This window comes from Triturus cristatus, chromosome 5_2 (assembly GCF_964204655.1).
Source record: "Triturus cristatus chromosome 5_2, aTriCri1.1, whole genome shotgun sequence".
NCBI classification, from domain to species: Eukaryota; Metazoa; Chordata; class Amphibia; order Caudata; family Salamandridae; genus Triturus; species Triturus cristatus.
The window spans coordinates 421,015,273-421,591,988 of NC_140588.1; the positions used below are offsets into that span (position 1 = coordinate 421,015,273).

The 576,716-nt window shown below is 46.1% G+C and overlaps 2 protein-coding genes across 4 annotated transcripts in view; both read right to left on the bottom strand.

Annotated features, from left to right (window-relative positions):
• Positions 1-16,356, bottom strand: part of PIEZO2 (piezo type mechanosensitive ion channel component 2) — a 1,161,909-nt gene extending 1,145,553 nt beyond the window's left edge. For 2 of the 3 annotated variants that reach the window (XM_085607341.1, XM_085607340.1), the window contains exon 1: positions 15,121-16,354. In XM_085607341.1, the coding sequence (XP_085463467.1) occupies positions 15,121-15,184 (64 nt within the window). In that variant the 5' untranslated portion in view covers positions 15,185-16,354. Of the gene's footprint in view, positions 1-15,120 lie in introns of all 3 variants that reach the window. The other variant, XM_085607342.1, reaches the window with a different exon arrangement.
• A 174,783-nt stretch (positions 16,357-191,139) lies between these two features.
• On the bottom strand, positions 191,140-193,284 carry LOC146823094 (uncharacterized). Its single transcript, XM_085608131.1, has 2 exons — positions 192,031-193,284; positions 191,140-191,201 (listed from the first exon to the last, which is right to left on the bottom strand). The coding sequence occupies exons 1-2, from the start codon at positions 193,265-193,267 to the stop codon at positions 191,140-191,142; spliced, it is 1,299 nt and encodes a 432-aa protein (XP_085464257.1). The 5' UTR covers positions 193,268-193,284.
• Between the last annotated feature and the right edge of the window lie 383,432 nt (positions 193,285-576,716).

Here is a 576,716-nt window from a genome sequence, read left to right on the forward strand (position 1 = left end):
TTGCAGGCACAAATATTTCCCCAGCCCAACACATAACACATATTAAAAGATGTACACTGGGCAATGTTAATGTGCCATGCTGACGGAAGACTTGTTTTAAAAGTGTTTTCGTTTTAATTTCTTTTTGGTTATCTCATATTGGGATAGCTGAATGGTTTTCAACTGTATTCAATACTGTACATTTTATCATATTTCCCTTTGCGTTATTTAACAAAGATGCCGCAGTGAACATCTTTCTGACATTCCAAATAGATTGCACGAGCAATTGATGTCTTCCTAGACAGCTATAGTTGGGAGTCCAGCTGAGAAGTAGTCACCAACATGTGTACAAATCTGGTGAGAACATGTTATAGAAACAGGGTTTCACTAAATCTTTTCCAGCCCCTTTCCACGGGTATAATTCTAGACGAAGTATTAAACCAAAGACACGCCAAACACTAATCACACGGTTTAGGAAGACAGGAACGGCTTGAATAGTGACAGGGATGCAAGCACCAGTCACGTTTTAGACATATCGCCAGGAATACAGAACTAACAGCTCTTCTTAAGGTGAACGAATCCACACGTAAAATCAGAGTTTCCTGTCTGCCTAAGATCTGTGCACTGCATGGTGACTTGGTGCATACATATTTTGAACAATGTTAGGGGTTCTTAATATGTAAGAGTGGCAGAGAAATCTCCAGGCACCAAGCTGCTCTCCAACATATCTTCATCATAGCTCTGTCAATCAGCAGCAAACACCGAACACTCAGGGTAAATGCAAAGGTTCAGCATTCATTGTGTTTGTCTTGGTGGTGGACCGGGACCCACAAGCTGCGTCATACACTGAAGAAGACCCTGGGACAAGGTACAGCTCCCAAGACTCCACACCTCAATAGTCGGCATCATATTGATTTCCAGACCCGTGTCCTCATACGTCCACTGTGCTCTTCTGTCTGATTACGAGCTAGAAGTTCCAATTCTGATTCCCAACTCATTGGTGGCCTAAAAAATACAATATCGTCCCTTTACTATAGACAATCCTTTTGAATTCCCTAGGTCTAGAGTAAAATTTAAAATCAAATTTAAAACATCTGACTAACCTACAAGTGTCCCCATCACCTCTTCGCCTCATTTCTTTTTCTGATCATGACATATTCGATGCTGTGCCTCCCCCCTTGTTTTCACTATTTGAGAGAGACACTCCCTTAGCAAATACTCTATATAGCATATTCTTTCATTTATACAATGTCTTATAAGATCTGCTCCTGGTCCCCTTCAAGAAACAAATTGCCAAAATGCAGATCAAGTATAAGTCTTTAAATCTCTTCCTTATGCCTTTAGAAACTCCTTTTGGCTAGCTGTCAGATTTTGGGAAGTAAGTCTCAGCCTGGAGGACCATCCTTCATGCTGATCTCTGCTCACTCCTCCCAAGTGAATATGTTCCCTCCTGTGTCTCTGCATCATTGTACCTCACTGCTGTCACGGCCTTGGACAGGTATTTAATCACGTCTCTTATAGCGATTTCTGCCCCTGCTGCTCTTTCCCATCACATCCTACAGTGTGGTAGCTTTCTCAGATTAATATTTTTGTAGCTTTTTAGAACATTTACCAGATATGACTTTCTATCAAACATGGGATATAAAGGTGTATATCAAATATGGAAATTTCATTTTATTTGCTTAAGTTCAAAAGTCTTGATTCTGTGAAACAGGTTTGGGAATTATCAGAAATAAAGTGGACATTGTGCGCCTCCATTTGAATTCGGGTACACAAAATTTATTTGAGACTCAAGCACTCACTGATGGAATGTGGATTTTTCTATTTGGCCACCCCGGTGGTACTAAGGGTGGATCTTGGAAATGTGTTTTTTTTTTTAATGGAAAAACATACGGTCTAGGATATCCTGGTTTATTATAGAAGCAGGTAGTCATTACAGCTTACGTCGCTGTATCTCGTATACTGCAACGGAAAATGCAATTTTATATTTTTCAATTACATTTTTCACCAACATTCATAAAGCAATGTGTAATACCGCCATCACTTACCCCTCACCCTTGTATTACAGAGTTCTCCACTAAATTGACTATTGCTAGTAGCGTGCACCAGGTCCCACAGGAAGATGCAGCAGGAGGGTTTAGAGATATCATAGAAATCTAGTGCATGATATTACAGCTATCTTGACATCATAATCATGGTACCAGTACCCCAGCAACTGTATAAACGTAAAAGCCCAACCTATCTGCAGATATTGGGGCATGTCCCATTAATCGCCGCAATGATGGCCAAGAACCTGCAATGCAAGAATGCATCACTCACCCCCAAAAGAGCTGGATCAGACCAGATTTTCATGATAGTCACATATGATACAACTGCTTATGCTGACTTTAAATGGAAATGAATGACATACTCAGTGATTATCTTTACAGGATTGTATCCGGGCTTCCTAAACCTAGGTTGGGCACACCTGGTATATCATGCCACATGTGATAGGGCTAATCCTGTGAATTGGCTGGGTTACCTTTTTTTAGCACGTGCGATCAAGTTAACATGAAGTACACATGAGTATCATGACTTCAAGGACGGAAAACAGAAATGTGTGAATACACGCTGATTGCACAGCAGTCTCATTCCTCGAACTGTATCCAAGGCCAGACTGGTCATACCAGGCATCGGGCGTTTCCCGGGAGGCTGGAAGTGTGGGGTGCCGCTTTTGTTATAGGAGGCCAATTTTGTAGCAGTGCAGCAGTTTTTGAAGCACTGCAGAGTTCTTTGTATAGCCAAGCAGTTTTCAGACAACAATAAAAGTGCCAAGATAGTTCTGATGATTAATGTACCTGCTGGAGAGAGATTAAAGTTTTGTCTAGTGGCAGTTTTGACTCATCTAAGTTAGTGCAGAGGGTTAATATGCCTGCTGCAAAGAACGTGCACCATGCAGATCACAGAACTGTATTTTATGTGCATAGCTCAGTGGGTTACTGCTTTTGTCACAGAGATCATCTTGACTCTGTGCAGATCATAAGTTACAATCGTAAGCCTTGATTAGAAAGTTATGTTTTTTTCCCAGTCTTTCATTATCCTAATTTTGCCTAAAAGGGTTTGCTTGGGTAGAAATACATTCTTATTAGTAAAGCCCCTCCTAACCACTGTGTTATGTTCGGAATCCTGGGTTTGCTGCTTCCTCAGACCAAGGACTCTTAAAAAATGCCTACCAGTATGGATGACATGTGAATCCTACACCTTGTAGTCGCCTTTGTTGCATGCAACATTTTTAATACACTGATTTACACACGTATAATTCATTGTGTCTGCATGTGTGTGTGATGTAAAATGCTCCGACACCCTACACTGGTATGAGAGGCACTATAAAACAAATCAAATACATGTGAGAGAGGGGCTATGGAGAGATGAGAGGCACTGTTGGAACGTGATAGTGAGGACATCATCGAAGCTCCCAAACAAAGATTGTTGATTTCTGGTGCGCTATAAAGTCATGATTTACTATGCTTTAAAAGCTGATACAACCGAATATATAATGAAACATGTGCTATAGAATGCACCATTTTTTTCCTATATTTTCTTGAGGGGAGAAGCCCCCCAAACCCCCTTGCAGTGGTGAAGCTCACTCGCTACACTCGCTATACACCGTATGGAAGCTGGCCTGACAGAATTTCGCAGGGCTGCTTTGAGTTCCCGGTCCAGCCCTGACTGTACCCGGATGCAGCTTTCAATGTCACATTTACCCTTAGTTTCAGCTACAGCCGGTTCCTCTGTCCGGTGCTTCAGAAGCAAAAATGGTCCTCTACAGAGATACATCCAGAAGCGCGCTCTCACACTAGTGCACACAATACTCAACACACTCGCCTCTCTCTTTTTGACCGCCTATTTCCATCACTGCTCACCATCCCTGACACTCCGATCCCTCCTGACTCTCCAATGGACTCCTCCCTCACTACACACTCTCCTTTTTCAATCCACCTGGAAACCAGAAGGCTGATCGTCCAAGAGGAACAGGATTCCCCTCTGGCCCACCCGCTCATTTCTATCCCACTAGCTTCCCCTCCTAATCTCTCCAGCCGGGACTTCATCCTCAACATCCCATCCCATCCATTGCACCATCCATTTCTCTACCTCCTGGACAATTTTCTACATCATCCATGTCTCCGGCCTCCACACACTCACACAACCTAGCTCACATACCTCCACCCCTCCCCCTTTCTTCACCTCCTACTACTCTGATCCCCTGCCTTTCTTTGACTCCCATCTCTCCCCTCCCCGCCTACCTTCAACCCACCACAGCTTTCACCCTTCTTCACCTCATTTAATACACAATACATCTATGTCTCTCAATAAATGCACTGAGAATTTCATTTACACCACAGTAGCACCCACACATATTTCCAACTACCACATGACTTTACACTTTCCACACCATAATCCATACCCCCCATCCTCATGCCTCCTCCTGTTCCTCACTCTAACTCTCGAGATGAACTCCCCTCAGAACCTGTCGCCCCTCTCAAGCAACATAACATTCCGTGCTCAGCTCTGCTCTCCATAGAAAATAAACTAGGCCGTCTCAACTCAGCAATCTCCCAGCTTGAATCTTGCATCTCCCACTTAAGCTCTAAAAGGCCTACTGTACTCGACGCCCTACTCCCCTTGGCAAGTACACAATACCACAAACTCCTAATCCCGAGGAGTATTCTTCTCCCACGCCCCAAAAGAGCTGCACACAATCTCTCCCTAACAGAAATTCCCAATTTACTGGCTAGCTACAATACCTTTAACTCCCCTACCATGTCTTCTCCAGACAACACAAATTAATGCACTATACCGGTCATCTCCTTGGCCCGAACCAAACGCCAGACATTTCTAACACAGGCACCGACCAACAGGAACATCACCCCTATCTCTATCAAAAGCCCTGACACCCCTTTCACCAAAACAGTCCCCTCAGAGCTGCATTGTGTGCTTCACATCTGCAGATCTGCAACAAAACACAAACTGGAAATCTCAGACACCATTGATCACTACAAGCTTGATCTACTTTTCCTCACTGAGACCTGGTTCAGTGACACCTCTCACACTATTCTTGATCTTCTACTTCCCCCGGACTATTCCATGATCAGGAATGATAGGGGGGCTAAAGAAGGGGGAGGCGTTGCAGCTATCTTCAGAAACTCTCTTCAATTCAAGGACCTTCCTATTAGCTCTTTCTCCACATTCAAATGCCTTTCTTTGGAACTTCATGTGCTGCACAGCTCCCTTTTCAGGTTTTATGCGAATTACCACCCGCCAGGTGACAGCTCTGCCTTCACTGTGGAGTTTGCTGACTTTGCAAATGACTAGTATTCACAATACGATAAATTGATCTTTCTAGGAGAGTTTAATCTTCACTGGGGCATCTCGGAAGATTCAGCCACCAACCAGCTTGCCACATTTCTCTCAGGAAATGATCTCTTACAACACAATACTAAACCAATACACTCCAAGGGCTCCACGCCTGAACTTAATAGTTCCAAAGATGACCTGCTAACAGTTGATGATCTTATGCTAGTAGACTGGTCTGATCACTTTGTCATCCCCTTCTCTTTGCACCTATCTCATTTTGTAACCCTAGACCAACCAAAAAGGGCAACTACTTGGTTTCTCAACACTAAAAATATTGACCTAGACACTCTCTCCAACACAGCTAAGAAGGCACTACCAGACATTAGCCCCAACTCTGACGTCAATCACTTGACCATCCAGTATCTCACCAGTCTTTTCATCTTGATAGAAAATGTTGCTCCACTACAAAGCAAAAAGAAAAGGCCCACACCTTCTGCCCATGGGTTCAATAAGTCCCTCTATGATGAAAGAAGAAACCTGAGATACCTAGATAAGAAATGGAGACAGTCCCCTTCCACCATTAATCTCTCAAATCTCCGAGACGCAAGATCGCGCTATCACAAACACATCTTTAGCGAAAAAGCAAACCACTTCAGAACTCTCCTCGACTCTGCCAAGAACAGACCTAAAAAGTTATTTGACCAAATCAAATCAACCATCAAATTTTGATGACCCTCCCAAGAAAGCAGCAGAATTTGCACAATTCTTTGATTCAAAAGTGAAGTCGCTCCTTGACCAAGTTACTCGTTTTATCCCACTTGAGGATTGCAAATCCAAAGACTCCTGGCACAGCTTTGACGTCATCACTGGAGATGCCCTCCTCAAGAGCATTCTGAAAACAAAACCTTCGCACTAATCTATTGACCCCATCACTAGAGATATTGCAATAGAAGTCTACACCTACACGCTACAATACTGCACTTACCTGGTCAACCACTTTGTCAGCCAAGGCACCCTTCCTGATGTCCTAAGAACAGGTCAGGTGACCCCACTTCTGAAGAAACTATCCGCTGATGTGAATGACCGTAACAATTTCCGCCCAATCACCAACCTCCCTTTTCCTGCTAAAATCACTGAAAGAAGCGTAGCGAATCAACTCTCCCAACATATTAAGGACAACATCAAAGGCTGTGGATCAAGGCATCCCTCAAGGCTCGATCCGTGCCCCACAAACCTACCATCGTTGACAGTGCCAAGCCTAGGTGTCATCCTAGACAACAGACTCAACCTCCATTTCCAAATCAACACCATGGCCAAGAACGCACACTTACAACTGTGCCTTCTCTGGGGGATTTGTTTTTTCATTCCTGAGCAAGACCTGATAACTCTGGTTCAATATTTGGTACTCTCCAAACTGGACTACTGTAATTCTTTCCTTGCAGGCCTCCCCAAAACCCACCTATCTCCTCTAAAACCTATCCTCCATTCAGTGGCACGTTTCGTCTACGGGGCCAACAAAACAACCATATTACACCCATACTGATTTCTCTTCACTGGCTTCCCATTGAAGCTAGGTTAATATATAAGACTGCTTGCATTGCCCAGAAAGCCATACACGCTTCCACCCCTCGCTACCTGGCCGACAAACTCAAAATATCAGGCGGCTCCAGACCTTCACGCAATGCTGAAAATCTACAGCTCGACCCTCCAACTTTCAAAAGGGAAATATTAATGGCGCAATCCTTCTCGAGTCATGCGACTAGAATTTGGAACTCGCTGCCTCCAAGCTGTCGCACCACCGGTTCTTTACGAATTTTCAAAGAAGATATTAAAGCTCTTCTCTTCCAAAGACATTTCTATCAATAATTCTCCTCGCCAATCTCCCAGGTATTAACACGCCACCTCATTCCAGGTCATGACCCTGATTGTTACATGACACCCACGAGAGCTAGCTACTATGACCCTCCGTCTCAATTTTGTAAATATGTACTATGAATTTGTGTAACCCTAATCTCTCCACCTTTTCTTACTATGTAGTCTGGAGTGAATATGTAATTTGTTAATCTGTAAATTTCATCATGAGTAACTGTTATACATATAAGTAGTGTTACCTACTACCATCTTAATCTCATTCCGTATGTAATTTACTTCACTCTATTGTAAAGCGCTCTGACACCTCTGGGTAAAGTATGCACTATATAACAATGCATAAATAAATAAATACGAAAACGCCGATATAAAAGGCGGCCAATAAACAGTGCTTCCTTAACAGGGCTTAATCCACCAGCAGCGGCAACACGCTTGTTTTCTCTGCCTTCCGTATTAAATCTGTTAGAAAGAATTCCTTTTCTGTTTCGAATAAACTATGTTCTTATTAGAAAGAGTAGGGGGTTCTTGCTGTGAATGAAATGTGTGTTTTGTAGGTAGTCCGAATGTCAGAAACGGAACCATGGTGCTCTGCTGTACATAATAGGATGGGAAATGTAATATCTTGTCTCTCTGAGTAAAGGTTGTATTGTTTTCTCGCGGATTCGTCTCGCTTTCTCTAAAATGAAAGCAAATAATGCTGTGTGGGGGGAGGTGGTAAGAGACGACCAATGACCTTTCGGATATAACGGAGCAATGCTTTGAACTCACGATAAACGGTCAGTTCTTCGAAGGGCCTCTTAAAACAGGGCCACGGGCACGTTTACCAACGCTCCCGGTGCTGTGCGCCAACCCACTGGAAATCGCAAACAGACCTCGCGAGATTACAGATCGTTCCAGGCCAAGCTCTTACAAAAGCGGCCAGGCCAGTGAATAGGAGTGTGTCTACCGTTCACCTCTGAGGTAGGGTGGGAGGTGCCAGAGAGAGAGGGCCCAAGCACACACAGAAACCCGAGGCCTGATTCACGGATCTTCAGTCCTGAGTAGTTGATTTGAACCGGACATAGGTGTGACTTTCTCAGGAATACTTGAAAGCGGCCATTGGGCATTACACGAAAATAAAGCCCTAAGCAAGGAGGACCAGAGAAAGCTGCGTCCACTGTGTAATTTGTGTCTGTGTCGTAACAAGGGCCCCCGAAGTGGGGGAAGGCCCCGAGCTCCAGGGGGCCCCCTCAGAACAGTGCCCATGCGCAGGAGCTCCTGAGTGAGTCCGGATGGGGGGCCCCACTAAGTCCTTTGCAGAGGGTCCCCCTCAAGTTTCGTTACGCCACTGGTGTTTGCAGGTGATGGGTGCTGGCACGCACTTTTGGGGACAGGCACCTTTTTAAAACAGACTTTGACCCAGAGCAAGAAAGGGAAAGGGAGAGGCTGAGTAGATAGAACAAATGAGAGGGAGAGAGGTGGAGAAACAGTGACCGCGGGAGAAAGGGTGAACGACATAGAACCACAAGAGTGAGATACAGAGACATGGAGTGTAGGGAGCTGGAAGAGAGAGGCAACAGACTAGGCAGCCTTGCGGTTCAGTAGCCCGGCATTCAGCAGCATTCAGCAGCATCGACTGTGCACTTTGAAGAAAAGCTTCAGGCCCCTGCACTTTTTTCACTTAAGCCCTTCAGACACTGGGCTCAAATGACACACAGGCTCCTCTGACACAGCCCTCCGCGGGGAAGTGGTAACCGCAACGCATGGCTCCTAAGGGTGGGCGGAATTTGTGTAGTTGCGCTACGCAAAGCTCAGAGAAATGGTAAAAAATCTCTGCGAGCACGCAGAAATTCCGCAAACACGCGGAATTGCTTGTTCGCGATGCTTTTTTCCTGTTCGCGAACGCTGCTTGCGCGCTCAGTGGAATATCTCGCAAACACACATTTTGAGAACGCGAACAAGCAAAAAATTCCACGAAGCCGCAGAAAGCAGAATTTTGGGCAATTCCGCGTTCTCCGCAGAACGCGAAATTACCCAAATTCTGCAAATTCCGCAAACGGAGCAGAATTTACCGCCCAGGCCTAGTTCCTACTCCAGCTAGACTATGGATGTGTAACTGTGTAACACGACATTCACCAATACCTCATAAGAAGTCACTTTAGGAGTTTAGCTGAAAGCAGATCTCTGACACCTCCTGAATGAGTGTAAGAAACACCAAGGAGTGCACGGGCCGGGAAATCAGCGTAAGACGCTGTAAGCGATTCTTGCTTTTCACTACAGAGAAGCATTTGGTTAACTTTAAGCCACTAAAAACAGCTCATTAAATGAATGCATCCATTCTGAAGCCTGTGTGTAACCTGCAGGTCACACATTCAAGTCCTAGTTTAAGCTTCATCCAATGCAGTCCATCAGGGGTCGAAAAGAACCAACAAGTGGACCATTCTGTCTGGGCACAAGAGTTGTGTATCAACGTGCCAGCAAACCAACAAGTAGGAAGTGGTAGTGCACCAACAAGTTGAGTTTATGGAGCCTCACTTTCTATCACTTCCTGTAACACACCGAAACATGTCTATATGGAGCACAGCCATGCTGAAACAGTGAGTGAGTGTCTACCTCACTAAATAAACCATCTCAAGCGGGAAGCTAACTACATTAGTAGACTGTTTACCTGATTCTAGCCTGTGTGCATCATCAGACTGCATGCTGTCTCAGAAAGACTCCTCTGTATTCCAAAAATCTGGCATGAAAAACTGAAGTTGATTTAAAGCTTCCAATTCTTGTCTCAACTTTTTCTTTTGAATAATGCTCTCTTTGCCATTCTCTGCATGTCTCCTCTATTGGAGCACAGCCTTCTCTAAATTATATACGTTTGTTTTAATCTCTTGTATTGTATTTCTGCAAATTTTCAACTCCTCATTTCAAAAATGACATTTGCTATTCAAAAAGAGGTTGAAGGCCATCCTCTGCCTTGAAAAATAGGACTCATTTGAATCTCTCTGCTGCCAGTGCCAGGACTCATCCTTGGGGAGCAGCTGTTCGTGCTATACAAAAAAGCAATTCAATTCAACAAATTACTGTACTGAACTAGCCCTTCACTAAATGAAGCACTTCCATTGGGAAAATTATTACATTTGTAAACTAAAGTAGCAGCTCACTAAATGCATCGCTTCCACTGAGAAGCTCACAAGAGAATTAAACTAAACTAGCACCACACTAAATGAACCACTTCCACCGAGAAGGCTACTAAGATAGTTAAGTGTACCACGTATACCAGGAAGGTAACTAAATGAATAAACTAACCTAGCATTCACTAAGGGCCAGTTGTACAAAGCTTTTTTCAGGTTGCAAATGGCCAGATTCGCACAATAGGGACGTTTGCAACCTGAAAAAAAGCATTTTCAAATGTAAAAAGCCCTATTTGCAATTCAGTAAGCTATTACCGAATCACAAATTGGGTTTGCGAGTCTCTATTAGGAAGGGGTGTGCCAAGGGTTCCCCTTCCTAATAACGAGTCGCAGGGGCATGTATGAAGGTTTTTTCAACCGGAATGCGGTAGCGAAACTTTAATTCTTTACCGACTTTGTGAAGGAGGTGCTAGCCCATCCACAAACAGGAAGGGGTCCCCAAGGGGCTCCTTCCCCTTTGTGAATGTGGGCGCCAACATCTTTTAAGAGCAGGCAGTAGTACCACGGTCCACTGCCTGCTCGTGAAAAATAAAAAGGAAACTTTTCATTCTTCTTTTTTAAATGCATACCATTTTCTTTTGAGGATAACAGGTTGCATTTCAAAATAAAAAGCTGTTTTATTTAAAAAGCAATCACAGACATGGTGGTCTGCTAACCCCAGCAGGCCACTAATCCTGTGAGTGCTGGCCATTCCCAATAGGTCCCAAATTGCAACCTGCCTCATGATTATTAATGAGGCTGGTCCCTTGCGACCCATTTGGGAATCACAAACAGAGTAAAACACATTATTGTACATAGCTGTTTGCAATTTTCTAATAGCGAATTGCATACATTCACTATTTGGAAATCACAAATGGAAGTCTATGTACATCTGGCCCTATAAGAACCAGTTCCAGTGGGAAGATCAGTAAATCATTAAAACTTGACAAGCACCTCACTAAACGCACCACTTTCACCCGGAAGGACGCTGCATTAGCAATCTAAACTAGTACCTCAGTAAAAGAACCACTTCCACCGGGAAGGACACTAAATTACTTTGCTAAACAAGTGCCTCACTAAATGCACCACTTCCACCAGGAAGGTCACTAAATTAATAAAGTAAACTAGTGCCTTACTGAATGAACCACTTCCACTGGGAAGCTCAAATACTGAGGCTTCACAAAATCATATGCAATTGGCTGGGGACGTTATATAAGTTTCAGAATACCTGCTGAAACCTAAGAGCATTGAACAGTGGCACATAATGAAACACATGCGGGATGTGAAGGCGGGGACAGAGACAGACCAGACGCCCGCGGTCCTGGAGCGCGAAGCACAGTGCCTGTCAGCACGCTGACATTGCCCTCACAGGAGATGGGACACTCCCTTTCAGTCTAATGCATCTCATATGAGGCACAGAGGTACTCATTCGGAGACAGTGCAATTGAAATGAAAAACGTCCCAAAAGGGGTAGAAAAACATACGTATACAGATCCTGCTAAACAAAAAGTGCAGGACTGCTGAAAGCAGGGAAGTACGCCTGTCAGCTCTGACACAGTAAGACAACACAAACCCCACAGGCAACAGAGGGCCAACCGCTGCCTGGGCACAGCAAATATGGGTCTAATGCACAGAGACCCTGGGACCAACGCACCGTGACCTCCATAATGCGTAAAGGACGGGTGAAAGGAATAGTGTACAGCTAAGCAGTGGCAATACTCATCCGTTCGAGCATACCAAAGAAACCCGTCCATGCTTTTGCCTGGGGGAAGACTGTTATCTTCAGGCTGCCGACAGCAGACGGGCTGGCAGGCCCTGGCAGGGCGTGGGCCCCTATCAGCAGCGAGCACAGGCACCGCCACGCTCCTGGCAGCAAGGGGAGAAGTGAGCTGAGTGCGGAAGGAAAGTGAGTGCGTGAGCGAGGGAAAGAGAAGGAAACGATCAGACACTCTCTCTGCACCTGGCGCACCGGCTCCGACGCCCGCAGCGCAACGGCCGCCGCAGCTCTAACCTTGGGCAAGAGGGATGAGTGGCGGAATGGGGGTTGGGGGAAAATAGTGTGTGCGTGAGTGAGGAAAGTGCAAGGAACATCCACTCACGCCAAACTAACTAGGACAGGCCCCTGGGCTAGCAGCGCACGCGGAAGCCCCGTTGCTCTCACCCCTGCCCCCGGGGCAGTGGCAAGAAGGGAGCAAGGAGAAAAAAACGGGAGTAGGTGTGGGGCACGGTAGAGGGAGAACGAAGTGAGAAGGATCGAGATAACCGCGAGTGAAAGTGACTGTATGCGTGTGAGAGTGCTAGCAGTGTCCATCACTCAAAACGAAGCGGCCCGCGCGCCTACAACACAGCCGGGGATGGTGCGCCATTATCATCCCCAGCTGTGTACTCCTCGTGCCCTCGGAGGGAGTGCTTTCACCTGCGAGTAACACTCGCCCCGGGGCACGAGGCGCGGTCCTCCAGCCCCCCGCGCGCACAGGGACGCAGAGCCGAAGGCGCCTTCCGCTGCGCCACGCGCATCCACGAGGACAGGTGGCGATCTGTCGCCGTCCCGCGTGTCAGCAGACAGGCGTGTGGAGGTCTCCAGGTAGAAACAATCCACACAATATGCATCTCTACCCACGGCCGGACTGGCATCCGTGCCATGGTGGACATGTGCGGGGCTTAGACGTGTAGGCACACCTGGGGTGGGAGTAACCAGCTCTCCAAATGAAGCGACAACCACTGCGGCGAACTAAGGGCGGCATGAGGAGAGTCTGAGAGTACTGGACAGCGGGCACTATGGTGAAGTACGGGCCGTTGTCCCAGATCACACAAGAAGTCAGTGGCACATCGAAACGAAAAGATCCAGGGCAACAATATTCACCCCCTAAAACTGTACTTCTGATGTGCACCTGGTGCATGGAGAAGTGCCGGCAACAGGCTGCGTCACCTCAATGAACACACTTCTGGTGAAACCCACGTTTTCGTTACGAGTGGTATCGGTAACATGTTCGTCAGTGCGCCGCATCTCACTTCCAAGCACTAGTGCTAATACACAAAGGTGCACTGCTCGATGCGCGCTGCCCTTCTCTCGTGTCCCGGGTTGGAAGGCGTCTTGAGTTCTGCACACTAGGAGTAAGGGTGTAGCATATGTTTCGCCCTATGTGGCAGGTTGAGCCAGGGATTTCTGTCTCGAGTTCTGCACACCATTTCACAGATGTGTGACGGTTTCCACATAAACAGGTATCCCAGCGTGGGGCTGCGATGTAGCACACAAGGGCTCGGTTACCATCCGTACAAACTGCAGCCGCAATCCACGATTTGAACTACCCTGTCCCATTTACGAAATGTTACATAGAGTCCTACGGAGATACAGCTGGCCATGAGCATGACATCTCTTGCCACTGTTTAAGTGAGCGCAGTGTGTGAAGTGTCCCGCACGCTGGGTGTGTGTAAGCCACCCAGGGCACGAGCAGCTGGGTCGCTGCGAGGAGGTGCGTGGGGTTATGCAGCATGTGTACTGCTGGGGTCCAGAGAGCCCTGGGGCTGTTGTGGCGGGCGTGAGAAGGCGTGTATCACCCTTGATTGTAATTGTAGATAACTCGTTTAAACGGTATTGTATTGTAAATGCATTTATATAGCTTACTACCCCTGGCGAGGCGTCGAAGCGCTTGGTGGTCCTCGCACACACCACCCCCTGTTCAGTGGCAAAGCAAGTGTATCATGTGTCCTAGTGCAAGGAAGTCTGCTGTTTGAACTGTGAATTACAATTGTAATCAGGGTTTATCGGGCCCCTGAGGCATCTGGCCCCTGTGCCACTGCACCTGCTGCACCACTGGAAGCGACGCACATTCTCTGTTATGCGGCGGCAAGTGACCCGCCGCAGGCAGTAGAGCTAGGCTCGCACCACGGGCAGCTCACGTCCATCGAGTACAGATATGTTCCTTCTCACTGGTAGGCTTAAATACCCGGCCTCAGCATCCCCGGGTACCGCTCAAAGGCAGGCGCGCGACAGAACGCCTAGGCTGCATCACACTTGACGATACACACCGACATTACAGACATGATAAAGGGCAGTCATTTTTCACATAACATAATGTCAGCGACATTATTCAGATGATACCATGATGATAACGGGTTATTGTACATAGCGCTCCTCGACGCACGTTCCTCGCCTTTGAAGCGCTGTAAAATAAGAGATAGCATTATTCATTTTAATTGTGCGCACTTTTCCTTTCTCTGGAGAATAGAAGGCCGAGTCGGCCGTGCCGGGGACTGCAGATAACCAGATCAGGGTTCAACTAACTGAACCGTCAAACTCCCTTGATACAGAGCAATATAGTACGCCATAAACAATAGCCTGTATCATAATGATACATATCGTGTAAAGAAATATTACACATAATAAGAGCAGCAATATTAACATAGTTAATGTCACAGGGATATAATACTCAAAGTTACACGAGACATTGCACAATGTAGATTATATGAAGTTATTATTATTGTCCATGTCATATTGAGTAATATTTCTCGCGATAATAGCTGAACTTGCTCATAGGACCTTCGTTACTATTACAAAGGTGATATTTGAGAATGATATTGCAGAAGCGATGTGCAGATATTCAGTAAAGTTTCGGTAACAACATGTGCAGCGTGGCTCCACGTATTTCAGGTATACATCCATATTGCTTTCTACATCTTAAAAGTGAGTCATGTTGGCTACCTGTGTCTGTGCGTGTGTTTTGTGTGTAGATTGCATGCCATCGTTCGCTTCAAGCACGTTAAACACTGACGCCCCAATACCTCCCAGACTTACCCGCCACAAGACACATTGGAAGAAGCAGTCTGAAGATCAGACCGCACATCACCTCGGAAGCCATGACTGCGAGTGGGACTCCACAGAGAGAGCAAATCAAAACACAAATATACACGGTGCAGCCCGGCGTGTCAAAGCCACGGTCCCATCACCGGTGTGCCCGCCCCTGCTCGGGTCCAGAGCTGCTCGGCATGACCTGTCACCGGACCCTCCCCTCACCGGACCCACACGCCCATCTCAGCCCATGGACGCATCGCCAGGCCCGCCGGCCGAGGGCGTCTTCGGCATTCCCACAGCGGGGCAGGTGAGACGCGCGGGTTGACCTTGCACAGAAGAGTTAGCAGATGAGCATCTCCGCTATCGGCAGGTGAGAATGGGCTCACGGGTAATCCAGAAGTTGGTGAAGGTGGCAAAAATACACGTTAGATCCCAGCGGGGCTGTGTGATCCAATAAGCGATTATATTTACTGAAGGTGTTCAGCACGAAGTGATGTTAAGGCGGTGTGATCCAAAGCGCCTTCAGAATCCGTGCCCGGGTTTCTTCAGACGGAAAAGTCAGGGTCGTCTGTCTCGTGAAGGATGTGCTCCTGAGGGTGATGTGACCCACTCCCCCCTGTTTCCCCGTCCAGTATTTCGCATGCAGTACATTCAGGGTAGTCCTTTGCCTTGGGATGGGCGACCCTTGGGGCGGTGTGATCCACTGAACGCTCAGAAGTTGTGGCCGGTATTTTGCAAGGGGTATATTTAGCGCCACCTTATTTCGCGTAGTAGGTATATTTAGCGCCACCTTACTACATGGACGGTGCTTTCCGAGGCGCTAGAAGACCGTGCCGGTGTTGAGATTCTGTGGAAGGTTGTCTGCAGGCGGTACAATTATGGGGTTAATAACTTCAGGGCGGGAAAATAAGGTAACGAATGATGCAGGCGATGGTGCGATGCTGCGGGATGAGTCAGGATTCCGTACAGAGCGCGTGAAACTGCCACCACTTCCCCTCAGCATGCCTCCAGCTGCTCCCACCGTGCGGGACAGGGCTCATTCCGGGAGCACCGCCGCTGCCTGCTCAAGAAAGCTCCCTCTGGTCCTCGGGTTCAAGCATCTCTCGTGCTGACCGCTAGGCTCTGAGCTGCTGCCCCCAGTGGTGCGTTGCCGAGGTGCGCCCCGAACGTCCAGGCGTCTGCTGCCCCTCCGGCTGCTGTGTCCCGCTGCAGTTGTTTCTTGAGCCGCCCCGCTTCCACAGCCTTCAATGAAACTTTACAGCAGACCCCACCCCGCTGAGTGGCAGGCCGCAGCTCCAGTGACCTGCCGGCGGCAGGGCGCTCTCCTCCAATCAGCGGCCACAGAGGGCGGGTTTCGGGATTGGGCGGGGAACAGCACAGGCTGGCAGCCGAGACGTCCCTCCATCCCGTGAGTGTTCTGCAGGCGTGTGCCAGGCACCCGCGGGGCTGAGGTAGCGTGCGCTGCCCACGGCCACAGCCTGACTCGCCGCCCTCTCACTCCGCTGCCGGCTTGTGGCCTGGCGGACTACCTCAGTTACATGGTCGTTACAAAGATTTGTATTGTTCAGTACAAGTGCCCTCGGGCAAACCTTTGAGCCTCACAAACTCCTGTTATCTGACCAAAAGGGTGTTGTGCTGCTTCTCCTGGTGATGTATATTTGCATGTTAAAAAAGATCTTTCCAGCATATGTTTCTACATGCACATGTGGGAGAAATCGCAAGGCTGATGGGCATTCACTTGCTTGCTTGTAACCTTTCCTTTCTTTTGAAGTTTCATGCTTTCTGATTGTCGTACCTCTTGAAATTTGTTTCCATTTCACGTTTCGACTGCGAATTATTCCTTCAATCCAATGCACGCAAAATAAAAAAAAAGACGTAACATGGGAAGAGAAAATACCTTCGTTTGAGAACGAACTATATCTGCTTGTGCGCTTCAGCGACTCCCCCAGCTTCAAAATGCTTAGTTTTAACCTTCATCGCCTATTCCTTAAACTTTCAGTCTTCTAATAGAAATCATGTGAGAAGCAGTATCTGTTTATTTATTATGCATATTACGTGCGTTATCTTCTAATAGAAAGCATGTGGGGGCAGTTCTATTTATTTATTATGCATATTACGTGCGTTATCCATAGGTTTACCATCTCATGGTCACCTACTCGTATTTTCTAGTTGTATTTCAATGCGAATGGATTTTGCCAGTTCGACATTGCTATCTGCTACCCCGTGCATGTACTTTGCCTACGGGGGGGAAATCATTAGCGAGGGCTCCCAGTCTTTCCTCTTTTATTAGTGGCTCATGCTTTTCTTTTATATCCTAACGCTGCTATGCAAAGCGTAATGTCTGTATTGACATTCCACGCAAGCCAATGCATAGCAATCGAACCCGCGTGTGGCAATACATTATATATAACTGTAAAAGGAATGAATGACTTTTGGTAGCTGAAGCAGGAGGCCAAATAAAAGACCATCTTGTTGGAATTCACCATTAATTTGATGTCTTTTCAACGACCTGCGTGAGTAGGCGCGAGAGTCGAGACGTGCGTGTGTGTTCTTGATTTGCACTGGGTTCCGTCCCAACCTCTGGGTGAAGAAGATTGAACATCAACGCGACTGCAGCGCCATCTGTCGGCTGAGTGCATCCGGCGGCGCAAGCATCCTTCGACTTGACACTGCTCAGGAAACATTCTCAAGAGCCTGGAAGGTGCATAATATTAGCCCGCTGACCTGCAGGTGTATAATAATCAACGATGAGTGTGGTTTGGACCATTTCCTTGCAGACAATTTTCGAGAAAGTAACTCGCAGATAATGTATTTCCTGACCTCCGCTGTCCAAAGAAGAACGTCCGCACCGTTCTTTCGGTGAACATGCGGCTCGACACAGTGAGACTTCTTGAAATATGACTGGATCCGACCGGCTTGTCTGGAGTCCTCAATAGACTGTTAATTGGGAAAGAGGGACATTTTATCTCTACCTTAGTTTGGATATTGGCTGACTGTTGCCAACTTAGCCCCTTCATGGATTGACATGATGCCAGTTGTTTAATGTATCACTGTATTATTTAGTTTTGTCTCAGGCATATGATTAGTTGTCCTGATGATGATCCCATAATAGTAGGGGATCGAAACGTCTACACACACTGTGACCCGCTAGATTATGTATAAACTTCCTTTTTTAGGTGCAGAAGTCAACTGTTTTCTTGAATTAGAGACCCTATTTTTGTACATGATTGTTGGTCACCCTCTGAAGGAAATGCCCCGATTAGGGTCACCTGGGTCACTCGCCACCAGGGCACAAGTCCTAAAAAAAGAAGTGGGGGGACGCTCCAAGTTAGGTGGTGTCACCGGAAGTGACCTCACAGCCGGAAGTGACGTCACAAGATGGAGTCCCCACTAATTAACAAAGGTTAGAAGGCGATGGGGGCAGGTTCAAAGGGCAAAGGAGAATGTTTACGTTGGAATTAGTCACCATATTGACACTCAAAGGAGCGGGGAAATTAAAGATGCGCTTGTTCGGTGCGTATTTATTGCCCACAGTAAATTTGCCGGTCTCCGTCTGAAATGCATAAACACATACTGACCTTTTCTAATATACGGCCACGAGCGCCCGTCTGTCATACTGAACGGCTCCATCAACGTGAAACAACTTAAAGAGCTCTGTTCGCCCTCTCTCGACAATAGAAGGTTAGGTTTGGTGAGTGCTGAGCGCGCGCGCAGGCTCGGGTACCGGCTCCATCTTTTGGGCAGGGTGGACGGCGTCCACCCGGTAAAAACCCGGTAAAATAAGTGGGGGGACGCCGTCCACCCGCGTAGTACCCCGACTCGAGCCCTGCTCGCCACCACCTCTCAGCCTTCCATACAAATGAAGAGTCGGTCAGACAGTAGAGAATACAAACCAAAGAATATTTATTGAAAGTACACTTGAGTGGAGTCCGGTCTGACCAGCCTCCTTAGAATGCGGCAGAGGGACTGACTTCAGTCAGCATGGTAAGGTATAAAGTACATTTCCAACACCCCTAAAGACACGCCCAGACTGGAATTTTCCAGTTAGTAGCTGTGATTAAAGGAGATACAGAAGGGTGGGTTACAATCCTGAGACCAGGCATATATTATCTTACAGTCAAGGTTACTTTGCCTGCTCTCGCCGCTCTGAGCGGAGGGAGCAGGCCTATCTAGTCAGAAAGGTATGCGATAATAAGAACGGTCTATTCATTAGCACAGCAAAACTCAACCTTGGAGAAATACATAAACAGAGAACACATTGGCAGCTGCTTTTCGCTGAGGCAGACACAAAATCGGACAGAAGTCAGTTTCGATCATTGTTCAAAATGGCGGCTAATACAAAATGGTGCAGCAAATGCTAACTTAAATCGCACAGTACATATAGAATTCGGCGAAAACATTTTTCCAGTCCAATAGCCTGTAGGTTGTCTTTTTTCTTGTTTTAATTTAGTTAACTTTGGAAATATATTGAATTCTTTATAGTCATTGGAACAGTTCATGGGAATTATTATTTTTCTACGAGTATTGTTTAAAAAAAATGCAATGTGTAGAGATTGTTGTTCCTTTAATCAAAATGGTGATCTCATCACAGCAACCATTATTATTGATGCCATTTTTAGAAAAAAGAATGTTTTCATAAGCAGCACTCTGTTCCTTTTTCTACATAAAAAAAATAAATATTTTGGATATTCTCGTATTTCACTCCAGGGAAACCACAAACCTTGGAGACCTTTAGGATCCCCAACAAGTGGGCAAAAGAATGCAAATTTGGCCTAAATACCTTTTCTGGAAAAAAGCTATAAAAGCGTAAGCATTACGTGCCCTAAATATCATAAAGGGTTCAGCACTGTGGTGAAAACACCTTAGCAGTTAAAGGGTTAAGTCATGGTACTAATGTATGTTTTTCTTATCCTCAAGCACTACATATAGCGAGGAAGCTATATTTAAATAACAAAAAAATATGAAAAAGGTCACAATTTCTAGTCATACATTGAGGAACAATGAGTTTGAGTTAGCTGTTCAATTTCCCAAAAACAATTGGTCTTTCTTAATATTTATGCTTCAATAGAGACTCATTCCTCTTGTATTTTAAATCTTTCTCTCACTATTATGCCTCTAAAAGGATAAGTTATAATAGGGGCTGATTTTACTTTTGTTCAGGATATCACTCTTGATATCCCAAAGTTTGACCTATCTAGGAGGTCCATTAGGATGTAGGGCGGAAAAACACCCGACCGCCATGGAAGCGGAAAACAACCGCCCGCCGGCCCCGTGGGAAAACCGGCGGGCAAATTTGCATTAACCGCCCAAAAAATCCGACCGCGGTGGTACGAGGCCCAGAATAACCGCCCGTAGCAGGCGGAGATGGCCAAAATCCATCCGCGGCAGTCGGAATCGCGGCGGAAAAACAACAACCCGCCGCTAGTATAGCGGAGACACCGCCCCGGAAATTAGTATGTCCCCGACTGTCCCACAGTACGTACCGCTGTCTCCGACCTCCGCGGTCGCACAATGGGATGAATGGGAGAGCCAGCGGAAGAGCTGAAGCACAGCCACCGCGGCAAGCGAACCGTCAAAAATATGGCGGACAAAGCCAAAACCCCACAAGAAGGCCAAAAAGTGCACACAGAAAACTAGACATGCATCCCAAATACACAAAACACACCCCAATGACACAACCACATGGCAAAACGAAAAATACAAATCCCAGGACTACACACCTGTCAGCAACACCCCAATTAGACACACCCACATAGCTGTGTAATAAACCAGCCCCTTCACTGACCACAATCCCTTGCAAAACTCCAGGAGAAAAGGGACACATACCCCAGCTGACAGGAGAGGCAAAGGACACAACATAACCAGCCACACCACACACAGCACCACCACCACCTCCAAACCAGCAAAACTACCCCCCCTGCACAGCACACACCATACTCAGCACAACCACAACCTCCACTCACACTCCAGCACCCACAATCACTTTGCACACCACACACCATGGCCACAAAGAAAATGCCCAAATTCACAGAGAGTGAGTTGAAGGTCATGGTAGAGGAGATAGTCAGAGTGGAACCACAGCTTTTTGGTACCCTGGTCCAACAGACACCATTAGCCACAAGGACACAAATGTGGGCTAGGATAGTCCAAAGGGTCAATGCAGTAGGGACCACCCCAAGATCAAAAAAGGAGATCATGAAGCGGTGGCATGATCTGAAGAGGGTGGTCAAGGAGAGGAGGAGCAAGAACCTTGAGCTGGCTCAGAGGACTGGCGGTGGCCCTCCCATTCCACAAAAAACATTCATACAATGGGAGGGGAAGGTGCTTGCCATACTGCACCCAGAGAGTCTCACAGGAGTAGCCGGGGGAGTGGAGGCTGGTAAGTACAAACAAATGACTACCGCCACTCTGCTATGTACTGCCTTGCACAACTACAAAGCTACACCACCTCGGACACACACCATTCATCTGCACCACACACTCACAAAAACATGGCTCACAGATACAACATTCACCCACTCCCATTCACCCCAAACATAGCTACCAACATAACCATGGGGGCATGTGTACAGGCAGACAGCACTACAACAACCACCAGGCCCCCTGTCCCACACCTGAGCAGGATGGATCCCTCCCCCACCCCACCCAGGAGCAGTTGGAAGCCATTGCAGTACAACAAACAAACTTACAGGTAGGTAGCCATCTTCACAATGAGGGTGTCTGGGGGGCCTGCACTACTACTCCCACCATGCCCCCTGTCCCACACCTGAGCAGGATGGATCCCTCCCCCACCCCACCCAGGAGCAGTTGGAAGCCATTGCAGTACACCAAACAAACTTACAGGTAGGCAGCCATCTTCACAATGAGGGTGTCTGGGGGTGGGGGGCCTGTACCCCTACTCCCACCATGCCCCCTGTCCCACACCTGAGCAGGATGGATCCCTCCCCCACCCAGGAGCAGTTGGAAGCCATTGCAGTACAACAAACAAACTTAGAGGTAGGTAGCCATCTTCACAATGAGGGTGTCTGGGGGTGGGGGCCTGCACTACTACTCCCACCATGCCCCCTGTCCCACACCTGAGCTGGATGGATCCCTCCCCCACCCCACCCAGGAGCAGTTGGAAGCCATTGCAGTACAACAAACACATGTACAGGTAGGTAGCCATCTTCACAATGAGGGTGTCTGGGGGGGGCTGCACTACTACTGCCACCATGCCCCCTGTCCCACACCTGAGCAGGATGGATCCCTCCCACACCCCACCCAGGAGCAGTTAGAAGCCATTGCAGTACACCAAACAAACTTACAGGTAGGTAGCCATCTTCACAATGAGGGTGTCTGGGGGTGGGGGGCCTGCACCACTACTCCCACCATGCCCCCTGTCCCACACCTGAACAGGATGGATCCCTCCCCCACCTAGGAGCAATTGGAAGCCATTGCAGTATACCAAACAAACTTACAGGTAAGTAGCCAGTACATGCACCCACCCATTTTCCCAACTTAAATGGTGCAAATATGATAACACCAGCCCTCACATTGCACAAAGAGCCATACCTACCCCATTGCCAAGCACAGTGTGCACACAGGTAAGCCAAGGAAACTGTCACAACCACCAAAGTGTGACACACCAATGCACAAGTAGAAGAAAGCCTGGGCACATTCATGCACAGCAACTATTTACATGTGCATCACCATGGGGCAAGTGCAACAAGGACCATTCTCAAAATATGAAATCATGTGTGGTGGCACAAATCAAGATATGCACATGACAGGACAAAGGGATGCAGGAGATGACAATGGCCAGTCCATGGCCAGATGTGACGTCAGCTAGGTCAGACAACTAAACCATGAGTCCACAATCAAACACATGTTGTGCCAGGCCCTAGATGGCAACAAGTCCCAGTAAACCTCAATTGGACACGGTTCGCATGGTATGCCCTGACACCTCGCACCATGGACAAGTAATGCTTGCACCACTGTATCATGTCAGGGAGCACAGTACTGCACACAGTCAACAATGTGATGATATGTCAATTGTGCAGTGTACAAAAAGTGAATGACACACAGCTAACCCAAAGCTTGCCGGGTGCACTGCAATGACCATTTCCCATCTGACCCACAGGTGACCAAGAACTCACTGCAGAGGACAACACCAGCAACCTGCAGAGCCAGTCCCCACTCCCGGTACAAGGACTCTCGGATGTTGACTCCCAGAATTCCGTGGACGATGAGCTCGAGGCCGGCCCATTTGGTGTGCCAGGGAGCAACAGGTCCCAGGACCCCAGCGTCCCTCCCACCACATCTGCGGCAACAACTCCACAGCAGACCCCTGCTGTCAGAGCCTGTGCGGCTACCACCACCAGCACCACCAGTGCTGCCTGCAACACTCTCCCTGTCCCAGAGGATGCCCCGCACACACCACCTATGGATGAGGGCAGGGAGAGGATGCGGGTGCCCACAGTGGTGAGGCAACAGGTCCGTGGCAGCTGGGCAGGTGGGAGGGGCAGGGTCACCCAGGGACACCAGGAGGCTGGGACCCACTCCCTGGAACACATCACCAGAGTCCTGGGCACATACGAACAGGCCCATGGACGAACGGGCCGGTCGGACGATCTGTTGCACAAGCTCATCCTGCTGGTGAGGTCCATCGACAGATGCATGGGACAAATCGTGGACCTCTTGGGCCAGCAAGTGGCTGTACTGAGGGACAGACATGCGCCCCAGGCAACAGCTCCGCCTCCCTCTGGTGGGCTGCACAATGACCATTCACCATCCTCTCCTGCTCCTACAGAGAGGGGGTAAGTCCTCAGACCCCACTGGCCCTGCAGCAGGGCCCCTCCCTGCCAAATGACACAGGGGCCGTCCCAAGAAGACCCTGGGAGTATCTGGAGGCAAAGCACCTGCCAGACGCAAGTCACAGAGCCAGCCATGATGGCAACCCTCTCCACCACTGCATTGACTCTTTGGACTTTCCTACCGCACACTGCCTTGTGAATGGCATCTGTCTGTTGGACTGGGTCACCACAGCAATGTGGTGACTACTCGACCATCTCATCTACCACGACTGTCAACTCACTCCCCCCCCAAATGGAAATGTACACCCCCCTTGCATCTCACCATAGTAAATAAAATACCTCACACACATGTTGTTGTGTCTGCTCCGTCTTTATTGCAGGATGTACAGTCTTCAACATGATCCCAATGTACCAGGACCATGGGCTGTATGTAGGCAAGGAGAAGTCGAAGGCACCTAGGGAAACACAACAGAACAACTGTCACTGGTCTGGGTGTGGCATCACAGACATCACACAAGCCCTAACACCAGGATAACCCAACATGCACATTTCACAATGGCCCCCAAGTGTCAATATACATGTCCCGTTGATGTTCCCAAATGACATGTCCTAGAAACATTTCCAACAATATAAGTAACAAGGGGACCCGATAAAGGTAGCTAAGGACCACGGGTAATTACGTATTTTTGAGAACAATGGTCCCTAGCGTAATCTTGATTAGGGTGACTAATTCAGCATAGACTTCAATGAGACCTATGTGTGTTCCTCCTGTGTCCAGCCGGACAAAGGAGCATTTAATCTTGAATTTCACAAAATTATAAATTAGGGTAGTGAAGACTGATGAAACAAGGGCACAATCCTGTACCAAGTTTTCAACAGAGGGAAAAGGGCAAGATCAAAATAGAAAGAAATAGAAAGAAATAACAGGCAAAAGGCTTTTGGAGCGACCATGGGGGCTTACAATACAATAATCAACTTAAGTAAGCTCTGGCCAACAGCAACCACAATACATTTTCACAGTGGATACAATGTGGTACTGTTACAGAAAGTCAACAGCAACCACAATACATTTTCACAGTGGATACAATGTGGTACTGTTACAGAAAGTCGAAGTTACGTTTCGATCCCTAGCTCCTAGTATCGTGGGATCATCATCAGGACTAAAGAGTTTACAAACAATTGCCTGGTATAAATGCAAAGCCTAGATTCGGCGAATGCATATAGTCATTATCGCGTCAAGGTGGAAATGCAGGGAGCGGTCGATGGCACCTAGGAGGTACTGATGGGCCCTTGAAGGGAGTTCCAATCTGAAAGTCAGGCGGGAACGTCCGCGTGGATTGCGGGAGTTAGCAGCGGCGATCGCTGAGCATGGGAATGGGCTCAAGGGAACAATCGTTCTAAGCGTGTCAGATTTGGAGCGCGTCTGATTTTGAGCCCGGGCGGCAGCTGCAATGCCCTTGTTGACACGGACTTTTTCCACCGCTGTACCCAGACTCCGATGAGCTCGGTATCGAACACGGACAGCCATTGCAGCTGCCGCCCGTGCTCAAAATCAGGCGCGCTCCAAATCTGACGCGCTTAGAACGATTGTTCCCTTGAGCCCATTCCCATGCTCAGCGATCGCCGCTGCTAACTCCCGCAATCCACGCGGACGTTCCCGCCTGACTTTCAGATTGGAACTCCCTTCAAGGGCCCATCAGTACCTCCTAGGAGCCATCGACCGCTCCCTGCATTTCCACCTTGACGCGATAATGACTGTATGCATTCGCCGAATCTAGGCTTTGCATTTATACCAGGCAATTGTTTGTAAACTCTTTAGTCCTGATGATGATCCCACTATACTAGGAGCTAGGGATCGAAACGTCATGTCGACTTTCTGTAACAGTACCGCATTGTATCCACTGTGAAAATGTATTGTGGTTGCTGTTAACTTTCTGTAACAGTACCACATTGTATCCACTGTGAAAATGTATTGTGGTTGCTGTTGGCCAGAGCTTACTTAAGTTGATTATTGTATTGTAAGCCCCCATGGTCGCTCCAAAAGCCTTTTGCCTGTTATTTCTTTCTATTTCTTTCTATTTTGATCTTACCCTTTTCCCTCTGTTGAAAACTTGGTACAGGATTGTGCCCTTGTTTCATCAGTCTTCACTACCCTAATTTATAATTTTGTGAAATTCAAGATTAAATGCTCCTTTGTCCGGCTGGACACAGGAGGAACACACATAGGTCTCATTGAAGTCTATGCTGAATTAGTCACCCTAATCAAGATTACGCTAGGGACCATTGTTCTCAAAAATACTAGAAACATTTCCAACCACCACTGAGTATGCAACTGGCTGATGCTACAATTCTCACATGCACCTTCACGACAACAGCAATCTCATCAGACAATGGGTATGTTGCATATTGCCACCCACCGTCAAGTGAAGTAGCGGATGATGAGCTGTTCTCGCAGGTCAACACCTTCCTCCTCTCCACTGTCCTCATCACTGGACACGACTTGGTTTGCAGGCAGGGGCCTTGGGTCCTCACCATCATCCAGAAGCAGGGGAATCTCCCTGCGAATGGCTAGGTTTTGGAGCATGCAGCATGCAACAACAATCTGACACACCTTCCTGGGCGAGTATGCCAGTGCACGTCCGGTCTTGTCCAGGCACCGGAAATGTGACTTGAGAAGACCAAAAGTGAGCTCCACCACACGACGTGTCCTCCCATGGGCCTCAATGTAGCGGACTTCAGCCGGGTACCTGGGATTCTGCAGTTGGCTCAGCAACCAGGGACGGTTGGGATATGCAGAGTCACCTAGGTATGACAAACACAAATAGACATTGCAATGTCGCAGAGTCTCAGGGGAGCAGGTCACACACACAGCACGCTACATGACTAGGCATACTCACCCACAATCCATGCACGCTCTGGAAGAAGATTAGCCATCAGCTGGGGCACTATGCTGTTCCTCAGGATGTAGGAGTCGTGGGCTGAGCCTGGGAATTTGGCACACACCTGCTAGATGTTCATATTAGCCAGCCACACCACCTGCACATTGATGGAGTGGTAATGCTTGTGATTGCGGTAAATGTGTTCACTTGCCTGTGGTGGCACAAGAGCGACATGGGTGCAATCAATGGCCCCAACAACATTGGGGATGTATCCAAGGGGATAGAAGTCTCCCTTCACAGCTGGCAATTCAGCACCCCTGGGGAAATGGATGTATCTGTCCTTGAATAGCATCATGGCGGACAGTACATCACGCAGCACCATGCTGAACATCGGTTGTGACATCCCACCAGCGCTGGCCACAGTCTCCTGGAATGATCCAGTGGCAAAAAAATGCAGGGCTTATAAGTAGGGGTGAAAGCTGTTGGATATGTCCTGCGTGGCTGCAGGTGGGGCTCCAACAGATCACAAAGGGTTTTCAGGGTGGCTCTGTCCAGGCGGCAGCATCTCAACATCCTCCATGTCCTCCAGCACCATCAAGTGGCGAATCAAATTTTGCCTCCTCCTATTGGAGATGATAGTGGAAACATGTCAATACAATACACCAAGAGATGTGCACAGCATATCACGTTCTGGATGACACAACGACAACAATGACTGACATCTAGAGTGACTAATAGACCAGCTTACATGGAGGGACACCTTCAGCTACACAAAGGGCACACGTGTCAACTTACACAAGACAAGTACCTCAAACACCACCTTTGGCTATGTAAATGCACATAGGGATATAGCCACAGTACACATGTGCACGCCTGGGAGTCTAGCATCCAGCATATGTGTAACTAATCAAAACCACTGTCTCCTACCTAGCTGCTGTACCGGTCACACCTTGATGCGTCATTACCACCTGGCACACATCCACCACACAATGACCACAGATGGCGCTGGAATGATGAATGTGTTCATGAGCAGACATGAGAGGAAATGCTAATTAGATCAACATTCAGCATTGCTGTGATTGTCACTGGACCTCAACACATTGACATGTGTACACATTGTACAGTCCAGGAATACACTGTCCTGCCTACACCAACATCAAATCCTCATGTGACATGTGAGTGGGTACAGACAAATGTACGTTACACACACACAAACATGGCATGAGTAGCCATCAGTGGAGTCAATTGAACATTGGCATCGTGTGCACAATGATGTGCCATTGAACATGTTGGCACTATGCACTGTTGATGTTTGACAGATGGCCATCGCCATTGTATGGCACCCATATCGCGGTAGCTACTGCCTGGCACCGGTGGTGTGTCACCAGCACCCCCATTGACACCAGTGCAGTAGTCATAGGCATGGAGACATGTGGAAATGGTGGTTGGCATGCTCTGCCACAAAAATCGCGGTAGCGCACCCCGGTCCCCAGCGGTGTGTTACACCGCCATGGAGCTCGCCCTAGAGCTAATGCGAAGCTCGTTAGCGGTGGCATGATGCAATTTTAAAGGTCGCAGTAGGCATGCTCCACCACCGTGGAGGCAGTCATTGGCTGCATTTGAAAGATGCACCATCGCAGTAGCGCACCCCAGGACCCAGCGGTGTTACACTGCCATGGAGCTCGCCCTAGAGCCGATGCGAAGCTCGATAGCAGTGGCATGTTGCAATTTTGAAGGTCGCGGTAGGCGTGCTTCGCCACTGCGGAGGCGGTCATTGGCTGCATTTGAAAGATGCACCATCGCGGTAGCACACCCCGGGACCCAGCGGTGTTACACCGCCATGGAGCTCACCCTAGAGCCAATGCAAAGTTCAATAGCGGTGGCATGATGCAATTTTGAAGGTCGCAGTAGGCGTGCTCCGCCACCGCGGAGGTGGTCATTGGATGCATTTGAAAGAGGCAGACCTGGACCACCATTTGCTGCAGCTTGGCACCTTTGAAATTACCCCAGGGGGCTATATATGTGGGCGTGAGCCTCACATTGCCACTGCTCACAGAGCCTGCTGCCTGAGACCCTTCACCTGCTGCTGCCTCCAGGGACTGCTGCCTGACACCCCTCACCCGCTGCTGCCTCCAGGTGCTGCCTCCAGGGACTGCTGCCTGACACCCCTCACCTGCTGCTGCCTCCAGGGACTACTGCCTGGGGACCCTTGCCACCAAAATCCCCTGCTGTTGTCTCACGTCCAGAGTGATGGCAAGGACAGAGAAGATTCATGCCAGTCCCTTCACGAGCGAGGAGCTGGAGATCCTGGTGGACAAGGTGCTCACACAGTACCCAAGGCTATATCGTGCGCCAAATGTCATGGTGAGTCTCAAACAGTGTTATGGTAGGGCAGGGGGGCCACACATGTAGTGGACTGATGCAGTATGTGCCTGGGAGTGTGGGGTAGTGTAATGCACTGCCTGACATGCTGTCTCTAGTGGGAGGGTGTGTGTACCCAATGCCACAGCTTTCCCTCCCTGCACATGTAAGTATGAGTGACCTGTGTTGTGTTGTCAGCCATACAGTGACAGAGAAGGTTGTTCGTGCTGTAGTCAGGACAGTGATTGCTTGGCTGGATGGCTGTGTGTTCCCCTGTAGTCCATCTCAGTGCGAGCCCAGCTGGCCAGCACAGTCCCCGTCTACAAAGACAAGGACACATAGCTTCACTTACAGAGTATGACATCAGTCTTTTTACATTGCACTCCAGCTGTGGGTCATCTCAGCACTGTAGATTGCACACAACCGCCCTTGTGAAGGGCATTTTGTATTTGTGAGATCATGTCCATCAATGTGACATCCATGACACAGTTATCTATTCACAGGGCAGGGACATTGAGGGCTGCGCAGTCTTGGACACAGTAAGTCACCCCCCAAACACAGGTTGATATGTGATGTATGTGTTGCTCAACACAACAATTGACTGGAGATGTGGGCAGGCAGGTTTCAGTGCTGTCATGTGCATGAGATGTGCAGGGACTGTGTTCCCCCTCACACCTGCATGCTGCAACATCAGCTTTTCCCATGCAGGGGCCACACGTGGGCTGTACTATAGTCTCTGATTAATCCATCGTTGGATATGTGATTTTGTTGTATCTTGCTGCTATACTGATAGATGTCGGTACATGACACTGTATCCCTAATCATTTCTCCCTCTTGTCTCCCATGCCTGCAGCTCAAGGTACACCAGCGTAAGGTCGTGTGGAGGGCCATTGCAGCGATGGTGCGAGCCCTGGGGGTCTCAAACCGACGGCGCATCCTCTGCCACAATAGATGGGATGACATCAGCCGGCTGGCAAAGAATGTGGTGGAGATGACCCAGGGGCTGCTTCTTCGCACTGGGCCTCTGGCACGGCACAGCATGACACTACTAATGGGGCTCATCTAGGCGATGACACAGCCTGAGCTGGATGCACGTTTGAAGGAGCATCAGCAGCAAGCCAGGGGTGAGCAATTGGGGAGTCTGACTTTGGATGGGAGTGGCTGCATGTGTACAGAGCCTGTGCCAGCGCTGGCCTCTGTGATGTTGGTAGTGTGATGCTGTGGCATGTAAGTGGCTGCTGGCCTGGGTGCCTGTGGCATGCATTTGCCCTACCTGTACTTACAAAGTTGATTTGGAAGCTGTGCCTTCACATTACATTCTGAGTTGTGCTCTTCAGGTTTCTTCTGCATTGGTGTAGTCTTGGGAGTCCCATGGGAGGGAACGGCAGTATGCCCAATCTGACTGTGCGTACCTCAATGCGTCCATTGCATGTACCCATATTGAGGAGGGCTAGATATCTTACAGCAATGTGCAGCATTCTATTGTCCCCATGGTACGACATGGTGGGTGGCATGGGCTAATGTCCATTGTGGACTCTCATGTTGTAGTCTGGGTCTGTGTTGTCCCCTCCTGTTACATCCAGTTCTGTCATTGGCAACAAGTTGTGTGCCCCCATGATGTCCCTAGGTGTGCTCAGAACTAGTTGTGTGTCTGTTTGAACAGAGACACATACAGGGTGTTATGCTGTGTGGTCATCACATGGCTCACTCATGCCTGAGTTTCCAGTTTCCATGCACTGCTTGAGTCTCTGTAGTGAGTTGGCACGATGTGATTGCACAGGGTGGTGTGCAACATGTAGATTTGCTCAACTTTTGTCATTCATTGCTTGCATATGTTTGTTCTGTTTTTGCCACTGACCTGACCCTACATCTCTCTCTCCCATGCAGCATCACCTGTGGGTACGGAGGGACAGGAGACGGACACCAGTGGGGGTGAAACTAGCACCACAGCTGCTCAGGAGCCCAGTGACACAGATGTCACCAGCGCATCAGAGGGGGACAGGAGTCTGCTGGAGGAGTCCCAGCCTGAGACGCAAAGCACCACATCATCCAATGCCAGCGGGGATGCATCCATGTTGGAGGGCACAGGGAACGGGGACTCTGCATCGACTTCTACCACACAGCGGCCATTGCCCAGCCACTTCCTCTGGTGCTGCCCGTGTCCGCCTCAGTAAGAGGGGAAGAGTGTCCTTCACCCCTGGCACCGCTGCCCCTGCCCCTGTCCCCCCTGCTGCCATCAGTGCTGAGTCTGTGGACCTTTTGCGCCAGCTGTGTGTAGGCCAGACAGCTCTCCTAAATGCCTTAATTGACCTCGACAAGAAATTGGCCCAGGTGGTTGCTTTCATGGAGGGCATACATTCCGACGTGGGTGGGCTGCACTGGACAGTCCAGGCTTTGTCATCAACAGTGACGTCTGCCCTGCAACAGGCACATTCTCACAGTCCAGCTCCAGTCCCTTTGTCCACCACCCAGGCAGTGGCCACGTCTGACGATAGTGACCACGGTCCACATACATCAAAGTCATGATACAGCACACGGAGCACACAGCAGCAGCACCCAAGTGGTCCCGTGCGTAGACACCCTCCTCACAGAAGACCAAAGGCACCCCAGAGCGCAGGGAAAAAAGCCCGTCAGGCGACACCAGGGGGCAATTAGCAAAGCAGCAGACCTCAGGCACACATGCCTCAGTGGCATCCCCATCCAAGGACTCTCCTGCCCCTAAAGCATCGCTCAAAGATAATCGTACAGTGTCTGTGCCCACCAAGGAGGTGGTGCATGTCAAGGGTACACCTGGGAAGGGCTCAAAGGCATTATCACCAACCACCTCGACTCCCATTCCAAGCCCAGTGAAGCAGGGGCCGGAAGTGAATGTAGGGGTGACACCTAGTAAACAGGGGAAGGGGGGCAGAGGCGAAGCAAGGCAAAGCGTTCCGCTGGTCCAGCACATCACCAGAGGGGCTGCCAGTGCTTGCACCTGCTGCAGCAGTGGTGGTGAGTGTGCCTGTTGTGCCCACACCACTTCCCATTGATCCACAGTCAGTCAAGCCATTTAGGATCCCCAAAAAGTGGAAGGGCACCCCTCCACAATCTCCCAGCCACACCGTGACTCCCATCTGCATGACTCCACATTCACGTGCCACTACACCACCTGGTCCAAGCAGCCCTCCAGCTTGCCAAGACACTGATCGCTCTACCTCAGCTGTTCCGCTCTCTCCCCCTTTAAGTGCCCCAACAGTCCCCGAGGCACAGCCAGCTCCCAGTCCGTCTGACAGCCAAGTCTGAGTGGTAGTCATCTCACACACCTGTGTCCCACACAGGAGGGCCTGTACTGCACATTGTTGCCCCCTGACTGTGTTGCTGGCCATGGAAAGGAACAGTCACACACATTCCCTGTGCAGCTTCTCATGGACTCAGTCTGCAGTTTGTCATGCCAACTGGCCTTGCCGTTCACTGCTGTGTTGGACCCTTCCCTGTGCAGCTTCTCATGGACATGCTCTGCACTCTGCCCTGGCCACTGGCCTTGTTGTTCACTACTGTTTTGCCCTTGACTGTGCAGCTTCTCATGGACATACTCTGCACTCTGCCCTGGCCACTGGCCTTGTTGTTCACTGTTGTTTTGCCCTTGCCTGTGCAGCTTCTCATGGACATGCTCTGCATTTTTTGCCTTACTCTTCTCTTCTCGTGGCACCTATCTGTGCAATTTGTGAATAAAGACAGTTGCTCCAGTTGTCGATTTTGTCAGTGTCCTTACTGAATAAAGTTCTTTTGCTGTGTGTAAATGGTTTACTGTGCCACATGGTCTGTGTGGCACTTCAACATGGTCAATGTTTGGGCTCACTTGCTCTCTTTTTTTCAGGGGTGACAGGGTCTTCAGTTCTTATTGGCCCAGATACTTGTGGTGGCAATGGTGTCAATTTCAAACGGTTAGCAGTAGTCATTTACTTGATTAGTTCATGTTGGCTCTATTGTACACATGTCAGGTTGGGGGGCACTGCCAGCACAGGCTGGGTTTCAGCACACAGCATTGCAGGCAGGCTGTCCAGGGTCATCAGGTGTGTGTTCTTCCTATATGTGTGCCCAGTGGTGTATGTGTGTGGTCATCTTGTGATGGCCAGTCATCCTCGTCCTATGGCTTACTTTCCATGTGTGCTCTTGGATGGCCAGGTATGGTGCAGTGTGAAGGGGGTGAGTTTGTGGGGAGTGTTGATGTGTGCATACCTATGCAATGTCAACTACACACATGTGTCACCCAGGAGTTGTGTGCCTGTTGTTTTGATTGTTCATCCCTGTGGATGTGGTAGTATGCCCATGTGTGAGTTGTATGTTGTGCACTGTGCAGTGTGTTGGTGTGTCCTTGCAGTTCTGTTTGACTCCTAATTGTTGTTTTTGTCACTTGTGAGTATGCAGAGGGTGTTACTGGCAATTCAGTGTTGTGTTTTGTTGCACATAACTGTGTCTGGTGGCTGTTTGTGGGGTCTGTGCAGACCTGCTGCTCCACACTGCCATTGTGATTGAGTTTTCTCATGCCTTGCTGTCCCATGGTGCTTTCTTGCCTCCAGTGTGGCATGTTGTGTGTGTTGTCATGCCATCCCCTATCTGTGCTTCAGCTGCCTACCCATTGTGGGTCTGCACTCCCTCTCTTTGTGTATGGTACACTCCTGCCATGTCCCCTTCTGACATGCAGTACACTTCACTTTGGTGTGAACTGTCCCCTTGGTTTGTATGTGTGTGTGCCTCCCCATGACTTCATTTGTGCCACTGTGCTTTGTGGTGCAGTTCTTTGTCCAGGGTCAATGTGTCACTCAGTGCATTTCCCCAATGGGTAATGTGTGATGTTCTGCTGCTGTTTGTCAGTCATGGTTGCTGCTTTGCAGTTCAACTGTGTGTGCTGCCTAGTCTTGTGGTCAAGTTGTTTCCACCTTTGTGTACCAGACTTGTGCATCTATTGGGTGTTGGATGTATGTGTGTTGTTTGTGTTATTGATTCACTTCCTGGGTGTGCTGTTGTCTTTATGCTGTGCTGTATGGTGTTGTGTGGGTTGCTGTTCTGTCACTGATGTCTGTGTGTGTGTGGTATGCTTGGTGTGCACACACAGTTTGTTGTGCTTGCTGTACTGTGTGTATGTTGCCTGGTGTGCATCCCCTGATGTCGTGCTATGTTTGCTATGTGATTGTTCTGCCTGTGCATCTGTTGTTTGTTTGCTGTGGCTGTGTTGTTCTGTGATGGTGCACTTCTTGTGTGTGTTGTGGAATGTTGTCTGTGCATTGTTTCTGATTGATGAGGTTGTGCACTCCTGTTGTGTCTGTGCACCCATTGCCTTTCCCCAGTTAGCTGCACATGGCATGTCTGTTGTTGTTGTTGTGGCTCTGTGTGTGTTTCAGTTGGGTTATGTGTTTGTCTGTTGTATTTGTTTCCACATTTGTTGCGGCATCCCTGTGTGTGTGTATGATGTTTGTGGCTGAGCCCAGGGTGTGTGGTTGTTTGTGTGTGTATTGCCTGTCAAGTATTGCCAGCCTTCAGTGTGTTTGGCACTGGTGTTGTGTGCTGCTGGTGTGAGGGGGGTATGTGTGTAGATTCTTACTGGTGTTTGTCAGTCCTGAGGTGTGTAGATGGTCCCTGTGTGTAGTGCTGCTTGTGTACTCCTGTGAAGTAGTTGTATGGACGTGTGGCTGTTCCCATTTTGACTTCAGGGCCTTCCTTTCATCCTTTCATCCTTGTGCCTATACATGGTTTGCCTTGCTGTCTCCCTCTTTGGTTGCACTGAGCTGTCTGTGGTTTGATTTCACTGACTGTGCCAGCCATGTGTGCTTTGATGGTGTGAGGGTGTTGTGCTCTGTTCCTTGTGTTGATGTGATGTACACATGCTTGTTGTGTGTCTCCATGGCCTTCCATTTGTGTGCAGCCCACTTTGGTTTCCCTGTTTGTTGTGCTCCATTGCAGTTGGCATGTGGGGTGTGTATGTGTGTGTGTGTGTGTGTGTGTCAGTCTGTGATATATATGTGTGACTGTGCAGGCTGTGTGTCCATTTGGATGTTGATTCATTGTGTGTGTTCATTTGTTGCTTGTCCTCATTGCTTTTTCACTGAGTGTGGTGTAGTGTGTGTTTCCCTGGCCCTGTGCTACTGTGCTGTGTGTTGTGTGTTCCTGTGCAGACACTCCTGCATTGTGTGTCTCCATGATTGTTAGTTGTGTGGTGCAGGGTATGTATTGCCCTGGCTTGTTGTTGTGCATGGGGTGCACAGGGGGGGGCACATAGCATGTGCCTTTATGGGGTGTGCTAGTGTGTGGGTGTGGCCCTGTGGGCTTTGTGCCCTGCCCATGCCTGGCACTGGCCCTGCCTTCTGTATTGCGGATGTATTTGCTTGTGTTCGCCGCTGCGGTGACGTGACCGGGACATTGCTTCATGGTGGCAGTAGCTGTGTGTCCGGGATGCAGCGGGGTGCATTTGTGGCAGGTGGGTGATGTGTGGGTGCCCTTGGGGATGTGTCCCTATCCTCCCTAGGGTGTCTGATGTGGATTTGGACCCTGTGTCAGGCCGTGGGTTGTGTGTTGTGTTATTGCGTACCTGCGGCGTCGTCTGCCGCGGGCCATGAGTTCCTGGTGATGTAGCAGGTACAGCACCGGAAAGACGTGTAGAGCTGGGTCCATTGCGGTCGTGTCCGGGTGGTGTGGACCAGGACTCTGGTTTCAAGCTCCGCTGTCGAGTTTCCGCCGTCTCTGGTTGGGCGGTGACTCCGCTGCGGTGCGTCTGCTTGCTTGAGTCATCCTAATTTGTGGACCGGGGAAGACGTCATTCCGCACGGCGGAGGGTCTCCATTGGCTCCCACCGCCGTGGTGGCGGGCACAACTTGATGGCGGTGCACGTCTCACCGCAGCTTTCGGAAATTGGCCTATGTTTGACCATACTAATATGGTGGGCGTGATGTCCGCTGCTAGCGGGTGGAAAAAGGCATTTTTCCGCACCGCCAGCGCGGCGGTGGTCCCACCGCCCTACATCCTAATGGACCCCTAGGTTTGACTGATAAGTGGCAAAGAGAGAATCCAGCTAAAGAATATATACAATATATTTTAACATCGCACCTAGATATTTTTCTGACATCAGTCTCTGTTAAGTTTGAAGACCAAACATGTTAAATGGTTTCTCTCATTATTGAGCCATAAAACTGAATTGTCAAATATCACTAAATGTCTGACAGAGTAAAATATGGCTTTTTGGAATACAACTATGTGGGGAAAATCAAATGATGATGTGAAGAAATTCAGCTAAAAAATAAATACAATGAAATAAAAATACATAAATACAAAAATGTTATTGGAAGAGTGAATACTCAGTTAAATGTTTTGCTTTTTTTCAGTGAGGGAAAAAAAAAGGACGCAACACGCCCACACTGGTAGTAATGTAGTTGAAATGCTGTATTGTATTAAAAATGGGGTAGAGGATGTAGCCTTACAGCTAGAGCGGTCGATGTTGAAGCTGGGGAACCGGGTTCGGCAACGACGCTCAACATCCTGTGATTCTGGGCAAATCACTCAATCTTCCCATGCCTGACAAAATAATAAATGTGTCCTCATGTAACGAAACTGGTGCTATGTAAAGCACTCTGATACCTCCCGGGCCTCAGATTTGTTGAATTAGGGTTTTTAGCGCTGGGATACCTCCGGGTGACTATGCGCTTTATAAAAATAAATAATAATAATAATAATAATAATAATAAAACTCTAAAAAATAAATTAAAAAAAAAGCAATTGATTACAATAAAAATGTGATCATAACATATATAATTTAAAATTATCTGTGGGTTAAAAGTTCAGTATTTAAAACTTACAATCAAGACTTGCAATAAGGTTCAATTCAGCAATAAAAGGTATGAAATCCAGGTAAAATGCACTTCATTTTTCTTTTCTGCAATAATTTACTTAGCCATTTATCAATGATTTTTTAAAATCTTCTTTAGCTTAGTATGTACTGCGGTGCTAATGTGTAATATATACAGCATATGTAGTTCAATATATTTGTACAGCTGGTTTCCTTTTCTTTCAAGGAAGATTCAGTACTCTGCTAAATCAATTATGTGATTGTCAACATCGATCTCTATGTTACAAATTTCTTTAGCCCAACCTATTGTATCACTAATGTGATACAGTGCTGATGTTCTAGATGTGAAAAGCACATACAGTTCTTTAAATTTATTCAGCTATTTTTTTTCTAAAGGGAGGTTCGATACTTGTTGAATAAAACCTGTTTTGTTCACCCATCCGCTTCTGTATTATGTTCTTCATTTGCTCAGTCGATTACTTTCTGTATATTACTAAAGTGCCAATGTGTCAAATATGCAAGGCACATCATGTTCATTCTATTTATTCAGCTTGATTCAATATCTCTTTAAGGACGGTCCAATACTTTGTTGATAAATCTGTATACGGACATTTACCCAGATAAGGCTTTATAGGCCTGATCCAAAAATGTTGCCATTGTTGTTATTTCACTGTTTTCTCTGAGCCTAAAACAGTATTTGACAGCCTCAGCAGTTGTTCTTATTTTAGCGTTTTTAAACAAGGAACGTAAATATATTTTCTGTATGGACAACAGTTTAGGCAGACACATATTAGATGTATAAGAGTTTGAGCAGTTTCAGCTTATAACCAGTCTAAGGCCCACTGCTTCTTAGTGAGCGTCTTGCAAATTAATTTTTTACTAATGGAACTGGCCATTCGCCCCAGCTCCTGTCTGTCAGGCTTATCGTAAAGTCCTAGTCCAGTCAATGTAGTACACAATTCTGTATCTCTATATATAGGTCTCCCTAAATCTTCAAATATTAGATGTTTTAATGAAGATGGATGGGCCATGGCACATTCAACAATGTAATTCACAGAACTCCTATGACGCAATGATCCCAAGGATTTTAGACCGAGTGCCAATTTCATAATACAATGTGGGGTTGCCAGCCGTAGATGCGGTAGAGTGAGCACAGATTTCATAAAACACTTCTCAACTGTGAGGATGACATTCTTACTCACTACTAGGGAGGCATTCAATAAATTAGGAACTAACTTCATATGTAATGCTTTTAGTGATGGGCGGACCACCTTTCCTCTAAACATTTTCGTGAATGTTGAAATCGATTTAGTGATTGCAGTTGATTTCGATTTCCTACTAGCCAGGTGACTCGACCAGGATAACTTTTTATCAAGGATCACTCCAAGATATTTACATTGCTCCACTACTTCAATGATGTTTCTCCTTGTTTCTCCGGCGGTGCGTGGAATCTCTTCCTTTACCGCATTCAAAAAAGAAGTAAAAATACTACTAATGAACAAATTCACTTCCTAAGTCTAATTCTGGGCTGACACCGAGTCACCTATAAGAGCCGCATATCATTGCCTTCCTCCGGTGAAATGAATGAGATTATTATATGTATGATTATTACCACAGCCACTTAATGCTCAATAACTGTATTTAGCGTAAAGCTTAGTTGGCCGCGGATCTACTATATTATCCATATTCTTCATACCCATGGTGAATCGAAGGAGTATATTATATGTATGTTTATTAGCACATCCACCTAATTCTCAATAACCATTTATTGTGCAATGTCCTGCTGATTCCGTGTCACCTATGTTTGTGATCTATATATTATATTTCTCTATTGTACGTATTGACACATTTCAATTGCTTTTATACTACATCATTCACTTATGTTTTAAACTGTATACTCTAAAGCGCTCTGATACCCTCGTGGGTCACGTTCGCGCTATATAAAACTTTATAAATAAATAATGTTCACCCTTTGACTTATGTTGGCTGCCCAAAGGTCACAATTTTTGTTTTGGACATATTATTTGTCAGTCCATTCGCTGTATAATAGATATATAATTGATCTAATTGATGCTGGAGGCCTTTCGGTGTTTGGGACAGGTTCACTAGGTCATTTGCATATGACAGGTATGTTATTTTTGTATCTCCTAACTTTGGTGGAATAACTTGATCAGACTTTAGTGCCACTCCCACACTAGGAAGAGGACTAGCACTGTTAATTACACGAACTTCTATGTCAGGTATCACATAGTTAATTCAACACATTAGAAATTGTTTCTTGCACCTGTCCCAATGTGGCTTTAGGGGGTCAGCCGACCACTAGGGAGGCTTGCACCCCGGAGTCTTTTGGACCAATGTTGCAGCAGGAGCACAATTGGGCGATTTTTGGGCTGGGGGAGCAGGAGCACTTAACCAGCCATTTCGTTTGCCGTGTCACCATTTTGGGTATGGTGAGACGGCAGCTGGTTTGCTAGGGGTGTGGTGAAGTTTTTTTTTCAGTTTCGCTAGACTGCAGTGGTATTTCAGGATGGTGAGAAGAGACCAGAGTGTAGCTGAGGCCAGGCGGAGGCGGGGCGCATGGACTCATGGTGAAGACGGCTTGGGAGGCACGGCCTGCCTGGCGTGTGGCCGGTGCTGTGGCCATAACAGTGTGGGCTTGCTCACTGCCACGGCCCAGAGGTGTTAAAACAGGAAAGACAGTACATCCGAGGGGCCGTGGGAGAGGACTGCCCCCGGTCATATACAAGCAAGGCTGGGGGGTGGGGATGCTGCGCGGTGTCCCAGTCTCCATTTTCTTGCAAGGAAGGGCAGAGCTGAAAAAGGCATATGGCAAAATTAGGTCACAGCGCCCGGAGGAGCTGTGTGTGACACAAGTCAGGGGGGAACAGAAGCATGAGTTGCACAGGCCTGAGTTCGGTAGAGTTGGGAGGAAAAAGAGGCCTCGCGAATGGGCAGAGCAGTGGGGGTTTGCATGCCTGGAGGCTGTAGGTGAGGGGGCCATTGTTCCTGTAGTGTCCCCCTGAAAGGCACCAGCAGGGGGTCCAGGCCGGGGGAGGAGGGTCAGGGGGTGAGAGCCTGTTGGGGAAGAAGGGTGGCAGGATGAAAGGGGAGGGGGAGTCTACAACAGGGGGTCTAGTTTCAGTGAGTGGTAGAGGGCAGCAGTGGACACAGGGGAGGGGTCCCAGGGTGGGGAGGAAGTTCTGCACAAGGGAAGAAGTGGCAGTTCCCCAGTGGGGTCCCCCAGCCTCATTGTAGGTGGAAGGGTGGTTGGAGAGGGTTCCCAGGGGGCTCAGGATGCTTTGGTCCAAGGAGGGGGGTTGGAAGCAGGAGGCACAACCACAGGTCAGGGAGATACAAGAGAAGGGGGAAGGAGAGGGTGCGGAGGGCATGGGGAGGGGGCGGGAATGGGGCCCAAAGTCGGCCATAGTGTCAGCTATGCTGGAATGGAGTGAAGGGAAGGAGCAGGAAGGGAGTCTGGGGAAGGGGCAAACAGAGAAACGTATGCCACCAGCCAAAGTATATACGCACTGGAGGTGGGGCAGGATGGGGCCCTGTGAAAAGAGGGCATTCATCTGGGGTAGGGGGAAAAGGGGTAGTGCAGCACAAAATGGGTTGGGGAGATGTAAAGTGAGGGAAAGCTGGGGTACCCGCAGGAGGAACAGGGCTGCGGGGGTTACTGGTAGTGGTTTCCAGACCCAGGGAGGGCAGGAGCTGACAGGGCTACTAACACCGGCTTGCCTGACAGTACTTTTTCTTTACAGGAACAGCAGACGCAGGATACGGCTGACTCGGGTGAGTCCCATGAGGCACCTCGATACCGATGTGAAGCGATGGCAATGTCTGGGGCGGCCAGCCAGAGTGAGTCGCAGGTTGGTCAGGACATTTCCACGTGAAGGTCAGATGTGGCTTTGGTGGTACATTCATCACCTCTGAGAAGGACCTCTTCAACATGGCGCATTTTACGTTGTTTTCCGTCAGTCCTATTTCCTTGTTTGACCTTCCATGACACTTTCAAATACTCACGAGTCCCGCATCGCGCAATAAACAGACCACACCGTGTCTTTAGCGTAAAAGGCCATTTATTAGGACCAGGCTGCACAACATTAAACAATAACCAAACATTATCTGAATAAACTTTCCCACAACACTCTACCATCCTTCACTCCTTTCACCCACTCCACACTCCCCTTTTGTACCACTCCATGCCCCTTCCGTTCCTCACCATTCCACAAACCTCCTTGCAGCCTCCTGGCTCTCCTCGGCCATTTCACTCACGCCTCCAATACCCCCACCTCGTTCACTCTTCCCCCCCCGAGGGATGGGTGTGCCCGCTAATGACTCCCCCCCACCCCTCCAAAGTACCGCCAACCAGGTAGCCCCCTGTAGGGCGGATACCTGCCCCACGCCCTAGGCCAGGACCCATCACACATCCCTGCAACACCAGATTGCCTCATTCCAGAGCTTGCTGACCACATCCCTCATCTCCATCATATAGTAGGCGTTCCCCAGTCTAGACAGATGCACCCCGTCATCCCTAAATAACAGTGGTTCCTCCAGTCGTAGTCCCGGGTGACTGATCACCTTAATGTCTTTCTCCCCACAAAAAACTCGCATAGCTCTGTTCAGTTTCCGTCGCGCCTTTTCAATTGCCCCATGCTTAACAGCTCCCCTCCAGATCCTCCTCGGAACAAACTCAGTCCAGGCAATGCAAGCCCCTGCCAGTCTGTGCTTTAGTACCTCCAAGTCTCTCTGCATCAGCTGTAAGAGCGCCAAACCCGACAGCCGAACCAAATCATTCTCCCCCAAGTGTATAATCAACAGATCCGGGCAACCCTTCTGTGGGACCATCTTCGCGAGCCAGGGCAGTAGTGCCCCCCATCGCATTCCCCCTTTACCCCACCAGTGCACTTCGCGATGTTGTTCTTTGAGTCCCAGGTTACGGCCGTACACCTGTTGCTCCGTGTATTTTGACGGCCAGTGCACAAAGGAATGCCCCACGATCCATGTGACCGTCTTGGCCCCAGGGCCTCCCACGCAACCTAAGAGAGAAACATAGGTTAGAGACACACAAAGAAAGCCACTCCCATCCCCATCCGACCTCCCACTCCCTGCACCCCACCCTATCACTTCCGCACATACCGCTCACAACACCTTGACCTCCATCTCCCAATCTGCCGAATCCTATCCCAGGACCACCCCAGCCGGGCTGCCGCTGTCGCCGCCCCAATCCGAAATGAGTGAGTTCCAAAACCCGCCGGCTCCAAACCCACACGCACCAATGCCATGCGCAACACCGCCAACAACTGGCCAGCCGTCACCCGTGCCCCTGACCTGTGACAAAATATTTCCCCTACCCCAAGCTGCATCACACTCACAAACGCCCGCCACTCAGCCACCGGGCACACACCCCCTCCCTGAATCTCATTCAACCAAACCCACTTACCCCGGCCCAACTGGTCTGTCTTCGACCGACCGAGCTAAATCCCCAGACGCCCCGCATCCAATCTGATTTCCTCATACCTCCGCCCCTCCCCTGCACGTGTGCCCAGTAATTCAGAAACCCGAAATGCCCCAAAAAACATCCAGACCATACACAAGCGAAAAATCCGTACCTCAAACTCATCATAACAACAGAGCGGCAACGCCGCAACCAACCGGACCAACACCTCAAACGTTATGGCCTCCCTCGGCACAGTGCCCCCCGCTCTCTCCCTGCCCCAACCCCGCAACACCCTACTAACAATCACACTTTTTGTAGGGTCAAAACCAAAAAACAAACAGCAATAAAAGGACACCCCTGCCAACTTTCCTGAAATGTTGCAGCCGACAACCCCTTATCCACGCAGTGCAGTACAAACTGTAACACTCCACGCTCCACCACCACCTGTTCCCCAGCCTCAAAAACCCCGCTCCAGCCCATAAAGGCGACAAACTCTGCCCACGCCAGTCTGTAGGTCCGCCTGGTGGTAACAGCAACAGAATTCCCCACTAGGCCTACCACCCTCACTCCCCCAGGGCCCAAATACCATCCGGCAGCCCCGTCTTGCACAGATCTGCTCCAGGTGCCAGTCGCCGGAATCTCTGCCACTGTGAACGAGACAAAGCATCTGCAATGTCATTATTCGCCCCCGGAACATGCTTGGCTCGAAAAATCACATTCAGACGCAAACACTTCAGCATGAAACTTCTCAACAAACGCAACACCCTCAGGTCCCTTGCCCTCTGCCGGTTGACCAACTCGACCACCGTCATGTTGTCCACATGGAACAACACCGCCCTGTTTTGAAACTCAGAACCCCACACTTCCAGCACCACCAACAAAGGAAAGAATTCCAAAAATGCAATGCTCCTCCCCTGCTTCCTCCAGTGCTCCGGCCAGGTCTCTGCGCACCACCTCCCGTCCCAGAAAATACCAAAGCCATCCGCCCCAGCTGCATCAGTGTAAATTTGGATTTGCCAAACCGTGTTTTCCTCCACAAAGTCCAAGGAGACCCCATTGAAATCCATCAAGAACAACAACCATGTCCGCAGATCCGCCCTCACTCCCATGGAGATCCTGACCCTGTGGTGTGGAAGCACTGCCCCCGACATGGCCATGCCGAGCCGTCTGCAGAATGTCCGCCCCGCCCTGACCACCCTGCACGCAAAGTTCAAGAACCCCAGCAGCCACTGCACCGCCCGCAACGCGATCCGTTTCTCACCAATCGCCCATTGGAGGCACTCCTGAATTTCCACTACCTTCGCGACCGGGAGCCTCGCTGTCCATTGGATGGAATCCAGCTCAATGCCCAAGAATGTCAAAACGCAACCCGGCCCACTCGTCTTTTCGGGCGCCAAAGGAACCCCAAATCCCTTCGCCAACTCCTGGAACCCTGACAGAGCCCTGCCACAGTCCCCCGAACCTGCCCTCCCAAGGAAGAGGAAATCGTCCAGATAGTGTGTGACATCCCGGTGCCCACTCTGCTGCGTGAAGGCCCACTGCAGGAAGGTGCTAAACATCTCGAACAATGCGCACGAAATCGCACACCCCATGGGCAGGACTTTGTCCACGAAGATGGCCCCCCCGAACTGCATCCCGAGGAGCGCAAAATCCGCCGGGTGTATAGGCAGCAAGCGGAAAGCCGACTTCACGTCACATTTCGCCAATTCCGCCCCCGGCCCACACACCCGCACAAGGCGGATCGCATCATCCACCGACGCATACAGCACCCGGGAATCCTCCTCCGCGATGAAATCATTCACTGACTGTCCCTCCGGCCACGATAGGTGATGAATCATGCGAAACTCACCCTCCTCCTTTTTGGGCACCACCCCCAGTGGAGAAATGATCAAATCCTCCATCGGCCAGTCATAAAAGGGGCCCGCAATCCTCCCCTCCTCCACCTCCTTCAAGAGTTTGGCCGCCACCACCCCCGGCAATTCCTTCGCCGATTTGAGATTGTCGGCCCATCTCCGTGATCTGGGACCTTGATATCCGAGCCGGAAACCTTCCGTAAAGCCCCATTGGATCTTTAAGGCAGCCTCCTTGTCCGGGTAACGGGAGAGCCACGGGGCCATCGCCTCCACCTTAACCGGTGTAGGGGCCCATCTGTCCAGCCTGCCCCCTCCCCTTGGAATTCCGCCATTGCTCGGAAGGAGTGGCGAGCGTAAGACATTGCGTAAGGGCGTGCTTCCCCCCGCACTTAGAACACTCGTGCTTGAACTTGCACGGGTACCTGGAACAATATCCCAGATTGTAACTCCAACAGGCCCCGGTATTGTAGGTGCCGGGCTTGCTAGCCTGTCCGGCCCCACTTGTAGTTGCTGTGGACCCCCCCGCCCCAGTGTGGGCGGGACGCGACTGAAAAGACCGGTACGTGACCGGTAAACCACTCGCCGTGTGAGTCGATGCGGAGGAATGCGTGGACGCCATCCATTGCATCCATAATTCTTGGTCCACCTCACCCCAGTGCTTCTCGGGGTTCGCACTGACCCGTGCCCTGAATTCCTCATCGTAACTCAGCCAGACGAAACCCCCAAACTGCATCTGAGCCTTCCTGATTATGTCCATATATTTCAACAATGCGATTGCCCTGTCGGGATGCTTCTCGCAATATATACTCGCATAAATGAGAAAGGTCGAGGTCCAATTCTCCATGGTCACCGGTACCCTCGGCTGCCTAGTCAGCTCCCACTCCTCCTCCTTGGAGCCCTCCTTCGCCTGCACCTCCCTATGCAGTAGTTTAAACACGTCCACGTACTCATGTTTCCAGATCTTCCCCTTAATTTTTTCCGACAAGTGCGACCCCAACGGCATAGCCAGGCCCATGTAGGGCAGCTTTTTTCGGGAGCTTACTCCCTGACGCCTCCTCTTTGCCCCCATCCTTCTCCGTCTGCACCCCCGCTGAAGTCACCGCTTTGCTCCCGACCGATTTGTCCACACTCGTGAGCCCGCCCTTTGGAGCCACCACCACTTCCCTCACGGACCCCTCTCCCACCCCTACCGACCTACAAGCCTTCTTCCTCCCACCCTTGGGACCCCCGTCCCACACCGACCACCATGCCTGCTCAAAAGTCAAAGTCGGATGTCGCTCGCTGAGCCGTCCTCCGGAGGGGGCCGCCCGTCGCGTCTCTACCGTCTCTTTGTCCACCGGTCTCCGAGGCACCTGTAACACACCAACCTCTCTGTTGTCCTCGCCTGCGCCCGTCCTGTCAACGTCATCCCACACCTCCCCCTCCTCAAGCTCATCACTGTCCGCCTCATAATCCAACTCCACATCTGCCTCCACACTGTCAGGCACCCACAGCACCTCTCTCACCGCTCTCTTCACACCCTTGCCACTCACAGCGCCAGACATGCGTGACCCCTTCCCCCCCGCTGCCGATGCACGCTCCCGCGCTGGAGGGATGGCCGCCGCGGACCGCCCTACTGCTTCGTGACGGTGGCAAGGGGCCGTCTTGCGCCCCACCGTACTCCCCCGAATTCTGCCGACAGCCGCCGGCTTGGATCCCCCCGACCCCCCAGGTCGCTCGAACCTGAGTGGGCCCCGGCACCATCGGGCCTCAAAGCCGTCCTGGCTGTCCCTGCCTGCTTCCGCGAGCCCCTGACATCCCCCCCCGCCCGCGACCTCTCCTCCTCCACCCTCGCTAACTCCTCTTGCTCCGCCCACCTCTCCTCCTCCGACGTGGGTGACGGGGGCCCCACAGCCACGGCCTCCCACACCGCCCCCGCCCTCCGCCCGTCCTGCTCTGCCCGCCTCGCGTCAGCCATTAGCACCAAAATGCGCTGTTCCCGATGCCTGTCCTCCCACGTCCAAGCGCCCCAACCCGAAAGCGGAGGGGGGGGGCAGGAGCCCAAAAACCCCCCTTCAGGTGGCCCAAAACCAACATGGGTGGACCCCCCCCTCCCCGCCCCCCCACGCCTAAACCTGCCATGCCTGGGGTAGAGGCCCGAGATCCCCGGGACAAAACAAGGGGCCCATCAACCACCGCCCCCACAGCCCCCCTCACCCCCTCCGCGCCAACCAATGCGCCCTCCGCCCCTCCCGGAGCCCCCGACCCCCCTTCTCCCCCCACCTCCCCAGCCTCAGGCTCCCCGCCCTCTCCAGCAACCAGCAGTCCCTCCCCGGGCCCCCCCGCTCCCAGGCCCGCCGCACCCACCGAATCGCCAGCCCGCCCAGCCTCCGACAAAGCCCCCGGGAGCCGCTCCTCCGCGGACCCAGCCGAGGACATGCCCCCTTCAGCCTCGTAGGCCTGGAAGGTCAGCGGGGGGAAACGAAGACGCGGAGGCAGGCTCCTGCGCCGGCCTCCGCGCGCCTGACTCGCTCGGCCCGCGCCCCGCCCCCTCCCACGCAGACCCAAGGGAACCAGCGGTGGCGGCGGCTCCTCCTGACATGCCAATACCGCCGCCGCCACCCCCGCCGAGGCCGCCCGCGGGGCCCTCTCGAAGCCCACCCACGCCTCCCCCAGCACACCGGGCCGCAGAAGATCCTCCCGCCCGGGCCGCCCCAGAACCAACAACGCCCGCCTCACCTCCTCAGAGGTCGCCACACCGTCGCCTCCGTCGCGCTCCATAACCGCGATGTCCGCCTGACCCTGCAACAGCTAACCCACGGAAAACTCTTCCCAGGCCTAGCCCTACACTACTCTACACACACTCCCCTTTGCTAAACCCTCCCGATGGTGCCGAGCGCAGGAAAAGGAAGTCGCCTTCCTCCCCTGCGCTCATATACCCACCCCCTAACTCCACCCCTTGACCCTACCTGGTCCTACCCTCGCGCGAATGACCCCGGGGGAAGACTAGTCTGCGACTCTGCTTCCGCCGGGGCCCGGCATTTTCACTGTTACTTGCCTACACCACTGTTTAATGGGAGATCGTTTGTTCTTCGGTAAGCGGCACCCTTGCCTTCTTATTTTTTCCTACCTTTTTGAATTCTGTGACGTTCTTGTTAGCTCATCCTTTACTTGCTTTAATTCCTTGATCCCCAGATATTATGGCGCTTAGAGCCATCATCACCACGATGTTTAATAAGGGACAATATCTGATAAGGTAATTCCATCTTCGCTTAGCACTCGTGCTAGGTGTATATTTTTCGCACCACCATTTATTCTTGACTTCCCCACGTAGTCTGCACGCTTACGGTTTTACGCAGAGCACCTCCCAAATCTTTGGCACTTTTTACCGCGATACGGCTCACATGCATGCAACAGACTCTTTATTTTAATACGTTTTTTCACCCATACACACGTTTCTATACTTCGTGACCACGTACTGCATGTCCTTCCCGCCACATTCTTCTACGTACACCATCCCTTCACTTTATTTACCCACACGCTTCGTTTCAATACGTGGCTGCTCGCCGCTCAGCACCCGCGCGATATATATTTTTTTTCGTACCTTTATTTATTCTTGACTTCCCCACGCAGTCTGCACGCTCACGGTTTTACGCGGAGCACCTCCCAAATCCTTTGCACTTTTACCGCGATACGGCTCGCATGCATATTCTAGATTTCATATTCAAAATGGTTTTTTCTACCCATATACACGTCTCTGCTTTTGTTCTTCGTGATCACGTACTGCATGTCCTTTCTGCCACTCTCTCCTATGAACACTATCTTCTCACTTTATTCACCCACACGCTCCGTTTCAACATGTGGCTGCTCATTAAAATTGGGGGCTACATTCACGTTTTGTTTCACAATACGAACCTCCATTTTTACACCATTCACAACGCTTGGTCTTGTGTCTTGATCATTATCCGTTCATTCATTTACAGGAGCATCATCCCCTGACGAAGAGTCATCCAGACTCGAAATGCATTGGGATTATTATGTGGCTTCTAAGAACATTTACATTTAATTTCCGTACTTGATAAGGATGGAATTTGCTTCATGGATACATTTGAATAAATTTATCAAGCAATAAACAAAGTACTTGTGGATACCAATCTCAAAGAATTGCGATTGAAAAAAAAAATAATCTTTAGGCCCTTCACGGACCAAAAATGGAGTGCATCCAAGGGACACCAGGTATTCGATCCTGGTGCTACTTATCAGCCTTGGTGGTACAACAACCCTGTTGGGTCAAATTGGCCTCTGGGGAAGCAGTAACATTGACAGGGCAAGAGCACGTGGCTGGGGCTGAAGGGCGTCATGCAGCCCTGTGGTAGACCTTGAAGAGAGGAAAAGTGCTGAGGCACAGATTGAAGAACAGACAGGATCTGGGGGTCTAGAGATTGACGCCACACAGTTAGATTATGATGAAGATAGTATAGAAGAGGGGGAGATAGTTGAGGAAGAAACAGGGGAGAGGCAGTGTCAGGATTGCAAGGTCTAACCCACTCAAAAGACATACTATCAGCACTAAGGTGAAGAAGCGGCACAAGACATGGTCAAAAGTTATTCCTAAAATGGCCGCCAAGAGTCGACTGTTGGGACCACCGGTTAGCATTCTAGCTACCGAGAGAGATCGCCTTGATTCAGGTGTTGCGCCCGCGCTGTGGCGCACTTCACCTGAATTCATCGGAGAGTAAGGTTCTTGTCAGAGAAGCGTCGCGAAGTTAGAATAGGGTCTAAACTTCGTCGCGCTTCAAATTTGCCACCGGAGGAGGAGTACGAGTGACAACTTCGTTGCGGTTCTAAACCATCATCAGAGGAGGAGTACGAGTGAAAATATTTTCCTCGCACTTCATTTGCCACCTGAGGAGGAGTAAGAGTTTGAGGAACTTAAGAGCTCAAATAAGACTTTTCCATATTCCAGGCTTGGGAGAAAGCGCAATTCTAAGCATCTCTAGGAGTTCGTGCATGCGTTTTAGTATCAGAACTGGGCATGTGTGAGCCACAATCGCTATTTCATGTTGAGGAGAAATAGAGTCAGCACAAGCATCGCCCCCACAATATCTGTGTGAGAAAAGAAAAGGAATCTACGCATTTAGCTCATTTCTTTATTTACTTTAAAAAGACAGTGTGTAAATACTTGTGAGGTGTAATATTATAATTTATCCTAAACTGTATAAAGAATCAGACAAGAATCTCCTCACTACTCGTCAAGAGAAAATAAGATCACTACATACTTACCAGTTGAGACTTAGTTCTTCTTCTGTGACAGGAACAGGTGAGGAGTCTGTGAAGAAATAGGAAGAGGTTAAGGAGTAGTTGAAGGATCGTGAGACAAGGATACTAACAGACACATTTTTAGTTGCAGCATAAGAAGACCTCACAACATACAAACAAGAAGAGAGGCAAGGGTCGCACCAAGACGGGGTAGGTGAACCTGCAGAGAGAGAGGTTACATTTTAGGCAATTTCAACAATACAGTTGTTTATTAATGTTATTTCTTACAGTAAGCTACACCCGCATTAGCCAGAAGAAGACAAGAAGAATTCGACGTCTGAAGCTGAAGAAAGAATCAGACGCGGTGCGACTGTCTCTTCTCTGTCCCATCCCCTTTCCCCCCCTGGGTTCTGAGGCATGCATGCTAAGCTTGTGTGGCGCTGAGGAATCTGAGGAGGGTGTCGGGAACTTGCGACATTCTGCTCCTGTGCATTGGAAAGGACGCCCGCTCTGACAGAGTGAAGTGCCCACGTTTTATTTAGCACCTGAGCAGAATGGCGGAAGGCTTAGATTTGAAGAAACTAGGAGAAGTTTTAGAAGGAATTCAAAGGGAATTAATCACAGTCCGAGAAGAGAATAGGGAGCTTAAAAAAGAAACTACTGAGTTGACCTTAAAAGTGAGTAGTATAGCAACTAGTCCCAGTTTTAAATACACAGCCACAGCAGAAGGGAATCAGAGTGATGCATCAAGTTCCCAACCTAAGATTACCACACAGGTTATGCATTCACTCTCCCCAGTAATTCCTTTGGCCCCCCCTGAGCGATTTAATGGAGATCCACAGAAGGCTCAGGTGTTCTTGACACAATTTACACTGCATTTTATGTGTCGTCCAGCAGTGTTCCCAGATGCGCAATCTCGAGTGGCTTTCATTCAGACGCAGCGTCTTGGTCAATGCCTATGGTCACCAGAAATGATCCAATCTTGTATGATTTAGATGAATTCAAGAAAGAGTTCCTTCGAATATTTGATAGACGACGAGTCTCACAAGCAACAGACAATGAGTTGTTGGAAATAAGACAAGGAAGTCGGGATTTAATTGCTTATTTGGCCCAGTTTAATAAGTTGGTGGTGGAAACGGAATGGCCAGAAAGTAAACGAGCAGCAGTGTTCTATCGCGGTTTAAAAGACGAATTAAAAGACGCCTTGGCGCAAGTGCCAAATAGACCTACAGAGATTTCCGCCTTGATTGATTTAGTATTGGAAATTGACTTTCGGCAAAATGAAAGAAGAGGAGAGAGAAAGAGAGATTATCGTCCAATTGTGCCCAGATTTGATCGAGTCAAGATAGAAGGCAGTAAAGAACCGGACCTAGTACGAGGAGGAGAACCCATGCAAATAGGGACGATTCGGGGTCCTCTCACCAAAGAAGAAAAAGATAGACGAAGAGCAAACAAGCAATGTCTGTATTGTGGAGGTAGTGGACATTTTGTTCGAGATTGTCCGAAGAGACCAAAGCAAAAGATGTCGGAAAACGCCTCGCACCACCAGTAAATGGAGTTGGACTGGTGGTTGCTGATTTTAAGTCGATTCCAGAAATTCATACATTGGCAAATACCTTGCAATCTGCTTCTCCACATCTGGTGCTAATAATGACCTTAAAATTCAGAAAGAAAACCTTGAAACAAGTTACCGTAATGATCGATTCAGGAGCCACGGGTAACTTTTGTGATTTAAAATTCGCTGGAAGGATTGGTTTGAGGTCAATCAAGAAAGAAAAGAGTGAACCCGTCAGAGCCGTCGATGGAACTAATCTCTCCTCGGGGCCCATTGTGAGTCATACTGAACCGGTAGAATTGGAATCTGACGATGGGCACATGGAAACATTGCAGTTCAATTTAATTGATGCTCCCCAATTCCAATTGATTTTGGGATTGCCATGGCTCACAGAACACAATCCCACGATCAATTGGGAAGCTCGAACAGTAAAATTAGATTCTAAGTACTGCAAGGAGAACTGTCATGGAGAGTGCAATAAGAATCATGTAAATACACCAGCATTTCATTTAAGCGAAAAGGAGACTATGGTTTGCGTCATAGATACCACAGAGCTACATGAACAGTACACCGAATTTCAAGATGTCTTTAATGAGGTAGAGGCTGAAAGGCTTCCTCCGCATAGAGAATATGATTGTAAGATAGAGTTGGAACCAGGGTCCAATCTTCCATGCAGTCGAATCTATGCATTGACTGAGAAAGAAGATGAACATTTGAAGGAGTACTTACAAAAATATCTAGAGAATGGATTCATTAGACCGTCCCAATCCCCAGTCTCATCACCACTTTTTTTCATCCCAAAGAACAATGGAGAGGTGAGAACCTGCATCGACTACAGAGCAATCAATCGGATAACAATAAAGAATCGGTATCCATTGCCCTTGATATCGGTGCTTTTGGATCAGGTGAAAGAAGCGAGAGTCTACACCAAGTTGGATTTAAGAGGAGCGTACCATCTGGTTCGGATTCGTGAAGGGGACGAATGGAAGACGGCTTTTAGGACCAAGCACGGGCTTTTTGAATATCAAGTAATGCCGTATGGTTTATGTAATGCTCCGGCCGCTTTTCAACATTTTATCAACGATGTGTTGAAGGAGTTTATTGACCAAAATGCAATTGTGTACATTGACGACATTTTAATTTTTTCCGACACAGTCCCAGAACATGAAGAACATGTGAAGAGGGTGTTGCAGAAATTGCGAGAAAATAATCTGTTTGTTAAATTGGAGAAATGTGCGTTTAATGTCACTACTGTAGAGTTTTTAGGATTTGTACTTTCTCCCAGGGGAATAACAATGGATGAAAACAAGATCAAGGCAGTGATTGAATGGGAATCTCCAAGGTCAGTGAAGGAAATTCAAAGTTTTATTGGGTTTGCTAATTTCTATCGAAGATTCATCTAAGACTTCTCCAACAAGCTGATCCCATTGACTAGATTACTTAAAAAGGGGGTGCGATTTGAATGGACAACAGACGCAGAAGAAGCGTTCATTCAATTAAAAAAGGATTTCACCTCGGCTCCGGTATTACTCCATCCCGATCCATCGGAGCCCTTCTTTGTGGAAACTGATGCATCTGACCTGGCGTTGGGAGGTGTGCTGTCTCAAAGACATAAAACTACAGGACAATTGCATCCAGTGGCTTTTCGTTCCAGAAAACTAACGGCGGCAGAAGTCAACTACACCATAACGGAAAAGGAGTTGTTAGCGATCAAGGATGCATTCAAAGAATGGAGGCACTATTTGATGGGAGCCAGGCATGTGGTGACTGTGTATACAGATCATAGGAATTTAAAATTCTTGAAGTCAGCCCGAACGTTAACGCCCCGACAATTACGTTGGTCTTTGTATTTTGCTGACTATGACTTTGTCATTACCTATCGGCCGGGGTCACAAAATGGTAAAGCAGATGCCTTGTCCAGATTGGGTACAGATGGAACGTCAGAGGAGATTAAGAGTCAGGCAATCATACCAGCTGAAAGGGTGATTGGAGCAGTGCTACAAGAGACATTGGAAGAAGAAAATCAGAATTCCTTGACCTTGCAGGAAATAAGAGATTGGGTTAAGGAAGATTCTCAAAGAGAAATTCGTAGAGGATTACCATATCACAATGGAGCACTTTATTTGCCGACCACAGAAATGCAACAAAAGGCCTTAAGAGAAAGCCATGATAGTATTTTGGCTGGCCATAAGGGCATCTCCAAGACTGAAGAATGGGTGAGACGACGTTTTTGGTGGCCAGGCATGATCAAGGACCTGCGCCAATACGTAGCCACTTGTGAGATTTGCGCAAGGGGAAAATCTGAGAGGCAGGCTCCTCAGGGGTATCTAAAACCTTTACCTACCCCACCCTACCCATGGCATACAGTCACATTAGATTTAATAGTGGATTTACCATCAAGCCACGGTTATGACACCATTCTAGTTTGTGTTGATGCCTTCACAAAGATGGCCCATTTTGTACCTTTAAAAGGGGTGCCTACTGCTAAAACTCTGGCAAGTACATTTAGTCAAAGTATAGTTCGAGCACATGGCATTCCTAAGATTTTAATATCAGACAGGGGTACCCAATTCTTGTCCCATTTTTGGAAGGCTTTTGCTAAAAGACTGAACATAGAGACTAGATATACCACCAGCTATCATCCCGAGACAGATGGTCAGACTGAGCGAACCAATCAAGAATTAGAACAGTATCTTAGATTGTGTTTGTTAGACCAAGAGGGTGACTGGCCAGACTACTTGTGGGCAGCTGAGTTTGCACATAACAATGCGAGACATGCTTCCACTGGTTTTTCCCCCTTTTACTTAAACACTGGACGACATCCGAATCATTCACTAAGTCTGCAGGAAGTGGATGTTCCAGCAGTTACTAACCTAGTTGAGCACATTACACGAGTACATAGTTCTGCTACAGAAAATTTGAATAAAGCTAAAGAAAGTTACAAACATTACGCAGACAGAAAGCGAAGAAAAGAACCAGAATTACAGGAAGGAGATAAGGTCTGGTTGAATACAAAGAATCTTAGATTGAAAGGAGTTAGAAAATTTCAACCAAGATTTATAGGCCCCTATCTGATAGAGAAATTAAGTGCCTTGAACTTTCAGTTGAGGTTACCGAAGGGGTTACGAGTTCATCCAGTATTTCATGTATCCTTGTTAAAGAAAGTGTCTAAAGATTTACGAGTTAGCAAGCCACCTAAATCTGTCCAAACTGAGAAGGGAGAAGAGTATGAGGTACAGCAGATTCTGGATTCAAAATTTAGAAAGGGACAATTATACTATCTATTGGATTGGAGGGGTTATGGACCTGAGGAGAGATCTTGGGAGTTGTCTACTGAGGTTCATGCCCCTCGCTTGATTAGGGAATTTCATAAAAGATTTCCAAACAAACCCAAGTTGAAAGGAAGTACTTTGAGGGAGGGTACTGTCAGGATTGCAAGGTCTAACCCAGTCAAAAGACATACTATCAGCCAGTGGCGGTCCATCCATTGGGGGCGTTGGGGCGTTGCCCCACTAAGCACAGTCACAGTCATCTGCATGCAGCATGCATAAAATCGATCGCACGCACTGTGCTGACTGAGCCTGCCACTGACTCGCACACGGCGCCGCACGCACTCCGGGAATCGGGATATGCCCGACTCAATGTGGACGGCACTGGGGGCGGGGCTGTCAGCGCGAATAGTGCAGCAGGCAGCAGCAGCAGTGTGCGCATGTCAATTTTTGGGCTAGTCATGACTGGCCTGAACATGCGCACACGCACACAATACCTTCACCTTCCCTCCTCCCCCCTCCTCCCCTAGCGACTCATTCTCAGGCAGTGTGGGTGTGGCGAGGCGAGGGACCGCAGCCCCCGGGTCTCATTATGGGCAGGGAGTAACCCTGCTCTTGGCCCAATCCTGTTGAAGTGCGCTGCTGATGCAGCGCCATGATTGGCTAAGACACCGCGCACGGCGTGCAGCCTGCATGGTGCCGCGCGTGGGTGGTGGCCGCACTTGTATGATTGGCCTGATTTCCCGAGGCGTACGCTGATACGCTCGCTGACTCGGAGTCGGCACGTGTCGCTCGTCCCCGCCGCGCGCCAGTGCTGCCACATGACTGGAGTCACTCACGGACACGGACGGAGACACGGAGTCAGTCACGAGTCGCACTTTCTTCTACCTGTAACTGTAAGTAACTTTACTTTAAGTTTTCTGTACAGTCTGAGTAGTCTTCTTTGAAGGTGGCAAGTTATTCATCTGTAACGCGATCAGAGCTTTATGCCTACGGCTTTTGTTACTTGACGGCTTTGGAACTGGGGAGCCAGGGTAACTGGTGCTAGCTCATGCAAAGCGCATTAATACCTTCGGGTCTAGTTCCCGATAAACTGCAAAAGAAGTGGGAGAGTGGTTTGAGTGTGACTTTCCTCGTCAATCTATTGCTGGTGGAGTAGTTCTAGCACAGGAACTGTAGTTACAATCAGGTCCTCCGGTGTTCGTCAGGATTCGGAATATACAAATATATGCCTTCGTGAATATTTGATTTGTAGGGTGAACCCTCTAAAATAATTATTTACTTGGAAACATTTGTACCGAAGGGCGTTTGCTTCCCCTATACTGATCTAGTCTAGTCTCTCTAAGACTAAGTTATAGAGTTTGGCGGCAGGAAGTGGATATCCGGCCTCCATTTCCTTATTTGCCTAAATGTGTGATCCTGTCACCTGAGCAAATCGCTTTTAACATCTGGTGCATTAATTCCCAAATCTAAGGAGGTAACCTAGGTCCCTCGAAGCGCGGCGAGGTGGTTCAGTCACACGCACTTAAGGCGGTGGATTCATTGCCCTGCGGATGTGCAGCTGAAGGGTTGAATAAGAGATGCATCGGTAATGGTGAAATCATATTAGAAAATGCAAAAACAGCAGAAATACAGTGTTCGGAGAAGGGGCTTCCCGGGCTTGAAATCAAACAGGAAGCTTGTGACAAGGCATCCTCTGCCGGCGAGGCGACAGCCATAACCTGCACCTGTGGCTCCTGCAGCGTCACGTGCTTCCCATTCCTGCACGAGGAATCCTCGCACACCCTCGTCTGGCCTCGCGTGAATTTGAAAGAGATGCGCAGTTATTAGAAAAGGAACGGATATATTTCAGACAGGCAAGTCTCAAGGGAACTCACGACGCAGCTCACAGGCAGCTGGAAATGTAATAACAGCCCTGTTGGATTGTGGCTGCCCGGAATCATTACCGTGTTAAAAGGAGACAGGAGCAGGATGATGGATGGCGGGAACCTCACAGTCTGAATTGCAGGTGCTCTGCGGCTGTTGCAGGAAAAGGGTGGTGCAGAGGGTTTTGTTGCCCTAAGAGATGGGACTTTTGCCTGCCCGCGTGTACGGGCAGTGTGTCTGCCTCTGTTGGTGGTACCATCGATGCCTCCTTAGACTTGCCTTCCCGCAGAACACACCCAGAGTGGAGGGTCTCAGTGTGCCAAGAAAATTATTCCATAGGTAGAGAGAGCAAAATTAATGCAATCATTAATCCAATAAACAGAATCTCACAACCATACCAATGCAGTCTCTCTGGGAAAAGCAGGGGAAGGCGTCCTGGAAAATAATGGATTTCTAGTATCAATGAGGGCTTGCGGTATGGATGTACCTCGTGGCACAAAAGATCTCATCCAACTGCCGGACCTAGCCGCTCTTTGATTTTTTTTTTTTAATAAAGATTTAAAATTCTAAGAAAAGTGGTAAGAAGTTGGATGAAACCTACGGTTGTTGAACATATGCTGCATGTATAACACATTCTTCAGTAATAATGTCAGTTGGTTTATTTCTTGCATTATAAATATTCAAGTAGCTGACATACCTAATACATTTCTTTATGTAACGGTGTATAATTCAAACCTAGCTACAAAACAATAGAGTTCTGTAGAACGAGGGAGAGAGTGAAGTGTCCAATAGGGTGGCTATGACCGAAATTTATGGGTGGGTAATGGAGGAAGGGGGTACCAGGTACGAATGAAGGTGAATACATTGGAAGGAGGGTTATTTTATGGCTTAGGCAACATAGGGAAAGGGGAAAGAAGAACAGAACGATGGCATGTGAAATATCAGTTTGTTGCAGCCTCAGATTTTACACATTTTATAAATTCATCATCAAACATCATTAATATGGCTGACAACAGCAAATGGTGAAACACAGATACACTGCAGTTACTGCGGCGGAGGGGGGCGCCAATCTTTTAAGGGGACCCCATGCAGCCCATATATGTGATATATCGGGAAACTCGGAGACCTCATCACATTCTGCAAGGGGTCCCCCATCATTTTGCGTTACTTCACTACATATCCACCAAAAATGTTAGCTAACCCAGAGTAATTCTGGTCACAGTGTACTCTGACTCTGTATAACAAGTTATTGAACACGGAAATAAAATCGAGTTTTTGAGAGTCATAATAAGCACAGGCTGCCCTGCCTTCCATAAAGAATCATAACGCATACTCTACTGCAATAATGTTTACTGCAGTGCTGATGACGCGCTCAGTTCTACACCCCAGTTGCAAAGTGGCCACTAACAAGTATATAATTCAATAAGGGCTCGATGTGTCACTTGATCATGATTCCTACTCTTTTGTTTGTAATAATTGTTCATGGGGGAATGAGAGATACTGTTTTTTTTATTTAAGATGTGTATGTAAAGCAAAGGATAGATAGAAATGTTTCATATCGAGATGAATACAGCCTTTTCTGAAAAATTCGAATGATTTTTTAAGGCATAGTCTGTGTCGTGATTTTAGAATGATTGGAAATCTTAGAGCTGAATAGGTAGTATGCTACCTCCCACCACCCTAATCTTTCAAAAATAAATTGTTATATTTTTATTTTCAGCACCTGGTAAAGCCTGACAAGTCGCAACTGGAACCTTTACCTAATTTTTGGGCAATTTTTGGACAAAGAACAAGAGGCCCCAACCTCCTTTGCTGCTCTTTCATCCCAGCTACGACCCAGCAAACACCAGTGTTAAAGGTAAGGAAACTGATGATATTTTTATTCAGATTGGAGTTAGGGCTATGTTTCTGGTCACTCTACATGGTTGGGGTGGGTGCACATTCTGTAGATTGTACCCTCCCTCAGTGGATGGAATTTACTAATACTGAGCCTTAGCCCTGTGGTTTGGGAAATAACGGTTGTGAAAGGCACTATCTATTCCTTGCCTTCTTCAAGGCCCTCAAACAGTGTCTGTTTCAGTGCCTTCAGCAACCACTATGGCACACAGAGGCAGCGAGCAGCGGTAAGGCTGTATTTTTAGCAGTCCTGTTGCGCAAAGGGGAGCTGTTGGATTGGAGATCTATTGCGAAAATGCACAAGGTAGATGTATTTATACTGAAATTTGCTATTATTGCACCAAATCTTATACGTTGTACTTTGACTATTGACAGGCTTCTTTCATATTGGTAAGGACAACATCGACATGATGAATACGGTAGAACAATTAATTACACGGTCATTCCATGCACGGCAACTAGAAGAGAAACTACAGATAAAGAGATTAGGACCTGATCGGCCAGACCTACAACTACAACAAGTTACCCAGGACAGAGGAAAAGCTTACACACATACATTCTCAAACACCTGGTACAAAAAAGCTGAATGGCTTACAGGGTGTCCGACAAGAAACAAACTGTTCTGCTTCCCCTGCTTGCTGTTTAATGGTGATTTTCCTTGGACAAGAGAAGGAGTGATAGACTTGAAGCATCTGTCTGAAAAAATCAAGAAGCATGCACACACAAAAAAGCATATGGAAAACGTAACAAGACTGGGAATGTTGGGAGACACACCGATTGAGCAGCACATAAGCAGTGCATACCGCCAAACAATACAGAAACACAATGAAACAGTTGCTAGGAATAGGCACATACTATCAAAATTAATTGATTGCATTCGTTTCTGTGGTGCTTTCGAACTGGCATTGCGAGGCCATGATGAATCAGAAGATTCCACAAATCCAGGAATATTCAAAGGCCTTGTGGATTTAATAGCAAGCATAGACAAAGAAATGGAAGTACATTTAGCAACTGCTACAGTCTTTAAGGGCACCTCTAAAACTATCCAAAATGAACTCCTTGAGTGTTTGCTCGAAATTCTGAGAAGCCATATTGTCCAAGAGTTGCAAAACACAGACTTTGTGGCTATTCAGGCTGATGACACCACTGATGTGGCCACACAAACACAGTCCGCATTAGTCTTTCGGTACCTGGACAATGACAATAATGTTGTGGAGAGGTTCTATGGTTTCACTCATTTAAGAGACTCTACTGCAGAAACCATTACTGCAGCTATACTGCGTCAACTCAACTTCATTTTTCCAGAGGTGCACCAAAAAAAAAAAATGATTGCACAAAGCTATGATGGTGCGTCCGTAATGAGTGGAAGCCTTGGTGGAGTACAGAAAAGAATTAGAGATGTGTACCCTTATGCTCATTACGTGCACTGTTACGCCCACCAACTTAATCTTATTATGCAGCAGGCAGTATCAAAGATCTCCGAGACACGAATTTTCTTTCTGGATGTAGGAGGCATGGCAGCATTCTTCTCACGTTCCCCAAAAAGAACGGAAGCACTTCAGGAGATTGTGGACAAAAGGGTTCCAAGGGGATCCTCAACTCGTTGGAACTTTAACATACGTACAGTGCAACTAATATATCAATATAGGGAGGACCTTGTGAAATGTTTTCATAATATAGAAGTCAATGACAGCTTTGATTTCAAAACTCAAAGTGAAGCCCGTGGCTTTGCTAGAACACTAGAAGATAGAGAGTTTCAGTTCTTTCTGTTTTTATTTCAAGACATAATGTCAGCTGTCGAAAATTTATACAATCAGTTACAAGCACGAGAGATCGATACTGTCTCTGTGAAAAGAAATACCGCTATGTTTGTCGAGCGCATAAGCATAGTGAGAAATGAGGTGGACAATTTAGACAGCAAACTGCCAGAGGCTTCAACTATTGGAAACCACAGGAAAAACATCACCACTCTGGTCCGAAATGCAAAGGAGATATGTGACATTGTAATTGTGCATGCACAAGAACGGTTTGCTTTCACAAAACATTTGGTGAGTGCCGCATTATTGGAACGTCAAAACTTTGCAAAATATGGTGAATCCTTCCCTCAGCATGCTCTGCATGAGGCTGTGGAAGCTTATCCCATGCTCAACCAAGAGGACCTCAAAAGTGAGCTGACTGTACTGTACTCAATGCCTGTGTACCGAAATGCCAGAGATGCCAGGGCTTTGCTGACTTTAATTTATAAACTAAATATGGAAAAGACATTTACAGAGACAGTGACTTTACTTAAAATTGTCATAACCACTCCTATGACAACAGCAGAGGCAGAACGATCTTTTTCCGCCTTAAAGAGGATTAAGACATTCCTAAGAAACACCATGCTTCAGGAAAGACTGAATGCTTTGGCAATGCTTTCTATAGAGAGCAAGTTAGTTCAAAATATCTCTGATTTTAACGTTCAAGTAATTGAAAAGTTTGCTGCTCTAAAAGACAGACGTGCTGAGTTTAGATACAAAAAGTAAACATATGTATGTTCAATGCTGCTAGTTTCCTACCACCTGTTTAGTTGTTTGTTAAATAAAAAACACCTGTGAGGTACTCAGAAATGCATTATATCTCAAAGTCTGTTATGGAGCTCTGTGGTTATACTGAATAAGCAGCTACCTATGTTATATGACATGATCTCTTTATTACTGTAATAACTGCACTTTCTTCATTGCTTTAATAACCTTTCTGCTTTCTCAAATTTGCTTGCAAATGCACCATTTTTCCACTCTTTTTTTCAACCCCCCTTAGGTTGTTCGGGCTCGCTCACTACGCTCGCTCGCTATGCTGAAGTATGCCAAACATTTTACGCCCACCACTTTCAAATGTCACCGTCCGCCACTGCTATCAGCACTAAGGTGAAGAAGCGGCACAAGACATGGTCAAAAGTTATTCCTAAAATGGCCGCCAAGAGTCGACTGTTGGGACCACCGGTTAGCATTCTAGCTACCGAGAGAGATCGCCTTGATTCAGGTGTTGCGCCCGCGCTGTGGCGCACTTCACCTGAATTCATCGGAGAGTAAGGTTCTTGTCAGAGAAGCGTCACGAAGTTAGAATAGGGTCTAAACTTCGTCGCGCTTCAAATTTGCCACCGGAGGAGGAGTACGAGTGACAACTTTGTTGCGGTTCTAAACCGTCATCAGAGGAGGAGTACGAGTGAAAATATTTTCCTCGCACTTCATTTGCCACCTGAGGAGGAGTAAGAGTTCGAGGAACTTCAGAGCTCAAGTAAGACTTTTCCATATTCCAGGCTTGGGAGAAAGCGCAATTCTAAGCATCTCTAGGAGTTCGTGCATGCGTTTTAGTATCAGAACTGGGCATGTGTGAGCCACAATCGCTATTTCATGTTGAGGAGAAATAGAGTCAGCACAAGCATCGCCCCCACAATATCTGTGTGAGAAAAGAAAAGGAATCTACGCATTTAGCTCATTTCTTTATTTACTTTAAAAAGACAGTGAGTAAATACTTGTGAGGTGTAATATTATAATTTATCCTAAACTGTATAAAGAATCAGACAAGAATCTCCTTACTACTCGTCAAGAGAAAATAAGATCACTACATACTTACCAGTTGAGACTTAGTTCTTCTTCTGTGACAGGAACAGGTGAGGAGTCTGTGAAGAAATAGGAAGAGGTTAAGGAGTAGTTGAAGGATCGTGAGACAAGGATACTAACAGACACATTTTTAGTTGCAGCATAAGAAGACCTCACAACATACACACAAGAAGAGAGGCAAGGGTCGCACCAAGACGGGGTAGGTGAACCTGCAGAGAGAGAGGTTACATTTTAGGCAATTTCAACAATACAGTTGGTTATTAATGTTATTTCTTACAGTAAGCTACACCCGCATTAGCCAGAAGAAGACAAGAAGAATTCGACGTCTGAAGCTGAAGAAAGAATCAGACGCGGTGCGACTGTCTCTTCTCTGTCCCATCCCCTTTCCCCCCCTGGGTTCTGAGGCGTGCATGCTAAGCTTGTGTGGCGCTGAGGAATCTGAGGAGGGTGTCGGGAACTTGCGACATTCTGCTCCTGTGCATTGGAAAGGACGCCCGCTCTGACAGGCAGAAAGGATGGGACCGGACTGTAGTAATAATGTACCTAGTCTGTTGCAGAATCAGAAGAAGAGAGACATTTTACCAGCCCAGACCATTGCCGTTTGACCCCCTGCACGACTGGTTAGGTGACTGGATCCAGTGCGGACGCCGACCTTGACGCCAAGTAAGGGCATAGGGGGGTATGGTCATCATGTTCTTCACAATTACAAAGTGTCGGTAGGGACTGACCCGGGTGAAGATGAGGCAGATGGGGAGGGCTATCTGCAGAAAGGTTTGTATGTGAAGGAAAATGGTGTGGGCACAGAAATTAGAGGGGGAAACAGCACAGGTGGTGTTGGCAGATTGTCAACAAGACAAAGGATAGGAGACAGCAACTCACAAGGAGGAAGCACAGGCTGGGGAGAAGGACAGCAATAGGTTGCAAGGGGATGGAGCAAAAGAAAGTCACGAGGTTAAACTTCCCTACATGGGTGTGACGAAGCCACTGTGGACACACCTTATGGTAACAAACAAGGAAATGTTTTAGAAAGGGGAATATGTGGAGACGCTGAAATTACTGCACAGGGAACTGAGGTCCAAAGAAGAATCGAAGGAGGAAGAACTAGAGTTGTCTAAGAGGCCTAAGGTGGCCATGACAATAGAAAACTGGACAGCGGCCTTCCTTATTTTTGTGAGTGTTTATTGTGGAAAAATACCCAGAAAGGTGTGTGTCCCTTTTAAAATACATGGATGTCATTAGGAGGGCTCAGGTGACATACAGGGGATATGCTTTGTCACACTGCGATGAGGCAGCCGGAGGTAAAATGGGGGAGATTGACACAGACCTGTATCAACAAATGATGGGTTGAGTTAAGTTTGGGAAGATCATGTATACGGGCAGGGGGTTCCTGTTAATCTACCGCCCCTTTCAGAGCCGGCCCACCCGGGGACTGGGGGGTATATACAGCAACAAATTCTGAGTGTTTCCAAGGGGCCTATTAGGAGTTTAATAAGGGAGCCTGCGTGAGAGAATACTGCAAATTTAGGCACGAGTGTTCAAAATGTGCAGGGTGCCACCTCTAGGTACAACGTTTTAGGGCAGGATACAACAGTCAAGGGCAGCAATTTGGCCAGGGGTTCCAGCACAATAGTCCGCGCAATGGACCACAGATGTCAGGGGGCAGGGAAGGAAGGGGAGCACAAGGTTCCATGGGGAAAGGCTTGTACACCCATTAAACAAGAGTGTCGGGATGCTTCACTGGCATATTATCCCGCAGGGGGGATGCCGTATTATTGAGTCTCAGTTTCAAGGAAGTTTTTAGGCTGGGGTACGAGGGTCCATGGTCCACCAAGTGGGTGGTGAATTTGAGGTCGGCGACTTCACACAAGGCAGTAGTGCAGGAGAAGTTGTTCAAGGAAGTTAACGAAGGGCGAATAGAGGGCCCATTCACAGATTGGCCTATCAGAGACCTAATAATTTAACCGACTGGGGTGGTGCCAAAGAAAGAGCCAGGCCAGTTTAGATTGATACAGCACCTGTGCTGGCCGGAGGGGGCTTCAGTAAACGATTTCATATCTGAAGAGCTAACGTCCGTTTCATATTCCTCAGTGGATGCAGCCAGGTGATTGGTTGAGAAGGTGGGCAGAGGTTGTGAGATGGCAAAATGTGATGTAAAGTCTGCCTTCCGGTTACTGCCGGTGTACCCTGATGACTTTCAGCTGCTAGGCAATCAGTTTGACGGACAAATCTTTGTGGACAAAGCATTACCCATGGGCCGTTCTATCTTGTGTACCTTGTTTGAGCATTTCCTACAATGGGTTTTCTCATGGGAAACAGGTAAAGAGACAGTGACACACTACAATGACAACTTCTTCCTGGTAGGCCAACCCAGTTTGACGGACTGTCAGCAGTTGCTGACAAGGTTCCAAGAGATCATGGTGGCACTGTGTGTGCCCCTGGCGCCAGAGAAGACACAAGGTCCAAGCACAGTGTTGTCATTTCTGGGTATTGAATTGGACTAGGTGGCAATGGAGGCAAGCCTGCTGATGGATAAAAAGCTGCATATGCAGCTGCTGATAGATGACATTTTGGCCAAGCAGAAAGTGACAGTTATGATGCTGCTAGAGCATCTTCATTTTGCATGTAGAGTATTACGGACAGGAGGGACTTTTCGTAGGAGACTGAGCAGGTTCTTGGCGGGTCTTACGCTGCTGCACCAACAAATCCGTTTGTCCGCAGGGACGAAAGAAGACATATGCATGTGGTTCAGGGTTTTGGAGGACTTCAATGGCAGTGTCATGACAGCAGCTAAGGAATGGGATGTCCAAATATAGTTGGACGCGGCAGGAGCTAGTGGTTTTGGACTGCACTGGCAGGGTAGATGTGCGCTGAAGAGCGGCCAAGACACTGGAAGAATGAGGGCAGGAGTATTGCCTTCATGGAATTCTTTCCCCTAGTGGTAGCAGTCACAATGTGGACACAGGAGTTGGTACATAAGAATGCCATTTTCAGGGTGGGCAACATGGCAGTGGTACACCTGGTCAATAAGCAATCCACCAGGGACAAGAAGGTGCTTAAGCTGCTGAGAGTTTTCATCCTCAGTTGTCTGTAACATGATATTCTGTTTCAAGCCAGACATGTGCCAGGGGTGGATAATGCCATTGCGGACGCTTTGTCTCGTTCACAGTGGAGGAGGTTACATAGGCTGGCCACAGAGGCAAACATCATCAAGATACCGGTGCCTGCAGGGATGTGGTCCAAAGGAGACAAAGGATGTTTCAACTGGTGGTAGGGTCTCTGGCCGTCTCCACTAGGAGGGCGTACACTCAAGCCTGGCATGAGTTTATAGAGGGAGGAAGGTAGAAGAAGTTTGGGCATTGGAGGAGGATGTCATTCAGTTTATTTTGTCATCGATTGACAGAGGTTTGCTCAAGGTCGCAATTGTAGGCAAGCTGGCAGGGATTGCCTTTATGGGCAAGCTTGGTTGGGAGTATGCCCCTTCAGTGGGCGAGAAAGCAAAAGACACACAATTGATGGACGGAATGCAGAACAAATCAAAACATTCACCCCCAGTCAAGAGATCTGGGTTAAATCCATCATTCTTTTGTTCACCATGCCATCCCAGTTGAGACCTGGCCATATGCAAATCAGTCTTGACCTTCAGTGGGTGAGCTGGGCAGACCTAACCCTGAAGGCTGGGCCAGGGAGATGGAAACAAGGCCTGGGTCAGGAATCCAGTGTCGGAAGCACTTTTGACCAGGCTCTTAAAGGTTATACCAGGGATCTGCAGGAGTACTGAAGAGACAACTTTATTCTCCACCTTAATGTCATGGATGTATTTTGGCGCATTTCGGGTGTTGGAGCTGTTGGGGAGAAAATGAGTGTCAGAGTTAGATTGGAGGAAGTAGGGGTTAAGGAGAGGGAGCTAGGGGTGGTAGCGGTGAAGCTCAACAATTTAAGACAGTCCAAAGGAGAACAGGTCAAGTGTTAGTAATGAGGGCCAGCGCTGATCCAGCTTTATGTCCGGTGTGCTGGGGGTGTACATTGAGAGGTATTGCTGCAGAGAAGTAAGTAAGCGGTTACAGGGTTAAAGTTCACAAGTTAATGACTGAGTAGCGTTTTTTAAATAATTGCAAGGAAAGGATAAGGGAGAAACCTTAGGGGTGGGGGGACGAGGAAAGGTAGGTGAATAAATGTATATGGAGGTGTAGTATTGAAAGACAAAGGCCAAGGTTGATGCGTTGAGGTGCACCTGTCTTCAATAAAGTTGCCTTTTCACACATAAAGAGCGTGATTGTGGTCTGTGTCGCTCCTCAGTTTGGCCCAATTCCAAACTTGTCTTTGGAACGTATCTTCCAATTCGTGGCTCCTTTTAGCAAAGAAGAACTCAAAATCTGCCTCCTGGAAAAGCATATGAGAGTAATGGGTACCCAGTGGAATTATATAGAACATGTAGAAACCTGATGAGTAAATATTTAAATATATTAGTCAAACATATATTGAATGGGGTCAAAAGTCCCGATACCATTAATATAGAAATAGCAGTAAGTATTCTAGAACCAGGAAAAAAAACAGAGAACCCGATTTCTGAAAGCAGATTATTAAATAATTGCTTTATTGTTGGCTATTATATTAAATAAAACTACAGCATCAACATGGATCTATAGATAGCAGGTAATTATATGCCAAGGCAAATTATTTGATTAAAGCTATCAATATATTTACCCACAATAAAATCCATGCAGTAGCCATGTTTTTTGGACGCAAAATAATAAGTTGACCTTGTGAGCTAGGAAAGTCTTTTTTGATTAAAAAAAAAGCGCATTTGACTTCCCTTTCAAGTTCACAAGGACAATAAGCAACCTACATGAAGTCACTCAGGAAAATATATTTGTCAACTCAGAAGTAATAGGTTCCTTAAAAATACATTGTGTCACAAGACAGGGACAACTGTTTCTTTGTATAAGATCAATGGGAAGGTTAATTCATATTGTTTTCAATGCACTACGATCTAAATAGGTAACTAGATTCACACTGCATTGTGTCCAAATACATTGTAGTTGTAGGAGGAGATTTTTTCCTTCTGTGAATCAAAATGTTTTATTCATATTCCACGAGATCCCCAAGCAGAACTATTAGGACATGTGCAACAGGTTAATAACATAGGGGATCATTAGGATAGCGGGCGGATCGCCACCGCCCGTATGGCGGTGGCGATCCGCCCGCCAAAAACCACTGCCCGCATTGAAATTTACCCCCGCCACATTACCATGGCGGAAAGACCGTCCATCAGTTTTCCCCCGCTAGGCAATCAGCCCGATTGCCTACTGGGCGAAAAAGCTGTTAATATGGTGTCGGTGTCTGGTAGACACCACCATCCATATTAGTATACAGGTGGGGACATGCCTTTCCGTGGCGGCGTTGGGCGGTTCTCACCATTACGGGCCCGTAGCGGGCCCCCAGGGATTCTGGCGGGTGGGGGGTGCACATGGGGGGTACCTATGGTGCCCCCCTGCTGTTCCATGCACAACATGGCAGGCACCGCGCGTTGCCTGCCACGTTGTGCATGGAACAGCACGACATGCCTTCTTGGCATTGCGGGAGCAGTGCTGAGAGCACCGCCTGCCGCAGTGTCAAGAATGCAGGATGAGCCCGCCAGTGTGACGGGCGCATCCTAATGTCACCAACGGGACCCCCACACCAATGGCGGGCGGTCCCATTCTACGAAAGGATGGCGGGCGGACAAAGTCCGCCCGCCATCCTAATGATGCCCATGTTTAGCAGGGAGAAGAAAAATTATCTATATTTCCATGTTAGTTGTCAAATCCATAATAGAGAAGTACTGGAAATTGCAGCATATACCACAATTTACAGAATAGCTTGGGACAAATACTAGGGTAATAGCAAGAGAAACCCTATTTGCTACAGGGAGGTGATCCAGAAAAAAATTGAGTTGCTTTGGGGGATTTTATAGGAAGATGTTATACACTGTTTAAGAACATTAGTAGTTGGTCAAAATGAATGGTAAAATGTTGTAATTATTATAGAGGAAAGTTACTAAGGTAAGCTAATATTTAAATTCTGCATTCTCTATGTATTCTCTGCATTGTAAAACTTTTACTCCCTGGTAAATTAAAATATTACAAAATAAAGAAATAAAAGGCATTTTGTGGTTCACTTGTAACTTTGGTCACTGTTGATGCATCTGCACAAAATTTGGCACTCACATTGGGGCATATTTATGAGTTGTGTCACACAGTGCAGCACAGCAAGTCACCTTGCTGAGCTGCAGTGTGTGATAGGGAAAGGGCAAGAATATGCTGCATTTAAAAGAATACTGCACATTCCTGCCTTTTCCCTTGCGCTGGCGTCATTTTGGCAGCCTAGCACCAATGCAGGGCCCCTTGCACAATGGTGCAAGGGTGCCTGTGTTGCATGCAGGATTATTTTTGACCAGGAAGGGACACCTTCCTGCATAAAACAAATCATGAGAGGCATATTCCTTTGTCTATGTGTGCTGTAGCATGCAGCACACATTGGTGCCAATTACGATCCGGTAAAAAATTTCCCCGTATGACTTGTATTCGGTCTTTTTACCGTACGAATCGTACAAGTGCCGTACAAACTGTCAATCACGATTCGCATGGTAAAAAGTCCATACGAACCGCATTGGGAATCATTCCCCACACGTCCTCGGGTCGGAAAATGTGTCCGACACGTCCTCGGACGATTTACCGTACAAATGTGAAAAGTGAAGTCCGACCGAGGAATCACGATCCAACCCGTGCATCCGATCTCACAACCGTATGGTAAAAACACCGTCCGCACCGAACTCCCATTGCAGCCATGGAGACATGTGCCCGCATACGCGCCCAACACTCCCCCCAGCACCCATACGTTCGAGTCGTACTCCCCGTGAATGTACACCCCCCCTGTATGTACACCCGTGTACGTGTCGAACCCCCACCTGTGTATGTACACCCCTGTACGTTCGAGTCGTACCCCCACCCCTGTACGTGTCGTACCACCGTGTATGTACACCCCTGTACGTTCGAGTCGTACCCCCACCCCTGTACGTGTCGTACCACCGTGTATGTACACCCCTGTACGTTCGAGTCGTACCCCCACCCCTGTACGTGTCATACCACCGTATATGTACACCCCAGTACGTTCGAGTCCTACCCCCACCCGTGTACATGTCGTACCACCGTGTATGTACACCCCTGTACGTTCGAGTCGTACCCCCACCCCTGTACGTGTCGTACCACCGTATATGTACACCCCAGTACGTTCGAGTCATACCCCCACCCCTGTACGTGTCGCACCACCGTGTATGTACACCCCTGTACGTTCGAGTCGTACCCCCACCCCTGTACGTGTCGTGCCACCATGTATGTACACCCCAGTACGTTCGAGTCATACCCCCACCCCTGTACGTGTCGTACCACCGTGTATGTACACCCCTGTACGTTCGAGTCGTACCCCCACCCCTGTACGTGTCGTACCACAGTGTATGTACACCCCAGTACGTTCGAGTCCTACCCCCACCCGTGTACATGTCGTACCACCGTGTATGTACACCCCTGTATGTTCGAGTCGTACCCCCACCCCTGTACGTGTCGTACCACCGTGTATGTACACCCCAGTACGTTCGAGTCGTACCCCCACCCGTGTACATGTCGTACCACTGTGTATGTACACCCCTGTACATTCGAGGCGTACCCCCACCCCTGTACGTGTCGTACCACCGTGTATGTACACCCCTGTACGTTCGAGTCGTACCCCCAACCCTGTACGTGTCGTACCACCGTGTATGTACACCCCTGTACGTTCGAGTCGTACCCCCACCCCTGTACGTGTCGTACCACCGTGTATGTACACCCCTGTACGTTCAAGTCGTACCCCCACCCCTGTACGTGTCGTACCACCGTGTATGTACACCCCTGTACGTTCGAGTCGTACCCCCACCCCTGTACGTGTCGTACCACCGTGTATGTACACCCCTGTACGTTCGAGTCGCACCCCCATCCCTGTACGTGTCGTACCCCTGTGTACCTACACCCGTGTACGTCAGAGTCGTACCCCCACCCCTGTACATGTTGTACCCCCATGTACCTACACCCGTGTACGTCAGAGTCGTACCCCCACCCCTGTACGTGTCGTACCCCCGTGTACCTACACCCGTGTACGTCAGAGTGCTACCCCCACCCCTGTACGTGTCATACCACCGTATATGTACACCCCTGTACGTTCGAGTCGTACCCCCACCCCTGTACGTGTCGTACCCCCGTGTACCTACACCCGTGTACGTCAGAGTCGTACCCCCACCCCTGTACGTGTCGTACCCCCGTGTACCTACACCCGTGTACGTCAGAGTCGTACCCCCACCCCTGTACGTGTCGTACCCCCGTTCACCTACACCCGTGTACGTCAGAGTGCTACCCCCACCCCTGTACGTGTCGTACCACCATGTATGTACACCCCTGTACGTCAGAGTCGTACTCCCACCTGTGTACGTGTTGTACCACCGTGTACCTACACCCGTGTACGTCAGAGTGCTACCCCCACCCCTGTACGTGTCGTACCACCGTGTATGTACACCCCAGTACGTTCGAGTCCTACCCCCACCCGCGTATGCATGGAGCGTACCCACACCACAACATCCTAAGGACGGAGCGCACCCCAGGCCCCAACATCACAACCGATAGTACGACTCGTACCAAGCCACACACAAGGACAGCACTGTACAACAAAAAGGCCCATGTACACACCGTATACACGCCAAAAAACGCTCGTACACAACCAGGACAAACCAAAACGACACAATAATACACCATTCGAATGGCACAAAGGCACAAAACATGTCCAACAACTACCAAAACAACACATTCACTGACCTGCAATAGCCAAAAACAAACAGAGGCCCAAAACACCACCACTCCTTATAACACACCCACCCAAAGTTCAAACACAGCCACACCCACCAATGGACCAATAAAAAGGGCCCACACACACAAACCATGAGCCTTTGCAACAGACTCACTGCTGCCAGACCCCACAGACAACCTACAGCACCAAACTAGAAGCTTCACCACACCTTACACTTGCACAACTTCACACAACCATCTTCTCAAACACACCCTCATCACATTCACACACACACCTGCACAACCACACACACCCACCCACAACCATCCACACACACCCCCCCCCACCATCCACACCCACACCCCTCACCATGCCCACTAACAAGAATCCAAAGTTCAGTAACCGAGAGTTGGAGGTCCTTGTCGATGAAATCCTCAGAGTCGAGCCACAGCTCTTTGGAACCTTGGTCAGATAGACCAGCATGTCAGAAAAAACAGCCATGTGGCAGACCATCGTCGATGCTGTGAATGCTGTTGCGGACACCAGAAGGAACAAGCAGGAATGCCAAGCCAGGTGGTACGATCTGCGGAGGAGGGTCCGAGCCAAGATGCTGGATGAACACAACCAGGCCAACGCCACTGGAGGAGGGCCGTCCCGCAGACCCGTACACTACCATCCCTGGGAGGAGAGGGTGATGGCCATACTGCCGGTGGAGGCAGTCGAAGGATTAGGAGGACTCCGAGACCCGGGTGAGTACACAAACAACGCACCTCACATGGGGGGAACGTCATCCACAACCAAAATCACAAACAGGCACGCAACCACCCCAAGCTATCGCATGACTCAACCACACTCCATGAACACGCACATGCCACTGCCGCCACCATGCCCCATGCACCCAGCTGGACAATGTCAAGTCACAGGCCACAGAAGACACCAACACATGACACGGTAACCCGGATGGCCGGAGGATGGGCCCCAAAATTCACATAGTGCAACTCAGAAGCAGACAACAATGCCCTCTGCCCATATGGCCTAGGTCACAGCCAGACAAACAGTGTGTCCCCACACAGGAAAGACTTGCCAGCAAATGGCGGACGCCTTGCATCAACACATGGGGGTGAAGGCACTGTTTTGCACAGGACAGCAGCTAATGAACAGCCAACATTGTGAAAGAGTGTCAGCACACACCACCACAGCAGCAGCACAGAGACACACACTACACCCAATGGGTGCCTGGAGATCAGAAACAAACTCACATCAACAAGCCAAGGGCCATTCAAAGATCTGCTAACAGTGTGTGCCCAGGAAGCTGGGCTGAGGTGACAGAGGCTGACACACAGAGGGAGGGAAAGGGGGACAGAGAAGGAGGGAGAGGGGGACAGAGAGGGAGGGAGACACAGGAAGACGGACAGAGGGAGGAGGCTGACACAGAGAGGGAGGGAGAGGGGGACACAGAGGGAGGGAGAGGGGGACAGAGAGGGAGGGAGAGGGGGACAGAGAGGGAGGGAGACACAGGAAGACGGACAGAGGGAGGAGGCTGACACACAGAGGGAGGGAGAGGGGGACAGAGAGGGAGGGAGAGGGTGACAGAGAGGGAGGGAGAGGGGGACAGAGAGGGAGGGAGAGGGGGACAGAGAGGGAGGGAGACACAGGGAGATGGACAGAGGGAGGAGGCTGACACACAGAGGGAGGGAGAGGGGGACAGAGAGGGAGGGAGAGGGGGACAGAGAGGGAGGGAGACACAGGAAGACGGACAGAGGGAGGAGGCTGACACACAGAGGGAGGGAGAGGTGGACAGAGAGGGAGGGAGAGGGGGACAGAGAGGGAGGGAGACACAGGGAGAGCAAATCAGTCCTTTGGTGTGTGGGAATGTCTGCTCGTCAGCAGGTGGACTGCGTGCACGTAGACAAGGGTGGCCAGTGCCAGCACCCCCCCTCTCCTCCATGGCTAAACACAGGGCCATGTCACAACCTGTGCACGAGCACAACGACAGCTACCTGCATCATTGAAGTGTGTGTACCTACTTCATGTGCCCACGTACAGTGCAACACGGAAGGCGCCAATGCACGGCTCGCCACACCTGCCCACTCCACTGCTGACTGCAGTCACACTTGACGCAGCAAGTAAGACTGTGCCACACATAGTTAAAGGCGCCAAACCTGTGCCCAAGGGACACACCCATGCACAAGTGCACTGTGAGTGGAATGCCAGACAGATCCAAATTCCCAGAGGAAATGTTGCAACTTTGAAACTGATGAAACATGGATGTTGCATGGACCTAAATTAACATTGTCTCTCTCACACACAGGACAACCTCGTGGTTCACCCCCCAACACTGGGGGGAAGACTCACAGGACCCGGCTCTGCGGGAGGCCGATCCCACCGGCAGCGACGACTCTCACCACTCTGTGGACGAACCCGACCCCGACCAACCTGGCACCTCTGGTGTCCAATGACCTGCAGCACCTGCGTCAGGTACAATGGGGCCAACCACCACCCCCGCTCCTGCCACATCCCAGGAGACACCCAGGATCCCTGCCCCACCACCACAAAGCAGCCAGGCTGGCCAGGAGGGACATGGTGTCCCGGGCACCCAGGAGGAGGCAGGCGACAACGCCAATGCCACCCCTCAGGGGTCCCGGAGACCCGATGTGCCCACAAGGGCAGGCCAGGTGCAAGTGGGCAGGGGTGGTGGGAGTGGAGGACAGCGGAGGCGCCAGCCTGACCAGTTGGCTGGGGACCCGGTATTTTCCCATGTCCGAAACATCCTGGACACATACCGGCAGGACACCACGGGTCTGGCCCAGGTTGTGTCCGTCCTCGAGGGGATCAAGACCCAGCAGGCCCAGCAACATGCGGAGCTACATGCCTGTCTACTGCAACACCAACGGAGGATGGAGGACGGAAAGGCTGAGCTTGTGACGGCGTACACGGGAATTCACGATACACTCCGTCGGATGGCCGACAACATGGGCAACCCTCCCTGTGCCAGAAGGCGGAGAACATCACCACCCACAGGGAGGGATCAGGAGGAGGAGGAAACATCCGATGGAGCATCAAAGACGTCGTCACGGCCTGCTTCTGAGGGTCCCCGCAGGAGGGCGGGTCGTCCACGGAAAAGACCGTGAGGGTCGGCGCTACATCACCATCTCCCAGGACACCTGGCCTGGCACCTGGCCCACTGGAGCAACAGCATCACAGCATCAAAAGACATTCTCTGCCACATGGCCTTGCTGGTCACCGTCTGACCAATGTTGACAAAGACTGTGGCATGGACTCTTAGGATTTCCAATGGCAAGGACACCAACTCCCCTACTGAACTTTGGATTCCAAACACCCGGAAAGCCCCTCATGTCATACCCCCCCCCCCCCACTAAAATAAAAAGTCACACCATGATGAGAAGATGCCTGCTGGTTGCATTATTACCTTACATGTGTCTTGTAAAGTCTAACCATGCCTGAGTTCTCTTTTGACTTCAACCATCCACACCCTGGGGCCTGAGTCTGGCACAGGACACACGGATCACAGTGTATTAGGCAAGACAGACATGGAGCACCATACACACCCGTGATGGGCCCAACCAGCTGAGGGGGTGGCCGCACAACCGTGCTGACAGACATATTGAGTACAGCAACAGTCATGCGCAGAGGTCAGGGATCATGTCCAGTGTCCTGGGGGGCACCCAGGTATGTGTAGACAGGTGGCAGAACCATGTCCTGCAAGCTTGAGTCCGGTGGATGCACCTAATGGGGGCCTGGCCAACGTTGGATGCATGGGGATGGCACATGTCACAATACCCACACAGTCATGGACATCATGCACGATACACAGTCACATCCCACACACACAGCTTGCATCTTGCTACTCGACACATAGACACATAGCCACTATCAGGGAAAACCATGCCAGACATGCTGGATGCACCGTGGCAACACACCAGCATTGACTGAGAAGAGGCACCTTGGAGGCATAGGGACACCTTTATTAGTCATGTTTTCGGGATTGCAGAGGCAACTTGAAGTACACATGAACACTTCATGTGGAGTAACATGTGGGTCCAACACTGGCACCCCTCTTCTGCAGCACAAATGCGTGATAGCCATGGAACTGGCACACAAGCGTCGGCTAACAGCTAAACACCCACAGCTGCTCACGGAGAGCCGGCCATACACCATTGATCAGCTGATGTGGAAGTCCCACAGCATGTCAACCCAATGCAAACCGTATGTGTCCGAGGGCAGTGTTACACACATTGATGCCATCATCACAATCCACTATCCCATCACTGATGACTGTCAACAAGTCTGACCATCTATTCAGGTGTACCCAGCTGCATGTCATGTGTACCATGGTGATGTGACATGTCTGCAGAGGAACCAAACATCGACAGGGGCAGTGTGCATACATCGTGAACAACTGCCACACCCAATACACCCCTGATGCATCCCTTACCCTAAGGAGACTTCCAAACTTGTCCGTGCGTGTAACGCTGAGTCAGCACACGATGACGTGTCCATGAGGAATAGCAGTGCCACAACAATGCAACCAGCAGATGGCATGCGCAAGTACCTGGGGAAGAGAGACACTCAAGCAGTCAGACACAAGAAGCACAGCCACTTGCATGTGCATTTACTCGACACATGTATGGATGACAACATGCTAGGTCACAATTATGACTGGGGAAATACAACCATCACTGGCACCATCACTCCAGTGACACACCCACACACACCTCTGACTCACGTGCCATACATGCAGGTGGAGACACATATCACAACACATGCCACACGGGGACCAATGCGTGCACACTCAGACACTGGTACTCACCACTAAGCAAAGAAGTCGCGTATGAGCCGAGTCCGGATGTCCTCTTGCGGCTCCACATCCTCCACATCACTAGCCCCATTGCCAAGCCCTTCGTCCTCCACGGGTGGATGGTCCTCGTCATCTTGATCCAGGATGAGTGGCACAGCTTTCTCAACTGCCATGTTGTGCAGCATGCAGCAGACCATGAAGATCTTGCAGACCTTCGCCGGGGCATATGGGAGTGCACCGCCGGTCTTGTGTAGGCACCTGAATCGGCTCTTCAGCAGGCCAAACGTCCTCTCTATCACTCGCCTCGTCCGGCCATGGGCGGTGTGGTAGTGGAGCTGGGCCAGCGTGATGGGGTTGCGGAGTGGTGTGATCAGCCATGGCATGTTGGGATAGCCAGCGTCCCCTACATGGGAAGCACATGGACATCGTTAGAACAGGAGAAGCGGTCGTGCTGGAAGTCTACGCAAAATACAGGACAGACAGACTGTACCCACCAACAACACATGCTCGTTCGTTGCGCAGCTGCGTCATCATTTCAGGCATCCTGCTACGCCTCATGATGTAGGCATCGTGTGCTGATCCTGGGAAGCGAGCACAGACATGTGAAATCACCATGTTGGACAGACGCACCACAAGGGCATTGATGGAGTGGTAGTGCTTGCGATTGCGGAACGCTACCTCCTGTGCGTGTGGTGGTACCAAAGCTACATGTGTCCCATCTATGGACCCAATGACATGGGGCATCCCTCCCAGGGCATAGAATCCACGCTTGACCACAGTCAACATTTCAGGGGTTGGGAAATGGATAAACTCATCCAGGTGAATCAACATGCCCTCTAAGAAATCATGCAGCACACGGCAGAACATGCTCTGGGACATGCCACCAACATGAGCTATGGTATTTTGAAAGGTACCCGTGGCTAGAAAATGTAGGGCTGCCATTACCTTCAGCTTGGGTGTCAGTGCCGTAGGATACCTGTGCAGCGGTTGCAGGTGTGGTGCCAGTCTCGCCGTCAAATCCAGAATCAACCGTTGGGGGAAGCGGTAGCACCGGATACAATCATTCTCCCGCATGGCAGTCAAGTCCGGAATTGCTCGGGAAGAGGCGGCACTCTGCAGGAAATTGGAAATGACAAGGAGGAGTGAGTGCACCACAACAACAAATAATTTGTCCTGAGCACATGTTAATCTGTCTATACACATATGCTACATACGGAGTGAGGTATGTGCCACATGCCCTGGACACGTATGGCTGGCAGGTGACACTCCTCCCAAGACCCAGCGACACACGCAGATTGAGAACCTCCACATGCCATGGCGTGGGATTAGCTGTGTCCCAGTGCAAGTGAACAGCCAGACGCAAGACAGGAGTGACATACACCCACACATCAGCAGAAGTATGATGTTGATTGCAGAGACTGGTAGTGGAACACTAGAGCCACAGGTCACATGACATTACACTAGGACAGGCCACACACCTTGCCATGAAGGTGCACATGTGATGACTCACCATACATTCATAGAGAGGATGCAGACATGTCCTTGTTACGCTAATCCGTGTCCCATGCATACATACACACCTCACATCCGAGACCACATGTGGCCTGGTGTGCGTAACAGTGTGCCATGGCCATCTACACACAGACACATGTTGGTTGCTGCAACGGCTGCAGCTTTCGAGGGAGCTCAAACATCTACCTAATGTGAACCCCCCACACATACATGACATAGTCACATCGTGCACCGTGGGTAGTGACATGTCAGGTGTGGTAACCCCTGTACCGGGCCTCAGGGGACACTTCCGTGAGTTGGTGTCCGTGCCATGCCAGTGACGCTCATGCCAAGTGTGCAGTACGACATGCACACATGTCAAAGGAGTCAAGGGCATGCCTGGCACACATTGCACCGTCACACATTACATATGTACACATCTCATCATACATCTGGTGCCTTCTCCACTCAGGAGTATTGTGCCACATCACACCCTTTCACACCTGTGCCCCACACATGTAGTACTGGCCAGACAATGCCTTGATGTCCATCCATGGCCAAGTATGTCAGCCCTATCCCTTCCTGTGTGCTGCCTGTCACCACTGTGATGTGTGAAAAACATCGTACTACTGCTAAGAGGGCCTGTGTACCTTCCCGTATCACTATGGGAGTGCTGCCGTATGTGTACCCATCGTGATGGTGAGCGTACAGGTGTGTGTACGAGCCGTACCACTACGAGTACGCATACGCGAGGACACCCATAGTGGTACGGCTCGTACACACGCCTGTACGCTCACCATCACTATGGGTGTCCAAGCGTATGCGTACTCGTAGTGGTACGCCTCGTTCACACGCCTGTACGCTCCCTATCACTATGGGTGTCCTCGCGTATGCGTACTCGTAGTGGTACGGCTCGTACACACGCCTGTACGCTCCCTATCACTATGGGTGTCCTCGCGTATGCGTACTCGTAGTGGTACGGCTCGTACACACGCCTGTACGCTCCCTATCACTATGGGTGTCCTCGCGTATGCGTACTCGTAGTGGTACGGCCCGTACACACGCCTGTACGCTCCCTATCACTATGGGTGTCCTCCCGTATGCGTACTCGTAGTGGTACGGCCCGTACACACGCCTGTACGCTCACTATCACTACGAGTACGCATACACGAGAACACCCATAGTGATAGTGAGCGTACAGGCGTGTGTACGGGCCGTACCACTACGAGTACGCATACGCGAGAACACCCATAGTGATAGTGAGCGTACACGCGTGCGTACGTTCACTATCACTATGGTTGTTCTCGCGTATGCGTACTCGTAGTGGTACGGCCCGTACACACGCCTGTACGCTCATTATCACTATGGGTGTTCTCGCGTATGCGTACCCATAGTGATAGTGAGCGTACAGGCGTGTGTACGGGCCGTACCACTACGAGTACGCATACGCGAGAACAACCATAGTGATAGGGAGCGTACAGGCGTGTGTACGAGCCGTACCACTACGAGTACGCATACGCGAGGACACCCATAGTGATAGGGAGCGTACAGGCGTGTGTACCGGCCGTTGCTATGCATTTGGGGTGCCCTAGGGCCCCGGAACGCACCGTACCTGTGTGTGAAGCTCCAAATTACACAGGGGACACATGGGGGACAAGTATTAAGGCCTACATGCATGCTGGTTGTCATGGAGACCAAGTTTTAAGATTGAATTTGTTCTGGAAGGTGCACAGCAGAAGTCAGTTGGAATGAATCTACATTGTTGCAATGTGTTTGTGGGGTTGACATCATGCTGACGAAAAATACAGAATAAGAACCCACTGACTGCTAGGTTTGAAGGGATTGGAGGAAACATAGGATGCAAATGTGAGTGACCAATCACTCTGCACTCCTGTGAATGAAATGGGCCAGCAAGGCAGATATAAGGCAGCCAGGTCCCATGAGGGAGCACTTGCCTGCACATCTCTGTATTCCACGACCCAGCTGCTGCTACTGATTCCCTGGAACCATGTCAAGGGCTGTGGAGAGGTCACAGCCATTCACCCTGGAGGAGAACATGGCTTTGGTGGATGTGATCCTCCCACAGTACCCCATGCTGTATGGGCGACCAGGTTATCAGGTGAGTGCAGTGTCCACTGGCACAGACTGTGCCCCTTTTTCGTGACTGTGACTTCTGGCATTGTGTCCAGGTGTGACCCACATGCTATGTACTGTAGGGGGGGTCCCAGGGGTGGGAATGCCTGATGTCTCCCAGCAGAGCCCAGAGACAGGAGGGGTGTGTGCAGAGTCCTCCCAGCAGTGCCCAGAGACAGGAGGGGTGGGTGCAGAGTCCTCCCAGCAGTGCCCAGAGACAGGAGGGGTGGGTGCCTATCACTTCCAGAAGTGCCCAGAGACAGGAGGGGTGTGTGCAGAGTCCTCCCAGCAGTGCCCAGAGACAGGAGGGGTGGGTGCCTATCACTCCCAGCAGAGCCCAGAGACAGGAGGGGTGTGTGCAGAGTCCTCCCAGCAGTGCCCAGAGACAGGAGGGGTGGGTGCAGAGTCCTCCCAGCAGTGCCCAGAGACAGGAGGGGTGGGTGCCTATCACTCCCAGCAGAGCCCAGAGACAGGAGGGGTGTGTGCAGAGTGCTGGGGTGTGTGCAGAGTCCTCCCAGCAGTGCCCAGAGACAGGAGGGGTGGGTGCCTATCACTCCCAGCAGTGCCCAGAGACAGGAGGGGTGTGTGCAGAGTCCTCCCAGCAGTGCCCAAAGACAGGAGGGGTGGGTGTGATGCACAGTGTGAGCCTTGATAATTGATTGTGTCTTTGCCCTCATTCCACCTGTGTACTTTCACTGGCACGTACTGCTCTTGCCCTTCCCCAGAGGAGTATGTCCCTATGGCAAAGGTGCAATGCGTTGGCTGCATGACATGCCTTGTTGTAACCAGCTAATTTGTTCCCATATGTGTCTCTGTGACATGTTGCAGGTGTATTGATGTAGTGTCACTTTTTTATCCTCACAGGTAGGCGCCACTGCTAAGGAGCAGATCTGGCTGACCGCCGTCAGTGCCGTGAGGGGTGCGGATGGTCGGAGGCGGAGCCTGTCCCAGGTGAGGAAACGCTGGCAGGATATCCGGTGCTGGACGCGGAGGATCGCACGGGTCCTGCTGGGGGACTCACCTGAGAGCTGTAAGAACCGCGGGCGCCGCCGTCTCTCCCACATCCACAAGCGTGTGCGGGCGGTGGTCTTTCCCGACTTGGACAGGCGCCTACAGGAGATGCAGCAGCAGCAAGGGGGTAGGTACATGTGTGTTTGTTGTGTTTCACCAGCATTTGTACGTGCACTGTTCCATGGGTACACTGCCAGGGTTTTATGGTGCTGTGCGGATCCTGTTACCCACAGTGTTGCAGTGCACTCCTGCCTCCCTTCCCCTCCTTGCAATGTGTTCCCTGGTCTGTGTGTAGTCACTCGGTCACAAGGTTATGTAGCCTGGCACCTTCTCAAAGTGTACTATGCCTGCAGCGTCATGTGTGGGGGTGGTGTGTAACAGGTATTGGTACCTTGCCTGTGCCCTGTCCCGTTCTGGACTTGTGGGTTCCATGTCAGTTGGCACTAATGGTGAGTCCAGACATGGGAGTGTATCTCTCAAGTGCGAGGCCTTCCAGCACGCATGTCCTATGTGGTGGCCTGTGACATGATGTGCATGAGTGTGCGGTACGCATAGTGCAGGGATGTTAGCGTGTGTTGCAGTCATTCCCATTCAGGAGCATGGAGTTGTGTGGCCACTACTGTCCCCAGGGGCATATTTTCCTAGGTCTCATGTGTGTAATCCGAAAATGTCGACAATCTCTGTGTCTACAGCATAGGTTGTGCTCTGTGCCTGTGTCCCCTGGCACCATGTATATTGACGTGAAATGTAGTACAAGTGTCCACTGTCCAGCCTGACCTGATTTTCCCAGTACATACTCACGGTGGCCATTGCCTGTGTGTCTTGTTACAATCATCTCTTGATGCCCATTTGTACATGCTTATTTGGACAGGCGCACCTTGGGTATTTTGTGTGCAATATAGAATTTTCACATCCCATGTGTATTTCACCCAGACTAAGAGATGTACGTGCTTCCTGTGTCTCCATAGATTTGTCTCATGTAGGGGGTGGGGGGTGCGGGCATGGCCTTCATGTCACAACCTGATATCTCCTTGCTAGGACTGGCCAGTGTGTGATGTTTGCCTGGACATACACTCAAGGTGCAGTGTGCCAGTCAGGGTGGGCATGTTATCAGTATTACCTATGCTGCATGTGCCTCTAGTACCTGCCTATGGTCCCTGCTCATCCCTATTTCCTGCCACGCTGTGTGGTGCAGATGCAGTGCTGGATTGTCCCCAGGGCCTTGCTCCTCAGTCAAAATTCCATGTCATCTCATTTGCTATTGTGTCATGCTCTCCATAGTTTTTCGGTGGCATGGTGGGTCAAACAACTGTGTCTTGCAGGGCCTACATATGTACCTTGTTTAGTAGTTGTAACTCTTCTTTTGTTTCAGGCTATGCACTGTAACCTAAGTAGATTGGACTCATGTGACATATGTATACAGGTGTATGATTAATTTCTGTCTCTTCACCCTGCCCACAGCATCGTCGGGGGACACGGAGGGAGACATGGACACAGACGGCGCAGAGGGACTGAGCACCAGTGCCAGCGGTGAAATCGCGGCTGGCACATCGAGTGGGCCTGAGGCGGAGGAGAGTGAACCCGGGGACCTGTCGACTGGCACAACAGAGTATGAAGCTGACGGGTCCGAGGATGATCTCTCCGAGTGGGCGGTGGCTGCACCACCATCTGACAGCAGCCCTACATCTCGCACCGCCCTCTCCATTGGCATCAGCCGCCTCCCACGTGCTCGTGTCCCTTCCCAGCATCCCCAGTCACCGCATGTCTCCTTCCTGCCAGGCACCGCACCCCCTGCCCCTGTCTCCACTGCTGCCGCCAATGCCGAGTCTGTGGACATCCAGCGGCAGTTGCAGGTTGGTCAGACTGCGATCCTTACTGTCCTCCATGGCCACAGCCAGGTCCTCAACAACATGGAGGCATACTTGGAGGGCATTCATTCATCGCAGGCTGACCAACGCAACTTGCTGAGGTCGATAGACTCGACACTGACTGCAGCAGTGGGTCTCCTGCAGCGCTACGTCCCACCCCCAACCCCTGCCCCTTCCACACTTCCCACTCCCATACCTGTCCCACATACACCCAGACGTCAGCATGCACCCACCACAACAGACACAGGCACCACACCAGCAGGGAAGGTCCGCCGCACACCTCCTGACACGCACACACAGGGTGTAGTAGGCACACCCACTGGGTCGGGGGGCAAACGTGTGACACGCAGCCAGAGTGGGAGTCTGCATTCCACCCAATCCACTCCCTCCAAATCCCCTCCCCTCAGCTCTCCTGGCCACATCTCCCCCAAAGACTTGTTCATGGCCGCTCTGTCCCTGAGCCCCACATTGACACCACCCCGCAAGCGGTCAAGGAAGTCCACGGTCAGGGTGCTTGAGTCCCCCCCTGTCCACACCCACCCCCAGTGGCGCTGCGACCCATCCCTCTGACCCCCCCCCTCCTTGGGGCCTGTGGTTCCTTCGGGTGCAGGGGAGTCCCTGGAGGACCTTGCCAAGGTGTGCAGCACGCTCCTAGAATCCACCTTTGGCCCTGCCCCACCCCCTGTGGTGGAGTCCTCCATCCCTGCACCCAATTCGCCTACCCTTTGCCCTCCTGTCCCTGCGGTGCCTGTTCCTTCCCCCCCACATGATGCCCTCACCCCTGTGGAAGACAACGACTTGTAACTGTGCAGGCAAGATAGGGGACACGCATCCCACTGTGTCCCCCATCCAGCTGTGACTTCTGGACTGCCCTATGGGCTTTGTTACTATTGAACTTTCTAAGAACAAACAATTTAAGATAATGCTGATTAAAGCCATTTTTGTTTCCTTTGAACACTACTGCTTTACTGATATTGCTGTTGGTGGGGCTGCTACATGAATATGGGTGGTGATCATGTGTTGGGTGTGTGGGAAATGTAGTAGTGTGCTGGTCATAGGGGGGACCCTGGTATCTGTGTGCCATCACACGGTGTTAGCTAGGTTTCTCTGTCCATGTACGCAGTTGCTGCATGGTGGAATTGTACCACGGTGTATTCCTTCCTCTGTGAACCCTGACATTTTCCCTGCAGGGTGTTCCCAATATGTGGTGCTGAGCTGTGTCTACATCAGCTGGGTGTGTGACGGACTCCTTCTACTTTGCACATGCATGCTGAGCGATGTCTCCACCTGCATCATTCGTGGCATCCTTGGTAGTCATAGTACTTGTGTGTGTGGACTATTGACATGACTTCATGTGGACATGTTTTGTTTCTGCGCTATGCATGCGTATACTCCCAGCCTCGCACACATGTGGTACATGTACTGCAGGGTCTTTGTGCACCTGACTGACATTGTGGGCATGGTATCTGTGGCTACTCCACCCTTAGCGTTTCATGGGCACTGCTGTGAGTGTTAGGCACCCACCCCTCCTATGTCTGGGCACTGCTGGGAGGACTCTGCACACACCCCTCCTGTCTCTGTGCTCTGCTGGGAGGACTCTGCACCCACCCCTCCTGTGTCTGGGCACTGCTGGGAGTGATAGGCACCCACCCCTCCTGTGTCTGGGCACTGCTGGGAGGACTCTGCACACACCCCTCCTGTCTCTGGGCACTGCTGGGAGGACTCTGCACACACCCCTCCTGTCTCTGGGCACTGCCGGGAGTGATAGGCACACACCCCTCCTATGTCTGGGCACTGCTGGGAGTGATAGGCACACACCCCTCCTGTCTCTGGGCACTGCTGGAGGACTCTACACCCACCCCTCCAGTCTCTGGGCACTGCTGGGAGGACTCTGCACACACCCCTCCTGTCTCTGGGCACTGCTGGGAGGACTCTGCACACACCCCTCCTGTCTCTGGGCACTGCTGGGAGGACTCTGCACACACCCCTCCTGTCTCTGGGCACTGCCGGGAGTGATAGGCACACACCCCTCCTATGTCTGGGCACTGCTGGGAGTGATAGGCACACACCCCTCCTGTCTCTGGGCACTGCTGGGAGGACTCTACACCCACCCCTCCTGTCTCTGGGCACTGCTGGGAGGACTCTGCACCCACCCCTCCTGTCTCTGGGCACTGCTGGGAGGACTCTGCACACACCCCTCCTGTGTCTGGGCACTGCTGGGAGGACTCTGCACACACCCCTCCTGTCTCTGGGCACTGCTGGGAGGACTCTGCACACACCCCTCCTGTGTCTGGGCACAGCTGGGAGGACTCTGCACACACCCCTCCTGTCTCTGGGCACTGCTGGGAGGACTCTGCACACACCCCTCCTGTGTCTGGGCACTGCTGGGAGTGATAGGCACCCACCCCTCCTGTGTCTGGGCACTGCTGGGAGTAATAGGCACCCACCCCTCCTGTCTCTGGGCACTGCTGGGAGGACTCTGCACCCACCCCTCCTGTCTCTGGGCTCTGCTGGGAGGACTCTGCACACACCCCTCCTGTGTCTGGGCACTGCTGGGAGTGATAGGCACCCACCCCTCCTGTGTCTGGGCACTGCTGGGAGTGATAGGCACCCACCCCTCCTGTCTCTGGGCACTGCTGGGAGGACTCTGCACCCACCCCTCCTGTCTCTGGGCTCTGCTGGGAGGACTCTGCACACACCCCTCCTGACTCTGGGCACTGCTGGGAGTGATAGGCACCCACCCCTCCTATGTCTGGGCACTGCTGGGAGGACTCTGCACACACCCCTCCTGTGTCTGGGCTCTGCTGGGAGGACTCTGCACACACCCCTCCTGCCTCTGGGTACTGCTGGGAGTGATAGGCACACACCCCTCCTATTTAACAATCTGTACGCTTAGTACATACACGTGTGTGGGTTCGCTCCATGGGGGTACAGTTCGTACTTACACTGTTGGGGTGGGAGTCGGCTCCATACGTACGCGGGTGGGGTGCGGGTCGTACTTACACTGTTGGGGTGGGAGTACGCTCCATACGTACGCGGGTGGGGTAAGGGTCATACTTTCACTGTTGGGGTGGGAGTACGCTCCATACGTATGCGGGTGGGGTACGGGTCGTACTTACACTGTTGGGGTGGTGGTACGGTACGTACATGCACTGTTGGGGTTGGGGTACCCTCCATGCATACGAGGTGGGTGTACGGGTCGTACTTACACTGTTGGGGTGGGACTTATATGTACGTGGGTGAGGGTACAGGTCGTACTTACACTGTTGGGGTGGGGGTACGCTCCATACGTACGCGGGTGGGGGGACGTGTCGTACTAACACTGTTGGCATGGGGGGTACGCTCCATGCATACGAGGTGGGGGTACGTGTCGTACATACACGGTTGGGGTGGGGGTACGCTCCATGCGTCCACGTGTGAGGGTACGGGTCGTACTTACACTGTTGGGGTGGGGGTTCGCTCCATACGTCCGCGGGTGAGGGTACGGGTCGTACTTACACTGTTGGCATGGGTGGTACGCTCCTTGCATACGCGGGTGGAGGTACGTGTCGTACTTACACTGTTGGCATGTGGGGTACGCTCCTTGCATACGCGGGTGGGGGTACATGTCGTACTTACACTGTTGGCATGGGGGGTACGCTCCATGCATACGCGGGTGGAGGTACGTGTCGTACTTACACTGTTGGCATGGGGGTACGCTCCTTGCATACGCGGGTGGGGGTATGTGTCGTACTCACACTGTTGGGGTTGGGGGTACGCTCCATGCATACGGGGTGGGGGTACGGTCCCCGTCCCCACGCTATGTGATGCTTGTGCGGCCCGTACCCAGGCCTTTGCCACGTGGGTACGAGCCATCCCGCCATTGTTGGGGTGACGTAGGTGTGGGCGTGGTACGACTCGTACCCACGCTCTTAAGGCGTGGGTACGGGACGTACCTGTCTGGTTGTGTTGCCGGTTCGCGTCGTCATGAACTTCCGTTGTGGCGGTCGCTGGCTTAGCTGGACACGCCCCCACCCCCTCGTAGTGACCAGGGCCTGAGGGTCAGGTATGTCCGGGTCAGGTATGTCCAGGGCATGTGTGCTGTGTGACTATGGTGGGGGTTTTGTGGCCTGCCCCTGGTCCTGCCCCCCCCCTTTCCCCCCTCCCTTTGTTGTTCTGACCTTCTGCGGCGTCTGTGTCGTAAACTGTAGAGGAGGTGGACTGCTATGAGGGCCGGGATGAAACGTAGGTTCGGGTCCATGTCTGTCCGTCGCGTACGGGTACTCCTTGTTCGCGTCGTCCTGTCTGTCCGTCGCGTACTGGTACTCCTTGTTCGCGTCGTCCTGATTTCCCGGCAGTTTTTGGCTGCCGGAAAATATTCACCGTGCGGGATGACGTCGGTGCGAATCGTAATTCCTGGTTCGTGAATGGCAGGCTGCGAGCGTCCCGACGTCAGCTCGGCGCTTTCCCGGATCGCATTTGTATGTTTATTTTCGTCGGTCGGGGTTTTGTACGATTCGTACGGAAATGGTGTTTCCGTGCGAATCGTTATTCCATGTTGGTAGATTTTGACGACCGGGTACGCGTCGGACGGAGAATATGCTCCGTCCGACGGTTCGTACCCGGTTTTTACCGGATCGTAATTGGCACCATTGACTGAGGAAGTAATGAGGAGAAAGAAAGATATTTCTCCTTGTTATGTCTCTCCTGGGAAGGCATATCTTATTGGTGCGTTATCAAGCTTGCTAGTTCTGGTAAATCTGGGAATGTGTCATAAACCATGGGAGTTGCCTGGGAACACCCACACAAATCCCATAGAATGCTTACCTAAGTTACGGAAGGCACCGCAGAGATTTGCGCTGCGTTGCTTCACTCTAAATATATAAAGCCACTCAGGGCCATACAAGGTGGCCTTACATGGCTTCATAAATGTCATTTTTGAGTTGTTTCCTGCTTGTACCACATTGCGTGATGGAAGCGCAGTGCTCCTGGGGTCATAAATTAGGCCCTTTGTGTAGTTATCTAGATCTGGTATGCCAATTTTATGTGCACTTCTTGACAGGGGAAATAAAGTTAAAAAGGGGTTGGAAAAGATATGATTTCTCATTTTGCTTGCGGCTACAATAAAAACTACAAAACAGTTTTATACCAAACCTGGCATGAAAGTAGAACTTTACTCAGAAAGCATTTTTGTTGTTGTTTGGTGTAAATCTGTTCACTAGTGTTTGAGATATAAGCATTTTGAAAAGGGGGCTAGATGGGCTTGTATTTCAATTCTTTATTGGGTTTTCATATCGGCATACACGTATCGAAGCCAAATATAAACATCAGTATCAACAACACAAAGTTTTCATATAAGGTGAAACAAGTATCAACTCAATGCAAATTCCCCCTCCAAAAAGAGGGACGAGATAAAAAAGCTCCTAACAGCCAGCAAAAAAGGACTAGTGTACATGGGGGGTATGTAGAGAGGGGAGAGGTATTGGGGTAGAGGGTAGTACATGGTATTGTCCAACACTCCAGTGTCTGGAGAATACACCACTGGCACCAAATCTGGGGAGTATAGTTCTGCCTGCCAGATGTATGGGGGCATAAACACAACCAATTCCCCTCCACCGTGGTCACCCAGCCCACTCTGCTGTTGTAGGGGCTTACTTTAGGCTGGGGACATCTAATTTAAGCAAAGGCCGCATTGGACACCGGCACACTCCTCAGCCTGTGTTCCACACTTGTGCACTGGGCCGGTGCACAGACAAATATTGAGCTTTAAATATCGTAGGGACAAAATATCGACATCAAGAATATCGGTGACCAGAATATCGACCTGAAGGTAAGAAATAATTTTTTTAAATATCCAAGTTAGTAATACCGATAGAAAAAATATCGATGTTAACAATATTGATGTTTATGTTAGTGGTATGTATTTTAGTATGTATTTTATATGTATGTGTTCCACACGTTTTTGTTATGTTTTGTATTTTTTTTTTAAATATATGTATTAATTGTTTAGAAGTTAGTCATTTTCTTAAAGTAAATTTTGCGTTTTAGTACCGTAGTGGGTTGTGGGTTTATAGGGGAATAGGGTGGGAAGGAATTTAATTATAGTAAATTAATTCATCATTTATAGAAATTATTAATAATTTTTAATTACATTTTGCATTTTAGTTCTGTAGCGGGTTGTGGGTTTATAGAGGGATAGGGTGGGAAGTTATTTAATTGTCATTAAGTAATGATTAATTTTTATTTATTGGTATTGATAATTAATTTATTTTTAATTAATTATTCATTGGCAATTAATTTTAATTAATTAATTAATTGATAAATATATTAATTGTGTTAATTTAGTTTAGGAGTGGGTTGTGTGTTTATAGAGGAATAGGGTGGGAAGTAATTTATTATAATTAAGTAATTATTTATCAAAATGTATTGGTATTGCTAATTAATTTATTGTTAACGAATTATATATTGGTAATTAATTTGTAATAATTAATATTTATTGATATTGATAATTAATTGATTGTTAATTAATTATTAATTGGTAATTCATTTTTATTAATTGATTTGTCGATAATTATATTTATTGTGTTAAATTTTATGTGGAGTGGGTTGTGTGTTTATTGGCGAATAGGGTGGGAAGTATTTTAATGTTATTAAAGCAATTATAAATTTTAATTTATTGGTATTCATAAAACATTTATTGCTAGTTTATTAATAAATATTTAATAAAAAATATATTTAATTGATAAGTATGTTATTTTTAACCCCTACTCTATCCAACACTTTCCATACTGTTGCACTCTCTGGAGTGGGAATAGTAATTTTTACCCCTAGGCTATCCAACACTTTCCCTACTGTTGCACTCTTTGGAGTGGGAATAGTAATTGTTTTCTCTCCGCTATCCAATATTTTTCTGCATTGTTTTAGTTAATGTTGTGTATAATTTATTTTGAAAACATTAAAAATATTGTAGTTTTTTAATTTGTTATATATATTTTTATATTTGTATTTATATTATTTTTGTATGTGTATATATGTATTTATGATTTATAAAATATTTTTAACAGTTTATAAGTTATTAAAATAATTATTTAGGAATATTAGTAAGTATATATATTATATTTTATATGTATATGATTAATTTATTTTAACGTTATATGTATTAGTTATTATTTTTAAATATTTTTAACTGTTTCTTTTAATTATATGTATTATTTACTTTATTTTACATTATTTCTTAACATTTAAAAAAAACAATAATTTTTACAACAATATTTTTGATATTGATATTTTTCTCTCGATATTTTTGTACTTACCATGATGTAGACAGGATGTCGATATTCTTGACTTCGATATTTCTTTCACAATATTTTTATACCTCGATATTTTTGTAATCGATATTTTGTCAGTGATTCCACTGGGCCACCTGAGGGCCACAGGTATTGGACTGCATGGCCAGGCCATGATCCCATGAGCGCATGTGCTATGCCCTGAGGAGCAGAACCCCGTATTGTGCCTGAAGCGTAGTTGTGTCAGTGAAAGACTGTATCATGAAATGTAGGCCCTCCCCTCAGTGCCACCCACTTAGCAATCCCAGTTGCAGACGCAAGAAAGAGCCGCATACCTCCTTAAAGTTTTGCATTTGGTCATTGAGTTTGTATATAATACGCTAATGAGTAGCCATTTCATGCATGTTCCACAGCCTGTATAATAGGGTGGTATGATTATACAGGGGAGATTCAAGGTTATACCCTGCTTAACGACACAGTGCACACAGTTATTCTAGCATGTTATATTAGTGTGGTGCTAAAGGAGAAAGATGTAAACTCTGCATCCAATGAGATACAAAATAAGAACATAAGTCTCCTAGCACACACAATATCATATTAACACAGTCTTCTTGTGTTCTTCTTTTTCTTTTTATTTGATTTCCTCTGCCAGCCATCATGTGTTTCATCAATGGGTGTGTCACCCTTTGACTTCCTCAGGGTTGGAAAATCAAATTTGAATGTATCTTACAATTCTTTCCATTGCACTATTCTTCTAATTATTCATATGATCTAACTCCCAAGTTAATCTAAAAACCCATTTGTGGCAGCAGCCAGCATTTTAAAATATTTGACACCAAAAACATCAAAACACCTTGTCACACAATTTATATACATATTAATTACATATGTGAAATACTTATATATGAGTATCTATCTATTTTGATTGCCACTACACCCAGTGCAAAATATTAAAATGCACATATTGTGAGCGGAGTTCCTGATTTTTATGTGTTATATATGTCATGCTAATGTGACAATTGTCCCCTTTGTTACTCTGATGTTGTGTCCATCAGCAATCTAGCATAGATACCTGTAATCTGTCAGTATCCTCAGTAAAATAAATGACATATATTTTGTTTTTATTTTTATTTTTATTATCCGTGAAGGTTTATAATAAACACGCATACTGAATTCAAGATCATTGACACTGTTGTAGCACACACAGATGCTATTAAACATGATGAGGATAATCTTGGAAAACAACGTTTTGCTGTTTGAAGACTCATGGTACAAGCAGTTATAAGGGCCTGCTATGGGCTCCAGATTTGCCCTTTCGTACGCAAATCTCTTTATGGGGGTATTTGAGGAGGGTGACATCTGGGGCAGAAAAGGAGCTAAACGGATAGAACACATATTATACTGGAGTGGGTGTGTTGATGACTGCCTCATGATTTGGACAGGCAGTGAGGCACTGGTGCAAGAATTTATAACATATCTGAATCAGAATAAGGTTAATGTAAAATTCACGTCCAAATACAGTCAGACAAAGATTGAATTTCTGGATGTGGAATTATATGTGAAAGACAGTGAATTACACAGTAAACTCTACCGTAAGCCCACCTTGTGCAATGCAACTCCACATGCCTCTAGCTCACATCCATAATGTCAAATCAATGCCATACCTTTCAGAGAAATGATGAGAGCTAGAAGGATTTGTAGTGAGGAACAGGAGTTTCATGCTTGTATACAGGACATGGAGAGGAGATTTTTGGAGAGAGGATATGGCATCACTGTAGTTAGAGCTGCTAGGATAAGAATGGCTGGTCTTGATGGAAGATACACATTGGACACACAAACAACTAAGGGAGATGCTAGAACACTTGTACATCATCTCACAGACTATAACGCCCTTGCAAAGAGATATCATAAATGTTTAAACAGTCACTAGCACCTATTGAGAAATGATAGCGCTCTGAGGGATTACATACCCTCTGGACCAGGTATCACATTTCGGAGAGGGTGCCCTCTGAGGACCCTACTGCGTCCCAGTTATCTTAGGAAACAAGAGCAAGATAACTGGTTAGCACGTCAGACATTGGGTTTTTATAAATGCGGCAACTGCACAATGTGCAGGTGAGACAAAGACAAAACTAAATTCTTTACGGATTTTAAAGGCAGAGACTACAGAATACGTTCAAGTATTACATGCCAAACTAAGTGAGTTGTCTATGTCACTGAATGTAAGTGTGGTTGTTTGTATGTGGGAAGCACAGTACGTACTCTGAAAGAGAGAGTGGGTGAGCACTTCAGAGCGATGAAAACATGTGATACAAGATACCAGTGGCAACACATGTCAGTGAATGCCAGTCACAAGGGTTACATAGGAACTTTCTGTTTTATGGTATAGACCATGTGCCAAGGGATCCTAGAGGAGGGAATAGAGGACTCTCCTTGAGATGATGCGAGGCAAAGTGGATCATGAAATTACAGACTGTAGAATTTGTCTTAAATGTTTATCATGAGCTACACTATTTCTTAGGAAATTGATTGCAGCCCATGTGTGAATAGTATGTAATGCTTTAATGAACAATAAGGTCCGATGATAATTTGGCAAATGTATAAAATACTATTTCCTGAAGTTGATACGGATATTGGGAATCCCACCATGAGATGAGGTAGATCCCAGGTAGCAGACACAAACTCCACTCCTCTCCAAGAAATTGGACCACACAGTAAGGATTCACCATTTTTTTCTGGAAGTTAGGCTGCTGGTTAATGCTTCAATTTTCACATACACTGTTCAGTCTTAGGCTGAGTTGTGCGTGATTTCACATATGCGCTCCAGCACAGTGCGCCCACTCAGCACATTCCTTTACACTAGTTCCGGCAATGTGTGCCCTTCAACCTTTGGCAGCAAGGGCAGACACAAGTTGGCCCAGCATGTCTTCTTCACTCAACAGCACCAGCTGCCATCACTGCTGTTGCTAGGCTGTCACATTCGGCTCACTACTACCAGGGTGCTTGGAACACCACGTGCACGTACATCTGGATGCGCTTCACTGAGGCTCAATAGTTGCCTCCGGCGCCCATGTGCATCTGGCACACAGTACCAGCACGCTCCTCCTGATAATGGTACAACTTCAAAAGCAAACACTTCAGGTTTCTCCACATGTTGCAAGTGACTCAGAGCACGCACAAGGCACTACAATTTGGCAAAAATCATATATTTCTCCATACCTGCAATAACTCCTCATGCTGGTCATCAAAAGTTTTGGACACACTTTTAAATGGCATACTCCTCCTGATAACGGCACACTTTAAAAGCACGCAAATCAGTATCACACTCTGGGGCCCACCAACAAAGGCAGTAAATGAAATACAGTACCTTTTTTACTCTGTGCATCCCTGAATTTAATTTGTTTCAGCATGGAGTCTAAAATAAGTGACCCGACTAGAGCCACCCGGGTCACTCGCGATCACCTCCCAGCCTTCCATACAAATGAAGAGTCGGCCAGACAGTAGAGAATACAAACCAAGTGTATTTTATTCAGGCACACTCGAGCGGAGTCCAGTCTGATCAGCCTCCTAGGATTGCTGCAGAGGGACTGACTTCAGCAAGCGTACATGTAACGTTATGTACAGTGCAGAACCAATGAAGACACGCCCACAATGGAATTTTTTAGGCAGATGCAGCTAAATCAAACCAAACCAAGGTCGTTCCAGCTGTGCCTGCCTCTGGACGAGTGGGAGCAGGCCTCTATGTAGTTGGAAAGGTATGCACTAGCAAGAACAGTGTATTCATTAGAAAAGCAAGGCTCAACCTTGGAGAAATAAACTCACCAGAAACCATTTCTCAGGCGGGCAGACATTAGTTTCAATCATGACTCAAAATGGTGGGCAAAACACAAAATGGTGCTGTGAATGGTAACTTAACATAGAACAATGCATGGGCAATGTTAATAGAACATTTGCATTCCAACAAGTCACTGCTAATTGCATTAGACTTTCAAAAATAGTGGCCGCCCTCGCCATTTTCCAGTCTAATAGACACCATTCAGCATTTGATTCTAGTTCAACTCGTGGCACTGGTAGACGCTAGTTAGATGATCATTGTTAATATCTGCAATTAAGATTTCACCAGCTCACCAGGCTACCCACAATGCTGCATTCTTTGGTTCTCTGTGAACTGTTAAGGGGACCACAGTCTCAGTCTGCAAGCTGTCCGATGGGTTTAGACAATGGTGGGGTTTAGGGCATATACTTTTCCTCTTCTTGTGCCTCTTCTCTTCTCCTGCACCTTCAATGTCACTTCAGTTCTTTGTTTCATGAGTTTTCTTACATGTATGTTTGCTTCCAGATCAACACTAGTGTTTTAATTAAAATATACCCTCTTAGTAGCCAGGAGGCAGGTAGCCAGTTCATGTTGATTAACAAGTTGTAGGTTTATTGTGGAAGTTATAGCTTAGGTTACAAGTTACATTGTTAATACGGTACTCCGCCAAGAGCAGCACCCTCTCTGTTCAGCCAACTCTATCAAATTGCCAAGCAATGTCAAGTCATTCACCAACATTCCATGACATCACACACTGCTGAGCAGAGCAGGGAACAATTCAGGTGTGCACAGTATGCACCACCAGCATAGCAGATTATAACACAGAGCCATTAATGTTCATGTGACCCAGGACATTGGCAGAAGGCACAAATGGTTGTGACAAGAAAATTCCAACTTTCTAAAAGTGGCATTTCAGAAAAGAGGATTTTGCATTACAATTCATTTGAGTCTAAATAGCATATCTGTATCTGCTCCTGTTAGAAATTGGGTTCCTATTTGGCAGTGGTTTGCACCGTGTCCAAGTAGGGACCACAATCCTAGTCAGGGTAAGTCAGATATACAACCAAAATTAACGTGTGCTCACCCTCTGGAAGGTTGTCACAGAGCAGTCAGGCTTAACTTAAGAGTAATGTGTAAAGTATTTGTGCAACAATTAAATTACAGTAACACAAAGAAAACACTACATAAAGACTCCACAAAGGTTTAAAAAAAACAAAACAGAAGAGAATATTTATCTGAGTAAAACAAGACCAAACTGACAAAAATCCAATTAGTAGAACTCAAGGTCTGAACTTTTAAAGATTAAACTACAATATAGAGCTTTAAACTCAATAGTCCTAAAAGATTACTTGAGGTCACGCTGGACCGGGTGTAAATTCAATATTCGGGCCCAACACGATGGAGGCCAGCTATAGGACCCATACAGGTACTGCTGAAAAAGTACCTTAGATGTCGGCGTCGAAGACTCGATGCGTTTGTTCCAATTTCACGCAGTTGGAGCAATGCATTGTCATTGAGCCTCGCTGAGGTGTAGAAGGATCAGCACAATGTCATTGTCAAACCTCATAGTCGAGACCTCGGACTGGCACTGTATTGGCATCGAATCTCTCAGCCATGTCCTGCATTGTCTGCGAGCTTCACAGGGATGTCCTCAGAACGGCCCTGATGAAGCATGATTTTTGTAAATAAAATCTGCTCCAAGTAATCTGCCCGACAGTGTGAATTAACATAAACTAATAAAATGGATTAAAGTGATACGTGAAAACATAATGTATAACGTGAACATGTGTAAAGGAGAATCGGCAAATGTTTTCCTAAGTAATAAAATTAACGTAATGAAAACTATATAATCTTAGTTGAGAAATGTAGGTGATTAGCATTAAATGAATAAATGAAGATTAATCTTGTCTGTTAATTGAATATGATTTATGTCTCCTAAAATGCAGAGACACGACAAACACAGAAGGAAAGTTTTTATTCTTCATGAAAGACTTCATAAATCTTTTAGCAAATAATTTTCTCTTTTGCTAAATAATGTAGGCCTTAGAAAATGTTAGAGGATGTGCTCACGTACTCCTGTCCTTCAAAAGTTTGAAATGTTTCCTTAGAATGTAGAAATTAGTCTGTTTCTGAATAAACGTTTTAGGTTTTTCCTGTCTAGGCGAGAGATCAGGTGGATCTAGTATAATTGTTTCAACATTTATATACTTCTATATTGAGGACTTCCTTTTCCTTCCTTGGAAGTTGATGTAATAAAGCTTAGACAATAGTCGTTTACAAATATTTGTAAAGTAGAACTCGGAAGACTGTCTCCCCATGTGAAATGACCAATTGAAGATGCGAGGAGAAGAGAGAAATCAAACATTTAGGGGCTGATTCTGATCCCCATACGAATCGTATCCGGATTATTTTACGTCCGAATCGTACAAGTACCGTACAAACTGGCAAGTACGATTCGCATGGGAAAAAATACATACAAATCGCATTGGGAAAATTCCCCCACACGTCCTCGGGTCGGAAAAAGTGTCCGACACGTCCCCGGACGAATTTACGTACGAATCGGAAAACTGAAGTCCGAGCGCGCAAGTACGATCCATCCCATCCGTCCGATTGTACAACCGTATGGAAAAAACACAGCACGGAGCGAACTTCAATAGCAACCATGGAGACATGTGCCCGCATACGCGCTGTCCCCCACCCCCAGCCCCCCGTATGTACGCGCCATCCCCCCCGGCCCCCGTATGTATGCGCCGTCCCCCCCAGCCCCCCGTATGTACGCGCCGTCCCCCCAGCCCCCCCGCGGATGGACGCGCCGTACCCCAGCCCCCCCCGCAGATGGACGCGCCGTACCCCCAGCCCCCGTGTATGTACGGAGCATACCCCCACCCCACCCATGTATGTACGGTGCGGACCCCCACCCCACCCCCGTATGTACGGTGCGTACCCCCACCCCACCCCCGTATGTACGGTGCGGACCCCCACCCCACCCCCCGTATGTACGGTGCGGATCCCCAGCACGTAGCGCTGGGGGTCCGCACCGTACATACGGGGGGTGGGGTGGGGGTCCGCACCGTACATACGGGGGGCTGGGGGGTGTTCGGCGCGTACATACAGGGGGCTGGGGGGTGTTCGGCGCGTACATACGGGGGGCTGGGGGGGGTACGGCGCGTACCGGGCCCCCAATTCCGCTCGCATCGCGGCATACTTCGCTTTTCCGGCACTTTTTGGGTGCCGTAACAATATTGCCGTCCGGACTGCTGTCGGTTCGAATCGTACTTCCTGGTTCGTGAAACGCAGCCTGAATGCGTCCCGACGTCACGTCGGCGCTGTCCCGGATCACATTGGTATGTATTTTTCCGTCGGTCGGTGTTTTTTACGATTCGTACGGAAATGGTGTTTCCGTGCGAATCGTACTTGCATGTTTGTAATGTTTTTTTCCCGGGTACGAGTCGGACGGAGAAAACGCTACGACCGACGGTTCGTACCCGGTTTTTCCTGGATTGGAATCGGCCCCTTAATGGAGATAAGAGTGTGATGTACTATAAGAACTACTGTGAGAATATGTTCATTGGCTCCTTCACAAGTTTGGTGACCTGTCCCTGCGTTCATTGGTATACTGAATGCTGTACTAATTTTGTTACTCTGGCTGGCGTGAATCCTGCAATCCTAAAGACTTTCCTATTTGACTTTGCACATCATCGGCAGGTGATGTTGCTGGTGCTATACCCTTTCGGCCGAGGGGTTAGCTTTTCAGACTAAATGCACAGTACATTTGCATTTTGAGGTTCGTATGAGAAACTGATAATCTTGCATATTTGTCTTTGCAATGATTTTTCTCTCTCCCTCTCACTCCTCTGTACCCTTTTGTTGATGTATTATAATATGAGTTGTTTCTTATTGTGAATTTATCCTGTAACATTGAATCTGAGGGATGACATTCTAATCTATGTACTGGAGTTTGACCATTCATTTTATGAAATAACAAGAAGAATTAACAAGATACGAATTAGCGGTATATTCACAAGAACGTGTGATAACTACCGCAAGAGTAGCGTATTGCAATTTTCAATATCGCTGCCCATTGCGGGAAAATAACCCTGTGTCAACGTGCAATTCACAAAAAGGCGGTACCATGCGATAGACACCAGATAACGCTTCAAATGTCATCGTCAAAATCAACGTCATGCCGCAAGAATGTGAAACGCGACCGCGAAAAATCATGCGATGAGGACAATCGCTGTACACAAATCAGCGAAGACCAGCCACAGCCCTGCAAATCCCACGCGTCTGGTGGGAAAATGCACTATAAAAGAAACTGCGTAGCACCCGGACCGAGTGCAGAGGACAAGCCCGACACCACAAGCCCCACGGAGGATCAGCCAGTAACCCCGCGTTCGTGGAAGGACAAGGACAAGAGGAAGAGGAAGACGGCGTTCAGGCTGCAGGAAGACCGGAACCTCGTCACGGAGGTGACCGAACACCATCAACAACTGTTCCGCACCTCCACTGCGGCACTGGCAACCCAAACCGAAATATGGCAGACCATCGTAACCAACGTCAATGCAGTCAGAGTGTACAGGGGGTCACTGGAGGAGGTCAAGAGGCGCTGACATGATCTGAAAAGGCAGACCAAACATAAGCTCGCCGACAACAGGGAGGCCGCAACTGCGAATGGAGGTGGGCCTCCTGCGACACAGGAGGAGCTAGATGAGCTGGAGCAAATGTTGGCCACAGTCAGCGGTGAGGAGATGGTGGCAGGATTGGGGGGCCTGGACACAGCACGATACGACCTGACACAACAGCAACAGGGTGAGTAATGACCAGGGATGGGGTGGACGGGGAGGAGATGGGCACAACGGCACACATGCACAAGAATGCGTAGCACACTGCACACCCACAATGACCGTGGAACATGTCCCTTTTTTGCCTTGGCACACTGCACACATAGAAATGCCGAGTAGGCCCCCATCCACAATGTGCACAGAGGGGCCCCCCCTATCACCAATATCACCACCGACCCATGCACATGTGCCGAATCCAGCAAAGCAGCGGCTCTGTGTCCTACACTGACTATGCAAGTAACACTGCATGTCCGATAGCAGGGCAGCAGCCCAAAAAAATGACATGGCCCATGAATCGACATGGAGGTAGCCCAGTGCGGATCACATCCATAAAGGAGCAGGTCACACCCTGACATGTCCACGTGCACCCACAACCCATGCCTTACAATACACGCAGCAGACGAACAATGCACCAGGCCGAGAGCACATATGACCCAAGTCAGAAGCAAATCAGGCCCCGAAAAGCACACAATTCAAGGGCACTCCGCCTCAAAGGGAGAAGGCCACATGAAATCAGAGCTGCAGGGGCAACTCCCTTACAATGCAGCACACACACATAGCAATCACAGGACATCAGCAACGACGGCACTGTGGTACAATGTGCAACACCACAGGGCAGAGCCCACAACAGGTTCCGCTCGTGCGTAGTAACAGTCCATTCACATCTGGCATTGCCTGACACAGTGTGATGACAATGAACGAGTACCACCACACATCCGTCATGTATTGGGAAAACACACTGACTGCCATCGAATAGCCAGCTCCCCCAAAACATCCATAATGTACATTGGCATGCAGTCTGAATGTAAACAAATGCAAATCAACAACATACATGTGAAACCCTGTTAACCTGCATATACCCTTAACATTGCAGAGGAACAATCAACACGTACTGCAGAGCAGAACACAAACCCCATCATTCATGATGTAGAGAACAACCTGCACATATGTCAAGATACCCTCCAACGGATACTGGACAGCCTTTGCACCCAACTCCCAGGAGCAGGGCAGGCCAGCTGCCTCAAGGTGACCCCACCACCTGCACAGACCACACAGCAGGAAACACACACCACCATGGCTGTCTCCCAGGACCCCCCGACCAATACGTGGAGCACATACAACATGTGTGGTCTTCCCAGGTGGAGTTGGCTGAACAGCTGCGGGTGGGTTTCGAGCTCATGGCAGCCAAACTTGATGCCATACGTGGGTGTCTGAGTCCCATCATGGACCACGTACAGTCCCTATCAGACACCCCCTGTCCGCACCATACTCCGCCACAGACCTTGGCTGACCTCGCTGGTGCATGTGGGCAGACCGGCACCAGCCATGACAGCACAGAGTTGGGACAGATGCGGAGTTCAATGGAGACCATGGAGCGGATGCAGGCTGAAAGGGTGTCTGACACTGATGGACACCAGCGAGTAGTAGCTGGGGACTTCAATGCCCTGCAGTACTTCATCTTGCCATTGCTGCCACTGAGCCATTCCCAGATGACTGCAGCAGGAACATCGACACACACAGCTCCGACCCCTGATGTGTCCTTGGAACGCGGTGATGCTGCCCCATCACCTTCGCAGTCTGATGTGTCAGTGGCACACCGTGATGCAGCCATCACCCCGCCACACACACTGGACACACCGGACACAGAACCCATATCAGGGGAGTAAGAAGGGGCTGTGAACTACTGTGTGGGGAAGGAGGCAGTAGCAGCCATCACCACTGTATGGCCTCTCCCTGCCTGGTTATGACCTATGCATCATGGCCTGGGAAACACCTCATTGTGACCCCCGGAACACTCTGCGACTTTCACCCGGACCCCTACACGGACTGCCATTTGTTCACCACTGGCCAATTACACAGCTATCCTGCTGCGGACTGCACCCTCCCTCTTCCCAATCACTGTGCAATCCCCAAAGGACTCTGGTTGGCACACTACTGGGCTTCCATGTGATGTGGGCTTGGATGGCCATGTACAGCCCCATCTCCCACAATCACCTGAATGTGAATAAAACATTCTAAATCACACAGATGTGTCATCACTATGTTCACTCACGTGTGAAGGTATGGCTGGATGTAGGTACAATGATTGCACATGAAGGTACACCCTGGTAACTGACATCTATGCGCATGTGTATCCCTGAGACACATGGCCATTTGAATGACTGTGAAGGTGAGTACTAGCTGTGTCCCCATTGCACATCAGCAACAACCTCACAACCTCAAAACCCCCTACGTAGGCACAAGCCCATGTATTCAAAAGGGTTGTGTGTAGGACTGACCCAAACGAAAGCAGGCCAGGAGTGGTGTCCTACAGCGTATGTGACACCAGAAGTTCACGTCGCATTCCTACTCACACACATCTGTGTGGACACATTTTGTTGTGATATATGACATTGCTCCACATGGTCAGGGGTTGGATACCATACTCACATTGCTGAAGATTCGTAAGTGCACATGGCATCAAGCACCTATCCAATAACCAGGTCTGGCTCACAGAGGAGGAGCTTGCCAAAGGGACACCCCCCCATTGCACATGCGTCAGTCAGTTCCTCCCTGTGTAGGGACGATGCTCGATGTGGCGCAAGAGTGGACAATCCAAACAACACACCTCACAGTTAGACACCAGTGGAGTTGCATAGACCTTATTGGCATGTGCGTGTCTGTGCGGATGAAGCAAGGGCCACAACAGGCAGGGACATGCTTAAGACACTTACACGCAGCATGGGTACATGTCGAAGTTCAGAAAATGTTGGGGCAACATTCATCACGGATGGCAACGCTCTCAGCCCACCTTGCCTTGCTGAATGAGTCATGTGTTGTTTGGCATCAGCCCATTGCCCCATGTGAGGGTAAACGACTCACTGCCCATGGGATCTGCATAGTGCTATGCCTCCGGTGTGTGCCGATTGTCTGCTCTGCTGACAGTGATCAGGTGTAAGGGTCCGACAGGTTCACATGTCCTGCTACATTGCCATGTGTGTGCTCTCCCCCAGCAGTGTGTCCGAATTGGCAAAGTTGCCAAATGACGCTGTGTTGCACCGGGCATGGACCTGCATCACCTTGAACAGGTGTGTGTACACGCACGTTGTTCCAAGCACATGCATCCAGAGCCCGGACGAAAGCAGACATATCCTCTGTTGTGGTGGGATGTGTGAGCTATCCCCACGATGCAACAAGTTGTTGGGACATGTGCTGTGGGTGCCAATCGGATGCGGCTGCAGGAACATAGTTACTCGTCCATGAATGCCCATTCAGCTTCATGTGCAATATGTTCTAATAGTACGTCGTTGTCGTGTTCAAGGAACCCCAGGGTGAGCCAATCCATTAAGTGGTCCGGGCAGGTGTGCTCAGCCCACGCCGTTTCACCAATCCACAACAAAGCCCAATAGAGGAGCGCCTCACTGCACACGAGGAATTGTGCAATCTCCCATGCACAACTATCAATAAATACGCAGTATGTCAAGGCATCCCATGCACGGCTGTCTCGGTTACACTCCTGTTCGTGATCCAACAGGGGGCGCAGACACAAGTCATAGTCCAATTTATCAACAGTTGTGTTGGATAGGCAGACATCCATGGGACACTCGAATGTGCATGTTCGGCAGTGGAGCCAGGGCTGGACGCATGTGATGTAGGCAATGCGGAGGCTGAGCCGGTAACTGATCCGCAGCACTGCCAGTGGCACCGCGCCCAGTAAATGCAGCATACGTGCACGGTACTGTTCCACGTGACGGGGGTTGTGCATGTGCCCGGTATAGCCTGCCATTGCGTTGGTGCGTCTCGTGGAATGGGCACTCTTCTGAACTGCAGCATTTGTGTGGAGGTTATGCCACAGCTCTAAGCAATGATTAGGTTGTGTGTGCTTAGTTGGGGAGAGTAGGTTGCTGTTTCTGTGAGTGTCAAGGGCATGCCATGCGGGGGTACCACAGGCAGGGGCTTCTGTGTGTGGGGTGTGGATGAGTCGGATAGTTCATTTGGGGAATGCGTGGTGTGGGAGTCGTCCCCGTCTACTATGGCATCTCTCTCAGGGTGTTCCAGGCGCGTTCTGGACCAGGGTCAGAGGTGCAGGTGTCCTCCCGCCTTCTGCATTGGAACAATGGAGCTTTCATCCCTGATGTTTGTCTGACCACTACTTGTGTTTTCAGAATGTGATGTGGCTTTGGCGCTGAATGGTGTATGGATGGCGATACACACACACAGGCATGTTGGCATGTGGAGGCAGATGCCCGAGGGGCCTTGCTCTGCTTGTGTAATCTCACTCCGTCTCTCTCCCTCGCTCTCTCCCTCTCTTTCCTTTGTTGGGCGCATGGCACACCATCTTCTCTTGGATTTGGTCTTCCAGGCTGTGTGCTATGGATTGTCCAGTGAGGAACCGCTAGTATTCATCCTACGCGTTGTCTGGGCTTTTGTTTGTCTGGTGTTTTGTGTTGGTTATTGCATTGCTGTTTGACTGAGTCTCCATTTCCTGGCCACGCATGTCTGTTGATTTTCCTGCTTGTGTGACATCATGCAAAATGCTTGTATTGGGATTCGTGGTGTTGGTGTGCAGTTTCTTGGTCCGGGGTTGTGGGTGGTCCCGGGGGGGGGGTGTTGCGGGCCTGGGTGTGGTGTCGGTGGGTGTTGTGGCCCTGTTGGGTGCTCGGGCCGCATGATGGGTGGCTCCATGGCTTCTGTTGCCCTTCGGGTGTGGCCCTGGGCTGGTCCCCCTTTTGTAGTGCAGGCTGCCGTTCGACTTTACACCAGGTAACGCGCCTTATCGCCTGTTTTGTGTTTTTATCGCCGATGTGGCTGGTCGTTGAGAATGTTGTGGTGTGATGTTGTCACAGATTTTGGCATGGGAACGCCCACTCTGCATCTCATTCACGATAGTTGCGCGGGTCCTCTGTGGCGATGTGTTTTTGCGGCTGCTTTCGTGGGTAAACTGGTGCTGTGGGCTGTTTACACCGGCTTGTGAATGGGGAGGTAGTTTTATCGCAACTTTGGCTGCGATAAAGTGCTGTTGACTCAGTGATAGTTTCTTCTGAAAATGCCCCTTAGTGTTTGTCTTTATTCATGAGTTATCGAGTTATTTGACATGGCATTGATGGTTACTGATGTTTATACTATTTCTTCATTGTAGGTCCTTATGATGGAATAGCATTCCGACTTTCATTAATTAGTCCCTTTTAGCTCTACCAAAGATTCATTGGAGGACCTGTGTTACAGCTAACTGTTTGATAATGACTTATGGGCCCGTCATTAGAGTTACGTTTCCGATAGTTTTATAAAGGTTGGTGTGGGACTTAAGATGATAAAACCCCTGCACCGCTTCCACTTCATCAGTGTCAAAGGGCACTGCGTCGGTTTCATTCGGCGCAGAGGTGATGATGCGTTGATTTTGGAGCAAAACAGTAGAAGGCACTTCTGAGGTCTTGAACTGGAGGGGCACCTCAGGCAAGGGAGGATTCACAGATGACAGAGTCCAGCAGCTGAAGCAAAGTTGAAGGAAGTCTTTGATGGCCCTGAGGCTTCAAGAACATGGGGCAAGACAACAAGCCCTTGGAGAAACTTGGTTTCATGGATGTAGAGAGCAGGTCCATTCTTCCTCACTCCAAGGCAAGGAGCAGCAGGCCAACATAGAAGAGCAGGTAGCAAAGTGGAGGTCCCTCCAACAACACAGCCATCAGCAGGCAAGAGGCCAACAGAGAAATGCATTTAGAAAAGTGTCAGTCCCTCCTACAACACAGCAGCTCTTCTTCCTGGCAGAATGTCCTTTGTTACAGCAAAGGTCTGCTTTGGTGGTATAAGGTGTCCAGTACTTATACAAAAATGTGCCTTTGCAGTAGGGGAGACTTCAAAGGGGCCTTTGAACATAACAAGGTCTCTGCCTTTCCTGTCCCTGCTCCAGATTCACTATAGAGGGGTACACAGCTCTTTGTGTGGGGACAGGCACAGCCTTATTCAGGTGCAAGTGTTAGCTCCTCCCTCCCAATCTACCCCAGGAAGGCCCATCAGCCTGATGAAGGGTCATCAGGATGCAAATGTCCCACCCCATTTCACTTTGTGTGACTGTCTAGAGAAGAGTTCTTCAAATCCTTTGATGCCGAGACCACCCTGTCAAAAACTTTAAGGCATAAGGACCCCCTCCTGTCCAAACTTTCTAGAACTTGGTACTCCTCATCATTGACAACTATTGACAACCATAAACGCCGCCAATTCCCATAGCAAATACTTTTTACAGTGGGGAAATAATATTAAACAGTGTTTATCAAACCAACGGTCAGTGAGCGTGGGGGTGTGGTCAAAGGTGTGGATAAAAACATGTTGTCCTTCACCAATGTGAAAGGGCAGGAATTCACCTTATATATGAAATATGGTACATTCCTGTCCTTTCCCACTGCGTTGGTGCGCAAATTGCTGCCTAGTGCCAATATAGGCGGATTGTTGCCCCTTCCTGCATAAAAACAATCCAGAGAGGGGTTTTCCACTTTCTATATGACCTGGAGAATTCAGTACACATGGAAAGAGGAAACAACGAGGAGAAATTAAAACATTTCTCCTCGTTACGCCTGCTGTAGGAAGGCGTAAGGTTTAGGTGCTGCCCCAGTTTTACATGGTTTTGTAAATCTGGGGCAGCATCAAAATCCATGGGTGTTGCATGGGAACACCCACCGCAATGCCCATGGAACGCCTCCTTGACAACGGAGTGACTTGCACTGCTTTGTCTTACTCCCTATCAATGAGACCATGCAAAGCCATGAAGGGTGACTTTGCGTCGCCTCTAGGTATGATTGAGGCGATTGTGCCGCCGAAGGTTAAAAAAAAGTGATGCTCCGGTGGTGCAAGCCTCTCATTAATCAGCCCCCAAATATTTTGGTCATTTTTTAGGTCTTTCACCATCAGGTAGCTACATATAAAATAATAGGTAACTTAAATGAAAAATACATTTTAAAAAGTTGCTAATTGAGAAATGCACTGTAGTACATTAGGAAACCTCTATTAATTAATGCACTGCAGAGGTCTGTGTGTAACCAGAGAGCCACAGAATTAAATTTGGTTGGTGCAGTGGAAAATAGTGACTCGTGTATTTTTAGTGTTACGAGGTCACAGCCTGTGACAGAAAGTACTGCAAATCTGTAAGTTATTATTTTATACTTGCATTACACACATTATAAGGTTGACTGCTACAAACCGTGCAAATAGTTATAGGATAAAATAGAGCTTCCAAAAATGTAGATTTTATTAATACCAGATCATAAGTAATGCAATAGTTTTTTTGCATAACTGTCCCTTCAACACCTCCTCAGGGGTCCTAAGTGCTGTGTATATGCAATTACGATTAAAAGCATACACTTCACAGCCCAGTTGTTAACTCTTTGTAATGCCAATAAAAAAATAAATCTTTGCCATCACAATGCTTGGAGTGCTTCAAGCAATTAAAGCCAGAACCGCTCCTAAGCACCCTTTACATTTGCAGATTAACTCGCACATTTGCATTTCATTCAGGCAAACAAACACCCTGGCACAAATGATTGTTTTACCTGTCTGCCTGGCCTTTTTCTTTCACAGCTCAGGAGACTGAATTAGCTTTGTCTGAAGCATTGAAGCGTCCCAGACGGTTTCCTTTTTACATGTTTTAGATTTCAGACAGAAGTGAGGCCTCGAAATGCGGGACGCCCTTCCCAAGACTCCTCGGCCCCCCTGGGATCGCGCCCCACAGATTGAAGACTTCTGGTCTAGAGGGAATGCACAAAGCTCAGCTGTCACCCAACCCATAAGTGTATTCAAACACAGGCAGAGGCACAGAATGGTTAAATTAAGAAAATGCCAACTTCCTAAAAGTAGCATTTTCAGTCTTACAATTTAAAATTTGACTTCACCATAAATTGTGATTTAAAATTGTGAGTCCTGAGACGCCATACTCCTAAGCTCTCTCTTTTCCCATTTGAAAATCACACTTAAAAAGATGTTTGACGGTGATCCCAATGTTAACCTATGGTAGAGATAGGCCTTGCAGTAGTGAGAGGGGTCCAGGAGGTTGTTGTGTTCCTGGTGTTCGGTGAGTTGCTGGTTGATTGCCTTTTTGAGATGCTTCACTGGAATGGGGAGCAGGGAGATGGACTGGTAGTTTTTCAGTTCTGCTGGTTTGGTGGATGGTTTCTTCAGGAGTGGCCTAACTTCAGTGTGTTTCCAGGCATTGGGGAAAGAGACTGAGGTGTTGGAAGTGTTCAGGACTTTCTTGAGCTCGTTGCCAATTGTCTTGCTCCAGAGGTTGAAGATGTGGTGGGGACATGGCTCTCTGGGTGCTTCTGAGTGCACAGAGTTTATGGAGATTGTGACTTGAGCTGTGAGAGGGACTCAATGGGGGAGCAGGTGTTCGGGGTTTGGGTAAATGGGTATGAGCAAGGCAGATGCTGTCGGCAGTGGGTGGTTGGGGTTTGAAGTTTTCATAGGTGACTGAGATCTTGTAATGGAAAAAGTCTGCCAGGGTGGCACATAGTTTTTGAGATGTGTGATGTCGTTCTTAGCGGCGGTGGGGTTGGGGAACTCCTTCCCAATGGGGAAGAGCTCTTTGCTGCAGTTTGTGCTGGCTTCTAAGCAGTCTGCTAGGGCCATTCTTCTTTGTTTCTTTCAGGAGGCGTGGTACTGGTTGAGTGCTGACCTGAAGGTGGTATGGTCTCCTGTTTCTATGCTGGTGTGCCACTTACTCTCTAGTTGCCGGCAGTTGCGTTTGGTGGATTTCAGCTCTGCGGTGAACCATCTGAATCTTCTGGCTGGTCCTTTGGATTTGCCTGGCTTGGAAGGGGGAGTTGTGTCGGCGCATTCTTTGATCCACTGGGAGAAGTTCTTCACAACCTGTTCTGGGTTGGATGTTGTGGCTGGGAGGTGGGAGTTCCACTGGTCTTCTGATATCTTTTTCCAGTTTCGGTGCATGGAGCTGTGGGGCATGGTGCCAGTGTTGCTAGGTCCTGAGATGGTGAAGTGGATGCTGTCATGGTTGGTCCAGGTAAGCTGTGAGACATGGCTGTACTTGACTTGTGCTGGACGTGAAGATGAGGTCAAGCATATGTCCTGCGATATGGGAAGGTCGGTGACATGTTACTTGAGGCCAATGTTGCTCAGGCTTTCCAAGAGGTTGGTTGGGTTGGTGTCGCTGTGTTCATCGAAGGTGGAATTTGAGATCCCCTAGGAAGATCCAGTGCTCGTAGTCGATGGTGATCGGGGTGATGAGGTCAGGGATGGTGTTGCAAAGCTGGGGCGTGGTCCTGGTGGTCTGTAGGTGAGGGTGCCTCTAATTATGCTTTTTCTATCTGTTAGAAGCTGGAAGCTGAGATGCTCCATTATCTGGGTTGAGTTGTCTGAGGAGGAGGAGCAGCGGATGGTGTCCTTGCAGATAATGGCAATTACACCTCTGTGTTTGTTGGTTCGGTCCCAGTGTGCTATCTTGTAGCCTTCAGGGGTGGTAATGACAATGTCCAGTGCGGAGGCAGGGTTCAATCAGTCTCTGTGAGGAAGATGACCTCTGGGGTGAGGGAAGAGATCCTGTGCCAGATCTCCATGGCGTATTTGCCTGCATTGAGTAGAATGCACTGGAGTTGTGCCGTGGCGTTCAGTCGTGTTTGGAGTATGTTGGGATTGCATGCCTACATTCCAGAAGTGTCTGTGTGGAATGCTGGCACCGGAGTGGATGTTAAATGTTCTGGGGTTTGGCAGTTGCTGCCTGCTCCCGGTGTTGTTGATTGAAGAAAACTTACCTGCTTTACCAACTGACTCCTTTTCAGTGGCAACAAGCAACAGCGTTGAGTAACCTGCGTGTGACAGACATTTACATCCCTTCTGGTGCTGGAGGCTGAGGCTGTTTCCACTGAAACTGCTGTGGGGCAAAATGACAAAATAGACAGAGTATGGTGAGTTGTTTTGTTTCAGGTATGGGTGCAAAACACGTGTGCAGTGCAAAGATTTGTCCTGCTACCGATGTTTTGTGCTTCAAGTGTGGGAAAAAGCGCCATTTCGCCAGAGTGTGTAGGTCATATAAAGGTCAGAAAGGGTGAAGTGACAGTGGTAGTAAAGCCTACCGAGGAAAATATGTCTGACGAGGACAAAAGTGTAGTATTGATGTTATACCTTTCTCACGAAGGTGAGATCGAACAAGTGTCATCTTTGTATAGTGTGAGGAAAAGGAAACCTCCCGTTTGTGACATCACCATTTACGATGAGAAAGTGAAGGCTGACTCTGGTTCACCATTCCCATAGGTTGGTGAAACTGATTTCGCCAGGTTGAGTGTTCCAGGTTTAGTGAATCACGGGTTCCATTTTTTGCATATGGGGGTAAAAAGGTAGAGGTATTGGGTCAGTTTGAACCTGAATGGAATGGATTTACGACTACTAACTTTACGTCCGCACTCTGGTCCGAAATTCCGGCCCGGAGGCGGAGCTTCCGGCCGGGGGCGGAGCTTCCGGCCCAGAGGTGGGGATTCCGGCCGGTGGCAGAGATTTAGCCATGGCCGAAATCTCCACCTCCGGGCCGGAAGCTCCGCCTCTGGGCCGGTAGCTCCGCCCCGGGCCAGAAGCTCCACCCCCGGGCCAGAATTTCCGGTTCGAGTGCAGACGTAAACTTAGTAGTCGTAAATCCATTCTGTGAATACCAAAAGTAGTAAGTGCATTCTGTGAATACCAAAAGTAGTAACTGCACTAGCCACGCTGCCCTTTATAATTTTGTGTATCAGCAATCTGATCCTTAAATTTGGTCAACTAACACTAAAAACATTTCAATATAAAGTTCTACCGTCAAGAACGCCTATCTCAGCTTTGGACAATAACATTTACCACCATATACATTCTCCCTCTCGCTGTATGTAATAAGGAACACCATGTCTCCAACCTAGGTATAATCCGCAAATTATGAGTTTGAGAATTCACCAGTTTCTTTGAAAAGTTATCTATCAACGCCTGTGCGCCCTAAACTTCCGTCTGCTGTGCGGGGAGGGCCGCATTATCGCCTGTTTCTGTCACCGTCCCGCCAGGCGAATCACTCCCCTTATTAAACAGATAGATGGCGTACAACCCCCAAAAATTCTTCGGCCTACTCCGTGGTGGGAGCATTTCGCTAAAAGTTTCTGATTGTGTGCAGCAATACAGTACATCATGCGACCATTGTTTAATCGTAGGGAGGGGGCCCCTCATTCAGCACATTGCCACTCTGCGTTTTGCCAGAAGAAGTCCCATGTCAACTAATCTGCGTAGGGCTTTGGGCAGTGTTTTGGAGTAGCCCAACAGCGCCAAAACTGGGTCTGGGGTGATCTCTGTGGCAGCTATGGTGCTAAGCTCACTAAAGACTTTTTCCCAGTAGCTGTTTACCCCCAGGCACCTCCACGCTAAATGTATCAAATCTGCTGTCGGGAAGTGGCATCTTTCGCATACAGCATCATCCCTCAACCCATATCTGTGCAACCGTTCTAGTGTATAGTACATTCTGTTGCAGCTGGAAGGGGAGGGGTGCAGTAAATAGTCTTTCCATGCGGAGGAACGGCACGTCTACCGCTCCATGAATCCAATTGTGAGCATGCGCGCCTTGCGCTGCTCTGTAATATAATTCTAAGTCTGGTGCGCCCAGCCCCCCCAAATGATATGGTAAGGTGCTTGTCTGCCACTGTACCCGCGCTTGTTTGCCTGCCCACGCTAAGCGTATCAGTGACTTGTTAACTCTCACAAAAAACGAGCGTGGCAGCACTATGGGAATATTCGTGAAAAAAAACAGGAATCTGGGCAATATTACTATTTTCATTATAGACACCCTGCCCATCAGAGACAGTGGCAGCTTAATCCATGTTTCGATATCATCTTCCAATTTTGCTACCACTGGGCCGTAATTCTCTAACAGCACAACGTCTGAGTCTGTATGTATTTTTATCCCGAGGTACCGGATAGAATCTACTGACCATTGCAATGGATAATCCATCTAGAATCTTACCGTGTTCGGAGTAAGCGGGAGGGCGAAAGATTTTGTCCAATTAACTTTCAGGCCAGAAAATGCTCCAAAATGCTGCACCTCCCGTAGTACCGGGGAGAGGTTGTTTTCAGGGTCTCTAACATACAGCAACGTATCGTCTGAGTATGTAGACACCACTATTTTGTACGTGGGAAACTGTACTCCTCTATGTACGTGATATTCCCTGAGCGCACATGCCAATGGTTCAGCCACTAAGGTGTATAACGTTGGCGATAGAGGCCACCCCTGCCTAGTGCCCCTGGTGATAGCTATGGGGTCAGTGATCAAATTCCCAAGTTGTATGCGCGCTGTAGGGGTGTTATACAGCACACCAATCAACTGAATGAAGACTGGGCCAAGCCCCATTCGAGTCAGCACCTGTCTCAGGAAGGGCCACTCCACCAAGTCAAAGGCCTTCTCCATGTCCAAGAAAACAGCAACAGCTTTTGTGTCTTGTTTGACGTGTTGTATGGTGCCTAACACTGTTCGTATATTGTATGGGAGATTCCTATCTGGTATAAACCCTGCCTGTTCCGGGGCCACCAGTTCCGAGGTCAGCAGATTTAAACGATTGGCCAGGACCTTGGCAAATATCTTAGTGTCTACGTTCAGCAGTGAGAGAGGCCGATAAGAGCCACATTCATCCAGGGGCTTGTCCGGTTTGGGGATTACCACTATCATTGCTTTCCTCATAGTTTGTGGCATCTTGCCCGTTACACATAGGTCATCAAATAAAGAAGAGATGTGGAGAATCAACTGTTCGATAAAGGACTTATAAAAGCTCACAGTAAGCCCGTCTGTGCCTGGAGCACTAGACGCTCTCATGCTCGCTAAGGCCTCTAATATTTTTAATTGCTGCACACAATCAGAAACTTTTAGCGAAATGCTCCCACCACGGAGTAGGCCGAAGAATTTTTGGGGGTTGTACGCCATCTATCTGTTTAATAAGGGGAGTGATTCGCCTGGCGGGACGGTGACAGAAACAGGCGATAATGCGGCCCTCCCCGCACAGCAGACGGAAGTTTAGGGCGCACAGGCGTTGATAGATAACTTTTCAAAGAAACTGGTGAATTCTCAAACTCATAATTTGCGGATTATACCTAGGTTGGAGACATGGTGTTCCTTATTACATACAGCGAGAGGGAGAATGTATATGGTGGTAAATGTTATTGTCCAAAGCTGAGATAGGCGTTCTTGACGGTAGAACTTTATATTGAAATGTTTTTAGTGTTAGTTGACCAAATTTAAGGATCAGATTGCTGATACACAAAATTATAAAGGGCAGCGTGGCTAGTGCAGTTACTACTTTTGGTATTCACAGAATGCACTTACTACTTTTGGTATTCACAGAATGGATTTACGACTACTAAGTTTACGTCTGCACTCGGGCCGGAAATTCTGGCCCGGGGGCGGAGCTTCTGGCCCGGGGCGGAGCTACCGGCCCAGAGGCGGAGCTTCCGGCCCGGAGGTGGAGATTTCGGCCGGAATTTCGGTCCAGAGTGCGGACGTAAAGTTAGTAGTCGTAAATCCATTCCATTCAGGTTCAAACTGACCCAATACCTCTACCTTTTTACCCCCATATGCAAAAAATGGAACCCGTGATTCACTGAACCTGGAACACTCAACCTGGCGAAATCAGTTTCACCAACCTATGGGAATGGTGAACCAGAGTCAGCCTTCACTTTCTCATCGTAAATGGTGATGTCACAAACGGGAGGTTTCCTTTTCCTCACACTATACAAAGATGACACTTGTTCGATCTCACCTTCGTGAGAAAGGTATAACATCAATACTACACTTTTGTCCTCGTCTGACATATTTTCCTCGGTAGGCTTTACTACCACTGTCACTTCACCCTTTCTGACCTTTATATGACCTACACACTCTGGCGAAATGGCGCTTTTTCCCACACTTGAAGCACAAAACATCGGTAGCAGGACAAATCTTTGCACTGCACACGTGTTTTGCACCCATACCTGAAACAAAACAACTCACCATACTCTGTCTATTTTGTCATTTTGCCCCACAGCAGTTTCAGTGGAAACAGCCTCAGCCTCCAGCACCAGAAGGGATGTAAATGTCTGTCACACGCAGGTTACTCAACGCTGTTGCTTGTTGCCACTGAAAAGGAGTCAGTTGGTAAAGCAGGTAAGTTTTCTTCAATCAACAACACCGGGAGCAGGCAGCAACTGCCAAACCCCAGAACATTTAACATCCACTCCGGTGCCAGCATTCCACACAGACACTTCTGGAATGTAGGCATGCAATCCCAACATACTCCAAACACGACTGAACGCCACGGCACAACTCCAGTGCATTCTACTCAATGCAGGCAAATACGCCATGGAGATCTGGCACAGGATCTCTTCCCTCACCCCAGAGGTCATCTTCCTCACAGAGACTGATTGAACCCTGCCTCCGCACTGGACATTGTCATTACCACCCCTGAAGGCTACAAGATAGCACACTGGGACCGAACCAACAAACACAGAGGTGTAATTGCCATTATCTGCAAGGACACCATCCGCTGCTCCTCCTCCTCAGACAACTCAACCCAGATAATGGAGCATCTCAGCTTCCAGCTTCTAACAGATAGAAAAAGCATAATTAGAGGCACCCTCACCTACAGACCACCAGGACCACGCCCCAGCTTTGCAACACCATCCCTCACCTCATCACCCCGATCACCATCGACTACGAGCACTGGATCTTCCTAGGGGATCTCAAATTCCACCTTCGATGAACACAGCGACACCAACCCAACCAACCTCTTGGAAAGCCTGAGCAACATTGGCCTCAAGTAACTTGTCACCGACCTTCCCATATCGCAGGACATATGCTTGACCTCATCTTCACGTCCAGCACAAGTCAAGTACAGCCATGTCTCACAGCTTACCTGGACCAACCATGACAGCATCCACTTCACCATCTCAGGACCTAGCAACACTGGCACCATGCCCCACAGCTCCATGCACCGAAACTGGAAAAAGATATCAGAAGACCAGTGGAACTCCCACCTCCCAGCCACAACATCCAACCCAGAACAGGTTGTGAAGAACTTCTCCCAGTGGATCAAAGAATGCGCCGACACAACTCCCCCTTCCAAGCCAGGCAAATCCAAAGGACCAGCCAGAAGATTCAGATGGTTCACCGCAGAGCTGAAATCCACCAAACGCAACTGCCGGCAACTAGAGAGTAAGTGGCACACCAGCATAGAAACAGGAGACCATACCACCTTCAGGTCAGCACTCAACCAGTACCACGCCTCCTGAAAGAAACAAAGAAGAATGGCCCTAGCAGACTGCTTAGAAGCCAGCACAAACTGCAGCAAAGAGCTCTTCCCCATTGGGAAGGAGTTCCCCAACCCCACCGCCGCTAAGAACAACATCACACATCTCAAAAACTATGTGCCACCCTGGCAGACTTTTTCCATTACAAGATCTCAGTCACCTATGAAAACTTCAAACCCCAACCACCCACTGCCGACAGCATCTGCCTTGCTCATACCCATTTACCCAAACCCCGAACACCTGCTCCCCCATTGAGTCCCTCTCACAGCTCAAGTCACAATCTCCATAAACTCTGTGCACTCAGAAGCACCCAGAGAGCCATGTCCCCACCACATCTTCAACCTCTGGAGCAAGACAATTGGCAACGAGCTCAAGAAAGTCCTGAACACTTCCAACACCTCAGTCGCTTTCCCCAATGCCTGGAAACACACTGAAGTTAGGCCACTCCTGAAGAAACCATCCACCAAACCAGCAGAACTGAAAAACTACCAGTCCATCTCCCTGCTCCCCATTCCAGCGAAGCATCTCAAAAAGGCAATCAACCAGCAACTCACCGAACACCAGGAACACAACAACCTCCTGGACCCCTCTCACTACTGCAAGGCCTATCTCTACCATAGGTTAACATTGGGATCACCGTCAAACATCTTTTTAAGTGTGATTTTCAAATGGGAAAAGAGAGAGCTTAGGAGTATGGCGTCTCAGGACTCACAATTTTAAATCACAATTTATGGTGAAGTCAAATTTTAAATTGTAAGACTGAAAATGCTACTTTTAGGAAGTTGGCATTTTCTTAAAAACCATCCCCATCAGTCCTCTGCAGCGTAACATCGCACTGTGTATTGGGACATGAGTCTCCTGCAGTAAGGCTACATCAATGTTATGCCGTGTGATATAATTCAATACCTTACGTAGTTTGCGGTGATCATTAAGCCCTCTTACGTTCCATGTCAATGCACGGAGGGAGTCTATTGCTTTCGGTGTATTAGTCATGCTTATTTACTCCTACCTTCACCATTATCCTGCCATTGCGTTCTGACATGTGTAGCTTGCGTAATTTGTGTATTTCACAAAAACATTGAACAAACCTCTTTAATTTTTTTTCCAACAAATCCTTCTTCTTGCCTCCCCCATCCCCCACCCACAGCAGACCTCCCCCAACTCAGTTGCGGGTCATCCCTGAAAATAACCCTCCCGCCCCTTCCCCCCTCCCCCCTACTGTGCGCTTACAACACTCGTGTGATACACCTGTGGGCAGAGGTCACTCTACAAGTGATGAACAGTCAATAATCAATGATCTCTCGCCTCAGCCCCAGCTCGCCAAGTAGTATGCACACATCCCACACAGTCAAATGCTCCCAGTCCAAGCAGACTGGGACTTTGTTACTGAGTCTATCTTGTCCCCCCGGCCTTTGTTCTGCATGTGGAATGGTTGTCTTTGGCTCTTCTTTTAAGACTGCTTAAATCTATCGGTGAAATCACCGAAGAAGCTCTCTGTGAAGGTTGGATTACCAACCACGAAGCACAGTTCCTTCAGACCAAATTTCCCGTCATTCCCTATTTTTATGTACTGCCAAAGGTACACAAGGCCCAGAGACCTCCACCTGGGCGACCAATCATCTCGGGACAGGGTTCCCTTTTGGAACCACTGTCTATGTTTGTGGACCACTTCCTAAGACCTATTGTCCAGAAGATGCCGACGTATCTGCAGGATACCAAGGATGTCCTGCGATTGCTTCCCACGGTAGAGTTCGACACGGAACGAGACTTTGTAGTCTCCTTCGATGTCGAATCTCTATATACATCCATTCCCCAAGATGAGACACTGGATACAATACGATCCATCCTTGAGGGTACCGACTTACAGTCCATTACACCTGTACCCTTCATTATGACGCTGGCCAGAATGGCAATGAAGGAGAATTTCTTTAAATTCGAGAATACCATCTATCTGCAAACGTCAGGGACCAGCATGGGCAGCGTTTTCGCGCCCAGCTTAGCGAATCTATATGTCCATGCGTTCGAGCAGGAACACGTCCTGGCTCCCACCAACCCCTTTTTTCCATCAATCCGCTTATGGAAGCGGTATATTGATGACGTTTTGGTGGTATGGAGAGGAGATCTACAGTCCATCGGCCATTTTCATCAGTGGCTTAACTCACGGAATGAATACCTGAAGTTCACGGTAGAAGTGAACAAGAGCCGTTTGGCATTTCTGGACCTATCGATTTTTGTAACCCCTGAGGGCTTAGGCAGTGAATTATACCGCAAGCCCATGGCACGCAATTCGCTTCTGCGTTACGACAGTCAGCACCCTAAGGCCCTTAGGGATAATTTACCCTACGGCCAGTTTCTGAGGGTTCGTAGGAACTGTTCAACAACAGATGGCTTTACCAAACATGCCAATTTACTATCAGAGCAACTTATGGAGAGAAACTATCCCCGCAAGTTGGTCAAACGGTCTCTCAAAAGGGCCTCGAATAACAATCGGGAAGCTCTGTTGGAACCGCCTGTACCAAAGCCACCATTGGAACGTCTCACGATGGTCAGCACTTTCTGCACACTATCCAATGATATAAAGAAAAGCATCAAAAAACACTGGAGGATATTAAATAGTTGCCAGGAGAAAATAGCGATGCCACTCTTTGCTTTTAAAAGATCAGGCAATATCAAGGACAGATTGGTCCATACACGACCATCAACAGGGCCCAGTAGACCACTAGGTACTTTATGGGACCTGCCAGCAGTGACGGGACACCATCCCTGTGGGGTTTGTTCGGTGTGTCCACAAACTACCAACAGTTCTTCGGTGGATATTGGGACCGATAGACCCTGGATGCAGACTCATTTCACAAACTGCAACAGCAGTAATGTTATTTATTTACTCACATGCCCGTGTAAGATGAGATATGTGGGTATGACCACCCGAAAGGTGAGACTACGCATGTCAGAGCATAAGAGCACCTTCAGGTGCCGCAAATCCAACACAAAACTCACCAGACATTATACAGAAGCCAATCACACTGCAGATGATTTCCATTGGACAATACTGGAGAAACCGATCATTCCACAACACGTCAGTGATATCTCCAGGTTTTTGTTCACCAAAGAACAAAAATGGGTCCATAGGCTATGTTGTGACACTTTGGGTTTAAACGATGATATTCCCTGGACGAGTATCCAATACTAAGGAGGGGCGTTGCACAACTGTGCGGTGCATTGGTATGAGGCATCGTGGCATTCCGGGTCTAACGTTTATCACTTTTGTTACAATGGATGATGAACTAACCTCGGCCCGTCGCTACACCAATGTGTTTACCTCTGGGACTTTGATAGGGAACACTAGTTGTGAACTACTGCAACAGTAACAGGGGAGAGCCTACAAACCATTGATTTCTGCGGGACAGCAGTATGCAAATGAGTCTTTTACAATACACCATACTACCCACCAAGCAGAGAATGGGAACACTAGATGTTAACTACCACAACTAAATTCAAACTAATAGAGATGAGCTTACCTATTACTAAACCTTTGCGGTATACCAGCATGAAAATAAGCGGTTTATAACACATGACGTGCACTAAGTACATCACCCAGAAAGCAGAGTATAGATAATGAGCTTTTCTCTCACTGTAACGCTATCATTGACTTTGCCCATCCAGAATGGGACTTGACATCCGAGCAGTAGATGGCATTGATTTGGGTCTCTCGGATCTGTTCGAGATTGGAATAGACATAGAGCAAAACTGCAGCTTGGCAAGTTGATCGAGGGTTAAATGCAAAGGCTACCCCGTATCTACAGTGGTCTGTATGTTTTCAGGCTTTGCGCGTAGTTAATCTTAAAGCGCATTTACAGCGATCAACTACATCTCCCATGAGGCATGCCGTTTTTGTAGTTCCACTAATTTAGACTTGTTGCCGACCGTAGTTTCCAGCCATGCAGCGGAAGGCGTGAATCTTCAAAATACATTGATAGCTTTTGAACTACATCTCCCATGAGGCATGCCATTTTCTCTGTAGTTCTATCTATTTGGACACGGCGGCCGCCGTAGTCTCCTGCTACGCAGCGTAAGGCGTGCCCTATGTGGTGAGAGTATTTGAACACACTCCCGGTTCCGGTTCGTTGCCTCCCACCCTGCTTAGGAAAGCCAGGGGCAACGACGGACAGGTGAGTTGTGCTGCTGCTAACCGAGCGCCCTAATCTCGGTCTTTTCTGTTTCCTTTTCGCTCACTAGTTTTGAGGAGAGTTCGTATGAGGCATGCTTACAAGCGCGCCTTACTCTTTAGAACTAAGACACCTGATTATCACAACTAGGTAGAATGGCTGTCATTTTTTCGGTAGTTGTTAAAGAGACAGATGATGATTTGCTCTGGTCTCTTACTAGCCAGAGATACTAGCCAGCCTATATATTTTGTATCTGTAATAACAATATCACTTCAAGGAGTTGATTTACTGAGAGGGGTTATCTGCACTCATGGGAGAACACTTTTTGGGGGTTAGGAGTTCGTTACGTTTTCACGTAACGCATTTGAACAACTAGGAGTACATTTTGGCTCTTTGTTGTTCCAATGTGGTTTTAATTAATTATAAAATGAATAATACAAAAAAAAGTTGTTGTTGTTTCTCTTTACCCACGATTTAGAGCGGGGCCTCATTAACCTGAGCCAGGTTCCAGGGTAGGTGAGGTGCAATCCCTGATCACGTTGGGTAAGCATTGCGTTCTCTCTTTTATAGCAATGAACCAGGCACTTTTATGTTAAATTTGCTTGTATATAGACGGCACATTTTTTCTGAATTGGTCTACTATGTGTGCTAACTGTCCTTTCTCCTCAGGTGATGCTAGCACCCTGTGATATAGAGGATTAGGACAAAGTGAGGTTGTATTGATTACTTCTTCCTTTGCTAAGTTTTCACACTTTATATTTTCACCTTTTTGAATCCATCAATTTGAATGCAGTAGCACTAATTCTTATAGGTCCTGAAGAAAGCCTTGGGCCATAATCCCGTGAAGGCTGAAACATGTTGACCCTCATTCAACAGTGACTAGTTGGCACTGCTTGGTATATATTTTTTGTTCACACACCCTTTTAATTGAGATGTGTAGAAATGAGTGAATTATATCGTACTCTTCACACAATCTCTTTTTAAACTTCACATTTTCCTTTGCACTGCACTTCTTCTGTCTGGTGGTCACAGTCTGTCACGTGACTTTTGGACTTTTCTTTATCAACCCATATGAGCAAGAGAGCCTTACACTAACGAGGAAGTCTCTATGACTAAGAGGCATACCTCGGCTCTTGGTGGAGACCATATGATATAAACTGATCGTGAGAGGTGACTTTGCTCTCAACTTTGGTCTCTTTGGTTGAGTCGGTTTGATGGTTTTCCGTGCTCTGCTCTGACTATGTATGGGTCTGATATTTCACACACTACTTTTCTTTTTCTTTAATCTTGTGCTGTCTACCAATAGACCCCCTATTCTGTTGTGTTTATACAGTCTTGTTATGGGGATTAGAATTTGGGCAGGTCTTTAAATATCTCTCCCTTAGACCCTTTATCCAGGTGGTAGTTTTGATCTTCTTTTAAGTGCCCAAGTGTCCCCCCCCCAACTCAAGACCCTCTGTCTCAGGCGCCATAGGATACTTTTGACTGCCCTGCAGCCCGAAGCATTTCTCAGCACTCGAGCGGCCTTCTCGCCAGAACACAATTAGCAGATTAATCACATCTCCGCTGACGCCCTTTAATGTATAACCCCCGTCTCATGCATGGCTTGACAGCAGCAGCCCCTTATGCACTTACTTACACTGTTCCCCCCCCACCCGCTACAAAAGCCCTCATTGTACTTATCCATAGTAAGGGTGTGAGGAATATTCAGTCCTGTTCCGCCAACGATCCTCCCATCGCCTCATCCGGGATGGGGCTATTCGGACTCCGGCGTTGTTCTGTGGTCCAACCTTTAGGTGCCTTCTGTAGTGCCTTCTGGTCTGTAAAAATATGAGATCGGCCTTGTCTATTCACACGTAATTTGGCCGGATACAGCATTGCATAGTCTAGGCTCAGATCCCGGAGCTGTTTTTTCATTGGTGCAAATTGTTTGCGAGCTTCCTGCACTCGGGCCGTGAAATCCGGGAAGAGTGAAATAGTAGAACCTTCGTATGCCAACCCTTGTTTTTCCCTCGCAATTCGCAAAGCAGTATCTCTTTCCCAGCAGTTTTGCTATGATTGGACGCAAGGGGGGCTCCTGGCGGTGGGCGCGGGCCCAGTGAACGATGCGTCCTCTCTACTACAAACATATTCGAGAAGGTGTTTTCTCCTAGAAGGGTGACCAGAAGCTTCTCTACAAAGATTTCCATATTTCCAGTAGGGGTGGACTCTGGAAGGCCAGTAATTCTTAAGTTACACCGTCACGAATGCACCTCCAAATCTTCCGTCTTGTCCTGTAGGAGTCGTATGACCTTCCCAAGTTGTTTATGATCCGAGTCCAGCGTAGTATGTGCTTATCCAGACTTTCCACCATTCTGTCCATACGGTAGGATAGGGCATCCATTTTCGTACCTAGCGAGTGGATGCAGCTTTGCAAACTCCTTTCCATTGAGACAAGCATACTCCTGATGCCTGGATCGCCCTCCGAGGAAGCAGGCAACCTGGGGGAGTCTGCAGGCACGGTGTCCTGTGACATCGAGCGTGTTCGTTCGAACAAGAGCTTCGGTTGTGATCTATCCGAGCGGCCCATTGTTACTTCTAAGTCACTCTATTCTGTGAATGTTTATGCTTCCGTCTCCTCCTGGTGGCTTCCTCTGTAGGTAGAATGGGGCTGCGCTCTTCTTACACTTCCTATGTAGCAGTACGCATTAGGCCTTAGGCTTATGTGACTATCCACTTTGGCAATTGACTTAACAAACCCAGCAGGTCAATATCCCCTCGGACCCTTGTTTGATCTACTCAGGTCGCCTTGTCACCAGTGGGGCTAAAAAGCCTGTCCAATCCGGCCAAAGAGTCCTCCACCACAGCACTCGTCACCTGCTGCACTCAGCACGTCTTCACTGCAGCCACTCCAGGCGCCTCATGCTCCACTTTATTCCGGCTCTGCCTCGCTATGCGCCTAAGCGGGTCAGAAGGTAGCCCCCAACGCTGTTCCTCGGTGTGTGCCCTAACGCCAGGATCATTAAACAGCAGCCTGTTAGTAGATTGTGCGACCCATTAGTTATTTTATGGGCTCTGGGGAGGGGGAGGGGGATACAGCTCCCCAATACTGTCACTCGCCTGTCTCCAAACTGTGACTTCCTTTCTATAGCCTCCACGTGCTTCCCTTGTGGTGAGTTCGACTCCTCTGCCAGTACTGAACACTCCTAGACTGACTAGGCGCCCCCTGCTCTTTCCCCCGCCGTCTCTGCCCCAGGCTCAGATCCTCCTCACCTCCTCCAGCGTGCATCTCTATGTGGATTCTGCTTCGACAGCGCTCTAAGCTCCACGCTATCTTCCGTGCGCGAGCTCAGGATTGTCGTGCTGCCACCGGGACTCGCTGCGGGGGGCGCTGCGTATCGCTAATGCACTCTCGCCCAAGTTCTGTCACTTCAACAACGCTCACGCTGATACGGGCTTTCACCACCCGCATCCGTATAGATCAAAAGTTACCAGACGCGAGTGCTGGTCGCTTCTCTAGCCTTTCGTGGCACGTAAAGCAACGTCGCTCCGCCTTTTCCTTGACAGAGGGTCGAGGATCTCAGGCCCGGGAAGGCCTCCACTACCAGCGGCGATATCTTGGGCTCTGCGGAAGTGCCGGCCCTCCAGAGCACTTCACCACAACGCTGATATCTTCCTGTTTTTGTTTCACTGCCTGCGGGACACTGATAGGAAGTGGGCTGTAGGATTATTTAAGGAGAGATCATCGGCGATTCAGAGCTCAAGGCTCAAGCGGCCATCTTGGTCGCGAGCAAGCTCCACCCCCAGTATCAGTATAAGTTACAATTTGTTCCTGGTATTCACAATTTTGCAGCTGACTATTTATCACGATTACCAATGGAGGGTGAAGTGGATATGGATATAAATGGTGATGATGATTTGGAATTTGTGTGTGCCATTATTTTTATAACTGATGGGGCATTATCAGAAGTGGAGTGGTGCACAGCTGGCGGGGAAGATGAGGTGTTACAAGAGGTCATCAAGTGTGTGATGCATTTGTTCTTTTTTGTGGTCTGTTAGTGAGTTATCCATTGTTAATAGGATCTTATTGAGAGGTGAATGTTTGGTAGTACCTCAGAGTATTTATTTATTTATTTATGCATTTTTATAAAGCGCGGACTTTACCCGAAGGTGTCAGAGCGCTGTACAATAGAACCAGTTACGTTACATGACACAGAATCAAACACAGCAGGCAAGAGGAACACAATATCAAACACAGCAAGCAAGGAATGTTCAAAAAATAAATAAATATAACAAATTTACAATGACTAACGAACTTCCTGGCGGGGTCTGTGAATGAAGGAATTAGTTCTGAAAGTGTCTTTGGAATAGAAGAGATTTGAGGTCCGCTTTGAAGATCCAGATGGAGGTGGTGGCACGGAGCAGAGGAGGAAGTGCCCCTTATACCGGAGGGGACAGAGGAAGACTTGGGTGTCACATTGGATGATAAGCAATGGTATACCATCCATAAATGCCCGACCAACTTTGCCAAGCATGGCCAAGAGAGGGAGACAGTCTTTAAAATACTGTACAGATGACACCTCAACCAGCACAACTCCACATAATGTATAACACCCAATCCAGAGACTGCTGGAGAGGATGCGAGAAACAGGGGCTGTATACAACATATTGTGGACTTGCCCCCATTTAAGTCAGTTTGGGGAGAACATCCTGCCTACTGTTGCAGGGATTCTGCTCATGCACAGAGCTATGCGCAGGACACCAGGACCTCAGTGAATTGTGGTGTACCAAAACTCACCTCAGTACTCAGAACCCCTATCCGACCAGCATCAGTGTCCCATTCGTTATCCATATTCTCCCGGAGGTCCCAATGTATAGACAACCCAGAACAAGCGACTTAGAGTACTCTCAGGAATGGTGGGAATCAGAAATACCTGTTCGTTATTATTCTCATATCAGTCCACAACAAGAGTAATCAGAGGCACGGTAAAGTTTAAAAGGTTTATTTTATAAACTACGTGTCCTAAGATGCAGAACTTTGGCTAACATAAGCAGACAAATGATTATAATTAAAACTATCAGCATTGTTACAATACCATAGAAAATGAAGGGGGAAATCATATTACAAATGACAGTGGAATACAACCAACTTCCCTTAGCTAGTAGGCCAGTATTATTATACTAATAGAAGGTCTCTAGCTGTTGCGGGTCTCTAGCTGTTGCGGGTAAGACACATATACCTTTTTCTAGTGTTTTTTCCACTGTTTACATATATGCAGATCTTGGCACAGTTATGATACACATTACATCTCCCTGACCTGTGATATCTCTCTTGTTTCAGGTACATGCAGGTTCAACGACAGGCTGATGACTAAGCATTAGCTTGATATCCTTTTCATTATAGTTTTTTCACTTTTTCTAATATTGCAGTAGCGTTGTTTTCAAGGTCCTGACGAAAGCCCGATCTATCTATTGGTCTTCGAGGGCTGAAACATGTTGACCACCTAAGACACACATCGTAGCGGTTTTAAATCCATACTGCAGGTGTACTGCGTTTTAATCCTGACAGTTGGCACCTCTTTATTAAAGTCTGTTTTGATGCCTCCTAGCCAGTTTTAGCCTACTTCACTTATTCACCTTTCTTTGTTTTTTTGCACTGCACCCTTGCTCATACTCTTTGGCTCATCATATGTGGACGTAGCTTGTCCTCAATATCAAAAATAAAAACATCCCTGAGCTCCTCTCTCTCAGTGAGGGGGTTGTAGCCCCCAAGGGAACTAGGTTTTTCCCTTGGGAGGAGAGTCCCTATGATGAAGCATGTCACCATTGGTGAGTGAGGGAACTCGTCCTTAAAGGGATCTGCCCTTATATGTACAGTGCTCGTTTCCTTCAAGTTAGGTTTACTACCAGAAAGTTTTGAACATTGCTTAAAGGTATTCTGTAGACCCTAGGATTTTTGTGTTTATGACATTAGTTGTTTGGGGAAATAATCCTTTTAGTGGTCTTTAAATTTTTTTTCCCTAGGACTCCTCTGTCTAACTGTGTTTTTTACTATAGTGAGCAGCCTCGGCTGCGAGTCCGTCGTGTTCTTACATAAACCTTCTTTCACTACTGTTAAGCCTTTTTTAGATTTTGAAGCATTTCTGTTTCATTCTTTATCACATTTTACATCTTTTACCTAGAATGGCGGAACGTCCAGGGTTAGCGTTTGACGATACAATGGCCCTCTCCATTCTGACAACTCCCAGTATTATAGACACCTTTCAAGGGGCTAATTTGACACAAGGGGATGATTGGACCAAGTTATTAACACTCAGGAAGTCCCACTCCCGGATTTATATACATGGCGCCATCATGACAGAGTATCTGAGGGGCAATTGTGCACCAACAGGATTGATAGTCACCAATGCTCCTCGTCTCTTTCTGGATGACAAGGTCTTTCTCCAGGATTGGTCTCTGATAGCTTGGCGCTGCACGCGTGACTGGCTGATTCTTATTATTAATACGGCCAAGCGCGTAGCTGACACCATTCTACTTGAGATTCAGACTCTGGAATCACAGATTAAAGTGACCCTCACGGGTGCACAATTCAAAAAGCAGAATGAAGAGAATAACAAGAATAACAAAGAGTTTAAAGACTCTGTGTTATTGACAAAAATCAACAAATTTAAGAAGGACCTAGCACGCTTCTCAATGGAAAAAATGTATCCATACACCAGTAGCGAATACGTACCTCCCCAGTTTAACAGACAAGGTAGGAGGTATGGGTCCAACTACTCTACCTCTGACAGCGATGATTGGTCCAGTGACTCCAATGCCTCTAATCAGGGCCCGTCGCCGAGGCAAGGATCTGCCCGCACTAACAGGGGCCGATGGAGGAATCAACGGGGTGGCCCTCCGCCCTTTCAATCACAACCTCAATGGTGGGCACCGGGACCATATGGTTTCCCCCCTGTACCACCGCAAGGCCCTATGTTTCCTTTTCAACCGCAATATCAGCCATATCCCAACCAGTCTTTTTTAGACTTTGGCCGAAACAGGTCAAGAGGACGACGCCGAAACCAGCGATCCCATGTACAATGGGCAGACAATCCCCCAGCACGGTCCACCAGGAGCAGGACGGAGGCTCAAGCAGGCCCGAGCCACGAAACGACGTAGTGATCAATCTGAATAGTCGCACCATTAGTGAGGATGAACAGGCTCTCCTCAATAAAGGTTTAGGGTTTGTTCCTACTTTTCATGGTGATTTCTTCCAGATTAGACAAGAACTTGCGCAGTTCTTTCGCAAAATCCGTCTTCAATTCTTTTTCCAGGACAAACATCCGGCATGTGTGGATGAGGTAGAAACCAATACTGGTCTCAGGAAGAAATCCACGTTTAACCCTTTGCCCCATCAGGTTCCATCACAGGTTCTTACCTTTGAGCAAGCTGTAACCAACCAAGTCTGTCAATTGCGGTCCAAAGAGACCAGGCAGTTTCGAAACTTGAACAAGAGAGAGCGGCAGGCCATGCAGTCTTTAGCCACGGATGAAGCCATCACGATAAAACCAGCGGACAAGGGGGGAGCCATAGTGGTAATGGACTCTTCTTTGTATCGCGCTGAATGCTTAAGACAGCTGGGTAACACCCAATTTTACAGACCTCTACGAGAAGACCCTACCACTAGATTGGGACAGGAGATAAAATCCATGGTAGAGGAAGCGGTAACAAATGGTTGGATTACCGAGCAGGAGTCAGTGTTTCTAATACAAAGCCACCCTGTGATCCCATACTTTTATACTTTACCGAAAGTACATAAAGTACAGAGACCACCTCCGGGTCGCCCCATCATCTCTGGGTTGGGATCTCTATTAGAGCCATTATCCACTTTTGTGGATCATTTTCTACACCCACTTGTTTTGCAAATGCCAACTTACCTAAAAGATACCAAGGATGTTCTCAATCTTATTGAGACTATTGAGTTCAACACAGATAGCGATTTCCTGGTCTCTTTTGATGTGGAATCGCTCTACACCTGCATCCCTCAAGATGAGACTTTAGCTAAGATAGAGGACTTACTCACCGACCAGGTTCTGGATTCCATCACTCCTGTGTCCTTTATCATGCATTGTGCCCGGATCGCCATGAAGGAGAATTTCTTTCGGTTTGAGGAACAACTTTTTCTCCAGGTGTCCGGTACATCCATGGGCAGTGTTTTCGCTCCTAGTTTAGCGAACCTTTACGTCCATAGTTTTGAACAGGAACACGTTCTGTGCCCTCTCAATCCATACAGGCATCACATACGTGTTTGGAGACGGTACATTGATGATGTCTTTGTTGTGTGGACAGGGTCACTTTCTTCCATCAATGACTTTAGAGCTTGGCTTAACACCCGCAATGCCTATTTGAGGTTCACCTGTGAGTTTAGCAAAGAGAGTTTGTCTTTTTTGGATGTTTTGATTTTCCCGGCTGATGGGGGTCTCCGCACCGAATTGTACAAGAAACCGATGGCGAAAAACTCATTGTTGCTTTATGACAGTTTCCACCCTAAAGCCTTACGCCAAAATTTACCTTTTGGCCAGTTTTTGCGCATTAGGAGGAACTGTTCTACGACGGACAAGTACTACGAACATGCGAAAGTACTGTCCAGTCAGTTGATGACTAGACACTATCCTAAGAGCCTGGTTAAACGTTCTTTGAAACGTGCAGCAAACAACAACAGGGCGGCATTACTTGAACCAAACTACCCCAAAGAAACCACTGACAGGTTGACTTGTGTTCATACATTTTGTAGTTTCTCAAATCAAATCAAGAAAAGTATTTTGTCGTATTGGAAGATACTTAACATTGGAACTACTAAGTTACCTCGTCCTTTGTTTGCTTTCAGACGTAGTACCAACATCAAAGATAGTCTTGTACATACCCGTCCTCTTGAGCACAAGAAACACCATCAAGATACACTGTGGGGTTTACCGAGAGTTCGTGGGCATTTCCCTTGTGGGAATTGTGCAGCTAGTGCACATACTACACACACCACTGAAATTGACATTGGGACTCCTAAACCATGGATTTTGGTTAGTCATACGAACTGCAACAGTTACAACCTAAGCTACCTCATTACGTGCCTTTGCTCACTCCGGTATGTTGGAATGACGACTCGGAGAGTGAAGGTACGTATACTGGAACATAAGAGCACCATCCGTTGCAGAAGGACCTCTACCAAACTAACTCAACATTTTTTGACGGCGGGACCAGTCCCCAAGATCTTAAATGGACTGTGTTAGAACAACCCTTTATTCCCACTCACTTGACAGATATTTCTACCTTTCTGTTCAAAAGAGAACAACGTTGGGTTTTTAAATTGGGCACTGACAAGTTTGGTCTGAATGATGACATCCCTTGGGTGTCACTCTAATACCACTGTTTTCTCTACAGAAACCTATACCTGTTTCACCAACATTGACCTTCTAGCTATATATGGGGTTAATCCTCATATGCAACCTCGCGGTGCTCCAATATGAGTCACGTACTGTAATACGAATTTGGGGGTTGGTCCTTGTTATTGGGATCTTGGTTTCTTGGCGCCCACCATATGACTATGTTGCATCATCGAGTTTACTCTCTGTTGTTTCCACCACCCATTGTAGGCTTCATTCATCCTTAACCTCTTTCGAGGGAATACATGTGCTCATTGACCCTTGGTTTTTCACACTCAGTGGTCTTATACCTACTATATGAATCCTGATGTCCTTATGAAGTTGTTATTACTTGGTAGATCACATATACTGTGTTTTGGCTTGGCACCTGTGGTTTCCTCTTTCACACTCGGAGGCTCTGTAATATTGTTAACATGTGCCTTATGGGTCGTAAAGTGACTTCCATTTTCCGCCTGCACTGCCATTGTGCTTTGTCTAGATATTCTCTGCGCTCGCGCAAGAGAATGGTACTATCATGAATCTCTGGAGACGGTGCTCTCCGTAAATACCCGCGATGGTGATTTTCTTTGATACTTACCTTATGGGTTTTAACGCGACTTCCCCTGTTACTACTATCACATTTTCGATAGTGATAGCAAGACTCTTTACTTATTTCTCTAACACTGATTAGCAGCATTCTCTGGCTGTTCTAGTGATTTGCTCGCTGCGCTTGCGCATGGGATCGGTGGTATACCAAAGGGGTGTTGTTCTGGCATTGCGCATGCGACGCACTATCACTACATATCCTGTCCACTGAGCATGCGCGATCTCGATACACTGACATTCCCACCTGATCGAGATTAGACATTGACGCCGGGGCTATTTAAGAGCACGGATTTAGAGTCATTTCCCCCTCCGGCAGCAGGCTCTTCTGGTCCAGTGGTACCGACGGTTAGGTGAGTGCTTGGCGATATCTTATTGACCCCGGCCAGCGTGGTAGTTTTACACTTTTCATGCTTGCAATTCTGGAGCTGAGCATCACACGCTATACTCCGGCCACCACCAGTTACTGCAGCGGTGGATACCACTCTTTCTACTCATGTAGTGGGATCGTTAGGCACAACGAATTGGTTTTTGTAAACTTGGGTTCCTTTAGCTGAGTGCTACACGCCCTAGTCTGGCTGCCACCAGCATATCTAGAGGTGGTTAGCCCCCCCCACACCCTTCTTTTACTCATCTAGTGAGTTTGATGGGCACATAATATCTAGTTTTCAAGCCCTATGGGTATATGTAGGTTTACTTTTGAATGGCTACTGTTTGCTTCTTTTATATTCACTGTTGGCTTATGGTAACTCACGATCGATAGGTTAATCATTATGCCTTCTACACGATCGTTCGCTGAGATTTTGTCAACTCTTATTGCACCATACAACAACAGCAAACATTTTGGTCTGTTTGTAGAGCGGTGCTGCCTTCCTGAGCGGTTGCCAGGTGAGAGGTGTGACCTTGTACCCAGCTGTTGCGGGTAAGACACATATACCTTTTTCTAGTGTTTTTTCCACTGTTTACATATATGCAGATCTTGGCACAGTTATGATACACATTACATCTCCCTGACCTGTGATATCTCTCTTGTTTCAGGTACATGCAGGTTCAACGACAGGCTGATGACTAAGCATTAGCTTGATATCCTTTTCATTATAGTTTTTTCACTTTTTCTAATATTGCAGTAGCGTTGTTTTCAAGGTCCTGACGAAAGCCCGATCTATCTATTGGTCTTCGAGGGCTGAAACATGTTGACCACCTAAGACACACACCGTAGCGGTTTTAAATCCATACTGCAGGTGTACTGCGTTTTAATCCTGACAGTTGGCACCTCTTTATTAAAGTCTGTTTTGATGCCTCCTAGCCAGTTTTAGCCTACTTCACTTATTCACCTTTCTTTGTTTTTTTGCACTGCACCCTTGCTCATACTCTTTGGCTCATCATATGTGGACGTAGCTTGTCCTCAATATCAAAAATAAAAACATCCCTGAGCTCTTCTCTCTCAGTGAGGGGGTTGTAGCCCCCAAGGGAACTAGGTTTTTCCCTTGGGAGGAGAGTCCCTATGATGAAGCATGTCACCATTGGTGAGTGAGGGAACTCGTCCTTAAAGGGATCTGCCCTTATATGTACAGTGCTCGTTTCCTTCAAGTTAGGTTTACTACCAGAAAGTTTTGAACATTGCTTAAAGGTATTCTGTAGACCCTAGGATTTTTGTGTTTATGACATTGAATGGGGAACCCCATACCGTAAAGATAAACTTAGGTGAATCACATCACAGGATCAGCTTTGCTCTGCGCCTGGAAAAGTTCTTCTCCAGAATGTGTTTCTAACACATGCAAACTGTAATATTAAAGGCTCTCGACATTCAGGTATTTGCAGCTGTGTGCATATTATGGCTAGAGAGTGGGCCGATCAACCTGGACTCAAAAACATACATTGTCTGGCGGCTCAGAGTGTTTTGCACACAATGTTCAGACCAAGGTCGCAGTGCACATCTAGGGATGTGAACAACTGACAGTTCTCATGTGAAGAAAAGGCAAGCAAGCAGTTTTCAAATAATAACATGTCTCTGCAGTGTCGTGTGCAAAAGCAGCAAAAGTGGCAAGATGGCTTTCTAACATCTAACGCGCTTATGCTAGCATAGCAATGTATGCATCTAAATCGCTGCCTTCACTACACCCCCCCTTGATCGGACCACAAACAAATAGGGATACAAAAAGGAACGCAGAGTTCAAGTTCGATAGAATGGAACCAAGTTCATGTATTGGAAATCCAAATAAAGAGGAGTGAAAGTTTGAAAAAAAAGTTTAAAAAAAACAAAATGAAGGGAAAAAGAAAATGGTAAGTCCATACATCATGCAAAGGCTCAACGAGCCCAGATGTAGGAACACACAAAAAAAATGTGCGGTTTGTGCAAGGGAAGCTGAACGATAATCAAGTTAATCCCTTAATGTGTAAACACAGTATGTAGCAACAGCTTCCAAAAGGAAGTAATTGGAACGAGTTGCAAAAGTGTCCGCCATCCCGTCTAATAAGGTAAACGAACATACATGTTCTTCGACCACTGGAGCCTCTAGCATGTTCAGAGGACAACTGGCGTGTTCTTCTAAATAACTTTGTGCCAAAAAGTCATACGTTGCCGTTCCGATGTCCCAATTCCCTAGGACTCCATGTGCCGCTCCACAGGCCATAATCCTAACACCAGAACAGTCCAACTCATGAGCCACTAATGGACTCATCAAAATCCGTGGCAGGAGACACCGAGTTTGACAAGCACAAATCCAGAGCCCATTTGAAAGGACAATCTAGGCAATGAAAAACAGGTTGTACGCATGTAAAGTAGGCAAACCGAAAGGATAATCCATAGGCTATGCTCAGGGTAGCCAGTGGTAAAGTTCCATAGTATTCAAGCATCCGGTTACAAAGATGGAGCTGCCGGGACAGGCTGTTGCGTGACTCAAAGTGTGCAGCCATTGCGCAGTACGCAGACCAACAGCAGCGCGCCAGCCGCGAGGGCGAGAATCAACGGGAGCCCTCCAAAGACGCTGGAAAAAATAGAATGAAAAAAGGCCGGTATCACACTAAAAATAGTTTGGAAGGAGGTCACGAGGCCGGAGCCCACAATTTTGAAAAAATGCGCCAAGCCAGTTGTTGACGAGGCGTTAAATATAGTTTGAATCAGGGCACCAAAATGAAGTGGGAGATCAGTATTTAAAAGCGCCTGTACCTCGGTACGGGTGTTGGCTACGTGAAGGACAAATGTTTCATGGGATGAAGTCAGAGTGACTTCTTTTTGAGACAATAGAGCTCTTATTCTGCTCATCTTGTTGAACTCTGCTTTCAAGGTTGGAATGGAAGGCCAGATGGATACATCCAGCCGCCCATGCCGGGGTGGGAAAAGTACATTTTTACAGAAGACTACCCTCTGTGATACAGTCACAATGTAGGGAATTCCCACTAACATCCCGCAACAAGCCTCGTTATTCAAAAGCAAATAACTACTGTTAGCTAGCAACGTGAAAGAAGGCGTAATAGCTGGCACTGGAATCCCTTTCAGGACGCATGCTAAATTAGGCACTTGCACATTGCACGCACCATGCAATTGGATGTGCCTACAGACTACAGAATGATCAGGTGTGGAAGAGCATTCCTCACCCTTCAAATAAACTTCTTTACCTTCTCTCATGCACCTGTATGTAAATGGGAGTGACCATACTTCATGCAGGAAAGCAGTACCCAACGGTTCATATCTGCCTAGGGCATAATGCTTCATGCACGAACTGAATTTAAACAAAGGAAATGGCAATGTGATTAACCTGTGAATAAGCCACACAGCTGAATTCAATTCGGCCACTGAGAAAGGCAAAGGTTCTAACTTTTCAATATGCAGTAATGAGTATGTTTCATCTTTCATGGACATGAATTGTTGTTTCGCAGTTAGATTAAAAGGAAGGAATAACGATGAAGTATTCATGTAGTCCCAGGGGACTTTCCCAGCTTTTAACGTTTGCAATGTCCATGCAAACTGCATTATAGAACGCAATTGATTCTGGCCATGATACAAAACAGAGACATCATCCTGCACAATATCAACAACAGATGAAACAATATTATCTAATGTGTAAATTCTGGAAGAAAGGGTGTTAATGCTATTATCTATAACAGCTAGCACTTTTTCCATTTTGGCTTGGTCAATAGCTCGCAACCTGGAAGCTGCTTCAATTAGTGATAACTTCCAACTTCGTTATAAATAGCATACACCCATCTTTTGGACCTGCCACCCACAGGACCCTTAACAAAATCATTCAAATCTATTTTGTCATGTAATTTTGATAAATGAACTTTAACAGATGCCAAGGTGGAGTGTTGCAGCCAAGACTGGCATAACTTCCCAACTGAGTAGTGTTAGACCTGGCACCTTGGCGTGAGTTCCCTTCCACTTTTTTGATGGTGTGCCTCGACTGTTTTGCTGGTGTTGTCCGCTCAGGGCACTGCGCCACGGCTAATCCGTGCCGCAGTGCAAGTGCTCCCTAAGTAAAGTGTACCGGTAATTGATGTTCCTGATTGGTTTATTGGATTCACTGTCAGTCCCCAGTAAAGTGCACCAGGGGTGCCAGGGCTTGTGAATGCCAATGCTGCTGGTGGGCTTGCAGCGCTGGTTGCGCCACCCACGGAAGCGGCCTTGTAAAGTATGTCTAGGGTCTGCCACCGCAGACCCTGTGCGCGGTCCGGGACCGTCGCGCTGACTGCGCAAGTGCCCCCACTTGCCAGTCCCTAAACCTTCCCTTACCTACATATTAGCCACCCCTCTGGTAGGCCCAAGGGCAGGGTGCATTGTAGGCATAAGGTAGGACATGCCCTGATGTGTGTGGCATGTCTTAGTAGTGAATTACAGCCCTTGTCGTTCTTCACTATTGAAGGCTACCTGCTCTCCATAGGCCAGAATGGGCTGCCGGGATCACGCCGACGCTGTGACCCCAGTGGACTCAGAGAGCATGGTAGAAGTGTCAAGTTTAGTATGCCTGAACTCAGGATGATCAAATACTTCTTGTAGTCAAGTTTATTTTAATATCCTGGGTTTGTAAATACTACTTTTAGAAAGTTAGTATTTACTGACCTGACCATCTCAGTCCGCCTCTGCTGTGTGTATGTGTTCTGCCTGACAACAGTAAGGAGCAGGGTTGGGGAATCCCCAGAGACAGGTTGGCTGCCAGGTGGTGGGTAGAGAGATTACACCTGGATGGGTGGGAGGAGTACACCTTGACTCTTGAATAGACCTGTGCTCTGCCACCACAAAGCCGGAGCCACCCCCTGTGGGGCGGCTGATGTCTCTGCCCTGCTGCTGAAAGGAAAGAGCAGAGTCACCATAACAAAGTGCTCCAGAACTGGACTGAGCCAGGCCTAGGCCCCCTGGCGCTAAAGAACAAAAGAATCATGGTATAAAAGTAGGAGCCTGGCTCCTAAGAAATCAGAATCCTGTTTACCACAAAGGACCTCTGCCCGACTAGAAGGAGAAGAAGACGCCGGAGGAGCTGGCCTGCTGCTTGCCTTGCTGAGAGAGGAGAGGAAGAGACTTACTGAAAAGACTTTGCTACTTTGTGCTTGAACATTCTCCAAGGGCTTGATCTGAGCTTGCCCCCTGAACTGAACCCCAGGAACAGTGGGTTCTCTGTGCTTCTTGCTCGTCCTCCAATTCGAGCCGTGTGTGCATCCCGCTGGAAAAGAGACTGCGCCCCTCATCGCCCCTCCTAGGGCCGTGACACTCAGAAGCTCGCCTGCCTCCAACCCGTGAGAGCCCCGCTCCGTCCCGAGCCGCTCTCTGTCCCCGGGCCAGGCCGCCTGCATCCCTGTCACCGCCTGCTACTGGAGCGCGCTGACCGCGCTATCACCCCTCCTGCCGGAAGCCGTCCGACGACTGTGATCTACGCCGGGTCACCCAGCTGCACTGACTGTGCCCTGTGGCCCCGCTTCGCTATCCTCGGACATCTCAGGCCGCGCCGCCCCCGCTGTGGAGACCCTCCTGCACCGCCGTGCTAAAGGGTCGTGGGCCGCGCCTGCCTACTTGCCCACACCTGCTGATTGAGGACCCAAGAACACTTCCCAAGCTGAGAGTCGCACCGACCTGTGCCGACTCTCCACATCACGAAAGAAGTTCCAGTATCGGGCTCGGGGCCCGCAACGCCTTATTTCCCCGTTCCCAGGAGTCGATCCCTGTGAGTACTGGAACTGCAAGTAAAGAGACTACAAAGTATCCATTTGAAACAACGAACCAAGAACATTTGCCTGCTGTATAACCTGGTGGCCTAGCGAAAACGTTATTGGTCTTGTGATAAGTCTGTTGGGATATATATACCTTATTTTTACATAAAGAATCGTATTTTTATATATATCCAAGTCTGGTGTCCGTTTCTGGGGGGATTGATGTATTTACTGTGTGTATGATTGTAAGTGCTTAACCAACAACGCCTGAGGAATCGCCTTGGCTGCTCACGCCACGCACCTAGAGGGTGAGCAAGGGTCATTCGCGAGGGGTTATCCTACGCCCTGACGTGGAGGAGAGGGTTCCTGCTTGACACAAGGGCAACCTTGCGCCAACCAGAGATCCCCGACTCTAACATTGGTGGCAGCGGTTGGGATTTCGGATTTGCACTTGTAATTTGCATACAGTGAATTATTAATCACCAGATAGTGAGAGCAGACCAAATAACGCAGCCACAGGTTTTTAATTGTTGAACTTTGTTGAGACATCTGCCATTACTGCAACCATGCCTGGCTCGCTCTCTGCTGGAAGAGCGCTTTCCGTGATTTCTGGAATCGATGAGGTGGATTGGGAGAGACTGGAAGGCTACACGATGGAGCAATTGAAAGGCTACAGTGTACAATTCAGAGTCCCCCATGCTGGATGCAAGAGGAAGACCCAGTACACCAAGGCGTTGAGAGCCTGGAAGGAGTCACGAGACCTACGGAATGCGGGGGACATCGTTCCACCCGACAACCTTGAGGAGCCCAGCAGAGTCCGGTCGCCAGAGGAGCTGGCAGACAGGGCAGCAGACAGGGCGCATGCAATGGAGATGGCAAAGTTGGCAGGACAAATGGAAATGGAAAAGCAGAAGTTGGCCCTGGAGGCACAACAACGCCAAATGGATCATGATATCAGATTGAAGGAGTTGGAGCTGAAGGCGAAAAGTTTGGACACCGCTCCTTCTGGTGGCAGCACTCCACCAGCGCAGGTAGAGTCCAAGGTGTACATCCCCAAAGATGTAGTAAAGGAGTATTTCAGAAAGGATGACATAGGGCAGTGGTTTAGGGCCTACGAGGTAGCCATGTCCTCACACCGGGTCCCTGAGAAAGACTGGGGAGCGGGGTTGTGGGGAAGGTTCCTTGCTGAAGGGCGTGACACACTGTTAGATTTACCCTTAGATCTCCAAACCTCATACCCCCATATGAAGGAAGCTTTAATGACCAGGTATGGGTTAACTCCGGAGCTATATCGACAGAGGTTCAGGGAGACCAAGAAGATCCCTGAGAGTACGTATGTGGAATATGTGACCTTTTTCTGCAGAGCGCTGGATGGTTGGGTGAAGGGTAGCAAAGTGAATGATTATCAAGGGCTGCTTGATTTAATTGCATGGGAGCACTTGTCCAGTCAATGTTTTCCTGAGCTACGCCAGCACCTGATAGATAGCAAGCTGTCCAACCCGAGGAAGCTTGCTGAGGAGGCGGACCGCTGGCTCAGCACCAGGGTCCACAAGGGTCAAGTGGGAGACTCCGCCAAAGGTGGGCAGGGTCCCCAGCAGAAGAGTGGGGGGGACAAGGGTAAACAGAAGGGGTTCCAAAAAGGCCCCCAAAGTAATTCCCAAGGGAACCAGCAGAAGGGTTCTCAGCCTCCCCCACCCCCGCAGCAGAACGGGGCCCCGACAGGTAGACCTGTTCCAAAGGGGCCCTTCAATTGTTATAAGTGTGGTGATCCGGGTCACATTGCCTCTGATCCTAAGTGTCGCCTGTTTGGTAAGACCGCACCCACTGGTGCTCCACCCCGGCAAGTAGCTAGTGTTAACTTTGGGGAGGAAGTAGCAGTCCAGGAGGGTGGGGGTCCCGGGCAGATGACCCTAGTCTCGCTAGGAGACAGTGAGATGGTCCCTGTAACCTACCTACCCTCTAACACTAAGAAATATGGGCAGGTGGTGACCATCAATGGAAAGAAGGTTGAGGCTCTTAGAGATACAGGAGCCAGCGTGACCTCGGTGAGGCAACACCTGGTGTCTCAAGAGCAAATTGTACCCAATGCCTACTGTAGGGTTGTCAATGCTGACAACGTAGAGAGTCGTTGTCCAATGGCTCAAGTTCCCTTTGAGTGGGGGGAGGTCTCTGGTACTCTACAAGTCGCTGTGAGAACTGACATGCCTGTCGACTGTCTGCTAGGAAACGACCTGGAGAGCTCCCCTTGGGAAAAGGTGGAGAAGACCACGCATCTGAGGATGGTGGGTCTACCCGACTGGGCGTGCGTGACCACCCGGTCCATGGCAGCCAGTAGGGGTGTTGAGAGGGTCCTGGAGCCTGAGGGAGAGGTCCAGGAACCGGCCTTAGGGAGAAGGCGCAGGAGGCGCGGGAAACCGTCCCCCGAAGTTCCCACGGCCCAGGAGGAAGTAGACCCTGAGGGGGATACTCTGGAGCCTACCGGGGAACAGATTGCCGAGCTGGGAGATCTGCCTGAGGTGACCCATTGGCAGCAAGAAGGAGGTCCCTCCAGGGAGGAATTCTGCAGGGAGCAGAAAGAATGCCCTTCTCTCGTAGGTATGCGGCAACAGGCTGCAGACCAGGCCAATGGTGTTCAGGCCAAAACACACTACGTGTACTGGGAGAGTGACCTCCTGTATTCCGAGCCTAAGGCTGCTGAACCTGGGTCAGCCCGTGTGCTGGTGGTACCCCAGAAGTTCAGAACCTTCCTACTGGGGCTGGCTCATGATGTGCCGTTAGCAGGACATTTGGGGATGGACAAGACCTATGACAGGCTTGTCACCCACTTTTACTGGCCCCAAATGCATAAGAATTCCGATTCCTACTGCAGAACCTGTCAGACTTGCCAGGCAAGTGGTAAGAGCGGAGGGAAGCACAAGGCTCCTCTGCAACCTTTCCCTGTGGTCGGTACGCCATTCCAACGAGTGGGTATTGATATTGTGGGGCCTCTGGATCCCAAGACAGCCCTGGGCAACAGGTTCATCCTGGTCTTGGTGGACCATGCCACCCGGTACCCTGAAGCCATCCCTCTGAGGACAGTGACGGCCCCCGTGGTGGGACGGGCACTGATGGGAATTTTCTCCCGAGTGGGATTCCCTCTAGAGGTGGTGAGCGACAGGGGGACCAATTTCATATCCACATATATGAAATCCCTGTGGAAGGAGTGTGGGGTAACTTACAAGTTCACCACTCCTTACCATCCCCAAGGAAATGGGTTGGTTGAGAGATTCAACCGAACCCTCAAAGGCATGATCATGGGCCTGGACGGTCCAATGAGGCGTAAGTGGGACGTCCTCTTGCCATGCCTGCTCTTCGCTTACCGAGAGGTGCCACAGAAGTCTCTAGGATTCAGCCCCTTTGAACTTCTGTATGGTCACCCGGTGAGAGGACCTCTGAGTTTGGTAAAGGAAGGCTGGGAGCAATCTCCCAGGAAACCTCCCCAGAATGTATATAGTTACATGCTGGCCTTCCGAAACCAGACTCGGCGTTTCAGGCAACTTGCTGAGGCAAATCTGGAAGCCAGCCAGGAGGAGATGAAGCGGTGGTACGACCGGAATGCCACTCTGGTAGAGCTTCAACCTGGACAAAAGGTGTGGGTCTTGGCCCCAGTGGAGCCGTGTGCACTTCAGGATAAGTGGACCGGTCCATTTGAGGTTGTGGAGCGCAAAAGTCCTATCACCTACTTGGTGGACATGCAGACTCCCAGGAACCCTTTGAGGGTCCTACATGTTAACCGCCTTAAGCCCCACTTAGAGAGGACCGAAGTGGGCATGCTGCTGGCCACTGATGATGGAATGGAAGAGGAGACCGAGCCTCTTCCTGACCTCTTAGTGGCCTCTGAGAAAGATGGGTCAGTGGATGGAGTTAACCTCTCACCCACCCTGACGCCCGAACAACAGGAAGATTGCCGCCACTTGCTGGGACAATTTTCCGACCGATTCTCCCTGGTTCCTGGTGTCACAGATTGGTGCGTCCATGATGTGGACACCGGAGACAGCTTACCTGTGAAGCACAAGGCTTACAGGGTAACTGACAGGGTCAGAGCTTGCATTAAGGAGGAGGTCTCCAAAATGCTTGCGCTAGGGGTGATTGAGTCCTCCAGCAGTCCTTGGTCCAGCCCCGTGGTCTTGGTCCCCAAAGCTGCTGCGCCGGGAGCCACACCTGAACTCCGGTTCTGTGTGGACTACAGAGGACTCAATTCAGTCACGAAGACTGACGCGCACCCCATCCCCAGAGCTGATGAGCTCATTGATCGGCTGGGGGCTGCCCGGTTCCTCAGTACGTTTGATCTAACGTCTGGGTACTGGCAGATCGCCTTGACCGATGGGGCCAAAGAGAGGTCAGCATTCTCTACACCAGATGGGCACTTCCAGTTCCGAGTCATGCCATTTGGGATGAAGAATGCCCCTGCCACCTTTCAGAGGTTGGTCAACCAGGTACTGGTTGGGCTGGATGCGTTCAGTGCCGCCTACCTGGATGACATCGCAGTGTTCAGTGCCACCTGGCCTGAACACCTGCGCCACCTCTGGGAAGTGTTGATGGCGCTGCGCCGAGCAGGCCTCACGATCAAGGCAAGCAAGTGCCAGATCGGGCAGGGTTCCGTGGTGTACTTGGGACACCAAGTGGGGAGTGGCAAGGTGGCACCCTTGCAACCCAAAATTGAGACCATCCTGGCTTGGGAACCCCCCAAGACGCAGACCGCAGTGAGGGCCTTCCTGGGGCTCACTGGGTACTACAGGAGGTTTGTCAAGGGCTATGGAACGATCGTTGCCCCCTTGACAGAGCTGACTTCGAAGAAGCAGCCCAGGAACGTGATTTGGACTGACACCTGTCAGAAAGCTTTCGACACCCTGAAGACTGCCATGTGCACGGCGCCCGTGCTCTTGGCCCCTGACTTCTCCAAGGAATTCCTAGTCCAGACAGACGCTTCAGAGCATGGTGTGGGGGCTGTTCTTTCACAGATGACTGAGGAGGGCTGGGACCAACCCGTAGCCTTCATCAGTAGGAGGTTACTTCCACGGGAAAGTAGGTGGAGTGCAATTGAGCGAGAAGCGTTTGCTGTGGTCTGGGCGCTGAAGAAGCTAAGACCCTACTTGTTTGGGTCTCACTTCCGGGTTCAGACGGACCACAGGCCCCTCAGATGGTTGATGCAAATGAGGGGTGAAAACCCGAAGCTGTTGAGGTGGTCCATCTCCCTACAGGGTATGGACTTTACGGTGGAACACCGCCCTGGTACAGATCACGCCAACGCTGACGGTCTGTCCAGGTATTTCCGCCTTAGTGACGAGGAACCCCCTGGGCAAGGGTAGTTCTCCCCACATTTCAGCTGGAGGGGACACGTGTTAGACCTGGCACCTTGGCGTGAGTTCCCTTCCACTTTTTTGATGGTGTGCCTCGACTGTTTTGCTGGTGTTGTCCGCTCAGGGCACTGCGCCACGGCTAATCCGTGCCGCAGTGCAAGTGCTCCCTAAGTAAAGTGTACCGGTAATTGATGTTCCTGATTGGTTTATTGGATTCACTGTCAGTCCCCAGTAAAGTGCACCAGGGGTGCCAGGGCTTGTGAATGCCAATGCTGCTGGTGGGCTTGCAGCGCTGGTTGCGCCACCCACGGAAGCGGCCTTGTAAAGTATGTCTAGGGTCTGCCACCGCAGACCCTGTGCGCGGTCCGGGACCGTCGCGCTGACTGCGCAAGTGCCCCCACTTGCCAGTCCCTAAACCTTCCCTTACCTACATATTAGCCACCCCTCTGGTAGGCCCAAGGGCAGGGTGCATTGTAGGCATAAGGTAGGACATGCCCTGATGTGTGTGGCATGTCTTAGTAGTGAATTACAGCCCTTGTCGTTCTTCACTATTGAAGGCTACCTGCTCTCCATAGGCCAGAATGGGCTGCCGGGATCACGCCGACGCTGTGACCCCAGTGGACTCAGAGAGCATGGTAGAAGTGTCAAGTTTAGTATGCCTGAACTCAGGATGATCAAATACTTCTTGTAGTCAAGTTTATTTTAATATCCTGGGTTTGTAAATACTACTTTTAGAAAGTTAGTATTTACTGACCTGACCATCTCAGTCCGCCTCTGCTGTGTGTATGTGTTCTGCCTGACAACAGTAAGGAGCAGGGTTGGGGAATCCCCAGAGACAGGTTGGCTGCCAGGTGGTGGGTAGAGAGATTACACCTGGATGGGTGGGAGGAGTACACCTTGACTCTTGAATAGACCTGTGCTCTGCCACCACAAAGCCGGAGCCACCCCCTGTGGGGCGGCTGATGTCTCTGCCCTGCTGCTGAAAGGAAAGAGCAGAGTCACCATAACAAAGTGCTCCAGAACTGGACTGAGCCAGGCCTAGGCCCCCTGGCGCTAAAGAACAAAAGAATCATGGTATAAAAGTAGGAGCCTGGCTCCTAAGAAATCAGAATCCTGTTTACCACAAAGGACCTCTGCCCGACTAGAAGGAGAAGAAGACGCCGGAGGAGCTGGCCTGCTGCTTGCCTTGCTGAGAGAGGAGAGGAAGAGACTTACTGAAAAGACTTTGCTACTTTGTGCTTGAACATTCTCCAAGGGCTTGATCTGAGCTTGCCCCCTGAACTGAACCCCAGGAACAGTGGGTTCTCTGTGCTTCTTGCTCGTCCTCCAATTCGAGCCGTGTGTGCATCCCGCTGGAAAAGAGACTGCGCCCCTCATCGCCCCTCCTAGGGCCGTGACACTCAGAAGCTCGCCTGCCTCCAACCCGTGAGAGCCCCGCTCCGTCCCGAGCCGCTCTCTGTCCCCGGGCCAGGCCGCCTGCATCCCTGTCACCGCCTGCTACTGGAGCGCGCTGACCGCGCTATCACCCCTCCTGCCGGAAGCCGTCCGACGACTGTGATCTACGCCGGGTCACCCAGCTGCACTGACTGTGCCCTGTGGCCCCGCTTCGCTATCCTCGGACATCTCAGGCCGCGCCGCCCCCGCTGTGGAGACCCTCCTGCACCGCCGTGCTAAAGGGTCGTGGGCCGCGCCTGCCTACTTGCCCACACCTGCTGATTGAGGACCCAAGAACACTTCCCAAGCTGAGAGTCGCACCGACCTGTGCCGACTCTCCACATCACGAAAGAAGTTCCAGTATCGGGCTCGGGGCCCGCAACGCCTTATTTCCCCGTTCCCAGGAGTCGATCCCTGTGAGTACTGGAACTGCAAGTAAAGAGACTACAAAGTATCCATTTGAAACAACGAACCAAGAACATTTGCCTGCTGTATAACCTGGTGGCCTAGCGAAAACGTTATTGGTCTTGTGATAAGTCTGTTGGGATATATATACCTTATTTTTACATAAAGAATCGTATTTTTATATATATCCAAGTCTGGTGTCCGTTTCTGGGGGGATTGATGTATTTACTGTGTGTATGATTGTAAGTGCTTAACCAACAACGCCTGAGGAATCGCCTTGGCTGCTCACGCCACGCACCTAGAGGGTGAGCAAGGGTCATTCGCGAGGGGTTATCCTACGCCCTGACGTGGAGGAGAGGGTTCCTGCTTGACACAAGGGCAACCTTGCGCCAACCAGAGATCCCCGACTCTAACAAGTAGGTAGTAACAGAATGAGAAGATTCAAAGTGGGATTCTACGCGAACCTGCGTATACCCAGGCTTCAGACCCAAAAAACGATGTTGACAGGAATCTGAACTTGTCTGCCAAGTCAACCATCCTTCAGAGTGGAACTTGGAAATATTGAAGGACGTATTAGTAATGTATGACTGCAACGCATCAAGGGACAGATCTGTATGATTATCCCAATTTGGATAAGCAGCCAGATCTGCAATAGAGGGGGAATTCAGTTTTTTAGAAGTAGCCAATCCAAAACAGGTGGTCTGAAAAATAGTCGAATTCAAAAATAACATGTGGTTCGGGATGAGGCAGGCACGATGCAAAACTTCTGTTCCTTGTACCTGCCATGGTTTAGAACCCCAAACAGATTTAAGGTCAATAGTATCTTTCTATAGATCATAACCCCTGACCGCTAAATCATCCATAAAGGATTTGGAAGACAATAATTTAGTGTGTGTCAGCCTAACCTTCGAGGCAGACTCCGCTGCCATTTTAAAATAAAAGGCGGCAGGTTTTGACACACTGAAATCAGTAAAATAGGCAAATTTGTTCACCAATGTGCTTGAGCTGCCTAACATTGGCGTTGGACAATGTTCCCATTGTGTATAATTTACAAAATCACGAAACGTATTCGCTTTATGTAGGAAAGGATTGCCATAATGTTGATAGCAAAACAATTCTCCGTAATTATCAGTGTCTAAATATAGATCTTCAGCATCAAAAGCGACATAATATTTCAAATCAGAAAACAGTGCTTCTATGGCCTGAACGTCCCAATCATCAGAGCGGATGTTTTGTTTACCCACATCACCCATAGAAACACGAAACACATTCGGAACATTAATAACCTCAGTGGGTCCATGAATTTGAAATTTAACAGTATCCCACGCAATCCCATCTAACACAGGCCAGGCAGTAATATTCACAAAATTCTGGTCTCTCTTCATGAATTGTGAGGAGGAGTGGGGGGCCAAAGTTCCATCAATTAGTCTAATTGTAGATCTTTCTTTTAGATAGTGTCCGTTCACTAGAAAAAATACCACCACAAATACGATCGACATAAACAAAAAAATACATATGAACATTATTCAAATGTAAGTCCAAGGGGGAATCAAAAAATGTCTTTTAAACCAAACTGCAAAAATAGAAACTTTTGATGGGGCCCTTGAAGTCATGGAGTTAGTATCAAAGGAGAAACGTGACTGGGTAACTGCGGTTGATTGTAAAACAGGTAATGTTACATCGGCAGGATAAGCATACTCAGTATTTTCAGGTAGACCACCATCCGGTGGTAGCAACAAAGGATCAGTAACTGTATGCATCTCGATGGCAACATCAGGCATGGTGGTAGGAGCCGGAGCCAAAACAGAATTTCTCAGCATTGCAGGGCAAGAGACCGCTGGAGTCATACTAAGAAGAATCGGCCACTCGCTGTAGTTTGACATTGTCAATGGAGATGTACCTGTTATCCTTGCGACCAGGAAGTGGAGGTAAAATGACTGTTCTTGTACCCTGCACACCAAGCACTGGAACCGGGGCACGATAAGAGGGGCCGAACTCCTTCTTGTTCTCCACCTTCTCACGGACCAGGTCACCAACTCGAGCTGCCAGCCGACTACCGGAATCTGAAGCGCAGCATCAGATGTGGAGGGCAAGTGTTCCTTCGCGAGACTATCTCTAGTCTCTTGTAGACTCTGTAACACAGCACAGTGATCATCTACGTCAAAGGGTGCGGCAGACGCCGCCATGTCTAGACCACCAAGGTTCGGGACAAACATTTTTATGCCAAAGAGCATCATGTATGGGGTCCGCCCACCCAGAGACCTTCTAGGGAGATTATTAAGTGCACGTTGGACGTTATACAAATGGGCTAACCAGTTGCGGCCGGTGCCTAAAACCCTAGCTGTCAAGGATTGCTTTAAGTCACGGTTCATCCGCTCCACTACACTATTACCCTCAGGTCGGTATGGAGACGAAAATTTTACTTGGACCCCCAAATTTTTCATGGCTTCTTTGTACACCTTAGAGTCGAACGCAGGGCCCTGATCAGAATGCAAGGTACCACACGCAAAACTTCCCACAAAGACACGCAAATCCCTGATGACAGTACGGGCATCAGCACTCCTTTGTGGCCATACCCACAGAAAACGTGTGCACAAATCCACTGCAACTAAGATATACTTGTAAGCAGTATCAGAGGAGAATGGAGCGCAGGGATCCAGATAAACACACCCAAGTGGTTTATTGGATATGTACAACTGAGTTTGTGGTGGACACGCAACAGTTGAAGGTTTAATCTGCTGGCAAATGTCACAATCAAGAACATAAGTGTGAGCCTGTTTATATAACCCGCGCCACCAGTAACGTTGTTGTAACAGAGAAACAGTTGCTGCAATGCCGGCATGGGCAGACGCCATACCCTCGTGAGTCGCTGATATCAAAGATGGTCTGCAGTCCGTGTTGGGAATCAACCTGTCACCAACGTCATTAATTCTCACTAATGGGACTTTATCAGGACTTAAGTGATAATGGTAGCGAGAAGGGATACCTCTCGGGTAATTACTTCCCTTCTCTGTAGCAGCAATAGCTGCCAAGATGTTATCATCGATCTTACTTTTGGATCTTGTAACTGCTGCTACTAAATATGTCGCCACTGCTGTTTTCGCTGCTTCATTAGCTAAGCTGTTACCAACAGCGTGGACACCAACTCGCTGGTGCCCAAGAGTGTGAATTACATTCACGAGAGGCAGATGTTCTTTAAGTTCTGCCACTCGAACCCAAAGCATTTTATGCTTAATTGTACTACCTTTGGAATCACGATATTCATTTTGAGACCAAAAGAATAGATTGTCGTTGAAGGACTGAACACACTAAAACGAGTCACTCACTATAAGAGTAGTGACTCGAGGGTCAGAAAACTCCAGTGCAAGCATCAGAGCACGGAGCTCCGCTAACTGTGCGGTACAATCACCCAATGACTGCGTATGCACGACATCAGATTGGAATTTACCATTTACGAAAGTACCTGCAACAATTACGCAAGCTGCCGAATAGGCGTGCTTTGATTCCGTCGCCGGTTGCGCCGAACCGTCAGTATAAATGACACAATGGTAATCTTCGAGCGGGCACAAAGACAGAGGAGCCGGATGAATGAATTCATATTGCAAGTACTCCTGCGTCTGTAATGAGGCATCAAAGATATAAGGGACATCTGGCGATGTCAGAGAAGTGGCCCATTGTATCCAACGTGGATGCAAAGCTTTTGAATTAGGTACACTGGCTTTCGTCACTGCCACTAGGGCAGGATACGGTGTGACCACCAACATGCGCTTTCCTTGCGACAGCGCTCGTTCTTTAAGAATCGCCATCTGCACAGCAGTCAAAACTTTTTCGACAGAGGAGAAGCGCAGTTCAGCCGAAGTGTACAGGTGTGATTTGTATGCAATGGGGACGGTGTCGCACTCATTGAACGGTAAGTATGTGAAACCCACTGCGCCTGGCACAATTCTTATTACCAGGTTTGTGTGGTTATCACGTGTTAGTAAGTATTTTGAAGCAAGCAGATCAGCCTGCAAAGATTGCAAAATAGCTGAATGCTCTGGCAGCCAGCTCGATTTGGAAAAAGTAGGTTGTACCAAGGCATATAGCGGCTTGATACGCTGGGCATAATCGGGAATGTACGTACGACCGAAATTCAGAAATCCCAGCAAAGACTGTATTTTTTTCAATGTTGTAGGAGCACGCAGGCAAGCGCACTTCTCCAGAAAGTGAGGAGCTAATCCTCGACCCTCATTGTTGAGCTCGTAGCCCAAAAACAACACTGTATACTCCGCAATGTGAGACTTCGCAAAGTTGAATTTGTAACCGAAGTCTGCAAACATAACAATAATGCGATCAACGCGACACAGAGGCGGCCACAACTCGTCGTCCGTGAGATAGATATCATCAACATACGAGTACGCATCTGGGTCAATGCTTTCTAACAGAGAGACAACACGTGCGGCAAAGACACCAGGGCTGTTCTTATAGCCCAGGGCCAATCTTCTGAATTGTTTTTGCTTGCCGCCAGAAGTAAACGCTGTCCACTGACTACTAATAGAGGACAGGTTATGGCTGTAAAAGCCATTGGATATGTCAAGTGTGGTTTTAAACCTTTTACGCACAAGACTATCAACGAGGGCAGAACTGTGGGTATTCTGTACCGCGCACGTCCGGCAATGAGAGTTTATATGCCGGTAATCCAAAACTAGGCGGTACGACCCATCAGGTTTCGTTACAGTGAATAAAGGATTATTCATTGGTGACACACATGTTACAATAACTCCCTGATATTCCAATTGCTCAAGGATGTCCGCCACGTGAGATCTAGCTTCGCAACGCATGGGATATTGGGGTTGTGGTTGAGGCATAGACCGCAAGGGAATTTCATGGCTGGGGGACAATTTATCCCAGCCCACTTGAGTACGATACAAAGCCGGTGCAAGCACCTGAGCCCACTCTTCGGCAAACCTCTCAGCATGCTCCTTCGGCACTGAATGCGCAAAGGACGGGAGGATTACCTCCTCCCCTCTAGGAGTATCTAAAATGAAAGTCGGGGCCAGTCTGCCTCTGCCAAGAGAATATCATAGGAAGAGGTCAGATTATCCCAAAAAATCCCTTGTATTGTGCGTTGTATGTCACCTTTAATTTAGAGGACTATGTCATATAGTCTGTCAGGAGGAGCCACTCTAGTGTCCGCAGTTTCTACAGTAATGAACGTGTCAGTTGCTGTCGCCTCCAGAAATGGACGTAGTGCTTGCTGCACTACTGTAACCTCTGCTGCGCTGTCAAGCAGCGTTAGCGCCCATGTCAGGTTCCGAAGCTGCATCCGCACTATCTGTGGCATACCTCGCTGTTAGAGCAGCAACCTTCTTCTTCTGAAACGGGGGACGTTGACGTGCAAACTCGTCTTGCTTGCCTTTACCGTCAGCCTGACGGGGTTGCTCACATCCTTGTTGGGCACCCCGACCTTTGCCACGTTCTCCGCCACCGGACTGTGAGGCCGATGTTTCCTGTGAAGAACGAGGAGACCGTTGTTCAGTAACCTGAAATCTATCAGGTGACCTAATACTGGTGCGATAGCGCAAATCGTATGTGCGTTCACTAGTCGGCTGTACGGGAGACGCAGGACGATACCCCTGTTTCTGTTGCTGCTTTCCCTGTTTCTTTGTCCGCCAATTGTGCTTTGGAAAAGTTGGACGATCGTCTTTAACGGACGAGCTCACTTTAGTTTGTTGTATCAAGTCAGGAATGACTATAGTTGGTTTAACCCCTAAACTACTGCGGCCAATCGTTCTATAAGCCTCCGCAATAATTTTAGGTAACTCTTTGGGCTTATCGAGTTCATCGACGCGGGCTAAGCCATTAGCCACTTGGAATTGTATCGCATCTCCCTTGAGATTACCAAGGACGAGAGAGGCAACTACGTCGAATACTCCGACAAGTCGCATTCCTAACTCTACAGCCGCCTCCGGACCGTGGTTATCTTGAACACGTTTAATAACGAAGGGAAGCACAGCCATAGACGAAGTGCCGAAGCACTTCAAGTAGACCGCGGCAAAAACCTTACCCCAGTTTTCACAATCTGACACTTCTGGGACTAAGTCTTTCGGCAAACTAATGGTGAGGATTCTGTGTTTCTCCACAGAGGTAGAGTGTGGAAACACTGCTTCCAGTTGGTCAAATTTCTTGGCAAGCCAATAAGGCAAATTGTCCTTATTCTGGGGGCACTTGCCCATCACCGAATTAACTATGACAGGGCTAATAACAACCGCAGGGTGACCAGCTGGCAGTCCCGCAACAGCAGGTGCCCCCACCTGCACATTGCGCGAAACGTATTGTACCATAGCCCTATATACTGTAATGAGGGCTGTATGGAGTGTACGCAATTCATCCACCGCAATAGTCAAATAGCGGGGGTGAGGCGTAAATCCGGCCATGTGGCCCCTGGAATTGACAAAGGGCAGAGTCTAGCCAGTGCAACCGCATGGGGAAGGGCGCCATTAAACCAAATGCTGTGCTGCCAGGCTGAAAGGGGAACCTCCAGCGTCCTATATGGCGTATAATTTGCTGGGACCCGTGTGTGAGTATACGAGTGAAACGTCTTATCATCCGCATTCACTGCCGGCAGCGTCACCCAAGAGTAAAACAACTCATAAGGGTGGGACGCGTCCGCACTCACCACAAAAATTACGGACATCCCATCGTCCGGTACCCCATACTGCGTCAAATGACGCCGTAAAGGCGTACGACTATGTGCTGCGATTTCGACCGCCATAAGGACACAGAGAAGAACAACAATGGATTTTACAGTAGTACTAGGGTTCAAAAATATAAAACACCTTTTTAATTAACAAGCTTGTGTGAACCTATTAGGTTACTAACAGGTAGGTGAAATCCGTCACTCCCGTTATCCGGAAACAAGAGTGAGGGTGTTGTGGACTAATATAAGCACTACTAAGGCGTTTCAAATCAAAAGACCAAATGTTAGGTGTGCCATGTTGCAGGGATTCTGCTCATGCACAGAACTATGCGCAGGAAACCAGGACCTCAGTGAATTGTGGTGTACCAAAAACTCACCTCAGTACCCAGAACCCCTATCCGACCAGCGTCAGTGTCCCATTTGTTATCCGTATTCTCTCGGAGGTCCCAATGTATAGACAACCCAGAACAAGCGACTTAGAGTACTCTCAGGAATGGTGGGAATCAGAAATACCTGTTCGTTATTATTCTCATATCAGTCCACAACAAGAGTAATCAGAGACACGGTAAAGTTTAAAAGGTTTATTTTATAAACTACGTATCCTAAGATGCAGTACTTTGGCTAACATAAGCAGACAAATGATTATAATAAAAACCATCAGCATTGTTACAATACCATAGAAAATGAAGGGAGAAATCATATTACAAATGACAGTGGAATACAACCACCTTTCCTTAGCTAGTAGGCCAGTATTGTTTTGCACACAATGTTTAGACCAAGGTCGCAGTGCACGTCTAGGGATGTGAACAACAGACAGTTCTCATGTGAAGAAAAGGCAAGCAAGCAGTTTTCAAATAATAACATGTCTCTGCAGTGTCGTGTGCAAAAGCAGCAAAAGTGGCAAGATGGCTTTCTAACATCTAACGCGCTTATGCTAACATAGCAATGTATGCATCTAAATTGCTGCCTTCACTACACTACTGTAGTTGGTATAGAGGGTAGGCCCTTAATCAATGACCCAGTGTTGATCCTTCAACGGTCACCCCAGGAGAATGATTACCCCCTTCACTCCCCAAAGAGGAAAATAATATCTAACCTTCTCCTAGCAGCAAAGCAGACCATACTGAGCTTCTGGAGGAACGATTTAGTTCCTAACAATAAAATGTGCCTGCAGAAAATTTGGCAGCTCCTACCATTACAAAAGATGCATATGACCAGCAAAATGATTCTGACTAGTTAACCACAATGTGGGACTCTATTCTGGTGACCTTAACCAAGATAATAGAGACCTGACGTGACCTGGGGATATTGCCTCAGAGCAGAGCACAGGCTGTAGAAGATCGATGAACGAACCTCAGTGGCCCTTTTCGCTGCTTCATACTATATGATAAGCAAGGTGGTGTGGGGGTGGGGGGTGGATGGGTGGAAGTTGGAAGGGGTTTTGAATTAGTTCTTTGGTAGAGATATCTTAGAGTTAAATAGGTGGGTATGCCCACTTCTTGTTGTATATCAAAACAATAAAAAGCAGTTGAAATTAAAACTTCACTACAGGCTGCAGGTGGGGGTCTAAGAAATTTTTAAATGCTCCTTTACTGAGGGACACAATGAGTGCTGCAGGCGAGGAGAGGTAGTAACATTTAATTTACAGTCCTGGGTACAGATAGTACTGTATACTAGGGACTTACAAGTAAATTAAATGTGTCAATCAGGTGTATGCCAATTTTACCAGGTTTTAAGGGAGAGAGCACAAGCACTTTGTGCACTTTACCACTTCTAACCAGTGCTAGAGTTCAAATGCCAACAAAAATGAGGTCAGAAGGCAAACATCTGGGGGTGAGCTGACCTAGAGGGCTAGGTCCAACACCCACGCCCTACCATAAACATTGCCAAACCCCTGTTCAACACCCTGGTCACCAATAAGCCTGGCCATTATACCAGCATCCTCATCAGCCTTTTCCAGTTTTCCTTAGGAAAACCATCAACTTGTGTACCAATATTCTCTTTAGCTGCTCTATACACACACACAAACACACACACACACACACAAACACATACACACGTGTACAACACACACACATGAACACACATGCATACCACACATAAACAAAATGTGTGCATTATTTACAACTCTCTGAGAAGATATGCTTTCTCTGTAATTACTTCTGAGGAAGAAACGTCATCTGTATTAGAGCAAGCAGATCCAACTTCATAATAATAGGGTTTGCTCTGGACTATAAAAGCAGAGCAAGCATGAGAGATAGCCCCCGCTCACCAATCCACTTATTAATTGTAGCCCAATTAGCAGCTGGAAGGCACTTAGCTTTGATTGCCACACTTAGCATGCCATCGCGGTAAACATAGATTCACACCTTAGCCAAGTGATGATCTAACCTTCCACATACTCTACTCTCCTTTCTGCAGCTTTATCTTTTCCCTTTTCCAGCTTGTGTAAAATGCAAAGAAAAGCATTCCATATGTTTAGGAAGGAGGTTGGTCACTCAGTTTACACAAATGAACTACATTATGCTAAAACTGTGGATGTAGAAGGAATGCCAGACATCAACATAGATTGGATGCAGATGATGCAGAACAACCTACACAGTGCTGGTCACTCAAAAGGAATGCATAATCAGTTTCAGAAAAAAATGGCTCTTACCTCAGTGAACACAAAGGAAGTCAAAGAGAACTTTTATACACAAGGTGACAGTGGGAATATTTACTTCAGTATGCCCAAGTACCCCACTATGACTCTCCTAGTCCATATTCAATGGGGAAAGGGATTGCCATGTGAAAGCCATGCAATGAATTCAAATCCTTCTTTCAAACTAAGGGCCTCATTTTGAAGGCAGTAGGACGAACGTGCGACAGCCATCGCCTCAGGCAGGTGCCTGACCGACTATATGTCGGCGGTTCTACCTGCCCAATTACAATGCGACCACAGTGCAGGCAGTCGGAAAACTGATCATTTCCATTGCGGCTTGTGCTACAGCCCTAGCAAGAGGCCGCAGCAAAAGCCAGGGCAGAAAAGGGCAATTCTGAAAAATCCATGCACCAAGTGCCAGGCACCATGTAGTACTCGGCACACAGTGCATGGATGTTTGGGGGGGTCATCACATGTGCCCCCGGGCCAATAACAGAGGCTCACTGGAGCCATGCAAGGGGCTCTCAAAGTCCCATTACGTCTGCCTTCACATGGCGGTCAGCCCGCCATGTATAGGTAGAGGGAAGAGGTTCATCGTAATCCCTATGGCAGTGCTTCAGCAGGCACCACCCCGGTTGTAGGGATTACGCTCCGACCGATGACCCAACGGACTCTTTGAGCCTCTCGGAGACGTCGCTCGGTCCCTCCACCCACTGCACTCCAACGGACCACATCATTACGCTGCGGTCAGACGGCAGCCTGAGATGTCCTGTGGGCGGTGATCCGGTCGACATCATAATCGGGCCCTAAATGTGCTTACTGCTTATGAATCTACCTGCCAAGAAATATGTCAGTGTTCTTCTGGGTCCCAACAGGCATTATGCAAGCACAGCTTGATTACGTGTTCTTTTGCCACCCTGATCAGTATCACTGGTGTAAGCATTATGAGTATTTTTACAGCAGAAGTGTGAGAGGTTGAGGTGTGTGTATGATCATATGGGATGTTACTGCTCATCTACAACCTTTACGCAGTAATTTACAAGTCAAATGAACCAACGCTTCACAATGCCTTAACCTGCAACCCAGGGCCACTTTACCCTTCCCCTCTTCCCCTCTTTCCTGTCACAATGCTCCCAACCTAAGCCTATCTAAACAAAAGTACCACGTTGTTGCTATGTACTGAGATTCAGTTAGAAATTACTAATTCACATATTCATACCATACAAACAATGGCACATATATTTATTATGAATTCTCTCAGATATTGTTGATATTAAGAATAATTGAGCAAGAGGTAGATTTAAATTAAAGCCAAATAGCAGAAATCTATGAAAAATGAGTCGAGGGCGCCTAAAATGAGAAATTAATAATTTGATGTCTAATAACAAAGTCAACATTTAAATCCACCCTAAGTCAAAGTAATAGTTTCAATTTAAATATACATTCATATTTATGCAGTTAATAATAGAATGCTTAGTTAGCAACATGGGAATATATTCTCTACTTCTATGAGCGGCTTGTAAAAGAGAATTAGAGCAGCTACTTGGAAGTGGAATATGACTCGGATAATAGGTCAAATTAATTTCTGTACCATAAATCAATCTGTACTTTGCAAAACCTTAAGTATCACAAATTAGATTTCCACATGAAATCTACTATTTCACAACTTTATGAGTCATTTGTATGATCCATTAAGAGTCTACGGGGTATATTTGCAAGGGGATATCACCACCAGAACGTGTTACTTTTAGCGACACTCTGGTGGCGATATCTTCACTTATTGAAAGGGGCATGCAATGGGTGTTGCAGTAGGTGTTCCGCCGTAACACCCATTGTTTTTTGACACTGCCCAATATTTACAAGGCGGAGGCAGCGCCAAAATCTAGGACCAGGGAATACCGAGTTTTAGACTTGCTATGTGAGGAGAAATTATAAATTAACTTGCTTTTTTGCAAATCACCTTTCAAGATTGCTTATGTGCAGGAAGGTGTCCCTTCCTGCACGTAAACAATTGCCCCTGCCACCCTTGCAACAAGGCTAGGCAGCTTTATTAGTGCCAGAAGGGGAAACGCAGGGGTGCACTGTATTTTTGTAAATATGGCGCCTTCCTATGTTTTGAAAATGCCAGAGCGCGGCGTTACCAAATTTGGCATAACACCGTGCTCTGACATTTTGTTGTAAATATATTTATGACTTTACAGAGATGAATGTGTGTGGGAATGTGCTAATTTTAACCCCTTCGCTGCTAGGCCTCTAACCCCCCCCCCCCGTGCTAAGCCTTTTTTTTTGCCTTTTTTTTGGCTATTTGGGGTAGTTCGGCTTAGGCCCCTGTAACTTTTTTTTTTTTTTTTTTTTTTAGGTTTCACACACTTTATAGTTACGAATTAGCATTTAAAAAACCTTGCAAATTCACTTAAAAAACCATAGGTTTCACACATGTTATAGTTAGCTGGACATTTCACTCGTAAAAAACCAATGAAATTCCCCCGTTATAGTTAGTGCAGGCAACTATAACTCACGCGACCGCAACCCTCCGCTGATGACGCCAGACACCACATCACTGATGACATATGTGTCTTTCTGAAAAATAAATATTTGTAATATATGTATAGCTAAAGATTAATGGAAGAAGACATGGGTAAATAGGTGTCTAAATACAGTGATGCAACATCTGACATCATCAGCAGAGGACTGCGGTCGCGTGAGCCACAGTTTTTTTTTTTTTTTTTTTAAAGTTCCAAAACCTTTATTAGCGTCTGACACAGTCATACATTACTCGCCTACAACCTCACGGGCCGGCTCCAGATGACATTTCTCATTACGTTTCATCACCCTGTACACAGCCATGTGGCCGACAACCCGGAGGTCCGGCAGCAAATCCCTGTTGTTCCAACACATCAGTAGTAGTATACAATGTACCATGGACCCTGGGCAAGCTGCGGAGCACCACAGCCGTCTGGCGTATCCCCTAGGTGCGCTACCTGGAAGTCCTAGGTGCAAACGTCCCAGAGCATAACCCCTTAGTGCACTCCACCACCATGACACTCAGTAAGGACAATCACTCAGACCCCAACTAGGTAACCTCACCAGCTCCAAGTCCACCCTCAGCCGATACCTGGCTCTCTCCCTCCACGGAGGCAGTATACGCCGCCAAATACTCCTTAAACGGGTCCCAAATGTCCCTGGCTCTGCTAGTTAATGGTTGCGTCTCAGCGTAGATAGCACTCTGCTCCTGACAGTGTAGAAGATCCCCTATCCATTCCTTGAATTTCGGTGCTCGCCCTCTGCCCCAGCGACATGCAACTCTCCGCTTCGCTAATAATAGAGCAATGTTCCCCAGTTTGCGCGTCGGCTTAGGTATTGATGCCGTGTAGCCCAGCAGCATCACAAGCGGATCTAATTCCACCACATCTCCCAACATGACCTTCAGTGCCGAATGCACCTGCAGCCAGTAATCCGCCACTCTCGGACACAGCCATGCCAAGTGCATGAAGTCAGCCCCTTCCGCCTGACACCTCTCACATCTGTCACTGTCTGATAGACGAAATCTAAGCTTCTTAACTGGCGTATAATACATACGTTGTAAAAACTTGTAATGGATAATACGCATTCTGCTACTGGAGGAGATCTGGGAGGTGAGCTCGCAACAATACGTCCATTGCTTCTCTGTGATATCTCTGCCTAGCTCAAGTCTCCATTGCTGGAGTGCCCTACAATCCATGCTGCCACTGTGTGCCCGAATACTGCTGTATAATTGGGAGACTAAATGCCTACCATCCGAAGACGTGAGCAGTATTTGTAAAGGCCTCACTACTTCTGGTTCCCCCGGGAAACCTGGTAGTATCTTCCGCAGCCCCCGCCGCAGCCGGAGATAGTAAAAAACATCCAACGGGGTAGGCTGATAGCCCCCAAACAATTGTTCTTCCGTCTTGAGCCGTCCATTAGCGAAGAGATCACCCCAGTGCCGTATTTTTATTCTGGCGCACAGCCCCTGAAACCCTCCTTCCTGCAATAATGACAAGTCCGGGTGATAAACCAGTGGCAGCGTCGGAGCATACATGAAACTGAGCGCCAAGCGACGTAGTATACGCTGCCACGCATCCACCGTGCACGGCACCGTAGTGTATGGTGTATCAAAGGCACGACTGGAGCCCTGAAGGACCCCCATCAATGGCAGAGGCCGTGATAGCCAGTCCTCCACCGCCAGCTGCGGTAGGAATGGCGCAGGTGCAAACCAATGGTATGCAAATTGAGCCTGCGCGCTCAGATAATACGCTAGAAAATCGGGAACATCAAACCCTCCAGATTCGCATGGCCGAGTGATAACCGACCATGCCAATCTAGGCTGCTTACCAGCCCAGAACAGCCGCCGTAATTCTGTACGCAATGTTCGAAAGAAGTACGCCCCCGGATAATACGGGATATTCTGGAAAAAATATAAGAAACGGGGTAATACCACCATCTTGATAAGCGAGGCCCTGCCCGCCATGGTGAGCGGAAGAGACACCCAGCGAGTCACATCCTCTGTCAGCCGAGTCATGGCCGTACCATAATTCAGCCTCAACGTCTCCTTTCGATCCTTCGAAATCTGGACCCCTAAATATCTGAGATCCGACTCACACCATTCTAGCGGGTAGTCCAGAGGAAAGCGACCCACTGCAGGCGTCAGGGGAAAAAATTGCGACTTCTTCCAGTTTATTTGAATGCCCGACAGACGCCCAAACACCAAAAATTCTCGGAGTAACGGATTAAGGTTAACCTGTGGATCTACCACATACAACGTTAAGTCGTCAGCATAGAGAGAGACATCAATCTGCCGTTGGTAACATTTGAAAGCACTTTGTTTATGCAATTGCCGGATACGGCATGCCAGAGGCTCAATCGCGATAGCGAAGAGCAATGGGGAGAGCGGGCACCCCTGCCTGGTACCTCTAGTGAGCAGAAACGAATCGGACACTTCACCATTGATGAGCACTCTCGCTTTCGGGTCCGTATAGAGCAATTTGATCCATGCGACGAATATTTTGGGAAAGCCCATCCTGTACAAGATGGCAAACAAGTAATTCCACTCAACCGAATCAAATGCCTTGGTGGCATCAAGAAACACCGCCGCAACAGGCAGTTCCGGCGCTATCGTGTTTATCAAGGAGAAGAGCGTACGCAAGTTACAAGCAGTTGAGCGACCCGGGACAAACCCAGATTGATCTGGGAGTGCAATTTTTGTCATAAGCAGGGAAAGTCTAGTGGCCAGTACCTTCGCCAGTATCTTCGCATCACAATTAATTAGGGAGAGCGGCCTATATGAGTCACACTCTACCGGGTCTTTGCCTGGTTTCAACAGCGAGGTGATCAGTACCTCCCGCATTGTCCCAGGCAGCACACCCACCTCCAGTGACTCCTCATACACCTCCCGTAGCACCGGCGCCATGACATCTATATAGCTTTTATAGAATTCCGCCGGTAGGCCATCAATCCCCGCCGCCTTACCATTACTCAGAGACATAATCGCTTCCCGTATTTCATCAAGTTCAAATGGGGCCCCAAGGAATTCCCGATGGTCATCACTTAACCAACATAACGCCACATCATCCAGAAAGTCCCCAAACACCACCTCCCCACCGCTGCGGGCTTCATATAATTCCTCATAATGCGCAGTAAATTGAGCTAATATGCCCTTCGTATCTTGCTGTAAGGTCCCACCCTGCCCTCTGATCTCTAAAACGTGCGTGGGTCCCCGGGCATGTCTAGTAATTTCCGCTAAGGCGCGCCCTGGTCTTTCTCCTTCACAGTAACGACGGGCCTGCCAATATTTGCCCCTGAATTTGGACTCCCTATCCGCTTCCTGCTCGTACTGAGTAAGCCGTTCTCGGAATTCCTTATGGACCGGACCCATTGGTTCCTGGGCCATCCTGGTTTCCAGCTCCGCTAGTTCAGCCTCTAATTTGGAGAGCGAACCGCGTATTGTTTTCAGGACACCGAAGCTCTTAGAGATGTAGTACCCCCGGACCGTCACCTTAAACGACTCCCAAATGGTCTCAACACTGTCCACTGACCCCTTATTGCGGGGAAAAAACTCCGCTATCTCGTCCCCTAACTCCGCCTGAAACACCGGATCCAATAATGCCGTGGGTTGCATACGCCACCTAGGTGCTGACCCACTGAACCCCGGGATCGCCACCTCCACAAGTACCGGACAGTGATCCGAATACGTCCGTGGTAAGTGAGCCACTCGACCTAGATCAACCGCCAAGCCTGTAGACAGAAAGCAGTAATCCAGCCTGGCCCAAGAGTTAGCGTATGTCGTGAAGTGTGTCCCTTCCCGGACCCCAGGATGCACAAACCTCCAACTGTCGACAAGTCCTCCTTCTGCAACTATACCTTCCATGACGTCCCTCGCTCCCTTATGGTATTGCGGGCTGCCACCCGACCGGTCGAGCCCTGAGGTCATTGTGAGATTGAAATCCCCCCCCCATATGACATGCATGGAACCAATGTTCAGTATTTTGCCCCAGAGCATGGTAAAGAAGGCAGGCGAATCCACATTTGGCCCATAGCAGTTCACAATTGTGACCGTATCCGTACCAAGTCTGCCCCACAACAGGACAAACCTCCCTTCCTTATCCGTAAGATCGCCCAGCGTAACAAACGGCACCGCCTTCTTGATCAGTATCGCCGTACCCCTGGCAGACCCTGAATACGAGGAGAAGCTCCGGACTGCCGCCCATTTGCTTGCAAAGGTGTAAGTGGCCCGGGGACTAAGATGCGTTTCCTGTAGCAATGCAATTTGCACCTTATGTTGTTCCAAATAAGCCACCACCCTCCTACATTTCCTGGCGTCGTTTAACCCCCGGACATTCCAGGAGGCGACAGTGACATGTGACTTACTCATCCTATCCGCCATGCGTCGTCAACCTCCCAATTACCAAAGCAGTCTTCAAGATCCTTCCGCCAATCACACCCCGGGTATGTGCCACCCAATATCAGCACCCCCTCCACCCCATCAGATCGAATATTCAAAAGTGGCCCGTTCCACAGTGTATCGGATTCCAGCCCATGCACTCCCCCATAAACCACCCACCCCCTCCTGGTCCTACGCGCTCTCACCCGTTTTGGAACTCCCAACATACAAACCATTGCAACACCCCTCGCGCCCACCCCCCTCCCACTGAAGCAAACCCCAACCTGCCAGTCCTGTACCCCCCCCTGCCCACCCACAATTGCCCCAAACAGCAAGGCAAGTACGTTCCCCAAACCCCCAACATATACTAGGGTATTTCCCGTTAGGAAACGAGTCTAGGTGGCACCACCAGTTCCTCCCCCAGAAACGCCAGCCCGACCACACAACGTGCAGTCCAGCGCGACGAAACGAGGAGGTGCCCGGCGCTAGTTCTTATGCCACCCGGGTCTTACAACAAGCAAATCCCTGCCTCCTTTAAAAGCAGCCAGTACTGTGTCACACCTTGTGTAATCTGTGGCGGATTCTCCTGCAGTGTGAGCGCCCCACACCCCCAACAACATCCCTCCGTGCTCGCATCCATATGGCCCAACCATCCCCTATCGCATTGTCTCCCAGCCAGCTACCCCAGCATCTGTTCACAGGGTACTCCCCCATCCGCACATGTAGTCCAATATGCCATCTATAGGCACCCCCCTCACGGTTCACCGTCCACCAGCTCCTCACGCACAGGGTCCTCAGCGTTCTCAGCTCCATCCTCCGATCTGCGGGAACGCTTGTACTGTTTGATGAAATCCTCCACCATCTGAGGATTCGTGAAGAACTTCTGCCTCCCCTGATACGTGACCCGCAGGCGCGCCGGGTAAAGCAGTGCATAGTCCAGTTGTAAGTCTCGTAATTTCGCTTTGACTGCAACAATTTTTCGCCGTTCCTCTTGCACCATTGGTGTGAAGTCCGGATACAGCGTGAAGGAGTTGCCCTCGTAGGATAATGTACGCGTACCGCGTGCGGCTCTCAAAGCGGCGTCGCGGTCGCGATAATTGAGCATCCTGGCGATGATCGGCCTGGGCGCCGCTCCCGGCTTAGGTCTGGGGCCCAGGGCCCGATGTGCCCTCTCCACAATAAACTGGGGGGAAAAAATTTCCGAACCGATCGCCGCCACCAGCATCTTCTCCACGTATTCCTCCATTTTGCCCACATTCGTCGATTCAGGAATACCTACGATGCGTACGTTGTTACGCCTACTCCGCGCTTCCAAATCCTCATTCTTAGCAGCAATGAGGCGCAGCAGATTGTCCATTCTGGATAGCTGTGAGGTGTGCCGTGTCACAGTATCTTCAGTATCTGATATACGCTGTTCCGCCCCCGTGATCCGTTCTTCTTGGGCGTCCAATTTTTGTACTACCGCATCCATGCGGGACGACATTCTGTCCACTTTGTCAGCAATCGTCGCAAACCCCTGACGCATTTTGCGCAAGACATCTTGTAAATTGGGCGCCGCATCTGCTGACCCTCCCGCTGTTACCGGCGGTTCACGTGTCTCCTCCACTGCCTTGGGCGGCTTCTTACTAGCCTCAAACGAAAGTTTGGGCTGTTTCGCATCTGTCCTGCCCATGCTGGCCTCCGGACCGTCCTACCTGGCCGCAGCGGCAGACAACCCCCTCGGGCCAGAAGCAGCGTCAACACTCTCTTCGCACTTCCCAGGAGCTGCTATCTCTCTGCGCTCCGCAATCCCAGGCTGACCATATGTTCAAGCGCCTTATGGCAGTCCAGCAGACACCAGCTACACCCTCCTCTTACTCCTATCAATCTTCACGGCCAGCCAGCAGCATACCGGAGACGCCAACCACGTGGGGACTAGGCCTCCGTCCAGTGCTACACCCCCGATCTCCTCTACAGCCCCCGGTGAAGCAGTTCGCACTTCGCAGCTCCTCCTGGGTTCGCGGCTGTACTCACGGAGCATCCAGGTCCCCCAGTCCCAGTGTCCCAGCCCGGTGCCTGCTCACTCCTTCACTCGCATTCTGGTCCGGATATACGCGGTGTCCCGGGGGGGGGGGGGGGGCGCCTCCGCTCCAGTTCGGTCGATATTCCCAAGGCAGAGGGGGCAGGAGGGGGGGGGGGCAGGGGGGCCAACACCTCTCACCCCGATTGAGCCCCGATGTCACTTGGCTCCCCCGCAGCGCCTCGCCTCCAATCCCCACCCGGGGACGCCGAAATCAGCGCTCTTCCAAGCTTCGGAGGGGGGGGGGGGGGGGAGAGCGTCCTTTTCTTCCAACATCATGGGGATTTTACAAGTGCCATGGGTTTGTTGATTCCCCCGGAGGGGGCCCAGAAATTCGCCAAAATACAGAATTTTTTTTTTTTGGGGGTGTGAATGGGAAAAAAGTGCTGCAGATTAAAGTGTCTGTTTTTTATGTGCAAATGGTATCAACAAAGGGTTTGTGGTGCTGAAATCCCCATCTTCCCAGCATTCAGGGACTGACAGACTTTTGTCAGAAAACCAACATTTTTTACACAGTTTTGGTATTTTACTGGGACATAGCCTATTTTTGATATTTTTTGTGCTTTCAACCTCCTTCCAGTTAATGGTAAAAATGGGTATGAAAGCAATAAGGGATCCTGGAAAGCCATAATTTGTGTATATCCTTCAAGGTTTTCTTATAGAAAATAACAGCTAAATATAGGAAAAATTTAAAATGAATTGAAAAAAAGCCATTTGTGCTAACGTTTTAACCTGTAACTTCTTCCGATTATGACAGATATTTGAAAGCAATATACCATTACATTTGCTGGACCCTTCTGATTGTGAGGATACATAGGACTTGTAGGTTCACCAAGAACCCGAGGAACCCAGAGCAAATAACTGAGCAGTGTCTTGCAATGGTTTTTTATTGTGTACCGGGTATATAGCAATTCATTTGGGAAAATAAAAACAGTGAAAAATCGGTATGAAAGACACCTATGTATTTCTGAAATGGGAACCATATATAGATTTTAGAAACAGTAGCTATTTGCACATCTCCGAAATTGTGGGTACCCATACTAGCATGTAAATTATAGGACATTTTTCAAAGTGACTTCTTTTTTACACATTGTCTTACATTTGGAAGGCAGAAATGCATCAAAAGTCAATAGGTACTAACAGTTGCTCTTCAATTCTGTGTTCCCGTAAGTCTCCTGATAAAAATGGTACCTCACTTGTGTGGGTAAACCTACTGCCCGCAGCAGGAAAGGGCCCAAAACGCAAAATGGACCCTCCACATTTTTACAGTGAAAACAAACCCTTTTTTGCATAGTGCCTAGCTGTGGATTTTGAACCATAGCTCAGTCGGTACCTAGGGAAACCTAGCAAACCTATACATTTTTTTAAACTAGACACTCAGAGGAATCTAGTATGGGGTGACTTGAGTGGAACTTACTAGGTTATGTTACCCAGAATCCCTTGCAAACCTCAAACTTTGTCAAAAAAACTAATTTTTCTCACATTTCTGTGAAGGAAAATCTGGATTTTATTAAGGACACGGAGGCTAAGATTATCCCACCAGTGATACCCGCCCGGGTAGACTAACTTATTTTATACTTTCTTTCAGAGAAATGTGGTTTGGATTTGGATTTTCACGTACGTTTGTTCTTCTGGATACATTCATCAGGAATTTGTTTGGTCTTGAAGTTTATCTTGTTTGCATCGCAAAAAAGAAGGAAGATGGCTGCCTGTTGCTGGACTATATAGATGAATAGAATGTTTTCAAAGTTCTAAGTTCTTTATAATTGTTGCTGCTGTGTGAGCTGGCAATAAAAGAAGATTACATAACCTTAGCCTCTGTGTCCTTAATAAAATCTAGATTTTCTGCTCATCAGGCCATGGAAAATCTACATTTTCTGCTCATAAGGCTGTGGAAAATCTACATTTTATGGCACGACACGGAGGCCAATATTATGCAAGTTCTAAGTGCATTCCACCCATTATCAATCACATTAGATGTAGGTTTAAAGTAACAACTTTTGAACATGCTCTTGTTGGACCAATCAGCAGCTCTTAAAATGTCCTGTAAACCTCCTCCCAAGATGAAAGCTTTGGAGGCTGAGGCACTTCTAAGCGAGTGAGCTCCAAAAATAGAGGTGTCCACACCGCCTTCATTCATAACATCTTTTACCCATCAAGCTAAGGTAGGGGGGAAACGGCTTTGTGAGGCTTTTTATGAGAGATTAATAGTTGTGCGACACCGTTTCTCAGATTAACAGTTCTCCTTTCATATTCTTTCAGGCATAGCACCACACACAGTCTTGGGTTTCCTGAGAAACAAGGGTAGAAAACTGTTGAGGAAAGAGTCTTAGTTCTTCTCTTAATATTGAAACATACTCCTTCAGGTTGGTATGCCTTGCTGTTGACATCTAATGCTCTAACATCAGATGTACGTTGTTGTAAGTTAGTTCTTCATGTAACATGGCTGACAGTGGTCGTTAGCCCTTCCTTTATGTTCTTACTTCCTTAGCCTCTCAGAATATCTGTGTGTGTTCTAACCTGTACCGGAGTGTTCCACTCTTGACAGTTGGTGGTCTGGTCAGCTGGCGAGGTGTGCGCTCAGCTGTTTCTTACTATAAACCTACATGTAACTAACTAGAAGTGTCCTGAGATTCATGTACAACAATTTGGCGACTATTTAGCTGACCAGACCAGAGAAGAAACCATCACAGCTCTGAGCAGCACCTTGCACTAAGAACCCACAGCGGTCCACCCATCTGCTGCCAGTAACGTGGTTAAAAGCTACAAGAAACCGGACAAACGAGGGAAAACTCAAAAGAAACGAAACCAAGAAAACATAAGTGTACCAAGAACACACGGCATTCCACCCGTCTACTGCCACCAACATGGCCACAAGAGGAAAATAACCTGAGAAACAAGTGAAAACTAAAAGAAAAGAAACTAAGAAAAGAAAAGAAGAAGCAAATACTTCACAAGTCACTCGCCACAACCGAGAGTTAATTGCTGGCCTGCGTGTGTTCCTCCCTGCATGCGTCATATAAACTGTTGTCCACAAGATGGTGTATTTACACTTTGGAAGTGCTGAGTGAGAGCAACGTTAACCCTGACGCTAAATAATCTTGTTTATAGTGACATTGACATTATTAAAAGAGTTGATTGGGGCAAAGATCGGGCCCAAGTGTGAAGGTCAAGAGATAGCGCCCCGGTGTGAACGTCAAGCACCCTGAAGATTTGCATCTGAAAAGAGTGATCGGGGGCAAGGTTCAGGCCCCGGTGTTGTTTAGTGGTGTTTGACAGTTTAAGCACTTAACGTGATGAGAAGGAAAACCCTTTAGAGGCACTCCTGACATCACATTTCCAAACCGTGAGTCAGTTTCGAGTGCGTGCGTCTCCCCCTACATGTCTAAACCAACTTCTGTCACAAATGTGGACAAAAGAAAGTAGATGCCACAATACCTGTCGTCACTCATCTAAACTGTGAGTCAGCAGAATGGTGTTGTTCGGGGGCAAAGATCTGGCCTCAGTGTTAACTGATAATTAATACAAACGAGAATGAAGGGTATTACATGCGAAGCACTCCTGACGTCACCTTTGTCAGTTACCAAGTGCACGCGCTTCCTTTGGTATGCGTGATCTCGGTATGCTCAAAGCGTTGCCAGGCAACAGTGTCACGCGCTTCCTTCTCCATGCGCGTTCTCTACATCAGCAAACATTGCAGATCAACAACGTCGCAATATGGCAGCATGATTGAAAGGAGCATCGCATAAGAATTCAAACAAAATGAAAGGCAGGCTGCTGGATGAAGGTAAGAGTGCGCGCAAGCTTTGTGTACTATCGAGGAATGTTGGCAGACTTTGAGGATAATTGTGAACTGTGTGGAAGCAGTTCAAAGTCGTGCATCTTGTTGCATCCAGCTAGATGCATTCTAGTGTTTCACCGCTGATGTAAGACACTGTACACCCACCCACCACAAGCGTCACCAGTCAGGTGACCCTGTTAATAAAAGGGGCCGGGCGCACGTGCCCTGGGCCAGTGATCCACTACCCTAACCATGAGTCTGCGTCAGTCCTTTATATAGCCTGAGGGCCTAGGGCCCAACACAACAATGGCGACGAGGCGGGTGCCCTACCCCGCGTGTGCAGCCCCGATCGGCGCACCGACGAAAGAAAAACGAGGAGGGAGAGAGGAGTGCCCCCAGTGAGGACACCCCCCCTGTGGGAAGGCGCGACGCGCCGAGAAGCCTGCGGGGCGAGGCGGAGCCCGCAGCATGCCCCGAGGCGACCGGGAGCCCACCCCGCACCTCAGGCTCCTGCCGGTGTGACCCTGGTGGGGGAGAAGCGCCCCGAAGACAAGCGGACCGATCGGAGCCCACCCGCATCGGCCGCGACGCCGTGATTCTCTAGGCGGAGGTCGGGTGCCCACCCCGACCCAGCCGCTGTGCCCGGAGGTGCCCTGAAGTTAGAAACACGCCGAGCGGAGCCCACCCGCATCGGCGGCGACCCCAGCAAGTGACGCGACCACGCGGAGCCCACCCGCGTGGAAAGAAGAGGCCCGCCGGCCGAAGGAGAGGAGCCGCGCGAGGAAGCCAGCGGGAGCCTACCCCGTGCCTTCATCCGCCGCAACGGCAAGCTCTGAGTGACCCCTGAGCAGCAGGAGCCCACCCCGCGTCCGAGAGTGAGGAGGAGATCCCGGTGAGTGAAGCGCCAATAAAAAGACAAGCGCGAGGTACCCCGGGCAGCCGAAGTGAGTACAAGCCCCCCCCCCGCACGGCCTGGGAAGGAAACACGGCCTGCAGCGTTAACGGCCCGCAGCGGAATAAGTAAAGCGGAGCCCACCCGCAGCGGCATGCGTCGGCAGGCAGCCAGCGCTGCCAAGACAAAGGCGCCGTACTAGTCAAACCAGCGGGTGCCTACCCCGGAGAAGGGAACATGCCGGCACCCCCTCCCTGCCGCGCGAAGATGGCAGGAAGCTGCCGCGGGCAGGGAGGGCGATCGTAAAAGTGCAACAATGGCCGCCGCCGGCCATAGAAGTATGCCCCCACCTCGCAGGACCCCAGCGGCACGAAAGGAACTGCAGGCAAGCGGCCAGTGCCGCCAAAGGTACACCACAACATATGCGCGAGGGCCCTGCCTGCCAATATGCCCCAAGGAGTAATGCCTCATCACAGAGCAGTCCAATGACTGCCCACAGACCCACTGAAGCCCCGAATGCACTAAATAAATCAGCGGGAGGAAGCAACACCCTCCCCAACTCGCAAAAAACTGACAATGCTTGTGCCCTCTGCATCTCAATAAACAAATAGGAAAAAAAAGAAGACTTACCTGCTGTCCAGCCACGTGTCCTGCACTTCACTGCTCTGTTGTGGCTCCAGCCCGTCTGCACTCTACCAAAGCCTAGAAAGTCTAGCAGCAAAGAAGGGTGCTGCTGAGAGACGGTTAAAGTGACACTGCCATCTAGTGGCCACTGGTGGTACTGCAGCACAAGAGAAATAAACAAGCCTGCAGCAAGCCAAAGAAGTCCAGCAGTTACAGGAGACCGACGGATTGCAGGGTAAGGAAGAAGAGGCAGCAAGGCACGTACCGCAAGGTCAGACTGATACGCGATGGTGAGCTCGCGGGAACGCGACGGAGGCGCACAGGAATGCGCCAGAAGCGCAGGAACGCGACAGAAGCGCACGGAAGAAAAGACAGTGTGCCACAGGGATGCAGCACCATCCCACAGCGACAAGAAGGAAGAAAGAAGAACGGTGTCAAGCCACATCCCTCGAGGACTACGCTGTCGCCGCATCAAGTGGAGCGTGCACCAGCGCCTGATAAGGCAGCGAACACAGGCAGTCACACGACGTGACACACCTCGTCAAGCCGACCAGCCACATGGTCGCACCACAGAAGCCGCGTCCTGTGAAGCGCATGAAGAGCGCAGTCGGATGCGCGCCAACGCCCCAGCGAAGCCCCGCAGTGGGCCGAAGGAAACAGTGTCCTCCCTCGCACTGCGTCAAGACGGAGTCGGCAGAGACCCAAGACAGCAAGAGAGGAGTCGCACACCACACGTGGCCGGCCGCCACGGCAACGGACACTCCTACAGCACAGCGACACGTGACCCGACGTCACAGCGCACAGCAAGCAAGGAGCCTTTCACACAGAGTGAACAGTCCGGACAAGCACACTGGAAAACCAGAAGGAGCAGCCGCCGAGACGGCGCAAGCACGAAACTTCTTGAGGGAAGAGAAGAGGGATCCCGCAAAATCCCTGAGGATGGGTTTGGTGCCATGGGAAGCCCCAAAGAGGTACACGCAAGTCCTATCAACCGGACAGGCCTGCAATAGGCCGCAACAGAAAAGGAAGATCGTCACAAGAGAGACGCGACCGGTGCAATGTCCATGTGGAGCAACATGTGACAGGTGGCAGGACGCCACATCCAAAGAAGAGCCTGGTCAGAAGAGGGAGAAGAGCATGGCACAATGCCATTCCGCAAAGGAGGACAGAACAGTGGCATGACGCCGCAGGGCAGACGACCAACACAGGGGTGCACGATGGAACAGAGAAGAGCGACAGGACCAAGGACTCGCATCAGCACGCAGAAAGGGGTTCATCCACACAAGCCAGCCACCGGGGTGCAGAGACGTCACTGGAGACAGCTCCGCGGGAGGACCTACCGTAAGCCGCTAGCAAGCGCAATCTGCGTCCTGGCCCCACGCTTCGCAGTTTGACCGTCCTCTCACCTGTCACCGACTGCCTGGTATCGATAGCACCACACCTCGCAATGCACCTGCCTGAAGTCAACGGAGAGGTGCCACGAAGTCCATCAAGTCCTTCTCACTCCCTAAGGTCACCCAGACAGAAAATCACCACCTGTCTGCCCACTGAAGAAAACTAACATCCTGTTACCACCTCCCAGGTGCATCATCAACAAGGAGCATCGTACCACCCGTGTGAATCCACACACGCCCCGAACACCCGGAGCGCAACGAGGCAAATCACCCAGGAACAGTCTGTGCACCCCAGTCAACCTACAGCCTGCCGAAGTCGAGCACACCCGACCATTGGAAGAACCGCCCTTGTGGACTACACAAGACCTGGCCGTGGCCCTGTTGGGAGTTCTGCAGCGACCCCTAAGCGTGGCCTACGCAACGGCCCGCACAGCCCACGCGGTCACGTGGCAGTCCAGGGGACAAGGGCCTCAACGGAGCTCCCGTGCGAAGGGAGTCCGAGTAGGAGAGATGTGTCGGTCGCAGCTCCACGTCAGGTGAAGGAAACACGAAGGTCACGGCTGAAGACTGGTCACCCGCAAGATCACCAGAGGAAGGTGCAGAACCCTAGTCCAGACTGCGGGGATGCCCAGACAACGACACCACCCTCGGAGGCTACATGAGCGACTTGGCTGTGAGTCCGCTGGCAGTTCGTCAGCGACGCCTTCGCGCGGCTCCCACGAAGCCCCGCACGGTCCACACGGTCCCATGACAGCCAGCGAGCAAAGCCACCCAAGAGGCTCCAGTGACAGAGGAGTCCAGGCGAGGGAGGCAGGTCGAGCGTCGATCAGCAGTCAGGAGTAAGGAGGTCACCGAGCACGTAATCCCCACAGGAAGGCCTCACCCACAGAGATCGTCTCTGACACCAAAGTGGATCTCACCACAGCTCCAGATGCATCAACACTGAACTTGTAGATATAGACTTCGACACCGCGAGACCAGGCCGGTCTAAAGAACACCACCAAAGCGACTGAAGGCATCCCGACCGGGCGGTCTGAGGCTCCAGCGCTGACTGGCTGACGGTCCATATAGACTCACTTGGTGTTTGTGTGTTACTTCTGTGTTTTATTACAGGTTGGACTTTTGTTTGGTTTTTCATTAAAGTTTGGGAGGGATGTTGCATCCAGCTAGATGCATTCTAGTGTTTCACCGCTGATGTAAGACACTGTACACCCACCCACCACAGGCGTCACCAGTCAGGTGACCCTGTTAATAAAAGGGGCCGGGTGCACGTGCCCTGGGCCAGTGATCCACTACCCTAACCATGAGTCTGCGTCAGTCCTTTATATAGCCTGAGCGCCTAGGGCCCAACACAACACATCTCAGTGGCTTGAAACATAGAAAGACTTACATTCGCAATCATTTTCCCTTCACTGCCATAAACCGGGATTCAAACGAAGACCTGTTCCAATTCATTTTTTTTTTTTTAAAGTGAAACTGGGAAAAAAAAATCGGGAAGACCTGTTTTGCAGCTATCAACATCTTCTGGGCAGGAGAGTGATTCATCACTATTTCAGCGTTTTTGACAGAGAGCAGCTTGTAAGCAAGTGAGGCTGATGGTAAAAAATAAATAAAAAAAATTCAGACTTAAAGTCATAAGAAGGGATGCCAACGTTCAAAAGTATACAAAGACTTTGAAAATCTTGGGACGAAATGCAAATGGGAAGATTGGAAAGTAGCATTTAGCATTTTGACCTCGAGAAAACTATTGCAAGTAAAATGCAAACCTAATTTGAACCAGGACAGATAATATAGAACTGGGACTCAAACTCCGGACTGAGGGAGTTAGTTCAGAACCAGAGGGGTCAAAGATCCCAGAACCAGAACCGGCAATGAACAAATGTCCAAGAACTAGGAGGGGACAAATGTCCCAGAACCAGTATCAGAGGGCACAAAGGTCCCAGAACCGGCAATGGTCAAATGTCCCAGAACCAGGAGGGGACAAAGGTCCCAGAACCAGTAGCTGAGGGGACAAAGGTCCCAGAACCGGCAATGGACAATGGTCACAGAACCAGTACCAGAGGGGACAAGGGTCCCAGAACCGGCAATGGACAAAGTTCACAGAACCTGTACCAGAGAGGACAAAGGTCCCAAAACTGACAATGGACAAAGGTTACAGGACCAGTACCAGGGGGGACAAAAGGTCCCAGAACCGGCAATGGACAAAGGTCAAAGAACCAGCAGCAGGGTCACAGGACCAGTACCAGAGGGGACAAAAGGTCCCAGAACCGGCAATGGACAAAGGTCCCAGAACCAACAATGGACAAAGGTTACAGGACCAGTACCAGGGGGGACAAAAGGTCCCAGAACCGGCAATGTACAAAGGTCAGAGAACCAGTACCAGGGTCACCGGACCAGTACCAGAGGGGACAAAAGGTCCCAGAACCGGCAATGGACAAAGGTCACAGAACCAGTACCAGGGTCACAGAACCAGTACCAGAGAGGACAAAGGTCACAGAACCGGCAATGGACAAAGGTCACAGAACCAGTACCAGGGTCACAGGACCAGTACCAGAGGGGACAAAAGGTCCCAGAACCGGCAATAAACAAAGGTCACAGAACCAGTACCAGGGTCACAGAACCAGTACCAGAGAGGACAAAGGTCAAAGAACCGGCAATGGACAAAGGTCACAGAACCAGTACCAGGGTCACAGGACCAGTACCAGAGGGGACAAAAGGCCCCAGAACCGGCAATAAACAAAGGTCACAGAACCAGTACCAGGGTCACAGAACCAGTACCAGAGAGGACAAAGGTCACAGAACCGGCAATGGGGACAAAGGTCCCAGAACCAGAAACGAGATGGGACAAAGGTCCCAGTGCCAGTATTGCAACCAGGACTAAGTGTTCATCCTTTGAAGAAAGTAAACTTCAAGCTAGAATAAAAACTCCAAACATCACATGCAGTACTGCACTTGGAAATCTCGAAGAGTACCCAGGACTGTAGTACCTTTAAAGCATGGAGGCATCTGTTGAACTGTTCATCTTCAACTTGGAGCGGAAAGTGATGGTGGACATAAACGGATTGAAAGAAGTGAGCTTTCTCTTCCTTTCTTTTTGCTGGTCAAGGACAGATTGGAGAAAGTGGACTGTCTTTTCCTGTTTCTGTCAGTCTAAGGGGAGTAGGTGGTGGTGATACCTATTAGTTGTTTTTTGTGACGTTTCTCACCTCACATTTTACTCTTAACGCTCTTTGCCCCTAAACGCTCGTTTGCCTTCTCGAACTAAAAATAGTTCAAGACGTCGTAGACCTCCTATCTGTCTTAATTATTATTGTTGTTGTCTCCCATACATTAAGCTTCATTTTTGTGATTTGTTTATTTATTTCATTTTTCTGTAAAGGAGGAAGATGTGTTGTAAATTAGATCTTCATGGTCGTTAGCCCTTCCTTTATGTTCTTACCTCCTTAGGCTCACAGAACACCTATGTGTGTTCTAACTTGTACCGGAGTGTTCCACTCTTGTCAGTTGATGGTCTGGTCAGCTGGCAAGGTGTGCGCTCAGCTGTGTCTTACAATTAACCTACATGTAACTAACTAGAAGTGTCCTTAGATTCATCTACAACATACGTCTAGAAGAAACCAGACATAGGAGGGTTGTGAGTTTGTAAGAGAGTTTTTTAAGCGACAAATATTGATTATCACCCCAGTTCTCTAATACTTGTAGGATCAGTTTAACATCCCAAAGAGAGGTGTACTTAGGTATCGGTGGTTTAAGGGGCCTAATGCTTCTTATAATCTTCCTTGTTAAAGCGTTCTGGCCGACAGATAGTCCATCTATCAAGCACTGCGCAGCTGAAATGGCTGATCTATAGACATTTACCGTCCTATAAGACAATTCTGACTCAAATAATTCTGTTAGTTAATTTATTACATGGATTACATCAGCTGAAATGGGATTGATATCCCATTGAACACACCAACAAATCCATTTAGTCCATGCCAGTCTATATGCCTTTCTCGTGCCAGATGCCCATGACTCAGATATGAGTCTAAAAGCATCTTGTGAAAGGCCAGGGATTTCCCATTGTCCCTGGAAATCTTCCATGCCATCAGAGTGAGACAGCCTTCCTCTATTAGAGGATGGATCTCCCCTCGAGGGCCTAAAACTAGGGACTCGAAATTCGGTTTAGTAAGGGGAAGTCTACTGACATTTCCAGAATTATCGGGAACCATGCTTGGGAGCTCCAAAGTGGAGTTACCACTACTACAGTTTCCTTGAATCTGCGTGTTTGTAGGAGGAACCTGGGTAGCATGACAAATGGTGCGAAGGCATATGGCCTTAGACCTCTCCAGTCCTGTAGGAAGGCGTCTACCCCAGCAGCTTTTGGGTCTGGTTTCCAGCTGAAAAACTGTGTCAGTTGAGTATTCAATCTGTCTGCAAAGAGATCTATGTTGAAGGGACCCCATATGTGTTCGATATGTAGGAATATCTCCCTGTTCAGTGTCCAGTTGCTGGAGTCTCTAAAGCTCCTGGAAAATCAGTCTGCTACTCCACTGCTCAAACCAGGGATGTGTTGTGCTACAACTGAAATTCCTTTGCTCAAACAATAACCCCAAAAGTCCTTTGCTAGGTCCGCTAGGTCTTTGGAATGTGGTCCTCCCATCTTGCTCACGTATTGGACTGCTGAAATGTTGTCCATACGAAGCATTACACATTCATGTGAAACTGCGGACTGCAAAGGAACCCGCTAAGAGTTCCAAGCAGTTGATGTGCATGTTCCTCTCTTGGTCTGACCAACGTCCCCCTGTGGAAGAACTTCCGCATTTTGCTCCCCAACCCTCTAGACTTTCATCTGAGTCTATCACCTTTTCGGGTTCCTCTCCGAAAATTGCCCTTCCATTCCAGGCTTGTGCGTTCTTGAGCCACCATTCTATTTCCTCCCTTGAGTCCTGATCAAGGGACAGAGTTTGAGAGAATGAGTGATTTTTGGGTAGGCATCTCTTTTTCTAGTCTTTGGAGGGCTCGATAGTAGAGTGGGCCCGGGAATATAGCTTGGATTGTTGAGGATAGGAGACCCAGGATTCTTGGTAAACTCTTTAGTGTAATAATCTTTTCAGATAAGACCTTTTTTACTTCCTTGCGTAACTTTCTTTGCTTCTCTTTGGGTAAGCGCAATTCTGTGTGAAGGGTGTCTACGATGAACCCCAGGAACTGAGTGTCTTGTGCTGAAGTTAGGCATGATTTTTTTAGGTTTATTACAAATCCTAGTTTCTCTAAAATCTCTATTGCCCACTGAGTATGTAGGGATACAATGTCCTTGGACTGACCCATTATTAGGATGTGGTCTAGGTAAATTATTAACCTTACACCTTTTGCCCTGAGCCAGGCTGCTACCAGGCAGAGTACCTTTGTGAAGCACCAAGGTGCTGAGGATAGTCCAAACGGGAGACTAGAGAACTCCCAGACTTTGTTTAGCCATGTGAAGCGGAGGGATTTTTGATTCGGAGGCCAGATGGGGATAGTAAGGTAAGCGTCCTTGAGATCTAATCTCGTTAACCAATCCCCTATCCTTAGGATGTCTCTTAACAGATATATCCCCTCCATTTTGAAGTGTCGGTTGACCACCCAATTGTTTAAATCTTTGAGGTTTATGACTGACCTTTGTTCTTTTTTTCCACCAGGATGATGTTGCTGATAAAGCCAAGCCCTGGAGCGAGTGCCTCTCTGATGGCACCTTTGGCTAATAGGTCTTGTACCTCCTTTGTTACCAATTTTGAGTGCTCTTACGAAAAGCTGATTTCCCTTGGGATTCTGTCTTTAAAGGGTGTGTCTGTGAATTCTATTCGGTATCCCCTGACCATTTGTAATACCCAAGGGTCTTGTGTCACTAAGTTCCAGTTCTCACAGAACTGGGCTAGTCTCCCTCCCACCTTTATAGGGTAATCTGATGGTCTTTCATAAGACCTACCTGATGCGAAGCTTTTTTGTTTTCTGTCGCCTCTGGTGTTTCTGAAGCGCCCTCTTTGTCTTTGGGGGTAGAAGTTAGAATAGGAGCCATAGGCTTGATGGAAGGACCTATTGCCTTGTGCCATAAGGGGTCTTGAGGAAGGTATACCCGGGGAACCAACCCCTTGTTCACCCGGCCCTTCCAAAAATTCTGTCTTGAAACACCTTCCTTATCTCCTTTTGAGATTTCTGTATAGAGCTGAAAATGCCCACATATTTTGCCATCTCTTTTATGAAGTCATTGCCAAAAAGTTGGCCCAGTGAAGAAGGTCCCCCTTCTCTATTGGCAAGCTCTATTAGTTTGGGGTCGAGCTTCAAGAGTATGCTTTTTCTTCTTTCGTTTGAAAGAGCCATGTTTGCTTTCCCAAGGAGGCAAACAGCTCTGCGCCCACTCTCGCAGTTCTTTTAGGTCGACCTGAGTTTCGCTCAGGTAAGCCGTCTTGACCATCTCGAAGATTTTGATGAGGGGGACAGTAATTTCCAGGAGTCTGTCCTGGCAGGACTTTCGGCCTCTATCTAGGCCTCTTCTAGGGTCTTTTCCCCCCTTGTTGATGAATGAGACAACCTTTGGGTCGAGTTCGGTTGTTACGGTTATCTTGTCGGGGAGGGATGGCCGAGGGCATTTGAATCGTAAACGAGACCTCACTTCCTTAGAGATCTCCCTTCTCAACCAGAGGGGGTCTATTCAGGTGACAGGGGATGTTTTTATAAGGAGGGGATCAAACATATTGTCCCCAAGTGGGTCAAGAATCGCCATCTTAGACCCAGAGGCCTTTGATGCCTCATCAGATGTCCCTTTTATAGTTGTGAGCGAGTCCTCGAAATCAGAGTCGAACTCTGAAGAGCAGGACAATTACAGGTCTGTCTCATATGTCCGGTCTTCATCAGCCTCACTGGATATAGGGACAACCGGGCCTCTTTCATGCCTATCCACAGTGTCGAACACACTGACTCCATCACCGGTGTCATACGATAAACCCTCGATGACCCCTTTAGATTTCTTAAACTTTTTACGAGGGTGGTCATCTGAGGGCCTTTTTCTCGGGGATTTCTCAGACCAGGAAGAGCATCCAGGTTGGTCACTTGAATGTGTATTCGAAAGGGTTTCTAATCTCTTATAGATGGTGTCATCCAGCTACCCCATCAATTTCCCTATAGCTCTATTTACTAATTCCTCTAATTTCCCCTCAACTAAAGAATCTAACTGCTCCCTAGACATCCTCTTTTTTTAATAAAAAAAAAAAACATATCTATATGAAACAAATAATGTAAAAGGTTCCCTATGTGAGTAAGGGTTAAGAAATAAAATATATGAGTGTATTATAATATTGCCTATTTTGGGGTGGGTTTAGTTAAATAATTGGCCAGCAGGGGGCAGCTTGAGTTAACTGGTGCTCCGCTTCGTTTCAACCGTCGTTTTGAAATGAGGGAAACAATGTGGTGGTGTGCTTGTGGAGGATACAAGGGTCTTTCCTCTAATTCTTGGAACGAGGCTTGTCTTCCTTGTTTTGATTTATGGGCTCGATAAATGCTCCCAGTGCGGTCATGTTTGGAGTTGCGGCCGCACTGGGATAGATATATGGGTTTTAGTGCCCCCCCTAAGAGCAAGATTATAAGGAGGCGTGAGGAGAAAGCCTCTGCTTGTGGTAAGCCTTTTTTTTTTTAATCACTTACGGGCCTGCGTACGCGTCGGCAGCAGTGCATCCGCTCGTGTGAGCCCCATTGAAGCAGAGACACAGGGCGCGCGGGGCCACATTGATGGAAGTGAGGCCCCTGCACGTCATTTGAATCTGGGGCCGCTTGGCGGTGATAGGGGAGAATTTTGTTGTCTGTGAGAGACCTAGTGAAAGAGTCTTGGGTTGCAAAACAAGGGTAATTAAGTTTATAAGCTTGTAAATGGGGGAGCCCACGGGTTAAAGTAAGCACAAAGGTGTTAGCACATTAAAAGACTATTAATTAGCATCTCGCAGGCATATGTCAACAAAAAACATGACGAAAATGATCTAAATATATATATATAAATACATGTATAGTCAATCATAGCGCATTAAGGACAGCCATGCAGGTAATTTTAGGAGAGAAAATAAAGATTACTTATCTTGTGAGCAGCAGCAATAAAAGAAGGAAGATGGCTGCCTGTTGCTGGACTATATAGATGAATAGAATGTTTTCAAAGTTCTAAATTCTTTTTAATTGTTGCTGCTGTGTGAGCTGGCAGCAAAAGGAGATTGCATAATATTGGCCTCTGTGTCATGCCACAAAATTCTGGAATCTTTTCAGAAATATGTGGGTTTGGTAGGTTTCCCGACCCCGGGACCCAAAACGCAGATGCCCCCTATCTACCAGAAAATTACCTGGTTTTGCAATGGGGCACCTGCGTTTTTGGTCCCGCGCTTGGCGGCCATCTGGGGAAACCTACCAAGCCCAGACATTTCTGAACACTAGACACTCGGGGGAGTTCAGGGAGGTATGGCTTGCATGGATCCCAAAATGACTATTTTGTGTGGGATCAACCGTGCGGGCACACATGTCCTACCACCCAGTGTTCCCTTGTTCTCCAGAGTAAAACAATACCTCACTTGTGAGGGTGGGCCAAAGGCCTGTGACTGGGAAGGGCCATAAACAAATGGATTAAGGGTATAGCACCGCAAATTCTAACCTCTACATTTTAAAAAAATGTGATTTTTCGCAGGGGATTCTGGGTAGGAAAACGTTGGGGGATCCACGCAAGCCATACCTCACTGGACTCCCTAGGGTATTTAGTTTCCAGAAATGTGTGGGTTTGGTAGATTTCCCTAGATGGCCGTAAACCAGGGGCCAAAAAAACAGGTGCCCCCCGCAAAACCAGGTAGTTTTATGACAGGTAATTTTGGTCTCCACAGTATCATTTGGGCCATTTCCAGTTGCAGCCACTATGTCTACCCACAAAAGTGAGGTACCATTTTTTGTCGGGAGACCTGGAGGAATGCTAGGTGGTAAGAAATTTGTGTCAGCCCGGTGATCTTACAAGTTTCCCACACAGAAAAGTGAGGGAAGTTTGATTGTTCCAGCTAAATTTGAGGTTTGCAGGGGATTCTGGGTAAGGAAACGTTGGGAGATCCATCCAAGCCATACCTCACTGGACTCCCCAGGGTATCTAGTTTTCAGAAATGTGTGGGTTTAGTAGGTTTCCCTAGATGGCCGCTGAGCCTGGGACCAACAACCCAGGTGTACCCCCATGCGAAACCAGGTTGTTTTGTGATTTCTGATGTCTCCACAATAGGTTTTGGGCCCTTGCCTGTCATGGGTACTTGACCCACCCACACGAGTGAGGTACCATTTTTATCGGGAGACTTTGAGGAATACGGTTGGCTGGAAGTTTGTGGACCCACGCAGATTCCAGAACGTTCCATCACAGAAATGTGGGGAAAATTTGTTTTTTTGACAAAGTTTGAGGTTTGCAAGGGATTCTGGATAACATAACCTAGTGAGAGCCAGACAAGTCACCCCATCCTGGATTCCCATGGGTGTCTAGTTTTAAAAAATGTATAGGTTTGCTAGGTTTCCCTAGGTGCCTGCAGGGCTGGGGTTCAAAATCTACAGCTAGGCACTTTGCAAGAAAAGGGTCAGTTTTCACTGTAAAAATGTGGTGTGTCCACGTTGCATTTTGGGCCGTTTCCTGTCGCGGGTAGTAGGCCTGCCCAAACAAGTGAGGTACCATTTTTATCTAGAGACTTTGGAGACTGCGGGGTGGGTGGAATTTTGTGGATCCACGCAGATTCCAGAAAGTTTGAGGTTTGCAAAGGATTCTGGGTCACAGAACCTGGTGAAAGCCAGACAAGTCATCCCATCCTAGATTCCCCTGGGTGTCTAATTTTAAAAAATGGATAGGTTTGCTAGTTTTCCTTTGGTGCCGGCTGCGCTAGGACCTAAAATCCACAGGTAGGCACATTCTGAAAAAAAGTCAGTGCCTAGGGGACTTTCAGCTGCCCTGGAGAGGGGGAAAACGAGGGCTATTGCCCAGATATGTCCCCACGGGGGCAGAAAGACTGCCTATTTTTTTGGGAGGTGGGGCATTGGGATGCCTATTCTCGGCAGCCACTACCCCTACGTATAAAAAAGCCAGCATAATCGCTGGCACCTAGTGGGCTCTCTGAACCCCCCGCGGGGCAGATCTGAGGCTACTGCCCCCTTCTGCCTCCGGGGGGGGGGGCAGAAAGACTGTGGCATCTTTTTTAGGGGGTGGGGGGATTGGCATACCCATGCTGGGCAGCCCCCACCCCTGAATTGTTTTGTATTTTATCCCTGGGGCATAGCCTGGGGCATAGTGGGCTTTCTGCCCTCCCTGAGGGGGCAGATAAGGGGCTACTGCCACCATCTGCCCCTTGGGGGGCAGAAAGACTGTGGTAATTGTTTTTTGGGGTTGGGGTATTGGCATTGGCATGCCCATTCGGGGCAGCCCCCACCCCAAACTTTATATAAAGACATATTAATCCCTGGTGCCTAGTGGTCTTTCTGCCCCCCTGGGGGCAGATCAGGGCCTCTGTCCTCCATCTGTCTCCTACAGGGGGCCGAAAGACTGTGGCATTTCTTTTGTGGGGGGGTTCGGGGCATTGGCATGCCCATTCGGGGCAGCTCCCACCCCTAAGTATTAAAAAATATCCCTAGTGCCTAGTGAGCTTTCTGCCCCTCCGGGGGGTGGATCAGGGGCTATTGCCCCCATCTGCCTTCTGGGGGGCAGAAAGTATTTTTTATTTTTTCGGGGGGCATGGTGGGGGTATTGGCATGCCCATTCTGGGTAGCCCCCACCCTGCACCCCTTGCATCTAGGGTGCTTTCTACCCTCCGGGGGGGGGCAAATTGGGCTCTACTGCCCCCATCTGCCCAGCCCCAGCAAAAAGACTGTCTGGAGAAAAATTAAATGGGGGAGCAAAGGCCCTTGCCCAAGGGGCCGCTCCCTCTTCCCTGGTGGTTAGTGGGTGGATCCCTGCTTGGGGATCACCCTCCTGGGGCAATCCCCAAGCAGGGATCCACTAGGGAGTGGTACCATTGGAAAGGAGAGATTCTCCCCTTTCCAATGATACCTCTCCCATGTGTTTCAATGCTCCGGGTTGAGATAGCCCAATGAGCACCGAAACTGTGAAACTGAAACTAAGTTTCAGTTTCGGTTTCATTGTAATGACGACAGCGTGCCATGCACGTGATCGTCATTACAAGGAAAACAAAAAACATGCTTTGGGAGGTTGGGGAAGCTCTTCCTCACCTCCCAAGGAAGAAAAAAAAGGGAAATCCCTCTGCTGTTTACAGCAGAGCGATTTTTTGTAAGTGTGCTCATGACGTAATGGTTCCACTTGTTGCTTAAGAAGAATGCCCCGGATACACTAAGAGTTACTCTCGGCACGCAAATGGATGCTGGAGCAAATGTGTTTGTGCACTGAGTTGGGGGTTTTACTACCTCCAAAAATCTCTTATCCGGGAAATCTCTGGGCCATGTGATATGGCACCCTTTCTACATATCCTGTCCAGCTCAGTTTGGATATCTGTGGGTTCAGTGAGGATATATAGTGCTGTTGGGTTGGTGTAGTATCGGGTTATGTTTAAAACTACTCTTTGTGATTTAATCTTGTTGGGTTGGATCTTGGCTCAAATTCTGCAGAGGTAGAGGCGAATAAGGCATTTTGCTTTCTCGGGGGCTACTTCTTGGGACAAGTAAACCCTATCTGCTCCTACAGCATGTAGGATTAGTAAGTAGACATAACATGACCTGGCTGATGCTTGGAAGCATGTCATGTGCTGGTACCATGTGTTATGTAAAAGTGCACAGCGCATGTGGGATGCTGATGTTTTGTTTGGTGTAATTGTACGCAATGTATGAGAGGTCCCTACGCAGGTGCTGTAGTTTCCCTTTAGTGAATCTCTTTTTACTCAGTAGTTACTTGATAGTACTCAAGTGTGAAACTACCCAGATTAGGCAGATTGTACATAACCATTTAAATATATATAACTTTTGTCAAGGCACTGCAGTTCTAGGAATGGGTCTCTTTGGAGTCGTATGTGCCCCTCCGGTGGCTGTGTTTCTTCTGACCAGTTTAAAAAACTTCACAGTTTTTATTCATTGATGACAAACCCATGGAAGGGCTGGACTGCATGCTGGAGCGGCACACCCACACACTTTTCATCTCCTCCTTAAGGGCAGAGGGTGTTAAGCAGGCCCCTGGCTGAGGGCCCATGTTTTTTTTCCATTTGCACAAGTTCAGCAATGTCTTTTTTCCTTTGGGTCGTGGGGGTTGATGACAAGTCGGCGTTGGTGCACTTGGTTGTCCTTGCTGTTGCCTGTTTTTAAAGAACTTGGTTGACTGTTAATTCAGTTAGTTTCATGCAGTACGTTATTAACGGTTTTGGAAAACCTGTATTTTACTCCACGGTTGTGTTCCCATCAACCTACCAGTCGCGATCTGGTGATGTATCGGAAGGTGACCGCAGCTGAATAAGCCTTTCGGTGATTAAGGGAGTAAAGGTGATTACTATAACAGTGTTTATGAGACGGATCTTATTTATATATGCCATTGAGACCACCCTAATACTACTAGGTATTTTTGGACCTTCTCTGACAAGTTGGTTCTGGGTGGTCAGGTTAGTGTTAGGTATGTTTATGAAGTGGTCTCGTGAGCACAGGGTGGGATAGAATTGTGGCTTCAGCAGCGGTTCTATGGGTGTCACTAGTTTTACCAAAGGCACTATGAATATAAACAATAATGCGTTGGAATCAATACAAACAAATTAATATCGGGCAAAAAATTCAATCAGTCCGTCCTCTGGATTATAAATATTATCCATTGACTTTTTTGAATTTGTGAAACCAACACCAAATAGTAGTTCAAAAGATTTTTTTATAGTAGTTGTATAGAATTTTTCAAAAGACAATACATACAAATATATACACAAATATACATAAACATGTATAGCTTTCACTTGCCCAGATGCAGTTGGAGTAATAGGGCTTACCCCCTTTATATTAATGTCAGTGTGTGCAGAAGAGCGCCGTTGCTGTGCGGTCCCTTTCCAAGAATATTTTCCTGCTGGGGGATACCTGTTTTTGATGTTACCCCCAGTTGCGCTTGCTATGAGTTGGACATTTCAGTCCTTACATGATCACTCTATGTGTGTGGAAATGTGGGAAGAGGGGGCGCTTTGTCGTTTGGTGTTGCTGGTGCTTGCCACGTGCCCCATGAATACGTGTGTTATGCTTATGCATCTCCCTGTTCCCGGCACGTGGTGTGCAGTGGGGCCCTCCCTTGTGGCCTCAGATACCTGCCTTCGGCTGATCTCAACCCAGCCTTTTTTCTGGAATCTTCTTTTTGGGCTAATTTTGGGTGATTTTTTCTTTTAGTTCTGGGCGTTTCCTTGAGCTGCATCATTCCTTGTTTCCCTTGCACTGTGGGGAGAGGGTTAGAGACTGCTCTGCGGTTCTCCCCCCCTCCCCTATAGCGCCCCAGTGGGGTCGGCGTTCAGGCCCGACTGTTTCCTGGATGGTGCCTGCAAGGTTAGGGGTTCATGAGTAGACTATGCTTGGAATGGAGTTGAGCCTGGAAGGGAAGTACCCAGTTCCCTGTGTTCCATCTGGAGTAGGGGTAGAGGCCTGGAAGCCTCCTTCTCAGGCACCCCCTCTCCCTCAGACCACACCTTACTTCCTATCAGCAGTTTAAGTGGGCCCGCTGTTCCTGGCTTTTGGCTGGGGTCTCCTGAGCTCTACAGACTAGATACAGTCGTTAATTGCCCAACAAAATTGGTGCTCATCTTGTCGAACTCTATGTAGAGTGGAAGGTTGGGTGAACCCCCAACTAGCATCTCAAGCTCATCATTACGCTGAGGCAGGGTGACCAGATTTTTAAAGCCACCTCATAAAAATTAAAGTAGAACTACAATTTCACATTGCAGAGGGGTGCAGGGCGACATGAAAAACAACACTTCACCTATGGAGCTAGCACAGACCCCGATGCGCTATGGCACACAAATTAAATGTAGACTATCAGGGATGCAAACCAAACTGATTTCTTAAAAGCCTGGAACCTGTTCCTGTACCAAAACTCAAAAAAGCTAGTTCAGTGGAGCCTATTCATATCCCGGAAAAATCTGCTGGGACAGATAATCAAAAAAACGGGACTGTCCGGGCAACTTTGAGGCCTCCTAGATTAGTACCTCTCACGTGTGGGGGCTGTGGAGTTTTACAGTCTTACCATCCCAGGCGCAAGAAGAACATTGTTCCCATCACAGAGGATGGCTTCATTCATAACTGAACGGGATGCCTCCATGGATTCAGAGGCTTCTAATGGATTGGGGGCACTGTCGGAACTGTACACCATGAAGGAAATGTCCAGCTTGGGCATGATGCCTGAGAAAATGGGGACCTTTTGGATTGGAATGTGTTCCATTAGACTTTTGCTGTGGGACTTGAGTGTCTGCTTTTGAAAAAGTTTTCATTCCCACCCCTGTACACCTGATCGACACAACCCTCAGCAGCCCTGAATTCCTGGAAGCAAGTAAAAAACGTTTTAAACCTCCAATGCTGTCTGTAAGCCTTTCTGTTCTGATACAATTTTAGGAATAGGGAGTTGCGGGATACTGATTATTTTTATCATCGGAGGTGAGCTATTGGGGGATTATTACTAACTGTCTTCCTCTACTTGTGGGTCTATTTTCCTGTGGATTTTTGCTCTGTTGTTGCATGAAGGTGCTACCTCTCCACACTGTCACCCCTCCTTGCTGGGGTAGCGGCTCGGTCCCTGTTGTGCTGGGTTCCATATCTGTGGTAGATGCTGTCACGCGCTTGTCCAATTACTTGATCCCTCCTGCAGTTGTGTGGTGAACAGCAGACGTCCCTACGACTGAGTGTATGGTACATTCGATTACCCTGTGCTTGGTACAGAGGAGGGACATACACCACATCCTGTCACATGGGGTTTTGTGGAAGTTGGCCCTGGCTCCCTAACCTCTGCTGCTTTTGCTGCTCATGGTACGCCTTTGTCCGGCATGCCTCTACAATGTGACCCTGCCTACGACAATAGTAGCACGTTCTAATGTCTGGTTACAACCAGCCTCCCTGGCCTACACTACCCTAACCTGTTTGTGCTCCTGGACTACTCATTTGGAACCCTCTAAAGTTTTGCAGTGGAGCCCCAATTGTGACTGGTGCCTCTGCATGGCTGCGACTGCTGCCGTCTGCATAGCTACCGCGATCGGAGCCCCCTCGAGGGCACTCTGTTTCAACTTCTGCTGCACTAATCTTGTTGTGTCTCTTTGGGTCTGTTCTGGCTTCTCTCTATCCTTTTCTTGCTTTTTCTTATGGTAGTAGAGTATTTGAGCTTGTTTTTACTGCCAGGTATTGGTATCTAGACCAGCTACACTGTTACACTGCTCTGTACCTCAGTGAGTAACCCTTTCTTCAAAATACTTTAGAAAAATGTGATATGTGGGGCAGTCTTGGTCCACGGCTGTCCAGTTTCTTGTCCCCATCCTTCCCTCATTCTGTTGAGGAAATTGTTTATGATTTTCTCTGGCTTCATGGTCTCTGCCATTAGCGCCCTACATCTGGGCGATCAAGGAATATTTCTCTCAAGACGGTGCAGATTCTGTGCCCGTGCACATTAAACGCAGCCCCGTCATGCTGGGTATTTGTTAGCGTGATTGCTGGAATGTGAGTTGGGTGAACACCATGTTGGTCTGCCCCCAATTAGACTGTTTAGCAGACTTTTAAAATCTCCTATCACTAGGCTGATATCTGCAGTGTTTTTCATAATGTAATCAATTTTATTGTCACATTCAGCAACAACAGTAACTTTTTTCTCAGTCCCTCTTTGTCCATCTGGGCCCATGGCATGTATAGGATCTCCACTGCACCCTTTTGTAGTAACGGGCAAACTCTCATTCTAGGTGACTGTACGAGTTTCTCTTCAACATAGACTTCCAATCTTGTGAGGCACTGCTGGATGTAGAGGAAGTTTCAACTAGGGTTTCCTCCTTCATGCCTTATGCAATCCTCTGCTACTGCCATGTCCTTTTTCTCAAACGATTCTTTCTTCAGCCAAGACCTATCATAATGGTCTCTCTCCTAAGTCCAATCTGCTAACAGGTCACAAAATGGGTACGCAAAGGCCCTGCCTGCCCTTTTGCCTATTATCTCCTTCAGGGTTAATTTATCTTTGTCATGCACCTGTGCGTCGCTGCTTCCCTGGCGTGCACACACAGGTTCCATTTTGTTGTTCCTGCATCGTGTGTGGGTAAGCACCAGGCTGCCTTGTTCCTTAATCTCTTGGTCAGCCCCTCTCCTTTGTCGACTTGACGGTGTGGCTCTGAGCCCTGCTAGTAGCCTTTCATCTACCTCTTCCTCTTCCCAGCAGTGCGCCCTGTATGTGGCCCTGCTTTCTTCATAAAAAGAGTGTGCTTTCCTGTACTCTCATTCTAACTCCCGGTTGCGCGCACTTTCTCTCTTAAGCATCAGCTCACGTCTCTCTTCCTTGCGCCATCTAGCCTGTCTCTTTTGCTCTAAGCTACACATTGCTTTCGTTAGCCTGGCTTCACCTTCAAATTTGCTTTCCATTTCCTCCTTGGCTACCTGGGCACCCCCGCCCTTGTCATCGGTTCCTGGGGGACTAGCGCTCCCATCATCTCCCGACCTCGCTGAGTAGCTATCGTGAAACCTCCACAAACTTTCCTGACACTCGTTTACGCTCACCTCAACCAGTGAAAATGTGTATTTTACCCCCCTTTGAGGTTTCACATGTTGAGCGGGGTGGACGGGGAGTCGAGCTTTTGGGTATCTTCCCTAGGGGCTTGGGCTGAGCTGGAGGCATCTGGCCTCGCCTGCTTTTGGGTTTTTCTGGCTTAGACCTCACAGTACTTTTTGCGGTGGGGGATTTGTCGGCTTCTACTATTATTGGAATTGAATATACTAAAGCGGGGTGAGCTGGTTTGAGTACATCCATTCCTGTATATGGTTGGGGAGGTGCAGTCCCCTTACTCGCTATCAACATTGTGGGGTTATCGGTTTGAAATTCTTCAAAGATAGCCTTTAATTTTAACGATGATTCTCTTTTGTCTCTCTTCTGTCCTGCATACTTAGGGCCCGATTCACAAAGGTAAACTTACAATTTTGTGTACATTTACTACTTTTAGGTATTCACAAAGGTAAACTTTGACCAAGAGTCTAAGTTTATGACTTTCGGTATTCACAAAAGGCATTTACGAGCAGTATCTTTACGTCAGAGACTCTGCCCCAAGTGCGAAGATTCCGCTCCTGGTACGGAGAGTACACTGTTCACACGGAGTGTACTCTCCGCACCCAGAGTGTACATACAAACAACGTTATATGCCAAACCCTGTCAGTGGCAGGGTGACTTCAAATGAGCAGTATTGGAAAAACTGGAGGTGGGTGCTAGAAACCCTGAAAGGACCCTTTTTGAGAATGAACAACGTTGGGTGTTCAGACTCAAAACATTAGAGGACTAAACAATGATATCCCATTGAGGGCTGTGGTGACGGGAAACCCCTTGCAGTGTGGGTTGAGCAGGAGCCTTTAATAACCTCATTGAGGACATTAGAGTAGAGAGGATTGGAACCCTAAAGTTTACCCTTTCCACAAGACATACTTTTAATATATAATACAGATGACGTACATCAGGCTTTCAGGATAGTGAGGGAGGATTAGGAATATATCCTTATAATACTCTGGAGAAATAATTTGAGGCCATAAAGGTGTGAAAATTGATATTCTGGCAAATAAAAGGCTATCAAAGGCTAACCAGTATCACAAATAAAAGAAGAAAAAAACAGTTGAATGTACCAAAACATAACAGGCTTGTTGTGATATAACAACTTTTCAGGTTTGATCAATGGGCAAAGGACGCTTCGTGTCCAATAATGACATCGATAGACTACAGTAGAAATTAATGCCATGTCAAGGGGCAGTTCACGTCCACAAACGACAACGATAGACTACTAATGTGGTTCTACGTTTGGTTCGGACACGAAAATAGCTTGTGGTGGCATTATTGGATGCAACACCGCCACTCCCTTCAAGATGTAGGCTCCAGGTGTTGGAAGGTGGTTTATTAGTAGGAATAAGTAGGTAGGTACTAACCACTAGTAATAATAGTGCCATAATCAATATATAAGTTCCAGTCAAGGTTTCAATAAATGATTCCCTTGCTCAACCTTTGGTAGCTGGCTATGAACAGGCAGACGTAACTTAGGAGACAAGTGTGTAAAGCATTTGAAAACATCAATACATTAAATAAGTAAGACACAACACACAATAAAAATGCAACACCAATTTCTATAACTAGGAAATATTTTTATGATTAAACTTACACCAAACTACCGATATCCAATGTAGGGAACCGGAGATATGAATGTTTTGTGCTAAAAAGCCAAAAGTGCCAACTTGAGACATCTGTTTGTGCTAGACTGGGACAAAGTCAAAGCTTCAGGATGACCCAGATGGAGCACATGTTGGATAAAAGGAGCAGTAGGGCCCGGTCAAGTTTTTACACTCTGACTTAGTCACTTTTTTGGAACTTTTTCTCTCGACGTTGAGCGAGTCTCCTCAGAAGGCCGGGTTTGGGTTTGATGACGGCAGCTTGGTCCAGCGGGCAGCCTCGATGTACTTCTGGAAGTCTCGTCAATGGATATCAGGCCGAGTCGTGGCTCAATGTCGCCGGCTTGACTCTTATCGAAGGGTCGTCAACTTATGGAACGTTTTATCAAACATTCTCTAAATTATCTCAAACCTTTGGATCTTCTTCCAGAAGGTCCTTTTGGAGTTCCAAAGTGTCCCCAACACCAATCCAAGGTTCCAGAATCTCTGAATTGCTCCTTGGGATGTTAGGACTACAGTTCCCACATTGCACTTTTCCAAACCGTTAAAAGTACAGTTGACGGTGGTCAGCTGGGTTCTTCTCGGTAGAAATGATGCAGGTGGAGCTCTTTTAACCTGTTGCTTTCAGGGAGTCCACTCTTTTAGCTTTCACAGCAAAGCAAAGTCCTTTTTGGGCTAAAGACCAAAGTGTGTAGCAGGTATAGTCCTTATGGGTGCAGTCCTCTCTTGTGCAGTCCAAGGATCCAGCAGAGCAGTCCTTCTTCTTGTAGTTTCAAGGCAGGGATCTGAGTTGCTGGGCAGCTCACCCATGTTTAGTTATTTATTTATTTTATTTATTCAATTTATTAGGTGCACAAATCATCCCAGAGGGGATCTCTAGGCGCCTTTGCAGCAGGGGTTAGCTGTAGATGAAGAGCTGACTGAGCGAATAACCATGTTTTCAGAAGTTTTTTTAAAGTGGTGAAGACAGAGCATGCTCGAACAGATAAAGGTAACTGATTCCAGTGATGGGGAGCCAGAAATGAAAAGGAGCGGCTTCCGAACCTGGTTGTTTGGATGCTTTTGGAGCATAGAAGTAATAGATCACTCGATCTAAGCTGACGAGCTGGAATGTATGGCTGAAATTTATGCCTAAGGTAGAGTGGACCATTTCCATGCAGGGTCTTATAAACCAAGTATAGAAGTTTAAAAATGGTGTGCTTTTTGATAGGAAGCCAATGAAGGGAGCAGAGAGAGGGCTTTGACAGGGAGCGGGGGGAAAATTCAGGACCAGGCGAGCAGCAGAGTTCTGCACCACCTGAAACCTGGCTAGGAGGCTCCCATTGATACCCACCAGAAGGGAATGGCCATATTCTAGTCAGTTCATTCTCAGTGCCTGTACCAAAGTTTTCCTGGCATTGAGAGTGGTCCATTGAAAGACCTTTTTTAAGGGATCGCATAATGCCAAAACAGGTTCCAGTGACTGTTTTGACATGCTCACTCAAAGTGAGATTTTCGTCAATCAGCACTCCTAGGTTCTTTGCATATTTATTGGTAATGGGTGGAGGGCTCAGCTCCAATGCCACCAGTCAACTGACCAGGCTGTGTGTGCCTTCCCAAACAGAAGAATCTCTGTTTTGGTCATCTTCAGTTGTAGACAGTTGTTGGACATCCATGTGGCTACTGTCAATAAGCATTTCTTAAATTTAGCTTTGGTCAGTGTTGGATCATGGTCAATGGTAATAACCAGTTGTCTGTCACCGGCGTAGGAGATGGTTTCAAATCCACATTATCTTTTAAGTCTTGCCAGAAGGGCTACATACCCATTCAATAGAGTGGGGCTCAGAATTGAGCCCTGTGGAACCCCCTTATCAAGGGTTGTGGATGCCGATGTAAGCTCGCCCAGATGGATCGAGTTTGTACGTTCTGACAAGAAGTCCTTCAGCCACTCAAGGGCTTTACCTCTGATACCAAGCTCCCTAAGTTTTTGTACTAAGAAATGATGGGAGATAGTATCAAAAGCGGCTGAAAGATCCAGAAGTACCAACATGGGTGAGGATCCCTGTGTCTAGTGCTAGTTTAATTGTGTCCGTCACTTCCACTAGAGCAGCCTCGTGCTGTGAGAGGCACGAAAACCTGAAGGCAAGGGGTCCAGCAGATGATTAGATTCAAGGTGTGATACTAGTTGGGCATTTACTGAAGTCTCTAGAATTTTGGAGACAAAAGGAAGCAGAGAGATAGGTCTGTAATTGGCCAAGTTCGGCGGATCTGCTGTGGCTTTTTTAAGAACAAGCTGTCTTCCATTTGCGAGGAACGGTAGCCTGCTGTAGGGAAAGGTTCATAGGTCTGTAATCGTGGTGCACAGAATGGGGGACAGGGTTGCAATCACATCGGGGGCGGATTTGCCAGGGACCCAGATTTTATGGAGTTTATTCAGGCCTGAGTTTGGTCCTCTGTCTCCCGACTAAAGGATTCTGGAGTGCAAGACTGTAGTGCCCCTTGTGGTTCCTGGCATATAGAGGCTGATTTATTTCTAAACGAGCTGTAAATGCTATTGATTTGATGTTCAAAGTAGGCCGCGAGATTGTCGCAATGAGATTGTAGCACCGGTATCGTATGATTGCCACTATTGGGGTTGTGAGTCCTTCAAGAATTTTAAAATTTCCTTAGATGTGTTTTTGGCAGAGTTAATTCTTTCTGCTATATGAGTTCTTCTGGCCGAATTGCAGTATTTTAGATATGTCCTCAGGGCAGCTTTATAGACAAGTTTGCCGTCATTGGTTTTAGATTTCCTCCATTTTCGTTTCAATCGCTTATTTACTGTCATAGTTATAATAATTGCAACCTTGGCAAGTTGTTGGATTCATTCAGGGGAGCATTAGGGGTGACAAATGTAAAAATAAGGTAATTTAAGACTTTGGAAGTACCTTTAATTCCAAAGTCGAATTTGTATATTTTACTTTAAAAACAGCCTGATAAGCATGGCTGACTGTAAAAATGACAGCAGGCAACACTGAAGTGCACGTTTAAGTATATTAAATCTACTGGGCCTCTAAACCTACATGACCTACCGCATACCAGAGACTTACAATTAGGTTGTCAGTACCAATTGTAATTACACCTAATTGCTGTTTACTTTTAATCAAAGCATGGGCCCTGGGTCTGGTTCACAGAGCCCAGGGAACAATCAGAGTCAGAAAACCAGCATATAGTAGGCAAAAGCGGGGCAAGAGTGGGGGGAATGTGTGTTGGAGGGAGGATTTATTACAGGACAAGGAAGCTAGGGGCGGTACTCAGAGCCCCGGGAGCCACCACAGAACTGAGCAGGAGAGTGAGTCAGGGACAAAAGGGGCACCTTAATTTGAGCAGGGGTGCCTGGGAACGCTTGCTCTAAAACTGAAGAAAACAGACATGTGAGACATGGAATCTGAGGTAGATCACAATAGCAGTTTAATGAGAAGATGCAACTTCAAAGAAACTGCAAGACAAAAGCATAAAATACAAAATACAAAATTCAAATATCACATATCCATTCTCTCCGTGTCAGATTGTCTGAGAGAAAGAAAACTCAGTGTATAAACGCATCAGTGTATGAGATCTCTATCACCAAGGTACTCTCATATCTACTCTAGAGCAAGCATTCCTGCAATGTACAATGAATGAAATGAATACATTGTGATCAGAAATAAAGAGAACAATAACTAAACATAACAGAACATTTCATGTAGGTAAAATACAAGACAATGCTAAGCAGGCGCAAAAGCAAACACAAGAGCCTCTAAGAGCTCTTGGGGAAGACCTACGGAATCTGTCTGTCACCTACATACAGACAGCAAGGTAATCCGTCGAGGTGTCTGGGTGCTCCCCTTATATACTAGTCTATGGGTTCCTTCGCACGCAACTCTTACCCAAAAATGAACCTCGTCTGCAGAATTGCACCAGACATGTCGTCATCTACCCACTTAATGCTGACAATGAACTAGGTGAAAAGGTCAGTTTCTCAGGCCAATCGCTTGTCGTAAATTACACAGAGCAAGCAGAAACTATAAGTAGACATTGTACGCAAAGCAAAAAATACAAACAGATATTGTGCTCAAATCGAATATATACATACATAAATCCTTTCAGTTCTCCCAACTTGAGCTCTGCGGTTGCCACTTCCTGAAATGCGGGAAACCTGCCCAGGAAACAAGTGCTATGCCAGGATGCAGCTTACTGTATGTTGAAGTGTCAAGAGGATGCTGAACTTTTGGTACCGACCGGGCAGGGTGGGGGCTACCAGTTTGGAGGCAGAAAGCCTCGCAGAAAGAGGAACTGAATCTGCATTGGGTCAGAGTTGGGTCAGACCTGTCATCAGCCTGCGATGCACTAAAATGGCAGAGCCACGGTCAATTTAACAAAGGCCTATATAACATATAAAAGGGCCTACACAGCACGGGCAAGTGGGAGGGATGTCTCAGAATCAGTCCCTCTCTCATTTCCCTCCTCTTGTTCATCTTTAATGAACACCATTCGTACAGCGTACTTAGCTGGCGGTGGGGGCAGTGGCCATGTGGCGTCACGAGGAGAAAGCCCTCCATCACTCCTATTCAGGCCTGCTTCTATTTCTCCCTGTGATTCCCCTTTATCCCCAGCCATTATCTCATACGGGTGTACTAAGTCTTTCCTCGAGGGAAGTGGGGGGCTACCAGGCACCTGGGGCTTATAACACCTACCAAGGGAAGCTTGTGACGTGCTAGACCCAGGGATGGTGAGCTCTACTATGTTCAGCCTAGTTACTTCTTCCCCATCCCCCTGTTCAGTGCGTATTCCAGTGTACACCCCTGAGCTTGCGTAGTTCATACCAATTACCGTAGAACTGAATCTTTTCACACAATGTATTAGAATCTGTACACCACAACACAACAGCAACAGCACACACATTATAGGCATCATAAGTTTTAGTACAGCAGACAGCCATGAAGGCATCCAGTCAAAACTGAACAAATTATCAAAAACGTCTGCTTCAGCACCTCCTTCCTCATGCATCTGTCTCCCCAAAGTGTCCAAGTCCTCGATGGCCTTTGTAAGTGTTCCGTTGTCCGCATCATTAGCCAAAATGAAAGTACAGCAGGACTTCCCCACTCTTGCACATACACCACCACTCATCGCAGTCAGCTGATCTAGAACATATCTGTGCTCTAGAACCATAAGTCTCAGAGGTCTCAGTTCTTCTTTCACGGCGTTGAACCCATCACGGGTGTTGTTGACGAGCTGCATCAGTTCGTATCGCGTCACTTGGAGCCAGCGAGCATTGGCTTTTGTCTGGAACATGGGGACAGTACCCCCGAAGAATAGTTCAGCTTCGTTGAAAAGGAGGAATTCTTGTGGAACCTCGTGAAATGGACCATTTGAGAAGTATTTCTGGAGGCTCCTTTTTCGGTGGTGGAGCAGGGTGACATCACCTGTCATTGGGTGGGTATGGATGCGGGAAATGTTCGATGCTGGTACAACCAGGTGTAGTTCATGCATCATGACCATGGAACAGAGTCCTTTCCAGTGGGGTGGCAGCTGCAGATAAATGTGTTCACCGCAGGCCCAATAGATGTCCATGAGGCTGGAGGTGCCGTACTGAAGGTCCGAATTAAAAATTGTGCTGCTGCAGTTTGTGTTGCGGCCCACAGAGATCGTTCCATTACCTAGGAAACAAAGAAGAGGAGACTTTAGCTTGTATGCTTTCTTTGGTTGGTATCTTGTACCCTCATTGAAAGTGTATCTTCTAGTCTCTTGTGCCCATATCTCAGCGCACTCCTCCCCTATCTTCTTATCAATACGATGTGTGTCATCTTCCTTCACAATTGCATCCCCTAAGGAGGCTGCCTTACATACCAAGTCATGTGGGCCATTCAACCTGCCGTTAAAATAAATGTTCGCCTGCAGGCGCAATATTGGCCTCCACTGACAAGGGCACTCGGAATCATTATGGTTGGCTTGGCGATGCACTGGTGAGTGGCATTTTGACGGGGGTGTTGGGAAGGCGAAGTACCCTAGTCTCCTAAACTGGTATCTCCAGACCTCCAACAGGCCGATGGGCATTTCCATACCACGGTAAGCCCCTATCCTCCTTTCATACTCTGATGGATTTGTTACCACTGTAAATGTAACGTATTTGTCATCCCACTCTGTAGCATTCACAAACACACCATCTATTGTGGCTGAGTGGAGCTGTATCTGACCATGTATGCGACAAAGAAACAGATGTAGGAGACATTTGGCAGTGGGTGGTGGCACTTCTCTGGGAAATATCAATTTGTCTGCGCCTACAGCATGAGGGATGTGAGGGCACACAAAGCAGGATTCATTCGTGACCTTCCTCCCGACCTCCCTCATGTCTCTATACCACATGTTGTCAAACAGTGCATTGTGACCCCCATTATCCTCTGACATTTTATCAGTGCGCTGGGAGTGGGGACCAGGCATGAAATGCTGGTCATAGGTGTACACAACTGTGTCCTGAAGTTTACTAACCCAGTCTACTACTGGCGAGGCCACTGCTTGCTTGCGAGTGATACGTGGCGAATACCTGGCAGGTGCCTTTATACCTCTGACAAGTAATTCACTCCCAACACTTCGCTTATTCTGGCGGGCCTTTTTATGAGTATCTGGCACATGGGCATTCAAGGTGATATCCAGTACCATATCCCATTCTGTTGGGTTAGCAGGGGGTGTGGAAGGTGCCAGAGTGGGCGGTGCATAGGTGTCAGGAAGTGTCTCAGACTGGGGTTGTCCTAGGGTAGATCTAACATTGCTAGCTGTACCTCCCCTTCTCTCTGGATACACCACAACCCAATCAAATGCAATTACTGCAATTAAAAATGCAACAAAGATAAAACCGATTACTGTACATATCTTTTTCAGTGAAAGTTCGGTATGCGAGGAACGTCTGTTACTGTGTCTCAGTCCATAGATGGCCATGCGATCTTCATACTCCTTCTCTTGGATAGACCATGGAAACATGATGCCCTCCTCTTGTCCATAGTTCAGACCTGGGATGGTGCCGGGTGGATCCTCACGTGGCTCCGATGTATCCATGCCTTCCTTTCGGCTATTCGGACCGCAGTGGGTGAAGAGTCTATGACCTGATATGGTCCTTCAAATTTAGGATCTTTCCACTTCCGGACTTGTTTCTTTACGAAGATTTTTGTCCCAGGGCATATAGGTGGAAGTTCATCAGAAATAGAGCCCTTGTTCTGTGTCCTTGATATCTGAATAGAAAGGAACTTTGCAGCACGAGTTAGTGCACACAAGTAATCAAACAGTTCAGCTTTCACAATCTCAGAAGACATTTCAGTGTCTACTTTAGGTCTGGTGGAGGGAACAACCACATTCATTGATCTGCCCGTGACAAGCTGGTGAGGTGTAAGGTGATGGTCAGAACTGGGAGCGTTTCTGAGGGTGAACAGAGCAATGGGAAGGCAATAGAGCCATTTCTTTCCAATTGTGGCACTTATCTTACTGATTTTGGCTTTGAGCAGGCCGTTAAGGCGCTCACAAATACCATTGCTTTGTGGATGATAGGCTGACGTCAATTTATGTTTTATTCCTAACATTGAGGTAATTATGGCAAAGATATCATTTGAAAAATGGCGGCCATTGTCACTTCGAATAGCATCCGGTAATCCCCAGCGACATATGACCTCACGAAGCAAAAAAGTAGCTGCGGCTTTTGCGTCACAATGGACACATGGTCCAGCTTCAATCCACCTTGAAAATGGGCATACCACTACAATGAGATACCTGTAATTGTTGCATCTGTCAATCATGTCTATGTAATCAATGTGGAGTTCTCTAAAGGGACCTTTGGGCCTTGGTATTGTTGAGGCAACTGTCTTCATAGTTGGGTTAGGTGAATATTGTTGACAAATGAGGCACTGATGAACGAAGAGTTGTATCTGCTCATACGCATTGGGGATGAACCATTCTGTCTGCAAAGTTGTCGACATGATATCACGAGGGATATGTGCCGGAAGGTGTAACTGAGTGAGCGCTACTTGTAATAGTGCCTGTGGCATAACTGGCTTCCCTGTCATTGTCTGTCTGTAAATGAAATCTGAAACATCTTGTTGCACTCCTCTCTTCTTCCACAGCTCTTTCTCTTCAGGAGGGGCACTCTCCTGTATTTCTCGTAGGTGTAGTTGTGCAATGATATCATATTGCTGTGTGTCATCTATAGTGTATGGGAGTGTTGGATCAGTGGTATCTGAGAGCAGCGACTCACCTATGTCATCTACTGTATTTTGTGTATCTACCTGTACTATGACGGATGCATCTTGAGCAAACAGGATGGGGGCACAGGTATTTTGCTCTGTCACTTGAGATGGTTCAGGTCGGGGCCCTCTGGCAGCTGCTTTCGCAGCCCAATCCGCCATGGCATTTCCTCTGGAAACGAAATCTTGGCCATTTGTGTGTGCAGTACACTTTACTACAGCCACTTCTGCTGGCAATGTTAATGAATCTATTAGTTCCTCAAGTAACTGTTTGTGCATTACAGGTGTGCCATCAGTTTTAAGGAAGCCGCGCCTTTTCCATCTCAAGATGCTGGAATGTGTTGTTGTGGTGACATATGCAGAATCTGAGTATACAGTAATCCTTTTATCAGCTCCATGTTTGAGGGCTGCAATTAAAGCTACTAACTCTGCTGCCTGCGCTGAATAATGTGATGGCAATGTTATTTGCTGTACGATGTCTAGTGAGTCAGAGGAGTCCCTCTGTTGTGCTCTGACCACTGCAGCACCTGTGTATCTTATTCCTGTCTCTTGATCAATGGTAGAGGAACCGTCAACAAAGTAAATTACACTATCTGGCAATGGGTCTTCTTTCGCTGTTCCTGACTCATCTGGACAATATGTGGCACAGTCATGACTGTCATCATCAGTTGTGGCAATGGGATGAACAAAGAACGTGGCAGGATTCACAGTATGACATTTAACAACCTTCAAAGATGGTAATGACAGTATGACTTCATATCCTGATACTCTTTGTGTGGTGAGAGTTGTTTTAGCTTTTTGTATCACTGCGAATACTGCATGCTCAGTGTACAGTGTCAGAGGGGAGCCCATGACTATGGGGGTGCTTTTCTCAACAGCAAATGCTGCGGTTGATAAGGCCTGCTCACAAGGATAATGGCCTTTCATTACCGAGTCTAACATGCCACTGAAGTATGCGACTGGTTTGTGGCCCATGGGGTACTTCTGGGTGAGGACTGCTGTCATGACCTGTCCATTACAGTGAGTGAACAGATAGAACTCTTTTGTGTAGTCAGGAGAGCCTAACACAGGTGCGTTTGTAATCTCATCTTTCAATTTGGCAAAGGCTGATGTCATTTCAGGTGTCCAGTCAATCTTATTATGCCTGTCTTTGGCCGTTTTGACAGCTGCCAGGAGTGGTGCAGTAATGGTGGAATAGTCAAAAACCCATTGTCTAACGTAGTTCACTAGTCCTAGGAACTTTTGCATGTCCTTAACTGACTGGGGTTCTGGAGTGCTTTTTATTGCCTCTACTCTTCCTGGGGTAACTTTTCTGCCTGATGCTGAGATCAGCTGTCCTAGGTACTGTACTTCTTCCTGACAATATTGGAGTTTCTGTTTGTCTACTTTGTATCCTCTCTGTGCCAATGTTGTAAGCAGAGCAACTGTATCCCGTCGGCACTGCTGCTCAGTGGTGCTACAGAGGAGTATGTCATCGACATATTGTAGCAAGGTGCTGTCACGTTGGAAATTTGACAAGTCATCTTTGACAACTCTGTTGAACACACTGGGGGACTCACAGTACCCCTGGGGTAACCTTTTATATGTAAATTGCCTACCTTGGAATGAGAAAGCAAATAAGAACTGGCTGTCTATGTGTAGAGGGACACTAAAAAATGCATTTTTCAGGTCAATGACGGAAAAATATTTAGTGTCAGGTGGGATGTTGGTAAGTATCACTGAAGGGTCTGGGACGATGGGAAACTCTGGGATCACTATGCTGTTAATTGAGCGTAGGTCATGCACTAATCTCCATTGATTAGTCTTCTGTTTCCTCACCGGAAAAAGGCACGTGTTACATGGCGAGATACAAGGGTATATCACACCTTGATGTAGCAGCGCTTGTATGGTAGGGGCAATTCCCTCCTCTGCTTCCCTAGACAAAGGGTACTGGCGCACTCTGGGTAGAAGGGCATCTGGTTTCAGTGTCACTCTGAATGGTGCAGCTGATTTAATGAGCCCCACATCATTGGGACCTGTTGTCCAAAGAATGCTTGGTACCTGAGCTAAGTCTGAGTCACGGGTAGCATCGAATACTTCGGGCGGAGTTGGAGTTCTAATCTCAACTGTCACCGACAAAGGTACTGGATTTTGGTAAATAATCTCCAGTTTGGAATATTCCTCAGGATCTCCAAATAGTTGGTGATCTGAAATATTCCTTACTTGATGTCCAGGTTCGATGAAAATGACACAGGCCCATGTGTGGGCATTGTCGTCTAGTGCTAAGAAAGCTCCATACGTGGGTGTTATTTCAAGACAGTGTATTCCTAGGATCATGTTTTTGTCAGGCACAGGCATGTTCTGTGACTGGGGACGAAAAAGGAATTCTTTGGGAAGTTGGACAGTGCGCCCATTCATCTCAGGTGTATTGGCAACAACAATGTGTACCGCTGTGGAGAATGCTTGCTCATCCATTGGGCGGGCTCTTATCTCATCTCTCAGGGAGGAATCCATAGTGACAGCCATCATCCTGCACGTTGATGTACCAGGAATGGAACAAGTCATTGTACCGTTCTCTTTAAAACTAATTGTCATATTTAATTTGGCCATGAGGTCTCGTCCCAAGAGATTGACTGGGGACTGTGTTGAGTAGAGCAGGCGCTGCTGAATACATTTACCTCCTATTTCCATTGGTACTGGTTTGGTAAAAGGGACCCTTATTATTGCCCCAGAGAAACCCTGTGTGTCTGCGCTCTGGTTGGAGATGGGCAGTGCTCCTTCCCTAATGCAGGAAAACGTAGCACCTGTGTCAACCATAAAACTATAAGTTTTGTTGTTTATCGTGACATACACAACTGGGTCCTCTCTGATATTTGTGAGGCACGATAACACGGGACACACTAGAGATGTCTGTGGGCTGTCCTAACTTGAATACCCTCCAGCCTGGTACTGCTGGATGGTGCCCTGTGAAAAGGGATTGGTGGTGGGCAGTATCGTGGCTCCCTGAGGCACGGGAGCTTGCGTCTGTGGCACCATTTGGTACACGGGCATCTGTGGCTGAAGTAGCTGTGGCTGTGCTTGTCGGATCTGGGGCTGCATCTGGGCCATCGCAGGTGTCTGTAATTGTACCTGCTGCAGCATTGGCTGCTGTGCTGGGGAAGGATAGGAATATACTGCTTGGGGCGGCAGCGGCTGCTGCTGCTGGTAGTATTGTACTGGCACTTGAGCTTGTTGTGGATTTCCTCTACTTACTGACCTCCCTTCATCCCGCATTTTGGTATGGCATTCCCTTATAAGGTGTCCTGGTCGCTGACAGTAGTAGCATAGTCGTGCTCCTGGCTGTGGCGCAGGTCTTTGGAAGCCTAATCCTCTACCTCTCCCCCGCATCCCAGTATTTGCATACCTTATCTGCTCATTACCATAATACTGCTGTTGTTGCTCATTGGTGTATGCCTGTTGTTGCACACTATTATTGAAGGGCTGTGCCTGTAGGTTTGGTGCAGCTACTTGTGTGTTACCTCCTAGTGCAGTCTGGGCATCTTGTGGAAAATTAGTAACAGCAGTCATCTGACTCACTGGTGAAGCCACCATCATTGTATCAGGGGTCTCCCTTTTCTTATGTTTTTGCTGCACTAATTTAGCTGCTGCATTTTCAATAGCTAATAACCTTTTCTTCTCCTGTTCCTGCTCCTTTTTGCAAAAATGAATGATGTGGTGTTGTATCTCTGGCCATGGTTTGCACTCCATGGCTACTATTCCATCTAATTTGTCCTGTACAGCAGTGGGCAGTCCCTTTTTTACTGTGTGGTAAAAGAACCTACAATTACCCCCTGTTACATCCCATTTTTCTCCCAATTCCTGATGCCATTTCTCCTTCATTCGTGAAATGTACTGTGCTGGATCTTCATTGCTTTGCATTGTCTGTGACATCAAAGAGCTGATGTCAGGAACGTCAGGAAACTTCCTACGCAATTCATTCCATAGGGGTGATCTAATCTTATTGAAGGGGTTACCGTCACACTGTGTATTAGTAGTAGACAGTCTTGTGTCAATGCGTGTGAACATGTCCTCTGCATCCTCTCCAATCAAGGAGGTGAGCAGACTTTTTACATCTCCAATAGCCAATGGAACACCTGCAGTGTGTTTCTCAAAGGCCTGTATCCATTTTCCAGCACCCTCTGTGAGGGGTGGGAGTTGTTTCTTTAAATTGTCCTTGTCCATTAGTGACCAAGGAACATAAAGGGGGGGATCTTTAACATTTTTAAATAACAGGGGTAGCTGGCGTGTCACCCCTGTGGGCCTTGTGTTGTCATATCTACGTGAGTATTTCTGCCAAACTCTTAGGCCTTTGCTCATATAATCGTAATCCCAATCGTCATCTCCTGCCCCCTGCAGAATACATTCTTCAGCTGTGGCCATGTCTTCTGGTTCAAATGACCCATCCCGAGGCCAGACATTCATTTGAGGTGCATTAGCTTCTGTCCAACCTGCTAAATTATCTGAGAATGGATTGACATAATAGTCAGTCCCTTCCCCAAGTATCACTATCTCGTTTGGCGTCAGACCATTGGTCATTGACGGCAATGGCCTGTTAGGGGCCATGTGATGCAGAGTTCTAGATCTTGTTGTTCTTAGCGTTGCAGTACCTGATACATCATAATCTTGTGGGATGTCATCAGGCCGCCCATGGCTACCTTGCACTGCAAGTCTCTCTCTCTCTGTCCTTCTCTGCCTTCTCCATCTTGTTTCTGCCCGTTCGAGCACACTTGGTAGATCAAGTTTATCAAGGTCCATCTGTTGTGCATCTGGCCTGCGTGGTGTGACTACTGGTGGCACTACCTGAGGTATGTGTATAGATGGGGGCGTGACAATTGTTGGCAGAGCTTGCGGTGTGCTTGGGTTGATCATCAGAGGAGCTGCTGGGTTACTCTGAGGTGGGGCTGGGGCTATGCTTTGGACCTCCTGATGGAAGTCTATCCATGGCTCCTGCTGTGGGGGGATCATTGGGACCCCACCACTACGTGAACCCACCACCGGGCCTGCAGCTCCAGCCAATTCACTTAGTGTTGGTGGCTGCCTTCTTCTAAATTGGCCTAAGCCACCCATTAGTTCAGTGAGTTGATCCTCTACCCTGTCCACTTGTAATGATAACCGCTGTATTGTTGCGGGGTGGCCAGTGGGACTCCCTGAATGTTGCTCGTGTGACGTGTCCCCTGATTCTCTATCTGTTCCTTGGTGTAAGTTGTGCTCTGTTCTCCATCTACTAATGTCCGCCTCAGTGATTATTTCTGGGCGAGATTGTTCACTATCCCTGTTTCCTCCATTGAATTGTAGCAAGTACTCTTCCTCTCGCTTGGGACCTGTGTTAAGGGGTCGCCACCCGTTATGGTGTGCCTGTGTATTGCTGTGCTGCTGGCCAGGGGAGAGGAATGGGCCATAGTGTCTAGTCCTTGTCTCTAAGGGCTCGCCAATTTCAGTGACAAATGTAGGCGCTGTAGGGTTAGGCCTAGGAAACGGCAAGTGGGAGCTGTGCTGTGAATCACCAGAGGCTCCATCACTCTCTGAGCCCTCTTCCTGCTGGTGAGCTGCAGAGTTGGGTGCTGGTGTCAATTTTATTGTGAATAGCGCATCAATCTGACCTGGCATTCCTGATGTTGCACACTGCACCCCTGGGCTTTGGGAGCTTAGAGTTATCTGGCCCTGCGCATTCCCTGGCATGCTGTTTGGTGAATCTTCTGAGGGATCTGAAGCAGAAATATCCTCATGTCCTACAGCTGCCTGATCATTTAAATTAGGCTCTAGGTCAGCCTTAACAACTCGCTCTGTATACATGCCATCTGCGTCATAGGCTGGTGGCGGTGCGGTAGGTACTGGGGCCTTTTCATCATTGTCCTTAAAGACTCTCCACAGAGCCAGGGTTTCTTTACGTTTATCTAGTTTGTCCCCAGAGTACTTCCCTTCCAGGAATGTTTGAGCATGATCTAGTACTGCCTTATCGAAGGTACCCTCTTTTGGCCAAGGGTGTAGCATAGTCTGTGTGAGCTTGTGCAGCTCTCCACAATGTTTTCTTATACGTTTCCCCTGAGTAGTAAAGTTCTTTATCACGTGTTCTAATGGTGTTGCCATTATTCTCTAGCGTTGTGTGTATTCAGAAATAATAGTATACCTCCACTGGGTGTCACTTATCAACCTCACCTGCCACAGATTTGTTGTTATTTATAACCTAGGGATTATGTGGGTTGGCTTATTTCTGACCACAAATAAACAATGTTATTCTCTTGGTAACAGGCGGTTTTGTAAGTATCCCCACAGTAATGGGTAGTGCGTTATAGAAGGGCGTCCCTGTAACTGCTCTATGATACTTAATGAGGGCTGCTGCTGCAGCTGCACATGCAGCTGCTGGGCGTGATGCTCACAAACCAGGGGTAAGTTGGGGTCGTTAAGTGCCTGCAACAATGTCCTGTGCTGTTCACAGCCTAATGCATTGCTAGTGCCTTGTGATCCTCCCTGGTGTTTCAGGTGGCTGGCGCCTGGAGGAGACGGTGTGAATAGAAGGGATGGTGTAAGTGGTTCCTGGTAAGCGAGATCAGGGCTCCCCAGCTGGGTTAATACCGTGGAGGAATCTTTAGCAGCACATGGCGTTGGAGGGGACACTAGTGGCGGCTGCAGCGGTGTATCTGGAGCGTCTTCCACAGAGGGGGTGCTTTGTGGCAGCTCAACTACAGGGTCTGGGTTCAGGGTAGTGGGTCTACAGGTAGGCACTGGGAGGCGCAGCTGCACTAGGTGTAGTGAAGATACCTTTACCTCAGTGCCATGTGCTAGTGTGACTCCCAGCAACTTCCACGCTCTGGCTATCAAGGCACTTTGTCGCCTCCCAAAGGTTGCTATAGTCTATGCGTCAGGATTGTGTACCGCTATTATTCTGTCATTTAGTATGTGCAGAACTATCCCAACTGACTGATGTTCACTATTGCTCATCTGTATCCCTTAGTACTCTATATTTATATATATATATATACTGCTCTCCTTATGTGTCAGTAGTCAGGGTGATCATATATTAGCTCGTCCCCCAATGCCTCTTTAATGGTTAAATAAAATGCCTCTTTAATCTCCCGTTTATCTGGACCGTTATAGACTCCTTCTGGTGAGAAGTCAGGAAACTGCAGGGCACCAGGATGTTCACCAAGGCAGTAAAGAAGGACCTTGCTTCGCAGGGGGTTACGGGGCCAGGAGCTGGTGACCTCAGTCAGTGTTTCTAATCCTGGCACTATCATAGAAATTTGCACATATATGGTGTCTGCGGTTTTATAAGTTCTGTAACCAAATATTCTATTCATCTGTGTACTTATGCTGTACCTCAAACCTTAGTGACACCTAATTAATGTTAGCATCACTAGAAATGATCAATGGTTTGCAACAAAAGCAGCACTAAACAATATACTTGTAACAATTGTGGCGCAAAAACATTTCAAATACAAAACACAAAACTTTCAATAAAACGAAAATCACTACGGTTATCAGTGGCAGATCAATACATGTGGGAGAACAATAAAGCATTTACATTCCTCCCTAGTTATTGAATCTCACTAACAAACCAATCTTCTGCATTTGGCAGTGATCTTCTGTTACAATGGTAACCCTACCTAGCGGGTCTTATCCTAATAGAATTGATACAGACCAGTCAACATCAATTGAACAAAACCATCATGTTCTTATACATTGAATATACATCTGCATATCATTAAACATATTATAAAAAGTAAAAATACAAAAATACAAATAACTGTGCACGTAAATAATATGGCCTTACTACAATCAGTTTCTGTGCCAACCAGTGACCCTTACTGCAGTGCCCATATAAGCACCAACCACAATAAAGTGCTATTGCTACACTTTAATGAGCCTCTGTATGCATTATCAAACGGTACCTGAAGTCATGCAGTCATGAAATCCTACATGTGTTTCACGGAAGAAGTAAGTCAGGCACGTTCAGAGTGTCTATTCTCAGACAATGACTGCATACCTTGCCCTCTGAAGGACAGAAATAAAACACGTGCTTCCTATTTACAAATGGCGCGCACACAAAAGGGAAACTGTCACAAAACTACCCAAAACTCATAACATCCAATAAACCATCCCGGGGAACCTCTTAAAATCCTCATAATCCAGGCGATATCCGTTATCCAGTAGCTAAGTGGAACGACAATATCCAACCTCTTTCCTACCTTGTACTGATGTAGGAGAGCCTCCACTGTATCCAATCAGAGGAGCACTTTTTTATTGCTGAAAGAATACGATAGTAAATCGAACCTTTCCTTCTCTTCTACCAGGCTGATCCCTGACCCCCTGATAAAGAGGCGCTCTCTGTTTCACTATATACAGAGAGACCCAACAGCAAGCTATTAAAATATGAGTAGACTGCAGACATACACAGTCTCTCCCTTATCCCTTATTCACTTCTTATTCTTATTTTTTTTTTTGTCTTTCTCCATATGTCTGTTTTCCATACAAAAAAATAAATTTAATAAACCAAAAAAAATGAAGCTAAATGAGCCCGTGAAAGACGCAAGACGCAGCCTTTCCCTCCGGGCACTCAAGGCAAAAACAATAGCACACACATCTATATATAACAAAAAGGAAACAATAAACCAACAACTTCCTGACCGTACTGTCCAGCTCAGAATTCCATGCCGCACACACAAGCCTCCCCAGTTAAAAATGTCCTTAGCGAGGCCAACCAGACAGGAGACAGGAAAGAACTGAGAGCCGAGAAAAACAGAGAAGCCTCACAAGTGCTCCCTTCATAAACCGTCACCCAAGCGTCACCTCACGTCAGGTAGCATAATACTCACCCGAGTGCTTGTACTCAAAGGCTTCGGCCAGAAAGGAGTCACGAGTGCTCAGTCTGCGTCCCCTCGATCCCAGCCGATACTGCCCCCGTCTGCAGGCACTGCTAATCCAAGTCACGGCACCAAAATGTTGGAGGGAGGATTTATTACAGGACAAGGAAGCTAGGGGCGGTACTCAGAGCCCCGGGAGCCACCACAGAACTGAGCAGGAGAGTGAGTCAGGGACAAAAGGGGCACCTTAATTTGAGCAGGGGTGCCTGGGAACGCTTGCTCTAAAACTGAAGAAAACAGACATGTGAGACATGGAATCTGAGGTAGATCACAATAGCAGTTTAATGAGAAGATGCAACTTCAAAGAAACTGCAAGACAAAAGCATAAAATACAAAATACAAAATTCAAATATCACATATCCATTCTCTCCGTGTCAGATTGTCTGAGAGAAAGAAAACTCAGTGTATAAACGCATCAGTGTATGAGATCTCTATCACCAAGGTACTCTCATATCTACTCTAGAGCAAGCATTCCTGCAATGTACAATGAATGAAATGAATACATTGTGATCAGAAATAAAGAGAACAATAACTAAACATAACAGAACATTTCATGTAGGTAAAATACAACACAATGCTAAGCAGGCGCAAAAGCAAACACAAGAGCCTCTAAGAGCTCTTGGGGAAGACCTACGGAATCTTTCTGTCACCTACATACAGACAGCAAGGTAATCCGTCGAGGTGTCTGGGTGCTCCCCTTATATACTAGTCTATGGGCTCCTTCGCACGCAACTCTTACCCAAAAATAAACCTCGTCTGCAGAATTGCACCAGACATGTCGTCATCTACCCACTTAATGCTGACAATGAACTAGGTGAAAAGGTCAGTTTCTCAGGCCAATCGCTTGTCGTAAATCACACAGAGCAAGCAGAAACTATAAGTAGACTTTGTACGCAAAGCAAAAAATACAAACAGATATTGTGCTCAAATCGAATATATACATACATAAATCCTTTCAGTTCTCCCAACTTGAGCTCTGCGGTTGCCACTTCCTGAAATGCGGGAAACCTGCCCAGGAAACAAGTGCTATGCCAGGATGCAGCTTACTGTATGTTGAAGTGTCAAGAGGATGCTGAACTTTTGGTACCGACCGGGCAGGGTGGGGGCTACCAGTTTGGAGGCAGAGAGCCTCGCAGAAAGAGGAACTGAATCTGCGTTGGGTCAGAGTTGGGTCAGACCTGCCATCAGCCTGCGATGCACTAAAATGGCAGAGCCACGGTCAATTTAACAAAGGCCTATATAACATATAAAAGGGCCTACACAGCACGGGCAAGTGGGAGGGATGTCTCAGAATCAGTCCCTCTCTCATGTGAAAAAAGCCATGGTTTCTCACCCCTCAGCACAGGAGACTCAGCTCAACCCTGGGAGAGTTTCCCTGGTCCGTCAGGCGAGGAAGAAAGTAAAGAAACCAGTGTGTATAATTATAGGGCCTACTCTGCCTTACATCCTCCTCCTAAGGTCACTTCCTCCTGGAAGCTGACCCAGCTCCACAGTGATAGGACACATTTTAACCTGAAACTTCATTACAGCTGTTTCATTTTCTTCCCCCTTTTTAGGTCGAGCCTAGACAGCGCATGCGCTGTCGCAAGACCTGTAGTAAACAGAATATGGAGGGTCATTTCTCATGCCTCTTGCCATTGGTTAACTCTGGCATTGCTCTTCTTATCTGGCTTATTGTTGGCTGGCGATCCGATACGTCATTTCCGTTTTTGTAGGAAGCTGCACTGACCAACTACAGTTTAGTTACACTGCTGGGCTGTTATCTTTTTATTTAGGGACTACTCCCTTGTTTTCTTTGCTGCTCGCATTCCCAGAGGAAGTTTGCACACTGCCGCCGCTGGCACATCTGCCAGCTTCCTGCCCTCACCGTCTCCTTGCTCCACCGCTCTCTACCCGGACCGATGCTTCCGGTCTGGCACCACCTAACGCACTGGTCTCCGCTCTCACCAAACGAGGTCACTTTCTGAATCGCACTCTGTAATTTTCTAATGGTTTTTGGTGAAAATGAAACGGGACTCGACTAAGCCAAAAACGTATGCGTTGAATTTTGAATTTGTATATTTAAGAAAACAACACTAGGCCATCCGCGGGGAATGATTTATGATCTGGTTAACAGGTGTGTTTGTGATAACTTTTTCATCTGTTGACCCCATTCCATTCATTAACGTACCTGGGATGCAGGATACTATGGTGTTTTATTTTTTTTTTTAAATAGAAAATAAAGACTAGAGTTGATGTGGAGCACTTAATGAGACCCTGTAGACATCAACAAATGTAACTTTAATCTTGCCTTGGGGACTAGAGAAATAAACAAGAAAATGAAGCCAACATAAGGCAATTTTAAGTAAGTAGATCCCCCTCCCTGAGTAATAGGTGTCACCATAGGAGCTCCCTTGGAATCTCCATGTTTGAGCCCACCCACTTCTGCTTAGAATATCTGTGGTGTGGACTTGAAGATGAAGCATGCCAGTCGAGTAAAAACACAGTGGGTGAGAATCCTTAAAATAAAATATTAGGTTTGCCAGGGAGGACTAGGTCTGGATGAGGTCTACCATAAATTGTGGATAACCCCTTGTGATTTTGTTTCAGAATGGACCTGGCTTGGCAGTTCGGGCTGGACTGTCCCTATTGGAGCAGGACTATGGCTGATTTGCATATGTCTGGGTCCTGCCTGAGGTAAAAAGGTAGGCAAAAAAACAACAGATTAGGATGCAGCCCAAGTAATTTCCAGTCACTGAGATTAACTCAAGAATTCCACCCAACATTTTTGTATTCCTCAAAGGCGAAAAGAAGGCAGATAGATGAGGTGATGGAAAGAGTATTTCAGTGAGCAGTAGGATGGGAAGAGAAATGATAGTGAGAGAGTAGAGGCAGAGAGCTGCACGCCGTAAAAGAGAAGAGAGACAAGAAGCGTTTTGTTGGACTTGGCCCTTTTTGCAGGGTCATCCCTAAACTTTTTGCCTTCCTCCTGTATTTTTTCTGACCTGTTGTTGGCTGTTTTATGACTCTGGGCACCTTACCACTGCTGACCAGTGCTAAGGTGCATATGCTCTCCCTATGGTAAAATGTATACATTAATTGATGTTCCTGATTGGTTTATTGGATTCACTGTCAGTCCCCAGTAAAGTGCACCAGGGGTGCCGGGGCTTGTGAAGGCCAATGCTGCTGGTGGGCTTGCAGCGCTGGTTGCGCCACCCACAGAAAGCGGCCGTGTAAAATGTGCCTAGGGTCTGCCACCGCCGACCCTGTGCGCGGTCTGGGACCGTCGCGCTGACTGTGCAAGTGCCCCCACTTGCCAGTCCCTAAACCTTCCCTTACCTACATATTAGCCACCCCTCTGGTAGGCCCAAGGGCAGGGTGCATTGTAGGCCTAAGGTAGGACATGCCCTGATGTGTGGCATGTCTTAGTAGTGAATTACAGCCATTTTCGTTTTTCACTATTGAAGGCTACCTGCTCTCCATAGGCCAGAATGGGCTGCTGGGATCACGCCAACGCTGTGACCCCAGTGGACTCAGAGAGCATGGTAGAATGTCAAGTTTAGTATGCCTGAACTCAGAATAATAAAATACTTCTTGTAGTCAAGTTTATTTTAATATCCTGGGTTTGTAAATACTACTTTTAGAAAGTTAGTATTTACTGACCTGACCATTTTAGTCCGCCTCTGCTGTGTGTGTGTGTTCTGCCTAGCAACAGTAAGGAGCAGGGTTGGGGAATCCCCAGAGACAGGTTGGCTGCCAGGTGGTGGGTAGGGAGATGACCCCAGGATGGGAGGGAGGAGTACACCTTGACTCTTGAATAGACCTGTGCTCTGCCACCACAAAGCCGGCGCCGCCCCCTGTGGGGCGGCTGATGTCTCTGCCCTGCTGCTGAAAGGAAAGAGCAGAGTCACCGTAACAAAGTGCTCCAGAACTGGACTGAGCCAGGCCCAGGCCCCCTGGCGCTAAAGAACAAAAGAATCACGGTATAAAAGTAGGAGCCTGGCTCCTAAGAAATCAGAATCCTGTTTTACCACAAAGAACCTCTGCCCGACTAGAAGGAGAAGGAGACGCTGGAGGAGCTGGCCTGCTGCTTGCCTTGCTGAGAAAGGAGAGGAAGAGACTACTGAAAAGACTTCGCTGCTTTGTGCTTTAAACATTCTCCAAGGGCTTGATCTGAGCTTGGCCCCTGAACTGAACCCCAGGACCAGTGGGTTCTCTGTGCTTTTGCTCGTCCTCCGATTCGAGCCGTGTGTGCATCCCGCTGGAAAGAGACTGCGCCCCTCAACGCCCCTCCTAGGGCCGTGACACTCAGGAGCTCGCCTGCCGCAACCCCGTGAGAGCCCCGCTCCGTCCGGAGCCGCTCTCTGTCCCCGGGCTAGGCCGCCTGCGCCCCTGTCACCGCCTGCCACTGGAGCGCGCTGAACGCGCTATCACCCCTCCCGCCGGAAACCGTCCGACGACTGTGATCTACGCCGGGTCATCCAGCTGCACTGACCGTGCCCTGTGACCCCGCTTCGCTATCCCCGGACATCTCAGGCCGCGCCGCCCCCGCTGTGGAGACCCCCCTGCACCGCCGTGCTGAGGGTCGCTGGCCGCGCCTGCCTACCTGCCCACAACCTCTGATCGAGGACCCAAGACCACTTCTCAAGCTGAGAGTCGCACCGACCTGTGCCGACTCTCCACATCACGGAAGAGGTTCCAGTATCGGGCTCGGGGCCCGCAACGCCTTATTTCCCCGTTCACAGGAGTCGATCTCTGTAAGTACTGGAACCACAAGTGACATTTGCTAGAGACTGCAAAGTATCTATTTGAAGCTACGAACAAAGAACATTTGCCTGCTTTTACAACCTGGTGGCATAGCGAAAACGTTATTGGTCTTGTGATAAGTCTGCTGAGATATATATACCTATTTTTACATAAAGAAGCGTATTTTTCTACATATCCCAGTCTGGTGTCCGTTTCTGGGGGGATTGATGTATTTACTGTGTGTGCGATTGTAAGTGCTTAACCAACAACGCCTGAGGAATCGCCTTGGCTGCTCACGCCACGCACCTAGAGGGTGAGCAAGGGTCATTCGCAAGGGGTTATCCTGCGCCCTGACGTAGAGGAGAGGGTTCCTGCTTGACACAAGGGCAACCTTGCGCCAACCAGAGACCCCCGAGTCTAACACGTTTGGAGAGAGTTGAGGAAGGGTGCCTAGAGAGAAGAGGGCTTTGGGAGATTCTGCTACTGAGAACTGGGGTGTGACAGGAAAACATAAAGAGAGAGAGGATTTAGAAGACAAAGGGAGAAGAGAGGGACTATCAACCTACAGCTAGTGCGGAGTACATGGGGGAGAGGGAAGGCAAAGAGAATGGGGAGAGGTTTTTAGCTGGTGACAGTGTCAGGTTCTGACATAAGACATAACATAAGAGAGTCAGGACACATACACATGGAGGAAATGTATAACAGGACAGTGGGAACTACAGTCCTGGAGGGCTAAAGCCTCAAAGGTTGAGTCTGCAATACACTGCTGCAGCCACTTGAGAACTGTGAATCGATTTTCAGGTAAGACAGTACATAGCCCTATAAAGTATTAGTGAATGTTTAAGGCTGTGTTTGGCAGCATTGGTTGTTTTAACTCTTTCGATTGATGCTTTGGATCATACCTGTAGCTCTGTTCCCTCACCTTTATTGTGCTTCCCCTTTATTGGTTTTGTTGGTTTACCTTCTTTCTCCTCCAAGTACTGACCTTTATTTGTCTTGGACTGATATTGGTTTTTGACTCAGTGTTAGAAATGGGATTTTTGGTCGGCTTGGGCATGTGCCAAAGTCGGGCAGAAACCACCACTCTAGTCAGGATAAGGGAGTTACACTCCTGAAATAACCCCTGCTCACCCCCTTGGTAGCTTGGCATGAGCTGTCAGGCTTATCTTAGAGCCTTTGCCCATAACCAACAGTAATACAGTAAGCACTACAAAAGGACATCACACCAGTTTAGAAAAATATCAAATATTTTTATATACTTAAGACAAGAACAAAAATGATAAAAATCCACAATACAGTACTTAAACATCTTTAGTTATCAAAATAGGCTTGAAAAACAGTTCCTTGATGTCAATAGCTCCGTCCGGGGCTATCACGGCGTCGTGAGCAAACAAATCCAAACAGTTCTGGCTGACTGCAGCATCGCGGACCAGCTACGGTGTCGAGAAGACATGCAAACAGTGCCTTTTAAAAATGCAGGGCGTCGGCGACCTCTGGTTGAGCTTCTGAAAACACGGCATCTGCAGGTATCGGTTCCAGAGATCGGTGCATGAGTCGTCGGGCCCTTGAAGTCACCCGCATTGCATGTTGAAGTCAGGAGCGCTGGCGTCGGCAGGCGTCGGGTGCTGTGGTGCGAAGTGCAGTGGTGCGGTGCCCTCAGGTCGCGGTGTGAGCAGCGGCTCGGTGGCGGTGTCAGATGGCATGAACGGTGAGACCAGGGTCGCGGTGCAAAGTGATTGCGGTGCTCGTCGCGGTGTGGGCAGTTCGCGGTGCAAGCAGCGGCGCCATCGTTGCTGAAGTGCTGTTGTCAGCTGACGAACTGGAGTCGATGGCACCGGTGTAGGTAGGCCAAGGCTGCGGTGCGGGATGAGGGCGGTGCGTCGTGTAACTGTAAGAGCGGTGCCCTCGAACCTTGGTGCAAGCAGCGGCGTTGAATTCGGCGTGGAGCGTCGTCATCGGGAAGGCCAAGGCTTCGTCGTGAAGTGAGGCGGTGCGAAGTGCGGTGCCCACAGGTCGCGGTGCGAGCAGTGGCTCGGTGACGGCATCAGCAGGCGTTGTCAGTGAGACCAGGGTCGCGGTGTGGCATTGCGGTAGTGCCCTCTGCGGTGCCATCAGGACATGGAGTCGGCAGCTGCATCATAAACGGCGTTGGGTTGCTTTTCTTCTGTTGCAGTATAAAACCCATAGTCCCCAGTGCTGATGGCAGAAGAGTTTCAAGTCTTTGTTGTACCTGAGACTTCGTGAACAGGGGGCAAGCTCTACCTCAAGCCCTTGGAGAAACTCACAAAAATAGATTGCAGAAAGTTCAGTCCAGTCCTTTCACTGCCCAAGACAGAAGCAGCCACTGCAGGCCAACACAGCAAAGCACACAGCAAAGTGGTAATTCCTCCTCACAGTTTCTCCAGCTCTTATTCTTGGCAGTCTTCTTGATCCAAAAGAGTTCTAAAATTCAGGGGTCTCGGCACCAATATTTATATCCCAAAATCCTTTGATCTCTTAGGCCGAGAGTGTCTGTGCCCGGCCAGAACCAGTTCTGCCTTCTCTGGTGTGACTTCCTGGCAGGTGGTGGAGAAGGCATTGTCAGAGGCAGACCAGGCCCTTTGAGGTGCAAGGAAATCTCCTCCTCCTTCCCCCATTGCAGCCCATGTCTATTCAGCCCTTTCCTGACCCACCTAGACTATCTGGAGCCACTCCTGGTCCCCAGCCTTCGGTCATCCAAAACCCAGGCAATCCACATTTCAGCAGAGGCACATGGGATGACTGAGCAAGAAAATACCTACTTTCTAAAAGTGGTATTTTCAAACACAGAATGTAAAAACCACCTTCACTAAAAGATGCATCTCTAGATTCTGAGTTCAGGCATACTAAACTTTATTTTCTTACATAATTCCCTGGGCTAGTTATGTTTATAAGATGTTATAAACAAACTTCCCATTCTTTCCTATGGGGAACAGGTAACCTTGCAGTAGCAAAAAACAAAATGGGCCGTAATTCGCTACCAGGACATGCCACACACTTCAGGGCATTTCCTACCTTTCACATACACTGCACCAGCCCATAGGGGTACCTTGGGCCTAGTGTGGGCACTTGCCAGTTGACATGGCGGTACCAGACCGCACATGGGCTCTGTGATGGCAGGCCCGAGTTACCTTTTACGGGCCGTTCGCCTGGTTGGCACAATCCAGTGCTGCAACCCACCAACAGCATTTGATTTACAGGCCCTGGCACACGCAGTGCACTTTACTAGGGACTGACACATAAATCAAAGAGGCCAATCCAATCATGGAAACACAAATCCATAACACATTTTACCACAGGAGCACTTGCACTTTACCACTGATCAGCAGTGAAAAAAGTGCGCAGAAACACTATGCCAGCAAAAACAGAGTCAAAACCGAGAGGTCAGAAAGCAAAAACTCAGGGGAAACACGCCAAAAGATGCCAAGTCTAACACTCAGTGATAGTTTTACATAGACTCCTGACTTACCCTGTGATTAGGCTTTGGCGATCAAAACCTGTTTTTATATCTGCTTATGGATTTCTCCTTTTTGGTATGGTGATTGTGATTCTACCTTCTGGTAGAGAGGTGTGCATCTCCTCTTCAGTTTTTGGGTAAGTTTCCTAAATTTCTCTACAATACTGGTATGCAGTTCCTAGTGCTCATAGTAAAATTGGCTTACACCAAATTGGCACATTTCATTTACTTGCAAGTTCCTAGTAAGTGGAACCATAGGTACCAAGGGCAGGAAAATTAAATGTTTCTAGTGGGCAGGCAGCACTTATTATGCCATCAACTTATGTAGCCCTTTAAACATGTCTCAGGCCTGCTAGTGCAGCCTTTGTGTGCAGTTATAAACTACTCTTTCGACATAGCAAAATAACCTTTTTGCCAGGTCTAACTCTTCCTTTTTAATACATATAAAACACCCATAGGGTAGGTGCTAAACATCCGACAGAGCAAGGTGAGTTGCATTTAAAAAGATGAACATGCACTTTTACGTTTAACATGTCGTGGTAGTAAAAAAAAGTTTCACTATTGCAAGGCCTACCTCTCCAATAGGATAACATTGGGTTACCCTATTACATTTAACAAGTGATAACTTTTGGTTGGAAGCAGGTAGGAAAGTCATATTTGGTGTCTGTGGAAATGTAATTTAAAATCTTCTTTTATGGTAAAATCAGAATTCTGAAAACTTATAGAAAATTAGCATTTTTTTGTCCTAACAATTTAGTGACTGCAGCCTGTTTCTGGGTAATATGCCTAGGTGTACTTGGCAGTTATGTTTTGTGTATTCCTCCAAGATAGCATCACAATAGAGGGTCTTGATGTTGGCAGTGGGGCCATCTTGGCTTAATGGGGGGGGGTGGAGATATCACTACTCTTGCAAATTCCATAGACATCTATGAGGGGAAAATTACTGAAGTTTCTTCCAGTTCAAAGTTGGCATAAGGTATACAAATAGGACCCACAGACCCACTTTTCAGCATACACCTGGACCAGTGGTAATTTCAGAAGAAGGATTGTCCTACTGTCAGAGGACTACACTGCTGCCTGAGACCTGCCCTGATGCCTGAGAATGAAGACTGGATCTGTTTCCTTCATCCCAGGCTACCTGAGTGACTCCTAGGGTCAACTGACAACACAAAAAAACCTTTCAGAGGCCTTCCTTTGACTGCCCAGATGACCTGCTGCACCGGACCTACCTGGCCCTGCAACTGGACTTCCCTGAGCCCTCCAGATCTCTGCTAGAGTAAGTTTCTGATCCCTAAGTGGTGCCTCTCCAGGTCCTGGGACCTTGGGACCTTGGCTGGCATTGGAGAAACCTTCTCTGTGCCGGACTGAAGGTTCCACCAAATCCAGTGCAAAGCGACTTGAAGCCCCACAAACCATTGCTGCAGAGCTGCTAGCTTCATTGGAACCAACGCAGAGTGAAGCAAAGCCCTGCAAAGCCTCGCTGCACACCTTCATCAGAACTGATGCCAAACTACACAAAGCCTTGCAAAGCAACACCATTAAGACCGCACACCAAGGACATAGGTTACAATCATCAGCACGCCAAACTTCATCCTGTGCCTGGCCTGTGTTCCATCGCAGTCGGCCTGAACTTGTGACTTTGTCCCATTCCACTGCAATCAGATATCCTCAGTTGGCACTTTGTGCCTTTTTGGTGCTACTTTTATCTAAATCTAAATCTTAAATTGCAAATCTCCAGTTCATCTGATTGAATTTTGGTCCCAAATAGCTTATTACAATTAACTTTATTTCTCTAAATTGGTGTTGGATTTTTCTTGTGTTGTGTTTCCACTTTGTTACTGTTTAAGGGCTGCATAAATACTGTATGCATTGCCTCTAATTTAAGCCTTACTGCTTTTGTGCCAAGCTACCAAAGGGTTAGGCACAGATAAATGTAGTGACTTTTTGTGGTTCACTACTGACAAGGATTGTGGCTATTGTTTGAAAAGGATTCTCCTCCCATCAATTAACCACCCAATTACTCACAATACATGACAGGAGGAGGCTGTGTGTTGCCGTGATCAATGTTAAGGAACTATATGCTCCAAGTGATTATGGAATGTAGTAGTCTACTGCAGAGAGTTTACATGTTTTATGGTATACAGTGAGCACTATTTGTATATTGCAGGGAGTGCATGCACATGTGTGCTTTAAAGATGATAGCGTTCCGTCACAGTATACTGAAGGGCATTGTATGAACTTGGCACTCCTCTTCAGGGTCACCCCAAAATGTATCGCCTTTGTTCTTCACTTTTTGCTGAAATTCCTTATGTTAGCCTTAGGACTCTATGGACATCACCACTGCTAAGCAGTGCAAGAGTGCTTGTGCTCACTCTCTAAAACATCATAACATTGGCTTACACCTGATTGGCATATTCAATGTACTTAAAAGTCCCTAGTAAAGTGGTATACCAAATACCCAGGGTCTGTAAATGAAATGCTGCAAGTAGGCCTCCAGAATCTATTGTGCCACCCACTTGAGTAGCCCTATTAACATGTATCAGGCCTACTATTGCAGCCTGGAATGTAGTTATAAAGTACCTGACAATTCAGTTTGGCAGTAAGTTTAAACTTTCTTGCCAACCCTTAAACTTAGCCCTTATTGTATATAGGTCACACCTAAGGTAGGTCCTAGGTAGCCCATAGGTCAGGGTGCAGTGCATTTAAAAGGTTGTACATGTACTTTAAAGTATTACATGTCTTGTTAGAGAACAAAATCCTAAATAGGTGTTTAACCATCTATCTGTGCCGTAGGATAACATTGGGTTGCCTTACTACAATGAATAAGTGTCAACTTTTTATTGGGATCAAATGAGCATTTCATGTTTGGTGTCTGTGTAATTTTAATTATGAATCCGCTTTAATGGTAAAATCTTTTTTAAGTTACAATTTTGAAAATGCCACTTTTAGAAAGTTGCCATTTTCCTGCCCTATTTGGTGCCTGCATCCTGCTAAAAGGACACATCGGTGGGTGTAACTGACAGTTGGACTTTGTTTATTTCACCCACACAGCCACACAATAGAGGGATTAGGTGTGCCTGGATGGGCCATTAACAGGCAGGGTTTGGCGGTGGAGCTGGGCACAGCCCCACTTGCAACTACATCAGCTGTTCTCTGCCTTTACACACAGGACAGACCACTCATGTACTGTTCGTGCAGCCCGCTTGGATACAGTGCAGGGAGTCAGGAAACTTCAAGCACTTCAAAGGGAATTCTCTAGAAACTTGTCCAGCTTCAAAGGAGGCACCAGGTGTAAAAATAGGAAGCTCAGACCCACTCTTCAGTTCACTTTCTGGACCTGCGGAAGGAATCTCAGATGACTGCCTGAGTACTCCACAAGACTGCTTTACTGCACCAATAAGGACGGATTCGCTGCCTAGAGCCTGCCTTGAACCCTCAGGGACCTACCCTTCTGTTTGAGCCCTGCTTTATCACCTGCACCCAGGACTACCAGAGTGACTCCATGGAGTAGTTTACTGGGCTCCTGTTCTGAGCCTCAGAACAGAAAAGATTCCCTCCATCGTGAACCCTCACCTGGACCCAACCTAACTGAGTCCTAACTCCCCAGGTGGTGCCAGCCCCTCCAGTCCTGGACCCTTGGTTGTGAAGCTAAAGGTTCTCATATAGCCAAAAACCAAACCTTATTGGCCAAAAGCTGCTTTGAGAATCGAGAGAAGACCAGGACCAACCTGCTTGTCTATCCGCCCAAGGTGCATTGCCGGTCAGCGTGACTTTACGGTGGCTCCCACTACATTCTTCTTCACAGCAGCAAATCCTGTTCAGCAGTCATTCATCAATGGGTGTTCGGTTTCCCAGAACTCTCGTCAGCTACAGCCTCCAGCTTTGTCCGGCTGGAAATGTTCAACTTTCAACACAGTACCAGAACATAGAAATCTTTATAGCGACTTCGTCCAGCGGCTCCCTGAAGACAACTCCTCCTCTGGTGAGATTCTGTCACCAAATATGGAGGAACTGGCAAACAAAGTGAAACGTTTATAGAGAGGCGTCAGAGAGAGGGAGTGAGTAATTAATTATCAGATGCGCCTGCTTACTGCCAGCCGGCTCTATGGTGGTGCGACCGGTGCCACCGAACCGGGTGCTGGCTTCCTGGGGCGCCTTGTTTGCAAGTTTAGTATGTTTTTCAAGCACCTGCTACAAGCCTTTCTTTCCCCCGGCAATTACCAGGCCTCACAAAAATGTCAAGATAACTCGTGTGATTAATTATCTTCCTGGAGAGAGATCAGAGTTTTTTAAAGTTGAGGTTTTGACTTATGTGAAGTTGGTACAGAGGGTTAATATGCCTGCTGCAAACGTGTACCAAGTAGATTACAGTGTGAATATAATGTAAAAAGATCAGCAGGTTACTGCTTTCGAAAGAGACATCCTTTTGTTACTTGCAATTTGTAACTTAAAGTCCTAATATAGAACAGTGAGCTATTAACTTTCATCGTAGACCTGCATACGCACTGCAAAGTACACATTAGAACATTGATTAATGTTGCATAAAGGGTTAATTTGGCTAGAAAGCGATTCTTTTTATTAAAGAAAACTCCCAAATATGCTGTTTCTTTTTCGACTCTGTGTTTGTGCTTCTCCACACCAAGCACTCTTAAACTATACTGCCTACCAGTGTTTCTTGAGTTATAAACTTCTTTATTTCCTTGTATTCACATCTGTCGATATATGAGTCATCACTCCTTGATAATGAAAGATAAATAGCATCACCAAATGTAGCCAATAGCCATAGCCAAGACGTGTTTCCTCTTGGGATAAATCACCCGATGACTTCCTCAGGGCGAGCGAAATATCTGTAGCTAAATACACCACGTTCCAGGTAAAACCTGTATGTGGCCCCAACTATCAGTAGTCTAAGATCATATGTAAGTTTCATATATTGTATGTCAGGTTAATTTAGTGAAATTTGACCCTTACGTACGGGACACAGATGTTGGTGGGAGTACTCTCCTCTATTGGAAATTCACTTTTATTTGTCTGGACAAGATTGATCATCCGTATGAGATTTTAACTTTACATCTTACCAGAAGTCCGAAGGACATACTATATATGAAACTTACATATGATCTTAGACTACTGATAGTTGGGGCCACATACAGGTTTTACCTGAAACGTGGTGTATTTAGCTACAGATATTTCGCTCGCCCTAAGGAAGTCATCGAGTGATTTATCCCGAGACGAAACATGTGCTGGCTATGGCTATTGGCTACATTTGGTGATGCTGTTTATCTTTCATCATCAAGGAGTGATGACTCATATATCGACAGATGTGAATACAAGGAAATAAAGAAGTTTACAACTCAAGAAACATTGGAACTTTGAATGAAATAATTCTTCACTTTGGACTGACTAAATTGATGTGATATTTAATTGGTAACCTGCTTGGGAACAATATTGTGTTTAATGTTTATCCAATGTGTACTTCTTAGTCACATAGGATTATTGATACGTGGGTGGCCGTTTTCTTTTGTTCCCTGGAGCAAAATTATAAATGTTGATTGTCACTTTGATATTGGCTTTGCGCAGATCATAACTCAGCCACGCCTCTATGTTGAATTATACTGCCTACCATTATGGATGACATGTGACTCCTACACTTTTAGTCCTTTGGCTTATGTAACATTTCCTATACACTGATTTACACATGTATGATTGATTGTCTCTGTGTAATGTGTGTGTGATGCAAAGTGCTCTGACACCCTACACTGGTATGAGTAGCGCTATATAACTAATTCAATGCATCTGAGACAGTGTGGTTATGGAGACTTGTTCACTGTTAAAGGGTGCTAGTGAGAGAATCCGTGGTGGAAGTGGTCATGGGGGGTTGGGGCGCCAACAAACATTGTCGCACAGGGCGCCACCAACGCTAAAGCCGGCCCTTCTACCAGCAGTAGCATGGCACTTCGGAAGAGACATTCTGTTTACTCCAAGATGCCTTGTAATTCCTCCTTTGGCCGGTACAGGAGGCTGCAGCATCGACCCAAGAGCAGTAAAGTTACAGGGGCCAGGGTACGTGTGCCATCCAATGCTCTACAGCACAGGTCGCATACAGGAGACTCATGCATTTCCCTAAGTCAGCTTCTCTCGGTAAACCAAAGTTTGTGCAAGCACAACAGAGGGCAGCACGGCTTCACAGCTCCGTGAAGCATGTCTTATGCCTGCAGTAAACAAGTGAAATAGAGCTGGAAAGGGCATCGCTTGGGGAAGACCTCTAGGGGAAGGCAAATACAAGCACTTGGAAAAGGGCCTAGGATTTGTTCCCACCCCGAAGGATGACTCTTTTAAACTCCATCAAGAACTAAATCAGTTCTTTCGAGAAGTGCGACTCAAAGCATTTTTTCAAGAAAAAATCAAGGATCCCACTACAGGCACAGGACTCAGGAAAAAATCCAAATTTACACCCACAACAGCGATGACACCAAACGAAGTGCTCACATTCGAACAAGCTATTCTGAAAGTTGTCAAGGCTATCACACAAAGCCGTCCCTTTGACAACCTGACGAAAGTAGAGAGAGGACTACTGAAGGAGATAACGACAGATCCCACCATTATCATAAAACCCGCAGACAAGGGAGGAGCCATCGTTATACAAGATATGGTGGATTATGATGCAGAATGTACCCGCCAACTCTCGGATACCAAATACTATGAACGGATCGAAGTAGACCCCACCAGACATCTGACCATCCGGATAAAAAGCCTGGTGATGGAAGCAGACACCGAAGGCTGGATAACCCGAGATGGAGCGTCTTTCCTGGTCAATGATGACCCACGTATTCCATACTTTTACAATCTTCCCAAGATCCACAAGGGCCTCAATCCTCCACCTGGACGCCCTATTTTGTCAGGGATTGACTCCTTACTTGAACCTCTCAGTAAGTTCTGCGACTTTTTTCTGAGACCACTGGTTGTGAAAACTCCAACATATCTACGAGATACCACTGAGGTCCTCAACCTCATTCAGAACTTTGAAGACCCCCGTTTGATCAACCTTTTGGTCACTCTGGACGTAGAAGCACTGTATACTAATATACCCCAGGATTCCACCATCGAGGTTTTAGAACGCGCTCTCCATGACCTTGACCCCTGGCCCCATGAAACACCGATCAACTTCATTTGTGACTGTGCAACCATCGCCCTAAAAGAAAATGTATTCGCCTATGAAAAGAAACTCTACCACCAAATACAAGGTTACCAGCATGGGGAGCACCTTCGCATCGAGTCTGGCTAGTCTTCACATGGCCAATTTCGAGTCAGAACATATTCTGAAGTCCTCGAACCCATTTCACACCAACATCCTATTAGGGCGTCGCTATATTGACGACGTCCTGGTCTTCTGGAAAGGAACAGAAGAGGAATGTAAAAACTTTTTTACGTGGGTCAACACTCTGGACCCCTTTCTGAAATTCTCCGGCTCCTCATCCAACAGCTCCATCCCATTTCTGGGTTTACGAATTTCATTACAAGATGGCAATCTACTTACAACCAACTACAAAAAGATCACCGATAGGAACAGTCTTCTCCTATACCACAGTCACCACCCTAAGGCATTGAGAGACAACCTGCCGGTAGGCCTCTTGCTACGCCTTCGTAGTAACTGCGATACCCTGGACGAATTTGAAGCCCAGGCCAAAATTCTGTCAAAGAATCTCACGACAAGGCAATATCCAAAAAAGATTATAAGACAGGCACACAAAAGAGCCAAAAACAACAACAGAGAAGCACTTCTGGAAACAAAAGAAGAAACAAAAACAGAAACGATAACGTGTGTAACCACATTCACACCCAACTCGAACATTATCCAGAAGATTGACAAAAAACACTGGAAGATACTGGAGACAGGTGACTTCAACCCTGGTCCCGTATCCCTGTTTGCCTTCAAACGGACTCAAAACTTTAAGGACCTCCTAGTACACACACGTCCTACCAAACAGGTACAGGTACAACCCACACTATGGGCCCTACCCCCAGTTGTAGGACACTACCCATGCGGATCATGCTCCGCCTGCTCCCAGACGACAGCAACAAAAGAAATAGACTTGGGTATGAGGAGACCATGGCAACAAAAATGCCATACAAACTGTAACACCAAGAATTGCGTTTACCTACTCACATGCCCTTGCTCACTCAATTATGTGGGTATGACCACAAGATCGGTCAAGATCCGCATTAGTGAGCACAAAAGTACTATTCGCTGTAGTAAGATGAACACCAAATTACAGACTCATTGTGCTGAAAAGAATCATACCCCTGAAAGCCTGAGATGGACAATAATTGACTCAATCCCACAGTGGAGCACATCTGCCCTATACAGACAAGAACAACAATGGGTTTTAGGCTCAAGAGTGATGAAACAGGCCTTAACAATGATATTCCATGGATCGAACTGGTACCATGAACCATCAGCCCTAGGTCATATTATGTTTCCCATGCTGCATCACGATGGACCTTATTTGTATTTGTATTTTTTCTCCACTCCATCTAGTTTTAAATTTTTATAATTTTTCCAATCTTTCTGTACCTTTCTATACATATTACATACTTATGTGCACAAGATATCAAGTAATTAGGAGACACCCCAACAGGGTACATACCCAACCTTTGGCTATAGGATAGAGTTTCCTACAAATAGGGTACTCTCCCTCTTTGGATTATTACTCCATCCTCACCTTTGATATTATTATCCATTCTTTGTCCTTCATTTAGGACCATCACCTGCCTTATGCCTTCTAGCTGGTACTCTCATCCGTATACCATGACCACTTCCAAGATGGCCGACAATTTCATTTGTTGCCTCCAATTCATATCTATCTATCTCAACTCGCCCCCTTGGCATCACTATCTCACTGCACCATATGTCTAACTGCATTTATGTGCCGGGAGCATTAACGACCATTCATATGAGATGCCCTTGCCTGCTTTGCTATTGATTCATACCAGGCTTTCCTGGAGCATTACATCAACTCCAATATGGCCGCTACGAAGGCTATACGCTCTCTCCTTCCTGTGCGTATCATCACCACGTTACCTCCCGCCCTCCAACCCCGGAAGTCCTGCTCCCCTTTATAACACCGCCCTGTACAGCACCCGATACCAGCGTTACCTGACCGAGCGTTAGGTCTGCGGACACCTCTACAAGGGAGAATCGGTGAGTGAATGCTAGGAGCAGCACCACGGATTTGGGTAAGTCTCACCCATTGCCTACACCCAATTTTAGACGGGTGTTTATGTTGATATTGCACTCCTCTCCCATTTAGCTATCTCCCCCGGCTGCCAGACGTTTCGCTGTTGCGGCCATTTCTCATTAGGAGAGGGTATGTGTGACTGTTGTTGCTTGTCTCTTTCTCTCTAATCAGAGTCTCTCTCTCCTTGCTATACTTTAGCACATTGACGCAGAACGGCACCCCTCCCTCCCTTCGGTCCGGTATTTTTTTCTGCAGGACCGTGCCATTGTTTTCACCCGTCCTCTCCCACTTTACTTTCTATCCCCACTTACCGCATGGCGGTTCCCACTTACACACCATAACCGGTTCGTTTTTTAATCACCCATTTCTTCACATTTTGTTTCCCTGAACTGGCCCCGGGCACTGCTCCCGTGTTAGACCGACACTTCCAACCATTTAGCAATTACTCGGGACCACCAACAATATTTCACAATGGGCTCTATTCTTTCTCCACCTCCCTTCGGATGCGCCTTATCATGCCCACGCATCCTAATATATCGCCCTCCTGTGGATGGCTTTGGCCCTATATTTCTATACAGAGATCACTCGAGCGCTCAACACCCCTTATTTTCCAAATATGCTACCACAGCGACTGCTCGGATAAGATGGACCTTAACCAGTGTCCAGTCCTAGTGCATATTTTCTGGCGCAACTTTGACCGGCCATGTCACTCCTATTCACTTGCATTCCCCCAGCTGCCTCCACCTGCACACCAGATCCATGGTTCCCCTGCCTCTAACTACACTGGCCGCTATACCTCTGCCTGCCTCCCATATATATTATGGCACCGCCATTTTTTCCTCCCCAGGACTTTGAGACGGTCACTCTAATAATACACCTCCTAGGTGTCCAGCCCTCCGCACAAGCGCACTTTATCGCTTCATCCTACTGACAGATCCTTGCCTTCCCAGGACTGTCACCCCTGTCATTCCCTCTTTTCTCTCCATTTTTTCTCCATCTATTTTCTGATTCCACCGTTCCATGGTGGTCTCTTGTTCCCTCTTTGTCTCCCATAGGTTCAGTTACATCGGGAACACGGACAACACAGTTCTCGGACGCAGAGAGGTCCTCTTTACGCAGACTCGAGCTGACGTGGTAGTATAGGGCTTTCCCTGACTCCCATTTTTTACCCTTTCTTTTCTCCTCACATACGGTCCTGAAGAAGCGCACTAGGATCCATTAGGGACCACGAGGTTGCGTGAAACATGTGGACCACCATAGACCCTTAACACATCACGCATCCCTATCACGGTTTGAGAGCCGGCGGGACCGTACTTATCCCTCCCCTCTATTTAGGTCAAAGGAGAGTCTCCAAACCAGTCTACAAGTTTTAATTTACCTCGAGGACCTTTTATTACATTTATTGAGGTACCAAGAGGTAATTTTATTATCACTCACTTGCACCACTTTGGGCCACACACCCACATGCACAAATACGGCACCTCCTTCAAAAGATCTCTGACAAAGAGCCCTCTTGCAGGGCCCGTGAGGGACTGCAGCGCCACCCCCACGAGGGGCACCGCTCTATGATGATGCTTAACACTCGTATTAGTGTGTGAGGGCACATAAACAAAAGAAAGGCGGTACACTCCCACCTCTAACACACTCAACTACCCTTTGGAGACAATTACTAATGCCTCACAACCATAATCAGATTGTTGAGCATTGATTTCCCCCTTTAGGAACTGTGACCATCTTGTGTTTACACCCCCCTTCCAGCAAGCGTGTGTAGGAAATAGAAACAACGGAGGTATTCGGGGGAAGTAAGTTCTGATAAGCAGTACGAAGGGAATCAATAGAGGAGGGGGTAAGAGGGAGAAAGGAGAAAAGCAGAGTACAGAGGACAGGGGAGAGAGAGAATCGCACTAACAAGAGAAAGCAACATGAAGCGACAAAGGGAGAGAGATGCAGACAAGGGCGAGAAATGGAAATAACATGCACCCTTGTGGAGTGTTTAAGCAAAGAGAAAAAAGTAGTTCTCTAAAAGTGAGTGGTGAAAGGACGCCAGTAAATAGGAGAACCCCAGGGAGGGACACACATGAGATAGACAAGGCAAGCCATTGAATAAGATGAAAGCAAATCAGAGTGACAGACTATAAAGTCAACTAATGGTAAGCAATGGATGGGCTCTAAGCCCACTTCTTGGTAAGCTGGCATATCTCATTTACTGTCTCTGGTAGGCTTGATCTAGAAACAGCGCTTCTTATCTTCTTCTATGGGACTCTCTTACTTCGCGCTACTTGCTGTCTGCACTGGAATGGGAATGAAAAGGTGCAGTGTGTTACTGCCACAAAACTACCTGAGTTTTCGAACTACTTGCCGGGCATGCTACTTCTTTAAATTTGATGGACAACATTGTCCAAACCAGCTTGTACTATATGCGTATAATTACACAGACTCGTAAATGCCTTCCTGACTTACACCTATTGTGTTCTTGGGAAGTTTGTCCCTTCATTGTACAGTTCACTCCATTGAAAGGGAGTAGCCCAGAAGCTCTCTTTTTATTGTCTTCTCACATTTTCCCCAACTGTAAAAGTAACAGCTGGCAACGATAAGGGGAACAATTTACAGAGACACTTCACTTCAGCGTCTACTAAGCTGAACTAGCGTCAAATTAGGTATGTAATTATTTGACACGCCTTTCTCAGTTTTTGGTGAGTTGCCTCTATTATGTCTTAGTTACTTTCATTCTGGTTTGTCATGGCACAGCCCCAAAAGGACAAACTGTGCGTGCATACAGTCCCGAGATGTTCCCAACGGTCATAGTAAAGAAGCTCACTTTCCATACAAATGTCTCGCATCAGAAATCCTTAATACATATGTTAGAACTGGGGTCTCTAGTTGGCAGAGGTAGGTACCTTTGACCAAATACGGACCCTTGCTTCTAGTCAGGGTAAGGGGGTACACTCCTAAAATAACCCCTGCTCACCCCCTTGGTAGCTTGGCACGAGCAGACAGGCTTATCTCAGAGGCAGTGTGTAAAGCATTTGTGAACACATACAGTAATACAGTGAAAACACTATAAATGGACACCACACCAGTTTAGAAAAATAAGTAATTTTTACTAGACTTAACACAAGACCAAACGACAAAAATCCACAATACTGTAATCAAAAATATTCTCTAAAATGGTAGAAAATAGCTTAGTTCAATGTAGATGATAAATGTGACACTTTACTCTCAAAGTACCTTGGATGCATCACGCAATACAAAAAAAGGGTCGCAGGGAAGGTGATGCGTCGGTTCCTTGCTTCGGGGGAGGTGATGCGTCGGTTCCTTACTGCAGCGCAGGGGCGGTGATGTGTCGGTTCCTTACCGGAGTGGAGGTGATGCATCGGTTTCTTACTGTGATCCGGTGTGATGCGACAAAATGGCGCCTCGATGTGATGCGACGATCTGGTGTGATGCGACAAAATGGTGTCATGATGCAATGCGACAACGTTGGATGTGATGTGTGCACACCCGACGGCCGTGCGGCGAACTCGGTAACTTCTAAGCGGCGACAGGCCCTGCGGCACGCTTCTCCGGTGATGCCCTGGCGACCTCCGCGATAGCGACACGCTTCTCCGATTTTATCTGTATTTTATCATTCTGAGTTCAGGCATACTAATCTCGAATTTCTACCATGTTCCCTAGGATTATAAGATGTTATAATCAAACTGCCCATTCTGGCCTATGGGGACTGGTATGCTTGCAATAGTGAAAAACTGAAATGGCTGTAATTCACTATTAGGACATGCCACACACACCAGGGCATGTCCTACCTTATACTTACAATGCACCCTGCCCTTGGGCCTACCTTAGGAGTGTCTGATTTGAAGAAAAGGGAAGGTTTAGGGACTGGCAAGTGGGTGCACTTGCCAAGTCGACATGGCAGTCACAGACTGCACACAGGCTCTGCAATGGCAGGCCTGAGACACACTTTACAAGCTGCTTCTGTGAGTGGCACAACCAGTGCTGCAATCCCACCAGCAGGATTTGATTCACATGCCCTGGGCACACATGGTGCACTGTACTAGGGTCTGTCAAGTAAATCAAATAAACCAATCATGGAGTCACTAATCCAATATAATACTTTATAATAGGGAGCACTTGCACTGTGGCACTGAATAGCAGTGGCACAGTGCCCAGAGCATCTAGACCAGCAAAACATGTAGCAACAACACCAGAGGCAACAGCATGAAAATGGAAGGGAGACCCACGCCACTGGTGCCAGGTCTAACACGTGTCCCCTCCAGCTGAAATGTGGGGAGGACTACCCACCCCTTGGGAGTTCTCTTCACTAAGGTGGAAAAATCTGGAATGACCATCAGCATGGGGGTGTTTTGTACCAGGGCGGTGTTCCACTGTGAAGTCCAACCCCTGTAGGGAAATGGACCACCTCAACAGCTTTGGATTCTCACCCCATATCTGCATCAACCATCTGAGGGGCCTGTGGTCTGTCTGAACCCGGAAGTGAGTCCCAAACAAGTATGGTCTCAACTTCTTTAGTGCTCAGACCACAGCAAATACCTGACGCTCAATTGCACTCCACCTTTGTTCCAGTGGAAGTAACCTTCTACTGATGAAGGCTACAGGTTTGTCTAGGCCCTCCTCATTTATCTGTGAAAGAACAGCCCCCACACCATGTTCTGAAGTGTCTGTCTGTACGATAAACTCTTTTGAGAAGTTTGGTGCCAGGAGCACGGGCTCCATGCACATGGCAGTCTTCAGGGTATCAAAAGCTTTCTGGCAGGTGTCAGTCCAGTTCACCTTTTGGGCTGCTTCCTGGAAGTCAGCTCTGTCAAGGGTGCAACAATGCTGCCATACCCCTTGACAAACCTGTAATACCTGAATGCTGACCTCTCTCTTGCCCCATCAGTTAAGGCGATCTGCCAGTACCCAGACGTTAGATCAAACGTGCTGAGGTACCGGGCAGCCCCTAACCGATCAATGAGCTCATCAGCTCTGGGGATGGGGTGCGCATCAGTCCTGGTGACTGAATTGAGCCCTCGGTAGTCTACACAGAGCCGGAGTTCTGGCATGGCACCCCGTGCGGCAGCCGTTGGGACCAAGACCACTGGGCTGGCCCAAGGACTGTTAGAGGACTCAATCACTCCCAATGCAAGCAGCTTGGAGACCTACTCCTTGATGCAAGCTCTCACCCTGTCAGTCACTCTGTAAGTTTTGTGCTTAACAGGAGGACTGTCTCCAGTGTTTACATCATGGACACACCAATCAGTGACACTGGGATTCAGGGCGAACAAATCAGAAAACTGTCCCAACAACTGGCGACAGTCATTCCGCTGCTCAGGGGTCAGGGTGGAGGAGAGGTTCACACCATCCACTGACTCATCTTGCTCTGTTGCAGACAGGAGGTCAGGAAGAGGCTCAGTCTCCTCCTCCATTCCAGCATCTGTTGCTACGAGCATCCCCACTTCAGACCTCTCTAAGTGGGGCTTCAGGCGGTTGACATGTAGGAGCCGCAAAGGGTTCCTTGGAGACCGCAAGTCCACCAAGTAGGTGACAGGACCTTTGCGCCCACCACCTCAAATGGTCCGGTCCACTTATCCTGGAGTGCACAGGGCTCCACTGGGGCCATGACCCACACTTTCTGACCAGGCTGGAGGTCAACCAGAGTGACATTCTGGTCATACCACCGCTTCATCTCCTCCTGGCTGGCTTCAAGATTCACCTCAGCGAGTTGTCTGAATTACCTAGTCTGGTTCCTGAAGGCCAGCATGTAACTATATACATCCTAGGGAGGTTTCCTGGGAGCTTTCACCCAGCTTTCCTTTATCAAACTCAGAGGTCCTCTTACTGATTGACCATAGAGCAGTTCAAAGGGGCTGACACCCTAATGACTTCTGTGGCACCTCTCTGTAAGCAAAGAGGAGGCATGGCAAGAGTACGTCCCACTTACACCTCATGGGTTCCTCAAGACCCATAATCATGCCTTTGAGGGCCCGGTTGAATCTCTCAACCAGCCCGTTACCTTGGGGGTGGTAAGGAGTGGTGAACTTATAAGTTACTCCACACTCCTGACACAGGGACTTCACATACTTGGAAATGAAGTTTGTGCCACGGTCGGACACCACCTCTCTGGGGAACGCCACACGGGAGAAAATCCCTATCAGTGCACGTCCCACCACGGGGGCCATCACAGTTTGGAGAGGGATGGCTTCCAGGTACTGGGTTGTATGGTCCACCAAGACCAGGATGAACCTGTTGCCCATGGCTGTCTTGGGATCCAGAGGCCCCACAATGTCAATGCCCACCCTTTCAAAGGGGGTGCTGACCACAGGGAATGGCTGGAGAGGAGCCTTTTGCTTCCTCCCACTCTTTCCACTTGCCTGGCAAGTCTGACAGGTCCTGCAATGAGTATCTGAACTCTTGCGCATTTGGGGCCAATAAAAGGGGGTGACAAGCCTTTCAAAGGTCTTGTCCTGCCCCATATGTCCTGCTAAAGGCACATCATGAGCCAACCCCAGTTGGAAGGCTCTGAAGCACTGGGGTACCACCAGCACATGGGCTGACCCAGGCTCAGCAACCTTAGGTTCACTATACAGAAGACCATTCGTCCAGTAGATCCAATGTGATCCAGACTGATCACCTGCTGCCTGGTTTTCAGCCTGTTTGCGCAAACCCACAAGAGAAGGGCACTTCTTCTGCTCCTCGCAGAACTCCTCCCTGGAGGGTCCTTCTTCCTGCTGCCAATGGGTCAGCTCAGGCAGGTCCCCCAGGTCAGCTACCTGCTCCCCTGTAGGTTCCAAGGCATCCCCCTCAAGGTCTGCCTCCTCCTGGACCGTGGGAACTGTGGGGGCGGGTTTGCCACGTCCCCGGCCTCCTCTCTTTTAGGCAGGCACCTGGGCCACTCTTTCAGGATCCAGGTCCTCTTGAACACCCTTATTGGCTGCCATGGACCGTGTGGTCACACACGCCCACTCAGGCAGACCCAACATCTACAAATGAGAACTTCACTCCACCTTAGCCCAAGGGGAGCTCTCCAAATCGTTACCGAACAGACAGTCAACAGGCATGGCTGGCCTCACAGCTACTTGAAGAATACCAGAGACCCCCCCACTCGAAAGGAACCTGCGCCACCTTGCAGTGGATCTCTGTGTTGTCAGCGGCAACAACTGGGTAAAATGCATTGGGGACCACCTGCTATTCCGAAACCAGGTGACACCTCACAGCTGTCACACTGGCTCCGGTGTCTCTAAGAGCCTCCACTCTATGGCCATTGAGGGTCACCCACTGTCTGTACCTCTTAGTGTTATCAGGCGGCTGGGTCCTGGGGACCACCTCACAGTCTCCTATAGAGACAAGGGACATCTCTGCAGGACCCCACCCACCTTGGGTACCCATCTCCTCCCCCAGGGCTACACTCACCATCTGCCAGGGTTGGTGCACCAGTGGGTGCTGTCTTGTCCCTCTGGGGGCACTGAGGATCATAAAACCTATGGCCCACTTCACCACACTTGAAGCACTTCAGGGGTCCCCTATGAACAGGTTTACCTGTCGGGCCCCAGGCTTCTTCTCAGGGGGAAGCTGGGAACCTTTCCCTTGGTTCCCTTGGGGATTACTTTGGGGCCCTTTTTGGAACTCCCTCTGCTTACCCTGTCTCTCCCACTCTTCAGCTGGGGACCTTGTCCACCTTTGGCGGAGTCTCCCACATGACCCTTCTGGACCCGGCTGCTCACCCAGCAGTCCGCCTCCTCAGCAAACTTCCTAGGGTTAGTCAGCTTGCTATCAATAAGGTGCTGGCGTAGCTCTGGAAAACAATAATTTGACAATTGCTCCCATTAAATCAAATTATAGAGCACTTCAAAATCATTCACTTTGCTACCCTTCACCCAACCATCCAATGCTCTGCCAAAGAAAGAAACATATTCTACCCATGTGCTAGACTCCAGTTTCTTGCAATTCCTAAACCTGTGTCTATAAAGCTCAGGGGTCAACCCATACCTGGACATTAAGGCCTCTTTCATGTGTACATTCGAATTCTGCTCTTCAGAAGGCAAATCTAATAAAGTGTACCGCCCATCACTGAGGAACCTCCCCCACAACCCCGCTCCCCAATCCTTCTCAGGGACCCGGTGGGAGGACATAGCTACCTCATAGGCCTGAACCATTGCCCAATATCTTCGTTCTTATGAAACTCCTTAATAACATCCTTGGGAATTAACACTCTTGTTTCTACAGGCAAGGATGGTGTGCTGCCACCAGAGGGAGTAATCTCTAAACTATTGGCTTTCAATTCCAACTCCCTCAACACCCTTTCATGCTCTAAATGCATCCTCTTTTCCTCTAAGGCTAACTTCTTATTCTCCAACTCCATCTGTCCACCCATCTTGAGCTTTGCTAGCTCCATCCTATGCATCCTATCTCTCCCCTGTCCTCCAGCTCCACTGGGGACAGGCCTTTTGAAGAAACACTGCTGCCTGGCCTTGTAGGTACTCTCTCCCCGGTCAGGCCCAATGACGCATCCAGCTGCCCATCTGCATTCTCTGCCTCATCCCTAGGCTCTTCAAGAGGCTCAATAGCATTTCTAGATTCCAACCAGGCCCTCGGCGCCTTTTGGAACTCTTCCTTCTTGGCAATGCCTTTCACAGGGATTTTAATTTTTTTACAGAAGGCTTTAAGCTGTGGCACAGTGTAGGTATCAACCCTATCTTGTTCAAACTGTAGATCCATAGATGCATTGGATGCTGCTTTGCTCATGGTGAAAAACAGTTGGCAGTTCTCAAAAAGCAAAAAGAAGTTCCCAGGTAAATTCTACCAAAAAGTATGTGGTTGCGTTATGGTCTGCACTCACTAGTAGTGTACACCAGTCACTGTATATGAGTCACAAATGCAAGTCCAAATTCCCACCGCTGACCACCAATGTTAGAACTGGGGGTCTCTCGTTTGCAGAGGAAGGTACTTTTGACCAAATAGGGACCCTTGCTTCTAGTCAGGGTAAGGGGGTACACTCCTAAAATAACCCCTTGGTAGCTTGGCACGAGCAAACAGGGTTATCTCAGAGGCAGTGTGGAAAGCATTTGTGAACATATACAGTAATACAGTGAAAACACTACAAATGGACACCACACCAGTTTAGAAAAATAAGGAATTTTTACTAGACTTAACACAAGACCAGACTACAAAAAACCACAATACTGTAATCAAAAATAGTCTCTAAAATGGTAGAAAATAGCTTAGTTCAATGTAGATGGTAAATGCGACAATTTACTCTCAAAGTACCTTGGATGCGTCACGCAATACAGACAAAAGGGTCGCAGGAAATGTAATGCGACGGTTCCTTGCTTCAGGGGAGGTGATGCGTTGCTTCCTTAACTGCAGGGCAGGGGAGGTGATGCATCGGTTCCTTACCGGAGAGGAGGTGATGCATCAGTTTCTTACTGTGATCCGGTGTGACGCGACAAGATGGTGCCTCGATGTGATGAGACGAACGGGTGTGATGCGAGAAAATGGCGTCTTGATGCCATGTGACAATGATGGATGTGATGCGTGCACGCCCGACAGCCTTGCGGCGAACTCAATAACTTCTGATCCGCGACAGGCCCTGCGACACGCTTCTCCGGTAAAACCCTTGCGACCTCTGCGGCAGCGACACGCTTCTCCGGTGATGCAACGGCAACTACTGCGGCGGCGACTCGCTTCTCCTCGTTGCGTCGTGCTTCCAGCTCCCAGCAACTCGCAGTCTTCTCGGAGGGCCCAAACAGCAGTAGGCACCTCTCTGCAGGCAGAATTCCACAGCAAGGGAATTCAGGGGACCTGGTGGTGAAGTCTTGTATCCCTGAGACTTCAGGCAGGAGGCAAGCTCGGTTCAAGCCCTTGGAGATTCTTCTTCAAGATTGCAAAAATACACACAAAGTTCCTTTTCTCCTTTCCTTGGCAAGTAAAGTAACCACTGCAGGCCAACCCCAACAGCACAGCACAGGGGCAGTCTCCTCCTCCAGCTTCCTTGGTTCTTCTCCTTGGCAAAGGGTTGTCTTGATTCCCAGAAGTGATCTAAAATATTGGGGTCTGGGTTCCCATATTTATACTACTAAATCCTTTGTCCTCTGAAGGCAGAGGGGCCTGTACCTAGTCCAAACCAGTTCTGTGCAGTCCTGAAGCACTTTGTTTACAGGACTCCTTCTTTCCTTTGACCGTGGGGGCCAGGGACATCAGACACACCACAGGAGGTGGAGCCAGCATTGTGGAAGGCAGGCACAGCCCTATTCAGATGCAACTCCTCCCACCACTCCACATGCAGAAAGGTCTATTCAGCCCTGTGCTGACTCACCCTGTCTCCTAGAATCCCCCAGCCCCTGTCACTCACAAACCAGACATGGAATACATAACCTAGCAGAGGCAGGCTTGGACAGTTAGGCAAGAATATACCTACTTTCCAAAAGTGGTATTTTCAAACACAGAATGTTAAAACCAACTTCAGCAAAAGCTGTATTTTATCATTCTGAGTTCAAGCATACTAAACTCGAATTTCTACCATGTTCCCTGGGTCAGTTAGGATTATAAGATGTTATAATCAAACTGTCCATTCTGGCCTATGGGGACTGGTATCCTTGCAATAGTGAAAAACGAAAATGGCTGTAATTCACTATTAGGGCGTGCCACACACACCAGGGCATGTCCTACCGTATACTTACAATGCATCCTGCCCTTGGACCTACCTTAGGTGTGTCTCATATGAAGAAAAGGGAAGGTTTAGGGACTGGCAAGTGGGTGCACTTGCCAAGTCGACATGGCAGTCACAGACTGCACACGGGCTCTGCAATCACAGGCCTGAGACACACTTTACAAGCTGCTTCTGTGGGTGGCACAACCAGTGCTGCAATCCCACCAGCAGCATTTGATTTACATGCCCTGGGCACACATGGTGCACGGTACTAGAGTCTGACAAGTGAATCAAATAAACCAATCATGAAGTCACTAATCCAATACAATACTTTATAATAGGGAGCACTTGCACTGTGACGCTGAATAGCAGTGGCACAGTGCCCAAAGCATCTAGACCAGCAAAACATATAGCAAAAAACACCGGAGGCAACTGCAAAAAAATGGGAGGGAGACCCATGCCAATGGTGCCAGGTCTAACAACATAAATAAGCGCTGTCCTGTGTAGCGCTTATCTAAAGAAAAAAATCTTGTCAAAGCCAATTTTCTGCAGCTCAATTGTCCTCTTAACGACACTTTCCATGATAAGTAGACGGATTAGAAAACCGCACTGTAAAATTACACACCACAACCACTCAAACAAACATCTGCTTGCGTAATGTATAGGTTTGTCAAAAAGTTCTCTTATTTCAGAACGGACTCTTCAGTCACAGAGGTGTAGTTATAATTGCGCTCAATATTATCCAGAGTAAAGAATTACAGCTTTTTTTGTGTAAATGACTCCAGCCACGAGGGGATAATATCTATTGAACTTGGTATAAGCACTGAGGTCGTGAGGTCTTGGGGTTATGGTGCTCTATATAAATCTCCAAAATAAAATAAATGGATACTTCTTCATTTTGGCTGCAGATTGCAGCCGTCGGCCATATTAGTTTTTAAAATGTATAATTGGTATTGCATGCTCCTAAGAGACCACCGAATGACAACATTCTAATCTCTCCGGAGGATTTATAAGTACAGGAATATTTTCACCTTTAGTGAAATTTAAAAGTATGAAAGAAAATATTAGTTTTGGAAAATAAATGACATGCAAACGTTATCAATTGCGACTGTAAAAGAATGCTGCCAGACCGCATTTGCATCGAATATATTGGGTCTGATTAATTTAGATTTCTTTCAGTGGGTAGATGTGATCTGATCCTGACTTAGGGACCGATCATTAATAGTGTGGAGTGGTATCTCTGCAAAAGATACTACCTGCATGAAAAAAGTTTTACCAGGGGCGGGAAGGCACCAGGTCAAAGCAAATGCTTTTTCGCACATAGGCCTTCGTTTTGATGTTAGGCGGACGGCCATGGGCAAGCCGTCGGTGGCGGTCAGCCCGAAGTATAGCGCATCAGTTTAGAGGGTGTGGCTTAACGGCTATGACGGTCGACTTTGAAACTGGAGAACCAGGTTCGAGTCTGGCAGGAGGCTCAAACATCCTGTGATTCTGGGCAAATCACCTAATCTCCCTGTGCCTAAAAAAATAAAAAAGGAATTTGTCCATCTGTAATACAACTGGTGCTCATGTAAAGCGCTTTGAGACCTCTTGGTCAAGTTCACGCTAGATAAAACTGCAAAACAAAAACCAAAAAAACGATACAGGTGGACAAAGTGATAATGTCAGGGGGAAAGACTGCTGCCTCCGACAGGACCAAGATCCTGTTGGGGTGGCGGTTGGGCTTCCATCCCTACAATGGAGGCAGAGCCTGTGGAGGCAATGCTGTAGGGTTAGGATCTCCCATTCCGACTGCCTTTTCATGGCGGACCCACCAAAATGAAAAGCCAGACAGAAACGGACTTTGGGAGCCACATGTAGTGCCCCCCACACACCCAATGCCCTTGTGCCAGGCACCACATGCACCTTGCACACAGGGCATGGGTATATTAACAACGTGCCTTTTTTCTACTGTGGCTTGTGCTGCAGCCCTTTTCCTGGGCCACAGCACAAACAGCAGTAGGAAAATGCATTTTACGAAGGCCTGCACGGGGGTCGTATCCAAATATGGAGGGCGGGACCGCCAACTCATTCTCGGACAGTTCCAGCCTGAAACAATGGCACTCGGCAGTCTGACTGACCACCATCATAATAAAGTCCATAATTTCCTCCTGTTTTCAGCAGATGGAAAAGGTGTATGAAAAAGTGCCCAGAATCAGGGTATTGCAAGCAGGAGTGGACCAGGCAATTCCAGGGATGTTGCTACATGTTATTCCTCATTCCATGTACTGGTAATTGCATGGTACAAGGTTTGGAATACCGTCAGAGGCATTCATTTTGGACCTGGTATTCTTGTTTCTCCACATTGTACAGCTCAGAAACGAGGGCCTTTAGCCATGATTTGCTCTTATTTTGCCCAGAGTAAGGCACTCAACAGGAAAAAAAAGGTTTGCACATCATATCCTTTGTGTATGTCAGTCAAGAAATTACATCTGTGCTCATGGCGTAATGTCTGCATTAATCTGCATGCAAACAGAATGTCAACCTTTTTTTGCTACAAATACCTGAACACATGGTTCCAGCCTACACTAATCTGGAACACAGACCCAGTCTGTGCCAGTCATACATTCATCGGGTAACTGTGAACGCACAAGCCGTATTTTAGTGATTCCTGAAGAAACAGGGCACTGCACCTTACTTTTAAAACAATCCCTTCATTGCTAAAATCTAGAGTTTTATCTTGTTAAAATACCGTTTTTAATCACCCTACTTTGCACCTTGGATAGGGAAACAGGGGAACCATTCAGCGTTGAGGTGGGAGGAGCCAATAGGAGCTCCTCCACAATTTAATGAAAGCAGCTACACCAGTAATTGCGAACGCAACAGTCGCACTTTAGTAATTCCTCAAGAAACAGGGCATTACACCTTACTTTTAAAACAAACACTTTATTGCTAAAATCTAGTTTTGAATCTTGCCAACATCCAGCTTTTGCACTGTGGTTTAGGAACCAGGGGGACCCAATCAGCGCGAAGATGGGCAGAACCAGTCAGTGCCACCCGGACATTTAATGAAAGGATCTACCTAACACCACCCAGAAAACAGTGGTCCATGCCCTTATCACCTCATGGCTGGACTACGGGAATGTCCTCTTTCTGGGTGCAAATAAGGCTGTGACCCGTAGACTGCAACTGGTACAGAACTCTGCAGCAAGACTTCTTTGCAGAGTCCCCAGATCTACTCCTATCTCTGGCTACCTTCTGGATCTACACTGGCTCAGAGTGGAAAACTGTATAAAATTCAAAGCGCAGAGCTACATGTTCAAGATCAAATGGGGCTCAGCACCTCAATATCTACACTCTCTTGTTTGTCCCTATGTTCCCACTCGTCATCTTCGCTCCTCCACTCTTGAAAAACTTTTGGTGCCCTGGTTCAAACTTGCCAGGATGGGTGGCAGATCCTTCTCGCTTCTTGGCCCGACCCTTTGGAATACCCTCCCTCTCGCTATTCACAAAGAAATGATTTACACCTGTTTCCACAGATCTTTAAAAACCTGGTTATTTGACCAGTAACCTCCTCGCTACACTTTTCTTTGCATCTAGTTCCGTCCAGACGCCGGGAAACCCTTTTTGGGTAGCTGTTGTGCCCTACAAAATCAATCAATAAATAAATAAAATAAATAAACGGAAGTAGCGGTAACTGCGAACGCCCAAGCCGCACTTTAGTGATTCCTGAAGTAACAGCTTATCCGACAGGGTTGTGGAGACTAATTAGTCCTAAGTCTCCCCATGACCCAGTTATGAATATTTGTTTTGGGTGATTTATGAATGTGTGTGGTTGTGATAGAGTGAGTTTGAGAATTGATACAAAGAAAACTGTTTTGTACCATTTTATCATTTAGGGTTCCAGAGTAATATGGTATATTAAACCTACCATGTGTTGGTAGTGTGCAACTATGTATAGAAAAAAACCTAAATATTAATGGAAATGTATGTCTTTATTGCCTTATAAAAAAATGAAAAAAACTAAATGTATTTTGATATAACTGCTTTGAAATAAAAAAATATGACAAAGAAATGTATACAGTTGAAGTGTTGAATTGTGTGTACAACACTGCTTAGCCCACACAAGATACTTTCTAAGTAGTTAAAGAAATAGAGGTTGCGAGGGAGTTTGTCTTATATAATTTTTCAGTTGTTTTCCCCTCTTCTCCCTGACCTTAGTTTCTCTTAGAGGGGGTTCCCTTTGCCAGTAATAGCGCATTGCACCTTACTTTTAAAACAAGCATTTTAGTGCTCAAATCTAGCTTTTAATCTTGTTAAAATGCAGCTTTTATTCCAGATACTTTACATCTTGGATTGAGAATAGAGTAGAACCAATAAGCGCTGAGGTGGGTGTAGCCCGTCAGAGCTCCCCGGCCACTTAATGAATGCAGCAGTGCGGGCGCCGGTAACTGCGAAAGCACAAGTCGAAATTTTGTGATTCCTGAAGAAACAGGACATTGCACCTTACTTTTAAAATGAGCACTTTATTGTCAAAATCTAGCTTTTAATCTGGCTAAAATCCAGATTTTAATCGCGCTACTTTACACCTTGGATTGGGAATCAGGGAGAAACAATCAAATGCAAGGTGGGTGGAGCCAGTGAGAGCTCCCCAGCCAACTAATGAAAGCAGCGCCAAAGGCGATTCCGTCTGCACCCATCCGTTGCCGGCTGCGGCCAGGGCCAGCCACTATGCCCAAAAACGTACTCATTCTTCAAATGATCTCAGACACACCACTTAAATCTGGGACATAATCTCCTCCTTCAACCCGGATGTCATCTTAATCACAGACACTTGGTTTCATCCCACATCCGCACCAGACATCGCCACCGCCATCCCCATAGGTTACAAGATAATGCACTGGGATCGAGCTAACAAGCACAGAGGTGGAATCGCCATCATCTACGGGGACACCATCCTCTGCCCAACATCCCCGACTACCCAACACTGGTAGTGGAACACCTCAACTTCCAACTCCAAATCGACATGAGAAACACCATCAGAGGTACCTTTGCCTACAGACCACCAGGACCAAGCCCCAGCTTCTGCAACACCTTACCAGAAATCATCACCCCGCTCTGAATCGACTCCGAGCATTACATCTTTCTAGGGGACCTCAACTTCCATCTTGAAGACCCAAGCAACGCCAGCTCCACTGACTTCCTGGAAAGCATAAGTAACATCAGACTCAAGCAGCTTGACACCGACTCCACTCACATCGCAGGACACACACTCAACTCCATCTTCACCTCTAGCGACAGAGTTAGATACACCCACACCACACCTCATACCTGGTCTGACCACCACTGCGTACACTTAATCATTTCAGGACCCAACTACCCCGGCACCGAGCACCTCATATCAATGTGGAGGTACTTGAAAAAGATCTCAGAAGACCGTTTGAATGACACACTCAGCTCTCACCTCCCAGACCCCACACACTATCCGAAACAAGCAGCAAAGAACTTCGCCCATTGGATCACGAACTGCACTAACGCCGTCACTCCAGCCAAGACCACCAAGGCTAAAGAACACAGTAAAAGAGCAAACTTGTTCACTGAAGAACTACACTCCACCAAATGCAACTGCCATCAACTTGAAAGGAAGTGGTGCAATAGCAAAAAAACAGAAGACCGCACATCCTACAAGACCTCCCTCAACCAGTGCCACTGCCTCCTGAAAGAATACAAGAAGAACGCACTAGCGGATCACATCAAACCAGCGCAAACCACAGCAAGGAACTTTTCACCATCATGAAGGAGTTCACAAATCCCACAGCCTCCGAGAACGACATCACCCCTCTCAAGAACTGTGCAACAACTTCGCTAACTACTTCCACAACAAGATCTCGTCTAGCTACAAAATCTTCAAACACCAACGTTCCACTGCAGACAGCATCAACCAGCTCACATACACAAACACAAATGCCGAACACCTTCTCTCCCACTGGGAACCCCACACCAAGCAAGACAGCATCTCCATCATGAAGTCCATGCACTCCGGGACATCCACAGACCCATGCCCTCATCATGTCTTCAACCTCAGAAGCAAGACAATAGGTGACATGCTTAGGTAGATCCTAAACATCTTTATCTGAGCTGAGACCCCTCCTGAAGAAATGATCTGCTGACCCTGCCGATCTGAAGATCTACCGGGCCATCCCGCTGTTCCCCTACCCAGCAAAAGTCCTTGAGAAAGCAATCAGCCAGCACCTCACCGAACACCTGGAAGAACACAACCTCCTGGACCCCTCCCAATCTGGTTTTCAAGATAACCACAGCACCAAGACAGCCTTGATTGTGGCCACAGACGACATCAGAGCCCCTCTGGACTATGGGGCAAGAGCAGCCCTCACCCTCCTGGACTTCTCCACTGCGTTTTACACCATCTCCCACCACATCCTGATCAACAGACTCCACATTGGGATTCAAGGAAACACCCTCTAATGGATCATCTCATACCTTACCAGCAGAAAACAAAGGATTCGTCTACCTCCACTCACCTTACAGCTCAAGAGGATAATCTGTGCAGTCCGCCAGGGCGCATTCCTCAGCTCGACCCTCTTCAACATTTACATGATCCCATTAGCCGGTACCGCCAGATCACACAAACTCAACATCATCTCCTATGCTAACAACTCACAGCTCATCCTCTCTCTGTCCGAAGATCCCTCCAACACCAAAGCCAACTTCTACAGATGCATGATGGACGTTGTGAGTTGTATGAAGGGTAACTGTCTCAAACTCAACTGGGAGAAAACTGAGGTCCTAATCTTTGGGAACAATACCTCATCATGGAATGACTCATAGTGGCCAGCGGAGCTCGGTACCCCCCATTCCAACAGACCACACCCGCCACCTCAGCATCATTCTAGATGACAAACTATCGATGAAGAAACAAGTTAACACAGTTTCTTCAGCTTACTTCTGAATGCTCCACAAGATCTTCAGGTGGCTCAGGATAAACACCAAAAGGACCATCACACATACCCTCATCACCAGCAGCCTGGAATACGGAAACACTCATTATGTGGGAATCACTGCACGCTTAATGAAGAGACTCCAAACTGTACAGAACTCAGCGGCTAGGCTCATATTCGACGTGCCCAGAAGAACCTGCATCACACCATACCTCAGGAAATGACAATGGCTCGCCATGCAGAAGAGATGCCAGTACAAGCTGTTGACTCACGCCTACAAGGCTCTGCACAACGAAGGACCAGCATACATCAACAAACACATAACCTTCCACCAACCACCCAGACTCCTCTGATCAGCATCCCTCTCCATCGCAGATACCCCACGCATCCGCCAATCCTAAAGTGGAGAACACTCCTTCTTGCACCTGGCAGCCAAAGCCTGGAACAACCTCCCCCTTCACATCAGGGCCGCACCATCACTTCAACAATTCAGACGAGACCTAAGGAGCCGGCTGTTTGAGTAACCACCTCCACGCAGCAGCAAACAGCCCCAGCGCCTCGAGACCCTCACAGGGGATTTGCCACTTTCAACAAATGACTGATTAATAGATTTATAACATCGGATGCAATAGGCCCTGACCAGGAACCATGCACTCGACTAAAAAAAGGAACTTTCCATAGAGCAGGTACAAACTGCGCCATGGTGAGCGGGTGGGGGATTAATCAGTGAAAGATCTCTTGAACCCTGTCAAGCAGGTGGCAACAAGAAGGCTGGGAGCCACCTGCATGATCAATGGAGAATGAGAGTAGAGAGAAGGGGGAGATCTGTAGCAGAGGTGGAGAAACCCTTAACAAGTAGTTCACCTCTACCTGAGTTGGCTGCACCCTAGTGGCACTAGAGCGGTGGTGGGGGGAGGAGGCTTGTCCATCATGGTATTTCCCTAGGGTGACATATTCTCATTATGGTTTTTCCCTCTATGTCACATGTAGGTGATGTAAGATAGGGAACAACAAGTTCCCAAAACGTTTTCCCTCCCTAGGGGTGGAGGAGACAGGGAGTAGAATATCCCACCTTTGTCCCAACCATAGTTGGTCACCAGGGTACTTTTTCTTCTAAAGGTTTAGTTGAGGGACAATGGATACTAGAGACAGACAACAAACATGTGTTTTATAGGCTTGTTTACATAGTTTTCCTCTTTATCAAACTTTGGTTTTCCTCAACTGCAGCCGACATGTTACGCCTCATGCTCATTGAGTTCTTCCAACCCCAATCACATGAGTGTGAAGATCTTCTGTGAGAACAAGTCTGTTCAAGTGGCCAGACTGCCATTGGTTGAGATTTCTTTCAGTGCTCCCTTTCCTGTCAGTGGCTATTCCATTTTGCACTGTTCCATCTGGGGCAGAATCCCACATTCCATCTTTATGCACAGTAAGATGGGTAGGCTTCAACTTCCTGCTGCACAGCATTACAATCCAATCAGTCTAATGGTAAAATCATTGCCATTCAGTATAAGAGCTGTTTATAGTGCTCGTACACCGGCATCTATGACATGTTAGGATTTTGCCTTTATCTTCACCTATAGCTGATTGTCTGTCATAACTTATCTTCACCTAAAGCCGATTGGCTATCATCATTTCACCATGTCTAACACACAGTGGAATCGGAGGAGATCGTTGAAAATGGAGGTGAGATGCAATCAGGTGTTTGCTTGTGTGAATATAAAATATAATCCCTGTGTGCTGCCTATTTCAATGGCTATAATGGGTAAATGACAAACTATAGTGTGGGAGTTATTTTTTGGGTTTATGTGTTTCACACTGCAAATAACATTGCATATTAATGATTTTTATGGTGAATTATACTCGTAAACAATTAATATGTCTGCAGTTTAAACACGTTTAATATATTGTGTAGAAGTGTGTTTATTAACATGTTTTGGTTAGGCCATATTTCAGTGAAAACTGCTATATTGCTTACATGGATGACGTTTCTCTCATTTTGTCTTCGCTCCTGCATTCACTCCTCCCATTGGGTCTCACCGCACTTCTTTCCTTCCCACAGACTGCAGAAAAGGAAACAGGATGATATAATTAAGTATTTTTTCAAAATGTGCATGCATTGTGAATTAACCTATTTGGCGTTCTGGATGTTGCAACTGTCCAAGGGCTTTTCCGCTGTAACTATGCTGTTGAGTTTGCACGCTTGAGCTGGTGTAGAGCCCATTGTTAGGAAATGAAGCATTTGAGCTAAACCCCCTATGACGATGTGTTGATGAGGCTGCTCGAAGTTTACTCACAAAATGGGTTAGTGCTAAAATCACTTATATGACATTGAAACTACAGATCTGTTTAATATTGATTACATTTAATCATGCCATGCCGAATCCGTAAACCCCTTGTTTTGAGGGTGATCCAGAGACCCCTCTTTTTCCACCAAAGATGCTGTCTATTTTCCTTGTGAATCTGACAGTTAGATTTTCATGAGACTTTTCCTTTACTATTAGGGATGCTGTCCCATTACTTATGAGTTTGTTGATCATTTGATACTTAAAGCCTTATTATGAGATTCGTGGTCTGTGCACTGCCATCCTAGCGGTGGCGGTCCGATGGCATTGAGCCAACCACCGTAATATGAGTTGGGCAGATTGGCTTGTGAAGACCGCAGCTGGACCGCTGGCACTGCCAGCACACCTCTGACTGCCAGTGTCGCGGTTGGGGGAAGGCAGCCTCCATTGGGCAGTACAGAGGTGCAACACCGCCGTCCATATTATGAGTTAACTTCCGGACAAGCCGACTGCGGCGGTCGGACCACTGCATACAGGTCGGCTGAAGCAAAATATTTGGGGTGCATACTCACCCATTCCCAGCAGATTTTTTCATGGATCCCTTTCTCCAGGTTTCCCCTGTGCAGTAGCATCTTCACCCCAAGAAATATAACCTAATTTTCGGCGAAATACAGGTAAATGCTTTGGTACCAAATGCCCATTACCGGGAGACTGTCTACATATGGGTCAGACTCTGGCAATGGGTAGGTTGTATTTTTCCACATATATCATCGTATGTGTGCATTTGACACATAATCAGTCGGAATGTACACACAGACATTGATATTTATGAAAATACATTGCACGCCGCCGTAAGACCGCGCAGCCACAACACGGGCCTTTGTGAAACTCGTAATATTGCAGTCGGAAGGCCACAGGCCAGCAGTCTCCTAGCGGTCACGGACAGACGAACTCATAATAAGGTCCTTTGAATGATTTACTGACTTTTGACTTTTCCTCATAACTTTGAAATTCGGAGCCTTTATGGCATTTATTGTGTACTGCATGATTTTGAGAATTTGTAATGAAACTAACTTTTCCCCCATCTAGAGCTCAGGTATTGAGTGGTCTTCACGGCGTTGTGTGTTATTCTGCTACATTGATGTTGTGTGTGGTGTTCTCATATGCTAGATCAATGGGGAAGGGGAACCTCCTGAGGTAAATGGTGATGTTTTGTATTTTTTATGTGTCACAATTATTAGGGTACAGTCCTCATTATTGGGGTATGGGGTTCTGCTCTAACACACGTCAATGAACACTCAGATCGACTGCGGAAGTAATACACATTATAGAAAACATGAAAAATATACTGTAAAAAGATAATATATGCTATTACACTGATTTTTGGTATGAACACATTGGTAGAGAGTCATGTTTACTGCACGTGTGACCGTGTTATTTCTCTGTTTGCACAACAAAGAAGTTCGTACCATCATATGCATATGTTTCTGTGATAGATGTTGCACGTGAGTGTTTCTCTATATGTGTAGCACAAGCTAAACACTGTTTCAGTGACCTCTCTGTATTCTAACATTGCTATGCACTTAGATTTAGCTTCACTGCGATGAATGGAGAGGTAGATGTGTGTGATATAGTCCTGTTCCTTTTCACAGGCCAGTTTAAGTATAATGTGATAAGTGCGCCACTATGGGGTAGCTTACATCATACAAAGCACAATTGAGCTACACACAGTCTCAGAAAAATGTGTTATCACCTGAGATCATTCACGATGGAGGGATTTCCTTGTACTGTTAATCAATTCCTTGACTTATGGTGGTAACACTCACACACACTTAAGTGGCATGCTTCATCATCAGGTTCAGCATACCACCTGGACTAATGGATCATGGTGTGGTCTACAACCCTTTTAAATATGGGAGGAGCTCTTTGCAGTGTTTTTTAGTAGTAGCGGTCCTATGAGAGACAAGGGTGAGGGTGAGGTATGCAGAGTGTAGGGTGAGTAAAGGGTAGGCTAAAACTACTGCTTGGTGCTCCGAACAACTTTTATTCTGTTGCCCTGAAGTAATAGGTTAAAACTGAGAGGGGAGTGAATCTTTAACCCAGTTACAGAGAGGTTATCTACCATACCAAAGCAACATAACAGCAAACAATCATCGCTGCTAAGTGTGTTATTGTTATATTGTGATGTGTTCAGCTAAATCTGGCTTTTTAGCCAACTGCACTTTTCTACTGGTGTTTTTCAGCCTTTACGTACAGTGTTAGCAGGAAAAAATCAAGTCCAAAAATAAAATGTGATATTGGTTAAAAGTCAGGACAGGCTTAAAGTGTGACACTTAAAATGTGGACCCTTCAATTTCATGAATCACCATGCAACAACAGTTGCACTACTCACATGTGGTCAGGTAAAGAGTGAAGATAAGCAGCCACTATCATATTGAAAGCTTAAGATTTTAGGTGCTTTAGAATGCAGGTCTACAAATTAATCTGGAAAAAATAAAATATTAAAGTACTGCAAGGTACTATCATGTTGGCAGGGTCAATGTCCTAATATTTAATAAGGACTATGTGAATGACCTTCCAACCATGTGCAGGAATTTGTTTCTCAAAATATATAATTTTAACACTTTCTTACTTTTTTAATCCACTAATAGTCTTGCAAAGCAGACAAAGTCGCAAGAGAGTGAGTGTGAGAGGTAAAGAGATGTGAGATAGGGCATGTGAGAGAGTCTGTGAGTACAATACAATCAATCAGGGATTTGTGAAGCGCACTATTCACCTGAGAGGGTCTCAAGGCGCTGGGGGGGAGGAGGGTTTCTCGCAGCTTTGTCTCATCCGAAGAGCCAGGTCTTGAGGCCCTTAATGAAAGCTTGCAGTGTGGGGGTTTGTCTGATGCTGAGTGGGAGTTAGGTCCAGGTCTTGGCTGTGATGTAGGAGAAGGATCAATTCCGCACTCTGGCTCTGCAGATGCATGGGATTTCGGCTAGGGCGAGACCGGCGGATTGGCGGTTTCTCTTGGGTGCTTAGAAGGAGATTCTTTCATTGAGGTATTGGGGTCCGATGTTGTGGAGGGATTTGTATGCGTGAGTGAGGAGCTTGAAGGCCACTCTATTTCTGACAGGGAGCCAGTGGAGTTCTTGTAGGTGTTGGGTGATGTGGTGTTGTAGTAGGATGCCGAGGACAAGTCTAGCTGCAGTGTTCTGGATTGTCTGGTGTTTAAGGAGTAGAGATTTGTTTATTCCGGTGTAAAGGGCATTCCTGTAGTCTAGTCTGCTAGTTATGAGTGCGTGGGTGATAATCCTCCTGGATTCAGGGGGATCCATTTGAAGGTCTTGCGGAGGATGTGAAGGGTGTTGAAGCATGTGTTGGATACGGTGTTGATCTGTCAGTGCATGGTGAGGGAGGAGTCGAGTATGATGCTGAGGTTGCGAGCGTTGTCTGTGGGAGATTCCCTGAGGGTGGTGGGCCACCAGGTGTTGTCCCATGCTGAGGGGGCAGATCCGAGGACGAGGACTTCAGTTTTCTCTGAATTGAGCTTTAGGCAGCTGTTGCTCATCCAGTCAGCGACGTCTTTCATACCATCCTGGAAGCTGCGTCTGGTGATGTTGGGATTCGTTGGTGAGGGAGAGGATGATCTGGGTGTCATCGGCATAGGATACTATGTTGAGTCTGTGTTTTCTGGCGATGATGGCAAGAGGGGCCATGATGACCATTATGGAGAGTACTATGTTTAGTACAGTGTAGCATAGGTCCGTTGGCACAATGTCATTAGGAAGAAACTGCATACCTTGCAATACTTCTCTTTAAATTGAATATGTGTATTATAACAATCACTACAAAAAAGCAACATGTTTTATAAACACTGCAACACAAACTTTGTGTCTATTTTGTAGGTTAGATAGCTGAATAAACACAGATGAACACTGATTTAAAAAAAGTTTGGCAAACAGTGAGAAAATGCTCCTTAAATCCACAAAAATAAACACTGAATACAGGAATGCCTACACATGCATAAGCTCATACATGCATACATATATACATACATAAATATCATATCAATATGTCTCCCAAACCAATTTTTCTGTACGTTTAATGTATTCAGGATGCCACTTCCAATGTTTCTTTTCTCTTTTTGCATTTTCTTTTTGAGCTGGCTAAGAGACAGATTTAGCCGTCTTGCTAGCCTTGGTGTAATAAAAGTGTTAGAAATGGGGTTTCTGGTTGGCTAGGGTATGCACCTAAGCCAGGCAGAACCCACCACTCTAGTAAGGGTAAATGAGTTACAAGCACAAGATAACCCCTGCTCACCCCGTTGGTAGATGGCAGAGCAGTCAGCCCTAATTCAGAGCCAATGTGTAAAGTGTTTGCGCACCACACACATGCAAGTGACACACTAGGCACACAACAAAGAGTGACTCCTCACAAGGTTATATAAAAATATACTTTGTATTATACATAAAACACATTAGACCAAACTTACAATCACTCTGCCACTAGGCACTTGTCATGATGTCACATAGATCATAAAATCACTTTGCCTACAAGGTAATTGTCATAACGGCATAGGTAGCGCAATAAGGTAAATACTCATGTTTTGCACACGTTAGAAAACAGTTGGCATTACATCATAGGTAGTGCACAAAAGGCAAGTCTGATATGGTGCATACGTCATAAAACATAACTCACTTTGTTCACCATGTAAAACATATCAGGCCCAAGATCACTTTGTTCCCCGTGCAAAACCTATTAGGCCCAAAATCACTTTGCCTGCGTACTCCAGGCTGCCCCGGCTACACCAAAATGTGTCCCGCTGGTTTTATCAGGAGCAGGCAAATGGCAGGAATCACTACGGGTAAATGAGGGGACAGAAATCTTCCCATATCTCCCTCTTCAGATTAGCACCTCTTTACTACTCACTCGCTAGCACACCACAGCACTGCCAGCAGATTGCGGCCTCAGACCACCGCGCCACCTCCGAGAGATCACGTATCCCCCGCGGTTGCGGCGGTCTAATGGTGGTTCAACTGCCAAAGTCTTAATACGGTGGACGGACCACCATCGGAGTGCCAGACTCGTAAATAGGCCATTTGAAACAGTAGGGAAAGTGTTGTATTTTGGAGGGGTTAGATTTACTATTCCCTCTCAAAACAGCGCAACAGTAGGGAAAGTGCTGAATTGCAAAGAGGTTAATTTTACTATTCCTACTTCAGTCAAATAAAGAGTAGAGAAAGTTCCTCACTTCAAACATATTAAATATATAAGGAACACCATGAATGTAGAAAATATATGAATCTCTCAATATAAAAAGTATATATAAAACAATATGCAATTTACATAATTGCTATTCAATACAATATTTATCAATTAATAAACAAGCGTAATTCAACTATGAACTAATTAACTTCCCACCCTATACCCTCACAAACCTAGCATCCCGCAACTGAAATATTACTTAATAAATGAATATTCTATTACTTACATGTTTAAAATATATGTGATTAATTAACAATTAATATTTGTTGATAATTAATTATAACTTAATTAACTTCCCAGCCAAAGCCCTCTACAGACCTATCAGCCCACAACTAAAATATAAATAAAATAAGTATTCCATAATTTAAATATTTAAAATACTATTACATAATTAATTTTCAAATAATAATTATTAATGCATTATTCATTAATGTATTAACTTCCCATCCTATACGCCTACAAAACTAGCATCCTGCAAATAAAATATCAGTAAAATAAATCAGCATTCCATATTTTATATAACCAAAAACTAATTAAATAATCAATTAAAAGTATAAATACATTATTAATAATTATTACTTAACTACCTTTCCACCCTAGACCCCTAAAAACCTAGCAACCCACAGCTAACATATAACTAAAATATATGAGTATTCCCTAAATTACATAATTAAAATCAATTCAATAATTCATTAATAATTAATTGCTAATTAATTATTATCTAATACATTTCTCAACCTATACCCCTACATACTTAACAGCCCGCAAACATCTAACAAAAATAAATCAATATTACATAAGTTACATAATAAATAGTAATCATATAATTGACTACAATTGATTAAATAATTCATAATTATTATTAATTAATTAACTTCCCTCCCTATCCCCCATAAACCAAACTACCCTCTACAACTCTATCAATTAGTATATAAAATTAAATGAACAAATTCGAAATCACTTAAAATTACAATCCATATTTTAATAAAATAACCTTTATATAAACAGCAGTAACACATATAATTAATATATCAACTAAAACACATTCAAATAATAAAAAATCATATTTTAAGCAACATTATTATTGAAAACGATATTGACAGCATCGATATTATTTAAAACAATGTTACCTCAAAAAAAGATATTCTTGTCAATTATATTTGTGCGTAATTGATATTTGTGTACTACCATATTTATTTTCCGATATTTCTGTCTCCCAATATTTTTTGAATCAATATTTTGACCAAACACCCCAGGGTATTACTCTCAGAGTCTGACTAACCCAGAGAGGGCTGGATACCTTGATCTCTGGATACTAGGGGCCGAGACATTAAATAAATAATCCTCCAGCAGTGTTTAGGAAATAGGGATCCCCATCTCATAGTATCCCTCAACGCGTCCCACTCAGAAACTACTGCCTTGACTTAAGGGAGGAGCTGGACAGCTGGGCAGAACTCTGGACAGGGGCTGAGAATACGAAGTACACTCAGAAAAATATTAAAAAGGTGGGTTAAACTGTTGTGCTTCATATTGGAATTCATCTAATCAGTTCCCACAGTCCATTTCTGACTACAGAGAAAGCTGATGGTGCCACTGACTATCCCCAGAAGACCATGCAGTGAGATTGTTCAGTCACCACATATAGAACAAAACCATTGTCCTCTAACTGAATGAAAATTCCCTGTAGTGGCAGAGGTACAGCTTCGGGCCAATGGTGAGCCAGAGGTTCAGGAAGATGAGTGTAATCAGAGAAAGCTGCAACCATTTAAAACAGTCATACTTGAAGGGCTGAAGTAAAGTCATGATGACTGGGACCAGTGATATCTCAGTACCCTAGGAAGAAACGCAGGACACTTGCCTTTAATCGCAAGAGTACAACTGCCGTGTAAAAGCGATTATTCAATGTGAAACCTTTGTTATGCATTCACTCTCTGTGGTGTGTATGTTCTCAGAAGGTGCATGGTGTGCTTGACTTAGTTGCAATAGAATCTTCAGAGTATCTTGAGCTTGGTGTCAGCGTTGACGCTAATAAGGGACCTGGAAACAGCTAACCTAAAGTTAGCATTCATGTGCAATCATCTATGCCAATGCCACCACTAACTAGGAACACATGGGCATCTAATTAGTGTATTACCTGATCAGTGGCTACTTCATACCAAAGGGCCCAATTGAGAAACATGCTGAAGGTCTCAAAATGGAAAGATACAGAGCAACCAAACGACTTGCTAGCTTAAAATAATACATGCAGTCAAGTTGAAAATTAATAGGATATTACCGACCTTTTAGAGGTGGCAAAAGATAAAAGATGTGCGGGAACTTTTTGAGGATTCCTTGGGCATTCTGGGGGCAATAGGAATCCAATTACAAAAATGAGTGCCTCGGACCACTGGTTTCCTGGGGTTTTTACTGTTGGACCTAAACCTATGCACCAATTACACACCTTTTAGCACTTCACTCTCAGGATAGTGACATCCTGGCATATTAACAAGGCGGCGATATGAAATTATCGCCGCTTTTGCGTCAATTTTCGGGCGAAAAGTGGCGATAATTTCATCGCCTTATCAGCAAAGACACGCTATCGCGTGTTTTGCAGACTTAGTGCCCGTTTCCAGCACTCCTAACTTTGCATCGCTAATGAGATGCAAAGTAGGCGTGGCTGTGAAACCAACCAGGGAAAATATCGCAAAGGCAGCTTCGCGATATTAACTAGGGAGGGTAGCGATTTTTTAAATCGCGTTAACTATGCCTTAACGCAGGAATTTAACGTCTGTTAAATTCCTGACTAAGGCATACTTAACATGGGGGATGGATTGTGTGGCGAAGACCACAGGCCCTATCATCTAGGATATCGCCGTTTTCCACCATGGAAAACGGCGATATCCACACTATCTCTGGAATTTTTATCGCCTCAGCGATGCGCGCTGTTAATAACGCGCTAACCGGGCAATAAATTCCAGAGATAGCCGGCGATAATTATGCAAGCGTTAAGCGCGCTTTGCGATATTTATCGCCGGCCCTTGTTAATATGCCCCGTCAAGCGTTCCTTGGATTACAAAGGGAAGTAGTGCTGGATAGAGACTCAGGACTCAATCAATAAACAAGAGTGCTTACTTTAAAAGAAAATATTGCTTCAATCACAATGCCAAAAGACCTGATTCAGGAGTGAGACTCATGATTTTTGAACCTAAAATGTCTTTCTTTTGGCTGTCTCCCACCTGAAAATTGCCTCTGCTTTAATAGAAGGCAATAGGGCAAATACATTTCCCCGATTTTTTTTCTCAAAATCTCCCGCTTTCCCTGTTTTAAAATTTTGGCATGAAAAGTGAAAACATTTGACATGCATAATTAGTTACGACAATCTTTTTTGTATAGCTACTCCTGGTTTCTATGCAAAATGATTTAAATGACATTTTCACAATATTTAGAGGGAAGCTATCCGTTGCTTAATCTGAGCCAGTGGTTTCTGGTGCTCAGCATCGGCACTTAACTGGTTTTCAGTGCTCGGCACCACACTTAGGGGCCGATTCCGATCCTGGAAAAATATTCCCCATACGAATCGTATCTGGATTTTTTTCCGACCGAATCGTACAAGTCCCGTACAAACTGGCAAGTACGATTCGTATGGGAAAAAGTCCATACGAATCGCATTGGGAAAATTTCCCCACATGTCCTCGGGTCGGGAAAAGTCTCCGACACGTCCCCGGATATTTTTACGTACAAATGGGAAAACTGAAGTCCGAATGCGCAAGTACGATCCGTCCCATCCGTCCGATTGTACAACTGTTTGGAAAAAAGACCGTCCGGAGCGAACTCCCATAGCAACCATGGAGATGTCCAAACAGGTGCCCGGTATGCGCCGAACACCCCCCCAGCCCCTCGTGTGTACGCGCCATACCCCCAGCACCCCGTATGTACGGAGCGTACCCCCCAGCCCCCCGTATGTACGGAGCGTACCCCCACCCCGTATGTACGGAGCGTACCCCCCAGCCCCCCGTATGTACGGAGCGTACCCCCACCCCTGTATGTACGGAGTGTACCCCCACCCCCATATGTACGGAGCGTACCCCCACCCCCATATGTACGGAGCGTACCCCCACCCCCGTACCCCCAGCGCGGGTGGGGGTATGCTCCGTACATACGGGGGCTGGGGGGTACGATCCGTACATACGGGGTGCTGGGGGGTACACTCCGTACATACGGGGGTGGGGGTACGCTCCGTACATACGGGGGCTGGGGGGTACGCTCCGTACATACGGGGTGCTGGGGGGGTACGCTCCGTACATACGGGGGTGGGGGTACGCTCCGTACATACGGGGGCTGGGGGGTACGCTCCGTACATATGGGGGGCTGGGGGTATGCTCCGTACATACGGGGGTGGGGGTACGATCCATACATACGGGGGGCTGGGGGGTACGCTCCGTACATACGGGGGTGGGGGTACGCTCCATTCATATGGGGGGCTGGGGGGTACGCTCCATACATATGGGGTGCTGGGGGGTACGCTCCGTACATACAGGGGGCTGGGGGGTACGCTCCATACATACAGGGGTGGGGGTACGCTCCGTACATACGGGGGGCTGGGGGGTACGGCGTGTCCATCCGCGGGGGGGCTGAGGTACCGCGCGAACATACGGGGGGCGGGGAGGTAGGGCGCGTACCGGGCCCCCTAATCAGCTCGCATCGCCGCGTACTTAGCTTTTCCGGCACTTTTTGGGTGCCGTAAAAATATTCCCATCCGGACTGCAGTCGGTACGAATCATACTTACTGGTACGTAAAAACATGCTTAACTCCGTCCGGACGTCACGTCCGCGGTGTCCCGGATCACATTTGTATGTATTTTTCTGTCGGTCGGTCTTTTTTCCGATTCGTACGGAAATGGTGTTTCCGTACGAATCGTACTTGCAAGTTTGTAGGGTTTTTTTCCCGGGTACGAGTCGGACGGAGAAAACGCTCCGACCGACGGTTTGTACCCGGTTTTTCCAGGATCGGAATCGGCCCCTTAATTCTCAACCCCACACTTATGACACTCTCCCACATGGTGGCGCTGCTCATCTAATTTAGAGATGAGCAGCACAACGGTTGTTTATAAATGCAATTTACATTAAACATTACTAATACCTGCCCCCCCCGCAGCCCTTCCTTTGTCTTCGGGGACCTGGAACAATCTGAACTTTCGCTCTTGCAGGTGAGAGAGATGGTTAGTAGTTGTTTTGGTACCATCATTGTCAAGTATGATGGGGAAAATGGGTGGTGGAAGCTGCAGTGGCCTTCTGGTCAGGGCTCTGGCACTTAATATTTTACAAATTAAACACTGAAGCTATCTTCTTTCCCTTAACTAAAAGATGAGAAGCTGAGTGTGACTCAGCCACTGTCCTACAGTGTCCTGGCATGCCTCCTTGAAAGTGAAATAGTGCAGAGATGCATACCTCTGCTTTTAGAGAGGGGAGATGCATGGTCACTGGTGAACCAATGCTAGACTAGTCCCCAAAGGTCAGGAGAAGGGAGGTATCTTATGTTGAGTCTTCCACGAGCCTAATGCTCAAACCTGCCACCCAAACAGGTGAAGAGCCCACCCTGTATGAGAGCCCGTCCTGTGTGGGTTCTTCATGTGTTTGCTCTGTGATGTCGTGAACCACTGAATGAAGTTGTGATCGGTCACAGTGCCAAGCCACCACAGCTGTTTTTTCATCTGATGATAAAATCACAAATGTGATTCATTCTTGAGGCAAGCCATCACAGGTGCTGCTTCTGGTAGTTTGTCCTTTGTAGCCACTTCACTCCTTTCTGGTCACCTCCTACCACTGTCTTCAGACTGATCAGTGGGAAACTTAGCACCATCAGACAAGTACATTAGGGGAGCAAGTTGACTTGCTCCTGGACACACTGAGGTGGGGTCTGGGTCACAAGGTCTCACCACATGGCCTAGCAGTGCTATCTTCTCTTGGGCTAAAAGGAATAAGTTTCTCTTGCACAGATCCTCAAGGTCTTCATATTCTAGACAGGAGTATTTCAGACATGGATGCCTCCAGTACCCCTCTGCAGCAGTCAGTGGGCTCTTTCCTTATAGGTTTATTATGGCAGCTTTCCAGGCAACATGCAGGTTCCTATTTTTGAATCTGGCAAACGGGAGATGTCAGTTGTGACTCCAAACTTGGAACACTAATGTCTTTCTCATTCTACTCTCCTGTGGGACCCCAGGCAGTACTCAAGATGAATTTAAGTGAAAAAAGAGTTGTGTATTTCACAAGTCCAGCTGTTGGACTGGTTTCAGGAAGTTCCAGGCTTTTGCCCAATCCACAGTCTTTATCTTCTGGTGTCAGCAAGAAGTGGGGCTCCCTGTCAGCGAAATTCAAAACTAAATGCACAAAAGAGGGAGAGGGATACCCACTCAGCTATCTGTCAACCTTTTGCAGGTAACACTTATAAGGAGGAATGGAGCAGGAAGGGGGAAATGGCAGTACTTTAGTTTTAAATAGATGATCCAAAGTGGGTGTTAGGCCTGGCATCCTTGTGCCATTCTAATCATGGAGTCCCACTCTGCAACTCTGGGCAATAGCTTGCTTAATCTCCACAACGGCCCCCACAACGCTAAGGATGCCTGGCCTTCACCTTGGGGGTGCCCAGGAGTGGACGCCTCACAGGGAAAAGCCAGGATGGGTTCCACAGCGGTATTCGTACAAGCGCCGAGAGGCCTCCGGGTAGTCGTGCGCTATACAAGTATCCATACATTTACATTTACATTTACATGTTTCTCTCCTAACCTTTTGCCTTCAGACCTCCTGTTGCTGACTTTGTTTTTGTTGACCTTTAGACTCTGCACACTTTACCACTGCTAAACAGTGCTAAAATGCTTGTGCACTCTCCTCAAAACATGGTACCATTGGCTTATACCCAATTGGCATATTTATTATACCTATAAGTCCCAAATAAAGAAGAATTACACATGCCCAGGGCCTGGAAATGGGATGCTACTAAGGGAACTGCAGCACTGATTGAGCAACCCACTTAAGAATCCCTTTAAAATATGTCTCAGGCCTGCCATTGCAGCCCGTGTGTGCTGTTTGTGTTGCCATTTCGACCTAGCAAAATAAACCTTTTCCTGGCCTAAAAATGTATTTTTAATAAATATAAGTCACCACTAGAGTAGACCCAGCCCAAACTCTTAAATTAATTTTTCACTACTGCAATGTCTACCTATCCTGTAGTATAACATTGGAGTTCCGGTATTACATTTTATAAGTGTAATTTACAAATGGGAATAGGTAACCAGTTCATGTTTAGTGTCTCAGGAATCAAAATTTAAAATCCTAACTTATGGTGAGGAATACTGAAAATGCCACTTTTAGAAAGTTGGCATATATTTGCCTTAGCCATTTGGTGTCTGCAGCCTGCCTTTTGCCACATGACTGGATGTAACTGACAGTTCGTCTTTGTGTATTTTTCCTAGAAGGCCACACACAATGGGGAGTTTAGGAGTGACTGGATGGGCCATCACTGGCAGGATGGGAGGGAGGAGCTGGGCACGGGCTTACTTCAAATCAAATCAAATCACTTGCACTAAAATAGGCGGCAGCCTGCCTCCACCCAATGGGCTGCATACCCCCTGTCATTAGTCTGGAGCCAAGGCTAGGAAGGCAGAGAATCTGTGAACTTCAAAGCCTGCCTCTAGAATACTGGACCTCAGTCTCCATTTCTTCAGTACACTTCTGGACCTGTGGATAGTCTGCCAGCAAGAAGGACTGCTGTGCTACTACAAGGACTGCCTCTCTTCAGGACTGCTGCTCTAAAGGAACTGCTGCCCTACTGTAGTGACCTGCTGCTTTCTGCCCTTTTGCCTAGGGAAGGAGAACTGGACCTGCAACTCCATCTGGAAGGGGGGAACTTAGGACCCCAGAGTGACTTCAAGGGCTAGATTTCTGCATTCCTGATCTGAGCTTCGGGGCATAAAAGGCTTCCCAACACCCTGCACCAGCCCCTGAACCCTGCTGCAGTTAGTTCCTGACCCCTAGGTAGTAGCTCTCATGTCCTGGACCCTTGGTGTGGCTCACGGGTGCTGAAGTCAAGCTTTTGGAGTCTTCATAACCGTGCACAGGCCCTTTCACACTGAGACCTCGCCACTTGCACCACAAATCAGCGCAAAGCTCCGTCAGCCCAACTCTTCTCAATGAAGCATCGACAACTCACGGAGACCACCGCCGCAAATTTCCAGCAGTGCTCGCCTGTGACTCTGGCATGCTCCTCATGCTTCACCGAAAGCCTTCAGGTAAACCTTCAGTGAGGCTAACTTGGGACCATATCCGACCGGTGCTTCTTCATGTACAGCATTACATTTTGACTTTGTCCAGGTCCAGCATTACCAGATAGTTGCGGTTGGCGCTCTGTGCTCTTAGGTGGCATTTTACACTTTATTCTTAAAAAATTAATATCTCTGGGTCTACTAATTGGATTTTTGTAATTTTGCTCTATTTGCCTATTTAATGTGGGATCCTTTATGTGTGATGTTTTCACTGTTTTAGTGTTTGAAGTGCTGCACAAATACTTTACACATTGCCTCTAAGTTAAACCTGATTGCTCTATGCAAAGCTCCAAGGGGGTTGAGCACAGGTTCATTTGGGGTTCGCTTGTACCTTACACTGACAAGGATTGTGATTGCTGCTTGACCAGGGCTCACATCCCAGTCAACCAGTAACCCATTGTCTTAAATTGGTGTACAGCGATGAGGATTAGGACTTGTGTTTGTGCAGTGCCATACAGTGATTTGGTGTTCACTATCATCCCATATCTAAGACCAATTCCAGTCTAAATTCGACTTAATTGGCTTCTTTTTGTTTTTTCCAAATTCTTCTCCTGACTGTTGTATCTGAAACCACACTTGCAAAAAAAGAACTTGAGCTGGCCTACATGGTTGCAAACACTGTGGCCCAGCTCAAGAAGTTCTGCAAAGAGAGGGGACTTCCAGCAAAGAACACTGTTGTATTTTATCACATTTTCTATTCTCTTTACCGTCCATGGTTCTTTCCACCCACCCCTCTTCTGTTGTGTTGAATCGTTCCAGAATACTGTGAACATTCTAAGGTGTGCTCCCTATTCCAACGGCCATTCTGGGCAAAGGATGTCGGATGAAACAGAGCAATAAAGCTTACCTTGTGTGTGGAAATATTCACTTCGTTTCCGGAGCTTTATTTATTTCACTGGCGACGAGTTGAAATTGCGTGGAGGGCAACTATCCGACATTCCCTCTATCTGTAGTCCAGCTGCGGTGATTTACTGACATCTCTTCAGAGCGTGACCAGAGCAGATTCTCTCGTGCATTGAGAGCTTCAGGATCCGGGTCTGGAGTAGAGGTTCGTCTTGAATTGCGAGAAAAGAGGAAGTAAACCGCTGATAACCTGGGTCAGCTGAGTAGCATCGCGTCAAGGGAGGAGCTTTAGCGTCAATGTGAGGAAATCTAGTACGCATGTGTGACAGTTGATTCGACAGGGAACCACGGATGTATACGATGTTACCGCTGTAACATTTTCGTCAGCTGAGTAGCGTCGCATCCAGGAAGGTGTTCCTGTGTTGGTTTGAGGAAAATATTGTTTTCCACGCGTGTGAAGTCCTGCCTCTGTTTGGGGTTTGGCTTTACCGGTAGTGCTGAGCTGGATTTGCCTCACACTGTGGTTGTTGAGTCTCCTGAACATCCTTCTGAGGAGACCCTAGAATTTAGCGGTGAGTTAAGTGAGTTTATGCGATTCCCATGCTGGGAAACTTTTGCTGGAGAAAGTCATCGTTATGTACTGCAGTCAAGGGTTTATCTTCCAGAGAATGTGCTTACGTTTATGCCAACCCGAGGTGGATAATCATAGGAAAGTGTGTGTATAATATTATTATTAAGGAAAATCTCATTTAGTGAGACGGGATTTTTCTTTTTTTCGTGACAAGCATTCGGTAGAAAGTTGCCTTGGAAAATAGACTAAATTACATTTGAACAATTTCAGAATCTATATCGTATCTTTCTTTCAAGATTTTTCAAAAAATTTAGGATTTTACTTGTGCGAGCTTTGAATAAGAACTGCAAAGGCATTATTTATGTAATAAATGTATTTTTTGTGGAGGTATCTTCAAAACACCATTTTCTTGTTACCATTGGAGGATCCTTGACTTAAAGAATATGTTCTGGATTATATTCAGTGGGACATTTTCATTCTAAAATGTATTGCAGTATTTTAGAGAAGGGATTGCCATTACTATATTGAATTTATTTGGTCTAACCTCATTTGTTTCACAGGACAGTTCATATTTGTGCAAAACACTTACCATTTAAAATTTAACATGGCAGTGGCTAGTATGAACCAACCACCACCATTTTTATCAGAAGTAGGAAAATCTCAAATGGCATGGAAGAACTGGATTAAGGGGTTGAAACATACTTAATTGCTATAGGTGCAAGTGGGTTTTCTGCAATAAGGAGACAGCATATTTTACTGCATAACCTGGGTACTGAAGGGAGGAAAATATTTGATAGTCTGCCTGAACTTGAAGAAGAGGAAGAAGAAATTGGTGAGAGGGATGTGTATGCTATTACCATTAGAAAGTTAGAATTGCAATTTGCTGGTAAGATAAAAGTGGTTTTAGAAAGACACAAATTCTTTGGTAGAAGTCAGGGAAAGAATGAAAAGGAAGGAAATTACATAGCAGTATTAAGAGGACTAGCAAACACTTGTGAGTTTAACGATTTGACAGATTCCCTTATCAGGGATCAATTAGTACGTTGTACTAACAACAAAAAGATTCAGGAGAAGTTATTAGTGGGGAATCCTGATTTAAAGAATGCAATTGATATAGCAAAGAGTGTAGAGCACACAGCTGAATGTGTAAAAGAAATGCCTGTTACCAGTGAAAAGGAAGTAAATGAAATATGTGGATAATTAAAAAATGTGTGGGCTTTTAAGGAACAAAAGAAAGACGAAACGGCAAAAGAGCATAACAAGGGAAGATCTTCTCAAGAAAACAGGATGAAGTGCTTCAGGTGTGGAGGATCTGGGCATCTTGCTAATAGTGTAAATTGTTGGGCAAGAACAGCAATGTGCAGAAGATGTAATCGCAAGGGACACTTTGCACGTGTATGTAAAGATACCTCAGGTAGAACAGTTAATGTCATTGAAAACAGTGATGATGGCAGAAGTAAATATGTTCTTCAAGTTGATGTGGAAGGTAGTAAGGATGTCTATATGGTTAATTTACCCAGGTGTGAGATTGGATTGTATGGTAGAAGAGTGGAAGTTTTTGCAGACTGTTCTCCGTTTACATTCATTAATAGTGAAACGTACCATCCGAAGTTTAATGATCAGGCATCACCCCTCATTGAACCCGATGTAGTCCCAGTTGGGTATAACAAAGATCCCATACCACTGGAAGGTGTAGCCATTATGAAGATCACATTTAAGGACAGGCGCACTGTGGGAAAGGTATACATAGCTAAACAAGGATCTAATCTTTTAGGATGGACATATCAAAAAGATTTGGGTATAAAACTAGATCCTACAGCGGACGTGCCTGTCATGCAGGTGGAAAGATCGGCATGTGGTATGGAATTATTGGATACATTCCCAGAAGTATTCTCAGACAAGCTGGTGTTTTTGAAAGAGTTTGAACATAAAATAAAATTGAAGGAAAGTGGCACACAAATGCAAAAACATACCCATAATGTTGAGGGAACCCCTTAGACAAGAACTGGACAAGTTAATCAGTCAAGGTGTGATTTAACCCATTGAAAGTGCGGAATGGGTTGCTCCCATAGTTATTACATCTAAACTGAATACTAAGGCCATCAGATTATACACACATTTGAGGGGATTAAACAACAACATTTGGATTGATAGGCATCCCTTGCCTAATATAAATGAGATGCTGAGTCAAGTAGTTAATGCTGAGTTCTTCTTGGTAATCGATCTATCCTCAGTCTATCATCAGGTGAAGCTTCACCCGTCTAGCAAAGCATTGACATCTTTCATCACACCGTTCGGTGCATTTAGATTTTGTAGGATGCCTTTCGGACTTGCATCCATTGCCGTGGTGTTCCAGAGGGCCATGCAAATGATCTTGGAAGGAGTAGACAGAGTACTAAGCTTTCAGGATGATTTGTTGTTGTTTGGGAAAAATGAAGAGGAGCATAACGAGACATTCAGAACAGTATTGTCTAAGCTGAGGAAGGCAGGATTAACTTTGAAAAAAGAAAAGTGCCAAGTAGGAGTGCGTTAAGTCATGTACTTAGGACACGTCATATCCAGAGAGGGTATAAAGCCTAAGGTAGATTTGGTTGAAGCAATAAGATCAGCTCCAGTTCCCACCACCAAGGAAGAGGTCAAATCCTTCCTTGGTTTGTCGGAATATTATTTTAAGTTTGTGAAAAACCTTGCTGACATTACCCATTCTTTGCGAAACTTGTTGAGAAAAGGAGTAACGTTTATCTGGAGTGAAGAATGTATAGAAGCATTTAACAAGTTAAAGTGTCTCATTGTGAATGCTCCTTTCTTAGGACAATTTGATACTAGTAAGTGCACCATACTCACTACTGATGCAAGCACCAAGGGTATAGGGGAAACCCTCAGCCAAGTGGTGGATGGTGAAGAAAGGATTGTGGCGTTTGCATCAAGAGCTTTATCCGAAGCACAAGCTAGATACTCAGTGGTGGAAAGAGAGGCACTGGCCTGTTTCTGGGCGGTTAAGCATTTTCCGGTGTTCCTGTGGGGCATTCCTTTCACCTTAAAAACTGACAACAAACCCTTGGTGAATGTGTTTTCTGTAAAAAAAATATTGAAAGAACCACACCTAGAATTTCAAGATGGTTCCTTGGTCTAGAAGGGTACTATTTTAAGATCATGTATATTTACGGGCTTAGTAACCAAGCAGCTGACTGCTTGCCTAGACTCCCCTTGCCTAGTGAGAAGTTGGAAGAAAATATAGCTGAAGAATATGTGATTTCAGCTATTACAGATGGCATACAAGAGAAGGAATGGGAAAGCAGAGTAAAGAATGATCCAGCTATCCAGAGTGTAAAAGAATTCATTTTGAAAGGATGGCCAACTAAGTGCTCTGACTTAAAAGATGATGTAAAGACATTTTGGGAGGTGAGGAATGAATTGTACGTATATGAGGAAAAATTGTATAGGGGAGACAAACTTGTCCCGCCTGAAAGTTTGCGTGAGAAGATAGAACTGTTAGCACATAAAGGTCACTTAGGATGCAGTCTAATGAAGAGTAAGGCCAGGTTACATTATTGGTGGCCAGGCATGGATTCTATGATTGAAAGGAGTGTTAGACAATGCATAAGATGTTCATGCAGCGACAAGAGCAAACATGTAAGCAAAGGTCACATTTCTGCTGTGGAAGTACCTATGGCCCCTTGGAACAAGCTGGCACTAGCCATCATTGGTCCAATGAATGTTAAGGGGCTAGGAGGAAGATTCATATTGACATTAGTGGGTTATCACTCTAAATGGGTGGTCATTAAAATTGTCGACAATGTCAATACTAGTACTGTCAACAAAATTTTACAGGATGTATTCAGAAATTAGGGTGTTCCACAAACGTTAATGACAGACAATGGTGTTCAGTTTTCATCATCGCTTCTGAAAGAGTTTCTACATAGATTTTCTGTAAACAATTTGCAAACTGCTCTGTATTGTCCGAGAGCAAACGATTTAGTTGAAAGAGTCAACCATATGATAAAAGATTGACTCCAACTAAATGTGAACAGAGGGTTGGACTTTAAGAAAGAGTTAGATGAAATGATTTGGTCCTACCTTGTAACTCCTCACTCCATCACAGGGGTTTCCCCATTTAAGTCTCTCAAAGGAAGGGAACCAGGCACCAAGTTAAGTCCCCTGTGGCTAGTTGGTAATAAGGTGGAGGAAGTAGATCGTAACAAGATCAGATAAAGGGTCCAAGAACACCAAAGGAAATATGTTAATAGGTACAACAGTAAAGTGCTGGTGAAGGGTAAGATTTGGAAGGAAGGGGATGTGGTAAGAGTAAAGATTCCTAGATCAGTATATTCGGGGTCTTCAAAGTTTTCAGAGAGGAAGAAAATATGTAAAGTGTTAAAAAATGTTGTACTTCTTGATGATGGACAAGTGTGGAGCAATGACAGGATTGTCAGAGATAACAATAAGGATGTACAAAGGGAATGCAGTTCGGGCTGGACTGTTCCCATGAGGCAAGGGTCAGACTGATTTGCATATGGCCATGTCTGAACTGGGGTGGCAGAGTGGGCTAAAGAACGGTGATGGATCAAACCCGGATCTGTTGACTGGGTGTGAGTGTTTGATTGGTTCTGATGCTCCGTCCATCACCACCCCCTTTTGTACTGCTCAAGGGAATACAAAGCACACACAAATGTTGGACATAATATTCAACCGGGAAAGGAGTTCCTTAGGAACCAATGCAAAAAAACATTGTGGCATAATGATTATACGATGTTTTAGCAATATATATATATTTTCTTGTTAGTCTACAGCTTTGCCATGTGTATATTTTTGCTCATGTTTTGTTTCCCTAGGAAAGGAGATGTGTTGTATTTTATCACATTTTCTATTCTCTTTACCGTCCATGGTTCTTTCCACCCACCCCTCTTCTGTTGTGTTGAATGGTTCCAGAATGCTGTGAACATTCTAAGGTGTGCTTCCTATTCCAAAGGCCATTCTGGGCCATGGATGTCGGATGAAACAGACCAATAAAGCTTACCTCGGTGTGGAAATATTCACTTAGTTTCCGGAGTTTTATTTATTTGAAACACCACTAGGAAGGTAGAACTGCAAAAGGTGCTGAGTGTTGGAAGCCACAGAAGGGGATGAGGTGATAGAAGTGCAAAGAGAGGGTCTCCTTGAGATCCAGCCTTCAGCTGATGGCGATGACTTGGCCCCTGAAGTGGAGCTCCCCTGCCAGGGCAGGGAGCAGTGTGTCTGCCCTCAGAGAAGCTGGCAGAGAGGAGGGGGAGTTCAGGCTGAAGTTGACCAGACTCAGGATGGAGGATAATAAACTGGCCATGGAGGCAGCAAAGGAGAAGGCTTAGAAGGCCTTACTAGAGTTCTGCTACCTGTGAAACTCCGAGTAGGGTTGCATGCTTTCCCTGGCCTTTTCCATTTTAACAAGTTTTAATGCTTATTTGCATACGTTCCACATCACCCACACAAACCTTTCATGCACAGTAATGCATTTGGGAAGAAACCTGGTACTTTAGCTAAGTTTAAAGCATAGCTCTGGAAATGTGGATGGGGAATTCAGGAGGCAATTTGCCTATTTTTAAACAGATCAAGTGGTAAAGAAAGTGAAGCACAGGCAAACAATATTTTGCCTAGAAATAAACCTATTGCAAACCCAACCACCAATTCCTCCATTAAAAAAAAATATTAATGAGGGCCAATCATAAAGAAGGTTAAGTAGCTTTTTTAGGGTTTGGTAAGTCAGTCTTCATTCTGTGAGGTAAGCACAGTGATGTAATTCACTGCCCTGGCAGGCTATGGTGCCATATTTAGAGATCTCTGTCAGGCAGGCGGACATCTCAATACGTGCAGCAGAGCAGCTGCCACAGTGGCTCCTTTGACGGCACTGAAGCTTTGCTAAACAAGCTTCATCTTCACTGCACCCATGCAGCAAAAATATTTTTTTTCAAAATTGTTATTAAGAAAATAAAATAAAAATGGTCTTGCCACGCTGAGAGGTGTCTCCCAGCATGTGGGGTCCATTCGTTTGGTTTCCTATTAATGACTACAAGGCTTTCCCTCAGGGTCCTGAACAAAATAAATAATGTTGAAACGCCCTCCTAAAATAGAGCTGACACCCCGAGGTGCTTTCACTCATGATTAGGGCTCCCAGTTTTCCATTTTTACTTATTTTTGCAGAAAAATACAGACAGAAAACTATGTATTTTCCTGAAAGATACAGAAAATAGGCCTTCTTTGGATAACTTTTTTCTATTGTCAATCATGAGTGCCAGGTCAGTAGGTGCACTGATTGAGAGGTAGGGGAGATGTAAAAAGACAATAGGTTTCCTAATTAAGTGCAGATCTACAGTTATTTATGCTATTTTACAATGCAAGTGTTTTTAGATAACGCTATTGCACTGTATACTGCTGAAACCTTTTGGACATTTAAATGTGAGTATACATTTATCAGTTAAATAATTGTGGAAAAAATACCAGATGCAACTTCATTTATACAGAAACACAAAATAAAAATGGATAAATACAGAAAAAAAGAGCAAAAAATAAATATGGATAAATATGGATAAATACAGAAGGAAATGTCCAAAAAATAAATACCAAAAAAACGGGAGCCCTACTCATTATCCAATGTCAGTTAGGTTGTATTTAAAAGGAATTTGCAGGCAGAGCCAGCTAAGATTCTGCTGTCAGAAAAATGGTGGTTCTCCTGACTGTAAACAGAGCAGGGGCACTGTAAGTTTGGTTTGTGACTGCAATTGTGATCACAAATCATTGATCTGATCCCAACACTGCAAAGGTGGTGGTATCTGATTCAAAAGGTGGAAGCTGTGCCTGTGGGACAGCTTTCCCTTTGGGAATCGGGACAGTGAGTGGCCTCTTGGGGAACAGGAAGTGATGTAGAAGACCAATGCATGCTGTGGAAACTTGGGATATTATTTGTGCAGGATGGGAGGCCTGCACAAGTAACAGGTCCATGATTTCTCTTTTCTGGGAACCAAGCATGCCATTGTAGTGCTTGGATCTCTCAGGGTAACAAAGCAGAGCCTACTCAGGGGGTTAGTGTGGGCTAGTTATCACCATTCACTAGCTCGCAATAATATCACTCAATCAATAATTGTCCAGCCAGGGCTTATTCTGTAGAAAAAGAAGGAAAATATATTTATTAAACACACACTACTAAATACTGAACAATTATTTACAAATTATGCATCAGGCCCATAAAATTCAGCCACTGAAACAACCTCTAGGGAGAGTTGCACTCACCGCTTAGAAGCAAAAGCATTTAATTAATGGTAAGACTCTTGGGGGGCTAATAATTTGCTTGACTCCACAAAAATAGTGTTACTGTTAAATATTGATCATGGGCGGCTCCTGAGCTCCTGCTGCCCCCATGCACTGTCTTAATCATGGTGGTGGTGCTCCTGCTTTCCTTGGGGTATCACAATAGGCAGAAAAGTATGCAAATAGGCCAGTCAGAGGCATTAGGGAATGCACACTCCATTGAAGCAGTTTATATGTGTTCAAAGGCTCTGCCGTTGCACTGGGGAGAGCCGCTTTCCTTTTTCTTTTTTATGCTTTGTTTTTTTGTTGGGTGGTGCCCAGTTGCAAGTGGGAACCCCTCCATTTCCTTTAGGTAGGGTAGTCATCTCCCATGCTGGTCAACTAGCTCCCTACCGTGTCAGCTTTGTCTCTGCCGGCGCTGGCGCCAGCAGCTAGATCCTTTGGGCAGGGATTTCCATGTGGTGGCTGCCCCACTTCCCTCAGACACAGAGAGTAAGGAAGAGACAACTGCCGTTGGGGGTGGCACGACGGCGCTCCCTTTTCCTCTTCTTCACGTTGGAGCAGAGAGTTGGCGTCCTGGGGCCCCTTTCTTGTGTCAACCCTTGAAGAGCTGGAGTTCCACGGGAGCTATTGGATCACAGGGGGAAAGGGCCCATGAATTCCTACTCTCTCCCCAAAACCATAGCTGTACCAACCCCTAGGCATTGGCTCAACCCGGGGGTAGAATTCATGCAGGTTGTCAAAGCCACACATACTCCGTAGCACGCAAGTGGTCAAAGGTTACAATCTTTTAGCGGCCACAACTCAGGTCCCACTGGGTCGATTTAGATGATCCTGCCACCAGCCTATAGCCACTAGAAGCAGTTTCAGCATGCCTTCTGGCTTCAAAATCAGTGCTCTTTTCAGGGTGCTGGTACCACAGGCTCCCTGCGCCAACTTCCTCCTCTGCTGTTTCCTTAACAGAACCCATGGCCTCCTGGCAGTCTTGCAGGGCATCTGGGAGCACAGGAATCCAAGTCTTTCTCCAAATGATGCTTAGGGGGTGTAAGGGAGCAGGCTCACTGGTCCTGGAGAGATCCACTGGCGCTGGAGTCAGCTGTAGGCAGAGTCCTAAATATATCAGGAACTTTGTCCTTTAATCTCTCCTTGGTGTTGCCGCTGCAACAATCCAGGTCCAGGGTCCAACTACAACAACTCTCTCTCCCTTGTGCAAGAGTTTTTAAATTGGGGTGGAAAGTTCTAGAAGCTACATACCCCTGGCCACTCCATGGGTGTCGCATCACCCCTCCACCCCTGTCCCAACCCTCCTACACAGAATTCTAGGACAATTCAAGAAGGCGCTGTCAAGAAGTCACTGTTCATATCTCCTCTGGGGCCTCAGTTCCACCCATGGCTGCCATCACAGTCAGGGACCTTCCCCCCAAAACTTCAAAGGGGAGCCCCCTCCTGTGTAGGTTCCAGTTGTTTGGGATTCCTCCTTTGTTTAGTGGTCGTGGGCTGTTCCAACCCTGGTACAGTGTGACAGCTAAATAACAGATGCAGATTTTCTTTCCCACCCCTTCCTCCTCAGGAGCTGAGTGAAGCACTGTTAATTACTTCCTTGGTGTGGGAAGTCCTTTGTTCCCACCACTGTGGAGCAAAGTAATTAAGTTGGCCCAGCGGTGTGACAAAAGACCTGGATTCTGATCCTGAGCTGAGCCAGAGAAATATGAAAATTCTGGATGACTCATAAGGTGTGCATGTAGGCTCTTGCTACCTGCATTTTCTAACTGGGCACACATGCTTCACCCCAGTTTCATTTGTATGCGACTTTGTAGGCCTAATAGAAGTGAAACTGCAATTTAAGGAAGATTTACCCCTATGTGTATAATAAAGTGTCACTGCAGATATAACAGTAAACCATGCTGACTTTACCTATGAGTGCCCACTAATATTAAAAGGCTTATCTTAGGTTAACATCTAAACTTTCAGAGTCCCTTCTGTGCAAGGCTACCAGTGCATGACAGTAGTCTCCCATGAGCAGCCCACACACTTGTACACATGCGGGTGCATACATGTTCATATGTACCCAGCCAAGTGCTCCTTACCGTAGCTGTGCCACAGAGGCCTTATCTTAAAAGGCAGACACTAGTAGTAAACATGCACAGTCCATTTAACATGAGATTATCATGGGTGAGATACAAGGAATGAGACTCACCCACATAAAAAGTCAAAAAACGGGTGATCAAGAAAGGAAAATGATCTGGGCGTACTATGTGGGCAGAACCCAAATTGCAGCATGTGCTCTCCTGATGCCTTCCTAAGTTAGAACCTTTTTTTTCAAAACCAGTCCTTAAATGGACACTGGCTGCTGAAAAATAGTTTCTCGTTTGGAAATGCAAATCTATAGACAGTAGTATGCTGCCCCTTGTAGGCCTATTTCCCTGTATTTGCAGCCAATCGCTGAAAGTCACATATTGCAACCTTCCTTATTAACATGAATTAGGCAGGTAGTTCTGTGACCCCTTGCAAATGTACAATTTGTTATATGACCTACTAATACATAGGTTGTATTGCAAATTGCAATCACATTTGCAAACCAGTCAGTGTGCAAATTGCACATCACTAATTTGCAAATGAGAATGGTACATCAGGTCCTTAGTCCTTTCCATGAGGACTTCCATGGTCCCATTCCAGAATGGCTAATTCTATTGTCCCATTACAGAATGGCACAAGAAATATAATTGATGCATATCCACCACAGCATAATGTGACAGGGCTAAGTAAAAGTCACCAAATATGGTCATGTGGAACATTTGTGCAACATATTCTGGTACAGTCAATTTAAGCAAGCCAGAAGGTATTAGTCAACAGGTTACAGAATAGTTTCATCATCTCATGACTCAGGAGTCTAAAAGGTACCTACCGAAGACTTGAATGGACATTAATGATAATTCATGGGTCATGGCTAGTGTCTCATAAGTATATGATTTAGAGGAGGTGTGTGATGACATGGGTCATCATTACGTAGGTGGCATGTCCCATAGTCCATAGTAATAAGTGCCCATCATTGTCAGACATGTCACCTTGACAGCAACAATGACAGTATACCATGATGGTTGCCTGTTGAATACTAACATATGTCCACACCTGCTAATCTATCACCCAGCATGCCTACCACCAGATTACTGCCACCTGGAAACCATCACTATATTTCATGTGTTATATTGCGTTATAATATATCACATCCTGTACCTCCACCAACCACTACACTACAAGTTAATTATAGGTAAGTAGGTGTGGTGGTAACAATAGTAATTATATTCTTACCTTAATGATGTAGGGGTAGAAGATGGAGTAGTTGCTATATTTTGGTAGATCAACACTATCGACTTCCTAAGTGCTATACAAACCTGCACCCCAGTATGTGTTAACCCCAAGAAGATGGTTGGCCACTTCTACTCCTCTGATGAGCTGTCAGTATCTCCGCTACCCTATGCATCAATAATATCACCTTAGACTGATGTGGCCAGATCTCTGGCATTCCTCTAAACAAGATACACATGGAGGAAGCAATGATATACGGACGTCGCAAGGAGGTGGTGTCTCTACTTTACGATGGGGGAGAGTTCCGAGGCTTGGCCATTTATCAATAGGACTATTTCATGTTTACTTTAAGCTAGCCTAAAGAATCTCTTCTCTTAACACGCTTTTAATCCTCGTATAATTTTGCTTTTTTTCTATTTATTTGTAATAAATTAATGAATATATATATTACGTCATTACTTGAATTGATGTAACGCTCTTTGGCAAAAAAGCTGTTAAAATGTCATACTATAAGGAAGAAAAGTGTTTGTAGGTGGTACAGAAATGGAAGTGTGCATCACAAACAGGCGATTAGCTATCAGTGGTACATTAAGGGGCTAATTAAATAAAATGTATGGCTCTATTTTCCTCAATAAAGGAGGAGTACAGGGGACTTATCTCCTTAATTGCATTCAGGGGTCCCATCATGCTAACTACACAAATTCTCACCAAAACGCTGGATGTTAGGTCTTGAATTTTTGGCTTGCGAAAGGAGCAGGAGGAAGACTTCTGAATGATTATGTGTTTTTCCATCACTGGTGCTTATGGTGATAAGAAAGGCACCTTTTGATAAAATTCCTTCATGTTACAATGAAAGAAAGAATTATAAAGTCTGCCTCATAGGGTTTTGATAACTTCTTTGACTTACAATAATTTCTTTCTGATGGGTGGTTGTGGAATGCTAGCAATGTCTATGGGAACTCTCTAGAGCAGCATTTTTTAAACATTTGAATAAGCCTGGGGGGAGTCCACGAAGTGCAAAAAACACTCCTCTGCGCTACGTGGAGTTCATAAGCAGCGGAGTGTGTTAGGTAAATGCCGCTCGCTGTGATTTTCAGCACCAGGTGTTTGTCCACACTCTGCAATCATCGCGAACGGCACCATGCACAGTGCAAGCGGGCGCTGCTTCTTTTCTGCCACTCGAGTAGATTTTTTACTCGAGTGGCAGCTTTCTCAATGCGAACGGAAGGTTTCTCAACGTGAGCAGTCACAAGCATACGTGGCCACTAGCAATGAGAAATCCGACCGCCCACTTTGAGAAATCTTGCTGCGAGGTTAATTTTCCATGCTTGCCAACTTGGCATTGATGATTGCCAACAAGGAAAAATCTCACCAGGAGGTGGATTTTCCTCGCTCGCCAACTTGATGTTGATGAACGCCTCTGCTCCGCAACGCTGAGTTTTTTGGAACTCCGCGAGCTCCGCGTAACGCGGAGTGCAGAAAACTCCGCAAACTCCGTGAGTGGAGCGGAGTTCACCTCACAGACTTACTTTTGACTTCTGGGTAACTCTACTGAGTCATTACTGGAAGCCTGGGATCCCGGCCTAAGTATTTTCAATGATTTGAACTGCAAAACATAAAAATAAAAAACAGAAACAGGCATTCATCAAACAAATACACAAAAGAAGAAATATGTTATTCAATTCACAAATATAAAAAATAACATTGTAATTTTAATTGGGAAGGCTGGAGCTTTTCAAAATTTAATTGAGGCCACTCATCGTCCATACTATATTTTGTTTGATGCACTTTTTGAGTTCCCACAAATCAATTTGAGGATAAGTTGTTGATTTTTACCCTCCAATTTTAAATTCCTTCACATTTAATGAACGTTTTAAGATTTACAATTTTACATTGTGCTTCTTTATTTATACGCATTTTAATATTTTGGTACTATTATTTAATTTTCTAAGGAGCTGTGAAACACCTGGGTAGGCTCATCAGCTCCACCGCTGCTCTAATGCATTAAATGGCACTGTACTTGAACATATAAGGAATATTTGCCTTGATAGATGTGCCCGTATAAGGTTTCGTTTTCAGTATGATGTTTTAGTAATGGGAGACAAGTTCTTGATTAGCCACTTGTTTTTAGTCTGAATCTCTGTAGACATTCCCAGTCAGTGTAGTCAGGGCTTGTTCTCTTTGTTGCAATCTCTTTATTTTTGATCATCCTCCCTTTTACTGATTCTGGCTAAAAACACATGTACCAGCTGCAGCTGTATTTTCATGTTGTGTAATTCCTTCCACACAATAACATTATGCTCTGTTCATAGATTGCTGAACACCATGACCTTGATTATGCACAAAGCCCTGTTTGCAAAGGGGTCGGTATTCAGCTGTGTGGATTTTGGGGGCATATTAGCAACGCTTTGCGATAAATATCGCAAAGCGCACTTAGCGAGTAGTTTTTCATCGCCGGCTATCACTGGATTCCATCGCCGAGATAGCACGTTATTAGCAACAGCTATCTCCACGGCGATGAAAAATCCAGTGATAGCGGCGAAAAGCGGGATTATCGCATGAATTACAGAGATAATAACCCAGCGTTAGGGGGGTGGTTGCTGATAGGCCATGGTGGTCTCAGCCATATAATCCACCCCCCCATTGAGTTGAATGGACAAGTCAGGTTTTGCGCAGGTGTAAAAAACCTGTGATAACCGTGGTTAGCGCGACTTTCATCGTTGCTAGCCGGGTCCCAGGGCCGCATTGCTGATAGGAGGTAGGTGTGTTTGCGAGTGGGTTCCTGTTGTTTTCGTGGGGCACGCCTACTTTGCATGTCATTAGCGATAAATATCGCTGACATGCAAAGTGGCAAGGGAAACGGTCGCTGTCACCGGAACGCTGTTGCTAACAGCTGTTAGCGACAGCTTGTTAAATTGGGCGATAATAATATCGCAGCTTTAGGGGCAGAAAGTGCCGCTAAAGCGGCGTAAATGCCCTTGCTAATATGCCCCCAGGTAATTTACGCGTGAGATAAAGCCCAAACCCTTCATTACATTTCAGCAGGTCAACCCTGCCAGAATTTAAAGGGGGGGAAAGTGTATGGTATACCGTCTGCATTGAGCACTATCATCTGCATGTTATCCCCATAGTCTTGAAATATGTGCAATTTATTGGGGACCCTTATTTACGAGAAACTTTACCTGGACGCCGCCACTTGCCGACTGGGTGAGCAGGGATAACGCCGACTCGTCTTGTGGCCTCCCCGTGTCCCTGGAGGGATTGACCGCCATATCGCCTTCTAACAACTTGCAGCACCCGCTTTGCGGGTGCCGCTGCGCGGCATTTGGCGTGGGGTCGAGGCTGCAGGGGTGCCGGTGAGTGCCCGGAAGGAGGAGGGAACAACTGCAGGAGGTAACAGAGGGCGCGTGCTGCAGGGACTCTCTAGACCAGGAGTCCCTGCGCTGCACAGGTGTGCACGGCCGCGCCCCCAGCAAGACACGCCCCCGGCCGCAACGCCTCCTTTAAGAACAGCGTTCTTCCGCTCAGCGGGACGCGAGCAGGACGCCGAGCGAAGCCCGGGCAAAGGGCGGGCCCTCTGTGGCCCTCAGAGGCCAGAAGAGGCTGGACTGGCCATAAACCCTAGTCGGTTACACTTAGCTTCCTTTTGCTTTTACTGATAGGAAATATAGGCCATGAACTGCCGCGAAACCAGAAGTATGGCCGCTGTAGGAGCTAAAAAACTTACCGGAACTTTGGATGATTTTATTACCCGCACTCATGCGTTAATTGACGAGGGAATAACATTAATGGATAGGAGAGTGTCCCAAGACCTGGCCATGGCCAAGCGATCCTCCCTGGGACTTATTGCACAGGCACAGACACCCAACATTGATTCTCGGACAGATATACAGGCCCTAGTACATAGCACTGGAGAGACTGGGGATCTTGATGCCTCAAACACTTTACAGGACCTGGAGGCTTCTCCTAACCTTCATCTCCTAACAGAGAGTGGAGTGCAACAATGTGAGTTAAACACCTCTAACAACATATCCGTTACAAAAGAAAGGGGCCGGAAAGAAGGGGCTATCCCTAAGCAAATTCGAAAGACCAATAAACCATCAATTCCTAAAGGAAAAAAGGTTCGAATTCCCCCTAACCTCCCTAATATGGATAAATTGCCAGTAGTTTTACCCAGTTCCACAGGGGGACCGCATGCTATTAAGAGTGGTTTACCCTTGAGCCTTCCAGACGACACTATTATCGATCAAAGTCTGGAGGAAATTCTGGAGCTGACCGGGGAAGTTGGTAATTTAGCAAAATTACCATTACAGGAGGGGTATGGTTCAAGCACGAATAACACCACTATTTTTAATATGTTAAAAGTATTGCTGGAACCCATAGAGGCTAGATTACGCTGCCTGGAAACTGTCCTAAAAAACATACATAAGGATATAAGTGCCCCTAGTTTTACCTTGAACAACAAAATTGCCCAGGTTACTATTCCACCTAAAACGGCCAATAAGCCTTCGGTGGCTGTTACCAGATCGCTGGAGACCATAAATGTGGCCCCCAAGAAACCCAGTAACACTCCAAACCAGGTTGGCACCACAACAAAGGCCCCCGTAACTGACCAAACTCAGACAACAACTAAAATTAATCCAACCGCTCAGGCTACATTAAGTGATCGCTTATCACAGCCTTTAAATCTTGATCCACCCGACAGAGCCAAGGGCATGGCCCGCAGAAACATTCACCTTCCTCCTGATGCCTGCCCCTACGTGATTATTCTCACTGGTGTTACCGAAATCCCTCCATCAGAAGTAGAATCGTATCAGGCTCTTAAAAACAAAGTATGTCACTGGCTATCCAAAAACTATCCCCTCCCGCCAAACATACCGAGCAATATTCTAATGATTGAGAGAGCTCCGTGGGTGGGAGGCAACAGAAAAAACCTACAAGGGGACTGCGTAGTGGTCACTTTCGAGAATACGGAGGTTGTAGATTTTATTTGTAGTAGTGGATCCCCTAGATTCCAGACGAGCACGGTGGCTGCTAGACCCCTTTCTTATTTTTATCTCCCACAAAATCAAGTTGACAACCGATGGAGCTGGTTAAAAGGACCATATGACAGTAAAATCAGACAGAGACTTAATACCCCCTGGGAAATACAATCCCTTGGGTGGGAGGAGGGGTGGGATGCGGGATGGAACCTGGTAAGGAGCAGAAGAGGTAGACCGCGTCAAGGCGGCCCTCTTGTCGGTCCACATCACAGCCAACCTTATCATTACCATCAGCTTACGAATGGTTTAGATAATCCCTTGCACTTTCCAATAGCCAATCGCTTTGAATGCCTGTCAACCACAGACTGGGTTGACTGACAAACACAGGGCTCGTCATTTGGACGGAGTTACCAGATTATCCCTATTCAACCAGGTAAGGTTGTTGCCACGGAGGACTCGATTAAATCAAACTTTTCTCCTACGCCTGATAAAGGCCCAGTGGAGGGCGAGTGCCGGGGTGCGCTTACCCCTCCTAACGCAGATTCACCATATTGTAAATTTCTCACCTGGAATGTGGCGGGTTTAAATGTAAAGGCTCTAGACCCCATATGGCAAGGGTTCGTAAAACAATACGACGTCCTGGCAATCCAAGAAACATGGGACACCACTACAAGTTTTTCATTGGATGGTTTCCGCAGTTTTTCTACTCCAGCAGTCCCAGGAGCAAGAGGGAGAGCAAAGGGTGGCCTACTCACACTGTGTTCTCTGGACTTGGTGGGGGTTTTTAAAAAACTAGATTCCGCACCCATGAACACGTTAGTTGTGGAGTGGACTCTATCTGACTCAAAAATGTTCTTGCTTGCCAATTTTTATAATTCCAAGGAGGTTTCTTATGCAAATGAGCATTTGACCTCCTTGTTAGACTTCCTGTCAGTCTATAGACAAGATTGCATTTCCGTCCCAGAGATGGTCATCCTGGGTGATTTTAACATTCATCCTTGTGAGGGAGATTGTTTTAACGATAGATATGGGGGTTTACCGACCGAGGGCATTCCCCATTTTGAACACACGAATGAGGGTGAGTGTCTCGAGACTTTCCTTGCGAACTTAAACCTATTTGAAATTGAGCAGGGCAAAAATGAACCCAGAGCCCCAACTTTTATAGGGAGAGACGCCAACACCGTCATAGACTATATTTTTGTATCATCCGGGGTCCTGTCAAAGGCATGTGAGTATAGGGTTGTTACTGCTAGTTTCAGTGATCATCATCCTGTCCTCTTAATGCTGGACCTAGACTGTTTCCGGATTAGTAGATTGACAAGTGTGGCAGCTTCAAAAGTCTTGACGACTAAGGACCAGGGAAGGCGTCTTAATTGGGGGATGATTGTCCCTGATCAATTCTTCCAAACATTAGCCCAAGAGTCGGAGGCTAACTTGGCAGTGTGCTTCGATCCAACTGCCCTTGGCTCTGATGTTGTGGCTGCGTATGAGGAAATATGTGCAAGGATCTTTAAGAACTTGGAGCCAAGGCCAGGCGCACTAAGGAACAAGAAGATTTATAAATGGTTCAACAAGGATTGCTCGCTAAAACACAGTGCCCTGTTGAAAGCACTAAAACATAAACCCAGAGACAGGCCCTTAGTGGCTAACCTAAGGAAGGAATACAAAATTGCAGTCACTAATCGCAAAACCCAAATTAAGGAGGAAGCTTGGGATAGTTTACTATCCATTGATGTATTGAGAGATAGCAAAAAGTTTTGGGCCATTGTGAATCAGCCTTTTTTTTCCGAGGATGGGAAAACCGATATGGACTGTGTGATCGAAGACGATAGATGGCTAGGCCACTTCAAACAGATTTATGAATCCACAGCATTAACTTCACCAGTCAGTGCCCATGTTATATCCCACCTGGTTATGGAGTTTAATACCACCGAGGTTGAAAGGGCGATTAAAGACACAAGTAAACACAAGGCCCCGGGACCTGATGGGGTCCCCGCAGATCTCTACATCCAGTATCCGCAATTTTGGTCAAAAATATTAACCAACGTTTTTAATGCGATACCTGCAGCTGGTTTTCCTTCCTCCTGGTCAACCTCTATTATTGTGCCCATTTTCAAGAAAGGGAATAGGGGGGACCCTGCCTGCTACAGGTCAATCTCCCTGTTGGACTCTGCCGTTAAGATCTTGGGCAGAGTCATCTTGCAAAGAATGGGGGATTGGCTAGTGGAGAGCGGGACCCTTTCGGAACTACAGTATGGTTTCAGAGCACATAGAGGGACCATGGACCAATGTTTAAACCTCCACCTTATTATTAGCAAATACACCGTGGCGAAGGGGGGGCTTCTTTATCTGGGATTTATGGACTTATCTTCTGCTTTTGATTTGGTTAATCGTTCTAAACTGTGGATTATTTTGCGTGACTTGGATTTGGACAGTACTTTGGTTAATTTTTTGCACAACCTCCATCAAAATCTGTCCGCCTCGGTTAGGGTAACAAGGGAAGGAAGATGCACGGCGAAGTTTAGGTCAGGGAGAGGGGTCAGACAAGGCTGCATTCTGGCCCCTCTCCTTTTCACACTGTATATTAACTCTTTGGGGAAATCCCTGAACTCAGCTACCTTGGACATACCGCGTATGGGGGGGCTACCTATTCCGGTCCTCCTATACGCGGATGACGCTGTTCTTATAGCTCGGACTGGTATGGGCCTGCAAAGATTATTAGATCATTTTGGTGGTTTCATGGAAGCCTTGGACCTAAAGATCAACACTGCTAAATCTCATGTTATGGTTACAGGTTCACGGAAGAAATATATGAAGGTTAGGTCCTTCAGCTGTAACAATTCTCCTATTTCGAGGGTACCCTGTTTTTGCTATTTAGGAGTCACCTTTGACGAGAAAGGAACTTGGGGTGCCCAACTGAAACTAAAGGAGAATGGTGTAAGCAGATCTACCACAGCTCTTATGCATTTCGCTAAAAGATTGGGTTCGAGACCCATGGAAGCCATGACTCGTATTTATAGAGCCAAATGTGTGGCAATTGCATTCTATGGGGCAGATATTTGGGGCTACGTTTCAGCCCCAGGCATCCAAATCGTAGAAAACAACTTTATACGAGCCTTGTTATCACTCCCGAAATCATCTCCCACATATTCAATCCATAACGAAATAGGCTTGGGATATGTCACTGATCTCTTAAAAATGTCCCCACTGTTATGTTGGATTAAAACTTGGACAAATGAGGAGATCACATTGAACCATTGCATTCTCAAAGATTGTATGACTTTGGATAAAGCAGATAGCATACCGTGGCTAGCGTATGTTAGAGCGGCATGCGCTAGGCTGGGGCGCCCGGATATGTACTCTTTTCCACAGAATCTTAAGAAAGAGGATGTAAGGTGGGTCAAGCAGCACTTTCGAAATATGTTGGAAGCTGAGAGGGAAACGGTTGAGCTTTGTAAACCAATGGTAAGATCATTTTACCAACTTTCGTCGTCTATGGCCATGGAACCTTATTTAAAATATGTAACCAAACCATATCATCGTTTCCTACTTATAAGGTTCAGGTTCAACCTGATACATCTCGTGCTTGGCTCGTATACAAAGTGGGGCATTCCAGAAGACTCCCCACCCTGCACCTGCGATTTCTTTTCCACACAGGATACTCTGCACCTAGTTATGCTTTGTGAACATTATTTGGTGGCCCGTAAAAAATTTCTTTTCCCTATCCTGAAAGACTTAATCTTTGCTCAGGTACGGCCGGCTCTCTTATACTTACAGATGTTGAACTCAGTACAGGTCACATATGGTGTAGCTTGTTTTTTGGTAGCAGCCGTTAGACAAAATAAAACCAGACTGGCCCTAGAAATCAACCACCAAACCTGACACTTGCAAATATGGTACTCCTTATATCTCTAACATGTTTTTTTTTTATCTAGGATTTGCAATAACTTTTATACTTGTTTAATTGAATTTTAACCTTGTTTTATGTACTCTGTATTGCTTTTATGGTTTTAATTAACCGAATAAAGTTCATTGACTGACAAAATGTGCAATTTATTTATCACACCTGATAAATTCCAAACCCCAGGAGTTGAAGTTTATTGGGTGCGATAAATTGGGCCAGTCATAATTAGGGTCTATTTGTACCCAATTCGCAAAACATTTTACGTGCATAGCTGTAACTCACACATGGAAAGATTCATAAGTTACACACGTATAATGTTAGCACCTAGAAAATACATTCACTTAAAAGTACAACATTCAATTCAATTGAATGTTTATTTGGTTAATATTTCTACCATAAAAGATACATATTTATAGAACCACACAATATTGTTAAAAACAATGAGCTAAAAGAGATAAAGTGCATAGAAGTCCATGCAGCCATCGAGTTCATCAAGTCAGAAAAGCTTGCAGTTATCCCCTCTCAAACTTCGAAGTTCACAGCTGGAGATATAAGAGGGCTGACTTGCATTGCTTCAAATTCATTATATTGAAGTATGGAAATCATATAAAGTTTCCTTTAAAGTTTATACACTTTACAAAATAATACAAAATGCATCAAAGATTGGACTGAATAATGAGCACAGGGATAGCGCATGGACATATCTGACCATTGATCTGGTTTAGGAAATGCGACCAGAAGGTGTGCAGGGCCAAACCTAAAACATGGTAAAATATATCTATATTGGGGATTCTCTATAGAAGATATCGAGGGTTCCATTAATTCTGTTGTAAATAATAGGTAAGCACTGATTGATAATTTCATTAATTCTGAGGGCTCCATCTCGACTGTACATATTTAGTAAAAGAGAGACTTTACTACCTCTTTGTCTTTGTTGATGATCTTTTCCTGATCATAAAATGATTCTGGTTTACCAATTTTATTGCATATAGGATTGACATAATTATGCTACGGTTTTTTAACAGCATGGCCATAAAATTGAGATCACCAATCGATTAAATGTAGTTGCTAGCTTGGCCCAAATAGAAATACACAGCAGCAAGGGCCTAAGGCCTTAAAATCTTCCAAGAAACCTAGCCCTAATTCTGCATGGCATGCAAAAGTGATGCTACTTGAGAGCACAGCTAGCAAACCTTTAACTCTTGTGTCTAATAGAGAAATAGACTGTAGCAATTAGGATCATCCCTTTTTAAAGATAGGCACTATGATGGATTTCAACCTGGACAAATGGAGGCCACACTTGATTGCATTATTTGTAACATTTGTCAAGGCCGGTGCCCGCAAATTGATACTCCATTCGATCCCTTTGCCTATTCATTATTGCTCCTATCATTTCTGCAACCCCCAGATCCAAAAAGGAAGAGGGATTTTCCATTGACTCGTCTGATTGAAAAGTACCTGGTGCTTCATTATTGAATGAAGAATGGATATCCCCAAAGAGAGACAGCCATCTCTGAACAGGAATAGGTGTGGCCATGGTTTGGGCATGAGACTCTTTAAAAAATAGAATTAATCACCTTCCAGAATGTACAATTGTCCTTATTAGCACTTGCTACCTGCAAATGTCTCAAGGCCTTGCGGGTACAGCTAAAGTACAGACAGTTCAAGTTCACTTAAAGGCCAACAGTCTATGCATCCTCTGCAGACCTGCTCCTATTGAGTGGCACAAAATGGAACCTGAAATAAAATGGATTCCACAGTGGTCTCTAACTTATCATAAATGCCCATATAAAAAGCAACAATTAGTAGCAGCACCAACAGACCTATTGTTACTTCCCTTTATTGTAGCAGAGCTGGAACTCCCTTCAGTTAGTATACCGATAGATCCTGTTTTGCTTCTAGGCATTGTTCCACATTTATAATTTCATTATCCAATACACTATGAATGCCAGCCGTTGACTTTCTGTTGCCCACTGCAGACCTCTCCTCCAGATACAATTTAAAGTTTGGGAGTCAGAGGACTAAGATGGGTGGCACATTCCAGGCTCTTCTTGGCTCTGATAGGGGAAGACGGCTCGGTCTTGGCCCAGGTGCTCCCTGCACGCCCCCGCGCAGCAGTGAGCGAAAGTGCTGCTGTTGGTGTGTGAGGGGCCCTCCTCCTTCTGCCTCCTCCTTCCCCTTGTGCAGGCTGGATAGCAGAGCCCAGAGTCAAACAAAGGAAGTGCTGCTGATGTGTGAGGGCCACTCCTCCTTTCCCTTGTGCAGGCCGAATAGCAGAGCGCAAAGTCAAGCAAAGGAAGTGCTGCTGGTGTGTGAGGGTCCCTCCTCCTTCTGCAGGCTGGATAGCAGAGCCTGGAGTCAAACAAAGGAAGTGTCGTTGGTGTATGAGGGGCCCTCCTCCTCCTGCCTCCTTCTTCTCCTTGTGCAGGCCCGATAGCAGAGCCCAGAGTCAAAGAAAGGAAGTGCTGCTGGTGTGTGAGAGTTCCTCCTCCTTTCCCTTGTTCAGGCTGAATAGCAGATCCCAGAGTCACACAAAGGACGTGCTGTTGGTGTATGAGGGGCCTCCTCCTTCCCCTTGTGCAGGCTAGATAGCAGAGTCCAGAGTCAAACAAAGGAAGTGCTGCTGATGTGTGAGGGCCACTCCTCCTTTCCCTTGTGTAGGACGGATAGCAGAGCCTAGAATCAAACAAAAGAAGTGCTGTTGGTGTATGAGGGCCACTCCTCCTTCCCCTTGTGCAGGATGGATAGCAGAGCCCAGAGTCAAACAAAGGAAGTGCTGCTGGTGTGAGAGTGCCCCTCCTCCTTCTGCAGGCTGGATAGTGGAGTCCAAAGCCAGACCGCATATTCAAAATTATTTATTGAAAAGTAGCACGTGAGGTGATTAAGTGCTTCTGCTGAAGTATTCTATGCCAGGAGCACGAAATAGTTATCCAGCCTCTTCTAGAAATATTCTCTTTGAGGGGACGGTGATGTGTCTTACTGAAAGTACCTCAGACCATAAGGACTATTGTTCGCTCATCTATTTTTCAATGCACTCTTTTGGAGTGAAGTTATTTCCCAGCTCCTATTTTAAGAGGCTGTTTTGAGTATGCAATAAACCAGGCTAATGGGTACAAATGACATTAGCTCTTTGCACAGAAACAGAGGACCGCGAAGCACCGTTAATCAACCTCCCGAGTGTTCTTAAGCACGGGCGTCACGTTACACTGTGGTGTTTGCATAGTCGGCTTGTGGCGTTAAGCAACCTTCCGCTCGTTTGTCCGGTATTTCATGCGGGGCAATAGAATTAGTAAAATGAGAGTAATGCCTGGAAATTAAAAAAAATAGATATATCGCGACTGCAGTGAAATATGTATGATATTATTATTTACACGTAATTTGAAGCATTATTTTTGTTGCATTTTGGTATATTTCAATGTCCATTATTTTTCTTTAAGGGGAAAAAATAATGTAAAGACCCTGTAGCCAAAGAAAGTCCTTTATAAAAATGTGCGCTTTTACCATTCCTTGCCATTCATGCGTAGATGGAATGTTTATGTGAGCACCGAGCTACAATGTACACAACACTTCAAAATAGTCAAAAACTGTTTTCACAAAAACCGTATTTTCAAACAGCTCCAGCAGAACTGACCCCACTGACAAGGAAATGTTGGACATGTTGAACTACGATGACTGCCTTGTGCTTACCATAAACGTGACGCTTTCCTGACGCTGTTCCTTCACAGGGCACTTAGTTATTGTGCCACCACGGGCTTCCACCAGCTGAAGGGAAGGGGTTTGACTTCAGCGCCTCCTCAGGATGAGGTCATGAGCACATGGGTGACACCCCAGTGTCCTCAGCATCCATGAAATACCACAGCAAAACGATGGGAAAAGAAAGAAACGAATGATTGCAACGAGCATTGCACAGGCAGGATAGGGCAGGACAAGTCATTGCTGTATGTGTGTGGACTGGTGTCCAAGATGGCGTGGGCGATACTCGCTGAATATTCCTCTGCAGGTGCAATTCGAGCAGAGATTAAATAGGAGAAATGTGTCCAATTCAAGGATATCTCTTTTGCCTGCTGAGAGGTCACAATATCATGGTGGGGGAGGTCGTGGGAGGTAAACCAATAAAGCGAATCAATGAATGTAGCTATGTTTATTTTAGCTCATAATTTGGTAGTTTAATCTAGAGTCCACAGGACTGGAAGTGTGGAATGGAGGTGTCAGCAAAGAATTACAATTTCATCGAATAAAATTACAGAGTTATGAATCATCATAAAACCTATCACTTTAGCACTAACCCTCTGCATGAATATTGTATTTAATTGATGGCTAGAGGTCACTTTTGTGGTTCGTATTTAGTACATAGACACGTGATTTTGTATGTTGAATATTTTATAAATGCATGTCTCTTTTATGGCAATTGGCTGAAATAAAGAGGATTGACTGACTGAATATTCATTCAGCCCCTCTGACCTAATTTCACCCAGAAGTGTTTGAACACACTGGTCACATAAATAACTGTGATCTTTTGTGAATCCATGCAATACCAAGTGCAAGTGAAATTTCTTTGAGAAAAGTGTAATTCAGAAATAAACAAATCCACATCTTGCTGCTCATAGTGTCAGACAGAAATACAAACAGAGAATGAACATAACGATGTGCCATCAATGGTGGACAAGATGGAGTTGAGGCCTAACTGAGGCATCGTTAGCTATAGCCAAGAAAATATATTGTAGCATATTTGTTTCAATTGGGTTATCTACATGTCATTATACACATGTGCATTCATGTATAGATTAATTGCTCTGCATACTATTAATAATGCACATTTGTATTTAAATGCTAAAAAGTGCTAAAACCTAGAACCCATGATCTCCAGGCTGCTCCTTGTTTCAGAGGTGAGCAGTCATGTCCTTGAGGTTTCCTGCCGGATTCTGTCATATTGATGATGAAGCACAAGTACCAGAGGGCCTAAGGAAGCTCAGTACTAGAAGACCGGAAGCTGAATCAATTACGCTGGGGAGATTGTAGCTATCAGTCACAGTTACAGGAAAGTGTTTAAGGCGGCAATGCATGAGAACACATACATGCACAAATACACATTTACTATTTGTAAGGTATCTGTGCAACCTGTCTCTCACTGTATTTTCTTTCTTCCCCAGGTCTGCAGTCCCATGCAGCAGGTTACCCAGTTATCTATTACATCAATGATCGGTACATATGTATGCACGCCCATGTTTGCATGCATTAGCAAAGTACAGTCAAACCTATTGGAGTTGCAATGCTATTTTCCAAATATATGCAGGCATTTTCATTCTTAAAAAATGATATTATTAGTGACAGCTATTAAATGTACATTTTAGCCAAATCTGTATTAGTTTTAACATTTTCACATTGCCACTAGCTGCCACATTACAATAGTTTCTGCAGTACTATCGCCCAAATTGTGAGGTTTAAATGTGATGTCAAAGTTTTATATGAATTCCATTGTCTCTAGACATTTTTAGTCAGGGCTCAAAGTCTGTGCAGTAACCCGGCTGTACCCTGGGTAGGTCACACCTAATCTAACAGTGTGTGTGCCTCAGTGAGGCAGCAGAAGCCAGGTTTCCACCGGGACGTAAATGAAAAAGCAGCTGGTGTTCCGCTGAAAGAGATCCCATGAGTGCTAAACGAGGCTTGGCCTTTCAAAGCAGCTCCTAACATCCAACCTCCTGATGCGGGATAAGAGTAGAACGCCTCTCAGGGCCACATTTGCCTTCATACTTCAAACTTCAACCATTTGCCTTAAAAAACAAGAAGTAATCTTAGACCTTCACTTGAACCCTTTCCTGTGTGTTACCTGCACTTTCAATTTACCTTCTTTATATTTCCATCTCAATTTACAAGTTAAACGACAGGAAGTACGTACATCTTACATGTCTATGGGGACCGGATTCACCGCCCTTAATTTGGAATCTCACTGCAGCAATACATAAAAAAAGCCGGTCAGTTTCCCATTTCCATGCGTGGTTATCTGCTCCAGTCCAGGTTATCTGTTTGTGATCTGGGATGTATAGTTCTAATTTTATAATGGGATAAACAAGGCTAGCAAGTAAAAAACCTGGACTGGAGTGGCTAGTCATGCATGGACCTGTGTAACTCGACAGGGCTGCAGAAGTAGCATGTAAGCACCTCGGAAGAATGTAGTAAGTTTCTCTGATGAATGGCAGAAGTACAAAAAAAACTCGAGTTAAGAGGTTTCCAGTGTTGATAGGCAAGTGCTTGAATGGTTAATGATTAAACGTGTGCAAACCGAACTACAATATAACTGACTTGTGAGTAAACTGAGCTGCATCTACTGCAATCCATTGCTGGTGGACTGGTTTAGTATTAAGCCTGGGCAAAGCACTACGCTACGCTCGCGTAATTTGCGAAGTTTGCGCTACTTCGCACTACGCGAATTGCACGTAGCACAGTGCAAACACGCGTAGTGTAGCGTAGCGTAGTGCAGCTTTCATTTTTTGCTTGCTCGCGTTTCTCAACGTCAAGTTGGCGACCGCGAGCAAGCAAAATTACATCCCGGCGAGACTTTTTCCTTGTTCGCGATCAGCAACATCAAGTTGCCGATCGCGAGCGTGGAAAATAAACCTCCCGGCGATCTTCTTAATGCGGGGAGGTCAGGTTTCTCATTGCGAGTGGTCGCGTATGCTCGCGACCGCTCGCAATGAGAAGCTACCAATCCGCGTTGAGAAAGCTGCCACTCGAGTAGAAATCTACTCAAGCGGCAGAAAACGACTGCTTGCACTGTGCAAGATTCAGTTTGCACTGATAGCACAGTGCGGACAAGCATCCGGCACTGTACAACCAGTGCGAACAGCATCTTGCACAGTGCACTACGCAGTTTGCAAAGCTAGGCTTAGCTCGCGTAGTGCGAAGTGCACTTCGCGTAACTACGCGTAGCGCTACTTCGCAAACTACGCCCAGGGTTATTTAGTATGTGTGAAACCCACACAGTAGCAGCCAAATATGTTGGCTTGCCAATGCGTGTTTAGAAGGCAAACAAAGCTCTATGGGTCTGCATGTTGGTAGTCCCCATGACTGTCCTCTTTTCCCCTCACCCAAACCCACTCCCGAAGTTTCTCTGTATCCTAATCTGCGAAACGCTCAAGATTTCTCTTGTTACCCGTACTTTGAACGAATTTCTGGGATAGTGCAACACCGAATATAACACAATAAACATAAAGGAAATACTTCATTGATGTGCACTACATACTATAGCACAATCAACATAAAGGTAATACTTCTCTAGTGTATGGAGAATACTTCTATATTATTGGGAAAACAACGTTATGACAGTATTCCCCAAGGAGTAACGGTTTACTTTTTCCCTGAACATTCATTATCTTATGAATAAAAATTTATTCGATAATGCACAACTGCTTTTGTTGAATCTGTGTATTGCAAATGCAAGTAGTGATTAAATAGTTGTTGGAAAATGGCCCTCTCTGAAGGGTCAACCCAAACCTTTTGCCTTCCTCCTCCTCTTTTTGCTGAATTTTGTTAGTTAGCCATAGGACTCTGAGCGCTTTACAACTGCTAACCAGTGCTAAATGCCATGGGCTCTCTTCCCTAAGCATGATAATATTGGTGTACACACAATTGACACATTTAGTTTACTTGTAACTCCCTTGTAAAGTGCATTATCATACACCCAGGGCCTGTAACCTAAATGCTACTGGTGCTGCAGCACTGATTGCGCCACCCACACAAGTAGCCTTTTAAACCTGTCTCAGGACTGTCATTGCAGGGCCTGTGTGTGCAGTTTACTGCCACTTCGACTTGGCATTTAAAACCACTTGCCAAGCCTTAAACTCTGCTTTACACGTGTACAGATGTGTGTGCACGGGTGCAGGCTGCATGTGAGAGACTGCAGTTATGCCCATCCTGGTAGCTGCACACAGGTAAGCTGCCTGTGGCTGTTTTAAAATGCTATTTTCCCTCATCCAAGTTTGCATGGAGCTGTGTGTGGCCTGATCCATTATTTTCCCAAAGTTCACCAATAACTGCGGATCCTCCATATGCATGATCCAGGTATATTCCTACCTCATATAGCAGATACTGCAAAGGAGCCGGTTAGAGGTTAAACAATACATAGAGGAGATCTCCAGTACATTCAAAAGACTAAGGACAGTAAGATCAGTGATCCACCACCACTTAATAATAGTCAAAAAAGCGTTGTAACTGAGAGAAGGGATGTTGGGCAAAAAATGGCCGTGTTGATGCATTGCAAGGACAGATTCTTTTTAAAGAGAGAGGATGGGGTGTTTGTATTTGTCTGCTACAGTGCCAGTTTTTCAAAAACTGTTGGGCAAAAGCAAAGGATTCACTGGATCTTTAGTTTGAAGCAACATTTTGGGAAGACAGAAGTCATTCAGTCCAGTGCAGAGCAAGTCTTTCCCTCTCCCTGCAACTCCATTGTTTAACGTCCCTATCAACTATTGTTCACCTTCATAGAAAATTCAGAAAAAGAACCTAAGAAAGATTTCCATACAATATAAAAGTCATGTCAGAACAAAATACTTGTGCCCACATTTAGAAACACTTTGCGATGGGTTTGCTTGACTTTTTAAACACAAACCTGACGTAATCTCTTATAGTGGATTTCACAATCCAATACAAATTGAGATTTGCATTGGATTGTAACCCAAAGTAATGCAAAGTTGTGCAGTGCACTGCCTTGCATTACTTTGCGGCAATAGGGCTGTACATGGGTGTATGAAAGAAACTTTATTGCATGATTTGTTAAAACCCTTGCAAACCACTACATAGATAAAAATTGCTGCAATATGTAAAATTAATAATAAATCCCAGGTTCCTGTGGATAAAAGCACCCGACATCCTTTTTTTTTTTGAGTTTTAAAGGAGAGTTTATTGAAGTTCATTTACAACAGAATAACAATAAAGCATAATATTAAACTCATCTCAAATAGAAAAATAGAACGTCATAACTAAGAGAGAGGAATAAAAGACAGGGGAAAGAAGTAGAAGGAAGAAGGGGAGAAAGCATCATCAAATAAAACAAAAACAGTTGCAGTAGAAATGTAATCATTGTCATACAAAATTATACAAAAGTTTAAAGAAATGGATCAAACGTACAAAAACTCCTCCAATAAAAATATACAAAATAGCCATAAAACAAGCAGTAAAAGTATGTACATGAAACCATCAGGAATGCTGTCATGGAGGTTTGGGAACTTCTTCTGTACATGGATTATGTAGGGGTAGGGATCGAGCAGACACATCTAAAAAATCTGTAATGGGAAGCCATAATAAATCACGTTTAATGGCAAGTGTAATGGGATAAACATAGGCTCTGTCAAGTCTGTGATGATAACAAACTCCATACCACCAAGCTTGAAAGGAAACATTTGAGGTATCCTTCCAAGATTTAGTGATTTGCTGAAACGCTACAGCTAGAAGTAAATCAATAATGGACGTATTGGTGGTGGAAGAGGAGCATATGTCTGAGAGACTACCTAAAAAGATATGTGAAAATGTAAGAGGGAAAGAGGTGGAAAAAATCTTATTGATCTGAGTCCACACATCAGTCCAAATCTTATGAATCCTCGGACAACTAAATAACATATGTTTAAGATCTGCCCATGACGCTGAACAAGACCAGCAAGAGGAGGGGATGGAAGGATCAATTGTATGCAATTTGGCAGGAGTAATCAAAAGTCTGTTATATATAAAAAATAACGTTTGAGTTGTATTCGCTGCTCTAGAGGATTTCCTTATCTTGGTGCAGACCTTTTGCCACAGTGAGACAGAAAATGTGTCCTTTACATCTGATTCCCAGTCCGTTTCTGTTTTAGATTTATCTCGAGTATTAGAAGTATCTCTTAGTTTTGTATAGATCTGGGAAGCAGAAGAAGAAGCAAGTAAACAAGGGGAGAGAAAGAGGGGAAAAATTAGTGTGAGTGATGGAATCAGAAAGAGCGTCATAACTGTTTTGCAAAACCGTACTCAATAGATTATATTTGGATTCAAATGATACAGGCAAAGAAAAGCGAGATTGAAGGGTAGAGAAGGGAATACAAGTGCCTTCATCAAACAATTGATGAGTCCAATTAATACCAAGGTTATTCCAATCCTTCCAAAAAAGCATCCTATTGCGAAGTTTAATAAGAGGGTTATACCACAAGGGAGATTGTAAAAAACGCGAGCGGTCATCTAAACCTCCTAGGAAGAGAGGAGAAAAAGTTTTCCGAGAATTTTTAAGAATAGGGAGAGAAAATTTATTGGGAATATGGGACAGCGATACAAATTCCTCAAAAGTAAAAGGATGAAAAAAAGATGATTCAATCTCAACCCACAAAGGCTTTGAAATGTTATCGGATTCCTGCTCAGATAATAAGGGAACAGAATGTTTAAGGAAAAATGAGGAATGATAAGAGGCAAAATCCGGAAAATTAACTCCACCCAACTGCTTAGGGCATTTAAGTTTTGCAAAAGACATTCTAGCCTTTTTATGCTGCCATAAGAACTTAGAATATGTATTCGTAGAATATGTATTCTTATAACAAGACTTAGGGATATTAACTGGAAGATTAGAAAGGTAAAACAAAATTATGGTAACTAACATCATTTTAATCGAGTCCAGCCTTCCCCACCAGGATAAAAACAAGGGATGCCAACGAGTTGTAGAGTCCTGTATCATTGTTTGTAGATTTTTAATATTAAGTGCTACAGTGTCTTTAATAGAGGATTTGAACCACAGGCCTAAGTATTTTATCTTAACCGGACTCCAATGAAAAGAAGAAGTCAAGAAGTCTGCATGAAAACAAAATTTATTCAGAGGGAGAATTTCACATTTATCAACATTAAGTTTATAACCAGAGACTTTCGCAAAGTCAGATACTTCCGATAAAAAGGATGGAATAGAGGATTGCGGATTGGAAATGAATAAGAGAATATCATCCGCATAGGCAGAAAGTTTCAAATACTTATCCCCATAAGGGAAACCAGTAATATCTGTATTCATACAAATTTTTATCAAGAAAGGCTCTAATGCCAAAATGAAAAGAAGAGGAGAAAGAGGACATCCTTGTCGGACACCTCTGAAGAGAGGAAACGAAGAGGAGACAAGACCATTAGCTAAGATAAAAGATCTAGGAAAGGAATACAATAAAGAGACATAAGCAAGACATTTCTGGCCAAAACCAAACCAAACAAGGACTGCGAGCATAAATTGCCAATTAACCCTATCAAATGCTTTTTCAGCATCTAATGCAACAGCAGCTAAAGAATGTGGATAGGAATGGGACTTACTCAGTACATTAAAAAAGAGACGAGTATTGTCAGAAAGGTGACAACCTTTAATGAAACCGCATTGTTCCTTACCAATTATGTTAGGTAAAAGTTTGTCAAGACGGAGCGCAAGAATTTTTGCAAAGATCTTATAATCCAGATTGATTAAAGAGATGGGCCTATAATTTTTACATAAAGTATGGTCTTTATTATCCTTAGGTATGAGACAAATTAAGGCCTCTTGAAAAGACCCTTCAGATTTTTTGGACGATATAAAAAATAAAAATAGTTGATGAAGTTTGGGAACAAGCAAATTAGCAAAATGTAAATAGAATTCTATCGTAAAGCCATCTGGCCCAGGAGCCTTACCTTTTTTGATTATCCGAATGGACTCTAAGATATCTTTAGGACCTATATCTGCTTCTAATGGGGCAAAGTCTGTGTCTGGAAAGGAAGGAGAAGGAATGGAGGATAAATAATGATCAATATCTGTTAACAGAGGAGGAGATTCCGGAGTATAGAGATTTTGATAAAAATTAGTGAACTCTACCAGAATATCTTCATCCTTATGAAGAGTGAGATTCGACGAGGAGACAATAGACTCAATTTTTGTGCGTTCTTGCTTAACTTTAAGATACTTGGCAAGAAGATTGCCTGCCTTATTTTGCGCACAATAATATTTGGCACTGGATTTAAGTAGGATTAGATTAGCAGATTCCGTGGAGAGTTTATTAAAAGAGAGTTTGGCCTTGAGAAGTTTATTTAAGTCAGACTGAGATTTAGTTAAATAATAACAATGTTCCAATTGCTTAATTTGTGTATTAATTGACTGTAAGGAATAGAATGCAACACGCCTTTTATGGGAAACAAACGAGATAATGAAATCTCTAGAAGCAGCTTTAAAAGTGTCCCATAATACCTGAGGGGATATCAGAGGAGACTCATTTTCAGTAAAAAATAGGGATGAAAATTCAAGGAAAGCTGGGGTAAATTTGGGATCTAATAGGAGAGAATTATTAAATCTCCATCTCCTAGTACCTTTTATGGGGGGAAGTAGATCGAGGCGCAAGGAAACTGGAGCATGATCAGAAATTAAAATGGAGCCTATTTCAGAATGGGTAATGTGTTGGATCAGGGCTTTAGAAACAAAAATCAATCCGGGACTGTGAAGAATGAGCTGGTGAGTAATATGTATACTCCGGAAGTGTAGGATGGCAGAGTCTCCAAGAATCAATAAGAGAGCGTTGGGATATAGTAGATGTGAATTGAGTGTGCATGGAAGAGGGAGAAAAACGTGAATGGGACTTTCGGTCTAAAATAGGGTCCATAACCATATTGCAATCCCCTCCTAAAATGAGATAGTCATCAGAGGATTGCATCAACGAGACTAATATCTGGGGCCAAAATAATTTATCATGTGTAGAAGGAGCATACAAATTAAAAATAGTTAAAGGGACTTTATCAATCAACAAAGATACAATGACCCATCTACCATCAGAATCATTGGTTTGATTTATAACTTTGATATTTAACCGCTTATGACAGAGAATTGCAACACCATTACGTTTCCCTGAACCAGGAGATGCAAATACATGACCTACCCAATTACGGCGTAATTTGGTAACTTCAACCTCTTGTATATGAATTTCTTGTAATAGCCCAATATCTCCCTTTAAGTTTGCTAAATGAGACAAAACTCGTTGCCGCTTAATGGGAGAACCCAAACCCTTAACATTCCAAGTAAATATATTTAGCGACATCTAAATATATACCTCATAACAAAAAATATCTCTTATGTAAGAGACAGTCAAGTAAATGAATATCCAGAAAATCATCATATAAAAATTGGAGAGAAGTAACATTAGCACAAGAGGAGAAATGATAAGATGCAGTAAAGAAGTATGAGAGGAACAGAACTGAAAGTGAGAAAAGAAGAAAACTAGCAGAGCAGGAGGAGAGAAAGAAGTAACAGAGAGGATTAGAACAAAAAACAGAGAAACAACAACAGCACTACGCGTAATGTAACAATAAGAAAAGGAGAGAGAGGAGAGGGAAATGGAAAAAGGAAAAAATGAGAAAGAGTCAATAATAGAATAAACAATACAAAATAACGTCGATACTTGAAGAGAAAAACAAAGAACAAAAAGACATGGTAGAAAAACCCAATATAATATATCAAAAGACATACCACAGATAAACATTGAGGATGGGGAGGGTGAAGCCACATAGGAAAAGGCAGCATACCAAGACGGACAACTCCAAAACTGACGAAGGTACGAAGGACGACTACCTCCAGGGACAATGAATAAGGAAGGAGAAAGGGACTGAATAATGTATCTAAAAAGGAAATAAAGAAGAAAAAATGTTAACCACCAAAGTTATATACGGAACACAGAAAAGAAAATGCAAAAATTGAGCATAAAACAGAGAAGCATAACAAATGTCAATACGTTGACCGAAATTACGATCGAGACATGTCCATAGATTCATCTCTACATGTATTCAAAAAATGCTGAAGAAGTGCAGGGTCCTCATAATTAGTTGTTTTGTTTTGATATGTGACTTTGAACAAACATGGATGAAATAAACCATATCGAGCATTCAAATTATGGAGAGCAGGCCTCATGTCCAAAAATTTCTTCCGGCGATCTGCCGTGGCTTTAGAATAGTCTTGGGCAAAGAACAAATTAGAGCCGTTCCAAAGAATCTTTCCTTTCTGCTTGGCAGCCTGTAGGACTCTGAGTAGGTCGGTATACTCCCAAAAATATAAGATAATACCTCTAGGCTTCACATGAGAGGACGAGGCAGAAGAGCCCGGGTTGTGACCCAAGCGGTGAGCCCGCTGGATGTTGAGAGGAGGTGTTGCAGGAAATCCAAGAATTTTTGGTAGAAAAGAGTGGAAAAATAGCAAGGGGTCAGGACCTTCAAGTCCTTCCGAAAGGCCATAAATGCGTAGGTTATTACGCCTATTCCTGTTTTCCAAATTCTCCACCTGCTGTGTCAGATGCACGATCTCCCTTCGCTTATCAGGAATGTGGTCTGTAACAGCTTGAATAGATTCGACATGAATCTCCAGAGCATCAACTCTCTTCTCAGTATTTGACCAATTATCCTCAAGGTGTTGGAGGCGAAAGTTAGTCTCTGTCATGTATGGCTTAAGAGAGCGGATTTCTTCCAACAAAAGTTCCATTGAAAGTGTAGGCGAAGTATTAGGAGGAGAAGGAGGGTTAATTTTTGTTCTTTTACCAGAAGATGAAGAAGAAGCAGAGGGAATCTTACAGATTGACTTATTACTGGAGCATGAAGGAACGGAAGCCAGAAGCGCAGAATTAACAGATTCAGAACCGGGCTCCTCCACAGACTCCTGCAGCACACTGTAAGGATTAGGGTCTGCCATGGACGAGGATTTGGGCTGCTGGGCGCCACCACGGCTAGTGCGAGGCATTGCCATTCAACACCAGAAACGGGACACCAAGAAATGTGGATAGAATAACTTGCGTTTATAAATTTGGTCAGTGAGGATGGAGCGAGTAACCCACTGCATTAATATATCCAAAGCCAAAGTCAGAAATACCACACCACGACGTCAGGAAGAAATAAAAGTCAAGATGCAAAACATTTGAGGCCATAGAACGCTCACCGTCAGTCACATGAGTAAGTGGATGTGAGGAAAACCTTCAGCAATGTAACGCGGGAAACCGGAGCATCCAAAATGGCGGCCGCGGCGTTCATGGAGCCGCGGCAGCCACAGGAAGCAAATAGCAGCCAACTCCGCTATCAATTAAAAGTCACTGACATCCCAGTCAATGCCGGCAAGAATACGGAACATGGTCCCACAGGTATAAGAGTCCGCCGTGAAGAAAGAGAGCCCTGGGGGAAGTCGAACACGCTACTCCGTCACGGAGCTCCGGCAGGCAGCGGCCATTTTCTTCGGCGTTCAAGCCACGCCCCTCAAGCACCCGACATCCTAACATATAAAACTCTATTGTGAGTGCAATATCCATAACATCCTATAGTAGTGTTCCCATGAGGAGACGGCAGTCCTATTCTAAAATACCATTTGAGACCCAGGTCAGCTAGCCTGTGAGCTGCTCCCCCTCTGATGACAATTTTATTTTGTTTTTTGTCCAAAACTGTCCGTGTGCCAGTCCGCTCCGCAAATGGAGTTAGTTCAGCAACTGATACAGGAAAGCAAGAGGTCTAGGTCTCAGGCCAAGGAAGCATTAGGCATCTCACCATCGCTAGTTTTTTTTTGCAAAGCAATCCATGAACCAAGGCGCAATTTAAGGCGATATTCTGGGGATCAAAGCAGGCCAACACTGCGCCTCTACATGATCTGGCCTCCTTGTCGATCCCACCCCTTCGTAGTAGAGCCCTTCTTTCCTTCAAGAGGTGCAAAAGATCTTCCCTATGTTGGCCGCAAAGCATGTTTCCAGGGCACAGTCTCTTTTCCATTTGGGAAGTTGGCAAATCTTTGGAATCACCCCCAATCTCAGTTTTAAATAGCGGAGCTTAGTGCGTGCACTGAAGGTGAGAGTTAGATAACTCTGAGGTTTCAACTGTGCATACGTGATAAGAATCATCCAGGGGTGACTTCTAGCGGAGAGGCTAGCCCTATCTTCTGCTGAGGAAAGTCTTTTCGCACTGAGTTTTGTTGGCCTCTTGAATTTATTTTGGCTTGCATGTAAGTGCCAGAGCTCGCTCAGGGCGAGAATGCTAAGCTTGCAGGACAAGTAGCAGTCCCCCGCTGGCCATCGTCTTGTGTTCAGCTGGGCCCATAAGTGGTGAGCCAGACTGCCCTCCTTTGACGCCCTCAGCTTGTGACAGCTTGTTAGATAAGTCGCCATTCGGCCCATTGACTGTCTGCAGATGCCGAATTCCAGCCTGATTTGTGCTGGTGAAGTGTGGGAAGGTAGCTGGAAAGTCGTTCTAAAACATTTTTGCAAATAATTTGGATTGTTGGCCACTGTCTAGCCCTTTTAGCACCTCACTTCCGTAGGTTAGAGTTGGAATAACCTTTGCCTGGGCCGCCTGAAGGGTTGGAGCGAAAGCTGGGCCAAATAATTTCTTGTGAATGGAGCTGAGTGCAAATGCTAATGCAGTTCCTTTAGTTTTTTTGTTCACCCAATTGGCTCTCGTATCTGCCATTGTTGTTAAAGAAGACTCCTAAATACTTGTGGCAGCTGGTTTCTTTAATTATTTCCAAGTTTAAAACCCATGGCAGCTTTTGGGGCCTTCCTGAGCAAACCGCCAGGATTTTAGTTCTCTTGTTGTTGATCTGAAGCCCATTCCTGTTTGAGTATGCGGTGGTTGCATCCAGGAGCTGTTGTAGTCCTATCTTTATGTGCCTTAAAATAACCACGTCGTCGGCATACAATAGGTTTGACAGGTGGGCACTACCTATTTTGGGTGGGTGTGAGTTAGCTAGATTCAGGGCTTCCGGGAGATTAGATAAAAATAAATTAAAAAGTGTGGGGGCCAGAACACACACTTGTTTGAGACCTTGCGTTGTCGAAATTGGTTGTGACAGTCTTGAGCCATCTCCGATCTTGATCCTGACCCACAGTCCTGATGCAAAAGCTGCACAGCTCTCAATAGGCTGTTTGGAATGTTCAATAAAGAAATCTTCTGCCACAACTTTGACCTGTTGACCTGGTCAAAAGCCGATTTATAGTCAATAATCCCCATATAAATGGGGTTTTTGCTGATCTCCGCCTGGTCGATTAAAAGGGAAAGTGCCTTAAGATGGACCGTGGTACCAGTATTGATTGTGAATCCGGGTTGATTGGGTGGGATTATTGAGCATGCTTCGGCCCATGCCCGAAGGGAGTTTAGCGGTATCTCTGCGAAGTACTTCGCTTCGTTATCAATTAAGGCAACCAACTGATAGTTGCCTGGGGATTTTTTATCTCCTCCTTTGAAGATTGGGAAGAGGATCGATCCTTGCCTTGAGGGTGGAATGACGTCCTTTTCTAAGATGGTAGAATAGAGTGGAGTCAACTAAGTGGCCCAGAAAGCAGGGCCCTCCTTAAACAGTGCTGATGGAATGCCTCCTGGGCCTGGGGCCCCATCTTTTCATCCCTTTTCAATCTGCTTTTGGATTATTGGCGCTGTGTGGAAGTGCTCAAGAGGTGAGTTACTCTCAATCCAGGGTTGAACCTCCGGAGCTTTGCTGCCCTCTGCACTAGTAACCTGATTGTAGTTATGTTCTTGTGGATCATTGAAATGACTATGCAGGAAGAGGTACCACTCAGATTCCAGTATGTTAGACGAGGCAACTTTGGGGACTCTGCCCCCTAAACTATATATAGTGCGCCAAAACCTTGCAGGGTTGCTGGACCTTATATCGTGGAGTAGTATGGCCCAGAAGGAACTCCAATAGGTCCTTCGCTGTTCCCTTTTGGCAGCCTTCAAATAGCTTCAGGCCTATCTTAATTTGGTTATAGTCAGTGGGTCCATTGGCTTACTTTTAACTTCCAGCCATAGCTGGTTCATGCTACGTTTGGAAGACCGTATCACAGGATCCCAGGGGGTCAGTTGTTTCGACCCAGTCCCTTCTGTATACTTTATCGGTTTTGCGTGCCTGGCTATCAAGTTTTCTGAGAATCTTGTCCAGTTTATGATTGGGTCCTCCGTTTACTGAAGGTGGTCCCCTTTATATGCTTTGCTTCTGTCGCCAGGTGATGTAGATTATTGACTGAATGTGTTTAAATTTGATAGTGAAGCTTTCGAAGGCTTGGGCAGCCGCCTGATCATGTTGCATCAGCCTAATGCTGAGGGAAATTCCTTGAGGGTTGTGGTCGCTATCCAATCTATTGACAAACCCAAAACCAGAGACATGATTCAGGAGGGAAAGGTTGACAAAAGACTAATTGATCAGAGATGCCCTGGTTTTAGATAGAAATTAGAGACCAGCTGGCTCGTTAAGGGCTCTAAGGCCAAGATGTTCCAAATCACCCTGGAGGGCTCGGCCCTTCAAGTCCTCCTTGCTCCACTCAGGATGATCCTGCGGTGGTATGGCCCAATCGCCTTCCTGCAGCTTTGTTACCTCGTTCTTTTGCAAATCAGACATCAGCCAGATATTGAAATCTCCAGATAGTACAATGTCTGCTTTCGGAAATCCAGATCTCATATTTAATACTGTTGTGATCACCTCGTCAGATAGGGATAACCTAGACGCTGAGTTGGGACGGATGTACACGTTCAATGAAATTACGGTCCTAAGCTGACCTTTAAAGGCTCTGAGTGAAATGCCCACTGGCTGGAGAGCCTCAATCAATCCATCAGGGAATTGAAAGTGCGCTACTCACCCGTGAGGGTCTCAAGGCGCTGGGTGGGGGGGGGGGTGGTCCGCAGATCTGTTTAGCCGAAGAGCCAGGTCTTGAGGGTCTTTCTGAAGGTGTTCAGGGAGGGGGCGCATCTGACTTCTGACGGTAGCTCGTTCCAGGTCTTGACTGCAATGTGAGAGAAGGATCTTCCACCTGCTCTGGCTCTGTGGATGTGGGGGGGTTTCAGCCAGTGCGGGGTTGGAAGATCGGAGGTTTCTTTTGGGTACGTGAAGTTGATTCTGTCGTTGAGCTATTTGGGTCCGTTGTTGTGTAGGCATTTGTAGGCGTGAGTGAGGATTTTGAAAGTGACTCTTTTCTCCACGGGGAGCCAGTGGAGACTTCGTAGGTGTTGACTGATGTGTTTGTGTCGCGGGATGCCGAGGTAGAGTCAGTCGGCAGTGTTCTGTATAGTCTGGAGTTTGTGGAGTAGGGATTTGTTAATGCCGGCGTAGAGTGCGTTTCCATAGTCCAGTCTGCTGGTGATGAGTGTGTGGGTGACTGTCTTCCTTGACTCAGGGGAGATCCACTTGAAGGTCTTGCGGAGGATGTGGAAGGTGTTGAAGCAGCTGGAGGTGATGGCGTTGACCTGTCGGTTCATTGTGAGTGATGAGTCGAGTACGATGCCGAGGTTCTTGGCGTGGTCTGAGGGGGTAGGTGGACTTCCGAGGGCAGTCAGCCACCAGGTGCTGTCCCATGCAGAAGGGGACTTCTGTCTTCTCGGCGCTGAGCTTTAGGCAGCTGTTGGTCATCCATTCTGCGATGTCTTGCATTCCTTTCTGGAAGCCTGGGAGCTGCATGCTAGATCCCATAAAGTAATTGCGCTATTGGTTGATATATAAATTGCTAGGCCGCAGCTACATAATCCGGGGGACTTCGATTTAGTTGCCGGAAAGTGATGAATTTTGAACACTTCTAGGTGCTGCGGTTCCACGAGCCATGTCTCTTGAAATAGAATAATGTCGAAAGACCATAAGTAGGAGACCTTAGCCTCATCCCCCAGTTTGTTTGCTAGCCCATTCACGTTCAAGAACATATATTTAGTGGGCTGCCTTCATGAGCCTTTTGGCCGTTGTTTTGTCATCTTAGCAGTCTGGTTGAATTTAGTGACCCCGCCAACCATGACCATGTGCTAGCCTGCTTCGATCCCATAGTTTGTTTATGCTGACCATCACTTGAGGTTTTTGAACTAGAAGTGGGGGTTTTGCCCAGGGCACTCCTCAGGAACGAATAGACCAGTTTCGGTCCTGCGCATGGACGCTCCTCAGCCAGGATGTTATGAAGGACAAGTGGGTAGCCTGATTCCTTTCCGGGGGTTATGGAAATCCCCACTGTTTGAAGAATTTCAGATGCCTCATGATCTTATTTGATGCCTCTGCAGAGCGCCAGGTGACCTTAGTGAGTGCATAGGAGCTCAAATGCCAACACCCATGGATTTTGATGTAAATCCCTATCTAGAAAGAATTGTAGACAGGGATTTGCACTTGATCCTGAACCTCCTCGAAGCAGCAGTAATGAGGAAAAATGTTTTCATTACATTTTTCTTCGTTTTTCCCACTTTGCATGTGAGTTCCATTGACCAGCACACATACAAAGTGGGAAAATCCTTAAAGAATATTTGTAGGGCTCGCGCCCTAGCATTGCAGTGTGCAGTCCTGCTCGCGCAGGCGAGAGCCCTTTTGTAGGGGGTTTTAAAACGGAGCCTGGAATCGCACACGCTTGTGCGTGTGCTTTACCTTTTGTGTCCCGCTATTGGCCTTTGCGTGCGTGTTTTTCACTAAGATGGCATGCAATAGGCCAAAGGCAAGTGCATTGCTACGCCCATGGCCTATTGGTGTCTATTACGCGCACCAAAAGCCATGTGGTTTCAATTATCATGCCCATACGGGCACGATAATTGAAAGCACCTGTCTCGCTGTGGCGCGCGCACCACTCGCATGCTTCTTTTTTTTTGGATCCTTTTCACAGGGAAGCGTGGTGCAATAGAGGGAGCCATATTAAAAGACTGCGGAGCTCTGTACAAGTTTGATGGTAGTGATAGTAAATGTAAGTGGGGTTAATTCTGAGAGGGAGTGTGGGCTATTTACTATGTCATGCATAACTCGACGCCTCGCCACGGGTAGTAAGTGCTATGTAAATGCAATTAAAACTGTGAGTGCAGCTGGAAATGTGCGACGCACCGGTTCCTATTGTTTGATCTTTTTGGAGATGCGTTGCCTTCAGTGTTTCATTGCCTCCTATTCCATTGGTCTCGAACACTTCATTAGCCTGAATGTGCCTCCTCTACTTTCTTGCTGGCGACCTTTCTGTTCGCTGATTCTTAACACCTCCTCCTCTGTCCTCACAGTGAGGCGCTGTGCTACAGGCGGGGTAGACCGGAGCAGAAGCCTTTTGCCAAAGTAAATCAGTGACCATCAGCTATGCAGCTGGCCATGGACCTTATACTTGGGTGACTGTTACAGAGACTAGTGCTCCTAACAACAATGAGAATAGCACTGATGATAACAATGGTACTAGTGCCCATAACAACAATGAGAATAGCGCTGATGAGAATAGCGCTGATGATACCAATGGGACTAGTGCCCATGACAACAATGAGAATAGCGCTGATGATAACAATGGGACTAGTGCCGAGGCGAACAATGAGAATAGCACTGATGATAACAATGGGACTAGTGGCGAGGCGAACAATGAGAATAGCACTGATGATGACAATGGGACTAGTGCCGATGCCAATAATGAGAATAGCACTGATGATAACAATGGGACCAGTGCCGATGCCAATAATGAGAATAGCACTGATGATAACAATGGGACTAGTGCCGATGCCAACAATGAGAATAGCACTGATGAAATCAATGGGACTAGTGCTGATGCCAACAATGAGAATAGCACTGATAATCATGGGACTAGTGTCCATGCCAACAATGAGAATAGCGCTGATGATACCAATGAGACTAGTGCCCATTCCAACAATGAGAATAGCGCTGATGATACCAATGGGACCAGTGCCCATGCCAACAATGAGAATAGTGCTGATGATACCAATGGGACTAGTGCCGATGCCAACAATGAGCATAGCGCTGATGATACCAATGGGACTAGTGCCGATGCCAACAATGAGAATAGCACTGATGATAACAATGGGACTAGTGCCAATGCCAACAATGAGAATAGCACTGATGATAACAATGGGACTAGTGCCGATGCCAACAATGAGAATAGCACTGGTGATAACAATGGGACTAGTGCTGATGCAAACAATGAGAATAGCACTGATAACCATGGGACTAGTGCCCATGACAACAATCAGAATAGTGCTGATGATACCAATGAGACTAGTGCCCATGCCAACAATGAGAATAGCGCTGATGATAACAATGGGACTAGTGCCCATGCCAACAATGAGAATACCGCTGATGATACCAATGGGACTAGTGCCCATGAGAACAATGAGAATAGCGCTGATGATAACAATGGGACAACTGCTCCTGACAACAATGAGAATAGCACTGATGATAACAATGGGACTAGTGCCCATGCCAACAATGAGAATAGCACTTATGATAACAACGGTACTAGTGCCGATGCCAACAATTAGAATAGCACTGATGATAACAATTGGACTAGTGCCGATGCCAACAATGAGAATAACACTGATGATAACAATGAGGCTAGTGCTGATGCCAACAATGAGAATAGCACTGATAACCATGGGACTAGTGCCCATGACAGCAATGAGAATAGCGCTGATGATACCAATGGGACTAGTGCCAATGCCAACAATGAGAATAGCGCTGAAGATACCAATGGGACTAGTGCCCATGACAACAATGAGAATAGCGCTGATGATACCAATGGGACTAGTGCCCATGACAACAATGAGAATAGCGCTGATGATACCAATGGGACTAGTGCCGATGCCAACAATGAGAATAGCACTGATTACCATGGGACTAGTGCCCATGACAACAATAAGATTAACGCAGATTATACCAACGGGACTAGTGCCGATGCCAACAATGAGAATAGCACTGATGATAACAATGGGGCTAGTGCAGATGCCAACAATGAGAATAGCACTGATGATAACAATGGGACTAGTGCCGATGCCAACAAAGAGAATAGCACTGATAATCATGGGACTAGGGCCCATGACAACAATGAGAATAGCACTGATGATACCAATGGGACTAGTGTTCCTGACAACAATGAGAATAGCACTGATGATAACAATGGGACTAGTGCCAATGCCAACAATGAGAATAGCACTGATGATAACAATGGAACTAGTGCCGATGCCAACAATGAGAATAGCGCTGATGATGCCAATGGGACTAGTGCCCATGCCAACAATGAGAATAGCACTGATGATACCAATGGGACAAGTGCCCATGACAACAATGAGAACAGCGCTGATGATACCAATGGGACTAGTGCCCATGAACACAATGAGAATAGCGCTGATGATACCAATGGGACTAGTGCCGATGCCAACAGTGAGAATAGCATTGATAACCATGGGACTAGTGCCCATTACAACAATGAGAATAGTGCTGATGATACCAATGGGACTATTGCCGATGCCAACAAGGAGAATAGCGCTGATGATACCAATGGGACTAGTGCCGATGCCAACAATAAGAATAGCACTGATGATAACAATGGGACTAGTGCCGATGCCAACAATGAGAATAGCACTGGTGATAACTATGAGACTAGTGCCCATGATAACAATGAGAATAGCAATGATAACCATGGGACTAGTGCCCATTACAACAATGAGAATAGCGCTGATGATACCAATGGGACTAGTGCTCCTGACAACAATGAGAATAGCGCTGATGATACCAATGGGACTAGTGCCGATGCCAACAATGAGAATAGCGCTGATGATACCAATGGGACTGGTGCCGATGCCAACAATAAGAATAGCACTGATAATAACAATGGGACTGGTGCCCATGACAACAATGAGAATAGCACTGATGAAAACAATGGGACTAGAGCCGATGCCAATAATGAGAATAACATTGATGATAACAATGGGACTAGTGCTGATGCCAACAATGAGAATAGCACTGATAACCATGGGACTAGTGCCCATGACAACAATGAGAATGGCACTGATGATAACAATGGGACTAGTGCCAATGCCAACAATGAGAATAGCACTGATGATACCAATGAGACTAGTGCCGATGCCAACAATGAGAATAGCACTGATGATACCAATGGGACTAGTGCCCATGACAACAATGAGAATAGCACTGATGATATCTATGGACTAGTGCCGATGTGAACAGTGAGAATAGCACTGATGAAAACAATGGGACTAGTGCCGATGCCAACCATGAGAATAGCACTGATGATACCAATGGGACTAGTGCCCATGACAACAATGAGAATAGCACTGATGATATCAATGGGACTAGTGCCGATGTGAACAATGAGCATAGCACTGATGAAAACAATGGGACTAGTGCCGATGCCAACAATGAGAATAGCACTTATGATAACAATGGAACTAGTGCCCATGCCAACAATGAGAATAGCGCTGATGATAACAATGGGACTAGTGCTGATGCCAACAATGAGAATAGCAGTGATGATACCAATGGGACTAGTGCTGATGCCAACAATGAGAATAGCACTGATGATAACAATGGAACTAGTGTTGATGCCAACAATGAGAATAGCACTGATGATAACAATGGGACTAGTGCCGATGTGAACAATGAGAATATCACTGATGAAAAAAATGGGACTAGTGCCGATGCCAACCATGAGAATAGCACTGATGATACCAATGGGACTAGTGCCCATGACAACAATGAGAATAGCACTGATGATATCAATGGGACTAGTGCCGATGTGAACAATGAGAATAGCACTGATGAAAACAATGGGACTAGTGCCGATGCCAACAATGAGAATAGCACTGATGATAACAATGGAACTAGTGCCCATGCCAACAATGAGAATAGCGCTGATGATAACAATGGGACTAGTGCTGATGCCAACGATGAGAATAGCAGTGATGATACCAATGGGACTAGTGCTGATGCCAACAATGAGAATAGCACTGATGATAACACTGGAACTAGTGTTGATGCCAACAATGAGAATAGCACTGATGATAACAATGGGACTAGTGCCGATGACAACAATGAGAATAGCACTGATGATAACAATGGGACTAGTGCCCATGACAACAATGAGGATAGCACTGATAACCATGGGACTAGTGCCCATGACAACAATGAGAATAGCGCTGATGATACCAATGGGACTAGTGCTTCCGACAACAATGAGAATAGCACTGATGATAAAAATGGGACCAGTGCCCATGCCAACAATGAGGATAGCACTGATGATAACAATGGGACTAGTGTCGATGCGAACAATGAGAATAGCACTGATAAACATGGGACTAGTGCCCATGACAACAATGAGAATAGCGCTGAAGATACCAATGGGACTAGTGCCCATGCCAACAATAAGAAAAGCACTGATGATACCAGTGGGACCAGTGCAGATGCCAACAATGCGAATAGCACTGATGATAACAATGGGACTAGTGCCGATGTCAACAATGAGAATAGCACTGATAACCATGGGACTAGTGCCCATGACAACAATGAGAATAGCGCTCATGATACCAATGGGACTTTTGCTCATGACAGCAATAAGAATAGCACTGATAACCATGGGACTAGTCCCCATGACAACAATGAGAATAGCCCTGATGATAACAACGGGACTTGTGGTGATGATAACAATGAAAATAGCTCTGATGATAACAGTGGGACTAGTGCTCATGACAACAATGAGAAGAGCACCGATGATAACAATGACTATAGCTCTGATGATAACAGTGGGACTAGTACTAAGGAGAACAGTGAGAATAGTGCTGATGACAACAATGAGACTAGTGCTGGTGACAACGAGACTAGTGCCGATGACAACAAGACTTGTGCCGATGACAACAATAAGAATAGCGCTGATGATAACAATGGAACTAGTGTCGATGCCAACAATGAGAATAGCACAGATGATAACAATGGGACTAGTGCCGATGACAACAATGAGAATAGCACTGATGATAACAATGGGACTAGTGCCCATGACAACAATGAGGATAGCACTGATAACCATGGGACTAGTGCCCATGACAACAATGAGAATAGCGCTGATGATACCAATGGGACTAGTGCTTCTGACAACAATGAGAATAGCACTGATGATAACAATGGGACTAGTGCCCATGCCAACAATGAGGATAGCACTGATGATAACAATGGGACTAGTGCCGATGCGAACAATGAGAATAGCACTGATAACCATGGGACTAGTGCCCATGACAACAATGAGAATAGCACTGATAACCATGGGACTAGTGCCCATGACAACAATGAGAATAGCGCTCATGATACCAATGGGACTTTTGCTCATGACAGCAATGAGAATAGCACTGATAGCCATGGGACTAGTGCCCATGATAACAGTGAGAATAGCCCTGATGATAACAATGGGACTTGTGGTGATGATAACAATGAAAATAGCTCTGATGATAACAATGGGACTAGTGCTCATGGCAACAATGAGAATAGTACTGATGATAACAATGACTATAGCTCTGATGATAAAGTGGGACTAGTACTAACGAGAACAGTGATAATAGCGCTGATGACAACAATGAGACTAGTGCTGATGACAACACTAATGACAACAACAAAAATAGCGCTGATGATAACAATGAGTCTAGTGCCGATGACAACGAGACTAGTGCCGATGACAACGAGACTAGTGCCGATGACAACAATAAGAATAGCGCTGATGATAACAGGACTAGTGCAGATGGCAAAACTGCATGATTAAGAGACTGTTATTCAGGGTCCGCACTGCTCATTCATAGGAGACACTGTCCTGGACTCGCATGCCTCTCATCAGTGTGCACACTGGTCTTTAACCATATTCCTCCAACAGATTCTAGCCCATTATTACAGGTTATTGTTATTGTTATTGTTAAATTAGATTTATATCGCGCCCAATCACCTACAGGTCTCTAGGCGCACGGAAATCAATGGTCGAAAAAAAAACAATAAGCTAGGCAAGCACAGAATTAAGGCACTTCCTGGTCTAAGTTCCGCACAGGGTTCTTTTAAACAACAATGTTTTTAGCATCCTTCTAAACCGCAGGAGGTTCCCCTCCCTGCGCAGCAACTCAGGCAGCGTGTTCCAGAGCTGAGGAGCTAATACAGAGAAGGCTCTCCCTCCCTTCGTTACTAATTTGTAGCGGGGGCAGACCAATAGCTGAGAATCTGAAGATCTAAGTGTTCTCACTGGGCTGTACAACTCCAAACGATCTCTGATGTAAGCTGGTGCCTGACCGTAAACTGCCTTATGAGCCGTGCACAAATTCTTAAATTCCACTCGCTCTTTAATAGGGAGCCAGTGCAGGCTGTGTAGCAGGGGGGAAGCCTTAGTTCTCCTTGGGAGTCTAAAAATAAGCCGTGCAGCGTCATTCATCACGACCTGCAATCTGTTGGTCAGAGTTTTTGGTAGGCCGAGATAGAGAGCGTTTCCGTAGTCTAACCTTGAGATGACAGTCGCTGCTACGATTGAACGCATCATTGATTGAGAAAGGACAGGGGTTAACTTCCGCAACTGTCGAATAATATTTGTACAGCTTCCCACCACGGAGGAAATTTGACTGGACATTGAAAGGTCACAATCCAGCTTAATCCCCCGACTCTTTACATTCATACTTGGTTTTGGAGCATGGCCTAGCTCCGCTGGCCAATAGAGGTCACTCCAAGGTGAGGCGGTAGATGGAATCACCAATACCTCGGTCTTATCTGGATTGATCTTCAATAGATTTTCAGTTATCCATTGTACAGTGTACCTCAAGATGTTCTGAGCATTGAGTTGTGCGGTCCTTGAATTGTCGACACTCAGCAACAGCTGTGTGTCGTCCGCATAGTTAAAGACTCTACAGCCCCTGCTGGCCAGTGATGCAATCAGAGGTTGTAGGTAGAGATTAAATGGAGTGGGGACAGGGCTGAGCCCTGTGGCACCCCACATTCCAAGGTCCCCACCTCAGATGTTTCATCCCCCAGTTGTATCCTTTGTGTTCTTCCCAAAAGGAAGGATTGCAACCACTTAAAGGCCAGGCCTTTGATCCCAAAAACACTCAATCTCTCCAAGAGTAAGGCATGACTGACCGTATCGAACGCCGCTGATAGATCTAACAAAATCAGGGCGCTCGGTTTCTTACAGTCAGCCATGCCTCTTAATTCATCCAGCACCGAGAGCATCACCAACTCGGTGCTGTGATGAGCTCGGAACCCTACCTGACGCTCATGGAGTAGATGGTGAGACTCCAGATACAGGGACAGGGTTAATATGTTCCTTGTTTATTTAAATTACCACTCCACTTAAAAAACATAACTAACAAACATTGGTATTTACAATGTCAATAGCTCCAACTCCAACAAATGCGAGACCTATTGCATTGCAAATGCTTGTTTAAACTGGAAGGGACTCCTTCTAGCCCCAAACCTATGCTTCCCGCAACACAGACACCCTTGCACTATGATACAAGGGTGTCTGAGTTGGCGCATGGCACCAAAAAGTGTGCCAGTACAGGAAGAGAGCAGATCAGCGCCACATCCCAGTAGATATGGTGCTGTTCTGCTCTCCACCTTTCACGCAACGTAGCAAAGCAAATTTACTTGCTGCGCTGAGTTGACTGATTTATATGTAATTCTGGGCCTTGGTATTTTGTACCTCCTTTCAGAATCTGTGACATAATTTGAGATTGTAAACGAAGGAAACATAACAGATCCTGCTCATTTAAGGGAATTGGCCAATAGTAGAACTTGTTTTTGGGGGTGGGGGAGTGAACGTGGGACTTTGCATCCAGAGGGCCTCATATATGGAAACTGTTGCATTGTTGCGACAAAACCGCAATGCAACAGTTTTCACTGCGCCCTCCTTGCGGCACAATGGATGCGCCGTATTTAATGTATGGCACTCCATGTCGCAAGGAAAGACAGATACGTCAGGAAACCTGATTTATCTGTCGGCGCAAAAGTCACGCATTGCTGGAGTCGCAAGCATGACGCAACTCCAGCAATGCATGGGGTAGGCCTATTCCCATTGCACTGTGTCACCCTTACGCCTGCCACGAGGCAGGCGTAAGGTTTTGATGCGGTGAAGTCCTAGAGTGTTGCAGTGAAATCTCATAGGTTTCACTACGCCACTCATATAACACTTATTTACGTGGAAACGCACACCCTGCATACACTATACCTGATGCAGGTATAATGTGGTGCAGGGCTTTACAAGGTGATGCATCTACCTAGATGCGTCACCTTGTAAATATGTTGCAACATGGTGCATTGTTTACACCACCGCTACGTCATGGAAAGTGATGCAACGGTGGCGCAAAAGTGTCACAAGGCCTTCATAAATAAGGCCCAAAGTTCTTAGACGCCACGACGCATTACTGTAGAATCTCAGTTCACATTAGCCTCCCACTGAAAGTTCACTTGCAAACAGCTCTTACAGGGGGTGATCACATTAAAGTAAGTTCCATAGGGTGTTGTGTCAGACTGGAATATTTCAAGCTCTGTGGAACCACTTAGGACACCCCTGGTCATAGGTGTTAAACTTTGTGCAGTCCCAGAAATAGCTGCACTGGCGATTATGAATGTACTTTCTCACACAGTGCCCTTCACCCTGTGCATTGTCCCGAATATCTCATTTTCAAGTATTCAAAAAAGATGACTCTTTCCTAGCAGTGTAATAAATCATCTGAGCCCCCTTCCTTTAAGTGTTGAGGAGCGGTTTCTTACACGTAGGTTCCATATCACTCTGGCTGGGATGTCAGTTTATTCACCTAGTGCACAACTCCCCTTAAATTAAGTATGAAGCAATCAATATATGCAGTAGGCCATATTCCCCCAAAGGATAAGCCACTCACTCCTGCACCCTCAATACTTCTAGCGGCGCTGTCTCCCCATTCGAAACCTCTTTTTTCAGCACCCGAGAACTTGCAAGTTTAACAATTTTGGCAGGTGACCGTCTTGAAACCCCCAAAAACCTGCTGCTGGGAGCGGATTTACCAACACAGAAAACTGTACCGTAGTCTGTATTGTTGCAGTTAAAAGTTCCATTTATAAGTGCAAAGTCCCATGTTCGGAGTCAGTTAAGTGGACTTACAATTGCAAACGAAGGCATCTGCACCCCTTAATCTTCACACTGTTAACAAAACTGGCATATAGTTGTTCAACACCAAGGAACGTATGGCACACAAAAGGCATTGGTACACTTTTTATTCATCCACGTCCATATCTAGTAGGTCTTCTGTGGCTCATGAAGTATTATTGGCGTTCGAGAATGGCGGAGATAGGAGTTTTGGTTAAGTTAGTACCTTGAAGAGCGATAAGGGAAACATCCTTTACCACGATGGCGTTACGAGGAACGTTTACCACGCAACACTTACCTCGTAGACGTCTTCACCACGCGTTCTTCTTCAACGAACATCTTTACCACGCAAGTCTTCTTCCGCCTTCATCGTCTGCTACGTCCTGCGTTAACGTCATTAGTGTAGTCCTTTTTTACTGTCTAAGGTGTTGAAGACGCGAGTTAAAGGAAAAAATTTGAAAAAAAGGGGGCTTGGGGGGTCTCCCCCCAAAAAATAAAAAGTAAAAAATAAGAAAAAAAAAATAACGTGGGGAAGGACAGGAAATCGACGTCGTTTTATGAGAAAGGAAATGACGATTCAAAATTAAGACGTATAACGTAAATCAGGAAGGAAGAACGAAGAGACGACGTGGAGAGGTAAGGGAAATACAAATTTAAAATACATATATATATATATTGAGGGTAACGGGAAGGGTTAATTAAAAAAAGTATTGGGGGAAGGGGGATCACGTAAGGGTACAGGGGAGGGGTATAACCTTTACCAAGAGTATTCCATTACCATGCAAGTATGCGTGGTAAAGGAATATTAGTGGTAAAGATTATGCGAGGAAAAATCATTCCGTTGTAACGCATGCGTGGTAAAGGCATGCGTTGCAACGGAATTCGTTGTAACGACATATATTCGAGCGATAAAGGCATGGTAGTACCAATTTTTGAAGTTTTGAGCTTTTGTGCTGTGGCTGCTACTGAGACTCTATCAAATTAATGTCCCTTTAATTTTCGTGTTTAGAGTTTTTATATGTGTGTGTCGCGTGTGTGTAAATATATACACAAACATTTAGGAAAATTTTCAATTTTAACAAAAAGGATAGACAAAAACCACTAAATCACAACTAAGTAAACGTCCACCTTCTGCTATCAGGACACAGTTTCTCGTTTACGGTTACCGACTGTAGCTAGGCCTTTGACCATTTGCCCAGGCTTGCACTGTGTAAATACCATACGCATACACATATAAATAGGGGGAAATTCCCTCAAAGTGGTGTCTCAGAAAATCACATGTATTGGTAGGTATCTTTGTCTTTTTGTCTTGCAGTCTCAGGCCAACGCATCTGGTCCAAATTGCTGTGCCCTCTTCCATTTCTGTGAGGTATTTCAAATTATGTGAATTAAAGTCCATTTCCTTTTTTTGCAAAAAGTACAATAAAGTGTCAATCAATGTAATTTTCAAAAGACTCACGCTCATTACTTTAATAACATTTTGCCATCCAGCAAACTCTGAGATATTGGGTTCCAGATGGAAACTCGTACAATAATGAGTGCTGCACAATAAAGCAACCACAGAATGGAAGCTTGCTTTTAAGTTGATACTTAGTGAAAATTCAATCATGTCAGTACATTAAAAAAAAATCTTTGCTCAAGAGGAAGTTATTGTAATGCAGCACCGATTTGTTGACCATGAACTGCTGCAAAGTCAGCAAACTTCTACAGAATTTGGAATGAATTACTTTTGTAATTCGGTGCTGCAGTTGACAAAGTGTAAGGGGCTAATAGCTCCCTTCTTATCTAAAGGGATTTTGCTGGGCTCATTTCCACAGTGATGTATTACAAATAATTGACAGCTACACATTTTTATTGCGCTTTCATGTTTTTCAAGTAGCCAATGCAATTTAAATGAAAATACCATTATGTTTTTATTTAAATCGTTCAGCACAAAAAGAAAATAAACACCCACAGAGCACTATTCATATTGGTGTCTGGACAGTTTATTTCTATTCAAGGCCAGAGAGGCATTTTAGGGTATTTATTTGGAAATACATAATTCAGTGGAATGTTTAGTTAACCTCTACACGATTACATTTTCAACATATGTCTAGTTTTGTAGTTCTTAATGTTTTTCCTGGTTTCCGTGCTTCATGACACAGATTTGGTGTGGGCGCTTGCACACAAATTGTTAAACCGAAATTATAGATTGGATTACAGTTAACACGAAGGTCAGTAGAGAGTTGCCAAATTTGCTGGTCTGTTCTCCAAACCACATTGCAGAGGAAAGGATAACACGTGCTTTGACTCTCTGATAAGAGGTAAATGAGAGGCATGAGATGGAACATGTGCTATGTCAGCATTTGAATAGGGCTAGTGGCATGCCTGACGCGCACGCATTATGGACACACTGAGCTTGGATCCTGATCATGGGGGCAGACTGTAGGCCATGGCCTGTGCTCAGATTTCTGATAGTATAAACAGAGACTGGACCTGCTGGATCTTTACCCAGCAGGATAGGAAGCGGCTACATGACGTGTGCTCAGCCATGGCCCATCTATACAGGCAGAGGGGCCGTGACTAGGGGTGGGCGGAATTTTCGAAAGTGACTTTCGCAAATTATCGCGAAAATGTTAAAAATCTCCGCAAACACGCGGAAATATCGCGAAGATGCGGAAGTTTTTTTCCCGCCCGTTCGCGGTATTTTCTGCGTGGTCGCGGCTCGCCAACTTACCCATGCGGTTGTTCGCGTGCGCGGCCATCTTGTTTTCACTCTTCTTGCGGTGCATGATCGCGAGAAGAAAGACGTGATCGCGCGACCAATGACATTACTGCGGGCGCGAACTGTCGCTAGACAGCGCAAATGGCTACCAACAATCCAACATCTTGTGGAGAACGCGACCGGATCGGGAAAAGTTGTCGGCGAACGCGGGGATTCAGGTAAGGCGATCGCGCGCGCGCGAGAATGTATTATTTTATAGCGCGAGCAAGAAACAAATTATCGCTAGGCTGCGAAATGCGGAAATTTTGACATTTTCGCGCTCTCCGCGGAACGCGAAAATGTCAAATTATCGCAATTTCCGCGAGCGGAATGGAAATTTAGCCCAGGCCTAGCCGTGACCCCTCACCTTAGTCTTGAGAAGAAGAGTGTCTGTCAGGATGGACAAAGGTCACTTTGCAAAGCTGAGGATTTCACAGCCCTGTGGTTGTGACCTTCTCAGCCTGGTTAAAGTGCTTCAAGGCACTCCCCCTCGTGGCGAGGGGGAGCGTCACTGATTGCCTCGGACCTGGGGGTACAGTTTTAAACCCTGAGGTGTCCATTGCCCAGTATCAATTAGTGGCACCTTGACACAGAGTGGGTCTGGTCAGCAGTCTCACTGACCCCGTTGCAACCTGTGAAGAGTGAAGGACTGCTGCCTCCCCAGCCAATGAGAAATGGCAGCAGTCTCAGCCCTTCTAGGACCTCCGAGCCTTTCCTTTCCGGGACCCGCAAGGCAGCTAAGTTTTATGTTTATGAATGTTTGGTGCATGTATGTATAAATGTATGACTTTTTTGTGAATGTGTGGGTTTGTGTGTTTGTGATTGCATAGGCGTGAGTGAGTGAGTGTATATGTATGCATGTGTGGCCTACCCGACCCCCTCCCTGCCAAAACTACCGTCAGTCACTGCATGTGCTGACAGCCATCTTACTTTAATCTCATTCAAATGAGGAAGTCTACACAAGAAGAGTCAGAAACATCCCCCAGCGAAGCTCTAAGGGGGCCAAACCCTTTAACACTGAACCATTTAAAATGATGTGTATAAAGAATTATTTTGCATAGATGAGGCACTGCAGAATCTCTCTGACTTTAGAGTGCAGTGGCATGATATTCGAATTTGTTAATAATGTCAATGATTAAAATATCATTGACTAAAATATAATTATTTTTAAATAGTTAGTTTCATTCTAATTGTAATGTATACCTCTAAGTATGTGGAGGGTGATACATTCACATCCTTCACATTACCTCAGTCATATGTGGGACAAGAACATCTGGTCTGTGCCCCTGTTAATGCTGATGTTATTCACTCACAGGATTCTTACATTTCCTGTGAATCCTCCCTCAAAAGGATTCCTGCTCGTGGATCATGAACGTGCCATGATCTACAAGCATGAGCTCCAGTTAAACACCAGGGATGGTTTTTTTTGGGGAGGTTGACCCTCCTAGCACAGACTGACTCCCCCACTCCTCGGGGGTTCTACAGTATTTAGCAACATTTAGCCAGATTCCACTATCCATTTGTTGGATTGTGTCATTGACATATGTCTTTAGCCAACTACATCACATAACATGGGATAGTTGGTCTGCCCACTTCAGTCATTGGCTAACTTCACAGTGAATGATCACATTCCATAAAGGGGCGTTCAGCCAGTCCTCTTCATCCATTGGTCTTGTTGTGCCTTTGGCACTCAGATAAGAGGTAAATGAGAAAAATCAGATGGAATATGTACTATGTCAGCATTTGAATAGGGCAAGTGGCATGCCTGACGGCCATGCATTAAGGACACACTGAGATTGGATTCGGGTCATGGGGCAGACTGCAGGCCTTGACCTGTGCTCAGAATCCTGACAGTATAAACAGAGACCAGACCTGCTAGATAGTCGACCAGCAGGATGGGAAGTGACTACATGGCTTGTGCTCAGCCATTGCCTGTCTATACAGGCGGAGGAGCCGTGACCCCTCACCTTTGTCTGGAGCATAAGAGTGCCTGTCAGGCTGAGCAAAGGTCAGGCTGACAGAAACTCTTTTAGTTCAGGTCAGGGAGCTAGGAGCTAGACATGCGCTAAATACATAAGCTCCTGGCTGCCTGAACTGAAGTTTGCTAGGCTGAGGATTTCACAGCCCTGTGGTTGTGACCGCCTCAGCCTGGTAAAAGTGCCTTGGGGCATTCCTGCTCATGAAGAGGGAAAGCATCACTGATTTCTTTGGAACTGGGGGTTACAGTTTTAAACCCTGAGATGCCCAGTGCCCAGTATCAATAAGTGACATCTTGTCACAGAATGGATCGGGTCAGGTGTCTCATCGACCCCATTGCATTCTGGGACGAGTGAGAGACTGCTGCCTCCGCCGGCCAATGAGAGATGGTAGCAGTCTCAGCTGTTCGAGGACCTCCGAGGCTTTCCTCTTTGGGACCTGCAGGGCAGGTAAGTTTTATGTTTATTAATGTTTCGTCCATGCATGCGTGTATGTATTAATGTATGAATTTGTTGTGAATGGGTATGCGTGTGCATGTTTGTGAATGCATGGGTGGGAGTGAGTGAGTGTATATGTATGCGTGTGTGCCCCACCCGACCCCCTCCCTGCCAAAATTACCATTCGTCACTGCTTGTGCTGACAGCCAACTTACTTCAATCACATTCAAATGAGGAAGTCTTCACCAGAAGAGTCAGAACATCCCCCAGTGAAGGTCTAAGGGGGGGGGGAAACCCTTAAACTCTGAACCATTTAAAATTATGTGTATAAATAATTCTTTGCGCATCGATGGGGCACTACGCAATCTCTCTGACTTGAGAGTGCAGTGGCATGATATACAAATTTGTTAAAAATGTCAATAATTAAAATATAATTTATTAAAATATAATTATTTTTAAACTAGTTAGATTCAATATAATTGTAATGTATAACTCTAAGGATGTGGAGGGTGATACATTCACATCTTCCTTATTACCTCAGTAATGTGGAGGACATGAACATCTGGTCTGTGCCCCTGTTAATGCTGATGTCATTCACTCACAGGATTCTCCCCTCTCAAGCGATGCCACTCTTAAAAGGTTTGCTGCTCGTGGATCATGGACGTGCCATGATCTACACGCATGAGCTCCAGTTAGACACCAGGGATGTTTGTTTTTGGGGAAGTCGGCCTTCCTGGCACAGACTGACTCATCCACTCCTCAGGATATCTGCAGTATCTTGCAACTTTTAGCCAGATCGCCCCATCCATTTGTCGGATTGTGTCATTGACATGTGTCTTTGGCCCACTAAAGCATACAGCATGGGGCAATGGGTCTGCCCACTTCAGTCATTGGCTAAGTTCACTGTGAATGATTACATTCCATGAATATAAAGAGGCGGTCAGCCAAGTCCTCTTCATCCATTGGTCTTGTTGTGCTATTGGCATTTGTCTTCAGCCCACTGCAGCATATAGCTTGGTTCAATGGGTCAGCCCACTTTAGCCATTGGTAAACTTCACTGTGAGAGGTTGCATTCTGCCCTTTCAAAAGGAGGACATTAGCACACAAAGTAGTTCCCTTCAATGCCAGACTAATATGTCAATATGTTTTTGTGAGACCAACAAATTGCATTTTCACTTGTCTTGTTGTGTTGGTTGGAAGTTAAAGTGATCTTTTTTCCCTTTGGTTTCTCTTCTAGATTTTTTCTGAAATCAGTGAACCAGGCTTCTGGACAGATATCATTTATTCCTTGATTCAGTTAATATTTTTTCTAGTCTCTATTACTTTTGTGCTACTGTCTGACTTTGCATTGTATTCTTATTTCATTGTATATCACACACACAGCATTCCCAGTGCGTCAATATTTGTATGAGTACTTCAGCATTCAACCTAACATACAGTATATATCATCTTGTTTGATGACTGCCACCCAAGCCCTAACTCAAATAATGGAGGATAGCTGTGAGGCTAGCTTTGATACTAAGGGCCTGATAGGACAGTCTAATTGTTTTATGTGCGGAGACTCCGCAGACGTAAAGATACAACTTGTAAAATACCCATGTGGTTAGTAAACAATTGTAAACTTTCACAAAAAGTTAAAGTTTACCTTTGTGAATCAGGCCCCCCGCTCCGGATTTAATCTGGAGCTCTCAGGCCTGAGTACTGTGCTGAGGGGGCTCCCTGTAGTTCGGGGGCCCCCTGAACTGCGGGGGCCTTTGTTAAGCCCCTGTGAGTGAGGGAGTCTGGATGTGGAGTGAGTGAGTGAGTGAGGCAGCGAGCCTGGATGTGGAGTGAGTGAGTGAGCAAGGCAGAGAGCCTGGATGTGGAGTGAGTGAGCGAGGTAGGAAGCCTGGATGTGGAGTGAGTGAGCGAGGCATGGAGCTTGGATGTGGAGTGAGTGAGCGAGGCAGGAGCGAGGCATGGAGCATGGATGTGGAGTGAGTGAGCGAGGCAGGGAGCTTGGATGTGGAGTGAGTGAGCGAGGCAGGGAGTGGTTCAGGGAATTGATGAGGAAGTGAGGTGGCGTGTATTGTGAAACCCTATAAATCTATCGCCTCTCAGATATAAGTCAACTAGAAGTAAATCATGAACCCTCTTCCTTGTGTTACCTCACTGATGCTTTTCCAGCACCTCTTCCTCACTTCAGTTGTATTCATTGTTTTAAATTAAAACACCTCAGTTGAATGACTACTGGAGAAGATAGGCAGAAAACATAAACAATCGCAGATCACTTGGTTTTGGGTAAAGTTGCAGGTAGAAGTAATTACGTTTGCAAATGCTCTTAGATCGGAAAGCATGCTAATTACAGCTAGAGGCGGATGTTCCATACATTTGCCATGCAATGCATTGTGCTACTTATTATAGAGCAACCAGCAGCACGTGCGTCACAGTACATATCCAACACTCTGCTTAGAAGCATGCAGATGCATGGCTGGCCATCTTGGAACGGTTTTTGTAACAAAGAGCATTCCATGATGGCTGCTGTTGCATGCACAACATGCACAAGCATTGTGATGCACTGGCAGGTATTTTGCCATTTTAAAAACTTTAATTTTCTATTCCATGGCGGCTGACTTCAATTTAAAATGGCAAATTAAAAAAAAGGTATCCATATAATGCTGCAAAAAGAAAAAAAAGCAAGCCTCCCAGTGACAGTGCAGCTGCCGAGCCCTCACCAAAGCAATATTCATTTTTTTTAAAATGAGGTGTATGGGAAGGGGCGAGGTGGGGTAACAGGAGTTGTGGAAACGGGAAGTCCCTAAAGAGAGTGAGGGCGCAAGGATGTGAGGAAAAGGAGTGGATGGGAGAGTGAGAGCAAAGAAAGATGGACACCTCCATGGAGTGCTGAAACACAAATGAAAATGTAAGCGGTGGAAAGATAGAACTCATTCAATCAGTAAGAAACGCAGCAAAGATGAGATGATCCAGGGAAGGGACAAATGAAAGACCTGGGTGAAAATCTACAGATTAAGAGTCAGGGAAGTGAGACAGACAAGAAATCCATCTGGTTATAAGCAAGGTGCTGACCCAAAGTCCACTCAATGTATTTTGTTAATATTGCGTTGTAGACAACCCCCGAGACAACAAACAGCTAAAGCTGTCTGTAAGCGAGACCTAAAGAACACTTTGCCACAGAGTGCATTACATCTTTGGCATCACCTTATAAAACCACTTCTGAAAATGTGCCTTCAGGTGCACTGACGATGAACACTGGAATTGTATTCCAATTTATTGTTGGATTCAAAGCTAGCTAGGCACAGCCTTCTTGAAGGGCTCGCTTTGTAAATATGTCTTTCTCTTTCTGTTTAAGTTAGGAATTCCGTCATGCTGAGCCTACACATGGTCGAAGGAGATGCATTCTGGAAACCCACATAACAATTTATTCATCATATATTCTGAAAAGTAAAAGCTACTGCACCCTAACCAAATATACTTGCACTTAAAGGTGTAGTCGTAGGAGGCATGAAGCACACAACGCTAATTTCAGAAGCACAGGAGTCGTTCTGATCACATTCAAAATATATAAATTCATAATCGCGAAACATAATTGTCGCTACTTATTTTAATATGCTACTCCAGTTTTACTCTTTGATTCTTAACTAATGTAGGGCACGCAGGAACTGATGTAAAAAGTTCCTTTGTGATCACAAACCCTGCATTGTTCAAAACCGCAGGGTTTTCAACCTTAAAGCTTTTTTTCTTTTTTTCTAGTTACTAACCTGCAAATAGGAATTACCATTCTGACTCATAAATAGGTTATGCAGCCCACTAAATTGCGTTTAAGAAAGTCCTTGTGAGACCCTCCAAGTTGTGGCTCGTAATGACCGGTATCAATGATTTGGACCACAGCCATTGATCACAAAGTGACACCCAAGGTTTGGTGGTTTCTGATTCGGGAATAGGAGGATGTATCTTAGGGACAGCTTTCCCTTGAGAATCATGTCAGATGGCCTCAGGGAACGTCCCCCCTCTACAATATTTTCCCAAATGGGAGATTTTCTTTTCATAAAGCAAGACTTGCCCCTTTATAGGGCTGCTTTAAAAAAAAAAAAAGTTTACTATATGTATATGTGAACGCAAGAATGGAGGTCTGCTGTCCCTTGCCGACTACCATCCTGACTGTGGACATAAAGATATTGCCTTAGCGCCTTTGGTGCATGAGAATGGAGTGTTGGTGGCAGACAAAAGTCACGAGACTCAGTTTGTTGTCCACACCATGCATCTGCTTCACATCCCCCCACGCCGACCTTTCATTATCTCAAGTCTCACCCCGCTGGCATAAGTGCTGCCCTCGGGCATGCCACAACAGTACTTTGTGGCCCCCAGGGAAATGTTTGAGCACCCATGCCTTAGCGGAACTGTAAAAGATGCAGCCCTCATTTTGCTCAGTGCTAGCCAATGATGGCAAGTCGTGCCCTTCTCTGACATGTAAAGTCTCACACTCTCGCCTGCCATTGTAGACGCAAAATGTTCGAATAGTTTGCTCAGGTCCGAATGTTTACATTTTTCTACCGGTTTGAAGGTCACTTTTTCAATGTCATTTTCTGCACCTGCACAGCTCTTTTGTTTTTATTATGTCACGTGATCTCCTTCGAAGCTGTGCAAATGAAAACGTATAAATCTGCCTTCTGCACTTACATGCTTTACCCTTTATGCTCACAGGGTGCTAAAAGATCCCTTGCCGCCCAGCTCTGTGATTTGAAGACCATTTTCCTGTTAATACAAATGTACTGCCTCCCAATTCAGCATGAGCAAAGATTTCTCGAACAATCTGGTGCATTGGCTGGTGTTTGCCATTGACCAAGGGTGGGGATAACAGTCTGGCTCTCTGGCGTGAGTACAGTGCTGATGGGGCCCCCTGCAGCCTGGCCCCCCCCCCGCACTGCAGGGGATGCGGGGGGCCTGTGTTACGCCCCTGGCCCGAAGACTGTATCTGAGGGAGAGGATAATGGATCAGAATATGGAAATTATTTTTTAGTTGATGGAGCTCTGTTTGATTCTGAAGAAGATAGCCAGGGCAGTCATGATTAATTGTGATGGTGTAGTTTGCATGATTTCTGGAATTTAAAACGGTTATTACGGGGGGCGTGGTTTCGGCGCCTTAGAAGATGGCCGCTGCTACGATGAGCTCCGCAGCGATGTGAGGCGGCGCAGCTGTTCCAGGACACTTTCTCCCGCTGTCGGAGCGCGGAAATTGCTTCCGACTTCATTGGAAGTACTGCTCCAGTCGTCAGGCTCAAATTCCGGGCATATGGTGAGCGAGAAGACACTTTTTCGACTTCATGACGGTTGCGATTCACCCGCGGCCGCCATTTTGTTTTTTCATGAAGTAATCTCCTCACTTTTGCCGCCCTTTCTCCGCAAATAATGCAGACCCCCAACGAAAAATCTTTATAATGAAGAGTCTGGGGCAATTTATTGGAGCATTTATTGGAGCGCATCTTCTGCCTTTCTACTGCCTTGACTGACTTTTTGTTCTCTCATGCTTGTTGCTGTAGGACTGCGTTCCTCAGGAAAACAGTATTAATTGGTCAGTCATATGAATCCCCCACTCTCTGCTGTTGTCCGCTCCTTTTGAATACTACTCCTTTCTGAACAATATCTTGAAATTATTTTTGGCGCTTCTTTATACCTAAAAACCGTATACGTGCATTGGGTGTTACTCTGCTTTCAGAGACTCTCTAATACTGTACCTCTCTCACAAAATTTTTGTTGTGGGGTACTTTTACTCAACTAAGCCATGACAACACCCCGAACTGCTCGTAAAGATACTCAGCAAACCAGTGATGCATCTCTGGAGGACTTTAACCCTTTTAACATCCTGCAAGAGGGAGCGGACGATAATCCTGGTGACCCTGTTACTACGAAAGGTTCTTCTTCCTCTATGACTCGGTTAGGTGCCAAACAAGGGTCCAAAATACCGTCATCGGCTTCTTTCACGCCTAGGAAAAGAGGAAAAGCGAATCCACCCTCCCCCACCAATTCTTCTTCACCTCTCTCGTTGGAGCTTATCCTTGAGGAGATTCGTGCCCTCAAACCATATATGGAAGAAACTAATGCTCGTCTGTTGAGTTTGGAAGATAACTGGTCACATACTGTGCAAAGGGTCGACGTTCTGGAGAAGCGTGTTGATTCTGTTCAAGATTCTGCTGCTCAAGTTCCTCATATTCACAAAGAAGACGATCACCTCAAACAACAGGTCGAGCAGTTAGAAAATCGCAATAGGCGCAATAATTTGCGCATTTATGGCCTGGCTGAGGGACTTGAAGGTTCTGATCCAATATCTCATTTTAAGTCTTTCCTTCCAAATCTTCTTGGTTTTTCAGCATCTCCGCCATTAAATATTCAACGTGCACACCGTTTGGGTCAGATACCTCATTCTTCATCTTCCTCAGCAAAACCCAGAGGAGTTATTTTGTACTTCTTAGAATATACTGACCTACTTAAGGTTTTGCACGCCGGCAAACAGAAAGGAAAAATCACTTGGAATGGTTCTAACCTCCTTTTTGCCCAAGATTATGCCAAGGTTACGGCTGATCGACGCAAGAAATTTTTGGATATGAGATCAGCACTTCGCAGCATGAATGCTCGTTATGGCCTATTCCATCCCTGTCTGTTCAAAGTAACTTACAATAACAAAACAACCAACTATGAGGACCCTGAGGTGCTTCAAAAATTTCTGATCTCGTGTAGTGGAGTCTCTATGGACGTTTCTAAGCCATGATCTGACTTGAATGCGTTAGCTCCAAATGCTCATTGTTTGTTTCTTATTTGCCCTAAATTCTGATTCTTCTTTATGTCCCTCATATGTGTATATGTTGGAGTTATGTTATTTCCCATGTTAATTATTGTTCTTATATTCCCCTTTAACAGGTTGCGGTTTCTGTGTTCCCTTACCTTCTTCGTTTTTTCGTTCTTCCTGGATGATGTCTTGCGTGTGCCCCTCGTCCTGCGATTTCTCATCCGGCGTCTGGCCTCCTTCGCGTGGCTCCACCTACCCCAACATGATTGTTCTTTTGTGGTATGTTTTTTCTATTAGCTGTATGTCATCTCTATTGTTCTTATTCTCGTTTTGTTTCTTTCCTTCCCACTATCTTCGCTCTCTCCCTCTTTTTCTCTTTTTTCTTCTGCTCCGTTTATATTTCCGGCTTATCTTTTATGCTTCTTATGTAATTCATTTCTTTCTTTACTATCTTATGGTCGTCTATATGGGATGTATGATGTTACAACGCATGCTTTTACAACGCATGCTGTTACAACGAATTTTTTACAACGCAAATGCTGTGACAACGCAAGTCTTTACAACGCAAGTCTTTACATCGACTTGCAGTAGATGGCGTGCTAACATTAAAAAAGGGTAATTTACTATTCTAACTCCAGTCCACGTTGCAGTAGGGAAGGTGTTTGGATAGTAAACTACACTATTTTTAATGTTAGCACGCCATCTAGTGCAAGTCGATGTAAAGACTTGCGTTGTAATGGCATGCGTTGTCACAGCATTTGCGTTGTAACAGTTTCGTTGTAATGGCAGTGCGTTGTAAAAGTTGCGTTGTAATGGTTGTTCACCTCTATATGTCTTATTGCTATCTCGCTACAATAATGCCTTTTTTCTGTATTTTACTGCATTCTTCACATGTTTTTTGCTTACATGCATGGCAACTTCTTTTACGAATTGTTTTTGCTAAGTTTATACAGATTTAAATGTCGTTAAATGTTATATCTTGGAATGTTAAAGGTTTGGGTTCTCCTATCAAACGTCAGCGAGTTTTGTCACATGTTGCAAATTTAAAAGGAGATATTGCTCTTCTGCAGGAAATCCATATACAGGATACTGAGTTAACTAAATTACGGCGAAATTGGGTGGGCCACGTTTTTGCATCACCGGGCTCAGGAAAACGCAATGGTGTTGCCATTCTCTGCCATAAACACTTGGATGTTCATCTCATAAAGCAGGACAATGATTTGGATGGTAGATGGGTTATGACCTCTTTGCTGATTAATAAGGTTCCTCTCATTATTTTTAACGTTTATATCCCACTATACACGATAAACTGTTCTGGCCCCAAATTCTTTCTCTTTTAATACAATGTACTGACGAATATTTGATTTTTGGTGGGGATTGTAATATGGTTGTAGACCCCTTTATTGACAGGCATTCTAAATCCAGATTTGTCCCCTCCGCTGCACATTCCCAATTCACTTCCACTATTTCTCAAAGAGCTCTTGTAGACTCTTGGAGACTCTGCCACCCCACACTTCAAGAGTATACTTATTACTCACCCGCTCATTCCTCACAATCCCGAATAGACTACCTTTTTATTTCCAAGGCTCTACTTCAACATATTTCCCGGGCAGACATAGGCTCTATATTAATTTCTGATCATGCCCCCGTTTCCTTGAGTTTGGACCTACTCCCTCCCACTAAAGGGACCAGACGCTGGAGGTTTAATAATTCCCTTTTACTGGATCCTAAATTCACACCAGCCTTTCTCGAGTTTGCCTCCTTATTTTTCGAGGAGAATGAATCTCCTCAACTATCTCCTCAACTTATATGGGACTCCTTTAAGGCTGCCTCTAGGTATTTCATCATATCCTTTGTTGCACAAAAACGTCGTGCAGCCTTTCTCTCATCTCAAACACTCAACTTACAAATTAAAAAGTTAGAGCATCTTTATTACATGTCAAATAGCCAATCTATTCTAAAAGAACGAATTAGCGCTAAGCTTTCTTTTAATAAAGTGTCTACTGACTCTGCAAATTTCTATTTGCTTAAATCCAGCGCTAAATACTACACTGCACAAAACAAATCTGGTAATCTTCTTGCTAAGTATCTCAAGGTTAAAAAAGAACGTACCAAAATTGAATCTATCACATCTTCATCTAATACTGTGCTTCATAGAGATGAAGACATTCTCTTGGAATTTTCCAACTTCTACAAATCATTATACACCCCTGAGTCTTCACCTCTTCTGTCTGATATTGATCAGTATTTAGCCTCCATTTCTCCTACTCCTTCCTCTTTGAACGTAGATTTCTCCTCTCTAGAATCTGATATACACGCTAAAGATATTCTCAAGGCTATCCAGTCACTCAAAAAGGGGAAAGCTCCGGGTCCGGACGGCTTTACGATAGAATTCTACACACACTTTTCTAATTTACTTATTCCCAAATTACTTAATTTATTCCTATTTTTTATTGCTTCCCGGAGTTCTGAAGGTTCATTTCAAGAGGCTCTAATTTGTCTCCTCCCTAAAGAAGGTAAAGATCACTCCTTATGTAAAAATTATAGGCCTATTTCTTTAATTAATTTGGACTATAAAATTTTCGCGAAGATTCTTGCGCTTCGTCTGGATGATATTTTACCTCACTTAATAGGCAAAGAACAATGTGGTTTCATTAAAGGTTGCCACCTCTCGGATAATACCCGTCTATTTTTCAATGTACTTAGTAAGTCTCATTCCCATCACTCCTCACTAGCAGCCGTGGCTTTGGATGCTGAGAAAGCTTTTGATAGAGTTAACTGGCAGTTTATCTTTTCGACCCTTACCTGGTTTGGTTTCGGCCCTAAGTTTCTATCCTATGTCTCATTGCTTTATTCTTTTCCAAAATCATTTATTCTGGCTAATGGATTGGTTTCTTCTTCTTTCCCACTACTCAGAGGTGTCAGACAAGGTTGTCCTCTCTCTCCGCTTTTATTTATCCTGACCCTAGAACCCTTCTTATCTAAAATCCGGATGAACAAGAACATTACTGGCTCTCCTTATGGTGATCAGCAATTAAAAATCTCGGCTTATGCCGATGATATTCTTTTATTTATATCTAATCCCCAATCTTCTCTGCCGGCCTTTCTTTCAGAAGTCTCTACTTTCTCCTCGGTTTCAGGGTACAAGCTCAATGTAGATAAATGCGAAATTCTTCCATTAAATAAGTATTGTTTCCATGCTGACTTTATATCTTCTTCCTTTCACTGGAGTCCTACGAAGATTAAATATTTAGGCCTATGGTTCACTCCCTCTATTAAAGACACTGTAGCGCTCAATCTTAAAAATCTTCTGTCAACATTATCCGACTCTACAGCGCGGTGGCACCCCTTGTTTTTATCATGGTGGGGTAGACTGGATTCTGTAAAAATGATGTTGGTCCCTATAATTTTATTCTTCTTGTCCAATCTTCCTGTTAAAATTCCTAAATCCTGGTACAAAAAAATATATACTATTCTCTCGCAATTTCTGTGGCAAAAGAAAAAGTCTAGGATGTCTTTTTCCAAACTTAAACAACCTAAACACTTGGGTGGTGTTAATTTTCCCGACTTTGCATCTTATCATACTTCCTTCTTCCTGAAGAATTCCTCGGCATTACTATCTCAGAATGCAACAGATTTACTATCTTTGCCTTTGTGGGTAGAAATTGAATCTCATTTCATTTCCCCTTTCTCATTTGATGAATCTCTGTCTTTATCTAACACCCCCCAAAAATTTTCTCTCCCCATTCTTATGCATACGCGTAAACTATTTCATCCTATTATGTTAGATGGTTTAGATGACCGAAATAGGTTCTTGCATTCTCCGATTTGGTATAACAATCATATTAAGATTAAAAATCGGACTATTTTTTGGAAGGATTGGTTCAAGCTTGGTCTTGAGTGGACACATCAGCTTTTTCTAGGCGATACTTGTATATCCTTCTCTACATTACAATCGTGTTATTCCCTCCCCCTTTCGTATCACCCTAAATATATATTACTGACCCTAGCTGCTCAAAGTTCTTACGATAAGCTTATGACTTCTTCCGTGCAGACCACTCCCTCTCCAGTTCCAATCTCATTCTTAACAGGGAACATTTCAGCTTCTCAAATTTATAACAAATTAAGATCCATTGGTCAGCCCCGTAATAAATCTGCAGTTGAATCTAGCTGGGAATCTGATTTATCTACTTCCTTTTCCACTTCAACCTGGGATAACATTTGGATTAAACTTCGGAAGTCTTCTAGGGCAGCAAATACCACACAAACACTGTTCTTTATATATAACAGACTTTTACTCACTCCTGCTAAACTACATCAAATTAATCATCTATGTCCCTCTACCTGTTGGTCATGTCCAGCCCCGGTTGCAGACCTTATGCACATGCTATTTACTTGCCCAGTTATTCATCAATTTTGGTCTAGGGTTTGGCAACAAATTAACAAAATATTTCATACGCAAATCCCATTTTCTTTTGCCCATATTTTTCTGGGTAGTGTTGCGGAGGTTTGGTCCTCCTCTACCTCCCTTAATATCCTCATTATTGATTTACTTATTGCTGTTGCTTTCCAACAAATTACTAAATCATGGAAAAATGCCTCAAATGTTTCTTTTCAGGCCTGGTGGTATGGAGTTTGTTATAACCATCGATTGGATAGAGCCTATGTTCACCCGATTACATTAGCCATTAAACGTGACTTACTATGGCTACCTGTGACTAACTTCCTAAATGTGTCTGCTCACTCGTTGCCATCGCATACTCCAGTCATAGAAGAAGTTTCCAAACCTCCTTAGATTATAATTAGTTAAACATGGTTGTATTTTGTGCTTTATTCTCAATATATAATTAAGTTTGTAGTAGTGAGATCAACATGATATATGTGTTATATATTAGACCAACATTTTCAGTGATATAAGTATATGATATTTCTATCTGTTTACTTTTCCTCCTCCCCCCTTCTTTCTCCTTCCTATCTCCTTTTTCTTCTCTCCTCTTCTTACTTTTTCTTTCCTTATTGTACGCAATATTTTTTCTACTTTGTACTATTGACACATACTGTATTGTATTATTGCTCTATCTTATGTTTATTTCCAATAAACTTTTCTTTAAACTTAAAAAAACGGTTATTACGTGAAAGTCCAGAAATGATGCCACTAAATATAACTATGCCCTGTTTGTGCAAATCGTAGGACAGGAACAGAAACAACCAGAAGTCAAGTGGCTACTGTTCGCTGAAATGCATCCGAACGTCCAAAAGGAACATGAGGACTTATTTCATGCTTAAAAATAGTGCTAAATGCTGGATTTCCATCTTGCCTAATTTCATGTAATCTTCCTGAAACTTCACATCATTATTAGAAAACAAATTACTTGCATTTCACTAATCTCTGGTTGTGTTGAACCATTACTTTCACAATATGAGCAGCTGAGAGACAGTGGCAAACTGGGGTGCATGCAGGTACCATGCAGAGCAGAGGAAAATTGTTCTCTTGGCATCCCCCCCAATCGAGTTCAGCCAGAAAGTCCCCCATTTACTCGAGATACTGAATGTAAAGTCAATACTGCCAGTTTTTTGCCCATTAACTACGTGCATCTTTTGGTGAATGATGTGCTCCTTGAGGAAATTGTGCACAAAACAAATTTGCATTCTGAACAGTCTCTGATGGAGTATGTGGAGGCACTCTAGTGCCCTAGTTCTAGGGCACACCTGTGGACTTCTGCTTCACTTGGGGAGTTAACACAATTTTCGGCACTCCTCATGGGAACACTGCACAAACCAACAGCACATTGTTACTGGTCAACTCGTGCGGTTTGGGCAACACCCAGCTTTGCGTCATCCATGACCAGATACCAGGTATTGGATTCTGCAGCCTATGCGACATTTCAGTGATAATTCTGCAGTATTGTCCCAGGACCCTGAGAGTTTCTTCAACAGTCTGCCCATCGTGGAACATTTGTCCACAAATTTTCCAGAGATTTATACTCCTAGGAGGAATATGATGATTGATAATTGTTGATCCTGTAGAAAGAGTGACTGCTATTCAGGCAGTAAATACCAAGCAAAACCGCATGTTACAGCATCAAGATGTACAGGTTGTGTGAAAGCTCCTCTGGTTTTCTATGCATAGTGTGGGAAGAACTCCACTTTAAATTCTGCAGGTTGTCTTTTTCACTTTAGACATTAGTGTGGAAGCTTTACAATCACTCCTTCATAAAACTTATAATCTTTATGTGGACAGCATCTATATAGAAGCCCAGCTGTTCAGCGAGATGTACAAAGCTGGCATTCTGGCCTGTGGTACAATTTGTAGCCACTGCAAATGATTCCATTAGGAGCTTGTTAGATGTAGGACTAGGCAGAATTTCAATTACACCAGTGTATTTGGAGTAATTTCAGTAATTATACATTACTCTTTGATGTGAAATTACCGAAACTTGTGCTATTACTCCTGATTGTGAGAGCACATTTATTGAGTGTGAGCAAGTACATGTGCTTACTATTTGTGTTCTGCTGCTTTTAGAGCTGTTTATTTTCTCAAAAATGCATCCTTGTGTCCATTTTGGATATGAGGGGGGCATTTTTGAACTAAGAAATAGCGCTAAATGCAGAATTACTCTTGTTGCATGATTCCACATAATCTTTTAGAATGTTTAGGTAATTGTGCGTAATTACACTACATGGAATTACATGAGTTATGCCCATTCCTTCTTGCTGTGACTTTCTCAGAGAAGCACCAAGAAATGTGTTCACTACAATATATGATGAGAGCACTTCTCTGGTCACAGTTCAGAGTCAGCTTCCAGAAGTACATAAGCCCAACTTTATACTTTTTTTGCACAAGTACATGTGTTGAGTGGATAAAATGACCAGATAGTGCAAACGTATAATTCAAATCATAAAACTCACACTTAAAATATGAAGTTGACTACACTCCTGATCCAGCTGACAATATACAATGCATTTGTTGTCTATTGTCAGACCGCCATGGGAAGACTGATGACTTTCTCTGACATTCAATTGCCCGGTATTGATACCATTACTGCTGTAGAGGTAGTAACCTCTACTTCATCTATTGTGGTTGTGAGGCTGCAGGGTCAGAACTTTCTCAAACGCATTTCTGCAACAGAGGAAAAGAGAAATGCATACTGCAGACGCAGAGATTGCGCTTGGCAAGGAAAGAGGCAGGAGATTTATTATTACTGTACTCAGTCAGGCCTGTGTTTTCCAGCTTGCTTAACATTGCTTTGCACATAAGTGAAGTTCGGATTGAAGTGGAGCAGCCAGATTAATAGTTAGTATGTGCCTTTAAATGGCTATGCGTGGATTTATATCTTCCATGGCCCATTATTTGACTAGCAATCCTTTTAAATGTTTCCATTTAGTTTGAAAATGATTTCCTAACGGTCCTTAACCAAGTACAATAATCCAAAACAGATTTTCTTCCAAAATTAGAATTGAGCCGTTTGACTTGAAGGAAAAGCATCTTTTTGCATGATCACTGTAATTTTGTTGGATTGATGTTGGGTTTTGGACTCCAAACACTGAAACACTGCTAACCAGGCCCCAATGCATGTGCTCTGACCCCAAAAACCTTATTGACTTGAACATTTAACTTACCTAGAAGTCCCTAGTGTATGGTATCCAGTGTATGAAGAGCGAGTGAGTTAAGTATCACTGGTGAGCTGCAGCACCTATTGTGCCACCACTAAAGTGATAAGGCAAATCATGTCTTCAGGTTGCCTCTGCAGTAGAGTGAAGTTTTAAAAGTGCAATTTTGACCTAGTAAAACAATCAATTTGATAGGCATAACCCATCTTTTTTAATACTTAAGAGCCACCCAATAGAAGCCCAAAATGCCCATAGGGCTGTGTGGGTTCCCTGACACAAAATCGATGTAAAAAATATATATGTTAAAAATATGGAGTAAAAAATACAGACAGCAAAATTATTGACTCCTATACTTAAACAGGTAAGTACAAAAATATTGACAAAAAATATTGATGTACAAAAAAAAGATGTATAAAATATTGACTTTTATATAAATATGAAATAAAATAATATATATTAAATATTATTTTAACAAAATGAAATATACATTTTAATCAAATACACTTAGGGGCCGATTCCGATTCTGGCCGCAAAACGAACCGACCAACACTGACCCGGACCGAATACCGACCAACACGGACCAGCGCCGTACGACCCGTGCAGTACGATGCAATGTGAGTGAATTACAACCGACACGTACGGAATACAAGCCGTACGACCGAGCCGTAGTTAAAATAGTGATCCGGCCGGAAAACCGACGTGATTTTCACCGACCGACACGAACCCGGAATGAACATGACCGACAGAGACCAAGCTGCATGATCGTCACGCACAGACAACCGGGCACACAAGCAATAGAGACCTTCGCAACCGACGCATATCAAACACAGAAGATAGGCAGCGTGAACGAGGCGGAGAAGCCCACACGAGACAACAGCAGCGTCCGTTTCCGTCACATGAAAGTCTCCTTCATGCCTACAAAACCCAAAGGAAAAAAGACAAAAAAAGGACCAAACAAGCAACGACAAAGCCAATAAATAGCAAATAAAAAAAAATGGGACAAAGACACACCCACAACTCCAACTATATAAAGGACTACAATCACTACCATCATCCCTTGCAAACAGGAGACACAGCCAGCAGCAAACACCATTACACAGCAACCACAGACACACTCACAACTCACACATCACACAACCCACACACCATCAGCACCTCATCCAAAAGCACACACACATACAGCCAGCAAAACCAACACCAACCCCCCCTCACTTGCACCCTCACACACACATCTCTCACCACCACCACCCATCACCATTCCCCCAAAGAAGAATCCAAAGTTCACAGATAGTGAGTTAGAAGTGCTGGTAGACAAGACCATCAGAGTAGAGCCACATTTGTTTGGTACATTGGTCCAAAGGACCCCCATGTCACAGAAAACCAAGATGTGGGCGAGGATTGTGGACAAGGTGAATGCTCAAGCACCAGCAAGGCGCACAAAGGATGATATCCAGAACAGGTGGTATGACGTGCGCAGGAGGGTCAAGAAACTCATCGAAAAAGATCACGCCCTGAGTCAGTGCACCGGCGGTGGCCCTCCTGCCAAACCAGTCTACCTCAGGACCTGGGAGGAGAAGGTGCGGGACATCCTACCACCAGAAAGCGTCCATGGCCTAACAGACATACCAGAGCCTGGTGAGTACACAAAGAACATACCCAAGATTGTGTGGCAAGGGGACAGTGAAACCATGCACCGCAAGCAAATCTATAGCAACCAATCGATAATCATACCAAGATGTGTATGCCAGTCAGACAAGCACAATACCTGCCATCTCATAGTGACTTGGAACTGTGTCATGACATGCACCAACCTACAAACAAATAGAGCAAGCCAGTGGCACAAAGCTAAATAGACACTGCCAGACAGTTTGCCACCACAAACATACTACCTCACAGTGTAGCTGACTGACAGGAAGGAATAGTGGGGATGCAGGTGAAGTGAGTGTATCCAAAAGCATGATGGGGCCTGTAGTCACAGATAATGCTCCCCCTCCTGATTGGCCCAACAAGACCTCTCTGAAACATGCCCACATCACAGGGAGTGGAAAATGACTGACAAGATGGCTGACACTGCCTCCTGCTGTGGGGAGCACAAGGCCCTGCTAGGGGTTGTGTGCAAATCAGAAGCAGGACACCACTGACTGACATCCTGAAAGACAACTTGCAGGCCCTACAATGGAAGCACGTTTCATGATGGGAAGGAGGACTGACAGCCCTGACCATACTTACCAGCATGTGGAGACACCCCCCCCCCTCAACACAAACTCCACACATCTCACCGGGTAGAATGCATTGACACACACCTCATTGAAATATCAGCAAAAGATACCCCGTACTGGGTGCTGCTGTTTGAAGCACAGGGGCTCTCTTTGGACTTGTAGCCAAACAAACACCGGGATTTCACAGTCAGCCATCTTGGCATTGCTGTCACACCCCCTCACAGGGAAGCAGAGTCAAGAGAAAGGAAGTATGGGCATGCTGGGAAAGATGGTGTAGCCAAGAGTATGATGGGAGTCGCAGTCACAGACAATCTACATCCACCCACATGGCCCAGCAAGCTCACACTGAACCATACTCACCTCACAGGGAGTGGGAAGGGACTGACAAGATGTCTGACACTGGGCTCTGTTGTGGGGAGCACAAGGCCATGCTGGGTAATGGCCAACAACAAACACCAGGACTTCACAGTCAGCCACCTTGCCATTGCTGTCACACCCCCTCACAGGGAAGCAGAGTCAAGAGTGAGGAAGTATGGGCATGCTGGGAAGGGGGGTGTAGCCAAGAATATGATGGGAGTCGCAGTCACAGACAATCTACACCCACCCTCATGGCCCAGCAAGCTCACACTGAACCATACTCACCTCACAGGGAGTGGGAAGGGACTGACAAGATGTCTGACACTGGGCTCTGTTGTGGGGAGCACAAGGCCATGCTGGGAAATGGCCAACAACAATATCAAACTCTGTCCGTGACAAGCTGGGAAAAAGCAGTGTACAGGCAGGCATCTGTTTGAAAAGTAGAAAATGTCATGTTTGTGAACCATCGATGCATGTAGAAACATAACTCACATCGTGTGTCTCTTCCAAACACAGGTGGTGCTGGGCACCCAACACCAAATGATGAGGATTCCCAGTCCCAGACTCTGGTGGACACTGAGCTCTCTGGTCTGACTCTCTCTCTGTCCTCTTCGGATGACGACGACCAACCTGGCCTCTCCGGTGTGAGCCATCATGCAGCACCAGCAACATCAACATCTGCACCCCCTGTACCCATGCCTCCAGTATCTGGACACCGACAGGGCACCCCTGCCAACACAGACAGACCAAGGCCAATGAACAACCACAGCACAGGGACACAGGACCCCCGGAAGCTACAGCAAACACCACCAGCAACACCACCCAAGGGGTCCCAGTGTCACCTGTGCGTTCCGCTGCTGATCCTGTCCGTGTGGATAGGGGTGCTGGGAGGGGTGGGAGGCAGAGGGCGCGCCTTGCAGAAGGGTCTGGACTGCATGATGACCCCCACCTGGCACGCATCATAGATGCGTACCAGGATAGCACCGGAGGATTTGGCCAGGTAGTGGGGATCCTCAAGGACATGCAACACGAGCAGGTCGCCCACCATGCCCACATGGAGGCTAAGTGGGATGCCCTTACTGCGGTGCATCGGGACATACTCCAATGCCTCCGCCAGATCAACACCAACCTGTCCACACCTTCCTGTGTGGCTACAACATCTGTCGCAACACCATCTGCCAGCGCCACAGGGAGGGAGGAGGACTCTGGCAGAGAGTCCCCTGCACTGCAGAGGCCTGCACCTGAGGATCCCCCCCTGAAGAAGAGGGGTCGTCCGAAGAAGGACATGTGAGAGGCAGATGTCCCAGCACATGCCCCAGGGCCTCTAAACCTGTTCTGGACAAGGTTCTTTGTGCGCAACCCGTTCACCTTGTCCAATCGCACACAACTCGCCCACATGACATGGAGGGTTCATGTTGGGCCAATGTAGCAGATGACTGTGAACATTAGTCTGGACATTTCATCTACCAGCACTTCCAACTCTAAAGTGAACTTTGGATTCCAAAACCAATGTACCGCCCCCACCATCCTGTGAACTTCCCTCACACATGTTTGAGAATAAACTCACCAGTACACCATACTTGCCTCTGTTGTGATTCCAACTTGTCATGTTCAGGGAGATGTTGATATGCTAAACAAGTGCATGCCAAATACTGCAACAATATGACCAACGTAAGGTGGGTCATGGTGATGTGACACATGTGAGGGAGACACACCACTATGGCACCACAACACATACTCACCATGGCAATGTTACTCATCCCACACAATGATGTTGACCTGAACCACATTGGCATGCACAGACACAACACCAACTCCAGTCAGTGGTAACAAGTCCACAGGTGAGGTAAGCAGATGTCACTCAGATGTGGGAAGACAGACAATGCACAAAACAAAGCGTAGCACAGGTTCATTACACATCAGCAACACGTTTATTCCACAATAGTTGCACGGTAATTCTACGTAACAGTGGACACACGCTCACAAAGTGTTGGAGAATTGAAGTCCAGGGATGTGTGGTACATCAGTTGATGGGAATTGACAACTTCCACAATGGTGTTGGCTTCTGGGTGTTGGAGGTCAGTGTTGACCAAACAACAGGCAAAGTACCCTGGGAAGGACAGACACAAGACACAGTCAAAAGCACAGCAAGACAGGAGAGAAATGCTATACACATGCACAAAACATGTCGCAAGAAACCTACACAAAAACAAGTTAGCAGTACTACCCTATTGAGGAGTACACACCACCTGAATGGACTCATCACTGCACGCATCCAGTCAAGTGGCACACAGACACACTCATACAGCAACAGAGCTGCCACAACACATTCCAGGCTACCTCCATACATTCACATAACAACCCTTGAAACTCACATTCAGGTGAAGAAGTTGTTGATGAGCTGTGAGCAGACGTCACCCTCATCCTCATCATCACTGGCATCTTGGCCCAGATCCTCCACAGGTGCCGGATGTTGGTCATCGTCATCCTGGATGAGAGGCACCTCCTTCCGCACTGCCATGTTGTGTAGCATGCAGCATACAATGATTATTTTGCACACCTCTGCAGGCTCATATGGGATGGCCCCTCCGGTCTTGTCCAGGCAGCGAAAGCATCTTTTCAGGAGGCCGAATGTCCGCTCAATCACCCTCCTGCTCCGACCATGTGCCTCATTGTAGCGCAGCTCGGCTGGTGTCGCAGGGTTCCTGAGGGGTGTCAGCAACCATGGCATGTTGGGGTATCCGGAGTCACCTCCACACACAAAAATGAACAAGTAGCTGAGTGTTGTAGGAGTGCGGAATACAACATTGACAAACACACACAATGAGAAACAGTCAGTACACACCGACAAGCCAGGCATGCTGAGCTGGCACCTGTGACATCAGCGTTGCAATGCGACTACTCCTCATAATGTAGGCATCGTGCCCAGAACCAGGGAACCGTGCACACACATGTGTGATAGACATGTCAGCAAGACATACCACCAGAGCATTGATGGAGTGGTAGTGCTTCCTGTTCCGGTATGCCTGCGCATGTGCCTGTGGTGGTATCAGGGCCACATGTGTCCCATCAATAGATCCGATGACGTTCGGTATCCTCCCCAGTGTATAAAAGGCATCCTTTATTTCAGGGAGTTCAGCTGGGCTAGGGAACTTGATGTACAGGTCTAGGAAATGCAACATCCCCTCCAAGACATTGCGTAGCACCCGACTAAACATCGTTTGCGACATACCACCAGCAGTAGCCACAGTGTACTTGAAGGTACCAGTAGCAAAGAAGTGCAGGGCTGCTATCACCTTCACCTTTAGGGTCAGTGCTGTAGGGTATGTCCGGCCAGGTAGCAGATGTGGCGCCAACTGCTCCGCCAACTCCTCAATCAGTGGCCTGGTGAAGCGGTACCGTCTGATGCAGTCGCGTTCCTGCATGGTTGCAAGGTCTGGGAACGGTCGATGGACAGCTGGTGCCCTGCAGTACAGAGATGCACAAAGGAAGATTGTCAGTTCATCCACCCATGTGTCCATGACCAGGCTCAATATCACATGATAGATCATGACATTGCACAATGTACTGAGGTGTGTGCTGTTGTGCATGGGCACATATGTCACCTACATGACCACCACCTCACATCTCAATTCCACATGTCCACATGAGTCCCATGTAGTGCAATGGCCAATCATCTGGCTGTGTCACCCAACCTATGTACTGCTGCAACGTTCCAAACACACACCACAGTGACAAGTGAGGCCTGATGTCTCCCAGGCATCACAGATCTTTGCCATGCAGAAACCCAGGTTCCCTGTATTGCCACATCGACACTGGCATGGACATAGCGTATCACGTACACACCACAAGGCAAGCATAAGTCCCACAGGTAGTGGCCACTGTTGTTCCTGCCGGCCCTACGTCTCTTAGACACACACACACCATCAAGGTTGATGCATATACCGCATGGTGGAGACTGTCACCCATTGGGCACATTTGATCAGACACATCTGAGACACAACATGCACACAGACTATGGGTGCACATCAGTATTGTGCTGTACTGTGACGTACATGCCATCACCCCCAGGACTCACGGTGTATGTGACATGTCCTAAATATATCCACCCTGAAACTGTGTCCATGACTCATGCCTATTACTGTACAATTGCACATCACAGTGTTAATGTGCAGAACACACAAAGGATTCTTATTTCTGCCCCCATGTACACGTGCACAGCCTGCGAGTGGCTGCACAAAAGTGCCACCCAACAAACCATATGTGCCCCCCAAACACCCAGGGAATGCAGCCTTACATGCCATGGGACACTGTGTGGCCAATGCTGTAGTGTGGTAGGTGTGCACAGGTGTCCCTGTCCAGTAAATGTGTGTTACATCCGTAGAATAGTCACACCAATGAAGTCCGACGCGGGTGACAATGCGTACGCATTGCACGGTTCATGACCAAGCCGTGCGTACGCTTTGTCATTGAATGCAATGAGGTCCGACGCGGGTGACAATGCGTACGCATTGCACGGTTCATGACCGAGCCGTGCGTACGCTTTGTCATTTAATGCAATGAGGTCCGACGCGGGTGACTATCATGTATACGCGTCGGGAAGGCATGGTCCGAGACAGGCGTACGCCTTGGCCATTGAATCGTATGGAGACGGGTGCATGTGTATTTTCAAAATGCACGTTGTGCAGTCAGTTGAGCAAGCCGGGCGCACCCATTGGCTCCGGACTGTCATGGAGACGGATGCGGATTCAAAACTTGTACGTGTTGCGCACTGGAAATTCAGTTGGATGCTTACAACAATGTTGCAATTTCAAGTGTTTCATGAAGATGAAGATTTGAACAATGCAGAAGGCGTGTATGAGTCGTACATTTAAATGGATTGGCCAGATTCATAGAATGCAACCATTTTGGATCTATCACTTGGGACACATGGCACAGATTCTGCCTCTGCAGCACAGATATAAGGCTGGCTGCCCCCCAGGGAGCTCACTTGCCTGCACTACATAGTACTGGACCACATCCCTGCTACCACTGCTGCTGTCTCTGCATCCTCTCAATGTATAATCAGGGGACACCCAATATTCCAAACGCATCTGGGTGGGACAATTATAACAAAAACACAGTGATGCGATGGAACCAATCAAATATTTTTTCTCTTAAACTGCGAAAGGCTACCATAAATTATTCCTTCACGATGAATTATTTACTTTTTGAAATATATTGATAATATCATTGTCTGGACACAGCTTCATTTAACATATCCTTTTTATCAATATACAAATGAAATATCAAATATTCAATTACACATATAGATGAATAAGCATAAATCAATCAATCCAAAGAAGGAAACACAAACAACAAGGAACATTTAATCCATTTCTTATTCCCCTATAGCAAATTATGGATGTTCGCACTTTTTTTATGAGCATTCCATTGTTTCAAGTCACCCCACTAAACCGTACTAAGAGGTAATGGCACTTATACCCCTTTATACAATTTATTAGTACTTCGTATGTCAATTCAACCAATGATTTCAATTCATCAGGGGCTCTTTATGTTCAAAGAAGTCGCTGGGGGTTGCGTAACTAGTACCTAGTTAGCATGGAGGAGTCTCGTTCGTTATTGGCATCCTCTGGCTCCTGCTATGGCATGTACTATGGAGAGGGCCCCAGCCTTCACTGAGGAGGAGAACCAGGCCCTGCTGGACGGGCTCCTTCCACAGTACAGCAAGCTCTATGGGAAACCAGGGGAGCAGGTGAATGTGCAGTCCACTGCCTTCCTAATTGTGCATGTTGTCTGACTAGCAGTACTAGCAGTGTGTACACCAGTGGCAAGCATTCTCACTGACTACTTTCATCCCCGAAAGTGTATAGGTACATGTAATGAACAGGTGTCCTGCTGCTAAAGTGCATAAGTGAAAGCTTAAACTATCCAGGCATTGTAAACATGTCAGACATGCAGGTGATTTGTCCTTCACCATGGTTGCACTACCTGTGTAACTCATTTCCCTTTGTGATGATGACATGTATATCCAAATGTGTGCAGCACAAATATGGGGCATGTGTGTTAATGTACTTTTCACTTTGTCATCCTCACAGGTTGATGCCCACCAGAAGCAGGAGATATGGCTGATCATCGCCCGGGCTGTTCGTTCGGTGGGGGTCTACAAGCGCCGGATCCGTAACTGCCAGAAGAGGTGGCAGGACCTTTGGGGCTGGACCGGGAGGATAGCTAGAGTCCAGCTGAAGCTGTCACCTCCGCACAGGTTGGGTGGACACCGGACCCTGACCCCCCACATGCTCCGGATACTGGCAGTGGTCTTCCCTGACCTGGATAGGCAGCTGAAGGACAGACAGCAGTAGGAGGGGGGTAAGTCCATGCCTAATCTGTGTACTATGTCTGACATGCTAATTGCAGTCTTTTGGCCTGGTCACACTTCCACATTACATAGGTCTTGTAGTCCCTCAATTGTGTGATGCACCCTCCTCATCTGTTCCACAGGTGTGGCCCCTACAGTCTGTTGCTTGTGCCACTAGGGCACTGTGTCTTTGCAGTCAGCTATGCTTCAGCTACCGGACAGCATCTGTTCCCGTGACTCTGTTGTGTGTTCCATGGGTGGATCAATTGTTTACACAATGCCTGAGATCTGACATGTGATCTGTGTGTGCCCTTGAGATGTGTTCCAATTGCTGGTCTGACTCGCCACATGTGGCTGGGGTATTCCAAACAAACCCATGCAGCAGAGGACTCCAATTTTGGGGCCTCAGGAGTATGTATGTCAAGTATGTCACACTTTCTTAGCCACCTGACTACTCTCCAGGGCCAAACACTGTTTCATGTAGACCTGGCCAGTCATGCCTCCTCAAGGGCATTTAGAAACACTCTGTAATCCCACTCCTGTGATACAAATTACAGGTTGTGCTTAGTGACATGTGCACTTAGGTGTCTGCCTCTGTGTCATTAGGGTGTGGCTTGTTGTTACGTACAACTGGGGTGTCCATGATTCAGAGGGTCAGCATGACATCTGAGATGTGACTGTGAAAGACAAGACCTGTGTGACATATAGGTGTGTGATCATCTGATAGCGCACGATGGTGTATGCAGCTGTGTCCTTCATGCAGCTGGGTTACATACATGGCAGACTGTGATGTGTTAATGTACAGGGAGTTGTGTTTGCAGAGACTCAGATGTCTGATTTGCATGATGTGGGGTCTTCTGGGTCCTGTATATGTTGTTTGCAGGGGATGGGCAAGTGCGCCGGTCATCTGCAGAGTTAGCTTTACCCCTGAGCTAGGATTGTGAGTCAGTGCATATTGTTGTTGTCTGGATGCCCTGCCCCTGTGACAGGAGACAGTGTTGACTGACTTTCAGGGCATCCCAGTGCCATGGCATTTAACTTGCTATGAGTGATCCTGCATTGTGTTCAAGTGTGCACCATGCACCCCATTGTGGTATTGCCCATCAGGACATGAGAACATCATAGTGTGTGTTGCTGGCATGCATCACAAGCATGTGAAATGAGTCTCTGCCCATCCATTCATCCGGACACCTGTACTGAGTCAGTAGCAAGAGATGTGCTGTGTGTATAGTGACATACTCCTACATGTTCACTTGCATGTCCAAATGAGGTGTGGGTGGTGCATGTTGGCATATTGGGATGTTAGCATCCAACATGCAACAAACATATGTGTGAAAGTCAAGGAGGGATATGTGTGCCATGGTTGATGTTGAGAAAGACAATTGGCTAATTCTATACAGTGTTGGCACTGTGAGCTGTGTTCAGCTGATAATGCCAGGGCTTGCCCTGTGATGTGATTTACTCACTGTGGTGTGTGCAGTCGGTGCAGGTGACTGATGTTGTTCTCTTACTTCCTATTCCTATCCAGATACATCCACGGCCACAGGAGGGGACAGCTCCACGGACCAGGAGGAGCCACAGAGCCTGACAGAGGAGTCAGGGGGACCCAGTGGCACAGAGGGCGAGTGGAGCCTCACAGAGGAATCGTCAGCACCATCACCCCCAGCTGAGGGCCACAGCAGCTCTGAGAATGACTTTCTTGTGGAGGCGGGTGTCAGCAGCCACCAAACCCCAGCTAGTGAGGCTGTCCCCGCCACCCCCACCACCACCACCACCACCCTCCCATTGGCTCCTATCCCAGAGGTCCCAGTAGGCTCCCTTGTTTGTGAGCATGTCTCCTTTGTGCCAGGCACTGCACCCCCTGCCCCTGTGTCCCCTGCTGCCCTGAGTGAGGAGTCTGTGGACTTACTTAGACAGATCCATGTAGGGCAGACGTCGATGCTGAAGGTCCTCCATGCACACACAAGTCTGTTGACACAACTGGTATCGTTCATGGAGGGCATTTCCTCGGACATGTCTGCCCTACAAAGGACCAATCAGTCCATGGCCTCCTCCCTGATGGCAGCAGTGTCCCTCCTCCAACAGTCCCGCACCCATCCTACCCCTGCACTACCCACGATTCCTAGCAGTGTACCTATCCCAAGCACACAAACACCCAAACCAAGGTCTAGACGTGCACACAAGCAAGCGCAGGGAACTGATAGCACACTCACAGGGGCTGGTTTGCAGACACACACACAGTCATCCACAACCACTCCGCAGTCCTCCGAGACCTCTCCCTCCCAGCCGCCTTCCCTTGCATCACCTGCAACCCCATCTCCCCAGAAGCTCTTCCTCTGTGACCATGGCCTCTTCCCTACCAACCCAGCAGATCCTGATTACAAGGGGAAGAGGAAGTCTCCACACACAGAGGCGAGTGCCCCTCACACCCAGACACCCTCCCCCAGGCACAGTCAGACTGAGACCCCCACCCGCAAGCCCCCCCAGAGCCGGAAGAGCAAGACCCCCCGCCACCACGCAGCTCCAAGGCAAAGTCTCCATCCTCCATCCCCCAGGCCACCACTCCAGAGGTTCCCCCGCCACTCCCTGCCCTTGGTTCCCCCACCCACAGATACACCATCCCCAAAATACTAAGGCCATCCCCCCTACCACTTGCTCCTCCACACCTGGTCAGACGGTTAGTGCCACTGATGTGGGGACCGTGTTCCCCCCGTCCTGCCGACCTCACCTGCCGCCCATTCCGCTCCCATGGATGGAGGCACTGCAGTGGAGTCCACGACCACCCCGTCTGGCTTGGGCACTGCAGTGGGGACCCAATCCACTCCATCTGACCTGCCCACTTGAGTTGTGCCGGCACCCACCCCATCTGACTTGTGCCCCACAGTTGTGACAGCACCCACAACTTCAGTCAGCTCCACTGCAGTTGCAAGTGTCACGCCGGAATCCAACACCCCTTCACTGCCTCCTTCTGCTGCGCCCTGATCCTGTCCCTGCGGTGCCTGGCCTGACCCCCATGTAGCCCCTCCGAGGGGATGACCCCGGTCCTTAGCAGTGCAGGCAAGCAAGGTGTGACAGTTGTCACTCTAGTTCACTCCTTGGCATTTGGACATGGACTGGCCATTGGCCTTTTGTTTGAACGGACGTTTAACTTCTAATATGCTAAATAAAGCTTTTTTCTTTATCCCTGTGAACTTGATTTAGCTGTACATTATGTTTATGATGTTTAACATGCCCCTGCACCTGTAATGCTTGGTTTCCAATGTTGAATACTGATGTGTTGCTGTGAGGCACTCCATGTGGTCCATGAGACATGTATCCTATTCTGGTGGGTATCCATGTCATCCTTTGCAGGGTGTGTCAGGTGTCTCGGAGAGCTGTCAGACCCGGTATCGGAATCGACTCCAAAATGAAAAAAGATAAACACACAGAATAATGTATTTACTTTAAAACAGTTAATGAACTATTATTTTAAATGTATTTGAAATTTTTTAAATAATATAAAAAATAAAAATATCTATTAATGATTTAAAATATAAAAAACAAAAATCTATAAGAAATTAAAACATTAAACTATAAAAAAATATTTAAGCTTAAATGTCAAAATACAATCAATGCAACAGTAGGGAAAATGTTGGATAGCAAAGGGGTATAAATAACTATTCCCACTCCAGTAAGTGCAATAGTAGGGAAAGTGTTGGATAGCGGAGGGGTAAAAATTACTATTCCCACTCCAAAGAGTACAACAGTAGAGAAAGTGTTGGATAGTGGAGGGGTGAAAATTACTTTTCCCACTCCACTGAATGAAACAGTAGGATAACTTCTAGATAGCAGAGTGGTAAAAATCTTTATTCCCACTCTGGTGAGTGCAACAGTAGGGAAAGTGTTGGATAGCGGAGGGGTAAAAATGACTATTCCCCTTCCAAAGAGTGCAACAGTAGAGAAAGTGTTGGATAGCGGAGGGGTAAAATTACTATTGCCACTCCAAAGAGTGCAACAGTAGAGAAAGTGTTGGCTAGTGGAGGGGTAAAAATTACTATTCCCAGGTTTCAAAGTCTTTATTTCGATTATTAGCAATCATAAAAGACATATTAAAAAAAAAAATATATATATATAACTGGTTCATTTAAAATATCCAAAGGGAATCAATAAACATAATTATTATTTAGACACTCACAAAAATACAGAAAAGCAAAAAAAAAATATTAAAAAAATTAGGATTACAATTCTAGATTGCGAACAATGAATGCAGTTAATAAGACATAGTCGTAGGGTCGTAGGGTGGTTTAGCAGGTGTATACTTAAACTAAACAGATTATGGCAAATAGCAGAACAACTTTTGCACTTAGCGCTAAGACGAGCGCTTTTTTAACCTAAGGAGCCAAGCCCAGCCCAAGTACTTTGCCAAGGCTACCACAAAAACCTCTGAGGTGTTAGTCCTGAGCACCTGTATAGCTTCCATTACTGTTTTATATGGTAAATTTTGGAACAGAGGTTTTAACCATTTTTTCCGAGGTGCTCCATACCTAGGACAGGCAAAAAGGAAGTGACCTTCTGACTCAATATGACCTAAGCAGCACATACAATAAGGTGATATCCCTGTGGACCATTTGTTCAGAAAGATGTTTAATGGCAAAGCGCCCACTCTAAACTGATGGTACAGTTTCTTATCTAGCGGTCGGGAAATAACATCCCAGTATGGCTCTCTCAATAGGTCAATTTTGAATGTTAGAAACCTGCCGGTGAGGTCATTTTTATTGGACAGCATCACTCTTTTTAGGCGGGTAGTGGCCCAATATAGAGATTTGAATTCATCTTTAGGTGGGAAGGGATTAGATTGTGGGGATGACCAAAGATGTTCCAAGCCCATGTCTATCAGAATTGTTTTTACAGCAATGAGCCATGGTATTTTCCCTGAACCCCTGATGGACCTAACTTCTGACAATTCCTTTGCAAAAAGGAATAAGTCTGGGGATGTCCATATTCGTCTCCACATTGCCACTAACCTAAATCTTGCCATTTCATTTATGGGGGCGGTGCCGAGATCTAAGCAGAGAGGAAGCGAGGGTGTAGACTGTGGAAGGCCCACTAGATTTCGGAGGAATCTACATTGAGTTTTATACAGATTAGACAAGTCCATATGACCCCATAGATCTGCGCCATATAAGATGGCTGTAGACATTTTAACATCATAGATCTTAAGGGCCGGCAGGACCCGTCTAGTGATTGATTCCTTCTGCTCTTTAACGAGACAGCCAGTAAGCCTGGCAAGTTTGAGTTGTTGCATATTGATCTGATCCTTCCATCTCAGACGACTATCAAGGGTGACCCCTAGATAGGTCATGGTATCAACCTGTTCAAGGTTTACTCCATTCATCTTCACTGAACTTCGGACTGGGTGGTTTTTTGTAAAGACCATAAATTTTGTTTTCCCCACGTTGACTACCAGGTTGTTGATGGCACAAAACTCCTCAAAGCGGTCCAAAGCCCGCTGTAGTCCGCTGCGTGTTTTAGAGAGGATTAGAGTGTCATCTGCAAAGATGAGTAGCGGGAACCTCATCCCTGCCAACATTGGGGCATCAGTGGGAGTATCCAAGAAAAATTTAACAACTTGGTTGATAAAAAGAAGAAACAGGGTAGGGGCCAGGACACACCCTTGGCGGACGCCTCGGGTTACGGGGAAAGTTTCTGTGACTTGTCACTGACCCCCCCACCTCACCCTCGCAAAGTTGTCCTCGTGGAGTCTTATGATAAGGTCCAATAATTCGGGTGGGCATCCCAAGGTTACCAGCACACCCCACAACCTGTCCCTGGGCACCAGATCGAAGGCGGACTTCAGATCAATGAATGCAGCATAGATGTTACCACCACCTAACCAAACCTCCTTCCAATAGATCAGGCAGAATCTAAAAACCTGATCTATGGTGCTCATTCCCGATCTGAAGCCCACCTGCATGGGGGACAGGATGTTCTCCATTTCTATCCAACCCAGGACCCTTCCCAAAACCATACGCGCCACTATCTTTTGGATCGAGTCGATTAAACTGATAGGGCGGTAGTTTGCTGGAATAGATTTATCACCCTTTTTATAGACTGGAACTATTTCTGCCCCTTTCCAGGATTTCGGGACTATAGCTCCAAGTGCCAGAGTATTAGCTATTCTAGTGATATACGGAAGCCACAAAGTGGGATTAGATTTAAAAAGATCCGCCGGGATTAGGTCCATACCTGGGGCTTTGCCTCGGAGAGTAAGTGCCAATGCCAACTCAACCTCAGCAACCGTAAAAATGAGTTTCCCGCTTTCTGGGGTCTGCGTGAATGGATTGCCTGAGGGATTTGAAGTATCATCGTCCCCAGCTCTAAATTGGGCCGAGTAAAATGATACCCAATCCTCGAGTGGCACATTATTTCCGGGTGTGGAAGAGTCAATGTTTTTGCCCCATTTAACCAACTCCCAAAACCTTTTCTGGTTATTAGAGGATGATGCCTCTAAAAGATCTGACCAGAACTCATCCTCCCACTCCCTTTTGGCTTTGCTAAGGGTTTTTTTGTAATGGAGTCTAGCAGTTCTCACTTTGACCATGTCCCGAAATTTAATGGCAGAGATGAGAGCTGTATGTGCCTCTCTACAGTCCTTGTTATACCATTTTTGGGGCAAGGGATTAGTTTTAGTAACAACTTTCCTATATGGTTTGGATAGCATTGATTTTAAGCTGTCAAAGCACTTAATATGAACACCCATCACACTATTTGCAGCTCCAATCTCCACCCCCGACATATCTATTTGCAACATTTCATTGAGTGCATTTCCTACTACAGCATTAATATTATTTAATAAGCATTCATCTTCTATAACCTGTGACCACTTCAATCTCCTCCTATCATTAGTAAGTAGGACATCCCCTGTATAAGTTGCAGATGGTTCCTCCCTTCTACTTAAATCCGGTGTCTTCATCGATAGGGACAGTGGGTTATGATCGCTTTCCGGGTGCTCTAAAACTACCATATCAATTAAGAGAGCCCAATGCTCCATGTCCAGTAAAATATAATCAATGCAGCTTTGCCTATGGCCATTATCAAAAGTGCTTTTTCCCTTCGCATCAGAGGCAGAGCGGCCATTACATGCCCTAAACCCATTTTGTAAGCAAAAGGCCGTCCAAGACACTGCAGCCTCTGTAGCTTTAGCCATCTTCTCCACTTGTAAGTCTGGAATACCCCAAGCAGAATCATCTGCCATAGTCCATGTGTCTCCCATATCTAGCACAGGTTCTATAGTACAATTTAGGTCCCCAGCAATGATGGTAGTAATACCTCCGACCATTTTCGTTATCATGTGATCAACAAGGTTCAACAGGGGTGGGCATCGACCGCCAGAAAGGCCTCTAACATAGATGTTAATGATATTCATAGCTTGCTTGTTCCCTTTGTTCAAAACAATGGATAACAGATCCTGATTCTCCACTGGGAACTCTGTTGGATAAAAGCCCAGGGAATGTTTCACCCAGATTAACAGGCCACCTGCGGCCCGCCCTTTACCTCCTTTAATTGCGGGTTTGAAAAAGTTAGAATAGCCCAGCTTATGGACAGGTTCCGTTGCCCATGTTTCCTGCAGCAGGATAATATCGTAGTTGTCCATAAAACTTGACCAATCCGCAGACACAAGGCGTGCCTTAATACCCGCTATATTCCAGGACAAAATTTTTAGATGGTCATTCAAATTGCCTGGCAACAAATAGTGTAAGTGCTGTACAGATCCATGAGCAGCCCCTGTACTATCATTATCCACTAGATGCTCAACACAGTCTACCGGGGCAATGATTTTCTCCTCGATCTGGGACCCCTGGATAACTACGTGTGGTCTAGGGCTGTTTGGCAGATATGTTCGGCCTCCCTCCCCGTCAACTAGATTGGTCGGTAGAATTAGGCATACCACATTATAATCACTGGGGACTTGGGCTATCACACTACCAGTCGGAGACTCGCTAAAGGGTTTGTTAAGTCAATCTATAGCTTCCAAGTCAGAAAGGGGGCCAAAATGATTAAAGAGAAAGGGGCGCTGGCAGTCAATCGGGGTCAATGCCATGGGATGTCTTGCAGCAGGACCTTTACGGAACAGAGGATAAGATTGGAAGGGTATATGCCTGCGCGGGTAGAAGTAGGATAAATCTAATGTTTGTACATCCCCCTGCCTTGCAAATCTGGGTACTCGTTTAATAGCATCTACTACCCATGAGTCTTTGAACGATATAAGGATACAGTCTCCTTCTAGATCTTTAGCCTCAGGCCCCACCCAATCAACTCTCCTCACATACAATATCTCTGTAGGAGTGGAGGGGGGTAGCGGACGATTTTTGTTCAGCCAAAAGGTGACTTTATTACGAAGGTCACCATATGATTCCCTAAATCCTGGTTTTAATGGTGCTACGCCTGTCAAGACGATGGTGTGTAGAGCCGCTTCAGGTGGAAGATCAACACTGGGGATGTTCGGCCTTTTACGCCCCCCCTCCCTGCGACTGGTAGAAGCAATATTTTGAGTTCTTGAAGAGATTGGTGAAGGACAATTTATATTAGATTGTATTTGAGGACCCATGTGTTGACGCCCAACCATATTTTGTTTAGCCTCTATTTTCGTTTGGGGCTTTAATGTCTGAGTCTGAGAACTAACACCTGGTTTAAAAGAGATGGTAGAAGAGGTATTGGTTTTTTGACCCCCTTTAGCTATGGTGTTATTTATTCCTGTCATTTTATTGAGGGAATTTTTGCCGTTTTCCATATTTTTACTAGTAATCTTATTAGGTGCCTTACTTGGTGCTGGTACATTAACAGTGCCCTTATTATTTAAGCCACACAATGCTTGCAGCATCGCGTGGTTTGATTGGATCAGACCCTCCATACTATCGATCTTTGAGGTCATGAGCCTAGTCTGCTCCAAGACTGGTAAAAGTAGTGTTTTAAACATGGCCTCCATTTTTGCCAGCAGAGCCTCATCACTATTGAGGCACATGGGACATGTGGTGGAGGAACCCAAAGCCAAAAGTGAGGGGCATAGCATATTATTATTGTTAGGCACCGAAGGTTTTAGCAAGCTTAATTGGGGCTCGGGCCCCTGGCGCCATTCCCCTTGAACTGTATTTGCTTTATTGGATGTCATATTTCTTTCCCCTGACATTCTAGAATCCCGTTTTCTCTTTTTAGTATTGGGGGCAGAGTTGGATATAGGTGAATTAGCCTTTACAACAGGATTAGAGATATTGGATTGATTAAGAAGAGGAGTTCCGGATAATTGACTAAAATCCTGCTCCTCATTAATCACAGAGACATTATCCTCCATCCCAATCTCCTGCGTATCTTTAGAGTCGTTAATACTAAGCCTTTTTTCCATTATTTTGTCTCTTGTGGACAGGCTATCCCCAATATTTTCTATATGAACTATTGCGTCCGTGGAGATTGTATGGACACAATTAAAGGCAGCATGGGGTACAGATGGTACAGGGGAGACAGATGTAGCTAAAGCCCCCAGCGAGGATCGTTTTCCACTAATCAGATCTATTGAGAGCCTTTTCTCAACCATGGCAATTTCCTTTTCTAAGATGCCAGTTGCCCGGGTGATAAAAGCGTCCAAGGGGCCAGAAACGACGCCATTAGATGTATTAATTTGTACAGTACGTACCTTCCCTGATCTTAATGGCATTTTTGGGTGGACTTCAGAACGTCCAGAGGGAGTGGGCCTGGGCCGGACTCTGCCGTACTCGAACGGCCTCAAACGGCCCGCTCTTTGCCCGGTCTTCGCCCCGGCCGTTGCCCCGCGCGCGTCCCGCGTGCGCGCTGTCCACAAAAGCTATGAAGGAAAAAACAAGAGGAGGGGGCGGGAAGAGGACCAGCTGCGGCCGATCCACGCCGCTAGGAATGCTGGTCCTCGCAGTCCCGCCTCTACCCCTGTTAACCAAATGACAGCTTGCAAGGGGCGCGTTGGTGCTCAAAGCACATGAAGGGAGGCAGAAAGGATGTTCCCCAGAGAGAGTCTAAGCCTACGAGCGGCTCCCGCGAAGCGGGGGCCGCGAGGCGTGGCAAAGTGGCCAGAGAGCAACAACACAGGAACAGCGCTTCTTTGCAGGAAGGGTCCCAAGGCTCACTCACTCCACACAGTTTTTGAAGAGGAGGAGGAGGGGGCGGGAAGAGGACCAGCTGCGGCCGATCCACGCCGCTAGGAATGCTGGTCCTCGCAGTCCCGCCTCTACCCCTGTTGACCAAATGACAGCTTGCAAGGGGCGCGTTGGTGCTCAAAGCACATGAAGGGAGGCAGAAAGGATGTTCCCCAGAGAGAGTCTAAGCCTACGAGCGGCACCCGCGAAGCGGGGGCCGCGAGGCGTGGCAAAGTGGCCAGAGAGCAACAACACAGGAACAGCGCTTCTTTGCAGGAAGGGTCCCACTCCAAAGAGTGCAACAGTAGAGAAAGTGTTGGATAGCAGAGGGGTAAAAATTACTATTCTCACTCCAGTGAGTGCCACAGTAGTGTAAGTGTTAGATAGCGGAGGGGCAAAAATTACTATTCCCACTCCAAAGAATGCAACAGTAAGGAAACTGTTGGATAGTAGAGGGGTAAAAATGACAATTTCCACTTCAAAGAGTACAACAGTAGGATAAGTGAAGGATAGCGGAGAAGTAAAAAATGTTATTCCCACTCCGGTGAGTGCAACAGTAGGGAAAGTGTTGGATAGTGGAGGGGTAAAAATTACTATTTCCAACCACCCACTGAGTGCAACAGTAGGGAAAGTGTTCAATAGCGGAGGGGTAAGAATTACTATTCCAACTCCAGTGAGTGCAACATTAGGGAAAGTGTTGGATAGCGGAGAGACAAAAATTACTATTCACACTCAAACAGTAAAAAAAAATAATATATATAATATATATATATATATATATATTTATATATTAGAAATAAAAATAGATCCTAAAAATAAATAAATAATGTTTACAAAATGAAAAATCAAATATAATACATATATATAAAAATATAATATAATATTAATTACATATAACAAAAACCTACAAATATTATATAAAATAATAAATAAAATAAAAAAATTAAACTAGAAAATATTTACAAACAAAAAAAATTAATCAATATATAAATGTATTTATTTTATTTCCTACCCTAAGACACGACACCAAAAACAAAACACTTCAACATTTTAAATTACATTTACTTCAATAATTAACATAATTAATAATCAATTGAAAAATATTAATAATCAAAAAACTAATAAACATGAATTGACTGCACACACTTTAACACTATAATATCCACAACACACACATAAATTACACTATGAAATAATAAGACACAATTAAAACTTATGTTTAAATTAAAAACTATCACTATTAACAACTGATAATAAAGTAATTAAAATATATTTAATACCCACCCTTTACCCCTTTGAAAGTAAAAACAACCCACAAAAAAACTAACAATTACCCGAAATAAATATAGTATATATATAAACAAGTATATATTCGTTAGTTAAACACAAATTACTTCCCACCCTTTACTCCAATAAACAATGCAATACACACCTATAATTAATTACAGAATTTCCAAAATTAGTTGCCAATTAAGAAATAAAAAATAATTAACAACCAATTAATTATTCATAAATTAAAAAATAATTACTTTACACCCTTTACACCTATAAACACCACAGCACACACCTAAAATTAATTACACAATTACCATAAGTAATTACCAAATAATTAATTAAAATTAATTACCAGCCAATGGTTTTTTTTTTTGCCTTTTTATTTATTTTAATTTTATTTTTGCAATTTAATATAGCGCGGACATGGCCCGAAGGCATCAGAGCGCTATATTTTTTAATTTCAGTAGATTTTTATTGAGAATTTAGTTTTTTCTCCCCAAAACCCATGACATATAACATATAACATAACACATACAATTAACAATTAACATGCACTCTGCATCGCTTGTTGTTACAGGGTCACCCATTTTGGCTATGTAGGTTAAGTTACAATTAGCCTATTTTGGCTATCTTCCACCCACTGCACTCTTATGGTTCATAGAAAGCACAGAGAGGGACAGGGACAGGGGGCCAGAGCAAGAGAGAGAGAGGATTGCATAGAGTGAGAGTTAACGTATTCGCTATTGTCTAATGTGGGTTGCTATCCGGATAGTTCTACTGGTCCTATTCAGGGCGGATCATACGGGTCTAGGTATTTGTCCAGGGATGCCCACATTTTCCTGTTGTGCTGTCTCCATGGTGAATCTCGTAGGGCCACTGTATCCGCTCCCCTAAGGTATGTCACCCAGTTGAACCATCCTTTAAACTTTGCCTTGGAGGTGTCTTTCCAGTTATTGAGTACCATTTTTATTCCTGCTGTTAGAAGGAGGTCGAGTAGGTCTCTGTCTTGTTGGGTGTCTGCATCTGTCCTAATGAAAGCAGTTACTAGGGTGGCAAACTCAGTTTTAAGGGTACAACCTAGCCTATTGTTTAAAAAGGCAAAGATCTTCTCCCAGAATGCCTTGACTTTTGGGCAGTAGTACATGAGATGGGCCAGGTCCCCTTTTCCATTGTTACAGTTCCAGAACTGGTCGTTGAGGTTCAGTCCCAAGGACGCCAAACGCGCTGGGGTCCAGTAGATTTTGTGTAGTGTCCAGAACTTTGTCTGTGCTAGTACCGGGGATATTTTGCTTTGTGTGGGGGAGGACCATAGCGTCTGGATCTCATTTTCGCTAAGTGAGTTCCCAAGCTGGGACTCCCAGTATTTGCGTGTCTTTTCATTGATTTTGGTTGGGATGGACCTTAGGAGTCTGTAGAGATGTGAAACCTGGTGGCCTAATTTATTAAGGTTAGACATATACTGGAAGATTGATGGCTTGGTAGTGGAAAGTTTCGCTTTGGTCCGTGCTGTTTTGATTTTTAGAAAAGTATATAGTTCTATGTCTGGTAGATTATGTTTGTTTTTTAGCATATTGAAAGTGATGGGATTCCCTCCCTCTTCAAGTTGTATAGGGTGGGAGATCCCTGTTTTCCCCCACGAGTTGATCGAGAGCGGCTTGCCCCTGTATTTTATTCTAGCGTTTGCCCACAGAGATTCCCATTTCGAGTTTTTTATGCTGTGTTCCATCTTCTGGTCCACCTTCAGTAGAGCGTTTCTGGTATTTTTGAGTATTGGGTTTGTTGTTAGTGAATGTTTGTTGGTTGTTAATAGGGCTAAGGGTGCAAGGTTATTTAGTATGGCTCTCTCCAATCTCAAAAAGGTATGACGCGCTGTGTGCGAATCATCTAGAGTAGCACAGCATTATGCACATTTATGATCCAAGTTATCCACGTACTCAGAAGTATTCAAATTAATCCATTCTTTTTATTTTTCATTTATCAACGTTTGTCCGTCACATCAAAGCTACAAGATTTCACAATTTTATCCTTTTATTTGCTCAGAAATTGCCCATCCGGGCCTAATCACAGGCAGGTTAGTGAACTTGATTCCTCCATTAATATTTGCAATCACTCAATGCATTTCGGTCGTTGCGACCTTCCTCAGGGGTATCTACAATAGCAAAATACATATCTGTCAAACAAACATAAGTAATTCTTATCACAGCAACTTAAAATGAATCCTTCATTTTACTCTAACTCTTGCGTAAATAATACAGTGCAATGGAAATGTAATTAAAAATAATGAAAAATCCCTGCATCTCCTCGCTTATTCATTATCATTAACTCCCTGTAGCTACCACCAATCTACTTATACTCCTTCACCCCAAATCCAAACATAACAATTTTAACAATTTTAACATAACAATTTTAGCCCCCTAACCAGGATTCCACCAGTGCGAGTCCAAGTAAGCCCATAATATCCCTTGTGCGAGTCTTCCCTGATTTCCAGCTAAGCGAACCGACTATCCAAAGCGTGTTCAATTCCTTCTCACCTGCAATAAACACACCATGTTTTCAAAAAGCGTGCCTGTCTTCTCATATACTCGAACTTGATTCAATCTAAAATGTTCGACCCAACTCTTGAAACCACAGCACCTTCCTCTCCCGCTTTAAATAATCTATATCAACTGATTGAATACTCCGCCCTCCTGATTACTCCTGCAACTGAACTACAATACCCACAATCCATTTGACACGAGTTGCGTGTACTCGTAATCCCCGCGCACACCCAAATACACCAAATGACATCAGAACTCCCCCACTAATAAATCCGTGGTGTTCTCCCCCGTGATTCCACGAAAGTGCATCACGCTAATATTGTGATTTGAAATTCAACATTACCCATTATCACCCTTTACTTCCCCCATGAACAAGCATACATTGAATTGCCATCCAAATTTAAAAGATAACCCAACTCATAAGTAAAGTGTGTTTTAACAAAACAGTTATCAATCCTTGTTTCCTATCACAACATAAATAATAACAGTCTTTCTTTTAACGATCAAAAACAATTTTTTTGTTGCTGATGAAAATTAGTTGTTATATGAATACTCCATGTAATAGATGTTCTTTTAGCCGATGACTCTTACTAACGGCCTTTGAGGTGAAAATATATTACTTATTAAAGCTCCATATCCACTTTTTCCAATTGGGGTGCTTACAAGGTTGGAGCGGAAAGTTATGAAAGTCACAGGAAGAAGACTTGAAGCACACAGCGCGTCATACCTTTTTGAACACATGAATACTTGTGCTTTCGGAACGGGGCACAATAATTGAGTATGCATGCTAAATTTGAATAAAGTATGGAACAACAGCATCAATATAAAAACAGGGTGTGCTTCAAGTCTTCTTCCTGTGACTTTCATATATCTCCAATCTCAGCCATACTGGAGTGTACTCCTGGTCAGGCAGGATCCAGTAGCTCCCCTGTTTTGCCAAGAAGGTTGTTTGGAAGGTTTTAAAGTCCACTAGGTTTAACCCCCCTATAGTTTTCCCCAGTCTTAGTTTTTTAAGGCTTATCCTTGCTTTTTTGTCTCACCAGATGAAGTTATTCAGCAGCTTGTCTATTTTGCGATGGAAATCGTCTGTGAGTACTAGAGGGAGCATATTTGCCAGGTAGTTGACCATAGGGGTGACCATCATCTTTACTGTCTCTATCCTTCCCCACCAAGTAATGAATTTAGGTGACCAGCCCTCCAGCAGCACCTTTATCTTGTCCAACATTAGTTTTTCATTTTGTTCTAGTGTGCTTTTAAGATCAGTCCCAAAGTATATACCCAGGTATTTTATGAAATTGGTATGCCAGGCAAGGCCCGAGTCCCCCAGTAAGGTCTGCTGCTGAAGGTGTCCAAAAAACCTACAATTGAACACCGGAGGTCCGATTGAGAGCCAACTTAAGGTCAGTGCTGTAGACCACCCATGGCGAACATCGAGACATTGATAATAATAGCAGGGAAATTCTAGTGAGGAGGATACTCGCTCACCTACAACGAAAACGAAACCACCAATGGGGGCCGCCATCTTAGTTTTGAATATCGGGTAAACAACTCAGGGACTAACGATCTTGCTGTACGTTTAAAGAGAGTGGATAGGAAGTGCGGATCAGTGGTGGCACACCTGGGTAACTCCTGGAAGAGACGCGCCGACATCACAAGTACTGTAGCTACCGACAATCGCAAGCTCCATGATTTTCGCCGCGTACTCAAAGCGAAAGTAAAGATGAGTGCGAGCTGCCATTGAAGTCACCACAGGCAGTAAAAAGCGCAGCAATTAAAAAACTGTAACATACCATAAAAGAATAACCCGCAGCTCTGCATAGCGTTAAACTTTGGCGGTCCCACAAAGGAGTATTCTCTTTCTCTCCGTTAATAGAGACCAGGAATTACAAGACACAGCTTGACCGTGCACAGAGATATAACAAGCGAAATATACCAGTTGTAGGCAAGCATACTTAGGTGACAGCCAAATCGACAGAACCCCCTCCAGCACAGGGCACAGAGGTACAGGGTGCAGCAAACGGGCAGTACAGGACCTAACCTTTCAGGTGGCCGACCTACATGTTTGCAACATATCAGAGAAGGGGTCGATCAACACAGGAATCGCAGATACGTATAAGAATACGTAATACATAACTCAGTGGGGTCCATAACGGAGTGGTAAACTAAGCGGAAAAAAATAAAATAAAATTAACAGCCAATTATTAATTTGTAAATTGAAAATAAATTACTTCCCACCCTATACACCTACAAACACCGCAACACACACCTAAAATTAATTACACAATTACCATAATTAATTTGAACTTAAAGCAGAAATACTGTCTGAAGACAGTGGCAGAGTTGGACTTATCCACAGCAGCCTGGTCCCAAGAAGCATTACATAACCCTGCAATAAAGAGGGCGCTAAATAATCACACCACCCAGAAATCAAGGAGTGAAGATATGGAAAGACTGAAGGCAACCAGAGGTCTGGCCGGCTTCATTACAGCATATGAGTCGCATAAAATCCAGTCATATATGAACAATCCTCTGGGAAGAAAGTGTCTGAAAGAAATTCAATGGGCGTGCCCAGTCTCCCTGCCAGTAAAAGAACTGAACCCTGGCTGGAAATCGTTGAACCATATAGTCAGTTGTAGGCTGTGCAATTACAGGGCCGAATCATTGGTACACCTACTATGCTGCTGCCCCTCTTTACTACAACATAGACGTATACTGTTAAAACCAATGTTCCTAAGGCACAGGACCAGAAAATGTGCCGATGCAGTGGTATTGCTTCAGTCCAGCACGGAGCCCTCGGACCTGGACAGATTTGGCAAATTTATGAATATGATACGAAGGGTCCTAATCGAAAACAGTACAGAGGAAAAGTGTGCGGTTGCACCTGTTGAGTCTCCGGTAGCAACAGAAGGAGCTGAACGGTGATGAGCCCCATCCAGGAAAGAACTGCATGGCACTCATAAGTCCCACAATGAACTAAGGGGCCCATTAGGATGGGGGGCAGAGTTTAGTCCGCCAGCCATCCTCGCGGTGCTGGGACTGTCCACCAGACTTACGTCGGTCCTGCACCACCAATTAGTATGCGACCGCCACCCTGGCGGTCCCATTCTGCATTTCCAACATTGCGGTGGGTTCTGCTGTAAGCAGCATCCACTGAAATGGTGAAAAGGCATGTTGTGCATTGCCATGCACAACATGGCAGGCACCGTGCGGTGCCTGCCACCTTGTGTATGGCAATGTAGGAGGGTACCTTAGGTACCCCCCACATGCAGTCCCAAACTACCCATCCCCCCAGGGACCCGCAACCGGCCCCCAAAGTGAATCCCAACCAGCCATCATAATCATCCCCTGAGTGTCAATTTCTCTTGAACATACAGGGAACAGGGACCTCGCTAATATGTAATTTTAATAACCAATTAATTTTAGAACAAGACTACATTTTAGAAATGGTCTGTCACTACTGACCAAATGATATTTCTAAATCTTTTATATACTTCTAGACATATGTATAATAATGGCGCTAGATATGTATTTTAATGCAATTTTTTGATAATGTACTGCAATGATTTTAAGTAATTATGCAAAAAAAACATGAATTCATTCCATAATTAATTACCAATTAAACCAATCATTATTCATAAATTAAAAATAAATTACTTCCCACCCTTTACACCTATAAACACCACAGTCCCATACCTAAAATTAATTACACAATTACCATATTTAATTACTAATTAATCAATTGCAATGAATTAAAAATGAATTATTAATTAATTATTAATACATTACTTTACAGATTTAAAACTCTAAATCTCAATTAAACAAATATTAATAAATGCAAAATAATCAATTAATTTAAAATAATTAAATTACTTCCCACCCCATTCCCCTATAAACCCATAACCAGCTACGGAACTATAAACGCAAATTTAAAAAAAAAAAAGTTTTAATAACTACTAAAAATGTAACAGATATATTAAAAATACAAACAATTCCTATACAAAAAAACATACATCACATACATATAAAATATATACTAATATACATAACATTAATTAAATAAACAATATTTTTAATAACTACATTTTTGCAAACTATATTAAACACTTCGATATTTTTAAAAATTATATTACTTACCTTAAGTCGATATTCTTGACACAATATTCTTGCTGTCAATATTTCTGAACCACAATATTTTTTACTCGATATTTGGGCAGCTTAAATATTTTTTATTTGATATTCTGTCTCTGAACCGGCAGGGTGCATGGTATTTAAAAGTCCTTAATAATTGCATATCTTGGCAGTACAAAATCTCCAAAGTCATTTTTTACTGTGGCAAGGCTGGCTCTCACATAGAAAAGTACTGTGATATCCTACACCACCTTATAATGCATAACTTCAGTTTGTGAATATCTTGGGCAGTGATTCAAGGACTCAAATTAATAGTAATTTAAATTCTAATCTAATGGTCATGTCAGATTCTAAATCACTATTTTGAATAACCACTTTTAGAAAGTTGCCATTTTCCTGCCTAAAGCTTCTTGAAGTCTATTCAGAGCTAATCGCAAACTGTCACCTGGCAGCCTGCTGCCATCTTTCAGGAGTTGTGAATGGCTCCTAGGAAAGGCATCACAGGGCCTTAGTTGGGAGGAAGTGTGGCCCTCCCAGCTAAGGCCCTGTGCCCACCAAGCTTCAAAGGGTCAACCCCTATCACAGGCAAATGTAACTCACACCTAGGCTTACACCTGACATTGTCCAAGTAGCCAGAGTGGCACCAATCCAGATGGGGGAGAAAACCTGTCCCTGAGCTGGGACATTGTCCTGTCCCTGAGCTGAAGTCATGTTCCTGGCCACACCTCGGAGTGTGCCCAGAGATTCTAATCAAACCTCCAAGAAATGTACAAACTAAGTAGGATTGCCCCTGTAAACTTTTGCCATATTGGCCAGGGGGGTCTACCCCACCCACAAGCTAGTGCCAGACAAAAAAGCGGCACCTACCATCTTCAGATCATTTCAGAACCAGTGGAAACAGAAGAAGGAGGGCACTTGCTGTTGAACCTGTGGAAAGAAACCCCAAGGGCTGGACCTGCTCCTCACTTATACCCACTTATACTAATTCTGTTAAGCTCCAGGAACACAAAAGCTGGAAAAAGCCCAGGACTCTGCTGAGCCCAGCTGAACAAGCCCAACATGAATTGCCCTGGAGGACTCTGCTGAGCCCAGCTGAACAAGCCCAACATGAATTGCCCTGGACCCAGCTGATGGCCCCTGGAAGTTAAGTCCTAACCCCTAAGTGGTGGGCTAAAGGTCCTAAACCTTTTGCTTGTGTTAGAGTGTGCTCCTTTCCCTCCAAAATTGCAAGACTGGACAATTAGAAACCTTTCCTGAACTTTTTAGAAAAAGAACTAGAGGATGCCACTGGACCGCTGCCGAGCCGCAGCAGCCGATGCCAAACTGCTGGTTAGATTTAACTTCATGGTTTGCACTGCTCAAAGGATCCTAACTTTAAGAAACGTTTATACAAGTCCGAATGTCGAGGACTTTCCCAGGACCAATGCCAAGCAGCACCCCATTGACAACAATACCTTCCTGGGCTTGATCTTTGGACTTTGCCTGCTTTGATTTTCCCTACTTGGATGTTGAGATCCTTAAACTTCCTGCAAAATACTGAGTCTCCCACCAAAGTCCTGCATTGCAACTGGTCACCATCAAAGAGAGCCTCTAGGGATCCGGCTGGCACTCTGACCTTCCAATGGTCTCACCGAAAAGTATTTTCTCCAAAAAAACAGACTAAGTCAGAGGGTAATCTTTCTACCAGGATGAACATGGTCTCTGTGTCTGCCCCACGCTTCATTGTGTAAGGTCTTAACTGTTGCCTTTGACCTAATCTAGCATGACCAGACACCCAAGGTTTGCACTTGTGCTCTTTGGCACTCAACACATCTAAAACTTTGAGCAATCATATCTCTGGTTTCCTACTTCTGACGTTTGTAGTTTTGGTTTCTATGTGTTCATTATATTGTTCTCTATACTTATAAACTGGATTTGGAATTTTTATTGTGGTTTGTTTTCTACTTTTTAATTGTTCTGATACTGATAAGTACTTTACACATTTCTCCCAAGTTAAACTTAACTGCTCCTTGCTACAGCTCTCAAGTCTAGAGCTCAAGCTTAAATTATTAAGTACTGGATCTGTTAGTACACAGTGCTGTTACTACTTGAAGAGGACTACAATCCACTTCTCAGAGGTATTCATTGATCATACTTGTGGCCTGTTTACCACTTTCTTTCTCCATTAAAACATGGTAAATATTGGGTCTGCTGACTTACAACTGGATTACAGTCAAAGCAAAACATAGAATGACAGATCGCGCATACTCTATATTTTGATGGAGTACCTTGTCTGCCAAATCCTAAAGTCTCTAGTGTCTCTGAAAGTGTTCTGTAGCAAACTTGTGAGGGTCAATACTAGCATGCATACCTCAGATTTCAAAGGTAGTTATGCTCACACTGACCAAGAGATAAGATCATAAGACACCGCTCAGCTTACTACCATGCAGTGGAAGTAGTTGATTTAGCACAGTGAGTATGCTGAAGGCACATTGAAGACACGTCATCCTGATCCTAAGCAGGCTGACTTTGGGAGGAGTTATTCAATGGCACTTGCACAGTGTTAGTCAGGACTCAGAGAGAGACAGAGGTCTTATGAAGTAGTCAAAGCGTAGCCTAGGCTTGTTTTCATAGAGATCTTGTGTAGGTTGAAGGCATATGGCCAAGGTAAGAGTGACCACAGATCACTTCACCTACTACTACTCACATAGGTCGTACTTTTGGCCTCCTTGCTATCTTCATTGTTCCTCAAAACATGTAATCGACTGCATTACAAGTGCAAGGTGGACAGTACATCTGTCATTTATTGACAGAGTACCATGTCAACCAAACCCAAAGGACTTTAGTGTTTTTGGAAGTGCTTTAGTGTTTTTGGAAGTGCTCTTTAGGAAACGCAGAGTACTCTCCCTCAACATGCTTACCCAGTTTTCAAATCACAGTTCAGTTAATATTAGGGGAAAGTTTTTTGTATAATGTTAGCATGTGTTTTATGTTTTATTATCTGTGATAGAAGGGGTGTTAGTACTTGTTAGGTAGTGGGTTGGGTATTTTGGTACCACTGATGAAGTATGGTGTGTGCAGAGAGTGGATTGAGTGGATTTGTGTTCCTTAGTAGGATTATGATTCTTTTAAGGAGGGGGTGGGAATATGGAATGTATTAATTTTGAAGATATGGAAGAACCTCATCGAAAAGTGTCCCTTTTAGAGTTGTGTGTCATACTTTTTGAAGGCAAGTTTAAGAAATATGTGTTGCGATATTGGATTGTTACAATACTTTTAATTTTCCTTTTTTGACAGTTCACCTATGTTTTTTATCAAATGATTTTTCAAAGTTTGGAGGAAGTTGATAGATGTCATTTGGAACCTCCTTTTTTGACATATTTATCTTTGCATTTCATCTGGGTTATACACAATGGAGGGTTAATTTTCTACAGCTAACAATTGTGCGTATTGCAACTGTTTAACTTTTATTTGGGTATAAGGTTGTTGTGTTTTTAAAAATATATATATATTATCATTAACTTACCTAATTTGGTTGCTTTAAGAGTGTAGGATTTACATGTGCATGTAAGTTAGTTGTAAAATAAATTATATACTATATTGTAATGCATTCTATTCTGTATTTAAATGTATATTAAATGGTGAATGATATGTCTTTTTTTCTATATGGAATACTATAAATATTGCATAAAATCTCATTTTAATTAGTTTAATTGGAAAGAAATGTTAGTTGTTGATATGTAAGTAATTCATTTAATATATGCTTTTTCATTGTTTACTGGCAGATGCAATTTTAAAGCGAAATATATTTAAAAAATGCATATGCCCCCAAATGTAAGGAAATGCCTGTACTGGGTAAATAGATTTACAGAAATTATTAAAAATATATGAGTTCTGGTCATAATACTTATGTTTTAATTTAGTGTGGTTTCTTTGTTTATTAGATGTTTGCAAATAACTGTAAATTGTTAGTTAACATGTCTTGCATATGTCACGCTTATGTTTTGTTTGTTTGGGTACTTCACTGAAGAGAGGTTGGGCTAGAGAGTGCTTTTGCTTAGAATCTGATAGCTTTAGTGGATTAATCTACACATGTAGGTTTTATTCTGTAGATTTTGTTTATGGAGTTAATCAGCATGTACTCAAAGTCAATTATTATTTCTAGATGTGTATACCTGTAGGTTAGGTGAATGCTTGGTTGTTTTGGAGAAAGTCATATGATAAAGGGCTATTGTTGGTGATATGTTGTTGGTGTATAGTGTATATTTAGGTAAAGGGGGTGGGCAGCCTTTTGAAAGTCCGATATAAACCCTACTAAAGCAGCAACTACAATCCTTGTCAGGGTGAAGTCACAAGCAATCCCCAAGTTAACCTGTGGTCAACCCTGTGGCAGCTTGGCACAGAGCAGTCAGGCTTAACTTAGAGGCAATATATAAAGTAATTGTGCAACACTTCAAACAGTAACACAGTTAAAGCACACCACAAAAATGATCCTACACCTGATTAGAAAAATAGAGTACATTTTAACGAATAAAACACAACAAATCAACAAAAATCAAATCAGTAGAATTGGAGATATGGAATGTTAAACATTTGAGTGAAAATTGTACAAAAAAGCATGAAGTGCCAAATGGGGAACTCTGGTTGCGCCAGACTGGGACAAAGTCACAGGTTCCGGACGACCATGATGGAGCGCGGGCGTGCTACCGGCACCCAAGTAGGCCCACCGAACAAGAGTACCTTAAATCCTGGATGTGGAGTGTTGCAAGTTTCCACATCAAGGAGGCATCAATCAGTCCTAAGAAGCTGCGAGGCTGCAATGAGAGGTCATGCGTCATCATCGAGGTTCTCATCAGCAAGGGCTTGAGATGCAAAGTATGGCATCGGGGATGTGTCTCACAGCCGTGGTGAGGCTTCAGTTTTCAGGAGCTGCGGGACTGTGATGCAAGGTCCTGCGTCAAGGATGCTTAGCACAGCAGAGGAGATGCATCAGTCCTGCTGGATCGGAGTTTCCAACATTTTCTGTACTGAGAGCGACTTATCTTCGATGAAACGCATTGAGAGCTACTAATATTATTAGTGTTGTATCATTTGAATTTTGCTATATGTATATTAATTCAACCAAGCAAAAGCTTTCTAATTTATTAAGCTGGACTGCACACAGGTGAGCTACTCAGAGGTAGCTGGAGAGAAACAGTAGCTCACGAGCTACTGTATGGAGACCCCTGTAGCTGGATCCACAGATGTGCGGACAGAGAACCTTCAGGCCAACTTCCAAGGGTCCAGGACTGGCGTGGAACCCCTTCACAGGGTAGGACTCACAGTTGCAGCGCCTAGGTGCTAGTTACAAGAGACATGGCTCTGGTGTCCTGGCTTCAGGTTGCAGGTCTAGTTCTTCTCACCCAGGCAGGAGGACAGCAGGGCCGCATTTCAGCACAGCAGGGTGGGCAGTACTTCAGGGTAGCAGTCCAGCACAGTGACAGTGCTTGCAGCAGCACAGAAGTCCTTCTTCCTGGCAGAGTCTTCTACAGGTACGGAAGTGTACTGAAGAGTTGGTGTCTGAGTTCATATATTTCTGCCTAGTGCCTCTTTGAAGTGGGAGAAGCTTCTTTGAAGTCACAGGTTTCCTGCCACCCCTGACAGGGCTCCAGACTAAATACAGGGTACATTCGATCCTTTGTGTGAAGGCCTATTCAGGAGTAAGTGGAGCTGTGACTAGCTCCGCCCCGCCTCCTGCCAGTGATGACCCATCCAGGCCTGCCTAAGCTTTCTATGGTGTGTGGCCGTCTAGGAGGAATACAGAAAGACTAACTTCCAACTACATCCACTCATCATGTGACCCAGAGACAGTCTGCAAGCACTGAATGGCTAGGGCAGAAAAATGCCAACTTTTTAAAAGTGTCACTTTCAAAATTATAATTGAAAACCCAACTTTATCATGAAAGATGATTTTTCATTACCGTTCCAAAGACACGAAGCATGAACTGTTTATCTGATCTCCTTTGGATGTTACATCCTATTAAATGTGATAAGGTAACTGCAATGTTATCCTATGGGAGAGGTTGGCCTTGCAATAGCGAAAAACAGATTTAAGAGTTTTTCACTTTGAGGACACGTAAAAAGGTACATGCCCTCCTTTTTAAATACATTGCACTGTGCCCTGTGAGCTTTTTGGAGCCTACCCTAGAGGTAACTTACATGTAGTAAAAAGGAAGGTTTGGGCCAGGCAAAAGGTTTATTTTGCCAGGTTGCACTGGCAGTTTAAAATTGAACACACAAGCTGCAATAGCCGGCCTAAGATATATTGTTGAAGGCTAATTAATTGGGTGTCACCATCAGTGCTGCAGGCCAACTAATAACATTTAATTTACAGGCCCTGGATACACATAGTATCACTTTACCAGGGACTTATAAGTAAATTAAATATGACAATTGGGGATAAGACAAAATTATTTTGTTTTAAAGATTGGGCACATTCACGTTAGCACTGGTTAGCAGTGGCAACGTGCCAAGAGTCCTAAGGCCAGCAAAAACAAGATCAGCAAAAATTGAGGAGGAAGGCAAAATGTTTGGGGGAAGATATCCCTAAGGCAGACAAGTCTAGCATGTGTACCCCAGTGAAAGTGGGAAGTACTACCAAACCTCTTGGGAGACCATCAGCATTGGCGTGGTCTGACCCTGGACAGTGTTTCACCATAAAGTCCATTCCCTGTAGGTAAATGGACTGCCTCAACAGTTTGGGATTTTCACCCCTAATTTGCATAAGCCATCTAAGGGGCATGTGGTCTGTCTGAACCTGGAAATGAGTCCAAAACGGGTATGATTTCAGCTTCTTCAGTGCTCAGACCATAGCAAATGCCTCCCTTTCAATTGCACTTCACCTCTTTTCCAAGGGAAGTAACCTCCTGCTAATGAATGCTACTGGTTTCCATAGGCCCTCCTTATTTAACTGTGCTAAGACACCCCCTATGCCATGTTCCAAAGCTTCTATTTGCCCAATAAAGTGCTTAGAGAACTCAGGAGCTTTGAGTACAGGTGCTGTAAACATGACCTCCTTAAGGGTATCAAAGGCTACCTGGCAGGCCTCTGTCCAGATCACCTCTCTGGGCTGCTTTGTAGAAGTCAGCTTTCTTAAGGGGGTAGCAATGGTTCCATAGCCCTTAACAAACCTCCTATAGTATCCCGTGAGGCCCAGAAAAGCCCTGACAGGATTTTAGGGGGTTGCCAGGCTAGGATAGTCTCAATTTTGGCCTAGACAGACTGCACCTTGCCCCTGCTCACCATGTAGCCCAGATGTACCATTGAGCGCTGTCCTATCTGGCACTAACTCGCCTTGATTGTCAGGCCCGCCTGCTGCAGGGATTGAAAAACTTCCTGGGGGTGGTACAGGTGTTCCTCCTAGCTGGAGCTGAAGACAGCTATGTCGTCTAAGTAGGCTGTACAGAATGCCTCCTACCGAGCTAGGACCCTGTTGACCAACCTCTGAAAGGTGGCAGGGGCATTCTTAAACCCAAAGGACATCACCCCAAAGTGGAAGTGGCCCTCTGGGGTTGAGAATGCAGGCTTCTCTTTTGCCCCCTCAGTCATAGCATTCTGCCAGTACCCTGATATAAGATCAAAAGTACTTGGAAACTTGGCAGCACCTAGCCTCTCTTTGGGGTCATCTGCTCGGGGAGTGCGATGTACATCAGTCTTTATGTAGGAATTGACCGTTGGAGTGCTCACTCACCCTTAATTCCAGCATCTTAGAGACCTCCTCCTTGATACTGTCCCTCACCTTTTCCGGCAGCCTGTACATTTTGTTTTTCACAGGTGTGCTGCCTCCAGGGTCTGTGCCCTGGGTACCAAATGTGGAAGCCCAGGGGTGGGGTAGAACAGAGAGGTAAATTGCCCCAATAACGGGTGACATCGACTCCTCTGTAGGGGAGACGTTAACACCCTCTACTGATCCATGATGCTCCTGAGCAGTCAGGAGGTCAGGTAGTGGTTCACTTTCTTCTTACACCTCTTCATTAGTCACTAGGATCCTGTTGACTTCAGACCTCTGAAAGTGGGGCTTGGGCCGGTTTATGTGGAGCATCCTCAATGGGTTTCTAGGGATCTTGAGATCCATAAGATAGGAGGACACCCCCTTCCACTCCTCCACCTCATTTGGGCCTGTCCAGTGGTTCTTGAGAGCTCTGTACTCCACAGGTTCCATAACCAACACGTTCTGGCCAGGTTAAAACTCTACCAAAGTGGCCTTCTAGTCATACCAGAGTTTCATAATTTCTTGACTGGCCTCAAGATTGTCTTTTGCCTTTTTCCAAAAGTAATGCATCTGATTGCGAAGTGCCACCATTTGGCTGACCTCATCCTGATGGGACTTCACAAGGCTGAGAGGTCCCCTAACAGGGTGTCCATAGAGTAGCTTGAATGGGCTAAACCTAATTTTGGTATGTCCCTGCATGGCCGGTGGATGTCTCACTTACGCCTCATAGGCTCAGGGTGGCCCATTATCATATCTTTAAGGGTCTTGTTGAATCTCGCCACATGTCCATTGGTTTGGGGCTGATAGAGGTGTGGAGAACTTGTAAGTTACTCCACGCTCAACCCACATGGACTTCATGTGTGCTGACATGAAGTTAATGCCTCTGTCAGACACTTAATCTTTGGGGAACCCTACATGGGTAATAATTGACTCACTGAAAAGGAACCAGAGCCCTGTTAGATGACTCTTGTGGCTGTTTGCGACTTTGACTTGGGGGAATGTGCTAGGGAGGACCTGGACACCAGTTGACACCTTGCAGCAATCATGCTGTACCCTGGGTCCCTTGGAGCCTCCTACCATTGCCCATTGATTGTGACCCATGCCTATACGTAGTAGTATTTGCAGGCATTTGTGCTTTTGGCACTATCTCCTTATCCCTGAGGGATACTAGGGTAACTTCTGTCTGCTCCCCAAAGCTACCTGGGACCAACTTCTCCCCAAACACTGCCCTCGCCAACCCAGGTGTCTGCCCACCGGTAGTGGGCTGTGCCCTCTTGGGACATTTGGTGTCTTCCTTGGAGTGCCCATATTTGTAGCACTCAGGATACTGCGGATCTGTTAGTCAAAAACCCTTTCTTCTTTGTCTCAGATTGGGACTGATTACTGCTGTTCCCTTGCAAATTATTTTGGGGACCCTTTGAGAACTCATAGTTAAGTTTTTCTCCCCCCTTTTTCATCTGGTGGGACACCTGACCACCCTTTTGCGATCCCCCAGATGCCTTTTTGGACATTCTGGTACTGACCCAGAGGTCTGCCTCCTCAGCGAGCTTTCTGGGATCAGTCAGCTTGCTGTTCACTAGGTGCTGTGCAGCGCTGCAAAACAAATATTGAGCAGGTGCTCCATGAAAATCAAGTTGCACAGCCCATTTTAATCATTAACCTGGCTTCTCCTCACCCAGCCATTCATTGCCCTGCTAGACGAGTCAAAGACATCCATCCAAGACTGGTTTGGGAGTTTGTGGCTGTCCCTGAACATTTGGCTGTACTTTTCTGGGGTCAGATAAGACTGGCTTTCATAGGGGCAAACCAGGTTGGTTCTCTACTTCAAATGTGAGTGGTGTGTCCCTCCCCACTGGAGGCATATGTTTCCACCAGCCACGTCTCCCTAGTGCTCCTCGGGGATCTTGTGCACACTCAGGGTCATCTTACAAGCAGAAAACCACTTATCTATGTCATCTTCTACCACATAATTAGTAGGTAAGCAGATCTTCTTGTCTCCTTCAGACATTAAGGGGTCGATTAGGATGGCGGTCGGAAAAGCAGTGGTAGCGGAAATTAACCGTCTGCATGTACCGCAGCAAAACCGGCGGTCAGATTAAGATGCACCGCCAGAAAAATCTGACCGCCGTGTACGGATTCTACAAAACTCTGCCGGGAACGTCCTGAACAGCTGAAAATCTGTCCGCGGTGGTCAGATTTGCTGCGAAAAGACCCAAAAACGCTGATCGACCAGCGGAATGACCAAAAGTGGAATTACGATACGATGGCGGTGCCAGCGGAACGATGAGTTGTTTCCACCCGCCGCGATCGCAACTAATGCTGAATGGGAGAGCCGACGGAAGGGCTGTTGCATTCTGACCAAGCAGTCGCGCCGGAAGAGTAATGGCGGTTGAAAGCAATCACACAACAAGGCTACCAAATGTGTCTGAATATCTGGCTCAGCCTCAAAAAACACCTAACACACCCCAATGACATCCCCATGGCAAGTAAAAAATACAAATCCCAAGTCAACCCACACAAAACCCCTGACATGAATACTCTGTTTTGACCCACCCACATAGCTGAGTATAAAACCAGCCCCTTCCCGACCCAGAATCCTTTACACAACTCCAGAACTGAAAGGCACAACCTCACAGCACAAAGGAGAGGCAAATCAGCACATATCACACATCACAACCACACACACACCACACAGATCACCACCACCACCACCTTCACACCTGCACATTTCACCCATTTGCACATCACACACCATGTCACAGAAGAAGATGCCCAAATTCACTGACAATGAGTTGTCAGTGTTGGAAGATGAGGTAATCAGAGTAGAACCACATTTGTTTGGCAGCATGGTCCAACAGATACTAGTAACCACAAAAAATCAAATGAGGGCAAGGATAGTCTACAAAGTCAATGCAGTAGGGACCACCCGACGCACCCTTAAGGACATCAGGAGGAGGTGGCATGACCTCAAGACCTGGGTGAAAGAGCGTGCCAACAAGAACCATGAGCTGGCTCAGAGGACTGGCAGTGGCCCTCCGATTCCACCACTAACATTCACCGAATGGGAGGAGAAGGTGCTTGCCACACTGCATCCAGAGAGCCTCACAGGAATACCTGGGGAGTGGAGGCTGGTAAGTACCAACAAATGTCTACCATTACACTGCTATGTACTGTCTTGCACAACTAGAAAGCTACACTTCCTAGACACAAATGCACTTACCAACAACACACTCTTCCCAACATGTCTCACATATCTAACATTTCCTTTCTCTGAATCACCTCAAAGGTAGTTAGCAATATTTCCATGGGGGCAGGTGGGCAGGCAGCCAGCACTATAACTACCAGCAGGCCCCCTTGTCCAACAGCTGAGCAGGATTGGGCACTCCCCACAGCTAGAACCATGTGGCAGCCATTGCATTGCACACCTCAAACTTACAGGTAGGTAGCCATCTTAACAGGGAGGGGTATTTGTGGGTGGAAAGCCAGCACTACAACTCCCACCAATCCCTTGTCCCACCACTGAGCAAGATGTAGCACCCCCCACCCACCACCATGTGACATTGCTCACCTCAAACTTACAGGTAGGTAGCCATCTTAACATGGAAGTGTGTTTGTGGGTAGGAAGCCAGCACTACAAATCCCTCAGTAGGATGGAACACTCCCCACAGCTAGAACCATGTGCCAGCCATTGCATTGCACTCCTCCAACTAACAGGTACGTAGCCTCACCCCTGAGCAGGATGGAACACTCTCCCATCCAAGAGGCATGTGTAAACTATTCCCTTCCTCTGCTCCACTTCACAGGGAGGTAGCCATCTTAAAAGGGAGGAGTGTGTGTGTGGGAAGGAAGCCAGCACTACAACTCCCACCAGGCCCCCGTGTCCCACAGCTAAGCAAGATGGAGCATCCCCCCACCCACAACCATGTAGCAGCCATTGCATTGCACACCTCAAACTGACTGGTAGGTTACAATCTTAACAGGGAGGGGTGTTTGTGGGTGGGAAGCCAGCACTACAACTCCCACCAGGCCCCCTTGTCCCACAGCTCAGCAAGAAGAAACACTCCCCCACCCACAACCATGCGGCAGCCAATGCATTGCTCACCTCAAACTTACAGGTAGGTAGCCATCTTAACAGGGAGGGGTGATTATGGGTGGGAAGCCAGCACTCCAACTTCCACGAGGCCCCCTTGTCCTACAGCTCAGCAGGATGGAGCACTCTCCTCACCCACAATCATGTGGCAGCCATCCAACTAACAGGTAGGTAGCCTTCTCATGCTCTCTTGTCTCACCCCTGAGGAGGATGGAAAACTCCCCCATCCAAGAGCCATGTGTAACCTATTCCCTCCCTCTGGTCCACTTCACAGGGAGGTAGCCTTCCCAACAGGGAGGGGTGTGTGTGGGAAGGAAACCAGCACTACAACTCCCAACAGGCCCCTTTGTCCCAAAGCTGAGCAGGAAAGTACACTCCTTCTACTCCTAACCATGTGGCAGCTATTTCCCTCCACCGTGTCACCAAACAGGTAGGTAGACAGTGCATGCACCCTGACATCCTTCTCAAGATGCATGGAGCCATATGACCACACCAGCCATCACATGTCCTCCAACTTGGCATAGATCCAAAAGCCACATCCAGTGTGCAGACAGCTAAGTGTACGTAAATGTCACAGAAATGTAACTTTGAACAGCCAAGTCACATGTTGAAGAAATTCAGGGCCCAATCATGCACAGCACAGAATACAATGTGTAAGTGCCATGGTGTCAGAGCATGAAGGCCCATATGAACACAAAACATTCATGGTCAATCGGACAAACAAACTAAAGTACATGATATGAAAAAGGTATGTATAACATTACAACGGGTAGTCTTTGCTTAGCTGAACGTGATTCCATGCAGAGCAAACCAAAAAGACGCATCACATAAAATTGATGTGCCACAACTCGTTAGATGACGACATGTCCCTGTCACAATCTGTACGTGACACATGGTTTCTATTTACATGTCACACCATGGACAAGTAATGTAAGTACCTCAACATCATGTCATGATGTTCAGTATCTTGCCGCAATATCAAAAGATTGCAATGTAAAGTGTGTGGTGCATCACATGTAACAGCCAAACGTCTAACGCCTAGCGTGTGGAGTGCACTTCAATGACCATTTCACCTCTGTTCAACAGGAGATCCACAAGCAACTACTGCAGAAGACACACCAACCTGCTGAGACAGTCTCCCACCCCGGAACATGAACTCTCAGATGCAGACTCCCTACGTTTCTCGAATGAGGAGCAACAACCTGGCCCATCCGGACTGCCAGGGCGCACCACGTCTCAGGCCCCCATTGTCCCCACCGCTACCACCACCACCTCCACCACAGCAACAACAACAGAGCTGACCCCTGCTGCAACGAGCTGTGCGTCCTCAACCACCACCACCACCACTGCTGCCTGAAACACTCTACCTGCCTCAGAAGTTACTGACACCCCCACACAATCAGAGGAGGCCAGGGAGAGTTTGCAGGTGTGTCGAGTGCCAACACCACAGGTCCGGGTCAGCAGGGCAGGTGGGAGGGCAACTGATGGACAAATACAGGAGGACACTGGGACGGGACCGAAGCCCTGGCCAACATCGCCAGTGTCCTTCGGGAATATGAGCAGACCCAGGGACAGATGGGCCAGGTTGTGGAAGAAGTGCATGAGCTCGGCCTGCTGCTGAGGTCCATGGACACGCGTATGGGCCAACTTGTGGACCTCATGGGCCAGCTTGTGGGTGTTTTTAGGGACTGACATGTGGCCCAAATGACAGCTCAACCCCCTACAGTGGCCCGCAAGCTGATACTCCTACCACCTCAGCTGCGGCCACAGAGAGGTGTGAGCTGCAACAAAATGACTCCTCAGACACCGCTGAGCCCTCAGCAGAGGCCCCCCCTGCCAAACGCACAAGGGGCCATCCGAGAAACACTCTGGGAGGATCACGTGGAAATGCACCATCCAAACGCTAGTTGCCAAGCCAGCCATGATGGCACCTCTGTTCCCCTAGACATTGACTTTGTTGACTATCCTTACCCACATTGCCATGTTGATGGCAGGAGTCTGTAGGACTAAGTGACTACATCAATGTGGTGACTACTCTATTTGTCTCATTTACCATCACTGAAAACTCATAGATTCTCTTGGCACCATCTTATAAATAATCACTTCTCTGTCACAAATACTTATTGTAAATAAACACTCTTTACACACCTATTTCTTTCTGTCAGCTCCATGTTTATCACAGTGTGTACAATCTCAACTCAGAATCCAATGTACCACAAGCTCTGATTGTGACGAGGCATTGAGAGGGTGAAGGGACCTAGAAAGACACAAGAGAATGACATTTACTTGTCAGGTGATGCCATTACAGGTAGAACACACCACTAGTCATCAAGGTACACAAACCAGCACACATAACAATGAGCAATAATATCAACATAGACATGAGGGGCCCGATTCACAGAACTAACTTAAGACAAAATCCTAAACTTACTACCATTTTGGTATTCACAGAAGGCACTTACTCATTTTGGTATTCACAGAAGGCACTTACTCATTTCGGTATTCACAGAAGTTAGGAGTCCTAACTTTAGGACTCCTAAATGCCTTCTGTGAATACCGAAAGTCTTAAAATTAGGATTTTTATCAGTTTAGTAGTAGTATAGTTAGGACTCCTAACTTTAGGACTCCTAAATGCCTTCTGTGAATACCGAAAGTCTTAAAATTTAGGATTTTTCTCAATTTAGTAGTCCTAAATTTAGGACTCCTAACTTTAGGACTCCTAAATGCCTTCTGTGAATACCGAAAGTCTTAAAATTAGGATTTTTCTCAGTTTAGTAGTAGTATAGTTAGGACTCCTAACTTTAGGACTCCTAAATGCCTTCTGTGAATACCGAAAGTCTTAAAATTAGGATTTTTCTCAATTTAGTAGTCCTAAATTTAGATTTAGGACTACTAAATTGAGAAAAATCCTAATTTTAAGACTTTCGGTATTCACAGAAGGCATTTAGGAGTCCTAAAGTTAGGAGTCCTAACTATACTACTACTAAACTGAGAAAAATCCTAATTTTAAGACTTTCGGTATTCACAGAAGGCATTTAGGAGTCCTAAAGTTAGGACTCCTAACTTCTGTGAATGCCGAAATGAGTAAGTGCCTTCTGTGAATACCAAAATGAGTAAGTGCCTTCTGTGAATACCAAAATGGTAGTAAGTTTAGGATTTTGTCTTAAGTTAGTTCTGTGAATCGGGCCCGAGGTACCTGGAAAGAAATACCCTGTGCCACACATATCAGCCATTAGCACAGAGCCAACAACAGCCAGCAGTCAAAAAGGTCTTCTATGCCTTGCCACTATCATCAAAGACAACAGACAATGTCACTTGTACAATGTCACTCACACTCAAGGGAAGTAGTTGTTGATAAGCTGTTGACACAGGTCAACCCCTTCCTCTTCACCCCTATCGTCGTCACTGGGCATGGGTGGCTTTGCAGGGGGGGGCATCTGCTGCTCATCATCGTCCAGGAGCAGGGGGATCTCTTTGCGCAAGGCTAGGTTGTGGAGCATGTAGCATGCAACTATGATCTGACACACCTTTTGGGAAGAGTAGAGTAGTGTACCTGCACCCTTGTTCAGACACCGGAATCTAGACTTCAGACGCCCAAAAGTACGCTCCACCACACGCCATGTCCTCCCATGTGCATCATTGTAGCGGACTTCACATGGGGTCCTTGGATTCCTCAGTGGGCTCAGCAACCAGGGCTGGTTGGGATACGCAGAGTCACCTAGGTGTGAGATTCAGAGAGCAATTTAGTAATATAAACAGTAGCTGAGAACAGCATGTCACACATACAGCACACTACTTGACTTTGCGTACTTTCCAACAAGCCACGCATGCTCTGGATGCAGATTTTCCATCAATTGTGGTATGATGCTGTTACGCAGTATGTAGGAGTCATGTGCAGACCCGGGGAATTTGGCACAGACATGGGAGATAATCATATCCGCTTGGCATACTACTTGCACATTTATGGAATGGAAATATTTCCTGTTCTGGTATATGTGCTCACGTGCCTGTGGTGGAACTAGGCCAACATGTGTGCAGTCAATGGCGCCAACAACACTAGGTATGGGTCCAAGATCATAGAAATCACCCTTCGCTCCTGCCAATTCCTGTCTCCTTGGGAAGTGGATGTAGTGATCCTTGTATGTCATCATAACGGCCAGGACATCACGTAGCACCATGCTGAACATAGCTTAAGACATCCCACTGGCAATTGCCACCATGTACTGAAATTAACCAGTTGCAAAGAAATGCAGGGCCACCATCACCTTAACTGTTGGCGTCAAAGCAGTCGGACAGGTTCTGTGAGGCCTCAGATGGGGCTCCAACTGACCACATAGGTCTTGAAGGGTAAGGCGATCCAGACGGAATTTCTTTAAGATGTCCTCATCCTCCATGTTTGCCAGCACTGGGAACGGACTATTCACATTTGGTCGTCTCCTACATATTATGAAAGGGGACACATGTCAATTTAATTCCCCTATGAGATGTGTCAAACATCTTACATCTTGACTGACACTGCGCCAACAATGACTGGACTGTAACAACAGCTTAATGCACAAGTCACATGCAGAGACATCTTGATCTCATGTAGTTGTACATGGGGTCAGTATATACATACTGACTACCTCCAAAACAGATTCTGACTATGTGAATGGTATATGGTACACATACATCTTGTGTCACCAGCTCCGCGTATAGGTGACACAGCACATGTTGGAAACAGCAACACTGCTGACTTCTACGTAGCTGCTTGACCTACCACACCTTCTTGCGTAAGTCGCACAGAGCACAACTTTTCTACACAATGAGCACAGTTTGTGTAAGCTGATCAACTATCAAAATGAACACAGCAATGTACACAGTGAAATAAGCACATTATGTGGTCAGGCCATCATTACTGTGTGTTGATTAGCCAATCTCACACATTGACATGTGCGCAAAAATGAGACTCCATTAAACACCAAATCTGTGTACATGCACACAAATATCATAGGTGAAATATGAGTAAGTACATGCCAAAGCATGTAATGATGTGCAGTTGCATGGCATGTGTAGGCATCAGTGAGTTGCATGTCACATTAGCATTACATTTTACAAACAGGTGCTGTGATACATTGTGAAGGGCTAGTGTTCAATGATGAAAATTGGCTATTGCCATTGCTAGAGCATAATGTTTCCATAGGTGTGGTATGCTACCGCGGGCCCAGTTGTTGGTTACAATTGAAAGATGCAGTATTGCGGTAGCGACCACCTGGCTACGGCAGTGTGCCAATGCCCATGCCTTTACAGCCAATGGGAACCACGATCGCAGTACTGAATTACAAATTTGAAACCCGCGGTAGGTGTGCTCCACTACCGTGGGCCCGGTCATTGGGTACAATTGGAAGATGCCGGATTGTGGAAGAGACTACCCGGGCCCCGGGATGTGACAACGCCAGTGCCAATGCCATTGCAGCCAATGGGAACCGCGATCCTGGTACTGAATTACACATTTGAAACCCGTGGTAGGCATGCTCTGCTACCGCGGGCCCAGTCATTGGTTACAATTGAAAAATGCAGGAATGCGGTAGTGACCGCCTGGCCCCCGCGGTGTGACACCGCCTGTGCCCATGCCATTGCAGCCAATGGGAACCACGATCGCTGTAGTGAATTACAAATTTGAAACTCGTGGTAGGTGTGCACAGCCACTGTGGTCCCTGTTATTGGTTACAATTGAAAAATGCTAAGCAGGAACATCAATTGCAGCAGCTGAGTACCACTGTAACAACCCCAGGGGCCTATATATGTCTGTGAGAGAGCCATACATTTCAATTGCATTCAGACACTGCTGCCTGCCATTCTTCACCACCAACTGCTGCTGTTCCTGCATTCTGGACCCAGTGATGGCGAGAACTGAGAACATCAGGGCCCGTCCCTTCACCACAGAGGAGCTGGAGGTCCTGGTGGACGAGGTCCTTGCACAGTATGGGAGGCTATATGGTGCGCCAGATGTACTGCTAAGTGTCTTAGAGTTAAAGTTCGAGAGTTCTCAGAGTGCTCACATGATGTTGCTCTGTAGTAGTATGTGCCTGTGAGTGCAAGTTAATGTGCATGCACCCTTATTTTTCGTATACCATGCTCCATACATGACCTAAAAAGAATTGCACTTTAGTATTTGGGGAGGATAGCAACATGGACATTTCTACAGCCCTTGTTCAGCAAAAAGAAACAAACGTAGGTCTGAGACTGGGTAATGTAAATGTGGGATACACTGCCTAGCATGCTGACTTCATGTCAATGGGGTGTGTAGCCTTATTTCCACAGATCCATGGCTGCATTTAAGGATGGGAGGGACATGAAGTGTTTTTGCACCCATACAGTAACTCTGCTGGTTTGGACATTGGAATTCAGAACAAACATTGCCTGTGCTAATGGATGTCAGAGTCCATGAAGTTTTCACATGCTCATTTGTGACATTACAAATGTGTTTCGTCCAGAGGGTACTGAAGGATGTGTGTACAATTTTCATAGTGCCACCATAGATATGTATGCATTATGCACAAGATTGAAATCCCTGAGGGTGACACTCTTGGTGGAAATCTGACACATTAGATTAATGTACTTCGGAAACATCCTCTTTCCATTGTTTTCATTATGTGTACTGACTCGCATATGTAGGCACTGTTTGCCCTCTCATATTGTACATGCATGTGAATGTTCTGATGGCCCACGTTTAACCTCCGTGTGAGTCCCACTGGCCTGCACAGAAACAGCACAATTTTACCAGGACCCATCACTAAATGAACTGAGTTAAAAATATATGTTGTCCGCCACCCTATTTCTCAATGAGCTATCTTAGGCCTGAGGATTGCACAAGACAGGACTACACTTTGTAAGAAGAGTGTGAGAATGTAAGATAATGGCACCAAAAGTGACCACCATGACACATGTAGCCATTCACTGTCCAAGGACAATGAGGGGTGTGTAGTGTTGGACACAGTAAGTCTGCCCCGGCACATAATTTCAAATGTATTGTATGTATTGCTCACTCACATACTGCATCACAGATGAGGGTCTTTTTCACATTGGTTTCTGTGCTGGCACTCTGCATGTGTATGAGATGGCCAGGTACTGTGTCCATCATCATACATGTATACATTTATATGCGATTATTTGATGCATGTGTACTACGTGTCATGCTGTATGGCCTCTGCTCAACATTTATGTATTGGATGCCGTGTTTTTTCATGCTCCCGTACTGACACACAGTAGTGCATAAAACAGTGTCACTGAAACTTCCTCTTCTTGTCTCCCATGCCTGCAGCTTAAGGTCCACCAGCGTAAGGCCAAATGGAGGGCCATTGCACTCAAGGTGCTGGCTCTGGGTGTCTCCAACCCACAGCACACACACTGTCACAAGAGGAGGGATGACATCTGCCGGCTGAGCAAAAACTTGGCAGAGATGACGCTGGGGGTGCTCCCTTGGAGTGGCAGGTTGGCGCGCAGGATCATGACACCACTAATGGCCCAAATCTTGGCAGTGACACAGCCAGAGCTGGTTGGACGCTTGAGGGCCCATCAGCAGCAAGTTGGGGGTGAGTATTCATCTAAGTGTGACTTTGGTGTGAGTGACTGCATGAATCCCAACCGTGAGCCAGTGGGAAGCTCTGTGATGTCTCTTTTGTGATGCAATGGCTTCTAAGTGGACTCTGTGTTGAGTGCAGCTGTATGCATTTGTATAACATGTGGTTTCTCATGTTTTTAAAACCATGACCCTTGTCATTGACAGATGAGATGTGGCCTTGTGACATATGCTGCAGTATGAATGTCATAGACATCACCTGGCAGTGAACAGCAGTGAGCATCATGTTAGTGTGCATTCATACATGTGTGCTGTGCACAACATAAAATTGGTGACAACTACACAGATGACACCAATGTGCAACTGTAGTTGTGCTTCAAAGCACAACATAGTGGATATCAGGAGCTTGTGGCCATTGCAAAAGGACATTTGGGAGTTTGTATCTGTAGTGTTCCCTTAAAGTGACTCCATATGTGATAGAGACAACATGTTTACTTGTATAGCTATCTTGCCCATGGGCACGTAGGTATGCTTACAGAGAATAGTATGTTAGGGTACAATGATGCACAGGCCAGCTATTTGGCTGTATCAACGCCACATGGGGCATTACTATCAACTATGCATGTTTCCATGCATCTTCTGTTGATTGCATAAATGTTGCACATGCTGACTGTACATGGACTAGGCCAACATGGGAGTATCTTTTTCTAGTTTTGTGCTTTGCTTGCATATGATGTTTGTGAGTATGGCACTATACTGAGCCTATGTCTCTGTCTCTTGCAGCATCTACTGAGGGCACTGAAGGACGGGGGGACAGACACCAGTGGGGAAGCTTCTGGCATGACTGCTACACATGAGCTCACTGAAACTGATGTGACCAGTGCCTCGGAGGGGGACAGGAGTGCCCTGGATGATTCCCGCCCGGAAACACCAACCTCTACATCTTCAGACTCAAGCAGTGATGTTGGCAAGCACAGGAAGTTCCAAATCTGCCTCTTCTTCCACCACACATCGTCCAGTACCCACCTTCCCAGTTGCTCCCACAAGTGCTGTCCGTGCCCACAGCCCTAGGAAGGGTAGAGTCTCCTTCCCCCCAGGCACCACTGCCCGTGCCCCTGTCTCCCCTGCTGCCCTCAGTGTGGAATGCAAAAACAACAATTGATGGACAGAATGCAGAACAATGTCATGCATTCACCCCAGTACAGAGATCTGGGCCTAAATCCATCGTTTTTTTGCTCACCATGCCATTCCAGTTTGAACCCAGCCATATGCAAATCAGTCTTGACCCTGTGCCCCATGGGAACAGTCCAGCCCGAACTGCCAAGCCAGGTCCTCCCTGGACTGGAAACAAGCATCCTAGGACCGGTTTCGGGCTTTCAGCCCTCGTCAGCCAGGATAGCTTGATTCCAGTGGCATGGAGAGCACGGGACTCACGTCTGAGCATACCCTTCCCACTCGGGGTGACAAATGCAAAAACAACAATTGATGGACAGAATGCAGAACAATGTCATACATTCACCCCAGTACAGAGATCTGGGCTTAAATCCATCGTTTTTTTGCTCACCATGCCATTCCAGTTTGAACCCAGCCATATGCAAATCAGTCTTGACCCTGTGCCCCATGGGAACAGTCCAGCCCGAACTGCCAAGCCAGGTCCTCCATGGACTGGAAACAAGCATCCTAGGACCTGTTTCGGGCTTTCAGCCCTCGTCAGCCAGGATAGCTTGATTCCAGTGGCATGGAGAGCACGGGACTCACGTCTGAGCATACCCTTCCCACTCGGGGTGACAAATGCAAAAACAACAATTGATGGACAGAATGCAGAACAATGTCATACATTCACCCCAGTACAGAGATCTGGGCTTAAATCCATCGTTTTTTTGCTCACCATGCCATTCCAGTTTGAACCCAGCCATATGCAAATCAGTCTTGACCCTGTGCCCCATGGGAACAGTCCAGCCCGAACTGCCAAGCCAGGTCCTCCCTGGACTGGAAACAAGCATCCTAGGACCGGTTTCGGGCTTTCAGCCCTCGTCAGCCAGGATAGCTTTATTCCAGTGGCATGGAGAGCACGGGACTCACGTCTGAGCATACCCTTCCCACTCGGGGTGACAAATGCAAAAACAACAATTGATGGACAGAATGCAGAACAATGTCATACATTCACCCCAGTACAGAGATCTGGGCCTAAATCCATCGTTTTTTTGCTCACCATGCCATTCCAGTTTGAACCCAGCCATATGCAAATCAGTCTTGACCCTGTGCCCCATGGGAACAATCCAGCCCGAACTGCCAAGCCAGGTCCTCCCTGGACTGGAAACAAGCATCCTAGGACCGGTTTCGGGCTTTCAGCCCTCGTCAGCCAGGATAGCTTGATTCCAGTGGCATGGAGAGCACGGGACTCACGTCTGAGCATACCCTTCCCACTCGGGGTGACAAATGCAAAAACAACAATTAATGGACAGAATGCAGAACAATGTCATACATTCACCCCAGTACAGAGATCTGGGCCTAAATCCATCTTTTTTTGCTCACCATGCCATTCCAGTTTGAACCCAGCCATATGCAAATCAGTCTTGACCCTGTGCCCCATGGGAACAGTCCAGCCCGAACTGCCAAGCCAGGTCCTCCCTGGACTGGAAACAAGCATCCTAGGACCGGTTTCGGGCTTTCAGCCCTCGTCAGCCAGGATAGCTTTATTCCAGTGGCATGGAGAGCACGGGACTCACGTCTGAGCATACCCTTCCCACTCGGGGTGACAAATGCAAAAACAACAATTGATGGACAGAATGCAGAACAATATCATACATTCACCCCAGTACAGAGATCTGGGCCTAAATCCATCGTTTTTTTGCCCTCAGTGTGGAGGCAGTGGACCTTTTGCGCCAGCTGTGTGTGGGTCAGACTGCTCTCCTGAATGCTTTCAGGATCATGACAAGAAGTTGGCACAGGTAGTTGCCTTCATGGAGGTGATTCATTCTGAAGTGGGTGGCCTACACCTAACTGTCCAGTCTTTGTCCTCCACAGTGACGGCAGCCATTCAGCAGTCACAGGTTCCCAGTCCAGCTCCCTTCCTTTCAGCAAGCTTCCTGCCAGTGGCACCACATGACAGAGCGCTCATGCACCAAATCCTCCACACACAGCACACAACAGCAGCACTCCAAGCGGACCAGACCACAGACACCATCCCCACAACACAAAACAGGCACACAGAAATGCAAAACCGAAGCCCATCACATGACACTCATGAGCATCAGGCCAAGAAGCAGGTATCAACATCACATTCATCAAAATCACCCCCATCCAAGAGCACTCCCATTCTCCTAAAAACAAACAAACACTTGCCCTGTCTGCTGTGAACCTGGTGCCTGCAACGACTAAGCACAAACACATTTCTAAGAGAGATTCACCCACAACGTCAACTCCCACCCACACCCCTGTGAAGCTGGGACAGGAGAGCAAAGTGGGGGGTTCATCTGGACAACAGGGGATGCAGGGGAAGAGGCAAGGTCACCCCATGGGTACAACCAGACCCAGCAAATCCCCACAGGGAGAGCCATCTGCACCTGATACCACTTCGGTGGATAGTGAGGCTGTTGTGCCCACCCCACTTCCCACTCTGGCCAAGACACTTGTGGGCTATCAAATCGCCAAGAAGTTGAGACCCAGCCCTCAACATTCACCCTCACACACTGTGTCTCCCAGCAGCATGTCTCCACCTCCCCGTGCAATCACTCCACCCGGTCCAAGCAGCCCTCAGGCTCCCACAGTCACTGATGCCTCTGCCTCAGCCGGTTCCTTACTCTCCCACGTCCAGTCCTCCAACTGGCCCCTACAATCAGCCACCTCCCAGTTCAACTTCCAGCCAAAGTTAAAGCAAAGTGCCCCTCCCCACACCATTTATCACACAGGGGTGCCTGGACTGCCCATTTGTAGCCCCTGAGCTGTGGTGATTGCCATGGCAGTGGACAGTGTTACCCATTCCCTGTGCAGTTTATCATGCACACATGTGCGGACTGGAACTATGGACTGGCCAATGGCCTTGCTGTTTGTTACTTTTGATGCCCATACCCTGTGCAGTTTCTCATGCACACATGTTATACTTTTAATTTGTACTGGCCAATGGCCTGCTATTTGTTACATTTGATGCCCATTCCCTGTGCATTTTCTCATGCACACATGTGTGGACTGGAACTATGGACTGGCCAATTGCCTTGCTGTTTGTTACTTTTGATGCCTATCTGGGTATTATGTAATAAAGACTTACTCCTGTTGTCTCCTTTGTCAATGCCCTTGCTAAATTAAAGGTTTTATGTATGGGTATCGGTTCATGCGACACATGCTCTGTATGCTTCATATTGGCATTTACTTGTTTTACTTTTTCAGAGGTTTCCAGAGGTAACAGACACTTTTGTTCTTCTTCAGTCTGAGGCTTAAGGGTGCGATGATGGTTGTTTGTGATGATCTAATCTTCTCCTAATCATTCTGTGCTCTTGTTTGCTAAATTGTACACATGTCATGTTAGGATGCAATACAAGAACAGAGGTGAATGCTATTAACAGGATTACTTGCGGGGTAGCAAGGGTCCATCATATCTGTGGTCTCTTTCTTGATGTGTGCACAGCAGTGTTGATGTGTAGTCATCTTGTGTGGGCCTGTCTTCATAGTCACATGGGTGAACTTGAGTAGTCATACAGTGTGATTGGCCTGTCATTGTCAGTAGTGTTGATGTGTATGTGCCCCTGCACATGCCAACTACACACATGTATGACCCAGGGAATGTATGACGTTACAATGCAAACATTTAAAATTCATGCCTTTACAACGCAGTTTTTACATCGCAACATCCATTACAACGCATGATTTTATATCGCATGCCATCACAACGCATTTTTAGAAACTACATTTACAACGGATTCCATTACAACGCATACCATACAATGCATACTATTACAATGCATATTACTTTTAGGGCAACAGTAGGGTAAGTGTTGGATAGTGTAGGGGTAAAAATTACTATTCCCACTCCAGTGAGTGCAACAGTAGGGTAAGTGTTGTATAGTGTTGGGGTAAAAAATACTATTTCCACTCCAGTGAGTGCAACAGTAGGGTAAGTGTTGGATAGTGTAGGGGTAAAAATTACTATTCCCCATTACTTACCTTATATTCCGTTGTGATGGCATGCGTTGTAGTGACATGCGTTGTAATGACATGCGTTGTAAGGACATGCGTTGTAGTGACATGCAATGTAATGTCAGTGTTATAATGGCATGAGATGTAAAGGATGTCACGTTGTAATGACTGCGTAGTAAAGGTAGTGCGATGTAATGACTGCGTTGTAAAGGTTGTTTCCCATAACCCAGGTAATGTGTGCCTGTTAGATTACATTGTCAGACATGTGCTTCAGATTGTGGACACATGTAGGAGTTGTAGGTTGAGCACTGTGCAGTGTGTCGGTGTGTCCTTGCACTCCTGGGGAACACCTACTTGTTGTCACTGTCAGTTGTGAGTATGCAGAGTGTGTCACTGCAAAGTCTGTGTTGTGTTTTGTTGATCAGCCATGTGTCTTGTTTAAGTTTGTGCTCACTGTGCTGACAATATTTGTGAGTTTTCTCATGCATTGCTGTCACTTGACACATTTTTGGGTCTGATGCCTACACATTGTGAGTTACTCCTCTATGTGTGATCAGGTCTTGATCCTGCACCTCCATATTATCCTTCTCATTTCCATCCTCTGTTGCTGTGCTCAACTGGTAGATCTCCGGCCAGGCCCAAAGAGCCTTCTGAAGCTCCACCTTCTTAGTGCACTTCTTTATTTGCAGTCTCCTTTCCTTACGCAACTGTTTGAGCTCACCTACAGTATAACTTTCCAGATTGGCAAGCTCATACTCCATTTCTACAGGTATGGTTTCAGACATTCCAGTGGCAATGAGAGTGGATTTGGAAAAAGCAAAAAGAGCCAATCAAGGAGAATTGAAAAAACTCAAAATGGTCACAAATAATTTATATGGGATGGTAGTGTAGCACACAATTACTGTGTGACACTGCACACAAGTCACAATCCTCAGCACTGAAAACCAGTGTAAGTAATTGGGTTAATGGTTGTGGTGTGCGGGAGTGTGTGAAACCCTACTCAAGCAGCATTTCTTGTCAGAGTGAAACCACAAGTAAACATTAACCTGAGCTCAACCCTCTGTTAGCTTGGCAGAGACCAGTCAAGCTTAGCTTAGAGGCAACGTGTAAAGTGTTTGTGCAACCCTTAAAATGATAACACAACGTGAAAACACACCACAAAAATGATCCCACGCCAGACTAGAAGGCTAAAGTAACTATAAACAAATAGAACAAGACCAAAACAGCAAATATCCAATCAGCTTAACCGGAGATATGCAAAGATTCAAGTAAAATGGTGCCAAAAATCACAAAGAGGCAACTGTGGATATCTGGTCGCACCGGACTGGGACACAGTCACAAGTTCAAGCTGACTGCAATGGAGCGCAGGCAAACTAGAGGGACCTATTTAGGCCTACTGTACAAGAGTAACTTAAGGGGTATATTTATCCTAGGGTTACGCCCCTTTTGTCCCATGCAACAGGTTACAAAAGTGACGCAACCCTTAAGTGTGATTTTTCAAGCCACTCAAGGCCACCTTGCATGACCCTGAGTTGCATGATAAATCCAGAGAAACGCAGTGCAGTGTAAATCACTGTGCTCCAGTACTCTGTCCCAGGGAGGCGGTACATGGGTGATGCGTGGGTGGACTTTGGCACATTCCCATATTTACCATAAGTAGTAGACCTGTAAATGTCCCCGCAGGGGAGGCATAACAAGGACAAATATGTTTATTTCTTCTTGTTTTTCCCTCTTTCTATGTCTGCCGAATTCTGCAGCACTCATAGAAAGATGAAAATGCCTCAGGGGGTTTTAGTGCAGGAAGGTGTCCTTTTCTGCACAAAAACAATCCTGCTCATGACACAGGCACCGTTTCACCATGGTGCAAGGTGCCTGCTTTGGCACTAGGCAGCACATTGTGCGGCAGCGCTGTGAAAAGACAGGAATGTGCTGTATAATGTTAAAGACGGCACATTCCTGCCTTTTCCCTGTCATGCAGCGCAGCAAGATGTTTTGTTTGCTCTGCGTGACTTGGTGATAAATATGCCCCTAAATCCTGGTTGTTGGGGAGTGCAAGGTTCCGCAACAAGGATGTATCACAGAGCCGAGGAGCTGCGTAGGCACTGGTTAGAAAATATGAGATCAGCAAAAATGGAAGAGGAAGGCAACAAGTTTGGAAGAAGAAAACCCTAAGGCTAACAGGTCTAACAATTCCTTTGATGTTTTGTACTGGTAGCATTTGGTCAATTTGATTTGGAGAGCATAGATTCTCTGCAACAGTTTTTAGATCATGAACTACAACTACTAGATCTTTATTTTGTCCACTGAAGACTGATAGTTGTGCTGTTAGGCATGTTTATTCTTTCATTATTTGTGATAGCACGTTCATAGCTGTCACTGGAGTATTGTTTAGTGCATTTTCGATGCATTCATTCATATGTAGTGGTTTCTTTTTAGTGGGCTTACATCATATAAGTTAACAGTGGTTTCCTCTTTTTGAACTTAGCATATGTTTAGTCCAATTTACATTGCATTATCTGAAAATGACTTAAATGTAAGTAAATGAAATGCATTGGTATAGTTGTATGTTTTCTGGAAATGTCACCATTAATTTTGTATTTATAGTCATATTAAAAAAAAATTGAAATACTTGTTGCTTGTCTTTGGTCATGCATTTTTATATTTGCAGTACAGGTGGGCAGCACTCCCGTTTTTTCACTCCATGGAATTCCGCAGAGCTACATAAAAACTCTGCGAGATTCCACGTAGTCCCGCCAGTGGACAGAATTCAGCACGTTGCTCTTCTCACACTGATTTATAGCGGCAGAAGCTTGTTTTACAGCATGAACAGCACCACACGGTGCTCCAAAGGGCAGTGCTTCTTTCTGCTGCTCAACTAGATTTTCTACTCGAGCAGCAGCTTTCTCAACATGAATGGTTGCAACTTGATGCTACCGTCCACGTTCAGGAATCTTGCCGGGAGGCTTTCTAGCGCCCAAAAATCATGCTAGGAGATGCACATGCTCATTCACGCTCACCAACTTAATGTGGGCGAGTCGCACGTGAGAAAAAACTCTGCCATGTCACGGTTGGCAGAGTTTTTCCAGAACTCCGTGTTCCAAGAACTCAAAGTGGGCAAAACTCTGCGAACACTGATGGTGGAACGGGATTTTTAGCCCACTCCTATTTTGCGGTCAAACATTGTAGATGTTTTCTGTTGTAAAATATTGAATTAGGTATACTTTGTAAAGATGTATTTTAATTGAGAATAAAATAAGACTTATATTTCTAAAAATATAAAACGTAATTTAGCATTAAATATTGGCATCTGTTAGAAGTTGTGGGTTATTATACTTACTCTATTGTTTAAATAAATGTACTTCAGTTTGTTTTGTAAATGCTGGTTTGAACAATACGTTTTTCTCACCTCAGGCGTGTTTGCCACAAAATTTAATTTTGTGTGAAGGCTTCCTTTTAAACGCATTAGTAGTAAATTGTGGTTTTCTGCTTGATAACCATTTGGGTTTTGAATGTGATTGGTTTAGTAATTATTTTTCATTGTCTCAATTGTTTCATTAAGTATACATTGAGTTTAATCAGTATATATATACATATATGTTTTAAAGTTGACATTGTTAAGCTACATATGTAAATGTTTCTATTTCGTTAAATGAATTTTTTGGTCTCCATTAAATATGTTTATTAATATTTTTGTTAATCATATATCATGTGGATATTTTGTCTCAGTTCATTATTTATTCAGTTAAAACCATATATTGACATTCTATATTTCTGTACTCGATATCACAATTTTTGTCATGTTTTTGTAGTCTATATTTTTGTAGTTGATATGGTATCTTACATAGCATAAAAAGTCAATATTGCAGTAGTTGCCTTTTTATGCAACCATAGTTTGTATCACAACATGTTTGCTATCGGTACAGCAACTAACAACCAGTTCAGTAAGTTTTATCTCTATTTAGGGCCCGATTACGAAGTGGTTAGGAAATCTTCCTGACTGAATCGGTTTGGAAATGGTTTCCAACCCACTTGGATCAGGAGAGTACGACGACTGAGTATGATGCATCCAGATACGATTTGGTTGGACTCCCATTGTCTTCAATGGGAGCCTACGTTCCTAACTGCATCGGGATCGGGCCCTCGGTCGGGAAGACACATTCCCGATCCGATTCGGAAGGTGCAAATGCCCTTAGGAGGCCATCCTAACCACATGGTAATCGGGCCCTAGGTGGGAATGCTTTCCTAACCGCATCGTAATCGGGCCATTAGTGTCCACTTTCTATCTTAAGCGGGGGCCACACGCAGCCAGGATGTAGGGCTGTGCACAGTATTTAATATTACCTGATGTAGGTGATATGCAAATATGAAACAGCAAGCCCACGAATCAGCAAGGGCCCGTTATTTTGCGTAATTTAGAGTTTTCTTTACTGAGACAGACAATTTTAACAATTTCACTGAAAGTGCTTCCATTGTACGTCTAGAGCCACTTTAAGTGAAAAATGTCAAATAGTGGCCTGGCTGTCATTTGATGGCAGTCTAGATGACTTTTTTTTTTTCAAAAACAATCTTGCCATAAGGAGGATTGTTTCTGGAAAAATGATAAATTCCTGTTCCTGGCAAGCTAGCTCTTCATGGCTTGGGACATAGCTTATTTTTCCTGCTCATAACATCATAGTCAGAATATTGTCTGAGATAAATATTGTGTTCTAAATGTCGTTCACAGAACTATTACCCCACTGGAGTTAATGAAAAGGTAAACCCAATGGGATGATATTTTTGTATTTGGGAAACAATATGTATGTCAGGCAATATTTTTGTATTCAATATTCTGAAATACAAACACCTCCACATCATTTCATGTGCGCGGTCATATTTTTATATCATAAGTCCTAACCCCACAGTGCATTGCAGGCTTTTTGTGCGTAACGTGGAATAATGTTTCTGACCTACTGGGGAATTTTGTGATTGAATTAATGGTCATTGTCAATCCCCCTGACCTACCTAGATTTGAATTTGGGTTAAATGTGGCACTCTGACCATAACAAACGTAGGGGTGCAGTAACTAATTCTCCACAGCCTTGCCAATTCGCTGGGAGATAGGCACATACTGCCACCACCCACTGTTATTTCCCCCAGCTGAGGTGAAGTGCCATTGATGGTCATAATATCCTTTCATCTCATCCTAGTTAACATGGTGGCAAGGGGATATCTTGATGAGATCTTAATCTTAGGAGGAATCTCCTGCTGACAATAATGTCAGACTCCTCATTGAGGCTTGCTCAAATTGTAACCTCATTCAATTGTTAAATGAGCTCACTCATTTAAATTGACACACACACCTGACCTAATATTTGCTCCACCTGCAACTTGTCACAAATGATTCCTGTCTCCCTTTTTTATGGACTCGGCACTCTGCTGTTACTTTTCCATTTCTGAGAACACATAATTCATGGCTTTATACAGTTTTTGCACCTTCTCGGCTAAGTAAACCTGGGTCGTAACTATCAGTCAACACAGTCAACACAGTCACCACAGTCTTTACCGTTGAGTTTTTACTACCATTTTAAATCACCTTCACGACAATGTTGACCCTTTTAACAGCTTGATCTCTTCTGCTCTAAGACAAATGATTGCTTTGAAATTAATTATATGCTAGTATGCACTCAACCTTCTACACCTTGGTTCACCCCTGCCCTTAAAGGGTTAAAAAAAACAATGAATTCTCAAGAATTGGCTAATGCCAAATCACCGTATTTCAGTTCCCCCTGGGAGTGCAAAATGTTTCCCCAGAGTACTAAAATCGACTTCCATGGAAATCATATATTATGAGCTCTGAACAAAATGTTTCAAATATCTTTAATCATTTTAATACCCCCAATAGATCAGTGTACTCCTGCATACCGTTGGGAGCTAGGAAATGATTTGTCAAACGTTTCTTAGGATAAAATTAAGGACATTCTCCGAACACTAAGTTCAACATCCACTCCCTCAGAGATTCAGCCAGTATAGCCCCAACTTTCTTCTGTGCCTTTTTCCTGTTTTTCACCCATCAAAGAAACTTGCATTACAGCAAACATGTCTACTTCTCTCTCTGGGACACCAGAAGACACTTGCCCAAGAAATTGCCTAAAATTCTGTGTTTTTTTAATTTCTTCTTAAATCATCCCCGTGTGAACCCTGTGACACATCTGGTTTAGTTGACACCCAGTAGAAAGAAGCGTTAGTTATTCCAATCTTGAAAAGTCTGCAGATCCCAACGTCTTTACAAATTATAAACCAATCTCTCTACTTCCTGCTCTTGTTAAAATTCAATTCTTGAACCTCGGGTTAACTTGCAACAGACTATCTAGAAAGCAGTAACTATGCTGATAATTGCCTATCTGGATTCAAACCCAGGTTCAGTATTGAACTAGTGTTAGTCACGGCTCTCATCAAGATCAGGACGCGTTTGGATGATGGTAATTCTGTCATTCGCATTCTTCTTGGCCTGCCCGCTATCCTTGCATCAATTCTGGCCCTAACTCTCTCAAGCTGTTACAATTCCGCTATATCAATCAAATTTTAAATATATTTACTATGGAGTTGACAATGGTTATTGCCCAACCCCCTGACTTCCCTAGTTTAATGGCTTAGCGCTGAGCCCAACCCTTTTTAATCTGTATGCTGTGCCTCCGGCATCTCTCATTAGTTCCTCTGATTTTTCCTGTTTTTCTTACATGGATGGCGTCTTGCTCATCCTGAGGCTGGTTGGTGAGAATGTATGCTGTTACAACGCCATCCATTACCCTGCAGTAGGTTACAACGCGGATGTTACATCGTCCACGTAGTTACCACGCATGGCTATACATCGCAAGTTGTTTCTACGACTTGCGCTAGAAGGCGTGCTCGATTTAGGAATAGTATAAATTACTATTCCTACTCCAGTTAGCGCAACAGCAGGGAATGTGTTGGATTTAAATTCCAACACATTCCCTGGTGTTGCGCGCCATCTAGCGCAAGTCGTTGAAACGACTTGCGATGTATTGCCATGCGTGGTAACAACGCAGACGATGTAACGTCCGCGTTGTAACCTACCCGCATGGTATTACTAGCGTTGTAAACGCTGCTTCCCGGTTGGTGATGATGCATCTACCCGAGCTAAATTTAAACATTGCCTGCCCGCAATTGCTGATAGGATTATGAATAATTCCATAAGAATAAATTCGGCAAAAAATGGAAACTTTTATCTTCAGAAACCATCCATCTGGGAGTCCAATTGATGGGTGATTCGTCTGGCCTCGACTCCTCTTCTTACTCATTCCACCAAAAACCTAAGAATTATTTTTGACAAATATATTTCGAAGGTCACTTCCAACTGCATCTTTATTTTGAAAGTATTGAAAAAGGTCTTGTTTTATACCACCTGTTTCTCAAATGACTAAAGCCCAAATGACTATTGTGGTGAGACTAGTTTACAGTAATTCTATCTTTCTTGGTCTTCCAAAAAAGCAGATGTGTGTGTAGGCTGCAGGTGATCCAGAATGTAGCTGATAGCTTCTGTTGGAAAGCAGAAAACATGAGCCTATATCCCTCCAGGAGGGAGTTTCTTCCCTGCACCTTAGCGCTATTAGTCATTTTTACTGTCTGTGCCCCTCATTGCCTCATATGAGCATGGATAATATGTGACAATCTCCTGCTTTTAATAGGAAGGGTGAGTCTCATAGTGAAGCAGTGGTCCAGTGGTGGATTTACAGCTGGGTCAAGGGTTACTGCAAGCAGAGCCAGCTATTACCCAGCATTTTGTCGCAAGCAATGTGCTGTTTTACATTACTTTGCATCATCAGGGTGTTCCATGGTAGTGCATGGGCATTCCTATGGAATCACCCATGGGTTTCAATGCAAACCACTGTCTACAAACATTCGTGGACAGGGATCATTGCTAAAATGTAAATCCTGACTGAGGCAGGTGCATCAAGCAGAAATATTTTTATTTATCCTCGTTTTTCCTACTTTGCATATGTGCTGCATTGTACAGCACACATACACAGCAGGGAAAGTGTTAAATTATAGCTTTTGTACTGGAAGGACAACCTTCCACTACGAATATTATTCCTCACAGAACGCACACACCCTTGCACTATGGCACAAGGGTGCGTGCATTGGTGCATGGCAGTCTAAAGTGTGCCAGTGCAGGAAGAGAGGAAAACAGCAACATATCTTAGTAGATGTGGTGCTGTTCTACTGTCTTCCGTTCTCACAATGCAGCACAGCAACTTTACATACTGCCCTGTGTTGCGTGACTTTTTCATAAATCAGAATTAATGTGTAAGGACCTGATAATACACCCCTGTCAGGTGACCAAATGCATGCTGTATATCATCTTTGTGTTGTGTCCAAGTATTAGTAGAGACCCTGTGGGTGGAAACTGCACATGGGCAGCCAACCCCCTACTGCATATGGCCTTTGCCTTGTACAGAACCTCTTTTTTTATAGAGAACACACCTGCACACATTGAACCCCTTCAGGTGGCTAAATTTGCAGTGGACCTGGCTTTCGCCTTGTGCCCAAATCTCTGTGAACAACCAACCCCCTGCATGTGCTAACCCCTACCCTGCATGGTGGTTGTCTAGTAGAAAACTGCCCTCAGAAGCCCATTCCGTCACAGAGAATCCGTCACTGTCCACAGTTTCCACCTTGCTCCCAATATCCAGGGTGGCCAATTCCATATGCCTTCAACATGTGTCAAACAACTTGCAGGTAGCAAACCTTCTGCAGACACTGAACTATCAATTACTGTATCTGTAGAAGTAGAAACAGTACTTTTAGTGTGACAAAAATGTGTGGAATAGTTTAAAATTTCAGGAAATCATGTGAACTGAAGTCTGAAATTAAGCAAAAAGCTAAATGCAAAATAATGTAAGGCAGACAGAACTGGAGTGGAAGGACTGCTTTGAGTAATGCTTACTGTAAGCTGTGAGATGGCAGTGTTGTCTAGAAGGGAACTTGTTCACCCCTGTTTTCAAGCACAGATATCCGAAAGCTCAGTCATAATCAAACACATACGATGACCACAGATTTCAAGATGGGAAAGTCTGCGTTATACAAAGTTAGCATGGTATGCAGTTGGATTTCAGGCACCTGCAGTATTTTGCATGTAAAGATATGATTAGTTTCTTCTCTTACATCCTGAGAAATAAATTAAACTTAAACTGACTTGGAACCTGTTGGAGATACTCTTCAGAAAGCATAAAAGACAGAAAATGCCTGGTGCTGCAGCTGGTGTATTGGTGACATTTATTTTACAGATTGACGTGAACAGTTAATTTACACCTTGGTTTTCCACTCAATAAGAGTCAGGTTTACATATACTGTCTGCACCAAAAAGTCCGCAGCCGGCAAACCACCTGCGGTGCACAGCCTTCAGGCATGCATAGCAGGGGGTAGGTGCAGCGCTTCCTCCAGGGCAGGTGCTTGTTTATCTACCACTCACTTCTTCTGCATTTCTCCATGTGCTATGATATTTGGGTGCAGAGCCCTCCGTTGCTTCCATATTCATGTTATTCCCATGTCATCCTGTCCATTCTTCCCGCTACGCAGCACCTTCTGGCACAAAGAGGATGTATCCTCCTGCGCAGTTATGTATTTTCCACGAGTTCACGAGATCAACAATGATTCCTTCACTGTCTTTGCTATTTCTGGTGCTGCAGAAGTGCTTGGGAGCACAGTGATGTCATCACCTCGACATGTACCTCGAACAGGCCTTGTGGATGAGGCACTTGCTATTTGCTGCTTCACCGTTTTGTTGGAATCCATGATGGCTTTGGATCCAGTACACTGCAAACTGTCCCTGTTAAACACCAATACAGGATTGGCAAATAGCGAAAGTATTTAAGATTGTGGGCACTTTTTAGCAGTGTCCTTGAGTGACCAATCAAGGGGCATGATTGATTGTAATTTTCTTTTGAGTTCCCACCAAGTACTCCGGCTGGACCTATAGAGTCAATGAGGGAGCGCTGTGCACTGCCAAGGGGCCTTCACTTCCTTTTCCGGGTCCTGCGGGAGTCCAGTGGGATCTGGTAGTTGTTAGAAAAAGTTTTGTTCACAGTCAGGTGGTAGTTTTAATGATACTTTGAGTATAGAGGCTTCCTCGCATGAGCAAATAAGAAAGGTATCCTGAAGCTTTTAGTGGATTTACTGCATTTGTAGGTGTTGCAGGACCACAGTCTCTTTAAAATGGAAATCACTGTAAAACTTTGTCTAATTGGTTAATATCACTGCCCTTTGTGCATATTAACTTGTAGATGAAGGTGACCATCAAGAAACTCAGGGAGAGGAACCAAAGGAGTCAACAACTTTTCAGGCTATTGCTTGGGGGTATTTTTTTTAACCCTGAAGGAAAGAAGGTCTATGCAAGAATAGCTACTTGCAACGTATGCAAGAAGGAATTCAATCATGAAACTGAAAAAATATTCTGAAGGCACTTCTAGCCTGCTTAATTATCTGCGATCATGGCATGCCCACCAAATTAATATGGCTAAAAGGAAGCATGGTGAAGAAGTCGAACCTTCAGCAACAGCCGCAGCACACTAGAGCCTTCAGGCTGGAGATATAGGACCACCTGAGCGTCTTGCCACAAAAAAGTGGGACATGAACTACTTCCATGAACTGTGGGAAACTACTCTCCACGGTTGAACAGAGTGCCACAGTTCAGGTCAAGCATGTGGCTCATCTTGACATCTTGAAGCCATTTGGAAGATTTTTTGTTTTTAACCAAGTTATGTTGGCCTTTTTTTTTTAGCTAATCCCCACATAAAAGAGGAACATTACAGAAAAGGATACAAAGTATTTAATAAACAAAAAGTTTCTTGTTAGGACTACCTTTCAAAGCTAAAAGATAGAAAAATAATTTATGTTGTCGTGTCTACTAATGTACATATATATCCTTACTCTCTGCCAAAACAGACTACAACAACCAGCAAAGCTGCACCCTACTGTCATAGTTGCAAACTAAAGCGAACATCTATAACAACAAACTGAGACTCTAATAGCTATAAAAGTCTGCTGCAGCAGAGTATAAGTCCCACATTTACAGAAAAGCCATGCAACGGACGCAGCAGGTAAGGTTGCTGCGCTGCATACCGGGGCCGGGACAGAGCAGATCAGCACCATACAAGTAAAGCTGCTCGGGTTCGTCATGAAGATGTAAACTTTTAGAGATATCTGTACCATTAATTTGTGGATCTTCCATGAATTATGAAATCAATTCAAAAACTAAAGGCACTCTTTTGGATTAGGGAGCTTTTTCCCGCTTTGTGCAAAGCAGATTTGTGTATACAGCCCTCTTTCTAACTGGCTGGCCATCATGTTGAGGCTGCCATTATCCAACTCGATGCTGTGAGCACCAGGTTGCGAAAAATAAAAAAGTGCAAAAGAGGGCAGCGTGAACCTACTTTGACTCCCCAAGCCCATGTGGGCTGGGAACTCAAATGAGTTTTATTGCAGGATTCATGGATCTTATAGTAATATTATGTCAATATTGTGCATGTCATAACTTAATGTCAAAATCCCCAATGTGAATGTACATCTTTTTTTAATGATATTTGACAGCTGCTGGTTCTGAGAACAAATGTCAACCACTGACCTTCAGGACCAAGGCTTAGCTGCAGGGCCTGTTTACACACCCAGCATCCGTTGCAAGAGCAGGTATGATATATTATCACTTCAATGCTTTAGATCATAAACTAATCAATATCTTAACAAAAACAATGTTAATTATATTCTCTGTTGATGGTAGAATGCCATCCATTGATAATAAATATGTTCAATAAGTAACATCAATAACTATGCACAATCTGTATTTTGAATGATTCAAAATGACCTTTTTATTTTATCTCCTCAGAACAATCAACCTGATGATGATGCTGCACTATCCACAAGGGGAGGACGATGTGCAATCGAGGGAGAAAATCTTATCCTCCTCCAAGCTTCCATGTCTGCAGCCACACCAGCTCAAAAGGGGAAGTAGGAGGAGGTAGAAGAGGTGGAGAAGATGGATGCAGAGGAGGAGCTCAATGGTCCCAAAAAGGACAATCTCTCAAAGAAAACCTCACAAAATGAAACCCCACTAGGAAGCTGTATTAAGGTTATTGGTGTGCTGTGTCTTGGATTAGAAGAAGACCCCCATTCAAGACATGGCAAGTTGCACCGGGAGCATCTTTATTTCTTGAAGGGGAAGGATGCAAGGCAACAAGACTTGGCCATGTAGATGATAGATCCCATAGGTGTCTTTGTCAATCTGCAGTTCCAACTCAAACACTTCAGTCACTTGGCGCACAATACCAACTTTTGGGACAGCCACTCCCCCACACCCTAACAGCAACCCACCTACACCGCCTACAAACCTAACATCTCCAAATCTACAAGCCCAAGTACAACCTGCAGTGGTCCTATCAATACATAGCTAGAAAACTGGACAGCCACCCTTGAGCGAGGACAACAATTACTGAACCCTTGAACATTAACCAGAGACCGTCACTGACTCATCATTACAAAAACAGACGTTACTTTTAGACCCATCCATTAAAAACCTTTGAAAGTATTTTTTAACTTTTGGTATTTATATATTTTTTAAAGGGATCTTACTTTTCATTTTTAATAATTTGAAAGGTAAAGTCCTATGGAATGGGAGAGCCACTAAAATCTTGACTTATTTCATTGAGGGAGAGTCAGCTTGTGGTGAGTGGGCATCCGTGTACAGTTGGCAACAGGAACAAACATATTAGGACCAAAAGGGGATAAGTCTAATAACAATAACAAAAGGGAAACATATAATAAATGTTTACAAATGTCCAGTATAAAAAGTCCAAATCAAAGTTCGAAATAGAGGAGCCTGATGTCACGGTTCCACTCACCTGTAAACCAGAATCCGCAGAAACGGATATAGTCCAACCTCTCACCTCCAGGTTAACACTCCACTCCTGATTTAGCAGGATAGCTGGTTAGCCCTAAGGGGAAAAGGGGGAAAAAGAAAAGGGAGAAGGAGTTGGATTCAATGGCAGTATGGCTCACTCTCTGAGGAATGGTCCGGCTCTGGAGAATCTTCCTCTCTTTAATTAGAAGTTCAGGACCCCGTCCCTATAACACACAAGAAAAACCAGGTAAGTATATAGGAGATAATATACACCCCTCATGCACCATCCCATACCAGTAAATACATGCACTCACAAGCTTTGAACATAAAAATAAACACCAATCACCTTAATCCACCATAAAGCTGTGGGGTGTCTTCTTTCAATCAAGGATGTAATTCCTATTACAGTCATAGAAATATAGCGAAAGCAAAATGTCCGAAAATAGTAAGGGTGGGTGGAGTTGGCGGAGTGGCACTTCGTGGGATTCCGCTGAGTTGCCTAAAAACTTCATGGAATTCCACTACGCTCCGCTCTATGCACGCAGACTTGGAGGGTTCCTGACCCCCAGACTGCCACCTGCTTTACTGGCTTACCTCTGCCATGGTGATGATCTACGGTGTTTCTTCTCCAGTCCTTCCTGACTTCTGGTCCGTAACGAATGAAATCGCTTTGCTGCAGGACTTGCGAGGACTGTACATGCGATCGCATGGAGAGTGGAGACCTTAACCCGGTCTCCACTCTCCATGCGGGCGCATGCGCAGTCCTTGTGAGTCCTGCAGCGAAGTGGTTTCATTACCACAGCCCAGAAGAAGAATCCTGTACCACTGAGGATGAGGAGACAGCCCGAGCATGGAGAACGCCACGCCGAGATCCAGGTAAGGAGGACTAGGGCAGGAGCAGGGCTTGGTTGCTAGGGTTAGGGGTGGGCGGCAATGGCAAACTCCGCCACGTGGAGGAATCGCAGTTGGAAAACCTCCGCAAACTCTGCTGGTGGAGTGGAGTTCGCCACCCACCCTTACAAAATAGTTGCCCACAATTCTAGAAACAAAGGATTTCCACACAAAGTCTCAAAATACCCAAGCAGATATCAAAGAGTAAAACTAAAGGCAGGTTCAGATGAGGGGGAGACAAGAACCAAGAGCAAAGCCTGAAAACTCCTGTGAAGGAACACAGATCCAAAAGAACATCAACAAGGGGATGGACAGGCTAACAAAAACTAAGCCTAGAGACCTAAGGGTCAGTGCACTGATCTGGATGCCACATTATGATGATGAAACTATGAAGGTATGCAGCCAAGAATAGGACAGCCAGGCCGAAGGAGAGGAGATCATCCAGCTCAGAGAGGAAGAACTGAGAGTATCCCACGGTGAAGAGGGTGCAGCCTTGCCAGGCCGAGTAGGATGGGGAAAAAGCAAGAGTCTTAGAGCAGGGAATCCGAGTAATGCACGGCAAGATGCCTAGCAATGAACCAGGAAGTTCAAGTTGTAGGGCAAGTTCACAATGTTCCTTCTCCCTATAGGAGAACAAAAAGCCAAGCTCTATGGCAACTGGGAATGCACTAAATATAAGCTGCGCCCCCAATCCACATGACTCATGACCAGCACACTATGCCGAGATCTCGGGAATAGTGAAGAATACAGGCTGGAAGAAGGCTAGAAAACAAGGCTGTCTCTGGAGCGCCCCGGCACAAACACTTCACCCTCCAACAAGGTACAAAAAACACCGTTCCACGCAGACACAACAGTGCACACTATGGGGAGTGGGGGGAGTGAACCTGTTGGATTTTAACCTCATATGATGGCCCACCACAGGAACAACCACATAGGTAAATATGGAGGTAAAACCTGATTACCTTTGTTTGCAGAGGGGTCAGAATTATGAATTTGGTTGTATTTAATGCATTCAATAATTATCAGATGCGTTAAACACCTCAACCTTCATTACATTTCGACAAGTAAAACCTGACAAATTTTAACAGGGAGAAAAATATGCCGTTTATCGTATCATGAGGATATTGGTGCATTAAACTCCAAACTCATGTCAATCACCAGAAACTTGTAATAGGTGCTATTTATCGTGCCCAATGAATTTCATACCGACTAGTATTGTTATTTATCAGGTGTGATATATAGAATGTGTCTCTTGTAATAAAAACCAGGTTATCTGAGTTTTTGAATTGCGCTAAAAGTTCTTAGCCATGGCCAGGCTCAGAATTCACCACAATATGCAATTGCTTGGCTAGGCAGGCCTGGACATCCTCTGAGGATCTGGATGCTGTGAGGTATATGTGAAAACAATTTGTACTGAAAAATTGGGAGACATGACAACAGCATTTGGGGATGGATGGAAGGTAGATGATATGTTATGTCTGCTATCAAGGAGGTCAGGAAGGGCATGGCTGCAGATACTAGTCAAATAGCGTCTCTCCTATCATCTCCTTCACATCACAAGAGCTTGCCGGTTGACCAACATACACTTCTGTCATGGCCTCCTTGAAAGTAGCCACAGTGGCATAATCTTGTACTGTTGGGGGCCAATCCCGACGCTGCTGTCACCAGCATGACAGCAGCATCGTGATTGGTTTGAGTAGCCTAGTGCAGCCTTCAGATAAGGAGTGGGACCCTGTGCATGTTCTCCACCCAGACTGTGCAATACAGCCAGTGGGGGAACATGCTAAGTGCGCATGACTGTTTGGCCTTCCCAAGAGAGCCGGCCAAACCATCATGCACACTTAAATGCAGATATTTCACCTTCCCCCTCCTCTGACAGCCCAGCTCGCCTCACCCTAACCTGGCTCACACTGAAAAAATGATAATAACATTGTGTTATTATCATTTTATTTCTCCTTTTTTGCATTGCACAAAAGCAGTGTGGTGACGCTCCTCTGCCTAAGCAGAGGAGCTGCCGCTGTGTTATTTCCTTCTGGTGAAACAGCATGCTCCTTTGCAGGTGTCACACTGGAGCATTTCAATTGATCTCTGTATAAGTGTGACAAGATCTACTTTCATAATACTTATGGCGGCTAGATTTAACAAAGTGTTGCATTTCCCTTGTGTCATACAAGGTAACGCAAGGGTAATGCAACACTAAAGTTAGATTTACCAAGCCATGCAATGCCACCTTGCGTGGCCCTACAATGCTTGGTAAATCTGTAGTAATGCAAGGCATTGCAAGGCAGAACTCTGCGCCAGGGAGGCATTCCATAGGTGGAGCTTGTCCCACCTTTGGAATGACTATAAGCACCTTTAATAGGACTCCATTCTTTATATTGCTGTGTTTGCTATGTTCACCCTAAGTGGCCAAGGGTATGCCCAAACTTGAGTCCCTTGCTCTCTGTGCCACTGGATTCAAGCTAGCATGGCTGATAAGGGGTGATACCAGTCCTAGAATGCTAGTTTCTGTTCCAGTTCAGGCAAGCATGTTACCATGGGGGGCAGGGTCAAGACTGATTTGCATATGGCTAGCTCAAAACTGGGGTGGAATGGTGAGCAAATTAATGATGTATTTAACCCAGATCTCTTGACTGTGGGTGAGTGTTTGAAGGTTTCAGCACTCCATTCATCATATTGTTGTGGTTGCATTCGTATAAAAAGTACATTGCTATTATGGATCCTCAAGGACTGCTTTAACAATACTGCCATGACACTATCATAGTTAGTCATCTTGGCACATGAAAAACTGTAGATCTTGTGTCCTGGTCATTTTTTTTGGCTTAAGTTATGAGTTACCAAAAGCATACGACTCGATGGGCATCAGCACTGAAGAGAAGAACAGACCCAAAGAATTGCTGAGTTGTTCCATCCCATGGAAATCACAAAAGGTGATAGCTGTAATGCTCTAATTAGTCTCAGCCACTGGCAATTACTTTGGTCCACATTCCATTTTGTCATTGTTTAGCTTGTCTAGTATATTAACTACAAGGACCAACCACACACAAATATACCTTGGACCCACTACAAAATGCCAGAACCTTTACGTCAATATCCTCTTTAAACAGGAACAGAAGCTATCTCCCGCATTGTTTTCAACCTTCTTAGACCTCTCAGTAAAATGTAGTTTGAGTTCTATAGCACAGTGATAAAATTAAGCATTCCACCCATTTTTAGTTTTTTATTCAGTCACAACCCCAAAGTGTGACAGGCATGCCCAGTTGTGGGCTCAGTATCTCACTTTGATTCATCCAGCCACTCTCATACCACTAACAAAGGGGCAGCCACATCACACTTTCCTTCCCTTCACTCTATGACATTCAGAGCGAAAAACTATTTACGAGTTACATGATAGTGTATGTGTACTACTTGGATAGCCAACTCTTGGTGTTGTTATCCTGTAGTCATGGCCTCACTGTGACTGTATACTTGCATGCATTATTCTGTAGATAAGTTGTCAGAGTTTATCCTCTTCCCTTTAACGACATCAATAACTTGAAGAACAGAAAAGGGTAATCCAGGTATGTTCAGAATTTGGGGCCTGAGCAGTTCATCCAGGTAAGACCACTGCTGGGCTGCCAATATCAGCCCTTGAGCTATGTCGTCTGAGGCAGGGTTGTTTATATTCAACGTAGACAGTACTACAGTCATGAATTGAAATGTTTTAGCCAATCACAACAACTGGGTATTCCACTACATTTGTAGCTTGTCTGTGTGATTAGAAGCAAGAACCAGTCATGTGAAAACCAGTATCGCCAATTCCTCCATAGATTGAAATTAGGGGTAGCCATGGATACCCCTAGCTTGCACGTTTGGTTATCATGGTAATGGTGTTGCTACCCCTGGTCTCACAGGCAAGAACACAGCAGCAGAAAGAGAAAGTAAACAGGCGTTGATAGCCCTATTTAATTCTGTAGTTTCCATGTATTGCCCTTTCCCAAAGCCTCAGCAGCAAACACTAAAAGTATGCTGAGGGTAGGACAGTGGCTCATCCATGTGCTTTCATCAGGGTTAGATGATCCTACTAGTGCTGCTCTTCTGTTTTGGTGAATTAAAATTGAGTCAGACATAGAGATAGAGAATCCGGAATTGCCAGCCCATGTCCTAATTGAAAGAGAAAACAAGAAACCCCATTCATGTTTTGACCTTGTTTAGATTTAGTACCTATTGCTAAGCAGGCCAAGGATCTAGACCTTCAAAGTTATGGAACCTGGAAAAAGGTAGGCTATGGCAGACATTAGGGACCACATGACGGGCCCACAAAGGGATATACAGGAAGTGTGCAGTTGCTTATGTAGATGAGACAGTCTTTGGACAACACATTTCTCAAAGAACACAGCTGGTAATCACTATCAGTGCTTGGGTACACTGATAGTACACTCATTACGATTGCGAGTAAAAATGTGTTTTAAAGCCTTGTGTTGGTGCTAGTACATTTTACCTAGAAGAGGCATTCTGAAGTTATTCTTTTATTGTATATCACACTTTAGTAGCCTAAATCAAAGTATTCTTTCACTACTGTGCAATGGAAAAGTAAAGCATTTTAAAGTAAGACTTTCCAAATTACATCATTTAGAACTAACTTTTGGTGCAGTACACTATTCAGTTAAACACATTTTATAGTAAGCCTTTCAGAGTACATATATTGTACAAATCAAATCCATTCTTCATAATCTTACAGTGCATGGTCTAAACCTACACCTCTCTTTATGGTTAGATGCCAGAACCTCATGTTCACAGCAGGAGAGTAAACACGTTAGAGCCTAATCACAAAGGTAAATTTGCAAGGGAGTAAATCTACATGTGTGAATTTACTCTTAAACTTTGTAGTAAATGTACTATCTTTGGCTGTCCAACATTCCTGAATGTATATTTACTGCAGAGTATAGACCTGCATGTCTCCACCCCAGAAATAGGAGGGGGGCAAATTGACCAGTGTAAAGGTTTTACTACTAACTTTTCCCACTTAGACTGTGGTCTCTGCCACTGGGGTGGATAACTCACTATTGTAAAGAATAGTAACATTTTAAAAAGGTTTACGAAACATTGAAATAAATGAGTGAATATATTTCGAGGTCGATTCCGATCCTGTATTTTTTTTTACCATACGACTCGTATCTGTAATTTTTTCCGTACGAATCGTACAAGTCACGTCCGACCCGTGAAGTACGATTCGTACGGGAAACATACATATGGATCGGCCCGATCCGTACGAATCGTATCTGGAAAAGTTGTACGAGACGGACCCGGACACTCTTCCGTACGAAGCCTAAAAATACAGTCCGACTGTACAAGTACGATCCGGACCGGCTTTCCGATTTACAAATCCTACGGAAAACGTCCCGTACACGGGGAATGACTTGTACATATGCAATGTCGGTGTACGCACCGTACATACGCAATGTTGTTGTACGCACCAATGTTGTAGTACGCACCGTACATATGCAATGGCGGTGTACGCACCTTACCCACGCATTCATTGCGTGTGTACGGTCCGTATCACAGTTCTACTGTGCCGTAGGGGTACGTGTGGTACGCACCGTACCCACGCATTCATTGCGTGTGTACGGTCCGTATCACAGTTCTACTGTGCCGTAGGGGTACGTGTAACATGCACCGTACCCACGCATTCATTGCGTGTGTACGGTCCGTATCACTGTTATAATGGTGCCGTAGGGGTACGTGTGAAACACACCGTACACATCCACTTCCGTTGTTGCGGTACGCAGGGGTTGCTGGACACGCCCCCCCAAGTGACCAGACCCTGGTGGTAATGTATGGCCTCCATATTATAGGTTTGGCTTTGAGTATGGGGTATGTTTCCTGCCCCTCACCCCCACCCTGGCCCCCGGGTGTTGTTCTCACCCTCTGCAGCGTGTGTGTCGGGTGCGGTGCACCAGGTCGTAGGCCAAGAGGACCGGGATGACACATACGGCGGGGTTCATAGCGTGTACGTCGCGTACCGGGGATCCGTTGCGTAGCGGATCGCGTAGGACTCTGCTTTTCCGGCTGTGTTTGGCTCCCGTAAAAAAAGAGCCGTACGGAGTGACGTAGGGACGAATCATACTTGCTGGGCCGGAAACCGCTGCCTGAATACGTCCGGACGTCGCGTACAAGCTGTTCCGGATCAGAATCGTAGGTTTTTTTGACCCGTACGGGCTTTTGTACGAAACGTACGGAAATAGGCTTTCTGTACGAATCGTACTTCCTAGGTTGTACGGAAAGTTTACCAGGGACGAGTCGTATGGGGAAAACGCTCCGTACAACGATTCGTACAGCCTTTTTACAGGATTGGAATCGGCCCCCTCATGTTAACTATTAATATATATTTATTTCAAATTCAGAACAAAATAATAGTTCTACAACATTAACTTAATTTCAATGTCAATATTTAATTTATTTAAATGTATTAAATTAAATTAAAATGATTTTCCAAAGATTTGTTAAGAAAGTACCACCTTAAATGTTTAGATTTATGAATTAAATACTAATATTTCAAAAAATGATGTACAGAATTAATTTAAATGAATGTGATTTTTTTAAATTAAGCTTATACTTATTTTTAAATAAAAATGTTAATAATGTTTTTATATTGAAATAATGTTTATTTTTTATTTGTATATTATTGTTTTAAAATTAAAATAAATGTATATATTTTAAAAATAAGAAATAAAAGTATTTATTTAAGATTTTCTCTGGGGTATTATTTTAAGTCCCTGCCTCCATTTTGCCCATGGGATGGTGTTGCAGTACAAGTGGTTGGCCAGATGTGGTGGAGAGCTTATTGCAGGTCTGAGCTGCAGTACATTTATGAATGTGTTAGTCCTATTTGGCTTTAGTAACTGTAGAAATGCAGTGTGTGTGAATCGGAATGGGCTTACTCTTTTGTGGGTGAGTTCATGTGCCTCCCTAAGCCCCTTCTTAGCATGCTAGAAATCCCCTTCTTACTCCTCCCTAAACCCCTCCCATTGTGTATTAATACTAAAATGTAGGCATAAGTGTGTGGAGATTTTCACAATCAGAGAGTAGATTTTGACACATAAAAGGTGGTGGAGGCGCATACCTCCGCATGTAGGTTAACGAATAACATTTCATTGTATGTGAGTAGTTAAATTGAAATACTATAAATTGTACTGCAAAATATAGTTTGTGAATAGGCCTCAAAAATGGTAAAGGGAGGGGTGTGCAAAATTCATGTAATATGCTTTTGTGTAATTACACATAATTTTAGTAATTAATAAAAATGCAAATCTGTTACTAACCGCTACATTTTAGTGTGAAATGTGTCCTCCGATCACTTTTTAATGCAAGGACACATTTTGCTCTAAATACCTCGCTCGACAAACACAATTACAGAGAACAACAGCTACTCGTTATGCTTTCTTGCGTTGTTCCTGTGCTCACATGCTATATTTTTTTAGCAGGAACAGCAGCATAATTACATGATTGGCGTAACATTTTCTGTAACAAGTACAATGCAAAATTCCCCAAATTACCCATAGTCCACCAGTATAATGTAATCAGGTCTAGTTGAAGGTACCCTAAAACTTTCAAGCACTTTTTGTAATATAAATAATTGGGAAGCAGTTATTGATTTTGTGTCAGCAATAAGTTGCAGGGCATTATATATGTGTTCCTTATTTTCTGAACTTCAAAATTACCATGAGTGTACATTGGTTTTCATTCACTATATTTTGGGTTTATAGTATAAAATATGTATGTGAATTAAACGAGGTCTATTGCAAAGGATATTGCTGCAGAACAATTGGTTTGGTGATCATGGGATTCCTTTGATTGGATAATATTAGATATGTGAAATTCAGAATTATTTTTTCTGTTAGCATCACTGCAGTAGCAGCAGCCACGTTCTTGCTCAATGCTAAATCGATGCTACAAATGTGTGCCTGTCTCTGACTTGTAAAGCCTAATTTTCATTACTGGCACTGGAGCAGGGAACCTTGAACAGCATGCTCAGCTCTGAAAGGTTACACCTATATTGTCTTTTCACACATGATCTCCATTGGGATCCTGTTTTTGAAAACATGAATGCATGCATGTAGGTATATGGTATTGAACCTAGCCAAATGGTAGGAACCTTACAGATTTGTGTTCTGTATATATGTGCTCACAGTGTGCAAAGGCCCCCTCCACTTGTACCTATTCTGTGTCACAGATGTGTTCTCCTTTGTTTATAAATATTATCACAGATATAAGTATATGTGATTTGTTTTAGCCATACTACTTTCACGAATGCACTAAATTGCACTTTGTACCGTGTTTATGTGTAGTTTGGCATCACTATCTTCCACTCATAGTAACACTGATTGTCTCCTATAATTCTAATGATGTGGGGTTGACATTTCTTAGAATGATTACACTTTTCAGAAAGGTATCATGTTCAAGTCCAAGCAATAATTTAACATAAACCTTATATGGGAATCAAAATGCACAATTCTGCCTTAGCCATTATTGTATAGCCTTAGTTGTACATATAAATAACATACTGAGCTGGCACATGCAGCGCTGGGTTGAAGAAGTCAATATACAGATTATACAAATGTGGGGCAAGAACATAGCCATGTCTCACTTCAAAGGTTTCTTTATATGTATTTGGACACTTCCTCAGAGTCTGTCATGGTTATGATGTGTGTTCTGCATGAAGATATAAACTATGTCCAGAACTGTGAGCAAGAAAAGTTTTTTTCTTTTTTGAAGCACATATCTGCTGTTATGCTCAGAACATTTTAGCTACAATTAGGAATAGCTCCTCAGCCTTGGGAAAATGTCCAGTAGATATGAGCCAAGCAGTAATTATGAAAACTTTCATTAAAAATAATTTGAAAAATAGTTATGGGGTCTATACAATCTACAACAGAGATACACTAAGTGTGGCCCAGGGCTGCAAGCAAGCCTCCTGACCTTTATTTGCTGCACTCTGGTGAACAGCAGCACTGGGCGCGCGCAATGTAATTTGTAATTTGTTTTCTTTCTTTCTTTATTTACTTAACTCCGTTCGGCCCTATGCTGGAGTTTATTACCCCCCACACTGCGCCGCACCGAACCGCAGCACTCCCTCAAGGAGCCGCCACTGCAAGAGGCAAGTAATTGTCAGGTGCACCCCCTATGTGGCCTAGGTTATTAGTAATATTGGAACCCCATTACTCTTTAAACTCAAAAACAGGAGAAGTTTTGGTACAGCACACACTCTAAACTCATGTTTTTTAATGTGGTTATGATGAAAAAGGAGGCAAAGTGAAATAAACCACTTGCCTAGGATTATGCAGTTTGGTCAGTTGGGAAAGCTGGGATTGATCCCAGGTTTTCTTGTTTTACATTGTGCTATCCAGCCACCAGATGACTACCTCACATTTTACATCAAAAGGTAATTCTTCTTCTTTAATTCTTGGAGCATGAGGTTAGAGCATGGGTGGCAGACAGAAGCCCTGTGGAGGCTTAGGGGCATATTAACAAGGAACAGGGAAAATTAACGCTAAGGGCGCTTAGCGTTAATTTTTTTAACGCCGGCTATCGCTGGATAATATCGCCTGGTTATCGCATTATTAACAACGCTAACCGCCTAGGCGATAAAAAATCCAGCGATAGCGACATTTTGGGAGGTTATCGCTGGTAATGCAGCGATAAATCTACAAGGATAGGGATATCCTTGTTGATAGCCCATGGTGGATTTAGCCATGTAATCCACCTCCCATTGGATTACATGGCTAAGTCTGAAAATTAGCAGATGTAAAAAAGCAACGTTAACCGTGGTTAGCGCTGCTTTTCTTGCCTCTAACGGGGTTAGCGTGAAGCTTGATATTAGGAGAAATGTCGCTTAGCGACATTTCTCCTATTATTTTTCTCTGGAATGCCCACTTTGCATCGCATTAGAGATGCAAAGGGAAGCGTAGTGAAAAAGGGTGCTAACATGCGATTTTGCATGTTAGCACCCTGTTGTTGATAGGGCGATATTTTTATCTACGCTTCTTTGGCTTTTAAAGCCAAAAAAGCGGAGATAAAGCCCTTTTTAATATGCCCCCTTGTGCGTTGTCTACACCATGTAGCTACGTAGCTTCCCTTACACCCTCCTTAAACCACCCAGACCCTCCCTCTGCTGACATCAAAGCATCCCTTGAGCGCACCTCAGACCATACTTTTTGACCCCTGAGGAAATTTGTCCAACTACCCATGATCTATACCATCAATTAAATAGGGGAAACGGTGTTGCATTTTTTACACGTAGACTCCAATCCTTGCCAAAGCAGTCTACATCAGCGGGAAAAGTACTACCTCGAAGCAGCCATTGTCCAGATGGATGTAAAAAACATTCACAATATAATTCTGCTGCTAGCACAACAGCGCCTTCTTCTTGGAATTCTCCAAATCTTGCAACACACTCCGGCCCAAAAACAAGTGCCTAGCACAAGCAGCGGTGAGATAGCATGCCTTTGTGAGCCTGGCCCATCTCGTGTGAGGAGTCCATCGAGGTAACATAAGGTAACATTCTCTGCTTTGCTTCCTGTTGTCGTCTCGTGCTTCTCTGCCTAACCATGGGTGGGTAGTCCATCCTTAGGGTGCGATTTAACAAAGTAAGCACTTGGCTTACCATTCGGGCTCCTGTTCTGAAGTCTGTGTGACAACACCAGGCCATTGGTTAATTGAAATGAAGTCTGCCTCATTCGTTCCCATTTTCAAAGTGAGGTAAATCAGCACGTGTCATTTCCTGAATAATGTGCCTTGTAGAGGAGGATTGTTTCCGGAGCAATAGCCATTGACTAATATAAGTAAGTTATTAGGCTGGCAAAAATGTCATGAAATTGTGCCTAAACAATTTGTAACTCTCTTTTTTTGGCAAACTTCAGTGCGTGTCTGTACACATACATCTATTGAACATAATTTCACTTATTTATGCTTTCAAACCTGGCACTTGTTATCTCCTTTATGCACCTAGGCACGTTATTTTATTAAGTACTCATTAAGTTAGAAGTTTTTTCTAGCAACCTTCTTCCGATTTATCATTCTTATGGCCTTTCAGATTTGTTTTCTGTACTTCAGTGTTTAGCTGTGGCAAAATGGCGCTTCTGCTCCAGCAGAGTTAAACTGCTGCTTTCGTATTACAAGAGTGAGGCAAAGGTGCCAAATGTTACACTGTGTTTCTCAGTATCCTTCCCCAAAAATGTTTCCCTTGCAGTGCATGCACACTAGGGTAAAGCTGTCAAACTGGGGGCGGGAAAACAACCACGTGTTCAGTGGAAGGTACTAACTCTTCCTAATGGTTTGGGAGGTCTGGGGGCCCCAGATATGGATCTTTACTATAGAGTGGCACAGAGCTCCCATGTGTTCCACTGGATTCATCAGCAATTAGACCCTCCACACCTACACAAAGAACAAGCATTTGCAATGCAATAGGTCCCGCATTCGGCAAGAGTTTAAGCTATTGGCATTGTAAATGACAAAGCCTTTTATTTATCTGTTTTGAAAAATAGCAAATAAAAGGCATTGTTATTTAGAACGCCAATAGCTCATTCTTTCGCAAATGCGAGACCTATTGCATTGCAAATGCTTGGTATGTTAAGGAGGCTGAGAGTGATGGAAATATACGCAGGCAACGGCAAATGAAAATACAGTGTACAGCAGGGAAGGAGGACGAGGTGGGGGCCTCCCGGTTATTTTTTTATTTTTTTATGCGTTTTTATATAGCGAAAACTTTACCTGAAGGTGTCAGAGCACGTTACAATAGAACAAGTTACATTACATAAGGACTTTAGAGTATATGAATAACATAAAAGATACAAACCGATAAATTCTAAACTCACATAAGAATGGTAGTAAGTACAAAAGTTAACTACAGATACTGCTTGGGTAGCGTATGTCCTGGTGCACCCAGAGAGCCGGGCATGGAGACACACTCAACTGGCATGGATGGTGGGCATCCTAGTGCCCCCACAGAGCCGGGCATGGAGACACACTCAACTGGCATGAATGGTGGGCATCCTAGTGCCCCCAGAGAGCTGGTCAGGGAGATACACTCAACTCGCATGGATGGTGGGCGTCCAAGTGCCCCCAGAGAGCCGGGCAGGGAGACACACTCAATTGGCATGGATGGTGGGCATCCTAGTGCCCCCAGAGAGCCAGTCAGGGAGACACACTAAACTGGCATGGATGGTGAGGGTACTAGTGCCCCCAGAGAGCTAGGCAGGGAGACACACTGCTGTGGCGTGGGTGGTATGCGTCCTGGTGGACCCAGAGCGCTGGGCAGGGAGACACTTTGCACTGGTGTGGGTGGTGTGCTTCCTGGTGCTTGCAGACCTCCCCTAGTGCTGGGATGCCCTTATGGGTATATGCAAAAGAGAAAGGACAGGGGAACCCTACTCACTAACGGAACCAGGGTAATGGTTATATAAGGGGAAACAACGGTTCCTGTGGACTCATAAAAAATTATTCAAGCAAGTAGATGGCGACCCCATTCCAATACTGTTATATGCGGATGACGCCGTCCTCTTGTCACGCACTCAAATTGGCCTCCAACGTTTAATTAGCTGCTTCTGCAGGTTTATTGACAATAGGAAACTGCTAATTAATAAAGAAAAAACATATGTAATGACTTGCGGCAACAAGAAAGGTGCTAAAAGGACCTTCTTCCTGGACGAGAATAAAATCCAATCTGTGACTAGTTTTTGTTATCTTGGCGTCACATTCTCCGGTGATGGGATAATGAATGTGAAAATGTGCGCCTTAAAATGGAAAAGAATACTAACGGAGTGTTTAGATTTGCCTCTAAGCTTGGGAACAGTAGAATCAATGATGTGATTTCAATTTATAAAGCCAGATGTATTCCTTCCGCTTTATATGGTGCTGGTGTGTGGGGGCACCATACCCTTTGTGGTAATTACATCCAACTTGACGAGAACTCATTTCTGAGGCATCTATTGTGTACCCCCGCATCAGCTTCCACAGAGCTAATTCATAGAGAGGTGGGGCTAGATTATATTGAAGATCTTGCAGTCCTTCGCCCTCTGACCTTATGGCGTTCCATCTGGTCCAAAACTGAAACCATATTTACCCAAAGAGTAATCAGAGATTGTCTAAGGTTGGACCACTGTTTGCACATTTCTTGGCTAAGACACATTTATTACTGGTTCAAGCTCCTTTTTAATCTAGATCCTTTTTTAATACCTGAGGAAGCTGCCAGTATATCTAAATTAGATCTCAAGGTGTCTCTTTTACGTCATACAAGACAATCTAGAGATTCTGTTTGTCTTAAACAACGTACTTATGCCTTTTACCGTGAAAACAATTTAAGTGAAGGTTTCCAGCCATATCCGACAGAAATTACAAGAAGATCTCACCGTTTTGTTCTTACCCGCCTAAGGCTTGGAATAGTACATCACCTTGTGTCCTTCCCCATCACTAGGCAGCATAGTAATACGTTATGCCCCTGTGATGACTTATCCAAACAGAGTTGTTGTCACTTTATGCTTTTTTGTAAATTTTATGTGTTTTTAAGACGACATTTTTTAAAACCCATCTTTTTAAAATATAATGTCCGGTCTATAAGGAGTGCAATGCAGCTAATGTTTAATCTGGAAAGTGCAGATATTTGTTTTTATATAGCTACTTATATTTTGAAATGTATGAGTGCCAGGAAATCTATTGTTATGTAATTCATTCGGCTTCTAGTAAGTTGTATTGTCACTCTACCAAGCATTATAAGTGACTCTTTGCACATGTCCTGAACTGCGAATTGCACTTTACCTTGCATATTTTGCACATTAGCCGGCATGTTAGTTTTTAGGATATACAAATTTTAAGCCTATCAGAACTATTTTATTTATTCTACATTGCTCATCCTATCATGCACTGGCTTTTCTACGGGGATGGCAACATAATTAATCTTCGGGGATAGTATAACAATTATTCTTGTTCTGTACCTAATTATGTAACTGGTCTATATTCTGCCATATCATAGTTTTATTGTATGATTGTTGTATGTTATTTTATGTTTGCTATGTGGCTGTATATACTTGCCGAATAAAGCATTTTGAACTGAACTGAAACTGATTCAAGCAATATAATTTGCACAATCGCAATAAAAAGAGGGTAGAATAATGTCAGAGGGCAAGGAACCACCAACACATTTGTACAATTATGACTTGTTTTATAAACACAACATACTTATTATATACATTGTTTAAATTTACAATAGAACAGATATTTGTGCACTGTGTCCCAAAGTGAAAAATGGACCCTAATCGTAAGTGACAGGGTGTATATTTATATACAATGTTTCCATAAATGTTAAAAGGTGACCATTCTTGTATAATTTCTTTGTAAACAGCAACTGTATATAATAATACGCGCTGGGCAATGGTTCGCTCTTTCAGCTTGTCGACGACGTTTCAACCCTCTATCACTACGGGGTCTCCTCAGGACTAGTGATGCAGGGACATCTGGATTGCTTAATGTGCAGCCTTGTGAACTAGTGATGTGCCACAAGTGAGAAGTGAAAGGGTATTACTCACAAGACGACCCGTTCGGGTACTCAGTGTGAGGAAAGTTCTGTAAACAGTGACAATGCATTGTACCGTCCTTGAATCTGACTCATGCAGCTTGGGAATACAGATGCTGTGATTCTTCGCGCACAGAATATCATCCAGACCTACACAGTGCATTGTCACTGTTTCCAGAATTTACCAGGGATTAACCATACCGCTATGGCTATAGCGAGTTGATGTAAAGAGCCGGTTGGCCAAACCGTACCCCTGACTGCCAGCCTTTCCTCACACTGAGTACCCGGACGGGTCCTCTTGTGAGTAATACCCTTTCACTTCTCACTTGTGGCACATCACTAGTTCACAACGCTGCGCATTAGGCAATCCAGATGTCCCTGCATCACTTGTCCTGAGGAGACCCCGAACTAATAGAGGGTCGAAACGCCGTCGACAAGCTGAAAGAGCGAACCATTGCCCAGCACGTATTACTATATACAGTTGCTGTTTACAAAGAAATTATACAAGAATGGTCGCCTTTTAAGATTTATGGAAACCTTGTATATAAATATATACCCTGTCACTTACGATTAGGTTCCATTTTTCACTTTGGGACGCAGTGCACAAATATCTGTTCTATTGTAAATTTAAACAATTTATATAATAAGTCTGTTGTGTTTATAAAACAAGTCATAATTGTACAAATGTGTTGGTGGTTCCTTGCCCTCTGACATTATTCTACCCTCTTTTTATTGCGATTGTGCAAATTATATTGCTTGAATCATTTTTTATGAGTCCACAGGAACCGTTGTTTCCCCTTATATAACTTAGGGGTATATGCAGCACTTTATCTTAACGTAACTTCACGCCACAAACACAGTAAGGTAGGAGCAACACTAGTGAGTTAGGAATCAAATACGAAAAAGAGGCAGGTTGAACTCGGAGATCAACTTATCTATCAGTGCTGGGAAATGGCAGCAAACATGGAAGAAGGGCAAACACTACATGCCATCCACACATAACCCCAGTACTGCGTCTCTTATGCACGTAATCATAGTCCACGGCTGCAGACAAGGTAGAAAGAAGATAAGGAAAAGTGTTTCTCACTGAGTGGAAACGAGGTTGTTCCTACCTGGGGCAACAAAAAAGGGCATTCCCTATTGGAAGATAACGAGAGGTACATCAAAATTCTGTAAGTTGAAAAGCAAAGTTAAAGATGTAGCAAGGGGGGGGGAAGAAAAATAAGTAAAGGGTTTTTCTTGCGAGTTGATGTGGTATAACTAGTGAAGAGGCGGGTGACAGAATATTGGGGGGAAAAAGGGGCACTTTTGGCAGAGATTGTTACACATAAGCAGATATCTGGGGCTTCCATGTTGGGGCAGTGGTAGCAGGTAAGCAAGGATATAGTGAACAGTGTTCCTTTGTGGGGATGGACTGAGGGGTCCCTCGCAGGAGATAGAGAGCTGCCCGTATTTCCGGGCGTGGGGGCTGTGCAGGAGTTCAGTGCTGAGGACGGAGTTTCCTCCTGAAGAGACCTGAGGCTGTACAGATACCCATGTGAAGCCGCGGCGTTGGGGTAGGGGTCCGGAGGAAGTGGCTGGAAGCCCGACTGGGCTGGGGGCCGCTGGAAGCCAGGCAGGAGTGGTTTAATGGTCCTGTAGCTGTTCTGCCCGCAGCCCTCCAGCACTGCAGGGCTGTAGGCGGGTGGTCGCTGATCCAGCAAGGGTTTGTTATCCATGTTCCTCCCAGCAGCTCCGTCCTGCTGCCACCCTGGGCACTACCTGTTGATCCTGCGGGGGAGGGAGACACAACGAGGGCGTGAAGCTCAGGAGGGCAACTAAGTATTGCTTTCCGGTGACCCTACAAGTGAGGGTCACGTGAGGGAATGAGGGGGCCTTGTTAACAGTTGTCAAAGGTAATGCCTTTCACTGACCCTACAGCAGAGGGGTGGGGTGCAGGAAAGAAAGAGGGGTTCCCTGTAGCAGATGCTGGCAGACAGTGTAAGCACTCGGTCCGTGAGTTCATCCTGATCAACAATGGGGGGCAGGCTCATCCAACGGATTTTCTGGTGCCTTGAATTGAAAGCCAGGCACCACAATTCCTGAATATGCTGAAAGTGCCTGAGGTCGCCCCACTGGGGTCAAGGCCCTGCGCCCCACTCCTGACTCGCTAGTGCTGAGCCCAGAATGGCCCCTCTTCGGAGCTGGGAGCCCAGCGCTTCGAAGCCTGGTAGAAATGTGGGATGTGCTAGAGCCCCCTTGTGCTCCCCTTGGTGTGTGCACTATCACAATCTAGGAAAATGTTCAACCCAGGAGAACCAACAGGAGATATTTGGGGCAAGGAGCACAGCACAGGGGCCCCAACTCTCACCCACATCCTAGCCATTGGCAGTCCCCCAGGCCAGAAGGGGGTTGACCTCAGCCAATTAACTGCAATTGAATTATCTGTTTGGAGGAACAGCAATGGCACCCAATGCACACTTTTAATGGGATTTATAGGCAAGCCGTTATTCTCATATTTAAAAACAATACCCTTAAGCTGGGTTAATAATGCTATAACTTGTTCAAGAGAAAAAGCTTTAATAAAACAATATATTATAACTAGTATTAAAAAGCAGCGAATTTGATTCGCAGTAATAATAGCGCACGCCTGCTTTTTATAGCATCAGATTTGGCAAGGTGGAGTGCTACATAACACTAATTATTCACTCACCACTGTTTTGAAAAACCTGCACCACTGAGTTCGAGTGCGAGTGGCAGCTGTTCTACACAGCGGTGTTTCTTAGAAATGGCAAGCGATAAACGATTTATAATTTTCACAAAAAGGTCATTGCATTGGCGCAAGAGAAACGCCTTGTTTTCACAGCTATACGAACCTTCAAAAACTGCGGTATAAAGCCCTATGCGTATGTCAATTCATGATTGCAAAGCCCCAACTTACCTGTTTAGGTCGTGTTGGCCACGTAGGTTCCAGGCGTTACCTTCAGGTTAAAGGGCACGTTGGCGGTGGTGGGGTTTGTTGTGTTGCAAGGGTCCGACTGCATGCAGACGGGCGTGACCAGCATGCCAATCACGAAGAGCAGGGCGCAGATAGTGGGAGCTGCCATAGTGACGCAAACGCTTCACCTGTGTAGTGAGCGGCTGGAAACACACCTGTTGCACTGATACACACATCAGAGAAGCGGGGCATTTTATACCCGGCTCCCAGGTGAGAGGAGAGCCTAGAAATTACTAGCAAACACTGGGCGTGCCCACAAAATGCCAGTTTCTTAACATCCTGCTACCTGGGGGCACTCGCGATTCATACTCACACGAAAACGGAAGAGCAGTGGTGCCCTGTTGTGCGCAATAATTTAATTCAAGCGTGAGGCAATTCTAGCTTTATCGAATGCAAAAATAAAAAGGCAGCCGATTGTTTTTCTTTGCATTGCGCTTTCACTTGAGTGAAAGCATGATGAAAAAATAAACACGGGGCTGCAATTGAAAGCACGATGGGAAATAAAACACGAGTGCGATGGGAAAATAAACACAGGGCGATTGAAAGCAAGACTTCTGAAACATACAAACCACAACATATTGCTTCAAGCAGCTAATTCAGGGCGCACAATAGATGATGGTCAAAACAATTGGAAAGTGAACGCGCGCCATGCGTGCGTTGTGCCTCATGACTGGACTGCCTGAAACGCGGTGAGCAAAAGAGACGCCATGCGCGTGCACATGCCCTGTCTGGGCAGGCACGCCAAAGGAAGACAGGGAGGGAACCAAACATGCTTCCCTCCCAATAGAAAGCACGGATTTGGCAAGCGCACCAGTAAGAAGCGTGGGTGGAGCTTCCACCCTCGCTTCGCAAGCCAAACCGACCACAATAGGGTCTCCCAGGAACGAGCAGCGCATGAGCTGCGTCACTAGGCGAGACGTAAAAAGTAGCTGTCTCCCCTGCTGGTCTTCCTGCATGTTTGTATCACGCTCCCGATCGTTGTACGGGGGGTTTAGACTCAATTAATTCCACAGTACATGCTTGGCATGATCTGGTGAAAAGACAGGCGTGCAGTATATTGTATTCACCAATAGCTCCACTGGAGTGGTGCTCTTGCCTACCTTTGTTTGCTGATTGTGCAGTGCTCAAGGCATTGAACACCATTGGTATTGCCAAAGGTGGGGATCTCTTTTCGGAGGGCAGAGTTCGTACGTGGGCGGAGGTGGAAACTGGGGGCCCAGATGCTACCCTCTTGGTACACTTCCAATATCGTAGGGTGCGGCATGCCCTGCGTGAGCATCCCGGTGGCGAACTGTAAAGTGGTGTCCAGCATCTATGGATTGGCACAAAGTTATCGCAATAATTTTTACACCAAGTCCAGATTGGAGTGGCAAACTGATCTAGATATGATCCTAGACGACAACACCTGGGGCTACTGCTGTGCTGCGTCGCGGCGGGTATCCCTAAATGGTCACCACCGACTGATTCATTTGAAATATTTGCAAAGGGTTTACTACACGACTGACCGACTATTTCGCTATGGTCTTTGTGAGTCAGCTGAATGTAAAAGGTGCAGAGCGCGTACAGCAGACTTCTTACATGTGGCCTGGCTATGTCCGGGGGTTGCGTATTTTTGGAGGAGGGTATTTCAGGATCTGAGTGCTATCAATGAGGTACCATTGTCCCCCGATCCCCTGCTTGTTCTATTGGGTTATTCTAAGCAAGTAAAGAAAGATATCCGACGTCTGGTCAAGATGGGTATATTTCTTGCAAAATGGTGAGTTGCGATGCGATGAGCACGCGGCCCCCCTCCCACACTACAGGAGAGGTCACAAGATATGCTATACTGCAATACATAATTGGAGCTGTATAGTGACCTGCTTGCCCCCACCCCCCGGAGTCGACCTAATAATTTTTGGAGACTGTATCAAACATATTGAGGGGGAAAGGTCATTTTGACTGCTGATCAGCCCACTGATATGGCAGACGCCACAGCCAGTTAGTTAGTTTTAGATGTTAAGATGAAGATTACATCTGGTGGCTAACTGAGTGAATAATTTGATGTACGTTCCAATGTAAGCATAATCTACTGACATGTCTATTATTATCCATTGTTTTCACTACTGTGGCTCTTATATATTTTTGTTGTTTTTCTTTGTTTTTTTATTTTTTGTTATGATATATACTACGATGTATACCTTCCATAATACTGGTCTGTAGTAACAAGAGATGTACACTAATGTTGTAATCAATAAAATAAAATTATAATTAAAAAAAAAGTAAAGCTGACAAAATGGTCCCTTTTTTGTGCCAATAGATGTCTAGAGGGAAATCATATTCTTGTAGCAAACATTATCGTGCACATGCCAATCATTCTCACCAAAACACAAAATACATGTATACTGCTTTTGTGATTATACAGTCAGGAACTCTTCATTAAGCAAGCTCCAACCAGTGGTAACATGAGATCCGTTTCACCTATACGACACTCTCTTAAACACATACCCTGATTTTGGAAGTTTGCAAAATGGTCGTCATTGGGGATAGGTGTAGGATTAATAGATATAAGTGAATCGTTTAGGAAGGAAAATAAAAAAAATCCTCAAAACCGCATAAAATAAGATTTCATACATTACAAAAAGATTGAAAAATCTTCTAATCCTGCTAAATAATTGACTAGCCCAATATATGATGGGACACAGCCTTTTAATTTAAGCTTAAAAATTGAATTATCTATTGCAAGTCACAAGTATACCATTCCTGGCACAGTACAAAATAGCTTTGTAGTTTCAAGTTTGCCTATTTTATGGACCATTTTATGGACCATTGCCTTATAGGACGCAAAGCCTTGCATTGCACTACCATGTGCTTGCACTACTGCTGTCTATTCCACACCTGTTTTGTGTAGGTTTGAGGGAAGCTTGGTCTGCTTCTACATGGGCTGTACTTGTTCTGTATCACTATCGCTGAGAGTACTCCGGGTGCCTATGTTTCACTGACACTTCCAATTGTTTTATATCTGTACTTTGCATGTAAGTCATGTAAGTCATGAATTGTCTGTTATGTGTCTTTAGTGATGGCAGAGTCGAACTGGGGAAACAAAAGCAGCCCTGGCAAAAATGCTCAAACCAGCCCCACTCCCTGGCACAACCTCTCTCTTTCCATCCATCCATTCTCTCTCACTCCTTCTCTCTCCGTCTTCTCCATCTCTGATCACTTACTCTCTACCTTCCTCCTCCCTCTATTTCTCTCACTCTATTAAAGCCTGCTGTGTCTTCTGCAGCTAAGTTCGGGGAACTGGAGAGAGTAACATAACACCAGAGGGGCCATGGGCTTTCAAAACCGGCCCCCAAGGTCTTCTGCTCACTGGAGAAATGCCCATGGAATAGAGGGCCTGGATGACCCTGCCTTCCCTGCTTCTGTTTTGGTACATATACGATCCAATACTGACCTCCGCATTTTCAAAAAGTGACAGCCAGGCGTGGCCGGTACTGGTAAGAGTGGTGGGGCAGTGGAGTGTCAACATACGGGGTAGGGAAAATAAAATAAATAAATAAACTCGGCGAGGGCAAGGTAGTTTTATTTATTTATTTTATTTCCCCTACCCCATCATAGGTCGACTCCCCCCACCCTGCCCCAGCCCCACCCCACTGCCCTACCACTCTACATGTACCGGCCACGCCTGGTGACAGCTTAAGCAATTAACTGCTCAAATATATACTTACACCATACTAATATTGTATTTCTGCTTTTTGATGAAAAGGAAGTTTATTTCTATAGGTATCAACAATAATCAACTTTAGAAATCAACTTTTTTAACTCCCTAAGGATCCCCCTCCCCACTTTCACTTGCCTCTCAGTGTGTAATTCTCAGCTAGCCATAAATACACATGTGCACACTGTATAAAATACAACAAATGAACCTTCTAAAACACTGTAACACGTGCTTTTGTATTAACCTTCTCTATCCCAGTTATTACTAGTGTAATACCCACGGTCTGGAATGTGGGAATGGAAATCACTTGACAGTAATATAATTGTGGTTGATGAAAACTGAGGTAAGAACTACGTCTTCATTTTTCATAATTGCCTCTCTGTGCTTAATTAATATGAAAGAAAATGGACATAGTTGATGCATGCAGCATTAAACTGTGATTTCACAAGATTATTCCCATCCATTAGGGCTTGTGGCGGCGTTTTATAGCACTTCTCAACAGATAGACAGAAATTTTCATCAAAACAAAGTGGGCCCTTTTCGCAAATGCGTTTTGGTGTTAATTAATACAAATAGAAAGGACAGTGTCCTCTTTGCACTTAGTCTTTTACTAGTACTGATGTTGGACGCTTCGGAACTGATACACACAGGTGTCAAAGAGTAACTAAAAGAGTACTCCTGTAATACTACTTTGTGTACTCATATATTCTTTGTATGGGCTCTAGACATTGAGAATATATTTAGGGAGGCGTGAAGTAGTATTCTTCTTCTTGATGTAATAAGTAGATTTCTTGTGAGAATTAGGGCTCATCAGAGACAATCTGACATACGTTACATATATAGAAGAACAGAGAAAAAAGGAGAGACATGTAACATGAAGGGGACATAGAGGTGCAGTGGTTTCCTTCGAATGATAAAGGAAAAATACCCAAGGGAAGATATTTCCAATGAAAGCCGACCCCTTCAATGTTTAAATTGGTTGACGTTTTGGTCCCTTCTACAATTCAAACAGGACCATCATCAGTGCTAGATGAGGGTCATTGCATATTTCCTCTAGGGTTGCTATCATAAAAATAATGAAAGAAAACATGTACTACCTACAAACAACACACATCAATCCTTCAACTTGAGGCTACTGACCAATATGAAAAATGGCAGAATACCAACCACTACATACCCACACTGTTCGAAATTGGTTGTCTAGTTGGCAGAGGTGTGTACCCTGTCCAAGTAGGGACCGCAATTTTAGTCGAGTAAGTCAGCTACACAACCTAAATTAACCTGTGCTCCCCCTCTGTTAGCTTTGCACAGAGCAGTCAGGCTTAACTTAAGAGGCAATGTGTAAAGTATTTGTGCAACACAAATTACAGTAACACATAGTGAGAACACTACAAAAGACCCCACACCAGTTTAGAAAATAGAGAATATTTATCTGAAAAAAACGAGACCAAAACAACAAAACTCCAGTCATTAGAAGCCGAGATATGAAATGGCAGTCCATCCTACCGCACATCATTCAGCAGGCTAACACAGCAATGCAGTTAGCATAGCACCAGTCCCTCCTACAACACAGAGGCTCTTCTCCCTGGCAGGATGTCCTTGTTTCCAGCAAAGTTCTAATTTGGTGGTGTCAGGAATCCAGTACTTATACTCAAATGTGTCTTTGAAGTGGGGGAAACTTTAAAGATTACAAGGTCCTGGCCTTTCCTGCCCTGGCATCAGACTCACTACAGGGGGGTATGCAGCTCTTTGTGTGGAGACAGGCACAGCCCTATTCAGTTGCAAGGGCCGGCTCCTCCCTCCCAATCTATCTCAGGAAGGCCCATAAGCCTGGTGATGGACCATCAGGATGCAAATGTCACACCCCAGCTCCCTTTGTGTGACTGTATAGGGAAATGCACAAAACCCAGCTGTTGCCCAACCCAGAAGTGTATTCAGAGACAGGCAAAAGCACATAATAGTTTAAATAAGAAAATGCCAACTTTTTAGAAGTTGCATTTTCAGACTTACAATTTAAAATCAGACTTCGCCATAAGTTGTGATATTAAATTGTGAGTCCGGAGACACCAAACCCAAATCTCAAACTTTTTCCATTTGGAAATTTCACTTAAAATGTTGTAAGGTGATCCCAATTGTGACCTATGGGATAGATAGGCCTTGCAGTAGCGAAAAACGAATGAAGCGGGTTTTCACTACAAGGTCATGTAAAGTTCAAAAGTACATGTCCTCCCTTTTAAATACACTGCACCTTGCCCATAGGGCTGCCTAGGGCCTACCTAAGGGGTGACAGATATGTAATAAAAGGTTAGGTTTGGGCCTGGTAAGTGGGTTAACTTGCCAGGTCGAAATGGCATTTTAAAACTGCACACACAGGCTCTGCAGTGGCAGGCCTGAGACATGTTTAAAGGGCTACTGAAGTGGGTGGCACAATCAGTGCTCCAGACCCACTAGTCCTCATTTCATTTAGAGGCCCTGGGCACACACAGTGCACTTTACCTGGGACTTCTACGCAACTTGAATGTGCCAGTTGTAGATAAGCCAATGTTACCATGTTTTGAAAACAGGGCATCAGTGGTAAAGTGCAGAGAATCCTAAAGCCAACAAAAATGAGATCAGAATAAAAAGAGGAGGAAGGCAAAATGTTTGGGGGTGAACCTGCAAAAAGGGCCAGGTCAAACACACACTAAATAAGAAAATGTACAAATTGTTTTACCACCTCAAAGTATCAACCTCTACAGTATAAAATTAGTTTTTTTTAAATGGAAAACTTGGTTTACAACCTGCAGCTATTCCACTAAGAGTGACAATTTAAATTTTATTTTAATTTTATAAAGCATGCAAATGCCATTGGACGCCTTGGAGCTAGCGAGCTGTCTGAACCAAAAAAAGCCTATGGAAAAGTTACAATGAAAAATGCCAGGTTTTAAGTACTTCCTAAAATGAGTCAGGTTGGACTGAGTTCTTTAAAATGCATGGGTTGCTTGTTTCACATTCTTCCAGGGGACAGCATAAAACTCTTCCCACCCCAAAGAGCCTTTTTAAACTTTGGAATCCTTAAATTCTTGGAGAAGACAAAGCGTAGTGTTCTACTGGGCCCATACCAGCAGAACCTTTTCTTCAGGTAGTCTGGTTCTGAGTCATGCAGTGCTTTATAAGCCACATGGAGCGCCTTAAAAGTAACCAGTTATTTTACTGGTAGCCAGTGCAGATCGACAATTGCCTGAGAGACGGACTGGAATTCGGTGATGTTTATCATAAGCAGGACAGAAGCATTTTGTAAGATTTGGAGTTTATTCAGCAATTGCTGTTGTAGACTGACCTACAGAGCAGTGCAGTAGTCAATTCTAAATAATAAAAGGGCAACGATTCCAGTTTTCTGTAGCTGTAAAGGGATAAAAAGTAAAAAAGGAAACATTTTCCTCAAGGTTTTCAGAAACAGAAACAAGTCGAAGTGACTTGGCTGATATGGCCTGCAAAGGTAAGATTGCCGTCAAAATAGACTCCGAGATTTTTGACTTTCCTAACTGGCCAGGGTAGATTACCAAGATCCTGAGGTCACCAAATGGGGGACCAGAACCGGGTATTGTGCCTGAATAAGAGAACCTCTGTTTCTCCTGAAATAAGTTTAGGACAGTTTTCGTTCATCCATTTACCCACCTCATGTATGCAATTACAGAATCGTTGGAGCAGGTTGGTGGAAATCAAGACCACTATCTGGGTGTCATTAGCATAGGAAACCATGGAGAACCCAAAGGAGTGAATCAGTTTTGCCAAAGAAGTAACATACACAATAAACAATGTGGGGCTTAGCCCTGAGCCCTGTGGAACCCCACATGAAAAAGAGAAGGACTTAGAGATAAAATTACCAAGAGGAACTGGCTGTTCTCGACTCACTACAAAAGACCCTAAAAGCAGGGGAATGGCATGGCATACAGAATGATATAGACAACAGTAAAGCCAATCTGGCCAGTGTTCTAGCACCTTGAAACCAACACAACAAACAATAGTAACGTATGTCTAAGGCTGGAAAACTTGACAATCAAGCACATTTGTAATCCTAAGACTCATATCAAGGTTCCAAGACCCTGAAACCAAAGAATAACTGGCATCTAGTCACCCAAATGCCCACAATATATGTGCTATCTCATTGCATCTCCAACAAATGCAATTGGACCCCATCCCCACAATACAAGGAACACAATTGATAAAGACGGTGATACCATGCAACCACATGTACCCTTTACCATTTCAAAACAAAACTCAGGACACAGGCAAATATGGCCCTGTACTCACCATGCATCACAGAGAGGACAAGTGGACACTGAACAAATGAATGATTTTACATACACCCAGCATAAAACATGCAAGCTAGTAAAAAGCACCCAGGCACACATAGCTCCACTACCTGTACCCACCCAGCAATGATTTCATCCAATTCAGAGCAACTTCTGCAATGGATTTCCTTGGCAGCTGGTTTCTTTAGGGAATGATTATCTTAATTTATTTCAAAATAGATCTCTGCATGGTCTATCTAACTCAGTGTAACAATTGATGAGGTCTTTAATGGATCATTAGACTAAACAACAATATCAAAATGATATAACCCCGTGTGTTGGCTTCACAACTAGTTAGCTCCTTAGCTGATAAGGCTGATTCCTCACAGCTGTAAACCTTTTTTTTTATAGTACTCCACGTGCTAGAATGCCACTTTGTTTTGAAACCTCATTTCCAATGCACCAGGATGTGCAGGCTTTCTTGTCCTCAGCCTTGGTTTTAATATACTTTGGTTCTCATACACGAGATAGTTGGCTCTCTGTTAGCTCAGCAGAGAAGCTTCTGCCGGGTACCTTAGTTTTAAGGTATTTCAAATAACAGTGCGAAGCTATGATGGTTAGTTTCGCCGTCAGTAACTCCTTTACTTTTGTTAATAAACATGTTCCAGGCCTCGAGTAGAGTCAGAGAGTAATTTTTATTTCATACAGCAAGTTACCTTTTTTGTCTTTTGCAATTCATATTAACAGCAATTTTGCTTCTCTTCGAAAACAATATCTAATTAGCAATAATATCTTATGTTTCATTATTTACATATGCATACACACAATTCCTGCTCAGGTTGGTCAACAGAAATGTTGTTTCTCTGCTCATCGGTCAAGTGTAAATATTGGTTTTCACAAGTCTGTCAAGGCACGCATTTTTAACATAGATTTATTGTCATTTCTTAAATAATAGACAAGTATGTTGCAACAACATTGGGACATATATTGTTGTTTCATGTTCTCAACTGTACTCTCCTTCAATGTGCCATTCTCCCTTGGCAGCAACTTAACAGTAACATAGTAAACGTTTGGGGAAGGCCTATGGAGGAGGTGGGGAGGGCACATCAACATCCCATGAGAGTAGTGCTTGCAGTGAGCAGGTTGCAGGGGCTGTCTGGTAATTATCCCCGGAGCCATTTTTGTTTTCAGGGCAGATGGGCACAGTTGCCCCTACCCTCTGCCCTGTAATCACGCGGGGTCTTAACCCAATTAATCGTGTTACTCATGGCACGTCTCTACTAGTGTCTGGGGGTGCATACATCTCAATATGCTTGACTGGTACTGGTTCTAGCCTGCGCCAGCGCACATATATGTAACAGAAGCCAATTATTATACTACCTAAACTTAACAGGCCGGCTTACAAAAAAACAATCTAGTGATGTGGTGAATGATTTCATTAAGTGGCACCCATTCTAAGGGTATAGCAGGATGGCAGTTGCTATATTGGGCAAGCTCCTAACCTCATTCTTTTTACCTTTTTATTTCCAATGGGATTATTACATTACTGACAAGTAGGTGGCAGAATGACCAGTTTAAGAATTATTAATTCGGGAGGTTGGAAATTGGAACTCACTGCGATTGGTTACAAAGACAGAGATGGTGACCAGCAAGAGAGAGCAGACTACCATAGCTGTCTTTGCATTTCAAAAGTGAAAACTAAAACATTTTTTTTTTTTTTTTAAAAGCAGCCAAATTCCCTTACTGGAAATGAGGCTGCTAAAAAAAAGGTTTTCAGTTTTTAAAAAGTTCATTGAGTTTGCAGTGGTCTCCTAGACCATTCCCTACTTCTCCTGAACTGTCACCAAGATTTCCAAAGAAGGAGGTGTCCAAAAAGCACCCCTTCCCCTTTGCAAATCAATTACCACCCCAACTGGTGAGTCAGTCATTAAAGCTGTCACCAAGATTCCAAAAGGGGGGGCTGTCCAAAGAGCACCCCTTCCCCTCTGCAAATCCATTACCCTCCTAACTTGGGAGTCAGTAATTGGTCAACAGTTTGTGGTTGGAATGTTAGGTTGGAAACTAGGCCTGGGCGAAAATTTCGTTCCGTTCGCGGAAATTGCGATAATTTGAAATTTTCGCGTTCCGCGGAGAGCGAGAAAATGTCAAAATTTCCGGTTTCCGCAGCTTGACGATAATTTGTTTCTTGCTCGCGCTGTAAAATAATACATTCTCACGCGCGCGCGCGATCGCCTTACCTGAATCCCTGCGTTCGCCGCCAAGTTTTCTTGATCCGGTCGCGTTCTCCATGAGATGTTGTATTGTTTTTAGCCATTTGCGCTGTCTCGCGACAGTTCGCGCCCGCAGTGACGTCATGCGTCACGCGATCACGTCTTTCTTCTCTCGATCATGCACCGCGAGACAACTCAAAACAAGATGGCCGCGCCCGCAAGCAACCACATGGGTAAGTTGGCGACCCGCAACCATGCAGAAAATCTCGCGAACATGCGGGAAAAAAACTTCCGCATCTTCGCGATATTTCCGCTTGTTTGCGATAATTTTAAACATTTTCGCGATAATTTGCGAAAGTTAATTTCGCAAATTCCACCCACCCCTATTGGAAACCATTTATACATCTGGGTCTGAATCGTTATTTGGGAGGGACCCCATGTGATGGCACGTAAGAAAAGCATTTCTAAACCATTTTAGAAATTTGGAAAACCTTTTCTGAATCACTAAATAGGCTTAGTAAATACGAAAAAGTGATATAGCCAGCACAAAATCCTAGCGCCTGCTACAACTCTTAGTACATCTGGCCCCTAGTAACATGTCACATCACACTCATTTTGGAGTGTTAATGCCATGTCTTCTGTTTTAGAATCATGTCTTCTTTGTGACCCTCTTGACATCAGACATAGTAAAGAGAGCTTGCCAGGCAGTAGCAAGAGCCAGCCCAGAACATGTGATTGGCATCTGATATCACAGGCCTACTTCCTCGGCCAAACGGGGTTCGTTTATACAAACTCATTTCCTTTACAAGTTTATTAGCTTCTCTGTTTGTGCGGTTTCGGGTTTTTCCATTACTTTTGCTGTAATGTCATCAATGCTTCGCTTGAAATTTAGTCAAGGCTCTTATTTGTGGTTTGGATCTCACCCAGTCTGCTTGTTGTAGTTTGACTGTGGCCCAGTCCTAATAGGAAAAAACCTTCGGTGAGCATTCACACATTCTTTCATTTTACACCAATGGTCTATTTCGAAATATACATATATTGTACTCAAAGAGAAAGTAATTTCAATATAGGTAAGTTATGCCTCAAAATATAACGCTTATTTAGATGCTTAAGAAAGAATATATTTGTCTGTCAACCTGACTATATTTTATGTGCTACTGATACTAAATGAGTTCATCAAAACAATCTAAGAAAATATCTCAAGTTTTTTAAAAGAGCAGAAACAGACCAACTCTAGAGACATGCAAGAGAAGCCAATGTTCTTATTGCATTAAAAGGCTAGTTCAATCAAGTGTTTGCAAAACCAAACCACAGTCTTGTGATTTTAAGGGGAATTCATTATAAAGTACCAGAAGTTCAATAACTTTTGCGACCCAGTATCTCAAACTTGGCAACTTAAATGCAGCCTAGAGCATCAGCAGCAGAGGAGCTGTAGGGATCCAAGGGCCAGATGTACGACCCGTTTTTGGGTGCGCCAACGGGTTAGCGACTCGTTGCTCACGCAAACGCGTACATGGCCATGTACAAACGCTATTCTGCTACTTGCAAAAAATTGCGACTTGCAATATAGTATTTTGCGACTCGGTATTAGGAAGGGGCGTTCCCTTCCTAATAGTGACTCTCTAGCCATGTATGAATGTTTTGCAACCGCAATTGCGGTCGCAAAATATTCACAGTTTACCACCCTCTTCAAGAGGGTGGTAATGGAATTGCAAATGGGAAGGGGTCCCCAAGGGAACGGGCTGTGTTTTTAAAAAAAACCTGCTTTCTTGACAAGCAGTCCCAGACATGGAGGTCTGCTGAGCCCAGCAGGCCACCATCCCTGGGAGGGCCAGCCATTCCCAATGGGGTCGCAAATTGCGTTGGCTCATTAATATTCATGAGCCTCGCATTTTGAGACCCCATTGTGAATTGCAATTAGTGTCTCAGACACAGTTGTACATTCCGAATTGCGACTCACAATTTGCGACTCGCAATTGAGTGCAAATTGCGAGTCGCTATTTGGTATGGTCGTACATCTGGCTCCAGAATCTTAAACCAGGCTTCGGTCCTTGTCAATTTTTTCTGCAGAGGTGATTTTGGCTTGTAACGTTGGTAGTCTGAGCCTGTGTTTTAAAATGTATCATCAGGGCTATATCTCATGACTCATTTATTGAGCTCTGTATTTTATACATCTCTGTCAGCTTCATGGTGAATTTTAGAAATTTCAGATTAGTGGTTACCTAGTATGATTCATCCCTTTATTGATGTCACTAGCTGAAGTAGTGAAGTTGAACCCTACAATCCCACAATAAAATGATGAGATGAGCACATTATACTATGGAAACAAAGTAAAAAAAACTGAAGAGTAAAAAATGTGAAGAAAGTCGCTGAACTACTACGACAGTAGTGTTTCTCCTCTGTCGAAAATTAGGAGTAGATCACAGAGCCAGAACTGGCAACACAAAACATGAGGAGCACCTGATTAAAGGTTTTGCTTGAATGTATCAAACCTTCTGTGATTGTTTGAAAATGTTTCTGTATACTCAATATCTTCTTGTCAAATTGTAACTGATTCAGTGAAAAGGTCACTTCTGAGAAGCTGGCAGGCCTAGAATTAAAGTTTCTATGGTTTCAGACTGCAAGCTATGGTTTCTGATTGCAGAACATGACATTGGTCTTATCTATGGAGATGTGGCATAGTGGCTAGAGCTGCCAATGTTAGACATGGGGATCTAAGTTAAAATCCTGCCCCCTGCTCAATATCCTGTAATCATCTATCTGGGCCAAACATGTGTAATATAGTTTAGTACAGTTGGGAAGGGCTGTAACACCTTTGAGCCGAGTTCACACTATAAAAACCCAAGGCTGGTCTTATTGGCTGGGCAGCATCCTTCCTTTTGGGTCCTGTGCATTATGTGTTTATCCATTTAATCCCGATGTTGGTAAGTGTTTAACTTGTACAGGAGTAAAGGCACTAACCTTTGTGCGGTTATTCTTTACTAAATATGAAGTTCGATAGAATCCAAGAAATATGAGCGCGAAATAGAAAGATCCATGAGGAAGACAAAGATCCAAAGATGGGGAGTGGGCTCAAACAATAACGTGATACAGCCGGATCCAAAGGTCAAAGTGGACATGGGAGGGGCACAGGTTTGGCATGGGAATGGGTAAAAAGAGTCATGCCCAATATGTCTGAGATTATGACGACCTGTGAGTGTGAAGGCTCATGGCTGTAAGTGATTGAGATTGCCAACACCCTCACCAGAGTCCTGCGGTACATAACACTAACTGCTGGCAGAGGCAGATGGGAAGGAATATCCTGAACCAGTGGAATTGGACCGAAAGGATGGTGGTCCGAGATCTTTCCAAATTGTGGTCATACCCTGCAATCGAGCCAAAGAACAAAACAGCAGAGATATTCTGCATCATTGCTATCCTGGACTGTTTTGCAATTCCACCCAACTGTCATGGTTTAATAATGTTGAATTCCCTAAACTCGGAAGTAGACAGTGGAGCAATATTAGCCTTAAATACCCATGCCTTATAAACCACATCATGTACCACATAGTCCAACAAACGTTTAGAAGATCAAATGGAATAAACCACTTTGGGTACCTCATAGTTCCTGCACCACTGGGACGCTGTTGCTAGGTCTGACATAAGCCTGTGAATGTCCCCTCTTTGCAGAGATACAGAAACACATTACCCTTTATTTTTCAAACACAAGCAAAACAGTCTACGACATTATTACATCTGCTGTATGCACTGTCAATCACGCCTTACCCACATTGAACTGTTGTATGCCTTAGACCTGTTGGCAGTATATCTTAACATTACATATTTTTCCAAACACATGTTCGCAACTGGACACATACAATTTATATTCAAATAGCCTATATTGGGTGGACTGTCCCTCTAGAATGGTCACATCCTGGATCTAAGTTGTGATTTCTAACGTTCTACTCATGGAACTTGTTTCAAATCCCCCTGACATGTGCTGCCTGTTTCTGTTAAATATTTTCCTCCAAGCAATGCAATAGACTCTGATGAAGAAAGGATGGACCACAAGGTGCATGCCACTGACAGCAGAAGATGAGGGCTCTTGCCTCAGACCAGGCTACGGGGAGAATGATGGCTGATGGCAGTGATTTAGTTCAGGGGTAAAGGCCTTTTTATTTGTGACCCCAAATTGAGTTGCCTACTGACAATCCAAATAAATTGATTTACAGGGACCCTTTAGATTCCCTCATGTGCATGTAGGTTTTGAGGTTTGCTTGATGTATGCATGAGGGTCTGTGGATGTTGTATGGGTTCACTCTAATGGTACCCTCAATGATGTTTACCTCTGTGTCAAAGAGAGAGCCTGCACATTTTCTCCTCATATTCATAAGGTACCTGTTTAGTGGAGCCCTTGCCTGGGTTTGCAACGCAAATACTGCTATCCAGGCATACAGTGAAGAGCCTTTATTCTCGCATGTAGAACTGGGTCTATACATACATAATAAAAGAAGGGAAAAGAGACATTGATGGCTATTTAGCCGGAGGATTAAACAAATGGCAATAAATACAAAGAAACTGACTGAAGAAGTAAAAATGATTACAGAGTAGTGCCTTTTGATAAAAGCCCTCCTGCTTTTGAACATTTGGAAGGGGTTTTAGGGAACAGAAGGGATGAGAATTTTGCAGCGATATGGCATTTTTGGCTGGAAAGAGTCTTGGTTAGTTGATGTTTATGACATAAAATATGAGTTGTGGTCAGAGGTTTACACGAGATTCAAAATGTCCATTAGCTTTCTGGGTGATGGTATAATGCTAATACTGTTAAAGAATAAACTTGTATTATTGTTATTGCCAGGTCCGGTGGACTAATGCATATAATCTAGAAACCTGTGTTTGCCTTAATGACCAGAGCTTTGAATTCTGCTGATTCCACTCATCCTTTCATTCTCCTGATGTCCAAAAAAATGAGTACCATTATTTGGGTAAGAATAAACACCTGTTATTCAGTGCTATGATGCCCCAAAGGGTGAACTTTAAAAATGCATATGTTAAGGTTTTCATGGGTGCAATGAAGGGATCCCAAATTGGTCACCAATAATGTATTGACTTGACTATTTAGAGTGATTTCTTCTTTTTGTCTCTATAAGCCCCCAGAAAGTTTGGGAGTTTGTGTGCTCTGTGATCAATGATGCATTCTGTGTTGATCTTGGTGTACCATCCAGGCAACTGTGTCCTATAAGTGGCTCAGATGTCTTGTGGTCTAGTCCCCCATACTCCTAACCTAGAATGCAACCAGACAAGGTTATTTGTTTATTAGATTACCTTCTGGTTCCCTTTGACTTGGTTTTTGAACATTTGTAATAATGAATATTCTTCAAAGGACTGCGCTTTCAGGATGGCATCAAAATTATTAGTTATTTGGGAAGTTGCACAATATATTGTTCCTACTGTAACATATTCTGGGCACATCTGATTTTGTGGGGCTAATTAATCAGTATGCTTTTAGTCTGTCTCTTGTGGACTGTCTTTAAAGGTATTACATTCTTTGGTTTCTCCAGTATGGCTTCCAGCTGTAGCCACAGTTGTATGTGTCGGTTTATCTGCATTTAAGACTTGGTACTCCCACTTCTTGTCCATGATCAAGAGTAGAAACTCTCCTACATTTTCACCAACAGTACAGAATTGTTAGAATATCCATCGGCCCGCCATAGCCACAGTGGAAGTGTGGGCACAACTGCACTGACAGTTCGACCGCCCAATTACGACTTGGGCGGTCAAACCACATTGGCACCACTGCAACCTGCAGGGATCAGAGAAAAAAGTAACACCTGTTTTGCTTGTGAAGCACGCTAATACCCTTGAGCAGTGTTTGCACTATATATAACTCTCTCTGATTTTCTGGTGCTCATGTTATTGTAGGAAATGGGAAGTGACAAGGGAAAAAATGGGCAAAGGGCTAATCACCAGCATTTGCCTCCTCTCGTACGGACCCCAACAGACCTTAAGAGGGACATTTATGCCAAAGAGCCTCAAGTAGGAATCTGTCTGTCACTGAAATGCACCAGTGGATGCGGGACATACTGGATGCTGTGTAGCAGCGTCTGAAAAAGGGAACAGTCCAATACATGAGATAAGGAGACTGTACTTTGGCTGCCACTCGGTGCGACAGGCTGCTACATGCTCTACCTAGCAGTTTTTGCACTCACAATTTCAGCTAATCATTTGCTCAAGGGAAATTTTTCTATGGACGTTTTTCATGTCCTGGAGCTGCATGACTGGTAGCATATCAGCTACATTGTCCAATACTTTCTCAACGTCTGATATTTTTGCTAAATACGGTCTGTCTCTAATAATATCAGCTGAATGTTATTCTTTACCTAAATCTGAAACATTCAAGAACTGAAAAATCCTTAGAACCGTTATTCTTGTTAAAGTTAACTGTGTTTTATTTGTTCCACATTTAATTACATACCATATGCATTTTGCTATAGTTTGCAGTTGTTTGTAATGCTAATGCAAACAGACAGCTATTTTTCCCCCTGCAATTTCCTGAAATAAATTCTTGATTTTAAAAATGTAATATTCTCCTGTAGATGCGTATTTCTTTTATTATCCCTAAGCCAATGTTCGATACATAATTTAATGTTTTAACTTCCCCTTCCAAAATCAGCATCCTATGGATTTGTTTTTAATCTCAATAGCTGTACAATGGTTAATAATTGCCCCTTAGACCTTTGTCTTTGAAGCTTTCCAAAAACGCATGGGCAGCATCTACACTGCTTCTGTTCTCCTGAATAAATTGTTTCACTTCTCTTTTGTCACCAGTATCACATTTATTATTGATGTGAAAAATTGTTCAATTTTAGTTCAGCAAAATCCACCAAAATAAGTAAAACACACAGTGGCAAAGAAAGCAGTTTGGGCTTGATTTGATTTGATTTTTGAATTTATATAGAGCTTGGCTACAGTAAGACTTCCCCACGCTGACGATGAGAGCTGAGAAAGGAGGAGAAGCCCAATAGAGTTTTAGGGGAAAAAGCCAGATTCTGAGGCAACTCGTTCCATAGTTTTGGATTCAGGCGTGAGAAGGATCTGCCTCCCCATCTAGATTTTTTAATTCTGGTGGTACAGAGAAGGTGTAGATGAGAGGATCTAAATGGTCTGTAGGGGACATGCACCGAGATTATATGTCTTAGTTGTTCTGGGCCTTTATTATTTACTTCCCTATGGGCGATGCACAGGGATTTGAACTTTATTCTCGCCGCTACTTGCAACCAGTGTAGTTGTTTTAGGGCTTCTCGTGCTGAGGTGTGTCTGTGGGGGTTGAGCAGGAGCCTGACCGCTGCATTCTGCACCTTCTGGAGCCTCTTGATCACATACTTGGGAGAACCCAAGTAGTGAGAGTTCCCATAGTCCAGGCGTGAGACTATCAGAGACTGCAGAACGGTCTTCCTAAGCTGCTCCGGTATAAGGTCCAGTATCTTTCTGAGCATTCTCAAGAGCCCAAAACAGATGCCCAATAGCTTGTTGGCCTGTTGGATCATTGAGAGAGAGCTGTCCAGCCAGATGCCTAGATTTTTTACCACCGTTTTAGGCACCGGGGGATTGCCCATGCAAGACGGCCAGATGTTCAGTGGCCTGGGGATGGCTTTGTTGCCTAAAATCATAAGCTTGGTTTTTTCGCTGTTCAATTTTAGGTAACAGTTTGACATCCAAAGGGACAGTTTGTTTAGAGAGGGACCCAATTGCATGTTGCCTTGGTTGTGGTCTTGGGACAGAGAGACAATCAGCTGGGTGTCATCAGCATACAATACTCCTACTATGCCAGACTCCTGCATAATGGTGGCCAGCTGTCTGACAAATATATTAAAGAGCCCTGAGGTACTCCAAATTTCATAGGCAGGCTATCTGGGAGACAGTTATGATCCATCACTTGGATAGACCGGTCGTCCAGAAAAGAGCTTAGCCACTCCATCGCTTTGTCTTGGATACCTATTTCACTCAGTCTGTTTTTAAGTATTGCGTGGTTGACGGTATCTAATGCCGCGCTGAGATCAAGCAGCATTATGGCGGCAGACCCTCCCTTGTCTAGATGGCTTTCAGTTCCTTGTGACTACCAGGAGCGCTGCTTCTGTACTATGAAGGGCGCAGAAACCCAGCTGTGCAGGGTGGAGTAGCTTGTTCTCCTCCTTTTAGTTGACTAAAGACTGGTTGACGTGCCTTTCAAGGAGTTTGCCAAGGAGGGGGAGAAGCGAAATGGGCCACAGGTTACCGAGTGTGTCTGGGTCCAGCTGGGGTTTTTGTAGAATCGGGCTTATTATGGCGTGCTTCCATGCTCGAGGGACTGACCCTGTGTCAAGTGATTTGTTAAGAATCTTCGCTAGGGGGGGAAAGAATGTCCTCAGTCACCTTGAGAATGGCGTGCGGGGGCGCCGAACCTAATGGGGACCCTGATTTGATGGACCTAAGCAGCTTAAGGGTCACATCGTCCTCCAGTCGAGGAAAATTAGTCAGGCTAGGGGCGTGGGCTGGAACTCTATTCCCGTGGGTTTCTTCTTGAGCGGGCTGGGTGGTGTTCTGAAAGAGCTCATAAATATCCGCCACTTTTTGTGAAAGAAAGAGGCTATTAGGTTGCATCTTTCAATAATGGCCATTGGAAATCCGTTGGTTTCTTGGGGAGTGGTCAGATTTTTGACTACTCTGGAGATTTCCTTTGCAGAGTTAAGTGCCTAAGTGCCTGGGAGATTTTCTCCTCGTAGAATTTAGCTTGTGCCATTTTTTGAAGTCCTTTTTCCAATCCCTTTCTAATCTCTTGCACTACTTTTTCAATGATAGGAAATGTTAATTGAACCATGGTCCTTTTCTGGTCTGATGTTTTTGTTTAGGCATTTATTTTTAGTGGGGCACACACTACCAGAGACTGGTTAATCCAGTTTTCCCATTTCTTGAAGTCCTCCTCTGGACTGCCATCCATGTTGGGCAATGTGTTCTTTAGGGTAGATGACAAAGCATCTGTGTCAACCTTTGACCAGCTGCTGGTTATCGTGGATCCCCCCGTATCCCTAGTTTGTTTAGCAGGTTTGGGCAGTCCAAACTGGATAAAACAGTGGTTGGACCACGGGACTGGGATGACCTCTGATATCGTGACCTGGGGGTCATTAGAGAATATAAGGTCCAACGTATGTCCTTTATCATGAGTGGGGGCTTGCATTTTGGGACCTGACTAAATTATTTTAAAAAGCCTATTTTATGAAAACAATTAAGCAATAAATGATTGTGATCTGTGTACAATGCATGAACAAGATAAATCATTTAATGTGTGATGATTCAGTGCTCTTTTGTGATGTAAAAGTATCCTTCATGCTATGTAACGCAAACCGTCCATGAGAATAATGCACCAAATAGCCAAAAACGTGATGTGACCACTAAATGTATATTTTAATGAATTGGTAACAATAGATCATTCAAAAACACAGAGACGGGAAGAAAATGTGAGAATACAAGAAGAAGAACTCCAAAGCACTGGAACTCAGCCATTCAGATCTATTTGAGTATTTAGGGGGTCATTACGATGGCGGAAGGCCCGCCACCACCAGCCGTGCGATGGCGGGCCTTCTGCCATCGGTAAGCAATTTTCTCTGGCCACATTGCGATGGCGGGGGAATCTAACCGCAACCGTGGTGGGTGCAAAGACCCCCCGCAATGGATCCGCCACCAGCATCCGTTACGATTGCCTGGCGGAGCTGTCTGCATACGTGAAATGGTGGTGGTGCCTAGCAGGCACTGTCCGCCAAATTACAATGCTGGCTACAGCCAGCCTTTCCATGGCGGCAAAACCACCATGGAAAGGGTGGTGGGGATTGGTTTTGGGGCCCATTGGGGGCCCCCCTTGTGTTGAGGGAGGTGTGGGTGCACTGGGGGGTACCCATGGTACCCCCCTACATTTCACTGCACTAACTGGCAGGCACCGTGTGGTGCCTGCCACGTAGTGCAGTGAAATGCACAACCTGCATTTTTGACATTGCGGCGAGTGCTGCAGTCAGCAGCACCTGTTGCAATGTTAAATTGCAAGATGCGACCGCCATGGTGGTGGTGGCATCCTAATTTGGTGTGCGGGAACGCCGCATGCATTGCAGGCAGTCCCGATCCCCACCACGATGGCGGGAGGACATCGTAATAATCCCCTTATTTACATGCTATAGAATGCACAGTTGACACAAGTACCTCATGTACTGCAGCAGTTTTCACCAATGTATCAGGATATGACAGTCCCTTCTTTGATGAACAGGCAAAAACCTCTTAGATAGTCGCAATCCATCTTGCGCACCCCTCCTGCACCAGCTATCAGCAGTGTAGTTATATTTCGACCTAATGCTCAATTCAGACCCATCTTTCATCCCTCATTTACCTCAGTGGTCTACGGCACCCACTTATAAATATTGTTGCTCTACAAAATGTTACCATTGTTTCAAACAAACCACTGAGCAAAACTGACCAAATACTAGGCCATGGCAAAATTGGTTTATTTCAAATCCATCTACACATGATCTACACAGATTACACAAAACACTCTTTAGAGTACCTCATTGGTGCCTGGTTAAAGTCTTGTTTATGTAGAGATGTTGGCTCCATGTTCCATCAAGGTATGTCCTATCACCTAACAAGTAGGCCTACTGTTCTATCGCTTCAATGAAACAATATAGAGAAAACCAATATTGAAACAGCAAACTATTGCAAAACAACAATCAACAACCTTAATATCTTGACCCTATACTTAAAAAAGATACACACGTATATTGACAACAGAAATATTATTGTACAATGTATAATAAATCAAATATCGTTACTACATTAATGTTAATCAGACATGAGAATGAACATGGAAACCAAAATATTAAAGGTAAAATTATCAATACAATGAATTAAAAAGTTGAAATAAAATAAACACTATGGGCCTTATTTTGATGTCGGTCGGAAAGTTTACACTCCGATCGCCGAATTACAATGTCAGCAGTCGGAGTGTATACCAGCTGGGCAAACAGACTCAGTTCCGATGGGCTCAAGGAGCCTGTTGGCGAGTCGGAAACTGCTCATAATCCCTAACGGACAGCATTTTCACTGTCAGGATTATGATGTTGGTTTCCGACAGCCTTTCCATGTCGGCCTTTCTGACATGGAAAGGCTGTTGGAAAGTGACTTTGGGGGCCCTAGCAGGGACCCCTTCTCCCCTGGCCCTCCGGTAGTGGACCTGGGTGCACCTACGGTGCCCCCGTCACATCCCTGCACCATGTGTCAGGCACTGTAAGGTGCGTGCCACACAGTGCTGGGATGTGCAAAAACTTCCATTGTACAATGGGAGCTTGTGCTGTGGGCAGTTTCGGACCACCACACAAGCTCCCATTGTAAAATGAAAGTTTGCCACCGCACCATGTACATCCTAAATGCGGTGTCAGGACCAATATCTCAACATATAACAAGGTAAATAAAATACTCATACACCATTTTTAAAGGAAACACTAATTAGTCTTTACCATAAATAGTCAAAAAAATTCACACTTCTCTTCTAACAACAAATGAAATAAATTAAGAAAAAGTTACAATTAGAAACGTTTTTCTAATTGTACACAATAGCATGCAAATAAATATTTCAGGAAATGCCACCACTACAAAAAAACACTTCTCTGGTGGATTGAAACTCCAGATAAGAAGTTTTCAACACTGCAGATGAATACTTAACTGAACTCACAAAGGGGCATATTTACAAGCAGGCGATAAAAAAGTATCGCCGCTTTTGCGGCCGTTTTCTGCCGAAAAGCGGCGATAATTTTATCGCCTAATTAGCAAGGCCACGCTAACGCGTGAAACCTTGCTTTAGCGTCAGGAGTCGTAACTCCCAGCTTTGCATCTCTAATGAGATGCAAAGTTGGCGTTCCTGACCTAACATGACAGGAGAAATGTCGCTAAGCGACATTTCTCCTATCATCAAGCCCCACGCTATGAAGCATAGCGTCAGGAAAAGTAGCGATAACCCCTGTTATCGCTACTTTCCTTACGCCTGCTTCAGGACTGACTTAGCCATGATATCCTATGGAAGGCGGATATCATGGCTAAATTTGTGAGGCCTTATCAGCAAGCTAACGCCTCATTACTTGAGATAATCTCACGTTAGGCAGTTAGCGTGAGGATTTTTATCGCTGAGGAGATAAGCATTGCTAATAGCACGTTATCTCAGCGATAAAAATCCACCTTACCCGGCGATAATTATCCTCACGCTAAGAGCGCTGAGCGATAATTATCGCCGGGTGTTGCTGATATGCCCCAAAGTAAGTAATGCAAAAAACGAAACTATAACATGACTTAAAAATAATGTACTATGTTAAGTAACGTAAATAACTAAAATAATGCTAATAATTTATATGTCCAAAATACGGGTATTTACATTCTAAAAACAAACCAAGCAAAAAAAAGTTACATTTCTAGAGACAGAATTTTGAAAATTATGAGTAGAAGAATTACAAAGTTGAAAGTAAGTAATATAGCTAGAGTACGAAATTAACATCAAAATAAAAAATAATAATATTAAACTAAAATTGAACTTATGAAGACACAACATTTACTAACTAATAAACTGACAAAACTAATAAATCTCTCCCTCTCTACAGACTGCACCAAAAATCAACAGTCAACAAAATATTAAGAAAACATAACCCTTTAAAACACAAAAAAATGAATAGCAGTATAAATAACATCTAAAATTAAATCAAACCTGTTAAGCTATTTCTCAAAAATGTAAAAAGACTTATTTAAATACTAGATATATTTAGTTAAAATGAATATACAATTATGATTAAAACCCAAAGAGTAAATATTATGAATGGCCATGTATATCAAACTATTGTGGTAAGTTATAGGAAATATACCTATAACAAGAGAACATAATCAGTGAAAAAACACATCAGATATTGCTCAAACATGCTTTGGAGGGAGACCACTAGAATTACATGATAGAAAATGTAATGGAACATAATCATATTCCTAATGATACAGAAATACAAGTGAGGAGTTTCCTACAGGACCGCACAGTACAAGCTCACCACAGCCAAACATCCTACAACAATAATATTTAAAAATGTGTCACAAAGGTTCCTTAACATGCAACAAAACAACCACTTGCCATATCAAACTTAGAAAGGTGAATTACCAGAACATGAAGAGTAACTATAGAAATCCCTGCAGCACCTAGAAGATATGAAGTCATAGACATACCCCAAAATTTACAAACTATACATACTGATGACACATTCTTACTACATTACAGCCACAATAACTACAGAAGTATTATAATCTATGCGATTAACAGCAGTTTATTAACCTTAACTCAATGCGACACGTAGATGAAGGCCCGCACATTTTAAACTTGCCCTCCACCATTTAGTGATACACGACCTAATCTAATAAATACATCCCATTGATGTACGCACTACTAACTTATAAACAAAGTGCAATTTACAATTAAATATTGACAAAAATTATACAATAATTTAACAACTACAATCCTCAAAAAATTATAATAGATTTTGACCACGCAGTGATTTCTATAGTAAAAATATACCCACACACAGCAATTCAGGGGAGCTATTACCAATGTAATCATTTGGAGGCACCTACAAAAATCTAGACTGGGTATAGAATGCACACCTAACCCATATCGTGCGCATGAGCTTAAAAAACTATAGCTTTAGCAAATGTCCCTTTAACAGAAATCACCAAACTTTATGATATATTGATTTAATCCCCCTACTACCAAGGGCGTGAAACAAAACTAGCCCTACAAATGAATTACATAGAAGATACTTTGGTTGATCACCTGCACTGAGCAGGAAACAAATGCCAACCCAAATACCATACCCCATGGTGGAATGTCTACAAAAGCACCATGCCTCAAGAAGTAAAGGCAAATAATGCAGTGGGGTTGTGGAACAATTCCTTCCAATGAATACCAAGAAGAGCCACTATTCACAGCACCAATTTTTAGAACTAATCAAGTCAAGTTTTTATTTCATATTTGGAACTCAGAAGAGGTCCACATAAAACAAGAGCATACAAAAAGTTAAGATATATACCATAAAAAACAATTAAACTGCTTACCCCTTACAATACATTCAGATTCAAAATTCGAAGGACACAATTCATACTGAAGTTTTCGAGAAAGTTTCAAAAACATTAAAAAAATGTCAAACAATTGGATACAAAACATTTAAGTTGGAGGGCTAAACATCATTTGCAAGGGCTCAGACGTTGTTCGCATCGAAAATTTCAAGAAGAGGTGTCTCAGCATATTTGCCCTTAAGTCTTATCTAAAAAAAATCTTGCCACATCAATTTGTTTATTTATTCATTTATAGAGCGCCTGGTTACACCACCGGTGTGTCCCCGCGCTTCGAGAAAGTTCAAGCAGATGTGGTAGCTGTCTACACGTATGACTGTAGTGTAAGGCCCATTGAGGATTATCCTTGAAGTGGATGTACAAATAGCCAGGTTTTTAGTTGCCTACGAAATTTTATTTTGCATGGCTGTTTTCTTAAGTTAGCAGGTAGGCTATTCTATAGTTTTGCGACTCGGTACCTGAAAGAGCGTTCGCCCATTCTGACTCTAAAAGTTGCTATCCAGTGATCTTAAACAGCGCCCTGGTATGTATTTAGTGATTAAAGGTTGCAGGTACCTTTGTCCTTTCTTTAGAAGAATTCGATGGCAGTGGCACATTGCCTTAAACATTACTCGCTTCTCCACTGGCAGCCAGTGGAGAGCTGTCAGGGATTTTTTAGTGTTGGCTCTTCTTGGCAGCCCCAGTACCAAACGAGCTGTCGCATTCTGTACCCTCTGTAGTCTGGCCAGATCCCTCTTAGTGGCTCCAAGATATAATAAATTTCCATAGTCCAGTTGGGAAGTCACCACTGAATGAACAATGGTCTTCCTGGCATTAGATGGTAAGAAATCCAGGATTTTCTGCAGAGTTTTCATCGCGCCATACCATTTTCCCGCTACCTTCCTGATTTGGCTCTCGAATGTCAATTCTGAGTCGAACCACACTCCGAGGTTTTTTATTTCAACCTTTGGGGTCGGTATTTGGCCTAAAGAGTCAGGCCACCATGCGCTTGACCATATGGATGGCATCTTACCTACGATCAGTACCTCCGTCTTGCTGCCATTTAATTTGAGGCACTGATTTGCCATCCAGTGTGCTACTTCTTTTAAACATTCAGAGAAACGTACAGCTGCCTGGTCCTTGTTCTGAGAAAGCAGAACAATCAGCTGCGTATCATCTGCGTAAGAGACAATTGATACCTCGTACTTCTCCACTTTCTCTGCTAGTGGTCCCACGTAAACATTGAAAAAAGTGGGGCTCAAAATTGAGCCCTGTGGTACACCCTGAGACAGGGGAATGCTCTTGGAGCGATTTGATTGTTGTGTAACCTGAAAGCTCCTTGATGAGAGGAATGATGCTAGCCGGTTCAGCGCACTGTGACTGATACCACACGTGTCTAGCCTATGTAGGAGCAGTTTGTGGGAGACGGTGTCAAACGCCGCACTGAGATCTAGCAGGATCAGTGCGGCCATTTGCCCTTCGTCTGCATATTTTCTCAGAGTTTCAGAGGCCATGAGTAGCGCGGAGTCGGTGGAATGAGCCCTCCTGAAGCCTGATTGTGAGGGGTGCAATAGGTCATTCCTATTTATGTGCTCTACCAGCTGTTTGTTTGCTACCTTCTCTGCAATTTTAGCCACAAATGGCAATAGTGAGATAGGGCAGAGATTATCCAATATGTTTAGAAGGAGCCGGTTTGGAAGGAGCGCTGGATAAGGTCCGATATGTACGGCATAATTACACTGGCTCCCTCCATTATTATTTTAGGTTGGGCTGGATCAAGCGGGGAACCAGATTTTATACCTTTGGCTAAGGCTGTAAGTTCATCTATTTCCAGAATATCAAAGGTGTCCAGCGTCACCCCTGCAAACATTTCCTGGCTTCCGTGTGTCAGGCCTATACCCTGTCGTGCTTCGACCGTGAAAGTATCGTATATTTTTGTCACTTTGTTCGCAAAGAACTCGGCTACCTTGTTACAGCTCTAAGTAGAGGCGATCGAGTCGTCTCTAGCTATGTATGTTCTGAGGGACTTAAGTATGGTAAACATTTCTTTGGAGGAGTTACTGGCTCCTTCAATTCTTTCAGTATAGAAAGTACTTCTGGATTTTTTAATAAGTGCGTGATATTGTTTTAGTTCCTTTTTGTAATCTTCTTTCGCCCTACTGCAATACTCTTTCCTCCATACTCGTTCAAACAATTTACATTTTTTTTTGCCATTTTCAGTTCATCGTTGAACCAAGGTGCCATTTCCTTTTGTCTCTTAGGGGTTCTAGTGCTCCATGGTGCTGTCCTATCTAGTGCCTCTGTGATCCAAGTTTCTAGATTAGTGTTGTCTTGATTGATGTCTGTATCTAGCATAGGTTTTTCTCCCAACAACGCCTGGGTGAAGGAAGTCGTGTTAAAATTATTCCATTTTCTAGTAGTAATCTCCTTGTTCTGCTGTTTCTGCCTCCTTCTGTGGGAGGGTATTGTAAACTGGACAAGATAGTGGTCGGACCATGGAATTGGCCAGGGTATATCAACCTTTATCTCCATGATATTGGAGAAAATGGGATCCAGAGTGTACCCCCCTTGGTGCGTAGGTGTCTTCACTTTTTGTTCTAAGTTAAAAGTCAGAAGATCCTTACATATAGTATTAACATCTTTGTTCTGTTTATCTTCAAAATGTATGTTCAGGTCACCTAGTACCAGGAAACTTTTATATCGGAGATCTGGGTGTACTATCATTTCTTCTAGGCTTGTAATAAAATTAGCTGATGGACGTGGAGGGCGGTAAATTAGAAGGCCAGCTATGGTGTTATCTTCCGTAGCTGCTAGTGTAAATAAAAAGGCCTTGCAGTCTACTAAATCCATGCCTATTATCTTACATTTCAGTGTAGACTTGTAGATTATGGCGATACCGCCACCTCTCTGACTGTCACGGTCCTGCCTTTCTATCCTATATTCGTCGGGTATTGCATCCAGGACATCTGGGGTGGAACACTCATTGAGCCAGTTCTCGGTCAGGAAAAGAGCATCCAGTGCTTATTCCATGAGGAGGTCGTGGATCTCGTATTTATATTTAACTAGTGACCTACAGTTTAATGCTGCTAGGTGTAGTTTCCTCTCCTCTTTTTAAAGTTAAGCTCATGTTACAGTGATTGCATTTCATTTCTATCTACATGTATGGTATGTTTGCATAGTATGTCGATCGGCTTCGATCGGCTTCATATTTCCTCTGCTGAGTATCTAATGATCCCTAGTGGTTCTACAGGGCCAGGGCTTCTGGTCCCTGGGCCCTTTCGGGCGCGGATGGGCACAGATGGGCTTGCCTTTGGCATTATTTTAATATATACTGTGCACAAATTACCCCGGGAGGGGTGTCTCGGCGCGACCAGGAGACAAATGCAACAACACCAGCTAAATCAGAATAAAGTTGTCTTAAGTTCTTTCCTGAAGAGAAAGTGATCCGAACAAGTTTGAATATGATTTAGCAATTTGTTCCTGTAATGAGGAGCCAAGTAAGAAAAAGACCTGCCACCTGAACTGGCCTTCTTGATGTGAGGAATAATTATCAGTGCTTTATCACTATATCTAATCAGCCTAGGAGGGCAAATGGGCCTAATTTTGAAGCTAGGTAACAAGGGCATTTTCCAGTCAGAGCTCTATGTGGAAGGCAACACATTTTAAAATTGATTCTCTTCTGAACCGGAAGCCAATGTAAGGTACGCAAGAGGGGAGCGGAAGCAGCCCCTGATGGCAAATTGCAAATGAGGCAAGCTGGGGTGTTCTGCACCACTTGTAATTTTGATAATAACATCTCATTTGCCGAAGCCAATGGTATGTTACAATAATCCAAACGGCTAATCTCAAGAGCCTGAACCACCAACCACCGTTTTCCTTGCCGTGAGTGGGAGGAAAGGAAAGGCTCTTTTCAGTAAGCGCATGATTTGAAAACAGGAGCGTGAGGGGAACATCACATGCTCTTTCATGGTAAGAGCTTGGTCAAGGTGAACTCCCATGTTCTTAACCACCCTTTTGGGTGTGGGAGCAATGCCAAGTTCTGTAGGCCACCAATCAGCAGCCCACAGTTGTTGGGCCTTGCCAAACAGCATCATCTCTGTTTTTCCAGCATTCAGCTTGAGACAGTTTTCTGTCATCCAGGTAACAATTGTTATCATCCCAGCTAAGAAGCTTTCTTTTGCTTTGGTCAAATCTTTATCGAAGGAGTATATAAGCTGTATGTTGACCGCATACGATATTATTTCAAAGCCAAAGGATCTTACCGAGGGGTACAACATATATGTTGAAAAGCAAGGGGCTAAAACATAATTCCGAGGGCACCCCCTTGTCCAACATCATAACGCAAAACTTAAAGGGGCCCAAAATACTACTTTGGGTTCTGTTAGACAGGAAATCACCAAGCCCATTTAGCGCTGTCCCATGAATGCCAGTCTCCTGTAATCTATAGAGTGATCTGGGATGGAACACTGTATCGAACGCTAACGACAAGTTCAAGCAGCACCAGCAAAGATGGTATATTAGCATCTAAAGAACCTCTAATGTGGTCAGTGAAGCTACAAAGGGAGTCTCAGTGCTGTGTACAGGTCTAAAACCCGATTGAATGGGTCCAAGATGTTGTTAACCTCAAGGTACTCTAAGAGTTGTTTGTTTATTAATCCTTCCAGAAGCTTACCCAATAGAGGAAGCAATGAGATTTGATGATAGTTAGACAGGCTGGAAGGTGCTAGATTAGGTTTTTGTTTTTAATCGATCTAACCTGGGCCGCATTCCAAGTAGCTCCAATGTTTCCAGTATTAACAGAAAGATTGAATAAAGAAAGAATGGCAGGGGCCAACTGACTGAAGAGAGCAATGAAAATCTTGGAAGGACAAATATCTAAAGGAGATCCTGATTTGGCTGAAGGAAGAGCCAGCTGAATTTCCTCCAACTAAAACTCCTTGAATTTTCCCAAGTTTGGTACGCCTCTAATGGGGGGTAAGAAGAAATTAGTTTAATCAGGGGCTGATTCCGATTTCGTCTGGAAGGGCTCCAAATGATGGTCTGAGCCCTTCCCACCGAATAGGAACGTGCCGGCCGGATTCCTTTCCAACGGAGCCATTCCGATGGTCTCGGTCAGAAAGGAATCCGACTCGGATACCCAGATGGCTTCCGACGGGCCCGGAGAGCCCGTCCGCCGTCTGGAAATCCTTCAGTACTCCCCCGGCTGCCTCTTCACGACCGAGGGAGTACGATGGCAGTTTTTCACTGCCTTTTCATGCCGGTCTTTCAAGCATGAAAAGGCAGTCGGAAACTGTCTTTGGGGGCCCCCAGTAGGGCCCCCATGGGTGAGAGGCCGCCGAATGGAGGCCTGGGGGCACCTATGGTGACCCTCTGTGGATCTCTGCACCCGGGGGCGGGCACCTAGGGGTGCCGGCCACAGGGTGCAGGGATGAACTGCACCTCTACTTTTCACAATGCAAGCATGCATTCCACTCGGAATGCATGCTCCCATTGTGAAACATAAGAGTGCGACCGAACAGGGTTCGGTCGCATCGTACTTGCAGGGCCGTAACCGACGACAGCAGGTTGGTCGGTTACGGCTCCTGACCGATGTCGGACGGACCAGAGTCCATCCGACATCGGAATCGGCCCCTCAGTGTGGATGGGGAAGTTCTGATGGATATTATTCACTTTTTCTTCAAAATGATTGGCCAGTGAATCACAAAGAACATTTGATGACTAAATGTCTCGAAAGCACACTCTAGGATCTACAAAATCATTTAGAACTTTAAATTAAGTTTTAGACGAGTTGTTAGCCTGGGAAATTTGATCAGAGATGTATGTTTTCTAAGTAGACTTTATGTTGGGGTGGAAGCACACTAAAGCGGTTCTATACACCTCCCTATCACAGGTATTATTTGAGCTCCACTGCACACAATAAGGTGGGTGGGAATTTAGCTTGGTACACAGATTAAAGATGGGAAAAATGACTGCTACCCACAGCATTGTAGAATGCACCCAACTCCTTGGCCTTTGATTGCACTTTACTAACACAATCTGAGATGTGATCTGTATCATTTAAAGTGCTCCACATGATTCCCCTAACACAGTATAAGTTATAACCATTTACAGTTTTTGCGAACCTAAGTACCACGAATAATTAAAGTGTTTACATGCTTTCTTGCCCCAGAAAACATAAGACTTTACTTTTTGAGGAGTTAGTTTACAGGTAATTCAAACCCGGGTACTACTATAAAGCTGCTAAGGTGCAATTTAAACCTTTCAAAAAGAACATAGCTACCATAAATTAAGAATGGATCATTCCCTAACACAAATTAAACCAAAACTACCAAAACAAGCTAAATAAATGAATGCAATATTAGCAATCAAAATACTATTGTTTGCTAACAATCAAGTACCATACCTAGACTCAACAGCAAGAACCCAATTTTGATAAAGACGACGCTAAACAATAATATGCTTTTATGCCTTCCCAAATAGCAGAAATAAAAAACTATTTTAAGGTGTATTTATTTATAATTAATAATAAAACAAAGTTTAAATATCAATCTGAAAATGTAAATACGTTTAGAATTATTCAGAATAATAAGTAAACAGTGCAATAAAAATTCTTTATGACTATTAAATACTACAAAAACATATGTAAAAAAATTACCAACATTTTTTTTACCACTTACACATTGGGGCCGATTCCATCCGCAAAACGTCACGACCGACATGGATCCGGAACGGAGACCGACCGACACGGACCGGCGCCGTACGGCCCTTGCAGTACGATGCAATGCGTGTGTATTACAACTGACACGTACGGAATACAAGCCGTACTACCGAGCCATAGGGAAAATAGTGATTCGGACGGAAAACGGACGCGATTCACACCGACCGACACGTACCCGGAATGAACCCGACCGACACGTACCCGTGATGTCCGATCCGCGTAGTACGATGCAATGCGTGTAAACCCAGACCGAGTCGCACGGAGACCAAGCCACATGACCGACACACACAGAAAACAGGGAGCTTAAGCAATAGAGATCTCCGCGACTGACGCGTATGAAACACAGAAGAAAGTCAGCGTGAAAGAGCCGGAGAAGCCCGCACGAGCCTTTGAAAATATCAAGGACCCCCTGTAAGGTATGTAAATCGATTCCTAGGACAGGGCAACAAACATAGTCAGTAATAAATTCCTAGGCAATCAAGTGAGATTAAATATCACAATAAATGTATTTTTCAAAAACAGGAAACATAAATTATCTAATAAAGCACAGTGTACCACCTAATGGTTATAGAAAAGCTTTTTTCTTTATTATAAAGAAGAACTGATCATTTTTGTAAAAAACATTAGACCATCAATAGTCAAGAATTAAAAAAGGAAAACATTTTTTTTCCCAATACAACAGATTAAAAATCTAATATTTTCTGGTTATTTCCTAAATTATTGAGATCATACACCATATAATTTTAGTGTGATAACCACAAAAGAAGAGATACATGTACAATAAACATACAAATCAACAATTCATTAAAATACAATGCGGCAGTGGATCGTCTTCGACGCGCATTTCGGCGCACTAGCGCCTTCGTCAGGAAAGCCACACAAATTTCCTGAAATTAAGAGGTTCACTGGATTTATATTTGCATTATCATATTTTTTTGATATACAACAACATATTTAAGTTAAAATTAGCTCTTCCAAGAGTAACACCAACAATTTTCAACCATATATAGAGATGCTAAAGTGATAGGAATAAAGAGAGATGGTAGCCTCTACAATAGACCTTATACCACAGAAAGATATAGACCCTATATAAAAGAATTAATAAAAGAGATATAAACACCGTGGGAAAGAAGGAAAATGATTGGTAAAAAACAAAATTACCCAAGAAAAATATATTATTAATAGCAATGAAACAGGAGAGGGGGGTTGGGGAGGGGGCATGGAGGGGGTGGGAGGGGGGTGTGTTTGAAAATAAAAAACTAAAAGATGAAAACAAAAGATTCATTGACTTACTGATGACTGAGGAATAAACACTTGTGTTTATGAGGAATTCTATTGGAGATATGTATAATCACTAAGGGGAAAGGAGAGAGAAGAAAGGATAAATGAACTGATGAATTATAATTTATGAGTTTATGGGAATAAGGCCTCCAAATAAATACCTTATGATAGCGTAATTATTTGCCGATCATCATTGGCATGTAAGGCTTATATTTATAGAAGGAACTGATGAGGAGGCGAAAGAGACCAGTATTGTCTGGAAAATATACATATGATATATAAATAACCTAAAAGGTTTATGATTCATTTTATTGATCATCATCAAAAATTATATTTAATCTGTAGAATCTGAACTGAGAAAAAACACACAGCATTACCTACCTAACTAGAATGTCAATGAATATGACATAAATTAGTGATAATCCTATCTTGAATTGATAAAACAGAGGTATTGATTCTTGTCCTCGGTCTAAGTCTGTAAATTATGAGACAAAAGGAACATTATTTAGATATCGAAATTTTTAGTTTCAGTTAATTTAAAAGCAATTATCAAAACATTCAGCTCAGGTGAAGAATTAAGTAGGCAGACCACTAGTGCGTTATCATTCCAGTTTAAACACTTACACTAGTAGATTCTATCAAATTATTCGCTATACATGAACAAGCCTCAAAGTCTTAGGCAGTAATGGGAGGTTGTAATTAAATGCGCCTATGATACAATAGTACGGAAAAACGGTTCGTATTACTAACCTAATGATGAAAGACCATGACTAAAAAAGACTTCTGATTCTGGAAGACTTCCTCAAAACGTTTGTTTCCGCGCTATGGTGGAGATTTAAATCTTTATGTGCGTACGTAAGTTGCTCATGTGTTTCAACGTGATGATGCAGGTGCGTGCAAAAATACAGAGCGTAATTGACACGCATCGCGTACGACTGTGTCTAACGTAATAAGGAAATAATTCACATGGAGGTGAAACCTTTTTTGTCAGAATAAAACTTTATTGTTATACTAAGAGTTGAAATTCTTTGGGCTGACGATACTGAAAACCTTCCCTTACATATTCCATGAAGGACAATATAAACTAGCATAATGCTTGTCCCATTCATATCAATATGTAGAGGATTTTTTTTTCCCTTTTAGAATGTACAGTTTCTAAATACATGGTATCCAACGATACTCATTCATATGATATGATTATGACAAAGAATATATATGGGTCCTAAAAATGTGATACTTCTTTTTATTACAAATGGCATTTCAGATCGCATTCTCCCATGGCAATTCATTGTTTAGCCCACAGTGGAATGTATTGAGAACAAAAACAAAAAACATCTCTTTTTTTGCGGACTTTACATCCGCCATTATTCTCTTCAATATGGATTTTCTCCAGCACTCGCCATTGGATATCTTCAGGCTTGTGCCCAGCATCCAAGTAATGTTTAACTAGAGGTGCGGACGTTTTTGCCATACGGATGGCGGAACGATGTTCTGCCATCCGGGTATGGACTGCTCTAGATGTCTCACCAACATAACCTAATTTGCATGGACACAAAATAAGGTAGATAACGTTCTGTGTCTTGCAGTTCCATAGTTGTTGCGCTTGGATAGTATAGCCGTTATGTATAAGGGTTTCACCTTCTAGAACTTGATCACATGATTTACAGGCAAAACATCTGACAGTACCTTTAATAGGCTTACTGCCATCAATAGTTTTTTGGATAAAAGAAACATCTGATTTAAACCTCGAATGGACTATCATATCTTTTAAATTTTTATTCCTGCGATGAGCAAATAGCGGTCTAGCTATCTCGTTTTCTACTTCTGGATGACTATTTAAAATACGCCAATTGTTTCACTGTAGCGTTCAATGTAGAGTGTCTAGTAACACAAACTAGTTGATCTGTCCTTCTACGTGTATTATTAGTAAGGAGATGATCCCTGTCATAATAGCGTGCTCGTTTATATGATTCTCTCACTAATCTGCGTGGATAACCACGTAGTAGAAATTTTTCTTTCATTTTTTCAGCTTGAAGATCAAAATCTGAAAATTTCGTACAGTTACGGCGTAACCTTAAAAATTGAGAAAAAGCAATACTGTCTTTTTGAGACCGCACGAGCCAACATCAGCGTCAGTCTCGGTCAGAACAACGTCTCCTTCATGCCTAGAAAACCCAAAGGAAAAAATACAAAAAAAGGACCAAACAAGCAATGACAAAGCCAGTAAATATAAAAAAAAAAACCTGGAACAAAGACACACCCACAACTGCACCTATATAAAAGACATCAATCACTACCATGATCCTTTGCAAATAGGAGACAACAGCCAGCAGAAAACACCATCACACAGCAACCACAGAAACACTCACAACTCACCCATCACATAACTTTCACACCATTAGCACCTCACCAAAAGCACACACATACACCTTGCAATACCAACACTAACCCACCCTTACTTGCACCCTCACACACACATCACTCACCACCACCACCCATCATCATGTCCCCAAAGAAGAATACAAAGTTCACAAATGATGAGTTAGAAGTGCTGGTAGACGAGATCATCAGAGTAGAACCACATTTGTTTGGTACATTGGTCCAAAGGACTCCCATGTCACAGAAAACAAAGATGTGGGCGAGGATTGTGGACAAGGTGAACGCACAAGCACCAACGCTGCGCACAAAGGACGATATCCAGAAGATCACGCCTTGAGTCAGCACACCGGCGGTGGCCCTCCTGCCAAACCAGTCTACTTCAGGACCTGGAAGGAGAAGGTGCGGGACATCCTACCACCAGAGAGCGTCCATGGTCTAGCAGACATACCAGAGCCTGCTGAGTACACAAACAACATACTCAATATTGCGTGGCAAGGAGACAGTGAAACCATGTACCGTTAGCAAAGCCACAGTAAGCAATAGATAATCATCCCAAGATGTGTATGCTAGTCAGACAATCACAATACCTGCCATCTCATAGTGACTTGGAACTGTGTCATGACATGTACAAACCTACCAACAAATAGAGCAAGGCAGTGGCACAAAGCCAAATAAACACTGTCAGACAGTTTGCCAAACACACTACCTCACAGTGCAGCTGACTGACAGGAAGGAATAGTGGGTATGCAGGTGAAGTGAGTGTATCCAAAAGCATGATGGGGTTTGTAGTCACAGATAATGCTCCCCCTCCAAATTGCCCCATCAAGACCTCTCTGAACCATGCCCACATCACAGGGAGTGGAAAATGACTGACAAGATGGCTGACACTGGCTCCTGCTGTGGGGCGCACAAGGCCCTGGTAGGGGTTGTGCGCCAATCAGAAGCTGGACACCACTGACTGACATCCTGAAAGACATCTTGCAGGCCCTCCAATGGAAGTACGTTTCATGGTGGGATGTCTGGCTGGGTGGGAAGGAGAACTGACAGCTCTGACCATACTTACCAGCATGTGGAGACACACACACACCTCAACACAAACTCCACACAACTCACCGGGTAGAATGCATTAGCTTACACCGTAGTGAAATATCAGCCAAAGATACACCGTACTGGGTGCTGCTGTGGGAAGCACAGGGGCTCTCTTTGGACTTGTAGCCAAACAAACACAAGGACTTCACAGTCAGCCATCTTGCCATTGCTGTCACATTCCCTCACAGGGAAGCAGAGTCAAAAGGAAGGAAGTATGGGCATGCTGGGAAGGGGGTGTAGCCAAAAGCATGATGGGAGTTGCAGTCACATACATTCCCCACCCAACCACATGGCCCAGCAAGCTCACACTGAACCATGTTTGCCTCACAGGGAGTGGGAAGGGACTGACAAGATGTCTGACACCGGGCTCTGTTGTGGGGAGCACAAGGCCATGCTTGGAACTGGGCACCGACAAACACCAGGACTGCACAGGCAGCCATCTTGCCATTGCTGTCACACCCCCTCACAAGGAAGCAGAGTTAAATGGAAGGAAATATGGGCATGCTGGAAGGGGGTGTAGCCAAAAGCATGATAGAAGTTGCAGTCACAGACATTCCCCACCCAACCACATGGCCCAGCAAGCTCACACTGAACCATGTTTGCCTCACAGGGAGTGGGAAGGGACTGACAAGATGTCTGACAATGGGCTCTGTTGTGGGGTGCACAAGGCCATGCTGGGAACTGGGTGCCAACAAACACCAGGACTGCACAGGCAGCCATATTGTCATTGCTGTCACAGCCCCTCACAGGGAAGCAGAGTCAAAAGGAAGGAAGTATGGGCATGCTGGGAAGGGGGGTGTAGCCAAAAGCATGATGGGAGTTGCAGTCACAGACATTCCCCACCCAACCACATGGCTCAGCAAGCTCACACTGAACCATGTTTGCCTCACAGGGAGTGGGAATGGACTGACAAGATGTCTGACACTGGGATCTGTTGTGGGGAGCACAAGGCCATGCTGGGAACTGGGCAACCATAAACACCAGGACTTCACAGGCAGCCATCTTGCCATTGCTGTCACACTCCCTCACAGGGAAGCAGTGTCAAAAGGAAGGAAGTATGGGTATGCTGGGAAGGGGGGTGTAGCCAAAAGTATGATGGGAGTTGCAGTCACAGACATTCCCCACCCAACCACATGGCCCAGCCAGCTCACACTGAACCATGTTCGCCTAAAAGGGAGTGGGAATGGACTGACAAGATGTTTGACACTGGGCCTGAGAAATAATGTGGCTGATAATCACACATATGTACTGGCCAAACAAAACCCGGTCGCACCCACAGCCATTGCAACCATATTTTCAAAATCATTGTCTGGGGATGCAGTGTCCAGGGGTGCACCCTGGCCGGGCTGGGGAGGTGTTTCTTGCAGATGACAAGTGTGGAGAGCCATATATGGTACATTGCACAAAATACACAGGAACTCACATATACATCATTGACAGGGGACATCTGACAGTGAATGGAATGGGCACACCAATATAGCAGAAACCATAGCATGGTCTCATTCACACTCGGTGCTGTTGTGAACTGCATTCCACTCCTACATCATTCTGAAACATATGCATCCTTCACACAACACATCACTCACTGACATAGGCACTGTAGACACAAGGTCTAACCTGGACTGCATTGGAGGAGACATTCTACTCACAGCAGCCAAACTGCAACACACACACCACCGGCCCTCACTGTCATGAGCATTGAAAAGCCAGAGTGCTACCTTGCCCAATCCATGTCACCATGGAGAACATTGAAAAGTCAAATCACATATGCACGTACTAAACTCAGCACCAGACTCATTAACGATGGTGACATCATCACTTGTATGAAATGAGTTGGGAACTAGGAACACTGTAAAAAAACACTTCCTCCAAAGAGATCACAGGCATACCGGACTGTGACCATGTCGTACCAATACACCAATGTGGCACACAAAGACTAGCACAATCTGCTACCACACTTGCCCCAATACTACAACATATCCTCCTTGGAATAGCACGTATGTCCTTGTTAAAGCTCACATGTGTACAGGGATGACACACCTGTGTCAGCAACGTGATGGTCCTTGAGTAGTAATGGTCATGTACAGACAAATCTATACATGAGCTGGGCATGCACACACTTCGACATGCACATTGAAATGTTTCATTTTGGCTGGGCAATATGCAACAACAATATCAATCTCTGTACGTGACAACCCTGGACAAAGCAGTGTACAGGCAGGCATCCGGACGTACAGTAGAAAATGTCATGTATGTGAACCATTGATGCCTGTAGAAATATATCTTACATTGTATGTCTCTCCCAAACACAGGTCGTGCTGGAGACACAGCCCCAAATGAAGAGGAGTCCCAGTCCCAGACTCTGGTGGACTCTCAGCTCTCTGGTTTGAATCTGTCTCTGTCCTCTTCGGATGACGACAAACAAACTGGCACCTCCGGTGTGAGTCATCATGCAGCACCAGCAGCACCCATGCCTCCAGCATCTGGAAACAGACAGGGTGCCCCCACCAACATGGACAGACCAAGACCACAGAACATCGACAGCACAGGGACACAGGACCTTCAGAAAGCTACAGACAACACCACCAGCAACACCACCCAAGGGTTCCCAGTGCCACCTGTGCGTGCCACGGCTGGTCCGGCCATGTGGATAGGGGTGCTGGGAGGTGTGGGAGACAGAGGGTGCGCCTTGCAGGGGGCACTGGACTGCATGATGACCCCCAACTGGCACGCATCATAGATGCGTACCAGGATAGCACCGGAGGATTTGGCCAGGTAGTGGGGATCCTCAAGGACATTCAACAGGAGCAGGCTGCCCACCATGCCCGCATGGAGGCAAAGTGGGATGCACTTACTGCGGTGCATCAGGACATACTCCAATGCCTCCGCCAGATCAGCACAAACATGTCCACACCTCCCTTTGTGGCCACAACATCTGTTGCCAGGGCCGTTTCTACCACTAGGCAGGCCTAGGCGGCGGCCTAGGGCGTCAAAAGGTGGAGGACGGCCGGCGGCAAAAAAATTAAACCTCAACAGGGAGCACTTCCAGATATAAATAAAGCAGGTGCCCGAGTTGAAGCTCCAATTCAGTAACGCATTAATCAGGCCAAAACATTAGTGTGCTCGGTTGAGGCTGGGCAGGTGTGCTTTCTCCCCATATCTACCATCAAAAATTAGCTGCGATCCTTGATGGAGGTCCTTGCATCCATGACTTTCTCACGCGCAATCCCCGTGTAGTTCCCGTGAGGCCAGGTAGCGTAGCGCCTTCAATCTCACCGTCGACGTGACACGTCACGTTCGGCGCCACAGGTGTTCCCTATCATGATTTGAAATTAATTAGCCTTACACTCGCTTTATTTATTTTTATAGGTGCCCTCCTCCCTTTCCACTAACACCCCAGTCCTGAGGAAGACCCCACTTTGTAAGGTCCTAGTGAACACCTACACCTATCAAGGGGTCGAAACGTCGACACAACATCACTGCCAGTATCATCACCAGTACATGGTGCACTGTGATTTTCAGTATACATGGCGCTCTTCTAAGTTGTTTTGTACTGTATCTTACGATTGGATCTATGTACAATATGTGGCATGGATTGAATAATGCCGATCAATTTGATTGTAATTAAGTGGATTTACTACTGTCTTCACTTTTCCCTTAAATTTTACACTCAATCACCCCCCCCCCCCCCCCCCTTTTCCCTCTTTCTTGGGGCACATTGATTATCTGTTTATAAGATTTTGTCTAAATGAGTTGAATTAGTATAGGTTTGCTTTAGTTCAATGTGATTAAACAACATTTGAACTCTCTTCATTTTTCTGTTTAAGTGTTTATTGATGTTTATTTTATATGATGTGTTTTGTGCTGGGACCATTTTGCCTATACTGTGCGTGCACGGCCAGCAAGAGACAGAGAGATAGAGAGATCCCGCTGCGGCCTGCAGGGCTATCAGGTACCGGGGAGGCCGGGGTGGGATCCGGGTTGGCTGCGGCAGGCAGGTAGATGAAAAAAAATATATAGGGGGCTAGAGGCCTGGTCAGTTAGTTATAACCTGGCCCAGCCTAAGTATTAAGTAAAGTAAGCAAGCAGTTAGTTGAGCGGGTGCGTCTGGAGCCAAGGGGGGTTTGAAGTGCGTGCGTGCGGCTCATTCCAAGCACTAAAACCATAGCTGCCAAGGTTTCAGAATGCTATGTGTGACATTTGTATAATTCCAGTGTAATTATGAGTAACATTTGATTTCAGGGACTATGAGTGACAGTTTCTGGCAAGCAACATAAAGATGAGGGAAGCACATAAATTTCAGAAAATGCACTGATTTCAGCAACGAGAAACACTAAGAAGATTTTAAACGTACTGCACAGTACCAGAAATTGAAGGGCACTAATCTAGTGCTCTTACAGATACTCGTGTGGGGGTGGCAAAACTAACTTTACTTAACTGTTCTTGGTGATCCGATCTTCGTCCAGGCAGCCGTAGCGCTGTGTGCCTGGCCTCGGCCATTGACTCTGCAGCAGCTGCCTCGTGCCACCTCCCACGGCAATAATTTTCAGTTTGCCCCCGGTGCCCGTGAATTCAGGCAGCTTGTCTGAGTCCTCTCCTGTCAGCCGCTGCAAATGAACAGATGCGTGGTAGAGGTCAAAAGCTAGATGGTCTTGGTCGACATAGCTGTGGAACAGATACAGGGTGCTGGGTGCCTGCTTTGCAGTAACCTAATTGTGCCTGAGCTCGTGCCATGGCCAGAGGCCTGAATTCCCTGGACAACATTGCTGTCGAGATCACAGGCAGCATTTCAGCTTTAGGCTGAGGTTGTCTCCAAACTTGGAGGTGAAGGATCTAGAGAGTGTATTGTAGTGGAAACAAGTGCAGGGTCTGAGAATATATTGTTATGGTGCCCGCTGCTTTTGTTCCAGACATTGAGAGCCCCGGGGTCACTCTTGTATTGGACTCAGGGTCATTGTCAGAGCTATAGGTGGAAGTTCAAAAAAGCACAGGAAGAGTGTCCTACTCTACTGGGCCTATGCTATGCATGGTTGTCAAAGAACAAGTTGCCACTGGTGTGGTTAGCAGTCAAAGCTTGGTCTGAGAGGAAGGCCTACCGTACAGCAAACCTATAGAACCAGAACAGGTGCAAGTAGCTGTTCTGATAGCTCCAGAGGCACACAGAAACGTTATCTTGTTTCTAGCTCATAAGTTACTTTCAGCCAAACAGAGAAAGAGCAGGTTAGATCTATTGTTCTACTAGCCAGGTATGACCACCATACCCAACATCTAAAGTGAGTTGCAAGACTAGAGGCCATTCCAATGCTCCTTCATTGCCTCTTCCAATGATTGATGTCCCATGTGAGATGATGGACTCAGGCCATAAGTGTGTCTAAGGTGTGGTGGACCATGCCAATATGTACTCCAAGGTGGTGCCTCTGAGATAATGGCGAGGGCCCTTTTGCACTCATCTTCATGGTTGGATTTCCAAAGAATGTGATATCCAGCCAAGGAACAAGTTTTACCTTTTCACCTTTGAGGGAATGTGAGAGCAAGCTAGAGTTATTTACCTCATCGCTGTGTGCCAACCAACACCAATGTGTGAGTGCAATGCTTCAAAAAGACCCAAAAGAGCATAATAGAAACTCTATGAAAGCAGGAAATGATTGAGGCTTCTAGCCTGGATGACAGGGGGAGAGAGTGATAGTAGTAAAAGGGAGGGGTCGGCATATTTCAATTCTCACCTAGGGCGGCAAAACACCTAGAAACGGCCCTGTCTGTTGCCACACCATCTGCCAGTGCCAGAGGGAGGGAGGATGACTCTGGCGGAGAGTCTCCTGCACCGCAGAGGCCTGCACCTGAGGATGCCCCCCAAGAAGAAGAGGGGTCGTCCGAAGAAGGACATGTGAGACGCAGATGTCCCAGCACATCCCCAGGGCCTCTAAACCTGTTCTGGACAATGTTCTTTGTGCGCAACCCGTTCACCTTGTCGGATCTGACATAACTCGCCTACATCACATGGAGGGTTCATGTTGGTCCAATGTAGCAGATGACTGTGGACTTTACTCTGGACATTTCATCTACCAACACTTCCAACTCTACTGTGAACTTTGGATTCAAAACCCAATGTACAGCACCCACCATCCTGTGCACTATCCTCACACATGTTTGTAAATAAACTCACCAGTACACTATACCTGCCTCTGTTGTGATTCCAACTTGTCATGTGTCATGGAGATGTTGATCTGCTAAACAACACAGTGCATGCCAAATACTACAACAACATGACCACCGTTATGTGAGTCATGGTGAGGTGACACATGTGAGGGAGACACACCACTGTGGCACCACAACACATACTCACCATGTCCATGTAACTCATCGCACACAACGATGTTGACCTGAAACACATTGGTATGCACAGACACAACACCTATCCACATGTCAGTGGTAACAAGTCCACAGGTGAGATAAGCAAATGTCACTCAGATGTGGGAAGACAGACAATGCACCTAACAAAGCATTGCACAGGTTCATTATACATCAGCAACATGTTTATTCCAAAATAATTGCAAGGTAATTGTACGTTACAGTGGACACACGGTCACAAAGTGTCGGAGAATTGACATCCAGGGGTGTGTGGCACATCACTTGATGGGAATTGACAACTCCCACACTGGTGTTGGATTCTGGGTGTTGGGGGTCAGTGTTGACCAAACAACAAGCAAAGTACCCTGGGAAGGACAGACACAAGACACAGTCAAAAGCATAGCAGAACATGAGAGAAATGCAATACACATGCACGAAACATGTCACAAGAAAACTACACAGAAACAAGTTAGTAGTTCTACACTATTGTGGAGTACAGACCACCTGAATGGACAAAAACAGCAACAGAGCAGCCACATCACATTTCAGGCTAAATCCATACATTGACATAACAATCCTGTAAACTCACATTCAGGTGAAGAAGTTGCTGATGAGCTGTGTGCGGACGTCACCCTCATCATCATCATCACTGGCATCGTGTCCCAGGCTTGGATCCTCCACAGGTGGTGGAGGTCGGTCATCGTCATCCTGGATGAGAGGCAACTTCTTCCGCACTGCCATGTTGTGTAGCATGCAGCATACAAGGATAATTTTGCACACCTTTGCAGGCTCAAATGGGAGGGCACCTCCGGTCTTGTCCATGCAGCAGAGCGGCTTTTCAGGAGACCAAATGTCCGCTTAATCACCCTCCTGCTCCTACCATGTGCCTCATTGTAGCCATCTCGGCTGGTATCACAGGGTTCCTGAGGGGTGTCAGCAACCACGGCATGTTGGGGTATCCGGAGTCACCTACACACAAACAATTGAACAATTAGCAGAATTTTGAAGGATGGCGGAATACAACATTGCCAAACACACACAATGGTAAACAGTCAGTACACACCGACAAGCCAGGCACGCTGGTCTGGCATCTGTGACATCAGCGTTGCAATGCGACTACTCCTCAAGATGTAGGCATCGTGCGCAGAACCGGAGAAACGTGCACACACATGTGTGATACACATGTCTGCAAGACATACCACCAGAGCATTGATGGAGTGGAAATGTGTCCTGTTGCGGTATGCCTGCTCATGTGACTGTGATGGTATCAGGACCACATGTGTACCATCAATGGATCCGATGACGTTCGGCATCCTCCCCAGTGTATAAAAGGCATCCTTTATTTCAGAGATTTGAGCTGGGCTAGGGAACTTGATGTACAGGTCAAGGAAATGCAACATCCCCTCCAAGACATCGCGTAGCACACGACTAAACATAGTTTGCGACATACCACCAGCAGTAGCCACAGTTTACTGGAAGGTACCAGTAGCAAAGAAGTGCAGGGCTGCCATCACCTTCACCTCTGGGGTCAGCGCTGTAGGGTATGCCCGGCCAGGTAGCAGATGTGGCGCCAACTGCTCCGCCAACTCCTCAATCAGTGGCCTGGTGAAGCGGTACCATCGGATGCAGTCGCGTTCCTGCATGGTTTCAAGGTCTGGGAACGGTCTATGGACAGCTGGTGCCCTGCAGAACAGAGATGCATAAAGGACGATAGTCGGTTCATCCACTCATGTGGCTATGACCAAGCAAAATATCACATGATACATCATGACAATACACAATGTACTGAGGGGTGTGCTGTTGGGCATGGACACACATGTCACCTTCATGACCATCACCTCACATCTCAAGTCCACATGTCCACATAAGTCCCATGTAGTGCAATGGCCAATCATTGGGCTGTGTCACCCTACCTATGTACTGCTGTGACATTACAAACACACACCACAGTGACAAGTGAGGCCTGATATCTCCCAGGCATCACAGATCTTTGTCATGCAGATACCCAGGGTCCCTGTATTGCCACATTGACACTAGCATGACATGGCGTATCATGTACATGCCACAAGGCAACCGGGAGTCCCACAGGTAGTGGCCACTACATGTACGTCTCTTAGGCCCACACACAACATCAAGGTTGATGCACAAACAACAAGGATGTGGAGACTGGCTCCCATTGGGCACATTTGATCAGCCACATCTGAGACACAACATGCACATAGACTGTGGGTGTACATCAGAATTGTTGCTACAGGTCTCACTGTGACGTACATGCCATCACCCCCAGGACTCTGGGTGTATGTGACATGTCCTAAACATATCCAACCTGCAACTGTGTCCATGACTCATGCCCATAACTGTACAGTTGCACATCACAGTGGTAATGTGCACAACACACAAAGGATTCTGCCCCCATGAACACGTGCACAGCCTGGGAGTGGTTGCACAAAAGTGCCTCACAACAAACCAAATGTTGCCCCCCAACACACAGGGAATGCAGCCTTACATGCCATGGGACACTGTGTAAGTAATTGTGTGTTGAAGCCGTCAAATAGTCACACCAATGAGGCCCGACGCGGGTGACAATGTGTACGCATTGCACGGTTCCTGACTGAGCCGTGCGTACGCTTTGCCATTGACTGCATTGAGGCCCGACGCTGGTGACAATGCGTACCATTGCATGGTCCATGACCGAGCCATGCGTACGCTTTGCCATTGTCTGCAATGAGGCCCGACGCGGGTGACAATGTGTATGCATTGCACGGTTCATGACCGAGCCGTGCGTACGCTTTGCTATTGACTGCAATGAGGCTCGACGCGGGTGACAATGCGTACGCATTGCACGGTTCATGACCGAGCCGTGCGTACACTTTGCCATTGACTGCAATGAGACCCGACGCGAGTGACAATGCGCACGCATTGCACGGTTCAGGACCGAGCCGTGCGTCCACTTTGCCATTGACTGCAATGAGGCCCGACGCGGGTGACAATGCGTATGTTTAACTAGTGACCTACAGTTTAATGCTGCTAGGTGTAATTTCCTCTCCTCGCTATGATTTATTTTAAAAGTTAAGCTCATGTTACAGTGATTGCATTTCATTTCTATCTACATGTATGGTGTGTTTGCATAGTATGTCGATCGGCTTCAATAGTCTTCATATTTCCTCTGCTGAGTATCTAATGATCCCTAGTGGTTCTACAGGGCCAGGGCTTCTGGCCCCTGGGCCCTTTCGGGCGCGGATGGGCACAGATGGGCTTGCCTTTGGCATTATTTTAATTTATAATCTGCACAAATTACCCCGGGAGGGGTGTCTCGGCGCGACCAGGAGACAAATGCAACAACACCAGCTAAATCAGAATAAAGTTGTCTTAAGTTCTTTCCTGAAGAGAAAGTGATCCGAACATGTTCGAATATGATTTAGCAATTTGCAATTTGTTCCAGTAATGAGGAGCCAAGTAAGAAAAAGACCTGCCACCTGAACTGGCCTTCTTGATGTGAGGAATAATTATCAGTGCTTTATCACTATATCTAATCAGCCTAGGAGGGCAAATGGGCCTAATTTTGAAGCTAGGTAACAAGGGCATTTTCCAGTCAGGGCTCTATGTGGAAGGCAACACATTTTAAAATTGATTCTCTTCTGAACAGGAAGCCAATGTAAGGTACGCAAGAGGGGAGCGGAAGCAGCCCCTGATGGCAAATTGCAAATGAGGCAAGCTGGGGTGTTCTGCACCACTTGTAATTTTGATAATAACATCTCATTTGCCGAAGCCAATGGTATGTTACAATAATCCAAACGGCTAATCTCAAGAGCCTGAACCACCAACCACCGTTTTCCTTGCCGTGAGTGGGAGGAAAGGAAAGGCTCTTTTCAGTAAGCGCATGATTTGAAAACAGGAGCGTGAGGGGAACATCACATGCTCTTTCATGGTAAGAGCTTGGTCAAGGTGAACTCCCATGTTCTTAACCACCCTTTTGGGCGTGGGAGCAATGCCAAGTTCTGTAGGCCACCAATCAGCAGCCCACAGTTGTTGGGCCTTGCCAAACAGCATCGTCTCTGTTTTTCCAGCATTCAGCTGGAGACAGTTTTCTGTCATCCAGGTAACAATTGTTGTCATCCCAGCTAAGAAGCTTTCCTTTGCTTTGGTCAAATCTTTATCAAAGGAGTATATAAGCTGTATGTTGACCGCATACAATATTATTTCAAAGCCAAAGGATCTTACCATCTTGGCGAGGGGTACAACATATATGTTGAAAAGCAAGGGGCTAAAACATAATTCCTAGGGCACCCCCTTGTCCAACATCATAATGCGAAACTTAAAGGGGCCCAAAATACTACTTTGGGTTCTGTTAGACAGGAAATCACCAAGCCCATTTAGCGCTGTCCCATGAATGCCAGTCTCCTGTAACCTATAGAGTCATCTGGGATGGAACACTGTATCGAACGCTAACGACAAGTTCAAGCAGCACCAGCAAAGATGGTATATTAGCATCTAAAGAACCTCTAATGTGGTCAGTGAAGCTACAAAGGGAGTCTCAGTGCTGTGTACAGGTCTAAAACCCGATTGAATGGGTCCAAGATGTTGTTAACCTCAAGGTACTCTAAGAGTTCTTTGTTTATTAATCCTTCCAGAAGCTTACCCAATAGAGGAACCAATGAGATTTGATGATAGTTAGACAGGCTGGAAGGTGCTAGATTAGGTTTTTGTTTTTAATCGATCTAACCTGGGCCGCATTCCAAGTAGCTACAATGTTTCCAGTATTAACAGAAAGATTGAATAAAGAAAGAATGGCAGGGGCCAACTGACTGAAGAGAGCAATGAAAATCTTGGAAGGACAAATATCTAAAGGAGATCCTGATTTGGCTGAAGGAAGAGCCAGCTGAATTTCCTCCAACTAAAACTCCTTGAATTTTCCCAAGTTTGGTACGCCTCTAAAGGGGGGTAAGAAGAAATTAGTTTACTCAGGGGCTGATTCCGATTTCGTCTGGAAGGGCTCCGAATGATGGTCTGAGCCCTTCCCACCGAATCGGAACGTGCCGGCCGGATTCCTTTCCAACGGAGCCATTCCGATGGTCTCGGTCAGAAAGGAATCCGACTCGGATTCCCAGATGGCTTCCGACGGGCCCGGAGAGCCCGTCCGCCGTCTGGAAATCCTTCAGTACTCCCCTGGCTGCCTCTTCATGACCGAGGGAGTACGATGGCAGTTTTTCAATGCCTTGTCATGCCGGTCTTTCAAGCATGAAAAGGCAGTCGGAAACTGTCTTTGGGGGCCCCCAGTAGGGCCCCCATGGGTGCGAGGCCGCCGAATGGAGGCCTGGGGGCACCTATGGTGACCCTCTGTGGATCCCTGCACCTGGGGGAGGGCACCTAGGGGTGCCGGCCACAGGGTGCAGGGATGAACTGCACCTCTACTTTTCACACTGCAAGCATGCATTCCACTCGGATTGCATGCTCCCATTGTGAAACATAAGAGTGCGACCGAACAGGGTTCGGTCGCATCGTACTTGCAGGGCCGTAACCGACGACAGCAGGTTGGTCGGTTAAGGCTCCTGACCGATGTCCGACGGACCAGAGTCCATCCGACATCGGAATCGGCCCCTCAGTGTGGATGGGGAAGTTCTGATGGATATTATTCACTTTTTCTTCAAAATGATTGGCCAGTGAATCACAAAGAACATGTGATGACTAAATGTCTCGAAAGCACACTCTAGGATCTACAAAATCATTTAGAACTTTAAATTAAGTTTTAGACGAGTTGTTAGCCTGGGAAATTTGATCAGAGATGTATGTTTTCTAAGTAGACTTTATGTTGGGGTGGAAGCACACTAAAGCGGCTCTATACACCTCCCTATCACAGGTATTATTTGAGCTCCACTGCACATAAAAAGGTGGGTGGGAATTTAGCTTGGTACACAGATAAAAGATGGGAAAAATGACTGCCACCCACAGCATTGTAGAATGCACCCAACTCCTTGGCCTTTGATTGCACTTTACTAACACAATCTGAGATGTGATCTGTATCATTTAAAGTGCTCCACATGATTTCCCCTAACACAGTATAAGTTATAACCATTTACAGTTTTTGCGAACCTAAGTACCACGAATAATGAAAGTGTTTACATGCTTTCTTGCCCCAGAAAACATAAGACGTTACTTTTTGAGGAGTTAGTTTACAGGTATTTCAAACCTGGGTACTACTATAAAACTGCTAAGGTGCAATTTAAACCTTTCACAAAGAACACAGCTACCATAAATTAAGAATGGATCATTCCCTAACACAAATTAAACCAAAACTACCAAAACAAGCTAAACAAATGAATGCAATATTAGCAATCAAAATACTATTGTTTGCTAACAATCAAGTACCATACCTAGACTCAACAGCAAGAACCCAATTTTGATAAAGACTACGCTAAACAATAATATAATTTATGCCTTCCCAAATAGCAGAAATAAAAAACTATTCTAAGGTGTATTTATTTATAATTAATAATAAAACAAAGTTTAAATATCAATCTGAAAATGTAAATACGTTTAGAATTATTCAGAATAATAAGTAAACAGTGCAATAAAAATTCTTTATGACTATTAAATACTACAAAAACATATTTAAAAAAATTACCAACATTTTTTTTACCACTTACACATTGGGGCCGATTCCATCCGCAAAACGTCACGACCGACACGGATCCGGAACGGAGACCGACCGACACGGACCGGCGCCGTACGACCCTTGCAGTACGATGCAATGCGTGTGTATTACAACTGACACGTACGGAATACAAGCCGTACTACCGAGCCATAGGGAAAATAGTGATTTGGACGGAAAACGGACGCGATTCACACCGACCGACACGTACCCGGAATGAACCCGACCGACACGTACCCGTGATGTCCGATCCGCGCAGTACGATGCAATGCGTGTAAACCCAGACCGAGTCGCACGGAGACCAAGCCACATGACCGACACGCACAGAAAACAGCGAGCTTAAGCAATAGAGATCTCCGCGACCGACGCGTATGAAACACAGAAGAAAGTCAGCGTGAAAGAGCCGGAGAAGCCCGCACGATCCTTTGAAAATATCAAGGACCCCCTGTAAGGTATGTAAATCGATTCCTAGGACAGGGCAACAAACATAGTTAGTAATAAATTCCTAGGCAATCAAGTGAGATTAAATATCACAATAAATGTATTTTTCAAAAACAGGAAACATAAATTATCTAATAAAGCACAGTGTACCACCTAATGGTTATAGAAAAGCTTTTTTCTTTATTATAAAGAAGAACTGATCTTTTTTGTAGAAAACATTAGACCATCAATAGTCAAGAATTAAAAAATGGAAATCATTTTTTCCCCCAATACAACAGATAAAAAATCTAATATTTTCTGGTTATTTCCTAAATTATTAAGATCATACACCATATAATTTTAGTGTGATAACCACAAAAGAAGAGATACATGTACAATAAACATACAAATCAACAATTCATTAAAATACAATGCGGCAGTGGATCGTCTTCGACGCGCATTTCGGCACACTAGCGCCTTCGTCAGGAAAGCCACACAAATTTCCTGAAATTAAGAGGTACACTGGATTTATATATGCATTATCATAGTTTTTTGATATACAACAACATATTTAAGTTAAAATTAGCTCTTCCAAGGGTAACACCAACAATTTTCAACCATATATAGAGATGCTAAAGTGGAAGGAATAAAGAGAGATGGTAGCCTCTACAATAGACCTTATACCACAGAAAGATATAGACCCTATATAAAAGAATTAATAAAAGAGATATAAACACCTTGGGAAAGAAGGAAAATGATTGGTAAAAAACAAAATTACCCAAGAAAAATATATTATTAATAGTAATGAAACAGGAGAGGGGGGTTGGGGAGGGGGAGGGGGCGGGGAGGGGATGGGGTGGGAGGGGGGGGGGGTGTTTGAAAATAAAAAACTAAAAGATGAAAACAAAAGATTCATTGACTTACTGATGACTGAGGAATAAACACTTGTGTTTATGAGGAATTCTATTGGAGATATGTATAATCACTAAGGGGAAAGGAGAGAGAAGAAAGGATAAATGAACTGATGAATTATAATTTATGAGTTTATGGGAATAAGGCCTCCAAATAAATACCTTATGATAGCGTAATTATTTGCCGATCATCATTGGCATGTAAGGCTTATATTTATAGAAGGAACCGATGAGGAGGCAAAAGAGACCAGTCTGGAAAATATACATATGATATATAAATAACCTAAAAGGTTTATGATTCATTTTATTGATCATCATCAAAAATTATATTTAATCTGTAGAATCTGAACTGATAAAAAACACACAGCATTACCTACCTAACTAGAATGTCAATGAATATGACATAAATTAGTGATAATCCTATCTTGAATTGATAAAACAGAGGTATTGATTCTTGTCCTCGGTCTAAGTCTGTAAATTATGAGACAAAAGGAACATTATTTAGATATCGAAATTTTTAGTTTCAGTTAATTTAAAAGCAATTATCAAAACATTCAGCTCAGGTGAACAATTAAGTAGGCAGACCACTAGTGCGTTATCATTCCAGTTTAAACACTTACACTAGCAGATTCTATCAAATTATTCGCTATACATGAACAAGCCTCAAAGTCTTAGGCAGTAATGGGAGGTTGTAATTAAATGCGCCTATGATACAATAGTACGGAAAAACGGTTTGTATTACTAACCTAATGATGAAAGACCATGACTAAAAAAGACTTCTGATTCTGGAAGACTTCCTCAAAACGTTTGTTTCCGCGCTATGGTGGAGATTTAAATCTTTATGTGCGTACGTAAGTTGCTCATGTGTTTCAACGTGATGATGCAGGTGCGTGCAAAAATACAGAGCGTAATTGACACGCATCGCGTACGACTGTGTCTAACGTAATAAGGAAATAATTCACATGGAGGTGAAACCTTTTTTGTCAGAATAAAACTTTATTGTTATACTAAGAGTTGAAATTCTTTGGGCTGACGATACTGAAAACCTTCCCTTACATATTCCATGAAGGACAATATAAACTAGCATAATGCTTGTCCCATTCATATCAATATGTAGAGGATTTTTTTTTTCCCTTTTAGAATGTACAGTTTCTAAATACATGGTATCCAACGATACTCATTCATATGATATGATTATGACAAAGAATATATATGGGTCCTAAAAATGTGATACTTCTTCTTATTACAAATGGCATTTCAGATCGCATTCTCCCATGGCAATTCATTGTTTAGCCCACAGTGGAATGTATTGAGAACAAAAATCCAAAAAACATCTCTTTTTTTGCGGACTTTACATCCGCCATTATTCTCTTCAATATGGATTTTCTCCAGCACTCGCCATTGGATATCTTCAGGCTTGTGCCCAGCATCCAAGTAATGTTTAACTAGAGGTGCGGACGTTTTTGCCATACGGATGGCGGAACGATGTTCTGCCATCCGGGTATGGACTGCTCTAGATGTCTCACCAACATAACCTAATTTGCATGGACACAAAATAAGGTAGATAACGTTCTGTGTCTTGCAGTTCCATAGTTGTTGCGCTTGGATAGTATAGCCGTTATGTATAAGGGTTTCACCTTCTAGAACTTGATCACATGATTTACAGGCAGAACATCTGACAGTACCTTTAATAGGCTTACTGCCATCAATAGTTTTTGGGATAAAAGAAACATCTGATTTAAATCTCGAATGGACTATCATATCTTTTAAATTTTTATTCCTGCGATGAGCAAATAGCGGTCTAGCTATCTTGTTTTCTACTTCTGGATGACTATTTAAAATATGCCAATTGGCATTGACTATTTGTTTCACTGTAGCGTTCAATGTAGAGTGTCTAGTAACACAAACTAGTTGATCTGTCCTTCTAAGTGTATTATTAGTAAGGAGATGATCCCTGTCATAATAGCGTGCTCGTTTATATGATTCTCTCACTAATCTGCGTGGATAACCACGTAGTAGAAATTTTTCTTTCATTTTTTCAGCTTGAAGATCAAAATCTGACAATTTTGTACAGTTATGGCGTAACCTTAAAAATTGAGAAAAAGGAAAACTGTCTTTTTGAGACCGCACGAGCCAACATCAGCGTCAGTCTCGGTCAGAACAACGTCTCCTTCATGCCTAGAAAACCCAAAGGAAAAAATACAAAAAAAGGACCAAACAAGCTATGACAAAGCCAATAAATATTTAAAAAAAAACCTGGAACAAAGACACACCCACAACTGCACCTATATAAAAGACATCAATCACTACCATGATCCTTTGCAAATAGGAGACAACAACCAGCAGAAAACACCATCACACAGCAACCACAGAAACACTCACAACTCACCCATCACACAACTTTCACACCATTAGCACCTCACCAAAAGCACACACATACACCTTGCAATACCAACACTCACCCACCCTTACTTGCACCCTCACACACAAATCACTCACCACCACCACCCATCACCATGTCCCCAAAGAAGAATACAAAGTTCACAAATGATGAGTTAGAAGTGCTGGTAGACGAGATCATCAGAGTAGAGCCACATTTGTTTGGTACATTGGTCCAAAGGACTCCCATGTCACAGAAAACAAAGATGTGGGTGAGGATTGTGGACAAGGTGAACGCACAAGCACCAACGCTGCGCACAAAGGACGATATCCAGAAGATCACGCCTTGAGTCAGCACACCGGCGGTGGCCCTCCTGCCAAACCAGTCTACTTCGGGACCTGGAAGTAGAAGGTGCGGGACATCCTACCACCAGAGAGCGTCCATGGTCTAGCAGACATACCAGAGCCTGCTGAGTACACAAACAACATACTCAATATTGCGTGGCAAGGAGACAGTGAAACCATGTACCGTTAGCAAAGCCACAGTAACCAATAGATAATCATCCCAAGATGTGTATGCTAGTCAGACAATCACAATACCTGCCATCTCATAGTGACTTGGAACTGCGTCATGACATGTACAAACCTACCAACAAATAGAGCAAGGCAGTGGCACAAAAGCCAAATAAACACTGTCAGACAGTTTGCCAACACAAACACACTACCTCACAGTGCAGCTGAATGCAGGTGAAGTGAGTGTATCCAAAAGCATGATGGGGTTTGTAGTCACAGATAATGCTCCCCCTCCAAATTGCCCCATCAAGACCTCTCTGAACCATGCCCACATCAGAGGGAGTGGAAAATGTCTGACAAGATGGCTGACACTGGCTCCTGCTGTGGGGCGCACAAGGCCCTGGTAGGGGTTGTGCGCCAATCAGAAGCTGGACACCACTGACTGACATCCTGAAAGACATCTTGCAGGCCCTCCAATGGAAGCACGTTTCATGGTGGGATGTCTGGCTGGGTGGGAAGGAGAACTGACAGCTCTGACCATACTTACCAGCATGTGGAGACACACACACACCTCAACACAAACTCCACACAACTCACCGGGTACAATGCATTAGCTTACACCGTAGTGAAATATCAGCCAAAGATACACCGTACTGGGTGCTGCTGTGGGAAGCACAGGGGCTCTCTTTGGACTTGTAGCCAAACAAACACAAGGACTTCACAGTCAGCCATCTTGCCATTGCTGTCACATTCCCTCACAGGGAAGCAGAGTCAAAAGGAAGGAAGTATGGGCATGCTGGGAAGGGGGTGTAGCCAAAACTATGATGGGAGTTGCAGTCACATACATTCCCCACCAAACCACATGGCCCAGCAAGCTCACACTGAACCATGTTTGCCTCACAGGGAGTGGGAAGGGACTGACAAGATGTCTGACACCGGGCTCTGTTGTGGGGAGCACAAGGCCATGCTGGGAACTGGGCACCAACAAACACCAGGACTGCACAGGCAGCCATCTTGCCATTGCTGTCACACTCCCTCACAGGGAAGCAGAGTCAAAAGGAAGGAAGTATGGGCATGCTGGAAAGGGGGGTGTAGCCAAAAGTTTGATGGGAGTTGCAGTCACAGACATTCCCCACCCAACCACATGGCCAGCTCACACTGAACCATGTTCGCCTAAAAGGGAGTGGGAATGGACTGACAAGATGTTTGACACTGGGCCTGAGAAATGATGTGGCTGATAATCACACATATGTACTGGCCAAACAAAACCCGGTCGCACACACAGCCATTGCAACCATATTTTCAAAATCATTGTCTGGGGATGCAGTGTCCAAGGGTGCACCCTGGCCGGGCTGGGGAGGTGTGTCTTGCAGATGACAAGTGTGGAGAGCCATATATGGTACATTGCACAAAATACACAGGAACTCACATATACATCATTGACAGGGGACATCTGACAGTGAATGGAATGGGCACACCAATATAGCAGACACCTTAGCATGGTCTCATTCACACTTGGTGCTGTTGTGAGCTGCATTCCACTCCTACATCATTCTGAAACATATGCATCCTTCACACAACACATCACTCACTGACATAGACACTGTAGACACAAGGTCTAACCTGGACTGCATTGGAGGAGACATGCTACTCACAGCAGCCAAACTGCAACACACACACCACCGGCCCTCACTGTCATGAGCATTGAAAAGCCAGAGTGCTACCTTGCCCAATCCATGTCACCATGGAGACCATTGACAAGTCAAATCACATATGCACGTACTAAACTCAGCACCAGACTCACTAACGATGGTGACATCATCACTTGTATGAAATGAGTTGGGAACTAGGAACACTGTAAAAAAACACTTCCTCCAAAGAGATCACAGGCATACCGGACTGTGACCATGTCGTACCAATACACCAATGTGGCACACAAAGACTAGCACAATCTGCTACCACACTTGCCCCAATACTACAACATATCCTCCTTGGAATAGCACGTATGTCCGTGTTAAAGCTCACATGTGTACAGGGATGACACACCTGTGTCAGCAACGTGATGGCCCTTGAGTAGTAATGGTCATGTACAGACAAATCTATACATGAGCTGGGCATGCACACACTTCGACATGCACATTGAAATGTTTCATTTTGGCTGGGCAATGTGCAACAACAATATCAATCTCTGTACGTGACAACCCTGGACAAAGCAGTGTACAGGCAGGCATCTGGGCGTACAGTAGAAAATGTCATGTATTTGAACCATTGATGCCTGTAGAAATATAACTTACATTGTGTGTCTCTCCCAAACACAGGTGGTGCTGGAGACACAGCCCCAAATGAAGAGGAGTCCCAGTCCCAGACACTGGTGGACCCTCAGCTCTCTGGTTTGAATCTGTCTCTGTCCTCTTCGGATGACGACGAACAAACTGGCACCTCCGGTGTGAGTCATCATGCAGCACCAGCAGCACCCATGCCTCCAGCATCTGGAAACAGACAGGGCACCCCCACCAACATGGACAGACCAAGACCACAGAACATCGACAGCACAGGGACACAGGACCTTCAGGAAGCTACAGACAACACCACCAGCAACACCACCCAAGGGGTCCCAGTGCCACCTGTGCGTGCCACGGCTGGTCCGGCCATGTGGATAGGGGTGCTGGGAGGGGTGGGAGGCAGAGGGCGCGCCTTGCAGAGGGCTCTGGACTGCATGATGACCCCCAACTGGCACGCATCATAGATGCGTACCAGGATAGCACCGGAGGATTTGGCCAGGTAGTGGGGATCCTCAAGGACATTCAACAGGAGCAGGCTGCCCACCATGCCCGCACGGAGGCAAAGTGGGATGCACTTACTGCGGTGCATCAGGACATACTCCAATGCCTCCGCCAGATCAGCACAAACATGTCCACACCTCCCTTTGTGGCCACAACATCTGTTGCCAGGGCCGTTTCTACCACTAGGCAGGCCTAGGCGGCCGCCTAGGGCATCAAAAGGTGGAGGACGGCCGGCGGCAAAAAAATTAAACCTCAACAGGAAGCACTTCCAGATATAAATAAAGCAGGTGCCCGAGTTGAAGCTCAAATTCAGTAACGCATTAATCAGGCCAAAAAATTAGTGTGCTTGGTTGAGGCTGGGCAGGTGTGCTTTCTCCCCATATCTACCATCAAAAATTAGCTGCGATCCTTGATGGAGGTCCTTGCATCCATGACTTTCTCGCGCGCAATCCCCGTGTAGTTCCCGTGAGGCCAGGTAGCGTAGCGCCTTCAATCTTACCGTCGACGTGACACGTCACGTTCGGCGCCACAGGTGTTCCCTATCATGATTTGAAATTAATTAGCCTTACACTCGCTTTATTTATTTTTATAGGTGCCCTCCTCCCTTTCCACTAACACCCCAGTCCTGAGGAAGACCCCACTTTGTAAGGTCCTAGTGAACACCTACACCTATCAAGGGGTCGAAACGTCGACACAACATCACTGCCAGTATCATCACCAGTACATGGTGCACTGTGATTTTCAGTATACATGGCGCTCTTCTAAGTTGTTTTGTACTGTATCTTACGATTGGATCTATGTACAATATGTGGCATGGATTGAATAATGCCGATCAATGTGATTGTAATTAAGTGGATTTACTACTGTCTTCACTTTTCCCTTAAATTTTACACTCAATCACCCCCCCCCCCCTTTTCCCTCTTTCTTGGGGCACATTGATTATTTGTTTATAAGATTTTGTCTAAATGAGTTGAATTAGTATAGGTTTGCTTTAGTTCAATGTGATTAAACAACATTTGAACTCTCTTCATTTTTCTGTTTAAGTGTTTATTGATGTTTATTTTATATGCTGTGTTTTGTGCTGGGACTATTTTGCCTATACTGTGCGTGCGCGGCCAGCAAGAGACAGAGAGATAGAGAGATCCCGCTGCGGCCTGCAGGCCTATCAGGTACCGGGGAGGCCGGGGTGGGATCCGGGTTGGCTGCGGCAGGCAGGTAGATGTAAAAAAAAATATAGGGGGCTAGAGGCCTGGTCAGTTAGTTATAACCTGGCCCAGCCTAAGTATTAAGTAAAGTAAGCAAGCAGTTAGTTGAGCGGGTGCGTCTGGAGCCAAGGGGGGTTTGAAGTGCGTGCGTGCGGCTCATTCCAAGCACTAAAACCATAGCTGCCAAGGTTTCAGAATGCTATGTGTGACATTTGCATAATTTCAGTGTAATTATGAGTAACATTTGATTTCAGGGACTATGAGTGACAGTTTCTGGCAAGCAACATAAAGATGAGGGAAGCACATAAATTTCAGAAAATGCACTGATTTCAGCAACGAGAAACACTAAGAAGATTTTAAACGTACTGCACAGTACCAGAAATTGAAGGGCACTAATCTAGTACTCTTACAGATACTCGTGTGGGGGTGGCAAAACTAACTTTACTTAACTGTTCTTGGTGATCCGATCTTCGTCCAGGCAGCCGTAGCGCTGTGTGCCTGGCCTCGGCCACTGACTCTGCAGCAGCGGCCTCGTGCCACCTCCCACGGCAATAATCTAGAGAGTGTATTGTAGTGCAAACCAGTGCAGGGTCTGAGAATATATTGTTATGGTGCCTGCTGCCTTTGTTCCAGACATTGAGAGCCCTGGGGTCACTCTTGTATTGGACTCAGGGTCATTGTCAGAGCTATAGGTGGAAGTTCAAAAAAGCACAGGAAGAGTGTCCTACTCTACTGGGCCTATGCTATGCATGGTGGTCAAAGAACAAGTTGCCACTGGTGTGGTTAGCAGTCAAAGCTTGGTCTGAGAGGAAGGCCTACCGTACAGCAAACCTATAGAACCAGAACAGGTGCAAGTAGCTGTTCTGATAGCTCCAGAGGCACACAGAAACGTTATCTTGTTTCTAGCTCATAAGTTACTTTCAGCCAAACAGACAAAGGGCAGGTTAGATCTATTGTTCTACTAGCCAGGTATGACCACCATACCCAACATCTAAAGTGAGTTGCAAGACTAGAGGCCATTCCAATGCTCCTTCATTGCCTCTACCAATGATTGATGTCCCATGTGAGATGATGGACTCAGGCCATAAGTGTGTCTAAGGTGTGGTGGACCATGCCAATATGTACTCCAAGGTGGTGCCTCTGAGATAATGGCGAGGGCCCTTTTGCACTCATCTTCATGGTTGGATTTCCAAAGAATGTGATATCCAGCCAAGGAACAAGTTTTACCTTTTCACCTTTGAGGGAATGTAAGAGCAAGCTAGAGTTATTTACCTCATCGCTGTGTGCCAACCAACACCAATGTGTGAGTGCAATGCTTCAAAAAGACCCAAAAGAGCATAATAGAAACTCTATGAAAGCAGGAAATGATTGAGGCTTCTAGCCTGGATGACAGGGGGAGAGAGTGATGGTAGTAAAAGGGAGGGGGCGGCATTTTTCAATTCTCACCTAGGGCGGCAAAACACCTAGAAACGGCCCTGTCTGTTGCCACACCATCTGCCAGTGCCACAGGGAGGGAGGATGACTCTGGCGGAGAGTCTCCTGCACCGCAGAGGCCTGCACCTGAGGATGCCCCCCCAAGAAGAAGAGGGGTCGTCCGAAGAAGGACATGTGAGACGCAGATGTCCCAGCACATCCCCAGGGCCTCTAAACCTGTTCTGGACAATGTTCTTTGTGCGCAACCCGTTCACCTTGTCGGATCTGACATAACTCGCCTACATCACATGGAGGCTTCATGTTGGTCCAATGTAGCAGATGGCTGTGGACTTTACTCTGGACATTTCATCTACCAACACTTCCAACTCTGCTGTGAACTTTGGATTCAAAACCCAATGTACAGCACCCACCATCCTGTGTACTATCCTCACACATGTTTGTAAATAAACTCACCAGTACACCATACCTGCCTCTGTTGTGATTCCAACTTGTCATGTGTCATGGAGATGTTGATCTGCTAAACAACACAGTGCATGCCAAATACTACAACAACATGACCACCGTTATGTGAGTCATGGTGAGGTGACACATGTGAGGGAGACACACCACTGTGGCACCACAACACATACTCACCATGTCCATGTAACTCATCGCACACAACGATGTTGACCTGAAACACATTGGTATGCACAGACACAACACCTATCCACATGTCAGTGGTAACAAGTCCACAGGTGAGATAAGCAAATGTCACTCAGATGTGGGAAGACAGACAACGCACCTAACAAAGCATTGCATAGGTTCATTATACATCAGCAACGTGTTTATTCCAAAATAATTGCAAGGTAATTGTACGTTACAGTGGACACACGGTCACAAAGTGTCGGAGAATTGACGTCCAGGGGTGTGTGGCACATCACTTGATGGGAATTGACAACTCCCACACTGGTGTTGGATTCTGGGTGTTGGGGGTCAGTGTTGACCAAACAACAGGCAAAGTACCCTGGGAAGGACAGACACAAGACACAGTCAAAAGCATAGCAGAACATGAGAGAAATGCAATACACATGCACGAAACATGTCACAAGAAAACTACACAGAAACAAGTTAGTAGTTCTACACTATTGTGGAGTACAGACCACCTGAATGGACACAAAACTGCACGCATCCAGTCAAGTGGCACACAGACACACTCAAACAGCAACAGAGCAGCCACATCACATTTCAGGCTAAATCCATACATTGACCTGTAAACTCACATTCAGGTGAAGAAGTTGCTGATGAGCTGTGTGCGGACGTCACCCTCATCATCATCATCACTGGCATCGTGTCCCAGGCCTGGATCCTCCACAGGTGGTGGAGGTTGGTCATCGTCATCCTGGATGAGAGGCAACTTCTTCCGCACTGCCATGTTGTGTAGCATGCAGCATACAATGATAATTTTGCACACCTTTGCAGGCTCAAATGGGAGGGCACCTCTGGTCTTGTCCATGCAGCGGAAGCGGCTTTTCAGGAGACCAAATGTCCGCTTAATCACCCTCCTGCTCCTACCATGTGCCTCATTGTAGCCATCTCGGCTGGTATCACAGGGTTCCTGAGGGGTGTCAGCAACCACGGCATGTTGGGGTATCCGGAGTCACCTACACACAAACAATTGAACAATTAGCAGAGTTTTGAAGGATGGCAGAATACAACATTGCCAAACACACACAATGGTAAACAGTCAGTACACACCGACAAGCCAGGCACGCTGGTCTGGCATCTGTGACATCAGCGTTGCAATGCGACTACTCCTCAAGATGTAGGCATCGTGCGCAGAACCGGAGAAACGTGCACACACATGTGTGATACACATGTCTGCAAGACATACCACCAGAGCATTGATGGAGTGGAAATGTGTCCTGTTCCGGTATGCCTGCTCATGTGACTGTGGTGGTATCAGGGCCACATGTGTACCATCAATGGATCCGATGACGTTCGGCATCCTCCCCAGTGTATAAAAGGCATCCTTTATTTCAGAGATTTGAGCTGGGCTAGGGAACTTGATGTACAGGTCAAGGAAATGCAACATCCCCTCCAAGACATCGCGTAGCACACGACTAAACATAGTTTGCGACATACCACCAGCAGTAGCCACAGTTTACTGGAAGATACGAGTAGCAAAGAAGTGCAGGGCTGCCATCACCTTCACCTCTGGGGTCAGCGCTGTAGGGTATGTCCGGCCAGGTAGCAGATGTGGCGCCAACTGCTCCGCCAACTCCTCAATCAGTGGCCTGGTGAAGCGGTACCATCGGATGCAGTTGCGTTCCTGCATGGTTTCAAGGTCTGGGAACGGTCTATGGACAGCTGGTGCCCTGCAGAACAGAGATGCATAAAGGACGATTGTCGGTTCATCCACTCATGTGGCTATGACCAAGCAAAATATCACATGATACATCATGACAATACACAATGTACTGAGGGGTGTGCTGTTGGGCATGGACACACATGTCACCTTCATGACCATCACCTCACATCTCAAGTCCACATGTCCACATAAGTCCCATGTAGTGCAATGGCCAATCATTGGGCTGTGTCACCCTACCTATGTACTGCTGTGACGTTACAAACACACACCACAGTGACAAGTGAGGCCTGATATCTCCCAGGCATCACAGATCTTTGTCATGCAGATACCCAGGGTCCCTGTATTGCCACATTGACACTAGCATGACATGGCGAATCATGTACATGCCACAAGGCAACCGTGAGTCCCACAGGTAGTGGCCACTACATGTACGTCTCTTAGGCCCACACACAACATCAAGGTTGATGCACAAACAACATGGATGTGGAGACTGTCTCCCATTGGGCACATTTGATCAGCCACATCTGAGACACAACATGCACATAGACTGTGGGTGTACATCAGAATTGTGGCTACAGGTCTCACTATGACGTACATGCCATCACCCCCAGGACTCTGGGTGTATGTGACATGTCCTAAACATATCCAACCTGCAACTGTGTCCATGACTCATGCCCATAACTGTACAGTTGCACATCACAGTGGTAATGTGCACAATACACAAAGGATTCTGCCCCCATGAACACGTGCACAGCCTGGGAGTGGTTGCACAAAAGTGCCTCACAACAAACCAAATGTTGCCCCCCAACACACAGGGAATGCAGCCTTACATGCCATGGGACACTGTGTAAGTAATTGTGTGTTGAAGCCGTCAAATAGTCACACCAATGAGGCCCGACGCGGGTGACAATGTGTACGCATTGCACGGTTCCTGACTGAGCCGTGCGTACGCTTTGCCATTGACTGCAATGAGGCCCGAAACTGGTGACAATGCATACGCATTGCATGGTTCATGACCGAGCCGCGCGTACGCTTTGCCATTGTCTGCAATGAGGCCCGACGCGGGTGACAATGTGTATGCATTGCACGGTTCATGACCGAGCCGTGCGTACGCTTTGCTATTGACTGCAATGAGGCCCGACGTGGGTGACAATGCGTACGCATTGCACGGTTCATGACCGAGCCGTGCGTACACTTTGCCATTGACTGCAATGAGGCCCTACGCGGGTGACAATGCGCACGCATTGCACGGTTCAGTACCGAGCCGTGCGTCCACTTTGCCATTGACTGCAATGAGGCCCGACGCGGGTGACAATGCGTACGCATTGTACGGTTCATGACCAAGCCATGCGTACGCTTTGCCAGTGACTGCAATGAGGCCCGACGCAGGTGACAATGCGTACGCTTTGCACGGTTCATGACCGAGCCGTACGTACGCTTTGCCATTGACTGCAATGAAGCCCGACGCGGGTGACTATCATGCATGCGCTTCGGGCAGGCATGGTCCGAGACAGGCGTACACCTTGGCCATTGAATCGTATAGAGATGTGTGCATGTGTATTTTCAAAATACGCGTTGTACAGTCAGTTAACCGAGCCGGGCGCACCCATTGGCTCTGGACTGTCATGGAGACAGATGCAGATTCAAAACTTGTACGAGTTGTGCGCTGGAAATTCAGTTGATGCCTACAACAATGTTGCAATTCCTAGGGTTTTATGAAGGTGAAGATTTGAACGATGCGGAAGACGGGTACGAGTCGTACATTTCCATGGATTGGCCAGATTCAAAGAATGCAACCGTGTTGGACTTATCACTGGGGGCACATGACACAGAGTCTGCCTCTGCAGCATAGATATAAGGCTGGCTGGCCCCCAGTGAGCTTACTTGCCTGCACTACATGCTACTGGACCACATCCCTGCTACCGCTGCTTGTGTCTCTGCATCCTCTGGCTACTGCTATGGCACATACTCTGGAGAGGGCCCCAGTCTTCACTGAGGAGGAGAACCAGACCCTGCTGGACAGGCTCCTTCCACAGTACAGCAAGCTGTATGGGAAACCAGGGGAGCAGGTGAGTGTGCAGTCCACTGCCTTCCTAATTGTGCATGTTGTCTGACTAGCAGTACTAGCAGTGTATACACCAGTGGCAAGCATACTCGCTGAGTACTTTCATCCCCCAAAGTGTGTAGGTATATGTAATGAACAGGTGTTCTGCAGCTAAAGTGCATTTGTGCAAGCTTAAACTTCCCAGGCATTGTTAACATGTCAGACATGCAGGGCATTTGTCCTTTTCCATGGGTGCACTACCTGTGTCACTCATTTTCCTTTGTGATGATGACATGTATATCCAACTGTGTGCAGCACACATATGGGGCATGTGTGTTAATGGACTTTTAACTTTTTCATCCTCAACGGTTGATGCCCACCAGAAGCAGGAGATATGGATGACCATCGCCCGGGCAGTTTGATCGGTGGGGGTCTACAAGCGCCCGATCCGCAACTGCCAGAAGAGGTGGCAGGACCATCGGGGCTGGACCCGGAGGATCGCAAGGGTCCAGTTGAAGCTGTCGCCTCCTCGCAGGAGGGGCGGACACCGGACCTTGACCCCCCACATGCTCCAGATACTGGAGGTGGTCTTCCCGGACCTGGATGGGCAGCTGAAGGCCAGTCAGCAGAGGGGGTAAGTCCATGACTAATATGTGTACTATGTCTGACATGCTAATTGCAGTCTTTTGGCCTGGTCACACTTCCATATTACGTAGGTCTTGTAGTCCAATACTCATGTCCCTCAATTGTGTGATTCACCCTCCTCATCTGATTCACAGGTGTGGCCCCTTCAGTCTGTTGTCTGTGTCACTAGGGCACTGGGTCCCTGCAGTGAGCTATGCTTCAGCTTCCGGACAGCATCTGTTACTGTGACTCTGTTGTGGGTTTCATGGGTGGGTCAATTGTTTACACAATGCCTGAGATCTGACATGTGATCTGTGTGTGCCCTTGATTTGTGTTACAATTGCTGGTCTGACTCGCCACATGTGGCTGGGGTATTTCAAACAAACCCACGCAGCACGGGACTCCAATTTGTGTGCCTCAGGAGTGTGTATATCAAGTGTGTCACACTTGCTTAGCCACCTGACTGCTGTCCATGGCTAAACACTGTTTCACGTAGACCTGGGCAGTCATACCTACTCAAGGGCATTTAGAAACACTCTGTAATCCCACTCCTGTGTATCAACTTACAGGTTGTGCTTAGTGACATGTCCCTTCAGGTGTCTGCCTCTGTGTCATTGTGGTGTGGCTTCCTGTTACGTACAACTGGGGTGTTCATGAGTTTGAGGGTCAGCAGGACATCTGAGATGTGACTATGAGAGACAAGACCTGTGTGACATATAGGTGTGTGATCACTTGACAGTGCACAATGGTGTATGCAACTGTGCACTTCAGGCAGCTGGGTTACATGCACAGCAGAATGTGATGTGCTAATGTACAGGGAGTTGTGTTCGCTAAGACTCACATGTCTGATTTGTATGATGTGGGGTCTTCTGGGTCAGGGATATGCTGTTTGCAGGGGATGCACTTGTCAGCCGCAGAGTTTGCTTTACCCCTGAGCGATGATTGTGTCACAGTGCACACTGTTGTTGTCTGGATGCCCTGCCCCTGTGACAGGAGACAGTGTTGACTGACTTTCCAGGCATGCCAGTGCCATGGCATTTAACTTGCTATGTGTGATCCTGCATTGTGTTCAAGTGTGCTCCATGCACCCCATTGTGGCATTGACTATCAGGACATGTGAACATCATAGTGTGTGTTGCTGGCATACATCACAAGCATGTGAAATGAGTCTCTGCCCATCCCTTCATCCTGACACCTGTACAAGAGATGTGCTATGTGTATAGTGACATACTCCTACATCGTCAACTGGCATGTCCAACAAATGTGTGGGTGGTGCATGTTGGCACATTGGGGTTTTAGCATCCAACATGCAACAGACATATGGGTGCAAGTCCAGGAGAGATATTAGTGCCATGGTTGATGGTGAGACTGACAATTGGCTTATTCTAAACAGTGTGAGCACTTTGAGCAGTGTTCAGCTGATGATGCCAAGGCTTGCCCTGTGATGTGATGTACTCACTGTGGTGTGTGCAGTCAGTGCAGGTGACTGATGTTGTTCTCTTTTTTCCTAATTCTATCCCGATACATCCACGGCCACAGGAGGGGACAGCTCCACGGACCAGGAGGAGCCACAGAGCCTGACTGGGACAGAAGGCGAGGAGTCGGAGGGACCCAGTGGCACGGAGGGCGAGTGGAGCCACATGAGGAGTCCTCAGCAACATCCACCCCAGCTGAGGGCCACAGCAGCTCAGAGGATGACTCCCTTGTGAAGGCGGGTGTCAGCAGCCACCAAACCCCAGCTAGTGAGGCTGTCCCAGCCACCGCCCCCAACACCACCATCACCACCTTCCCATCGGCTCCCATCCCAGAGGTCCGTGGAGGCTCCCGTGTTCGGGTGCATGTCTCCTTTGTGCCAGGCACCGCACCCCCTGCCCTCTGTCCCCTGCTGCCCTGAGTGAGGAGTCTGTGGACTTGCTTAGACAGATCCATGTAGGGCAGTCATCAATGCTGATTGTCCTCCATGCGCACACCAGTCTGTTGACACAACTAGTGTCGTTCATGGAGGGCATTTCATCTGGCATGTCTGCCCTACAGAGGACTAATCAGTCCGTGGCCTCCTCCCTGATGGCAGCAGTGTTCCTCCTCCAACAGTCCCGCACCCCTCCTACCCCTGCACCAACCTCGATTCCTAGCACCCTACCTGCCCCAAGCACACACACCCCTGCACATTCTCACAAACCCACAGACACGGGCAGCACACAAACACCCAAACCAAGGTCTAAACATGCACACGAGCAAGCGCAGGGGACTGAAACCCCACTCACAGGGGATGGTTTGCAGACACACACACAGTCACCCACAACCACTCCGCAGTCCTCCGATACCTCTCCCTCCCAGCCCCCTTCCCTTGCTTCACCTGCAACCCCATCTCCACAGAAGCTCTTTCTCTGTGACCTTGGCCTCTTCCCCACCAACCCAGCAGATCCAGATTACAAGAGGAAGTCCCCACACACAGAGGGGAGTGCCCCTCACACCCGGACACCCTTCCCCAGGTGCAGTCAGACTGAGGCGCCCACCTGCAAGTCCCCCCGAAGCAGGAAGAGCAAGACCCCACCCCCGCCCCACAGCTCCACGGCGAAGTCTCTGTCCTCCATCCTCCAGGCCACCGCTCCACAGGTTCCCCCGCCACACCCTGCCCCAGGTTCCCCCACCCACAGATGCACCATCCCCAAAGTGCTGAGGCCCTCCCCCCCTGCCACTTGCTCTTCCACCCCCGGTCAGACAGTTAGTGCCACTGATGTGGGGACCGTGTCCCCCCCTCTGTCCTACCGACCTCACCTGAACCCCATTCCGCTCCCATTGAGTTAGGCACTGCAGTGGAGTCCACGACCACCCCGTCTGACTTGGGTACTGCAGTGGGGCCCCAGTCCACTCCATCTGACCTGCCCACTGCAGTTGTGCCGGCACACAACCCATCTGACTTGTGCCCCACAGTTGTGACTGCACACACTACTTCAGTCAGCTCCACTGCAGTTGCCAGTGATTCTCCTGCATCCACTACCCCTTCACTGCCTCCTTCTGCTGCACCATAATCCTGTTCCTGCATTGCCTGGCCTGCCCCCATGTATGCCCTTCCGAGGGGATGTCCCCTGTCCTTACCAGTGCAGGCAAGCAACGTGTGACAGTTGTCACTCAAGTTAACTTCTTGTCATTTGGATATGGACTGGCCATTGGCCTTTGTTTTGAAAGGACTTTGAATTTTTCATCTGCTTTTTAAAGCTTTTTTCTTTATCCTTGTGATTTTGATTTAGCTGTACATAATGTTGCTGATGTTTAGCATGACCTTGCAGTTGTAATGCTGGATTTCAAATGTTGAATACTGAGGTGTTGATGTGAGGTACTCCATGTGGTCCATGAAATATGTATCCTATTCTGGTTGTTATCCATATCATCCTTTGCAGCTAAATGGGTGTGTCATGATTAACAATTTGTGGACACTCTGTAAACATTTCATTTGCATGGTCACATCTGTGGCTTGCACACATGCACATATGATGTGCTTCCCATTGTCCAATTTGTCTATTTCCCTGACTGTGGGCCCATCTCCACTGGACATGTAAGTGTGGGCATCATTGGTGTAGGAGAAACTGGGTCCTCTGTGCAACTTGCTGGACATATGTATTGCGTATGTGAAGATGACTTAAGGGACACTGCCGTACCCAGGCTGTTGTGACCAGAGCCTTCATTGTGTGGTAACTGATGGCTGACTGACCAAGTGTTCTGCTGACATGACTGAGACCTGCTGGGGCTATGTTTGGCACCGCTGAGCTTCCACAGGAGTTGAGTCCCCTCAAGTAAGTGTGTTGTTCCGTGACATTGCCTGGGCCCATGTTGTGTATTGTGTGGGCATGTGTGTGTATGTCCACTTCCCTTTTCATACACAGGCAGTGTTCCCTTGACATGTTCCTGCTGTTGATGCTTGCTGAGTGGGACTGTGTTCATCCCGCAACTTTGCATTGGGCTACCAGATGTGTAGGTGCATGACACACTACTGTTAATTGGTGTTTCATCATTGGGATTTGTCTGTTCTGAGTGGTGATGATGTTGTCAGATGCAGATGGGACACAGTTAGGGGTCCCTAAGGCACTTGTTTGTTCGCAATATCATGTAGTTGTCCGTAGGTGGTACCTTTCACTGATTGAGACATGTGTATGTGTCTGTGACTGATCCCACTTGCAATGTTTGCAGGTGTCAGCATGTGTGCCTTGTGGTTCTTCTTGACTTCTGCATTGTCCTGGGACTGTGGCAGGTATTCCGCAGGTTGCGGGAGGTTTGATGTCATGACCATGTACCGCATACTGTGCAGTATGTCTGTCATTCACCAGGGTTGTAAACTGTCCTTGTGTGATGAGTCTGTGCACCTTAGTTCCTCCCAACATTACTGTGTTTGTCATGGGTGCATGTGCAATGTCACCTGTCCACGTGGGCTTCACAGATGCACAGTGGTGCAGTTCAGGGTGTGTGGTGTTGAAGGTGGACTGATGTAAATGTTTGCATGGATGGGCCCCTAGCTCCCGTTTGTCCATGGATGACGGGCCATGCTGAGTGATTTGTGTTTGTGTAGGTGTGATGTACGTTTGTGGCACAGGACACATGTCTGGGTTTCACAGTTTGTACGACATCTACCTTTGTCAGCACAGTGGACCTGTCATGCATGCTTGTGTCACCCCAATGTCTGGTCCCTGTGGGTAGTGCTTTTGTGTGTCAGTCTCTTGCTGTGTTAGTTGCTGTTCATTCCATCTTGTGTCACATGTGTCTGTTGTGCTCCCTCTCATCTCACAATGCCTGATTGCCCACTAAGGGGGGACCATTGATGGTTTACTTTTGTATGGCACTGTGTCCACATCTGTCTCACTGTGGTTCAGCTCCCCTCATGTGTTGTGTAGTTGCCTGAGGATACTGAGACACACACACACACACACATGTGTCAGATGTGCAGTGTGAGGTTGCCCGTTTGTGTTTGTGCATCTGCACCAGTGCATTGGTATTGCTGTTGTGGGCCATTGTCTGGATGTTGTTTTTGTGATTTACCGTGCTGTCCCTGTGAGTCATATCACATCATTCTGCACATTCATCCTGGTTGTTAGGTGCCATTGCTGGCATGGAATGGGAGTTTGTGACCTGACACCTACAGTCTACACAGGTTGTTTTGATTTGTGTGTCTATTTTCGAGTTGTGTGTATGCTTTGTGATGGTCACTTCTGCTTTTGTGGCATTGTACACTGTATGCATTGTTAGCCTCACCACATCTCTGTGGGTATGGGACACAACCACTACTTTGGCCCAAAAGTGTTTCATGTGTTGGGACCAGAAAGCATCCATGCTGCTTGGCATTTGCAGCTTTCACTATGATGACATTTACCTTCTGGTCACTGTGATGAGGGGGGTTTTGGACCCCATCACCACAATGCTCAACATCTGCTGCAGTTTTGAAGCACACACTTAACTTGTGTTGTACACAGTGAGGGGGTGTTATTTTTACATTGCCACAGTGCTAGTGATGCTTGCCCTGTGTAGGCCACACTCAGTTTTTGGTCACACATGTGATGGTAGTTACATTGTATGTTCGAAGTCATAATCATTGTTGTGGGCATTTGTCACAGACTACACACTGTTGTCATGATGTTAGGGGGGATGTATTTTGCTGACATACCTAAAGTTGGTGTATGATGGATGTGTGGCGCATTACCCATCCCATGAGTGGGGGTGGCATTAGTGATGGGCAACATAGGCCCTATGTGTGGGGGTGGCAGTAGTGCTGGGCAACAGGTCCCCTATGGATGGGGGTGGCAGTAGTGATGGGCAACAGGACCCTATGGGTGGGGGTGGCAGTAGTGATGGGCAACAGGTCCCCTATGGATGGGGGTGGCAGTAGTGATGGGCAACAGGACCCTATGGGTGGGGGTGGCAGTAGTGATGGGCAACATAAGCCCTGTGAGTGGGGGTGGCAGTAGTGATGGGCAACATAAGCCCTATTAGTGGGGTTGGCAGTAGTGATGGGCAACATAGGCCCTATGGGTGGGGGTGGCAGGGGTGCTGGGCAACAGGTCCCCTATGGGTGGGGGTGACAGTAGTGCTGAGCTACAGGTCCCCTATGGGTGGGGGTGGCAGTAGTGCTGGGCAACAGGCCCCCTATGGGTGGGGGTGGCAGTAGTGATGGGCAACATAAGCCCTGTGAGTGGGGGTGGCAGTAGTGATGGGCAACATAAGCCCTATGAGTGAAGGTGGCAGTAGTGCTGGGCAACATAGGCCCTATGAGTGGGGGTGGCAGGGGTGCTGGGCAACAGGTCCCCTATGGGTGGGGGTGGCAGTAGTGATGGGCAACATTAGCCCTATGAGTGGGGGTGGCAGGGGTGCTGGGCAACAGGTCCCCTATGGGTGGGGGTGGCAGTCGTGATGGGCAACATTAGCCCTATGAGTGGGGGTGGCAGTAGTGGTGGGCAACAGGTCCACTATGGGTGGGGGTGGCAATAGTGCTGGGCAACATAGGCCCTATGGGTGGGGCTGGCAGGGGTGTTGGGCAACAGGTCCCCTATGGGTGGGGGTGGCAGTAGTGCTGGGCAACAGGTCCCCTATGAGTGGGGTTGGCAGTAGTGATGGGCAACATAAGCCCTATGCGTGGGGGTGGCAGTAGTGATGGGCAACATAGGCCCTATGGGTGGGTGTGGCAGGGGTGCTGATCAACAGGTCCCCTATGGGTGGGGGTGGCAGTAGTGCTGGGCAACAGGTCCCCTATGGGTGGGGGTGGGGGTGGCAGTAGTGCTGGGCAACAGGTCCCCTATGGGTGGGGGTTGGCAGTAGTGATGGGCAACATAAGCCCTATGAGTGGGGGTTGCAGTAGTGATGGGCAACATTAGCCCTATAAGTGGGGGTGGCAGTAGTGCTGGGCAACAGGTCTCCTATGGGTGGGGGTGGCAGTAGTGCTGGGCAACATAGGCCCTATGGGTGGGGGTCGCAGGGGTGCTGGGCAACAGGTCCCCTATGGGTGGGGGTGACAGTAGTGCTGGGCAACAGGTCCCCTATGGGTGGGGGTGGCAGTAGTGCTGGGCAACAGGTCCTCTATGGGTGGGGGTGGCAGTAGTGATGGGCAACATAAGCCCTATGAGTGGGGGTGGCAGTAGTGATGGGCAACATAATCCCTATGAGTGGGGGTGGCAGTAGTGATGGGCAACATAGGACCTATGAGTGGGGTGGCAGGGGTGCTGGGCAACAGGTCCCCTATGAGTGGGGGTGTCAGTAGTGATGGGCAACATAAGCCCTATGAGTGGGGGTGGCAGTAGTGATGGGCAACATAGGCCCTATGGGTGGGGGTGGCGGGGTGCTGGGCAACCGGTTCCCTATGGGTGGGGGTGGCAGTAGTGCTGGGCAACAGGTCTCCTATGGATGGGGGTGGGAGTAGTGCTGTGCAACAGGTCCCCCGTGGGAGGGGGTTGGCAGTAGTGATGGGCAACATAAGCCCTATGAGTGGGGGTGGCAGTAGTGATGGGCAACACTGGCCCTATAAGTGGGCGTGGCAGTAGTGCTTGGCAACAGGTCCCCTATGGGTGGGGGTGGTAGTGGTGCTGGCCATGCAACCCCTATGGTGGCCTGTTGTTAGTGGCCAGGATATGGATCCCCTGTGTGTGTGTGACATTTTACGGGTACGTGTCGTTTGTTTTTGTGGTGGGTGTCTGACTTACCGTCTGCGCTGTCCGCGTCGGTTCTCGATCCGGTCATAGATGTGCAGCACTGGTATGACCGGCGCGATGAAATTCGTGATGTGTTCGTCTCGTACACGCTACTTGTTGCTCTGTCTCGTACCCATTGCAAGCTGGTCCGTCTCGTAGCCGTGGATTGAGGTCTGGCGCGAATCGTAGCTGATATGCTTCTTTTCCCGATGCTGTGACGTGCTGTACGTGGCGACCCGTCCGGCGAGTAGGAAGTACGCATTGTACTAGAAACTGCTATGGATACTGCTTCCGGGCGATTCGGTTCGGCGTTAGGAGTTACGGCACGGACAGAGAATGGAGCTTGAATAACAGCCTACGTGTCGGTCGGATTTTTGCCAGTTATGCACATCGTACTTCATCAACAGGACGGACCGGCTCCGGGTACGGGTCGGTCGCAAGGTAAGGCTACGAACAGCTCTCAGTTGCATAATAGACCAACATATACATACATAACTAATATTAAAAATCACAAAAAATTAACATTTCCCATCCACAAATAACATTACAAAATTACATTTTACTCACAGTTGTGTTGCTAAATTCCTAGAAAAAAATACAATGATGAAATTCTTTTACTAAAAATCTATCCTTTAAAAATACTCTCCAAACAATGCAAAAACAGACCATACAAAAATACAATATGCAATACTCCAAAGAAATTCCAGAGAAACCATCCAAAACCCGAAGAAAGATACAAAAGTAAACTCTTCAGGAAAACCAGAAAAAAAGGAGAAATAAAAAGTTATTTTGGTTACAAAATAAACATTATTAATTAAATGCATCCAAGAAAAAATGATCTCCGAGATGTGAGACAAGAACTTGTAAATTACCAAATAAACCCACCTAAACAACATATACAACCCACATTACAAGTAAAGTATAACAGCAAAAATTGAAAACACTTATACAATTCAATCAGACTACTCGCAGAGTATGAGGCCTACACAACTCATCTAACGTAAATATTAAAAATGTAAACTATAAACAATAAAGAAAAATTACATTAACTGATAAAAACTACCAAAATAACTCTTAACATCTCCCCAAAAACGAAACTCTCAGGAAGCAATAAGAAACAAGTGACGAGCAATGCCTCATACAACTCACAATGAAAAAGACAAAAAAATTAAAGCAAGCTGCAAAAGAAAATGGTCAAAAAATGGACAGTAAAAGATAGACTATATCCCACATAAAATAATGGAACAACTAACTGGCACATGCATCAACCAAAAATCAACTTGCAAAAATACCGAATCGCTAAAATAACCTGTTAGCGAGTGGCAAAAAACGAATCCCAATGCAACAACACAAATAGGGAAAAAATAAAGAATCGCTAAATAATTCCCCGGTAAAATAACGAATCGCAAAAAGAAGCCCTGTCAAAATAAAGAATCGCAAAATAAAAAATCGCTAATACCGAAATCACTATTAGCGCCTGGCATTAGCCAATCGCAAATAAAGAATCGCTAATGAATGCATCAAAAGTCGCAAATACCGAAAATACCAAAAATCGCTACTTAGCATGAGCAGATTAAGGGGAATCAGAACCAGGAGGTAAAGTTGCATGAAAAAAAAAAATTACCTAAAAAAAAACCAATTGTGCCACAGATGCTAACAATCAGTGAGCCATACAAATAGGGCCAGGAGACGCTGTTACCTTGCACTAAATGGCAGCCCTCTACGTGCTTGCAAGGAAAATGCGAATTAATGCAGCAGCACAGCGCAGGAGAAGGGTCCAGGAGAGAGTCTTCAGAGTGCGCATCACATTGCTTGGTCAAAATGAGGATGAGGTGTACGACAAGTATCGTCTCAATCGTGCCATGATAATGTGCCTAATTGCAGACCTTGAACCACTACTGCAGCACCAGACACGTCGGACCAATGCTATTCCTGCGCACGTCCAGGTCCTATGCAGCCTGCACCTACTGGCCTCTGGAAGTTTTCAGGGGGTCATCGCGGTAGCGGGAGGCGTATCTCACAGCGCACTATCTCGCTTCTTCCACAAATTCATTGATGCCATGCTGACAATGATACATACCCACATCAGCTTCCCCACAACCCCACAGCAGTTGGACTACACCAAATAGGCATTCTACCAGGTGGCCCAATTCTCCCATGTCATAGGATGCATTGACTGCATGCATGTCCCCATCTGTCCACCCTCAGCCAATGAGTACATCTTCCGTAACCGGAAGTCCTACCACTCCATCAACGTGCAGGTCGTGTGCGATGCCAAGCACATCTTCACGGACATAGTGGCACAATTTCCTGGGAGCACACACGACTCCTACATATTCCGACACAGTGGCATCCACAGGCGCCTACTCAATGGAGAATTCGGAGAGGGGCTCTTGCTTGGTACGTACACATACCTCTTCATTACATGAGTATCACACATGTATAATCATCACTGTCGCTAAGCCTTTGCTTCCATCCTGTAGGTGACAGTGCATACTCCCTGCGTGAATATATCCTCACCCCCTACATCAATCCAGCAACACCACAGGAGCAACGCTACACCACAGGCCACATAAGCACCAGAAATGTGATAGAGAGGACCTTTGGGATTCTGAAGAGTCGCTTCCGAATCTTACATAAGACTGGTGGTGCCTTGCAAAATAAACCAGACACCTGCTGCAGGATTATAGCAGTATGTGCCATGCTGCACAACATCGCAACCAGAATGGGGATACCCATAGAGGTGGACAGGAATGACGACTACCGGGATGACCAACCACCCGCACAACACCGACAGGCACACATACCTAACACAGCTGAGGGCCTTAGGAGGCGGACATACATCACGCAACATCATTTCTGACCCAGGTAAGAATGAGCCATGACGATATCATTAGTGGTGCTACTGTTTAATGCACAGGAGCACTGATGTATGTGAGGTCACACATAAATGCTAAGTTGAGTTCCCCCACACAATGAGGACTAAAACATGCCTGTTGTAGTCACGGGTGTGCAATAGTACAATTAAACTGGCCCATGGTTACCCCACCATGGTCAGGGATGCCGTACTGTATGACTAGTGGCGCTTGCCACGAATGCCCAGCCTCCTATCACCTGTCTCCTCCACCTCATCACGCCCTGTCCCTGTGGCTGTGGAGCAGCGCGAACTGCGCCTCCTGGTGCTGGTCTCCACCACGGAGACGCTGCTGACACTTGAGGCAGCCTCACTGCCGTCCTCCCCTCCCAAGTTGCTGCCACTGAATGTTCCGGTCTGCAAGCGTTCCACTGCAGTGGTCACCTGGCCTAAGGCCTTTGCCACGTCACCACAGTAATGGCCGAGGTCCACCTGCAGTGACACGGAGCGGCGGGACAACACAGCAGTGCTGTTGCAGAGCCTTGTGATGGCCCTGGTTGATGCAGTCGAACGGAGCAAGTTCTGTCTATGCCTCCGTCGCTCACTGTGTTGCCCTGCTCTGATGGCACGGGTGAGTGCCTGGAGGCCATCACTGAGTTTTTCATTCCCCTCTGCCACAACTGTGGTCATGTTCCGCACTGCGTCTGTCAGGGTGCACATGTGCTTAGCAAGACGCGACATGTGTAGGTTAATGGTCCCCATGTGTATCCCCTGCAGGCGCTGAACACGCAGCATCTGAGCCTCGATGCCACCATATGGGGAGCTTGCCTGGTCGGCTTCATCTGAATTACTGCGCAGGGACCTGCGCCGCTGAGTGACTCGGCCACGTGCTGGTGGTGGTGCTGGCGGTGTGACAACTGTCGGACTTGGCCCAGCTGTGGTTGCAGGACTCGGGCATGCATCCATAACCTGCATGGAGGGGACTTGTGCCCTGCGTCTTGGTGGTTTAGTCGCAGTTGGCGCAGGTGGTGGTGGTGGTGGTGGTGGTATAGTTGCTGGAGGAGGTGGGGATTGACCCTCCTGCGGAGTGTCGCCATCTGAATCAGCTGGTGTTTTCGAGATGATGAGGCGCCCGCTATCATCCGAATCGCCAGGAGATGCATCTGTGTGTGAAGCAGTGCATGGTTAGTTGGATTATTACTACATCTGTTTGTAAATTTGCATTCATGTCCTACTATGAATTACATTATTTGAGTCTATGTTTTGCCTGTACTGCTGATCTCATTTTGTTTTGCATTTATGACTCCCATGATGCAATACTGATATGAGGGAATATGTGTTGTGCACTTCTGCCTGCACACTGTGATAGAGCTGGGGGGATGGGAATGGGTATACGATATGCAGAGTATGGGCGCAGGCATGCATCTTACCTTGTTCAGTGGTGGCTGCGCCGGACGTGTCCATCTGCGTGACTCCCACGACAGCCTCTGGCTCGATGGTCCCCTCGACTAGCTCCTCAAGGGCAGTGTTTGCAGGCACTGTTGATGTCCCCCCTCCTGTGCCAGGTGCCTCCTTGACCCTTTCTGCGATCCTCTCCTTGGCCCTCTTCCTGAGGTCATACCACCTCTTCTTTAGTTCATCGATGCTGCGGGGCGTCACTCCCACGGCATTCACCCTCTCCCGGATGCGCAGCCAAATTCTTCTTTTCTCCGCCTCTGGCACATTGAGAGACAGCTTTCCGAACAGCCTATCATGCTTGCTGCTCACCCCCTCAATCAGGGGCTCCAGTTCCCTGTCAGAGAACTTTCTCTTCCTCTTCCTGGCAGTTTCAGCAGTGCCTGGTGCATCCTTGTCCATCCTGGTGAGGGTAGGGTGGATGGTTTGTCAATGAGGATTCTGTAGCCTCAGCCTGTGTCCTGTGCCTCCTCCTGTGAGCTCCTCAGGCGAGTGAATGAGGGTGGGGCAGCTTGACTTCCTGGTAGTGATGTCATCAGGCCGCTCCCGGAGCGACCCGTTTTTTGCGATTTCGCTAATACCGATTTCGCTAATACCGATTTCGGTAATACCGATTTCGGTAATACCGAACTCGCTATTTGCTATTCGGTGTTTTCTCTACTCGCTATTGTGGAATCGGTAAATAATAGCGATTTTTTAGGAATCGCTTTTTTTTACAGATTCTGTTAATGCATTCTGAAATGCGATTCCTTATTAACGAATCCTTATTATTCGCTAATAAGGAATCGCTTTTCCGAATGTTGATGCATGTGCACCTAAATGTACATTTTGTTGTTTTGTATTCATTTTTCTACACTAGTATAAAACATGATAACATTTTATTTTTATATTTAAATTTTTTTTAGTTCCCATATATGACATAGGCGGGAGGTGTAATCCGGGTGCCGACCTGTGAGAGCAGAAAACCACTAGGGTTGACCTCCTTTGTTTAGCCTTCTTCCCTCAAATATATATATATTTAAAATTTTTTATAGATCGGACCATTTTTTGACTTGCCTATATCTTTAGCACCATTTGACGAATCTTCACTACATTTTTCCCAAAAAAGTGTCAAAAGTGCATTCATCATGTCATTTCCCTTGGAGATTTTAGACACAACTAGTGCCTGAACCACTGAACGGAATTACTCAAACTTTGGCAGAAAGGTAGCTGTTGATCCAGAAAGCGACCTTTTTGTGACTTGGTGTAAATCCGTTCAGTGTTTTTTGAGATATTGAGGGAAAAACACATTTGCATATTTAGTAATGTGCATCCTCTGAGGAGTTTACAGTCCCCTTGCCGAAATCTGATTGGCTGCCAACACTTCACCCAGGACTCAGCCGAGTCGCTACCAAAAAAAAATAAAGAAAAGAGGGCAGGATAGGAATACTCTAACCCCCTAGCCCTGGGGTTCCTTAGGAACCCCGCCAGGGCAAAAAAAATTGTTTTAAAATTTTGCCTATGAAATTGCAACTAAGGGCCCAATTCCGATCTCGTAAGGAAGGAGTCTGAATCGTGTACGGAATTGCCTAAACCGATACGGAGCCCTTGTTCCTGGCCGAATCGTTCCCCATTCTGAACGGCCAAGTATGATGCGAATATCGCGTCCGCGTTGACCGAATTGTTTACGAACCCGATCCAGTCTGTGAGACTTGTGTGGAGACGATTCGTACAGCTCTATGGACTCTGTTTACTTGCGAGCAAATACGATGAACGATTCGGAAAGCCTTCACGATACGGTATGTCCGGATTGAAAAGGCTGCCGGAATCGTTCTCTGGGGGCCTGTAGCAGGCCCCCCTTCACCTGGAGCCCTCTGAATCGGACCCGATCCAAGCATGCACAGTGTGGAGGGCACCATGGGGTGCCAACCACAGGGTGTATGCTTTTCCCTAACCACCCATTTTTGCTATGGGAGCCTGTGTATATAGAGTTCAATGGGAGTCCGAGCAAACCGAGTCCGTAAGCATGCGGACGCATCGTACTCGATTGGTCCGACTCCAGCGCACTGGTCTAGCCATTTCTTTTTCAGCATCTTCCTCCTTGGAGCAATTTTGTTTCATTCGTGTAAATTCACCATATGGAATGCTGTTTTTCAAGGGAATTGGGTGAAAGCTTGTCCCATGCAGTACACTGTTGGTCGCTGTCTCTTTTCTGAACAAAGTTGTATGTATTTGATAATTTTCTATAAAAACTTTTATGTCCAGAAATGCGATCTCTTTGCTACTCGTTGTGTACGTGAAAGATAGTCCAATATTGTTGATTGACAATTTCTCAAAATATTTTTTGAACTCTTCCTCCGTACCATTCCAAATTAAAAACAGATCGTCAATGAACCGGACCCATAGCACAATTTGTTCCAATTCTTCTTGAAAATCCGGACACCATGCAATTGTCATTTCCCACCATCCCGTAACACTATTCGCATAGTTCGGCAAAAATGAGATGCCCATGGCAGTACTACACTGTTGTCTAAAGAGCTCTTTGTTAAATAAAAAAATATTGTTGATAAAACATGTCTCTATCATCTTCAAGAGCATCTGCGTGCGTTTTAGATCTTTAACGCTTCTTTGTTTCAAGAAGTAGTTACATGCTTCCATTCCTACGTCGTGTCTGATGGAGGTATATAACGATACCACATCTATTGTGACTAAGAGATACTGGCTGTTCCAAGTTATTCCATTCAAAGTTCTCAAGAAATCCCCTGTGTCCTTTATGTAGGAGCTCATACTTTGAGCTATCGGTGCCAAAAATGTATCAACGTATTCAGATAAGTTCTCATATAATGCGTCGCATGAGGAGACAATAGGTCTTCCTGGTGGCTGTTGTAGAGTCTTGTGAATTTTCGGCAGAAAATATATAGTAGGTATTTGGGGGAAATCCTTCATAAGGAACGTGAGTTCATTGTTACTTAAGAGACCCTCATTGTGCCACTTCTGTAGTTGTGTATTTAGTTCAATCGTAATTTTATTGATGGGAGTAGTTAGTTGTATCATTTAGCTGTCTCATGGCCTCTTTGACATACTCAGATGTATCCATAAGAACGATGTTCCCCCCCTTATCAGCCGGTTTTATTGTGAATTTTTTGATTGCTCCTCTTTCTGCTTTGGTTAGATTTTCTCTTTGTTGATGCCTTATTTTTGGCATTTTTTCTAATTCCTCTATAATAGCATCGGAAAACAGATCAAATCTATTACCTGGAGATAATACTGGACAGTATTTAGATTTTCTTTTTAGACCGCTCTCTGGCATTTTGTCTACTTCAATGTCGAGATGAGATAGTATTTGTTCCTCTGACATATTTTCTTCATCCAGATCATATAGTAGATAAAACATTGTTTTCAGATCATTCATTTGATCGATCGAGATTGTGGGGTCTGATGGTGTTTGTTCGATTGTACTTTCATTGTGACATTGTTCTTGTTTTGAGGCATGTATTTTTGCTAGTTTCAGCTTTCTCACATATTTGTAAAGGTCAATCCTGACCTGTGTATAATTAAAATGGCTCTCGGGACAGAAGGTTAGGCCTTTATTCAACAACGATGTTTCCTCTTCTAACAGTTCATATTTTGATAAATTTACAATTAGGTTGTCAGTCATCACTTCCGGTTGCGTAGTGAATAGCGTCTTCTTTCACTTTGCCCTTCTGGTTTTTCTGATACCTGTGAGGTACTTCCGCCTTCTTCCCCCCTGCCCCGGCCTCGGCCTCGATTCATGCCTCTTCCTCAACCCCTGCCCCTTGCTAGGGTTTTGTCGAGGTTCATCCACCGAATTTCCTCTAAAAAAGGAACTTGAGTTGTTGTACTGCTGCCTGCTATGGCCATCATGCTCTCATTCTCGCTAATGTCTGATTCACTCGTAGTATCTGCTACTTTTCGTGATTGCTGCATTGGATAGTTTTTTTAAGTATGTCAAATCTTTTTGCGAATGTGAGGATTCTTCCCTGTACGTAATCTTGTTCATCTCTTTTAAATTTCCATTGTTTGCGCTCTTGAATTTCAATCTCATATTTCTCCAGTCTGATTTCCATTTATTTTCTTATTTTATCAACTTCCTCTTTATTAGACAGATTTTTAATGATTTCTTCTAGTTCTTGTAACTTCATCGTTATCTCTGTCACCTCTTTTTTCGCATGTTTTATTAGTATGCGCATCATGTTAAATGAGCATTCCTAATTGTTTTCCACCTATTCCTCCCATAGATCCACCTTGGTATCAGGATGTGTGTGCATAGTGAAAATTCGAAGCCCTCTTGGCACACGTTTTGCTTCCAGATAATTTTCCAATGCTATAATCTCCAAACTTTTATTTGTCTCTTTTTTGTACAGTCTCTCTAAATTGTTAAAAAGATTGCTTCACTGAAGTATCCACTCTATTGGTATTCACATTTCTAATGTCCTCAATATTTTCTGCCCTCTGTCCAGGTTTGAACATTGTTAATGCTTTGGAAGCACGCTTTGCTGCTGTTGCCTCCATTACGAAATGCTTCCTAACTCTGCTCTCACAATTGAAGGTTGCTGGCGATATTATAAACGTGTATCACGTTTAAACTTTGCCCCCAGTCCCTGCCGGTTTGTTTATTCAGTCAGCTGTACCATTTACGAGCCTGACTCTTTTCCACAAAACAAACTTCGGCCGCTTCGGATCAAAGCTAGCTTTAAACACAGTGTCACTCACCCGGGAATTTCTCGCTGTGACGGCATCCACCGGCTCTCGTCCAGTGCTCTTCTTCCTCATGGCGAGTTTTGAATTCTTTCGACGACTGTGCGATGCTTCGGTCCGGGCGCTGCCAGGCTTTCGATTCAATGTTTTCCAATGTGACCCATGGCTCGGTGCGCTCAACAGCTGGTGCTCTACGGGGGGGTCGGATCCAGATCCAATTAATTGAAACAAAGCAAAGAACGCGGCACTCTGGAACTGGTTTAGGCTTATATTTATTATTTTTAGCAACCTCCACAAACCAATGCATTTCAGCCCCCTCGGCTTTTTTCACGGTCAGTGAGTCCTTTGTCTCCTTCACTTATTTATACCCACTTTTGCCATAATGATGCATTGTGGGATATGTAGTGTATGTTTGACAAACTATGTCAACAAGTGAATAAAATTATAAAAAAAGAAAGGATAAAATAAAGGATTAGCAAATTATGTTAGGTTTAGAATTACATTCTCTTCATGATGTTATTGATATCATGAGATCTTAACATTATTCAATATATTTCTATGTTTAACGACTGGGCATTAATAGTTTCGAAAAATTGTTTTAAAATTTTGCCTATGAAATTGCAACTAAGGGCCCGATTCCGATCTCGTAAGGAAGGAGTCTGAATCGTGTACGGAATTGCCTAAACCGATACGAAGCCCTTGTTCCTGGCCGAATCGTTCCCCATTCCGAACGACCAAGTATGATGCGAATATCGCATCTGCGTAGACCGAATTGTTTACGAACCCGATGCAGTCTGTACGACTCGTGCGGAGACGATTCGTACAGCTCTATGGACTCTGTTTACTTGCGAGCAAGTACGATGAACGATTCGGACAGCCTTCACGATACGGTATGTTCGGATTGAAAAGGCTGCCGGAATCGTTCTCTGGAGGCCTGTAGCAGGCCCCTCTTCACCTGGAGCCCTCTGAATCGGGTCCGCTCCAAGCATGCACAGTGTGGAGGGCACCATGGGGTGCCAACCACAGGGTGTACGCTTTTCCCTACCACCCATTTTTGCTATGGGAGCCTGTGTACGCGTCCATTATACAGTCTCCTATAGAGTTCAATGGGAGTCCAAGCGAACCGAGTCCGTAAGCATGCAGATGCATCGTACTCGCTTGGTCCGACTCCAGCGCACTGAATCGTACGGAAAGCATTCCAGATCCAAATCGGTCGGAATGCTTTCCTTACGAGATCAGAATCGAACCTAAGTCGTAACAACTGCAGCAAAAAATCGAGCACGGTCTCCTGTACATGTTCATAATATAGCCCCTGGGAAGGCCAGGTCTCGGGGGAATGTGGTAAAAAAAGGAGGGGGGCACGGCCCCTCCAATGGCTCTATTAAACCACAGGGACCACCAACTCCCCGGGGTTTTACTAAAATTCTCATCCCCCGGGACCCTGACAAAATTCAATGGGGAAGGGAAGCTGTGAGGCCCCCTCCCTGGAGCCACTTGTGTGATGCAATATCAGGCCCACTGGAGATTGATCTGGTCAAGTTTCCCCTCACCAGGGCTCAAGGAGGGCAGATAGTAGACATGTTGGTTTCCTAGGTTTCCAGCCTAGCAGCTTGCTAACTGGAGGCGGTAGGGGGAAGTCGTACTTTCTGACTCTCCAAGATACTGGGTATCTGTACTATGCACTGACTTTCAACTGATGAACCTTTATGCCAACTCTCTGTCATTATGTATAAACACTGAATACCAATATGTATAGAGTGTGAATATATGTGATATAGGTTATTACCCTCTATTGTAAGATGATGGCACTTACGTTAAGTGGTATATATAAGGTTCACATACAAATGTGCAATATCAATTCCTAGACACCTGTCATTTAAGTATTGGGATTTATTTAAGCTGAATTATTCTTAGAATAACTATATCAGAACTTCAACATAGCAACCATCCACTATGAGTGATTCCCCGGATGGACAGTCCTTCATTTATGTTTTCTTAAATTTCCATGGTGACACACTAAACAAGTTTTAACCTTGTGATTGGAGGAGGCCACCCACCAGTGATCAAGGAGCCTAGAATGCTGAAACGCATTGGGCTTGGAGTTGACTGCATGTCTGTGTAACTTGGGAATAAACCTTCACATGCAAGCAACCTGTTAGAGTGCGCTCTTTTGTTCCTTGGCCAAGGAATCTATGAATCTAATATATATATATATTCACTTAAAAAACCATAGGTTTCACACAGGTTATAGTTAGTTGGACATTTCCCTCGTAAAAAACCAATGAAATTCCCCCGTTATAGTTAGTTCAGATAACTATAACTCGCGCGCCCGCAATCCACTGCTCATGATGTCACATATTACATCACTCATGACATGGTCACTGGCATCACTCATGACATCACTGATGACATCATCCTTGTGAAAGAGTGGCGGTCGCGCGAGTTATAGTTATCTGAACTAACTATAACAAGGGAATTTCATTGGTTTTTTACGAGTGAAATGTCCACCTAACTATAACCTGTTTGAAACCCATGGTTTTTTAAGTGAATTTGCAAGGTTTTTTAAATGCTAATTCCTAACTATAACGTGTGTGAAACCTATGGTTTTTTAAGTGAATTTGTACGTTTTTTTAAATGCTAAGTTATGTATTTATTAATATATATATTTTTTTAAGGTTTTTCACCGTGCGCGCGCCGCGCGCGTGCTTTGGGCGCATGGTGCGCAGCGCGCACTGTGCGCGCACCCCGCGATTTTTATATAAAACAATAAAATGTTTATTTCACCCATAGGGGTCCTTCTGTGACCCCCTGATAAAGGCTAGGGGGCCAGGAACTCTCTTCCCTGCCCCCTTTTCACGTTTCCCACCTTTTTTCCCCCTTTCCTTTTCAGTGCGAGAGACAAAATGGCGGCCGACACTTCCTGATTTCGACCGATTCGAATGTTGACTGACATCTAACAACCAACCAGAATTTTGCTCGCGCACGGTACGGTGCGCGCACGGTGCACGCGTATAGATATTTATATGCTTTTAAATGCTATTTTCTCAGGAAATACTGAACAGATTGACACCAGACCTGCAAAAGGCACTTCCCTGACCTGAGGACTACCTCTCTGCCAAATTTCAAGTAATTCTGTTCAGCCGTTCGGGCTGTACCTTCGACTAAAGGTCCTATGGAAAAATGCATGGGGAAAACGTGTTTTGGGACCCCCTTTTTTCTCGGCCCCCGCTTGATGAATCACCCCGAGACTTTCAGGGTAGGAGCTGAGCGGAGCGCCCCATTAGTTTTGAAAATTTCGCGAACATTCGTCAACCGGCGCCAAAGTTATTCAAAATAGAATTCTGAGATTTCCAATGGAAACTATAACTATCTACTGGCGACCGCCAGTAGATAATATATGTATATATATATATATATATTCACTTAAAAAACCATAGGTTTCACACATGTTATAGTTAGCTGTACATTTCACTCGTAAAAAACCAATGAAATTCCACGTTATAGTTAGATCAGGTAACTATAACTTGCAGGCCCACAATAAACTGCTGATGACGCAACATATTACATCAATCATGACATGGTCAGTGACATCACTCATGACATCAATGATGACATCTGAAATTACACATTGTGGATTGCGGTCGCGCAAGTTATAGTTACCTGATCTAACTATAACGTGGAATTTCATTGGTTTTTTACGAGTGAAATGTACAGCTAACTATAACATGTGTGAAACCTATGGTTTTTTAAGTGAATTTGCAAGGTTTTGTAAATGATAATTCCTAACTATAACGTGTGTGAAACCTATGGTTTTTTCAGTGAATTTGTACGTTTTTTTAAATGCTAAGTTATGTATTTATTTTTTATTTTTTTTTCTGGTTTTTCACTGTGCGCACACCCTGCGCGTGCGGTGCGCTTCGTGCGCCATGCGCGCGCTGTGGGTGCTCGGTGCGCTTCGCGCACCGAGAGCCCACGTTGCACAGTCCATGCCGTGTGCATCTCACCTTTTTTTACACAGTAACATTTGCTTTTTTCTCCCTTGTGGCTCCTTTAATTTATTTACTAAATGTGATTGTTACTTCTTTATTTTATTTTTTTATTTTTTTTTCCCGTGCGCGTACGGTAAGCTTACGGTACGCGCACTCCGCGATTTTTTTTTAAAATAATTAAATGTATTTTTTGTATTTTTGGGTCCTTCTTGGACCCCCTGACAAACACTAGGGGGTCTGCAACTCTCTTCGTTGCCCCCTTTTCACGTTCCCCACCTTTGTTTCTCAGTGCGAGAGACTGAAAATGGCGGCCGACACTTCCTGATTTCGACCGATTCGAATGTTTACAGTCATGTAACCACCAATCAGAATTGAGCTCGCGCACGGCACCGTATGCGTACGGTAAGCTTACGGTAAGCGCACGGAGTGCGCTTACAGATATATATATTGATTTAAATGCTATTTTCTCAGGACCTACTGAACAGATTTACACCAGACCTACAAAAGGCACATCCTTGACCTGAGGACTACCTCTCTGCCAAATTTCAAGTAATTCTGTTCAGCCGTTCGGGCTGTATCTCGGACTAAAGGTCCTATGGGAAAATGCATGGGGAAAACGTGTTTTGGGACCCCCTTTTTTCTCAGCCCCCGCTTGATGAATCCCCCCGAGACTTTCAGGGTAGGAGCGGAGCATAGCGCCCCATTAGTTTTGAAAATTTCGCGAGGATTCGTCGACCGGCGCCAAAGTTATTCCAAATAGAATGTTGCGGATTTCCTATGGAAACACTGTCCTAACTATAACTATCTACTGGCGACCGCCAGTAGATAATACATATATATATATATATATATATATATATATATATATATATATATATATATATATATATATATATATATATATACGTACGGTAGTTGACAAAGGCTTCGCCGAAACGCGTCGTACTGTTTTGTTTTTGAGGCAATAAATTCTTCTTGAACTCGTCCTTTGGTGTGCCGCTGGAAGTTATTCTGGAAATTGGGATAACGACTTTTTTGAAAACATATATATATATATATATATATATATATATATATGTTCACTTAAAAAAACCATAGGTTTCACACACGTTATAGTTAGGAATTAGCATTTAAAAAACCTTGCAAATTCACTGAAAAGACCATAGGTTTCACACATGTTATAGTTAGCTGGACATTTCACTCGTAAAAAACCATTGAAATTCCCCCGTTATAGTTAGTTCAGCTAACTATAACTTGCGCGACCGCAATTCACTGCTGATGATGTCACATATTACATCACTGTATTCACTAAGATACTGTTAATAAGTCAGTTATACAATTAATTTTACGAAAAAAAACATCCATTTAGACACTTATTTACACATTTACACATTTATTCTTCCATTAACCTTTAGATATACTTATATAAAAAATATTTATTTTTCAGAAAGACACATATTCACTGGATGATGTCATCAGTGATGTCATCAGTGATGTCATTTGAGATGTCATCAGTGATGTCATGAGTGATGTCACTGACCATGTCATGAGTGATGTAATATGTGACGTCATTGCAGTGGATTGCGGTTGCACGAGTTATAGTTAGCTGAACTAACTATAACGGGGGAATTTCAATGGTTTTTTACGAGTCAAATGTCCAGCTAACTATAACATGTGTGAAACCTATGGTTTTTTCAGTGAATGTGCAAGGTTTTTTAAATGCTCATTCCTAACTATAACGTGTGTGAAACCTATGGTTTTTTAAGTGAATTTGAAAGTTTTTTTAAATGCTAATTTCTAACTATAACGTGTGTGAAACCTATGGGTTTTTTTTTTGTGAATTTGTAAGGTTTTTTAAATGCTAATTTATGTATGTATTATTATATTTTGTATATATTTATTTTACAATAAACTACCTATGTATATAGTTATAGATTGACTGTATCCTGTAATATGGAATGGCTCAGCTCTTTTTTTTTTATTTGGATATAGTTGAACAGCATAGTTAATATCTTCTATAAACTTATAAAGTTTAAAATGTTTTTGTTTTTTTAAGGGGTTTTCACCGTGCGTGCTTGGTGTGCGCACCGTGCACGGACGGTACGCGCACCCCGCGTTTTAAAAAAAAAAAATGCTTTTTTCACCCTTCGGGGTCCTTCAGGGACCCCCTGACAAAGGCTAGGGGGTCAGGAACTCTCTCTACTCTGCCCCCTTTTCACATTCTCCACCTTTCTTTTTCACTGCGACACACAAAATGGCGTCCAACACTTCCTGATTTCGACCGATTCGAATGTTGACTGACATCTAACCACCAATCAGAATTATGCTCGCGCACATTTGGTGCACGCACGGTGTGAGCACCGCACGCGCATATAGATATTTATGTACTTTTAACTGCAATTTTCTCAGGAACTACTGAAGAGATTGACACCATATATGCAAAAGGCACATGCCTGACCTAAGGACTACCTCTTTGCCAAATTTCCAGTAATTCTGTTCAGCCGTTCGGGCTGTACCTTCGACTAAAGGTCCTATGGGAAAATGCATGGGGAAAACGCGTTTTGGGACCCCCCTTTTTTCTCATCCCCCGCTTGACGAATCACCCTGAGACTTTCAGGGTAGGAGCTGAGCGGAGCGCCCCATTAGTTTGGAAAATTTCGCGAGGATTCGTCAACCGGCGCCAAAGTTATTCAAAATAGAATTTTCAGATTTCCAATGGGAACTCGGTCCTAACTATAACTATCTACTGGCGACCGCCAGTAGATAATATTTATATATATATATATATATATATATATATATATATATATATATATATATATATATATATATATATATATATATATATATATATATATATATATATATATATTACCTACTGGCAGTCGCCAGTAGGTAGTTATAGTTAGGACCTATTTTCCATAGGAAATCCGCAACATTCTTTTCCCAATAAGTCTGGCGTCGGTTGACGAATCCTCGCGAAATTTTCCAAACTTTTGGCCAGCTCTGCTCCGCTCCTACCCTGAAAGTTTTACGGTGATCCGTCAAGCGGGGGCTGAGAAAAAAGGGGGGTCCCAAAACGCGTTTTCCCCATGCAATTTCCCATAGGATCTGTTGTCACAACTACAGCCCGAACAGCTGAACGGAATGGCACCAAATTTGGCAAAGAGGTAGTCCTCAGTTCGGACTCATGCCTTTTGCATATATGGTGTGAATCTGTTCAGTAGTTCCTGAGAAAATTAGGGTAAAAAAGTTAGTGATATCTATGGCCGCGGAGGATCCGCGGACCGTACCCGCACCGTAAGCGCACCCTCCCCGAACCGAGCGCGCACCCTCCGGATCACGCGCTGAATGCTAATTGGCTGTCGAGTGTCTCTCTACATTCGAAACCAGGAACTGTTGGTGGCCATTTTCTGCCTCGGTAGAAGCGAGGCTGAAGATGCAAGGGGAATAAGTGTGTAAAACATATAAAGGGGGCAAAGTGGAAATACTCTGACCCTTTAGAGGTGCTTAGAGGGTCCCAGAAGGACCCCTGGGGCCCCCCTTTAAAAAAAAAAAATGGCGAAATGCGCGCACGGTGCGTGCATCCTATCGCGTTGGATGCACGGATTCTCTCGCGGTGGGTGCGCGGATCCACGGCAACGTTTTTTGAAAAACGACAAGAAATCATTGGTTGTATGACAACTTTCTACACTGAAAGGTAGGGTGTATATTTCTGTTTTTTAAAGGTATGATTGTTATTGGTTAACAAAAACAGATTGTAAGGAACATTATATATGATAAGCTGATATGTTGAAAAGTCAAGCACACTTCCTGTCTTGTGTAGGAACATTGTGTGCTGAACTTGTGACCTGTGAGCTCAGTGCAGTGTTCCATGACCTGTTTCTATGGTAACAGGCAGAAGGCAGATTGGGGGAAGGGTTGAAATGTATTTCAGCTGGAAAGGGTTGAAATGTTTAACCAGTAGAAATGTGTGATTGCTTTTGAGTTTATGTGTGAAGGATTGTGATTTGATGTTTACATGTATATGTGTGGAAAATGAAAGGGAAACATTTCCATTCTTTGCTTTTGCTGAGAGGTGCACAGTGCAGAGATTCTGTAAAAGAAAATATGGTGAGTGATTGTTATACTTCTTAATCTACAAAAGAACTTGAAAGATGAGTTATTTAATTGTGAGGGGATGTATGTAGACTATTTTGATTTTAATCAGACTAATGTATTTTTCCTGCTAAAGTGTAGGGAGTACTTTTTTTCTCTACAATGTGTGTGCATGTAGAAACCATTCTGTGATAAGCATTTGTGTTTTTCATGTGTTTGTAAATAGATAACTGTGCTGTCTTTATATTTTGGTAGAATTAGAAACCAGTCATTGTTTATGAATTTGTGAAATGAGTTATGTTATGTTTCTATACTAAAATGTAGTACTAATTTTAGATGAAGAAATGTGTTTTGGTATAGTGCAAGGGATAGTGTTGTTTGTCTAGAATCACACAGTGAGTCTGTGTGCATTTGGGAACCACTGTGAGAGAAGCATTTAGTAATATCTCGTATTTGCTGATAGATAACTCTTTTAAAACCTGTGATGTTGTCAAGTTTTATTAGCATTAGAAGCCAGTCTTTGCTTATGCGTTGGTTAAATGAGTTAGGCTTTGACACAAAAGTGCAGTCCTGAAATATGTAGATTGTGTGCAGTTCCCTTACCAGTTGCACTGTAGTGAATGAGTTTGAGAAAATTCCTAGGGATAGTGGTGCATGTCTAGAATCACAGTGTGAGTTAGTGGTTATTTGGGATCAGTGTGAGAGAAGCATTTGGTGATATCATGTATTTGCTTACAGATAACTTTTTTAAAACCTGTCATGTTGTGAAGTTTTAGTAGCATTAGAATCCAGTCTTTGCTTATATGTTGATTAAATGAGTCATGCTTTGACACTGATGTGCTGTACTTAAATATGTAGATTGTGTGCAGTCCCCTTACCCCTTTCCACAGTAGTGAATGAGTTTTGGTAAAGTCCTAGGATAGTGTTGATTGTCTAAAATCACACTGTGAGTCTCTGTGCATTTGGGTAAGGATTGTGAGAGAAGCATTTGGTAACATTGTGTATTTGCTGACAGATAAGTGTTGTAAAACATGTCATGTTGTCAAGTTTTAGTAGCATTAGAAGACAGTTATGGCTTATGCTTTCAATATATGAGTCAGGCATTGACAGTAAATTGCAGTTGTGAAATATGTAGATTGTGTGCAGTTCCCTTACCACTTGCACTGTAGTGAATGAGTTTTGGTAGACTCATAGGGATAGTGGTGCTTGTCTAGAATCACACTGTGAGTTAGTGTGTATTTGGGATCACTGTGAGAGAAGCATTTGGTTACATCATGTATTTGCTGACAGATAACTGTTTTAAAATCTGTCATGTTGTGAAGTTTTAGTAGGATTAGAATCCAGTCTTTGCTTATGCGTTGATTAAATGAGTCTTGCTTTGACACTGATGTGGTGTACTTAAATATGTAGATTGTGTGCAGTACCATTAACTCTTCCAGAGTAGTGAATGAGTTTTGGTAAACTCCTAGGATAGTGTTGCTTGTCTAAAATCACACTGTGAGTCTGTGTGCATTTGAGTAAGGATTGTGAGAGAAGCATTTGGTAACATTGTGTATTTGCTGACATATACCTGTTTTAAAACCGGTCATGTTGTGAAGTTTTAGTAGCATTAGAAGCCAGTCTATTTAACAACAATAGGTCGATGTAATTTAATAAAAATGATTTTCCTGCCTAAAATACTATATTTGTTTCGCACTATTCCGCTGAAATTCAATAATAATTGGCTCAGTGAAATAGAAGGACTTACAAATCATTTTATATGGGCTAAAGGTAAAACACTGCGAGCACTGAAATTTCTGTCATTACCAAGAGAGCGAGGGGGTTTAGCGGCACCGGACTACAGGGCATACTATTGGGCAACCGTCCTACAATACACCATTGGGCTAGTGGGTGGAAATACAGAGGATCGATGGAGAGTGGGGGAGAGCGTTCCTGATATATATGAGTTATTGATTAAGGATTATAACAAATGGCTCCTTACATTCAACGAAGGCAGTTATTATAAGAAAGTTAAGTTCAAGACAGTGGGCGCAGCAATGGCAATATGGTCAATTGTAAGGAAGAGAACGCAAATTGGGAGGATGAATTATTATACTCCGTTATTTAATAATCAGTCGTTACCAATGGTATTCCATGATCCGGTTATGAAGCGTTGGGATATGAAGGGGATAAAAACAATAGGAGACTTGGTGGGAACAACGGGACTTATAACATTTGAGCAAGCATACCAGTTATAGAATTTAGACCGCAGGGATTTTTTCAAATATTTACAGATAAGATCGGTCCTGTCAAAGAAACAGGGAGGGGATACTAATTATAAAAGAGTAGAAATTATGGAAGTTCTCAGGGATAATAAAGGTTGTTCAATCTCCCAGGTGTATGGAGAATTGATCAGGTATAAGGAGGACGATTGTGGAAAAGTGATCGATAAATGGAATAACAAGCTGAACTTAACTGGCAATGAAGTTGAAAAAGCGATTAAACTATCAAACTCAGTGCTAAGAGTTGCAACTTTACAAACTCAACAATACAAGACCTTGTATGAGCTATATTATACACCATATAGAATTGCTCAGTGGGGGGGAACAACGGGAGTGGTCTGTCCCAGATGCCGAGCAGCACAGGCGGATACCATTCACATGTTTTCCGCTTGCCTCGCCTTGGATCTATTTAAGAACACAATAGAGCAATTTCTGGATCGTGCTCTCGGGATTAAAATAAGTATAACTAATGAAGTTATGATTCTGGGAGTAACTAGGTATGGTATAGAATTACCTCATCATGAGTTCATTTATATAGCTATGACCCTATGTAGACTATGTGTTGCAGCGATGTGGAAAGACCCTAACCCGCCAACATTCCAACAATGGATGGCACGATTATTAGCGATATATGTATTAGAAAAAGCATTGTATGATAAAAAAGGATGGAAGATACAGCAGTTGGGGAAACGGATATGGACTCCAATTTCCGATTGGAAAGATAGACTTGAAAACGACTGAAATAATCCCCCTTTTTTTTTTTTTTTGTGTGTGTGTATTCACAATGCCAAAATCTGGATAAAAGTTACTATATAGAGATTTGATTATGTTTTAATCCCGTTTATCTTCGTATGTGCCACTCCGCTCTTTCTGCTGATTTTGTTGTATAACTGGCTGGATGGTATTTGCCTAATGAAATGTATGAATTGATTTTCTTTTGTAATGACGAATAAAAAAATGTAAAAAAAAAAAAAAAGAAGCCAGTCTTTGCTTATGCTTTGATTATATGAGTCAGGCTTTGACATAAAAGTGCAGTCCTGAAATATGAAGATCGTGTGCAGTTCGCTTACCACTTCCACAGTAGTGAATGATTTTTGGTAAACTCCTAGGTATAGTGGTTGTTGTCTAGAATCACACTGTGAGTCTGTGTGCATTTGAGAACCACTGTGAGAGAAGCATTTGGTAACATCGTGTATTTGCTGACAGATAAATAATTTAAAACCTCTCATGTTGTCAAGTTTTAGTAGCATTAGAAGCTAGTCTTTGCTTATGCATTGATGAAATGAGTCAGGGTTTGACACTAAGGTGCAGTACCATGTACTATTCTCTTCACTGTGGCAGAACTGAAAATGTAAAAGTTTTACCCAAGCACTGTCCTAGAAGTAGTCTGATGATTTAGTCAGTTTCAAAGTACCAAATAGACTGCTTCAAATGTTTATGCAGTATGCATGTAGTGTTCTAACATACTATACACTTGTCTTTCACGCCTTCAATTCCCTAGTCATTATCCATACACTTCCAGGAAACATCCTGTCACTTCCTTTGCAGTCCTCTAGAGAGCCATTCAACAGCATGTACTAATTCATTCACTGTGCCAAAACCCAAACACTTATAAATTCACCAAGACACTCTCTTTCCAGTACTCTAATGATTCAGTCACTGCCTAAGCATTCATGCACTGAGCCAGGTCTTAGCACATAGACTTTTTCAAACCCCTATCCACTATGCATGCAGTCCTCTAAGCACCTTCACACTTGTCTTTCACACCTTCAATTCCCCAGTCAGTATCCGTTCACTTCCAGCAAACACCCTGTCACTCCATTTGCACTCCTCTAGTGACCCATTCAGCATCATGTACTAATCCATTCACTGCGCCAAACCCTAATAAATTCACCCAGGCACTCTCCTTGCAGTACTCTAATCATTCAGTCAGTACCCAAGTACTCATCCAGTGACCCAGGCCTTAGTATATGGACTGCTTCAACCCCTTATCCACTATGCATGCAGTCCTCTAACCACCTACACAATTGTCTTTCTCACCTTCAATTCCCTAGTCAGTATCCATACACTTCCAGGAAATACCCTGTCACTCCCTTTGCAGTCCTCTAGTGACCCATTGAGCACCATGTACTAATCCATTCACTGTGCTAAAACCCAAACACTTATAAATGCACCAAGATACTATCTTTGCAGTACTCTAATCATTCAGTCAGTGCCTAAGTATTCATACACTGACCCAGGCCTTAGCACATGGACTGCTTCAAACCCCTATGCACTATGCATGCAGTCTTCTAACCACCTAGACACTTGTCTTTCACACTTTCAATTTCGTAGGCAGTATCCATACAGTCCAGCACTTGTCACTCCCTTTGCACTCCTCTAGTGACCCATTCAGCACCATGTTCTAATTCATTCACTGTGCCAAAACCCAAACACTTATAAATTCACCAAGGCACTCTCCTTGCAGTACTCTAATCATTCAGTCAGTGCCTAAGTTAGCGGTGGGCGGAATTTGCGAAAGTGACTTTCGCAAATTATCGCGAAAATGTTACAAATCTCCGCAAACACGTGGAAATATCGCGAAGATGCGGAAGTTTTTTCCCGCCCGTTCGCGGTATTTTCTGCATGGTCGCGGCTCGCCAACTTACCCATGCGGTTGCTTGCGGGCGCGGCCATCTTGTTTTCACTCTTCTCGCGGTGCATGATCGCGAGAAGAAAGACGTGATCGCGTGACCAATGACATTACTGCGGGCGCGAACTGTCGCGAGACAGCGCAAATGGCTACCAACAATCAACATCTTGTGGAGAACGCGACCGGATCGGCAAAACTTGTCGGCGAACGCGGGGATTCAGGTAAGGCGATCGCGCGAGAATGTATTATTTTACAGCGCGAGCAAGAAACAAATTATCGCTATGCTGCGGAATGCGGAAATTTTTACATTTTCGCGCTCTCCGCAGAACGCGAAAATGTCAAATTATCGCAATTTCCGCGAGCGGAACGGAAATTTAGCCCAGGCCTAGCCTAAGTATTCATGCACTGAGCCAGGCCTTAGCACATGGACTGCTTCAAATGCCTATCCAGTATGCATGCAGTCCTCTAACCACCTACAAAGTTGTCTTTCACACTTTCAATTCCCTAGTTAGTATTCATACACTTCTAGCAAACACCCTGTCACTCACCCAGTGTGTCTCCTTATAGTACTGTAATCATTTAGTCAGTTAGCATGTAGTCTTTTAGTGAGGTAGGCTTTAGGGCATGAACTGCTTCAAAGTAGTATGCACTATGCATGTATTGTTTTAACCATCGTCACACTTGTGGTTCAGGGCTATAGTTTCTTAGTCAGATTTTATATAAAATGTGTTTGTACAGTAATGGAATAGTATACATTTGAAAGTTATTAATATACATTTATTTGTGATTCTTTTTTACAGATACAGAACAGGAGTGTTTCTCATCTGTTTGCACTCTTCTCGTGCAAGATTGTTTGGATGAAGGGTCCTTAGGTGTTTCATCATACTTGCTGTGCCGCACGAGTATTTTTTGATAGGATCCCCTCGTAACAGAACTCTTTGTCAAATCTTGCGAATGAAGAAGGTGGCATTGGTCTTTGTTTGCCCCTTGGAAAAAGTTAAAAATGTCTTCACCACTGAAGAAAAACGTTGTGGGCGTGGTGCCTTCTGCAAAAAAATTCCTCAGATTCGGTAAATATTTTAAAACGGCAACATTTACAGTTTTTGTAAGTTAAACTTATAAAATTTTGTTAGCTGTATGCATTTTATATATCTGTGATTTGTTTCTTGTGATATTTTGTTGAGAATACCATATTGTTTTTTTTTTTACAATCTTTCTGATTTTCCAGGTCTGTCGTCGACATCCGTGGTTCCCACAGGAGTGTTCCGCCTTGCTGTTTTGTATTATTGTTGTTACATTTTGTTTATTAGTTTATTGTTTATATTTATGTTAATAAAAAAATAAAGTTTGAAAATAGTTTATCGTTTATATATTTATTATTATAAAAAATAAAGTTTGAAAAAAAATGTATAAGGCTTTTGGTTGTTCTCTTAACTGCTGTGTGACTCTTTCTTGTTCTTATTACTGTTATTTGATGGAGTCCACCATGGTGTTAAATTTTGGGGCACTTATCGCTGGAATACTGGTGATATCTGCAGTTTGCACCAACTTGTGAATAGTGTGTTAGATTTATCTCAACTTTACTTCCGTTAAAGTGCTGATAATGAAATGGAGAGTAGCCGTTCCTGTGCAAAAAGACACGAGGTGCATCTTTGCGATTTATTCTAAATACTTATATTCTGAATTGTATTGCACTGAGGTATTGGCTGCACTTACAGTGTACACACAAAATCTATTAAGAAATATAATTGTATTTATATTGATTGGGAATAGTGCGTCACGTGCTGGATCTTAACGAGATACACTGCTCAGTTCGTATATTGTTGTGCACACGAAAAAAATCACATCATAACTTTCACACCAATTGCAATGCGAAACAAATTCGGGCGATAAGACACGTTAGCACCGGGGATTTTACACCTGCTTTCTGCTGGTGTTAAGCAGGACAACTACCTGCACCATGAAAGGGAACACAGCCAAGAGCCACACCAGAACACCCACAGGTGCCATAGAGTCAATGAGCATGATACAGGGATACCCATGAGGGCAGAAGACTCATCTCAACAACTCCAGGACCGCCAATGCCCCCCAAACCCACATCTTAGTAAGTGTGTCCCTGTGGTCATTGTCTTAGCATGATAGGCACGAGCCCTGCAACATCACAGTGTGCTGTCACCTCAGCGTTGGCAGTGAGGCTGGATGTGTAGCTACGTATGCATCCTCCTGCATGCACAACTGGCATGTGCTGGTCTGTCGTTCACAGGTCAGTGCAGGGGTGTGCCTATCTGGCAAGGGGAACGGGGTGTCTCGGACATGTCCGTGTACAGGAAGTGCGATAAATGTGTCTCTGTATTCTGGTGTGGCCTGTTACAAGAGTCGCAGCAGTCGATGTTGTAAAGTGGCATGCACCACTTCCAAACAGCACTGTGATGTTGTAGTTGGAATGTAGCAGGACATGCGCAAATAGGCATTACAATGGCGTGCCGTACGAGTGCACGAGATACAACAGCTCACCGTACAAAAGTGTGGGAGCTCATGGGAGGGCGGAGCAGCCGTTTGGCTACATAACACACAGTGAACTCGACCATGTGCCACATGCTGGGCATCTCATCCATGATGACCACGGTCTCAGACATCCCACAACACCAACGACTGGCCTTTGTACACATCCTGTATGAATGCAGCGTGGTTTTAACTTCTATGCTCATTCAGTGGTGTGATGTTGGCAGGTTGTGTGACTTGTGCTCCTTGTTGGTGTGTTTCATTTTGGCCATTGTTAGTCTATATGTGTGTTGTACTTAATTGTGCATGTGTGCTATTCTGCCCAACTCCCTCACTCCCCCCACTCCCTGCTTCTTCCTCTTCCTAGTGCTGCTGTGTCTATAATGTTGTTGCTGCAGACATAAATACATGTAAAGAATAAATTACAATAGTTCCTTGATTATTTTAGGTTTCAAAACTTCTCTATTGGTTTCTTTTTAATTTTCCATATGAACCATTTTTTTAAATATTCAACAACACATAGAAGTCAGAAGTGCAACATATTCTATCAACACACTTTCAAGAACATTCTACAATATGTGCAGCTTAAAAGTTCATACATTTTAAAAAACTTTACGATATTTTTTTTGTAACATTTTCTTGAACATTTAACGACACGTGCAGGTTAAAAGTTGATGATTGTTTTAAGTTCGAACAGTGCCTTTCAAATGCAAGTAGCAGGTGTGGTTGAGCTGAGCAAATTTTATCCTATGATATGTACTCCACGTTGAAACTGTTTTTTCTTAACCAATCACAAAGATGCTTTTCCACAAAACTAATGTGCACCCTACTTTTAAAAAAGAATGCTTTTCATGATATCTTCAGAGATAGGAATTAGCATTTAAAAAAACCTTTGAAATTCACTGAAAAAACCATAGGTTTCATGCACGTTATAGTTAGGAATTGGCATTTGAAAAACCTTTGAAATTCACTGAAAAAACCAAAGGTTTCAGGAGCGTTATAGTTAGGAATTGGCATTTAAAAAACCTTAGAAATTCACTGAAAAAAACATAGGTTTCAGGGGTGTTATAGTTAGCTGGACATTTCCCTCGTACAAAACCCTAGAAATTCCGCTGTTATAGTTAGTTCAGCTAACTATAACTTGCGCCCCCGCAATGCACTGCTGATGACGTCACATATTACATCACTCATGACATGGTCAGTGACATCACCGATGACATCACTGATGACATCTCAAATGACATCACTGATGACATCACTGATGACATCATCCATGTGATAAATTAGTGCATCTTCTCACACCCTAATTTAACCTTTGATACACCGACTCAAAATTTCAGGCGGGCATTTTGAAAACCATAGATACTCCAATACCAATAACTAAATACCCAATCATTAACTCTTAGGTCTACATACACCTCCACTCACTCACCTGTACAGTCACTCATACTTACAGTCACTCCGTACAAGACTATCATGTGCATTTATACACCTATATAAACACTCACACACCGCCAATCATCCATTGAGGTACTGACACACCTAGTCAGTCGTGCAAGTAATTAAACACAGTCGAATTTCCTCACCTATACAGTTAAACACACTCAAGTTCACTTACTCATAAAAATAGTACCACATTACTGGTTGCCGGTTGGAAAGAGGGTCATATTCAAGGCGTTATGCTATGGGCACCGCATCCTCATGAAATCCGGCCCTAAGTATCTGCACTCACTCCTTGAGGAATACAAACCTGACAGAACTTTACGATCATCGGACAAGGCATTGGCTAAAATACCCAGGATACACAGAGCCAGGCAGGGAGCACGGTCCTTCAGGTATCTAGCAGCAAAGACCTGGAACACTCTTCCAATAACCTCAAGAACAGAGACGTCTGAAATACGTTTCCGCAAACAACTCAAAACATGGCTCTATGGAAAAAAGAACTATTAGAGTTCTTATTAGCATCTCCTCACTGCTATTTTCTTTCTCCTGTGTCATAGCGCGGGGACACACCGTTTGTGGTGTAACCAGGCGCTCTATAAATGTGTTATAAATAAATAAATAAATAAATACAATCATTGATACAAGCACACACTCATCCATACAGCCTCTCTCACAATCACACACTCTCACATATACCCACTTAAATACTCTTACACACATTTATACTGCCTTTCACATATGTAGTTAGTCACACATGTACCACTGAGATAGACATTCAATCCCTAACACACCCATACATACACTCACCCAACCATACAGTTCATCACAGATGCACTCTTAAAACCATGCACCCATAGAATCACCCACTCACACATCTATGCATAGAGTCACACACACCCTACCAACACAAACACTCAGGCACCCATACAGATACTCAGACAACCAATCAATAACCCATAAAGACACTCATATAGGTATTCACAAAACCATGCAGCCACTTATACACCTACACACAGACACATACAGACATTCACACAGTTTAGTCACTAGTCTGCAGTAAGATACATTTAATGACTCACTTATAGAGTCAGTTACGCACCTAGAAAATCATCCATTCACACACTTGTACACCCACTCATTCTTCCACAGGTTCTTTCACTATAAATATATAAAACATATTTAAACTTTACAGAAACACACAGTCACTGGATGACGTCATCAGTGATGTCATTTGAGATGTCATCAGTGATGTCATCAGTGATGTCACTGACCATGTCATGAGTGATGTAATATGTGACGTCATCAGCAGTGCATTGCGGGGGCGCAAGTTATAGTTAGCTGAACTAACTATAACAGGGAAATTTCTAGGGTTTTGTACGAGGGAAATGTCCAGCTAACTATAACACCCCTGAAACCTATGGTTTTTTCAGTGAATTTCTAAGGTTTTTTAAATGCCAATTCCTAACTATAACGCCCCTGAAACCTTTGTTTTTTTCAGTGAATATATATATATATATGTATATATATATATATTACTTACTGGCGGTCGCCAGTAGGTAGTTATAGTTAGGACCTATTTTCCATAGGAAATCCGCAACATTCTATTCCCAATAAGTCTGGCGACGGTTGACGAATCTTCACGAAATTTTCCAAACTTTTGGCCAGCTCCGGTCCGCTCCTCCTGAAAGTTTCGTGGTGATTCGTCAAGCGAGGGCTGAGAAAAATGGGGAGTCCCAAAACACGTTTTCCCCATGCAATTTCCCATAGGACCTGTTGACGCAGCTACAGCCCGAACTGCTGAACGGAATTACACCAAATTTGGCAGAAAGGTAGACCTTGGTTCAGAGTCGTGCCTTTTGCTTAAATGGTGTAAATCCGTTCAGTAGTTCCTGAGAAAATCAAAAGTAAAATCACATATATATCGGGGCGGAGCCTAACCACACATCTCATCGTGAGATCTGATTGGCTGTCAGCACTTCATCCAAGAAATGTTGGCAGCCATCTTGGGACCAATATACATGATAGCACGTCATTAAAAAGCATTGCAGTTAATAGAAGGTTTTAAGACTTTAGTTACATTATAAATCATTTGTTGATGGTACCATACTCATTTTAGGAATTGTGGTATGTTCTATGGTGATTTTACCATGTGAAAAAGCCTTCTGCTGGGATATCATGAATCATGTTTGAGAGAAAACTATTTTCACATGCTTTTCCCACAGAGGTTTGGAAGGTGATCTATAAGCTAAACTGAGAGCATATTTTCTGTAAATTCACATTATCTTTCTTAGTCATGTGAGAATGAAGTCTGACATTCTCAGTAAAACATGTACATCCATCAAGGGCAGAGACTGTCAGTTGATTCCTTTGTGTTCTACTGCAGCTTCCAAGAGTGTTCCAAAGAACAACTAGAGCGCTAACACTCCTACTTATGATAAACTTATGGCACACCTGAAGCCATCTTGCTTGGATTAAAGTGGTAACTCTTAAAACATTTAATTTAAAAAGGAACAAAATGAGGGGGTTCATTTTGCCATAGAATGTATCATTAGGGCTCCAGAAAGAAAAATTAGGGCACATTTTGAGTGACTTCTCAAATCCTCTTCTATTTCATTAAAGAACTCTGACATGCAGACTGAAACATGCACTTTCAATACCAGCAGCAGACTTCCCTGGTGAGCAGTAGCTTTACTACAGTGATCTAATGAGCAACTAGAGTGCTAACATTCTGAATTTATGGCAAATGTGTGACACATCTGAATGCCTTCTTCAGTGAATCAAAGTAAAAAACTGACAGTATGCCTACTGATAGGAAACTTCATAACAAGTCTCCCAAGATGGCCACCAGAGACAAAAGAGCCCAAATGTAGCACAAATATAACCGAGATGTAGCCCAAGTATAGCCCAATGACAGAAATCCCAGCGTGTTTTAAAGAACAACTAGAGCGCTAACAGTCTTACTTATGACAAACTTATGGCACACCTGAAGCCATCTTGATTGGAATAAAGTGGTAACACTTAAAACATTTAATTTGCAAAGGAACAAAATGAGGGGGTTAATTTTGCCATAGAAATTATGATTAGTGCTGCAGAAAGAAAAATTAGGGTACGTTTTGACTTCTCAAATCCTCTTCTATTTCATTAAAAAGTTCTGACATGCAAACTGAAACATGCACTTTTAATACCAGCAGTAGACTTCCCTGGTGAGCAGTAGCTTTACTACAGTGATCTAATGAGGAACTAGAGTGCTACCATTCAGAATTCATGGCAAATGTGTCACATCTGAATGCCTTCTTGGTGGAACCATAGTAAACAAGCATTGAAAATGCAATAGGTCTCACCCTCGTTTAAGGTAAAGCAATTCTGTTTGTAATTAGGTGGCTTTTTAGCTTTGCTTTTATGAGTGTTTTTCAAAATTTCATGTACATAACATGCATATATGTATATGTATGCATGCATTTATATTTGTATTTATATAGATATGCAGATTATATATGTTTATATATGTATATGTATATATATACACATACATATAGATACATGCATATGCATATATGTGCATATGTGTGCGTGTAGAGAGAGGTAGAGAGAGGTAGAGAGGTAGAGGTGTGGAGGTAGAGATGTAGAGGTAGAGAGGTAGAGGTAGAGAGGTAGAGAGTAGTAGAGAGAGAGGTAGAGAGAGGTAGAGAGGTAGAGAGTAGAGGATGAGTAATAGAGAGTAGAGAGTAGAGAGAGAGTAGTAGAGAGTAGTAGAGAGAGTAGCAGAGAGTGAGTAGGAGAGAGTAGTAGAGTGAGTAGTAGAGCGTGAGTAGTAGAGAGTAGTAGAGAGTGAGAAGTAGAGAGTAGTGTAGAGTGAGTAGTAGAGAGTAGTAGAGACTAGTCGAGAGTGAGTAGTGGAGACTGAGTAGCAGAGAGAGTAGTAGAGAATGAGTAGTAGAGAATGAGTAGTAGAGTGTGTAGTAGAGAGTAGTAGAGAGAGTAGTAGAGAGTGAGTAGTAGAGAGTGAGTAGTAGAGAGTAGTAGAGAGTAGTAGAGAGAGAGTAGTAGAGAGTGAGTAGTAGAGAGTAGTTGAGAGTGAGTAGTAGAGAGTGAGTAGTAGAGAGTAGTATATAGTGAGTAGTAGAGAGTGATTAGTAGAGAGTAGTGGAGTAGTAGAGAGTAAGTAGTAGAGAGTAGTAGAGAGTGAGTAGTAGAGTGAGTAGTAGGGAATAGTAGAGTGAGTAGTAGAGTGAGTAGTAGAGAGCACGTAGTAGAGAGTGTGTAGTAGAGAGAGTAGTAGAGAGTAGTAGAGAGTGAGTAGTAGAGAGTGAGTAGTAGAGAGAGTAGTAGAGAGTAGTAGAGTAGTAGAGACTGAGTAGTAGAGAGTGAGTAGTAGAGAGTAGTAGAGAGTGAGTAGCAGAGAGAGTAGTAGAGAGTAGTAGAGTAGTAGAGAGTGAGTAGTACAGTGAGTAGTAGAGAGTAGTAGAGAGCGAGTAGTAGAGAGTGAGTAGTGGAGAGTGAGTAGTAGAGAGAGGGTAGTAGAGAGTAGTAGAGTGAGTAGTTGAGAGTGAGTAGTAGAGAGAGAGTAGTAGAGCGTAGTAGAGAGTGAGTAGTAGAGTAGTAGAGAGTGAGTGGTAGAGAGTAGTAGAGTGAGTAGTAGAGAGTGAGTTGTAGAGAGAGTAGTAGAGAGTGAGTAGTAGAGAGTAGTAGAGAGTAATAGAGTAGTAGAGAGTGAGTAGTAGAGAGTGAGTAGTAGAGAGTAGTAGAGTGAGTAGTAGAGAGGGAGTAGTAGAGAGAGTAGTAGAGAGTAGAAGAGAGTGAGTAGTAGAGTAGTAGAGAGTGAGTGGTAGAGAGTAGTAGAGAGCAGTAGAGTGAGTAGTAGAGAGTAGTAGAGAGTGAGTAGTAGAGAGTGAGTAGTAGAGAGTAGTAGTAGAGAGTAGTAGAGAGTAGTAGAGAGTGAGTAGTAGAGAATGAGTAGTAGAAAGTAGTAGCGAGTGAGTAGTAGAGAGTGAGTAGTTTAAAATTTAAAAGGAACACAATGAGAAGGTTCATTTTGCCATAGAAATTACGATTAGTGCGGAAAAAGAAAAATTAGGGCGCATTTTGAGTGACTTCTCAAATCCTCTTCTATTTCATTAAAAAATTCTGACATGCAGACTGAAACATGCACTTTCAATACCAGCAGCAGAATTCCCTGGTGAGCAGTAGCTTTACTACAGTCCGAATTTATGGCAAATGTGTGACGCATCTGAATGCCTTCTTGATGGAATGAAAGTAAAAAACCTGAAAGTATTTCCTACTGAGGAGACTGTTGTAAATGAGGAAATTAGGAAACTTCAAAACAAATAAGTCTCCCAAGATGGCCACCAGAGACATAAGAGCCCAAATGTAGCACAAATATAACCGAGATGTAGCCCAAGTTTAGCCCAATGACAGAATGTCCCAGAGTGTTTTAAAGAACAACTAGAGCACTAACAGTCTTACTTATGACAAAAGTATGGCACACCTGATGCCATCTTGATTGGAATAAAGTGGTAACACTTAAAACATTTAATTTGCAAAGGAACAAAATGAGGGGGTTCATTTTGCCATAGAAATTATGATTAGTGCTGCAGAAAGAAAGATTAGGGCACATTTTGACTTCTCAAATACTCTTCCATTTCATTAAAAAATTCTGACATGCAGTCTGAAACATGCACTTTGAAAACCAGCAGCAGACTTCCCTGGTGAGCAGTAGCTTTACTACAGTGATCTAATGAGCAACTAGAGTGCTACCATTCAGAATTTATGGAAAATGTGTGACACATCTGAATGCCTTCTTGATGGAATCAAAGTAAACAAGCATTGAAAATGCAATAGGTCTCGCCCTCGTTTAAGTTAAAGCAATTCTGTTTGGAATTAGGTGGCTTTTTAGCTTTGCTTGTATTAGAGTTTTTCAAACTCTCATGTACATACCATGCATATGTATGCATATATGTATATGTATATGTTTGCATGCATTTATATTTATATGGATATGCAGATTATATTTATATGTTTATATATGTATGTATATATGTATATACATATATATATATATATATATACACATACATATATTTAAATGCATATATATATGTGCGTATGTGTGCATGTACAGAGAGGTAGAGGTGTATAGGTAGAGGTGTAGAGGTAGAGAGGTAGAGGTAGAGAGGTAGAGAGTAGTAGAGAGTAGTAGAGAGAGAGGTAGAGAGTAGAGAGCGAGTAATAGAGAGTAGAGAGTTAGTAGTAGAGAGTAGTAGAGAGTAGTAGAGAAAGTATCAGAGAGTGAGTAGTAGAGAGTAGCAGAGTGAGAAGTAGAGAATGAGTAGTAAAGAGTGAGTAGCAGAGTGAGTAGTGGAGAGTAGTAGAGAGAGAGTAGTAGAGAGTGAGTAGTAGAGAGTAGTAGAGAGTGAGTAGTAGAGAGTAGTAGAGAGTGAGTAGTAGAGAGTGAGTAGTAGAGAGTGAGTAGTAGAGAGAGAGTAGTAGAGAGTAGTAGAGTAGTAGAGTAGTAGAGAGTGAGTAGTAGAGAGTGAGTAGTAGAGAGTAGTGGAGTAGTAGAGAGTGAGTACTAGAGAGTAGTAGAGAGCGAGTAGCAGAGAGCAAGTAGTTGAGAGTGTGTAGTAGAGAGTGAGTAGTAGAGAGTAGTAGAGAGTGAGTAGTAGAGAGAGAGTAGTAGAGAGTGAGAAGTAGAGAGAGGAGTAGAGTAGTAGAGAGTGAGTAGTAGAGTGAGTAGTAGAGAGTAGTTTAGAGCGAGTAGTAGAGAATAAGTAGTGGAGAGTGAGCAGTAGAGAGTAGTAGAGAGTGAGTAGTAGAGAGTGAGTAGTACAGAGTGAGTAGTAGAGAGTAGTAGAGAGTGAGTAGTAGAGAGTAGTAGAGTGAGTAGTAGAGAGTGAGTAGTAGAGAGAGAGTAGTAGATAGTGAGTAGTAGAGTAGTAGAGAGTGAGTGGTAGAGAGTAGGAGAGAGTAGTAGAGTGAGTAGTAGAGAATAGTAGAGAGTGAGTAGTAGAGCGAGTAGTAGAGAGTAGTAGAGTAGTAGTGAGTAAGTAGTAAAGAGTGAGTAGCAGAGAGAGTAGTAGAGAGTGAGTAGAAGAGAGTGAGTAGTAGAGAGTAGTAGAGAGCGAGTAGTAGAGAGTGAGTAGTAGAGAGTGAGTAGTAGAGAGTGAATAGTAGCGAGTGAGTAGTAGAGAGAGAGTAGTAGACAGTGAGTAGTAGAGAGTAGTAGAGTGAGTAGTAGAGAGTGAGTAGTAGTGAGTAGTAGAGAGTGAGTAGTAGAGAGTGAATAGTAGAGAGTAGTAGTAGAGAGTAGTAGAGAGAGAGAGAGTAGTAGAGAGTGTAGTAGAGAGTGAGTAGTAGAGAGTAGTAGCGAGTGAGTAGTAGAGAGTAGTAGAAAGTGAGTAGTAGAGTAGTAGAGAGTGAGTGGTAGAGAGTAGTAGAAAGTAGTAGAGTGAGTAGTAGAGAGTGAGTAGTAGAGAGTGAATAGTAGAGAGTAGTAGAGAGTGAGTAGTAGAGAGAGTAGTAGTAGACAGTGAGTAGTAGAGAGTAGTAGAGCGTGAGTAGTAGAGAGTGAGTAGTACAGAGTGAGTAGTAGAGAGTAGTAGCGAGTGAGTAGTAGTGAGTGAGTAGTAAAGTAGTAGAGAGTGAGTAGTTGAGAGTGAGTAGTAGAGAGTGAGTAGTAGAGAGTAGTAGAGTAGTAGAGAGTGAGTAGTAGAGTGTAGTAGAGAGTCAGTAGTAGAATAGTAGAGAGTAGTCAGTCAGTGTCAGTCAGTGTCAGTCAGTGTCAGTCAGTCAGTGTCAGTCAGTCAGTCAGTGTCAGTCAATCAGTGTCTGTCAATCTGTGTCAGTCAGTGTCAATCAGTCAGTGTCAGTCAGTCAGTGTCAGTCAGTCAGTGTCAGTTAGCGCAGCTCTGCTGACCTGGTTCTCTGGCTCTACAGCTGGTCTGCTGCCCTGGTTCTCTGGGTCTAGAGCAGCTCTGCTGAACTAGTTCTTATGCTACAGAGCAGCTCTGCTGATCTAGTTCTCTGGCTCTACAACAGCTCTACTGGCCTGGTTCTCTGGCTCTAAAGCAGCTCCGCTGACCCAGTTCTATGGCTCTGAAGCAGTTCTGCTGGCATGGTTCTCTGGCTCTAGAGCAGCTCTGCTGACCTGGTTCTCTCCCTCTAAAGCAGCTCTACTGACCTGGTTTCTCTGGCTCTGCAGCAGCTCTGCAGACCTGGTTCTCTGGCTCTAGAGCAGCTCTATTGACCTGGTTCATAGGCTTTAGAGCAGCTCCACTGACCTGGTTCTCTGGCTCTAAAGCAGCTCTGCTGACCTGGTTCTATGGCTCTAAAGCAGCTCTGCTGATTTGGTTTCTCTGGCTCTACAGCAGCTCTGCTGACCAGGTTCTCTGGCTCTAGAGCAGCTCTGCTGACCTAGTTCTTAGGCTCTAGAGCAGCTCTGTTGACCTGGTTCTTAGGCTTTAGAGCAGCTCTACTGACCTGGTTCTCTGGCTCTAAAGCAGCTCTGCTGACCTAGTTCTTAGGCTCTAGAACAGCTCTGCTGACCTGGTTCTCTGGCTCTACAGCAGCTCTGCTGACCTGGTTTTCTGCACTCACGATGCACGCACCCGACTTCGCGAAAATATATTTAAAAATGATATAAGTTTATTATAAGTACAAATATATTATTTTGATGAATATCTTACATAATCTCTTGCCTTAATATGTATATTAAAGGCACATACATATCATTTTGGAACATAATTTTTTTTGCGGGAGTCGCGCACCCAGCGTGCCCCAGCACGTATATGATGTCACGCGGGACCCACAACCGCGCAAACATCTTGTACCGTAATGCGCATGTGCCGCGAATGCGCTGGAGCAGGAGTCACAGACTGGTCGCATACCAATCGCGCATATCAGGTGATATTAAATGTATATGATGTAACTGAAAAACACGCAGCCGTCGCACACCATACGCGGATCCTTCATGACTTGCGGCTAGAATGCGCGCACCCACCGTGATGTGTACACTTTGAGTGCGCAACTCCGAAAAAAATTGGAATTTTAAAAAAATATATAATATAAGTATATTAAAATAAAAAATGAAAACAAGAAAATTAATCAATATTTCAGTTTTAATTAAAAAATATTTTTTTTGGCAATTTTCAGAAAAATATATAATGTTATTTAATGAATAGAATATTTATAAATAAACAGTTAAAAAACGGTAGAAAGTCAGTACAAAAAAATAGATATAACTACTATCACACTTAAAAGTTAGCATTTAAAAAACCTTTGAAATTCACTGAAAAAAAACATAGGTTTCAGAGACGTTATAGTTAGAAAATAGCATTTAAAAAACCTTAGAAATTCACAGAAAAAAACATAGGTTTCAGGGGTGTTATAGTTAGCTGCCCATTTCACTCATACAAAACCATAGAAATTCCTCTGTTATAGTTAGTTCTGCTAACTTTAACTCGCCCGCCCGCAATGCACTGCTGATGATGTCACATATTGCATCATTCATGACATGGTCGTTGACATCACTGATGACATCACTGATGACATCTCAAATGACATCACTGATAACATCATCCACTTGACAATCTGATACACCTCATCATACACTAGTATAACCTTTCATCACTCACTGTAAAATACAGAGTACCATATTTGAAACCATTGACACACCAATACCAGTTACTACATACCCACTCACTGATTCCTAAGTCTACACACACAACTACCCATTCAACAGCAGAATAATCTATACATGCAGTCATTAATTAATAGAACACTATCAAATGCACTTATACACATATATAGACATTGAGACATCAGCAGTCATCTTAGTCAGTTATGCAGTCATCCTACTCACTCATGAAAAAAATGTATTGCACTTAAATATACTCACTTACACAATTATCCAACAACACCTCATTTATTCAAACACCTAGTAACTCATCGTTAATATGTTAAAAAAGCACCATTACAATTATACACTCATTCATATAGTTACTCTCACAATCACTGACTCTTACACATACTCAATCACTCACCACTCAACCACTGACTCCTTGGGGCTGGTATCATTACTGCTGGGGCCCTGACGCTGTCTGTTCTCCCCCGCCGCCGCTGCTTGTTACTTCGCACGGCCGCCGTGGGGGGAGACTACAGCTCCCAGCCTGCACAGCGGCGTCCTGCACCGCCCACTCCCGCCTGAGCGCGCCCGGAGGCGCATAAACACCAGCTGCTCTCTCGGTGGAGCGGGAGACTCAATCACTCACCACTCAACCACTGACTCCTTGGGGCTGGTATCATTACTGCTGGGGCCCTGACGCTGTCTGTTCTCCCCCGCCGCCGCTGCTTGTTGCTTCGCACGGCCACCGTGGGGGAGACTACAGCTCCCAGCCTGCACAGCGGCGTCCTGCACCGCCCACTTCCCGCCTGAGCGCGCCCAGAGGCGCATAAACACCAGCTGCTCCCTCGGTGTAGCGGGAGACTCAATCACTCACCACTCAACCACTGACTCCTTGGGGCTGGTATCAATACTGCTGGGGCCCTGACGCTGTCTGTTCTCCCCCGCCGCCGCTGCTTGTTGCTTCGCACGGCTGCCGTGGGGGGAGACTACAGCTCCCAGCCTGCACAGCGGCGTCCTGCACCGCCCACTTCCCGCCTGAGCGCGCCCGGAGGTGCATAAACACCAGCTGCTCCCTCGGTGGAGCGGGAGACTCAATCACTCACCACTCAACCACTGACTCCTTGGGGCGGGTATCATTACTGCTGGGGTCCTGACGCTGTCTGTTCTCCCCCGCCGCCGCTGCTTGTTGCTTCGCACGGCCGCCGTGGGGGGAGACTACAGCTCCCAGCCTGCACAGCGGCGTCCTGCACCGCCCACTTCCCGCCTGAGCGCGCCCAGAGGTGCAGAAACACCAGCTGCTCCCTTGATGGAGCGGGAGACTCAATCACTCACCACTCAACCACTGACTCCTTGGGGCTGGTATCATTACTGCTGGGGCCCTGACGCTGTCTGTTCTCCCCCGCCGCCGCTGCTTGTTGCTTCGCATGGCTGCCGTGGGGGGAGACTACAGCTCCCAGCCTGCACAGCGGCGTCCTGCACCGCCCACTTCCCGCCTGAGCGTGCCCGGAGGCGCATAAACCCCAGCTGCTTCCTCGGTGGAGCGGGAGACTCAATCACTCACCACTCAACCACTGACTCCTTGGGGCTGGTATCATTATTGCTGTGGCCCTTACGCTGTCTGTTCTCCCCCACCGCCGCTGCTTGTTGCTTCGCACGGCCGCCATGGGGGGAGACTACAGCTCCCAGCCTGCACAGCGGCGTCCTGCACCGCCCACTTCCCGCCTGAGCGCGCCCGGAGGCGCATAAACACCAGCTACTCCCTCCGCGTCGCGGACGCGCGGGGGCGGCGCCGGGCGAAGCCCGGGCAAAGGGCGGGCCGTCTGTGGCCGTCAGGGGCCAGAAAAGGCCGGGCCGGGCCACCGCCTTAACAAGCGGTCACCGACGTTTATTAGCTGCTCAGGAGCTAAGGTACTGTGTCCCGACGAAGGAAATTACATGTATTTCTCTGTGGGCTCGTGACATTGTTAACTATCCACTACTCAGCTCTTGTCACATTTTGTGTGTTGCGATCCATTTTGTGTCCATCTCTCTGGGTGTTGGACTCCCGTTATGGGTAAAAGGAAGGCTGTAGAGGGAGGTCAGATGGGCAGCAGTAAAAAGGGTAAAAAAGCAAAGAAAACCACTCATGCTACCATGAACTGTGTTTTGACTAGAATTGAGGAGATTGTCAATGAATGTGAGGATTCACTGGGTGGTGGGCAGGCGGGGAGTAAGATAGCTAATACTACTACAAATCATAAGAATACAATTCCATCTATGTTTTCTAGCCAGCATGTGAATAAACAACAACGTATTCTCACCGCCCCTATCAAAACAATCCCTGATCCTCAAGTTACCCCTGCACAGGCTACGGACACTATGAATGTTATAGAAGCTGGCCCAGCCATTCTTGATTGTGCCCTCCAACCTATCCCATGTTCTAACAGGTTCGCCCCCCTCGACTCTGATCCATCTTACCCTACTAATTCTGCTGAAAAACTTAATGTGGATCTTGTGACCCCTAATGGGTCTGGTGTTGATACTCTGGTGGTGCTTCTAAATAGAATCAAGAGATTAGAGGACTTGGTGGAGGACCTCAACAAGAGGGTGGAGAGCCTTGTTGCAACCCAAGTACCCCCTCCGACACTCCCTGTTGTCTCATCATTTTCTGGGGTTGCCCCTACTATGAAGAAGTCCGTTCCACCCAAGCTAATCCCCCCAAAAACCAATGTTGGATTTGTATATGAAGGGGCTCACAGCGAGGATAATAATACCAGAATAAATGGTCCCGCCAAGTCATATGCAGACATGGCAAGACGCCCAGAGCTAGCAGGGACCCCAATTATAAATTTTCTTAACAGGCGCCCCTCCAGTTCTCTCCTGCCTCTTACATGGAGTAATAACAATCTACCATCTCATATGCCAGCTAATTTGCCCATGTCTCACCCTGTCCAGGCCAAGTCCTCTGTTTTCATGACCTATGAAGCACGTATCCTCCTGAGGCGGAAGCCGGGAGTCCTTTGTTGCTGTTTTAAAATCCTATGTCACTGTATTTTGCTGTTTTTAAAAACTCTCACCTGCTCTTTGGGACCCCACGATTTGTTCTTCGTGCATACCGCACAGCCGAGTGAAGGCTGGTAGCGGACCCAAACCTTCAAACATTTCCCGCCGCCATCGCTGGCAAGACGCTAGGCCACGCCCACTCTGAGGCCACGCCCACCGCCTCCCTACATAAAAGTGTTGGTCTTTAGTGCAGCATTCCAGAAGCACGTATCCTCCTGAGGCGGAAGCCGGGAGTCCTTTGTTGCTGTTGTAAAATCCTATGTCACTGTATTTTGCTGTTTTTAAAAACTCTCACCTGCTCTTTGGGACCCCACGATTTGTTCTTCGTGCATACCGCACAGCCGAGTGAAGGCTGGTAGCGGACCCAAACCTTCAAACATTTCCCGCCGCCATCGCTGGCAAGACGCTAGGCCACGCCCACTCTGAGGCCACGCCCACCGCCTCCCTACATAAAAGTGTTGGTCTTTAGTGCAGCATTCCAGAAGCACGTATCCTCCTGAGGCGGAAGCCGGGAGTCCTTTGTTGCTGTTTTAAAATCCTATGTCACTGTATTTTGCTGTTTTTAAAAACTCTCACCTGCTCTTTGGGACCCCACGATTTGTTCTTCGTGCATACCGCACAGCCGAGTGAAGGCTGGTAGCGGACCCAAACCTTCAAACATTTCCCGCCGCCATCGCTGGCAAGACGCTAGGCCACGCCCACTCTGAGGCCACGCCCACCGCCTCCCTACATAAAAGTGTTGGTCTTTAGTGCAGCATTCCAGAAGCACGTATCCTCCTGAGGCGGAAGCCGGGAGTCCTTTGTTGCTGTTGTAAAATCCTATGTCACTGTATTTTGCTGTTTTTAAAAACTCTCACCTGCTCTTTGGGACCCCACGATTTGTTCTTCGTGCATACCGCACAGCCGAGTGAAGGCTGGTAGCGGACCCAAACCTTCAAACATTTCCCGCCGCCATCGCTGGCAAGACGCTAGGCCACGCCCACTCTGAGGCCACGCCCACCGCCTCCCTACATAAAAGTGTTGGTCTTTAGTGCAGCATTCCAGAAGCACGTATCCTCCTGAGGCGGAAGCCGGGAGTCCTTTGTTGCTGTTGTAAAATCCTATGTCACTGTATTTTGCTGTTTTTAAAAACTCTCACCTGCTCTTTGGGACCCCACGATTTGTTCTTCGTGCATACCGCACAGCCGAGTGAAGGCTGGTAGCGGACCCAAACCTTCAAACATTTCCCGCCGCCATCGCTGGCAAGACGCTAGGCCACGCCCACTCGGAGGCCACGCCCACCGCCTCCCTACTCCTTAATAATCATGTGCTTTCACCGTACACGCAGCGGACGGGCGCAGCGGGCGCGCCGTTTGCGCGCCGAAGGCGCGCCTAAGGCAAGCCCGTCTGCGCCCGTCATCGCCAAGACATCGCCTTTCGCCTGCCCCCCTGGTCAAATCACCCGGGAAACTCATCGCTATGATAGAGACTGCCTCCTCGCTTTAAATCCGGGAAAAAATTGTGAGAAGATATCGGGAACCGTCGGACAGACATACCTATACTGTAAGTCGTGCCACTTCTCCACACCTAATCCCTGTTCATCAAAGCACCTTTCAGCTGCGTATAAACTTACCCCTCTCACTATTTTACAACTTAACGTGAGATCATTATGTAAGCACCATCAAGAAATCAACACCCTTCTACTTGACGAAAACCCTGATATCCTTTTTATCTGTGAAACCTGGCTATATGACGACATGACCAGTATTATAAATCTTGCGCTGCCAGAGAGCTATCACATGAAGTCGATAAATAGAAACACCAGAGGAGGTGGCATTGCTGTTATTTATAGAAAGCACTTTCTGTGCTCCTTCACCAAAGAATCTATTTCGAACTGTGAAAGCGCTCACTTTAAGATCACAGCGGGCCCCCACTTTTCTCTATCTGGCCTCTATATTTATCGACCTCCCGGTCCTTCATCTAAATTTATAGAAGCCCTCCTTGAAACGGCGAACTCGCTGGTGGTGAGTTCGGCCAATTTCACGATACTGGGAGACTTGAATCTCCATTTTGATAGAAATCAAGATCCCACTATTAAGAATCTCTTAGCCGACCTATCAGCCCTACAACTCTGCCCCCTGATCCAGGATGCCACTCACTCGGCTGGTCACATCCTGGACCCCGTTTTTACCAACCTCCAGGAGACTATAATAGAGACGCCCAAACCTATAGATTGGTCGGATCACTACCTAGTCAAATTTACCATTCTGATTAAGGAAGTGTTTAATAAAGCTGAATCTACTCGTCATCTCAAAAGAGCATGGCACAAACTTTCAGCTAACGACCTACATACCACCTTAGGCGAATTCCATCTAGAAGCCTATACTAACATAAACACCACATATGCTGCCTTCTATGCTTGGATTAACCAAGGACTGGATACCCTTGTACCTCTTAAATGGATTAAAGGACGTAGCTCTCCCTCTAACCCTTGGTACAACAACACCCTGAAAGCCATGCGCAAGGATTGCAAGACAGCCGAAAGAATATGGAGACGAGAATACAGTATTAAAGATAAAGCTGCCTATCGACTAAAACAAAAGCTCTATCACAAAGCTATTTGTTCTGCTAGGGCCATTTTCTATGCGGAAGAAATTACTTCCAGTACCAACCCTTCCAAAGTTATATTTAAACTAGTAGATGAGCTGCAGAAAAATAGATCTCCTTTCTCCAATGCTATGTCTGCTCAGCAATGTGAGGATCTTGCATCCTTCTTTGTGAACAAAGTTCAAAACATCTACAAATCCTTTCCACGCCATTCTGCTACAGCTCTTAGCTCCCCTCCTCCCTTTAATATATGTACTAAGATGGAGCTTATACCTGAAATCTCTCGGGAAGACCTAGCTGTACTTTGCAGGAAGGTCAAATCTGGCTCCCCAGCAGATCCCATGAGACCGACCCACTTCATGGAATCCCTGGATTTTTTTTTACCTTCTCTAACATCCATATTAAACTTATCTTTTTCCTCGGCCACTGTCCCGATAGCCTGGAAGCAAGCTTGGGTCTCTCCCATCATTAAAAAATCAACCCTCGATCCCTCCAAACCGGAGAACTACAGACCTATTTCATTGCTTCCATGGATTTCCAAACTCGCAGAAGCTCACGTTAACACCATCCTGACCAAACACATGGATCTATATAACATCTTAGATCCATCCCAAAATGGGTTTAGGCCACACCATAGCACTGAATCTGCCCTCCTAGCCACGTCTGATCATCTTCGGACGATACTTGATGCCGGCCAGAGCGCTGCCCTGATCTTATTAGATCTTAGCGCGGCCTTTGACACGGTATCACATAACATTCTACTGGATCGTCTGAACATGGCAGGTATTTCCGACCGTGCATTGGACTGGTTCCGCTCCTTTTTGGAGGATAGGTCTTTTCGGGTGTCAGCCCCTCCATTCCTCTCCCAGTCCCACCCCATCGGACAGGGAGTACCTCAGGGCTCTGCACTCAGCCCATCCCTTTTCAACCTATATGTACAGCCGCTTGCGGCTGTAGCCAGAGAATGGGACCTCTCGCTGGTGTCATACGCTGATGACACGCAGCTAGCAATCACTCTTACTGAGGGTCCCTCTATTTCTGCAGATAGGTTCAGGGATGGGCTGGCTGCCGTAGCCCAATGGATGACGGATAATTGCCTGCAGCTTAACGCAGGCAAGACGGAGGTGCTGCTCCTTGGAAAGAATACCAGTTACTGGAACCAACATTGGTGGCCTCTGTCACTAGGCACCATCCCTCCCCCTAAATCTTTGGTTAAAAACTTGGGCGTTTGGATGGACTCAGCACTCAACTTCCAGACCCACACAAAAAGAGTAGCGGCCACCTGTGTGGGCCTGATGAGAAGCCTTAACCCCATACTTGGCTTCTTTGATTCCAAGGTTCGCCAAACGATCATACAAGCCACAATTCTGTCCCGCCTAGACTATGCTAACGTCCTCCTCCTGGACGCTAACAAAGCTGAGATTGCGCGTCTACAGCGTGTACAGAACACCGCGGCAAGAACCCTGGTTGGACTTCCCCGTAGGTGCTCGGCTAGAGCCACTATACGAAAGCTGCACTGGCTGCCGATTGAGTCCCGTATCCAGTTTAAAGCTCTCGTTATGATCTTTAAAATTCTTAAAACTGGACGCCCACAACTTCTCCGCCCTCTCCTCACACCTTACGTACCACAGCGTAATTTGCGCTCCTTTGGCCAACATTTACTGACAGTTCCCTCCACAAAGTTAGCTCGCACAGGTGGGCGCTCCTTCAGAGTACTAGGAGCCAAACTTTGGAATAATTTGCCGGTGAACATCCGCTCAATGGAAAATCTGTCCGCTTTCCGGAGAGCTGTTAAAACCCATCTATTCCCCCCTTTTAGGTTTCTGACTCCTGGCTTCTCTTTTCTCTTCTCTCTTCTTTTCTTTCTTCTTTTCTTTCTTCTTTTTGTCTCCTGTGAAGATTCTGTGGTTCTTTAGCGCCGGGACGCCCCTTTGCTGGGGCAGCTGTTTTGCACTCTACCAAATTTTAACATAACATAACATAACATAACTATGTACCAAAATTACGATCACAGTGCGGTCCTGAAAACAGTGATTCATTACATAATAAAGCTACCCACTGGCTGAGACATGTTAGAGGGTGTAGATCGATTATTAGAGAGGATATAACATGGGTAAGAAGGTTATCACGGGCGGATGCTACTACTGATTGTGTAGAGATTGTACTTGGGGATCCTGCTCTAGCAGAAAACTTATTACTACTTGAGTATAGGTCATCACCCCCCGCTTATTCTTCAATTCAGATCCGCAGGATTCCTGCTTGGACTTGCTCGAGGGAGGGAGAAGACTCTGGTCTACGACAAGTGGACTGACTATCTAATTCTCGAACAATGCCCCCTTCATATTTACATGTATCCCATGCAAATGAAGGGCCAGTTCTGAACATCACTTCTCCTCCCAACTTGTCTTTAAATGGTCTGGGCGAAATCGTCGAGACCATGGTAGTTGATGAAGGATGTCAATATAGCAGGGTGGTGGATGTGGGGGCTCCTACAATGATCATTCCCCCGGGAGCTATCAAGTTTTTATCGTGGAACATCGCGGGGTTAAATAGGAATCTTATAGATCCTGTTTGGAGTGATTTCATCGATGAATTCTATGTAATCCTCTTTCAGGAAACTTGGAGCCTGGTCCCCCTACACAGATCAGGGTTCATTACCTTTTCCATCCCCGCAATTAGGTCCATACGAGGACGACCCTCGGGGGGGTCTTTTAATCTGGGTCAGTATTAGCTTGAACTGGACAGTCAAGAGCCACATAAGCACATCTTCCGACCTCCTGCATATATCCATTAATGGTGATGTCCATCAATCTCCCCTTGAAATATTTAATATCTATGCTAGAGGGACCCCCGGTGCACAAGTAAGCCCTACCGTATCAGCTCTTGAGTCTGAACTCACAGCCATTACCACTCAGGCGGATGTCATCGTTGCTGGGGATCTCAATTATACTTTTGGGCCCCTGAGCAGTGATGACATCCTGGGCATTGGAGATGTTGATTCTAAGCAAGGTATACCCCAACTCACTCTCCCACCAATAAAGAACTGGACTAAGAGAGCTGTCCAACTCAATGCGTTAACCCTGGAGTTCAATCTGAGGGCGACAAAGGGCAAACTCGCTCAGACGGTCTGGGAGCCCCTACCTTCATAAGAACTGGTGCCCCCTCGCGCATTGATTACATCCTGTTGGACACCGAGTTGTGGCCGGATCTTATCGACATGGAAGTTATCCCTCGGTGTGAGAGCGACCACAACCCGCTGTCCATGCAACTGAGGCGCAGGCCGGTCACTACTTCTATTGAGCCCTCAAATAAGCAGAGGCCTGGGGCAAGAGAGGTTCTCCCGACTAACTGTAAAAGGCGTCTAAAGTGGCCTAGGGTAGTCAAGCGAGAGATGGACCTGAGTAAAATCAAAAGGATAGTGATAGAAGGTACTGTAGCATTGGACACGCCTAGGGGTTGTTTGTCACAGGCCCTTTCTTCTAATGATTTTCTAGAAGCATATCAACAGACCGTGGTAAGGGTCGGGAACTTCTTTGAGTTGCACGATAAGGGGGTTCATAAGCAACCCCCCCCAAAGACAGAGAATTCATGGTTTTCACCTGATTGCAGGGAGAAGAGACAGATTTTATCTCAAGCTATAAAATCCAAAGAACAGCCATCCATTGCCAATGCCCGGAAAATGTACTATATAGCTATAAGGAAGGCGAAGCGATTGTGGAATGAAACCCACTGGCAGGATCTAAAGGCTGCAGCCTTATTGAAAGACTCAACCCCCTTTTGGAATCTTATTAACAATAGCTATAGGGGAGGGGCGGACCCAATCCCGAACCATATTACGGGGAGTCAATGGCACCTATATTTCTCTGATCTCTACTCATACAGGGATAGTGTGGTTTTAGAAGAGCAGACCCCGGCAGCAGAGTATCCTGTATCCTTGGAGACAGGGGCCCAGTTTGGGCTAATAGAGGTTCTCTCTGCGATCAATATGATCGCTCCGGGGAAGGCTGCTGGCCCTGACGGTCTCCCTGGTGACCTTCTCCTCCATGAAAAAGATCTTTGGGCAGAGTTCATCCTCCGGACGCTAAATAACATAGCTTCAGGATACCCAGTCCCGGATTCGTGGAAAGGGGCGGAGGTGGTGGCCATCTATAAGAAAGGGGATAGGGAGGACCCTGCCAACTACAGACCGATTAGTTTAATCGACGTGATAAAAAAAGTTGTCCTCATGACCAGGATCAAGGCTTGGGTAGATAAGGAGGACATTTTGAGCCATTTTCAAGCAGGATTTAGGGAGGGAGTAGGAACCATTGACCAGGTCTTCAGATTCTGTACAATACATTGGAAATCTGTTATTATTGAAAAAGGCAGCCTTTATTTGGCGTTCATTGATTTAAAAACGGCCTTCGACCTGGTCCCACGATTAAAACTGTGGCGGGTGCTCTGTGATCTGGGCATCCCTCCTCTAATCCTGGACCTCCTCAAACGCCTTCACGAAGGCAATTTCGCAAAAGTCAGGTGGGGACATTAGGGACAGCTCACAGAGAGGATAGCTGTTGAGAAAGGGGTCCGCCAGGGTTGTGTGTTAGCCCCGACCCTGTTCTCTCTTTTCATAAATGGGGTGGCAGACCATTTGAGAGACGACATGGCCGATGCCCCAACCCGGTGCGGGGAAAAAACACCTACCCTGCTCTTTGCTGATGACACTCTGTTGATTTCAAAAAGCCCTATGGGCTTACAAAGATTGCTGTCCCGTTTCTCCCAGTTTTGTGACATCAGGTGCTTGAAAATAAACACAACGAAAACCAAGCTGATGACACTGTCACCCTCAAAAAGCTTTAGGAACAACATCAAGTTAAACAACACTACACTAGAGCTAGTGGAGGCTTTTGATTATCTGGGAGTGAGGGTCAATAATAAGCTTAAATGGGCTCCCCACTTGTCCAAAATGCTCCTTGTCCATAAAAAAGCCTCTGGGGCAATAGCGAAACATCACAGGCTCTCATATAGCAGGCCAATAGCTGCGGCAGTCAAGGTCTATGAGGGAAGGCCATGTCAGCGGCCCTCCACGGGGCGGAATTGTGGGGATTCGACAATCTAACAGAGCTGCTTAAATCCGAGAATAAGTTCTTTAGGGACCTAGTCTCGCTTCCTCTGTCTACCCCGCTAGTTCCGCTTTGCAGTGATTTGGGTAGACATAACATCAGCAATGTGGCTAGGTTGCGCCCGATATTATATTGGACTAGGCTTAGAAGGTCCCCTGCACTTCATCATTATGCTTCTGCCCTGGATGAGCTGTTAAAACTTGGAGCAGAGTACAAGATTCCTTGGGTGCGGAATCTGAAAAAACAGTTGCAGATGATAGGCCTGGAAGAGGCCTGGGAGAGTCAGTTTCCCCCACTCAAATCAACGATAAAAAAGATCTATTGGGAATGGGTCATGACCAATACTCTAAGAAACCAGAGGGGCGTCCTAACTGGGAATTTTCTAGACGTGAAACCTGTTCCCAGTATGGAACCCCTTATGGACCTGATTGAATCTCCTGGAGACAGGTTACTATACCTAAAAATGAGATATGGTACCCTCCCACTTCATGAGTTTCAGTCTGGCTGGAGTAAGTTAACTGAGACCCCCAAAGGCTGCCCAGGCTGTGCCTCGCCCACAGAGTCCATTGGCCATTTTATGTTTGCTTGTCAGGCGTACAGGCAGCCAAGATCAAGATGGCGGAAACCGGTTTGCATTAATCTGGGCACTAGGTCGTCCAGGATGGCGCTGCGTATCCTGACCTATGAAACATCAGTCCCCAGTGTTATCTGTGGGACTGCCAAATACCTGGGCTGGGCCTGGGAGATAAGACGCAAGCTCCTTAAGGCGTATCAACCACAAGTGTAATCATCCACCTTCCTGACCCTTCACGAACACTATTGCTTATTCACACCATGCAATGGAGGAGTGGGAAAATGTTGTAAATATATACACATATATATATATATATATATATATATATATATATATTTTATACTGTCTTATCTGTACAAAGAATGAAGCTATTGTTGTAGTGGGTTTTAAATTGTTTTTATGCATTGTACTATACTTTTATGATATCTTTTTATATCGAATAAAGTTACTACAACAACAACAACTTATTTATATACACCAACTCTCACATACAATGCCTTTTATTTTTTTTACTTTGTTGAAGATGTACAACTAAAACATATATTCGCTCACCAACACACAAATAAATACACTCAGTCACACAAACAACTGTTTCCACATGCACTCTTAAACTCATACACCTAGTCAATCAACCATTCACACATCTATGCATAGAGTTACACACACCCCATCCAACCACACACAAACTCAGTGTCCCATACAAATACTCACCCAACTAATCAATAATGAATATACACACTCATGTAGTTAGTGACCAACTGATGCAGCATGTTATACAACAACAGAGACAGTGCTGCACACATTCACTTAGTTTAGTTACTAATCCATGTATTAAGTGAGACACTTTTAATTACTCACTTAAAAAGACAGTCAGACAGCTACTAAATCCTCCATCCAGACAGTTATATATCCACTCAATCTTCAATACAGATTGGTATATATATAATACGTATTTCAATTTCAAACTAAACCACATTCAGTGGATGATGTCATCAGTGATGTCATCAGTGATGTCATTTGAGATGTCATCAGTGATGTCATCAGTGATGTCACTGACCATGTCATGAATGATGCAATATGTGACATCATCAGCAGTGCATTGCGGGCGCGCGAGTTATAGTTAGCAGAACTAACTATAACGGAGGAATTTCTATGGTTTTGTATGAGTGAAATGGGCAGCTAACTATAACACCCCTGAAACCAATGTCTTTTTCTGTGAATATATATATATTCACTGAAAAAACCATAGGTTTCACACAAGTTAAAAAACCATTGAAATTCCCCCGTTATAGTTAGTGCAGGCAACTATAACTCACGCGACCGCAATCCTCTGCTGATGCTAATACTGTATTTAGACACTTATTTACCCATGTCTTCTTCCATAAATTTTTAGCTATACATATATTACAAATATTTTTTTTTCATAAAGACACATATGTCATCAGCAGAGGATTGCGGTCGCGTGAGTTGTAGTTGCCTGCACTAACTATAACGGGGGAATTTCAATGCTTTTTTATCAGTAAAATGTCCGCTAACTATAACTTGTGTGAAACCTATGGTTTTTTCGGTGAATTTGCAAGGTTTTTTAAATGCTGATTCCTAACTATAACGTGTGTGAAACCTATGGTTTTTTCAGTGAATTTGTATGGTTTTTTAAATGCTAAGTTACTTTACGCCGTTCGTGGCGTGCGCGCCCACTTTACGCAGTTCGTTCCGTGCGCGCACGGTGCGCTTCGTGCACCGTGCGCGCACAGTGAGCACGCGGTGCGCTTCGCGCACCGCGCGCCCACTTTACGCAGTTAGTGCCGTGCACGCACGGTGGGCACGCAGTGCGCTACGCGCACCGCGTGCCCACGTTACGCTAAATGGGCCATGTACGCACGATGCCCTTCGCGCACCGTCCGCACACGGAGGCCGTATTTGGCACATCGTTGTTAATGGTTATCTACAGATTGTCTTTACATATACTTAGTATGCCATGCACAAAAGATGCCCTTCGGGCACTTTTTGCACACGGGGTGAGGAAAACGTGGATATTTTTTTTTTTTTTTTTTTTTTACCGTACGCGTACGGTAAGCGTAATCGTCGATTTTGCGAAAATAATTTTTTAATATTTTTTGCCTTTTGGGTTCTTTGGGGACTCCATAACAATGACTGGGTGGTTGGGAGCTGTCTATCAAGCCGCTTTTACTGTTTTCGGACTTTGTTTTTCCTCCACTCCCCTCAGAGTGCGAGAGAGAAAATGGCGGTCGACACTTCCTGGTTTCGACCGATTCGAATGTTTACTAAGATCTAACAGCCAATCAGAATCGCGCTCGCGCACGTCACCGTACGCGTACGGTAAGCTTACCGTAAGCGCACCGTAAGCGCACCGTAAGCTGGCTCAGATATATATATTGATTTACATGCTATTTTCTCAGGAACTACTGAACAGATTTACACCAGACCTACAAAAGGCACTTCCTTGACCTGAGGACTACCTCTCTGCCAAATTTCAAGAAACTCTGTTCAGCCGTTCGGGCTGTAGCTGTGTCTAAAGGTCCTATGGAAAAATGCATAGGAAAAACGCGTTTTGGGACCCCCCTTTTTTCTCAGCCCCCGCTTGACGAATCCCCCCAAGACTTTCAGGGTAGGAGCGGAGCGTAGCGCCCCACCTATTTTGAAATTTCGCGAGGATTCGTCAACCAGCGCCAAAGTTATTCCAAATAGAATGTTGCGGATTTCCTATGGAAACGTGGTGCTAACTATAACTATCTACTGGCGACCGCCAATAGATAATATATATATATGTATATATATATATCACCTACTGGCGGTCCCCAGTATGTAGTTATAGTTAGGACCTTGTTTCTATTCAAATAGCATTTTTCTTTTGCCAATATCTTTGGCGCCGTTTGACGAATCTTCGGGAAACGTTCAAAAGTAATGGGGCGCTTTGTTCAGCTCCTGTCTGGAACGTTTCGGGGTGATTCGTCAAGCGGGGGTGGAGAAAAGAGGGGGACCCTGACATAACAAGTGTGCAAATGTGCCCCCTGGCACGTTGTAAATTGGGAGATTAAGTCCCCTTGAATCCTGAGGGTCCCTGGGTGCCAACTAGCCCACCAGGTACCTCCAGTAAGTGCCACAGAGCTGCGTTGCAGAGAGGTGGTTCGAGGCCAAGGCCCTTTTTACACCTCTCTGCAACACAGCGCTGTGGCGCTTACTTGAGGTACCTGGTGAGCTAGTTGGCCCCCAGGGACCCTCAGGATTCAAGGGGACTTAATCCCCCCAAACTTACAACGCGCCTGGGGGCTCGTTTGCACAGTGGTGCAGGGAGGGGGCGGGCCTGATATAACAAGTTAGCAATCCTGCTGTGTTGGACTTACTGGAGGTAATGAAAGGGGTAGTTGGCCCCCAGGGTTGACGTTGGGGCTAACTATCCCTCCTGTTACCTCCGCTAAATCCAACACAGTGGGATTGCTAAAAGGTATTTGAAGGCCACGCTCACCTTTCTCCACCTCTCTGCAAACGCGACTGCTATGTTATAGTTCGAAATTAGCATTTAAAAAACCTTTGAAATTCACTAAAAAAACATAGGTTTCAGGGACGTTATAGTTAGAAATTAGCATTTAAAAAACCTTTGAAATTCACAGAACCATTGGTTTCCAGCATGTTATAGTTAGAAATTAGCATTTAAACAACCTTAGAAATTCACTGAAAAAAACATAGGTTACAGGGACGTTATAGTTAGTTGGACATTTCACTCATACAAAACCAGAGAAATTCGGCCGTTATAGTTAGTAGAGCTAACTATAACTCACGACCCTGTAATGCACAGCTGATGACGTCACATATTACATCACTCATGACATGGTCAGTGACATCACTGATCAAAGGAGTCAATGCTCACTGTGTTTCTGGTGTAGATAGTAAACATTCAGAGTAGAATTGTATTGCGATGTGATGATTGTTTTTTACCATTCCATATGTTTTGTGTCAGACTTTGTTCTTGTTTTGCAGAAACTCCAATAAAACGTTTAGAGAAAAAAAACAATGGGGCAAGTGGTTAACCATGTCATGTCATCGGGGGTCGAAGGGTGCATAATGTCACTTCCACTGTTCCAGGCATTTTAGCGAATTGACATCCATGTGAAGAGTCCTTGTGATGCACCGGCCCTTATTCAGGAAATGTCAATAGATTATTCTTGGTGCAGTGGGGTCGGATAGAATGTAAGCAACTTTTTTAATCTTCAAAGTGACCCTGTTAGGTATTTCTTATGTGCAATTTCTTGCTTCAGGAGCCACATTTCGCCATCTCTGTCTAACAACTTCCAACAGTTCAAGCAATGCATGCTCCCTGTCTCATGTGGCAGGACAGTTTGTACCTAGCATAAGACATTTTGAGCGACGAAAGCTGGTTTTTGAGTTGCATTACGTTTGATAAAATTGTGATCTTTCCTTTCTGTCAATGAACCCATTGAGAAGAAAGCAACGTTTTAATTCTTTCCCGCTCAGAGACAGCATGTTCCCATTAAAGGCAGATGAAAGAACCTCATCAAAGAATAGAATGCCTTAATTTACGTTTATGTACTTTTGGTAACATTTTTAAAACTTCTAACCCATGATTACCATAACATGTATTTCGCAAAATATGATACTATACTAAGACTGGCTTAATACACAGGGAATATGAAAAGCTAAAAATGCTAGAAAAGGAAAATGAAAATAACATTGTTTCACCAAAAGTGCGTATGACAATAACACATAACGTATAAATATCATACATTTTTAAACAAATAAAAGAAGTGTGCTTAGTCAGCTGCTTAGGGTCTCGGATCATAGTATATCTGGGAGAATTTAACTGCCTCCAACTGTCCACCCTCATCACATTCAAGACCTGCCGTCCGGTATAAATGAAGTCACATCCAGCACCATAACCCATGATTGAAACATCCATTGGACTATGCATGACACAGAGCAGCAAAATGATTGCAGTGATGATCAGGAAATTCTTGAGGGAGAAGTAAATTAGAAAGTTTCCATCCCTTCTTCACTGCAAAAAGTAGCTGAAGACACAACACTTCAAGCAGCTACATGGGATCCACCCCTGAAGAGATCCCAGTTCCACACATTTCCAAACCCATTCTACCTGCAGCTCTCTAACTTGTCTTTCCACCAACCACCTTACTACATCCAATAAGTTTCACCACAGCACCCTCCTCCCTCAATGTAAACCATAGCCTGTGATGTGTAATTTCGCTCTCCTTCTTCTTCCTGCCGCTGCTTCTACGCTAACCACCGTAATATCTCCATCATATGCAGTGCTCCATTGCTTTAAATACATCTTTGTGCACACACAGATACATATAAGAATAAGCATATGTACGTTTGGTCATGGGAAATATTAGTATATTTGCATTGTTGCTTGAAATCAAGACATTCCGTCTGGGACTGAAGGAGAAGACGCCACTGCACCACAATAACCCACTGGTCATGGGCTTTCTTTTACCCCAATTTCTTTGCAGTTGGTCAGATGCAATATGCAATTTGTAGCTCTGAATGTTAGATTGTGTTAGCATATCTAGTTTACTGATATCAGTGCATCGCCCGCTATTAAATGGATTATATAAGTATCTGATGAAAAATCACAGAACTTTAAGTTTTGCTGCTCATGTGATTCAGCTCTTTAATTGATCACACACTGTTGGATGTCTACTGTTGTGAATATGTGAAATGAAGTTCTGGAAGGTGATCTGAGTCCTCTATGGCTTTGTATTAAATCTATGGGACAATGCCCCAAGTAATGGTGGTGAGAAACGGACGGGGGGATGAGTGAGCCTTCTAGTTCATCATGTTCAGCTCCAGTGGCGTAACACAACTTGAGGGGGCCCCGCTGCAAGGTACATGAAGGGTACCCTCCAAACTCCAATCAGAAGCTCTCAGGCCAGGATACTGTCTTGAGGGGGGGGGCGTAGCTTGTGCCCCCATGCACCACAGGGGATGGGGGGGGCTATTTTATGCCACTGTTCAGCTCATCCCAATAGTACTCTGGTTCCCGGACGACTCTGTCTCCCAGTTCTGGCTTTACTATTCCTATTGCAGCAGTGTCAAGCTGATTTGCATATGGCTGCGTCTAAACTGAGGTGGAATCCTGTGGAAAATAACAACGCAGTGGGCTGCGGTTCACGTAATTGTGTGTGGCTGAGATTATTTCAGCAATCCACCCATCGCTTTTTATATTCCTCAGATAGAGAGTGTTAAGTGACATCCGAACAGTGTCTAGTTTTATGCTCTTGGGCAAAGAAGCCCTGTGAAACAAACAATCTTTTGAAAATTGAATCATAGTATGGAGTTTGGAAGGGGGCTACTTCGCACAGTCTCTCCTCTTTCAATCCCCAACTCCTGGTTCAATTCATTTTTGTTGTGGGATGGATGGTGGGAGGAGCTGAACTGCTCCACTTGCGGTCTCTCTCACCTACCTCCCCTGCATCAAGAAAAATATAGATTTAGGTGGTGAGCATAGCCAGTTGAGAAGTTTAAGTAGTAATAGCTGCCCTTAGCCCCTCCTGCAGTCTCTCAACTGGTAAATCCTTAGTTGGTCCTGGGAGTGGCTAGGGAATCTGTCATAGGTCCACCCAACATGCCTCATTTGGGAGTTTAAAAGTGCCCAGAAGGTATTCAGCACTAGCAAACGTCCTCCCACCACCTCCCAATGAAAAGGTTCTGGCCCCTGGAGTTTGGGTGACTTAATTTAGGGATATATAATGCATCTGTGTATGGACTGAGTGAGGGTACTGGACAAGATGTGCATGGGAAAAGGCAGTTGATATTTGCAGTTTGGAATTTTATCCCCATAGTACAAATTTAGTCACAACAGCTAATTGGTGGTCTCATGATATATACACAGATCACTCTTACAGTTCACTACACGGCTAAGTAATTGCTTCATTAAACCCATAAACTGGCTAATATAATTTGAATGGTTCAAACGTTTTGGATCACTATTGTCAACATTTCGATTATTTGCAGCATTCCAGCCAGTCCAAAAGTACCCACACAGTAAGATTAAATGTGGAGAATTCTGCAAAATGGTGTCGCATAGTTTAATTTACAGCCTTCTAATGTCTTCCCTAAACTGCTGCCAAAGGTTTAAACACTCTCCTTAAAAAATAAATTTTAAAAAAAGGTTTAGGCAAGCTATCATCAGATTGTATAAAGTACAAAACAATTTAATGAATCATTTTCTCGGTGCTCAAAGAATAAAAGAGTAATAGCGGATTAAGTAATGAAATTCAACTATAACTTTTCAAAAAAGAATTATGGTTTCGATTACCGATTGTTCACCACATTTACATTTCACACAAGTCTTTATTGTATTAGAATAATAATACTGAACTTAATTTCATTACAAAAACAAATGAAACACGTTTCCAGTTCTTGGAAAACTATTTACATGATTAGAAGCCAGAATTAAGGAACGGAAATTGCAGAAAATGCCTGGAACAGGGTAGCGTCATAGAACTCATCTGCCACTGGGATATATTACTATTACTGAAATTGTTAAAAAAAAAATTACAGAGCATGCAGAGGTAAACTGAAGCCTACCAAAGACGCCATATGTTTTCGAAGCGTAGCCAATAGCTTTAATAATGTATGTACTAAGAATGGCACGCGGACCAACATGTTTCGCGATTCGTAATAAAATAAATCTAAAATACGTCTACAATCGATGTACAATATTTAAATTATTCAGGGCAGAAAAAAAACTTGCTCCACATGGGTGGGCTAATAGAATTATCAAGAAGAATATTTAGTTTAAAAAAATTGCTCTATGAGGCACACATCAGCTTCCTGTGCATTTTTGCAGTGCTAGGTATCACTCCGTCTCAAATAAAAAGTTACAATTTCGATACTTACGTTCATTTTGGGCAAAAAGAATTTTCAGACCTCAGGGGCTAGTTTTACTAACTTTTCACACAGTGTAGCAAGGCAATTTGCTGTGCTGCGTTGCGTGAAAGTAAGGGAGAGAGCAGAAATGTGCCATGTATACTAAGATATGGCACACTTCTGCTTTCTCTTAGAGCTGGCGCACTTCAGGCCGCATAGCGCCAAAGCAGGCGCCCTTGCACCTAGGTGCAGGGGTGCCTGCGTTACAAGGAGAATTATTTTTGCGCAAGAAGGAATGACTTCCTGCACAAAAATAATCACTTGAGGAAATTTCCTCTTTCTATGTGTGCTGCAAATTGCAATGAAATAAAGATTTCACACAATCACGGTTCTACAAATTTTGTAAATCTAGGATTGTTAGACCTGGCACTTTTTAGCATGTTTCCCATGTCTTTTTCCTCTCTGGCCTCCTGTTTTTAATAGTATGTTGGCAGTTGCGACCAGCATGGCTCGCGGGTGGGGGGCGGGCACGAGGTGGTTAGCGGGGGGGTGGGCATTCATAATAAAAAAATAAAAATGTAAACTTACCTTGAGGCCGGGTTCCATGTCTTCTCTGCCCCTGCTTGCTTGCCTCCGACAGGAACAGGAAGCAGCCAGCCAGGCTCTCTCCAATAAGCCAATCACAACGCTGCAGCGTTGTGATTGCTCTGAGCTTCATGATACGGCGCTCAGCCAGGTGCTGGAGAGGAGGGCATGTTCTCCATGCAGGCTGCAATGCAGCTTGCATGGAGAAGGGGAAAGCGGCCATCGCTGGTTTGGGTGGCCAGAGAGGGCCGACCAAGCAGTCTTGCACACTCAGGAGAGGGCAAAACACTCCTCCCCTGCCCTGCTCTGTAAGCAGAGGAGACCCGCCCACCCGCCTGCCCGCCAGCATTGAAAACATAAAATAGAAATAAATAAAAGTTTTTAGCATTTTATGTTTTTGCTTCTCCCACTTTGAGAAAACAGTGGGGCGACGCTCCTCCGCCATAGCGGAGGAGCCGCCACTGTACGTTAGACTTCATTTTGCTGGTTTAGTGCCTCTGCGCACTTTCTCACAGCTGTTCAGTGTTAAAGTGCAAGTGCTCCGATAGTAAATTGTTTATGGATTGGCGTTTCATCTTTGGCCTATTGATTTACTACTAAGTCCCTAGGATAGTGCACTGTGTGTGCCCAGGGCCTGTAAATCAAATGCTGCTAGTGGGCCTGCAGCACCTATTGTGTCACTCACACAAGCACCCTTTCAAAGGTGTCTCAGACCTGCTACTGCAGTGTCTGTGCGCCGCTTTTACTGCCATGTCGACCTGGAAAGTTCCCCCACTTGCCAGGCCCTAACCTTCCCTTTTCTCACATATAAGGCACCCCTCAGGAAGGCCCAAGGTACTCCCCTAAGAATGGTGCAGTGTATGTGAAAAGTAGGACATGTCCTGGTGTGTGTGACATGTCCTGATAGTGAAATACTGCCAATTTCGTTTTTTACTATTGCAAGACCATCTGTCCCATAGGCTCATATGGGAGTTGCTTTGTAACATCTTACAAGTATAGCTTTCCATTGGGACAAGATGGAGAGATAGAATTTAGGCTCTCTGAGCTCAGAATTTAATAATACATCTTATTGGGAAGATGGTGTTTAAATTGTATGTTTGAAAATGCCACATTTAGAAAGTATTTTGCGAGAACAGTGGTCCTTGTTAAGGAGGTAATGTAAATATACAATCAATATAGACTAGACTCAGTGCTATATTACTCCTGTCCAGCCGGACAGTAAATTTTATGAATAACATAGTAGGAATTTTAAGACAAAACTATAAAGTGGGACACAGTCCTGCATCCTACATAATCACAAAACATATACATTGAACACAACATTCAGGCAGGGCAAGAAAAGCTTGTGTGTAATGTGAATGGTTAAAGCAAGCATGAAAACTACAACCGTTACACTTAAATATCAAATAGATTTATGTGCACGGTGTTCCAGCAAGTCGACGACGCTTCGATCGTTTAAAACAATACTAGGATCATCATCAGGACAATTTTATACAACCCTAAAGTATATGGTGCCTGATTGGAGGCAATGGAAATGGTAGGTTAAATCCCCTTAGTGACGAGTGAACGAACGTGATGCGCTGGTCCGCGGGCAAGGGCCGCAATGGGCTGGTCAATGGTTCACGAGGGGAGGACTGATTGAAAGGCCGGGAGGGAATGGAGGGTCCGTGGTGGCGATGCCCATCAAGAGTGCACGGAAAGTTACATGTCTAGGAAAAAGGCCGCAATGAGCTGGTCGTAGCTCCACGATTGGATGACTGATTGGAAGGCCGGGAGGGAATGGAGGGTCCATGGTGGCAATGCACGTCAAGAGTGAATGAACAGTGAGAAGTCTCAAAACAGTGGTGGAGGAGAAAAGAATGGCCGGTCTTCGGTGGCAATGCCGATATGACCTAGGCGGTGGTGATTCTATCCGGAGCTCGATGGCTGCGATACTAGACCTAGTACATCACATGGGAAAACTAAGATGAACATCTCCTATGGACAAAAGCATACCTTACATGTTCATTATCAATACGTGAAAAGTGTCAATGGACCAAAGTGCAAATTCACAATTCTGGTAGGACATACCCTCCAAAGCAAATAGCACTCTGGAGTGACAATAAATCTACCAATTTTAAAACCAGCTAGAAATTACTATATATTTGAGGTACCACTAGGTAAAGCCCTTGGTGTGCATTGCACATATAAAAACACATGCATGATATAACCAGAGGCAGATATCCTCTCATATAAGAGCAGTGTGAAATTAACTCATAGTGTGGATTGCTTGTCCTTCCATCTACCATGTCTTGCCCATTACGTTTTTGTATGTGAGTCTTGGTGCTCTAACAGTGATTACCTTTCATTAAGCACCGCGGGGAAACAGAAACTGGGACTCTCTAAAACTTATATTACGGAAGTTCCATTTAGCAATACGACCTTGGACGGGTTCTTTGCATGAGCTGTGGGGGGTTATCAATAAGGAGATTCAGTTGGCTGAGTGACTTCTCTCTTTTTGATTTTCCGGCCTCAGAGTTACCATCTTTAAGTCGGTCTAACTCAGTTGCAGTCAATCTACCATATAATATTGAAGCCTTGTGAGTCTGCTATCAGTACGGCTACTATTTTTAACTCTGCTACTTCCTCACCCCAATCGATCTGGCCCCAACTGTCACAAGAAAACAAGCATTTGCAATGCAATTGGTCTCGCATTTGGGACCATGAGCGTTTTTAGCTATGCGGCACATTATCCTGGATGCTAAGAAACATAAGAAAGACATCAGCAGTACTAGAGTCTGCAAAGACTGCAACGGACAGAACACAAAGTTTGAGAACATGCCCAGTTGGATCAGTAAATTCAGTCCTTCCAAAGCAAAGAAACATACAATTACATTTAATTATTTCTCTGTTATGTTCTGATTTCTATTTGAAACAAACGTGCCTACTGCTAGAAGATGTGTGCAGAAAGAACCTTTGCAACATAACTCTTTACTGTGCCCCCAGCATGATTTGCTAAACATTTGTCTGTTTTTGCCAAATATGCACTCACAGAGCAGGTAATCTGATGGGCATGTTCTTTCAAAAAGTGCTCAAGATAATGCATGTTTTTTTAATTCCATGAAACTTTAATCATCGTTAACACAGTGGATGCTTTAGATGCCATAACACTTTAGATTATTACAAGATACTGCGGTAACCCATACACCACCCATGGGACCTGGGTATCATGTAGTACTTAAAACAGTATGGTCCTACTGGTACGTAAGTAAAAACAAATACAACATTTAGTTCGCAATTAAAAAGGCTAGCGAAAAATGAATGGAATGCACTTAATGAAGCGCCTAACAGTCAAATTCAATTTTTTGCATCAAGGGTCATTAATCATTATTCAGCAATAGAAACTATCAAATTCATTGTATAATGGTTGCTCCAAGAGGGATAGAAAAAAGATGTTTTTCAGAAAGTGGTCAAGTGCGCAGTGCTAAGAATAAGTGAAGAAAAGATTCATACAAATGTAGCCTGGCTGTGGAATTTTAGTACATTCTCTTATTTTTTCTTGTTCAAAATCAGGTATTGTTTTTTTTAGAACAACCACCCCATACAGGTATCGATAATCAGTCCAGACTTGTAATCTAAAAAAGTCGTCATTTCGACCAGACTGTTGCACAAGGTAGCTTAGATCCTAGCATGCGGGTCTTCGTCAGGACAGAGATAAGTGCGATGAAATGTAGGGCAACCTCACAGTGGTGCAGCCGCACCATGTGATATGAGAGGTGTAGAATCAATGTACATCCTCCCCAGGCAAATCTCAATAATGGTGGTGGACTTTCAAGGGTCTTCGTCTGCACTTCCCATGGGATTGACTCAAACTTTATGATAGGTGATGGTGCAATCAGAGCCAGCAGACCATCATCAGCTGCCATGTACGAGGCGCCAGTGTGCCCATCGAAAGGAGGCAAACCGGCCTACGAGACAGCAGGTGGCTGAGGAGCAGACGAGGGTGGTGGAGACTGTGACCTCTCTAAGATCTGGCAGGAGTTAGCCACAGCTTAAGACACTCTCCTACAGGGGGCCCACTTCAAGCTTGTCAAGCTCAATGGTGCCTGGACTGTAGGAGATCCTTCTGGAGGTCTCTACAGGCATGCCAGATGACATTATTTGAGCCTTGTTTGGATGGTGGCTGTGTTATGGGAGGTGTACGCCTCAATTATGGTATTGTACGGTATCGGCTGCATTATTATTATGAACAGAATGTACCCATATCACAGTCCGGGGTGGGGGATGGGGGAGTTTTTGATTGTTTTATTATTTCCCCTGTTCTCTATTTTGGTACTGGGCGTGCAGCGGATGTGACTGCATTGTGTGATTAGCAGTTGGTGCTCTAATTGTGTGGCTGGGGTGGAGTGATGTGGTGCACTGAGCTGCACGAGTGTTCGCTTGGATGGCTTACTGGAGGGAGACATCTTTATCAATGCAAGTCTTACAATGTGTGCCATTACAACACAATTTTTACAATGCAAAATCCATTACAATACATGTCACCTCAACGCATGCCATTACAGCGCATTCCCCAAAGTAACGCCCCAGCGGAGATAGAATAGTAATTTGCGTTGTAATGGATTATGCGTTGTAATGGCTTGCGTTGTGATGACATGCGTTGTAATGGATTTTGTGTTGTATAAAATGCGTTGAAATGGTACGCATTGTAAATGCGAGGATTGTAACGTGTCCTATTCCTAACTGGATCTGATTGATTACCTGAAATGTGACGGGCCTTTCCATGCCCTCCAAGATTATAATGTCCCGGCCTACTTAAAATGGAGAGGGGACAGGTTGCGCTTTTACAAGAGACACACCTGGTGGAGTCTGAGGGCAGGGCTCTCCGCAAGAGATGGGGAGGGCAACTGGACTGCACTGCTTACTCTGCGTTTGTGAGAGGGGCCCTTATTTGGATCAGACTCGGGGTGCCCTTCCAATTGCATAAGGTGATTATTGACCCTAAGGGCCAATAAGTGCTGGTACCGGGTTGGGTAGATAGCAAGGAGGTCACCTTACTATGCCCCAAATACAGACCAGCCCACTTTTTTGAATAGGTTGACGTCCCTCCTGATGACAGTGCTGCCTTACTTTAGGATAGTGGGGGAGACTTGAACTGCATGTCAGATCTCACTTCGGACTGGTCCCATTCCCCATTGTGCTCAGCGCCCATGCATACATTGGTGGGAGCTTTTCGGGCGGGGCACTGCAGTGGGGCCTTATTGATTACTGGAGGTGCGGAACCCCAGCACCTGGTTTTTATCCTTTCGATATGGCTTACATGACTTGGAAATGCATCTGGATGGGGTGCTTTGATGCTGTGCAGTATACGAGAGAATGGTGGGTGCGGAGTATCTGGTGAGAACGTATTCTGACCACTGCCCCTTGCTATGCACTTTTCAGTGGTCACACGTGGATCCTGGATCCCTACCTGGCAGTTGGACCCAGACCTGCTTCATGACCCGTTTTTTCAGGCCTGTTGGTCGAATGGAAGGCCCTGAAGGTTTTCATACAGGGATATTGTATCTCCAGTAAGATAGTGGTGCACAGCCAACTGCAATCAAACATTAGGGGGCGAGAGGCGGTCCTCAATGGGCTGCCCCCAGAACTGTGGGAGATGTCTGAGGGCCGGGAATAAGTACTCGCTGAAAGGGAGAATCTACTTGTGATGGTAGAGCGCATGCGGCAATATGACTACAGGGCTTATATTGCAAGAGCCCACGCGGAGTGGGATAAGTTGGGGAGCATGTTAGTCTGGCTCCTCCAGTAATGGACAAGGTGGCACACTATCCTCCAGATTCAGCAGGCCAAGTAGTGTTTTCGCAGGAGAAAATCAACACTGCACTTCCACTGTGAGCTATACTCTGTGGACACTGAGGTTAGTGAGTAGGGCATTCTGTGATACAATGCAGATTCCGCGCCTCTGGTCCTAGACCCCGCTGTGGCAGAGTGACTGAGATCTGATATTACCGTACAGGAGGTGCAGGGCACAATTAAGGTGATGGCTTGGGGCAAAGTCCACGGATCAGACAGGTTGCCCATGGAATTCTATGCTGCTGATTCTGCTGCCCATGCCAGTGAACTAGTGGAAGTTTTTAATGGAGCTAAGAAGCAAAGACTGCTCCCGTCCTCCCTCTGTGAGGACACGCTTGTACTCTACCCAAGAAGGACAAGGACCCGTTGATAGTTTATTCCTACTGCCTCCTCTCTATGCTTAAAAGGAATTATAAATTCCTGAGTAAGATCCTGGCAAATAGGATTTTGCCGCATGTTGGTAATCTGATTCACCCTGATCAGATAGGTTTCCTACCTACCCACAGTACCTTGCCTAATATCCGCCATCTGATCCACATCCTGGATATGCAGGCAGGCCTCCAACCAGATTCGCTAGCAGTATCTGTTGACATTCGAAAAGTGTTTGATTCTCTTTGCTGGGAGCTCTCACATACTACTTTACTTGGGATATGGTTTGGGCTTGCTTTTGTTAAATGGACCAAGCTGCTGTGTACCCGGCTGGTGGTAAGGGTTAGAACTAGGCCAGTGATATCAGAAGCGTGTGCAGTGGAGTGGAGTACCAGGCAGGGATGCCCCTTGTCTTCTCTGTTATTTGCTCTAGAGTTAGAGCCATGTACGACAGGGTGGGCACTATCGTGGGCTGCAGATGTTGGGAGATTGCTTATCTATTTCCTTATACATGGACAACATGCTGTTGTATATACTTGTCGAGGCTTCTGACTTAGAGAGGGCAGTGGCGTCACTTTCGGCGTTTGGGGACTGTCCGACCTAAAGGCTAATTGACACAAGTCCTGCATCTACCCACTACGACCCGGCATTGAGAAGGTGCAGCTCCCCACTGCTTTGGGAGAAAGTTACCATCCGCTACTTGGCAGTATCTGTCTATAGCTGTCTATAGATCTACAGAGCAGCACCTTGAGGGTAACTTAGCCTAGGCTACTTCTGTCTTGTGGTGGTATGTGGTCTTTTGGAGTACCCTACCTATTTCGGTCAGTGGCCAGATAGCCATCTCCAAGTTGGGTATACTGCCTCGGTCCTTTATTTGTTGTGACCCTGCTAGCGGAACTCCCTAGAGCGTTCTTTAGGGGAATGGATAACATCATTATGGTGCAATGGAGATCCTTGCAACACCAGGTAACTTTGCGGATATTACATCTGCCAGTAGACAAGGGTAGAGGGGCTGCTCCAGACTTTGAGCCTACTAACTAGCTGCCCAGATACAGACAGTGGGTGGCTCAGTGGCGGCCTGTGCTCTGGGATGCTATAGGTCACTGGAAGTGCTGGGTACATTTCAGAGCTCTTTTGACTCAGATTCTGTTGAAACTTGCCCCTGCTATGACGGAGCATGGCAAGAATGTGTTAGTTAGGCCGGAGAGATATGTTTGGGCAAGGGCATTACAGAGGACACACACCAAGGTCTCCCCTTGAGTATTGCTCAACACTGGCAGCACCTGGGATGATGGGCAGGCCTGCAACTGTGGACTGAAGTAGGGCTCACAATAATGGGTGACCTGTTTGCGGGGTGAAGCTGGCTCATTGCTGGATGTTAGGGAGATGTATCACAACCCGGTGGGACACTTCATATTACATGGAGCTCTGTTGGGTGAGGTCTGAGCTTGGTGGGGGGTGGACTCTGTGGAGCCTCCAGAACATGCATGTCTCTGCTATCTATTCCTCATAACAGGGAGAACAAAGGCGATCACTATTCTCTATAGGGCTCTGCTGAATGGGGCACAGGCGGACCTGTCTCAGTTGCACCAACAATAGACAGTGAATCTGGGGCACACATTTCCTCAGCTTGTAAGAAAACTCTGGCGTTCACCCCCAAGGTGTCCTGTAATGCTAGATTTAACCATATACAGTTTTACCTTTTGCACGGGGCCTACCTCACTCCTCTGCACATCCATGCCATGTTCCCTGGGGCTTCATCGGAGTACCCCTGATGCCAGGAGGACGACACAGGCTTCTACCATATGGTATGAACCTGCCCGATGTTGGCTCCATATTGGGATGCTGTCTCACAAGTTATCTGTCAGCCACAGAGAGACACTTTGAATATTCACCGCAGCTGTGCTTGTTTGTAGGCCTGGGCCACAATTCCGTTCCGTTTGCGGAAATTGCGATAATTTGGCATTTTCGCATTCCGCGGAAAGCGCGAAAATGTTAAAATTTCCGTATTCCGCAGCTTAGCGATAATTTGTTTCTTGCTCGCGCTGTAAAATAATACATTCTCGCGTGCGCGTGATCGCCTTACCTGAATCCCCACGTTCGCCGACAAGTTTTCCCGATCCGGTCGCGTTCTCCACGAGATGTTGGATTGTTGGTAGCCATTTGCGCTGTCTCGCGACAGCTCGCGCCCGCAGTAACGTCATGCGTCGCGCGATAACGTCTTTCTTCTCGCGATCATGCACCGCGAGACAAGTGAAAACAAGATGGCCGCGCCCGTGAGCAACCGCATGGGTAAGTTGGCGAGCCGCGACCACGCAGAAAATACCGCGAACGGGCGGGAAAAAAACTTCCGCATCTTCGCGATATTTCCGCGTGTTTGCGGAGATTTTTAACATTTTCGCGATAATTTGCGAAAGTGAATTTCACAAATTCCACCCACCCCTACTTGTTTGGCCTTCATAATTGAAGTGCGGCCCGAAAAGTGACAGACAAGTTTACAGACTTGTAAAGATGGGAGGAGATGTCCAAGAGGGGGGATTGTGAAAGAGAGCGGCTCCAGAGGAAGGAGTCCAGGGGACTGTGTAGGGTCCCAATTTCTGCCTGCCTAGGACACAGTTCTAATGGCTTGCCCCAGAATAGATACCCAGGGACAGATTTTAGCCAAAAAATTGGTTTCTGCGGCTCCCTCGCCAGATGTTGGTGGCCTCCGTTGTCACCTAACCTTGCTCCTGTTGTCTGCACTGGCACTGGCCTGCATCTGAGAGAGGTGCATGACCCATTGCTAGATGTGTGCGAGCTGGACGTGGCGGGGGAACGCTGACTTCCTGCCAGTGATTGTGCCTTCAGCTCTACGGCACCTCAGTGGGTTAGCACTGTGGGCCGCTGCACCAGACTCAACCCAATGGTATTAATCTGTGGCTAATGCACTTTGTTGTCAGATGTCGGTTACTGTTTCCTCGGCCGCACACATTGCCTTTCAATATTTCGTAATGTAGTATTGTTTACTTGAAAACTGCAATAAAAAATATTTACAAAATATATAAAAAATAGTTTTCTACTATGACAATTATGCATTTCTTACAATCTTGCGGTATTGTACAGAAATGCACTCCAGTACTTGTATCCATGAACAATGGGTTGTCTGAGAGAGTGAATAGTATTGTACACAAAGAGGTGCCTCCTTCCCTATCTTGCAGTTTTAATGTGAAAGAACATACATGCTGGAAAACAGTTTGCTACAGCACTGAGTATTTGCTTATCTGACTGACTAATATGTGAATAAAATAACTTTTACATTGGCACGACCCATAACGAAGTGTGTCCCTCTGCTAAGAGTATGAGGTGGTAATGCCGATTCCTCATACATGGTCCACCGCAATGTCCTAATGAAAGTATACTTGTTTAGTAACATCTTTGCTTTAATGAGTTAGTTGGGTCCCTGTATTGATTTAGTGACACCACATTTTGATGGATTGCACTTAATCGGTAGATTCAGTTGGTTCACAGATTTGATAAGCAGAAATAAATATTTTACTCTATACTAGAGGCAGAAAGTGCTTCCTTCTGTCTGGTTAATCTTGGGAAATGTAAAATGTGTTAATGGGTAGATGGCCGGGGATAAAATATTTACTTTACTTACGAAGGATTTTAATGGAAAACAACCCTCTGATCCAGAAGTAATACTTGAGCCCTTTACGTCTTCCATGTTGACTATCATTTGCCTCTGTAGGCTGAGCTCTTGCAGGTGACTACAGCTTGTGGAGAATGGTAATGGGGAGAGTATAACATAAAATGCTCTCACTCCCATCAATTTCTGTTTAAAATATGCTGATTGACACTCAACTGCAGGAGTGTCCACTAGATAGAGGAAGGCGGGACCCATGCCACAATTTTACGATATCCACAAAATAAATATTTCCATAGAAGAAATCTGAAAAGATCTCATTTAGGGAATAGAGTTATCTTGGAAATCCACTTTAGATCTGGCCGCCCAGGGTGTATGTTGGAGACCCCTTCTTGAAAGAGAATACATTGCTTTTGGTGGAGTTGAAGGGCTCGATGAAAAGGAAATAAAAAGTACCCCTGTGTCCAACAAAAGCTTTCTTGTTTGTTTACAAATGAACACGACCTTAGAGCATGGCATGTACAATTTGTAACCGTCGCAGACGGTTTTCCGTAAAGGCGCAGTATATTTGCTGCTGCCTGTGGATGTGTGTGACCACATTCTTAGATGTACCTCTAACTTCTAAAAATGATCCAAACCTGAGGTAAAACCCAGAGCCATGAAGTGGACTGTAGAAACCCTAAGTGAAGACAAGATGGCTCTAAGGGACAGGAATACCACAGTGAAAGATTAGAGTGCTACCAAACTGATTGGAGAGATCCTAAGGTTCCAGAATGCAAGACCTGAATGGCACAAAAAAGACGTAAGGGACCCTGAGGTACTATGAGGGAAGAAGGAAAAATAACACCAACACAATGTAATGCTGTCATATTACAAAAAAATAAGAGGGAGACTCAGGAAGACACCTCATGACCCAGGAAAAACACAAGAGCCCTAAAGAGATCAGGAGGGATCGCTAGACAAGAAAGAAAGAGCAACATTCACTTTGAGGGCCTTCATGCAAAGCCCTTATTCCTATAATAATGAGCTAGTAATCAGGAGATACATTTTCAGTTGCTAGAGAATAAAACTACAAATCAAAAATCCCTGAGAGGCTAAAATAAAGCCAACGGATATGGGATAGGCGTGAATAGGAATATCAGAGAAGGAGCAGGTAGTGGGCTCAACTTCTCTGAAAACTGTAAGTTGTGAGATCACAGTATGTAGAAAAGCAATATAATTTGAAAAAGTATTCCTCATAAGTATCATTACATCTCTGCCAGCCTTTCCATGGCGGTTGAACTGCCATGGAAAGGCTGGTGGGGATGCAGCATCCTAATATGGTGGATGGTGCCACAATTCTGTGGATGCGGGCGGTCCGACAGGTAATCCTAATTATTGCTGCTGTCAGACAGGTGGTGGATGGGTCCGCAACGCACACCGCCCACCATCACAATGTGGTGGGTGGAAATTGGCCTTACGATGGCAGGGATCTCACCACCGGCAGCATGCCGGTGACGCCCATTGGGCAAAGTTGTGCGCATGATAAGATTTAATTCATTCATTCATTCATCGTAATCAGGCCCTAAATAGTCAAAATAATCAAATGAACTAATACTATAACGTTTCCCTTTATGTTTCAGAGATTACACTTCAATAAAACTCCACCTAAAAAAACTCAAAACAACGATTAACTTCAAAAACAAGGACAACATCTTCATTAAAGAAAAATAGAACTAAGTAAGTACATAACTTGACCAACAAATAGAGCAAACAAATAAAAAACAATACATTAAATTAAAAAGCAAATATACCCAACAAATACTTTTCTCTTCCAAGCTTCTACAAACTACAACAAAACAACATCAACAAAATGAACTTCATCAACTAAAAATAGTAAGTATTTTTTTTTCTCAACTAAATAAAAATAGAAACTAAATAAACGAAATAATCAAATTAAATGTAACACTTTAATAAAAAGAACATTTTCCTTTCAAACCAACAGAAAAAAGTAAACCAGTGAATCAACCACAACAATCGATAAAATATCCAACATTAAAGCAAGACAAATGTAAGTTTATTTTCAAATATAATAATTTTACAAACATGTTTACTGTTCAAGACCTTAGAATTAATAAATATATATATATTCGTATATTCACAAATATAAAAAAAAATGGCAGAAGGAGCAAAATTCATCACATCACAAAAGGGAAAATGACTTTGCTACATGGGTTACACTTACTCGCAAGAAAAAATAGCAGGAAACAAAACCCATTGTAAATGTAGTAAATACTACTCCAAATCTTTCTATGGGAGAGCCACAACTGCAAAAACAAATGTAGTTAATGTCAGGGAACACAATCATCCCCCCAGTGTGACAGAAATCAAGTTCAGAGATGCTCTAGAAACAATCAGAGAAGCAAGCACCCATTCCCAACAGACCAGTACCCAAATACTAAACAACTTATTAAATAGGGTTCATGAACAAGTCACAGGACAACTACCATCCATCCCACTCTAAAATGATTAATAGCCAGAACTAAGGGGCCTATTAGGATGGCCGGTGGACCAGGGTCCGCCCGCCATGCTTGCGGTGTTGGGACTGACCGCTAAACATGCAGAGCTCCAGCACCGCGAATTAGGATGCAACCGCCACCCTGTCGGTCGCATTCCGCATTTTGACATTGCAGCGGGTGATGCTTACAGCAACACCCGCCGCAATGTCAAAATCGCATGCATGGCATGTCACTGCACCACATGACAGGCACCACACGGTGCCTGCCACTTGGTGCAGCAACATTTAGGGGGTACCATTGGTACCCTCTAAGTGCATCCCCCACAACCCCACCCCATGGGGCCTGCAACGGGCCCCCAAGGCCAATCGCCGCCAGCCTTTCCCTGGCAGCATCGCTGCCAGGGAAAGGCCTTCAAAAAGCCACATCCTAATATGGCTGGCGGTGCCTGATAGGCTCCGCCACCATATTGGAGCCTCTGCTCTGCCCGGCAGGCAATCGTAACGATTGACTGCAGGCGGAAAAGCGGCGGACAGACTTTCCATCCGCCGCGATACCCCTGCCATCGTGATATGGCGGGGGTGTTTCATGTTACAATGGCGTAACGGTCGCCACCGCCGGCTCGCGGTGGCGATCTTTACGCCATCGCAATGAGCCCCTAAAAGAGATACTGCTCAAACACCACCCACCCCCCAAACTTTTGCAGAAATAGAAATCTTACCAGAATACACTGTCACCCACAAAGATGAGAAATTCATTCTTCATGACAATAACAATCATGAAAAATTAATTATTATCTTTGCCACCAACAACAACATCCAAAAATGTAAAAACTGTGAAATGTGGATGATGGATGGCACATTCAAAGTTTGCCCCAAGCCTTTTTACCAACTATATACCATCCACAGCGAATATGAAGACACTAACATCCCCTTCATATATGCATAACTCCCCAAGAAGCAAAATACCACCTACATAGAGCTCCTTCCAATAATAAAACAAAACACCGACAACTACTTTCCACAAAAAATAATCTTTGACTTTGCACAAGCAATGATTCAGTCAATTTTAAAAATATACCCACACACTGCAATACAAGGTTGCTATTATCACTTCAACCAAAGTATCTGGAGTCACCTACAAAAATCTACTTTAAGTGTATATTACGCCACCAATAGCAACTTTGCCAATCCAAGAAAAAAATTAATAGCCCTGGCCTATGTACCAACAACTGAAGTAGCCAACTACTATAACATAGTTCTTGAAATCCCTTTCTAACAAGCAATCAAAACAAAAGTAACTCCAATCCTTGACTACTTTGAAGACCCTTGGGTGGGAAGACTACATAGGTCAGGGCACCGTAGACAACCAAAGTTCCAAATCCCCTGGTGGAACGTCTACGATAGCACTCTAGCTCAAAAAGCTAAAACTAATAACGCGGTGGAAGGATGGCATAATGCCTTCCAAGCCACAATAGGAAGAGGTCAACCAACTTTACACAAACTAATAGAAGCCATAAAAAAAAACAGAGCTATCAAGAGCTAAGGCTAGAACAATCCCTAACTAAAATAGGCCCTAAACTCAGTAAGCAAACAAAAACAATGTATGAATACCTACAACACAAAGCTTGACTCTTTACAAATACCAAAGGGCCTGAATACCTAGACATGATTGCTAAATCTATACTTTACACAAAAAACATTGCTAAGCATCATAAGCATTTTAAAATCACAAAACATTTAAACAACATAATCCTACTCTTTTTCAAATTAATAATTATAATTATGTCCTTTAAAAATTAAAAACGTACATATAAATATATGACATAATATAAATATTAAAATGAAAAATAAACAAAATGTAACCAAAAACATTTCCCACCCATAAAAATAAAAAATAACTTAGAGGTCTATTAGTATGGCGGTTGGAGGCACCACCGTGGTGCTGGCAGTGGCGGAAAATGCTCCTTTCCACACGCCAGCAGCGGTTCTCATGTCCGCCATATTAGCATGGGCAAACATAGCCCATTTCTCGTCCGCCATGATGCGACATGAACCGCCATAAAAGTGCACCGGCCACCGCGGCGGTGGGAGCCAATGGAGACTCACCACCGTGTGGAATGACCGCTATACAAATCAGGATGCCCCAAACAGCCAGTCGCACCGCAGCGGAGAAACCGCCCAAACAGAGACAGCGGAAGCACCACGGTGGAGTACGAAACCAGACTCCCGGTCCCGACCGCAATGGACCCAGCACTACACGTCTTCCCGGTCCTGTACCTGATACATTACCAGCAACTCACGGACCGTCGTTGAAAACGCCACAGGTACGCAATACCATAATCCCGCATGCACACAACCACAACACACAACTCATGGGCTGATATAGGGTTCCTGTTCACACCAGACACCCTGGTGCGGACAGGAACACATTCACAAGTGTACCCACACATGTCCTACCTGTCACTAAATCACCCCTCCACTCCTAGGTCACCCATCTACCACGATCATGAAATTATATCCGGTCACGTCACCGCAGCGGTGGAGACGCGGAAAAGCATGCTCACAATGCAGAAGCAGGGCCAGCGCCAGGCATGGGCAGTGCACAAAGACCACAGGGCCACACACAGGCCCCCCCCCAACATGAAGGGACATGCCATGTGCCCCTCCTGTGCCCCCCATGCACAACAAGTCATGTGAACCCACACCCTGCACCACACACCAAACAACTAGGGAGACAGCCGCAGCAGGAGTGGCTGCAGAGGAACACACAGCACAGAAGCACAGGCCCAGGGCAACCCACACACCACCACAACACCACCCACATGGCAAGAAAACTGATTCCAAGCACAAAATGAACACACACAGATAATGAACAATCACTCCACTGGACACACAGCCTGCCAAGTCACACAATAATACCCCACACTGACACACAGCCACATACACAGACCACATGCCAGCAGCAATGGAGCACAACATATAGGAAAGCTAAAGTGAGGTTCACACAAATGGAAGGCCAAGGAGATAACCACCAAGCATGTGTACATCACAGGCAAGACAAGGAACATATAACAACACCCTCAGCCCATCAAATCACACATGGCTGGCACATTGAATGAGGTCAAACCACAGTCACCTCAGTGCAACAACTCAGGGAGACAGCAAGGCAACCCATGTATAGGCACAGGGATGAAAGGAAGGCCTTGAAGTCAAACTGTGAACAGCCACACATATGTATACAACTACTTGACAGGAGTATGTCAGCAGCACTACACACAGGGCCCATTGACACACTCCATGACTGTCAAACACAAGTAGGAATCTTCACACATACCCTCCATCACACCTGCAGCACACAACACCAGTGTCAGACACACAGAAGGGTGTCAATAATGTCCAGTCAATACACAGACAAACAATCACAGTCCCTGGGGGTATCCACAAACATCACACACACAGAGGGATGCCAGAACCAATGTCTGCACAAAAACAACTGCCAAACACATAAGACCAGACATGACTTGTGCAGCCAAACTATGGAAAGACAATGGGAGCACAGACAGAACAGGAGTACACAACCTCATCAGTCAGGTACAATGCACAGACAATATACCACAACACAGACAAGAAGTGCACCATCACAAAACAAACATGGACGCAAACTGGGAAAAATGGGCCTACAATGACACACAGACAGACATACCACACCACCCATCAAGTCAACATGATGTCACAGTGTACCACATGCCTGCACATGCACAAGAATGACAAGAGACAGCTCAAACATGAGAGGCGAAAACACCAAGGACACATCTAACACAAGCACAGGAAGTAGTAGTAAGTTCATGTGACAGACACATAAGTAAGGCACACCGCACTGGCAACACACATCCGAATGAAACACACCACACCAACAAAACACAAACACAGACATACAAATAGAACAACACACACAGAGCATCTGTCAGCTGCAAGAGACAACTTAGCCCGAACACTGCACATAGCCACATCAAACACACAACAGATGCACATGCCAATAAATCACATAGCAAACACGGCACGTCATCAGGGGATGCACACCAGGCAAGGAGAAGGCTACATACACTCACAACACTGCATGCATGACAAGCAGTGTGTGCACACAAAACATACCAGTCCCACACAGATATGAGTGACACACTGTGAGAAGTTGGCCTGGTATATGATGCTCACTAGTTAAAGTGATCACCTTGTACCATGCCAAGCAACCCTTATGGTGTGGTTGTAAGTCAACCTTTTCGGACTAGCTGCCCTAGTGGTAGTGTAGGCTAAGCAGTCTTTGAGGCTAAACTCGTGAAGCGTGTTAAGCCAGCTGTTTTACCAAATGTAACCCCCTTTTATACCAATGAAAGGACACCACACAGATATATATTCAAAATATATATGTATTTATTTCTCAAAGTAACCCCTAGTCTCTTTATGAGCACAGGAGCACACATCGTCAAACAAGATTACACTAGAATACACAGAAGTTGCACTTTATATGGATAGGCCCTGGTGGCCGCTCAAACCATATACTAAAATAGTGGTATAAGTACCACGAACAGAAAAGGGAAAAGGCCTAGGGCCTCTAGAATCGCTGGGCCTACAAGGAGCTAACTTCAGTTAGTGACCAGGAGGTCCACGGGTGGCGTGTGCAGAGCAAATAGTCACACGCGTGCTCCCATAGGTTTCAATGGGTGCGTAAAAAGTACAAAGTTAGTGCAAAGAGGATCTTCCGGATGGACTAGGAACTCAAGATTTGGAACACAGGCACTAGAGATGTAATACTACACTTGGGCACAGGAGTGCCAGCTTTACCTCACCCACAGGAAGCGGGTGCATAGGCCTCGAAGTGCGTCGGGTTTCTTCTATCTGTTCCGTGGAGCCTGAAGACAAAGATGCTGCAGGCGGTCGGTCCGGGAGAGATGCGGTGGATCCAAGGGTGGATCGGAGATGTTGAAGACCTGTAAGCAGAGGGGACAGTGTTCACAGTCACTAGCCAGTGACCAGCGTGGCACCAGGTGGGTACCAGGCAATGTCAGGTGCAAACAGGAAGAAAGGTGTAGCTTGTCTCTGCAGCCACGTGGTCCCTGGAGGTCGACGACGTCCAGGAGTCGGTTCACGAGTTGTCCCACGCAGGCTCTCGCTGTCGGTGGTGTCGGCGACTTGATCGAAGCAAACAAGCCTTGGCAAAAGCAATTGTTGTAGGAGATGAAATAAGCTGATGGTTCTGACCAGCAAGGTCAGAAGGACTGCTCCTTTGGAGGGGAGCAAGGGCCAGTCTGGAGCAACCAGACCAGCGGTGTATTTTGTGAAGTTCGTCGCCAAGATGGCTACTAGCCAGCGGGCCAGCAACCGGTTAGGCGCGTCGAGTGGCAAAATGCAGAAGGGCCCCACGCAGATCGTGGAGATGCTGGAGGGCTCCCCTTTGGTGCAGATGCTGCTCGAGGGTTGGGCTTCTCAGATCCCAAAGCACAACTTGGAGGGAGCCTCGGTTGTTGCACTTGTCAGCTTGTCGTGGTCGTTTCAAGATGGCTGGCTCCACGTGTCTCGGTGCCTCCACGGGTCTCCTCTTTTCAGGGACTGTGGATCGGGCGGTGAGAGGTCTGGAGGTCCAGGTCTTGTCAGTCTCTGGGCTCGGGCTCCGGCGGGAGGCGGCAGCAAAGCAGACGTTGATTCGCTGGATGGTGCTTGCGTTAGCAAGGTGGTCACTCCCTGACCACAGGGGAGATTTCCTTCAGTCTTCTGTGCAGCAGAATGTCGAAGTTCCCGTCTTCTTCTTAGTTTCAAGTTGATTCCAGGATGTCTGAAGTCTTAGGACACAGCTCCTACCTTTAAGCGGATTCTAGGGGCCGGACTACCTGCTAGGTCCCTCCCTATGGGTGGGACCAGGAAGGGGGGTGGTTACACCCCCAATCCTTTGTCCAGCTCGCCCCAGGCCCGGGACTGGTGTGCCCCAGGACCGGTTTGAACTGGCATATGCACCGAGGCTCCTTGTGAGCCACAGGCATGTCTGGTTTCTTTCAAGCCCTACCTGACCAATACACAAAATCCTGTCTGGGGTGGTGCATGCACCTCCCCTGGCAGGAAACCCTTTGTCCACACCTCCCAAGCTGGAAGGACTCCCAGCAGCAGGAGGGCAGACTTGTGTCTGTGGTGGCAGCATCCATTTTGTGGAGCTGAGGCTATGTCTGATTTTACCCGGGTTTCAGGTACTGTACATGTCGTGTCCCTCTAGAAGGGTGGAATGCTAACCCCGTCGCCAGAATTGGCGAGGGGTTAGTATTCCAATTCGTATGACACCTTACTCGACATGTTTTGATAAAGCCAAACCAAAGATAGCATTTAACCGCGAGGTTCATAATGCACTTAAGAGTATATGGTATGACGATATCTGGAAACAGTAGAAGGAAGTTGTTCCGACCACTGCAGACAGGCTCAGCTCATGCCAGAGCACCATCTCACATGGAACCAAGCACTCTGCCTTCAGGATTGTTAAGGCCTGCCATAGGAGTGACTTATAGGTTACCAGGTGTCCCATTTAAGGTTAGGTATAGGTATACTACACCTAAGTAAGAGGTGGTTACACCAACTTACCCCAGCTGAGTGATCAGCCAGTTGTGTCAAATTGTTAGGCCAAGCCTGGGGTGGCATAATACATGCTTCAGCCCCTGGCAGGCCTTAGATACACCAATGCCCTGGGTACCTAGTGTACACTGGTACAGGGGCTCACAGGGTGATCCAACCAATTGGGTATGTACCTAGGGTACATGGAGTCCATTTTAAAGAGAGAACAGCCAGGCTGAGATCCTGAATGGCAGGATCTCAGGCCAACTAAGTCGAAAAACCAGCTAGACACTAGGCAAAAATTTGGGGGTAACCATAGTCAGATATCCACCTTCCTACACAACCCCCCCCAAACGAAGGGAGATAAGGCTGACCTTGACCAGGTAAGCCTATATTGCCCAAGTGGCCATATAAGGAGGAACCAGCACTGGCATGGTTACCCCCTGTCTCAGGGTCCACTAAGCAATCCCTCACCCTAAGGGTATCAGAGGGTCTCCACCATAGGGAATCTCTACCTTTGGTGTGTCTTGGCAAAGTAAAAGGCTGGTGTTGAGATGGAGTACTGAAGTGAGTGTCCTCAAAGTGAGGCCTCAGCTTCCTCCAATCATCCTCCACCATGGATGCCTTTCTTTCCTTAACTGAGTTGCACTGTGCTCTCAGGGTCAGCCTCTGGCTACCTAAAGCTGGAGGCTGGGTCCCTCTTGTGGGCTTACTGGAGGGACAGGTCAGGTTTGGGGCCCTAAGGTCCCATGTTTGCCTGTGCCCAACAGAATCCCTCTGGGGGAGGTCCCTAACTACTTGTAAAGGAGATCCCTCAGGAATGTTTTTACCCATCACCTGACTAGGGCTACTAGCCAGGCAATCCTCATTCTTTTGATGGGGGGGTTCTTGTGGGCAGGGGCCCTCTGGGGGTCCACTGGCCTCCCTGACCTCTGCAGCCCTGGGCTGACTGGGGCAGGGTAGAGAGAGGCAGGCTACCTGCACCAGACTGGGTCCCACCTTGGAAGGGGCCACTGACATCAGAGGCTCTGCCAGGCCAGGCCTGGCTACCTCTGGGGCAGTTCCTTCACAAGGGGTGAGGTCAGCTCCCTGAGGAGGCTGACTTTTTCCTAATGTCTGGGGAGAGGGAGACTTTTCTTCCTCCCCACTACTCTCTGTTTGTGTGGAGTGATCCATAGTTTCAGGCTTCACTACACCTATGTTAGTCTGAGTATAGGCTGAGACCATTACAGCCTTGCCAACCTTTTCAGGGGGGCACTCAGTTTGTGTTTGAGCTGTGACTGTCACAGCTCTGCCAGTCTCTACAGGGAAGTCTGTCTGTGCCTGGGCTGTGGCTACCACTGCCCTTCCAACCTTTCCAGGGAGGAAATCTATTTGGACAGGGGTTGTGAATGGCACAACCCCACTACCCTTTTGTGAAAGGCCTACCATTTTAGAATGGGTGTCTTGTTCAACTCCAGCCCAGGCTGAGAGTTCTAAGTCATTCCCTAGTAAGCAGTCCACAGGCAAGGTTGGGGACACTGCCACCCTTTTAGGGCCAGTGACACCTCCCCAGCTGAGACATACCTCTGCCATGGGATGACTGTTCTGTTTGCCATCAATGTTAGTCACCTGGTAGGAGAAACCAGGCAAAAGCTGCTCAGAGGGAACTAGCCAATGGGCCACCATTGTGATGCTAGCTCCAGTGTCTCTGTAGGCATCAGCTTTGGTACCATTGATGTAGGGCTCCTGTCTGTACCTACCCAAAGTGTTGGGACAGGCAGTGAAGTTGGCAAACCCCATGCCACCATCACAGACAAGAGTAGCTGCTGTAGGGGAATTGGCTAAGCCAGGGTCCCCCTGTGTTCCCCAAGTAAACCCACCCAAATTTCTGGGGGCACTCCCACCACCTGGGGGATTACTGCTGACAGTAATAGGTGGTGTGACAGGAGTAGTTGGAGGAACAGTTTTGTTTGTAGCCCTTGGGCAACTGCTGTAAGTTTTCCAATGCCCAGGAGTTTTACACTCATGGCAGTAAGGCTTTTTACCGTTGGTAGAGGAGGGAGCTTGGGACCCACCACCCTGTGTGGAGTTTTGGGGCCCTGAGGAAGATTTCTCTTTTGCTTTATCCCCACCCTTCTCTTGAGGTTTGGTGGTATCTTTCTTTTGGTCACCACCCTGATTCTTAGGCCTGATCCTGGTTCTGACCCATTTATCTGCCCTCTTTCCCAATTCTTGGGGAGAGGTCAAATCTGAGTCTACCAGGTGTTGATGGAGGAGCTGGTTTTGACAGTTACTTAAAATCTGTTCTCTCATCATCAAATTGTACAATCCTGTATAATCAGATACCTTACTTCCCAGCAACAAACCCTCCAAAGCCTTAGTGGCACATTCAACATATTCAGACCAGTCCTGAGTCTGTGTCTTCTGGGTGTCTCTGAACATTAACCTGTACTGTTCAGTGGTTAAGCCTAACCCATCAACTAGGACACTCTTCAGGGCTCTGTAATTTCTGACATCCTCCTCCCTAACAGTGAGGAGTCTGTCTCTGCCTCTTCCTTCAAAGGAGAGCCAGAGGATTGCTGCCCACTGGTCTTCAGGAACCTGCTGTACTTTGCAGGCTCTCTCAAGAGCAGTTATCCATTTGTGGATATCATCCCCACTTTTGTAGGGGGGCACAACCTTAGACAGGTTCCTATTATCAAAGACCCTATCTTTGTCCTTAGGGACAATGCTGCCACCAGTGGGTATAGACCCACTCTCTCTAGGTTTCCTAGCCTTGTTCAGTTTTTCTTCCATCAGGGCTACTTCTAGCTCCTGCTTCCTGATCCTCAGCTGGGCTTCCTGCATTCTGGCCTCATGTTCCCTCCTCTGAGGGGTGGTCATCCTTTTCCTGGAGTTACCTTGAAAGCCTCTAGAGCCATGAGAAGCATTGGAGTCACCTGAGCGATTCCTTTGCCTCCCAAGCCCTGTGTTAAGTCCACTGGGGAGATCCAATGGGGTAAACCCACTGTCAGTCCCCAATAGCCTTAGTTTAGCTGGGCCAAGTATAACACTTGGCACTGGGCTAGTTCTCCCTTCATCATCACTACTTTCTGTATCAGCACCTTTATCACTCTCATCCTCTGTGGTATTATTGCCATCTAAGGGGTGACTATTGGAACTGGGTACCTCTGTAGCATCTTCAGAAGGGGGGCCTCCTGGTTCTGACCCTAAGGGGGCTAACTGGGAAGCTTTCTTGAGCTCTCTCTGATTCTCATCATTTTGCAAGAGTTCTCTGAGCTCAGCAGAGGTAGGGTTCTTGGGCTGTTTAAGGCCTCTAAGAGTTGCCAAATGCCTGAGCTCATTCTGGTTAAGGGTAGCAAATATGGATGGTGCCCTCTGGGGGTCACTCTCAACAGAGATAGGTACATTGGACCCCTCTGCCCCAGCCATTGCTCTTAAGTGTGGGTGGATGTGTTGCAATCTACCTACACTTGGGTTTACCTACTAAACCTATCTAGTAGTTGTAGTCAGGGTGTGCTACTCCCTTTGCTCTACAACAACTAAGTTCAGTAGAACTTATGTATATCTAATCTTGTTTTATATGTACCTACAGGTACCTATGTGATCTTTCAATTGGTAACCAAGAGATTACAATGGTAAAACACAGCAAGCTCAAATCCAACCGCTGCTCACCAATGTGAGAAGTTGGCCTGGTATATGATGCTCACTAGTTAAAGTGATCACCTTGTACCATGCCAAGCAACCCTTATGGTGTGGTTGTAAGTCAACCTTTTCGGACTAGCTGCCCTAGTGGTAGCGTAGGCTAAGCAGTCTTTGAGGCTAAACTCGTGAAGCGTGTTAAGCCAGCTGTTTTACCAAATGTAACCCCCTTTTATACCAATGAAAGGACACCACACAGATATATATTCAAAATATATATGTATTTATTTCTCAAAGTAACCCCTAGTCTCTTTATGAGCACAGGAGCACAAATCGTCAAACAAGATTACAGTAGAATACACAGAAGTTGCACTTTATATGGATAGGCCCTGGTGGCCGCTCAAACCATATACTAAAATAGTGGTATAAGTACCACGAACAGAAAAGGGAAAAGGCCTAGGGCCTCTAGAATCGCTGGGCCTACAAGGAGCTAACTTCAGTTAGTGACCAGGAGGTCCACGGGTGGCGTGTGCAGAGCAAATAGTCACACGCGTGCTCCCATAGGTTTCAATGGGTGCGTAAAAAGTACAAAGTTAGTGCAAAGAGGATCTTCCGGATGGACTAGGAACTCAAGATTTGGAACACAGGCACTAGAGATGTAATACTACATTTGGGCACAGGAGTGCCAGCTTTACCTCACCCACAGGAAGCGGGTGCATAGGCCTCGAAGTGCGTCGGGTTTCTTCTATCTGTTCCGTGGAGCCTGAAGACAAAGATGCTGCAGGCGGTCGGTCCGGGAGAGATGCGGTGGATCCAAGGGTGGATCGGAGATGTTGAAGACCTGTAAGCAGAGGGGACAGTGTTCACAGTCACTAGCCAGTGACCAGCGTGGCACCAGGTGGGTACCAGGCAATGTCGGGTGCAAACAGGAAGAAAGGTGTAGCTTGTCTCTGCAGCCACGTGGTCCCTGGAGGTCAACGACGTCCAGGAGTCGGTTCACGAGCTGTCCCATGCAAGCTCTCGCTGTCGGTGGTGTCGGCGACTTGATCGAAGCAAACAAGCCTTGGCAAAAGCAATTGTTGTAGGAGATAAAATAAGCTGATGGTTCTGACCAGCAAGGTCAGAAGGACTGCTCCTTTGGAGGGGAGCAAGGGCCAGTCTGGAGCAACCAGACCAGCGGTGTATTTTGTGAAGTTCGTTGCCAAGATGGCTACTAGCCAGCGGGCCAGCAACCGGTTAGGCGCGTCGAGTGGCAAAATGCAGAAGGGCCCCACGCAGATCGTGGAGATGCTGGAGGGCTCCCCTTTGGTGCAGATGCTGCTCGAGGGTTGGGCTTCTCAGATCCCAAAGCACAACTTGGAGGGAGCCTCGGTTGTTGCACTTGTCAGCTTGTCGTGGTCGTTTCAAGATGGCTGGCTCCACGTGTCTCGGTGCCTCCACGGGTCTCCTCTTTTCAGGGACTGTGGATCGGGCGGTGAGAGGTCTGGAGGTCTAGGTCTTGTCAGTCTCTGGGCTCGGGCTCCGGCGGGAGGCGGCGGCAAAGCAGACGTTGATTCGCTGGATGGTGCTTGCGTTAGCAAGGTGGTCACTCCCTGACCACAGGGGAGATTTCCTTCAGTCTTCTGTGCAGCAGAATGTCGAAGTTCCCGTCTTCTTCTTAGTTTCAAGTTGATTCCAGGATGTCTGAAGTCTTAGGACACAGCTCCTACATTTAAGCGGATTCTAGGGGCCGGACTACCTGCTAGGTCCCTCCCTATGGGTGGGACCAGGAAGGGGGGTGGTTACACCCCCAATCCTTTGTCCAGCTCGCCCCAGGCCCGGGACTGGTGTGCCCCAGGACCGGTTTGAACTGGCATATGCACCGAGGCTCCTTGTGAGCCACAGGCATGTCTGGTTTCTTTCAAGCCCTACCTGACCAATACACAAAATCCTGTCTGGGGTGGTGCATGCACCTCCCCTGGCAGGAAACCCTTTGTCCACACCTCCCAAGCTGGAAGGACTCCCAGCAGCAGGAGGGCAGACTTGTGTCTGTGGTGGCAGCATCCATTTTGTGGAGCTGAGGCTATGTCTGATTTTACCCGGGTTTCAGGTACTGTACATGTCGTGTCCCTCTAGAAGGGTGGAATGCTAACCCCGTCGCCAGAATTGGCGAGGGGTTAGTATTCCAATTCGTATGACACCTTACTCGACATGTTTTGATAAAGCCAAACCAAAGATAGCATTTAACCGCGAGGTTCATAATGCACTTAAGAGTATATGGTATGACGATATCTGGAAACAGTAGAAGGAAGTTGTTCCGACCACTGCAGACAGGCTCAGCTCATGCCAGAGCACCATCTCACATGGAACCAAGCACTCTGCCTTCAGGATTGTTAAGGCCTGCCATAGGAGTGACTTATAGGTTACCAGGTGTCCCATTTAAGGTTAGGTATAGGTATACTACACCTAAGTAAGAGGTGGTTGCACCAACTTACCCCAGCTGAGTGATCAGCCAGTTGTGTCAAATTGTTAGGCCAAGCCTGGGGTGGCATAATACATGCTTCAGCCCCTGGCAGGCCTTAGATACACCAATGCCCTGGGTACCTAGTGTACACTGGTACAGGGGCTCACAGGGTGATCCAACCAATTGGGTATGTACCTAGGGTACATGGAGTCCATTTTAAAGAGAGAACAGCCAGGCTGAGATCCTGAATGGCAGGATCTCAGGCCAACTAAGTCGAAAAACCAGCTAGACACTAGGCAAAGATTTGGGGGTAACCATAGTCAGATATCCACCTTCCTACACACACCATGAACATCCACAACAACAATCAAAACAGAACACTGACAACATCACACTCTGGAAGTCAAGCAGTACCTCAGCAAACACACATACACCTAACCCAACACCCACAGATGCACAAGTCTGGGACACCAAAGTGGAAACAACCCGACCAGAGGACCGTACAGCGACTGTGCAGCACAAACATTTGAACTGCATATGAGCAACCATGACTGCTGAACAGTACAATAAAATCACAGATAACTAATTGGGGAAATGTCCTGAGTGGCACATTGCTCCTGTGCAAAGATCTGTACCACAAAGCACAGTGTCACAAATGAAGTGATGGGGAGGCACACATACAGGCAACACAAGGGGACAGCTGACGTGAAAGTGAAGTGTTGTGCACCTCAGTAGTGGACATGGCAGGAGTGTACCATTCACAAATAGATGGAGTGCAGACTCACAATGGGTAGGCATCTGACATATGACACCACACACCACATTGTTGTTTATTTGCTTACTTGCATGATAAGCTGCAAGAACAATAATATTGTAGAAATTGTTTTGTTAAAATACTGTATAATAATAAGGTAAAAACATTTTTGATGGTAATTCACCATAGCAACAGTGCGCAGAGGTTAAGCCTTAGTGGCTTATGTTAGGTTGATTAAGCACAGGGCACAGTTTAGACAACACGTGCTATCCACTGCAGCACGCTGTTTTAAATAGGTTAAAGACAGGTGCAGGGGCAGCGGTGCCAGTGGTGAAGGACACTCTTCCCTTCTAACTGGTGCGAACACGGGCAGAAACAGTGGAAGTAGGCGGGAGGGTGGGCACTGTACACTGTTTGGTGGAAGATGAGGCAGGGTCTCTGTTCCCTGTGCCCGCAAACATGGATGCGTCACCGCCAGGGTCAGATGACATTGAGCATTGCGTCTCTGCCTGTGATTCCTCCATCAGACTCCTGTCCCCCTCTGAGGCGCTGGTCACATCTGTGCCACTGCACTCCTGTGCAGCTGTTGTGCTTGATGCCTCACCACTGGTGTCCGTCCCCTGTCCCTCCGTGACCACGGGAGATGCTGCATGAGAGAGAGAGAGATGTAGGGTCAGTTCAGTGGAAGCAACAGAGCAAACAAATGCAAGCAAAGCATCACTGAAGATGAAGAAATCGACCGTTGCACACCACCCTATGCAATTACATTGTGCAACCTCAATTTTTAAGTCGAACAGTGCATGTAAAAATGAAAACCACGCATAAGTGAGCCATGTGATGACCTCAAAACACAATATCCTGCCCGTGGCTCCGTTCAACCAGACACACAAATAGCTCAGAGCAGAACTAGGGTCCTTATGGGTGCAAGGATGAACCCTACTACAACCTATTGCCACTGTCAGATCTGGATGGAGCAGAAGGGGACATAACAAGTACAGACTCCAACATGACATTCCACAATGGCCATGAGCCCATGCCATCAACCATGTTGCATTCCGGGGCACAACTACTGTTGCACATTGGCGTAAGATGTCTAAGCCTCATAAATCTAAGGTCAGGCAATGCATGCATTGATGAAAGCACACTCAGATTGGGCACACTGTCGTTCCCTTACATGTGATTTCCCAGACTACCCCAATGCAGACGATACCTGAAGACCACGACTCAGAATGCTATGTAAATGCCCAGTACTCATATTACATTAGGAAGTACAGGTAGGACAAATGCATGATAGCTGCACCTAGCACAGAGGCCACTTACAAGCCACTGCATCACACTACCAACATCACATAGCTTAGTGCTTGCCCACGCTGTGTACACATGCAGCCACTCACAGCCAAAGTCACCCTTCCCAGAATACTCACCCCTTGTCTGCTGATGGTGCTCCTTCAATCGTGCATCCAGCTCAGGCTGTGTCACGGCCAAGATGCGGGCCATTAGTGGTGTCATGCTGCGCCGTGCCAACCTGCCAGTCCGAGGGAGCAGCCCTATTGTCATCTCCACTACTTTCTTGCTCAGTCGGCAGATGTCATCCCACCTCTTGTGGCAGTGGGTGCGCCGACGGTTTGAGACTCCCAGTGCCCGCACCTTGCTTGCAATGACACTCCACACGGCCTTACGCTGGTGTACTTTGAGCTGCAGGCATGGGAGACAAGAGGGGGAAAACATCTGTGACACAGTGTTATGTACCAAAATCTCTCAGGACAGTAGCATGATAGTGACTCATCCAAAATCCACAGATATGTCTAACAGAGACAAGAATGCATCTCACATGGTACATCATCATGGGAGAACCACACGTAAATGCATGCAGGTGTGAGGGTGGACACAGTACCTGCCCATCTCATACACATGCAGGATGCCAGCACAGAAAGTCATGTGTAGTCTGTCCACATCTACTGTCCATTTTTGAGGTAGCGCAAGACATACATTACATATCAACATATATTTGGGGGTAGACTCACTGTGTCCAACACTGCTCAGCCCTCAATGTCTTTGCCCTGTGAATGGCTCACTGTGTCATGGATGTCACATCGAGGGACATGATCTCACAAACACACCCCCTTCTCACGAGGCCTGTCATGTGCAATCTACAGGACTGAGATGGCTCATTGATGGAGAGCAATGAAAAAAGACACATGTAACACTCTGTACATTCAGTGATGTGTCCTTGTCATTTTGGGCGGTGACTGTGCAGGCTAGGTGGGCTCACACTGAGATGGACAACAGGGACCCACACAGCCATTCACATAAGCAATCACTGTCCTGACCCCTGCATTTCCAACTAGCTGCACCACTGTATGGCTGACAAGACAATGCCTGTCCCTCCATTCTTGATGTGCAGGCAGGGAAACGTGTGATATAGGCTACACACCCCTTACCCCTGGAGACAGCATGTTAGGCACTGCATGACACGACCCCACACTCTCAGGCACATACTGCATCAGATCAACTACATGTGTGCCCCCCCTGCACTCTCACTCACACTGTTTGAAGACTTACCATGACATTTGGGGCACCATATAGCCTTGGATACTGTGTGAGCACCTTGTCCACCAGGACCTACAGCTCCTCGCTGGTGAAGAGACTGGCCCGGATCTTCTCAGTCCTCGCCATCACTGTGGCCATATGACAGCAGCAGCGGCAGTGGGTGGTGAGGGGCCTCAGGCAGCAGTCCCTGGAGGCAGCAGCAGGTGAGGGGTCTCAGGCAACAGTCCCTGGAGGCAGGTGAGGGGTCTAAGGCAGCAGACTGCGGGAGCAGTGGAAATGTGAGGCTCTCCCACACATATATAGCCCCCTGGGGTCGTTTCAGTGGTTCTAAGCTGCTGCAATTGGTGTTCCAGGTCTGCCTTTTTCAAATGCATCCAATGACCGGCTCCGCGGTGGCAGAGCACACCCACCACGATTTTCAAAACATGCATTAGGCTAACGCGATTGCACTTCTCATTGGCTGTAAGGGCATGGTCCATGGCGGTGACACACCGCAGGGACCATGCGGACACTTTAAACCAACAAAAGGACACTGTTCCTAAAGCAGCATGCAAAAAGTCATCCATACTTAAGGGTGTAAAAAGTCACCTGTGCATTTAAAAAGAAATGTGAACAAAGAAAGAAAACCTTAGGTAAAGAATACCTACAGGTGAGGGGAAGAACACTTTTTGTCCTCTAATGCCCTCACACACCCCGAGCGGTGTCATGCTTCATCATCGGGCAGTTGCTCCTCGTAGGGCCGGCGCTGCAATTCCATACGGGCCCCCGAAGGGTCATTTTATCGGAGATCTTTTATAGGACTGCCGGATGGTGCATGAGGGTGTGTGGGGAGTGGATCCAATGAGGGTAAAAAGGAGAAATTGTGCGTGCAAATTTTTTTTTGATGAGATTAAAAAAGGGACGACATGCAGCGACATTGTAACTGTTGTACCCTTCGCAGTCCGAAAACCGCTGAATAAAACATTGCCCCAAAGGCACACTATGCCCGGGTGTCAAGGGTCATAGGTCAACATGTTTTGCGCTTGTCTCACCCAAACAGGGTCTTTTGCGCTTCTACAGGACCAAAATAATTCAAACAAGTGAAGTGCATGTGAACAGTGTCAATAAGATAAATTACCCTCTGTCTCAATCAAGGCGGAACAGCAACCTGTATACCCTCAATGTGTCAACAGCTGTATGATGGATGACGCTCGTGATTAATACCTAGCCCTGTTGAGGCAATCCCTCTAATGGCAACCGCAAAGGACGCCGGCACGTTGCCGGGGGGTTAATGTGCGAGCTAACTCCTCCGCTCTTACTCCTACATTATGTTTGCCTACCACGATTTTCAAAATTGCATTAGGCTAACGCGATTTAGCTTCCCATTGGCTGTAAGGGCATGGTCCATGGCGGTAACACACCGCAGGGACCATGCGGACACTACCACGGTGGTGCATCTTCCGAATGCATCCAATGACCGGCTCGCGGTGGCAGAGCACGCCTAGCACGATTTTCAAAATTGCATTAGGCTAACGCGATTTAGCTTCCCATTGGCTGTAAGGGCATGGTCCATGGCGGTAACACACCGCAGGGACCATGCGGACACTACCACGGTGGTGCATCTTCCGAATGCATCCAATGACCGGCTCGCGGTGGCAGAGCACGCCTAGCACGATTTTCAAAATTGCATTAGGCTAACGCGATTTCGCTTCCCATTGGCTGTAAGGGCATGGTCCATGGCGGTAACACATCGCAGGGACCAGTCGGACACGACCACGGTGGTGCATCTTCCGAATGCATCCAATGACCGGCTCGCGGTGGCTGAGCACGCCTACCGCGATTTTCCAAATTGCATTAGGCTACCGCGATTGCACTTCCCATTGGCTGTATGGTCATGGTCCATGGCGGTGACACACTGCAGGTGCAAGGCGGTAGCTACCGCGATTTGGGTACCATACATTGACATGAGTGACCAGGATTTGGGTGGCAGAGCTTGCCAACCGCCATTTGGCAATACATACATATCTATCACTACCACGATTGTGTCTTGAACATTAGCGGTGACACACCGCAGGTGCCAGGCAGTAGCTACTGTGATTTGGGTGCCATACATTGACATGAGTGACCAGGATTTGGGTGGCAAAGCATGCCAACTGCCATTTGGCAATACATACATATCTATCACTAACACGATTGTGTCTTGGGCATCGGCGGTGACACACCGCAGGTGCCAGGCGGTGGCTACCGTGATTTGGTGCCATACATTGTCATGAGTGACCGGGATTTGGGTGGCAGAGCATGCCAACCGACATTTGGCAATACATACATATCTATCACTACCGCGATTGTGTCTTGGGCATTGGTGGTGACACACCGCAGGTGCCAGGCAGTAGGTACCGTGATTTGGGTGCCATACATTGACAGTAGCTACCGTGATTTGGGTGCCATACATTGACATGAGTGACCGGGATTTGGGAGGCGGAGCACTTTGACAGCACCTATGGACACATCATGCTGTGTCAATGGCCAATGGACAGTCATCAACAGTGCACAGTGGCCACATGATTAATGGCACATCATTGTGCACACAATGCCAATGTGACATTTAACACACTGCTGACTACACATGCCATATTTGTGTATGTGATTTGGTACATTGGCATGTACTCCCTCACATGTCACTTGTGATATTGATGAGCATGTACACAGAGCAGTGTTGTTATGGACTCTCCAATGTGGACACATGTCAATGTGTGAAAGTGCAGTGAAAAACACAGCGATGAATGTCTAAATGAAGAATGTGCTGATTTCACCACCTTCCTATCTTGGATCATGCACACACTTGTTGTTTACACTCAGTCTGTGGTAATTGTGTTGTTGATGTGTGCCATGTTCAACTTGCGCCTGAAGGTGTTGCGGGTACAGCAGCTAGGTATGAGACAGTAGTGTTGCATTTTGACACATATGCAGGATGATATACTCTCAGGCGTGCCCATGCTAGATGTGGCCATATCCCTATGTGCATTCTCATAGATCGAGGTTGTTTTGGAGGTACTTGCTGTGTGAAAGTAGACAAGTGTACGATTAGTGTAGCTGAAGGTGTCCCTACAAGTAAGCTGCTCTGTAACTCAATTGTGATGACAGTCATTGTTAGTGTTGTGTCTGCCAAAACGTAAGATGTTGCGCCCATCCCATGGTGTATTGCATTGACATGTTTCCACTTTCATCTCAACTAGGAGGAGGCCAAATCTGCATTGTCCCTTCACAGTGCTGGTAGACATGGAGAATGAGGAGATCATCCGGAAAATCCGTCTGGATACAGCCACCCTACAGAACCATTGTGCTATTTTGGAGCCCCACCTGCAGCCTCGCCAAACATATCCAACAGCTTTCACCCCAGCATCTAAGTTGATGGCGGCCCTGCATTTTTTTGCCACGGGATCATTCCAGCACACGGTGGCCAGCGCAGTTGGGATGTCGCAACCTATGTTCAGCATGGTGCTGCGTGATGTCCTGTCCACTATGATGATCTACAAGGACAGATATGTCCATTCCCCAGGGGGCCTGAATTGGCAGCTGTGAAGGGAGATTTTTATGCCCTTGGACACATCCCCCATGTTGTTGGTGCCATTGACTGCACACATGCTGGGCTGGTTCCACCACAGGGACGTGAGCACATCTATAGGAATCGTAAACATTTTGACTCCATAAATGTGCAAGTGGTGTGCCAGGTGGATATGATCATCTCGCACGTGTGTGCCAATTTTCCTGGCTCAGCCCATGACTCATACATCATGCGTAACAGCATCGTACCACAGCTGATGGCTAATCTGCTTCCTGAGCGTGCATGGAATGTGGGTGAGTATGCATAGTCAAATAGCGTGCTTTTTGTGTGACATGCTGTCCTCTGCCACAGTGACATTACAAGGTTTCTCTGTGTTCCTCACACCTAGGTGACTTTGCATATCCGAACCGTCCTTGGTTGCTGAGCCCACTGCGAAATCCCAGGACACCAGCTGATGTCCGCTACAATGATGCCCATGGGAGGACACGTCGTGTGGTTGAGCGTACTTTTGGTGTCCTGAAGTCACGGTTTCGCTACCTGGACAAGACCGGAGGTGCCCTGATGCACTTGCCCAAAAAGGTGTATCAGATCATTGTTGCATGCTGCATGCTTCACAACCTGGCCTTGCGCAAGGAGATCCCACTGCTCCTGGACGGTGATGAGCAGCAGAGGCCCCCGCCTGCAAACCAACCCATGTCCAGTGACGAGGATAGTGGAGAGGAGGAAGGTGTCGACCTACAAGAACAGCTCATCAACCGCTACTTCACTTGAAGGTGAGTGACAATGTACAAAGGGCCATTGTGTGCTGATGTTGTTGTTGTTGAAAAGTTCGATGTTAGCTTTGTGACTGCAGCCTGTTGTTGATTCAGTGCTGGCTGCCTATGTTTAGGGAACAGGGTGGTCATGCACAGCTACAGGATGTCTATGTCGGTACTGCTGTTCATTGTAATGTGTGCAGATTGTAGTACCTTGATGACAAGTGTTGTGTGTTGGTTGTGATGCCACCGCCTGACTAGTTACCATTGTTCTGTTGTGTTTTCCTAGGTCCCTTCAGCCTCTACTTGCCTACAGACAATCCGTGCTCCTGTGACATTGTAATCATGGTTAACATTGCACAAACTGTGATAAACATGGAGCAGATACAACGACATTGGTGTGTAAGGAGTGTTTATTTACAAGGGATATATGTGACAGGGGTGTGAATATTTACAGAAATGTGAAGGGTGAAGCAATGAGTTTTCAGTGGTGGTAGATGAGAAAATTGATTCCTCACCACACTGTTGTGGTGAGTGACCCAGTCCAACAGACGGATGCCATTAACATGGCAGTGTGGGGAAGGATAGTTGACAAAGTCAATGGCAGGGTGAAAAGTTGTGCCATCATGTCTGGCCCCTTGGATGGCGTTTTGCAGGTGCTTTGCTATGGCTTGTTCCCAGCGATTCCTCGGGCGACCCCTTGGTTTTTTGGCAGGGGGGCCAATGCTGCAGGGCCAGTGGGGTCTGAGGATTCACCCCTCTCTGTGTCTGCAGGGGAGGATGGTGAGCTGGCATCCTGCGGGACACCGGTGGGAGGTGGAGATGTAGCTTGTGCCGCAGGCCTGATCCTCAGTTCCGCAACCAGCTGGCCCAAGAGGTCCACAATCTGGCCCATCCTGGACCTTAGCACCTGTTGGAGCTCAAGTGCATCTTGGTGGGCCTGGTCCGTTTGTCCCTGGACCTGTTCGTAGGCCCCAATGACTGCTGATGTTTGCAAGGGATTCGGTCCCATGCTCCTGTTGTCTTCGTGTCTCCCTTGGCCTCGCCCCTGCCCTGCTGTCACGGGCCTGTTGGCTCTACACTGTCTGCACACACCTACTCTCCCTGACCTCTGGAGTTGTTGGGGTGGGGTGGACATCTTCTGTGGCAGGGCGGGTGTTGCAGGCAGCAGTGGTGGTGGTGGCCGCATGGGTCGTTCCAGCAGGGTTCAGCGTTGTTGTTGTTGCTGAGGGGGTGGGGGTGGCTGTGGTGTCCCGGGACCGGTTGCGCCCTGGCGTACCAGATGGGCTGGCTTCCTGCACAATATCGTCAGAATCCAGGGAGTCTGTACCAGAGAGTCCATGTACTGGTGGAGGAGACTGGCTCTGCAGGTTGGTGTTGTTGTACTCCGCAGTTAGTTCTTGGTCACCTGTGGGACAGAGGGGAGATGGTCATTGACGTGCACACCTCGAGCTTGCTGTTCACTGTCTCTTATTTACAGATGATGCAACACACAGTTAACTATTTCACACATTGTATGTCTGCACAGTGATGTACATCATGACATGATGTGGGGGTACATACATTATTTTCCCATGGGGTGACATGTCAATGGATACCATGCCCCACTTGCAGATTTTATTATTATGATGAAAGTTTGTCATCTAACAACTGGCAGATATACAACTTGATGTGAAGCATCTTTGCTGATTGCTCTGCCTGGCAGCCATTACATCTGCGCATGCACTAGCCATTGTCATCTAATACATTCCTTTGTCCTGTCCTGTGCTATGATTTATTTCTTCAACAGACCATGCTTGTTTACTTTTCCTATGGTCCTTCATGCTCAGCCCCATAGAAGTTATAGAGAGCATTCGTTGATGTGCCTGTTAGTGCCCTGATTCGCTTCAACATTGGATTTGGTGAGTCACACTCCTGTGTCTGTGACAGTTACATACGCTTAGCTGTCTGCACACTGTATTTTGAGATTGAATCTGTTTCAATTTGTGTGTGATGTGAGGCCTTGTGTTGTCATCTGTCTCCATGCTTTTCTGGAGGTATGCTGGGGTGCATGCACTGTCTGATTACCTGTCCTGTTGTCACATTGTTGTGGACTTTCTGGCACATGCTTCTGTGTGGGGGGGTGCCCCATCTTGCTCAGGGGTGGGACAGGGGTGCATGGTGGGAGTTGTATTGCAGGCCTCCCACCTCCAAACAGCCCTCCCTGGGAAGATGGCTACCTACCTGTTAGTTTGTTTGTAGTGATATAGGGGCTGCCACATGCTTCTTGGGGGGGTGCTCCATCCTGCTCTGGGGTGGGACAGGGGTGCATGGTGGGAGTTGTATTGCAGGCCTCCGACCCCCAAACAGCCCTCCCTGGGAAGATGGCTACCTACATGTTAGTTTGTTTGTAGTGATCTAATGGCTGCAACATGCTTCTTGGGGGGGAGTGCTCCATCCTGCTCAGGGGTGGGACAGGGGTGCATGGTGGGAGTTGTATTGCAGGCCTCCCACCCCCAAACAGCTCTCCCTGGGAAGATGGCTACCTAGCTGTTAGTTTGTTTGTAGTGATCTAATGGCTGCCACATGCTTCTTGGGGGGTAGTGCTCCATCCTGCTCATGGGTGGTAGAGGGGTACATGGTGGGAGTTGTAGTGCTGGTTGCCTGGACACATACAACCCTGTAAGTGTTGGCTACCTTTGGGGTGATTCAGATGGAGTGAATGTACATCTGTGTGAGCTGTGTTGGGTATTGTGGTGGAGATGAATTTACTTGGGCCTGGGAGATGCGGCTTTGTAGTTGTGCAAGACAGTATATGGTATACATTTGTTGGTACTTACCAGCCTGCACTCCCATGGGTATTCCTGTGAGACTCTCTGGATGCAGTATGGCAAGCACCTTCTCCTTCCGTGCAGTGAATGTTCTTGGTGGAATGGGAGGGCCACCGCCAGTCATGGTTCTTGTTCTTCTTTTTCACTAGACTCTTCAAGTCATGCCACCGCTTCATGATTTCCTGTTTGGTGCGCGGGGTGGTCCCTACTGCATTGACCCTGTCAACTATCCTTGTCCACATTTGTGTTCTGGTGGCTAATGGTGTCTGTTGGACCAGGTTACCACACAAATGTGGCTCTACTCTCCTTATCTCATTTACCATGACTGACAACTCACTCTCTGTGAATTTGGGCATTTTCTGTGGTGCTATTGTGTGTGATGTGCAAAGGGGTTATGGGTGCCCGTGTGGAGTTGGTGGTGGTGGGGTGTGTTGTGTGTGTGTGTGTTGTGATGGTGTGATGATTTGCCTCTCCTTTCAGCTGTGGTGTTTGCCCTTTCACTTCTGGAGTATTGCAAAGGATTGTGGTCAGGGAAGGGGCTGGTTTTATACTCATCTATGTGGGTGTGTCCAAATGGGGCATTGCTGTCAGGTGTGTTCTGTGTTTTTAGGTACATGGCTAGTTTGCTGTGTGCACTTTGTGGCCTTGTTGTGAGTTTTTTCTGTCGACCGCCATATTTGTCAAGGAGTGTCCGCAGCGCTGGCTATGCTACAGCTCTTCCGCAGGCTGTCCCATTCATCACTGTTTGCAACCGCAGCGGTCGGAAACAGTGGAACGTACCGCAGTCATATCGGGGATATCTTAATTTTCCGTGCGGTGTTTCCGCTGTCCTGGCGGCGGTTTGGTTATTTTCCCCTGGAAATCCGACTGCCGTGGACGGTTTTTGGCTTTCCCTGCCCGCTACGGGCGTTTTTTCTTTACCTCGTTCCACCACGGTCGTTTTTTGGGGCAGATAATCCTAATTGTACCACCGGTTTTGCCGCGGGACTGGCAGGCGGTTGTTTTCCGCTACCATGGCAGTCCGGTGGTTTTCCGACCGCCATGCTAATGGGCCCCTAAGTTATGCCACAGTAGTTTGTCCTCAAAAATGAACAAATCCATAGTATAAAAATCAAAAGACAAATCCATCCGAAAAAGAAAGCCCCCCAAAAAATGTAAAAAAAAAATAAATGTAGAAAAAAGGCTCCAATGATGCAATCCTCTCAATAACAAAACCCTTATAAACCCGAAAATTAGCTTAAAAAAATGCACAAAAAAAACTGTAGACAGAAAAGTGAGAAAAAGGGAAAAAAATGGCCGCATAATAAAAATGAAGAGAAGACTGACTTTCCATAGACAAGAATGGGGAAATAATACAAAAATTTCCAAAATTAAATGTATATTTTTATTTATTGTAAAAAAAATGTTCAACAGATATTCAAAAATGTGTCAAATATGGGGCTGATTCCGATAGCCGGTCGGACAGCTGTCCGTAGCCTTACCGTGCGACCGACACGTACCTGGAGCCGGTCCATCCTGTATAGGAAGTACGATGCGCATAACTGCCAAAAACACGACCGACACGTAGGCTGTGAATCAAGCCCCATTCTCCGTCCGAGTCGTAACTCATAAAGAGGGACCGTGTTGCCCAGAAGCAGTATCCATAGCAGTTTCCGGCATGACAAGTACGATGCGTACTTCCTACTCGCCGGACGGGTCGTCACATATGGCACGTCACAGCTTCCGGAAAACAAGCATATCAGCTACGGTTCGCGCCACAAATCAATACACGGCTACGAGGCGGACCAGCTTGCAGCGGGTACGAGACGGAGCAACGAGCAGCGTGTACGACACGAACACAACATGAATCCCATCGCGCAGGTCACACCAGTACTCTACATCTATGACCGGATCAGGGACCGACGCCGACGGCGCAGGCGGTGAGTCAGACACCTACCACATAAACAATCGACACGTACCCGCAAAATGGCACACACACACAGGGGATCTATATCCTGGCCACTAACAACAGCCCACCATAAGGGTTGCATGGCCAGCACCCCTGCCACCCCCACCCATAGGCACTATGTTGCCCATCACCCCCGCCACCCCCACTCACAGGGCTTATGTTGCCCATCACCCCTGCCACCCACACCCATAGTGCTTATGTTGCTCATCACCCCGGCCACCCACACCCATAGTGCTTATGTTGCCCATCACCCCTGCCACCCCCACTCACAGGGCTTATGTTGCCCATCACACCTGCCACTCACACCCATAGTGCTTATGTTGCCCATCACCCCTGCCACCCCCACTCACAGGGACTATGTTGTCCATCACCCCTGCCACCCCCACTCACAGGGGACCTGTTGCTCATCACTACGGCCACCCCCACCCATAGGGACTATGTTGCCCATCACCCCTGCCACCCCCACCCATAGTGCTTATGGGGCCCATCACCCCTGCCAACCCCACTCACAGGGCTTATGTTGCCTATCACCCCTGCCACCCCCACTCACAGGGACTATGTTGCCCATCACCCCTGCCACCCCCACTCACAGGGGACCTGTTGCTCATTACTACTGCCACCCCCACCCATAGGGACTATGTTGCCCATCACCCCTGCCACCCCACACATAGTGCTTATGCTGCCCATCACCCCTGCCACCCACACCCATAGTGTTTATGTTGCCCATCACCCCTGCCACCCCCACCCATAGGGACTATGTTGCTGATCACCCCTGCCACCCCCACTCACAGGGCTTATGTTGCCCATCACCCCTGCCACCCACACCCATAGTGCTTATGTTGCCCATCACCCCTGCCACCCCCACTCACAGGTCTTATGTTGCCCATCACCCCTGCCACCCCCACTCACAGGGGACCTGTTGCCCATCACCCCTACCACCCCCACTCACAGGGACTATGTAGCCCATCACCCCTGCCACCCCCACTCACAGGGCTTATGTTGCCCATCACCCCTGCCACCCACACCCATAGTGCTTATGCTGCCCATCACCCCTGCCACCCCCACTCACAGGGCTTATGTTGCCCATCACCCCTGCTAACCACACCCATAGTGCTTATGTTGCCCATCTCCCCTGCCACCCCCACTCACAGGGCTTATGTTGCCCATCACCCCTGCCACCCACACCCATAGTGCTTATGTTGCCCATCACCCTTGCCACCCACACCCATAGTGCTTATGTTGCCCATCACCCCTGACACCCACACCCATAGTGCTTATGTTGCCCATCACCCCTGCCACCCCCACTCACAGGGCTTATGTTGCCCATCACCCCTTCCACCCCCACTCACAGGGGACCTGTTGCCCATCACCCCTGCCACCCCCACCCACAGGGACTATGTTAACCATCACCCCTGCCACCCCCACTCACAGGGGACCTGTTGCTCATCACTACTGCCACCCCCACCCATAGGGACTGTGTTGCCCATCACCCCTGCCACCCCCACCCATAGTGCTTATGTTGCCCATCACCCCTGCCACCCCCACTCACAGGGCTTATGTTGCCCATCACCCCTGCCACCCACACCCATAGTGCTTATGTTGCCCATCACCCCTGCCACCCCCACTCACAGGGACTATGTTGCCCATCACCCCTGCCACCCCCACTCAGAGGGGACCTGTTGCTCATCACTACTGCCACCCCCACCCATAGGGACTATGTTGCCCATCACCCCTGCCACCCCCACCCATAGTGCTTATGTTGCCCATCACCCCTGCCACCCCCACTCACAGGGCTTATGTTGCCTATCACCGCTGCCACCCCCACTCACAGGGACTATGTTGCCCATCACCCCTGCCACCCCCACTCACAGGGGACCTGTTGCTCATTACTACTGCCACCCCCACCCATAGGGACTATGTTGCCGATCACCCCTGCCACCCCACCCATAGTGCTTAGGTTGCCCATCACCCCTGCCACCCCCACTCACAGGGCTTATGCTGCCCATCACCCCTGCCACCCACACCCATAGTGTTTATGTTGCCCATCACCCCTGCCACCCCCACCCATAGGGTCTATGTTGCCGATCACCCCTGCCACCCCCACCCATAGTGCTTATGTTGCCCATCACCCCTGCCACCCCCACTCACAGGGCTTATGTTGCCCATCACCCCTGCCACCCACACCCATAGTGCTTATGTTGCCCATCACCCCTGCCACCCCCACTCACAGGTCTTATGTTGCCCATCACCCCTGCCACCCCCACTCACAGGGGACCTGTTGCCCATCACCCCTACCACCCCCACTCACAGGGACTATGTTGCCCATCACCCCTGCCACCCCCACTCACAGGGCTTATGTTGCCCATCACCCCTGCCACCCACACCCATAGTGCCTATGCTGCCCATCACCCCTGCCACCCCCACTCACAGGGCTTATGTTGCCCATCACCCCTGCTACCCACACCCATAGTGCTTATGTTGCCCATCTCCCCTGCCACCCCCATTCACAGGGCTTATGTTGCCCATCACCCCTGCCACCCACACCCATAGTGCTTATGTTACCCATCACCCCTGCCACCCACACCCATAGTGCTTATGTTGCCCATCACCCCTGCCACCCACACCCATAGTGCTTATGTTGCCCATCACCCCTGCCACCCCCACTCACAGGGCTTATGTTGCCCATCACCCCTTCCACCCCCACTCACAGGGGACCTGTTGCCCATCACCCCTGCCACCCCCACCCACAGGGACTATGTTACCCATCACCCCTGCCACCCCCACTCACAGGGGACCTGTTGCTCATCACTACTGCCACCCCCACCCATAGGGACTGTGTTGCCCATCACCCCTGCCACCCCCACCCATAGTGCTTATGTTGCCCATCACCCCTGCCACCCCCACTCACAGGGCTTATGTTGCCCATCACCCCTGCCACCCACACCCATAGTGCTTATGTTGCCCATCACCCCTGCCACCACCACTCACAGGGCTTATGTTGCCCATCACCCCTGCCACCCCCACCCATAGTGCTTATGTTGCCCATCACCCCTGCCACCCCCACTCACAGGGCTTATGTTGCCCATCACCCCTGCCACCCACACCCATAGTGCTTATGTTGCCCATCACCCCTGCCACCACCACTCACAGGGCTTATGTTGCCCATCACCCCTGCCACTCACACCCATAGTGCTTATGTTGCCCATCACCCCCGCCACCCACACCCATAGTGCTTATGTTGCCCATCACCCCTGCCACCCCCACTCACAGAGATTATGTTGCCCATCACCCCTGCCACCTCCACTCACAGGGGACCTGTTGCCCATCACCCCTGCCACCCCCACTCACAGGGACTATGTTGCCCATCACACCTGCCACCCCCACTCACAGGGGACCTGTTGCCCATCACCCCTGCCACCCCCCACCATAGGATGGGTGATGCGCAACACATCCAGCATACGCAAACATCAGGTATGTCCGCAAAATACATCCCCCATGACAGTGTGTAGTCTGTGACAAATGCCCACAACAGTGATTATGGCTACGAGCATACAATGTAAGTAACAGCACATGTGTGACCAACACATGAGTGTGACATACACAAGGCAAGCATCACCATAGCACTGTGGCAATGTAAAAAGAACACCCCCTCACTGTGTACAGCAGAAGTTAAGTGGGGGCTCACAAAATGCAGCAGATGTCGAGCATTGTGGTGATGGGGACCAAACCCCCCTCAACACAGTGACCAAAAGGTAAGTGTCATCATGGTCAAAGCTGCAAATAACAAACAGCATGTACTTCTGGGGCAAACTAGTGGTTGTGTGCCATACACACAGAGATGTGGTGAGGCTAACAGTGCTCTGAAAACATAACCCTCTCAGCCATGTGCAGACAAGCACAACACATGGGGGCTGACAATGCACACAGCGTACAATGACACAACAGCAGAAGTGAGCATCACCAAGCATGCACACATCTCGAAAATAGACACACCAATCAAAACAACATGTGTAGACTGTAGGTGTCAGCTCAAAAACTCACATTCCATGCCAGCAATGGCACCCAACAACCAGGATGAATGTGCACAATGATGTGAAATGACTCACAGGGACAGCAGAGAAAATCACAGAAACAGCATCCAGACCAAGGCCCACAACAGCAATAACAATGCACTGGTGCAGATGCACAAACAGGCAAACTCACACTGCACATCGGACACAACATGTGTGTGTGCATGTCACAGTATCCCCAGGCAACTACACAACACATGAGGGGGGCTGAACCAGAGTGACACATATGTGGACACAGTGCCATACAAAAGTAAACCATCATTGAGACACCCTCAGTGGGTAATCAGGTGTTGGGAGATAAGAGGAAGCACAACAGACACATGTGACACAAGCTGCAATTAACACAAACTAACACAGCAAGAGACTGACACACAACACCACTACCCCCAGGGAACAGACAGTGGGGTGACACAAGCATGCATGACACCTCCACTGTGATGACAAAGGCAGATGTCGTACAAACTGGGAAACCCAGACATGTGTCCTGTGCCACAAACGTACATCACACATACAAAAACACAAATCACTCAGCATGGCCCCTCATCCATGGACAAACGGGAGCTAGGGGACCATCCATGCAAACATTCACATCAGTCCACCATCAACACCACACACCTGAACTGCAACAATGTGTATCTGTGAAGTTCACATGGACAGGTGACATTGCACATGCACCCATGACAAACACAGGAATGTTGCCAGGAACTAATATGCAAACACACATCACATAAGGACTGTTTACAACCCTGGGGAATGACAGACACACTGCAAGTATGCGGTACATGGCCATGACCTCAAAGGTCATGTAACCTTCAGAATCCCTGCCACAGTCCCAGGACTATGCAGATGCCAAGGAGAAACACAAGGCACCCATGCTGACACCTGCCAGCATCGCTGCCATGAACCCGATAAGTGGGAGAAGTCACACACACATACAAATATCTCAATCACTGAAAACTACCACCTAGGGACAACGACATGATATTGCGAACAAACAAGTGCCTTAAGGAACCCTGACTGTGTCCCATCTGTGTCTGACAACATCATCACCACTCAGAACTGACAAATCACAATGATGATACACCAATTAACAGTAGTGTGTCATGCACCCACACATCTGGTAGCCCATTGGAAAAGTAGTGGGATGGACCCAGTACCACTCAGCAAGCATAAACAACAGGAACATATCAAGGGAACACTGTCTGTGTATGAACAGGAATGTGGACACACACACATGCACATACAACACACACCATGGGCCCAGGCCATGTCACTGGACAACACACTAACTTGAGGGGACACAACTCCTGTGGGAGCCCAGCTGTGCCAAACATATTCACCGCAAGTCCCACTCATGTCTGCAGAACACTTGGTCAGTCAGCCATCAGTTACCACACAATGAAGGCTCTGGTCACAACAGCCTGGGTACGGGAGTCTCCCCTAAGTCAGCTGCACATACCCAAAACATATGTCTAGCAAGTTGCACAGAGGACCCAGTTGCTCCTATTACAATGATGCCCACACCTGTAGGGCCAGTAGTGATGAGCACGAAGTATGTTGAAATGACAATTCGGACAATGGGAAGCACATCATATGTGCAGGGGTGTAAGCCACAGATGTGACCATGCCAATGAAATGCTCACAGAGAGATGTACACAAATAGTTGATCCAAACACACCCAGGTAGCTGCAAAGGATGACATGGATACTCACCAGAATAGGATACATATCTCATGGACCACAGGGAGTACCTCACATCAACACATCAGTATGCAACATTGTAAACTAAGCATTACAGGTGCAAGGGCATGTAAAACAACATCAACATGATGTACAGCTAAATCAAGTTCACAGGGACAAAGTAAAAAGCTTTATTCAGCATATGAAAAGTGAAACGTCTTTTCCAACAAAAGGCCAATGGCCAGTCCATGTCCAAATGGCAAGGAGTGAACTAGAGTCACAAATTCAGTATATGAAATGCTAAACGTCTGTGCAACCAAAAGGCCAATGGCCAGTCCATGTCCAAATGGCAAGGAGTGAACTAGAGTGACAAATTCAGTATATGAAATGCTAAACGTCTGTGCAACTAAAAGGCCAAGGGCCAGTCCATGTCAAAATGCCAAGGAGTGAACTAGAGTGACAACTGTCACACCTTGCTTGCCTGCACTGCTAATGACCGGGGTCATCCCCTCTGAGGGGCATACATGGGGGCAGGCCAGGCACCGCAGGGACAGGATCAGGGCGCAGCAGAAGGAGGCAGTGAAGAGGTGGGGGATGCAGGCGAGACACTTGCAACTGCAGTGGAGATGACTGAAGTGGTGGGTGCTGTCACAATTGTGGGGCACAAGTCAGATGGGGTGGGTGCCGGCAAACTCCAGTGGGCAGGTCAGATGGAGTGGATTGGCTCACCACTGCAGTGCCCAAGTCAGACGGGGTGGTCGTGGACTCCAAAACAGTGCCTACATCCATGGGAGCGGAATGGGGGACAGGTGAGGTCAGCAGGGCAGGGGGGGGACATGGTCCCCACATCAGTGGCATCAACTGTCTGACCAGGTGTGGAGGAGCAAGTGCTGGGGGGGAGGCCTTAGCATTTTGGGGATGGTGTATCTGTGTGTGGGGGAACCCGGGGCAGGGAGTGGCGGTGGAACCTCTGGAGTGGTGGCCTGGGGGATGGAAGATGGAGACTTTGCCTTGGAGCTGCGTGCTGGCGGGCGGTCTTGCTCTTCTTGCGCCAGGGGGACTTGCAGGTGGGCGTCTCGGTCTGACTGCGCCTGGGGGAGGGTGTCTGGGTGTGAGGGGCATTCCCTTCTGTGTGTGGGGACTTCCTCTTCCCCTTGTAATCAGGATCTGCTGGGTCGGTGGGGAAGTGGCCAAGGTCACAGAGGAAGAGCTTCTGGGGGGATGGGGTTGCAGGTGAGGCAAGGGAAGGGGGCTGGGAGAGGTCTCGGAGGACTGTGGAGTGGTTGTGGATGACTGTGTGTGTGTCAGCAAACCAGCCCCTGTGAGTGTGGAATCAGTCCCCTGCGCTTGCTTGTGTGCACGTCTAGCCCTTGGTTTGGGGTTTCTGTGCTTGGGACAGGTAGTGTGCTAGGAATCATGGGTGGTGCAGGGGTAGGAGGGGTGTGGGACTGTTGGAGGAGGGACACTGCTGCCATCAGGGAGGAGGCCACGGACTGGTTGGTCCTCTGTAGGGCAGACATGCCCAAGGAAATGCTCTCCATGAATGACACCAGTTGTGTCAACAGACCTGTGTGTGCATGGAGGACCTTCAGCATCGACGTCTGCCCTACATGGATCTGTCTAAGTAAGTCCACAGACTCCTCACTCAGGGCAGCAGGGGACACAGGGGCAAGGGGTGCGGTGCTTGGCACAAAGGAGACATGCTCATGAACACAGGAGCCTACAGGGACCTCTGGATGGGAGCCGATGGGAGGGTGGTGGTGGTGGTGGTGGTGGCAGAGACAGCCTCACTAGCTGGGGTTTGGTGGCTGCTGACACCCGCCTCCATAGGGGAGTCATCCTCAGAGCTGCTGTGGCCTTCAGCTGGGGGGGATGGTGGTGACGACTCCTCTGTGTGGCTCAACTCGCCCTCCGTGCCACTGGGTCCACCTGACTCCTCTCCTTCTGTCCCTGTAAGGCTCCTTGGCTCCTCCTGGTCCGTGGAGCTGTCCCCTCCTGTGGCCATGGATGTATCTGGATAGGAATAGGAATTAACAGAACTACATCAGTCACCTGCACCAACTGCACACACCACAGTGAGTACATCACATCACAGGGCAAGCCCTGGCATCATCAGCTGAACACAGCTCAAAGTGCCAACACTGTTTAGGATGAGGCAAATGTCATTCTCAACATCAACCATGGCACACATATCCCTCCTTGACTTTCACACATATGTCCGTTGCATGTTGAATGCTAACACACCAATGTGCCAACATGCACCACCCACACATTAGTTGTACATGCAAGTGAACATGTAGAGTATGTCACTAGACCCACAGCACATCTCTTGCGACTGACTCAGTACAGGTGTCCAGATGAAGGGATGGGCAGAGACTCATTTCACATGCTTGGGAT

Coding starts and splice junctions, on each gene's coding strand:
- LOC146823094 (XM_085608131.1), bottom strand. CDS start 193,267: ATGCAAAAGTTCCTAGGACTAGTGAACTACGTTAGACAATGGGTTTTT. Junction 191,202..192,030: donor AAATACAGTAGATGACATAG/GTGAGTCGCTGC, acceptor GTTCACCCTCAG/AAACGCTCCCAGTTCTGACC.